The 576,716-nt window shown below is 38.0% G+C and overlaps 7 protein-coding genes and 2 long non-coding RNA genes across 23 annotated transcripts in view; 3 read left to right on the top strand and 6 right to left on the bottom strand.

The window, feature by feature from the left end:
- Positions 1-64,218: 64,218 nt before the first annotated feature.
- Positions 64,219-74,285, bottom strand: LOC127979284 (uncharacterized). Of its 2 annotated transcripts, XM_052584634.1 has the most exons (7): positions 73,869-74,285; positions 73,114-73,201; positions 72,569-72,712; positions 71,452-71,649; positions 71,194-71,356; positions 70,888-70,964; positions 64,219-64,638 (listed from the first exon to the last, which is right to left on the bottom strand). In XM_052584634.1, exons 1-7 carry the CDS (start codon positions 74,228-74,230, stop codon positions 64,330-64,332), a joined length of 1,341 nt encoding a protein of 446 aa, XP_052440594.1. In that variant the 5' UTR covers positions 74,231-74,285; the 3' UTR covers positions 64,219-64,329. The 2 variants fall into 2 exon arrangements, with proteins under 2 accessions (XP_052440594.1, XP_052440596.1); XM_052584636.1 differs by lacking the exon at positions 73,869-74,285 and having other exon boundaries at positions 73,114-73,673.
- A 39,832-nt stretch (positions 74,286-114,117) lies between these two features.
- Positions 114,118-118,653, bottom strand: LOC127979309 (uncharacterized). The gene is made up of 2 exons (XR_008158774.1): positions 117,932-118,653; positions 114,118-114,737 (listed from the first exon to the last, which is right to left on the bottom strand). It is a non-coding gene; the product is annotated as an uncharacterized LOC127979309 (long non-coding RNA).
- Positions 118,654-146,847: 28,194 nt separating this feature from the next.
- On the top strand, positions 146,848-192,532 carry LOC127979308 (uncharacterized). Its single transcript, XR_008158773.1, has 3 exons — positions 146,848-147,053; positions 160,690-161,075; positions 191,298-192,532. It is a non-coding gene; the product is annotated as an uncharacterized LOC127979308 (long non-coding RNA).
- Positions 192,533-234,607: 42,075 nt separating this feature from the next.
- Positions 234,608-237,129, top strand: LOC127979281 (uncharacterized). The gene is made up of 7 exons (XM_052584631.1): positions 234,608-234,687; positions 234,855-235,528; positions 235,629-235,674; positions 235,758-235,849; positions 236,127-236,237; positions 236,366-236,639; positions 236,797-237,129. The coding sequence occupies exons 1-7, from the start codon at positions 234,676-234,678 to the stop codon at positions 237,004-237,006; spliced, it is 1,419 nt and encodes a 472-aa protein (XP_052440591.1). The 5' UTR covers positions 234,608-234,675; the 3' UTR covers positions 237,007-237,129.
- A 63-nt stretch (positions 237,130-237,192) lies between these two features.
- On the bottom strand, positions 237,193-247,018 carry LOC127979271 (uncharacterized). Of its 2 annotated transcripts, none has more exons than XM_052584611.1 (15): positions 245,689-247,018; positions 244,674-244,768; positions 244,531-244,590; positions 244,233-244,446; positions 244,007-244,082; positions 241,468-241,808; positions 241,288-241,361; positions 241,062-241,159; positions 240,638-240,835; positions 240,451-240,537; positions 240,113-240,366; positions 239,871-239,999; positions 239,567-239,701; positions 239,327-239,441; positions 237,193-237,883 (listed from the first exon to the last, which is right to left on the bottom strand). In XM_052584611.1, exons 1-15 carry the CDS (start codon positions 245,698-245,700, stop codon positions 237,666-237,668), a joined length of 2,106 nt encoding a protein of 701 aa, XP_052440571.1. In that variant the 5' UTR covers positions 245,701-247,018; the 3' UTR covers positions 237,193-237,665. The 2 variants fall into 2 exon arrangements, with proteins under 2 accessions (XP_052440571.1, XP_052440572.1); XM_052584612.1 differs by having other exon boundaries at positions 241,068-241,159.
- Positions 247,019-247,112: 94 nt separating this feature from the next.
- LOC127979274 (H-2 class I histocompatibility antigen, Q10 alpha chain) lies at positions 247,113-273,297 on the bottom strand. Of its 4 annotated transcripts, XM_052584620.1 has the most exons (7): positions 273,129-273,297; positions 263,850-264,122; positions 263,472-263,759; positions 263,110-263,394; positions 261,379-261,493; positions 260,553-260,586; positions 247,831-248,031 (listed from the first exon to the last, which is right to left on the bottom strand). In XM_052584620.1, exons 1-7 carry the CDS (start codon positions 273,202-273,204, stop codon positions 247,972-247,974), a joined length of 1,131 nt encoding a protein of 376 aa, XP_052440580.1. In that variant the 5' UTR covers positions 273,205-273,297; the 3' UTR covers positions 247,831-247,971. The 4 variants fall into 4 exon arrangements, with proteins under 4 accessions (XP_052440579.1, XP_052440580.1, XP_052440581.1 ...); XM_052584619.1 differs by lacking the exon at positions 261,379-261,493 and having other exon boundaries at positions 247,113-248,031; XM_052584621.1 differs by lacking the exons at positions 260,553-260,586; positions 261,379-261,493 and having other exon boundaries at positions 247,841-248,031.
- A 2,834-nt stretch (positions 273,298-276,131) lies between these two features.
- On the bottom strand, positions 276,132-484,524 carry LOC127979265 (receptor-type tyrosine-protein phosphatase U). 8 transcript variants are annotated; one of them, XM_052584594.1, is made up of 33 exons: positions 483,957-484,524; positions 435,221-435,349; positions 394,005-394,276; positions 384,727-384,808; positions 376,074-376,189; positions 358,819-358,996; positions 354,061-354,354; positions 348,946-349,269; positions 345,859-345,968; positions 341,596-341,797; positions 338,326-338,428; positions 337,533-337,830; positions 326,243-326,279; positions 323,411-323,549; positions 320,554-320,583; positions 319,873-320,033; positions 317,390-317,577; positions 304,759-304,831; positions 304,384-304,460; positions 303,307-303,324; positions 299,460-299,513; positions 299,209-299,245; positions 295,172-295,269; positions 294,486-294,602; positions 294,127-294,281; positions 293,018-293,153; positions 288,784-288,933; positions 285,027-285,341; positions 281,353-281,478; positions 280,527-280,580; positions 278,919-279,076; positions 278,197-278,332; positions 276,132-277,426 (listed from the first exon to the last, which is right to left on the bottom strand). In XM_052584594.1, exons 1-33 carry the CDS (start codon positions 484,108-484,110, stop codon positions 277,364-277,366), a joined length of 4,584 nt encoding a protein of 1,527 aa, XP_052440554.1. In that variant the 5' UTR covers positions 484,111-484,524; the 3' UTR covers positions 276,132-277,363. The 8 variants fall into 8 exon arrangements, with proteins under 8 accessions (XP_052440554.1, XP_052440556.1, XP_052440555.1 ...); XM_052584596.1 differs by lacking the exon at positions 299,460-299,513; XM_052584595.1 differs by lacking the exon at positions 320,554-320,583.
- Positions 484,525-550,684: 66,160 nt separating this feature from the next.
- LOC127979288 (uncharacterized) overlaps positions 550,685-576,716 on the top strand; it is a 366,522-nt gene continuing 340,490 nt past the window's right edge. Inside the window, exon 1 of the mRNA XM_052584640.1 lies at positions 550,685-552,206. Coding sequence (XP_052440600.1) covers positions 550,704-551,969 — 1,266 coding nt within the window. The 5' untranslated portion in view covers positions 550,685-550,703 and the 3' untranslated portion in view covers positions 551,970-552,206. The remainder of the gene's footprint in view (positions 552,207-576,716) is intronic.
- Positions 563,370-576,716, bottom strand: part of LOC127979273 (glucocorticoid modulatory element-binding protein 1) — a 44,881-nt gene continuing 31,534 nt past the window's right edge. For all 3 annotated transcript variants that reach the window (XM_052584616.1, XM_052584618.1, XM_052584617.1), the window contains exons 2-10: positions 576,414-576,581; positions 576,265-576,320; positions 575,878-575,999; positions 575,696-575,799; positions 573,356-573,504; positions 571,591-571,722; positions 570,586-570,723; positions 569,769-569,891; positions 563,370-565,123 (exon numbers count right to left, since the gene is read on the bottom strand). In XM_052584616.1, the coding sequence (XP_052440576.1) occupies positions 564,348-565,123; positions 569,769-569,891; positions 570,586-570,723; positions 571,591-571,722; positions 573,356-573,504; positions 575,696-575,799; positions 575,878-575,999; positions 576,265-576,320; positions 576,414-576,544 (1,731 nt within the window). In that variant the 5' untranslated portion in view covers positions 576,545-576,581 and the 3' untranslated portion in view covers positions 563,370-564,347. The remainder of the gene's footprint in view (positions 565,124-569,768; positions 569,892-570,585; positions 570,724-571,590; positions 571,723-573,355; positions 573,505-575,695; positions 575,800-575,877; positions 576,000-576,264; positions 576,321-576,413; positions 576,582-576,716) is intronic.

The raw sequence follows: 576,716 nt of genomic DNA, 5'->3' as shown, positions 1-576,716 counted from the left end.
AAAAATGATTTCCATGTTGAATTCTAAGTGGACTGCAAAAAAATTCCAAAGTATAGTCATTGCCAGTGCTTTAAGTGGGCCGGTACACACCAGTACTCAGTACCGCCACTTCCAAATATAGCTCTTGAGCGTACCGCCACCTCTCCGTGCGCCCAGAACGTGCTTGTAGCGTACCGGTACGCTCATTTGGACATCTGTTTTAATAGAGGTTTTAATCTTTTACCTGCACTGCCGATTTTCAGAGCGCCCTTCACAATGCAAGCTTCCTAATTCATCCCACCCAGAGCAGAAACTACATTACCCATTACATCACCCTTAAATTATACAAGTGAATAGCGCATGTGACGGCTTTCCCACTGTTAAGTGTCAACAACTCAACGTGGCCGGAGAAGGTGTGTGAAAAGCAAAATCTTGAGTATTTATTGTCTGATAAACATTAAAAACTGTCTGCGGAGGTTGAGTCGTCCTGCAGCCCCCGCTGGCTGTTCATTGGCTGCAGCATCTTTTTCTAAGTTCTAAAAAAATACCGTAGACGGCAAGGCACAAATTTAGATATTCATTTATCTAATTAATCTATAGCCTATGCACAAAAACAATATGGTCTTTTTGTCCCCTTTTTGTTTTAAAGCTTGATGAAGAGAGAGAGCGCAAGTTGCTGCAGCTGAGGAGGACAGTGATGCACGCGTACAGGAGTGATTGACAGTTCGCGGCACTGTGTACAAAAAATACTCCGCTACACAATTATTTCGTTATTTTCGTTTAAGCTTATTAACGTTAGCGTTACATAAAGGTCTGATTTATGCACTGTTACAGTCATTGTTTTTTTTTTTTTTTTAAACAATGACATTTGAGTTCATGATTTTAATGTTGCTGTTTCTTGTGGCAGACTAAATGAAGAGTAGCCTAATGTTTCTTGTGGCAGACTGAAGAGTAATCCGGCAGAGTTTTATACTGAAACTTTCCGTCTAAAAGTCCTTCCTTGGTCTTATCCATATTTCTTTGCACGTTGAACACACATAGGCCACAACTGGAAATAAAAAAAAAACTGCAACCGCGTTAATTGCGTTATTTTTTTTTTAACGCGTTAAATATTTCAAATTAATCGAATGCGTTAACGCGCTAATTTTGACAGCACTAATATATATATATATATATATAAATTTGCCTCCCAAGACAGCTCATTATGGAGCTGCTGGACCTGCTCAGACCTGCGCTTGCCAGGATAACGCGGCGGGATTTTCTTTAAGCCCTGAAGTACAGCTGCTTGCAGCACTAAGGTTTTTTTTTGCTACAGAGAGCTGCATCGAGGTCGTGGGAGAGGGCTACGGCCTAATCAAGACCTCGGTGTGGAGTCCAGACTGTCACCAACGCCCTTCTGCGCCATGCTGGGGATTACATCCTGTGGATGGCACACTCATTCCTATCACCAATTCCTCAGTGATTGATCAGGCGTAGGCTACTTATCACGAAAAGGACACGCGGCCATAAACGTGCAGGTTATAGTGGACCACAGGGGTGTGATCTCAGACCTGGTGGCAATGTCCAGCAAAACTTCAAGTTCCTCTGACGAGAAGCTTGGTGCCCTTTTTTTACATTGCTTCCCCACCATATTATGTATTTAACTCTCTCTCTCTCTGTTCATTGTAGATAGGTTGCTTTTTATTGAAAACATTAACCAATGGCAATCAATAACGCATTAAACAGAGGTAACTGCAGCTGCTTGCCAATAAATTCTGATTGTAAAGTACTTTCCATTATATAATTTTTATAAGTCATTAAAACCGATGTGAAGAAGCGGCACAAAGGGATAGCATCTTGAGCTCAAACAACGCTAAGAGAGAGCTTACGAATGGTCCAGACCAACCTTACGAAAGGGTGATTTACAGAAGATCTACTTAGCGTACGAACGTGTCGGGAATCGTGCCACAAGGTTAAGAGAGAGGTTAAGGAATAGGTTAAGAACTACTTAGCAAAAAGAACGTTTTGGGGAACCGGGCCAAGTTCAATTCAGATTGGACTTGCCTTTTATTGCATGAACTTCATATCATGTTTCCATTACAGAAGATAAAACACGAACAATGCACAGAAAGAAATAGAAAAACATTCAGAAATACAACGATTTTCATAATCAAAAGTTGATGCTGGAATCTAACATCAGTTAATACAGTATTCATTAGGGGTGTAACGATATGCGTATTCGTATTGAACCGTTCGGTACGAGGCTATCGGTTCAGTACACGGTACGCATTATGTACCGAATGGTTTGTTGAACTAATCATATTTGAAAAAAAAAAAAGTGAAATACAATGATATGCGTTCAACAAGGTAGCCCAATAACCCAAATGACGTAACAGGCAACGCCCCTGACACCCCCGAAGAAGAAAAACACCAACTTATGTTTATGTTAGGCTACTCAGTCAGGCGCTCGCTCACTCAGTACGCGCTGAAGGCAAAATAGCCAATCCGTTTAACAGACCAAAAAGAGAAGATCCTCCAATAACCAACAGGTCTGGTGTTTGAGTGCACTTTGGATTCCCTGTAAGCTATAATGGTGATGGCAAGAGAGTGGTGGATAAAAAAAAAAAAAAAAAAAAAAAAAAAAAAAAAACAAAAACACCAGCAGGAATACTTGAAACGTCAACTCCTTTACGCCGACATCACCTTAGTGTGTCAGTATCTGGCAAAAGACGAAACAAAGGAGAAACATACACACAACAAACTATCCCTGCAGCATTTAGACATATTTCCAACTGACTCAAACAGGGCAAAAGACATCACCGCAGCGATTGGTAGGCTTACGTTACATTTACATTAAAGCCGCGGATATGAGACCTTACGATTTACCATTCATTCTATCATCACCATTATAGCTTACAGGGAATCCAAAGTGCACCCAAACACCAGACCTGTTGGTTATTGGAGGATCTTCTATTTCTGGTCTGTTAAATGCATTAGACATTTTGCAACGAGCCTTCAGTGCGTGCTGAGTGAGCGAGCGTCTTAGGGGCCGTTCACATATCTTGCCTAAAAACGCGTGGAAAACGCTAGGCGCGTCTTTCTCCTACTTTCCAAAGTGCTCGGGCAGAAGCGCCCCGAGGTGTCTGCCTTTGCTAAGCAACAATGACGTGCTGCTCTCTCCATGAAGACGCGGAAATTTCAGCAAAGGATAAATGGATTTGCAGATCTAAAAATCGCTTGCAGTAGGCTAGCTCTGCTACTAAATTTCAAAATTGCAATCCATATACAATGATGATCAGCTGTTCCTTCATCTTGGCTGAGCTTTCAACGTTGTTACGGGAAAGGATGAAGCTGATTGGTTAGTTCTTGTCACATGACCCGCGGTGCGCTTGCTGCATTCTGAAAAGTTGAGATGTTTTTACATTTTGCTGTATCTAAAACGTACCGGACCGAACAGTGTATCGTATCGAACCGTGAATTTTGTGAACCGTTACACCCCTAGTATTCATATTAACCCATAAGATTTGACTTTTTGCTGTCATATGACATTTTTTGACTATGTTTGCTATTTTTACTGCTCAAACCATGACATTATGAAAATAATCATGCAAAGAGAGAAAAGACGAGGAATATTCCAGAAAAATAAAATGCTGCACTTTAAATTCAATTATGTATTACCACATTTGTGTTACGGATCACTCGAAGACAGAGGAGTAACAGATGAAGTAGATGTTTATTATAAGACACAAGCAGAGGAGCAGGTAGTGAGGAGTGGATGGGAGTTGGGATCCGTGCCAGGAAGGAGGTGAACACACACGCACCGTCGGGGTTTGGAGGAGTCTTCGGGAACAATCCTTGGATAGAAGATGAAGGAGAAGTAATCCTTAGAGTATATCCTTGGAGAGAAGGTAAAGAGGAGTTAGTCCTTAGTTAGCGCAGATGAATGATCTTGTCGCGAACGTGACCAGACAATGATTGGGTGCGTGTGTGGCTTTTATAGTGCTGTGATGGATGGCAGGTGATGAGGATCAGGTGGTGATGGTTAGAATTCAGGTGAGGGTGTGCGCCGTGATTGTGTGGAGGTGGAACCTGGCGTGTCTGTAACAGTTTGTCATTTTGAAGCTCAAACTGTGGCAAGTGTATGGAAGTCATCAAAGAAAGAAAGAAAGAAGAACATATTTTCCACATATTCCTGCTGCACTTTTAGTTAATGCGTTTTTTAATGCATCATATGCGACACATTCATACTGTATTTTTATTTGTTGTTCAAAATTAGCCTTTAAAATTAGCACTTTTTAGCACCTTTTATGTCTTTTTATATATAATCTTTTATTTTTCACTGTATTTTTATATACATTTACCTTTGTAAATAGTTATTGTCATCCTGGTCAAAAACGTGGTCCAAGTGATACGCTGTTCAAGTCCAAAAACAACGTAAAAACAGCATAATATGAGGAGATATCTTCCTTCCCTTAATGTGCTTGGGGGGGGGGGGGGGGTGAAATACCTATAGTACCTATAGAGTAGTACTGCATACTTCATAACTCCAAAAAGTCTTTATTTTTATTATATTTATAAGAGAAAAATAGTCTGTACCGATTTTTCCCGGAAAAACACGAGCGCCTAGAGGCGCGACTTGTGGGCGGAGCTAAAGAATCACGAGCGCCAGTAGGCTTTTGTGTTGAGAGCGTTTGGAAGCTGTGACACAGATTCAGAGGCTGAAATTTAACAAGAGCAGCATCAGCAAAGGCGTCTCTATGTGGTATGTACTGAAACCTTATATATTTGCTTAGCGGTTTTGGAAAATGACTAAGTTCCACTTTATGTCGTCTTTTTTTTTTAAGCTGTACATGTGGAAAGTGCAGTTTGATGACAACATCGCATGTTGTTTACTTGATGTGCTTAAGGGCTGATAGCTAAGTTAACAACACTGAGATATTTGAAGCAGTTTTACTCACCGCATGCGGTTCCAACACACGATCGTGACCCTTTTTCGTTGGGACTGCATTATCCTTAAGAAATAAACGATGTGCAATCCGAAATGCAGGGAACAAACAAAAACACTTGCACAACTCCGTTGATGCTCTGTAAAAATAAACTCCATCCACTGGTCCCTTAATGCTGTTTCTCTTTTGGTAATCTGTGCAGGGTTGTCTTGCCCTGGCAACCAAAAACACACTCCTTTTGTGACTTTTCGCGACGCTCTCGCTCTGATCAGGCTGTGCTCAGCCTCTCAGTGCTCTGCTATATGAGAGCGCGCGCTCTTCCGGCAGAAGTGCCTTAGGACCCATATAAGGAAATTCCGCTCCATCTAACGTCACACAGAGCCATACTCGAAAAAAAATAAACTTTCATAAACTTGTGACAAACCGGAAGAGGTTTTTTTGGACCAAAAATACTCCTTCAAACGTACAACTTAATTTTTGAAACTTTGTCCATGTTTAGCATGGGAATCCAACTCTTTAACAGTGTAAAAAACTCAGTATGCATGAAATAGCATTTCACCCCCCCTTTAAAATACATCTGCAGAACACACAATATTGGATTCGATAATACATTTCGTTCACACTTTTAAGAGCGGAATGAAATACAATATTTCTCTTGCCTTTGTAATGCATGTTAGAATGTAGCTGCAATGAAGTATCTTAGGAGCCAGCATAAATCAAATGCATGACATTGCGCACAGTGCCATAAAATGCTGCCTCTGTAACTTGTTTTTGGAACTTTACGTTGCATTCATTGATTTTACTGATGTAGAGTATCGATGTACAACAGTACTGTTCAGGTATTAATGAATTTGATCTCATTGCTAAACACCTAATCACCTCTGATCTAAGAGCACAGAATAGCTATCGCGCGCATCAGTATAGAAGATGAAACACTCTGGCCAGTCTTTTCAATGTAGAGCAGCTTATCCTCATTGAGATTCAGAGATTCACACGTCTCGGTCCAAGGTCTTGGTTCTCATTTCAGAGCTGTTGTTTGATTTCATTCATACTTAAACTTTTATGAATTCTGTGAAAAAAAGCAGTGCATATTAATGTCAATTTACTAGACAATTCTCTTGAATTCTTGATTTGTTTTGTCGATCACTGCATTATCAAGTGTTTTTGTATGATGACAGAAAATGGTATAATTGCCTGCAGTACCAGAAAAAAAATAAAAAATGCTTCATATGTCTTGTGCGATTCATTCTGTCTTCTTGCATAATAAAAATAATTAAGACCTATATCAGAATTCCATGTCTTCATTCATAGATTTGTTTGGTAAGTTGGATGCATCAACAAGATATTGTAAAGCCAGCTGACCATTATTACAAAAATAATGTCAGCATTAGCTACATTTTAAATTAATGTAAGTTTTTTTGTTTTTGCAAGTATGACAGCATAATTTTCACAATTATTGGTACCTTCGTCAACTGGAATAAAAACACTGCATGAAATGGTTCTTGTCTTGCTCAAGAAACTGTTTATCGCCACAAATGCACACTTGCCAAGAAATAATAATAATAAAGCAAATTCCCTTAGAAAGTACATGTAAAACTATTTTTTTGTCTAATCCTCTGCACATTGCATCATGGAAGGGTGTTGCTAGGTAACAAGAATGTGAGGTGCACACAGTAAACACAAAAAAAAGCAAACAAAATTAATTTGCATTGCACCTCGCAAAAAGAAAAAAAAAGGAGATGTTGATGAGCTAACAAATAAGTGTTTATCTCTTTTAGCATGTTTTATTTTAGTTATGTGTTACGGTTCATTCATATTGACCAGTAACGGTTGATGCTTCACTTAGTATAAGGATATTTAATTATATATATAATTATTATCCCCCAGAAATATTCACTCTTCATATCAGAGCACATGACTGACACCTAAACAAGTCATATTCAGTTAATTCTGCTGTTGTTATACTCTTTTTTTCCCCCACATTTATATTGATCTATATATTTATTGCTCTCAGCCTTTTGAAAAATGTACCCAGACCTTGTCTTCCCCACCCTTACAATGCTCCTCTTCACCTGTTAGTGTTCATTCAGATTGCAATAGCATACTCATCTGCCTTTTTCACCCTATCAACAGATACTGGCAGATATAGATCAGTCTCAGCTTTGGATATAAGGCTTGTCTGAAATGAAGTGAGGTGGAGTAGGGGTGGGTGATGGACCCTGAGCTGGTAATTCAGTTCCTCTCAGACCACATCTGCCGGGGAGGCTGTTTCCATCAGTGTGTGCTGGTGGCCTTAAAAGAGCTTTGGCGTTCTGTCATTGAAGAGCTGAAAATGCAGCAAGAATGATGTGGCAGAGAAGAGCTAGTCTAATCTCAGAGAAATTTAGAGAAAGAGAGAAATAGACTGTAGTACTAGAACTGAGTGAGTCTTCGGCTGAGAAGAAAATGACTGAGAGATAGTAAATCACAGAGGAAAGATGCATTGTATTTGACTCGGATGACAAATTGGTAAATGGCTAGATATATCTAGCATGAGGGAAAATGGTCTAATTTTTGTGATTTATTATATAATTCTACAATTACAATAAAGTGAAGAATTATTGGGAATTAAGGATTAAGGTATTCTAGCACAGAAAAATAAAAATACATAAATAAATCCAAAGTTAAGGTATATATAATAGTAAAGCAATAATATATCAAATTTCTGCCTGCTAATAAATCTATAAATAAATAATAAAATATGTGAATTAAATACAGCAATTAAAGGGCAGAATTAGGAGAAAATAAAGACATAAAACCAACCTGCAACAATTACAATAATTAAAGATATTTTAAGATGATGTTTAGTACAAATGGCAAAAAAAAAATAAAAAAAAAAAATAAAAATACATTCAATAGTAATATGATTTAATGATTTGTAAATTTTAACCAGTAGGTGACAGTTTTACCAACTGTGATCTCGTCTGTGTGAGGTCATAATGACAAATGCTAATTTTGGTGAAAAAATATCAAAGCTTGGCAAAGATACAACTCAATTTGTCACCATGCTATCAAGTTCATTGATGTGGTGAACAAAAAACATTTGACCTATCGACACAAAATCCAGAAATTGTTGCTCCCATAATATGAAGATGATATGAATAGAATTTGGAGAAAATCTGACCAATGGCCTAGGAGGAGTTTGTAAAAGTGGCAAACAGGAAGCTCAGCCATTTATGGCCTGATTGGTGTTGATGTACTCGGCATAATCCAAGGAATGTAACATGTCACATGCAAAGAGGCAAAACTGTTCATAAGCTATTAACATTTATTTATTTATTTATTTTTTTATATTTGTATCTTTAATGGCTTCATATATATGGTATAGCACTTTTGAACAATAGGTGGTGCTGTTACCAAAATTAATGTGTGTGTGTAATGGTCAGTGTAAAAATGGCACACACAAAGTTTGATCTGAAAATGTCAAAGCTTTTCAGAGATAACTTTACATTCATGGACGTTGAGTTTTCTTATTTTGGTCATGTCCTGTTCCTTGTTTAGTTAATTAATTAATTCCCACCTGTTCTCCACTCCCCAGATTACCTCCCTTGCGTTTATAAGCCTGTCTGTTTAGTTCCTCCCTGGTCCGCGATTATCAATGTTACTCTTATCTAAGTTACTGTCTGTTACCTCTGTTGAAGCTATTGATGTTTATTAAACTCCTCTTTTGATTTACTATCCTCCTCATTCGTCTGTTCTCTACGCCAGCATACACAGCCCGTAACAGAATCGCAGACCGAACAATTAGTTTAGCAGCGTTTTTCTTTCCTTTTTGTTTTTGTTATCCCCCCTCTCAGAATTGTAAACCAGCAGTCCAAATCCTGTGCCTGGAGCAACTGGACCATTCGCTGGAGGACCACACCAGGGACGTTCTCGATCTGGCGTGCCTTACCCTCTTCCCCGACTGCTCGCTCTGTAACTTTTATTACACAGGCCTGAGTGAGCGGTCCCAGAAAAGATTCTGCCGCTTTCGTGGAGTGGGTACTGGAGAAAAATTGATCTTTGTTTACCATCTGCACCGCTGAAGAGGATATCTCACGCTGCACTGAGCGAAAGCCAGTGCCCACCGCAGCCGCAGAGCCTGAGCCAATCACTGTCAGAGAGCAAAGACTCGAGAGCGCGACTGACCAGGTGTGTGAGCCAACAACACCATGCGTCGTGGGATTACTGATGAACATCGAGGGCGTGGAGGAAAGCCCTGCCCACACTCCTGCGACTGAGTGTACCTTGCGGACCTTGTAGACTGGTTTGTGGAGGTTCCTGTTTCTCCGCTGGTTCCACCCAGCTTTGATCAGATCAGATCACCTTTATTTATATAGCGCTTTAAACAAAATACATTGCTTCAAAGCAACTGAACAACATTCATTAGGAAAACAGTGTGTCAATAATGCAAAATGATAGTTAAAGGCAGTTCATCATTGAGTTGATTGAGTGATGTCATCTCTGTTCAGTTTAAATAGTGTCTGTGCATTTATTTGCAATCAAGTCAACGATATCGCTGTAGATGAATCGACCCATACTAAGCAAGCCAGAGGTGACAATGGCAAGGAACCGAAACTCCATCGGTGACAGAATGGAGAAAAAAAAAACTTGGGAGAAACCAGGCTCAGTTGGGGGGTGACCAGATGAAACCAGTAGTTAATTCCAGGCTGCAGCAAAGTCAGATTGTGCAGAAGAATCATCTGTTTCCTGTGGTCTTGTCCTGGTGCTCCTCTGAGACAATGTCTTTACAGGGGATCTGTATCTGGGGCTCTAGTTGTCCTGGTCTCCGCTGTCTTTCAGGGCAGTAGAGGTCCTTTCTAGGTGCTGATCCACCATCTGGGCTGGATACGTACTAGATCCAGGTGACTGCAGTGACCCTCTGATCTGGATACAGATTGGATCTGGTGGCTACGGTGACCTCGAAATAAGAGAGAAACAGACAAATATTAGCGTAGATGCCATTCTTCTAATGATGTAGCAAGTACATATAGGGTGTTATGGGAAGTGTTTCCGGTTCCAGTTTACCTAATTAATGCAGCCTAAAAATCCTTTAACAGATTTGGATATTAAAAGCATATTAGTATGTTATGTGTATGCTAGGTTAAAGAGATGGGTCTTTAATCTAGATTTAAACTGCAAGAGTGTGTCTGCCTCCCGAACAATGTTAGGTAGGTTATTTCAGAGTTTAGGCACCAAATAGGAAAAGGATCTGCCGCCCGTAGCTGTAGTTTGTTTACTAAGCGTGCAGAACAACCACCCAATAAAGCATTACAATAATCTAACCTTGAGGTCATAAATGCATGGATTGACATTTCTGCATTTGACATTGAGAGCATAGGCCGTAATTTAGATATATTTTTAAGGTGGAAAAATGCAGTTTTACAAATGCTAGAAACATGGCTTTCTAAGGAAAGATTGCGATCAAATAGCACACCTAGGTTCCTAACTGAAAAGGGAACATCTCAGGTTACAAATGTAACAATGGTTCCCTGAGTAGAGAACGAGACGCTGCGTCCTCTATTTCCCTGCCATGCTTCGAACGCATGGTTCAGACGAAGAAGTGAATGACTGGTTCTCCCGCTGCCTGTTTATAGTCGTGCCAGTAGTGATGTCAGAGGCTGTAGCCGGCCAACAAGTTGGTGTTTTTTCAATGTATGCTTCAGACATGGGTCATGACCAGGTGTTTCCCATAGCGCCCCCTAGAGGACACAGTGTCTCGTTCCCTACTCAGAAAACCATGGTTACTTCGTAACCTGAGACAGTTTCTTTGACAGTGGCCTTCAGCTAATCTGCATTGTTTGGTCTCTTTGTTTATCATTTGCCTCTTACAATACAATAGATTGCTGGCCAGTCAAGCACAGCAACACCATGGTCATTTAACCAACTTTTGGTGCTTTTCGCAATGTAGGGAAGTGCCAAATCCTACTGCAAAATTAAATCAGCCCAAATCAAGCATTGCACCCCAAATCATCACAGACAGTGGAAACTTAACACTGGACTTCAAGCAGCTTGGGCTAAGAGCTTCTCCACCCTTCCTCCAGACTCTTGGGCCTTGGTTTCCAAATGAAATACAAAACTTGCTCTCATCTGAAAAGAAGACTTTGGACCACTAGGCAACAGTCCAGTGCCTCTTCTCCTTAGCCCAGGTAAGATAACTCTGACGTTGTCTGTGGTTCATGAAAATCCTTGACACGTCTGTGTGTGGTGGCTCTTTGATGCCTTGACCCCAGCCTCAGTCCATTACTTGTGAAGTTCACTCAAAGTCTTGAGTCGATTTTGCTTGACAATCTTCATAAGGGTGTGGTTCTCTCGGTTAGTTGTGCATCTTTTTCTTCCACACTTTATCCTTCCACTCAACTTTATGTTAACATCAATCTTTATGTTGCAATCAAGTCAACGATATCGCTGTGAATAAATTAAGTGACCCCAACTAAGTAAGCCTGAGCCAACAGCGGCAAGGAACCAAATCTCCATCGTTGACAGAATGAAGAAAAAAATCTTGGGAGACACTAGGCTCAGTTGGGGGCGAGAAACTGGGAGAAACCAGTTGGTGGGGCAGTCTCCTCTGACCAGACGAAACCAGCAGGTCATTTACAGGCTGCAGCAATGTCAATGATTGCTTTTGGACAACTGTCAGATCAGCAGTCTTCCCCATGATTATGTAGCCTAGTGAACCAAACTGAGAGACCATTTTAAAGACTCAGGAAACCTTTGCAGGTGTTTAGAGTTGATTAGCTGATTGGCATTTCACCATATTCTAATTTGTTAAGATATTGAAATTGTTCAATGTGGGCCAAATAATCACAATTAAAAGAACCAAAGACTTAAACTACTTCAGTCTGTGTGCACTGAATTTATTTAATTCATATGTTTCACAATTTGAGTTGAATTACTGAAATAAATGGACTTTTCCAAGACATTCTAATGTATTGAGATGTACCTGTAGGTCAAATGAGAACTGGTCCCCTGACTGAGACTGTTTTTTCCAAGGTTTCTTGTCTACATTTCTCTCAAATGATTTGGATTTGGGCTCCTTGGAGGCTCGGCTTACTCAGTTGGGGTTTAAACTATTGACTATCTACACTGACACTTTTAAATAGAAACAAAATGTTAACTGAAATGAGCTGGATAAATGACACTAATGTCTTCTGTAGAGCTGATTTGAATTTGTTTCATAATTGATTGACAGAGTTGAAAATTGACACAGTTACTAAACTGAAGTTAACCAACACAAAACTGATTCGAGCCAAATAACACTTCTGATGAAATGTACACAATTTCACTTGAGGTTCACTACAGTATCTGTAAATGTACTCAGGTATGTCACATAACCTGCTTGCTTGGATGTCGCTACGTCATCTTACTGCTTACTTGCTCTATTCTCTTTCTCTGTAATGCACTCAACTCTTCTGAACAGTGCACACTTCCTGTCAGAGAGACAGAGAGGGGAAGTGGCTTGTTTTTTTTCTCAGGGATAAGGCCATTTTGTCGTTCTTGTGTTCCCCTAATACCCACATGCCTTACTCAGTGCCCCACTCTATTCCATTACTGGCAAGTCTCTCTCCTTCTCTCACTGAGTGCTTGCCGAAAACCATCCATCACATCTGGCTCCCCTGAAGCAGCACTGCTCCTGGTGGGATAGGAGTTTTGTGATTGACAAGATTAACTATGAGTCTCTTCTCCACACACCCTGCTGAAGCACCTTAGAGAGAAAGACAACGGGTCTCTAGCGTCTGTGTCTGTCTCTGTATGCACCTCTCCTCTTGCACTCATAACGCACGATTCTCTCTCCACTACTCACTGTAATTTAATAGCTGATTTTGTGACATACACTATGAATGTTAGGCTAGATTAATGCTGCAACTATACCACAGGCAGCATATGTACCTCAGACCACAGTATGTTTGATTCCCCTCAGACTACAAACCATTTTTCATAAATTAATATTAATATTCCCCTCACAAAACAGCCTACTTGACAGCATCAAGCCTGGCTTTAAAAGCAGATACTCTACAGAGACCACCAAACTCTTCTTTATGGAAACTATTTGGTTGGTAAAATCAAACTCCAAATCATCTTTCACTATTCAAGTGAACCTGTCTCCTGGATTTGACCAGTGTTGGCGATAACGCATTACACATAACATGAGTTAGATAATCAGATTTTTTTTTTTCAAGCAACTAGTAAGGTAACAAATTACATGAATTTACAGGAAAATAGCTGAGTAACATTTTCAAATAAATGGCACCACTTACTTTACTTTGTATACTTCAGTGCAGAGGCATTGCCATGAGAGACTTTCCTCCTCCAAAACATGACCCTGTAGGTTGTTTGCTTATATAGGCTTATATGACATAAATTAATGTTTTAAAGTTAAACACCCTCTAGCGGTGTAAAATAATTCCAGAGTCGTGTCTGTCATCATCATGAGGTATGACTATCATTACAAATCAAAATTCATGTTCATTTAAATGCAGTGGAGGATTTTGAGACTTTTTATATGGTCCCTTAACCACAATTAGTCATATTTCCATTTCTTAAACCATGTTTACATTTTTGCATTTGGCAGACATGTTGGAAAATGATTTTGTAGTGCGTGTGCATTTTCTTGAGCATGTGCATTCCCTGGGATCGAACCCATGATCACATTATAATGAAACCCAAATTATAATGCAGATAAAAGAGTAGAATGCATTAATATGAAAGTTAGATAAACATTGAATTGAATTTTATTAGACAGTAACAGATATAAATGCATACAAAGATGCCATCACAGTGACAATTATACATTTATCAGAACTGTCGAGGATAACACAATAAAGTTACACAATTATTTCCATTGTGGTCCTCTTTGTATACTGATTAAGATGTACAGGCAAGCCACTGATTGCTAAATGATACCTTGTGCACTCAACCCCATCCAAATACAAAATAAAATACACACAAATACATACATTGCAATAATACATATTAATTACAGCTACTATAAAATATTAAATCTAATTAGCATTTAGCAACAATTCACCACATGCTCGATTAAAACAGTGATCTGACTGGCTTAATTTCATCTCAACTGGGAGTTTGTTCCATTCCAATGCAGCCGTGTACAAAAAAGGTGTTTTGCCCAGAACAGCTCTTAAATCTACAAGGAATTATGTCAGTGGCCCTGCCTCTAGTTGTGTAGCTATGATATTTTCTAATAAGCTTAAAATAGTCTTTAAAATAACGTGGCTCATTCTTATGCAAAATCTTTATTGTTAATCTCAGTTTCAAATGTCTCACGTGATTTTCGACTGCCATTTTAATATCTTAAGTTCTGGAGGGCTGATATGTTATTGAGGTTTAAAATCAACCGACTAATTTATTCTTTGCCGATTGAAGTTGAACTTTTATCCTCTTGCTACTGTGTGCTACTGTACCAAGTAGTACTGGCATAATCAAAGTGTGGCTGAATTAAAGCATTTGCCAATATTTAGAATCTGAGATTTACGTGCCAGAAATTGTATTCTTGTATTCTTTGATAACCCTTTAACCCATTCTTTCTCCACTCACAGAGCTACCCAAATCACACTACAAATATTTAATACAGTTTTTAACTTCAATCTGTATACCACCCAAATAAATGGTGAGCTCTGGAGTCCTACTCAACATTATTTTTGAACCAAATATAATAGATTCAGTTTTCCCTAGATGCAAAGACAATTTATTCTCTATCAGCCATTCACTTATATTCTCTAACTCATCACTTTAATGGTTCTCAATAACGTTTATGTCCTTATGGGAAAACACCAAGGCTGAATCATCCGCATAGAGAAAAAGATTACAATTACAAGCAGATTTTATATCAATTAAATACAAGAGAAACAAAAAAGGTCCCGGGACACTACCCTGTGGCACCCCACACATTATTTATCTTGCCTTAGACAGATTGCCGTGCACAAACATGACATTTGTTTTCATTTATTTTTATTTATTTATTTATTTATTTATTTATTTATTTATTTATTTATTAATTGAAGACTGGTGATTTTATTTTTTTATTTTTTTCTCCTGCATCTTATTCTTCATGCAGTCCAGAATGTTTTGACCTGCAGCCTTTACTGTACATAGCATAAAAAGACATGCAACTGAGTAATTTCTTACTGCTAAATTCTGAAAAAACAAAAAAAAAAAAAAAAAAAAAAAAAAAACAGAGGTGTTAATTATAGGACCTTAAAACTCTGCATTTAATAACCTAGAACACTGTTGAAGACATGATGGCTGCTCTGTCAATTCCTTCGTCATCAGTTAGGAAACTAGGTGAGCTATTTGATAGCAGTCTTTTCTTAGAAAGCCACGTTTCTAGAATTTGTAAAACTGCTTTTTCCATCTCAAATATATCTAAATCATGGCCTCTCATTGTCAAATGCAGAAATGTTAATTCATGCTTTTATGACATCAAGGTTAGATTTTTGTAATACTTTATTGGGTGGTTGAATACAAACTATTCTATTTCTGTATTTTTACACATTTACAAGGTGTAGCTCAATAATTTAGCTTCATAATAGCTGATTAATTTTCCTGAAATGTATATTGTTTACTTATTTTTATATCCATTCAACATGCTGACCTGGACACAATTATTTTTGCAGACTGTTCTGGCTGTCACTGAGAAGAATTTTTTTTTTTTTTGCCTGGACTTCTTGGAAATTGTAATTGGATATCTCTGTTCTATGCTTTCTCTCATGCAACATTCTTCAAAACGAGATGCAGAAGGGAGAAGAATATCAACTGAACCAGTAAGAAAAGGCAGTGGTTGCTTATTAAATTGGGATGTGCAGCAGAGCCTTGAGGAGCTAATACACACTGCCATGCACCCTTGCACCTGTGAAGATGTATCATAAACCATGCTTGTTGGTGCTGTGAGATTTTTTTTTCACCTGATGCTAAAATATAAGTCCTGAGAAGTCACACCTCTCTCTGTGACAGCCCTGGACTAGTAAGCATGCTAGAGTTTTTTTTTTTTTTTTAATTCAGATCAGCTCAGCTGAATTTGTATTCGCAAAGCAAATGGGATGCAGAGTTACAGTGCACTTCTTAATACAAAGTGCACTTTTTCATAACTGTCACAGCTTGAGAGCAGTTCCAAAATGAAATAAAACCACCAAACATTTCATACATGTCTCAAAATCAATTTCAGGGCCCCTTACTATTTTGTATTAGGAAGTCCAATATACAAAATGAAACTTAAGTTAGAAAGAAAGTTTTTACATTACATACATCCATACAAAATATCTGTATTACAACACAATTTGGCACAGTTAGAATATTCATCAAAGCCTTTATCATTTGGCCACAAGTGCTCATCTGCAACACACCATATGTCCTGTCTGGTAATACACCTGGGGGAAAGATATCTTTTTCATGCCTGATCAGTTTCTGGCAATCTTGTGCAGATTGTCCAGGCATCCAAAAAAAAAAAAATCATTGTTTCTGGTAGGAAAATATTATCATATGAATAGTAATCGTATAATTATTTTCCTTCATCAGGAGTACAGAAATCATATTAGGCTTTACAATGGTAAGTTGGTGTAGTGATATTGTTCTGAAATCTATTTTATGATCACAGGTGTACCAGGCATGACGTCGATGAAGATGCTTTAGAAAGTGCAGGCACCACAACAACCCAAATTTTGTGCTCAACACTATCTCACGACCAATTCGTATGTATTGTATGAGGTGACTAATTCGTATGAATTCGTACAAACTCATTAGTTTGATATTATACAATATATCTAGACCCTGGTGATGGGTAGGTTTAGATCCGGGGCTAGGTCATTTGTACGAATTCATATGAATTGAGGAGCTCTTAAAATATGTAAAATGTTGCTAAAATCTTAAAAATTTGTATGAGTAAGGCCGTACAAATTTAAATGAATTAGCCACCTTGAACAAGAACTTACGTCACTAACTCAGTTGCTGGATTTCATTGTTATTGATTTTGCTTGATGTTGGATTATTTGGTTTTCTTCAAAGCTCATCCCAGAGCTGCTGTCATAGGTCACAGGTCTGTAAACTTAGGGTCTTATTTTATGTAAACAGAATGAGATCGCAGCTTTATAAACAGAGGTGATACGAGAAGTCTGTTGCACTTGCAGCAATGTCTTGCCCGTTTTTGCGAGAGCAACCTGTTGCGGAAGGTGTGAAAGCTTGTAGAATTTTTCTTGTGTTTTGCGATACAGATAGGATCCATTAGCACAGCGCAATAGTGTACTTTTTTTAAAGATATAGTTTTTTCATGTGAGGGTGTAATTAAAAATTAATTTGTTTACATAATTAATTTGTTGGAACCTCATATTAAAAGTTTGACTTGTTGGAGTTGGGCTTTAACAACAGCACAAACTATGTGCATCGCGTTGAGATTCTTTGCGAGTGGCACTTTCCTTTAGACTATTGTGAATGTGATTGGTGCCATAGACCCACCAGGCCCCAATGAAGGGGATTTTGTGAACCGAAAGGGGTTTCACAGTATAAATGTGCAGGTGAGTTACTATTACAATTCTAAATATTTTAGATTGGCAATATAGACAATGTATTACATTAGATTGGAGTTAATTGACTACAATGTCTTAGATGGTGTGTGCTCTATGTGCCATGTCACAAATGTGGAAGCCAAATGGGCAGGATCTTTGCATGACTCAAGAACTTTCAGAAAGACACATTTATGCACATTATTTGAACGTGGTGAGGAAAAATATTAATGCCAATCTCAGTGTATTATTACACACAAACATACTCTGGGCCTAACAGAACTGCATTTTACAGGTGATTATGATGACATCCTGGTCGGAGACAGGCTATGCCTGTAGGCAGTATCTCATGACCCCATTCCCTGACCCCAACCCTGGACCACAAACCCATTACAATGCAGCTCTAGCCAGGACAAGGGCAGGCATTGAAATGATCTTTGGGCAACTAAAGGGAAGATTTCAGTGTCTGAAAAGTCTGAGGGTTCCACCTGACAGGGCATGCAACATTATTGTTGCATGTGCTGTATTACACAACATTGCCAGCATTAGAAAGGAGCCATCTGTGGTGGAGGTGCAGCCTGAGGATGACCTCCAGCCAGTGCACTTAAACCAACCTAGTGGCAGAGCTGCACGGGACAGGATTGTGGAACACCATTTTTGAGGAATAAAAAATAAAATCAGAAGCAAATATGGTTCCCATGACTTATTAGTTGTTCTGACAAAAAAATAAAAAAAATAATAATGAAAATAAAAATAAATAAACAAACAAATAAATACAGTAAATAAGTAAAAGTCATCTTTTGCCTGCATAGATATATATTGTTATTCAAGGTCAACAGTAGTGCTCTGTGTCAAATGTTGTTTTACTACTTACTCTGAAGCTCCTTTTGCAAGATCTCTATTTCTAGTACAGTTTTCTTCTTCATTAGCTGTTGGAGATCTGTTAGTCCTCTCATTTTTTTTTCAACCTTATGCTGCATGCTATGCTTATAGAGGGAACGGATGTCACCCTGTGCCATTTACAGAGAAATAAATTGAACATACCACATAAAAATAAATAAGATTAGAAAAGAGACAAACTGATATGCAGCATTGTCCACCTCTGTATTACTTCTCTGTGAAGACTCCTGCAACTCATATTGCTGTCAAAAATAGAAAGTACTTTAGTTGATACAAAAAAAAAGTCCACTTATTGCAAATGCTTCAGCCACAACTTGCATGGGAACATGACAGTGAGACACAGAGAGAGAGAGATAGAGAGAGAGAGAAATTACAATGAGGTACACAGAAAAAAACAGCAACATTTCTTCATTAGGTTTAACTGCCTTGCTTTCATGTCAGTGCAGTTCAGCACTACTCAAGATCTACCAGTTGAAATTTGTGTAGCTGACATTTTGGATTACACTGAATGCAAGGTAGCTACCATTTGTTTTACAATATCCTATACAAAGAGAATTAAAAGCCTCTTTACTAGTAATGAAGGTGCTACTGCTTCCTGGCTGTGGGTCTAAGGTGGAGCTGCCCCCAGGGATGCCCTGAACATTGGGTCGGTTCGCATTTAATCCAAGGGCCAGCTCTTCTGCCAGGGTGTGACGTGGGGGTGCAGGAAAAACTATGAACAACATATGTAGCTAACATTACCATTTTGTATAATATTCTTGTATATTTCACCTTTACTTGTTCCCAAGTTCTAGTGGCTCCTGTGGTGGCTCTAATATAAAAGATCAAAGTAATTATGAAAAATTTAAAATGTACATATACTGTAATAACTAATTAGAAACCTCTAACACCATCAGTATATACAATTTAATTTGTCTGCCACTTTTTGCAAGCCCTCTGTCCTGGCTTTTGCACCCTTTGAGGTTTTCCCTGACGTTTTTATACAATTTTGAAACTCGCCATAGCCCCAAGAGTTCTTGTTCCGCTGCCGAAAAAAGTGGACATGCTCTTTGGCCATTGTGGGCAACCAATAATAGTGTAGCTTATCAGTGAGTTTAATATCGATACATATCCCCTTTTAAACAAGCGAATGAGTCATAGACAGTAAAAGAAATGGACACAGCCACCCCGTTGGAACTCAATTTAGACAAGTGAAGCCCATTTTTAGCTATTTTAAGCAGTTCCGTTTCTGACGCGCAGACTCAAACTAAGCTTGTTGATGTCAGCAACCTGTCTGACAGATGTAAATCTTCTAGTAGCTGTGGGTGAAAACTGCCATCGTTAATCTTGCAGAGACGGCGAGCTTGAGCGGGGAGTTCTTTGGCGTGAGTGAGCAGGAGTAAGTAATCTGATTATTTTGTATAGTATTTTAAAATGTAATGCCAGTACGCCATATTAAGTTAATTGCCTGCGAGCTTCTCCTCCTGTCTGTACGGTAATTTCTCTATTGTGCGACAGAGAGACTTCCTTGCCGCCTGGAATGAGTGTGCAGTGATCTCAGATAACTCAATCCAGCCATACTAATCATCAACAATCGGTGCGTTCGAAGAACTAAATTACTCAGATCCTGATTAGAGCCATGAGATCAATGACATAAATGACATTATTCGACCTGATTTGAAAACATTACATATGACCAATAACCTAGAGAGTTACAGCAGCGTATTGGTACATTTTAGTTTTTGGTACCTATAAACATATATTCATACATGCTGCCAATTGACATTAATGATTAATAACAACTTACAGTCTATCTTGTTGGATGTGATACTTTCATTGACATTTCTAAATATACTGTAGTTTAGAGCAATATGGACAAATCTGGTTCTGGAGAGCCACTGTTTTGCAGAGTTTAACTCCATCCCTAATTAAACACGACCGGAATGTCTAACCACCGTCTTCAAGATTACTTAAAAATGACAGGTACATCTGTCTTATCATTATCTATTTATTTCAGAAGAAAGAAACATCACTAAATCACGTTTGAATGTCTAAATCACACTAGCAAAATGACTAAATCACACCAAGCTCAAGGTCTCCAAAAGGAAGTATTGTCTTCCTGAAATCTGTGACCTTTCGTGGTGGCCATTGCAATGATGAATCAGCTTCTCTTCTCAGGCGACCCTTTCTGTGACCCTTTTTTATTTACAGAAAAAAATGATGCTAATGGACTTGAACGTGTCATCAGTGCAGCAAACTCAGTCACTTCAGTCTGTAAAACACTCTGCAATGAGCTCATGTCTGCCCTGGAAAAGTTTCAAATGATTCGTTAGGTCACTTTATTTACAGTATTCCACACTACTCTGCTCTCCAAAAGACTTCACACAGGAACGCCGTACTAAAAGTGACCCCATTAAAGTCCCCTAAAATGGGAGGCCATTATTCATAAAGGGCAAGAGGCATTCAAGATTCACACTTTTCTTCTACTGCACAAAACTATTCCTATTTCTAGTTTGGTTTCATCTGGTCCTTTTACATGGCTTTGGCGAAATAATTAAATAGTGGCTAATTGCATCTGCACTTTCTATTGGGATACAATTTACCTCTTATCATAACCTCTTATTTTGAATGAAATGCTACTTTAAAAATCAATCAATAGTTTATCGTGTAGTGGCCAGCAGACTGAGAGCATGATAACCTTCAAACCCCCCATTCTGACTCATCCATCGCCGTCTGACTCATCACTTGACCGTGTGGAACATAAACATAATCCAACCTAACTGCTTTCCAGAGACATTTGCATTAGTGTATATAATTGTATAATTTGCATTATGTGCTGCATAGCTGATGTCAGTTAATAAATAATCCTTCAGTTGTTTGTTTTCTGGAATAGGTTTCTTCAATTAATTTGTTTTATAGAAACAACAGTTTATCATTCCACAAGATACTCTGCCTCGGCAACATCCAACTTAATTGCTTACATCTTACAGTATGCTCTTTCATTCCAAATACCATTCACAGTATTTATTTACATTTATTTATTAAAAAAAAAAAAATACTTCTTGATTCTATGAAAGAGTGCAAATTATCACAATTGCGCAAAGCAGATATGCAGTGTACCGTATAATACGTGTAAAATGATGTCTAGAAGTCTAGGAGAATGCTGTCAGAGTGGCTGTGAAAGGCAGCAGTCTTATCAGCTGCAAGTATAAACTGTTTTGAAGTCTGTTTGATCTAGATTAAATGCTTCTGTACTGTTTGCCAGACTTTTAAAGATCAGACAGCTAAAGAGCGGACTGACTGGGCTCTGTGAAGATAGACTTGGCCTTCCTAAGGCATCGGAGTAAATGTCTCGTAAGACTGGCAACTCATAGCCCGTGATGAACCGAGCTGAATTCACCTGCAGTGTTTGTTGATCTGAGTCGAACTCTACGATTCAGAGGAGTTGCTGTTTCCATATGATAACTTTGGTAAAAGAGCTGTGTTTTAGTAAATTAATGTATGTAATAAACCATGCAGTGTACTTAATTCTCTAAAAGGCCCTCATTTAAGTTTTAATGTTAAATATTCTCTTATTATTTATTTTGTTACCAGTGTTCATGCTGGTTATGTCTTTATAAATGCTTCATGAAGTTCATTAAGTTCAATGCCTCGCAAAATAGTTGAGTAGACCTGGCCTTTTAAGTTGTAAGTTGTAATATCTTTTTTTAGTGTTCAAATACTTTTTTTTGTTGTTGTTTTAAATCAAAGTTTACAATGTTGCGATTCACATCAAAGCTTGTTGTTTCAGTTTGTGGCCTAGAACTTTATATTGATTCTGTTTATTTTTTAATGCTTAAGGAGAAAACCAACCAAGACCACTGAAAATGTGGACAGTAACTGTTGAACTTTATAGTGCATCTGGAACTTCACTAGCCTTTGAAGAAAAAAAGGTGCTCCTGTGTGGTTTCTGTTGGTGGAGAGATCAAGTGAAGCCTCCAGTGATGTTTACCCCTCGTCTTGAGGTAGATGTGTGTATCTTCCATCCTTGTGTTTCCTGTAGTCCAGGATAATCTCCAGAGTTTTACTGATGTGATTATTTCCTGAACACATGACTAGATTCCCCTTGTATCTCTACATGTAAAGAGTTTATCACAATGCTAATCCAGTAATCAACTGACACTGATCTGGTCTATACAGCTCTGATCATCTGAGATAAAGGCTTCCTGAGATACCAGTCCTGATGTTTGCCTCGCAGAAGGATAGACCTCCATTTAGAAATCCATTTAGACATGAATTGCATCAGCTAGTATTACTCCACAGGATTCAATTACTTGATCAAAGATGCAGTTTAATGTAGACACAATGTTCCAGCATTCCTTAATGTTTTATTGGCTTTCTTATCAGAGATTCTGTGTTTGATAAGTGTTGTTTAGATAACATTGTCTGACTTCTATTGCAGTAGCACTTCAGTGGTACTGGAGATTTGATTTAGGACTTATAGGACCTATGGTAATTCCACTTAATAATGAGAACATATCATAGCTATCAAACAAAATCCGGAAAATTGATCATTGCTTCATTTGATACTCTTAAAGATTACAGTAAATGGATATTCCAAAAAATACAAAATTAATGTTACATAAATGCAGAAGATCAAAGCAATGCTGTTACTATGTTGCCCTGAGGTAACAAACCCATTTGCTGCCCTTTGCAACTACAAATGATATAGCAAATTTAATATTATTGCAGGGGTTCTTTTGCATTAACAAAAACGTGCATGGTGTGGAGATTTTTGCTCTGGAAAACTGACCTCAGATTTTTCATCTAGCAAAATATGCAAATTTGTTTGTGATTTATACATGCTACAAGCTGAAATGTGTTTGTGAAGCAACACTGTGTGTATTGTTTTAATGATAAGTAAACTATGGGCCACTTTTATGAAAAGTGTAATACATTAACATTTAATGGTATTTCTTTTCATTTTTTTAAACAGTATTCGGTTTCTAACTAAATATAGTAATTTAAATGAAAGAATGAATGAGCCTATCTAAACACAAACACACACACAAAAGATATTTTAAGATATTTTATATAGATAATGTGGCTTTACTTAACAGCACAGCCCTGAACCAGGGGCTTTGAATCTTACTTTCTATTAGGTATTGCCGTTTAATGTCCATGCAAAGAGATAAATAAAGAGAGGATGGATAGGTGAGATTTTACACCATTTGATCTCCATTCACCTTTAAACTCAATTACCTGCATGAATCAGTCAGCAAACAGCACCTCAGCTCACGATCCATGCAAAACTCTAATTGCATCACGGAGCAGAGTAAGATCACTAATCCACTTCCCACCTCATATCATCTGTTAAGTCTTCCATACACACTTCACACCAGCTCTCTGATGTTTTTTCAGCATGGCAGCTTTTTCGCCCCTAAAAACAGTCGTGTTTTGGCCCTCTCTGCCCCCTCTCACAAAAGCACTTTTGGGTAAGTGTCGCCCAGCTAATTAAACTCTGTGGTTAATCACATAGGCCTGCACTGCTGGCCAAAAGCAAAATGACAGTAAAAGTTTTAAAATAAAGTGAAGAATGCATAAACATGATACTAATTAGCAACATTTATTTAAGTGCACTTCTTAAAAAGTAATTATGAGGAAGAGAAATGCACTGTTTATATGCATAAATAATCCTGCCAGCTGGTTACACAGATTACCCACTGGTCTTCTTGTGTTTGCGTTTCTTTCTTCTTTTCATTAAGCCTTACAAACTGTGAATGTCTTGTGGCATGTGTTAATGCATTTGATGTCATATCAGTGTTGTATTGTGGAGATGTTCTTATTGGCGGTAGCACGTTCTCCGTGCACATTGCGCAGTGTGCCAATCAAATGTGTATGCAACACTGGCAGGGACAACAGCTGAAGATTGTCTGGTGTGCATGGAGAAGATGGATCATGATGGTTATTACCCAGAGGAAGGTCTAACTGTTCAGAGGTTGCTTTTCCATACCTTGAGAGACTTTAATGGAGTGCTGCTTTGAATGTTTGAAGCATCGGTTCCATCTCAGATTTTGCTCTAAAATTCTTTAAGGGAAGAACTGATAGGCACAAATGAGGCAATTGTTGACATACAGTAAAAGGTAAAATTGTATAAAAGTTCAGATCCACTTAGAGGGAATTTCACGCTGCACTAGGGGACACATTAGGAAATGCAGCCTGCATGACTGATGTCTGAAGCACGTGTGAAACAATGATAACCTATTGGTCCATCTGGCCCATGACATCATAGACAGTGTGGCAGTGGAAAACTTCGGCCACCGTACCTTTTAGTTTACTTTCCTTTTCAATTGAAATGATTTAGGCGGAGTTTTCAATTAACAGCGGAAGAATGGAGGATATAAAGGAGATGTGACGTACCTGAGAGAGGCGCGTCATCAAAGTTTGTGTGGAAAGGTTTACCGTTGCATGTTTCGGATTTAATGGATTCCAGTGAAGAGAAAAAGTATGGCCGCTTTGAGTATTATTCCCTGTAAATGATGTTTGAGCAGCATGGAGTTTGACTAAACTTAAGCATGACGTTTCCAGACCGTCTATATGGATGAAACGTTCAACCAAAAGCTGCCCGTTTATCCTCCTGTCCTAGTGTCTGATGACGACATGCAACCTCAGCTTCCTTCTTATTTTCAAACCTGGTCAGTAGCCTACTTGTACGCAGAGATGTATAGTAACGAAGTAGAACTACTTCACTACTGTACTTAAGTACTAAAAGGCGGTATCTGTACTTTACTAGAGTATTATTTTTTTCTCCTACTTCCACTTTTACTTCAGTACATATTTTCGCTGAGTTTAATACTTTTACTCCGATATTCTTTTTATGTGTTGCATCGTTACTCGTTACAATTATAAAAATGTTACGAATCATTCCATTACAAACCACTGCCAGAACTGGCAGGTTTGATGAAGCTGGCACATCACTGAGCGAATCAAGCGAGACTGCGCGTGCTGACTGAACTGCTGTGAAGAGAGAGATGAACACCGAACCGAGCCAGATAATAACTCGTTCACGAGTCAAGAACCGGTTGCATAGGTTTTCGGATGACCAGTAACGTTAGTTCTTTCTGACAGTTCGATTCAATAAACCAGTTGAAGAAAACAGTTCACCGATTATTTTGCGCTCGACGCAATGAATTGGCGTTGACTGCACCTGGGCTGATAACATTAACACAGAATCAGTTCAGAATCAATCACCAAAAGAATCAGTTTGGTTCCAGACGCTCTGTGTGTCAGTTTGCTTCACGCTAAATCACACATGCGCAGTATCATCAGCTCATCGGTTCACGAATCAGATGCGTCTGACAGAAACGGTTCTTGACTCGTGAACGAGTCATTATCTGGCTCGGCTCGGTGTTCATCTTCAGTTCTCTCTTCACATCAGTTCAGTCAGTGTACTGTTTGAGTCAATGAATTACTCAGGGATATTGGTTTGTTTTAACTCAGAGGGAGTGTCAGACACATTAAACAAGTTAACAGCTTAATTCATCTGTGGATTAATGCGTATTGGAGACGCGAACCGTTTAAAACGATTCAGTTCGATTTGGTGAACTGTTTCAAAAAGATCCGGTTACATTCATTCGCGAACCGGCTATCACAAACTGTTTTGTTTTTAAGTTTCTTACAACAGACACGGAAGAGAAGACAATGCTGAATAAAGTCGTAGTTTTTGCTACTTTTGGACCAAAATGTATTTTCGATGCTTCAAAAAATTCTAAATGATCCTCTGATGTCTTACGGGTTTGAAACAACATGAGGGTAAGTTATTAATGACATAATTTTGCAAATTGGGCTAACTGACCCTAGTAACCGTTTTGTGTTTACAAGAAGTTACAGTCAAAGGAATTGTGATTGTCCTTTAGGTTAATCATTTGAAAAAGTAAAAACAATATGTTCAAACTTTTGACTACTTTCTTTAATAGCTACATAACATAATACTTCTACTTTTACTTTTAGTACTTGAGTAGTAAATTTTAAAATAGACTACTTGCAATACTTAAGTACAAAAAATGTTGAATACTTTAGTACTTCTCCTTAATTGTGGTGCTTAAAGAGCACTTCTACTTCTACTCAAGTCACTTTTTTGATAGAGCACTTGTACTTTTACTCAAGTATGGTTCTCTAGTACTTTATACATCTCTGCTTGTACGCCACCCCATTTCAAACATTACTTAACACATACCCACTCACGTTAAATTCTCATCCGTGTATTCTGTATGTTTATTTTATTTTATTTTCATGATTATGCAAATGATATTTTTTTCTCTAAGACTGTTGTTTGGTTTATTGTTATTGTTTCTTAAATCTGAACCAGTTTTATTTCATGTTTCTCTCTCTCTCTCTCTCTCTCTCTCTCTCTCTCTCTCTCTCTCTCTATGGTCATTCTATGAATGAACTTGGACATGATAGAATGGCGCGGTTTTCTACATGGCAAGCTAAGATCACGTGAGAAAAGTGAAAAGCTGTGAACATTGTTTTTTTTTTATATGATCTTTTGTCATGATTTTTTTTTCTTTTTCTTTCATGGACTTATGGAATAAATTTCTAATATGAAATGTTCCTTGGACTGTTTATTATTATTAGTATTATTATTGTAACAGGTGGTTTCTTAGTTTTTGCTATCCCGGGTTAATTTATAATTTGACAGGATTTATCTTGTCTGTCGCCCGAACATTTTCTTTAAAAAATTTAAGCTAGGGCGGCCACCACCGTTACAACGGGATGCCTGGAAGTATTAAAGGGCACCGGTTGAATATGACATCCCGTTTGCTGTCTTTAGGAGCCATCTGTTTGTAAGTGTGCATGGCAGACCAGGGCGGGTGAGCATTTTGGAGAGTGTGTGCCTCTGTGCCTGAGGTTTCTGACATTCGAGGACACCCGATTTATGCGTAATGTGTTTTTGTTGGGAGCTTGCGCATTCAGTGCTAAAGGACTCCATTTGCGTCTGTCCCTCTTCTTGAGTGATGTGTTTGTGTATCATGGTTTTAGTCCCGCTGCTACTGAGGCACGACGAGGACTCAGATCGCAGGACTTAAGGGGTTAAGATGCTCTTTTGGGTTATCAATCCAATGTATAGTGCATGAGTTGAGCAGCGCCTGAGGGAATGTGTGCCTCCATGTCTAGATTCTAACACTTGAGTGCATATACTGCTTTCGTGCTTGTCTCAGAGACAAGCATGTGCGTTCAGAGTTACGTGCTCATCATGATGAGTTACAATGTCTAGGCTCTGCTCACATTTGTTTCTATTCCCAAGAGATGTGGAATGGAACATTTGTTTTTCGTGGCCAGTTCGCCATTGCCATGGCACAGTTTATCCAAGCTTGCAGTGATTGTTTTGGTCTGCTGTATCTGCACAGCCTCTGTCAATAGGTTGTCAGATGCTGCAGATACTAATGGGTGCTACAGTATGACGATGAATTGTGAGCACTTAATCATTTCAGCCTGATCCTGCGAGTTTGTGGGCGGAGCTATATTCAGCTCGGCCATGCCTCTGTAATATGCAAGTATTGTGTAAGGAGAGCCTCACTGGGTGTGAATATATTTTAATACTCTGTGAAGAAATGCTTGCAAGCTTTCTTTCCTAGGGTGTTTTAGCACATAGAGTGGTTAGGGGGAATGTTCCTTCCTGTATCAAGCTAAACCGGTTAGGAGTGGGCTGCCTCCCCAGTATTTTTAAGTGGGAGGTCCCTCTGAATTCCGCTTGGAGAGTTTTGGCTGAGTACAATGCTCCCCATATTCAGGGTTTTCAGTGTAGTTGTCTGCGGATGGTTATGCTCCAGCTCAAGCTTACATTGATCGGGAATATGGTCTGAGGGGAGCTATGTCCTAGCCTGTCTTGGGTTCCCCTTGCCACAAGCTCTCTCAGTTGAGCACTGAAGTCTTTGCCCTGTCTTCAGCTTTATCTGAGGGAACTGCTGTATCCAGCCCTTTAGTGTTTTTGCCCAAAGCTTACATTAGGTTTGATCTCGGACTGATGATGTTTGTGTTTACTCATAGCGAATCATTTACTGATGGCCCGGATCTCCCTCTTGTGAGCTCCCGGTCAATGACATGTTGCTTCGCTCGCTTACCGTGGCACTGACATAGTTTGGGGGCCTAATTAGTATAGCCATCTGAGGATGGTTATATTACAGCCATTTTTATGACAGGACGGGATTACTTAAAAACAGCTATCTGAGGCTAGCAGTGTCTTACTGGCATTTATGGTGATCCCTTTGCTGGAGTAATACCATTTCTTAGAGCCTAGCAATCTGAGTATAACAATGTGATAGCTAAGTGATTGCTCTCCAGCCTAGGGTTTTAAGTAGAAGTCTCTTGAACCCTTGCTTAGACAGGGCTATGTCCCCTACTAGGGTTGTAAGTAGATAGCCCACTCTCTGTGGTCTGAGTAGTCTCAGTCGTTTCCCGTTACGGTAGCCCTTTCCAAGGTACCTAGCTATCTGAGGGTAGCTATGTGCTAGCCCAGTGATTGCTCCCCTGCTTAGAGTTTTAAGTAGCAGTCTCCTTGAGCCCTTGCCAAGACAATGCTATCTACCCTGCTAGGGCTGTAAGTAGATAGCCCACTCTCTGTGGTCTGGGTAGCATTGCAGGAAAGTTTTGCCTGGACATCTAGGCTAACTGTGTATGGTTATTCTGGTCTAAAGCCTTCACAAAACCTTTAGGAGATAGCTATCTGAAGATAGCGGTGTTCTAGCTTAGCAGCTATTTTTCCTTTCTGGGATTTAAGTCGCTATCTTTGAGCTCCTCTAGAGGCTTTCTAATTAGTCTCTTTAGTCTTTAGTATCCAGGCTTATATGGCTCACATAGCATAGCTACGTCTGAAGCTAGTTGTGCTCTTAACCTGGGTGGGAGGTTCCTATTGCTCTAATCGGGTTCCCCATTCCTGCCAAGTTGTGTGAGCAACCCGTGACATCAGTGTTTTAAACCAGATTTTGAGGAAAGACTTGGTGTATGTCTGTCACTTCCTTTGTGCTCCCCCGCCAGGTGGACAGGCATGTGCCTCGGCACAGCATGGTTGGATTTTATACCCCAATGTGACCCTAGAGGGTGCAGCATGGAGTTACAGCATCTCGGGTTATGCCTTCTTCAGACAGCTAAGTGGATGACGTATTCAGCAGGTGCCCTTTTATACTTCCGGGTACCCCACGTATGAAATCATGGGCTAGGTCCACCAATAGATTGGCGTTGTTTCACATGTGCTTCAGACACCAGTCATGCAGGCTGCATTCCCCAGTGTGGCACACCATTTCCTCCCGGGAACCATGGTTACATGCATAACCCAAGACGATTTTTGGTCTTTGGGAATTGTTTCCCAAAGTTTATTTAGATCCCTGACTTTTTTTTTATTTTTTTAGGTTATAACGTTTTGGACCCACATTTCAGTGTGTGTTATTTCTTTAGCAAGAAAACTTAACTTCCCACCCATTACAAAGTTATTTATACAGTAGCTAAAAGTCCTAAATGTAAAAAAACAAAAAAAAAAAAAATATATATTTTGGAAAGATGGATTCCTAGTGTACTTGCTATTACATAGAAACTTCAAAGTAAAAATTGGTTTCTCAATTTGTTTTACATATAATCTTACTGTAACAACTGAGATATATTTTGAAGAAATTGTCAGCATGGAGGCAGCTTGTAAGCAAATTTAAACTGATGAACTGCATTGATTGGCGAAATAAGGGTTTATTTCAATAAAAAAAAAAATACTATTTGTAGATTTTTGTAAAAAAAAAAAAAAAAAAAATGTGTATTTGATAATGTTGCCACAAACTGGGGAGAGAGAGAAAAAAGGTTGAATCGAAAGACAGGAACAAGCTATCAGTGATTGTATCAGTAGAAAAAGGGAGTTAGAAAAGAAAAGAACAAAAGAAACAAACTAATAGCATGGCAAACAGAGGAGCTGTAGGATTAAAATAAGACACATAGATTCTTTTGAAGTGAGAAAGACAGAGAAGGTGAGTGCATCTGTACAGACACAATGAAGGGATGTTCAATCTTCATTAAACCTCTATGAATCATCTAAAACAGATCAGTCAGGTATTATGCAAAAAAAAAAAAAAAAAACTGTTTGAGCTGTTAACTAACAAACTTTCACTTACACTTATTATCCAACAGTTGTGTCTAAAAATAATTGAATATCATGGAGAAGATCTTGATTAATTTTGATACTGGGTACCTCTTGGGCTAGTGCAACCACAATTATGGGAAAGACTACCGACTTGACAGTTGACCAGAGGACAATCATCAACACCCTCCAAAAGGAGGGTAGGCTGCAGAAGGTCATTGCTGAAAGGGCTTGCTCTTCAAAGATTGCTGTATCAAAATATATTAATAGAAAGTTGACTGGAAGGAAAAAGTGAGGTAGGAAAAGGTGCACAAGCAACAGGGATGACCATAGCCGTGGGAAGATTGTCAGGAAAAGCAGATTCAAGAACTTTGAAGAGCTTCACAAGGAGTGGACTGAAACCAGAGTCAGTGCATCAAGAGTTACCACATTCCGATATCTTCAGGAAAAGGGCTACAGCTCTCACATACAGGAATAAAACGTCAGAAGTATTCCACCTGGGGTAAGGAGAAAAAGAACTGGACTGTTGCTCAGTGGTCCACAGTCCTCTTTTCAGATGAAAGTAAATTTAGCATTTCATTTGGAAATCAAGGTCTGGCGTCTGGATGAAGACTGGAGAGGCACAGAATCCAAAGTCCAGTGTGAAGTTTACAAAGTTAGTGATCATTTTGTGCCGTTTCATCTGCTGGTGTCGGTCCATTGCGTTTTATCAAGTCCAAAGTCAATGCAGCTGTCTACCAGGAGATTTTGGAGCACTTTATGCTTCCTTCTGCTGACAAGCTTAATGGAGATGCTGGTTTCATTTGGCAGCAGGACTTTAGCACCTGCCCACAGTGCCAAAACTATTTCCAAGTGGTTTGATGATGATGATATCACTGTGCTTGATTGGCCAGCCAACTCACCTGACCTGAACCTCACAGAGAATCTATAGGGTATTGTGAAGAGGAAGATAAGTAGCGTCTGACAAACAATACAGAGGAGCTGAAGGCCACCATCAAAGCAACCTTGACTTCAATAATGCCTCAGCAGTGCCACAAGCTGATCGCTTCCATGCCACACCAAATTGAAGCAGTAATTCTTGCAAAAGGAGCCCCGACTAAGTATTGAGAGTAGGGATGTCAACGTTTAATCGATGATTGATTAATTGTCGATAAGAAATGCAATTGATTAAGGCTGTCGATGGTCGGTTAACGGATTTAATGTTGGGCAGCGTGCGGCTCATGCACTTAACGAGTGCGAGCGGCTGTGAGTGATGGAGACCGAATATAAATGCATCATCATTCATTCACAATGTACAAATTAAGCTTTTGGCCTACTACGCTGCTGAAATGTAATGTTGCTTATTATGATGGAACTTAATATTTAATAACAAATATTTTCTGAAGAGGTACTTGGTATAAAAACTTAGAGAACCACTGTTTTAAAGGAATGGTATGAAATGAAATCCTGCTTTTTAAGAACTTTTCAGTAAACCATTTCTTCTTTCTCCTTGTAGAGTCATCGAGGATCCAGCTTATTCTTTAAACATTGGTAAGAAATTGTTCATCTGCTACATTGCACTGTCATTTCTGGTAGAGATTCAGTGATCTTTTGTGATAGGTTTTGATTGTACTTAGTTTAATACAAATTTACTGAATTAGATTTGACTTGTTTTACTACACTGTATTACTAGTGTTTTGATTAAAACAGTGTAACTGGGGGCTCTGAAAACACTGCTTGTGAATAATTTGTGAATTGTAAACTTTCATCTGAATACATTAAGTGTTTAATGAATATTGTTGTCCACTTTGTTTCCAACCTCACTGTTACTGAACTTTAAAGTGAAAATATTGTGTGATTTATTTTGCATTCAGTTTTCAGTTACATATATTTCACATGAGAGACATGTGACAATATCAAAGTTATTGTGAAACATTGTGAACATACCTAAACTCACTGGTTAAATCTTATGTGCCCTCCAGAAGTTTGCGCTCTGCAAGTGAACGACGCCTTGTGGTGCCATCCCAAAGAAGTTCACAATCACTCTTACGGATCTTTTCCTGGACTGTGCCCAGCTGGTGGAATGACCTCCCAATCTCAATCCGTCTTTACTCATTTTCTAGAAACATCTAAAGACCCATCTTTTTTCGCCAACACTTAACCAGCTAATACTAGCACTTTTCCTTATTTTCTTGTTTTTCACATTAAAAAATAAATAAAAAATAAATAAATGATTGACTGATGAATGATTGAGCATGACTGATGCATTCTGTACTACACTAACTGAGACTTGTCCTGGCACTTGTATACTGTTGTTGTTCTCTTGTTGACGTGACTGCTTCCATTGTTCTCATTTGTAAGTAGCTTTGGATAAAAGCGTCTGTTAAAATGATTAAATGTAAATGTTTATAAAGGATGGTACAGAAAGTGGGAGAGAATTTAGGGGACCTACTGTAGCGCTGGGACTCTTTCAAGGATCACCCGAAGCACAACCACACTATATGAACGAGGCTGTTGGTTCTAACATTTTAGAGTCCCCTTTGGTAGAAATCTCATTCTGCATTCCCCACAGTAAAGAAGACACAGTCCGGGGGGTTTCTCATTAGATAAACTGTGCAATACATTTTCACTGCACAAATGTACACATCTCTTGTCATGAGACCCATTACTAAAACATGTTTTTTTACAGAAACTGTAGTTTTACACCAAAATAAAAGATCAACTGGTTTCAGTCATAAAGGTACAAGGGCCTTTATGACTCTTGCAAGTGCCGCAAAAAAAAAAATGCATTTATATGCCAAGTTATTTTACAAAAACCTTTAAATTATTGTATTATTGTATTTGGATTGTTCTACTACATGTTTTAAACAATACACCCATGCATACTCTGCAAAAATAAAGTTTGGGATTATTTTCATCTGTTTTATAGAGTATATTTGCAAAATAAAACTGCTGTTATACAATTTTGAGCCTGTGGTAGTTTATTGAAGTTGATTGTAAAGCCCTTGCTGCCAGTCATTTGATTGTTAGCCTTTATCCTGTACTGTTGATCTAAATGCAAACTAGGATCTAATTGAACATACAATTGTGTATTTATACATGGTGCCAGGTACGATGGCGAAACAACATCGTGTTATCAATGTTGACTAATTTTTAAAAATTAACACCTCATTCAGCGTTAATTAAGGTCGGCAGAATGACAGCAATTCACCCGTGATGAAGGTAAAACTATGAAACAGCGTCGCGATTTCAACTGTGAATCAAAGTCGTGATTTCAACCATGCATCAACGTCGTGATTTCAACAGTGAATTAACGTTGTGATTTCAACATGGTTCCAATTTGCAAAATCGAAAGGTAATTCCACGTTGATTCAACCCTGGTCCCTGACGTTGTTTCAACGTTGAATCAACTCTTTATTTTATGAAATGATCATTATCACATCTATTCATTTGACAACCCTGCTACTAGCATTTTATTCAGACTAAAACCCCTTTAATTCAAGTGAGAAAGCATTTTGTGTGTGGGTGTGTGTGTGTGTGGCTTTTGCACATCCTTTCGTGCAGGTGACTGCAATAGATGCATTTTGCAGCATTATGGTTAACGATCATTAATTTAAACGACGATCGATCATGGAAATAATCTAAATTTGACATCCCTAATTTAGAGAATGATTAAACCTGCTTTGGAAATCTTGAACATTTCTGTTTTGTAAATCTTGTTTTAAATGATCTTTGAGAAAATATTCAATTTTTTTGAGATATTATTATTTATTTTTTTCAAGCTGTAAGTCATAACCATCATAATAATAATAAAAAAGCGTTTGAAATATTTCAGTTTGTGTGCAATAAATCAAAAAAAAATAAATATATATATTTACTAATTTACAAAATATAAAGCACTTTTACATGATATTCAGACTTTTGGAGATGCATCTGTAAGTAACATTAAAAAGACAGAAAATCCTGTCATTATTTTTTGTCAAGATATTTGTCTTTATTTTTTTTTTTTTACTATTTACTATTTAACTATTTAATTTACTATTTAACTAATACCAAGTGCTGTATGACATATTCATTATTACAAAGTGTGAGCACAATGATTACCAGCTATTTTGATTCTGCTTAAGCAACAAAGAGTCTTTGCTGCATCAGTCTATGCTGAAAGCTAAAGTTTTCTTTTATGTTTATCCTATTTATTCACCATTTCAAAGGTCCTATTTTCCATACTTTGACATCAGTTCAGCTCTTAACAGAATCTGTCTTTTGAGAACAGTCATAACCCTTCAGGGGAAGGAGCTTGAAACTATAAACTGACCAACAAATAAAGCCATTTAGCTCATTTCTCACGTGTGAGTTTCTGATTAATGCAGAATCACAGCATCTGCGAACACAAGACTATTTGTGTTCTATTATACTGCAAAAATACACTTTGCCGCAAACTGACAGTAAAGCTGTTTCAAGAGAATCCTTTTCATATAGCACAATTTTGCCACTGCCTAAGAATAAAATTTCAGTTTTCAGAGAATTGTAGGAAAAAAAAAAATCACAGGACACAATGTTAAAGCTCCAACTACCAGACTTTCCTTCATTTTTGTTTAAGAATAGAATACGAAGCTGTGAAGATTGTCTGTTTAATAGCTCTAATATGTAAGCTTGAGCAGTGACCCATTTGTTCTTTTAATAACGATGTGGCATCTGCAACAAGGAAAGCAGCAATTGACCATGGAATAGTTGATGAATTATTCATCTTATTTTTAATCTATCTATTTATTTAGGAAAGGAGAAATTGTGTTTGCTCAACAATGAAATGACGATTAGCGGTACAGACAAAGGACGGCGTGATTGACAGGCCTTTGTTAAACAAAGCTGCTGGTTAATCACATCGCTTTGCATGCAAGCGCAAGGCTTGTATTTGTTCCCCATCGCTAATTAAACAAAATTACATCCAATAGCGCAGTGTTAAAGGAATGTATTGCTTCCGCCCCACTCACTAAAAACAAATGATGCAGTAATTCAGGGAAAAATGACAGAATGGCTATGGAGGAAGTTACAGCAGGTGGTTTGTGTAAATGTGTGTTTGCACCTGTGATAAATGTGCTTGGGAGGTTTGGTTTCTTCTTTGTTTCCACATTTATGTCAGCTATTATGATAGACTCTGTTATTATGCAATGCTGCATTAGCAAATTAGATCATTTGTATCTCTCTTTGTGCCCAAACAGTCATGAAGCAGTGAAGGCGGCCAGTAAATGCATTCTTTTCATCACCTCTGTTATTCTGCGGTGTCTATCTATAAATCTTGCCATCAGATTCATTCATGCATAAATCCATCTATCTATCAGCCTGTCATTTGTCTTGCTTTATGACAGCGCAGTGTATGATCTATTACTCAGGCATAATTCACACAATTCTGTTCTGCAAAAGCAATTCATTTTTAAGAATGCACTGTTTGTGAAGCAGCTGTCCTTTGAAGAAAATTAATTGTCCTTTTGAGAAGTATGAAGCTGTGGAAATACTTTACTTGAACCTATTTATATGATAACATTTATCATTTTTGCTAGCATATTGCTCGGCGAATGTTAATGCGGTCTCGGTGGTTGCAAGAACATTCTTAAGGAAATATTAAAGTTGTTATTTTATTATTATTTTTTATATATTTTAGCTGTTTTTATGTTTGTTTGTGTTAAGATCATGTATTTAATTTTGTTGTACATGTTACAATGACAATAAAGATTTGAACTTGGCAAAAATCACAAAAACTGGTCTCTTAAGATTCGGTTGAGTCAAACCATATCCAATTTTCCCATGTCATCCATTTTGGGCGTTGGCCATTTAGAATTTTGTTTTAAAATTATATTTTTTTCTGAAAGCATTAACGTATTGTTACGAAACTTGGTATACATTTTCGACACCATGCTTTGATATTATTTAAAAAGTTTGGTGGCAGTACCACTTTGTGGCCAAAAGTTATAAAGAGAAAAATATGCTAGTAACATTTGATTACATTGGCCTATTGCAATCAATATAGTATTTGGGATGATTTATGAACTTTAAACCCACCTCCTAACCTAACTCCTCCTAGACCAACGGTCCAACTTTTACTAAATTTGACTCAGATCATCTTCAGACCATGCTGACAGAAAGTTATTGATTTTGTGTCAATATATTAAACGATTACCATTAAACGCATGAACAAATTTGCTGGAATGAAGTCAAACTGTATCTATGCAATACTTTGATATATTGACACCAAACTTTGTATCTATCTTTGTCCCCTCACACTGACCACATCACATCAATTTGGTAACATCACCAAATATTGGTCAAACGTGATAAAACCATCCATTAATGATTACATTTCCAAAAAAATGCTAATAACTTTTGATTGGATTAGCCTGTTGTAATGAGACCATAAATGCTAATTATCAGTAGTGGCTCTTGCAAAATGTAGGGCAGAGGCAAATGTACTTGCAATATTGAATTGCATGTGTATCCTGTACACTTTATGACTTAAAAATGTCAAGCAATCCGGAAAATTAAACAAATAAACAAATACAAATAAAAAATGTTGCAGAATGGTGAGCACATCTACAGTTTATTATTTATATGTTTTCCATAGTCGGCTAATCTTCCTGTCTGCCATTTCGATTTTTATTAAAAACACAATTTTTCTAACTCCACCTAGACGATGTTGATGGAAAACAATTTGAGGCATGATGGCAAGCTGCATCTGAGGCTGTATCTCTGCAAAACTTTTGACATATTGACACCAAAGTGTGTGTGCCATTGTCACCTCACACAGAACGCATCACATTGATTTGATAACACCACATATTAGTCAAACGTGATAGCTCATTAAGTTGTATTACTAGTGGTTGTATTTATGCTTTTTCAGCCTTTTCGATTTAACTTTTAATCATCCTAAAATGGCTTAATTCCTCATTGTTGCAGCTGGTCTGATGCTCCAAGCCATGCTTAGCTTCTCATTTCATCTGTGTTGTGCTTAGCCACTTAATTGCTGCTTGCAGCTATATTTATTTATTTAATTTAATTTAAAATTGTAGATGCATGTTTAAATATGGTGCATATTTTAAATCATCACAATAAACATTATTTATTATAAATATAAATGCAAATATACCTGTTGTTCATGGTGATATTAAGTTATTAAGTTAAAAATAAAAACATTATATTCACTAATAAATATAACACACACACACACACTTTGGACCAAATACTATTTATGTATTTATGTATATTATTATTGATATTATTATTGTAAATATTTAGAGCAAATGCTATTACAAATTACCACAGGTCTTCAAATGTCTTGTATTCTCCTCAGTGGGGTTGTGGTCATGCACGATACTGTAGTCATTTCACCTCATTTCTTCATGCTTAAAACCAGTTCATTTAGAATAGTTTTATAAGCATATGCATCCACAGCCAGACCTGAGACACAGAAGGAATTAAAATCTGTGACAGCAGCTAATGTCTTACAGTGATCATTGCGTTCAATATCTCCTTTAGTCTAATCTCTTCATCGGTCAGATGGTTCATCGTGGTTGTTAACAGCATGTAAATCAATGCAGGAGAATATGAGAATGAAATATCTCTCCTTGTATGACATTTACGATATTTTTATGGCTAATTACTTGGAACAGAACCTGATATTCACCCTCTTCCCCACATATCTATATGCTACAGGACTGCCTCAGAGAGAGCAAATTAAATAGATGAAGCGATAGCAGACAGTGTAGATCAAAGGAGATTAGATGTTATGGGATGATGAAAGCACACAAACAGCTTTGTGAAGTATTGTGCATCTCAGCAGTTCCCCTAGATAAGCTCACCAGGAAGCACACACTGCATCTATGTCTTACCACAACATTAGTTTCATTGCTACACAATGCACAGTGCTAATGACAGTCATGATGAGTTTGGCCCAGTAGCCTTAGGTGGTGTTCAGAGCGGCTGAGGCTGTCTGGGAGAATTGAGTTTTCTCATGGTAATGGCCTGAGGCTTGCAGCAGAGCACAATTCTATCAGTTTGATATCACAGCAGAAAAGTCCATTGTTTCTGCATGGAGATTCGGTGACTCTGGGATCTGATCCTGGCAACCAGCACAACAGCGACCGGCAGAATAGAGCTGTCACTGTTTCTGATTGATGCTTTCTTCAGCAGGAACATCTCACTAGAACAATTTCACCCCAGAATTTGGAGAAAAAAATTATATTCTGCACAAAATATGTGCATGACCATATGCATATCCCCCATACACCGCCTCTTCAGATTCACATTCATTTTATGTGTCTGGACACGATATTGTTGAGTTTTGACCAATTATGTTTTTTTTTTATTTTTTTTTATTGTTTGTTAAATCAGCAGAAATTAAAGTCAGTGCAAAAAAAAAAAAAAAAAAAAAAAAACACAATTCCACATTACAGTAATGTGAAAGAGATATGAACCATAGAGTTAAATGTCTTGTAATGCAAAAACAATAGTGGCAAATAAAAAAAAAAAAAAGGTTATAAAATTTGCTTCATTCTGTCCCCTGTGAAAACAATAGCAGATTTATTGTAGTGTTTTATTCGTTTTCACACATTCTAACAAAGTGTGGCTTTTCTAAACAGGTTAATGAGTTAATGAAAATTAAAATACCATACATTCTGTCCACATTCACTGTTAGGAGTGTTGTTATAGAAATATTAATAATATAATCATATGTAAACCATCCCATTCATCTTTTCTGTTTTGTTTGATCTCATCACATATTATTATTATTATCCCTCCATCCATCCATCATCTTCCGCTTATCCGGGGCCAGGTCGCGGGGGCAACAGTCTAAGCAGAGATGCCCAGACTTCCCTCTCGCTAGCCACTTCTTCCAGCTCTTCTGGGGGGACCCCGAGGCGTTCCCAGGCCAGCCGGGAGACATAGTCCCTCCAACGTCCTAGGTCTTTCCTGAGGCCTCCTCCCGGTGAGACGTGTCTGGAACACCTCCCTGGGAAGGCGTCCAGGAGGCATCTAAAATAGATGCCCGAGACACCTCAGCTGGCTCCTCTCGATGTGGATGAGTAACGGCTCTACTCTGAGGTCCTCCCAAGTGACCAAGCTTCTCACCCCATCTCTAAGGGATCGCCCAGCCACCCGACGGAGAAAGCTAATTTCGGCCACCTGTATCCGGGATCTCGTCCTTTTGGTCATGACCCACAACTCATGACCATAGGTGAGAGTAGGAACGTAGATTGAGCGGTAAATTGAGATCTTTGCCTTACAGCTCAGCTCCTTCTTCACCACGACAGACCGGTACAGGGACCACATTACTGTAGAAGCTGCACCAATCCACCGGTCAATCTCACGTTCCATCCTTCCCTCACTGGTGAACAAGACCCCAAGATACCTGAACTCCACCACTTGAGGCAGGAACTCTCCACCAACCTGAAGTGTGCAATCCACCCTTTTCCAACTGAGAACCATGGCCTCGGACTTGGAGGTGCTGATTCTCATCCCAGCCGCTTCACACTCGGCTGCAAACCATCCCAGTGCACGCTGAAGGTCCTGGTCTGAGGAGGCCAAACACGACAACATCATCCGCAAAGAGCAGTGACGAAATCGTATGGTCCCCAAACCGGACACTCTCCGACCCTTGGGTGCACATAGAAATTCTGTCCAGAAAAATTCTGAACAGAACCGGTGACAAAGGGCAGCCAAATTCTCCTCTCCAGTACCCTGGCATAGACTTTCCCGGGGAGGCTGAGAAGTGTGATCCCCCTATAGTTGGAACACACTCTCCATTCCCCCTTCTTGAAAAGAAGGACCACCACCCCGGTCTGCCAGTCCAGAGGTACTGTCCCCAACCGCCATGCAATGTTGCAGAGGCGTGTCAGCCAAGACAGCCCCACCATATCCAGAGACTTGAGGTACTCAGGGCGGATCTCATCCAACCCCGGTGCCTTGCCACCGAGGAGCTTTTTAACTACCTCGATTACTTCAGCCCGGGTGATGGACGAGTCCTCCTCCAAGTCCCCAGCCACTGCTTCCTCAACGGAACACAAGTCGGTGGGATTGATGAGATCCTCAAATTATTCCTTCCACCGTCCGACGATATCCCCAGTTGAGGTCAACAGGTGCCCATCTCCACTGTAAACAGTGTTGGTAGGGCACTGCTTCCCCCTCCTGAGGCATCGAACAGCTTGCCAGAATCTCTTTGAGGCCAACCGATAGACTTTCTCCATGGCCTCACCGAACTCCTCCCAGGCCCAATTTTTTGCCTCCACGACTACTCGGGCTGCAGTCCGCTTGGCCTGCCGGTACCTGTCAACTGCCTCCGGAGTCCCACAAGCCATCCAGGCCCGATAGGACTTTTTCTTCAGCTTGACGGCATCCCTTACTTCCCGTTTCCACCACCGGGTTTGGGGATTGCCACCTCGACAGGCACCAGAGACCTTACGGCCACAGCTCCGAGCAGCCACAGTAAAAATGGAGGTGGAGAACATGGTCCACTCGGACTCAATATCTCCAGACTCCCTCGAGATCCGGTCGAAGCTCTGCCGGAGGTGGGAGTTGAAGATCTCTCTGACAGGGGGCTCAGCCAAACATTCCCAACAGACCCTCACAGTAAGTTTGGGTCTGCCGAGTCTGTCCAGCTTCCTCCCCCGCCATCGGATCCAACTCACCACCAGGTGGTGATCAGTTGACAGCTCTGACTCTCTCTTCACCCGAGTGTCCAAGACAATGGCCGAAGGTCTGATGACACGACCACAAAGTCGATCAGTGACCTCTGGCCTAGGGTATCCTGGTGCAACGTGCACTGATGGACACCCTTATGCTTGAACATGGTGTTCGTTATGGACAAACCGTGGTTAGCACAGAAATCCAATAACAGAACACCGCTCGGGTTCAGGTCAGGGGGGCTGTTCCTCCCAATCTCGCCCCTCCAGGTGTCACTGTCACTGCCCATGTGAGCGATTATTATTATTATTATTTCTATTTAATTGTTTGTTTGTGTGTCACATTCAGTGTGTCATATAAAAAGCATCAAGTACACCATTTGTTCTCATATTTTTCTAAATGTCTTCCTGTTCTGTTGACACTATTTCCTGGGCACCTTTTATTCAGAGTGTGTCATGTGACTCTGTGACACAAGCAACAACTCATGTTTAAACAAAACCTGATCTGGAAATAGAAGAAGATTGAGTTCACTTATTCCAAATGGCAAATGCAATAGCAATAGCCTATTTCTCTATTAAAACAACAGCGGTTGAGTAAGTGCATGTATTCAGCAAAACAATCGCAAACAATACTGTAGAGATCTCATGACAGAACACTGACCGACTGAGTGATACTTTCATTTAGATGCTAAACTCCAGCTGGTTTGTCAGTGTTTTCAGATCGCATAAATAAGCAAAACACCGGGCAGAAAATGTATCCCTTAGATTTACACTTACACTTACACTTAGATACATCAGAGAAACTGCATGTTGGTATAGTCTTAGTTGTCATTTTATTGACCTGTTTCTCATCTCATCTTTGACTTAGTGATGGGGAAAAAAGCTCATCAACGAAATTTTTTTGTCATAGTTTTTGTATACAAAATTAACACTAGTCAATTGCCTATAATATTATTATTGTTCTAGTGAGATTCATACATTAATTATTATAATTATTATTTTAGTTTTTTTTTTTTTTTTTGTCTACGGATTTTTTTATTTGTATTTCTTTCTTTCTTTCTTTGTGGAAAGTCATTCCTTTAGAATCATATAGATTTTATTCTGAAGTTAAAATAAAGTTATACTTTTGTTGTCAAATGGGACAGACTGTCCTCAGTAGCATGTTGTTGCTGTTTTTATGTGTTAATAAACTATTTTTGAAGTTATTATTTAGTAATTCCATAAAGCAGGTCAATGTTTCCAACAAACAGAATCATTCAATCTGTATTAATAGTCTATTGCTGTTATGACTTTCCTTCAGTTAAAATAAAAGCATGTTTATAAAATTGTACAGTGCAATTCAGATGTTTCTTAAGTTAACTTATTTATTGACTTCAAATAAAATAAAAATACAATGAATGAACGAATGAACAAATTAATGAACGAATGGACAAATAAATGAATGAATGTACAAATGAACAAATAAATTAATGAATAAACAAATGAATGACTGAATAAATAAATGAATGAATGACTGAATAAATAAATGAATGAATGAATAAATTAATTAATTAATGTAAAAGTTTTATGTATGCACAGAGCAGTAAGTATAAGAGTGACCAAACAGTAGCAAAGCCAGAAGCAAATTTATAGTTCCTCCAATTTCTTATTGGTAATTGCAAAAAGGTTTATAGACAGACAGAAAGACAGATAGATTAATCTTAATGAAATAATGATAATCTGACTACTTTTGATGAACTCTTCAGTGACTTTTAATTAACTCCCAACTCCTTCTGTGTGTTATTTTAAAAAAATAATTCACCCTGCCCATTTATTTGCATCTTTTAACCATTTAAGCATTGGTGATACAAACAACACCAAATTGTAATCAGGTTTGTCACTACACCAAATTGTAATAAATTAAAACAAATCCTTGACAAAAATCATTGATTTTGTATCTCAATATCACCACATAATAAATGAAGCACTCAAATGAATTACTGAATTAATAATTAATCAATTATACAACTACTGTAAGTATATCCAGTCTTCCCAGGATGAATACAGTGCACTCGTTTAATGCTGCATCAGTATGTGTGAGGCCACTGTTGTGTCTGCAGTTTAAAGCAGTCTTTATAGGTGTCTCGCTGGGGTTTGTAGCAAAGCTGGTTTTCCATGATATCCAGCAGCAGGTGCTCTGTTGCTGGGTAACTGTGCTCCAGCATTGATCTACCATGTGATGGATGCCTATCAATATCATTCCATCTTGCTCTGGAGCTCTCGGCTCAGGAGATGATCTTCCCCCAGAAGATGGCTGTTCTCACACGGCTTCCACAAGCAGCCAAGGCCAATTTATGACCCATCATGTCTCATCAATCAACCATGACGAAAAATGTCCACTGCAGGCCAATTGATCTACTCATTGTCATTGGCCGTGTGTGAAAGCACTGTTGTTTTGCCACCCCATGGGCAGATCAGACGTCAACAGCTCATTCATAACCAGGTGGTCAATCAGCATCTGCCTGCTAATGCACTGGAGGATATACAGTGTCTGCATGATTGATTAGGCATACACTGACACAATATGTGACCATAAGCAAGTGTGATACACAAGAATAGGGCCAAATGATTAGATCATTTTTGATTAGATACAATACCACACTTAGCATAGGAATGATGTGTCATCTTATGCAGTACATTATAAGAGCCACTGACTTCTCAAGGACCCCAAACTTCAGCCGAACTGACCAATATGGCCCTCTTTATTTCCATTTCATATTTAGCACAGTTTGCATGCATGTAGTGCTCAGCTGGTTTTGCTTCAAATAGCAGCCCAGCAATGTATGAAAACTGTTTATCATATTAAGAAACAAAACTGTCACAACAAATATGTAAATTAAAATAATCAAATAATTAAACATATATATTTTAACAGACACGCCAGGTTCCATCACCGGAACCATCACAGTGCACTCCCTCACCTGAGTACTAATCACTCCCACCTGCTCCTCATCTACCTGCAATCACCAGTTCACTACAAATACCACACACACATGCACCAAGTCAGCGCCTGGTCTCATTTGCAGCAAGGTCTAACCTGCATGCTTACTCTAAGGACTAACGATCTCTCTACTTACCTCTATCCAGCCTTCTCCTGTGTCTCCAAGTCTCCATCGTGTGCGTGCGTGTGTGTGTGTGTGTGTGTGTCATCACTACCTCCAGCACCATTACCTCACCCTACACTACCTGCTCCTCTGCTTGTGCCTCAATAAACTGTGTTTACCATACTTTCAGCCTCCTGTCCTGGTAATTTGTAACACACACACACACACACACACACACACACACACACACACACACACACACATATATATATATATATATATATATATATATATATATATGTGTGTGTTAATTTACTGTACATGTACTCAATACTTGGTAAGGACTCATTTTGCTTTAATCACTGCCTCAATTCGGCGTGGAATGTAGATGATCAGTTTGTGGCACTGCTGAGGTGGTATGGAAGCCCAGGTTTTCTTTGACGGTGGCCTTCAGCTCATCTGCATTGCTCTTGTTTCTCAATTTCCTCTTGACAATAGCCCATAGATTCTCTATTGGGTTCAGGTCTGGTGAGTTTGCTGGCCAGTCAAGCAAACCAACACCATGGTCATGTAACAAACTTCTGGTGCTTTTGGCAGTGTGGGCAGGTGCCAAATCATGCTGGAAAATGAAATCAGCATCTTCAAAAAGCTGGTCAGCAGAAGGAATCATGAAGTGCTCCAAAATTACAACATATTTATTACCTTTTTTATTTGTTCTTTCAATAGAAGGATAAAACCCTCACAGGTTTCTTTCAAATATGTTAACTTTTGTTTTGAAGACTGACGACTTGCAACAACTTGAGGGTAAATAAATTATTACACAATTGTCATTTTGGGGGGAAATTTGCCTTAAATAATAGAGGGACAAAATAACAGTAAATGATACTTGGTAATCAAAATATTGCAAAAATGAATAAGTCCTTTTGAAAATAGATCTCACTATCTTTATTTTGGTGTCCAGCATATCACCATGCCCCAGCTGTAGAGGGGTGCATTTCTCAAAATTATTCACAATTTCCATTGTTACAGATAGAGTTCAATAGAATTTGTGACCATAGTTGGCTAAAAATGCTTGTGGGAAACACACCCCAGATCTGCAGTGCTTCAGCTCCACTGCAGCCACAGACAAAGCCCAGTACCGGCTAATACAGAGCTATCTGTTATAGCAGTTAATGCACTGTAGTGATCACTGTGTTCAATATCATCTTTACTCCTATCTCTTCATTGGCCAGCCAGTTCATTGTGGCTGATAACAGCATGTAAATCAATGCAGGAGAATATGAGAATATGAGAATGTGATATCTCTCCTTGTGTGACATTTAGGAGATTTTCATGGCTAATTGCTTGGAACAATGACTGTGGTTTAACAGACATCTCTGTTTCTATGGAGTATGAACTGAGACGAGGAGGATGGAAAAATCAGAAGCCACCTTGAACAAATAATCCTTTCCAAGTATTGTTTGATTCATACACAGATCACAGATCACACACACACACACACACACACACACACACACACACACACACACACACACACACACATATATATATATATATATATATATATATATATATATATATATATATATATATATATATATATATATATATCACTGGGATATATTTTTAGCAATAGCCAAAAAAAAAAAGAAAAAAAAATTGTATGGGCCAAAATATTTGTAGAATATTACATTTCCTACCTTAAATATATCAAAACTTAATTTTTGTTTAGTAATATGCATTGCTAAGAATTTCTAAGAACTTACATTTACATTAGCCATAATGCATTATTTCATGTTGTATTCTCTGATATGACATTATGAGGTAAGACAGATAACAAAACCTGTGAATATTTCTAGATACCATCATATAAAATGTCAGTCAATTCGCCCACCACTTTCTGACATCTTTCCATTAAAATGTTTCTGCTCAAGTCAGTCAGTGAATTGTAAGTGATGGTTGGCTTGTGCCTGCTGTCTTCCCTGATGTCTCAGTGGTGAAGATTCATCCATAGTAAGCAGGAGGAAATACTGAGGGTATTTGGACTGATGACTGCCAGCTGGGTTAAATGAGAAGGGTATTAGAAATAATGAGCACCATGCAGGCGTATGACACTGCAGGCCTTTGTTTGGTGAAGTTCAATGACAAGTGCTATTGATTGTTTGCCATGGAGCAGAAAACTGGCATTGCTTTCTGTGCCCATGCGGCCATACACTACCCTCTGCAACACATTTCATTTGCACTTCTGCATAATCAAACTTACATTGCAATGGAGTTTGGCGTCAAACCTGAATTTGTTGGGGTTGAGTAAATGGTGGTATCATTTAAATGCAGCAGGGGTAAAATAATAATTCAGAAGTGTGATGTATCAGAGATGAGGCAGAGAATGTCTTTCACGATAGGTCATATAGAGATCTATGTGAAATGTCTAAAATAGCCCAGAGGTACAGTATGTCCATTCACTATCAGTCCTAAAGCACGTCAGTTAAGATAATAGCGATAACAGCATCTGTCAGTGTAGAGAACAGGTGACATCTGTCATAACAGTGATAATAAGAAAATCTTGTATGTTGAAAATCACTGCCCATAGCATTTTGTTGTTGTTGTTGTTGTAGTAGTAGTACATTTAGGGTTAATTATTATAAAAAAAAGGAAATAATCTAGATTGTAAATACAAAACTAAATATAAAAATCTATCTACGAGCAGCAACTATCAGTATTCAAGGCTCTCATGGCATGGGTGTTGTTATGGTTTAGGCCAACCCAAAATGCAGCGCTAAATAACACATTCACAGTGTAGAATGTGCTTATTTTATCTATTTATTTATGTGACCTCAGATTGAGGTCTTACATGTCTATCAAGTATGGTGTAAGTATCTCGCTCTGTTCCAAAGTTATAGCCGTTTTAGTGAAAGTGGCATCACCCCTTTGAAAGGAATTGGTGTATCCCATTGTAATGTCAAAAAAAAATACTCTTTTAATTTAGATAATTATTGGTATTCAGTATCCAGGCAATCTTTTTGCACTGGTTTGGTTCTGATCAGGTGAAAAAAAAAAAAAAAAAAAAAAAAGATTTTTTAAAAATAAATCAATACAGGTGAAACATTTTGGCAGAAATCATATCTGACACATGTTTTGTTTTACTTCTCAATATATAATACAGTCTGTGTCTGCAATGAGTGGTTTAGAAGTTGTGAGTGATTTTGTACTTTTGATCATTGTAGCGCCACCATCAGGCTGATCAGGGAAAGCCTTGGTGATAATGTAGACAGGATGGATACTGCCAAGCCTAAAAGTTTCTCTATGGCTAATGGTTTGATCTGCCTGATCACTTTTAGGGCAGAATGGCGATCTTTAAAAATCCTGGCAATTACAATAGGGATTCAGTGGTACATGCTTGAACCTCATAATGTATAATTCCTGCACCACTAGCCTCATCATAATAAAACTACTTCCAATGTATTAGTTGTGATATAATATTTACACTTTAATCTCATATAGAGGTCTAAATAAAAGAAAATACCATGATGCATTACAAGCACTGTACTGCCATTTTCATTGCCCAACTCCAGTTTTTCATAACCTGAAATCTGCACTTTTCATTTTATTTTATGTTTTATTGTGCACCTCTCAAAACTTAGAGCAAGAATTTTAATTGCTTATATTGGTTTGCTGTATTGATTTTAGTGCTCCTGCCTCCTCAAGTCAATTTTGAGGGTTTTAAAGCATCTTAATTATATGAAATCGTGCAGGAAACAGGCTAGTTCTTGGTGGACTCATAGGTATCATTAATGGAATAACTTCTCTCCTAGCAACAAGGAAAGTATTATGTTACCTCGCTAAACTTCCTCTGACCATTTCCTAATTTGACCTTCCACACACACCCACCTTTAACCTTCTGTCAGCCCACTTTCTCCATCTGTCTCTCGTTCTTCATCTCCTGAATCTTAGTATTGGATCAAGTGTACATTGCATCATCTTGTCTTCTTTCATTTTATTTTTTGTACCACATAACCATCTTCAGTAACACTTTAGATTAGGGACCAGTTCTCACTATCTAGTTATTTATTAGCATGCATATTACAAGAATATCGGCTGTTTATTAGTCCATATAAAGCACAAATTAATGTCTTATTCTCCATGACCAAATTCTACATCCCTTATTCCACCCAGTACCTAAACTTAAAAACTACCTTACTAACTATTAATAAGCAGCACATTAGGAGTTTACTTAGACATAATTCATAATTAATAATCAGTTAACAAGGATAATTGATCCACAAACTAAAATGTGAGCCCATCTCCATATATTTGACTTTTTTAACATAGTACATTTGCTCAGTAGCTCACCTGGCACAGCACTGCACTTGCAAAGCACTTGAGTATGAGTCCTGTAAAATTCAAATTACAATAAAAGTGCTCAATAAGATCAAGCTAAAATAACTGATTCAACATATGAATTTTTATCTTTCAGTAAGGTTTAGGGTAGAATTTAGTGTAGGTGGTACATTAATTTCAAAGGCGAAATAGCATTAACCTTGTAATTCCATTAATAGTAATAATTACATTAATTCCATTAATAAGACATTTTATTTACTGTATAAACTGTCATTTTCTAAATATCACCATATTTTTTCCAATTAAACTAATTTAAACTGTTACGAAGAGAGTCAAAGGCATTCTGATCCATTTACAGAACTTTATTCAGAGAATAGTCGGACAGGCAGAAATCAGGAATGGCCTCAGGTATGTTAGGGGTAACTAGAATCGAAAACAGAACAAAGCAGAGATCGGGGCAGGCATCAGAGAATCAGAGTCGAAATATACAATCCAAGATCAGGCAAGGGAAGAAAAAACACAAGGGAAAACGCTCGGAAATGCTACACAGGCTAAACAAGACATTTCAGTGAGTGAGTGTGATTGTGCTGCTTTTATTTGTGTGTAAATGAGGTGCAGGTGTGGCAAGGAAATTGGCTGATGAATGAGGTGCAGGTGTGGCAAGGTGATTGTGATGCAATGACTCATGGGGAATGTAGTTTGGGTGTGGTGCAACAGTATGAGAGGTGTTAGTGTCCAAATGATGATATGGTGACATCTGGTGGTATGATGGGTGGAATGGTCCTGAGTGGAGTGCAAATTAAATCACAAATTCCACTATTTCCTGAAAGTGATTGACTCATGTAGAAAACTTTATTGCTTGATTGATTGAAACTAGTATTTTTATTGGAAGTTCGCTGTTGTTGATGCTATCCTTCATAAATTGAAGCAAACAAAAATGTGTGTACTTCTTTAAAGCCTGCCAAGAGCATTAAACTAATGTAAATGTAATTGACTTTGAAGCATTGGATATGTTTAAAGTGGGCGAACTGCACAGATTGCAGGGTGTATGCACTGGGAATTTAAAGGTATTATTATTACTTTTACTTTCTACAGCACTTTTATTTATATCCAGATAGAAGCTATTACACTGGCATGCCTCATGTACAGAACATCATTACCTAAGGAATACAGGAAGAAATGCCAGGCCATGTCAGTTTGCATCTGTATACCTGCCTATCAGGTCTTGGCTTTGTATTAGGTTTTCTTATTCAAACAGTTTTAACTTGTCCATCAATATTGTTTGCATGCTGAAATAAAAGCCTAATTTCTTATAAATCTTTGTATAAATATGTCAACATTTGAAAATTAATTTAATTAAATGGTTATTAAGGATGAAATGCTTTGCGAGACATGAAACGAAAAAGACTTGAATTTACTTTTTTATGGTCTGTGTTTATTTTTATGGTCACAATTATAATATGACATGTTTAATACAGTTTAATGGTCTAAAAAATGAGAGAGACAATGGTTTTGAATTGACTGATTGGTAAGTCAACTTACAATGTTCACAGCAAACCATACACATTCTTCAGAATATTTACTTTCCAAAAATATTATTAAAAAAAAAAGGTTGCAAACACAATTTACTAACCTTTCATTATTTTTTGCAGAACAGACACACAAAAAGCACTATAAAATGTCCCCATGACTCTCTATATTCAACATTAGCCCTGAGCATGTTCATTACTTGGTGTAACTTATTGGCCATGTGACATGCATTAACCAATGGAATTCAGAATCATGACACAGATTCATTATGTTTGGAATCGATCATCTGGAACCACATATGTATATAAGTTCCGAGAGCTGTTGCGAGATGGATGAATTTCAATAAGTAACTTAAATTTAATTCTGTTCCTCACCACATGAGTTCAAAAGCCCCGGGAAGTCCTGTGGTATGGACTACTTTTATGTTTGATATTGCTGCTCCTTTTTTCAGAGCTTTTCTTTGGTTAAAAAATAAATAAATAAAAAATAAAACCTGTGGCCATTATGCTCCAAGAAATGAATGACAGTGACGGGATAGCACACAATTCCTCTGCCTGTCAGAATGACCTCTCCACACTCACAACTAATGACACTTGATATACGCCTACATTTACCCTAAACCCCAAATCAGCTGTTGCATTTTTATCTATTTAGACAAGTTCAGAGAACATCTGGGAATATTCTTTCAAAGCTTTTCTCATTTAAACTCTTTCATGGTGAAGACGGAGAGCCAATTTATATTGATTTGATGGAACCAATATCTTCTGGCACTTTCATGCCCAATATCTCTTTTCCTTCCAGTATCATTATCAATTCATTTAGATAACAGGCTATGGCCGTCTATGTGATTTTGTGAGCATTAATAATATCACAAATGCTCTAATGGGTGTATTAAATACATTTTATTGCAATCATCCTTTTTTCTCTAAGGGCAACCTTTTATCATTTGAGGAAATAAGCTTAAGTCAAAATTAGTCTATCTTTAAGCTCTTTGTCCTTTTTGGCTGCTCAACTTCAAATGTGAGAGCCGTGAAATGGGCATCTCACAATGACACTGCTCTGGAGATGGAGGTCCTGTCATTCAACAAAATGAAGGACACGTATCTAAAGTTTCTATTCATCATCAAAGCATAACTCTAAAAAATTTCACCCAGAGTGACTCCAAATGTAAATTCCTGGTTTGCTGTGCACTGTGAAACCACTGGGGACAACACAATAGAAATAAGTGTCGGTCCTTCTCTCTTATTACATTCAATTCAAAAGGAAAACTCACAACTCAGCTAAAATATCATTTCTTCTGCTGTGATGGTGTAGATGCAGTGATGCGGGAAACACTGTAAGAGTCTTTTTGTATGATGTTCTGTCTTCTTTAATAGAAGAATGGATACTCATAAAACAAATGTTATTTGGTTCAGGTATTTCTAGTCCTTGCTCTTTTGGAGCCAAATCAAACTCTTAACAGTTTCATGGAAAAGAAGCTGAGCATTTACTGAAGAACTGCCTGCTTTGGACTTTGGACATATCTGATCTTTTGTGCAGCCCCCCTGCACACCTTCTTTCAGCATATAATAGCAGGCTGAAACATAGATTGGCTGGAGGCAATATGTCGATGATGCTGGCTGTGTGACAGACTCAGATGTGTACAAAGCTCAGTTGAGTCTTTGTAATAATTTAAGGTAAAGCTTTGCCTGTGTGAAGGTGGAAGATTAGTTATCAGGGCTGTCTAAAGGCCAAGGATGGCTTTGAGTAATTCCATAATGCTGGGGGAATAATTAGCTTCCGCTTGACCTTTAAGCAAAACCCGGTGGTAGTGAGTAGTGAGGTATCACTGCTACATAAGTCCGACCCAGGTGCTTTGTCTTATGTTTTTACATGGCATTATAGGAACTAATAACAGAACAACGTCCAGGCTTTCTGTGAGAGCCGATAAAGCCTTGGCCGAACAAAGGTTTTCAGCTCTAACTAATTGCTTCTTTGTTATGCATACAGTTCAGAATTTGCTTCTTTAATTGCATCTTTCAACATCCCCGCCAATGCCCAGAATATGTAGTTTGCTAAGTGATATGTGTTTTCATCAGCCAATACTGCAAGAAAAAAAAAAGGAAAAAAATACAAGCCACCAGTAGCCAGGGATCAGCAATATTTCCGATACATGTAATTGACATACATGATCCATTTTTATTGTGCATAAAAAAAAACAAAAATAATAATAATAATAATAATATATATATATATATATATATATATATATATATATATATATATATATATATATATATATATATATATATATATATATATATATATATATATATAAACATTTAATTTTCTACCGTCAACGGTACGGCATGGGAATGCTTGTCTCCTCAGGGGAGAGCACTATAGTGGTCAGGTCAGTTGTTCCCTGTTGGTCACTCATTCAGGGCACCAAAGTGACTCCTCTAGCCCAACAGAGGCCAGTCTTGAGAGGCTGGTTCCATTGGTAGACTTTCTGGCAGTTTGGAACTTCTGCCAAATCTCTCACATTGGGTCCTGCAGATTGTAGTCCAGTTTGTTTCTCGGCTGCCTCGTTTTAACGTGGTCATTGCCATGCTAGTGGGCCCCGAGCAGGCTCTGGTAATGGAAAAGGAAGTAGACGCTCTCTTCGGGAAGGAGGCCATCGATGTGATTCCTCCTCTTGACAGAGAGTCTGGGTTCTACAGCTGTCACTTCATTTTTTCTGGAGGAGGATGGGGTTTGTGCCGATTATTGATTTGCATCTGTGCTATCAAACACTTGTCGAATATGCTCACTATAAAACTGTTTTTTTTTTTTTATTTTTTTTTTTTTTTTTTACGATAAATCTCAAGGACGCGTACTTCTACATATACATCCTTCTTCAACACAGTATATTCATGTCGAAGAAACCTCGGTTCCTGTCTCAAGGCCCGATATTGGGGGCTTGTTGTTGTCATGTAGCACTAATGATGGACACCTCCCTCACAGGCTGGGAAGAGGTCATGAGTTGTCGCTCAGCCAAAGGACTGTGGGAAGGCTAGTATCTTACTGCCTAGAGATGCTGGCCGTGTTTCATGAGCTGAAACACTTCCTTCCAGACCTAATGAAACAGAAAGCAGGCCAGGAAAAGACTCAATCTGGCAGTGACATAAGGCAGATCAGTTATTTATCTGCAGTGGTCCACCTAAGAAAGGGGTTCCAGCGACCAAGCAAACCATGATTCGATGGGTGGTTGAGACCATCACTCTGACCTATGAGTCCTCTGGCCAAAAAAAAAAAGAAAAATATCCATATTTTAAACGAAAAACACTTTTCTCTCACTTCCATTATCTGTCATACACTGAAGGCGTTCTGGCGAATGAGACAGCACATATGCACAGCGCGTGCACCTCTAAGATATACCTGTCTCAAGAGTTTGTTTATATGTGCAAAGGAATCAGTTTCATTACTTTGGCAAAGAAAAACCAGTCTCCTCTTGGTATATTGAAAACCATTTTTGTACAAATTGTAGGTTTGTACTTCTAATTAATGGCCGACATTTTGTTCTCTCTCTGCAATGCCTTTATCATGCAAGCAAATGACCAGGCACCTGAAACATAGAGAGAACCAATTTCTTTCCCTGCAGTATTGGATACCTTGGAACTTCCAAATTGGACATGAGAACAGGTTGAAATGACAGGATCAATATGAAAAATATGAAGAATGTATATGAAATCCTCTAGATGAGGAAAGAAAGGTCCATAGATGCTCTTGACATTATAATACATGGCTTTTAGTTACATGACCTTTGACTGCTACTAGTGTGAATAATATGAGACACCCTTTGTATTTTCAGAGAATTAAAGCACGTTAAAGAAGTGGTTCCCAGTTACGGTTCTGCCTTTATATTGTTTTTATTTACAGAAGTACAGATGTCATCAACTTCTTAAACCTTAACTTCTTGAATATGCTCTACTGGAGTTTCATCTGTATTTGATGGCATTGCAGGTTATATGAATTAATATATTTTGTCAGGTGATCACTGAGTAGGGAGTTGTTTCGGAACCGAGTCATATTCTGCATATACTTGCTCATCATTTTGGGCAATTTTAAATAGAGCAGTTAGTTTGTTTACACGGGATGTTCAGACAAGAAGAAGTCAAATTTAAATAAGCAGATTATGTACTTTTTAATTGAAGAAAAAAATGTGTGTAGGATACAATTATGCAAAATGTCTATCTGGATATAATCTAATCTAAATCCGGATAAATTGTATTTACTTAAAAAATTAAAAAAAAAAAGTAATGTGAATGTAATAAAAAAGTTAAAAAATTGAGTTTATTTAATTTAAAATGTTTTGAAATATTGGTTACCAAGCGCAGTTTATTTAACTAAAATGTTTAGTAATATAAATTAATTTGCAGTTATTACACCTAGTATTTTTAAGCTTTTTTTTATTTATTTGAAAACACAACAAAACATGTATTTTTTATATCCTGAACACATTTCCCCATTAAAATAATAATAATAATAATAATAATAATAATAATAATAATAATAATAATAATAAATAATAATAAACATTGTTAAGCACAAAAAACAGCATCAAAACTTAACAGTTTGTATCCACTCTGAGTTCACAATATTGGCAGTACTAAATTTCAGCTGCAAGCTCACCCTGAAAAAGGTTGAGCATTACCTGCTGAATAAAATATAAAGTGCTTTTCATACACTTAGCCCAGGTGCAGAGCTTAAATATTTCTGAAAAAAAAAGAACAACAACAACAAACAAGAACAGACATAGAAGGCCTGAGATCAGTTTATCCATTACCAAACTTTCTTCCAAGATGATTCCCACTCTAGATGGGTTTAGATGTGAACTTTCTCGATCAATGCTCAGGATTCTTCCTGGAGTTTGTCTTGTCAGCTGCATCCTAACAGAGGAACAAACAGACAAATTATGACATTATCAAGTCAGTTAGATAATGCTGTTGTCAAATACTCTAGATCATATGCTGCGTTCACACCATGTTCCAGTTGGAGCTTTCATGTCCTTGGACTGAGAACTGGACATTTCTGTGGCAACATAATCAATACCTAAATTAATCTGCAGCAGTCAGATTATTCCCAGTTTGCAGATGGTAATTATGAGTTCTACAGGGATATAATAACGCTTTTCCAAAGTTGAAATCTTGTAATTAGGGCACAATTGCAACATGAGATGAATGCACTTATAAATTCCTGTTTAACTGTCAAAAAGAGCTGGTCTTTGAAGCATCATCTGGGTGATGTCAGGTCATTGACAACTTTTCTGTTAAGAGCAAACATTAACGTTACAGTCTTTATAAGGGCATGTGACGTTTAATTGTTCAGTGTGCCAGTCAATAAACCTGGGGGTTGCAAAGATGTAGCAGTGGGGTTGCAGAAATATATATATATATATATATATACAGTACAGACCAAAAGTTTGGACACACCTTCTTATTCAAAGAGTTTTCTTTATTTTCATGATTATGAAAATTGTAGAGTCACACGGAAGGCATCAAAACTATGAATTAACACATGTGTGTCACACACCTGGACTCATTTAGCTTGTTTTTGCCCGTGACCCAGTTTCTGTCTTCCGTGTTTAGTTTGATTAGTTCCCAGGTGTCTATTATCTTCCTCATGTGTTCCATGTCCCTGTTAATTTAATTATTCCATCCACCTGTGTTTCCCCAATTATCTGTTGTACATAAGCCTTGTCCCTTCAGTTCTGTTTTGTCGGGTCTTCTCACTTGTGACATTACCACTTGCTACTTACGTGTGTCTACCTCTGTGCTCCATGTTGGATATCCCCTGTGTTGGATATATTAAAAGCCTTATTCCGTTTATCCTCGACTCCGTATTCCTTCAGGCAGCGTAAGACCGTGACAGAAGACCCGACCTCAAAAGAGAAAATAGAAAACTGCGTGTTCTTCCCTCCGTTTTGCTTTTGTTTTTTCACAGTCTTTTCTTTTCTTAGTGTCTATGGATCCCCTCTATCGTCCCGAATTCCTCATCCTCCTGCTGAAGCAGGAAGGACGTTCTCTCGAGGACCATACCAGACAGTTTTCCCTATTAGCTAATGCCACCAGCTACCCGGACGGCGCGCTCTGCACCTTCTACAACACCAGCCTGAACTCCAAATGCAGAGCGTTGTCGTCCGAAGATGGTCCTCGAGAGGATTTCGCCGCATTTGTGGAGTGGACTCTGGCGAGAAATGGGTCACCTCTCACCGTCTGCCCCATAGAGGACCTCGCCAGCCCCACTCCCGACCCAGAGACCAGCCAGCCACCATCACGCCGCACGGAGCCAGAGCCCACCGCAGCCGCAGAGCCCGAGCCATCCACTGACAGGGAACAGGATCTCGAGAGCGCGACTGACCAGGTGTGTGAGCCGGCCACACCGTGCATCGTGGGAGTCCTCGTGGAGATCGAGGGCATGGAGGAAAGCCCTGCCCACACTCCTGCGACTGAGGGTGAGCTATATGCAGTCTCTGAAAGTCATATGGAGCAAGTTCTGGATCTGATGGACTGGTCTACGGAGGTAATCCCTAATATTCCTGTTTCCCCGCTGGTTCCGTCCAGCCCTGATTCCCCTGTATACCCTCTCAGTCTCCCACTCCTACCTCCTCCAGTCATTTCCTCTGCTCCATTTCCGCTGGTTCCGCCCAGCCCTGAGTTTTCTGTTTCTCCGCTGGTTACGCCCAGCCCTGAGTTTTCTGTTTCTCCGCTGGTTACGCCCAGCCCTGAGTTTTCTGTTTCTCCGCTGGTTACGCCCAGCCCTGAGTTTTCTGTTTCTCCGCTGGTTACGCCCAGCCCTGAGTTTTCTGTTTCTCCGCTGGTTACGCCCAGCCCTGAGTTTTCTGTTTCTCCGCTGGTTACGCCCAGCCCTGAGTTTTCTGTTTCTCCGCTGGTTACGCCCAGCCCTGAGTTTTCTGTTTCTCCGCTGGTTCCGCCCAGCCCTGAGTTTCCTGTATCTCCGCTGGTTCCGCCCAGCCCTGAGTTTTCTGTTTCTCCGCTGGTTCCGCCCAGCTTTGAATCTTCTGTGTCTCCGCTGGTTCCGCCCAGCTCTGAATCTTCTGTATCTCCGCTGGTTCCGCCCAGCTCTGAATCTTCTGTGTCTCCGCTGGTTCCGCCCAGCTCTGAATCTTCTGTGTCTCCGCTGGTTCCGCCCAGCTCTGAATCTTCTGTGTCTCCGCTGGTTCCGCCCAGCTCTGAATTTTCTGTGTCTCCGCTGGTTCCGCCCAGCCATGATTTTTCTGTTTCACCGCTGGTTCCGCCCAGCTCTGAATCTTCTGTGTCTCCTGTATTCCCTCCCAGCCTCCCTCTCCCGCCTCCTCCCAAACCTGCTGGTCCCTCTACTCTTTCGCTGGTTCCGTCCAGTCCTGATCCTCCTGTCCTTCCTCCCATCCTTCTCCTCTCTCCTCCTCCTAGACCAGCCAGTTCCTCGCCATCCCTGCTGGTGCCAGTCAGTCCCGCAGCTCACCCTCAGTCCGCGCCATCGGGGCGCGGTGGTTCGCCGCTGGACTGCCAGTCTCCAGCTCCGCCTTGGCGTGTTAAGGCCCTGTCTCCGCCTCCAGCCTCCGAGCCCTGGACTCCTCCTCGGTCCTTCGACCCAGCGGCTCCGCCTTGGCTCTTAGCTCCCTCGTCTCCACCGTGGCCTGTCATCCCACCTGCTCCACCGGGCTCCCTCGTCCCTCCGGCTCCACCTTGGTCAGTCGTCGACCATCCGCCGCCTCGGGACTCCACTCCTCCGGTTCCACCTCGTCTTTCCATCCCTCCGGCTCTGTCAGGCTCCTCCTTCCCTCCAGTTCCACCTCCATCCTCGGTCACTCCGGCTCCACAGCGGTCTGCCAGGACCCCGCCTCTGCCTTGGTCGCCTGAGCCTTCAGCTCCACCTAGGCCCTCCGGATCCTCGACGTCACCCTGGCTCTGCGGCTGTGCTGCTCCATCTTGGGCTCCTCACCCACCGGTGCAGTCTCCGCCTGTCGGCCCCCTGGTGTCGTCGACCCTTCCTTCACCATGGCTCCTCCCGCCGTCGACCCCACCTTGGATCTCCGTCCTGGCTGGTCTCTGGTGGACCATCTGGCTCCTCCTGCTCCTGTCTCCTCCCTGGCTCCTCCTTCTGTGGTCCCTGTCTGCTGGCCCCCTCCTGGGAGTCCGTCCTCCACCGGAACCTCCTCCCAGGTTCCCACCCATGCCTCCCTCTGTTGTTTCTACGGTGCGAGGACGCACCTACCGGGAGGGGGGAGTACTGTCACACACCTGGACTCATTTAGCTTGTTTTTGCCCGTGACCCAGTTTCTGTCTTCCGTGTTTAGTTTGATTAGTTCCCAGGTGTCTATTATCTTCCTCATGTGTTCCATGTCCCTGTTAATTTAATTATTCCATCCACCTGTGTTTCCCCAATTATCTGTTGTACATAAGCCTTGTCCCTTCAGTTCTGTTTTGTCGGGTCTTCTCACTTGTGACATTACCACTTGCTACTTACGTGTGTCTACCTCTGTGCTCCATGTTGGATATCCCCTGTGTTGGATATATTAAAAGCCTTATTCCGTTTATCCTCGACTCCGTATTCCTTCAGGCAGCGTAAGACCGTGACAATGTGGAATTATGTACATAACAAAAAAGTGTGAAGCTGAAAATATGTCATATTGTAGGTTCTTCAAAGTAGCCACCTTTTGCTTTGATTACTGCTTTGCACACTCTTGGCTTTCTCTTGATGAGCTTCAAGAGGTAGTCTCCTGAAATGGTCTTCCAACAGTCTTGAAGGAGTTCCCTGACAGATGCTTAGCACTTGTTGGCCCTTTTGCCTTCTGTCTGTGGTCCAGCTCACCCCTAAACCATCTCGATTGGGTTCAGGTCCGGTGACTGTAGAGGCCAGGTCATCTGGCGCAGCACCCCATCACTCTCCTTCTTGATCAAATAGCCCTTGATGCCTTCAGTGTGACTCTACAATTCTCTTAGTCATGAAAATAAAGAAAACTCTTTGAATGAGAAGGTGTGTCAAAACTTTTGGTCTGTACTGTATATATATATATATATATATATATATATATAAAGTTTAAGTTTAATAATATAAAGCTTCCTTTGACATTTGATATTGTAAAAAGTACTATGTAAATAACAATGAATTTACTACGTTGAAAACCCAGGAGACTCTGGAGTATCTCCAGCAGATTTCTTTATGAGAAACGCGCTGAGTGGCGCTGCAGTCATCAAAAGTCTAACCAAAGCAAGGATACTTTGGAGTTTATATACATTCAAGGGGAAGGGATACATACAGTAGAGGTGGAGACAATCTAACCCATAGCATGCAAATGAAGTAAGGAATCAGCCCGCCACCGGCATTTTCCCAGCCTTGATTTCATCAGCATAACAGTGTCATTCAAATGCATAGGTGCTACTTCAATCATCCTGACAGTATCGCCCATACCTTCATATTATCATAGAGCCAAAGGCACAGCTGTGCAATTAGCAAGACACCTGGGCTTCCTGATTTGATCTTCTAAAAATGTCATCCAGTTTTACCTCAAAATGTAAAACATAATGTACATAATTTTTCAGTTCATAAAAAAATACTATTGAATGGGAACCTAGATTTAACATTTTATAAATTTGTAATCCCACAACTAGAAAACGAAACACAAATTGCTGAAGTCAAAACCGCTGGAGTTTTTCCAGCAAAAACAAAAGAAGCAAACTTATGTTACATGGTCAAAAATCACTGCTATAGAAACTTCAACGGTGAATGAGAGAGCACTTTGCACTTCGTTTATTATCTCTCACTGGATTGTCAAAACTGGGATACCACACAATTTAGGTGAGACTTTTTTTGAAGAGGGTCACAAATCATTTCCGTTCATGGAAGGAGGTCGCACTTGAAGAAAGGTTAAGAACTGCAATGAAGTGATCCTCCTCAGAACACGTCTCAGTTAACCTCCATGACATACAGCTCATCTGGAGTTTTGGTGTGAAGCTGGCATAAGTGTACATTTTTTGTGCAACAAGTGATTCAAATGTATTTACATGCAGGACAATTGTTTATTCTTGTATAACTTCCATATTTGAACATATAGACAGGGTTTCACAGACAGGGCTTACCTTAAGCTAGGACTTGGCCTAAGTAAGGCCTAGACCGCATTTATTCTGTTGCTCTCTCTGAAGCACAAGTAATTTATTATATCTGAAAATTATTATATTCAGTAGGTTCTAGTTTTCTTAGAGATATTTACTGTAAGTTTACCAGGAAGTGACGTTTTCGTTCTCTTTGACTCATTGGAAGAAAACGTGTTTTATTTGCAAAAGTTTTATGCGATATTCAAATTTTGTGCATAAGTTAAATTTGCATCTTTGGATGGAAACATAGCTAATGACAAAATAGCATTGTTGATTCACAGCACCAGCATGGGGGAGGCGTGGTCAGGAGATAAACTTAATAATATGAGTTCATTTAACTAAATTTATTCAAAGGTTCAAATATGTCTACAAATTAGTAGAATCTACTTGGATTGTATAAGTAATGCAGGCAAATTTAAGTATATTTTAATTGAATTGTTTAATTAAATACAAAATCCGGGTGAAACTGAAAGTACTGCACATTTGCAATGATGCAGACGTACGGAACAAGTGGCTCTTTTTTTATAAAGTGTTGTATAAATGTGTTTCCTGTCATTATAAAACTCTCCTTTAACTTGGCAACTGTGAAGTGGAGCAAAACAACCTCCCACCAGTCCTTGTTTTGGATTCTCATCTACTGGCAACCTATTTTGGGCGCAGGGAGGGGAATTTTTTACTGCGTGATAAATATGAGCATCACAGCACAGCGGTTTCTATGTATATTTATCTATAAATGCCCATTAAAGGAAAAAAAAATAATAATTCTGATGTTAAAAACAAATAAAGAAACCACGTAGAAGGGTAAGCATGGTCTCACCAAGTACAACATGTTTCTGGATCAACATCCTTGTTGATCCAGGAACAACATTCCAATCAACCAATCATTTTTTTTTTTTTTTCAGGAAATATCTGTTATAGGCTTAAAATCAGAGTTAGGTGCTTCTACACACTTGTTAATCATTTCTCACTGATTTTAGGAATATATTTTGGGTAGGGTTAGGGTTTAGGGGTAGGGGTTGGGTTAAGTTTATATTTAAAAAAAAAAAAAAAAAAATATTGATCCAGGATAATAATAAAAAAAAAAAAAAAGTTGATTCAGGAACATGTCTTTCTTAGCAAAATCACACCGACCGTGTAGGGGAATGGTTATTATGTGCAAACAGTGAGAAACTTTTTATTTGTGCTGTGTGCGCATGTCAAAAAACAATTTATTTCCGCTTGTAACATATAAATGCACACATCAACCTGATCACTTTATTTAGTGTTCATGTAAACGCTACATACAGATTCATTGTCCTTGTTTGATTGGGGTTGGAGCTAAAAAAAATATTTTTCAGTGTATGCACACACAACAGTTGTCGAGTCACCTATGTGCTGCGATTGTGTATGACTTGGATGAAGGCGAAAGCTTATACCACAATGTGAAAAAAAAAAAAAAAACTACCTTTAGGGATAGCAACATCTCATCACCGGGGCAATGCCCACAAAAGAACACCTTTGTACCTTCTTTACCGCTAAAGGGTGGATAATAGTACCAAAAGAGTAGGTTACATTACTGTACCTCTCTAAGTTACTAATATGCTGGATTTCTTCCGACATGTTTAAAAATGACCAGCAGATGCGGTTTTGGTGCTTGACCTGACACATAATTCACATGTTGCCAGCCACTGCAATACAACCAATGGACATATGATTTCTCCCTAAATCCTGATTTCTCCAAACAGGAAAAAATATATATCTTAAAGGTTTAGTTCAATGAAAAAAGAAAATTATGTCACTAATGACTCACCCTCATGTCGTTCCAAACCTGTAAGACCTCCGTTTATCTTCTGAACACAGTTTAAGATATTTTAGATTTAGTCCGAGAGCTCTCAGTCCCTCCATTGAAGCCGTGTGTACGGTATACTGTCCATGTCCAGAAAGGTAAGAAAAACATCATCAAAGTAGTCCATGTGACATCAGAGGGTCCGTTAGAATTTTTTTAAGAATCGAAAATAAATTTTGGTCCAAAAATAGCAAAAACTACGACTTTATTCAACATTGTCTTCTCTTCCGGGTCTGTTTTGAGTGCGTTCACTGCAGTTTGTGATATCCGGTTCGCGAACGAATCACTCTATATAACCAGATCTTCTTGAACCAGTTCACAAAATCGAACTGAATCATTTGAAACGGTTCGCGTCTCCAATAAGCATTAATCGACAAGTGACTTAAGCTGTTAACTTTTTTAATGTGGCTGACACTCCCTCTGAGTTAAAACAAACCAATATCCCGGAGTAATTCATTTACTCAAACAGTACACTGACTGAACTGATGTGAAGAGAGAACTGAAGATGAACAATGAGCTGAGCCAGATGACGAACAAATGATTGACTCATTCCTCGAAGTCAATCGTTCAACAGGATGAATGATGTCCACCCCTAAACCAAACCCTCAGTGGGGTGTAAACAGATTGTACAGAAATGTAAATGAGAACTATGATGAATGCAAAATAGTTATGAATAGCCACGGGTGTGTTCAACACTCTTTTTTCTGCCTTTTTTTCTTTTGTAGCACAAATAATTGCATGTCATTGTAAGTGTGAGATCTTACTTTGCAGCTAAGAGTACAGTTATTGATAGCCTCATGAAAAAATTATACATGCCTCAGCTTATATATCCCCCTTATTTCCATAACTGCTCTGTCATGTCTCACATAATGGCCGTCAAATACGCACAGCAAAGTTTAATCACAATAGGCAGGAATCCTATTTGATTTGTTAGCTAGCTGCTGTATATTTCATTCTTATGCACAAATTCTGACTAGAATCAGTTTAGAGTAAACTCTTACTGATTTTAATGACATGATTATATGAACAAAAGACTCTCTACTGTCCTCAAGCAGTCCTCACTGTAAAGTAAGCTGACAATATTGTAAGTTTGTAATAGACATTGTGGTTTAGATCCAGAATCATTAATTATAATCATTAATGCAAAGAGGGAATAACTGCCAAAATTCTTGTGACTTTGAACATTGCAAACTTTAAATTGAAGCAAAAAAATGTTTCTAGGGACCTCTTCATATCTGGGATTATGCAGCACCCATAGAGACCAACTAATAACATTAGTTTACAAGTCAGACATTAGATCTTCTAGGACAAGGATTGACAATTCTGCTTATGAAAGAGCCACAGTCACTCTGTAGCCATGACTACATTCGGAACAACATCAGTTGACTTCTATATAATAATAAAATGAAGTGGTTTAAAAGTTCAAGTTCACCAATGTTCTATCCTGACTGGTTTGTTTGTGGGGGAAACAAATGGCAGATTTGGCATTATGATTGGTCAGATAGCCTGTCATTCATATATCAGGCAAAGGGTGAGTGTATTTTTCTGGGATGATTAATAGACAGATTAATATCCCTACTAGAATTTATTTATGCCATGGTAATGTTTTCTGCGGCCGATTTTATTTTAGTTCCTAGAATGCTCTGATTAAAGGTAGGATAACATTCTCTGAAAACATTCTAAAATTGTTTGATGATAACATGATTAGAACATTTTCCTATAACATTCTAACACTAGGTGTGGACTTACATTGCTATGAAGTCAAATTTTGGTTGAAAGTGAAAACCCACCCTTTGTTTGATGTCAAAGCTAAAGCATTACACTCTAAAAAGAAAAGGTGCTAAATAGCACTAAAAGTGGTTCTTTGGCTCGTAATCATAGGGGAACCACTTTAAGTGCCATATAGCACTTATCTTTAAAGGTGCTATACAGCACCTTTGTCAAATGGTGCTATGTAGAACCATAAGAGGTGCCATAAAGCACCTTGATTGTTTACAATTTCTTCAACAAAAATGGCGCTCCACATTGGTTCTTTGGGTCGTTATAGGGGAACCTCTTTTGGCATTAATGGCACTTAAGCTTCACAGCACATTTGTCAAATAGTGCTTTATAGAAACTTTTTTTTAGGTAGTAGGCCATTATCATATCATTATACTTCAATGTTTGAGTCAATATGCTTCTAAATGACGATTTTATACCAAATCATGGATTGAAAGATTCAAAACCCTGTACTAAAAGCTTACTGATAAAGAAAATACATTACACTTTTAACAGTTTAATTCATTTATTTTAGTTGCAAATATAATCAGTGCTTTTTAACTAACAACACTGGCTGAAAAAATAGAAAATGGAATATGAGAGAGAGACAGAGAGACTCTATGCACAGATTGAGCTGTACACTCTTTTAATTGTGACGGGAAGTCCGGCTGCATCCTTCATTTTTAAGACAATGCACTCCAGGAAGGTCAGTGTCTTTTTCAGTCCTTTAGGATATTGGATCCCAAACAGAAAATATGTGCAAAGGATGAGGCCCAGTGCCATTGAGATGTCCTCACTCTCCTCAGTAATGGACTGGCCATCCAACATGACGACAATGTGGTCGTATTGCATGGGATTACCCTCCCTGCAGCCTTTGAGCACCATTTTAGGTGTTGGTGTGTCAGGAGGGCAGGTCTGAGCATGGCCCTGGGGGAGAAGGGATAATAGCATTAACCATCTTCATTTATTTGAAAGGCAAACCTTAAATAGTTGAATAAAACAGTAAGCCCATTGAAGCAGTTGTTTTTGTGAATTTAAGGAGCGGAGTGCCTAAAACCCCCTTGCTGTTCTACATCCAATGTAAAACATGGATTCAAAGAACTTATTGCATTTATAAAACTTACTCCATAAAAATATTTTAATATTTTATTCACAAAATAAAAACCAGCAACAAAAAATTACACATTTATTCATCTGCCAAGCAATGTGGTTTTAAAGAGGTTACTAAGCAACATATGCAGCAGCAAAGACCGTGACAAACAGCACTTGCGCAGTAATATTATTAGGTACACTGTGTAGGAATCACAAAACAGCACTTGCCTCGAGTACCTTATTGCTTTTATAAAACGGTTGCCACACAATACCAATATTAAAGGTGAAAAATGTGTATCTATTCAACTTTCATGAAGTAAAATCACTAAAAGCATTCCTTCTGCTGAAAAAAAAAAAAGTCCCTGTCCAGCCGTAAACAGCAACAGAAGTTACATATATTATTTTGCCAAAAGATGGAGGCAAAGACTGTCTTTATGAGTGAGTCATCTGGAATCGGTAGAGAAGGACGTTTATATTGGAAGGCTCTGAGTCAAACTTGTTATCACGAGGAAGGAAGATGCAACTGACATGACTATAGGCATGAGAAAACCCCTTAACGTTGTGTTAAAAGGACAAGGTAATCGCAGCAGACATTCAAACGGATTATTTTATTACGAATATAGGACTCTCCTGAATACATGTCTACATGTCTACTGTAAATGCAAGTACACTCACTTTCTCGATCTTTCACAATACTCCACTAGGGCTGTGACGGTGGCTGATTTTTACCACCGCGGTGGTCATGGACCAACAACCGCCGGTGGCGCGGTGTTTAAAAAAAAATAATAAATATATATATATATATAAAACATATAAAACATTAGTGTCAAAATTTGCTCATTAACGAAAGCGATCATTTTTTTCCAGTTTAACGTATTCAAATTATATTACGACGGTGGCAGGGATGGCCATCCACTCACAACTGCTGCTTCTGTCACTTTTTCTCATGACAAGAAGTGAATTTATTCATTCGCAGTCAGAATGACTGAACAGGAAACGTTTCAGACACGCGCTCCACTTCACTTTATTATCAGGTGCAAGTTAAGTGAACGCAGACGGTCCTGTGCTCAAAGACGGTGCGCGCTTCCTTTGTGCGTATCCTTTCATATCAAACTGCGAAATAAACTATGCAAGCAGTGTTCATGGAATTACCAAAAAAGGTGATTAAAGCTGACTTAAACTGTGCATGCATGTAATATTATTTATTTAGGCTATATTAGGCCTATATACAGGATATATTTATATGTATGCACGTCTAGAAATCACTCATCTAACACATCCTATTTAACTCGTCAGTTCGTGTTTATTTGAGCACTCTGTCAGTGAACGCCGCCTGCAAAACACTAAAATAAATATCAAAGAAATAATGCTTATAATGAGTATTTTGTCGCGCTGCGTCGCTCGCGTCCATTTGACAGGGTGTATTTAACTTTCTTATTTAGGCTATACACCCTGTCTAACGGACGCGAGTGACGCAGCGTGACAAAATACTCATTATAATCAGTGATGCTACACTGGATGCAGCACAACACGACATGATAAATCCCCGTCTGGTCTGTGAGGTACTGACACAGAGTTCAAATGTCCTGTATAGGCACTAGACAGACTAAACCTGTCGCAACGCAGTTGTGTTGTGTCCAAGGGAAAACCAAAGACACAAAGAGACCAGGAGGGAGGTGGAGCGGTGGAGGATCAGGGGGAGGGACGGAGGGCCAGATAAAATGGTAAAACAGAGACAAGAGGACCAGGTAGAATGGGGAAACAGAGACAAGACGACCAGGTAAAATGGGGAAACAGAGACAAGAGAAGTGCAACACAAAACAAGGAGTCCTGGAGGGTGGTGGACCGGCGGAGGATCAGGGGGAGGGACGGAGGGCCAGGTCCATAGGAGGAAACAGAAAGACACAGACAGGAGAACAAAAAAAAAAAAAAAAAAACACAAAAAGTCCAAGAAGGACATCACGTGACGCCCACCAGGGAGGAACAGAAGACCACCACAACCATGTAGTCAGGGCGGAAGCCCCCCAGGGCGGAGCAGAAGACCACCATAACCGTGTGGTCGGGACGGAAGCCCCCCAGGGCGGAGCAGAAGACCACCACAACCGTGTGGTCAGGGTGGAAGCCCCCCAGGGCGGAACAGAAGACCACCACGTCCGTGTGGTTGAACAAGATGCCCCCCACGGCAGAGCAGAAGACCACCACATCCTTGTGGTCGAGGCAGAAAGCCCCCAGGGCGGAGCAGAAGACCACCACATCCGTGCGGCCGAACCAACAGGAGGACAAGTCTGGTTGGGCAAGTCTGAAACATAGAACATGAGCATGTTAAGGGTAGCCTCCGTGGCCACAACAGGAACAGTCGGGTGCTCAGAGAGTTTGACTGAGACATGACGAGTCTCTGGAAGTTCCGCAGAGGCGAGGAGAGATTCTGGTAGTTCAGCAGAGACGTGGAACGGTTCTGGTAGTTCATCAGAGACGTGAAGAGGCTCTGGTAGTTCCATAGAGAAGTGACGAGACTCTGATAATCCCATGGTGTTTATACTGGATTCCAGAAGATCGGTGCTGACTTGACTTTGCTCATGAAGATTATTGGTGACTTGCATTTGTTCATGAAGATCATTGGTGACTTGTATTTGTTCATGAAGATCAATGGTGACTTGCCTTTGTTCATGAAGATCAGTGGTGACTTGAATTCTCCCATGAAGAACCCTGGTGACTTGACTCTGTTCTTGAAGGTCACCGGTGACTTGACTCTGTCCTTGAAGGTCCCTGGTGACTTGACTCTGTCCTTGAAGGTCACCGGTGACTTGACTCTGTCCTTGAAGGTCACCGGTGACTTGACTCTGTCCTTGAAGGTCACCGGTGACTTGACTCTGTCCTTGAAGATCAACGGTGACTAGCCGACTCTGGAAGGTCCACGGTAACTAGCCCTGACTCTGGAAGGTCAACGGTGACTAGCCCTGATTCTGGAAGGTCAAAGGGGACTAACCCTGACTCTGGAAGGTCAATGGTGACTAACCCTGACCTGGAGGGTCCACGAGCACCTGCCTCGACTCTGGAGGGTCCACGAGTCCCTGGCTCGACTCTGGAAGGTCAACACGAACTAACCCTGACTCTGAAAGGTTGACAGTGACTGACCCAGACTCTGGAAAGTCGATGGTCACTAGCCCTGACTCTGGAAGGTCTACGGTGACTAACCCTGACTCTGGAGGGTCCACGAGCACCTGACTCGACTCTGGAGGGTCCACGAGCATCTGACTCGACTTATGAGGGTCAATCGGAACCTGACTCAACTCTGGAAATTCAACGGGCATCTGACTCGACTCTGGAAGGTCAACAGGAACTAGCCCTGACTCTGGAAGGTCGACGGTGATTAACCCTGACTCTTGAGGGTCCACAAGGACCTGACTCGACTCTGGAAGGTCAACAGGAACCTGACTTGACTCTGGAGGGTCAATTGTGGCTGTTATCAGGTACAGAGGCGATAGATAAGCAGCCATCTTGTGCCATAACTCTGGACCGGCAGCCATCTTGGGCCGTGGCGCTGGACCGGCGGCCATTTTGGTCAGTGGCGCTGGGCCGGCAGCCATCTTGGACAGTGGCACTGGGCCAGCGGCCATCTTGCATCATGGTGCTGGGCTGGCGGCCACCTTGTGCTGTGACGCTGGGCTGGCGGCCATCTTTGGCAGTGGCGCTGGGCTGGCGGCCATCCTACCGGAAGAGACAGGAGTGGCTGGGGCATCCCACGGACGCCGATGCTGCAAGTAGCACACAAACTCCCAGAACCCGAATGTGTCCAATTGATCCAGTTCCTTCTGAGGAACCGAGTCATCCAGTCCAGTATTACAATAGTCCTTAAAGGGGGGGTGAAATGCTATTTCATGCATACAGAGTTTTTTACACTGTTAAAGAGTTGGATTCCCATGTTAAACAACATAAACAACCGGTTTGTCATAAGTTTTGGAAAGTTTTTTTCGAGTATGGGTCTGTGTGACGTTAGATGGAGCGGAATTTCCTTATATGGGTCCTAAGGGCACTTCTCCCGGAAGAGCGCGCGCGCCCTTAGAGCAGAGCAGAGATATTCACTGACCAGAGCGAGAGAGCGAAATGTCACAAAAGAAGTGTGTTTTTGGTTGCCAGGGCAAGACAACCCCGCACAGATTACCAGTGGATGGAGTTTATTTTTACAGAGCATCAACGGAGTTGTGCAAGTGTTTGTGTTTTTCCCTGCATTTCGAAGATGCTTGTTTTACAAACAAGGCCCAGTTTGACGCCGGATTTGCACATCGTTTATTTCTTAAGGATGATGCAGTCCAAACGAAAAAGGGTCACGATCATATGTTGGAACCGCAGGCGGTGAGTAAAACTGCTTCAAATATCTCTGTGTTATTAACTTAACTATCGGGGCGTAAGCACATCAAGTAAACAACATGCGATGTTGCCATCAAACTGCACTTCCCACATTTAAAGAAAAAAAAAGAAAGACGACAAAAAGTGGAACTTAGTCATTTTCCAAAAATCGCTAAGATATATACAGTTTCAATACATACCACATAGAGACGTCCTGCTGTAATATAGTCTGATCTGATCTGATTCTGGATCATAAATATACGGCTGAATCTGACTGTTAGCCATGGTTTGTTTTGGATGATGTTTTTTTCCTCACGGTAATGTCACAGTTTCCAGACGCTCTCAACGCAAAAGCCTACTCGCGCTCGTGATTCTTTAGCTCCGCCCACACTTCACGCCTCCAGCCGCTCGTGTTTTTCAGAAAAAAAAAAACGGTATGACTATCTTTCTCCGGAAAAAACGGTACGACTATCTTTCTCTTATAAATATAATAAAACTAAAGACTTTTTGGAGATATGAAGGATGGAGTACTACTCTATAGGTACTCAAGATTAACAGGAGATTGAGTGAAAATGAGCATTTCACCCCCCCTTTAAGGGCCGCGTCATTGTACCCCATGCCCTCGGCCAGGGACCAGAACACCAGCGCCATGGCACCCACATCATTGCCCTCTTGGCAGAAGGTGGTTAACTTAATGTATTTCGCCCTCCGTTCCACCATACTGGCTGGAGAGGAGACATGAAAGGACATACCGCTAGATCTGTTTGATGGAGTCCTTCTGTGACGATCGTGTACCCAGAGAGACACAGGGATAGCGAGAGATCCAATTGCAGGTATTTTAATAAAAAGGTAATCCAAATCTTTTGGCAAATACAGCCAAAGTCAAAACCAAAAAGACAGTCCAAACAAAACAAACAAAGGAAAGGGACAGGAAAAGGGACTCGGAATATGAGAGGACTCAGAGGACGAGCAGACAGGAAGAATCTCGGGGGATGAGAATGCTGGACACACGAAGGGTAAGGACTCCGTACAAACAACAGGAAAAGACTGGAATATATAGGGAGACTAATGACACTAGAGTTGCTGCACCTGGTGCAATTAACAGGAGTGCAATTACTGTGAAGACAGGACCAGACTAGAGGATTTCTAGTGCCTACGGTGAAGTGCCTAAGGGGAAGTGAGCCCACTAGTGGACACCCAGGGAAACAGAGACTAGACAGCGTGACACAAACATGTGTTTAGGTTGCCAAGAGTGGTTGCTATGGGTGTTGTAGTAATATAGAGAACCATTGGTTGAAGTGTTCATAGCCGTTTTATCGTGCAATAAAACACAGCTATTGACCAATCAGAATCAAGGATTGGAACTAACCGTTTTATAATTATAAAGACATTGATTTTAGCTAATAATACACTTAAACTACACAATGTACCTTTAAAGTAATTAAGTCACAGGTATATGTTTGTTGAGTAATTTACAACGCTTAACCAATCAGAATCAAGGACCGGAACTATCAGTTTTATAATTAATTTTAACTCCTGTCATACAACTGCTCATACTTTTGGCCATTAACTGAAAATTAATGTAATTTTCTCTTAACTTTGACAGCATAGTTTGTGTAGACCAGCAAACAAAAACTAATGTTTGCATTGAAGTCATTTGCACAGCAAAATGAGCAATAATTGTAGTGCTTTAATTAGACTTGCTTTACACTCAGTCAACTGTTGTTCATGCCTCACCTCAACTTCAAACAGCAACCCCGGGTCCTCCTTAAACAGTGCAGGCAAGAGCAGAATAGCTGCTTCCAACTGTAGTCCTTTAAATAAAACAAGAATTAGGTTAACATAACATGGGTGGATGCTTTTATCTAGTTTTCTTTGTTTTTCAATTAGTTACCAAGACAGTAATTATTACTACCTTTAATAAACTAGAAATTAGTCTTTATTATTACACAAGACAGATACATGCAGGAACGTATGATCTCAGGCAGATATGGGTGTCAGACAGTGATACACAGAAAATCTAAGCAGTGCAGATTTAATTACCTTTTTTCAGTCTGCCATCTTCACAGTCATCAACCACACACCTGAACTTCTCCATCAGGGGACTCCGTGAAACTTGAAGGATTTTAGGTGCCATTACCGAGAGCTGAGAGAGAATCTGTTGGTCCACATCAACGTTGGTACGGTCTCTCAGATCCCAAAGGAGCTTATGTTAAGATGAAGGCAAAGTAGAAAAGACAGTCATAACTTGTTAGTCATAAGTCATAACTATGGAGGAAATTAATACACTACTGTACTTACCATTTTGGCCAGTCTGAAACATGGAAATTTAGAGATAATCTCCTCCGTGCTGTGGTTAGACACAAAGTGTCTCCGGTAGATTTTTATCAGCGCCATCCTTTCTTTAAGAAGCTCCAAGTTTGGTCTAAGCTTCTCGGTTTCCTCCTTTATTACTCGGAGATGTTCCCTGATGCTTCTTTCATCTTCTCCTGCATCAACCTATTGGGGTAGTTAAATTGTTACAAACTCTCAAACTACAACATTGGGAGCAGCGACTTTAAAAATATGAGGGGAAAAGGACCAATGGTCATTCTGCATAGACTTATTTATAACTACAAAAAAGCCAAAATATTCTCAGTTGAAATTTACAGTGACCAATCAACTCGTTGGAACCAGGTTCGAGTTAACTGTAAATTTTGGCATGACATTGGCCTGTAGTCACAAATTACACTATATACACAATACAATCATTTTTTTAGTAGAACATAAGATGCATCTTATTATACTATTAGCTTCCCATTTTGGAAAATAACATTTATCAGGGTTTTTGAAGGCCAAAATGATTGTCCTCCTGGAGAGTATTGGAGTCTGGAAAAAGGATGCAGCACAATGCCAAGTTTCTTAATAATAAAGCAATCAGTGAAAGTATGGCCTTTAAGATGCACGTTATGTTTAAATAAGGACTGAATGCAAAAAAAGTTAATTTAATAGGTGGGTATGAATAATTTTTTTATGGCAATACATCGTTAAAATTATTATTTAGTGTTTTTTTCACATTAAAAGAGATAATGCTATAAACAGCCAAATGTTTTCGTAATAGCAGAAGGATCAGGTATAAGCAAATCACAAGTTTTATTTTTCAAAATGTATCACTGTTTTAAGTATAGATAATGCCATTGAATAATACTTTTCATTATGTCCAAATATTGATTTCCATATAATATTGCTTTTCATATTTCATGTGATGTTCATACTGTAAAACTGAATTAATTTCAAGGGCTGAAAATATGAAGACAGGATTTGAACAGATATTTTGCAGGCCTTGCCATTTTTAATCCTTTAAAATGACGATGATGTCCATGGATTATCGCAGAAATTGCAATTATACAAAGTTTACTGCCAAATTCAAGATTTTTACCATGGTACTTGGATAAGCTTCCGCTGTCTGAAGAGGTCGCTTCCTTTTTGCCCATCTCTCTTTCAGTCGCTGTATTTCATTGTTGGCAACAAGAGGCTGCCTTTCCTTCTTAAACTTATTTCTGAGTGATTCAAGCAGGGCATCCTTGAAACAACAAGAGATTGTAGTTTTTAATGAAACATTTACCTTCATGCTAACAGTCAGCCTCATTGCAAAAACCTATGGAGCAAGTTTATTTTGTTGTATACACAATTTTTTGACCAGGTGCATTTTGGGTATTTGCATACTTGCAGTATGTTCTTGAAGAGTTTGACTTATAAATTTAAAAGCCTTTTAGAATTTCCTAAACGCATCATGAAAATACAGAGCTTTCTTCCTCATAAAACAGTTTACTGCCATGAAATAAAATTCCAAATGGACCTACTTGAAAGTGTATTCTTGACAAAAAAACTGGTATCCCCAATAATTCATTTCTAATTATTATTATTCATTTGAAAAAACTATGAACTCATTTTGAAGAACATTACATACAATTGAAAACTTACATATCCAGACCCAATACTTTCCCTTAGATATGGGTAATCCATTATCACATTTGACAGAAGCTCAATGTATTGAAGATGAGTTGGGTACCTAACATTAGAAGGAGAAAAGCATACTAGTTGTTAGTAACTATACCAGCCATAGCAACTACACACTGAGAATTCTAAGGTAAGGGAACATTGTCACAAATATGCTCTGTCTAGTCTGTACCTGTTCTCATTAGTCACTGATTAGTTAACCTTCATCCACCTGTGTCTGGATAGTTTCCTCATTTCCTCAATTTGCATTTAGGCCATCCTTAAAAATATTATTGCTTGCCGTAACAGGTTCGACCATGTCAAATTTAGTCTGATCGATTAAGTTATTGCATTCAAGTAACTAGTACAAATCCAATAAAGTAATATTAATTTTAATTTAATAAGTATTGAGAATATAAATTGCCTAGGCCTAGATACATACACAGGCAACTTTCTTTCTTTTAAATAAAAACCTGTGGCGTCATCTATGATTATGTTTACAATGTTGGTTTAAACATGACACATAGTATGGCCTGTACGTTCACTTTTTTTCACACTAAATATGCGCAACCAGGCAACCAAGAAAACAACAACAACAACAACAACAGGAGATTTCTACTATTTGTTACATATAACCCTTATGTACGTCTGGCAAGAATCGTGTATTGATATTGTATTTGTTGCAGTGCAATTAATCAAGCATTTATCAAACTAGAAAGGCACAAGTAGTAGCAACTTACATTGTTTTCTTACTAAGGTGGTCAAAAAGAGACTGGATCAGTAGACTCCGTAGTTTTGTTTTACTTGCACTCTTCAGATCAGAATCTCTTCTGTCTATGGCCATCCTCAGCACTGTTGGAAAAACTAAAGAGGTATCTGGACCGGACTGTGCTTGGCTGGAGTTATCAATGTTTCTTGGAGGGTTCTCTCTACAGAGAAATAAAATTTGAGCAAGAAAAGGGAAATTCAATAAGAGACTTATCAAATTCATAGGTGTGATTGGTAAAGGACAAAAAAGCAGGAAAATATACGGCGCACCTACCATGAACATCAATGTAAAAGAGTGGGCACAGTGATTGTGTTTTGGCGTATGGGATACCATTCTGATTACCTGCTCATTGGTGTGCTTTTAAGTTTCTCCAACTGGGTCAGAAACAGACTCTGTTTGCGAATGACCGGAAAAAGCCTCTCAGACATCCTCTCTGAGATAACAGCAAGAGTGGCTCCATCTATCTCATGTTCTAGAATCAAAAAAGCATTTAATTAAGAAGGAGAGGTTCAATAAATAGCAAGCATTGTTATGAATTTACCAATTAGACCTTGCCTTGCTACATTCCAGGAAAGTGACAAAATCTTGTGAAAAATGTATATTCTGTTGATCAATTGCTGCAATCAAAGCTAAATGAAACATGTTGTAGCTTATCAAATTTATAACCTTGCAACTCTCCTTTCAGGAGACCATTGGAAAAATATCATGGTATAGGTTGAGTGGTATTGGTTAATCACAAATTAAAGCTTGACTAGCACATTGCATCGCTAACAACAAGATTCTGATTCTGTTCATCACTGAAATCCAACAAATCATTAGCCTAAATTTAAATCAAGTTGAAATTACAAATAACTTAGTATATCTCACAGGGCGATGAAGCAGTGTGATGAACAGGTTGTCCTCTTGATCTGTGTATGCGTCAAGGGCATGGAAGTCAGTTTCCTCCCCAGGTGTAATGGCCACCCACTGAGTTGTTGATCGGACACCATAGGCATGCAGATGCTCAGAGAAGCACCAAGTTTGGCAGAGTCTTCCGCACAATTTCCACTGACTGTGGTACTTAACAATATGTAGAACTTTCAAAAAAACTGGGATTTCCTCAGCATGCACAAGGTCAAGGATCAAGAAGTCTCCAGTGGTGTATTTGACTCTGTCATATATCACTTGTTTGGTTTTCCAGAGTGTATCATTCAGTTCAGCAGAGTCCTCTGCAATAATCTCTCTAAGCTGAGAGGGTAGTGCATTCAAACGTATCTCTATTAAAGAGTACGGGACATCTTCCGAGACATGGTGTCCAGTTGATTGTGCTTCCCAACACTGGCGCATTTGATAGCGCTTTGCCAAAGTCTTTGCAATATTCTGGTAATTGTTTACAATTGATGAAAGGCGTTTAAAGTACAGGTGTTTGGCCTCATACCTGAGACACCAATGTGCTCTCAGTGGACCATGTTGTTTGATTAATCGAGGATAGTGAACCAGAAAGTGAATCTTTGGAGTGAATTTGTCAGGGAAAAGCTTCTGAAAATTCTTCAGAAATTCTGTGATGAGAGCAGACAATGGACTCAACCAACTTGTTTTGATCACAGGTGCCAGTACTATGTCACATATAGATCTAAATAGCAAATAAAGAGCCCAGTAAGTGTTGTCCTGAGGGATGGAGCTTCCAATTAAAAAAGGTAAGAGTCGGAAAAGGGTCAGTTTTTCAACAGCTTTTCCTGGGATGGCACCTTGCTGCAGAGCAGATGGCTTCAGCAAAACAGGCCTGTGAGTTATATCATTTTGTCCAAAGGGGAACTGTTGTAGCTGGTCATTAAACTGTTGCACTGTTACCAGCCTTTCACGGGTAAGATTTAGCAAGACTAATTTCAGAACCTGTGGGATGACACCTTCAAGAATATCATGCATCAAGTCAGGCGGAAAGGATTCAGTAACCTCAAAATGAGGCAGTTTATCAAAAGGGCAGCGTCCAGTAACACCATACAAAGTTTTACCATCTGGCACTTGTAAATGTCTACAGTGTGTGTCAGGAGTCCGGAGAATACACTCACTTTCCTCAGTTTTGTTACCAATGTCACGGTGGTGACATAGACAGAAACGACAGATCCGTCCTTGACTAAAGCAAGTATTGAAACCAGCCAAGGAATGGGCTGATAAATTGTCAGCACAAATGGAAATCACGGAGCCTTTGAAAACACAGGACTTGTCATCAATGTCAACTGATACACCACGGCACTGAAGTTCACAAAGGTCACGAAGAAGAGGATCCAAAATTTGCTCGTAACTATACTTCTGAAGCAATCGGTTTCTGACAAGTACAGCCACATGTATATTTTGAAGACTGGAACGATACTTCAGAGGAATATTTCCAAGAACAAAGTAGACACTTAATATTTTGTGGATCTGCCTTTTGGATCCTAAACAATTTACAATTTCAAATTCATCAGTATATAACTGGAGCCTCAGCTGTGTCTCAGATCCATCAAAAAAGGCGTGCTGCTGAAAAATTAATCCATCTGTGAAGTCTTTAAGTGTTTCACCATCAAAAACTGTGTCTTCCACAACATAAGGAAAAACATCATCTCTTTTCAGAATATTTTTTAAAACTTCCAAAATGGGAATATACTGGAAAGTCTCTTTTCTTCCTGTCGAGTCAAATCCGAGTAAATACTCTACTGGTTCAATTAACCCAAACTCTCTTATACAGTATCTCTCAAACTGAAAGTCTGATGCAATAACATCAAAACACTTTCCAAAAAGGTTGTCTTCAACCAAGGACTTCAAGTTTGAATGATTGTCAATATTGATATTTGTTTCTTCTAAACAGAACTTAAGAAGGTCCTGGGACTGTTCATTAAAAAGTTCAATGAGTATTTTCACTTCATGAGTAATAGTATGCCAAACAGTTTTTGGGAGGATGTGCTTTTCTTGAAGTTTTAAACAAAACAATGCAAAATGTCTCTCAATTAGTGATCTGAAACCACATATTTTTTCAGAAAAAGAGATATTTGGTTCTTCAGAATCAAAAGTTTCCTCGAAATCATTAAAAGTAGGTGAGGTGCCTGGAATCTCCTGATTGTTCTCTGAATCCTCTGCGTCTCTCACGATTTTATGATTCCGAAAAACATGGACACGTAAAGAACTTACTCTTTTGTACCTTTTTTGGCACCCATCGTGGCCACATACAACAAAGAAATGTGGCTCATTCTCATGGAAATACTGCAGGTGTTTGAGGTATTTGTTGTAAGAGACTGTTCTTACATGGCAGTTAGGGCACTGGTGCATTGATCACAGAATACTTGAAGCTCACCCTCAAAAGTTTCACAGAATTCCCCCAAGTCAATATCTTTCAACCACTGGCAAACTTGGACAGAAGTCCAACCTGTGAAGTCTGTCATAACCTGAAGAAAGACACAAAATAACAAAACAAACAAATTAAAACACTAGGATGAATGTAAGCCTATTACCCATCTACAGCAGCCCAGTAATGACAAACATTAATAATTAAAAAATTTAAGCATGTTGACAGTATTTTATGATTGGACACGGACATTTGAACCTTATTTGAACATTTTGATAGTTGGTTGCCAATAAAGTCTGAATGTGTATCCCTCAAAATTTTTTATTTGTTTTCCACTGAAGAAATAAAGACATGGATATCTTGAATGACATAGGGGTTAGTAAATTATCAGGACATTTTCATTTTGAGGTGAACTAACTTAATCCTTTAAATGGACTCTACACTATCAGGCGAGACACTAACGTTACAAGACTACACAGTATCCATGGTAACGATGCAGCTAGCGATACAGCCCGCCACTTTTCGCTATTAGTGATTTGAAAAGATATTAAACGGTAGTGTTATAACTTTATATCTGGAGAAAGTCAAGAAAAGAACGACCCCAGTTAACTTACACTTAAGTTACTTAACTTAACATACAGTTCAGTGTTTGTGAAACAACATATTTATTAGCCAACACGGTTGGTCAGGCTCCTCAGTCAACTAACAGTAGACTGATACTAATCTTAGCATTAATGTCACAAAACACGGTAAAACTTTTGCAAAATACAATGAAAAGTTTCCCCTGACAAGTAACTTAACGTTTATTGTATATTTCACTCGCAGTATGCGCTATGACACTCACCTCGAAAGATATCTTCCGTCTCTTTTTAGAAATGTGTTCGTCGTCGTCGTCCTGGTTTTGATTGACGTCGAGTCCAACGGTTTTTCTAGAGTGTTCTTTGAGGAATGCGGCGCTCGCCCTCGCTCACGTGCACCTGAACTGCACAGTGCACGCTATTCGGCGCATACAATATATTTGTATATATATATATATATATATATATATATATATATATATATATATATATATATATATATATATATATATATATATATATATATAATAAAAAAAATATATAATATATTATATAATATATTTGTTAATTTAATTTAAATGTTTTATATATATAACATATATTTATGGAAAAAATATATATAGTTTTTTTTATTGAACTTAAAAAATTCTTGACACATTTTCACATTTTGTAAGTAGAAATTGAAACACGTTTTTAAACATAACTTCTCACTTATTTTAGGCTAATTATTTGAGGCCTATACCTACACAAACAAAAAGCATTGATGAATATGAATATACGTTTTTATTGAAGTTTGTGACATAATTTCGGTATATATCTGACTTCACATCCATACCAAAAACATTTCTGTGGTCAAAAAGTCTTGTGTGGAGGCCTTTGATATGTGCCTTGTGTTCAGGAAAATCACAATATTTTAATGTAATTTTTCTAATCCTATCACCAACTAAAGCTAAGACACTTAGGATATTAGAGAACTAATATCACTAAGAATTAGGGGCTTAACAGGTTATTTGCATGGCAGTGGTGCCATATAGCACCATATCCACCGCAAAGAACCGCTGAAGAACCGCTGAAGAACCAAACTGGGCTTAACAGGTTCTTTAAATGGTAGTGGTGCTATATAGCACCATATCCACCACAAAGAACCCCTGAAGAACCGCTGAAGAACCATTATTTTTTAGAGTGTACCAGCTTCACTTATTACAAACCAGATTGACTTTATTTCTGTAATACATTTACAAAAGTTCTTATTGAGATTAACATAGTTTAGATGCTGATGGTTTATTGAAAATAATAGTTTAGTTTGAGGTCAACATTGTGGTGATCAGTAGTTGGACAGTTTGACTCAACCTTTTCAAATATAGTTTTTATTTGGCTGCTGCAACTTGTAATTTGTTATGATAAAACAGTGAGAAAATGTTTTTATCAGATAATGTTGGCTACTTACTGATGGTAAAGATATGATCATTATGCAGTGATCTAAACAACTGATTTCTGTCTAATCTCCACTATTAATTTCATATTAGTGGCTGTAGTAACACACTTCAGCAGAATGAGATTCAGCAGTGCTTTAATCAGATAATCTGAATTGTTCTGTACATTTTGAAGCACATTGTTCAGTAATTTGAACTCCTGAATGCTTAGATAAATAGAGATACCAATAATCAGTGTATTAATTTCAACAATGGTGACATGGTTCATGCAGCAATGCATTCTGGGAGCCAAGGATGTGTTTTGTATGATATACTGTATTCAGAATACATTGCAGCATGAAACATGTCACCATTGTTTAGATTCACACACTGATTTTTGATAATTGTGTGATAAATAAGCTTTTTCTTAATCTTTGAAATTATATGATTACAATTCTGCTGGATGTCAGTCTGTAGAAACTATATAGTTGTTATTATAAATACTGTACTACTGATATCATTTTAATCCTTGAGAATATGAATTATATTGTTTGTTTGATGCTAATTATATATTAATTCATATCAGGTTTGTAATTTTATTATAGAATTCCATTATAGAAAATGCAGATCCATGTGTGAGATGATAATCTAAAATGTAATATATATAGGCCTATAATATAGTAAATTAAACATTACCGTGTTTTATAATTTATACAGATAACTGTCATATATGCCAATAAAATAATATTAGATTTTGTATTATTATATAATCTGTCACACCCACTGAAGACTCATCAGTAGGTCACACATGCTGTGATAGCGCTGAAGTTAACTCTGGAGCAGGTTATCTTCAGAGAGCAAGTTACTGTGGTTACTTACACACCCTGAAAGTAACTTCTGATTTTGGAAATGAAAGCTGAGGTTATCCGCTTGCTTATCCTCTAAGATACCTGGGAATGTCACATAACCTGCTGTTTGGAATACTCCACTGATCATATGTTCCCTTGATGTTTTTGCAATAAAAAAAAAAAAAAAAAAAAAAAACTTAGCTACAACAGCTAGAGAAAAATGTTGAAAAGTCAAAAGTCAAACTTGACAAAGTAAACACTTATCCACATAATGGTGACATCAAACCAAACTATTACTTTTTAACATCAACATCTCAACCTCTATTAATCTCATTAAGACCTTTTGTAAATGTATGCCAGACTTAAATTAAATCTGATTTATGATAAGTGAAGCTAGGTTTTTATTTTTTAATCAAAATTTGATATCTGAGCAACATCTAAATCCACATTCAATGTCCAGTGGGAAGCATCCCACTTAAATCTTTATTAGAATGTTAGAGGAAAATGTTTGAATAGTGTTATTAATAACCTTTTTTAGAATTTCTTAAGAAAATGTTATCCCACCTTTAAGGAGCATATTCTGGAAACTAAAATAACATACATTCTGGTACAGAAACACATTTCTTAGTACAGGCTGTAGTGTATTTTTGTATTTATTTTTTTAAGAGAGTAACATGTTAATTTAGCGTGTTTCCTAATCATCTGATAAAAAAAAAATATATATATATATATATTTTTTTTTTAAAGTAAGAAAATGATGTGCAGCACCTATAACCCTTGTGCTGTGCTAACAATCCTTTTACCTAATTTGGTGTTCCAGGTCAAAAATGACCGGCCTTTTAAATTGTTTGCAAATCTCATATTATGCTTTATCATCTGGAAATACTGGATTCAGTATTGTTTGTCAGAAAGCATTCTTTCAATTAGTAGAGGTTTTTTATTTTTTATTTTCTTTTTGGAGCTGATTAATCATAGGCCTCATTGATCTGAGCTTATGCGCCTCAGTATTTAACCAAAAAAAAAAAAAAAAATGTCCACAAAACTGAGGTCCTTAAGCCCTGATCAATGAAGTCATGATCAATTGGTTCCAGAAAGAAATATAAAACCTGTCCTAATTGAAAGAAAACAAGTTTACAAAAAATGAATCCAATATTTGCCAACGGCATGACATAATGAGAGTAATTTTTGTACAAATGTTGCATGGTTGGGACACACACACACACAACAAAAAACTATCAACATTTTTAGGAAGTTGTTATAACCTACAGTACATGAGCAATATCAGTAAAGAGTAAAGTTAGTCAAGAACTACAATTCTGTCAGGACCACTATCATCAAAGATGATTGATAATTAGCATACAGTTTGGATTGGTGCTTTGGTTCTGTTCTTGGCAAGAGCTCTCTGCGCATCCTTGTTACCTAGCATGGATAAGAGCTGGTAGAGCAGCAATAACCCCCCAAGGTAAACAGAACAGAACCAACATTAAGGTTCAATAATTTAATGTAACATTTTAAAAATAAGTCAGCTTCAGAAGAAAATGTTGAAGTAGATCGAGCAATGTGTAAGCTGCTTACAATACTGAAGGACCTTATATAACATATAACTGATGTTTTTCAGTCAAGGTTTGTTACATTAAAATTAGTCACATTGTGTGTCGTCAAATGGGTTGTGTCTTGTAAAGTTCTGTGATTTATTCTGCTTTTTTTTTTTCTTCATGTGAACAGACCTTAAAACGACTGAAGGATACTGACTATATCACAGCAGGAATGAAAGATGTAACGCAATGATCACAATGCTCCACAGGTCACGGTCTGACAAAGCTTTTCTTTTTAGAAGTTTAGAAAAGGATTATCCGGGTGTCGCTGATGCATCAGACTTTGGGGAATCCTCAAAAAAATCCCAGTCACCTCTAAATGTTCCGTGTGTGCTGTGTTTGAATTTAGATTAACCTCCTGGTTCAGTGTTGTGGCCCATGGGATTTCCATTCTGACTGTGAGGTGGATTTCATTTGAACACTATGATGACTGTTTGTATACCATTTCGTCTTAGATATTGTTTATATGAGAGGTTGTTACTGCAAGGTTGGTGCAGTTTGAAAGGTCATGCTGATATCTGTTATGACACCCGCATCTAACTCTAAAACACAACATTGTTTATTATTGATGCAGATATGTAATGCCATTCATTTAAAGACACATAGGGAACTTATATTGGAAAGAACAAACATAATACATGAAAGAAAACATCCTACGCCAAAATAGTTGTCTCTTCAGTGAAATAACCTGAACTCTTTCAGATTCTTTTAAAAAGAAAATAGCATTTTCTTGTGCTCATTACATGTGAAACAGAGGTCAAACAGGTTGGGTTACAACCCAAATAATGAGATTCTCTAGATTGCCTCTTACTACTTTAAAGTCAAGGGCCAACTTATTTAGAGTCAAATCCTTCAAGCTTCCTTCAAAACAGAGGTGTTGGATTGATAAACTGTGCAGATTAATACATTTAATGTTTCTGTTTGTAGATTGTTGACCATGTTTTGCCCTGCAATCTAAACTGAACTTGCAGTTTGTGTCACTGCATTACTATCAGCTAATAAAGAAGGAAAGCAGGATAACTAGGACAACCCTTTCTGTTTTCATATGGAAAACTCATTGTTGAATTCAAGAAAGTGTAGTTTCAGTCCACGCACTGCAACTGTTTTCGCTGATGAAGTTTCTCATCATATGTGGAGTACGGTACTCATAATTATTTTCTTGTTCTTACTGAGCAGTGAGTGTTTCTAAACCCTCTGGTCAGATCTTTCTTTTTTTTGATTTCCACAACTAATGTTCAGTTCTAAATCTATTCAAATACTAAATTAAAATCTGGAACTAAAATCTTCAAGACAGGAATGGAGTTACCTAAGGTCTGAAATAAAATCTAGTTTTTACCCCGAAAATAAACAGAGAAAAGAAAAACAAAAAGAAGTATTTAGCATTTGCAAATCAAATACAGTATGAGCAAATGTATGACATTGATCAGTGTTTTCAGTGTTTTCAGGTATTCATCATCATCATCAAAAAATAAATAAAAATAAAATAATATCAATAATAAATCACTACTGTTCTCTGACGATCGGCCAACAATTACTGTCCATTTTTCCTCAGTGACAATAAATGAAACGATTATTTATAAGAAAGAAACAGTGAAAGTGCAATACATCATCCTTACGGAGACTTATGAATCACACTGAATCGTGTATCAGCTGCATTTAATAAAGCAACCGGGCATCTGTATTTGTAGTATTTACTGTGCAGTGCTTTGGGTGTACCATGTGTCTCTCTGCAAACATCACAGGCTGACTCATGCTGCTGGCGCTCATGATAAACAAACTTCCTGCTCAATATTGAGAAAAAACATGCAAGATGAATGTGCTCATAAACAGAGCTGTAAAGAGAATATAACCAATGTAATAATTCCACATGGATGTGTAAACCCATCACCAAGATTTATCTTCCTATTAGCCTGTATGAAACAAACATATGATGACATTTGGAGAAGTCAGATGTTTCAAAACCCTGTCTGTGTAAGTCTTCAAATCGGACATATTTAAGTAGTTTATGGACATAGCATGATCATAACCAAATATTCTACTTGTTAAATTACCAATTATAACTCTGTAGAAAAAGAATAACTAAACACAGGAATAACTAAAACTCCCAAAAACACTTCAGTTAATGAGGAATGCAAAGTATATTCAGGGCAATTATTTTCTGCACAGGCCTTATTACGTTAATGAAGCTTGACTCATGTTATACTTCAGCTGATTGTAAAACAAAAGAAATCATTTGTTAGTCAGATTGGTCTAGAATGTCTAGGATGAAGATTACATACATGTTGTTGATTTCTTGAAAGCATTAGGCTAAAGTGATTTTATTAATTTACTTGAACATTTTTTAAGAACTCATTTTTTTTTTTTTTTTCATCTATGAATTATTAATCTGGAATTACATTAAAATGCAGACCATACAATTACTGAATCTGTAGTGTAAATAAATAAATACATACACTAATACACAATCAATGAAATGCCAAGACAAATTCATGTTGTAAGGAATATATTATTACTATTGCTCCCCCTTTCTATTAGGTGGCTTTAATTACTGTACCTACATTATTGTGCTCATATTGTATTACAAAACACTTCTGCTGCTATTGAGAAGTGCAATGCAAAAACATGAATGCACACAATAAGTGCCTTGTAACAAACGATTGATTTAAATGTAAAATAAATAAATAAATAAATAAATACAGTAGTTCAGGCCACCTAATATAAAGTGGGACCTTAATGTTTATTTTTTTTTTCTTCCATGGCTAGACCACATTACATTTGTATTATGTTTAGTCATTAAATGAAAACCTTTCATGAAAACAGTAAAAAATAAAATAAATAAATAAATAATAATCACAAAGAATAGTTTTCTATATTCAGCATTAAAATGCAGACAATGTTGTATGCTGCAATTAAGTAAAATAGATAGTCTAAACAAATAATTGAACTGAACTGAAGAGCTCTTGTTGTGCTTGTCATTCTTTATAAAGACAAACAGATGCATTATCTTGCAGGGTGTAATGCTTTTAATCAGAAATCTAAAAGCATCTAGACAGTCAAACATGAATGCCCATATGCTCTCTGAGGTCCCCATGCTGATGCTATCTGGTGTCATGACTAATTGGTGACAGAATCATTAAAACACAAAAATCTTGTTGGGGCTCGCCAAAGGCAGCTTATTACTGCCTTGCCATTTCCCACCCTTCAACCAGCTAGATACAAATCTGTAATCGATAAAAGACAAAGCAGTGGTTTTCAGGTCTCCCAAGACCTGAGTCTATTTCCCACACTTACCTCACTTGCCAGGTCTTTGCAATTCACACATAATGACATCTGAGTAGGTGAGGTACCTTAAAATATCTGATACATTCGCATGCTATTGCATTTTCTCAATTTACTGTGATATTGAATTGTAATGAGATGAGTTTCAAAAGACATGAAACATACATTTCTGTAGCACTGCTTTCTGATCAATGATCTATGTTTTAAACAATAATTTAAATACAAACAATGTAATGCTATTAATGTTTTCCAAAATTGAAATGAATCAATTTAAAGCAAAGAGTCAGGTTAATATATATTGGCATGGCTGGATGATTTTCACAAATAAGCACAACATTTATGACTTTTGAAACCTAAAAAACTATAGCTAAGTAAAAAGATCAGATACAAATGAACTACAATACGGTCACATGACTTTAACTTCACCACAATTTAGCTTCTGAAAATTATTTAATTTTTTTAGTTAAAAATATTATCCATGAGAAATTAATGAATGATAGCTATATAATATAATAAAAAAAAAGGAAAAAAGAAAAAAAATCTCAGGCATTTCACCAAAATGACCATTTAAAAATCCTATGGACTTTATGATGATGGAAAAGGAAGTGCTAAAATGCAAACTTGTGTCTGGTATTTATCCTGGTATTTATTTATTACCAAGAGTGCAGGTATCCAATATCTGATGTAAAATCACATTTTTGAAATGACTCTGCATTTATACAGATAAAATGTAATGCAAAATATAATTTTATGAAATGTAAAAAATAGATATTAAATTTAATAAATATTAAATTCAATTTTTGGACTCTTTCTGCCCTCCTGCATCTCTCTGTCTCTCTCTATGTGCTTTTGTAACTAATAATATGGACAGGGCACTATTAACCAGTCCCAGAATAGGTACACTAGTAACACTATCAATGATAATATCATATCTTATCAAAATGTGGTCCCCTTTCTCACTGAACGTGGGGTTTAGATAAAGATTTGTGTCTCATCAGAAGGTTTTAGGTCCAGTAGCTGTGTTACACTGAAGCTGTTCCTCTCCATTTTGTCAGTTACAAAGACATAATGGATGATCTCACATCATGATTACCTACCAGTTAACTTACAAGCTATATATAAAAAAAAAGGAATTTTTTGAAATTATGATTTTGATTTTTGCACGTTTCTCTTTTAGTTTTTTTATTATTAGAATCACTCTCTGGATGGAAAGTTTAGTCTGATTATGCTTTGGCATCAATTTGTGCAGACCATGTGATAATGTGATTATAACTGATGCATACACCATATTTTGCTCAAACCGAGAATCGAGAGGAATATTTTGTCCCAACATGTTTCTATTCTGCATAGTTGAGTGACGCCATCAACATGCCTCACACTGCATCTCCTTGACTCTGCCTCCTGACAATTTAGCTGGGAAATTGTTTTGTGTCTGTTCCTGAAGCATGTAGTCGCAAGTGAGATTGAGCTGAGCGAGGGAAAGCTAAACAGGGATGAAGAAGGGCACAAATATTGTTCTATTATACTTGTTTTTTTTTCCTTTTATTTATGCTTTCCTTTTCTTTTCTTTTTTTGATTTTTAAAATGACACATGTATATATTCTCCTAGAAGAAAAGAAAGATGGTGCTTCCTCAAATAAAAAAAAATAAAAAATGAGGGGGGGGGGGGGGGGGGGGGTTGTGGATAACAGCCAGCAGATAATTAAAACAAATTACATTTTGACAGTGATGACAGTGGTAGGCACTCGTTTTATGAGTAAGAGTGACACCACTGGATGAAGTGTCAGTGATTTGAGCATAGTGTGTTCTCAGTCATAAGCATGGTTATGAATGTAGGGGAAGACAACATTAAAAAAAAAAAAACACAACAATTTACTTGAGAGAGGGCAGAACTCAGTGATTGACTAATTATATGGTTTGTATGATCACTCTTGTGTTGATGATGATTCAAAATGGTGAGGGACTTCTTACTGAGTAATAACTCAAACTCTCAGAGGTCAACTTTTTAGCTAATATCAGAGTAACAGTAAACTTCACCGGTGCATCTGCGATCATCACAACACCCGCAGTGTTTACAGAGCATTAACTGACTAATGATCTGAAATGGAGTCTATAAATAACAATAATGGTGCAGTTTTCTCCAGGTATTCTATTTTCTCCCACAATCCTGAAACATGCAGGGTTATTTCACTCGCAAATAAAAGCCTGAAATCTGAGGCAAATTGGTGCTTGTTCATGTGGAGTAATGATTGCATAGTGTTAATTATCAAAGACGTGATCTGAGAAACATTTGGCAGGCTAAATATCTGACCTGTTTGAGACTCGGAGTCTCACAGTACGAAATGCTATTTTGACTGGAAATGACATCAGTGACGACCTGCGGCCAGTGACAGAGCAAGATATAGATTCAAATCATACATGAAAGTGAAAAAAGTGACAAGTGAAAGTGAAACTTGATTTTACATGATTTGACATCATTCCATTTTGACACCCCTGTTTCATGAGAACAAAGCACATTTCCTGGATTAAAGAGCAGCTAATATGGCATTTAAAATGTTCCAAATATTGTTTTAGAAGTCCCCAACAACAGTTTCGCATGCATGCAGTGACAAAAAAGACTTTAGTTTTCTTATAATATGTATTTATTTTTACCTGTTTTGACAGCGATTCTCAAATGATTCGTTTAGTGATTCACTTTTCAAAACCCCGCCTTCACGTGATACTTGATGATGATAGTTCCCCAGTTTTAATTCTCATTATCCAATGAAAGGTTAGATTTTTCTGATTTTTTTTTTTCTTAATAAAGGATCAAAAGGATTAACAATGCAGATACATTTTCACAGCCTTTTTTGATCATATTTACCAAGGGTGCCGATGTTTTTGGAAATGACTGTATACTGTATCTTTTATTTCCCATGACCATGACAAAATAATAAAATAAAATAAAATAAAAAAAGTCACATGTGAAGAATCTGTTCTACACCATGTCTGATGACTCTTCAATGCTCCCCTATCACGAGCTTTACAAAACTGAACTGAATATGTCAGTCTGGAGGAAAGGAACTGATTAATTACACAGGTAAGAACTAATTTTCTCACTTTTGGTAATGTTCTAAAAATACCACTTTATATGTAGAGTGAGATATTTTAGGGAGCACCCAGCTTGATTAAATTAAAGCTGCACCTACAGTATTTGCCTGTGGCTATTGTCACACCTAGGGCCCTATCTTGCACCCAGCGCAATTGACTTTGTACACCGACGCATGTGCCATTCCTATTTTGCACCCGCGCAAAGCGCGCTTTTCCCTCCACAGAAGCACGTCGCTAAACTAGTGAATGAACTTGCGCTCCCTGGGCGGTTCAGCGCAAAAAAGGAGGCGTGTTCCGGCGCAAACAATCCCTGGTGCTATTTTGCTGTTCCATTAAACAATTGCGCCACTGACCAGAAAAAACCTAGTCTAAAGTCAGTGGCGCGTTGCGTGTTGTTCATTATGCTATTTTAGGGGCGCATGCTTGACCATAATGTATAGCGTGCACAACGCGCATACACTTTGCTCATGTAATCTACACAGATGCAACAGTTATTTTTGCAAATCATAAATTGTTACACTAAAAAAATATTAACACATGAGATGACGGAAATAATTGTGAAATCTTGCTTACAAATTATTCAGGCTAATTGTAGTAATTAAGGATCAGACCTGTTTGCCCGATAGTGGCAAGACATATATGTATGTAAGGACATCTGACAAATTTGTTTGTCCGTCAAGAACCAGGAAAAAAAAAAAATCGATGAAACAATTGTGGCTATTTCCTCCCACGCCTGTTTAACCGACGCTATTTTGGGTGGGTTTCTCCCATCCCCATACAACACAACTTCTCTGTCTTTCACTGCTCTTACAAGAACATCAGTCTCCTCGGCTGTGAACCGCTCCTGGCGTGCGCCTGGTAAATACGCCATAATAATAGCAATCCATAATGGAACTTGCGCACCTGCTTTTAAAGGGAATGTTGGATGACGCTCCGATTGGTTTATTTCACGTTACGCCCAAACCACACATATGAATAATGAAGCTACTTCAGACCAACCCATTTTAGATTTGCTCCGGGCGCAAGAGCCATTTATCCCGCCGGGAAAATAGCAACAGCGCCGAGACCCGCCCACAAAGTTACTTGCGCTTCGCGCTTTGACACTTGCGTTTCAGATCGTTAAAATAGGGCCCCTAAAGTGTTTAGAGAGAAAATGTTATTAAAGAAAGAAAGAAAGAAAGAAAGAAAGAAAGAAAGAAAGAAACTTTAAATGTGTTACTAATGATGAAAATGAAAGAAACATTTATTCATACACAGATACATAAATATGTTTTTTTTATAAATGTATTTATTGAATCTAGACGTGTTTTAATTACTAACAGTAGAACCCTTCAATACAGTTGGCATCAACTACATTTTCTATATAGCTCCAGGACTGAATCCATGTATTTTTATATAAAATACAAATAAAAAAACAGTATGGTAAAAAAAAAAAAAAAAAAAAAAAAAAAACATCAAGGTACTTCAGTGTCTATAACTTTTAATATTTTTGAACATTATCAACTCTAATTGATAAAAAGTAAATCCCAAAGGGTCTTTTTTTCCAAAGTCTCCACAATTATGTCTGTAACACTGAAATAAGGAACTGTTTTTTTTTTTAAGTTTGGTAGGGCACTTTCAGCTGTGAGTCCCATAATGGGGGGTCTGATTAACAGGTTACACTGGCCTTTCGGCCATACTTCAGATGTTGTCTTGACCAATTAGATATTGTCTTTGCTCTGGGTGTTGCAATGTTTCTACTACCCGTTCATAAATCATGTTATCTTATCAATCATGTGGTCCAATTTTCCCGCTCTTGCAGGGTATAATTTTGGACATGACTCCTATAACAAGAATATGATACATTTAACAAATAATTGATTGTCAGAAACGTTTCAAGTAATAAATTTCAAACACACACATACTAAACATGAATATGAATCATTAACCTATTCAATAGTTATTAAAAAAGACATACCCAATAAGTGATTAGAAACATGATAGTCAAATGTGTGGGTTACATATATGATATGAAGTTAAGCAATGGACTGCTATTCGTTTATGTAAGAATATAAAAACTTCATAATCATGGGAAGGAGGCAGGAACCAGCAAACATTTAAAATTAAGTTTTCTCCTTCTTAATAACCAAATAAACAAAACCGCGTGACAACCCTTCAGGGATGACTGCCGCGCACAAACAAAACCAAGCACAAAATAAAGCCCAGGCCTGGTCCTCTCTCCTCTTTTATCTCCTCCGTGGGACTCGAGACCGGTGAGTAGCGCAGGTGTCACTCACTTCCAAATCACTCCACCTGCCCCACTCGTCACCGTTTATAAGTCTTTTTTTAATTCATTTTGGTGCATCTTCATCTGTAAAAGACAGTTTCTGTGCCATTCTTTGACACAAGGATGTTCTGTGACCTGTGACGGAGTCAATCCAAAGAGCTTGTGATTACTATCATGGATTTACATGTGGTGGTCATGCTTTGCATCTCTTTGAACATCAATCTTGATTACTTGCATCAATCTTATCTCCTTTCTGAGTTGGAATTGGCAATGTTTTCTAATGGTTGTTAATGTTGAAAGCTGTTCTGTGAAATAGTTGGTGGGTTAGCTTGCTTCAGACTGGCTGGCGTGCGGATTTTATTTACGAACATCCTGTGTCTTGAGCCTTTCCGTGGAATTTGGCTCCTCATGTTTCAACCATGCTCTCGACTGAATCTTAAAGAGCCTGATCCGGGTTTGATACCCTACAGGTAACTGTAACTATGATGATATATTGAAGTTACTGTACAGATGAGAGTGTTAAAGTGTTACAAACTGATATCTAATTTGAAAAGTGAAGTGTGTGTATAAAAGGAAAATTTGTTCAGAACAGAAATAGAGATCCAGACGAGAAAGCAAAAGAAGTACTTTCAGCAGGGAAAGATGGTTTCAGATTTGCCCTACCATAAAAAGTGAAAGTGAGAGTACACAGAGTATTCGATATCCAAAGAGAAAGAGGAAATTCCCTCAGTAGTATACAGACTATGATTATGAGATAAAAGGTGATGAAGATCAGGTGTTGACAAACATTGGCTATTGTTATTGTGTTGCATGTGATGTTCTACAGACACTGAAGGAAGCATTTAGCTCTTCAAAGTCAGAACAGTGGGTTAAAGCCATGAAGGATGAGATGGATTATCTGAGAACAATACCTACACACCAACATTTTAACTGAAGGTAAACATCCAGTGTGGGGCACTGAAAATCCTGATTAGACAATATATAAGGCTAGGTATGTAGCAATGTTTGCAGCGAGTGATGGTCAAATACTCAAACGTGTAATAGAAAATGTTGGGAATAAAATGTAAATATCTTGGAAAATGTAGGCATTTTTGTAGGCCCTGTAAACCGAGATCAACCCCACGTGAAATGAAAATTTAAAAAAGGTAAACCCACTGATTCAAAGAGTTATCTTTAAGTGCTTGGCAGTTTAATTTATGTAATGATAATTACATGTCCAGGCTTGAGTTTTATTGTTAGTATACTGTCACAAAATCTATTTGCACCAAAAGAACAACTTTGGGTTGGAGCTAAACGTGTTGAGATATTGGAAAGGTACTATGGATTTGGAATTTGTGTTACAAGAAAGATGATGCAAATCTTTAACTTGTAGCCTATAGTGATGAAGACTGGGCAGCACACCTGGATGATAGCCATAGTATTACTGGTTACTGTTTTAGTTTGTCAGAAAATTGGCTTGTTATTTCTTGGAAATCAAAGAAACAACTAACTGTTGCATTATCCTGTACACATGGCATTATCAGCTTCTGCACAGGAAAGCCTATATCTTGTCAGTTTAATAAATTGAATGGACAATGTACTTGAATTTGCACCAGTGACGATCAGGGTGCTATTGCCCGTTCTTAAAACCATGTATGTTATCAGAGGTGTTATCATATTGACATTAGATATATTTTTGTCCGATCTGTACTCAGTGATGGCAAAATAACTCTTCACTACTGTTCTACAGTTTATATGGTGGCAGATATTTTAACTAAATCTGTATCTAGAGTCAGAATGGATAAATTTGTATTTTCTATTTGTTGTAATGCACTGTATCAAGTGGGGGTGTTGAGGTATGCCATTGTATATGTTCTCAATTGACCCTTTAACCTAGTTTCTGGAAGTGGGTGGGGTAACACCCACAATTATCAGTAAATGGCCATTGCTCTGTCTCAGTAATGTGAGTGTGTGCATGCAGGCTGAACAACACTTGGTTGTATGTGTGTTATGTTTTATCCTCCATTATGAGAACTGGCAATCCAAGTTCTTTTGGCGATGGCCTCAATCTTACTAAGGCACAGGTCATTTCTTCGGTTTGCTTTCGAAGTACGGGCATGTATGTACAAAGTTCATCCCTTCGGGCTGTCCCTGTCTCCTCGCATCTTAAAAGAAGATCCTCTCAGGTGAGTGGGCATTCAGATTCTCAATTAACCTTGACGATTGGCTGATCCTAGCTCACTCGTAAGAATTGGTTTGCACAGACAGGGACATGGTCCTTGACCACCTTGCTCGATTGGGACTTTGGGTCAACTGGGAAAAGAGCAAATTCTCCCCTGTGCAGAGTACGGTGTACAATTGGACTTGGTTATGATGACTGCACACCTCAAACCTCTCTTCAGTTGGTGCTGAAATGCTTGAGGGCTCTCTGGCTTCCTACCCGAGTCCCAAGATGGCCATGGCAACACGGCTCAAACCATGTGAACATCACAACATTGTATTGCTGTACCTTCAGTCCTTGAGAGGACGTCTCTTTTCTATGGGCAGGAGTGCCCTCAGAACAGGTGTCCAGATGCACTGTTGTAACAACAGATGGTTCCAAGACAGGCTGGGTTGCCATGTGCAACGGGCATGCGGCATCAGGGTCTGTACATGCCCTTAGCTACATTGCCATATCAGTTGCCTGAGTTGTTGACAGTGCTTTTGGCCTTGAGGAGCTTTCGACCCATTGCCAGTTTCAATACTCCCTGACAGAGGCTTCCTTCTGCATGTATGCAGTGGCTTACAGCTGACCCAGGGGCCTACTCAGGTATGCATTTCCCCCAGTGAGGCTCATTGCACAAACACTGTGCAAAGTCAGGGAAAACAGAGAACAGCTCCTGCCTGTGGTCCCTTATTGGCCCAATAAGACCTTGTTCTCAAAGCTCATGCTCATTGAATCTGTACTTTACTTCCTCCAAGGAGACCTGGACAGGTAACTGACTGCTTCTACACTTAAAGTGTACATGGCTGCGATTGCAGCAAACCATGACACCGTAGGAGACAGATCGGTGGGAAGCACAACCTGGATATTAGTTTCCTCAGTTTCCTCAGTTTCCTCAGAGGAGTTTGGAGGTTGAACCCTCCGAGGCCACATCTCATTCCATTTTGGGATCTCACTGTGGTCTTGCAAGCCTTACAGAGAGATCCGTTTGAGCCCCTCTCGTTGGTTGAGTTCAGTGCCTCCTCTATGCAGATGGCCGCGCTCACTTCTGTCAAGAGGCTGGAGGATCTCCAAGCCATCTTCGTTAACAAATCATGCATGGAGTTCAGGCCGGCAGACCCAACCTGTTTCTGTTGTGCCCAGTGTGAGCCTTACGCACATAACCAGTTTGCACTCAGAGTTTCAGATGTTCTGAACAGCTCTTTATCTTCTTTGGGGGACTGCAGAAGGGGAATTCTGTCTACAGACAAACAATATCCCACTGGATGCTGAGTATTATGGTGAGAATTAGGAGCGACCCCTAGTGTCGTCCACTCGACACAAGATCTCTGCTCCCTTCATCAGGGAATGAGGGTTAGTTAGGGTAGTTTGAAACTTTTAAATTAATGTGACTTTTGCTTCTGGAATCCAGTTGTTTCACACGGATATGTATTTGTTTGGTGATTTTTTATTAGTCTTACTGTGCTTTCACACTACCACTTTTGGTGCGCACCCAAGTTCGATTGAAGTCAGAGGTCGGTTGGAATGGATGATGTGAACGCTGTCTTCCGAACCCGGGTGCGCACCCATGAACCACACCCGGGTCCACTTAAAAAGGGTCTGGGATATGGTTCGCTGCTGATGTGAATGCAATCATACCAAATATGTTTCGAATTCTTGTAAATAAAACGAACGGTTTAAAAAATGTAAATATAAAGTGCAGAGATGAATGTGATGCATTTGCTGCCTTCACCTGCACTGTTGTTACTAAGCAACGGGGTAAACAGCTGCTGGGTTGATGACACAAACGAACCGGGGATCGGACTTAAATATTATAATATGAACAGTCTTATTACAGAGCTGTTGTTAATGGACAAGCTGCACAAATCAGTAGTGATAATGGGTCTCATTCATGAAACACGAGCAGAACAAATTTTTGTGTAAATCGCGTGTAAAGTGGTTTTGGCGTAAATTTTCGGATTCATTAAAACGTTCGTATTTTCCAAATGTTAGTTGGTACGAAAGAAATCTACACCTGCTCCCAGCCACGTGTAAATAGTGCGTTTAACTTCTGAATGTTTTGCTCATTAATACGGCTGCATTTTAATTCACCTTAATCGGGTACATATTTACACAGCATTTTGAAAAAAAAAAAAAAATATATTAATTACATACGGTTTTTCTTTTAACTTTTATTATGAGAGCCAGTAATAGGATCTGTAATATGCTGCCAAACTTCCTTTTTAGGACCTGATACGCCACTAGTACGCTTGAAAATAAAATGTGGCATTTTGAATGAACTTCTGATAATAAAACTTCAATTTCTGCAGATGAGAAATGTTCCTTTTTTAGTCGCCTTTGAGAAGACATGTTGAAATCCTTCGTTTGGTGTCATAATATGATGCTCACATATAGTTGTCAGTCTGATTTAATAGGCGGGATTTATGGTAATTGAGAGTGAGCGTGCACGCGAAGTCCCATTTACGACTGATTGGAATTCATTAACACACATACACATTTCACTATCACATCTGACGTTTACGAAGTTTTTGTGAATCAGGAGAAGAGTTTTCGGGAAGTTCTCTTTTAGTTTTGCCGTTCTGTTTCATTTGCCTCTCATGAAGCATCTCTCATGAAGCATTTTTCAGGACCTGATGGAGGCCTGTTGTGATTGATTGAGTAAGAATAAGTCAATACTGCCCTGAGCTTAAAAAAAAAAAAGAAAGAAATGATGGAAAAGAGCTTAATGTGCTTGCAATTTTGTTAGTGTCCATGACCTTCACATCACCTGATAAGTCTTGACATGTGGTATGGGTCGATGAATGAGAAGCGAGCAATGAGAGGGCAGGGAAAGACGAAATTAGATTGCACTGACTGAACTACAGTCAGGATTTGAAAGAGTTGAAAAACACCAAATCTCCAAACCTCAGTGTCCCTCAGTTTAGGTCTATGTAAAATCACAAATGGATGTTTGTTAAAAGCAAATGCCTTGAATCATTTAAAAGAAATTGAATCATCTTTAATGCAAAATGCTAGTATTTTATTATTATTATTATTATTATTACTTATTTTATCAAAGTCTTCTGCGTTAAAAGAGGAAATTATGGTAAAATGATGGCACTTGATGGCACAGTTAGGCAAGATTCCTCCTCATCAAAATAAGCAGAAGCCCTCAGTCGTGAACAAAGATGAATGCAATTTCAGAATTTCTGCCCTGCAAAATCTGAGTCAATACGTGGCTTATGATGACTGACCCGAAAAAGGCTTCTAACATTCACAAGCAACAAAAGGAAAAAGCCACCCATAGCTCGGATGCATTTCCACTCCGTTTCATTCCTCAAAAGACTTCCCAAAATCTCCAGAAAATGCAAACAAGGTCAGCCATTTGGATTTTTTAAGCCCCTTGACAAAAGAAAAAAACTCATTTTTGATCTTTTGTTCGGAGCTAAAGAGCAACCAGCCTTCTTTACAAACTGATTTAAAAGGTGCCTGTCTCATCTCTGGATCACTTTGTAGTTGATGAGACATGTTTGAAGATTTAGCTACCTGAATGGGAGCCTCAAAAGGCAATTTATTTTCCTGTGATTCGCAATTCTCCTTGTTTATAACATCAAATTGAGTTTCAATACTTCACATTCTAATTTGTCCAAAGCTTGTTAGAAAGTGATAATAAAAGTGTGGTTTGCGCCTTTAACAAATATCAACAGGGCCAGAAGAGAATTCCAAACAGATTGTATCAAACTATTTTTCCTTGGTCTTCTTAATTTTTCATTAGCACCTTAAAACATCCTAAACGCAAAAAAACATGCTGTTTGGACGTGCCTTTTTCCACATGCTTAAATAAGAAAGTTTTTGAATATATATTTGACGTATATTTGCCTCAATTTATCTAATGCAATTAGTTGAGTTTACATAACAGCTCATAATTAAGCTATTATGATTAACTGTTTGTAATTTGCAAAGCAGGGGACTAATATGCCATATGGCTTATTATAGGCGTAAAACATGAATGTTAACATGCAGTTATGCACTGTTTGTGGTCACAAATGGCTCATTTATTCACTTATACATTTTTCACAATTTATAGTGAAAGCAACATAGGGAAGAGAAAGCAGTTTTGGACATAACCCATGTGGCGTGACAACAAAAATACACATCTCCCGTTATACTCAGTGGAGCTGTTCACACTGAGATGGCCTGTTGCAGCAACACACATACAATCTCAGCTGTCCTTACTTCACTAAATAATACAGTAGGAGTCACCTGTGTCCATATATCAATAAATATATTGTAGTACTTTGTTTTACAGTGTCCTTGTTACATGTACTTAATAATGGAGTAATAACAGTAAAGCATGCATAATCACATGCAGCTAACAAAGACCAAACCCCTAACCCTTTAGTAAGTACATGTTGATGATTAATATCACTTTCAGTAACACTTGTTTTTAATAGTTCATTAAATGTCAACTAACTCTCATTGTAATATTGGTACACACTTTAAATGATGTGGTGCTAAGTACTTACGTCATTTTTTTTTTTTTTTTTTTGTATTGCAAATACATATGTTGTATTATGGTTATTTTTAAAGTGTAAGGGTAAGTGTAAGGATTTTAGACTACATAAATGAATTACAAATAACTATGGAAAGATATTTAATACTTTATTTTAAGGTATCATTGTTATGCATATTACAGGTACATGTACTATATAACGTACTATTACTGTACATGTTACTATTATAATAACAATGAAATACCCATAATTGGATGCAAGTAACCCTAAGCCAAACCCAAATCCTAACCATATAGTAAGTACTTGTAGTTATTTAATATTACTCAATACTTAAATGAATAATTTAATTGTAACAAGGTCATGAGACTGATGTTTTTAGTTTGAAGTTAAGCTAAGTTTCAGATAACCTGCGAATATATTTTTAGTATGGCTATCAATTCAAAACAAGTTATTCAAATGTTAATATGCTTTCCATTAAGAATGAATGAATTAAATCATTTACATTGCAGAGTTTTTTATGAAGAAAATAATAATTTGTTCATTTAAAAATTGCTTGATGTGGGGTTGAAGCAGTATATTCAAATTGTTTGTGGTTTGTCTCTCATAGCACTTGTTTCTTCTTCAACAACTATTCAAAGACACTGAAAGACCCACTGATATTTTTGCTGTGATCTGAAACTGCACCTCTTCTTTTGTATCCATGAAGATATATCTTTATATATCCAAGACTAAACAACTCAGACCATTTTTCACCCGGGTGATCTATTGTGCTCTCACATTCGCAGACACACAAAAGTTGCTGTGGCACCAGTAAAGTTCTTTTAAAGAATGAAAAAAAAAAAATGCTCTCATTTCTTCTCTAAGCTGTCTGAAAGACATTACCACCCTTTTGTAAGTGAAATCAATATTTCTGCTCTCAGCAAGCCTTTGTCACCTCTCTTTTGAGAAGTTCTGCAAAATTCATTTTCCAACAAAAACATTTGCTATAATGTCAGTTTTGGGGATATATATATATATATATATATATATATATATATATATATATATATATATATATATATATATATATATATATATATATATATGTATTTATTTATTTATTTATTTTTTCTCCAACTTCGGTGCCATTTCTGCCCATTGTAGTGACATCCCAAGGTGAGATTGAAGAAGCGGCTGTGCTGCAGCACATAATAGCATGCTTTCATGCTCCTTCAGACCTGGCTTATTAAAGCAAAGGGGATTTCATTTTTGTTGGCAACATCTTGACCATAAGACCACAGAGACACCAGAGAGGACAAACAAAGAACCTAACCTAGCAAGGTGTCATAAGAGTTACAGTGCACTTCACTATTATTGGCACCCTTGGTAAATATGAGCAAAGGCAGCTCTGAAAATAAATCTGCATTGTTTATCTTTTTGATCTTTTCCTCCTATGCCTCTCTGTACTAAGTAGCAGAAACCAGTCCTGCTCCTGGGTTTTTGCCCTTCCAGCCCTGTCCAGTTTGGCAATCAATGGTAACAAGTTATTGAAATACCTTTCCATATTTACAAATAATGCACATATTACAACATCTTCAGGATTTCCCAGAGGGCAGGCTTCAAGTATAATTTGTTTGAAGTAATGTTGCTACATATAACATTATCCAGAGAAACAAATGTTAATGATAAATCACCTGTTATGTTTGTACTGGCTACTGTATACAGGCCACCAGGGCACCATACAGACTTTATAAAAGAGTTTGGTGATTTTACATCCGAGTTAGTTCTGGCTGCAGATAAAGTTTTAGTAGTTGGTGATTTTAATATCCATGTCGATAATGAAAAAGATGCATTGGGATCAGCATTTATAGACATTCTGAACTCTGTTGGTGTTAGACAACACGTTTCAGGACCTACTCATTGTCTAAATCATACTCTAGATTTAATACTGTCACATGGAATTGATGTTGATAGTGTTGAAATTATTCAGCCAAGGGATGATATCTCAGATCATTATTTAGTTCTGTGCAAACTTCATATAGCAAAACTTGTTACAAGTATGGAAGAACCATCATTTCTACCACAAAAGATTGCTTTTTAAGTTTTCTTCCTGATGTATCCAAATTCCTTAGCATATCCAAAACCTCAGAACAACTTGATGATGTAACAGAAACCATGGACTCTCTCTTTTCTAGCACTTTAAAGCACGTTGCTCCTTTTACGCATAAGGAAGGTTAAGGAAACCAGTCTGACACCATGGTATAGTGAGCATACTCGCACCCTAAAGAGAGTAGCCCAAAAAATGGAGTGCAGCTGGAGGAAAACAAAACTAGAGGTGTTTTGTATTGCTTGGAGGGAAAGTAACCTATCATACATAAAAGCATTAAAAACTGTTAGATCCGATTACTTTTCTTCTCTTTTAGAAGAAAACAAACATAACCCCAGGTATTTATTCAATACAGTGGCTAAATTAACGAAAAATAAAGCCTCAACAAGTGTTGACATTTCCCAACACCACAGCAGTAATGACTTTATGAATAACTTTACTTCTAAAATCGACACGATAAAATTGCAACCATTCAGCCGTCAGCTACAGTATCACATCAGACAGTGCACTATAGATCCCCTGAGGAACAGTTCCACTCATTCTCTACTATAGGAGAGGAAGAATTGCATAAACTTGTTAAATCATCTAAACCAACAACATGTATGTTAGACCCTATACCATCTAAGCTCCTAAAAGAGGTTCTTCCAGAAGTCATAGATCCTCTTCTGACTATTATTAATTCCTCATTGTCATTAGGATATGTCCCCAAAACCTTCAAACTGGCTGTTATTAAGCCTCTCATCAAAAAAACACAACTTGACCCCAAAGAACTAGTTAATTATTGTCACAAACCCTCGGTCATGATCCTGGCTCTGGCTGATTTGAGATTGCTGGTGGGCGTGTTCTCCAGTGATCCTGTCTTCTCACCTGCAGTTCATCACGTCAGTCAAACACACCTGTTCCATTTCAAGCAATCTACTCTCTTATAAAAGCCAGACCAACTTTCCAGTCCCCGCCGGATCGTTGTACCATTCATGTTCCAGCCTGAACCTTGGAATCAAATCTCTCACCAGAACCTCAGGACACAGATTACTGAAACTGGATCACCAACCGTCTGTCTGCGAGAACATACCCTGCTCAGCATACATCTCTGTTTAAAACTTTGAATTAATAAATTTACCTTTAATTGAACTGACACTCTGGTCTGCATTTGAGTTCTGGTTCCCAGTCCTGACAGAATGATCTGGCCATTATGGACTCAGCAGACCTAGAGCCAGTTCGCCACGCGGTATCTACTCAAGGAGCAATCCTGGATCAGCACAGTACCGCGCTTAGGGAAATTATGGGAGGACTTCAGGACTTGTCTCTCCGTGTGGGAACCCTTCAGGAGTCCCTGCAAAATCCTCCTCCAGCCCCTGAACTGGCCGAATCAGTCACAGCTAACCCTGCCAGGGAACCTTGGGTTTCACCACCGGAGAGGTACGATGGGAACCTTGGTCAGTGTAAGACATTTCTCATGCAATGTGGTCTAGTTTTTGCTCTCCAACCCCTCACCTATGCCTCAGAGAGATCCAAGATTGCCTACCTCATCGGGTTGCTGCGTGGAGCAGCCTTGGAGTGGGCTTCAGTTCACTGGAGGAGACAGGACCAGTTTACCACCACCTATGTTGCATTTACTGCAGAGATGACCAAGGTTTTCGACCATCCGGTCCAAGGTAATGACGCTTCCATGAGATTGTTCTCTATTCACCAAGGACTCCGGAGCGTGGCGGAGTACGCCATTGAGTTCCGAACATTGGCCGTAGAGAGTGGGTGGAATGAGGCGTCCCTGCTGGCTGTGTTTATCAATAGTTTAAGTGAAAGATTGAAGGATGAACTGGTGACACATCCTGAACCTGTGAACCTGGATAATCTCATAGCTTTGACAATTTGTATAGATAATCGCTGTCGAGAGCGACGATGACAGAAACAACGCAACCCTGTCGGTGACGTCATTCCTCACCGAAGAGATCACTCCCCAGCTCCGGTAGGATCCAGAACTTTTCCTCGTCCTGTACTTCCACAGGAGCCCATGCGGCGAGAGGAGTTCCCGGAGGGCGAGCCCATGCAGCTGGGTCGGAACCGTCTCAGTGCAGATGAACGAGAACGCCGTAGAGAAACAAACGCTTGCCTCTACTGTGAACAACCAGGCCACTACATCGCTAATTGTCCTATCCGTCCGTTAAACCGGAGGGCTCACTAGCCAGGGGGAGCGTCCTAGCGAGCCTAGCAACCTTACCTCTGTCTTCCCGTCCACGAACCCAATTACATGCCACTATCTTCTGGAGGAACCAGACTCTGGAGCTCCAAGCCCTCATTCACTCTGGAGCAGACGAGAGTTTTTTGGACACCACATTAGTAAATCAGCTGGGATTAACCACGGAGCAGCTTAAGGAGCCACTGGAGGCTAGTACACTTGACGGGAGGCTGCTTGCTCGAGTAACAACCCGAACCTGCCCTGTCCAGCTCCAGTCGTCAGGTAATCATTTTGAAGAAATCTCCTTTTTTGTTATAGACTCACCATTTATACCGTTAGTTTTGGGGCACTCCTGGTTAACTAGACATAATCCTCATATTGACTGGATATCTGCTAAGGTTCATAACTGCAGTTCAGCCTGTCTTGCTAGTTGTTTGCGGTCCGCTCTGCCTTCTTCTGTAACCCGCCAGAAACCCGAACCAGACCGGCCAGACCTGTCATTAATCCCTACTGAGTACCACGACATATCGGAGGTGTTCTGTAAACAACAGGCTCTCTCACTTCCCCCGCACCGACCCTATGACTACGCCATTGACCTGTTGCCTGGATCTACGTTTCCTCGGAGCCGTCTGTATAACATCTCCAGACCAGAGCGGGTGGCAATGGAGGAGTACATTAACAATTCCTTGGCAGCTGGGATTATCCGCCCTTTGTCATCACCTCTTGGAGCCGGGTTTTTCTTTGTGGGTAAGAAAGATGGGACCCTCCGCCCGTGTATCGACTTCAGAGGTTTGAATGATATCACTGTAAAGAACAAATATCCACTACCACTCATGAACTCAGCCTTTGAATTTCTCCAGGGAGCTACAGTATTTTCGAAATTAGATCTCCGCAATGCCTACCACCTGGTCCGAATTCGTGAAGGAGATGAATGGAAGACGGCCTTCAACACCCCCCTGGGACACTTTGAGTACCTGGTTATGCCTTTTGGCCTGTCTAACTCACCTGCTGTCTTTCAGTGTCTAATCAATGACGTACTTAGAGATATGCTGGGCAGATTTGTGTATGTTTACCTGGATGATATCCTCATCTTTTCCCAGAATCAAGCGGAACATGTCCAGCATGTTCGACAGGTCCTCCATCGACTACTGGAGAACCGCCTATTTGTGAAAGCAGAGAAGTGCGAGTTCCACACCTCCACCATCACCTTCCTCGGTCACATCATTGCCAGAGGTCAGGTGAGGATGGATCCGGAGAAGGTGAGAGCAGTCTTAGAATGGCCCCGACCAGATACAAGGAAACAGCTACAGAGATTTTTGGGGTTCGCTAATTTTTATAGACGTTTTATTAGAAATGACAGCCGCATTGCTGCACCATTAACTGCACTAACCTCCCCAGCTAGACCGTTTCATTGGTCCTCTGAGGCAGAAGGAGCCTTTTTGGATCTCAAGAAGAGGTTTACGTCAGCTCCCATTCTCATAAACCCTGACTCGTCGCGGCAGTTTGTTGTGGAGGTGGACGCCATCGGATGTGGGAGTGGGGGCAGTCCTGTCCCAGCGGTCCCCTGAGGATAACAAACTTCACCCTTGTGCCTTTCTATCCCATCGGTTATCTCCCACAGAAAGAAACTATGATGTCGGGAACCGGGAACTGCTGGCTAAGAAGTTGGCTCTCGAGGAGTGGTGACATTGGCTAGAGGGCGTAGATCAACCATTCGTGGTTTGGACCGACCATAAAAATCTGGAGTACATCCGCTCTGCGAAACCTGATTGATGGCCATCCGGCATTCACGGTTCACCGGATTTTGGACTCCCTTCGCCAGGGGCGCGGCGTGCAGTATCTCATCGACTGGGAGGGCTATGGACCAGAGGAGAGGAGCTGGGTTCCCCGGCAGCAGGTTCTGGATGCTGCTCTCATATGGGCATTCCATCGCTCTCACCCTTAGAAGCCTGGAGGACCGCCTGGAGGCGCTCGTCGGGGGAGGGGTACTGTCACAAATCCTCGGTCATGATCCTGGCTCTGGCTGATTTGAGATTGCTGGTGGGCGTGTTCTCCAGTGATCCTGTCTTCTCACCTGCAGTTCATCACATCAGTCAAACACACCTGTTCCATTTCAAGCAATCTACTCTCTTATAAAAGCCAGACCAACTTTCCAGTCCCCGCCGGATCGTTGTACCATTCATGTTCCAGCCTGAACCTTGGAATCAAATCTCTCACCAGAACCTCAGGACACAGATTACTGAAACTGGATCACCAACCGTCTGTCTGCGAGAACATACCCTGCTCAGCATACATCTCTGTTTAAAACTTTGAATTAATAAATTTACCTTTAATTGAACTGACACTCTGGTCTGCATTTGAGTTCTGGTTCCCAGTCCTGACAATTATAGACCAATCTCGAATCTCCCTTTTCTGTCCAAGATACTAGAAAAGGTGGTATCCTCACAATTATATTCCTTCTTAGAGAAAAATGGTATTTTGGTAGCTTTCACTGTTATGCTGATGATACTCAGCTCTATATTTCCTCGCAGCCCGGTGAAACACACCAGTTTGGAAAACGTATGGAATGCATAGTTGATATAAAAAACTGGATGACGAGTAATTTCTTACTGCTAAATTCTGAAAAAACAGAGGTGTTAATTATAGGACCTAAAAACTCCGCTTGTAATAACCTAGAACACTGTCTAAGACTTGATGGTTGCTCTGTCAATTTTTCATCATCAGTTAGGAACCTAGGTGTGTTATTTGATCGCAATTTTTCCTTAGAAAGCCACGTTTCTAGCATTTGTAAAACTGCATTTTTCCATCTCAAAAATATATCCAAATTACGGCCTATGCTCTCAATGTCAAATGCAGAAATGTTAATCCGTGCATTTATGACCTCAAGGTTAGATTACTGTAATCCAAAATGCAGCAGCAAGAGTTTTACTAGAACCAGGAAGTATGACCATATTAGCCCGGTCATGTCATCGCTGCACTGGCTCCCTATCAAACATCGTATAGATTTTAAAATATTGCTTATTACTTATAAAGCCCTGATTGGTTTAGCATCTCAGTATTTGATTAAGCTCCTTTTACATTATAATCCTCTACGTCCGCTACGTTCTCAAAACTCAAAACAGGTAATTTGATAATACCTAGAATATCAAAATCAACTGCGGGCGGCAGATCCTTTTCCTATTTGGTGCCTAAACTCTGGAATAACCTACCTAACATTGTTCGGGAGGAAGACACACTCTTCCAGTTTAAATCTAGATTAAAGACCCATCTCTTTAACCTGGCTTACATATAACATACTAATATGCTTTTAATATCCAAATCCGTTAAAGGATTTTTAGGCTGCACTACGCTTATATTTGACTTTTTCTCTCTTATTCCGAGGTCACCGTAGCCACCAGATCCAGTCTGTATCCAGATCAGAGGGTCAATGCAGTCACCCGGATCCAGTACGTATCCAGACCAGATGGTGGATCAGCACCTAGAAAGGACCTCTACTGCCCTGAAAGACAGCGGAGACCAGGACAACTAGAGCCCCAGATACAGATCCCCTGCAAAGACCTTGTCTCAGAGGAGAACCGGGACCACAGGAAACTACAGGAAACAGATGATTCTTCTGCACAATCTGACTTTGCTGCAGCCTGGAATTGAACTACTGGTTTCGTCTAGTCAGAGGAGAACTGGCCCCCCAACTGAGCCTGGTTTCTCCCAAGGTTTGAGCTGTAGGTGATGTTCTTTCATCCATGCCGATGAAAGCTACCATTGGATAATCTGTTTGAAATGAAAAGACAGAGCTGTGTGTCATCAGCATAGCAATGGTAATAGAAGACACGTGCCTGTATGATGGGACCCAGTGCAGCCTGGAATTGAACTACTGGTTTCGTCTGGTCAGAGGAGAACTAGCCCCCCAACTGAGCCTGGTTTCTCCCAAGTTTTTTTCTCCATTCTGTCACAGATGGAGTTTCGGTTCCTCGCCGCGGTCACCTCTGGCTTGCTTAGTTTGGGTCACTTCATCTACAGCGATACCGTTGACTTGATTGCAAGTAAATGCACAAACACTATTTAAATGAACAGAAATGACATCACTGAATTCAATGATGAACTGCCTTTAACTGTCATTTTGCATCATTGACACACTGTTTTCCTAATGAATGTTGTTCAGTTGCTTTGATGTAATGTATTTTGTTTAAAGCACTATATAAATAAAGGTGACTTGACATTACTTGACTTCCCAGCCCTATCCAGCTCTCTCCTAATGTGACTGGCTGTCTCCTGATATCTCCTAATGGTCTTTACAGGGAGACACAGAAAACTTCCTTGTGATGACATCCATGGATGTGCCATTCTGGAGGAGCTGGACCACCTTTGCAACCTGCCTGGGTTAAAGGTACTGCCTTGTCTTAGACAGTAAAAATAACCCTAACCCTAAACTCAGATTAATGAAGACTATGGTAAATCAGTTCCACAAAACTAGTACAGAAAACAAGCTGAAAAAAATAAAAAAATAAAAAAGATTGATACCAATATTTTGTAATAATATAGCAGCATAAGCGATTCATAAACTGGGAACACTACGAGTGTTATAGGGATTTCAACACAACCTGAGGGTTAGTAAGCATGAACCTAACCTGGGAAATTACTTGTTCTGGGGAATTACTTGTTTTCAAAACTAAGTAACCTCGAACAGCAGAGAGCCTGCAGTGAGAATAAATATTGGCAAGCCTTTTGAGAAATGGGAACATTCTGATATCTAAAAGGATTAAAGGCTAATGCAGAGATAGCTTCTTTTTATTCTGCTGAGCAGTTAAGATATTTTACTGGCTTAATAGGTAGCTAGTTATCACTAGAGCTGATCATTTAATTCAGATGGGTATCAAGCTTCAATTGTTGTAGTTCTTTCTCAGTTTGCTATGGTCAGTGATGCACTTATTTTCTGCTAGCTATTAGATAGATAGATAGATAGATAGATAGATAGATAGATAGATAGATAGATAGATAGATAGATAGATAGATAGATAGATAGATCCAAGTGATCTGATCTAACTGAGCAATCATTAGAACTAAATTCCAGTAACATAATTTATTTAAAAATATTTTTTTATTATTTGTTCAGAACATATGTGGTTAATATGTTACTTACTTTTTCAGATTTTTTTTTTTTTTTTCCTTTTTTTTTTTCGGATGTATGCCTAGTAGTATGTATGTGGATGCACAATGACATTTCCAATCGGATGTAGTGATTACAGATTCATTCGCACAGAGAAGCAGACGTACAAAAGATTACTCTGCAAGAAACCTCTATTTTTAGGTTTCAAACAGATAAGGCGATAGATTAATTTCACAGTTCAATGAACACATTGCAAACAGGGCTCCTTGCTTGGGATGTCCCTGATCACAACACGCAGCTATAGTGAACAGTTGAAAACAATGTGGGCCAATAGAGGAAGAAACACATTCAGCAATTCAGAAAAACACAGAGATGAACACACCACTCCCCCCCCCCCCCCCCCACACACACACACACACGCGCACACACATCTCTCACAGAACATGAGACAGATAGTTGAGCCTAAATGCTTCACATTTCTCGAAATAATAATTTCTAAACATTGGCTCTCAGTCTTCATTCACCCATTTATCATGGTTTCTCATTCAAAATACATGAACATAATCACTGTACTGTAAATAACATTGCTGATGTCATAGAAGAGAATAGTTCTAATAATAGTGGGGCACATTTTAACATGATGTTACAATGTTACCCATCTGCACAACTGGAATTTTTTTTTTTTTTCTTTGTCTTCTGCTAGTTACTGAAGCATTAAATAACTATCCATTATAAATTATTACTTACCTTATAAAGGCAAAGTTAAACATAGTTGTAATAGTTGTTTACACCTTTCAGGTAAATAATACAACTAATTGCTTATTTACACTTTTCATAATGACCTGGGTTAGGTACTGTATGTTAAAGAATGTTAAAGAATTTTACTTCATTTTTTGATAAGTTATACTTTACTTACTAGGGCTGTAGTACTCGAGTCCGGTCTTGGACTCGAGTCCGGACTCGAGACATTTTTCTGTCGTCTCGGACTTGTCTCGGACTCGTTGAATTTGCACTTGGACTTGTCTCGGACTTGGCCATTGGACTCGCCAAGTCTTCTAGTTGGTCTCGACCGAGTCCAGCAAAAAAAAAAAATTCTCCTTCAAAACAAAACCACATTTGCATGATGTCGCGACTGAAAACGTGTGGAAAACGCTAGGAGCACCGCTCTCCTTATTTCCAAAGCACTCTGTAATCTGCGCTCGCGCTCCAGTGGCGTCTGCTGTTGCTGGGCAACCATGACCCGCTCTCCATGATGACGAAGAAGTTTCAGCAAAGAATAAATGGAATTCCAGCACTTAAAATCACTTGCAGCAGCTCTGCTAATAGATTCATTTAAAAAATGGCTATCCTTGTACAACTATGATCATCTGTTTCTCCATCTTGCCTTAGCTTTCAGTATTGTTCCGGGAAAGGATGTGCATGACCAGTGGTGCACTTACTGCGACCTGAAAAGTTTAGATGTTTCTAATTTAATTTCTACCTGTTAGATTGTGTTTTATTTACGTCTACACCTAGATAGCCTTTTTATCAATAAAAGCGTATTAATGTATAGCCTTATGCAACAATTACATATGTAAATTTTAAAATTTTTATAATTATGACATTACATATTTACATTTTCATGTAACAGCCAGTATTTGTATCTGTAACAATCACAAAATTTTTCCTATCTGCATTCGGATACAACATCGTACAGTTACTTGATAAGACTGTTATGACTTTTTATATATTTTTTCGTAGTTATCACTGAACAAGTATGTCGTGTTAAACTGAAATAATTATTAAATTCTAAAATAATATTTATCATGCAAGCAGAGAGATGTCATGACAAACGTGTCATAGTGATCATTTGAACACGACTGAATCCATTCAATGCACACATTCTCATTACGCAGAACACTTTAAGCGAGTCTTAATGTTAATGAACTTCACTAAACAGATGTGTGTGTTCCGCGCAAACCAGCAAAAGGTAAAGATGCAAACATGTAGGACAAGTAGACAATGTATCCGTATCGAAGCTCATTATTAGCCTGCTCTTGAGAGAGAACTGGTTTGGTTTTTGAGAGACTGAGACGCGCAGCGCGGCCGTTTGATTGGCGAGCGCGCTGTGCTTATTCCATTAATTCGTATCATATGGTAGCCTAAGCTTTCAATATTTGCCTTTTAAATATATACAAATAATATAACGTGTAGCTATGATGTATTATTATAGGTAAAATTACTCTTGCAACGCTCTGATTTCTGAGAGATGCACAGAGAGAGGCACAAAATTTTTATTTTGAAAATGTGTGTGTGTTTTAAAAAAGCACATGCAGTAATTATTTTTTAAATGTAGAAGTACTGTATTTAGTAAACAAAACAATGGGGTGTTTGATTTGCGCTCTTTTCACTCATAAAGTTTACATTCATTCACTTCTGGCGCTGATGCCCTGGCTCACCTGTTATCTAGCAAACACCAGACTGTGTCAGGTTTAGCCGAGTATTTAGGCAGAATTATTCCTTGTGCGTTATTCGTTTTTTAAGCCATTATCCTTGCCATTCCGAATAAGGTATTCGGCTTCAGGCACAACCCTAATTATCACATTAGGCCTACATATTTTATTTTTACATGCAACATAGATAAGGTCATATAGTAACAGCTCCACGCAATATTGTAATTCTAAAATTCACGTCGTACTTGCAAACACTTTGTATGCATTATGGTTAATGCATGCTGGAGTAGTCGATTGTTTCCGACAGAGCTCGACTAGTCTATGCAAGCACTCCTACGGTATGACAAAAATTTCGTTGTATTTATGTGCGCCTGTCCAGTAGAGCCAAACGTATCCATTCTAGCCTTGCTGCGCGCATTTGTCATATCCCGAGCTTTGCGTGTGTCTGTGCACTGTGCCAATTAGGCATAGTCATATAAATTTTTGACTACAGATATAATGTCAACAAAAAATAAAGTACATAAAAATTATTTGACCTTACAGTTCCAAACTTTGTTTGTTTATCCAAGTTTAGCTCCCAGGGTCGGACTGGGGGTAAAACCAATACTCATTACCAGGGCCCCAAAGGAAGAGAGGGCCCTTGAAAAGTATGAATCTGAAATATATATTTTTTACCTGGATATTTTCATGGGTGGGGGCCATGGGGGCCCGTCAGGACTGCCTATGCATAGGGCCCGGGATCTTGTTTAACGCCCCTGTTAGCTTTAACCTTAATTATACACACTTGAACCTAATCAAGCTCTTACTAGATACACTAATCTTCCAGGTGTTTTAAGGCCAGTTGGAGCTAAACTTTTCAGGACATTGGCCATCCAGGATGTAGTTTGGAGACCCCTGTCCTACAGAGTTGTTACTTTGCACATGCTTTTTGATCATTACAAATAATAATGTAAAATGATTTTCTTAGAATAGGAGATATGCTTTCTCTCGCATCACAAACATTATCAGTAGTTAAGTATGTGGTCTTGAAGAGGACCCTTTTTTCTTTCATTTGGACTCGGTCTTGGACTTGGACTCGAAACTTTTGGACTTGGACTTGACTTGGACTCGAACCTCTTTGGACTCGGTCTTGACTCGGTCTCGACTAGTCCTGGACTTGGACTTGACTTGGACTCGACAAAGCCGGACTTGACTACAGCTCTATTACTTACTACTGTTAAATGTTGTTCACACAAGGTGTTTTGCAGAAACTAATTATTCAAGGGGAAAAGAGTTGGAAAAATGCAACTGAATACTAAATGAGTTTGAATTGTACATTGCTAATCGTTCATTCTTGTTCATGATATGTACTTTGCATGGATGCATTTTAAAGGGGGGGTGAAATGCTCGTTTTCACTCAATATCCTGTTAATCTTGAGTACATATAGAGTAGTACTGCATCCTTCATAACTCCAAAAAGTCTTTAGTTTTATTATATTCATAAGAGAAAGATAGTCTGTACTAGGGATGTCAACGATTAATCGATGATCGATTAATTGTCGATAAGAGATGCAATCGATTAAGGCTATCGATGGTCGGTTAACCGATTCAATGTTGGGCTGCGTGCGGCTCATGCGCACTCAACACGTGCGAGCGGCTGTGAGTGACGGTGACGATATATAAAAGCATCATCATTCATTCACAATGTACAAATTAAGCTTTTAATGTGATTTAAACTTTAAAGTACATTAAAATAGAAACAACATAAAAGTTCTTCAACATTAAATGCAATAGAAATGTAGTTACTAATCATTTCATCAGATAACTGTTTTATATCGTGCGCTTTGCAGGGCTGCGGGACACAGTGACAGGACAGGTAGTCTATTCATTCCTACAACTTGTTAATTCATTCCTACGAATTATTAATGTGGCAATTGTAGATGTTTCATTAATTTTGTTCCCTAAATAACCCATGATTTAAGTGAAATAAGGGAACAAATTAATAAATCGAACGAATTCTTAATTCATGAAATCTTTAATTTCCCTTCCCATGTTTACCACAGTAAGAGATGCGAAAACAGTTATTAAAAGCGAAAGATAATAAAATAAACCTGGGAAATTAGAGGGTTAGACTATGAAGATTTAGGAAAAGAAACAATGCCTAAATATACTGAATTTGTGCAAATTCGTGACCAACCGGCAAACCAGAACAAAGCCGCGTAAATGAAGACTATGGGGTCCAAAAGCATGGTCGCGATCTAACATTTTCCAGTTGACCTATTATTCCTCTAATAAACAAAGCTTTTATACCACACTTGTCATAATCAGATCTTATCATTTCTAAATAAATAATTGCTGGATTCAAAACAGCGTTTAATAGGCGCTGTGACCGACACATTCCTGGAGCATTCACTGCTGTCACTAAACGGTGACGCCGAGCATTGTTCACAAGTTTCTGCATGGACCTGACTAGGGCACAGGTTCTAAGCCCTGGGACAAAATGGGATGCTTTAAGGAAAATTTATAGCCTACTAAGTTATAGGCCCAACATAAAAATAACAATTTGTTTTCATGTTTTTTTTTTTTTTTTTTTAAATAGGCTATGCGAAATATATCCGACTTAAATAATTAAGATTAACGGATTTAAAACAGAAGTGTGGGCGCTCCATAAGTTCACAAAAAAAAAAAAATGACAACGCATTCTGTTTGTTTGCTTTATTTTACAAGAGCACAAATCTTCTGTTTGTATTGTGAGTGTGCACAAATGAAAGTAAACACTTTTGCGGAAAAAAAATATTTTTTTTATGTCTCAGCTGTTTCGATCGCGCCGGAGCCTGCTGCACACGTATATTCTAGCGATTCAAATTTACATCGCAGTCTGTTCATTATCAAAATAAAATGTCAACTAAACATTAAAAGGTTACACTGGTCAGTTTAAATAGACCGTAGTATACTCGGTCTGTATACTGTATACTGTATACTGTCACTCTGCTGTTATGCCAAGGATGTTTTTGCTCATATGAAGAGGATCATCTTTTCCGTCTATATGCGAATGCGTGTTAAGTACAAGCCTAGTTTACATAAAAATAATAGTTTAACATTCAAATACATTGCGAATATGGAAACATTTCGATTTGTGCCGAATGAGACATGAGCAATAACCTCCAAATAAATCTAGCCAAAGCCGCGCTCGCTCATCCTCGTCTGCACGCATGCACTGTCACGATCTAATGCGCTGTATGCTGGATTTTTAAAAATCTGCATTTTCTAGGACAGAATCCAGCAGGATCAAATTAATGTGAGCAACTGTGTTTTGGTGCAGCAGCGCCGATGTAGTTCACTTAATGTGCAGCGCTGTCACACGCGCTCCACATTTCGGATAATTTTATTTTAAATACAATAATGTCAGTTGAAAACATTGCAATTGTGCTTTAAAATACAACAACGAGCACCACAAAACCATTTGAAGAGGCGCGTTCAGCGTTCTCTGTGCGGGATTGGAAACTGTCAACAAAGTAAAATGACCTCAAAAGTATGGCGCGCTCTCTTCATTTGATCAAATGATCATAATCGCATCTATTCATTTTATAATCCTGCTACTAGCATTTTATTCAGACTAAAACCTCTTTAATTTAAGTGAGAAAGCGTTTTGTGTGTGTGTGTGTGTGTGTGTGTGTGTGTGTGGCTTTTGCACATCCTGTCATACCGCTGACTGCGTGCCTGCAATAGACGCATTTTGCAGTATTATGGTTAACGATTAATCGATTAATTGATCGTTAGTTTAAACGACGATCGATCATGGAAATAATCGAAATTTGACATCCCTAGTCTGTACCGATTTTCCCCGGAAAAACACGAGTGCCTGGAGGCGTGACGTGTGGGCGGAGCTAAAGAATCACGAGCGCCAGTAGGCTTTTGTGTTGAGCACGTCTGGAAGCTGTGACACTGTGAGGACAAAACCAACCGAAACAAACCATGGCTAACAGTCAGATTCAGCGTATATTTATGATCCAGAATCAGATCCAGAGGCTGAAATTGAACAAGAGCAGCATCAGCAATCAGTCTCTATGTGGTATGTACTGAAACTGTATATATTTGCTTAGCGGTTTTGGAAAATGACTAAGTTCCACTTTCTTTGTCGTCTTTTTTTTTCTTTTAAGCTGTACATGTGGAAAGTGCAGTTTGATGACAACATCGCATGTTGTTTACTTGATGTGCTTATGCGCCGATAGCTAAGTTAACAACACAGAGATATTTGAAGCAGTTTTACTCGTGCAGTTTGATGACAACATCGCATGTTGTTTACTTGATGTGCTTACACGCCAACAGCTAAGTTAATAACACAGAGATATTTGAAGCAGTTTTACTCACCGCATGCGGTTCCAACACACGATCGTGACCCTTTTTCGTTTGGACTGCATTATCCTTAAGAAATAAACGATGTGCAAATCCGGCGTCAAACTGGGCCTTGTTTGTAAAACAAGCATCTTTGAAATGCAGGGAACAAACACAAACACTTGCACAACTCCGTTTATGCTCTGTAAAAATAAACTCCATCCACTGGTCCCTTAATGCTGTTTCTCTTTTGGTAATCTGTGCAGGGTTGTCTTGCCCTGGCAACCAAAAACACACTCCTTTTGTGATATTTCGCGACGCTCTCGCTCTGATCAGTGAAGTCTGTTGTGCTCTCAGTGCTGTGCTATACGGGAGCGCGCGGTCTTCCGGCAGACGTGCCCTCAGGACCCATATAAGGAAATTCCGCTCCATCTAACGTCACACAGAGCCATACTCGAAAAAAAACTTTCCGAAACTTGTGACAAACCGGAAGGAGTATTTTTGGAACAGAAATACTCCTTCAAACGTACAACTTAATTTTTGAAACTTTGTCCATGTTTAGCATGGGAATCCAACTCTTTAACAGTGTAGAAAACTCAGTATGCATGAAATAGCATTTCACCCCCCCTTTAAATAAAAAAAAGAATATCCCTTCCTGATGGATCATTTTTAGCAGCAAAATAAATAAATAAATAAATAAATAAATAATAATAACAATAATAATAATAATAATAATAAATACTTGCATTATGTTTAAATCATGAAATTATGACAAGGCATTGCAACTAAAGAAATATGGACAATCAAAAGATCCTAAGAGTTGTTAGGCAGTAAGATGCAGAAGGACAAAGCACTTGCAGGAAGCTTCTCAATGTGAATTTGAGATATGTAGAGTTTATGTAGTCAAAAACCATGCAATCAAGGCTATATGCTCCTTAACAGAAGGTTTAGTACATCATAAAATCTCAATGAGGATACAATGTCATCTGTATGCTCATATTATATATTTAAACAGTGCATAGATTGGACTGTGTGTCAACATTTAGATTTATTCATTTTGCAGATGCTTTTATCAATCAATCAATCACCTTTATTTATATAGTGCTTTAAACAAAATACATTGCACCAAAGCACTGAACAACATTCATTTGGAAAACAGTGTCTCAATAATGCAAAATGATAGTTAAAGGCAGTTCATCATTGAATTCATTGATGTCATCTCTGTTCAGTTGAAATAGTGTCGGTTTTAATTTGCAATCAAGTCAACGATATCGCTGTAGATGAAGTGACCCCAACTAAGCAAGCCAGAGGCGACAGCGGCAAGGAACCGAAACTCCATCGGTGACAGAATGGAGAAAAAAACCTTGGGAGAAACCAGGCTCAGTTGGGGGGCCAGTTCTCCTCTGACCAGACGAAACCAGTAGTTCAATTCCAGGCTGCAGCAAAGTCAGATTGTGCAGAAGAATCATCTGTTTCCTGTGGTCTTGTCCTGGTGCTCCTCTGAGACAAGGTCTTTACAGGGGATCTGTATCTGTGGCTCTAGTTGTCCTGGTCTCCGCTGTCTTTCAGGGCAGTAGAGGTCCTTTCTAGGTGCTGATCCACCATCTGGTCTGGATACGTACTGGATCCGGGTGACTGCAGTGACCCTCTGATCTGGACACAGACTGGATCTGGTGGCCACGGTGACCTCGGAACAAGAGAGAAACAGACAAATATTAGCGTAGATGCCATTCTTCTAATGATGTAGAAAGTACGGTGTTATGTGAAGTGTTCCGGTTCCAGTTTACCTAATTAATGCAGCCTAAAAATCCTTTAACGGATTTGGATATTAAAAGCATATTAGTATGTTATGTGTATGCCAGGTTAAAGAGATGGGTCTTTAATCTAGATTTAAACTGCAAGAGTGTGTCTGCCTCCCGAACAATGTTAGGTAGGTTATTCCAGAGTTTAGGCGCCAAATAGGAAAAGGATCTGCCGCCCGCAGTTGATTTTGATATTCTAGGTATTATCAAATTGCCTGAGTTTTGAGAACGTAGCGGACGTAGAGGAGTATAATGTAAAAGGAGCTCATTCAAATACTGAGGTGCTAAACCATTCAGGGCTTTATAAGTAATAAGCAATATTTTAAAATCTATACGATGTTTGATAGGGAGCCAGTGCAGTGTGGACAGGACCGGGCTAATATGGTCATACTTCCTGGTTCTAGTAAGAACTCTTGCTGCTGCATTTTGGACTAGCTGTAGTTTGTTTACCAAGCGTGCAGAACAACCACCCAATAAAGCATTACAGTAGTCTAACCTTGAAGTCATAAATGCATGGATTAACATTTCTGCATTTGACATTGAGAGCATAGGCCGTAATTTAGATATATTTTTGAGATGGAAAAATGCAGTTTTACAAATGCTAGAAACGTGGCTTTCTAAGGAAAGATTGCGATCAAGTAGCACACCTAGGTTCCTAACTGATGACGAAGAATTGACAGAGCAACCATCAAGTCTTAGACAGTGTTCTAGGTTATTACAAGTAGAGTTTTTAGGCCCTATGATTAACACCTCTGTTTTTTCTGAATTTAGCAGTAAGAAATTACTCGTCATCCAATTTTTTATATCGACTATGCATTCCATTAGTTTTTCAAATTGGTGTGTTTCACCGGGCTGCGAGGAAATATAGAGCTGCGTATCATCAGCATAACAGTGAAAGCTAACACCATGTTTCCTGATGATATCTCCCAAGGGTAACATATAAAGCGTGAAGAGTAGCGGCCCTAGAACTGAGCCTTGAGGTACTCCATACTGCACTTGTGATCGATATGATACATCTTCATTCACTGCTACGAACTGATGGCGGTCATATAAGTACGATTTAAACCATGCTAATGCACTTCCACTGATGCCAACAAAGTGTTCAAGTCTATGCAAAAGAATGTTGTGGTCAATTGTGTCAAACGCAGCACTAAGATCCAATAAAACTAATAGAGAGATACACCCACGATCAGATGATAAGAGCAGATCATTTGTAACTCTAAGGAGAGCAGTTTCAGTACTATGATACGGTCTAAATCCTGACTGGAAATCCTCACATATACCATTTTTCTCTAAGAAGGAATATAATTGTGAGGATACCACCTTTTCTAGTATCTTGGACAGAAAAGGGAGATTCGAGATTGGTCTATAATTAACTAGTTCTCTGGGGTCAAGTTGTGGCTTTTTTATGAGAGGCTTAATAACAGCCAGTTTGAAGGTTTTGGGGACATGTCCTAATAACAATGAGGAATTAATAATAGTCAGAAGAGGACCTATGACTTCTGGAAGCACCTCTTTTAAGAGCTTAGATGGTATAGGGTCTAACATACATGTTGTAAGTTTAGATGATTTAACATGTTTATACAATTCTTCCTCTCCTATAGTAGAGAATGAGTGGAACTGTTCCTCAGGGGGTCTATAGTGCACTGTCTGATGCGAAACTGTAGCTGACGGCTGAATGGTTGCAATTTTATCTCTAATAGTATCGATTTTAGAAGTAAAGTAGTTCATAAAGTCATTACTGCTGTGGTGTTGGGAAATGTCAACACTTGTTGAGGCTTTATTTTTCGTTAATTTAGCCACTGTATTGAATAAATACCTGGGGTTATGTTTGTTTTCTTCTAAAAGAGAAGAAAAGTAATCAGATCTAGCAGTTTTTAATGCTTTTCGGTAGGATATGCTACTTTCCCGCCAAGCAATACGAAATACCTCTAGTTTTGTTTTTCTCCAGCTGCGCTCCATTTTTCGGGCTGCTCTCTTTAGGGTGCGAGTATGCTCATTATACCATGGTGTCAAACTGTTTTCCTTAACCTTCCTTAAGCGTAAAGGAGCAACTGTATTTAAAGTGCTAGAAAAGAGAGAGTCCATAGTTTCTGTTACATCATCAAGTTGTTCTGAGGTTTTGGATATGCTAAGGAATTCGGATACATCAGGAAGACACCTTAAAAAGCTGTCTTTTGTGGTAGAAGTGATGGTTCTTCGATACTTGTAACAAGAAGTAGAATTTACAATTTTGGCTATATGAAGTTTACACAGAACTAAATAATGATCTGAGATATCATCACTTGGCTGAATAATTTCAACACTATCAACATCAATTCCATGTGACAGTATTAAATCTAGAGTATGATTTCGACAATGAGTAGGTCCTGAAACGTGTTGTCTAACACCAATAGAGTTCAGAATGTCTATAAATGCTGATCCCAATACATCTTTTTCACTATCGACATGGATATTAAAATCACCAACTATTAAGACTTTATCTGCAGCCAGAACTAACTCGGATGTAAAATCACCAAACTCTTTAATAAAGTCTGTATGGTGCCCTGGTGGCCTGTATACAGTAGCCAGTACAAACATAACAGGGGATTTATCATTAACATTGGTTTCTCTGGATAATGTTATATGAAGCACCATTACTTCAAACGAGTTATACTTGAAGCCTGCCCTCTGAGAAATCCTGAAAACGTTATTATAAATTGAAGCAACACCTCCCCCTTTGCCTTTTAGACGCGGCTCGTGTTTATAACAATAATCTTGGGGGGTGGACTCATTTAAAATAATGTAATCATCAGGTTTTAGCCAGGTTTCTGTCAAGCAGAGCACATCTATATTATGATCAGTTATCATATTATTTACAAAAAGTGTTTTCGTAGAAATGGATCTGATATTCAATAAGCCAATCTTTATCATTTGTTTATCCATATTGCATTTGTTTTTTATTTGTTGAACCTCAATTAAATTGTTAACCTTAACTTGGTTTGGACGTTTTTTGTATTTTCTAGTTCGGGGAACAGACACAGTCTCTATAGTGTGATATCTAGGTGAAAGAGTCTCTATGTGCTGAGAATTAAGTGACCTCTGTGACGGGAGGCAGCTAGCAGACGGTCGGTTTAGCCAGTCTGTCTGCTTCCTGACCTGGGCCCCAGTTAGTCAAGTATAAACACTAAGACTATTTGCCATATTTCTAGACAGAAGAGTGGCGCCACCCCAGGAGGGATGAAGACCATCTCTTTTAAACAGGTCAGGTCTGCCCCAAAAGCTCGTCCAATTGTCTATATAACCTATGTTATTCTGTGGGCACCACTTAGACATCCAGCCATTGAGTGATGACAATCTGCTATGCATCTCATCACCACGGTAAGCAGGGAGGGGACCAGAGCATATTACAGTGTCTGACATCGTGCTTGCAAGTTCACACACCTCTTTAAAGTTATTTTTAGTGATCTCCGACTGGCGAAGTCGAACATCATTAGCGCCGGCATGAATAACAATCTTACTGTATTTACGTTTAGCATTAGCCAGCACTTTTAAATTTGCCAAGATGTCAGGCGCTCTGGCTCCCGGTAAACATTTGACTATGGTGGCTGGTGTCTCTATATTCACGTTCCGTACAATAGAATCGCCAATAACTAGAGCACTTTCATCAGGTTTCTCAGTGGGTGCATCACTGAGTGGGGAGAACCTGTTTAATGTTTTGATCGGAACAGAAGAGCGGTGTTTTGACCCACGACTACGCTGCCTCACCGTCACCCAGTTGCCCTGCTGCAGGGGCTCTGCTGGAACCGGACAATGTACAGGAATCCCTGAGCTTTTATGCAAAGTGACATACAACTGGGCATACATAAAGCATTTCTTTTTAAAAAAGGGAAACACATACGGGAAGTGCTTGTAATACCAAGTTTTAGGCATTGTTCAAATAAGTACAAGCTAGAAAGAGAAGGAATAAATAAAGAGAACGTTTTTTATTTAATTTTTTTATGATGAATTCAAGTAGCTTTGAAAGAGATGAGATTTGAACTGTCGCTTGAAAATTGCCAGGGATTCAGCATTCCGGTTAGGGGTGGGAAGATCCTTCCACCAGCTAGTAATGGTGAACGAGAATGTTTTTTTTTGTGATTTTGAGACTCTCTGTGATGGTTCCATGAAGCATTGCTCACTGGTGGATCTCAGACTTCTGGAGGGGATGTAGATTCATAGTAGTGAGTGGAAGTAGAGGGATACTAAACCTGTGGCTGTTCTATATGCAAGCATCAATGTCCTGAACTTGATGCGAGCAACCGGAAGTCAGTGCAAGAAGATAAAGAGAGGTGTGACATTGGCTCTTTTAGACTCTTTGAAGACCATTCGTGCTGTTTCATTCTGAATTATTTGTAAAGGTTTGATTGTGCTTGATGGAAGTCCACCCAGAAGAGGATTACAGTAGACCAGCCTAGAAATGGGCCTGGACAAGAAGTTTTGCAGCAAACCTGCAAGATTGAGCAGTCTTTGCAATGTGGTCTTTAAAGGTCAGCTGATCAAAGATTACATCAAATTTTTGATCGAAGTTGATGGGGTAATTGTGTTAAAACCTAGCTAGATGGTGAAATCCTACTGTTTAGTTGGAGTGGCAGGGAAGACAAGCAGCTCAGTGTGAGCTGTAGATGATGTTCTTTCATCCATGAAGAGATGTCCAACAGGCAGCTACCATTGGATAATCTGTTTGAAATGAAAGACAGAGCTGTGTGTCATCAGCACAGCAATGGTAATAAAAGACACGTGCCTGTGTGATGGGACCCAGTGATCTTGTGCATATGGAGAAGAGGAGGGGTCCAATAACTGATCCCTGAGGAACCCCAGTGACCAGTTGGTGTGCTTTGGATACCTCCACTCCTCAAGCCACCCTGACAGACATGCCAGTGAGACAGGATTCAAACCAGTGAAGTGGAATCTCTGTGATGCCCAGTGATGAGAACAGTGTAAAAAGCAGCAGATAGATCCAGCAGAATAAGAACAGATGATTTGGAATCAGCTTTAGCAATCTGCAGGGCTTCCGTGAAACCTGACTGGTTAGCATCCAGTTTGATGTTCTTTAAAAGAAACAATGATTCCTGTTTGAAAACAACTATTTTGAGTTTTTTTTTTTTTTTTTTTGCTATGGAAGGAGAGAGATAGGAATGTAACTGTCTATAAGTGAAGTATTTAATGTAGGTTTTATGGAGTGGTATTACCCGAGCCTGCTTGAATGGTATGGGAAAGGTGCCTGTGAGGAGAGATGTGTTAATGATGTGAGAAGTGGTACAAGTGAAGGAGAGATTGATTGGAGAAGGTGTGAAGGGATTGGGTCTAGAGGGCCTGTTGTAGGATTGCTGGAGAGGAGAAGTTTTAAAACTTCTGTCTTAGTGAGGGACCTAAATGAATACTAGTTGTTCTGGTGTTGACCTTGAAGAATGTGGTGAGATCATCAGCTGTTATAGAAGTGGTGGGAGGTAGTGAAGGGGGACAGAGAAGATAATTCAATGTTTTGAAGAGATTACATCTGTCTGGAGCGTTGTTGATCTTGTTGTGAAAGTATGAAGATTTGACAGTATGGACTTCAGCAGATAAAGATGAAAGCAAAGACTGATACATACTTAGGTCTGATGGATCTTTTGATTTGCACCATTTTCTCTCTGCTGCCTTGAGTTTGGTCCGGTGCTCACGTAGAACATCAGATAACTAGGTGTTAGAGGGGGCAGCCCGTGCTGTCCTGGAAGAGAGAGGACAAATATAATCTAGACAAATATCATCTTGTTGCCTGATTTGTGCATGCTTGTTGTGGTTAAGTAATTTGAGATCAAATGAAGCAAGGAGTGAATGGAAGTCTGTAGCATAAGCATTGTCCAGATAAATGTTGAAGTTGCCAAAGACCGAAAGTGGACTGCCATCCTCTGGGAATGAGGACAGCAGCCCATCTAGCTCTTCTAGGAAGTTGGCTAGAATTTGCCAAGGAGAGCGGTAAATTATCACAACCTGGAGTTGCTGTTTGAGCATAAACAATGTCTGAAAAGTTACGATGCTGTAAGTTCAATGCAAACAAGATTATAAAATTATCTTTATTTATTATTATTATTATTATTTATTATCTTTTATCTTTAATTATTATCAAATAATATTTAACAATTATAGCAGTTTAATGCCTAGAAAAACTAGTCTACAACGAGATGTATCCCAGGTTCGTGAGATCACGGACCCAGATAAACCCTGCCCTCTGGAAAAGTCAGCAAAAGGGGCGAGGCCATGCTGTGCTACTTTAGAGAAGAGGAAGAGAAAACTAAAAATCTGTTCATATATGAAGTTTTAAAATTAATGTTCTAAAGTAACAATTCTTGGTACACACTCTGCCTCTCTCTCTCTCTCTCTCTCTCTCATTTAGCTCAACTCCAGCAATGACCTGTTACAATTATACACTTATTTTCACATAGCTATGAGAAACATGGATGCGCTTGGAGTTGCCATAGTATATTAAAGCTTTCATCAGGATAAATAATGTATATTTAAAGATTACATAAGGAGTAGCATTTAGAAATAATGGCGTATCTAAAAGTATTACACAACAAAAAACAAAAGGCCTAACATTAAAAACCATGCTTGTAAAAGTTCTGCATGATCCTTTTTGATATTTGTTGGATTAACGTCAGCACACAGCACAATGACTGAAATATTTACTTGCAAACGTGTTTACTTAGCATGGAAGGTAAATACGTATAGCATTATCTGCTAGTTAACAAATACGTTTTTGTAAATATCACATTAAATGTGGTATCATTGCATCAGAGTGCTGTGTCAGATTAAAAGCAGGATGCTGGAGTATGAGCTGTCACATGTGTTTAGATGAATGATCCATTTAATTAAACTGCTCTTTGATTTTCTAATTTTCTTTGTAAGCAGCTCATTCTGTCAGATTGTCAGCAGCAATTTGCCACACATTTGTAAGGTACGTCAATATGTAATGTCGCCATGTTGCTTAAGAAAAATTGTTTTTTCGCAAATAATACACTGCTGTGAAAGATTAAACCTTTAACTTTGTACTAGTGAAGGATAGAATTACTGAAATTTCACAGGAGGAAAAAATATAAAATATACAGTATTGTTCAAAATAATAGCAGTACAATGTGACTAACCAGAATAATCAAGGTTTTTCGTATATTTTTTTATTGCTACGTGGCAAACAAGTTACCAGTAGGTTCAGTAGATTCTCAGAAAACAAATGAGACCCAGCATTCATGATATGCACGCTCTTAAGGCTGTGCAATTGGGCAATTAGTTGAATTAGTTGAAAGGGGTGTGTTCAAAAAAATAGCAGTGTGGCATTCAATCACTGAGGTCATCAATTTTGTGAAGAAACAGGTGTGAATCAGGTGGCCCCTATTTAAGGATGAAGCCAACACTTGTTGAACATGCATTTGAAAGCTGAGGAAAATGGGTCGTTCAAGACATTGTTCAGAAGAACAGCGTACTTTGATTAAAAAGTTGATTAGAGAGGGGAAAACCTATAAAGAGGTGCAAAAAATGATAGGCTGTTCAGCTAAAATGATCTCCAATGCCTTAAAATGGAGAGCAAAACCAGAGAGACGTGGAAGAAAACGGAAGACAACCATCAAAATGGATAGAAGAATAACCAGAATGGCAAAGGCTCAGCCAATGATCACCTCCAGGATGATCAAAGACAGTCTGGAGTTACCTGTAAGTACTGTGACAGTTAGAAGACGTCTGTGTGAAGCTAATCTATTTTCAAGAATCCCCCGCAAAGTCCCTCTGTTAAAAAAAAGGCATGTGCAGAAGAGGTTACAATTTGCCAAAGAACACATCAACTGGCCTAAAGAGAAATGGAGGAACATTTTGTGGACTGATGAGAGTAAAATTGTTCTTTTTGGGTCCAAGGGCCACAGGCAGTTTGTGAGACGACCCCCAAACTCTGAATTCAAGCCACAGTACACAGTGAAGACAGTGAAGCATGGAGGTGCAAGCATCATGATATGGGCATGTTTCTCCTACTATGGTGTTGGGCCTATTTATCGCATACCAGGGATCATGGATCAGTTTGCATATGTTAAAATACTTGAAGAGGTCATGTTGCCCTATGCTGAAGAGGACATGCCCTTGAAATGGTTGTTTCAACAAGACAATGACCCAAAACACACTAGTAAACGGGCAAAGTCTTGGTTCCAAACCAACAAAATTAATGTTATGGAGTGGCCAGCCCAATCTCCAGACCTTAATCCAATTGAGAACTTGTGGGGTGATATCAAAAATGCTGTTTCTGAAGCAAAACCAAGAAATGTGAATGAATTGTGGAATGTTGTTAAAGAATCATGGAGTGGAATAACAGCTGAGAGGTGCCACAAGTTGGTTGACTCCATGCCACACAGATGTCAAGCAGTTTTAAAAAACTGTGGTCATACAACTAAATATTAGTTTAGTGATTCACAGGATTGCTAAATCCCAGAAAAAAAAAATGTTTGTACAAAATAGTTTTGAGTTTGTACAGTCAAAGGTAGACACTGCTATTTTTTTGAACACACCCCTTTCAACTAATTGCCCAATTGCACAGCCTTAAGAGCGTGCATATCATGAATGCTGGGTCTTGTTTGTTTTCTGACAATCTACTGAACCTACTGGTAACTTGTTTGCCACGTAGCAATAAAAAATATACTAAAAACCTTGATTATTCTGGTTAGTCACATTGTACTGCTATTATTTTGAACAATACTGTATATTTGTATTGACTGTGTTGCAAAGATGAAAACTAAATTGTAAGTTATGTACAAAGAAAAAAAGAAAAGAAAAACAGATGAGATTGCACATAACAGGTGCCACACATCAATGGGTTTATATCCTCTGGTAAAATGATCCTGTAGCCTGCACCTTGTTTCTTATTTTCATTTCATCAAACGTACTGAATAAACTTACTGTTATATAATTGTTGACTATAACCTGAAGCAACTGACTCTTTGAAACAGTTTTCTTTGGAAATGTAGTTTTCTTTTTGTTTTATGTGAAAACCCAAGTAACAAGTTAATAGGAATCAGTCTGACATGCAATTTAAAATTTCTTATAGAATGTTGAAACATCTATAAAAGTTGAGCAGTATATGCAATGGAGTACTGCACACTTCAAAGAAAATAAAGCAGTCTGGCAACAAACTAGATATAGATAGATAGATAGATAGATAGAGAGAGAGAGAGAGAGAGAGAGAGAGAGAGAGAGAGAGAGAGAGAGATTTAACTCACGCTGAAAATGTAACTATTATTGAATACCCTTGGGAAGGATACAATGCTAAATGGCAAAAATCAATTATCAGGCAGGCCACGTTAGTCAAGCTTGCATCAGTCGACAGTCAGCTGTTCCTGACATGTACCAATCCAGTGTTGACATCGATCACATACAGTCTATTTAAATTCTCATCCTTCAACGTCTCATCCATCACATCACTGCTTGCAATTAACTCCTTCCTCCAACCCCAACTCCACCAACTCATCCTGTAATCTGATCTATAACTAGTTCTTTCTTTACAGTCCCTTCAGTGGAAGCAATCTCTATCACATTTTGTTTACAACAAATTTAATTGTGAATTGTAATTATGTATGCTTGTATGCTATGTATGCCCCCAGGGGGGGGTTGTCTTGCTGCTCTCCCTGCTCTGTCCAAGCATGGCTGCATGGACAGGCATGTGGAGTGTTGCCCAGAACCTAACCATACTGCCAATACTAACTGTATGCAATATAATTGTCATAAATATATTTGACAGAAGTGGTCCTGATTGAATTAAGGCATGGCCATTGAAAAAAAAAAAAAAAAAGGAAAAATAAAATCATTGAGGAAGCAGGGACACAAAAACAGGTTGGAAAATAGATATTAACTGCAAAAACTGCAACTAGATCCAAATTCTTAGCTATCTTCAAGAAACAGCTAAAGATACATCTCTTATACTTGACCCTCTAACAGTGGCGGTCTCTATTTCAAGTTGTTTAAAGGGTCCGCTAAGTGAATAAATGTAAATGCAAAAAACATGAAGAACATGGCATTAAACCAAGAATTAACCTTCAAGAGCCATTTAGTCTCCACAAATGTAAACTACTACCACAAAACCTGTTCTCAAACTTGTTCTTGTTCTCAAAACAATTAAAACAGCCACCCAAACTTATCTCACAGTGGTAGTTGATTGTGATTTCACTTTTTTAATGTTAGTTAATGAGTAATATTGCTCTTTGAGCATAAACAATACCTGCAAAGTTACGAAACTTCAATGCAAATGGAGATACAGTCTTTTAAAATGATTGCAGTTTAATGCCTAAAAAAATGGCTTGTAGCAAATACAACAAGCTACGTCCAAGGTTTGTGACATTACAAAGTCAGAAGTTTACATAAACCCCACACCCAGGAATATGCAACGAAGGGGGCTAGGCCATGTTGTACTGCTTTAGAGAAGAGGAAGAGAAAACTAGGGGTGCAGATAATCTATTCAAAGTTTCAAAATCAATGTTCTAAAGCAGTGGTAGTCTGCATCTCTCTCTCTCTCTCTCTCTCTCTCTCTCTCTCTCTCTCTGTCTCTAATTACAACAACAACAAATAAATGAACATACCATTAAGAGCCTTTCTTGCACAGGTTCTGCATGATCCTCTTCACTAATATCATCTGGTTCTCAATCAGGCTCAAAATGATGAGCAATATTTATGACTTCATTGTTTAATAGACAACCGAAGCACATGCCGTTGAGGCGAGGGGCATGATTTTTAGACATGCACTGCCAGTTGTTAAGGGCTGGTGAGGTACAAACGTAAGGGAATGAAGGAGATCAACAAAAAAGTATTTTAAGAAGAAAATCCAGGAGACAGGTGAATTAGGTTAAAAACGAGAACATAGAACACATGTTGTTAGTCATTTACATTTACATTTAGTAATTTAGCACACTGACATGTAGTGTCATTGTGCTTCACATGTCCTGAGGTCGAGTCCCAGCTTCCGGACATTTTTCCGATGCCATCCCCCTCTCTCTCTCCCACTTCGCTTCTTGTCCACTCACTGTTCCATCAAAATAAATGCATAAAACACCAAAATTAATTTTTTTAATTAACTACAGTTAACTCAGTCTGACCAAATGACATCATCACATGGCACATCTGATTGGTTCTCTCCTGTATCAGTAGCCAATGAGCTTGCTGCTAAAGGAACACTCCTACTTTTTAGGACTTTAGCTTATTCACAGTATCCCCAAGAGTTAGATAAGTCCATACATACCTTTTTCATTTATGTGCGTTCTGTAATTGTTATTTGTGCACCCACCGCTGGCCTAGCTTAGCACAAAGACTGGATGTAAATGGATAATGGTAGCATAGTAATCACAATAAGTGACAAAATAATGCAAACATTTTCCTATTTACATGTTGTGATCCGTATAGTCACAGTGTGTACAAATAACAAGGCTATATGAGACAGAGACCATTTTTAATCATATAAATACTGGGAACTATATTCTCACTAGGCGTAGGAGCACAGCTTACGTTACTTGGGTGGAGTGGCTACTTGGGCGGAGTGATTAGCGCAGCACACGAGACGCCCTGTTGATGTTCCGTAAACAAAACAAACGTGACTAACTAGCTAGACGTGACTCATGATCATGGCTGACTTTGAGGAATTGTCAGACTCAGAGGAATTTTACTGTGTATCAAACCAAGATCCAGAACAATATAGTTTTGAGCCAGAATACACAGACAAAGAGTTAAAAACTTTGGAAGCTGTAAGACAAGATGCCGGACAGATTGATGTCGAAGGGAGAATCAGAACGAACACGGACTGGTGGTGTAAATGTGGAACATGCCAACCTATGCCGACAGAAACCGAGTGCCTCCGTGTAATGAATGGGACCGGGTATTGCCATCAATGTCAGGGCTTGATGACAATCAAAATATTTGTGAATAATTTATACCATTATAAATGGTCTCTGTCTCATATAGCCTTGTTATTTGTACACGCTGTGACTATACAGATCACAACATGTAAATAGGAAACTGTTTGCATTATTTTGTCACTTATTTGGGATTACTATGCTACCTTTATCCATTTACATCCAGTCTTTGTGCTAAGCTAGGCTAATGGTGGGTGCGTCAAATAACGCTTACAGAACGCACAGAAATGAAAAAGGTATGTATTGACTTATCTAACTCTGGGGGATACTGTGAATAAGCTAAAGTCCCAAAAAGTTGGAGTGTTCCTTTAACATTCAAATATATTTGACTAGTGCTTGCCATAGCAGTTTGCAGCAGTTTTCAGAAACAGAGAAATCAACATCTAAAATAAGTCAATGCTCTTCTAATCCATATCGCTGTGTATTGCATGTTTGAATTAAAAAAATAAAAAATAGCAACCATAATCAAGTTAAACGTAGTGTCATGCAGTTAAGACGACCATTAACACCTTACACTAGGAGGGGAAGACTCAAAAGGTTGTTGCAAAAGAGGCTGGCTGTTCACAGAGCTGTGTGTCCAAGCACATTAATAGAGAGGCGAAGGGAAGGAAAAGATATAGTAAAAAAAAAAATGTGTATAAGCAATAGGGATAACCGCACCCTGGAAAGGATTGTGAAACAAAATTAATTCAAAAAATGTGGGGGAGATTCACAAAGAGTGGACTGCAGCTGGAGTCATTGCTTTAAGAACCACTACGTACAGACATATGCAAGACATGGGTTTCAGCGGTCACATTCCTTGTGTCAAGCCACTCTTGAACAACAAACAGCGTCAGAAGCGTCTCGCTTCAAAAAGGATTGGACTGCTGCTCTGGGGTGTGTTCCCCAAAAGCATCATTTAGCCAACTATGTTTGCAAGTTCGGTCGTTACCAACGTAGTTCAATGATTCTGTGTTTCCCGAAACCATAGTTCAAATGAACATTTGCAAACTAGTGTCGTTGGAATGACAGCTCTCCAGCTGTGTCAAGAAGTTCGTTGTTAGTTTGCTTTGTCAACGTCATTGATTGTGTCACCTGGGCTGTGTTCTATTAAGAGTTATTGACCCTATGCCCAAATTCCCTTAGAAGATTTCACCATCCACTATGAATGATTTAAAAGACTTGAAGTTGTGGTTACAGTTTATTACCTAATTTGTCTTCTTTATTTTTATTACAAATGCAGTTTGAAACTATATAGCAACATGGCCCTCGCAATTATTCTCCCTTCGAAGTGCCCTCTGAAAGCATTAATCATGCCGATTGGAATGCAGCCATCATTTCATTTGCATTAAAAAATAAAATACTCTCTACAAATGTGTTTGTGTGTGGATGTACGTATATATATATATATATATATATATATATATATATATATATATATATATATATATATATATATATATATATATATATGTATAGAGAGAGAGAGAGAGAGAGAAGTGGGGAACATCCCATAGGTGTAATGGTTTTTATACTGTACAAACTGTATATTCTATGGCCCTACACCAACCCTACACCTAACCCTAACCCTCACAGGAAAAACTTTGTGCATTTTTACTTTCTCAAATTCTGTATGGTTTATAAGCCTTTTGAAAAATGGGCACATGGGTTATGTCCTCATAAGTCACCCTCTCCTTGTAATTCCTGTGTCATACCCATGTCATTATAAATGGACTGCATTTATATAGCGCTTTCAACAGACCCATGGCCATCCAAAGTGCTTTACAAGTTTCCTCACATTCACCCATTCACACACTCATTCATACGCCGACGGAGACGTGTCAGTCATGCAAGGCGCCATCCAGCTGGGATTAGGTGTCTTGCACACCTCGACACTTGGTCAGGCGGAGCCAGGGATTGAACCACCAATCTTCCGGTTTGTACACAACCTAAATGAACCACTGAGCCACTGCCGCCCTAAATAAACCAAATATTTAACAGATGTTATGTCAGTTTAAAGAAATGGTTTAAACTGCAATGGTGGCTGTATGCTGCACAGGTGACAGGAGGTATGGGTGAAAAATATATCCTCTGTCTCCCAGCAGCCAGCTATCACCAAAGACATGCACCCTCTTCAGCTACCTGCAAACTGCAGAGGTGGCCCACACTAAAGAGTCATGTGTGCTTCCATCACCCATCCATTAGGCCATCACCCACCATCTCCATAAATTTTCAACAGCATAATAATGCAGTGTAGCTAACGAACTGAATTTAAAGTGTTGTTTCTTCTTATTGCCCTCTGAAGATATGAAGCCTGATGTTAGAGGACCAGGCAAGAGGGGGCTTGATGTTGGAGGGCCAGACTGGAGAGGGCCTGATGTTGATGGTCAAGACTGGAGAGGGGCTGATGTTGAAGGGCCAGACTGGAGAGGGCCTGATGTTGATGGTCAAGACTGGAGAGGGGCTGATGTTGAAGGGCCAGACTGGAGAGGGCCTGATGTTGAAGGGCCAGACTGGAGAGGGTCTGATGATGAAGGGCCAGACTGGAGAGGGTCTGATGTTGAAGGGCCAGACTGGTGAGGGTCTGATGTTGAAGGGCCAGACTGGAGAGTGCCTGATGTTGGAGGCCTGAACTTTGAAGGCAAAGGCCTGGTTGATACACATGTATACCTCCAAGGATCCTTCTATTGTAACAGGCCCCAGGATGGCCAAAACTTTCTCTTCCTCTGTAGGGAGAGGAGGAACTGAATTGATACCCCAGCAGTCTTATTTGCTTCACTCTTACGTGCCGTAGCCCTCCGTTTTGTCACAATTGCAAAGTCCTTCCACTTATTCCTGACTTCTTCTGGGCTTTGTTCATATCCATAGCCAGCATAATTTATTAGTCATTTCTTCAAGTTTTTCATCTTTTTCAATTGTGGTTAAGTATCCTACCAATATTAAATAAGAAATAGTATTTAAATTAAATTGTGAAATTATTGACATTGGGATCAGAGAAGAGCAATTTTTTAACTATTGCAGAACAAATGAATAATTAATTATTACCCAACTCCTACGTAACGTCATTTCAAAAGTGTAATTCGAGTGGAAGAAAAGAGAAAATATAACTAAATTACTGTAGGTGGCGGTATGTCCTCATGGCTCCAGTCAGCCATTAAATCAAAGAAGAAGAGTAACGACGGTTCAAACCAACAGGAAACAGTCGTCACTAGCTAGTTCGTTTCCACAACAATGCTTCGTACTATAGAGGTTAATCAGTGAGTTACGTCATTGTATGGGAAACGCACCCCTGATCAGGATCTTAGAATTCGGAGGAAGAGGGGAAAGGCACCCAATCCACGTTGCTTGAGGTCCAGTGTAAAGTTTCCACAGTCAGTGATGGTTTGGGGTGCCATGTCGTATGCTGGTGTTGGTCCAATTTGTTTTTTTGAGGTCCAAGATCAGCACAGCCGTATACCAGGAAGTTTTAAAACACTTAATTCTTCCTGCTACTGACCAACTTTATGGAGATGCAGATTTAATTTTCCAACAGGACTTGCCACCTCCACACAGTGCCAAATCTTCCAGTAGCTGGTTAAAGGACCATGTTCTTAAATGGCCAGCAAACTCGCCTGACCCAACAATGACGAAGAGGTCAAGAACCATCAGAGCAACCGGGGCTCTCATAACACGTGAGCAGTGCCACAGACTGATCGACTCCATGCCACGCCGCATTGCTGCAGTAATTCAGGCAAAAGGAGCCCCAACTAAGTATTGAGTGCTGTACATGCTCATACTTTTCATTTTCTTATATTTTTTAGTTGGACAAGATTTCTAAAAATCGTTTCTTTGTATTGGTCTTAAGTTATATTCAAATTTTCTGAGATAGTGAATTTGGGATTTCCGTTAGTTGTCAGTTATAATCATCAAAATTTAAATAAACATTTGAAATATATCAGTCTGTGTGTAATGAATGAATATAATATACAAGTTTCACTTTTTGAATGGAATTAGTGAAATAAATAAACTTGTTGATGATATTCTAATTATATGACCAGCAGCTGTATTTCATCAGGGTTTGCAATATACATTAGTGTTTTCTATATGTTCACGTTCTTTATTTATAAGGTTGATGTTTTCATTGTGATGAGAGTATGGTTTATTTATTATAACAGTCATATTATATTACATATAGCAGTGTTGCGGGAGAAGGGAAATAAGATTAATTGCTGAAATTTTGCTGACCGGATGTTATGCTGTCACTGGGACTGATGAAGTGAAGAAAGTAACTGCATAAGACTGTATAATATCCCTAATCTACAACTGAGCGAAGATGGCGACGAGGAAGAATGTATTGGACTGGCCAAAGACGAGTTAGACCGTAAGACATCAGAGGCTATATCGATAGTAACATTTGATGGGGATAAAGACAGAGAAATGGGGAAAATCCATTTCCATGTGTTACACATCGTTGGAAAGCTTGGAGACTACACTTTCAGAATCTGAGAATAACTCAAAATGCCCCAGAACCGACTTGTGTCCCTACTTTCCGTGATTGGTCATATTTTTTATTTTTTATTTTTATTTTTATTTTTATAGGGCAAGCAGAGAAGGCCCTGCTGGCCTGACGGCCCGCCACTGCAAATACATTAACATTGTCATGTACATTACCATGCCAATCCCTCTGAGAGTTGTCATGACAGAAATATAAAAGAGTTTTGTAATGAAACTCTGGATGATGCAGTCCGATAGGTCTAACTCAATCTGACCTAATGACATCATCACATCAGTGTCTGCCAGTGCTGTAACTGGCTTTATTATTTATTTAAATACATCACTCTGACTCACCAAGGACAAGAGGCAATCTTTGAAAATAAAGAGTCTAAGCATCCTTAAATTCATGAATTGTTCATAAAAATATAAAATTGCACAATACACTTGCATTTTTCCCCCTTCACATAATACATCTATAAGTTTTAATGCACTGGAAGATTTTTAGGGATGATATTTCTACTGGAAAAGAAGATGAAGTTATTCATTAAGAATATGATATTATTGATGTGCTCTTAGTTGGATTGACTTTTCCAGTGTCACAATCAATAACTCCAACTCTGTCTCTTCCAAACTTAATAATGTGGAATTTGTCCAAGTATAAATAGAATGATGAATATGGTACATCAACATCTTCACCAAACTCAATATTCTGTGTTTTTCTATTAATTTTCTAGTCTATCATGCAGTGAGCTCTTGCCCTGCATCATGTTTGTCAACAGTCAACTTTATGAAATCCAAGATGAAGTATAGGTCTGGGGTGGTGCAGGATTATTTTTCTGTAACTAATTAATTAAATAAACATGCTAAAATGACAGCCCTGATATTTTCTTGGATACTTACAGAATATTATCCCAAATGTTTCCAACAGCTTCCACAGTCTCAAGTGTCTCACGCAAGCCACTAAGCTGACAAGCCATTTTCTAATAAACGTTTATTTTACGTGATCCAAAAAATGCCTGTGCCTTAATAAATAAAGGGGAATAAAGGGGAAAAAAAGAAAAGAAAAGAAAAGCAGGCCCTCATCAACCCAATACACCTAATTGTAAGAATAAAAATACTCCCGCTTAAACTCTTCTAATGGTTGGCCATTTTTAAAGCAGACACACCTTGTGGATGAGTGTTGTCACAATCATGCCGGACTCCACCACAACTCAATCACAGCACACTCCCTCTCCTGAATACTGATCACACACACCTGAACGTCAGCTGCCAGCAATTATATGCAGCACTTAAGCAACACGGTGGCTTTGTTCACCACCATTCATTGCCAGTCCCATGGCCCGACTGGCGCCCTTCTCTGGATCGGCGGAGGATTGCAACGGATTCATCTTACAGTGTTCACTGGTCTTTGAGATGCAACCGCACTTGTATCTGAGCGTTCTTTCTAAAGTAGCATTCGTGATATCACAACTGAATGGTAAGGCACTCCATTGGGCTGAATCCCTCTGGTCTCAGAAAAGTGACATACTCCAGTCTATTTTCAGTTTTATAACTCACTTCAAGGAAGTTTTTGGAATGCCTACCTAGGACTCATCAGTTGGAGAACGGTTGTGTCGGTTCAATGACTGTGAGTGAATATGCTCTGCAATTCCGTACTCTAGCTGCGGCAAGCAGGTGGAATGAAAAAGCCTTGATTACCACTTATTGTCAAGGATTGAACCCTCTTGCGGTTGCATCTTGCTGCACACGAGAATACCATCGGGCTAGAACGTTTCATCCAACTCCCCACACGCTTCGCCACTCGTAGGCAGTCGTGTCTCGAAGAGCACCAAGACCAGCTACTCTCTGACCAGCTACTCCCTCTAACCTGAGTCCATCAGCCCTCTAGGACCAGCCCACGAACCCATGCAGATGGATAGCGCATGGTTAACTCACGCTGAACGACAAACAACTCGGCTCACCATCATTTGCAACGGGCACTGCACAGACGGAGAAAAAGAGCCGACCATCGCCGCTCCGACTCTCCCATGTACCAACTATGTCAGAAGGTTTGGTTGTCCACCAGGGACATCAGGTTACGCCTATCTTGCTGAAAGCTGAGTCCCAGGTTCATTGGCCCCTTCACCATCATGAAGCAGATCAACCCAGTCACCAACCAACTCTAGTTGCCACCACAATACAGGATTCATCCCACCTTCCACGTCTCTTTACTGAAACCCTATCATCCCTCTGTTTCTGTTTCCACAGAGCCTGACACACCCACTGAACCCCCCCCTCCACTCATCCCAGAGGACGGTGCCACCTACCAGGTTCACCAGATCTTGGACTCCCGGCGCCGTGGTAGTCTTCTAGAGTACCTTGTGGAATGGGAGGGGTACGGTCCCGAGGAATGCTCATGGGTACCCAGAAACAACATACTGGATCCAAACCTGCTCAATCAGTTTCATGCTACCCATCCCGAGAGGGTAAAGTCACAATCACGCCAGACTCCACCCCATCTCAATCACAGCGCACTTCCTCCTCTGAATACTGATCACACACACCTGAAAGTCATCTTCCAGCAATTACATCCAGCACTTAAGCACCACACTCACTCTGTAAGACTCCTGTACCCTTTCACTCCTCTCCAGTCTTCCTCACAGTTCCTCATCTCCTGTGTGTGTGCACCTCTTCTCCAGCCCTGTGTGTCCCCTTCCGATCTCCATCAGCAAGTATCATTCTGAGCTTCACAAAGACTACTCTACCTGGATCGCTATTCACTAGGGCTGGGTATCGATTCAGATGTTCCAGATCAATTCGATTTCGATTCACAAGCTCTCAAATCGATTCGATTTCGATTCGATTTCTATTTTCGATTCGATTTTCTATTAGAGCTTTAATCGGGCCTTAAAAGTTAAGCCCGACATGCCCCGAGCCCGTACATTTTGATTGACAGCTTTTTAAAAGCCCGAACCCATTTACAACCCGACATTATTCAAATGTACTCAGCACACAGCTCTTTTGCCTTTTGTCAGGAATGAGTCAAACCATTATACATGGTTTAACATAATTTATACATGACTAACATAATAGGCCACTTGGAAGTTTGAACAAAGAAATACTATAAGACCTCTGTAACATCGTAACATCTCAGCACTTATATATAAATAGCCCTATGTATAGGCTCATTTAGCATATAAATAGGCCAACGCACCAATAAAAACAAGTCTTTCTTAAAAAAAAATATTAAAATAAATTCTAAATTAAGATGGGTATTTGGCAATAACGAAATTAATTAAGATAAAGGCTCTGCCGGATTTGCTTCGCCATAGCAGCTGACATAATAAAATAATAATGCCAACATTAGCATATATAGCCTACTCTGTCTACATTATGCATTTAAGACTCAAATAATATTTAGTTATTATTTGAAAAAACATTTACTCACCAAGATTAGGTAAGGCCTAAGTGTTTTTGTGGAGGAAAATGATTGAATCCACTGTAAATGTCTTCAGCGCGCTCCTGCGCTCACTGATGGTGCGTCATTATTCACGTATTATTCTCATTATAAACAAGGTCAAAACTTTTCCAAACCTCAGACTTTGCTTTAGTTGCTGGTGCTAACAAAACGTAATCGTTAGAAGCAAGCCTCCGTTTCAACTACTCAGCATACATTTTCGTGATAATCGAAACACATTACATGACCGCTCATTTACCGCACAAGCCCGAGCCCGAGCCCGGTCCGATTGGTTCGATTGGCAATGGGCTTCTTCGCATTGCCTGAACATGCGCAATTGTGCTTTTGAAGACAACTGACCACGCACACCTTTCCGCGCGGTTGTCTGATCAGAGCCTCGGTACACACTCTCCGATGGCGATGTTTACATCAAGCCTGCATAGCGGTGCATAGCGGACTCGCGGACGCAGAAAGTATAAGAGGCTTTAAGATGCAGTCTGTAAGATGTGAACGGGAACATGACCCTGACGCGCAACATTGCAGAAAATGTGCGTTCACAAATGTAGCCTATGTTGATCCAAATATGGAAAGCACTTTCGAATTTAATAATATGAGGTTCTCTCCAGAGATGTTTTGCCACATTTCTTCAATTAAGGATGATTGCTGCGTAGTATATGGTGTTTCCATTTGCTTTAACTTCTTCAAGTGAGTTGCACAAGTTTTGTGTGTGTGTGTGTTCAGCATATGGTGGGCCGCAGTTGAATTTGTGACGGGCCGCGGGTTGAGAACCACTGCTTTAAACTGAATGAATGAATGACGGGTTTGTTTGTAACATCGCACAAGGCACATAAGAGGGTGACATCTAGTGGAGAAGATTTGTAATTAGATTAACGCTAATCTTACGTTCAATGTCTGCGGAAATAAATATGGAAAAAAAAATCGATTCTGGTCCTTTGAGAATCGATTTTGAATCGAACACATTTTAAAAACGATTTGATTAATCGAAAAATCTATTTTATTACCTAGCCCTACTATTCACCATACCTTTCACGACTGACCACTATTCTGGTTGTTCAAAATAAACACTCATAACCTGCATCTGTGTGTCTGTCCCTTCTGTTTTGTAACAAGTGTAGAGAACTCTGTTGTTAAATTGCATTATATGACCACTTTAATATCAAACCCATGGCCTTGATGTTAATAGCACCGTGCTAGTTCCTGGGCACCACTATCACCACTATCTCTATATGGGCACCACTATCTCTCAGGACCTGAAGTGGGACATTCACATTGACTCCATTGTGAAAAAGGCCCAGCAGAGGTTGTACTTCCTTCGCCAGCTGAGGAAGTTTAACCTGCCACAGGAGCTGCTGAAACAGTTCTGCTCCACCATCATTGAATCCATCCTCTGCACTTCAGTAACTGTCTGGTTCAGCTCAGCTTCTAAATCTGACCCCAGAAGACTACAGAGGGTAGTCCGGACTGCTGAGCAAATCATTGGTACAACTCTCCCATCTATTCAAGAACTGTACTTATCCAGAGTGAGAAAAAGGGCTGTCAAAATCACTTTGGACCCCTCACATCCAGCACACTCCCTCTTTGAACTGTTGCCATCTGGTCGACGCTACAGAGCACTGAGCACTAGAACGACCAGACACAGGAACAGTTTCTTCCCTCAGGCAATCCATCTTATGAACAGCTGACAATAACGGCGAACACACTACACTTTATATTTATATACACATACACTTTATTTATCTAACACACATACTTAGTATACACTTAAATTTTGCACATAATATATGTGTACATACATAACTGCATTTTGTAATATACCTGCCTACAATTGTCATTTGTATATTGTCATTCACTATCTACTTATTTGTATTTTTTATTCTTTTATTATGTGTTTTATGTTCTGTCGCTGTCATTCTGTTGTACTTCGGAGCTTCTGTCATGAAAACAAATTCCTTGTATGTGTAAACATACCTGGCAATAAAGCTCATTCTACTGTTTGCCTATAGTTTTGGTGATTAAATCACATATTTTCATTACACATCACAATTAAATATTTGATTATGAATAATGGTGTGAAGGACTTGAGCTTTGTAGAGTTTTGAAAATGTCCCTCTTCTGAAAATAGTACTTAAAAGCCCCTGCAGGAATGCAATTGGTAAAATTGGCTTTTTGGAATAAGGCTTTGGCTTTTTAATGCTTTCAGAGAAAAGATGACATGAGGAGCAATTTTCTCCTTTTTTTTTCTTTTCCCATTCTGCTGTGGCCAGAGCAGAACTTCACCTATATAATGCCCTGAAATTTAATCGATAACCAATCACCCACACAGCAATCCTTTGATTTGTATTTGTTTAACGTGGGGGTGAGTTATTTCCAGATACTGATAATGAAGATCTGAGAGGAGAACCTTTTTTTTTTTTTTTTTTCTGGTAAAGTGAGTTGTTTGTGCCATAGATGTGTGGTTTGGGTGTTCATGTGGTCCTTCAGAGCTCTTTCGGGTGAATTGTCTTAATGACAAAGTGCTGTATGTGTTAAGTTGTGTCTTCTGCTAACATGCCATATATGAAAATGCTTCCATTGAATCCGTATTTTCAAGCGTCTTCATTAAAATCCAGTAGAATGAAAAGTGTGTCCCTGATAAGATTTCATTTTTTTTTTTTTGCATTTGGACTGATACAAATTGTTAGCATTGTTCCAAAAGAAGCAACAAAAATGCTTATTGGATTATATTACTGATTTTTTTTCCTTCTATTTGAAGAATTTGAATTGTGTTGCTGAAATCCATTAAATCTCACATACTCTATTGATACTGTACTTTCTGCTAGATGAATATGTGCATTCTATACACTCCCCTGTATACTTATGTACATCAGTATGGCCAGGTTAAACTGACTAATGAAGATCATGACAAGCTACACTCACAGAAAGGAAGCTTTCCTGCTGTAATATTGTGTCTTTGGGACTTACAAATGCACAAGCAATGCTACAAAGACAATGGTAAAAATGTACTCTGAGTTTTGTGATCAAAATTGTCCTAATTTTATCTGCCCTTTGTAGGTTAAATTCTAACTGCACCAAGTGCTTTGTTAGGACTGTGCTCTTAGTATTGGAAATGCTTTAAAAGTGCACATTATTTTGTTGTTCTTTTTCACACAATGATAATACTGAGCCGATGTATCAACCTCAGATTCGCAGGATTAGAATCCCTGGAATATGCCAATAGTCTCAATGTGAGATCTCACACATGAATTTTAATTGTAGAAAAATGAGTTCACATCAGCACTCAAGCTGAAACAGGATAGTTGTATGATGTTTGTGTTCAGAGGTGTAAGAAAATACAAATGTATTAACAATGTGTGCATCTGACCACTTAGGTCAGTCTTCATCTTGTCCTGTTCCTGTCCTGCAGAATTTAGCTTCAACCCAAATTAAACACACATGAACCTGTTAATCAAGGTCTTCAGGATTACCAGAAATACGGTGTATCTAAGCAGATGTGTTGTGCAAGTTGTAGCTAAACTCTGCGAGATGTTTACATAAAATACAAAAATTTATTCTTTAGTATTCTTAAGATAAATTTAAGATCATCTAAGTGTACTCAACTGTGCTATTTTGGGACACCATAAATACTATAAATGCACTTTTAACATACTAGCTCTGCATAAAAAAAAAAAAAGTAATAATCATAATAAAATATATAGTCATCACTTGTAGTAGCCTGATTGATTGAAAATACACAGGTATGTGTGGAGCAAGTTGAAAATAAACTTTACAGGTCAGAGGTTTTCCAGGAGCAGGGATGAAGTCATTATACATACTGTACCTTTACTTGTTTTACTACATTTGACACACCCTTGCTTAATAGCAAAATTCTTTTCTTTTCTTTTCTTTTTTTTCTTTTTTTTTTTTTTTTAAGAGTAGTAAAAGTGATAAGGTCAGAGGTGTTGTATTCGACTCTGACCTGGGTCATGTCCTTTTCTCACAACCTCTATTTATCACTACATTTCTGCCCCACTCTTCTGCAAAGGCAAACAGCCCAACCAATTTTATATAAGTAATGTAAATCATGTTAAACAGCCAGTCTGCCACAAAAGCTACAGCCCACACATGATTACTTGGATGTTTCACTGGTTTCACTCGTTGTGGCCTGCAAGGCATTGGAGCACATCATGGGAGCATTTATCCTGCAAATAGTCACCATCACACAGACAATTTTGGCTAGTATTGCTATAAGCCTGTTATTTCCAGGTTTTAGGGAGGCCATTATGAGAGGCAGCTGTATAATATGGTTAATAAATTTGTTGTGTTAGAGGGTGTAATTTTGCTCATAGACCACTTAGAGGAACATAATGGTCCACTGTGATGCACACAGCTATATGGGCTGATGGCCACCACAGAAGGCACAAGACAAAAGGAACAACAGATAATAATATGATAAACAAATATCGGAACATTACACCAAATGTTTCCCAGTCACTAAATACCCTTTTACTTTTTAGTTATAAAAAAAAAAAAAAAAAAAAATATATATATATATATACATATATTTTCAAGCACAGGTTTTATGTCAGTATGGCCAAATGTCACTGGTTCACACTTTTCCTGATTCATTTTCAATTAGGTATGCACATATAATAACTTAGATGTCTGTATAAGACAAAAATCATCATATGACTTCAGAAGATTATAATACATGAGCCATATAGTCTACTTTTTTATCCCTTTGTGTCACTTGACAGCTCCTAGACATAGAAATCGTGCAGATCTTTCAAAATATATTTTCATAAAGGAAACCATTCATACCATTTTGAAATTACTTGAATGTGAGTAAATAATACCGGTATAGACAAAAATATGCAATGGCAATTTCACTGACAAAAGCATTGCAACGAAACCCATATAACCAATATTTGCAGGTCATTTGGGAACACCCTTAAAAAAGAACCATCAATGCAGACAAGCCCATTGTGTCTAAAAGGCGGTAAAGAATACTTCATAATAATGAGCTCACTTAGCCTTTGTCTTGTGACAGTTTTCCGGTGCAGTGACAACATATTTGTAAAAGTACTAGAGCAATGAGGCTAGTCAGCATGAAATGGTGGAATAAAAGGCAATGGTGTGGAGAAAGAGATGATACACAGAACTGGAATCAGGAATGAAACGATGAGAGGGATGGGATTACATTTGCCGTAATGAGCACTCTGGCATTTTGACAAGTCAATAGCTCTTAGAGAAGTCACTTGTTTTGAATACCTTACAATACCCTTTTTTTCTACATCCTGACATTTTATCTGTGCAGTAATATTGGTTCAAGTATTTTATTGTTGACTTGTGAGCGATTTCCGTTCATTATCTAATATCTCAAAAGCTATTGGATATGTATTGCGTTTGACACTGCCGATCATAACATACTATTAGAGAGACTGGAAAACTGGGTCGGGCTTTCTGGGATGGTACTAAAACGGTTCAGGTCATACTTAGAAGGGAGAGGCCATTATGTGAGTCTAGGAGAGCATAAGTCTAAGTGGACGTCCATGACATGTGGAGTCCCAAAAGGCTCAATTCTTGCACCGCTCTTGTTTAGCCTGTATATGCTCCCACTGAATAAAATAATGAGAAGAACCAAATTGACTAACACATATGCTGCTGACACCCAGATTTACCTAGCCTTATCTCCAAATGACTACAGCCCCATTGACTCCCTCTGCCAATGCACTGATGAAATAAACAGTTTGATGTGCCAGAAATTCCTTCAGTTAAACAAGGAGAAAACTGAAGTCATTGCATTCGGAAACAAAGATGAAGTGTTCAAGGTGAATGCATACCTTGACTCTAGGGGTCAAACAACTAAAAATCTAGTCAGGAATCTTGGTGTGATTTTAGAGACAGACCTTAGTTTCAGTAGTCATGTCAAAGCAGTAACTAAATCAGCATACTATTATCAAAAAAAAAAAAAAAAAAAAAAAAAAAAAAAAACATTAAAGGGGGGGTGAAATGCTCATTTTCACTCAATCTCCTGTTAATCTTGAGTACCTATAGAGTAGTACTGCATCCTTTATATCTCCAAAAAGTCTTTAGTTTTATTTTATTTATAAGAGAAAGATAGTCTGTATGTTTTTTTTTGTTTTGTTATTTTTTTTCGGAAAAACACGAGCGGCTGGAGGCGTGATGTGTGGGCGGAGCTAAAGAATCACGAGCGCGAGTAAGCTTTTGCGTTGAGAGCGTTTGGAAGCTGTGACATTACCGTGAGGACAAAACCAACCAAAACAAACCACAGCTAACAGTCAGATTCAGCGTATATTTATGATCCAGAATCAGATCCCGAGGCTGAAACTGAACGAGAGCAGCAGCAGCAACGACAACAGCAGGACGTCTCTATGTACTGAAACTGTATATATTTGCTTAGCGGTTTTGGTAAATGACTAAGTTCCACTTTATGTCGTCTTTTTTTATTTTATTTTTTTTATTTAAAGGTGTACATGTGGAAAGTGCAGTTTGATGACAACATCGCATGTTGTTTACTTGATGTGCTTACGCGCCGATAGCTAAGTTAACAACACAGAGATATCCGAAGCAGTTTTACTCACCGCCTGCGGTTCCAACACACGATCGTGACCCTTTTTCCTTGGGACAGCATTATCCTTAAGAAATAAACGATGTGCAAATCCGGCGTCAAACTGGGCCTTGTTTGTAAAACAAGCATCTTCGAAATGCAGGGAACAAACACAAACACTTGCACAACTCCGTTGATGCTCTGTAAAAATAAACTCCATCCACTGGTCCCTCAATGCTGTTTTTTTTTTTTTGGTAATCTGTGCAGGGTTGTCTTGCCCTGGCAACCAAAAATGCACTTCTTTTGTGACATTTCGCTCTCGCTCTGATCAGTGAATGTCTCTGCTCTGCTATACGGGAGCGCGCGCTCTTCCGGCAGAAGTGCCCTTAGGACCCATATAAGAAAATTCTGCTCCATCCAACGCCACACAGACCCATACTCGAAAAAAACTTTCCGAAACTTGTCAAAAACCGGAAGGAGTATTTTTGGAACAAAAATAGCCCTCGTTAAAAAAAAAAAAAAAATGTTTTGTTTCCAGTCAAGACTTGGAGAAACTTGTTCATGCCTTTATCACCAGCAGGGTGGACTATTGTAATGGGCTCCTCACTGGCCTTCCCAAAAAGACCATTAGACAGCTGCAGCTCATCCAGAACACTGCTGCCAGGATTCTGACTAGAACCAGAGCATATCACACCAGTCCTCAGGTCCTTAAACTGGCTTCCAGTTACATTTAGGATTGATTAATAATTATACATTTAATAATGAATAAGTACTTTTATGGCCTAGGAGCTAAATACATTGCAGATATGCTCACTGAATATAAAAACAACAGACCACTCAGATCATTAGCATCGAGTCGGTAAGAAATACAATGGGTTCACACAAAATAAAGGGACTACACATCTATTAAGAAGGCCACAGTAGGAATCAGTTTTGAGAAGAGATCAGATGTGCTAAAACATTAGTCAAATTTAAATGCAGACTCAAAACTCATCTGTTTAGCTGTGCATTTATTTAATGAGCACTGTGAAATGTCTGAACTGATTGCACTATATTTTATGCATAATCATTTTCTATTCTTAATTGTTTCAAATTAATTAAAACATTTTAAATAACATTTTAAATCATTTTCAAATAAAAAAAATATCCTTGTTTTATTATTATTATTATTATTTTATTTTATTTTACTTAAAGCACTTTGAATTATTATTGTGGATGAAAAGTGCTATTTAAATAAAATTGACTTAACTTGCCTTGGAATACATCTGCATCCTATCTATATAGTGTTCCTGTAGCACAATTGGTAGAACATTGCGCTATCAAGCGCAAGGTTGGGGGTTCGATTTCCCGGGAACACATGATAGGTAAAAATTGATAGCCTGAATGCACTGTAAGTCGTGTCTGCTAAATGCATAAATTTAATTTAATTTAATTAAAAAAAAAAAAAAAAAAAAAAAAAAAAAAAAAAATATATATATATATATATATATATATATATATATATATATATATATATATAATTAAAATACAAAATCAAACAGTTTTGTACAAAACAAATAGTATGCAATAAACATTTTAAGCTGCAACATTATTGTCAAATGATTTCAGCCTAAAGTTTGGCTTAAATGAAGTCTCCATATGAGGTATCTAGCTATCATGCTGAATAATTATGTATTCATTTTTAATATTAGTCTAGACAATTCAACTCACAGTTTAACATTAAAATGTTACTAAGCTAAGAACTTTTTATGCATTTATTTTTTTATTTATTTATATTTTTTGGATTATATTAATAATTAATTTTTTTCTCTATTGAAAAACTTATGTATACTTACTGTATAATCACATATAATCACACTGTCATCTTTGATGTATTATTATTATTATTATTATTATTATTATTATTATTATTATTATTATTATTATTATTATTATTATTATTATTATTATAGCATTTTTCGTAGAGTTAGCTTACATTGAATATTTTAGGAGCCAGATTAATCATGCCTTTCAGAACAACCTCTGTATCGGTTGGATGCCTATGATGCCTGAAAAAGCCAAGCAACTTCCACCAAGTGACAGAAACATTGTTGACAAAAATGCTGAAGTGTTTCACATAGAACTTTTAACAATTAAAAAAAGAGAAATCATTTTACATTCATGCCAATGAAAACTGCATTCAAATGAATGATATATATATATATATATATATATATATATATATATATATATATATATATATATATATATATATATATATATATAAATTGGCTAAATAATGTTATCGATTCAGTACCTCAGCATGAGTCAAATAAAGTAAATAAGATGGATTGATAGATAGATAGATAGATAGATAGATAGATAGATAGATAGATAGATAGATAGATAGATAGATAGATAGATAGATAGATAGATATTTAATAAATAAATAAATACAAACATGAATCAATCAAGCAATCATTGTCCAGCATTCACCTCCAAATAGGACTTATTTTTGTCTTTGACCTGATATATTTCGTTCTGTGTTCTTTAACTGTGAATATGTTGAATTCAAGAGCAGCTTATTTCCCCTCTGGTTTAGCCACTTCTTGTCCTCTTCAGTTTGGACATGAAAGCCTCACATCTGAAAATGGAGCCATGCTACCGAGTGTCCCAATGATTGGGAGGAAGGGTGATTTTTTCATGTGTCCAGTGAGGCAAAGAAAATCCAATCCACCACAATCTACATTTTCATCAAATGGATGTTAAACTGGGTTTATAGGCAATATAGGACAATGGTCTCAAAGGCTATAGATGAAAATGTGAATGTTTTTATGTAGTTGGTATAAATAGTCTCATTATGTGTTGTCAGGAGTGGGAAGATGATATTGATTTACAGAAGCAATGGACTGCCTTTCTCTGCACTCACCATGAATGCAGTGTTGAAGACACATTGAGAGCTGATATTGACATTTGCGACTCTGGGATTTCTCAGTGTGAAAATGCCATTTATTTTTTAAGATTTATTGAAATGTCTCCCTTATATCAATCACTGTTGATTTTATAGCAATCAAAGTATCTATCCTATGACATACAGTATAAAGAGACATCTTTTAATTCATTCATTCATTCTTTCTTTCTTTCTTTCTTTCTTGCATTGCACTTTTGAGAGTAGAGCAGTAGAAATAATCAGTTAATGATAGATGGTAACACGATTTTACTATCTTTAAGCTACTATCTGTCATTTCACATTAAGGTGTAGTATTTTGCTTAATTGCATTTAGATTGTGTGTTTGCAAGGGCATTCTTTTTGTATCACTATGTGTTAAGAATTAGGTGGAATGTGGGTATTTTTATTCTGCAAAATAAAATAAAGAAAAGAAATATAGGACCTACCACAGTTAAACCACAGATTTATCTACAATCACACATACATACTTGGCAACCCAATTAAAAGTGACTTCTGTTAACAGTTTATAAAGCTTTAAAAATAAATCTGAAACAATAGCCTAAATCTCAGAAGAGCTTGATTAGATGTGTTTTTTTTTTTTTTTTGTATAATTAAACCAAGTTTGGCAAATCTGTGTACATTTTAAAACATTCCTGTAACATTTTGAAGTAGATTGTTCAGAGTTTAAGAGTCTTTATTTATTATTTATTTATTTTCTCAGGGGAGAGTTGGAGGAATGTAAGATTTAACAATCTTTTTTAATTTGAAGTAATGCAAAAATTAATAAGTAATGGAATTAGTTACTTTTTTATATGGCAAAACAATATTGTCATGTTTTACTGTTAATACTAACCTTCTCCACCACTGCCTACCAACAGCTGTTTGGGCTGTTTTGTGTTGGTTCTGATCTGTTCCTTAAGAAAATGTATTCTAGAAAAAAAAAGGAAGGGAAAGAAAAGTGGGAAAACCATTGCTTCTTTTATATAGCAGGTTATGTTGGCAACATTTACACATGCTACTTGTACTTAATATTATAATAACAATAAATTATGCAAGTGGCCCTAAGACAGATCCCAATCCTTACCCTAGCCATATAGTAAGTACATGTAGTTAATTAATATTACTCAGTACTTACATGTATAATTACACAGTAATAAGGACACACACATATGGACAAAGGACTCATATATCAGAATGCTGTACATAGACTTCAGTTCAGCATTCAACACAATCATCCCTCAACAGCTCTTTTACAAACTGGTCCAGCTGGGGCCTCTTCATTAAGTTTGCGGATGACACGACTGTGGTGGGTCTCATTGGCAACAAAGATGAGACAAACTACAGGAGCGAGGTGACCCACCTGGCCGGGTGGTGCAGTGAAAGTGGAGAAGACCAAGGAGATTGTTGTAGACTTCAGGATGGGCACACACTCAGCACGTTCCTCTGACCATCAACGGTTCGACTGTGGAGAGAATGAGCAGCACCAAGTTCCTGGGTGTGCACATCACAGAGGACCTCTCCTGGACTGAAAACACAGCAGCACTGGCCAAGAAATCACGACAGCGTCTCTACTTCCTCCGCAAACTGAAGAGAGCCAGAGCCCCACCCCCTATCATGTACACCTTCTACTGAGGCACCATCGAGAGCATTCTGTCGAGCTGCATCACTGTGTGGTATGGAGCCTGCAACGTGTCCTGCTGAAAGACTCCGCAATGCATAGTGAGAGCAGCTGAGAAGATCATTGGTGTCTCTCTCTCCTCCCTGCAGGATATTTATGGAACCTGTCTCACCCGCAAAGCCCTCTGCATCACACGTGATCCCTGTCACACAGCTTCTTTAGTCTGCTGCCATCAGGGAGGAGACTGCAGAGTCCCCAGGCCAGGACCAGCAGACTGAAGGACAGCTTCATCCATCAGGCTGTCAGGAAGCTGAACTCGCTGCACTGTTTGTTCACTTCACTGATTTGCGCTGCTTTATTTAACTTTATTCTTAATTTTATTATATGTCTTTTTTACATTCCTTTATTGTATAGTTGTATCTACATTTTACATGTGATCTAGATTTTTAGGCTCTACTCTCAATGTTATCTGTATGCACCGGGGGTCTGAAAGTAACGCAATTTTGATTGTATGTATGTACTGTACATGTGGAAGAAATGACAAGAAAGCAGACTTTACTTGACTTGACTTAAAATAAATTTAACCATTATTTTCGTACATTTACCTGTTACACTCCCTAACTGTTAAAGGGATTCTCCACCCCAAAATGAAAATATTGTCATTAATCACTTAGTACTGGGGTATGTGATTAATGACAACATTTTCCGTTTGGGGTGGAGTACCCCTTTAAGACTTAAAGACTTGGTGTTACAGATTATACAACATCTCAGTTTGAATTTCACTCAATGCTGTTTATCTTAAATACATTTATGTATGTGGGACACTGTAACCAATTGTCACACAGCATGTATACAGTCACATTAGCACATCTCGCAGGAAGTGCAGCTGCAGTTTTGGGGAGGCTAAAGCAGTATGCCAGCCGTCAACAGACTGTGTAAAATGGAAGTGAACGCTCAGAGTGACCAATATGAATCAGCCTGTGGAGAAATGTTCCTTGCCACCCCCAAGCTCACACCCACTCAGCTGTCCTCTTCTCTGTATTTGCAATGGAGGATGTGCACAATTTACTCTTTTCCTTCCTGTACACATTGTTTTGATGAGCCAGCTAACAGCCCAGGGGTGCGACTGACACGCTGGTTGCCAGCCTGCGTCTTCCAACCCCTCCGCTTCATCTCAGAGAACTAGAGATGGGAAATAAAGAAAGCTTCTGAGAAACTCACCTCGCTTCGGCAAACATGAGGAAGGCATGTAATGTGAAACTGCTGTGCAGGTAACCTTATGGATCATCTCTCCCTTGGTTTCACTGAGTGAATGCGTGGTGTGTGTAATCTTTCTGTCTTTTCGTGTTTGTTTTTGTGAGTTTTGCGCCGTAAGAATAAGCACAATGCTCCCAGACCTAATCATGAACTCATAACTATAATATTTATCTATGCATGGGGACCAGCTACAGGGAACAACAGTATACACTGCATACAATTACTACTGATCCTGAAAGATTAATGTTTAATTTAGATCTGTCCATCATGCAGCTATATTGTGAAACCTGACCATGTAACCATGATCGTGATATACAAGTCTCACAAAATCATGTCCAGGGCACATGCCACAAAAGATAAAATAATTATATTCTGTAGAAGCATAGCATTATATTCACTATATAACACTTATTTTAGGTCCATAACGATTTTAGGCATTTCATAATTTTAATTATTTCTCTCTCTTTTTTACTTATTTTAAAGTCAAAGGAGAGTTGAAGTAATTATGTTTTTGGGAACAGCAATGGGAATATTTCAGTGAAGGCCAGCACAAGGTCAGAGAGAGTCGGATTGTTATGTAGTATCAGGAGACAAAACAGCACATTAGAAAAAGTGTTTTTCTTGTAAGAGGTTTTTTTTTTTTTTTTACATTTAACATAATTTATACTCTTGAAATGAAGCATCCAAAGTGAATGCTGAATTAAAGAATGTGTATCTTTAAAATCCCATTTAAATTGTGCACTAAAATATATATATATATATATATATATATATATATATATAAATTCACAAAAAAAAAAAAGAAAAAAAAAAAGGAAAAAAAGTGTAAAATTAAGGCATGTTTTAAGAATGTACTATTTCTACATTTTAAGAATATTGAAGCAAATTCTTAACATTGAGCATGGTAAGAACTTCAGACATTTAAGGTCACTTAGAACAGCGGGTGATATTTGGAACATTCTCAAATCATACAGGATGACATGGATTGTAAGGTTTTGTTGCGGGAATGACAATGTAAACAATGAGCTAATTATGCCATGTCTGGTTGATTTACCAACATTGTGCTTTTAGCTGTTTAGACCGAAACTGTTAAGGTGGAACACGTTTATGGATAACAGAACATGGTTTTGAAAATAAGACCATGGATTTTCATTTTGCTGCATTCAAATTCACACAGATACCAGAAATCAGATTTGTGACATAGAGTCTCTTTAAACATGAACCGATAAATCATGGGCAAAAATGCATCAAGCGTTTCACAGTAACAGTCCCAGATCTACTCATTTGTATTCAAATAGCAAAAGCTTATCAAACATAAGCCACCTGCCAAGCCTGATACACAAAACCCCAGCCAACGGTTTGAGTCATTGTGTGCCGGCTATACGATTTCAAATGAAGCGGATGCATCTCTACTAAGGGTGAGCCCATCTAGTGCTACTTAACAAAGCCATCTATACCGTTAATGCCCATAACCACTAAATTGGATTCTTAAGGTGTCATATAAAAAAAATCCAATTTCAGTTTATAATGGAAAATCTCTGATTCTGGTGTCTGATGTTAAATCTTCACCGTATTTATGTTCTGACATTCATCTCTGGGTTGTCGTCATTAAACTTCTCCCCGCGTCTCATCCATTGTCCCCATTTCCAGTGTACAAGGTAATAGTTCCCTATCTGTGGTCTGTCTCCAGAGAGTGTTTAGCCAAAGCCAGGAGGCTGCGGTGAATAGGGATGTTCTTTAATCTTTCACTCATAATGGGTTCTTCAAACATTATCACACCTCTCCTCACTTAAATTACTGTGATTGATCCACCTCGGGTATCAGGGGTACTTTAAAGTCTCTGCTTTGCAATCACCTGACCTTGTCACCTGCGCTGAAAAACAAGCCATTTAAAAGCCCTTCATTCTGATGCAGTGCAGCAGGGTTGTTATACCTTTATCAACACATGTTCTCATGTGGAATGAAGTGCTAGAAGCATCGCATCCTGACAGGTGACATTAGCAAGACGTCCACACCCAATCAAATACTTCCTCAAGGAGAAATTTTCTGTGAAGAAGATGGGTTGGGAAATCAGAATATTTGGCTATGTTTAATTCCACTCTCTTATTCACTACAACAATAATTTGGGCTCCAGTTCTCCACTGGTTTTGCACCACAACATGATATTTTACTTTAGAAATCAAGTGGTGACCCAACATAATATCAAACTTGAGATAAAAAGTTGAAGGATATAACCTCACAATCGCAATAAAATAAATCCAGAACTCCAAGAAATGAAGTATAAGTTGTGAAAACTCACAATTATTAATTTTCTCTGAAATGTGACAAATAAATCACAATTGTGAGTCATAAACTCAGAATTGCAGGAAATAAACTAACAATTCAGATAAATTAAGTCAGATTTGCAAAAAATACATTTGTCATTCAGACTTTTTTTCTTCTAATTCCAATTGTGCAATTGCAATTATGACATTTTTCACGATTGTGAAATATGAGCTAAAAGTCGCAGACTAATTCTCAAAAAAAAAGAAAACCAAAGAAGAAATTTTCTTAGAATTAAGGCATTTTATCAATTTATTTTTATTTATTTTTTACTTTGTATTTTGATCACGGTTTTTGATAATGAATGACACACAATCCATCCATGTTGCCCTCTGTCAAATGATTTGTATGACCATTCAAATCATGAGCAAAAACACTCACATCTCTCATTAAAGTACAACAAATTGCCACCCTTGCACACAGACTTGGTTAATCCAGGAGTGAAAGCCTAAACAAAGACCTGGTGTATGTGTGGCTAAAAGAGAAACCTTTGCTCTCAGTATTTGCCCCCATCTAAGCCCCTTTAATACCTACCTGAAGCGGGTTCAGAAGACCATGATGGAATACACACTTTCTAAATAAATCCAAATGTTTTTGTGAAGATACTGCACCCAGGCAGGGTCCATTTAGACTCAGTTCTGTGGACAGGAAATTAAGCCTTTGATGCATGACTTACTGAATCTCAGCAGGATTAGAAATATATGTATGTTTCTTTTTTTTAATCCTTTTCTTTTTTCTTTTTTTTTTACTTTAAAGCAATAATTTCCAGATTCTGTGTGTGTGAAAGAGAATGTAACACATATGTCTAGTGCAGTAAATGAGTGCAGTGGATATTCCAATCCTTTGTGCATAAAAACTTTCATTTACATTTAATCATTTAGCAGACGCTTTTATCCAAAGCGACTTACAAATGAGAACAATAGGAGCAGTCAGGTCAACAAGAGAACAACAGTATACAAGTGCCATGACAAGTCTCAGTTAGTCTAGTATAGAACACATCGCCAGGTATATATATATATATATATATATATATATATATATATATATATATATATATATATATATATATATATATATATATTTTTTTTTTTTTTTTTTTTTTTAATTAAATGAAAAAGACAAGAAAAGGAAAAGTGATGGTGTTAGTTGGTTAAGTGCAGGCGAAAAAGATGAGTCTTTAGATGTTTCTTGAAAATGAGTAAAGACTCAGCTGTATGAATTGAGATTGGGAGGTCATTCCACCAGCTGAGCACAGTCCAGGAAAAGGTCTGTGAGAGTGATTTTGAACTTCTTTGGGATGGCACCACAAGGCGTCGTTCACTTGCAGAGTGCAAACTTCTGGAGGGCACATAAGATTTAACCAGTGAGTTTAGGTATGTTGGTGCCGTGCCAGTGGTCGTCTTGTAGGCAAGCATCAGTACCTTGAATTTGATGTGAGCGGGTACTGGTAGCCAGTGTAACCTGATGAGGAGAGGAGTAACATGAGCTTTTTTTGGCTCATTGAAGACAACCCTCGCTGCTGCATTCTGGATCATTTGCAGAGGCTTGACAGTACATGCAGGAAGGCTCGCCAGGAGAGCATTACAATAGTGCAGTCTGGAGAGAACAAGAGCTTAGACAAGAAGTTGGGTTGCTTGCTCTGACAGGAAGGGTCTAATCTTCCTAATGTTGTATAAGGCAAACCTGCAAGACCGGGTCGTTGTAGCAATGTGGTCATTGAAGCTTAACTGATGATCCATCACAACTCCTAGGTTTCTGGCTGTCCTCGAAGGAGTTATGGTTGACGAGCACCGCTGTATAGAGAAGTTGTGATGAAGCAATGGGTTAGCTGGAATCACCAGGAGTTCAGTCTTTGTAAGGTTAAGCTGAAGGTGATGGTCATTCATCCAGCTAGAAATTTCACTCAGACAGGCTGAAATGCGAGCAGCTACCGTCGGGTCATCTGGCTGGAATGAGAGTTGGGTGTCATCAGCGTAGCAGTGATAAGAAAAGCCATGCTTCTGAATGACAGATCCTAAAGAAGCCATTTAGATGGAGAAGAGGAGTGGTCCAAGTACTGAGCCTTGAGGAACCCCAGTAGCAAGGTGGTGTGACTTTGAAACATCACCCCTCCAAGACACACTGAAGGATCTGTCAGAGAGGTAGGACTTAATCCACAGGAGAGCAGTTCCAGAGATGCCCATCTTTCTGAGGGTGGACAGGAGAATCTGGTGATTAACAGTGTCAAAAGCAGCAGACAGGTCCAGTAAGATGAGTACCGAGGATTTTGAAGCTGCTCTTGTAACCGAGGGCTTCAGTAACCGAGAGCAGAGCAGTCTCAGTTGAGTGGCCACTTTTGAAGCCAGATTGGTTGCTGTCCAGGAGGTTGTTCTGTACAAGGAACATAGAAAGCTGGTTGAACACAGCTCGCTCGAGTGTCTTTGCAATGAATGGAAGAAGGGATACCGGTCTGTTACACTGTTAGTGTCCAGAGCAGAAAACTGAGAGAGTGGAGGAAGTGAGGATGAAACCACAGCAGATAGGCGAGATGGAGAAAGTGAGCGTAGGTTCCATCGAAAGGTGACCTGCGTTGGAGTGTGTGCCACTTCAGGAGTAAGTGCTAGGTTAACAGTAATGAGGAAGTGGTCAGAGGTGTGCAGTGGACCAACTGAAGAGGTGTCCACAGAGCAACAGTGCCTGTAGATGAAGTCCAGTTGGTTGCCTGATTTGTGAGTCGCTGTAGTAGACACTCGCTTGAGATCAAATGAGGTGAGCAGAGTTTTGAAGTCAGCAGCCTGGGGTTTATCTAGGTGGATGTTGAAGTCACCAAGCAGTACCAGAGGAGTACCATCTTCAGGAAAGTTTGATAACAGCACATCCAACTCCTCCAAGAAGTTTCCCAGTTGACCTGGGGGACGATAAATGACCACAAAGTGGATTTTAACAGGGTGGGTTACAGTAATGGCATGTGATTCAAATGAACCAGTACCTGTAGGTGATGGGTGAAGATCAAATTTCCATTCTTTGGATATAAGGAGACCCGTACCTCCACCCCTCCCAGTGGTACGAGGAGTGTGGGAACAATTGAAATTAGTGGAGAGGGCTGCAGGGGTGGCAGTATCTTCAGGTTTGATCCAAGTCTCTGTCAGTGTCATGAGGTTGAGACCGGAATGAGTAGCAATAGAAGAAATGAAGTCTGCTTTGTTAACTGCAGACTGGCAGTTCCAGAGACCAACTGGAATAGAGAGCATAGTAGTAGAGGTCAGAGGGACATGGCGTAGGTTAGTAGTGAAAGTCTAGGTACTCAGTATTATAATATAATATGTATTCTACTATTCCACAGTTCAAATATTTGGATTCGTTAAGATTTTCTTAAAATTTCATTGTATTAAATATATTGCATTAGCATTAATTTTCAGTAATTATCAAAGCATTTTAATACTAAAATAACCTTCTGAACCTAGGACAGTTTAGAAGTCCTCTTCTGAGTACTTTTGAATCCCTAAGAGAAACTCACTAATGAGCCGAAGCATTATTATGAGACTGATGAGGAGAAGCTGAATCGAATAGAAACTGCATGCAATTAGCCATAGGCGTAATACATTATGTATGTTATATGCAGTGTTGTGTTTACTCCAAAAATTTAAATTTAATTTATTACTTCTTACAAGTAATTAAAATATTACTTTACTTACTACTTTCTGACAACAACAATTAGTTGCACTATTCTATTACCTAATACAACTTCACACCCCACAGTAGTTTACTGCATGTCTTCTCCATAAAATTATTTCTAAAATGTTACTAACAATATATTTCTGCCACATCATGACCAAAATGTGCATTGGATCGCAGTCAGAAGTTTTTTGTTTGTTTTTTTTAGTTTATTTAAAAGGGTCATATGATGCTATTTAAATTTTGGAGTGTTGCAAGTTCTTGGTACATAACGAATATCTGTAAAGTTGCAAAGACTAAAGTCTCAAATCCAAAGAGATACTCTTTATAAAAGTTAAGTCAACCCCCAATACACCCCCACCCCCCCCCACCCAAAACGGCTCATCACTATATGGGAAGATTTGAATAATGCTGCCCAAATGTACACGCAAAGAAAGAACCAGTTCACCAAATTGAACTGAATCATTGAAAAGGTTCACGTCTCCAGTACGCACTAATCAACAAATTACTTAAGTTATTCAGTTTATAAACGTGCCTTACACTCCCTCTCACATGAAATAAACCAATATCCCGAGTTATTCAGTTACAGTACATTGACTGAACTGCTAAAAGAGAACCAATAATGGTATGTGCACGAGCAGAGTAGCTGGACTGAGTATCGTGTTGGTGGCCTGGGAGAAGGCATATGTTAAGGGGTGTAAAATTTCTGTAACGTGCTTGAGGCATTCGGCCAATCACAATGCAATTGTAAAAAAGTACACTTTTTTATAGATGCTAACTGAAATCTTAGTAAATAGTTACAATAATAGTTACTGCAAAAAATAATATTATTACCTTAACTAGTTTTAGCCCTTGAATACAAGATTTTGTGAAATTTGCTAAAGTTGTCCACATAGATAATCCACCAGGCAGGTATTTGGTGGAACATAACTTATTTTTCTTTAATTCTCAATAAGGGAGAGGCCATGGGTAAAACTGTAACTCTCTGATAGAAAGACATAAAATATGGAGGGGTCATTAACAGTGTTCATAACCCCACTGAGCTTCTGTCCTTAGCAATTTGTACTGTGTCTGGGTTTAGGGTTATCCAGTATTCAGCATCTGCTCGTCTCCCTAGCTAAGTCACTGCTGAAGTCTCTCTGTTCCATTTTATGTGGTGGTGGTTGATTGTCCCTAACAGCCTGCAGCTGAGGTTCCCTGTCAGAGGGGAAGAGGTGAACACCTGTGTTGGAGCTATCCCTTGTCCTGAACACTCTTACTGGGTGGCACAGCTCTTGTTGCTTACTCTGATGGGGCTCTCCATGCTGCTGAAGGTGTTCAGTCTGCTTTGGGGGGGACCATATGTCTTTCTGTCCACCATACTAGTAACTAGCAACTTGTTACTACCCAACACTGGTTATATGCTACATAATACTTGATAATGTTACACACATATACTTGATGTGCTTTAATAATAAAACTAAACCTGAATAAAAATAAATAGATGGATAGATCAAATAAATGGAAATAGATACAATAAATGGTCTGGATACATACTGGATCCGGGTGACTGCAGTGACCCTCTGATCTGGATACAGACTGGATCTGGTGGCTACGGTGACCTCAGAATAAGAGAGAAACAGACTAATGTTAGCATAGCTGAAACACTTTACTGCATGTTATAATTGCAAAATGCAATATTTTTTTCAAATATAGTCTCAATTTTTACAAAATGGTGTGCAGTGTAAGTCTATATATATAATATTTATATGGTTTGTATTTAGTTTATGTGCAGAACATAGTCCTAGACAGTTGAGGGCAGTCACAGAGAATTAAGGTTAAGTGTCAAAGCTTATTGTCCATGGTGGTGTGGATGTAATACCACATCAAGAATGGTTAAACAGATATGTCTGCTGCAGTGGACACCATGTATTAAAAGGTTACTAAGGCGTGCTGTGAAAAAAGAGAATATGATGAGGATAACAATCACAATAACAACATATCCTATTTCCATAAAGCAATATAACTTCCTCAACTGCTATTTATTGGTATTGTTTTTTTTTTGTTTTGTTTTTTTTGAACCCCCTGCAAAAATGTTACCACATGGAATAGGCTACATGCTTTTATCTTTAGTCACATGCATGAAACATAGCCCCCTCACTTTGGTTTGTCAGTTAAGATATGTTAACAGTTACGGTAATGAAGATAAATGGGTTAGCACAGCCTTGCACAGCGCTGTTGTAAGTGATTAACAACAATAGAGATGACGTGTAAGAGCTGCCAACCCAGAGACTTGTATGCTGACAATCCCCTGAAGCACTGCTCATCATGCTGTTGACATAAGCACACGTTTGCCCATCAGTGTCTCAAGGCACATGCCACTTTAGAGGTTGGTGGATGTAATCTGAATTGAACTGTAAAACAACGAAAGCATTTTGTTGTTATTATTATTATTATTATTATTATTATTATTAATTAAAAGACTGATATCATAGCTGAAATAGGGGAGTTGTTACTAGATTTTGTTAGCAGTATAAGGGAGTCATGCTTCATAGCAATAATCTTTAGTAAAGATTCCAAGTCACAGCTTGTTTCAGATTGTTGACATAGTTCAAAGTAAAACCTGCAAGGTGCTTTGAGTTTGGATTATAAAGCACACCAAATCACGTTCCTTTCATATTTCAGACATTTTTGTTGTTGTTGCTGTTGTTGTTGAAGTAAAGTTTTAGCATTTCACCAGCCTTGTAATGATTTTCAGCTTTCTGCAAAAGTAAAACCTTGCAGGCTTAATGTTGAGCTACAGTATTCTGCTTGAAAATAATTAAAACCCAACAAAAATGCTTGCATGGAAAATAAAATCTTATTCAGTGTAATAACTGGCATTCAGGTCATTTTTGTAGAAACAACTGAGGGAGGCATGGCTGGGAACTTGGAAGAATCTTCCAGAGGAGGAAGGATATCCAGGAGGAGGTCGGCAGACAGATACCAGGGGGCTATGAAGGAGGGAGGAGCCAGGGAGGAGAAAGGAGGGACCCGGAGGAGGAGGAGTACAGCAGGACCCAGGCCACATCGATAACAGTGGCCCACAGTGGAGCCGACGGTGGGAGGAGCCATGTAGGAGGGATATTTGTTGGGTTATAATAGTGGTTCCCAATCATGGTGCTGGAGAACCCCCAAAAATTTAAATTTTAGATGTCTCACTATCCAAACACACCTGATTTAACTCATCAGCTCATTAGTGTAGACTCCAATGCTGCGTTCGAAATGCCATACTATCATACTACTCTTTCTGCAGTATCCATTATATATGCTGTGCATAGTGTGCAAATTAACAATATCAGAATCTGCTAAATATAACTCAAGTACACTGAAATCAGTACAGAAGTTGTGTTCGGAATGGCATACTACCATGCAACTCCTACTATATTGCAGTATGCTGTGTGTATACTGTGAATAGTAAGTGAATGATCTGTTAGCATGGAATGCCCTGATTACCTGCTACATTTGCTGAAATTTGATGCATCTGAAGACACTGCATTGGATACTGTTTCCCTGAACGCAACGGACTCCATGTAATGTTTCATCTTCAAACGTGAGTAAACTGGAGACAGGGGATAGTAATTATAAAACACTTTTATACACACATTACTGTAAACTACAAACTATCCCCGTGCATCCAAAAACAATATCGCAAGTAGGATATAAATTGTACTTTAATCTCTACAGCACATTTCCAATCAAGTCAAATTACGTCACCTTTATATCTATAGTGCTTTATACAGTACAGATAATTATAACGATATTGAATAATACAAACATTAAAGTAATATATAAATCATTTGTTGGCAGAGACAATTTACATTAACTCCACCCACCAATGCATGGCTGCGATAAACAGCACTGCAAATGATGTCCATTCATCAATTATATCAGTAGCCCAGTGGGTAAAAGACGTGTGATGAAAGATTTTGAGACGAGTGACCCCTTACCAGAACTTGTTCTAGGCTTCTATTCCCACCACATATCAGATCAGAAAGGCATTTATTTTCAATAAAAATAAAAGAAATGTTTGAAACTTTGAAATAAAACATCTCCTTAATACAGTGTTTAGTAGGTAGTTATCAGTATAGGTATCGGGAGGTTTTTGTACCAATAAAGTTTCATTAATTTAATAATATTTTTAAGAATGATAATTTAAACACTATGTTACTGCATACTACTATGTACACAATTATTATTAGTTCTGCTCAGTATGTAAAGTTCATTAATTATAAACTGAGTTCAATTGGGCAAAATAGCATTGTTTACTAGTATGAATCCTTAATTAATAAGCCTTTGTAGAAATAATGTTAAGTACATTTATGTGAGGTAACAACCTCAGCAGCTGTGCTGAATTAATGTTTTGTCATGTGACAACACTTTAGCATGCTTCTCTGAAACATTTGTTGCTTATTCTATACTCTTTCACACACTATTCTTAGAAAAATAGTAGGCAGTATACACTGTGTACTGGGCAGTATGTAGTAAACAAGTATGCCATTTTGAACATAGCCCAATACCTCAAATGTGTCAGATAAGAGAGACACCAAAAACATGCAGTGTTGGGGGTTCTCCAGGACCAGGATTGGGAACCACTGGCTTACTGTATAAAGGTTGCGATTTCTCACAAACTGTCAACCTAGGGTATTGAAATAGCTAAACTGGCAGTGGGTGGAGTCACTCAGACCAAAGACAGACATTCTGACACAGGACACATTTCACAGTATAATAACTGAATGTAGAATTGCTTTTCAGAGAAACTGGGAACACATCCAGTCGCCAACAGTCCCTGTCGCTCAAAACACCAGAAGCAAACAGTCCTTTAGAAGACTAGCTGTATGGTTGGAAGACAGAGAGCAGCTCAAAGGTTTTGTAGCACATGATTTAGGCCCAATGCCAATTCTACCCCTTTCACACATTCACATGAAGGGTTAAGGGTGTCTCGATTCTCTTTTGGTTGGAGGAGTTGGGGTACGGGAAGGGCCAGGCAGCCTTTCAAATGAATATTTTTTCGGGACCACACTTCAAACTAATGGGTATGAATTATCTCAGCAACATGGATGCCTGAGCGAACAAAAAGACACATAAATGTAAGCATTTTGTAAATAAAGATTTTAATGAAAAGTAATCATTTGTTTTGTTACATTCAATTGTGAGTTCATATTAACGTTCATGTTACTCAAAGAAATGTTTGCAAAACATCGCTAAAATATTTTTTTATTAAAATTAGATTTTATTAATATTATCTATAAAATAGAATTGGGATTGGGCCTTAGTGTCTTCCTCTCAGCAGTATTTGGAAATTGAGCTGTCCTAGTGTGATTTCCTTACAACTGATCAATTTTAAACCATTGTACTTTTATTGCAACATGTTGTAATACTGTATCTTCCAGGAATCAATCCAGCTTTCTAGTCTACCTAGTTTTTGATCAGCTATTCATTCTACAATCCACAGAGCCACTGCACCATATTGTATTTACCAATGAACACTTCCCCCTGACAAACCCTCGGCACGTCCAGGGTATTGGCAGTTACATTTTACACCCCAATGCAAAATGGACTTTTTAGTGGCATGTGTGCCATGTGCAAATTGAAGACAGGCACAAACACACACTCTCTGCGTTGTTTAACTAAGCCTCTGAGTAATTGCGGGCTACATTCCCCCTGCACCTGTTCTGAATTCAGCCTATTAGTCGCACTATTTGATTTTCCTCCCATTCATTTACAACAGAGAAAAAGAATAAAGAACCGGTGCAATACAGTCTGTTTGAGCTCCCAGAACAAAAGGCTATTCTGTCTTCCCCAGACTCTCTGAGATACGGTTGCCATGGACTTTGGCTTAACTGCAGCTATGCAGTGAGCTTAACCAAGTCATTAAAAGGATTTAACATGTTCTAAATGTGAAAAAAGTGACTTTATTGTATTGTATACGTGCTCTTGAATGATTCAGGAGAGAGTTAGTGCATCATCTATGAGGAAGACTAAAAGTTCAAGTCATTCAAACAAAATTAGCCTCCCATACCTGTAAAAAGGAGTTGCAATTATCATGTCCTCAATTTTTAAGAGCATCAGAAGTTCACCAGGCATGTTAGGATGTTTTATGTACCAGATACACGTAAGTAAAGTAAGACGAAATTCTGACAGCTTGTAATGTAAATCAATGAAATCTGTATTATAGTACAGCAGGCTACTTATTAAAAGTACATATACATATTAATTGTTTCTCAAAAGCCTAATTGATCATATTAGATACATTTTAACATGATTTGTCTAAATATGATGTATGGATCAAGTACAGTGAGAGTTAATTTTGAAGTATAACAATATAACCATATTGGCGGTTTATTAGTATATTAAGTACATGCAGTATTAATGCTTAATTCAGCCTGATCTGATTTTAGATTCCCTAATCCACCCTATACCTAAACTTAACAACTACCTTACTTACTATTAATAAGCAGCAAATTAGGAGTTTTCTAATGCAAAAGTTGTAGTTAATAGATAGTTACTAATGAGAATTGGGCCCCAAACAAGTGTGAACATGTATTCTCAAAATTATGTCAGTAAAGAAGTTTTCACAGTTTTTACAATCATATTAAATTGCTTTTACTTCTTTATCATTGAAATGACAGAAGGCATTTAGTGGATTGTATGTAACAGGTTTTTCACTGTTAAGTGAAAATTAAGGTTTTAAGTGTTAATCTTGTTGATACAGTAGGCTTTGTAGGGTTATAAAAAAGAAAGACATATGGCATTGGAAAATTTGTAAATGATGACAGAATTTTAATTTTACTAAAATTAAATGTTACGATAGTTTGTCTAAGTTAACACAATCCATGCGATACACTAGAGTCTTTTCAAAGACCTTTAAAAAAAGGCAAATCCTAATTAGTTTAATCTTAGCTGTCGTGTAAGAAACTTCTCGTCCCATAGGGGATTTTCAAGCATCTGGTTGTGAAGCTCTGAAACCATTGAGAAGAATAATTCTGCTGTTTCTGGCTCTAAAAAATACCAAGAAAAACCCTTGAACAGCTCTTTAGCAATTTAACAGTTTCCATCAGGGACATTTTAGGAATCTAATCACTTGTGTCTTTTGAGACATGATACTAATTAGCACTGAAATATACATCAGTCAGCTCTTCTCTTTAATTAACCATGATGGCATATCGTCACCAATCTGGAGATTTTCTTATTATTTTCCCCCCATTTTTATTCATCACCCATTATGACTTTTACTGGCCGCTTACATGAACTATTTTTGGATATATACATCACTTCCTGTTTGTTGTTGGCGTTTGCACTGTGTTTGAGCTCCATCACTATATTCTTTTTATCAACTATATTTTATCTTAAAAATCAATTTTATACACCATCGTTTCTGTTTCTATAACGTGTGAATATATCCTCTACCGTATTCTACAACAAAAACAATCAGAGTGCCTCATTATCACTAGTTTTATTTTGATCTCCCAGGTCTGCTATTAGCTTATACTGTACATGATATCCACCCAGAACCGCTCCGCTCCCCTCCACTAGACGGGACGGGACGTGATCATTGGAGACTCCATTATCCGACATGTCCGTGCTACGTTAGCCGAAGGTAAAGTACACACTCATTGTTTCCCTGGTTATCATGTTCTCGATGTTTCTGCCCAGATATCCATGATCCTGAAGGCCGACGAGAGCCCCAGAGCGGTCGTGCTTCACGCCGGGGTTAACGACACCGCGCTGCAGCAGACGGAGACGCTGAAGAGGGACATCAGGAGCCTGATTGAGACGGTTCGCAGCACAATGCCCGCGGCGATGATCACCGTGTCAGGACCACTGCCCACGTATCGACGAGGACACGAAAGGTTCAGTAGACGTTTTGCTTTAAATGAATGGTTGTTGTCATGGTGTAAAGAACAGAATCTGCTCTTTGTTAATTACTGGAATCTTTTCTGGGAGCGTCCTAGTTTTGTGCTGAAGGCCTGCACCCCAGGAGAGTCGGAGCGGAGCTGCTTTCTGACAACATCTCCAGGACACTTCGCTCCATGTGACTAGTAAGACAATTTTCAAATAACTATTTATGATGACTTTTGTTCCACGCGCTTAAATGATAAAAGTACTTGCGCTGTAAAAACTATTAAGACTTTGTCTGTTCCCCGAATAGTGAGGTCAAAATATTTTATAATATATTTAATGTAGGATCTAAAAAAAAATTGTATCCTGATTAAACCAGGAAAATGTAAAGTAAATGAACAAAAACAATTTTTGGGCTCATAAATATTAGATCACTCACACCCAAAGCAGTTATTGTAAATGAAATGATCACAGCTAATAGTTTGTACTCTGCTTGACTGAAACCTGGCTAAAACAAAATGATTCTATTGGTCTAAATGAGTCTACTCCACCAAACTACTGTTATAAGCATAAGCCCCGTCAGACTGGTCGTGGCGGAGGTGTTGCAACAATATATAGTGATATTCTCAATGTTACCCAGAAAACAGGATACAGGTTTAACTCATTCAAGATACTTCTGTTTAATGTTACACTTTCAGAAATGAAAAAGAAATCTAATGTATCTCTTGCTATGGATACTGTGTATAGACCACCACGGCCGTATACAGAATTCTTAAAATAATTTGCAGATTTCCTCTCAGACCTTCTAGTTACAGTTGATAAAGTGCTAATCATTGTCACAGTGTCTGGTTTGTGTTCCCTGGGTATCCAATAGATGTCCTCCTTTCCCCACGGTGTCTGTCACTTCATTAATCACATTCCTCACGTCCCTGCCTAATCAGTGCACCCAGCTGTCACTAGTTATCAATTATGTCACTCTGCTAATTTCCCATTAGCGTTTGTCTCTCCTAGTGTGTATTTAACCCGGTCTGTCTTAGTATGTGTCACGGAGTCGTTGTGAATTAATGTCCGTCAATCTGTCTTGCCCATGCCTTGTCTTCTCGTTTTGTTTATGTTTGGATGGATGTTTTGGTTTCGACCCCTGCCTGGACTGTTACTCTTTTGGATTTACCCTTTAATAAAGACGTACCTGCAATTGGTTCTATCTCCGCGTTTCCTTGGATCCCGGTCGTGACAGATCGACTCAGTCACAGTAAGAACCAGCGGTATGTCTGCCAATGTCTCATCCCCAGCCACAGAGCGGGAGAGAGACGGTTTGGAGGGAACTCGTCTGGTGGTTTGGAGGGGGACCAGGGGAGGTTGCCGAGGAGGGAGTGGTTGAGAGGAGACTCGGTATCACTCTCAACCATGGCCTCCCTTCGACCCGGGGCTCGTGTGGAATGGGTCAGAGCCACCGTCTCACCATGGCGGATGGCGAGGAGAGAAGAAGCGCACGCCCGCCATGGTGGCACCACTGCCAATGATGGCCGCTAGATCAGCGCCAAGAGGCAGGATGGACGCCAGCACACCGCCACAGCACAAGGTGGTCACCAGTCCAGCGCCACGGTGCAAGATGGTCGCCAGCTCAGCGCCACAACACAAGATGGCCGCTAACCCAGCGCCATTTTTCCACGCTGTCAAAGATCCTAGGGATTCCTAAGACCGTTCACGTCACAGCTGCTGAGCCAGTGCCACAACCCAAGATGGCCGCCAGCCCAGCGCCACAGTACCAGGTGGCCGCCAGCCCAGCACCACAACACAAGATGGCCGTTAACCCAGCGCCAATGCCCAAGATGGCCAATGGTCCAGAGCCACAGCCCAAGATGACCGCTCATCCAGAGTCCTACCCCAAGATGGCCGCCAATCCAGCGCCACCACACAAGATGGCCACCAGCCCAGCACTAAAGCACAGGATGGCCGCTAACCCAGTGCCATTGCTCAAGATGGCCACTGGTCCAGAGCCACGGTCCAAGATGGCCGCCCGTCCAGAGTCATGGCCCAAGATGGCCGCTAATCCAGCGCCACAGAACAAGATCGCTGCCAGCCCAGGGCCACAGCACAAGATGGTCGCTAACCCAGCACCAAAGCCCAAGTTGGCCACCGATCCAGAGCCACGGTCCAAGATGGCCGCCCGTCCAGAGTCATGGCCCAAGATGGCCATCAATCCAGCACCACAGCACAGGATGGCCGCCTGTCCAGAGTCAGGACCCAAGATGGCTGCTTGCCCAGCACCGCTGCACGGGATTACAGTCACAGCTGACCCTCCGGAGACGAGTCAGGTTCCAGTGGACTCTCCAGAGTCGAGCCAGGTTCCAGTGGAATCTCCAGAGTCGAGCCAGGTTCCTGTTGACCCCCGAGAGTCGAGCCAGGTTCCTGTTGACCCCCGAGAGTCGAGCCAGGTTCCTGTTGACCCCCGAGAGTCGAGCCAGGTTCCTGTTGACCCCCGAGAGTCGAGCCAGGTTCCTGTTGACCCCCCAGAGTCAAGCCAGGTTCCTGTTGACCCCCCAGAGTCGAGCCAGGTTCCTGTTGACCCTCCAAAGTCGAGTCAGGTTCCAGTGAACTTTCCAGAGTGAGTCAGATTCCTTTTGAACCCCCAGATTCGAGACAGGTTCTTGGTGACCCCCCAGAGTCGAGTCAGGTTCCCGTTGACCCCCCAGAGTCGAGTCAGGTTCCAGTGAGCCCTCCAGGGTCAAGTCAGGTGTTTGTGGACCCTCCAGAGTCAGGGCTAGTCACAGATGACCTTCCAGAGTCAGGGCTAGCCACCGATGACCTTCCAGAGTCAGGGCTAGTCACCGCTGACCTTCCAGAGTAAGGGCTAGTCACCGCTGACCTTCCAGAGTAAGGGCTAGTTACTGCTGACCTTTCAGAGTCAGGGCTATTCACCGCTGACCTTCCAGAGTCAGGGCTAGTCACTGCTGACCCTCCAGAGTCAGGGCTAGTCACTGGTGATCTTCAAGGACAGAGTCAAGTCACTAGTGATCTTCAAGGACAGAGTCAAGTCACTGGTCACTGGTCACTGGCCTTGACCACAGGCGTGTGGTTGTCTTCTGCTCCGACCTGACCACACGGTTGTGGTGGTCTTCTGTTCCGCCCTGGAGGACTCTGGCTTCGACCACAAGGAAGTGGTGGTCTTCTGTTCCGCCCCGGGGGGCTCTCGCCCTGACTACACGGTTGTGGTGGTCTTCTGCCCCACCCTGGAAGACTCTGGCCTCGACCACAAGGACGTGGTGGTCTTCTGCTCCGCACTGGGTGGCTTCATGTTGTTTTTTGCTTTTTGTTTTTGTGTTCACTCCTGTCTCTGTTCCCCTCTTTTAGCCTGGCCCTCCGTCCCTCCCCCTGAACCTCCTCCGGTCCACCTCCCTCCTGGTCTCCCTGTTTTGTGTTTACACTTCTGGTGTCTGTTTCCCATGATTCCTTTCTGGCCCTCCGTCCCTCCCCCTGAGCCTCCACCTGTCCGCCTCCCTCCTAGTCTCTGTTTTATGTCTTGTCGTGGAGCGTCTGGGAGCCGCTCCGTAGAGGGGGGGTATTGTCACAGGGGCTGGTTTGTGTTCCCTGGGTATCCAATAGATGTCCTCCTTTCCCCACGGTGTCTGTCACTTCATTAATCACATTCCTCACGTCCCTGCCTAATCAGTGCACCCAGCTGTCACTAGTTATCAATTATCTCGCTCTGCCAATTTCCCATTAGCGTTTGTCTCTCCTAGTTGTGTATTTAACCCGGTCTGTTTTAGTATGTGTCACGGAGTCGTTGTGAATTAATGTCCGTCAATCTGTCTTGCCCGTGCCTTGTCTTCTCGTTTTGTTTATGTTTGGATGGATGTTTTGGATTCGACCCCTTCCTGGACTGTTACTCTTTTGGATTTACCCTTTAATACTTACCTGCAATTGGTTCTATCTCCGCGTTTCCTTGGATCCCGGTCGTGACAATCATGGGAGATTTTGCTGACCTAATAAACTCTTTTGGAGTCAAGCAAAATGTCACCGGGCCCACTCATCATTTTAATCATACACTAGATTTAATTATATCTCATGGAATCTATCTAACTGCTATAGATATTGTACCTCAAAGTGATGATTTTACAGACCATATCCTTTTATAGTGCATTCTGCGTATCACTGAAATTAACTATATATCTCAGTGTTACCATCTGGGCAGAACTATTGTTCCAGCCACCAAAAACATATTCACAAATAACCTGCCTGATCTATCTTAACTGCTATTTGTTCCCAAAAATACACATGAACTAGATGAAATGACTGGCAACATGGGCACTATTTTCTCTAATACATTAGAAGCTGTTGCCCCCATCAAATTGAAAAAGGTTAGAGAAAAACGTACTGTGCCATGGTATAATAGTAATACTCACTCTCTCAGGAAGAAACTCGTAGTTTTGAACGCAAATGGAGAAAAACGAACTTGGAAGTTTTTAGAATTGCATGGAAAAACAGTATGTCCAGCTAGAGACAGGCTCTAAAAACTGCTAGGGCAGAGCATATCCACAAACTCATTGAAAATAACCAAAACAATCCAAGGTTTTTATGTAGCACAGTGGCTAAATTAACAAATAACCAGACGCCACCTGATTCAAATATTCCACCAATGTTTAATAGTAATGACTTTATGAATTTCTTCACTGATAAAATAAATAACATCAGAAACACCATAGCACATAACCTGCACTTGTTAAAATTACAAATGACCTGCTCCTTGCGTCAGATCAAGGCTGCATCTCATTTCTAGTCTTACTTGATCTTAGTGCTGCGTTCGACACCATAGATCATGACATACTCCTAGATCGATTACAAACCTATTAACGTATTCAAGGGCAGGCTCTAAGATGGTTTAGATCCTACCTGTCAGATCGCTACCATTTTGTTTACTTAAACGGGGAGTCATCTCATTTATCACCAGTAAAATATGAAGTGCCACAAAGATTATTGGACAAAAGAACAGTACACAGAATCTTGTAGATTACAATTTGCAACTAGACGGATGCAATGCTACTTCCTCTACAGTCAAAAATCTGGGTGTTATATTAGATAGCAACTTGTCTTTTGAAAATCATATTTCCCATGTTACAAAAACTACATTCTTCCATCTTAGAAACATTGCCAAGCTACAAAACACGTTACCTGTTTCTGATGTAGAAAAGCTGGTTCATGCATTCATGCCCTCTAGTCTGGACTATTTTAACGCACTTCTAGATGGTAGTCTTGCATCCTCTATAAATAAGCTACAGGTAGTCCAAAATGCAACAGCTAGAGTCCTTACGAGGTCAAGAAAATATGATCATATTACCCAAATTTTACAGTCTCTGCACTGGCTACCTATTAAGTTCCATATCAGTTACAAATTATCATTACTTACCTATTAGGACCTAAATGGTTTAACTCCTGTGTACCTAAATAGCCTTATACCATACTACAATCCATCACGGTCACAAAACGCTGGACTTTTGGTAGTTCCTAGGATAGCAAAGTCCACTAAAGGAGGTAGAGCTTTCTCACATTTGGCTCTCAAACTCTGGAATAGCCTTCCTGATAATGTTCGGGGTTCAGACACACTATCTTGGTTTGAATCTAGATTAAAAACACATCTCTTTCACCAAGCATTCAAATAATGTATCTCTTAAATTGTGACGTTGTATCTGATCAAATGTGCATTCTTATTCTTTAGCTTGGGTTAATCTAATTACTTTTACTTTGTTGGAACAGCAGCTATGCTAATGACGTCTCTATTTGTTTCTATGTTTTGCCACAGGATTTACAACTAGGTAACTAGGATTTACACAAGCTACAATCTGGATCCAGAACACCTGAGAAGAGATGATGCTGATCCTCAGAGGACCCCAGATGATACTCACCCTGAATCAACAACAGAACTAACAAATATTGCTACAAGTGACACTGCATCATATAATAATTGCTGTTAATGATGTTCATCGTCTGGCTGACTGCGTCTTGTATTTATTTATTTTTTCTGAAAAATCCTGTCATAAGCACACAAACTAACAGTCACCACTTATAAGCTACTACTAAATATTGTACAAATGTAATTTTCTGTAAAGTTGCTTTGTAACTTACCTTTGTATTGTAAAAAGCGCTATTCAAATAAATTTGAATTGAATTGAATTGAATTTTGCAGCTCTTTCAAGGATGTTGGCTTTGTGAGGTTCTTTGATTGTTGGGAAAACCAAACAATATTGAGGTTTGCTGTCAATTTCCTGCAATAGTTCTGTGTTGTCTGGACACAGTCCTCTTTAATGTTTGAAAGTCCTTCAGTTTTCAAAAATGTTATTCTCTGCTGATGAAGAACTGCAGTTACAATCAGTGTTGGCGTTGTGCATTAGCACAAGTTATGTAATCAGATTACTTTTTTTCAAGTAACTAGTAAAGTAACATTAATTTTAAATTTACAAGAAAACACATTCATTTATTTTTCAAATAAATTCCCATTAATTCACTCTCAGCTCTCCTGAACGCATCATGAGAGAAATTGTGAGTAAGCGTAGAGGCATTTCCTTCAGCCTGAGGCTCATTAATTAAATTTTTGGTGTGAAAGTTCCTTTACAGTTGCCTTGTTTTATAAGCAAGCCCAGCCTAGGTGACAAAAATAATGCAAAAGTAACTTAATGCATTAATTTCCATAAAAAATCAAACAATCAAACAAACACAAAAAACATTAAAGTCTCCATTGACTTTATATTGCAGGAAGCTGGCTTTTTGACATTTTTGACTTATAACAAAAACAGAGCAATGCCTAAAAGATGTTATGTGACAAGGTGTACAGTAAACAAGCTAAAAAACCCAGCAACTAAGTTTTTATAAGCTGTCGACCAACCAAAAAATTAGCATTTCAATTCAATTTGATCATTTCTCAAACAAAATGATGGTTTGGAAAAGAGGCACTGACATAGACCAATACAATTTAGTTTCTTAATATATCCCCAACTCTCAGATTCACATAGGGTGGTGAAATAATCTTTTGACATGGTTAATAATGATAATGAATGGTCTTGTTGCCAATTACGTGTCCTTCCAATGGACATAGTCTTCAGAGTAATATGACACATTTTGCTCTACTTTTGTGTCCTAAACGCTCATTTTTTTTAGGATCAACAGCTTATAAAATTGTAGTTCTTGGTTTTTTAGCTTGTTTACTGTACACCTTGTCACATAGCAGCTTTTAGGCATTTCTATTTTTTTTGTTAAAGAAGTAGCCAATATACTGGTAATAAGCATGCTAATAAGCAAATAGATAATATTAAGAACTGGTCGCTAAAGTGTTGCCAAATAAGGTTTAATAACAACAGATCAACAACAGCAACAACAATAATATTGTTTATTTATTTGTTTGAATTATTTTTGGGTGTGTGTTCATTGCATGTGTAGTAATGTGTTTGCCATAAGATCAGGTTGCAAAATTGTTGTTCATAGATTGCTCCATATAGTACAGTTGGATGTCCTTGACCTTGACTTTCAGTCTTTATACCTGTGTGTCTATGTAATGTCCATATATGCATATCATACAAACACATACACTGTGATATTCTCATTTAATCTCAGACAGTTTTACTGTTAGCCCCAGCCAACATGAGCGCAGATCTAAAATGTGCGGAGTGAATTTATGAAAAGGTTAGCGCCTCCTGTAACAAGCCCACTAATTGAAGAGTATTCTCAGGGGTTCCTTGGAAAAGGTTAAACTCCATCTGTTGACTGTGAGATGTTAAAAGGGAAAATTCACTGAAAAAAAAAAAAAAAAAAAATGTTTGTTTGGATCCTAGATGCTTGGAGAGGGGAACTGCACTTACTGCAGCCCAGTCAAACAACTTGATGGTTAAGATTTATTTGAATATCAATAGTACGAAACCTCCTACATCAGATAACATTAACTACATTTAATATGTCTATAAACAGACATTAATAGACTATCTCATGTATACACAGTAAAACAGTTGCACATTGGTGATGTGAATTTGACTTTCTTACCACAATCGTCTTTAATATTGTCATTTATACCATTTCTATAACCATTTTTCCAGACAGTGTCATTTTCCAGAAGCGTAAGATATATTCTACCAGCATATCGACTGTGTTATTTCTGTATTGTAGAATTATTTATTATTATTATTATTATTATTATTATTATTATTATTATTATTATCAGAGGTGTGGTAAAAAAAAAAGAGGTGGGTAAACTATAAATTCTGGGTGACCACATTGTGGTCACGGTAAGGTGGGCCACTGCCTTTGTATGTGTATCCTGATGACTTCGCTATAGGCTCTTTTTTAAAAAAGAGGAATAGAGGGGGATTCTTATATCCAGGGGTTCCAATGCAATACACTTGTACGTAATGATTAGGGATTTGGGATTATTTTAATAGTCGATTAATCTGTTGAATATTTTCTCAATTAATCGGTTAGTTGTCTATAATATGTCAGAAAAATGTGGATCATTGTTTCCCCAAAAGCCCAGGAATGGTCCTCAAATGGTCCTCTCGTTTTGTCCACAACTCAAAGATATTCACTGTAACAAAGGAGAGAAGACACTAGAACATATTCCCATTTAACAAGCTGGAATCAATTTTAATTTTTTTTTTTACTTATGTCTTTCATATGTTTTATCAATGACACAGACTGCAATGACACAGACAGCTTCATTGCAGAAGGACATCCTTTTGGTCACGTGGTTCACGTGAGATGATTGACAGCTTTACAAACTAATGATATTGCACTGATGTCATAGCTGACGCGAATCAATTAGTGATGGGAAGTTCGATTCTTTTCCGCGAACCGGTTCTTTCGGACGGTTCGATTCAATAAACCGGTTGAAAAAAACGGTTCATCGGTTCTTTCACGCTCTACGTAATGACGTCATTGGCGATGACGTAATGGCGTCACATCTATCAAACATTCAAATATATAAAGTCAGTAATCATAACTTTAGTCAGTTAAAACCTCATAATCATGAAAAGTTTACATTTGAGTTTTGCAACAACACCTAAATACAGTAACAGCAATAATGTGCATATGAGGATTTAAGTATTGAAGATAAGTAAATAAATTAGGTGTCATCAGCGCACAAACCATGATCCACTTAATAAACATAATCCATTGCGATGTATTTGTTATTAAATGAACTTACGTTTCGCCAGATTGCCCTTCATCCAAGCCCTCGAAATACCCGCGCTCATAACATTACTAGTACAGAATCAGAATCAATCACCAAAAGAATCCCTTCGGTTCAGACATGTTGTGAGTCAGTTGGCTTCACGCTGAATCGCGCATGCGCAGTGTCATCAGTTCATCGGTTCTCAATTCGGACGCGTCCGACAGAAACGATTCTCGGTTGAGTGTACTGATGATCCGAAAACCGATGCAACCGGTTCTTGACTCGAGAATGAGAATCGCTCTAACCGGCACGTGCTGCAGTTCAGTGTCATCAGCTGCTCTACTCGTGTTCATGTTCTGTTTACTACAAACTCAATTTGTGAATGTCATCAACTATAAATACAGTACAGATATCTCATAAATCATCCCTTGTTCCTATTAAACATAAGAGTCTTTAGAGTCTTAATTATTGTCCAACTTCCCTGAAAACCCATTTGGCCTATACATTATATACAATATACAGATTGGAAACATTAATCTAAAAAAAATAATAATAAAAAAAAATCAAAATAAAATATAGTTATTTTATCACACTTTCCGATGTTTAACAAAATACTTAAATTACACGCATGCGCAATATCATCAGTTCATCGGTTCTCAATTCGGACGCGTCCGACAGAAACGATTCTCGGTTGAGTGTACTGGTGATCCGAAAACCGAAGCAACCGGTTCTTGACTCGAGAACGAGAATCAGCTCATCGGTTCTCAAATCAGACGCGTCCGACAGAAAAGATTCTCGGTTGAGTGTACTGGTGATCCGAAAACCAAAGCAACCGGTTCTTGACTCGAGAACGAGAACTGCTCCAGCATTGGGCGTGTTTGTTCATTATCTGGCTCGGCTCGGTGTTCATCTTCAGTTCGGTCTTAACAGCATTTCATTCAGTGTACTGTTTGAGTAAATGGATTACCCCGGGATATTGGTTTAGTCTGACTCAGAGAGAGTGTCAGTCACGTTAAAAAAGTTAACAGCTTAAGTAATTTGTGGATTTATGCTTATTGGAGACGTGAACCGTTTCAAACGATTCAGTTCGATTTGGTGAACTGGTTCAACCGGTTCACTAAGAAGAACCGGTTCAATTGAACGATTAGTTCACGAATCGGCCATCACTAGAATCAATAAGAGTAGAGTAATCGTTAGCTCTGTTAGCTGTTATAGCTCTTCAGATCGCATAAATCCGTGTAAAATAAATAGAAATGTTATTCTGTATGACGAAATGTTTTACAAACATGTCATACAATTATTTTCTCTTCAAATGTGCGCACCATTGGACTATAGCCCTGGCGGATCGTGGATATTGTATGTAGCCTATACGAACACAAATAAACCGGAGATGAGATGAATGGCTGCTGTATGAGTGATGATTTCTATTCAAAATAACGAACGTTTTATTTTGTTTTCCGGATTATCCATTTTTGAATCTTGATGCAGTCTGTTGGGTGTCGTTCATTTTGAACGAATCTTTAATATGACTCAGGACTACCGACTTGTCTCAGAGAGTGATTCGTTCATTTTGTGTTGACCGCACATGTGCATTACACAAAATATGGGTTCTGAATTGACAGGTAAGGTCTTTTATTCTTCCTGTCGGTCCCATAGAGACGGGAAGAGAAAAGATTAGTTCATTTTGCTGAACGAGACTCAAAGATCCGAGTCAGTAAAATGATCCGAACTTCCCACTACTACTGGTAACACCGCAAGTAATTGGTCAACACTGACAAGTTGCTGCGCAATATGAAATACTTCATCTTTAACAACAAACAATCTATGAAACTAATAATGAACAATATGAAACTAAAACGACATAAGCTTAATTTAAAATGTCATTGGAACTGTAGGCTATTTAGAGGTAGATAAACTCACTTTAGAGGTGGATAAACGCACTTTAGGTGGGTAAACGCTATTTCCGAATTTTAGGAGGTGCGTAAATGGCGTTCACGTGCGTTTAGCCTCCACTACATACCTGATTATTAGTATTATTGCACTGTAAGTTACCTAATGTGTGACTGTCAATGGCTCTCCACTGAAAATGAAACACCAACTCCTAATTTGTACTTCCGTGTAATTTTTTAAGCGATATTCCAAAATCCACATAAAAATAGGTGGGATGGAAACATATATTGACATATATTGGCCTCTGGACGTCACTTCCCATCCTTGGTCATGACCAAATATGTTAGCTTTGCTTGGCAGCATAAAGGAAATGTATGCAATTGTTTGTAAATTTAACTGACTGAAAATGAAAGTAAATGAGGAGTGTTGAAAGATTTCTTATCTTGTAGCTCCCTCTAGTGGACTGCAGTTGTCCTCTGGAGAGGACATTTTTGTTCAGCTAATGCAAGCCTATTGGACAACTTCAATTTTTAATAATGATTTATATAAAAACTGTAAGCATCAACAGTTAGAAAAGATACAGAAACAAACTACAGATCAGGTCTGATGTCTATTAAGAGTTTGGTGCCTGTAGCATTAAAGCCCTAGGATGAGATACAGTACAGTTTAAAAATGTTTGTCTCAGAAGAACAAAAAGTTTAAATATTATAACACTGGTATTCTTAAGACAAAATAACTGGCAAATAATGTACAGTAATAACATTAGTGTGGTGGATCAGTGAATGCAGGAGAATAGGAGAAATAACACACATACTGTGTTTCTGTGTGGAGCAGTTAAACTGAATACAATGTTTATATCTCCTTGTTTCCGATGATGAGAGAGATGAGAACTACTGGCCAGCCTTGTGGACAGAGCATCAGGCAAGGTCATTTAAAAACAGGAACTCTTAAATATGATTTGAAAATTGCCTTAAGATAAATGTAACTGACTGAGTTAAATGTTTAAAACTTAACAGTAGAAAGTCCATTCTCCCCAGCTGTACATTTTACTGGCTGTTAAAGTCTTCTGTTGCTTATAATAAATGACATGTTGATATGACATAAGCAGTTTTCAGAATTCTCTCAGTTACATGTAGATGCATATTGTATGCATTCGTGAGTGTGGTGGTGATAGGGTGTTGCTTGGGATGGTGAGTAGCTATAAGGCTGTGAGAAAAATCAGAGTATACTCACTCCTACAGCTCTGCCCACTCGTTCACCTTCACCTGAATTGAAAATAATCGTGAGACTTTTTTTTTTTTCCATTGTCATAATATCATAGGGACTACTGAAACAACATTTAGAAGTTGACTCTAAAATACAAAGTATTTAACATAAAAATAAAGCTATGTAAACTCTTGTTTTGTTTTTTTATTTTGTTTGTGTGTGTGTGTGTGTGTGTGTGTGTGTGTGTGTGTGTGTGTGTGTGTGTGTGTGTAGATGTGTGTGAGCTTGTTTACGTGGTTAATGAGGACACAAATTTGTATAATGACATAGGTATGACACAGGTATTACAATGAGGAGGTGGTTTATGAAGACATTTTTAGCAACCTCCTTAATTCAAAACGCTTATAAATCATACAGAATAAGTTATTTTGAAAATCCAAAAATGCACAAAGTGTCCTGTGAGGATTAGGTTTAGGTGTAGGGTTGGGGTAGGGCAATAGAAAATACAGTTTGTACAGAATAAAACCCATTACGCCTATGGAGAGTCCCCATAAACCACATATACCAACATCGGCCAAATCCAGGAAATACATCATATAAGTAGTAAAGTGGTCAAGTGCAAAGAATGCAAGTATTTGGAAAGGGCAAAACTCAGCCTGTTCATAACATCCTTGTCTGGTCACGTCTTTCACTGATGTGTGTATAGACCTACCTGACTTCCTACCTGGATATTGGATACTTTCTTTCTTCAGTCTTCATCATCTGTCTTGCTTTTCCTAGTTTACACATTCTCTGGATTCCATTCACACTAAACCTGAAAAAGCATTTAAAGGACTTCGGTCGTCAGCTAAGTGATGACTGTGGTTACAATTTGACTGTTTTACTCATCTGTATATTCTTCTGTGTCACTGTACACTAATGAAGGACCAGTGCCTGTATTCTGTAGTCTCCTTTTCTGTTTGTGACACAAACACGTACATTATATGTGTCTCTCCATAGGGGGAATGGAATTTGAGTATATTTTCTATGCCTTAACTCTAACCCTGACCCTATCACTTTGTCTGATGCAAGTGCCAAAATGTGACATGACAGTATATACTAGTCAACATTTGTAGTGGATTGAAACCTTTAATCAAAGTTGTCCTAAAACCAAAATGTGTTCTTTTCTCATGACAACTTCAAATGTTTACTACACTGGATGCAGCATTGAGAGAATACATTTTTACAAGTTATTTCATAAACTATTTACATGCTTGCAGTGATGGTCTGTTTTGTTTGGTATAGATGTGCAAACTTAAAAAGAGGCACAGGATAATTATGGAATATAAATGAAATGTGTAAAAGCTTAATGTAAAAAAAAATTACGTGATTTCCTGTAGTTTTCCCTGCCATCTCTTCTTGCCATCACCATGTTTCATTAGATGATCCGCATGACTGTAGTCCAAAGTGTCTTTAAATCTTAGATAGGAGGGTCTGTTATAGTGAAAATACTGTGACAGGTCCAGTATTTGGTGTTCCTAATTATTGGTTGTAAAAGTACGCTTAAATAGGTTTTTAAATGACATGAAAACTGCAGATCCTTTGATAAGCAACCATAGCAGCTCTCTGGTTAGTATGTGTGAACAATGACTAATCTACCACCAACCTCTGATGTCACGGAGATCTATACACCTGTTCAACAATGCACATTGAATACATATTACCCAAGAACCCCAATGAGCTCCCAAAAACTGAAATAGTATTGTGCCATTATGAAACAGTATTTAAAACTCTGGGACAACTGACTCCTGCTGTGCCAAAGAGAAAGCAGTGATTGATGGGAGAATTAAACTATTCTGTGAGCAAATATTTTGTCATATATAAAATGTGCTTCATACAGTAATATAAAAATTATCAACACAAATTAAATTCAGATCTTAAATATTGTTTTATACGATTGAATTGACTACAATGAGTTAAACACAGCTTGTTTATGTAAATACTAGTATATATATATATATATATATATATATATATAGGAATGAGATAGTATCTTCTAACATGGAGAGAGAGAGAGAGAGAAAGAGAGAAAGATGTTATTAATCAGCCTGAATGCATTTAATAGGTGCTCATTCTGGAAATAAACCCCTTAGATGCACTTTATGAATCTATTTTGTACAGACCATAGCAGAAAACAGCAGAATAAAGACAAATTTCAACACATTATCATGCTATGCTAAAACAAACCCTTAGACCATGTTCTCTGTACATGTTCCATGTACTCTCTGTCTTTAAACCATATCATTGGCATTGATGCGCTGCTCAGAAGAGCTCCAGGAGGAGCTTTTTTTTTTTTTTTGTAGAGCAGTATTATATTTCATATAAGCTTATATGAGTGTTGTAGTTTAACACCACTGAATTATATGCAAATTACAGAAACATCTCAAGGACTGTCATGTGATATATCATTCATAAATGCAATGTGAAATGAGAAATATTACATTTATTAAATTCCTAAGCTTCATGAAACCAAGCTAAGGCCAAGATTCTCAAAACACCTATGAAAACTCAAAGCAAACAAGTAATGAGGACCCTGGAGAAAGAGCAAGAGGGAGATGAAGAAGACAAGCAGAGGTGGAGTGGGTAGAGGAAGAGGAGATAAACAATGAGAAAGAGGTGAAAGGTGGAGGAGGTAGAAATAGATGATGGGAAAGAAAGAAAGAAAGAATGGATGTTGTAGGAACAGGGAGTGGAGGAGCAAGGGCACTAGGCATTGAAAGAGTTCAGGAAAGAGCAAAAAGTGTAAAAGTGGTGTGAGCTGAAGAAGAGGATAGCAGGTTGGAACAGAAGAGTAGACAGGATGCAAATGAGATTGAGATCCTTTCAAATTAAGAGTTATGAGTCACGGTCTCTCTCTGAGAAAGGCTGGACAGAGAGATCAGATGGATGTGAAGAGACTGACTGGTTTTAAAATCATCCCACGTGATGACCATGATGGTGCTTTTTTAATGTTGTTCACTTATTCTCATCCTGTAGATGGAAAATGACCCCTATGGCAAAGTAACTCTTCTCCATGCAATCCAGCAGGGATACTAAACACATACTTGTCATCTGTTCTTTCCTTACGCTAAAGGATTTTAAAAAAAAAAATCCATAAAATTCCCGGTAGAAAAAGAGCAGCTTCAGTTACCAGAATTGTGCCGTGAAAAATACAGAAGCAATCTTTTAGGTTTTACAGATTTAACTTAAATTTACATTTAAATACCTTAATTTTATGAAGTGATTTAATGTTAATATACTAATACATTGAAGTACTGCAATCTGTTTTTATAAACTCTCCGCACAATCTGACTTTGCTGCAGCCTGGAATTGAACTACTGGTTTCGTCTGGTCAGAGGAGAACTGGCCCCCAACTGAGCCTGGTTTCTCCCAAGGTTTTTTTTCTCTATTCTGTCACCGATGGAGTTTCAGTTCTCACACTTAATATCCAATGATACCGTTGACTTGATAGCACAGATACTGTTTAAACTGACCTGAGCTGGATGACGACATCACAGAATTCAATGATGAACTGCCTTAAACTGAAAATGTAGTGTTTATTATTGTCATTTTTCAGTGACACTATTCTCCTATTTAATACTATAAAGCTGTTTTGACACAAACTGTTTTGTTAAAAAGGCCATATAAATAAAGGTGACTTGACTTGTTACCGTTGTAATACACTGATAACCACCATATGCAGGTGGTGATTAGTAAGTCACAACATAAAAATAAAAAAAATATTATATATATATATCGGTTCCACTTTGTCAAGTGGCCTTAACTACTATCTACCTAAATTTATAAATGATACTAATAACTTTCTGTAACTACATTTATAATTAAATTGTTGTACCATTCTTTATGCCTTAACCCACCCTTAAACCTACCACCAAACATGTCCCCAACCATACCCATATCCCACCTCAATAGAAGCAACAGTGTTTTGCAGTACAATATGAACACTATAAGTACATTGTACTTATTTATTATTTGTTTTTATGTTTTTGGTCCCAATTTTATATAGTGTCCATAATACTGCTGTACTCACACTGTGGTTAGATACTACATACACATCTACCATGTATGTAAGTACAAAAGTGTAACAGGACATTGGTAACAACACTTTTTTTACACTTCACTAAGTACTCGTGTAACAGGAATTATATAACTACATTTTGCAGCAACAATATGTAATTGTTACCATTTGATCCAGGTGTGGAGATGGGTAGGTTTAGGGGTGTAAATGAGATCCACGGGGTGGAAATGGGAAAGTTTGGGGTGTAAAAGGGATCCAGGGAATAGAGAAGGGTAAGTTTAGGGGTGTAAATGGGATCTAGCATGTGGAGATGAGAAGGTTTAGGGGTGTAAATGGGATCCAGGGAGTAGAGATGAGAAGGTTTGGGGGTTTAAATGGGATCCAGGGGGTGGAGATGAGAAGGTTTAGGGGTGTAAATGGGATCCAGGGAGTAGAGATGAGAAGGTTTGGGGGTTTAAATGGGATCCAGGGGGTGGAGATGAGAAGGTTTAGGAGTGTAAATGGGATCCAGGGGGTGGAGATGAGAAGGTTTAGGAGTGTAAATGGGATCCAGGGAGTGGAGATGAGAATGTTTAGAGGTGTAAATGGGATACAGGGGGTGGAGATGGGTAGGTTTAGAGGAGTTAATGGGATCCAGGGGGTGGAGATGAGAATGTTTAGAGGTGTAAATGGGATACAGGGGGGGGGGGGAGATGGGTAGGTTTAGAGGAGTTAATGGGATCCAGGGGGTGGAGATGAGAAGGTTTAGGAGTGTAAATGGGATCCAGGGGGTGGAGATAAGAAGGTTTAGAGGTGTAAATGAGATCCAGGTGGTGGAGATGGGTAGGTTTAGGAGTGTAAATGGGATCCAGGTGGTGGAGATGGGTAGGTTTAAGGGTGTTTATGGGATCCAGGGGGTGGAGATGAGAAGGTTTAGGGGTGCAAATGGGATCCAGGGAGTGGAGATGCGTAGGTTTAAGGGTGTAAATGGGATCCAGAGGGTGGAGATGGGTAGGTTTGGGGATTTGTGAAGTGGTAGCAGTTACCTCTCAAGTTGGAGTTGGCGCACTACTGTAATATCAGTGTACTTACATGGTAACTCCTCAGGATCTATCCACAATATAAAGTGTAACATCTGGACACCAACCACAATTTATATGTAAAGCCTAACTTACTGGCAGCTGTTGCGTAACATAAGAGTAATTACATGGTAAATATAATTTACAGTATAACACTTTCTTTACCAAAAAGTGCTGTTAGTCCTGTTACACATTTGTATTCACACATACTATTCAGTGGGTTGTTACATATGCCCATTGTGTACTTACTATGTGGTTACATACTACATACATATATAGTTACTATGTAAGTACAAAGGTATTAGGGACAATATAAAGTGAGACCCTGTTATTTGCGTTATCGAGCTGGAGCTTTACACTAATGTTACATTGAGGTAACTGTCTTATGAGTTCCATAATTTTAAAATTAATGTTTTTTTGTTGATGTTGTTTGTTTTGTTTTTATTCAAATTTGTCTTCTAGATCATTTCTATTGATTTATTGTTTGTTTTAATCAACTAGTTTTTTTTTTTTTTTTTTTCCAAGCTAGATATTGTAGATACCATACATACTTTAAATACTTAGAAATTAGTTATGGAAATAAAAGATTGCTATTCAGTAAAGGGACAGTATTGTGAGTGCTCAGGGATCTGCTGACATTCTGAGTCTAGTTGTTTTCTTAGGTCTTTTTTTTTTTTTTCTGAGCAACTGAGAGGGAATGTGACAGTGATGACAGTAGCAAGGGCAGTGGGATGCATAAAAGAGATAGAGTGGTCATTATAGCTTGTCATTATGTTCTTTTGGGTAATCAAGAAATCTTCCAATCGTACCAGTTATTGCCGCAGTGTCCTTAAACCAGCGTTCCTGCTAACATGTCAGCTGTTTCTCGCTCGACTTGGGACACAATTGCTTATGGTAACTTTAAAGAACAACACCAGATGCTACCAAATTGTTTATAGTGTGTGCTCAAAATGAAAGTCGGAAAAAATCCAAAAAATATGAGGTGGTCTTGGATGCATACTAATGCTGCTTGAAAAATAAATAAATAAATAAGAAATGCAAAACCTTAATGGAGAAAGGAATTTTCATTTTGTAAAAAAGTAGCACTTCAAAATAACACCAGTGACACTCCCCGGAGTCCTAAAGCAGTGATATACTGCCTGACTTGGGTTTCCTCAAACACTTCCAAACAGCAGCTGGGTCTGCATGATAAGGCTTTAGCCAATGAGAGAGAGAGAGAGAGAGAGAGAGAGAGAGAGATGTAAAGAAGAACAAAAAGAGAAGTGAAATGAAGAAAGCTAGCAGAACTGTGTGGAATGTGGGACTCTCTTTGTGGTCAGAACGGGAAGTTAAGCTGTGTCATAATATTATGTGTATGCTGTAAATGTGCCTGCAGGAGGTGTGTTAGGGCAAGAGGATGGGGAAACTTGGAACACTAGCTCTTTTGACCTCCTCATGTAGCACAGAGGGATGTGCCGGCTGTAGACTCTTAAAGATGACAGGGTATTCTTTCTGGCCGAATTCTGGCTCTTTTCTTTGACATCAGTTATCAGGTTCCAGTATCCTTTATAGGACAAGCAGTTTGGGGGATGGATGGATGGATTTTCAGACATAATGCATGATGGATTTTTCTCATTCATGTTGTTTTAAAATTCAGTATAGGGATGAATTAATATTGGAGCACAGATACACATTAATAGGTACACTATTGGGTATGACTGTACTTGCATGCATATGACAAAGGATCAGAAAAATATTTTCATTATGAATTGTGGAAAATCTAAAGTTGAACTAATAAAACACAGCGTTGGAATTATAGGGTTCTATCTACATTCTGAGCAGTTTTGAGATATTGGGCTACAAAGGTTTTGTATTCCACGTAGCAAAAAATAGTATGGGAAACAAGTAAATTTTATACATGAAAATGCCAGACACCATAAATGTATTCTAATAATATGTGAATAACTAAATTTTTACAAAAATGTCGGCACATAAGACATTCATTTGACAATATTTATTTACTTATATATATTTTATTTTCTTTTAATGTGCAGGTCTCATTATTTTCATTTGTATACTGTACTCAGGAATGCAACATTACAGTAGTTTATTATTTTTGCCTTTGACCAGGGGTCTCATGTATAAACGTTGCATTTATCCCCACAAATTTAAATATGTACGCAATAGGTCATGTCCGTATGGAGATAATAGACCATGCGTACAAACTCTTTTTCATGAAGTGAGAAAAGTATTGTTGTAAACAATGATTATAAACTCATGTTTTCATGTCCATATACACATTTACATGAAATATTCCACTCCCATTAAAGGAGATAAACACAACATAATTACATTATTTCATTTCCTGTGACATGCTTTGTTTTAGAAAACAAGGAGTGCTATAGGTGCAAAATAATTATTCTCTAAACTAAACTACAAATCACGTGTTATGAGAAATTTTTTAGCAAGAACAACAATCTATGATGCGCACATAAGGCAATATTATGGCGGACATGGCTGGATTACTGTACAACCACGTCTGCACACAGGTGTTAATGTCATGTAAAGTCATCTCTACAACTTTATGAAAAATGCCACTACATTTGAAGGGTAAAATTTGGAGAAAACGGTACAATTTGCATGTTTGCTTTTTAAATACTTTGTCAGTGACACGCCAAATCAAACAATAAACTGTAAGAAATATGGGCCTATCTGTTTCCACTAAAAATAGCTCAAATATGTTATTATTATCAGAAAAACTGCACAAATTTAATTTGATTTGAATTGTTTAAAACAAGTAAAATAGTATCTGTTAAATAATGAGATCAACTAAAAAATATCTGAGAACTTCTTTAAACCATTTTTTCAATGGATATTTTCAAATATTTCTTATAAAACATAACTGTCAGGGCCAGAGGACTACGGAGACAGAACTGCAATACAAATGTTTATTGAAGTGATGTTTAAAGTAGAGTGAAGGTGAGATGAATGGGAGTAGATCGCTGATATAAGTCCAGTGCACACAATGGATGGTTTGCCAATGGTGGATTCCTCGAGGAAGATGAAAGTCAAGCGGTTCTGTGTAAACAGAAAGAGATATGGGTCAGGAGAAGTTGCAAGCATTAGAGCATGCTAGTAGAGACGAGACCGGACGGTGACTGAGTGAGAGTGTCTGGTATTTATGGTGCTGTCTTGATTGGGAGTGCAGGTGTGGTGAATCAGAATTCAGGTGAATGTGATCTTGGGAAATGCGGAGTGTGTGTGGTAGGACCTGGCGGATCCGTGACAATAACAAGGATACTGGCACAAATGGCATTATAGTCCAATTCTAATATTTCCTTAATGTCTCGGTGTTAAACATGGTGTCACGTGCATAGGAATTTTTATGGAAATTATCGATGTAAAATGATGAAAAAATCTAGCTTTTGTGCCTACATTACGTACACTTTTAGGATTAAATCTATGGATAGTCTATTAATGAGACACCTGGATAATATTTAAGCAGATTTTAAGCAATACAAGTATGCAACAATATGCTATATTTTTAATATAGCTATGGCTAAATGGCACTGGAAGGTAATATGCATTGGCGTGATTAATTTCCAACAGTTCAATTAAATTCAAGTTTACTGTATTTGTATAGCGCTTTTCACGATACAAATTGTTGCAAAGAAACTTTTCAGAAAATTAGGTTTCTACGAGATTTAGTAGTTTATCAGGTAACACTTTAGAATAAGGTTCCATTAGTTAATGTTAGTTAATGTGTTAATTAACATGAACAAACAATGAATAATACATTTATTACTGTATTTATTCATCTTCGTTAATGTTAGTTAATGATAATACAGTTATTCATTGTTAGTTCATGGTAATTCACAGTGCATTAACTAATGTTAACAAGCACAACTTTAGATTTAAATAATGCATTAGTAAATGTTGAAATTAACATGAACTAAGACTTATAAATGGTTTAGAAGGATTGTTCTTGCTTAGTTCATGTTAATTAATACATTAACTAACATTAACTAATGGAACCTTATTCTAAAGTGTTACCGTTTATCATTGGTGATTGTCAGTTTATGTATATATGGCAGAAATTGCATATGGAGAAATTCATTAAAGACATAATCAACAGAAATTATTATATGATGCAGTCACACTTGTAGCAATATTTGGAAGTTCTGTATGTTGTTTCAGAGTTGGCATCATCTGAGGTCCTCTGAGGGGTAAGCATTATCTCTTCTCCAGACTGAAGCATACAGAGACATATTTAGCATAGCTGTTGTTCCAACTAAGTAAAATTAATGTGTTTAAACCCAAGCTAAAAAAAAATTATAATGCACATTTGATCAGATATAACTACACAGTTAAACATTTATTGTAATTTTACTGGAAATTCGTGGCAAATAACTGTTGTGATTTAGTAACAAGTAATATACGGGTAATGTTATTATTATTATTATTTTATATATACAATAAAGTACTGTTTTTATACAGCATTATTACTGTGTTTATAGCAGCATTATTTCAATAAATAATGTTTTTGTGTATACGATCCTCAACAATCTTGACAATCAAAAAAATATAATATGCAGCAATGCATGCTGGGAGCCATTGAATATATTTTGCATGCTGGCACGAAGCATGTCACAATTGTTGTGTTTCATAAGCCGAATGTGAATGTCTATAAGTGTGTAAATGACACAAGACATGTTTCAAACAGAAAGATAACAATGACAATGTTTATACACTCCTAAACATCAATATTCAATATATGAAACACAACAACTGTGGTCCTTTTTTTAATCTTTTACATCAGTTAAGTTATTTAAAACACTTGAAACTTTTAACCTGTTAAATGACCTACCTAATTTAAAATTGTGATAGTATAAAAATAGTAATGTTTACATATAACACTTGTATCACAATGCATCACAAGCCATCACGAGAGAGTGGCAGAATTCAAATAAACAATAACCTGCTTATTTTTGACTTTTTTTTTTTTTTTTTTTTTTTGGATAGTCTCATCCTGTTAGTGACACTGTATGCTACAAAACCAGAATCTTAATCCCACACATTTTCAGTAAGGCTTTTCCAGAGTTTGGGAGCCAAATGCGAAAAAAAAACTCTAACTCCAAAAATCCAAGAGTTTTGCGGCCTTAGGGAGCATGATGGATTGTAGGAAATGGATGATTCTTCTGCACAATCTGACTTCGCTGCGGCCTGGAACTGAACTGCTGGTTTGGTCTGAACTGGCCCCCCAACTGAACCTGGTTTCTATACAGTTGAGTATCATCAGCATAACAGTGAAATCCAATCCAGTATTTTCAAATAATATTGCCAAAGGGCAACATGTATATTGAAATTAGCCGAGGAACTAGGACAGATACTTGTGGCACTCCATATTTTACTGGTGATACTCCATATTTGTTTATATGACAACCATGCCCCTAGCCAGGCTTTGAAAATTATTGAGGTCCAGGGGGTTTCTATAGTAACCCCTATAAATACAACTAATTATATACCCTAACACTTGAAAAGGGACAGAAATGCAGATGTTTTTGGAGGGATGCTCATTTTTAAATAATACCCTATTTATGGCATCAAAGTTTGTTAATAATATACTTATGGGGTGGATAATTTTTTCAATTGTTTATTAAAGACAGTATCTGACAGTCAGCTCCAGTGGTGCAGAAGGTTAAATGGGTGTTATGCACTGATCTATAATATAGAACTGGATTGCTCATGACGTCATGAAAGTGAAGCCGCTGTGCCGCCATATTGGTATGTATGATTTAAATGAGAAAACATCAACTAACAAGTCAGCGCTGATAAATCTGAAGTATTTCTGTACATTATTACAATGCGAACACCCTAGGCATGTAAACGGTTATTTTTTTTAAATGTCACAAATTTCCCCTACTTATTAAAAAGCTATGTTAATTACAGTAGTGAGCATCATGAACATGATAAACATCAGACAGACATGACCTCAAAATATATAACAAACTACAAACTGCTCATTCTGAAATTTGAATTTATTCAGAGAAATAACTGACTATATACAGTATGGATTTAAAGACATAAACTTTATAAAGCTTTAATTCAAAGATAGTAAGTTACAATTTTCATATATAGAGTAATATTAACAATAATTGTATTATTCATTGTAATATATTCAAATCAATTTGTGATTCTAATACTTTCATGTTTAATAATTGTCTGTAATTTGCCAGTTCACTAGGATCTAGTTGTGGTTTCTTAATAAGAGGCTTAATAACAGCCAGCTTAAATGGTATTGGGATGTGACCTAAATATAACGATAATATTGGAATTGATAATATTGAAAAGCTGTTCTTCTGTTATATTTAACAACTAGTTTAGTAATTTAGTGGGTACATGATCTAACAGGCAATTTGTTGGTTTAGATGTAGTGGTAAATTGTATTTAGCTCTTCCTGTCCTATAGTTGTAAAGCACTGCAGTTTATCTTTGGGTGCTATGAATGAAACTCATGTATTAGACACTGTATAATCTACATTTGCTATTGTATTTCTGATGTTATCTATTTTATCAGTGAAGAATTTCATAAAGTCATTACTGTTAAACTGTGAGGGAATATTTAAATTGGATGGCCTCTGGTTATTTTTTAATCTAGCCACTGTGCTAAATAAAACATTGGATTTTTTGGTTATTTTATATTCGTTTGTGAATATGCTCTCACTGTTGTACCATGGCACAGTATGTCTCTAACCTTCTTAATTTTTTTTTTTTTTTTTTACATTTGCTTAAAATTTGTTCATACCCAAAGTACATATCAATTAAGATCTAGTGATGTACTACTTTTTAAGGTACCAAGAATGAGGACAGAAGCAGGAAAGAGGGGTCTGTCTTATTATGGTCTTTTGTCCTGGAATTAACTCCAGTCTAGATTTAAGATTGGTGCGCTAATTTCTTTAGCTGCTTTTAAAAAAGGAATATCTGATATGCGGACGGACATGTGTGATTGTTTTAATTAATGGTGGATGGATATTGACTTTTAGCATCTATTTAATTTTTTTACATATTTCTAAACTCATTGCATTTTCACATGCAAATATTCTGTAAATTTAGTGTAAATCTGCTTTGTATTTTATATTGTGATTTATTGTCTTGCAACTTATGATTAAACGTGTTATACAGGACTCCCTTGTAAAAGAGACTGTGTCTCAATGGGACTTTTCCTGTTTAAATAATGGTTTTATATATATATATATATGATGGAGGAAACAGCTTCTAATGTATTAAAGAAAATAATGCCCATGTTGCTAGTAATTCCGTCTAGTTCAGAACAATATTTCTGCCTGGACGATAACGCAGAGCCTTGTAGTTAATATCAGTAATATGCACTATGCACAATACAAGGACATGGCCAGTAACATCATCACTTTGAAGTACAATATCTATATCAGTAAGACTGTTTCCATGCAATAAAATTAAATCTAGCGCATTATTAAATAATGATTGGGCCCAGTGATTATTTGGATTTGGGCCTTTTTTGAGCTGGAGGAGTCAGAAAGAAGTAGAGGGGACATTATGCCTTCTCCTGTGAAGCAAAGAGGTCCACCTCTGCTTCATAAAATCTTTCCCAGATTTAACTGACTACTTCGGGGTGGTCAAGTTGCGGATCTCCAGATCCCTTGGGCTGGATGGCCATCCAAGACCGCACCACAAACCATGAGGGAAGTGTCTGCTGTTAGCATCTTGTGACAACAACACGGACCTAGAGTGGGACCCAAAGTCAGAAACCGGGGTCTGAACCACATAGTTAGGGTACAAAGCCCCTGGCACATAACCCTTATTTTGCCCTTGGATGAAATCCCCTGGCTCTGAGCCACAACTGAAATGATCTCATCTGCAGGATGCCCAAAGAGTATCATTGTGGATGCAGCTGCCACTAGACCTATAACCTTCTGAAAGTAATGAACAGTAATTCTCTGGCATAGCTTGATGTTTTTAAGGCATTTATAATGGATTTGACGCGTGCAGGAGGCAGCTGTGCCTGCATCGTGATTGAATCTCACACAACCCCCAAATATGTTGTCCTCTGAGCAAGAGAGAGAATGCTTTTCTTGACGTTGAGTCTCAAACCCAGAGATTTGAGATGAGCCTGGACAACATCTCGATGTCGAAGCGCAAGTTCTTGAGACTAAGGCAGAATTAGTCAGTTGTCTATGTAATTTAAAATGCAGATGCCCTGGAGTCGCAGAGAAGCCAATGCTGCATCCATGGATTTTGTGTACTTGTGGGGTGACAAAGAACCCAATATTGTAAGCTTCGCCCCCGAAAGCGAACCTCAGGAACTTACTGTGTTGTGGCAAGATCTTAATGTGAAAATACGCATCTTTGATATTGAGTTGGGAACCAATCGCCTGATTGGTTCTGAGACACAATCATCTAGATTGTCAGCATTTTGAACTTCTGAGGTAGTGGTTCAACACGTGAAGATTTAAAGTCGGATGCAACCTCCCATTTTTCTTGGGAACAAGAAAATTCCATCTGTCTGTCTGGCAGGGGAACACGTTCTATGGTCCCTTTGTCCAGTAGAGTTTGCAATTCCTGCGTCAACAAATGCACTTTATTTCTGGTTTCACGGAAGTGGAGACCACGCAATATAATTTTGACACTTCAGTTTGCTGGGGGATGTTAGATGTTCAGTGTCCTGAAATGTGGCAGGAGGCAACCGAGCAGGTAACATTTCGCTGGAGGCCACTGCTCCCCAAAACACCAATGGTGGTGGAGATAATACAGCGGGCCCCTGAGGGTGCCAGGAAGTAGTCTTTATTCTCTGTTGGAACTTTCCACACCACTCCCGGGGTGGCGGGGGTGGGGGTGATCGGTTACACCCCCGCGGTCCTGGGTGCCCCAACCGAGGGACTTATTTTTGGAGGAGAGGATTCTCCGCGGGTCCAGGCTCTTATAAGTGGGCTGAGAACTGCGGCGAGCCGTTCCCCATTCCCTTCAAGGGAGCGCACGACTCATCACACACTTTCTGGGCTTCTCACCTCAGAGAAACTGAACCTGGCCAGGACTGGGTGGCTGATGGTCCCGAAACTTGAGCATGGTGAAGGTGGAAACTCACAAACGGCATTGCCAAATAGGCCAGAAGGCAAGAAGGGGGCATCAAGAAGGAAAGTTCGATCCCTCTCCCTGATGCCTGTTAGGTTCAGATGTCTCTCCTTGGAGACCATAGCAGTCAAAGAACGACAGATGGCAGGGCCATCTGCTTAGTTGCACAGAGAGACAGATCTATGGCGTGGCGAAGCTCTGTAAATGCTTCATTGATGGACCCGCCTGTGCTCAAGTCTTTTAGCAGGTCAGCCTGGTATGCCTGCAGAACCACCAGGGCAGCACCAGTCTGACCCGCTGCCTGAAAAGCTTTCCCCAGCATAGGCTTTTTCAGAGACAATGAAGTTCCAGGGGAGAGATAGCCCGCAAGTGTTTCTTTCACCTGGAGCATCATCATGTAGGCCCATGCCTTTGCATTTATGATAGTTGAATGATTCAATGTCAATGGCACGAAGACACGTGACGAATATAGCTTACTCCACGACCGCACCATCTCTTTGTGGAGATCATCGAAGAAGGGGAGAGACCATCGCTGAGGACCCACCCCCCTCAGCCACTCGACATAAATCTGTTGTCTAATTTTGAGCGTTTGGGGGTTTCTTGCTCCTGCGGCCAGTATAGCTTTAGACGGTCAACTGCACGAGTTACCACCTCGAGTAACTCCTCAAACATTCTATCATCACTTGAGGAGTGCTCTGAGGTGGCCCCAACAGCAAGAGATGAAGTCTCCTTTGCCCATTCAGCAGAAGCGTCCGGGCATGCTTGAGAAACGGATGCAATGGGCTTCATGAACCTGCAAAAGGTGCGAGTCCATTTCATGCTCCTTAGTCAGATCAACACTCGATCCCCAGGATCTTAATGACGGAGCGGCGGCTGACTCGCATTCCTTGAAAAAAGCGAGCCATGGGGGAAGCAAATTGATGGATAATTCTCATTCTCCTTTCGCGCCCAAGGGCAGTGTGCTCTTCCCCCAAACACGTGAAGCAGAATCTATGAGGATAATCCTCACGTATCTCTTATCTGATTCTGCCATTGTAAGTAAATGCTTGACTTTATTTTCCTTTTAATATGTTACTGTAATGCAGGGTTTTTTTCTATTTCTGTTTCACAAACATAATGCAGTCCTTGAAGACAAAGAAAACCTGAGGATGTTTCTGTGTCACATCTATGTTTAACCTCCAGGTGTGTGTAATCCGTTACATCACCTACCAAGGTTAAGCCAACTCTTGGTGTGTTTGACACACATGCTTCACAACCGGTCGAACAAAGAATGTTCTCATTAGCATTTGATATGCAGCAATTATTTGAGAATTTAAGAATAAGCAATCTCCTTTTTATTCCCTGAATACTGGAATTATCTAGGGAAACTGTGTTGTTTTCTAGTCAGATGTAAATCAAATGTAATCCTGATACTTCCACCATACAAGTTCCAATCCAATTCATCAGACAACATGACAACTGTATCAACTAGTCTTATTTTCAAATACTTGTTTGAACTGGAAGATTCCTTTAGCACTGAATGAACAGTCACTGTAGGTAGGAATACCAAACAGTGCTTTCCTTCCACTATATAATAATTTCCCAATCTCTACAGGACAGGTGCACAGTTTGAATGCAGGTGAAACGTTACATCTGCAATTCACTTTTAGCACTGGAGAGTCAATTAAAGTCAAGTCACCTTTATTTATATAGCACCTTTAACAATACAGATTGTGTCAAAGCAACTGAACAGCATTACATAGGAAAATAGTGTCAATAATGCAAAAAGACGGTTCATCATTAAATTCAGTGATGTCATCATCCAGCTCAGTTTTCAGTTTAAATAGTATATGTGCAATCAAGTCAACAATATCGCTGTAAAGTAAGTGTACACAACTAAGCAAGCCAGAGGTGACAGTGGCAAGAAACTAAAACTCCTTTCATGACAGAAAAGAGAAAAAACTTCGGGAGAAACCATGCTCAGTTGGAGTGCCAGTTCTCCTCTGGCCAGACCAAACCAGCAGTTCAATTCCAGGCTGCAGCAAAGTCTGATTATGCAGATTGTGTCATCTGTTTACTGTGGTCTTGTCCCAGTGGCCATCTAGGAGACAATGTCTTGACTTTGGATCTGTCTTTGGGGCTCAACTAGTTGGTTAACTGGTCTCCTGAGGTTCTCTCAAGGTGCTGATCCACCATCTGGTCTGGATACATACTGGATCTGGGTGACTGCAGTGACCATCTGATCCGGATACAGACTGGAACTGGTGGCTATGGTGTTGACTAATGTTAGTGTATATGCATATATGCCATTCTTCTAACGATGTAGCAAGTTCAAAGGGTGTTATTGGAAGTGTTCCCAGTTCCAGTTTTCCTAATTAATGCAGCCTAAAAATCATTTAACGGATTTGAATATTAGACACGTGTTAGTGTGTTATGTGTAAACCAGATTAAAGAGATGGGTCTTTAATCCAGATTTAAACTGACATAGCATGTCTGCCTCCCGAACAATTTTAGGTAGGTTATTATTTTGGGTGCTAAATATGAAAAGAATCTGCTGCCCACAGTTGATTTCGATTTTCTATGTATTATCAAATTGCCAGAGTTTTGAGAATACAGCGGACGTGGAGGACTATACTGTAACAAGAGTTTGTTCACTTACTGATGTGAGAGCATAGGTCATGATTTAGATATATATTTTTAGATAAAAAAAATTAGTTTTACAAATGCTAGAAATGTGGCTTTCAAAGGAAAGATTGCTATCAAGTAGTACACATACACTGTAGGTCCGAAGATGATGGAGAATTGACAGAGTAGGCACGAGTCTTAGATTGCATTCTAGGTTATTACATGCAGAATTTTTATTTCCTGTAAATAACTTGATTTTATTTATTTATTTTTTTCAAAATGTAGCAGTAAGAAATTACCCCTCATCCAGATTTTATATTGACTATGCATTCCATTAGTTTTTCAAATTGGTATGTTTCTCCTGGCCGCAAACAAATATTCTGCACTCCATTCTGCACTTCTGATCACAGAACCTCTTCATTCACTGCAACGAATTGATGCCTGTCAGATTAGTACGATTTGATCCATGCTAATTCACTTCCATTGATACCAGCAAAGTTTTCTAGTCTATTCAAGAGAATTTTGTGGTCAATAGTGTCGAATGCTGCACTAAGATCCAATAGCATGAATAGAGAGTTACAACCACGATCAGATGATAGGAGTAGGTCATTTGTAACTCTAATGAGAGCAGTCTCAGAACTATGATGTGTTCTAAATCCTCACTGGAAATACTCACAGATACCTTTTTCACTCTAAGAAGGCATATATTGTGAGGGTACTACCTTTTCTAGTATCTTGGAAAGAAAAGGAATATTGTAAAGAAAGTCTGTATTTAACTAGTTCTTTGTTGTTGTTGTTGTTGTTGTTTTTGTTTTTTTCATTTTTTATAAGAGCTAGTTTGAAGGTTTTGGGGACAAATCCTAACTATTTTCCCACCAGCATTTTTTTTTTTTTTTAAAGGTGACAGCCAACTTCAGCGATTTGGATGATTTTCATGAGAATTTGATGGACTCCAGTATATTTTGCTGTATGGATATTTGAATGTTCATTACACCAAAATAAAGATCAGAAAAAAAGTGATTCTAGCTTAAATTATTCATCATCACCTGAATATAGGTTGGTTTCATAAAGATACATAATTGTGATCACAAATTTGAGAAAATCTAAGCAATTATCAAAGCATAAAACCAGTAAATCACTTTCATCTATACCTTCAAAGCAGACATATACTACTTAATTTATCAGCATTTAGTCATAGACATTAACTTCACTGTTTGTTGCTGCCGTTATAGCTTGTTATAGCTTGTTAGCTTACCAGTGTGGTTGCGGCTAACCTCGTCTACATTGCTAATAATATATTCACACACTTCACCATTGTTTTACTCACTGTTACTTGCTTTAATGGCGGATGTGTTTCTACTTGAGTGCAGGTCAGGACACGTTCAAGCTGCATTTGGTGTGGAGAAGCAGATTCATGACCGGGTGCAGAAGCAGGCCTAGCTGAGAGATCGGAGAGCTGAGTTGGAAACCTCCCGGGCTGACACTCACAAATCTGGGATAAGTATACAGCACGCTGCTAACACTGCCCCCACTGCCACCACCTCTACTCCGTGTGTTTCTCTGCACAGGCCCGTTGCACCCAGGACGTGATCTTCCCAAATGTTCTTCACTCTGGCACCGGGATGCCATAGACCCTGGGTGCAACAGCTCCTTTGAATCTCATTCAGTTACTGTTACATACCCTCTTAAATACATTTTGTAGTTGTCTATGGACCCCCAGGACCACTATGTAACATTTTGATGAATTAAATGTGCTGCTCTCAACCTTTCCTGAGGATGGTACTCCCCTAGTTATACTTGGAGATTTCACACACCCTGCTTGCCTCTTTTGATCTGACAATGTGATTAATCGATGAAAAGTTTCTATGAGGCTGTGGACACTAGCTTAGCTGACTTGGTGGAGCATTTCCTTAATTTACTGGTTAAAGCAAAGTTAATGCAGGCAGTTACATTTGTTTATTTATTTATTTTTTCTCAGGAAATATGCAAGGGTAGGAAATATGCAATGGGAGAGTCAAATGATAAAGCTAAGACTTCCTTGCACTCCCACACTCTCTAGATTGCAGGCCTATATACCAGCTACCTCCCACATTTCTTATGTCCACTGTCCAGAGACCCTGGCTTCAATATCTAAGGAGAAAAATAAGACTCAAAGTGTTACATATTCTTTCTCCAGTGCATACTCGCCCACCTAATGTCATTACCTTCTCAGTTATGACTGGTTCATCGTCATTCTGTGCTAGACCTCCCGTCCATCTCGAGTTTCCCTCCTTCAGTGACTCCTGCAAGACAGCTAATATGCTCAACTTCATCAAGCAATGTGAGAACTTCCTTGAGATCAAACAACTCCCCATTGTTGAGCTCTGTGGAACAATAAGCATGGCCCTGAAGGGACCCTCTCTGAGCTGGTAAACAGAGAAGACCAAGATAATGGATCGGATATCTTTTAAAAAGCCTTTTACGGCTGCTTTCTTTGTCCCGGGTATATGAGCAGCCTAATACTGACACTGCCTCATGCCTCTTTATGGTTGTGGTCTTTAGCAACTGACTTCATGCATTATTACCATGACATTCCCCTAGGAGGCAAACTGGGACAATTAAAACAATGCTGAAAGTTGTAATTGCAGCCATGTCTGTTGGAGCAGGTTTAAACTAATCTTAGCAGTATAGTGTGTCTCATGCTTAAAGACCTTTGGATTACAACAGTGTAATTATAGATGTTATTAGATAAATTGACATATGATTTAAATAAGCAACTACAACTACAATAAACTTCTGTTTATTTACATTTCAAGTAAAGACAATTGTGACTAAATATCTCGATAGAAATTCCAACTTACTGAGTGTTTTCTGATCATCAGCATTATTTATTTTTCTTAAATGTATCCATTTATGAAATGCATTTAAATCTTTAATCACTTTAAATCCGGCTACTGCAGCAATGAAAGCTTGCGGAGGCTTCTTACCAAGGCAACATAATGCAAATATAAAATTAAAGTAAAACATTTTCAGGATTATCAACCAACAGGCAAATACTGAAGACGATTATGATTAATAAATCGAGAAAAGCGGAAACCGTGATCTGAATTAAAATACAATTTATCGTGAAGCCCTATCTGAACAGAACTAACACTAAACTGACTTGAGCTAAATAATGACACTACAGTGTATGCATAAATATTAGGCAAGACAATATTCTGATAATTTATTTCAAGCATATTTCACCAATTTAAAATCACTTAATAACTTGAAAATGCATCTTTATAACTACTAATTTTGTATATAACTAAAATACAGCCTTGTGTATAAGTGAATCCATTCTGAGCAAAGTATTAAGTGTTTGCCTTCAATTATTAGCCGGAACGGTTAAACAAGCTATTGTCAAATTAAAAGTAAGCAGAAAAAAAAATTACAAATTAAATAAAAGATAATAAAATAAAATAATAATAATTAAGGAAACACAACTATTGATATGTATGTAAAGCAGCCCTGCAAGAAAATTCAGTGTGTGCATAATTATTAGATGATATTCTGATTATATATTCATCTGTGAGCTCGGTCTAATGCTCCATACCCCAGAGAGATGGTGGGCTGGTGTCTGGGTCAGGAGTGGCATTCACTTCTCGCCAGTGTCCAGCCCACAAAGGCGGTGAAATTCACTCTTGGACCGTCCTTGGATGACAGAGCTCTATATGCTTTGTTCAAACTGGCATTGTAGAATGCACAGAGTGCACATTTTAAGGATGGAGGATGCAATACTACAGAAACTCAGATGTGAACATGACTATTAGACTATGCATATTTGAAATGCATCTGTAATTTGCCAGTACACTGGGATCAAGTTGTGGTTTCTTAATAAGAGGCTTAATAGGATTCAATATTTTTACTCATCACATACACGATTATGAAGCGCATGTATAACCAGCAGTGATATTAAATGCTTTCTTGCTCTTTCACGCCTTTCAATGGGGGTAAGCGGGTGTTTGTTGTCAACAAGAGGCTTAGGACAGGTTAATACTAATGATAAGTGGTTCTTCAGCTACAGGTAACAGCTCTTTCAGTAAAGTTATAGGGTAAGGGATCTAACTATTTGCAATTGTAATTGTCAGCAATGGTCTTTAGTCCCAATTTGTGCTAGGAAGCCTTTTCCATTTAGTAGCCAAATAGGAAAAGGTTATATGTCATTTTGTGGATTCTAGGACCTAGATTCTAGGAACTACTGTATCGACATTTCAGAATTGTGTGACCATAATAAACATGAAGGATTATATTGTAAAAGAAGATCATGTGAATAATGAGAACCTAGATTAATACAAACTAATTATCAAAATGTTAAAACTGATATGAAAACTTATAAGCAGGCAAAAAAAAAAAAAAAAAAAAGAGATGATCATTTTTGCCTGATTGTATTGCAGTTCATATTTGATGCATATTTATTGAGCCTGCAGGATAGCACATTACTGTAATCTAGTTTTGAGCTCATAAATGCATGAATACAATTTTCAGCATCAGAAAGAGACAGCATGTTTATTACTTTATTTCAGCAACATTTCTAATGCGTAAAAAGGCTGTTCTGCAAGTATTGGAAATATGATTTACATTTATATGTGCTTTTGATTTTTAAAGCACATTTATGTCATCTTTATTTGTTTAGTGCTCTATGGAATACACTTTGTGTTAAAGCAGCTTCACAGTGATAAACAGGAAAACGGCAGAATCAATAAAAATAACATAGCAAATACTGTCCAAATGCACATTCAACCAAATATCTGTATTGTCACTATATTGGTTAACCACTTATTTAAAATAGTTAAGAATTTACTCAAAACAAGTTATGTATAATAGTGAATGAATGCATGCATGAATGAATCAATGAATGACTCAATCAATCAATAACTGACTATTGCTAAGAAAATCTGTCCATCATTTTGGTAGTTACATTTCGTAGTCCATTATTATTAAGTGTTAAATTAAAGGGTTCTCTCATAGTAATAGCACATTTTATTGACTATTTTGGAAATTCATATATCATGCATTCAGCAAGTCAACAAACTGAAGATAGCATAAGCTGTCTGAAGCCTTAACTTTACAATAAGTTTGGATGCAGTTTACATAAGCATATGCTGACAGCAGATGGCTGCAGTAATATTGGACACCAAACAAACAAACAACACAATTTGTCATTCAAACGTCAGGAAGCCAGTGGCTTTGCAATTCTTCTGAGGGTCCAACTCATTTGTTCATTTTGTCAAGAGGAAAATAAATAAATAAAAGGAACAGAAGTCTTATCTGAGTACTCTGTCCCCATTCTCATTTGAGCCCAAGGGTAAATGAAAGTGCAAGACCAGCAAGCATGACATGCTGTCACACACGGCACATTCCCTCACTTGTATGAGTCAAAGCCCTGAAGACATGCCATGACTGTTTCCCCCTAAAAAAAAGTAAAATTAAGCTTTTGATCCAGGCATGCCATAGGCCAGTCCATTTCCCCCAGATAATCCCAGATCCAAGTGTCTCAGAATCAATTAAACATAGACATGCAGCATAGCCTACAGTATATTTTCCTGGTGGGCAAAAAAAAAAAAAAAAAAAAAAAAACATATTTTCATCAAAGACTGGATTTATATTTGTATATTTTATTTATTTGTTTGTTTATTTATTTATTTTTATACTGTTCCACAAGCCCTTTTATTCATAAAATGCAATTACAATTTTATATATATGAATAATACAAAAACGTATTACCTAAATTGTACACTTTAAACTAACTTTTATAAAGCTAGTGGTCTAGTGAAAGCTGACTTGAAGTTTCAGGTGCAACAGGGCAAGTAACAAGGGTTGGATGATCACCTTTGAGGGCCTTGTAATCTCTGAGGGCATCACACCAACATTTGCCACGGGACTTGTTGATATGTTTGCAATCTACTAAATTTTTAACCTTCAGTATCAAGATGAGGCAGCCTGCACTCTGGAATTCATTCAAAGGTAAACCCCTTCATTCCCTGTCATCATTATATGGATATATACAATTAAATTAATGTGTTTGTATTTTTTTGCATAAAATTTGCATTTCAAGCCTCAATACACACACATACACCCACACGCACACACACTTACACACACACATCTACACAAACACACACATACACACACACACACACAGATTAAGCCACAAGAGAACTGGTATTATACAATTTATAAGCTTTAGCTTGGAGTGTATGTTGTACATTCCTGATTGTATAGTTTATTTATTATTATGAATATTTGTTGTTTTTTTACAGTGGAAGTACTGGAATAATGCTGCACGGAGGAACAGCAACTACCAAAGTGATGGTCATCTCTCCTGGATCAACAAATAAGATGTAAAAACACAAGCCTACCTCATAAGACAATTTTAAGAGGTAACCTGCAAGTCTAGCTTGCAGTGGCACAGATACCTACCTTACAGTTTCATTTTTAAATGTTTTTTTTTTTTGATGCATATTTTTGATTCATCCTGCTAAAATTTTCTAGTTTCAAAATAGCCATTTTCAAAATGTTCTTAAAGGGTTAGTTCATCCAAAAATGTCAGTCTATTGTTCGCTATCTGGCTCGGCTCAGTGTTCATCTTCACAGCAGTTCATTCAATGTACTGTTTGAGTGCATGCATTACTCCGGGATATTGGTTTGTTTGAACTCAGAGGGAGCGTCAGCCACATTAAAAAAGTTAACAGCTTACGTCATTTGTGGATTAATGCGTATTAGAGATGCGAACCGTTTAAAATGATTCAGTTCGATTTGGTGAACTGAATGATTTGTTCGCGAACCGGATATCCAGACTGCTTTGATTTGAACTCTCTCTCACACAGACACGGAAGAGAAGACAATGCTGAATAAAGTCGTCTTTTTTGCCATTTTTTGGACCAAAATGTATTTTCGATGCTTCAAAAAATTCCAATGGAACCTCTGATGTCACATGGACTACTTTGATGATGTTTTTCTTACCTTTCTGGACATGGACAGTATACCGTACACACAGCTTCAATGGAGGGACTGAGAGCTCTCGGACTAAATCTAAAATATCTTAAACTGTGTTCAGAAGATAAAAGGAGGCCTTACATGTTTGAAACAGCATAAGGGTGAGTTATTAATTACATAATTTTCATTTTTGGATAAACTAACCCTTTAAGTATGTTTTCAAAATGTTGCCAATTCTGCATATGTTCAAATGTTATTATGAAAGTATATTTTTACAGACAGCAGAGAATATATTGCAGATATGTATATATGCATATATACATCTTTTAAGTTGACTTGTGAGGACATTTTTTCTTTTTCTTTCCATTTTTTTTTTTTTTGTATTCATGTTGACATTGCTCTTTGAAATAAAGATATTTGATTATCAATGTATTAAATGTATTTAAATATCAATGAAGAATTTTAAGAAACAGCTAAATTTACGTTATTTCTAATACAGTAAAAAAATGCAGCATATATCTGTGATTTATTTGAAAACTAAAATAATATTGTTTAGGTTGTTACTTTAACTTCTCACAGTTTACTGTAGACAGGCATAGTAGATGTTAGAAGTTAAAGTAACAACTTAAACAATATTATTTTATTTTCCAAATAAATCACATAGATATGCTGCATTTTTTACTGTATTAGACTGTGAAATCATTTAACAGTGTGATTACAGAAATATACTATTTCTAGTTAACAGACTACTACCGTAAAGTCTTTTTACGTATGTGTACCGTAAAAATAACGGTATATTGCTGCCGTCTTTGGTGCCAGCTCTTTACTGTAAATTATAGAAATACAGAAACATACAGTTTTTCTGGTTTACAGACTACTACCGTAAAGTCATTTTACGTATGAATACCGTAAAAAATAATGGTATACTGCTGGCGTCTCTGCTGCCAGCTCTTTACTGTTATTTTACAGGACTATTTTTTACAGTGAGCTTCTCAAAAATAAAATCAAAGACAATTGAATTGATCAATATTCCCTGGGAGATGTCCCCAAATGAAGATTCATTTTTATTTCACTGTTGAACTGGCCTACAGGCGATCTGTTTTTAATCAGGTTACAGGACAGTCTTCAATCCTCATGAAGACTGAAGCTTATTAACTAATAACACAACATGCTTTTATTAATTTAGATGTGTAATAGTGACATTCAACTAAATCACTATTGGACCATCTGGCATGTGCCCTCCATCATATCTCTTAAGTGTTTGTGTTCCTAATTTATCAGTTGGACAGTTGTTTTAAATTCTGGCACAGGGTAAAACAATGAATCCATGCTTCCACTATGAGGACAACAAGGTTGTTTTTTTGTGTTCCATTGACTGTATAACATGTAAAGAGCTATAAGAAAAATGAATGTGGCATGTTAAACTGATCTTATGTACAAAATGAGATTTTAAATTGCTTTCATCATTGAATATTTAAAACAACAGGGACTCTCTAAGGGGCTGTTATGTCTGTGATGTAATGCAGAAGTGATTGGAAACCCTGCAGATGTGAATCATTACATGTAATAAATCTATGTCCTGTAAGGGGCTGTGAGGAAATAAGAAACCAAGTTTAATTTTCCTTTTCACATGTCAGCATGACAAAGTCCAAGATGATTGACTTCCTCTTGGGATTAGACTATCATGGGCAATTTTCCTGCTAGCAGGCTGGATACAGACTGGATTTGTGGGAAATTGTGTGATTTATTTAGTGGTTAGAGAGTTTGACTCCTAACTCTAAGATTGGCGGTTCGAGTCTTGGTTGAGGTGCGCTCGAGCAAGGCACCAAACCCCCAACTGATCCCCGGGCGCTACAGCATAAATGGCTCCCCACTGCTGTGTTTGTTTCTGTGTGTTCACTGCTGTGTGTTTGCACTTTGGATGGGTTAAATGCAGAGCACGAATTTTGAGCATGGGTCCCTTCTTGGCTGTATCTATGTCACTTCACACAACATTTTAAAGTCATTGTGAAGCTTGACTTTCTCAGTGCATGGCATTGATCTTATTGTGCTTACAGCAAATTTGTTGTTGTTGTTTGCTTGTTTGTTGTGTTTTCCTAAATAATGATAATAATAATAATAACAATTGTGAAAGTGCACACACACAAATGTTGAAACACAAAGGAAACACACATACTCTCCAAACATCCCAATGCAGCTCAACATTGCCAATATTATATGCCCATAATATAGTTTTCCCTTTGGAGATCTGGACAACTCTTAGGTTATTTCTTTTTTGTTCTTTCTGCCCCCACAGGTGCCATTAGAGTTTACTTGGAAAATAAAGAAAAGACTAATACAAATCTAAAAGAGCTCATAAGGGTTTACACTGACTTTGCACAGAGTACATCTGAACATTACTGTTGGCACTTGGGGGGAAAACCATTTTAACAGCTGAAATGGTGCTCGGCTCAACTTTACTGGCTGAAAAACAATAACCTATGGAGTGCTTTTCATTTCTCTCAGATATATCTAGCATAAGAACAAGACATGACTCTCACTACACTGTCTAATTGTGTCGTAGCAATCATTTGGGGGTTATATATGCTGCTTTGTAAAAAATAAAAAAAATAAAAAATGTCCAAATTCAAAATACTATAATGATCCAATGATAAAATTTGAACACACTTTAAAGGGATAGTTCAACCAAAAATCAAAATTATGCCATTAATAACTCACCCTCATGTCGTCCCAAACCCATGAGACCTCCGTTTATCTTCTGAACACAGTTTAAGATATTTTAGATTTAGTCTGAGAGCTCTCAGTTCCTCCATTGAAACTGTGTGTACGGCCTACTGTCCATGTCCAGAAAGGTAAGAAAAACATCATCAAAGTAGTCCATGTGACATCAGAGGGTCAGTTAGAATATCTTGAAGCATCGAAAATACATTTTGGTCCAAAAATAGCAAAAACTAGGACTTTATTCAGCATTGTCCTCTCTTCCGGTCTGTTGTGAGAGAGAGAGTTCAAAACAAAGCAGTTTGTCATATCCGGTTTGCGAACGAATCATTCAGTGTAACTGGATCTTTTTGAACCAGTTCACCAAATCAAACTGAATCGTTTCAAATGGTTCGCGTCTCCAATACGCATTTATCCACACATGACTTAAGTGGTTAACTTTTTTAATATGGCTGACACTCCCTAAGGGTTAAAACAAACCAATATCCTGGAGTAATTCATTTACTCAAACATTACACTGACTGAACTGCTGTAAAGAGAGAACTTATGAGTATACTTGCAGTAAAAAACAAACAAACAAACAAAAAAAAAACGACTAAACTAGTAGTTTACTGAGATTATATTTTAAAGTGTACAAAATATTTAATTAGTAAACTATCAGTGTACATATAAGTTCAATAATTCATAATGATAGTTCAATAATGATGAATAATTCACACCCAGGTAAACAGGAAGTAATGTTAATGAATGAAGTGGAGGAACTATGATGTCATTTTGTAGGCAAAAACCTGGAAGCGTGTTAGCATTTTGGCATTAACGGAAACTATGCTCCTAGAGTCAATGAGTTTTTTATGGAAGGGAGTTTAATTAAAATGCACTGAATGCACAAGCTTCTGATCAAGACACATAATGCATAGATTGTGTGTCCTAACCTGCAAATCCAACAATCCTCGCCATGCCTCGGCAACAGTGCGGCCCGTACCACGAGACCCAAAGGCTTGTCACTCATCACAAACATGTTTCAGACACCATTCATCCAGGCTGCATTTCCCAATGTACCCCCTAGTGGGCACATTGTGGTGTTCCCTAGAAAATTAATCATGGTTACTATAATTAAACCATGGTAACCATAAATTAGCCATTGTTTTGCTACTCTATCCATAGTTTAACCATGGTAGGATTTGTAGTAAAAGTGTGGTTGCACAAATGGTAATCCATGTGTCAACAAACGTGGTTACTACCCTTTTACTATAATAAAACCATGGCTAACTTATTTGAAAGCTTCACAAGTTTCCCCAACTGTTCACATTGAAAAGGAACCCCAAAAGCTCTTGAAGGAAATGTGGTCTCTGTCTCATACATTCTGAAGTACGACTAGCACGAGTCAGTTTTCAGAAATCACAGGTGTCTACAGAACACACTGTCACAAGCACTACACTACTCAATAGAGATCGCCAAACCCCACCTTACATGTTTGCCAGTGTTTTCAGCTCATCAGGGCTTTTTTCTGTAATGTTGAGAGAGTGCTTGCACATGGTTGCCAGGTTGACACAAGGCTTGACATCTGGGAACCACAACAATGAACACTTGTGGAGGCTTTCTACCAATTACAGATTCATGATGATTTATGATACATCCCAATGAGTTTCCATAACTAATTTGCTTATTTTCCTTTTTCCCACTGTGGAGCTGCAGACACACAATCTGTATTGTGTAAAGTGCTATAGACGTAAAGGTGACTTGATTGCCTCTGGCCACATGTATACCTATAAGTGTTTACAAGCACCTTACATGCTCTTCAGCACCATCAGCAAATTAAATACTGTGATTCGGTTAAGTCTCAGACCTTCTGTCCACTGTTGTGTTCTCACTGGGTCTTTACAGAGCAGCTCATTAATACTCAGGGATCTGGGATGCATTCAGTAACCTAGATATTATATCAGTCTGTGCGCCACAAGTGGGTCAGAGGGGGCCTGCTACGTCAGTCCCTGTGCCCCCACACCTTTCAGATTTCCACCAGGGTTCAGTAATCAATTAATGAAATTCGATGAATTTAATTAGGTGTGTTTGATTAGGAAAAGTTTGACAAGATGACAACTTTAGAAAGTCCTCAAACAAAATGTTAGTTAATACAAAATAAAGAACAAGTTATTTTATTTGGTGACTGACAGTGTGCTGTTATGGACAGACATATTTCAGAAAATCTGTAATATTCATTTTATCTTCCTCAAAAAAGTAAACTATAATTATGTAACTTTAACTTTATTCTAGGTAACCAATTATTGATTTTATTTAATTTATTTTTATCTATTTTTTATTACAACGATGCATTTGCTATTCAAAGCGACAGCTTAAAACTCACCAAAGTGTTTCGGATAACTAGGAGCATCCTAGTTTTATATATATATATATATTGCGCTTCAGTACAACAGCATTGAAATGAACACAGCGTGAAATCACTTACTGTTATTTCAAAAGAAAGACATTTTTATAAGAGAACCTTATATCTAAAAACATTGGTCAATTCCATTAGATCATGACCTTCAAGACCTGTTCTCCTAGATGGCTATCGGGACAAGACCAAAGGAAACAGATGAGTCCTCTGCACAATCTGACTTTCCTGAAAACTGGAATTGAACTACTGGTTTCGTCTGGTCAGAGGAGAACTGTCCCCCGACTGAGCCTGGTTTCTCCCAAGGTTTTTTCTCCATTCTGTCACCGATGGAGTTTTGGTTCCTTGCCGCTGTCGCCTCTGGTTTGCTTAGTTGGGGATACTTAATTACCAGTGTTTTAATTGATTGATGCCACAGATTTTTTAAAACTGAACTGAGCTGGATGATGACATCACTGAATTAAATGATGAACTGCATTTTTGCTTTGCTGACATACTATTTTGCTATGTAATGTTTAGTTGCTCTGACACACTCTATATTGTTAAAAGTGCTATATAAATAAAAGTGACTTGACTTTATATGTAATGCAATGAATATTATTTTATTTGTGTTGAATTATGTTCTGTTTAAAACAAGCTGCAAAACTGATTCACAATTATGAGTTCATGAGCTTTACTGAAATTGAGTCCTGTTTTAATTTGTTTTCCTGTTTCAGAAAATAGTAAAAGTGATTCTTACGAATGAGTTAGACAGTAACTGGGATCTAATTGATACAGGAGGGCAAACAATATGTATCACTCTAAATGATTTGATATGGTAGCATGTTATGTAGCTTGACTAAACTACATAACTAAACTGAAATGTATTTCTAAATTATGATCTTGGTAAAATCCTAAGGAAACATTAAATATTTATTTATTTATTATAAATGGAGTTTTATTTCAGATGTGTCTGCATTGTCTTATGTTTCACTGAATATGTCTGATAATGTCTCTTTTCACAGAAGCTGGAGACTTCATATATGTTGCCACCTCTCAAACTTTAAATGAACTGCATGGAACTTGTTACTGTCTCTTGCTTTACAGGCCAGATATTCAGCACCTAGATGAATCTTGCCTTGCTTCCACTGGACATAATGAAAACTTGTATCAAAGTTGTGTCTATTTCTAGCTGTATCTTTTTAGCAATTGTTATTAGATTAGATTAGATTAGATTAGATTAGATTAGATTAGATTCAACTTTATTGATATTATGCAGAGTACAAATACAGAGCTAATGAAATGCAGTTAGCATCTAACCAGAAGTGCAAGAATATAGTGTTTTATATACATATAAGTGCAGAGTAAGTGAAGCTATGATTTACAGAATGTACAGTGGAGTTGCTATATACAGTATTAAGCAGTACAGAATATAAATAGGTATGCAATGTGGGGATTATATGCACATTATGAACAGCAGCAATGTAAGAACAGTGGTAATAAATACTGTTGGATGAATGTGCAATAGTATTGTTAAACAATGTATTCTATGCTATGTACAGTATCAACGTTAGATAGTGTACAGTGTGATAGCTTGAACAATGTATAGTCTGTGCAAAATATAAGTAGTGCAAATAAGTGTATGTAAAGTTCTGTGACTAGTGCAGTAAGAAAGCAGGTGCAGGTTAGATTGGTGGTGTGGCGTTCAGAAGTGTCACAGCCTCGGGGAAGAAGCTCTTCCTGAGCCTACTAGTGCGAGAGCATAGGCTCCTGAAACGCCTGCATTTTGGAAGGAGGGTGAAAAGTCCATGGCTAGGGTGAGAGGCCTCCTTGATGATGTTCCTTGCCCTGCCCAGGCAGTGCTTATGGTAAATGTTCTCAATGGACATTAACTGAATGTCAGTTATCCGTTGAGCAGTATCCGCTGGAGTGCTTTGCGGTCAGATGCAGAGCAATAGCTGTACCACACTGTGATGCAGTTTGTTAGTATGCTCTCAATGGTACAGCTGTAGAATTCAACAAGGATCCAAGGACTCAGGTGAACTTCTTAAGGCTCTGTAAGCAGTAAAGGCTCTGCTGTGCCTTTTTGACCAGGCTAGAGGTTTTAGGGTTCATGTGGATGCCAAGGAACTTGAAACTCGACATATGCTCCACTACTGCTCCGTTGATGTATAGATGGGTGTGTGTGCATGACTCCTAGTCTGCCTAAAGTCCACAATGATCTCCTTTGTCTTCTGGGTGTTTAGTTCCAGATTGTTAGTGGCACACCACACAGCCAGGTGCTGCACCTCATCCCTGTAGGCTGACTCATCATCATCTTTGATCAGACCTACCACCATGGTGTCACATGCAAATTTGATTGTGGTGATGGAGCCATACACAGGAACACAGTCATGGGTGAATAAGCAGAAGAGAATAGGGCTCAGTATGCAGCCCTCTGGAACAACGGTGTTCATATTGGTGATGGAGGAGGAGAGGTTATCTAACTTAACAGACTGAAGTGTGTTAGTCAGAAAATCTAGAATCCAGTTGCAGATGGATGTGTTGATTTCAATCTGGCTGAGCCTGGAGATAAGCTTTGAGGGGATTACAGTATTAAATGCAGAAATGAAATCAGTGAAAAGCATTCTCATATGTGTATTTTGATTGTCCAGGTGGGTGAGAGCAGAGTGAAGTGACGCAGAGATGGCGTCCTCTGTTGACCTATTGTGCGATAGGCAAATTGGAATGGGTCTTGTGTAGCAGGGAGACAGAATTTTAAATGGGATGCAACCAGCCTCTCAAAGCACTTGGCAATTATGGGGGTGAGTGCGACAGGATGGAAGTTGTTAAGGGCCGAGGCAGTGGAGTGCTTTGGAATTGGGACAATAGTGGAGGTTTTGAAACTAGTGGGGACAGTTGTCTGGGCCAGGGACAGGTTGAACATGTCCCTGAAGACCTCAGCCAACTGCTCCACACAGGCTTTAACCACGTGGCCAGGTATTCCATCAGGGCCTGCAGCCTTCCATGCAGTTCTCCTCTGACCAGATGAAACCAGCAGTTCAGTTCCAGGTTGCAGCAAAGTCAGATTGTGCAGAAGAATCATCCGTTTCCTGTGGTCTTGATCCGGGAGTTATCTGAGACAAGGCCTTAACAGGGGATCTGTATCTGGGGCTCATCTAGATGTTCCCTGTTCCTGTTTACCTAATTAATGCAGCCTAAAAATACTTTAACTGATTTGGATATTAGAAGCATATTAGTGTGTTATGTGTAAGCCAGGTTAATGTGATGGGTTTTAGATTTAAACTGCAAGAGTGTGTCTGCCTCCTGAACAATGTTAGGTAGATTAGGCGCTAAATATGAAAAGGATCTGCCACCCACAGTTGATTTTGATATTCTAGGTATTATCAAATTGCCTGAGTTTTGAGAAGGCACCAGACGTGGAGGATTATAATGTAACAAGAGCTCGTTCAAATACTGAGGTGCTAAATCATTCAGGTTTAGAAGTAAAAAAGCAATATTTTAAAATCTATATGATGTTTGATAGGGAGCCAGTGCAGTGTTGACAGGACTGGGCTAATATGGTCATACTTCCTGGTTCTACTAAGAACTCTAGCTGCTGCATTTTGGACTAACTGGATTTTGTTTACTAAGCGTGCAGAACAACCACCCAATAAAGCATTACAATAATCTTACATTGAGGTCATAAACGCATGGATTGACATTTCTGCATTTGACATTGAGAGCATAGGCCTTAATTTAAATATATTTTTGAGATGGAAAAATGCAGTTTTACAAATGCTAGAAATGTGGCTTTCTGAGGAAAGATTGCTATCAAATAGCACACCTAGGTTCCTACCTGATGACAAAGAATTGACAGAACAACCATCAAGTCTTAGACTGCATTCTAAGTTATTACATGCATTATTTAACAGTAAGAAATTTAACAGTAAGAAATTACTTGTCATACAGATTTTATATCGACTAAGCATTCCGCTAAGAAATGTCGAGCTGAGCATTATCAGCATAACAGTGAAAGCTAACACCATGTTTCTTGATGATATCTCCCAGGGGTAACATGTAAAGCGTGAAGAGTAACGGCCCTAGTACTGAGCCTTGAGGTACTCCATAATGCACTTGTGATCGATATGATACCTCTTCATTCACTGCTACGAACTGATGGCGGTCATATAAGTATATAAATATACTACCTTTTCTAGTATATTGGATAGAAAAAGGAGATTCGAGATCGGTCTATAAATAACTAGTTCTTCGGGGTCAAGCTGGATTTTTTTTATTTTATTTTGTTTTTGATGAGAGGCTTAATAACAGTCAGTTTGAAGGTTTTTGGGACATATCCTAATGACAGTGAGGAATTTATAATAGTCAAAAGAGGATCTATGACTTCTGGAAGCACCTCTTTTAGGAGTGTAGATGGAATAGGGTCTAACAAACATGTTGTTGGTTTAGATGTTTTAATAAGTTTATACAATTCTTCCTTTCCTATAGTAGAGAATGAGTGGAACATGGCTCTCAGCCCCGCCCCACTCGTCACAGTCAACACCTGTTGATGTTTTATTTTTCATTAATTTAACCACTGTATTGAATAAATACCTGGGGTTATGTTTGTTTTCTTCTAAAAGAGATGAAAAGTAATCAGCTTCTTCCATAATTCTTCCATACTTGTAGCAAGAAGTAGAATTTGCAGTTTTAGCTAAATGAAGATGCACAAAACTAAATAATGATCAGAGATATCATCGCTTGGCTGCATAATTTCAAAACCCTCAACATCAGGGTTCAACACAATCTAGAGTATGATTTCGACAATGAGTAGGTCCTGAGACGTGTTTTCTAACCCCAATAGAGTTCAGAATATCTATAAATTCTGATGTCATTATCAACATGGATATTAAAATCACCAACATTTAAAACTTTATCTGAAGCCAGCACTAACTCGGATGTAAAATCAGCAAACTCTTTAATAAACTATGTTTGGTGCCCTGGTGGCCAGTATACAGTAGCCAGTACAAACATCACTTTATGCTTATCATTAACATTTGTTTCTCTGGATAATGTTATATAAAGCACCATTAGCTTAAATGAGTTATACTTGAAGCCTGCCCTCTGAACATTCCTGAAAACATTGTTATGAATTGAAGCAACACCTCCCCCTTTGGACGTGGCTCATGTTTATAACAGTAATCTTGGAGGGTAGGCTCATTTAAAATAATATAATCATCAGGTTTTAGCCAGGTTTCTGTCAAACAGAGCACATCTAGATTATGATCAGTTATCATATTTTTTTACAAAAAGTGCTTTCATAGAAAGGGACCTGATATTCAATAAGCCAAGTTTTATCGTTTGTTTATCTGTATTGCATTTGTTTTTCATTTGTTGTACCTCAATTAAATTGTTACTCTTAAATTTGTTTGGACTTTTTTGTATTGTCTAGTTTGGAGAACAGACACAGTCTCTATAGTGTTATATCTTGGTGAAAGAGACACTATGTGCTGGGAATTAACTGACTTCTGTGAAGAGAGGAGACTAGCAGACAGTCGGTTTAGCCAGTCTGTCTGCTTCCTGACCTGGGCCCCAGTTAGTTAAGAACAAACTCTAAGAGTATGTGTCATATTTCTAGAGAGAAGAGCGTCACCACCCAGGAGGGATGAAGACCATCTTGTGATGAGTGGGGCGGGGCCAAGAGCCGTGGGAACTGAGCGAGGCTGGTGGAGTGATTGGGAAATGAGCGACACCTGCTCCACTCACCGGTCTCGAGTCCCACGGAGGAGATCTGAAGAATACAAAAGAGGAGCGACGACAGTGAAGTTTTTGTTTTTGTGCGACAGTCATCCATGAGGGGCCGTTGCGCTGTTTTGCATTTATTTGATTATTAAAGATTTGATTTGAATGTAAAAAATAAATAAATAAAATAAATAAAATGTTCCGGTTCCCAGACACACTGCTGCTTGGCCCTCCAACAGTTGTGTGAACTCTTCCACGGTGCCTGGTGGCAGCACTGGATCACCCTTGATGGACGGCATGACCTCCGCTTACGGGCAGCCGGCAGGAGTCCCCGTTCCCTGCTCCTCCGGATTTCATCGCGGATGGCAGCAGGCTCCGGCCCCCTGGTGAACGGCACTGACTCCTCCACTCCCTCACGGATGGCAGCCGCCACTCCACATCACAGGTGGCCGGCAGTGACTTTGTCTGTCCCCGGCAACTCATTCCAGCCCACCATCCTCGAGCGTCCATGTCGCCGGACTATGCCCTGCTCAATGGCACCGCGGATTCACCCCTGCGGAGAAGGGTTCTTCGGCAACTGGTTTCGGCACCAGTGTAACAGAGTACAAACTTCACAATCACGGGAAGAAGGAGGCGGGAACTGGCGGACATTTAAATGAAAACTTTAATAATAAAATAAACACAAAACAGCACGGCCAAACACAAAATAAAGCCTAGGCCTGGTCCTCTCTCGTCCTTCACTGTTGTCGCTCCTCTTTTGTATCCTTCCAATCTCCTCCGTGAGACTCGAGAGAGGTGAATGGAGCAGGTGTCGCTCATTTCCCAATCACTCCACTGGCCTTGCACGGTTTACACAGCTCTTGGCCGCGCCACTCTTCACACATCTCTTTTCAACAGGTCAGGTCTGCCCCAAAAGCTCGTCCAATTGTCTATGAAACTTATGTTATTCTGCTAGCACCACTAAGACATCCAGCCATTGAGTGATGACAATCTACTATGCATCTCATCACCACGGTAAGCAGGGAGGGGACCAGAGCATATTACAGTATGACATCGTGCTTGCAAGTTCACACACCTCTTTAATATTATTTTAAGTGATCTCCGACTGGCGAAGTCGAACATCATTAGTGCCAGCGTGAATAACAATCTTACTATATTTACGTTTAGCATTAGCCAGCACTTTTTAATTTGCCAAGATGTCTTGCGCTCTGGCTCCCGGTAAACATTGGACTATGGTGGCTGGTGTCTCTATATTCACGTTCCGTACAATAGAATCACCAATAACTAGAGCACTTTCATCAGGTTTCTCAGTGGGTGCATCACTGAGTGGGGAGAACCTGTTTAATGTTTTGATCGGAACAGAAGAGCTGTGTTTTAACCTGTGACTATGCATCCCAGTTGCCCTGCTGCAGAGGCCCTGTTACTGGAACCGAACAATGTACAGGACTCCCTGAGCTAGACGCATCCAAAGCTGTATCTAGAGCCCTCACATTCTTTCTGTCCTCAATTAAAGTTTGGATGCGTGTCTCTAAAGTCTTCACTGTCAGCCGACTATTTCCCTGCATTTATTACATGGGAACATGTGACCGACATAGATAGATAAACTATACACGTGGTAAGCAGTGCAAATAACAATAGCAGTAGGAGCCATTACTTCTATTCAGCACAGAGTTGGTGTAATTGTAAATGGTGATCTGAGAGTTTGTGGTGGCCTGGGCAGCAAACTCACTCCAGTCTGTGTGCTGGAATTGATGTTGAAGAGTGGAGTCAACACCTTCCAGCCAGATCTTAACAGTTCTTATTGTAGGTTTCTCACATTTGATGACCAGTGTATACTTGGGGAGCAGGAACAAAGAGAGGTGGTCAGACTGAACCAGGTGGGGGAGGGATGTGACTTTGTAGGAATCAGTCACATTGGTATATATGTGGTTCAATGTTTTATGTCCCTTTGATGAAATTTAGGGTGAACTGATCTTAAAGTGCAGTGATTAAAGTCCCCAGAAACAACAAAGGCCCCATCTGGGTGCAAGGTTTGTAATTTGCTAAAGCAGCTCAAAGTTCTTTTATAGCCACAGTAGCGTTAGCATTCAGCGGTACACTTCCGGTCGAGCAGTCCCGGTGTGGGCGAGTGATCCGCTTGTTTGCTGTAATCTCTGTAGCTCATTCGGGAGTTTGCTGAAGTCAATAGGATGATCTAAATCAATGTTGGAACACCGATTTTTGATATCCAGAAGTGACTGTTTACTGTAGCTGTAGTTCTCATAAGTGAATCGGGCGAACACAAAGGAAATAACCAGGTAATTTAACACTATTTTCTAAAATCTGGTAATACCCAATAGAGCTGTAATCGGGCCTTAAAAGTTAGGTCCGACAGGACCCGAGCCCGACAGGTTTTGGCCCAAGCCCGACAAGTACATTTTGATTGACAGCTTTTTAAAAGCCAGAACCCGTATACAGCTGACATTATTCAAATGTGTGCGCGCACACAGCTCTTTTGCTTTTTGTCAAGAATGAGTCATTTATACATGTTTTAACATAATTTATCATAACTAACCACTTTGTAACATGTAACAATGTAACATCTCAGCACCCTAAACAGCCATAGGCTCATTTAGCCTATAAATAGACCAACGCACGAATAAAAACGAGTCTTTTTTAACAAATTAAATTAAGATACATTTTAAATTAATATGGGTATTTGGCAAAAAATAAATTAAGATAAAGGCTCCGCCGGAATTGCTTCGCCACTAGCAGCTGATGTTTAATATTAGCGTATACTCTGTCCACATTATGCATTTAAGCATCAATGAATATTTAGTTATCATTTGAAAAACCTTTACTTACAGAGATTAGACTAGGTCTACATGTTTTTGTGAAGGAAAATTATTGAATCCACTGTAGATGTCCTGCGCTCACTGATGGTGCATCATTATTCTCTCATTGTTCTCATTATAAACAGGGTCAAAACTTTTCCACAACTCAGACTTTGTTTTAGTTGCTGGTGCAACCAAAACGTAATTGCCAGAGGCCTACTCAGCATCCATTTTCACATCTTTTTCGTGCTAATCGAAACAAATCACATGATCGTTCGTTTACCTTGCAAACCGGAGCGCAAGCCCGAGCCCGTGTGAGATTATATAAATTAAGCCCGAACCCGCCGGGTCCCATCGGGTCCCGTCGGGTTTGGGCAAAGATCTTCAGCTCTAATACCCAAAGCATCACGATGTGTTCAAGCTGCCATCTCGTCATTATGGTTATGGTTTCCAAACAAATTTTTGGCATCTCTTTGTTTCATTGACAGATATTGCATCAAGAGGCCATAATGCTGTGTCCTTACTACATGCAACGAAATGCCACAACACATGATAAAAAGTATATTTGCCATGTTATACAGAGATTTGGTCTTAACAAGCAAACTTTCTGATTTAGAAACTGTTTCAATTTTTCAGTTTTCAATATAATTTTTTGTGACCTTTATAGCCATGCTAAAAACAATAATAGTGTCTGTGTAAGTGCTTCTGAAACCTCCTGCGGAAAGGATGGGGCTTCTGCAATTTTCCTGTTCTGATTGGAAGAGCTGAGTGGGTAGTGCTATGACAGTGGTGACTGGCCTTCTTGTGGCGAGCCATGCCATGGCCTACACAAAAAAGGGGCACAGGTGGCTCACAGAGGGCACTGGAAGGGGCAGAATCCATGACACTTTGGTAGGGATTCCCAATTCATTGGTGACCAACTGGCCAAAATGGCCATTTGTCACCAAGGGATTCACCAAGCGAAGACCCCAGAACTCATGGAGGCAGCGCACAACTTAAAATTTTAAAAAGTACTGTACTTTCAGCAATGGCAAAAAAATAAACATATAGAAGGATGTTGTGTGTAAAAATTATAACACTTCATAAAAAAATAAAAAAAAATAAAAAAAATTTAAATAACAATTTACCTAAAAACTTATATTTTATTTGCACGTGAATATGAAGAAAAAAATAAAAACATAGATAAATAAGTGCTGAAACTAATCAGCCTCATGTTAAAAAAAATAAATAAACTACAAAAAGTAATAACGTATACAGCTTATTAATTTAATATTTAACTTTCATTAACAATGTGACATAAAAAAAAAAATTAAAAAGAATATTAAAATATTGTAATGTACCCATTTTTTTCCACTGTTTTTCCTTGTCTAATAGAGAATGTCTAAAAATATATTTGTTAACCATTCTCTCAATAAGAGAAACCAGCCTCAACATTATCTCCTGTTCTCTTCTCTCCTCCGTCTCTCTGGAATTTGATGTCCTCCCTGAGTAGCTCCGCCAGCTCACCACTCACTCCCTCACCTGTCCCAGGACACTTGCAATCCTAAGGCAGAGCAAATTAACCATGCCTGTTAAAAACAACAGCACAATGAATTTTAGAAAAATTTGTCTATTAACTTTATATATTTTTTTAAGTCTTTCCCCAGCAGGCTCATTTTCTTGAGAATAGTCCTAAAACAAGAGTAAATGGAAACACTTATGAAAAAAAAGACAGGTTTAAAATCTTAACATTAAAAAATATGACTAACATGGACATGCATACAAATTACTGAAGTGCTAAAGTTTGGTTAAAACATTTGTAGACATATCTTGCATGACAGCACTACAAAAACACAACAAAGGGTAAGACCATTGCCTTATATAGTGGTTGTGACAATCCTATCTTTTTATTTATCTGGAAGGATCTGGAACAATGAGTGGTGGGGGCTCCATTTTGTCTACACTTTACTGAAGCATGTTCTTGACAGTACAAATACATACGTTAGTCTACAGTTCTCCGCACAAGTTTTAATGCTGTCAACTGTCTCTAGCGCATAACCACAGCTGAGAAACAGTCTAAGAAAGCTACTAGGTTGTGAATTATTTCAGATCCGACAGTGGGCCTTGAACCAGATGATTGTAGTAAGCCATTTACCAAAAGAAGCTTAGTCTACCAGTAGAGAACTCATTTAAAGAAACAGAAATCCCTGAATCCACCTTAGGTCTCTGGCCCACCAATAGCCTTATGTATAAGCACCATCCCTAGGAGTACAAAATGCTCACCATTAGTAAATTATACCAGGTCATTGTCAGTCAATAATTAGGATTCATCTTCCCTTATACAACTAGAGCAATGATCCTAATCCAACAACTGAGGTTTATACCAAGGCAATGGGATAATTCAAGATACATCTTTCCTTCTTGCTCGATTAAGTGTTGCCCACTAGAAACAGTTCATCGTTCCAAAGCTCAACCTCTGTGCTACATTCTGTAAGGCCCAATTATCAGAACTGCTAAGGAAAGAACTTACCCTTGATTATTGTCAAACCACCACTTAACTGATTGCATTTTGCTCCCTGCAAGTTCAAAATATTTGCCCGCACCGATTGGAGAAATACAAGAAACAACAGCTTTTATGGATTAACGGTATGTGGACTCAGCTAAGAATCCTGCCGATGACTTTATAAAGTGTACAACTCTTTAATAACTGGCCAGACCAAGCCTATGGAGTAATGGAACCCACTCACTGATAAAGTGCTATTAACAGTTCCTGTGACAATTAACATTTTCCCAGTGGCAAAATTCAATGTTTTATGCCCTCATTGCAGTTAATTCCAATATACAAAATGATGTCAGTCAATTTACCACCTAATAGTAATTACTGGAAGCTACTCCACAATGTTAATTTCATACATGCAGAAATATTTTGGTGGAGATCAACTTGATGTTGCAAATCAACTCAATAATTTATTTGAAGTCTTTCAGTGGCTGAAACACATTAAACACCTTCTTTCTAAAAGTAGACTGTACAGCTTTTGTCCAGAGTTGAACAAAGAACTAGACATATTTCAGCTTGTAAGAAGACCAAATCTCTTGGCTGAAATCAGAAGGAAATGTTGGATTCTCTGTGGTTGAGAAGCCATCCGCAATCACCAGTTCCAATGTACAAACTGTCATAAATGGATAAACAAACTAGAAGCCCCACAAATGTCAAACTTTATCCATAAATTTAAATATCCAAGCCTGCATTTTACTTCCTGGGAATGGATTGCTTCTGGCTCTTTTCCGTTATCGAATGGAGAGTAGAAAATAGATGAGTGGATAATTTGAATTCCAATACACAAATTCCTGATTCCAGCCAGTTTACTACCTACAAAGAATTATTGGAAGCTACTGTACAATGTTCTCATGTTCATTTCATAGAAGCAGAAACGTTACAGTGGAGAGCATATCAGCAGGATAGTTCCTTTGAAGACTGCAAGTGACTGAAACATAGTAAATCCCCTGCTTTTAGCAGTAGACCACTTTATGTTCAGAGTTTACTTCATGGAAATTGATTGCTTTTGGTCCTTTTCCATTAGCATTGAATGGGGAGTAGAAAAAAGATGAGTGGATCATTTGAATTCCAGTTCACAAATCCCTGATGCTGGCAGTTTGTGTTAAAGTGCCAGAAGCACAGTATATGGAGAGACAAACCAGAAGCCCTATAATGTCAACATTTCCAGTAGCTTGGGCTGCAGCTATTCAAGCCTGCATTTTACTCCATAGAACTGCATTGCTTCTAGCCCATTTCTGTTAAGATTGGACAGAAAGTAGAAAAAAAGACAATTTGCAAATGTCTAACAACCAGATTTGTCAAACTAGACATACTGGATTGACATGGATTGGCTCATGGCATTTAGGAGATGTGTGGTTTATAAAGGAACTCCTTTAGAGATGAGGCCTGATCAAGGGACCAACTTGAAAAGTGAGAGAGAGTTGCATGATGCATTCAAAGGGATGTCACTGTTTCTAAGTGATCCAAATCATTTAGCCTTATGTATTTGAATAGCGTTGCCCTGTTTAACGATGCTAAACTGCATTGTGGTTTAAAAATGATTCATTTATTGTATTTTTATTTAACACACTATGGCTGTAGCTATTAAATTTCCATAGATTAATCGAGTAATCGGATAAAATGTGTTTTTGCTTAATTAAAGTGCAATATTAATTATGCAAGAGAAAATAAGACTCTTGGGTCTCTTAACTAAGTTTCCTTTTTTAGAATTTTTTTATTTTTAATTTTTAAATGCATATAATGCAATGCATACATCAAAAAGAAACATTTAATTATTACCCATTGTTTCTCTGTCTGTACTTGTACTGTGAACAATGACAATAAAGTTGACAGATGAATTAAGTGCATTTAAGTGCCATTCAGTTGGGGTTTTAAAGCATTTTCTGAGGTGCACATTAAACATTAAACACATAAAACATTAATTTAATTTATATTTTAATTATTGAAAATTAAGCAAACAAAATTAATTGAAAATTATACTTTGATAAACAAAGGGCATTTACTATTAAAAATAGTATTTTTGACGGGTTGACGTACCTTTACAGTTCTGTGTATGTGGTGTGACACTAGTTTTACTCAAATCAAATGGTCATATGCTCATGAAGTGACTGTCAGAGCAGTTCTGGAGATGTTGTTCATGTGTTCACGTCCTTATTTAGTGAGACAGCAGTGAGACCGTGTTAAACTGTAAATTCCGTTTTTATGACTGGATTACGCGATTCCCTCCACGTTTTCTGCATCGCGGAAATCATAAGGCCCTAGTTGTGGTATGCCAGCTCTCTCTTGCAATGGACACACGCCACGACATTCTCTTTACGTTTGCCCGCGCCCTCAAATCAAAACACTGCTGACTCCTTGCAGTATGCGATTTCTGATGCAGCACTTGTGTCTCCTTCCACAATACAGTTTGCATTCTCCATGTTTCTAAGGCATGGTTTTCACTACTGTGGAATTGAGACTGAGGAATCATTTGTTAAAACAGGAATTGCAACCTCTACTGGACAAAGGGGCCATAAAACATGTTTCCCCAAGCCCAAGCGATCTGGAAAGGTGATTTTCTCCAGCAGTTAAGGGGCTACCATCTAGTGCGTGTGGACAACACTGTGGTAGTTACATAACGGTGCCACTACACTACATGCTTGCGTTGCAAGTCATGTTTTGTTTGTGCATGCACACTACACAGCCTTGATGGGTTATTGAACATGATGCAGGGCAGGGGTTCTGACCACTGTGAGTTTGTGTCTTGACTTTAGAAAACTCAGAAATTTGAGTTTACATTAGACAATTCTGGCAGATTGCAAGGGGGAAAAAGCCAGAACTGTGAGACTGAGAAGTTGTGGTGGAAAGAGGCATCCGTAGTTTTCTTTTCTAGCCAAATACCTTTTTACTCTCGTTCAACAAGTGAGTGTTTTGAACCTTATACTGTATATCATCCTATTGTGACTTGTGAGAAAAAAAAAAAAAGATTATCTGAAAATGTATAGACTAGAGAGTGCTTGGTAGCTTTGAAATAAGCCATGATTTTGCCATAAAGACCCATGGGTAAAAGGAGCCAAACAGCAACTCCTCAGGACTGAGGGTTTCCTGGTGGGCAGAGGTCAGATTCTTAATTTTACCTTCAGAGCCCTGTGGAGATGGGGTCAGAAGCGTTGCTTGGACCCTCTTATCATGGAGGGGCGAGCAATCCCATGCCATTTCACTTTCCTTGATTGAGATTTACGGCTTCACAGCTTGCAGAAAGAAAAATGAAGAGAGAAGAGAGGCACTTTCATTAGTATTCTGCCTGAGAGAAGCCACTAAGTCCTTGGGAGGGCTTTCTGCTCTGATGTGAATGACAAACTGAAATCAAAAAGCAAAGTCAGACACACCGAACACTTATATCTGCCTGACAAAACTAACAGTAGAAGAGAGGACAAGAATGAAAGAGAAAAAGAAGAAGAAACAGGTAATAGGAAAGAAAGCAATCACAAGGTTGGACTTAACAACTGCTGTTAAATTTCTCCTGGTTACCAGATATTGTAGGAGTGGTTCAGCCAAAAATCCATCATGTTATTCCAAACCAGGAAGTATTTTTACAGCTTTTACACTGTTGGGATTATAGCTCTCATTATAAGAAAACTGATTAAAGACATTCTCGGTAAAGTCAAATTGCTGCCTAGTTAAGGGTCTGCTTGTAACTGCATAAGCTTTTTACTCTGTTCACAATTTATTTAAACTTCACAGAGGGAGAAAGGCAACAAATAAACACTACACAGGCTCATTTGAAATAGGCTCAAAGTGCTTCTACTTACATTTCTGCAAAACTTTTAATCTTTTTTTAATGCAAAGTACAAATTACATGATCAGAGTTACAGTTACTCACAATTACTTGTACAATATTATGACTTAAAAAAAATGACATGAAGTGACATGACATGCTGCAAGCATTAGCATCACACATACAGCTTCATATTTATGGGTTTCCTAACTTGGTAGCTCACGTGATACAGTGTTGCAATAAAAATAAAATAATGTAATGTAATGTAATAACAATGTGATCATGTTTACAACACATTTATTTGTTTGTGTTGTGAGTATTTGCAGCACGTTTCTTTATTTGTTTGTGTGTGTTTTATTTGTTTCTGTTGTTGTATTTGCAGCTTGTTTTTTTTTTTTTTTGTTTTTTTTTTTTTGTTTTTTTTTGTGTTGCCAGCATTTGCAGCATCTGCTGTAAAACTGATGAAGATGATTTCTTAATTGGCCGGTGCTTTTTTCTATTTGCATGTGTTTTCTATAGTTGCATTGTGCTGGGCTCTCTCGGTCACCGTACTCACTGGACAGTTCACTTTGAAACTGGTGCGAAACGTACATTATATCTGTGTTCTAGAAATGTCATCACAAGCATGCATAAACAACACTAAATGCCAATCAGCTTTCCACCTGCAGTCAGATGCAAACAGTTGTCCGGTGTTGTAAAGTGTATTAGTCAATGTAATCAGTGAATGTACTTGGTCGTCGGTGAGCGTCTGTTGGGCTAGTTTAGTTTGTTTGATGTGTTCCACACGATGGCTCTCGCTGGGCTCACATCGGTGGCAGTTTCCCCATCGGCGGTGTCTGGGCCATCTGGGAGAGTGAGAACTCTGACAGAAGGTTCACTTTAGCGCATCAGTCAGTGCATAAAGATTTAAATAAAAAAAAAAATAATGAAAACTAGTGAATGAATAGAGGTGGCTTTGACAGAAGGCTGTTCTAACATTACATGTTTCCGAAACAATCCAATATGTGGATATTTTCATAATAACATGAGCCAATTAAAATGAAGAAAGCATCAACATAACTGAAATTCAAAATTGTAAGCAAGCGCTGCTTTTGTTTACATTTCGATATGTGTTATGTGATGCATTTGCTTATTACATTTTACATGCTTTTTACAGCAGTTTATTTACAGTATGCTACAAAAGACGTGACATCATCATCTACAAGGCACTTAAGGTATTAGATCTTGATCGTTTTGACCATACTTACCCAAACTTGTCAACAAAGCTACTTTATTGTAAGCAGCTAAGAAGAATGTGATCTATATTTCATAAAAATCACAAGTATGTTTCAGCGAGTGAAGAACAAATTTATACTTGTGTTATTAATTAGGTAACGTCTATGACAGAAAACATTTTGAAGATGCTCTGATAACTATTTTCTCCATCCTCTCGGAAAGCAATGACATACTCAAAACCTCCAGTAGTGTGGGTTTATCCAGTGGAAATGTATGCATACTCTCTGGATCTCATAAATACTACTGTGTAGCATTATTTTTTGACAGACAAAATGTTACGTTTAGCTACCGCACATTTGTTGTTAATCAAAATGAAGACATGGCTGAGAACTTTTAATGGAGATTAGTGTGCTTACAGTATTCCCTTCTTGATTCCTTGAGCTCAACTGAGACTACGGTGTTTGTAGATGTGGAGCCTGTTGCGTTGACCTTGATTCATTTCAATATTAAGGTGTTCCATATTATTGAGGTGTTAATCGTATTGTCATATAATTCCTCTCTTTAGAAATAATATGTTTCTTGTTTTTACTTTCCTTGTTGAGGCCTAGTGGGTTTCTGAGGCTACATTCAGAATAAGTAAAAAAACTTAAAGTACTGTTATAATCAGATACTGTAAGGGCCCTATCATGTGCACCCATGGCCGTGCTGGTCTAAAAATGAGGTGTGTTCAGGCGCATTGCTGGCGTATTGTTATTGGCATAGGAGCTGAAAATAGACTGTGCCATAGACCAACTCAAACCTGGTCTAAAGTCTGGTGCATTGTTTTTTCTTTGTTATTTAAAGAGTGTGTTAGTATAGGCGGGTCTGCAACGTGCGTACACGCTGCTTATCAAACGCAGGGACGTACAGCAGCACACAAACATTCCAAATATAAAAAATTACAGGAGTGCAATGAGATTTTTTTGTAGAGTAATTAAATTTAAAAATGCATACATGTCATAATGGATAGTCATCACATCTATTTCCTCGCGCACAAACAGCTCCGTTTCATCTCAGAGACGTTCTGTCTTTGTGCTTGCCAAATTCCGCCATGTAAATAGCAAATCCGTCATGGCACGAGCGCAACTGGCTCTTAAAGGGAATGGAAGATGAGACTCTGATTGGTTTATTGCACGTTATGCCCAAAAAACACCCATATGTATATTGCATGATGATGATTTTGTATTTGTATTTGCAGCACTATTATACATTTGATCAGTGTGTCAGTATTTGTTGCAGGTAATAAAAATCTAATTCAGGATTAAGTGAAACATTAATTCACAGGATACTAGAACTACACTCAAAAAAATGCTGGGTTGTTTCTGTAAACAAATTGTTGGGTTGATTGTGCTGGGTCAAAAAGTTGGGTTGTTTGGGGTACTGTAAACACATTATTGGGTTGCTCATGCTGGGTAAAATGATTTGTAACGGGGTCATTCACAAATAAACAGTTGGTTGGGTTATTTTGACCCAGCAACTGGTTTATTACTTCATTCTTTGCGGAACTTTCTGGATTCTTCACTTCTGACTGGAGGAGGCACGCACTCGGAGCGGGCAGTGTTTTACGGTAAGTTAAATTAATGTTTACCTATATTTTTAATAAGTTGTGGTAACAGGAAGCTAATTTCACTGTTCAACATACAGTCTTTGATATGGAAGTGTGAGGGGTAACATATTTATTCTGTGAAACATTAAATAAACACTGCTAGCCTGTTAGATTTTTTGACAAAATGCAGCATCCTTAAATCCTTAGTTGTAAACCAGCTAGCCTATATATGCAGCCTTTTTGAAATATGCTGTTTAAATTGTAAATTAATCACGTAATTATTATCGTATTCATTGTGGACGTTGCGTATTTAAAAGTGAGGAAAGCGTTTTGTATGAAATCCATAGGCCTACAAGCGCAGTAAGTTAGTCCCTCACAGGGCTCGTACGTAAATCGGCGGGAAATAGTGAGTGAGTTCTGTGTGGAAAGTCTGCTGTTTTAGAAATACTCGTCAGAAAAAGCAACTGAGGTAAGTTCCAGCACAGTCTGCGTGTGTCTTCTGTAAAGTCTCTGTCGGACTCTGAACCAGAATCGTTTTTGCCAAAAAAAAAGAACAAAAAAAAAAAGGTTTTTATATGAATGACGTGCAATCTTTACAGCGTCAGAGGAAAGGAGAAATAAATCGATTTCATGTGAAGCGTTTTCTCGCCCTGAAAACAAATTACAAGATTTTAGGTGCTAAGACTATAATTTAGTAACGTTATTAAGACAGTGGTCATCTGCCGAGTGTGCGCGAAGAATTTCTGAGGCCAAATAATGTTTTTTTGCTATATTCATCAGCGCCATCTTTGCCATCACACGGGAGGCTGTGACGTGCATCTCTAAAAGCAAGTTGTACTGCTATTTACTGTGTTCTGCTGAAACACTCAAAAATATCTGTCTGAGAAAATTTTATAAAACTCCCCAGTCAATATGAGCTGTGGAAAAATAGATCTAGGAGTTATATACAGCTTTTTTTTTTTTTTTTTTACTGCGGATGCCATTAAAACACGGTGAGTTTATCCTTTACAGCCTTTTATACTTGTCATGGCAATGCTCTGAATAAAGATTTAAACGGATATGACCGTGGGCCGAAATGTCAGAAATGTTTAGAGGGCAACGATGTATTAAAAGCAGACGTCAGCGTTTTAAAAACGATCCCCTTTCACACGGATCCGCGAAAATGATTTAAAAGGCTGTATGCATGCCAGGTCAGTAGTTGGCGATGTCACTTCGTCAAGAAACTCCCCATGTGAACACATAATTATCAGATAATTATGTGCAGATAGGTTCTGTGATGAAGAGATAATCAGTGTTAAGAAAAGTCAGAAATGCTACTTTAGAAATATGAATTGTTATATACAGCATACTATATAAATGTTAATGCAACTTTATGTATTTTGGTCAAATTGTTTAGCTGCTAAAGAGGAGACAGCTTTAAAGGTCCTGGCAACTCTGCTTCCCCCATCCATCTACAGGAGAGGAGGAAAGGTCTTCAGACCCACCACAGAGGAGGCCCTGAAGTCATTTATTGACATGCAACTTGTAAGTTTTGCTTTAGTGTTTCTACTTCAATAAGGGTGGACATTTGCACTGTTTGATATGCTTGATAACTATGAAAGTAATTCAGGGTTACAATATTGATAATTTACAATATTTATAATTTTGAAAGCTGCAGTCCATAACCTTTTTTTTGTGTGTGTTCAAAATTTACAAATAGTATATAATGAGTGAGTACATCATGAATCCATTTTCCAAATCGTGTTTTTGTCTTATCCTGAATCACTAACGGTACACCTATATAATAAGTCTTTATATTCAGACTATTTTAGACTGGCGGAGGAGCACAGTACCTGTGTGACTCGTCATAGACATAAAAAGAGTAACTCCGGTTACAATGTTCTTCCGCAAAACACATGCAGTTCTGTTTATTAGCCGCTAGAGCACCAAAAGTTATGGACTGCAGCTTTACCCAACAAAAGTTAAGGAAAGCTGCAATTCGTAACTTTTTTTGGATACAAATGTTTACAAAAATCTGTTATTGAGCAAGTACATGAAAGATCAGTGTCTTTTCCCAGTGTCCCAGTCACCTTAAAGGATTAGTTCTCCCCAAAATGAAAATGTCCTAATAATTTACTCACCCCAATGCCATCCAAGATATCCATGTCTTTCTTTCCTCAGTGCGAGAGAAATTATGTTTTTTGAAGAAAACATTTCTGGATTTTTCTTCTAACAATGGACTTCATGGGTTGCCATCGTTTTTAAGTCCAAATGCAGTTTCAAAAGTCTTTGAAGTGTTTAAATGGGCTGTACACGATCACAGCTGAAGAAGAGGTTGTTATCTAGTGAAACGATAGGTCATTTTAATTTTTTTTAAAATAATTTATAGACTTTTTACCTTCAATAGTTCGGACTGAGCTGATCAACAAACGGACAGGGAATTACATCATCACGTTGAAATCACATATACATGGCCTCAGGTTTATTGTATTACAGAGACAATTATTATTTTACATTCGTAATATAAAATATATTTGTAACTAATGAATAAAGGCAGTGAGACAGGAAATAATCTATTTATTATTAAATAATAACTATTTATTTGACTAAACTATTTGTTTGACTTAACCCAGCAAGAGGGTTAATTTTACCCACTGGTTGGGTCAAATGAATGACCCAGTAATATGGGTTAAACGGTAAAACCCAGCACTTGGGTCAAACCAACCCAGCGCGTGTTCTGTCCAATAGTGACCCAGCAGCGTGGTTAAGGTTGGGTTATTTTTTAACCCAGCAGTTTTTAGAGTGTAGCAAAACACAAACAGATGAACACAATATCTAACAAAGTCAAAGAACTGAGGAAAAACACAGGACTTGAATACAGACCAAACCTATTAATACAATGACTCATAGAAATAAACTGAACACTTGGTCAAAGAACCAAAACAAAAAACCTTAAACAAAACAGAACATACACTATCCATATTTATGTTACTTTTGATCAATTTAATGCATTATTGCTGTTTAAAATATTTATTCATTCATGCAAGTACATATCAGGCGCAGACACAGAAATTATGTTTGTTACCATTTGAAACCAACAGAATAAACTACAATCAATTTCTCATATTTGATAGTTTGAGTATTTCTTGCCCAATATGATTACTTTTTACTGACGTAAGCCGCTCTTACTGCTGGACCGTGACCTCACATTATAATGAAAATGCTGCAATAAATGAAGGACGTGTGTAAGGAGGGCCAAGGAAATGGTCAAGTTAGTTCTAATTGCTTTCTAAGAAACCCATTTCCGCTGATGTAGCCAGTCATCTTCACCTGCCCACATCAGAGATCTGAGTATTAGCTGCACAATGAGTCAGTCTCGAATCACTGACAATCATTCACTTGCTGAGATGGGAATTCATCGGAATCAGTTATTGCAGTGGTAATGGGAGACGAAAAAAAAGAAAAAAAAAAGCTAATTCAGAAATGCATGTCAGGGCCTCTCAGTTTAAATGTTACATTTGATGTTTAATTTTACATTTTCAGTCCAAGTAGTGACAGTCCAGTTAAATAGATAGATACATCTGTTAATAATTTGAATAATAATAATAATTAAATAAAAATCCTTCACACAATGATTTTTTTTTTTTTTTTTTTTTTTGTGGGATAAAGAATTCCACAAAAACAATATTCCTGAACATTAGTATGAGGCACCAAGTTTGATCTGATGAATTTATAGACAATGTGCTATGTAAAGTGTGATTGTTACATTTTAATGCCTGTTGCATTATGTCTGCTGAAATATACGTCCTTCATCACATTGATCGCATAATGTAGTGTCCAATATTCGAAACCACAAACTGATTTTATGCATAAACTTAACATTCCATTCCAACAAGTTCATTCTATTTCATGGTGAAATGCACCTGAAATTTTGTGGAAAACAGAAAGCACCTTTCATGGACAAAATCCACCCAGCATATCACAAAATACATGTTGTGAAGAAAATAAGAAAATATTCATTTCATGCATTATGTATTTTGTCGACTACAGAGCCTGCATAGACCACAATGTCCTTTTGTGACATTTATTTATTTAGACTTTGCATGTCAAAATCATACATTTTGTGAATGACATGCAATTCACTCACAAAAGTGGGTTTTTTGACCACAAAGTGCATTTTGTTCTATGTGTATCTATATAAAAATGCACAGTGTAGTTGGAGATGAAATAAAACAAATAACTATAACTACACACACACACACACACACACAGTGATTTAATAAAAAAAAAAAAGATTCATTGCACAAAAACATAAATATTTCAAGAGGAATTTTTTTTCTGATGGTTATGACTTATAGCTTAGGAAAATTAAGATTCAGTTTCTCAAAAAATTTGAATATTCTATTTTGAGATTGATTAGATTGATTAATTTAGAGTATAAATACTGGGTATCTCCTGGGCTAGTTTAGAACATGCAACCATAATTATGAGAAAGACTACTACTGAAGATAATCATCAACACCCTCCACAAGGAGGGCAAGCCATGGAAGATCATTACTGAAATGGCTGCTGTTCACAGAGTGCTGTATCAAAATATATTCATAAAAAGTTGACTGGAAGGAAAAAGTGTGGTAGGAAAAGATGCACAAGTAACAGAGTTTACCACAGCCTTGGGAAGATTGTCAGGAAAAGACGATTCAAGAATTTGGGAGAGCTTCACAAAGAGTGGACTGAATCCTGAGTCAGCACATTAAGTCACCACACTCAGACGTCTTCAGGAAAAGGGCTACAGCTGTCACATTCCCAGAACAAAGCTACTCCTGAACCAGAAAAAAAAAAAAAAAAAAAAAAAAAAACTAAAAACATCTGAAGCTTTTTACCTGCAGTAAGGAGAAAAAGAACGGGACTGTTGCTCAGTGATCCACAGTCCTTTTTTCAGATAAAAGTAAATTTAGCATTTCATTTGGAAATCAAGGTCTGGAGTCTGGAGGAAGACTGGAGAGGCACAGAATCCAAAGTCCAGTGTGAAGTTTCTGAAGTCAGTGATGATTTGGGGTGCTGTGACGTCTGCTGGTGTTGGTCCATTGTGTTTCATCAAATCAAAGTCAATGCAGCCATCTACCAGCCGATTTTGAAGCACTTTATGCTTCCATCTGTTGGCAAGCTTTATGGAGATGCTGATTTCATTTTGCTTAAGCACTTTAGCACCTGCCCAGAGGGCCATAACTACTTCCAAGTGGTCTGACTACAGCCAAGTATGGTGATCCATATTTAGAATTTATGCTCTGCACTAACCCATCCAAAATGCACACACACAGAAATGAACACACACACACACACACACCGTGAACACACACACACCGTGGGAAGCCATTTATGCTGCAGTGCCAGAGGAGCAGTAGTGCTCGTTCACTCTGGTTCCTCACCCACTTCTGACTAGTGATGGGAAGTTCGGATCATTTTACCGACTTGGACCTTTGAGTCTCGCTCAGCAAAATGAATGAATCTTTTTTCGAGTCATTTCGTAAATTTTTATCAAAATATAATTCAAATGTTGCTTGTTACTTCCCTAACATGTCTACTAGTAGACCTACTTACACAAACGTTGATCACACTACAAACAATGCAAAACTATAATGCTAGAAGAAACAGAAAAGATGAATTAATTGTTTACCTGGGTCTTCAGTTTATGATTAGTATCTGACAAGTCTTCGGGTTTGAGTCATTATTTCATCACATGACAGTCCCACAATAACATAACAATTAACATTTACAGATGAAAAATATACCCATGACATGTCAGTTATGCACTGGGGAAAACACAACGTTTCAAATGCATTAAACAGTGCATATATATTCGCTTTGTCATAGTGGATCGATTTAATCCATGATCGACATAAAAGGCTGCTTAAGAATAAGCATGCACAAATTAGTGAGATTGTTTGAATTTATTTTGTCATTTTTGGAACAGCTTTAGCCCCGATTGGTTTGTTAGGTTATTTCAAGTCAGGTTTTGGACTTTAATAACGTTTTTTCCTCAGGTCTCCAAGGTGTTGGGATGCATCATATTCTCACAGCAGCAGTGATGAGAGAACGTGCTTAAGAAACAGTTTAGAGAGGAGAAAACAATCTACATACAGTATAAAATATTGGTCACTTTCTAAACAATAAAAGTAGGCCTATAGCTCATCCTCTAGTAATTATATAATAATATATATATATATATATATATATATATATATATATATATATATATATATATTATTATTTTTATTTTTTTTACCAATGCAAGTATGTTAGAAACTATGCATCGCGATACAAATTACGACTTGTGTCCAATACAAACTTTTTAATTCAATGCATCGAGCGAATCAGGGAATCTTCTCATCATAGTGCATGGTACGCTACACAAATAGTGTGAACTCATTTTGACAGTGTACTATTCTGGACATGCCTCCCCTAATGCACTGCCAGCAGCAGCTCCTCTCACATGCCACAGAAGCCATGGATAATCCACAGCAGTCAAATACCATCAGTTTTCCAGCATCCCAGGAGCTGTGACATCACAGGCCCCGGGCTGCTCTCTCATTCAGGAGGAAAGTGAATCGCCTGCCCGCTGACAAATTTATCATGAAATGATGTTAGTGTATACAAGACACAATCAATAATGTGTTAGCAGAAAAAGACTCACCATGGAATGCTAAAATGCTTTTGAGACCTTGTTAAAGCAGAGAGAAGTTACTTTTATTTTGTTTATTTTATTATTATTATTAGATTTCTTTTTGTTATGTTATGTTATTGTTGCATCCCAAGTTGCCTACTACTGTTATACCCTAAAAGAATGTACTCTAATCGTGAAAGAAAGTAGATACTTTAGACTGTGCAGCAGAATAGTAGGCAAACTTTGGGACATATTACCATTTCATAATTGCAGCCTATCGTATAGTTACATGCATTCTGTTACTATGAAGCGGTCTGTCACAGTTATTATCCTCATATCTAATGGGTTGTGAGCAATATCATCACCACATTTCGAAAATATACCAGAAATAGTAGACTATCCTTGACTTCTGTTATACACTTCTAAACATGCTTCAGTATAGGACACACTTTTTTTATTATTTTTATCTCACATATATTTAGGATGGATAGTGTTTTATGTAAATTGGGTTGCAGGGCTACATTCTGCTCCCAAATCTTAAATCCACAGTGACTGAACAGCATCAGCTGTGGTGTAGATCAGTACACAACAACAGACCACACACTGTCTGATCACTGACTAGCTGATGCATATTGTAAGCAAAATAACATAAAAATAAAAAATTACTAATTGCTTGGCTTCTATGCAAATTGCAGCAGTGGAAGAGGATGATACAGATCACAGATGATATCCATATGCTTTTAGAGACTGTCAGCATATTCCAGTTTGTTTTTATGTGGGATAAAATAAAGATAAAACCTGCATTTAATATTTTTGGAGATTCCACTGAATTAATTTTACAGATATCGATGATACTTTCCATGTTTCTGTTTTCCTAATCTTCCCTTGAATTGTAGACTAATAGAGATCATAAATAAATAGAGTTGCAGAGTAGTGTTGTACTCATTTATGCTTAATAGAGTTGAACTCATTTTTGTTGTGTACAGTATGAATTTGTGGACTGGAGCTTATAAAACAATGCATACATTTGTGTATGCAATTTTGAATTTCCATAAGCATTTGTGCAATGTTTTGAAACTATTTTTACTATTTAATCAGCCATGTCCTTCCGTTATAAAAGATGAGAACTGATGTCATGTTCCAATTGCCATTTTAAATGAATGCCAAAATATGCATGTTTGAGAAAAAAAATTAAAATGTTAGCCTTTGAATTATTATTATTCTGCCCATCCTAAAGAAATAATAAAAAAGGATGTATGCATATAAGTTGCTGGTTCATCATTTTAGCAAACAAACCCCTATCATTTCACCACATACTCGCCGATCGCATTCTTAAAGATACTACTGCAGGTAATTTCCGAGCATGTCAGAGCATCCTCTACAAATCCTCTCTGACTGAGGTGTATGGAATTACACCATCATGTCAAAGCATATGAGAGATAAGTCATCCACGAGCAGAGGACAAGAACCAATATCCAATCACAACTGCAAGGGATTTAGGGACATTTCTCCCAATGCCATCTCTCCCTGCAGATGACTGCAAATATGGTCAATAGAAAAGGGAAAGTTAAATAATTTTGCTGCATTGCAATTAAAGAATTCAGTGAATTTAGAGGATACAACTGTTTACACTGAATAAGTTACTTCAAACGTGAACTTGAATATATGAAGCAAATTCTAAAATTGTACTCAAGCATTCAAGCATAAAGAAATAAGAACTTATAATCATGCTAGAAATTTAGTGAACCTTTAAGAGTGTTCTGTATATCTATTTATCTTATCTATTTATCAGATCTTCATTTAAGTCCTATTACTAGATAAAGAAAATCCAATTAAACACACTAGGGGTGTGCCATATCATACCATCCATGAAAATACCGGTATCGCTTTTTACAAATTAATGGAATGCATAGTCAAAATAAAAACCTGGATAAGGAGTAATTTCTTACTGCTAAATTTAAAAAAAAAAAAAAAAAAAAAAAAAAAAATCAAAACAGAGGTATTGATTACAAGACCTAAAAACTCTGCTTGTAATAACCTAGAACACTGTCTAAGTCTTGATGGCTGCTCTGTCAATTCTTCGTTATCTCTTAGGAACCTAGGTGTGCTACTTGATCGCAATCTTTCCTTAGAAAGCCACATTTCTAGCATTTGTATAACTGCATTTTTCCGTCTAAATATATATATATAAATTATAACCTTTGCTCTCAATGTCAAATGCAGAAATGTTAATTCATGCGTTCATTACCTCAAGGTTAGATTATTGTAATGCTTTATTGGGTGGTTGTTCTGCACACTTAATAAACAAACTCTAGCTAGTCTAAAATGCAGCAGAACCAGGAAGTATGACCATATTAGCCCGGTCCTGTCAACACTTCATTGGCTCAATATCAAACATCGTATAGATTTCAAAATCTTGCGTATTACTTATAAAGCCTTGAATGGCTTAGGACCTCTATTAAGTATTTGAATGAGCTCTTGTTACATTATAATCATCCACGTCCACTGCATTCTCAAAACTCTGGCAATTTGATAATACATAGCATATCAAAATCAACTGCGGGCAATAGATCATTTTCCTATTTAGCGTCCGTCCTCTGCAACATCCTCTAACATTGTTCGGGAGGTAGAAACACTTTAAATCTAGTCAATTTAAATCTAGATTAAAGACCCATCTCTTTAACCTGGTTTACACATAACACAATAAACTTGCTTGGTAGCGCACCTGGTACAGTACTGTGTTTGATAAGTGTACAGGTACAAGTCCCATGAAACATGAGTTGTGATTAGAAAGGCTTAAGCAAGCTTCAGTTTTGACTCATATGTTACCTAATTTTACCAGTTAGGTGTAGGGTGGGATTAATGTAAATTGTTTGTTATAAATGTGACAAAGCATTGATGTTTTGGTGCATTGATGTTTTAACATCAGACTTTTCCTTTCCAAACACTAATTTTATTACGTTAGTTGTTTTAAATTTCATGGCTGTTTGGACTCAGTTCATCTGTTTCGGACAGCAATTTTATAACTTTTTGGGGTTAGTGGCTGGGGGTGAAACACAAAAAGGAACATTATACAATTTTGCAAAAATGTTGTCACAAGCAAGGTTATCCATTTCCAATGAACATGGGTTGCATTATCTTTTGTATTCCTGTACTTAACTTATTGCTAGCTTTATCCCAAAGCAATTTAAATTTAGATTAAAAATATATTTAGCAGTTTAGAGGAATGTAGCCTTAATACATATTTAAAAACTTACCCCAGATGTCTAGACGTGCTGTGAACTGGTTACATTATTAATACCATGCTGAAAATGGAGTGCTGGATCCAGAGTTTGAGCATGACTCTTACTTTTAGGATAAATAGAAAAAAAAAAAAAAACATTGCTTTTTCTGTCAGTTTTGTTACCAAATGCATATACTGTATATACACACACAACCGATTCCAAAAAAGTTGGGACACTGTACAAATTGTGAATAGAAACAGAATGCAATGATGTGGAAGTTTCAAATTTCAACAAAGATGACATACCAAAATGTATCATTATAAGGGAAAAATGTTCATGGCATCAACACATTTCCCATTCTTGTCTAATACAGGCTTTAGTTGCTCAACAGTCTTAGGTCTTTGCATCTTCCTTTGATGTGCCAAATGTTTTCTATGGGTGAAAGATCTGGACTGCAGGCTGGCCATTTCAGTACCCAGATCCTTCTTCTACACAGGCATGATGTTGTAATTGATGCAGTATGTGGTCTGGCATTGTCATGTTGAAAAATGCAAGGTCTTCCCTGAAAGAGATGATGTCTGGATGGGAGCATATGTTGTTCTAGAACTTGGATATACCTTTCGGCATTGATGGTGCCTTTCCAGATGTGTGTAAAATAATAATAATAATAATAATAATAATAATAATAATAATAATAATAATAATAATAATAATTATTATTATTATTATTATTATTATTATTATTATTATTGTTGTTGTTATTATTATTATTATTTTACACACACACACAAATATAAAAATCCCCCCCAAAAATATTATTATTATTATTATTATTATTATTATTATTATTATTATATAATTCATATAAATAAATTAGTGACAAAAGTGGAAGTGTGCTCTGCGTGTGTGATAAATTGTGCCACGAAATATATCCATATTTACATATTTCCTTGTGTTCTTTAGATGATTTGTTTGTGTGCTTTGGGTCATTGTCTTGTTGCATCACTCAACTTTTTTGAAAGTCAAAAACTGCCATCCTGACATTCTCCTGTGAAATTCCTTCATATACTTTTGAATTCATTGTTCCTTAAATGATTGTGAGGTGTCTAGGCCTCAAGGCAGCAGAGCAGCACTCAACAGTGATGCTCCAGCACAGACCCACACTTCCAGTCTCATCTCCTTCTTTGACTCCAATTAGCTTTTGGCAAAGTCATAACACTGTTTCATAAATAAAACACAATTAAATTAAATTAAGATCAGATCACATTATGTAAGCAATTTTCAGATTTCTAGGCTTATAATATGAATGCATCAGTGTATATATATATATATATATATATATATATATATATATATATATATATATATATATATATATATATATATATATAATGTACAAAAATGTGTAATTAAGTCAAGTCAAGTCACCTTAATTTATATAGCGCTTTAAACAAAATACATTGCATCAAAGCAACTGAACAACATTCATTTGGAAATATATCTGGGGCTCTAGTTGTCCTGGTCTCCGCCGTCTTTCAGGGCTGTAGAGGTCCTTTCTAGGTGCTGATCCACCATCATGTCTGTATACGTACTGGATCCGGGTGACTGCTGTGACCCTCTGATCTGGATACAGACTGGATCTGGTGGCTACGGTGACCTCGGAATAAGAGAGAAACAGACTAGTTTTGGCATAGATGCCATTCTTCTAATGATGTAGCAAGTACATCGGGTGTTATGGTAAGTGTTCCTGGTTCCGGTTTACCTAATTAATACGGCCAAAAAATTGCTGATTGCTGATGCTGTTCAAAAAATCCTTTAACGGATTTGGATATTAAAAACATATTAGTATGTTATGTGTAAGCCTGGTTAAAGAGATGGGTCTTTAATCTAGATTTAAACTGCAAGAGTCTGTCTGCCTCCCAAACAATGTTAGATAGGTTATTCCAGAGTTTAGGAGCCAAATAAGAAATAGATTTGCCGCCCACAGTTGATTTTGATATTCTAGGTATTATCAAATTGCCTGAGTTTTGAGAACGTAGCGGACGTAGAGGATTATAATGTAAAAGGAGCTCATTCAAATACTGAGGTGCTAAACCATTGAAGGCTTTGTAAGTAAAAAGCAATATTTTAAAATCTATACAATGTTTGATAGGGAGCCAGTGCAGTGTTGACAGGACCGGGCTAATATGGTCATACTTCCTGGTTGTAGTAAGAACTCTTGCTGCTGCATTTTGGACTAGCTGTAGTTTGTTTACTAAGCATGCAGAATAACCACCCAATAAAGCATTACAATAATCTAACATTGAGGTCATAAATGCATGGATTAACATTTCTACATTTGACATTGAGAGCATAGACCGTAATTTATATATATTTTTGAGATGGAAAAATGCAGTTTTACAAATGCTAGAAACGTGAAAAATTGCGATCAGATATCACACCTAGGTTCCTAAGAAATAACGAAGAACTGAAAGAGCAGCCATCAAGACTTAAAGAGTGTTCTATGTTATTACATGCAGAGTTTTTAGGTCCTATAATTAACACCTCTGTTTTTTTTTTCAGAATTTAGCAGTAAGAAATTACTCGTCATCCAGTTGTTTATTTTGACTATGCATTCCATTCGTTTTTCAAATTGGTGTGTTTCACCAGGTCACAAAGAAATATAGAGCTAAATATCAACAGTGAAAGCTAACACCATGTTTCCTGATGATATCTCCCAAGGGTAACATATAAAGCATGAAGAGTAGTGGCCCTAGTACTGAGCCTTGAGGTACTCCATACTGCACTTGTGATCGATATGATACATCTTCATTCACTGCTACAAACTGATGGCGGTCATATAAGTACGATTTAAACCATGCTAATGCACTTCCATTAATGCCAACAAAGTGTTCAAGTCTATGCAAAAGAATGTTGTGGTCAGTTGTGTCAAACGCAGCACTAAGATGCAATAGAACTAACAGAGAGATGCAACCACGATCAGATGATAAGAGCAGGTCATTTGTAACTCTAAGGAGAGCAGTCTCAGTACTGTGATGCGGTCTAAATCCTGCCTAGAAATCCTCACTTATACCATTTTTCTCTAAGAAGGAATATAATTGTGAGGATACCACATTTTCTTGTATCTTGGACAGAAAAGGGAGATTCGAGATTGGTCTATAATTAACTAGTTCTTTGGGGTCAAGTTGTGTTTTTTTGATGAGAGGCTTAATAACAGCCAGTTTGAAGGTTTTGGGGACATATCCTAATGACAATGAGGAATTAATAATAGTCAGAAGAGGATCTATGACTTCTGGAAGTACCTCTTTTAGTAGCTTAGATGGTATAGGGTCTAACATACATGTTGTTGGTTTATGATGATTTAACAAGTTTATACAATTCTTCCTCTCCTATAGTGGAGAATGAGTGGAACTGTTCCTCAGGGGGTCTATAGTGTCTGATGCGATACTGTAGCTGACGGCTGAATGGTTACAATTTTATCTCTAATAGTATCGATTTTATAAGTAAAGTAGTTCATAAAGTCATTACTGCTGTAATGTTGGGAAATGTCAACACTTGTTGAGGCTTTATTTTTCGTTAATTTAGCCATTGTATTGATTAAAAGAGAAGAAAAGTAATTGGATCTATCAGTTTTTAATGCTTTTCTATAGGATAGGTTACTTTCCCGCCAAGCAATACGACATACCTCTAGTTTTGTTTTCCTCCAGCTGCACCCTTTTTTTGGGTTACTCTCTTTAGGGTGCGAGTATGCTCATTATAGCATGGTGTCATACTGGTTTCCTTGACCTTCCTTAAGCGTAAAGGAGCAACTGTATTTAAAGTGCTAGAAAAGAGAGAGTCCATAGTTTCTGTTACATCATCAAGTTGTTCTGAGGTTTTGGATATGCTAAGGAATTCGGATACATCAGGAAGATAACTTAAAAAAGCAGTCTTTTGTGGTAGAAGTGATGGTTCTTCCATACTTGTAACAAGAAGTAGAATTTACAATTTTGGCTACATGAAGTTTGCACAAAACTAAATAATGATCTGAGATATCATCACTTGGCTGCATAATTTCAACACTATCAACATCAATTCCATGTGACAGTATTAAATCTAGAGTATGGTTTCCACACTGAGCAGGTCCTGAAACGTGTTGTCTAACCCCAATAAAGTTCAGAATGTCTATAAATGCTGATCCCAATGCATCTTTTTCATTATCAACATGGACATTAAAATCACCAACTATTAAAACTGTATCTGCAGCCAGAACTAACTCGGATGTAAAATCACCAAACTCTTTAATTAAGTCAGTATGGTGCCCTGATGGCCTGTATACAGTAGCCAGTACAAACATCACAGGGTATTTATCATTAACATTTGTTTCTCTGGATATTAAAATATTGAATATTTTGTATTGTATTTGAAGTGTTGCTGAAAATTAATTACTGCTATTATTAATTGCTTATGCTCCCATTATTCTCTGGGACATTAAATTATATGCTTTGTTTTTCACTGCTATTGATAATTTTTTCTTATTAAATTATTTTTCTCAGTTTGTGTGTTCTGGAGTTCAGAGTCAAAAGCAGGTCTTTCGAAATAATTAGCCTTAATGAAATGAGAGTATAGCATATATTACTTTATCAAACAGTGTCATTATAACAAAAAACAAGTGAAGTGAAATACAAGCAAGTACTATGGAAGTAAATTAATGCCAAATGTATTTGAATTAAAAAAGCTTATTGAATTACAATAATTGAAAAAATATGCATTGCAATAGCCGTACCTGCATTTAAATGCTTTGAATTTTTAAGTCTTGCATAATTATGGGCTGAAATTCAACATGGTTGTATATTTAAGACATGAATATTTCAATTAAAAACATTTCAAACTGATTTTCAAAATCAAAAATTCAAGAATTCATATTCACCTTTCAGATTTCACTTCCAAAATATTCGATCTGTTTAAAAATACAACCTACAATATTCAACAGGCAAGTTTCAGTCCATTTTATTTCGCTTTACAAATTCGCTTCCACAAATTCAGTGGTTCAAATTCGACAGTAAATTCGACGTTTCACATCCGGGAACAACAGGAAAATCAGTAGATTACCGATCACAATCTCATCTGCTGTAAATCGTCTTCACCGGCAGGAGGTGCAATCGCTACTTTGTCTTAACAAGTATCAACGAAACAGTCACGAGAGGCCTTCATAAAACATCATTTGACGAAATGGACCGAGCGGTGAGTTGATTAGGCCTATATTAAGTGTTTAAAGTAATAATTTTTTAAAAGTGTGTTTTAGTGAAGTGTTTGTTCATTGTAAGGATGTAAATTTTTCATTTTTTTTATTTCATTTATCTGGCCAGCAATACTGAGGTATTTAACATGCTATTATTATTTCCCTTTAGCATTTGCTTTTGGATTATGTTTTGGAAAGACTCCGTTCACGCTTGGAAAATGCTGTTGGACGCCTACCCCTTGACATGGACTACCTGGAGTTCATCTGCTCTCAAGAATTAGTCTTTTTAAGTGCTGTGACCAATTTAGTTACCATCCCACCTGATATTTTCGAGGGCATCACAGAACTGCTCAGACTAGTTCGACTAAACCTGTCAGACGGGGAGACGCGCACTTCGACTATTCTGCAGGAGTCAGGGTCGATGGGACGACCACGTCTTATAATCTCACCAGACTACATCACCAATCTCCTGCACATGAACTTTTCTGTTCCAACCATTGCTTGCATGCTTGGAGTAAGTACACGCACAGTTTTCAGACGAATGGCTGAATGTAACCTCTCCATTCGGGCGCGATATAGCACTCTCACGGACGAAGAGTTAGATGATTGTGTGACAGATGTAAAGCAACACATGCCTCAGTGTGGATACAGAATGATGAGAGCAGCTTTAAAGGCGCGAGGACACCAAGTGCAGTTCGACCGGGTCAGGGCAGCAATGCACAGAGTAGATACAGTGGGAGTCATGTCCCGAATGGCACAGTTGGGCTGCGTGGTACGAAGGACCTATTCAGTGTCAGGTCCTAGGTCAATAATGCACATTGACACCAACCATAAACTGATTCGGTATGTTTGTCAGGCTTGTTTACTCCGTTATTGCATGTTGCAGTCCTTTCCAGAGCTCTGAGTGCATTTTTAAAACATTTGCATGATATTTTTGTTACAGCTACAATATAGTCATCTTCGGGGGTGTGGATGGCTTTTCACGCAAGGTAGTGCCCACTATTAACTAATTTTTGACTTCTCTATATTCTATTCACTAACCATCCGGCAAATAATTTCCTCTGTTTAATAGATAATGTACCTTGGAGCTTCATCTAATAACCTTGCTAAAACCACCTTGGATTTTTTTCAAGAAGCAGTGGAGACATTTGGCTTCCCTCTCAGGTAGACCTGATCTAGAGTAAGATCTCGTCATAATATTCAGTTGTTCAAGTTCAATAAATGAAATGATTGACACTCTTAAGACCAAACAGTGGCGCTGACATATGTTATGATATTCCAGTAAAAGTTGCTTTCAGTTTTAACAGCTCAAAATGTATTTTAGTCTAGCACTAGCTTAAGCTGTAAAACCAGAGCTTATGTCTATGAATTTTGCATCGAGTAATTTAACATTTCTGGGAAATGCGTTTCAATCTCTGTGCTTAAACATCCATGTTCTTAGGGTACGAGGAGATCAGGGTGTCGAAAATGTGGACGTGGCTCGCCTGATGTTCACAGTTCGTGGGACAGAAAGAGGAAGCTTTATTTCAGGAAAGAGCGTCCACAATCAGCGGTGAGTTAAAATAGTTTTTTGTTGAAAATCAATTTTATTATTATTACCCACTTATATGATTTATCAACCAGTACATAACATCTGCCTAAAAATGTTAGATTTAACTGACATATTACTTTTCTTTTCAGTATAGAGAGGTTGTGGAGAGATGTCTGGTCATCAGTGACAAATGTCTACTACGATGTTCTGCATGCTTTGGAAGAAGGTGGCCACCTTAATATTTCTGACCTTACTCATCTGTTCTGTTGCCACTATGTATTTCTCCCACGGCTTCAAGATGATCTCAACCTATTCCGAAACACCTGGGACAATCACCCAATACGCACAGAGGGTAATATGTCTCCTAACCAGCTGTGGGTGATGGGAAGTGTCCGTAATGCTGTACCTGAGCCTGACATAGAGGTATGTTTGTGGATTTTGGCAGTAAAAACTTTTGAGTAATCACACTGTATTCAATACAAGATATTACATTTTTATACTGTATTGATGCAACTTTATTCTATGTTCAGAACTGTAATTGGTATCTCATTGACATAAAATGCTCTATTATTGTTTGAAGGGATTAAGCATACCACATATAGACTGGGAGAGTAGTGGACTGAGTGTTGATGCACATTCCAGTATTGTTGTGCCTCAAACCGAATGTCCCCTGACTGATGAGCAAATAGAAGCACTCAGAGAAAATGTTGACCCCAAAGGACCTTCACAGACTTTTGGCTGGGACATCTATCTAGCTGCACTTCATTTTTGCCAATCGATTATGGAATAAATGTGATTGTCATCTTTAGCTTTAAAGAGGCAGACTTCTAGCAGAAGCAATTAAGAAATAATTAATATTTATACTCAACAATACGTTAAAGTATCTGAATAAAAAAAAACCTGTATGTAAGAATGTTGTTTTTGTTTAATTTATACTTGTTGGATTTGACACTTCCATCAGTTAGTGACAAGCACAGTGGATTATGGATTTTTTTATTCAAGAATAGACTTATTTTTAATATTTGTACTTCCATTGAACATGTTTAAATATACATTTTGCATAAATTCTAATACTTTAAAAGAAAAAAGTACTTGATGATATTTAGCAAATTCTGACAAGCTATGGAACAACTAACATTCAACATGTCTATACCACTGCATGAGCCCATGCATGAAAAAAACCATTGTGGAACGATACAAGTTGACAGTATAAGTGACTGCGTGTACATTACATTAACCCATTACTTAACGTACTATATCTTATAGCATAGTATCAAAAAAATAGCAACATGATCAACAAGCATCATGTACAAAGCAATCCCAAAAATGAAAAAGAAAAAAACTTGTAAGCTGGGTTTGAACAAAGCATTGGTCCTCAGTGCAGTAACGGCATTTAATAAAAGTGTATATCACTGTATAACAAATGTAACATGTACATGTGTCTAAAAATTACACATGGCCAAAACCATACTTGCAAGTGCCAATGCACATCATCAAGTCCTTGGTGAAGGACTGGAAACTGTTGTAGTGCCCTGGTAGCCGGAGAATACAGAAGCAGGTAGAGGATTTTGGGAGATCACTTGTCACAATTTCCACAGCCATATTTGCCTCCATCTGCTCCCATCCGACCCAGAACTTCAGAAGGTTTTTTAAGTCCTTGCTGGATGCTGAAATAACAGAAATTATAGAATTTCACCCTAAAATTATAATTGTCTTATTGTTTACTCCTTCAGAAAATCAAACTCTAGTCTTTCCCTTGTGATATTTGTGATTAGATTCATATAATGGAATTTCAGAGGGTTTAAAGATGGGGTAGCACTTTATAATAATTTTAATAAATTCTTAATAAGCATTATATAATGATCAAATCATGAGAACATACATAGCTATAAATATGAGATGTGCTTGTTAAAAGGATCGTTCACCCCTAAATTCAAACTGGTCTTATAAGCCCTTGAACTAAACTGCTTTATTCCTTGGATTGGTTTTACAATCACTTTAAACTAATTGATAGTTGTATAGATGTCAACAGAGGGACAGAAATCTTTCAGATTTCATCAAAAAGATGTTCATTTGTGTTTCGAATATGAACTGCAGTTTTATGGGTGTGGAACGAGGGTGAGTAATGAGAGAATTTTACACAAAAATTCTTGAAAATCTACAAATGTCATCAAACTCCAGTTCATTTATTAAGTAATGCACTTTTTTACATTTACAAATGTACAAATGCAAAAAGAAAATTTTGTAGCTATGAGTGATCTGGATGTTCAAGAGAAAAATTTAAGAATATAAGAATGAACAAGTCACACTTTATATTAGGTGTCTTAAACTACTTGCATCAAAAAATATTATGTACAATGTACTTATGTTCATCTTCTATTGCAAACACACTAGCTGCTATTGAGGTGGGATACGGGTAAGGTTAGGGACAGGTTTGCTGGTATGGGTAGCTTTAAGGGTTGGTAAAGGAGTCTAATCTTAACTAACCACCCTTTACACAAGTATTGTTACATTAGCGTTAAGTCCAACACACACAAAGGTAGTAAATGATTAATAATAAACATTTACAAATTATGAATATTTTCAACTTCATATCGGGCACAGCAAAAACAATAATTTAATGATTGGTAAAAAAAAAAAAAAAAACACAATACACACCACAACAAAAGATGAGCAAACATATTAAATTAATGACCTTATAGGCTGTGATTATGAATTAATATGTTATTTAAATTGCATAATCATATAAATTCCAAGTTTAATGACATTTGTAAGCACTTCGATTTACAGTAAATAATCTGTTAATCTTTATGTTACTAATTGATGAGCAATCATTAACAAGCAAATTATCTCACATAGCTATGTGAATATACTGTACAGTATATTAAAGGGGTCCTATTATGCTTTTCCACTTTTTCAACTTTAGTTAGCGTGTAATGTTGCTGTTTGAGCATAAAAAAAAGCCTTGCCTCCGCTCACCTGCTAGCCATTATTAGCATTGAGAAAAAATGAGACATGGAAGACTAACTTCTTACATTAGGCTTTTTACACTTGTACTTCAACTGCTGTTTAAAAAAAAAACTCTGTAAGAATGTTGACAATGCACATACCTGTCTCAATGAACTGCTTTAAATACCCTGTGATCCGTTCCTTTATATCAGCTGAGTATTCATCATCATCTTCGTCATCACTCTCTCTAGGCCAGGAGATATGTGAAAGCAGCATCTAAACAAGAAACAGAATGAGAGTCTATAATCAGTCATGTATTCATGTTTGCCAAAAAATGGCTATTGATATCATGTTTAAGGGAAAAACCATTTGTAGTCCTTTTCTGGAGAAGAAAGCGTTACCTCAGGAGTGCATGAGTCCTCCGATTCCTTGGGAAAGAATACCACATCCTTCCTCTCAGTTAGAAGAGGCCAAACAAAAGTGTCTTTCAGTCCTCGTTTCAGTTGCTTGATTTGGCGTACTCTTCTCCCGATAACCTACAAAATACAAAGAAATGGTAAAAAATTAATTAGATTAAAATTTCAACACAGACAGAACATACTAACAAGGTTTTTGATAAAAATAAAAGATCATATATATATATATATATATAATTGAAATGTATAGAAATGAGGGTAGTGGATACATTCCACAAATGTTAATTACCGCATGTGACAGCAGACGTTCGTAAAGCCACCTTCTGTTTTCTTCTGTTGGACCAGGAAGATCCCAAGACAAACAAAGTTCCAGGACTTTACTAGACTGGTCCTCATTCAATGGAGACTGTCCACTGAGCTAAAAATAAAAATATTTGTAACACACATACATACCAGCAACAACATTACATTCCAAATAGGTAAAACCATTTTCCAAACCATTTTCAAATAAATAAATACACACACACACACCAAGTTGATGGTCTCCCGTATGTCAACATCTGGGCAGTCCTCCAATTGCAAAGTGGCAGTATCTTGAGAACCTTGAAGTAGAACATGAACAAAAGCTCTGCTGAGCCCTGCAAGACATGGGCCGCCGTGCAGAAAAGAATGACCTAGCATTCTCCCCGCTACTAGGAAGAGGTCACTTTCAATGAGGAATTGTGAGGATGAGGGCACCAAGTGGTCTGGCTGTCCCTCAAAGAGGCAAGTAACTCCTGTGTTTCCTGTTAATTCAATTGCAAATCAGCTTTAGTAAATCCCATCAAAATAATTAATTCATTTTTCAGTGCAACTAATTAACTGCATACCCAAGTTCAAACTGAAACCATACTTCAGTTTTTCAAGAATTGTAGAAAAAAAGTGTCTGGTGACTCCATCACCAACTGCAGCATCCCCTAAAATCAATGAAAATACAGTTATTAAAGCTGACATCATGGATACACTATAAGCTGCATATTTTATAGCATACACAGTTTCATTTTCTCTAGGCTGTACCTTCAAGTTGACATTTGACAGGACAGGCCCACTCTACATTTCTTTGCTTGTAGAAGTTGATCAGTTGCCTTTCCTGTTCTTCAGCACACGTTCTCAAGTCCATACACATTAAAATAGGTTTCCCTGTCTCATGCAGTCTGAGAATTTCCCTTCTGTACAAAGCCATAGATACTTTTGGATCTGGATGGGTTTTCCAATCTGGTAAAAAAATAAACAATCATGCAAAATCAAAAGAGCTTTGTTGCACATCAACAGAAGTGTATATATTTTTTCCATCTCTACTTGTTTACCATAAATTCAAGATAGACTATAAAAATAAAGACTTATTTATAATGTCAGCAACAGAACAATGTCAAAAACAGTCACATCCTCCTCTTTTGCACTGTACAAAAAAAAAAGCCAAAATGAGAAGCAATTCAATTACCGGTACCATTATCCACGTATAAAAACTCAGCAGTGTCGTTCACTTCATTATCCATACATGACAACTCAGTTGTGTTGTTATTTTCATCATCCATAGATCTAACATTTAGGAAAGTGGGGAAAAAAACAACAATTAAAATTCTGCTTCTAATATGAGGTAAAGAGTACTGTACTTTTATAAATATTTTTCTGTTTATGCCAAAAGTAATACTCTTTGGCATGCACACCTTTCCCCACATTCACTGGCATGAACTTCCAAGATGTCAAGGGGCATTTCTTCTTGACAAATAGGACAGCAAGCCTATAATATAGAATAACCAACCATTTCTTAAAAACTTTTTTGCCTCAACGACAGGATTTGACCAACTACATTTAGCAAGAAATGCAAGAATACCGAGAGAATTTACCTGTTCATTGCTCTTTTTTTCACTTTCCACATCTTGTGCATCATGCAGAGTTTCATCCTGACTTTCATCTCCATCTTCGACCACAACAACATCAGAACAAGTCTTAATGTGATTTGTGAGGATCTGAAGTGGGTACAGTATTTTGCATTTTTTGCACATTGCTTTAGGCATATCTCGGAATGCTTCTGATGATGGTGGCAAGGGAGTGACATCGAGCTCATCTTGTAGTGGAGCTATATAGATGACAGAATTCTCCCCTATTTTGGAGGTTTTGATAAGCCTGCCTGTGTACCCACAGTCCGCAGGTGCCACAAGTGAAAGCTTCCGGCTTCCCCAACCCCCTAAAAGTATAAACACCAACAACAGTTATGTGTGTATATATATATATATATATATATATATATATATATGGCATGCACCAATATGAAAATTCTGGTCGATACCGATAATTCTTTGTATCTGAAAGCCAATAACCAATGCATTGGCCATAAAATCAAAATCTTTATATAATTTTTGAGAGCCAAACAAATGTCTCACCATTAATTAATTTAATGTAGCCTATTTGCCAGACTTGCGCTGCACATGTTGCATTAATAGTATTTTACTTTTTTGAAGTGATTTCAAATAATAGATCAAGACATTCAAAACCATCATTGTGAACAGTGCGCATCTGAAGTGTCTCTGCTGAGGGAAATAATCAATCACTTATCGGCTTTAATACAACATGTTTAATACAAATGTTCTATATAATAATAATATAAGGATATATATAGCCTACGACAATGCTTACTAGACCACCACACAATGTAAGGTTAGTGCCACAGCTGCCCAAAACTAACAGTAATGCTCATTACCAAAATAATTTATGTTTTTGTAATGTTAATACATCAGCTTGTGTAAACTGAGCTATTTAGTCACAGTTGGCCAAGTCAAAGTATAGACTGCATTCTATTGAACAAATTAAGGATTTAATGGATTGAAAGTGTGACGAGTGGGGCGGGGCCGAGAGGCGTGGGAACGAGGAGTGAGGCCAGGTATAATGATTGGAGATGAGCTACACCTGCGCCCCACCACCGGTCTCGAGTCCCACGTAGCAGATGGAAGGATATAAAACTGGAGCGACGACCGTGAAGGACGAGAGAGGACCAGGCCTGGGCCATATTTTATGTTTTGCTTTTTATTTGTGTGCATCAGTCGGCCGTGAGGGGCTGATGCGCTGTGTTGTTTGTTTTGGTATTATTAAAATGTAATTTGATTGTGCGCCAGTTCCCGCCTCCTCCTTCCCGATGAATATGGGGATTTCATATTATTACAGAAAGATACAGTAGATTGGACAAAAGTTTAATCAAAAGCAAGTCTTTAGGAACAACTAGAAATCATTTTGAAGTCATCAGAGAATGTGGAAAAGTACTGTACATAAAACAATGAATGCCAGCTTGGCATTTGGACTGCATACCAAATATTACATTTTCAGTTTGTTATTTGCCTAATAAATGACAGTATTATTGTCAAAATAGTTTTAAACAAGTTTTGACAGATTCTAAAATATTTGTTTTCTCTGTGGCAGGTGGTCTAATAAATTTGTTAAGCACTATGTAGGGGTGTAACGGTACATTTAATTGGCCTGAACCATCACGGTATGGACGACACGGTTCAGTGCATAGTCAGATAATGAATAAAGTCTGTCATAGGCGATCCACACTCTAATTCAGAAGGCACAGCACATGATAATGCAACGCTGTTTACGAACCAGTAGCCACCACAACAGAACAAATAGCAGAAGAAAAATAACAGACAATCTTTGTTTACATGTAATCTTGCAGCCAGTGCTTCAACCATGGAAAAATATCAATAAAGGCATGATACTTGCAAAAAAGTTAAGAAAATTTGAATTAAAACAAAAGGACTAAACGTGTTGAGCTATATAACAATGATTAGTATTCTGACTATAAATGTATCAAAACCTGCCTTAAGTGCAATTTACATGTTTCTCTTTATAGTATTTATTTGAGTGTTGATTATTAAATCTAAAAATAAAAAAGGCAACTGAGTTTAATAGTCTGGGTTTTGTTAAAGGGATAGTTCACCAAAAAATGAAAGTTCATACAGGTTTGGAACAACTTGAGGGCGAGTAAATGAGGAAGGAATTTTAATTTTTGGGTGAACGATCCCTTTAATATTATAGTAATGTGCAGGAGAATGCACTCTTTGTATACTTTACTGCACAGCTGACTGTAACTTCATGACTTCAATAACGAGGTTAATACTGAACAGTCATGTTAGTGTACCGTTACACCCCTTATATATATATATATATATATATATATATATATATATATATATATATGGATAAATAGATAGATCTTACATTTCCTATTAACACACTAAAGCAGACTTCTCTTATAAAACATCAAATGTGCATAACGCTTCAACACAGTACTGTTCTCTCTGTGTGTATGCATGTATGTATGTGTGCGTAATTAATAACTAATTATTTAGACAGCTAGGCCAACCAATTACTGAAGGCAGTAAATATTACCTGCTGCCTTATAAAGAAGCCAACCACCAGTTACCTCACCAAGTTTTGGATACAATTCCATGAGTTTATCACATAACTGTTAAAAAAAAGAAAAACAGAAAAGAAACATAACTATTAAAGATAACAGAATTAATTAATCTAGCTTCTATAGGTAATCTATATGACCATTCACAAAAATAAACAAGTGAACAGGTTCTTTTTGACGGGAAGTGTAATGGCACATTACCTCCTGATGAGTCATACTCTCATCTAGAGTGGCAGTTCTGCGTCCCAGTCCTGCCTGTGTATGGAGCAGTTGATCTGGACCACTAGGGGACCGCTCACATTGGGCTGGCAGCAGATGGAACATGACCTGAAATGGTTTGGGTTTTATGGGCACAGGACATGGTCCAGTGAAACGTCGTTTTCCTCTACGATTTGAGAACAATCCAGGAAAGGACCTGTTTTAAAAATTGTAACATGGAAGTCAGAACAGACCTACGATTCATAATAGGCGAGGATTGTTATATACAGTTTCTACTTACCTGGTCATTTCTGTTTGGACAGAAGATGGCCCAGGAGTTTGGCCTCTAACATGAGATGACCTGACAGACCAAACAACAACAAAAATCAAAATTTTGATCACAATGTATGTGTTGCCATTTAATAATAAAAAAAAAAACAATACCTGTTTATACCCTGACTAGTAGAAGACCCATCAGCTCTCTCTTGTGTCAAAAGTGACAAAAGGTGCCTTGCTGATCTCAGCACTTCATTATCTCCCTTGTGAAAAACAAACACGGCATGGATGGAAGATGGAAAGTATCATAAAAAATATTACGTCAACATAGATATAAAATTATTAATATAGATACAGAACTGTCTTTCTGAAAAGCATCGAAAACTGACCACCACAAATGGATTTTCAAAAAGGCTTTGACTTCATTAAATAAACATGACGTGGGTGTTTTTCATTCACTGTATTTCAGAAGGAAACTGACTGCGTTTAGAAAATTTTCGATTTCATTTTTATTTCATTTTGCATGTAATGCTCGATAAGGCAGTGTTTGTGAGCTCAGAGCTGCCGTTACCGGAGCTCTCTCTTTCCCGCTATTAAAGCGGGCCCTGCAGGCAGAAAATGAAATCCGCCATGAACAGAGTGTAAGGCTGCTGGAAACACTGTGACATTAGTTCTATCATCTACTTATGCCTACGATGCTTTTGAGAAATTAAGCCCTTACCTGGACATAGCAGTGACAAGTCCTATTTAATTAAAAGACGGAGATTAACTAATATACTGGTAGAAATGTAACTTAATTTACAAGTGGCAGATTTATTTTATAATTGCGATTGGGTTGTATTTAATGATCCTATATAATACATAAAAATTGTGCTATTTAGTATATTGTCATTAACCAAACATAGCATAACCAAACAATACACTCAATTTCAGCGTATTATAGTGGTTTTACTTGAAAAAATATATAAACACCAAAGGCAAGCGAATTATGGATTTATATTGATCACATTATGTCACCTTTGTAGTAAAAAAAAAAAAAAAAAAAAAAAAAACACAGCTTGCGTATTCGGGGTAACAAGAGGAATCACTTAGACTCTTGAGTATACAATGATTTGGGTCTTAATCTTAATTTTCCGCATATAAATACAGCATACTGACCTATAAAATCATAACTTGTACTCACCTCTCGGTCCATTTCGTCAAATGATGTTTTATGAAGGCCTCTCGTGACTGTTTCGTTGATACTTGTTAAGACAAAGTAGCGATTGCACCTCCTGCCGGTGAAGACGATTTACAGCAGATGAGATTGTGATCGGTAATCTACTGATTTTCCTGTTGTTCCCGGATGTGAAACGTTGAATTTACTGTCGAATTTGAACCACTGAATTTGTGGAAGCGAATTTGTAAAGCGAAATAAAATGGACTGAAACTTGCCTGTTGAATATTGTAGGTTGTATTTTTAAACAGATCGAATATTTTGGAAGTGAAATCTGAAAGGTGAATATGAATTCTTGAATTTTTGATTTTGAAAATCAGTTTGAAATGTTTTTAATTGAAATATTCATGTCTTAAATATACAACCATGTTGAATTTCAGCCCATAATTATGCAAGACTTAAAAATTCAAAGCATTTAAATGCAGGTACGGCTATTGCAATGCATATTTTTTCAATTATTGTAATTCAATAAGCTTTTTTAATTCAAATACATTTGGCATTAATTTACTTCCATAAGTACGGTGACCCATATTCAGAATTCATGCTCTGCATTTAACCCATCCAAATCACACACACACACACACACACACACACACAGCAGTGTTAATTTTGGCAGGCATTTTTGATTTAGTCTTAATCTTACCCCTCTTTCAGATTGCAAGCGTGAGCAGTGCGCGAGCAGTGCGTCCCCACAACTACATCGTCACTACAGCAGCAGACTGTCGAGTATTCACACTGGAAGCATGTAAGTACAGCATCAGACCAGCGGCTGCAAAGCGTGTTTGGCAGAAATATAACCATTTCAAACAATGGATAAGTTCTTTCAATATTTTTGTTTTTATACATTATAACTTGCAGAATATCTGTAATACCTGGAAGACAATGTTTTATCTAAAATCATTTTTCATAGTCTACTTTACGGCCGTATGGTATTTAAACATTTTGTTTTAATTCCCTTTATAATGTTTTGTAGACAGAAGAAGAATCATCGCACTTTAACTTTTGTTCAGAAAGTTGCATCAAGGATGCGTAGAAGAATGTTGGTTTATCCGATTAACCTGCGCAGGAGACTTGGTGCTTTTCACAATCTGGATAAAGACCGTCATCTGACATATTTCCATACGAGTGCTGAGTAAATGGACTTGAAAGCTTTTTTCTGTTGTTGGAACAGAGCTCACAAGTCAGTCAACGAATTATCGAGCAGCCATCAAACCCAAACAGCGTCTTGCAATTACATTGAGGTAATAACAGACACACTGTGTGATTTGTCTGCCATCAAATTATATGTTTGTAGTTTAAGTACATTTCTCCATATTGTAATTTTAATAATAAAATTTAATACAAATTAAAACCTGTATTTTCATGTAAACTAATAAGACAATGACAGTCAATTTATTTTCCAAAATGTGTTTAATTAAATTATTATTAAAAGGCAACAGAATAAACTGTAAACGGAACAGAAGAATGAAAACTTTTATATAACTGTCAAAAACTGTCTATAAAATAATGACTAAAACATACAATTTATTAAATTTAAGTCATAAATATTTACAACCTAGTTCAACTGCAAAACTGCTATTAAACTGAATCAAAATTTATTTATTAAAAAAATGGTGATATACTGGTGAAGATGGGTCTTCCATAGATGTACCTTGTTGTTGGCCAGACCTTGTTGAAGAAGGTGTTGATTGGGCTAGGTTATGTGTCTGGATTTGATGTGTGTGGCTTTGATGGTAAGTGGGGGTTGGCTGGTATTGATGAAATCCAGAACTGTTTGGTTGCTGACTGCTTGTGAATGGTTGGGTTGAAGTGTGGCTTTGTTGCAAGGTTTGTTCTTCTGCTTCTAGATCTGAGAGGTAAGTAAGTATACTAATCTGTGCTTTTGTCTGGTTCCGGGGAAGTAGTCTTGAAAGTCTAGGTACTAAACTAATAGCAAAGTAGTACATTTCATCTCCATGTATGGGAATATATAGTGACGGTATTGTGGCTGGTTGTGTTAAAATGTCCAATAGCTGTTTCTCTGTTGCAGTTGGATCATTAGACCTCCTCCTCTTCTGTATTATTGGCTGAGCCTCACTAATTAGAGCTTGCACACTGGAATGGGTTTTTTGAGTATTTAATCTCTGACTGGCCAGTGGTGGTGTGGAGATGTCCGATTGTGAAATGGTAGAAAGTGTTGGGATTGCAGATCTCCATTGAGGTGGCAATAGAGAACTTGGCCTTGATAGTTCTGTTAAATCTGGCCCCACATCATCTTCTGCAACAGTCATGTCCACAGGTCCATCTTCCAACTGCAGAGTGTGTCTGGAGCTACAACAAATAATAATAAAAACATTGATTTACCTGGTTTAGAAACACTTTGAAAAACTATTTACAACACTTTGTAAAATTAATTTAACAATGCCTTTTTCATTTTGATTATTTGATATCCCATTAACCTTCTGGACTGCATATGGGGAAGCAGAAAGGACATCACTTGGTCATATTAACATTCTCTGCGGATTCCAACAGCAGAGCCCTGTTTCTTGCAAAGGCATCCCTTAGCACCTTCCACCTCCTTTTTACACTAATTTACTGTGGGGAACAGAAAATGCATTGTAATGACTACACCTTTGTCTGTTTTCTTCACAGATTCCTAGGAACTGGGGAAAGCTTTACCAGCCTTGCCCTCCAATATCGTCTTGGGAAAAATGGTAAATGGACTGCATTTATATAGCGCTTTCAACAGACCACATGGCCACATCCAAAGCGCTTTACAATTTGCCTCACATTCACCCATTCACACACCGACTGCGGTGTCAGCCATTCAAGGCACCATCCAGCTCGTCGAGAGCAGCTGGGGTTAGGTGTCTTGCTCAAGGACACCTCGACACTTGGTCAGGTGGAGCCGGGATCGAACCACCAACCTTCCAGTTTGTAGACAACCTACATGAACCAATGAGCCACTGCAGTCCAAGCAATTGAAAGGAAAATTAAGGCAACACAGTTTCCAAAGCCAACAGAAGACATGTGGAGATTCATCGCCTCCAAATCTTGGTCTAAATGGAACTTTCCAAACTGCATTGGTGCCATTGATGACAAACATGTCAATATAGTGGCACTTGCACATTGTTTTTCAATTACAAAAAGGCATTTTCTATTGTTCTGCTTGCATATCCAAGTGGGAGACTTTGGCCGAGCAGAGCCAAGATCTGGTGTTCAGGGTCCCATGCCATATATACCATGGTTGCAGATGCAGCATTCCCCTTGAAGAGCTACATTATGCAACCATTTCCAGGGAACATCATTCCAAGATTCCAAGCGCATTTTTAATTACAGGCTGTCTCGAGCCAGGATGGTAGTTGAGTGTGCCTTTGTCATTCTTTCATCAAGATGGAGAGTACTTCATACAAGATTGAATGTCAAGCCAGAAAATGCAGATTATGTGGTAATGGCAACATGCATCTTGCATAATTACCTCATGAACCCATCTCAGAATCAAAGATGGCTAGATGAGGCAGAAGAGAGGGGCAACGTGCTACCACGGTGAGAATCACGGGTGGAAACAGGGGAAATAGAGAGGCCTACGATGTTCGTGAATGGTTTTGCACATTTTTCTGTTCCCCGGAAGGCAGAGTGTCGTGGCAGGACCAAATGGTTTAGGGAATAGTAGCCTTGGGCCTACAATGGCTTCATATACAGTTCATAAATTTGTAAATAAAGCTATTTTGGGTAATATTACAAATGCTCCTGTTTCATTTATAATATACAAACACACATGCAAATGGTTACATCCAAATAAAATATTTATAGCCTACTTATTCAATTATAAGACATATAAAAAGTATATATATATATATATATATATATATATATATATATATATAATTTTTTTTTTTTTTTTTTTTTTTTTTTTTTGTAGATTGTAAACTGCAATAGTTATAAATCTGCCAAATTTACCACGGGGCATCAAGAGAAAGTGCATTCACCGTTTATGATGTTTTGCACAAAAAACAATTGACGATCACTGCTGACGATCAAATGACAGAGCATCATAAAATACCCTATACATTTTTGAATGGTATAAAAATGCTGTAAATTATATGTTTTGATGAAACAAAACCATTTATTGTTTTGAATTTTGCAACATCAACAATGTTATTGATTTGGGTTACATTCCCAAAAGCATCTTAGTCATCTTAGTTTTACGATGCCTTTGGAAACATATCCCTGCATTGGCTATACTTCAGGTGTTCCTATGCAAACAAATATTCACCGGACATTTTAGAGACATTAAACTATAACTTAAGCCCTGTTCACACCAAAAACAATAATTATAAAGATCCACACAGCGAATGGTGTGCGTGTGCAATGATCTGTCACTTGACATTATATTGAAATGCTGAATATGACATCAGCCACAAAGTGCATATTCACTTTGTACATATTTTGATCAACTGTATTCTGTTTCACCAACAGAGATTTTTAGAAAAGGAAATGTTCACTGTATATTTATGGTGGAATGATATACAGCTGAATCCCTCTCGAAACGCCTGAAGACACAACTCTTCTGTGAGCGCTTGACTTTATTATTAATGCACGATTTAAACTCTTTAAAAAGCCTGTAATATTCTTTCACCACTGTCTTATCTACATCTAGGTACTTTAATTATTTTCAGAATAATTCCTGTACTGTTGTGTTCGAGCACTTCATCATGTCTCCCTTTTGTTGTTCTTAATTATCATGGATAGAAGCATCTGCTAAATTAATAAATGCGACTTTAATGCAAACAACATCTCAACATGCAAGTAAGAAATCTAAAACCTAATCTAATAGTACACATGCAAACACAAGTCCAGAGTATAATTGCATTGCATTTCAAATTACATTAGTTTTAACCAATGTGCCTGACTCTGTAATATTTCTATACATGAGCAGTTGTACTGAACTCATTGAGGTTTCACACTGAATGCAGCATGAGGTTCCTTTTTTTTTTTTTTTTTAAAGTGAAAGAAATGATTTATGTAAACCAAGGTCAGTGAGTGCAAACCTTGTGGAATACTATGAAAACATAATAGCAGGGCCATGGGAGACAATGCATCAGTGTTCATATTAGTAGCGGCAGGAAGGGATGGAAGTCTGGCCTTGTAGATGAGGCTTTTGTGTGAGATGCAATAGAGAGCATCCAGGTTCTGTAATCACTTTCAGACAGATGCTGTGCACTTCATACCACATTCAATCCAAAACACACAAAGGAGCACTGTGGACTAGAAACAATCATTAATTTACTAGCTTCTTAAAGCTTCTGTAAAATCAGTATTCAGACCTAGGAATACTAACTCAAAGTGGTCAGTTTATTTAATTATTTTTTTGGAAAATGTGTGGTGATGGGAAAACAAATGTTGAGATGGAAAATTTATATTTGAATTTCTTTGGTTTTTGTTTGCAAATCTGTCTTCTCTTGCAAAACATTCCTCCAAGAAACTTTGATATATATGTATACAGCAGTCAACATTTGAAGTGGATCAGAAAAGTTTATCAAAGTTGTCCTAAGACAATAACGGGTATTGTTTTGGTTTTAGGATAACTTTGATGGACGGTTTTGATCCACTTCAAATGTTGACTACTGTATATACAGTCCATCTTAGGCAAACTCAAATGTAATATTTCTTTTATGTTTTGACATGATCTGGACCTCTTCATTCAGATTTCATGATGCACGCCTGGAGGAAGTAATTGGGCAGCGAGCAAATCTGTAATTACATGCTAATTATAAACTAATCTGAACTCATATAATCAACTACATGTAGGGCTTTGGCTTTCAACAAAGACAAATGTTGTCTGATGACACAAGGCTTAGAAAGCAGTCATTCATCTTACCTTATCAGAGTGTTCTAAATAAACAGCATTGTGGGAAATAAGAGGAAGACCAATGCACAGCAAGAGTCATCCATTGCTACCATTGAAAGCCTCTGGCCTGTTTAGCTATTTGATAAAAAGTCAATTAAAGCATGTCTAATTAAACAATAAGCTCAAATGAAATCACAGGTTGGAAATATTTGCAGTAAGCACCTCATGGAGCTGCAAGTGATTGTGGGCTATCTAATAGTGATAGGAAGTTTGGTTCTTTTCCGCGAACCGGTTTTTTCGGACAGTTCGATTCAGTAAACCGGTTGAAAAAATGGTTCACTGGTTCTTTACGCTTGACATTATGACGTCATCCATGATGATGTAATGGTAAGTCTATCACACATTCAAATATATAAAGTCATTAATCACAACTTTAGTCAGTTAAAAACCTCATAATCGTGAAAGGTTTACAATAAAGTTTTGCAACAATGCACCCAAATACAGTAACAGCAAAAATGTGCATAAGAGGATTTAAGTCTTGTGTGTTAGTCTGCTTCACGCTGAATCACGCATGCACAGTATCATCAGCTCCTCGGTTCTCGAATCGGACACGTCCGACAGAAACGGTTCTCGGTTCAGTGTACTGATGATCAGAAAACCGATGTAACCACTTCTTGACTCGAGAACCGCTCTAACCGACACGCTGCAGTTCAGTATCATCAGCTGCTCTACTCATGTTCTGTTTACTACAAACTCAATTTGTGAATGTGTCATCATTAACTATAAATACAGTAACGATAATTCATGAATCATCCCTTATTCCTATTAAACATAGAGTCTTTTGAGTTAATTATTGTCCAACTTCCCTGAAAACCCCTTTGGCCTATATTATCTAACATAATCTACAATTTAACAAAATACGATTAGATACATTCATCTTTATAAAAAAAGCAAAATAAAATATAGTTATTATATCAAACTTTCCGATGTTTAACAAAATACTATAAAAATTACACGCATTCACAGTATCATCAGTTCATCGGTTCTCGAATCGGACATGTCCGACAGAAAAAATTCAGAAAACCGATGTAACCGTTTCTTGCTTCGAAAACGTGAACTGCTCCAGCAGTTCGTTCGTCATTGGCTCTGCTCGGTGTTCATCTTCAGATCTCTCTTCACAGCAGTTCAGTCAGTGTACTGTTTGAGTAAATGAATTACTCAGGGATATTGGTTTATTCTGACTCGGAGGGAGTGTCAGTCACGTTAAAAAAGTTAACAGCTTAAGTCTTTTGTTTATTACTGCTTGTTGGAGACGCGAATAGTTTCAAACGATTCAGTTCACGAATCGAACATCAATGGCAGTGTCGCCAAGTGCGCTTATTATAAGCGACTTTTGGCTTGTTTTTCTGTAAAGTCGCTTACAAATATAGGTAGTCGCGGGTCGCATTTTTTTGGAGAAGGGTCTGGCTGCAGACTTGCAGTTGCACTCTCAGACTTGCATTCTCAGACTTGCACTCTCAGACACTTGTGCTTCCGCTAGCGACGTCACTTGCAGTCTTTATTTTATTTATTTTTTGTTCTATTTATTGATAACTTTTTGTTTCAATCTCTCAACATTTTACAACAGTAGCCGGCTCATGAAGACAAGAAAAAATTAACTAAATTACAATGTCACTTGCAATTGCCACTTGCACTCACCGCTACCTGTGAGGTTATTTTAAAAGGATCAACTCTGTACAGGCAAGCAGACTTTGCATGTTGCGTTTATTGTGGGCTCACCTGCTTGCCTGTACATATTAGCAGTGTTGTAATGAGTTAAAAAGTAACAGATTACATTAACTATATAACTTTTTTGGTTAACGAAGTAAAGTAACACATTACACTAATAATATTGGTAACTACACTACCTTACTAGACTAGGAACGCACTTTCCCGCGTTACACATGCCGTGTTTGCCTGTGTGTAAAGTTCTGCGGCGGGTTTCCCGATAACGATTGATCTTAGCGCTTAAGAGTGTTTTCTACAAGTAATTTTAAGATCATTCGTTTTTGTTTGACTTGCGTTTCCCAACATTGCACGTAAAGCAATCGCACAGCCGTGCTTCAAGTGCTACGCAGGAGTCGCTCTCCGTTTGTCAAGTGCTGAAATGTCATCTTATAGACGGTTTCATCAGGCGCACGCCCCTGGCCCTAAGTTAACTTCTGGTCTGTGTTGTGTATATCGGTCTAGCTGCAGTGCCTTCTACAAATGCAGTTAAAGTTAAGGTGATGAGTAGACTGAAGTTTGGCTCCGGTGGTTGTGATGTGCGATATGTTTCCTATACATTTATTTATTTTTGGAGACTCGCCACGATTTTAAAACGAAACGATTTTCCAAAAGGCTTTGTTGAATAAACATGAACACGTAGGCCTACTGCACATTTAATAATAATTCCTTACATTTATATGTTTAAATTTCAAAACGAGACACAGGTGGTTTTATATCACTGTATTTCTGAAGGAAGACTTGCATGTTATATGCCTGATAAAGCAGCGTTTGTGAGCTCAGCACTGCTTTGTTGCTATTGGGGAAGCCTCTATTTCTCACGCTTTCAAGAATCTCTGGCTTAACATTTCTTCCTGTTTTATTTTTAATAGTAGATCCCCTTTGTTTACCAAAAAATAAAGTAAATACACAACAGAATTTCTGAGGAAAAAAAAAAACATTTCATAAGGCTATTTTAAGAAAAAGTTAGTAAATTAAGTTGTTTTTTATGCATTTAAATAATTACACATTTTACAAAAGGCCCTATTTTTTTAAAAAACTTTTAATAATCTGCTGTGAAAATGTAAAAGTGTTATGATTTAAATGAGTTAGACATGCTTTTTGATTAATACAATTACATTTAACCATTAAAAAGGAGTTGAGAAAAAAAAAAAAAAATAAACAGAAAAAAAAAATGGAATCCAGAAAAATTTAAATGGAAAATGGAATTTTGAAAAAAAAAAAAATCCCTAAACAAAATAAAAAAGTAAAGTAAATTAATAAGTAGTGAAGTTACTTTTCAAATGCAGTAACTAGTTGTCAGGATTCCAACACCATCATCATCACTCCCTCCACCCACTCGCTCGTCATCCCCTGAATATTAATTGTCATCACCTGCATCTCTTCATCCTCATCACCGTCACCTGCTATCCTTCATCACTGCTCACCCTTATATGCCCACTCTCAACCTTCAGTCTCCGTCTGATCTCGTCATTACATGGCTTACAGACTCTATCTCAACACTCGCCTGAGAATCCGCAAATCTTCTGAGAACCCTCAAAGATCGGCCAGTCTTCTTCTGCCTTCAGTCCTCCTTCGGTGATCCCACTTCCACTTCCTGTGATCAGAGATCGTTCAGTTGAATCGATATTGGTCCATACTCGCTCTCACTCTGATATTCCCGTCTGGTTCGGAGCATTCTACTAATAAAACTCTCAAACTGACCATCCTGTCTGCCTCCTGTCTCATTTGTGACACTAGTAAAGTAATCTCATTACAATTTACAGAAGTAACAAGTAACTAATAAAATTTTTTGAGTAACTACCCCAACACTGCATTAGTTATGTATTTTAATAATGTAGAGAAGCAAATTGAGTTTGGCCTTTATGCCACATTTTGCGGTATGTGAGGAAAATACGATATATATTTTCATTAAAATAATGAACTATATTTAATTTGATATTTGAAAAGCATCTTAATACATTAAGCCATGTTAAGTGTTTATATTTTTCTATGGGAGGAAAGCGCTTAACGAGAGCGCAAGCATTCATATTCTGGTGTTTTGGCCACGGATTTGCCGGTCTTGTCTTTTTCTTGCAGGACCCTGTACGTTATAGTACTAAATTAGGTTTAATCATTTAATCACCATCACAGCTTGTTGTCTCCATTGGCAACACACACGAGGTAGCGGAGAGTGCAATTAGCAATTGCAATTGACATTGTAATTTAGTTTATTTTTTCTTGTCTTCGCCACCTGGCTACTGTTATAAAATGTTGGGATATTCAAACAAGAAGTAATACAAAATTAGAGAAAATAAAAAATAAAGACTGCAAGTGATGTCACTAGCGGTAGTGCAAGTGTCTGAGAATGCAAGTCTGAGAGTGCAAGTGCAAGTCTGCAGCCAGACCCTCTTGCTTTAAGTACAGTTAACACTTACAGAAGGTTAAGGAAAACAGTCTGACACAATGGTATAATGAGTATACTTACTAAAGAGAGCAGCCCGGAAAATGGAGTACAGCTGGGGGAAAACAAAACTAGAGGTATTTCGTATTGCTTGGCTGGAAAGTTACCTATTCTACAGAAAAGCATAAAAAAAACTGCTAGATCCGATTACTTTTCTTCTCTTTTAGAAGAAATCATACATAACCCCCAGGTATTTATTCAATACAGTGGCTAAATTAATGAATAATAAAGCATCAAGTGTTGACATGTCCAAAAATCACAGCAGTAGTGACTTTATGAACTACTTTACTATTACTATTACGATACTATTAGGGATACAATTTTCGGTAGCACTTTATTTTACAGTCCTGTTCCTCATGTACATACTGTGTACTTATTATAGTAATTACAATAACTATGTAATAACTAGGTACTAACCCTGAACCTACCCCTAAACCTAACCCTACCCCATGTAGTTACCTTGTATTACCAGAACTTTCTTAGATAAATACACTGTAAGTACACTATAAATACATGTTAGTACACGTACTGTAAAATAAAGTGCAACCCAATTTTCACCATTCAGCCGTCAGCTACAGTATCGCATCAGACAGTGCACTATAGACCCTCTGAGGAACAGTTCCACTCATTCTCTAATATACGAGAGGAAGAATTTTATAAACTTGTTAAATCATCTAAACCAACAACATGCATGTTATACCATCTAAGCTCCTAAAATAGGTGCTTCCAGAAGTCAATGATGCTCTTCTGACTATTATTAATTCCTCATTGTCATTAGGATATGTCCCCAAAACCTTCAAACTGGCTGTTATTAAGGCTCTCTTGAAAAAAAAAAAACACACAAATTTACCCCAAATAACTAGTTCATTATAGACTAATCACAAATCTCCCTTTTCTGTTTAGGATACTAGAAAAGGTAGTATCCTCACAATTATATTCCTTCTTAGAGAAAAATGGTATAAGTGAGGATTTCTAGGCAGGATTTAGACCGTATCATAATACTGAGACTGCTCTCCTTAGAGTTACAAATTACCTGCTCTTATCATCTGATCGTGGTTGTATCTCTCTATTAGTTTTATTGGATCTTAGTGCTGCGTTTGACACTATTGACCACAACATTCTTTTGCATAGACTTGAACACTTTGTTGGCATTAATGGAAGTGCATTAGCATGGTTTAAATTGTACTTATATGACCGCCATCAATTCATAGCAGTGAATGAAGAGGTATCATATCGATCACAAGTGCAGTATGGAGTACCTCAAGGCTCAGTACTAGGGCCGTTACTTTTCATGCTTTGCATGTTACCCTTGGGAGATATCATCAGGAAACACAGTGTTAGCTTTCACTGTTATGCTTATGATACTCAGCTCTATATTTCTTCACGGCTCGGTGAAATGTGCAAAACTGAATGCATAGTCGATATAAAAAAACTGGATGACGAGTAATTTCTTACTGGTGAATTCTGAAAAAACAGAGGTGTTAATTATAGGACCAAAAAAATCTGCATGTAATAGCCTAGAATGCTGTCGACTTGATGGCTGCTCTGTAAATTCTTCGTCATCAGTTAGAAAGATAAGTGTGCTATTTGATCGCAATCTTTCCTTCGAAAGCCACGTTTCTAGCATTTGTAAAACTGAATTTTTTTCCATCTCAAAAATATATCTAAATTAAGGCCTATGCTCTCAATGTCAAATGCAGAAATGTTCATCCATACATTTATGACCTATAGGTTAGATTATTGTAATGCTTTATTGGGAGGTTCACAACACTCTGTCTGGCTGGATTAATTTTAATTGTTACTCGTGCATTTTGCCTTTTTCCTCTTTTGCTCTTGTCCTTGATTCTGTTCTGTTTTGTTTTCCACTTGTATTTTGTTTTTGTTTTTCTTACTAAAGTATAACTTCCCTGCATTTGGACCCAGACCCTGTTCTTTCTTTGCCAGCCCATGACAGAAGTATGACCATATTAGCCCGGTCCTGTTAACACTGCTCTCTATCAAACATTGTATAGATTTTAAAATCTAAAGCCCTGAATGGTTTAGCACCTCAGTATTTGAATAAGCTCTTGTTACACTATAAACCTCCACATCCACTGCATTCTCAAAACTCAGGTAATTTGATAATACCTAGAATATCAAAATCAACAGCGGGCGGCAGATCCTTTTCCTATTTGGCGCCTAAACTCTGGAATAGCCTACCTAACATTGTTCTAGAGGCAGACACACTCTTGCAGTTTAAATCTAGATTAAATACACATCTCTTTAACCTGGCTTACACTTAACACACTAATATGCTTCTAATATCCAAATCCATTAAAGGATTCAGGCCAAGATTTCTAAAAATCCTTTCTTTGTATTGATCTTAAGTTATATTCAAATTTTCTGAGATACTGAATTTGCTATTTTCCTTAGTTGTCAGTTATAATCATCCACATTTAAATAATTAACCTTTGAAATATATCAATCTTTGTGTAATGAATTAATACAATATATAGTGTTGTTGTCGAGACCAGCTCATTCAAGTCCAAGTCAAGTTCAAAGAGGGTTGAGTCAAGACCGAGACCAGAGAGATTGGGGTCTGAGACAAGACCTAAATAAATCTTAAAGAGTATGTAAAATTATTGGTGGAAACAATACAATTGGTACCATACTCAAACAGTATATAAAATATAATATGGCATGAACACTGTATTTTATTTACTTGATATAGTTTTAAAAGATATTATCAGTAAAGGGTAAAATGGTACATATCACAGAATGTTTCTTACATTCTGTATTACTGCACACAAACTCTTTGTGGCTCATATATGTAAACTGAATAATAGATGATGTAACAGACGCTTTAAAAAGTTAATGTGTTAAGTTGAGACATCCTGACCTGAGAATTATTATATGCTAATAATTAAGGACGCATCAGTGCCCATGAGCCCGGCCACTTTAGTCCCTTTGGGAAACTGATTGTATTATAAACACAGGTCACGTAACAGCAGCACATATTGGATAAAGTGAAACTATGTTTATAATCTAATTTTCTATCAACATGATGTTATGAGCACAAAGTAATTTTATTATTATTAAATAATAAAAAATAATAATGCAAAGTCTAATTAGCATGCATTTTGAATATTTCCATACAAATGTACACATTTTTGATCATGACATACTACTTCGAATTGAGTCGCTATGACCAAGTAAATTTCTACTTTCTAATTATGCAATTATCTTTCTAATTGTTGGGATATAATAATTTAAATGGGTATTATAAATACATGTTTATATTCTGAAAAAATAAAAATAAAAAATTAACTACTTTAAAAGCTATGGAATTTGAGACTCTTTACATCCAAATGATGTCAAATCAGAAACATTGCAGACATACAGCATTTCTATAAGCAGTCCCCTTTTGAATGGTATTTCAGTTTCAGGTCTGAGCTGTTCCCTGATTATTTAATTAAAAATTAAGCAGTTTACAGTTCTGTAGTTGATTCCAAATGTTAAATTTCATTTGCAAGATATGCTGGAAACTCCCAGGATGAAGCGAATAAAACTGGGCATCATTAGGCTTAAAGGGGGGGGGGGGGGGTGAAATGCTCGTTTTCACTCAATATCCTATTAATCTTGAGTACCTATAGAGTAGTACTGCATCCTTCATAACTCCAAAAACTGTACCGATTTTTCCCGGAAAAACACGAGTGGCTGGAGGCGTGACGTGTGGGCGGAGCTAAAGAATCACGAGAGTGAGTAGGCTTTTGTGTTGAGAGCGTTTGGAAACTGTGACATTACCGTGAGGAAAAAACCATCTTTCAAAACAAACCATGGCAAACAGTCAGATTCAGCGTATATTTATCATCCAGAATCAGATCCCGAGGCTGAAATTTAACAAGAGCAGCAGCAGCAACGACGTCAAAAGCAGTTTTACTCACCGCCTGCGGTTCCAACACACGATCGTGACCCTTTTTCGTTGGGACTGCATTATCCTTAAGAAATAAACGATGTGCAAATCCGGCGTCAAACTGGACCTTGTTTGTAAAACAAGCATCTTCGAAATGCAGAGAACAAACACAAACACTTGCACAACTCCGTTGATGCTCTGTAAAAATAAACTCCATCCACTGGTCCCTTAATGCTGTTTCTCTTTTGGTAATCTGTGCAGGGTTGTCTTGCCCTGGCAACCAAAAACACACTCCTTTTGTGACATTTGGCGACGCTCTCGCTCTGATCAGTGAAGTCTGTTGTGCTCTAAGTGCTCTGCTATACGGGAGCGCGCGCTCTTCCGGGAGAAGTGCCCTCAGGACCCATATAAGGAAATTCCGCTCCATCTAACGTCACACAGAGCCATACTCGAAAAAACTTTCCGAAACTTGTGACAAACCGGAAGCAGTATTTTTGGAACAAGTTTAGCATGGGAATCCAACTCTTTAACAGTGTAAAAAACTCAGTATACATGAAATTGCATTTCACCCCCCCTTTAAAAAAAACTAACAAAATCAGGCAGATAGCAGAAAAGAAGAAAAGCACTAGTGAGATCACTAACACCAAAAGGCCTGGCAACACAGCACAACTGTGTCTAAGTCTCTACAATTAACAGAAGATCTAGTGAAAATAAACATTACAGAGGTTTTATTATAAGACAGGTAAATAAAATACTTAAATTCTGAACAATTTATTACATTAAAATATAATACTTATTATGTTCAGTTTTATACACGTTTTTTTGTTCTTAATGCAATCAATCGATACACAACCCTTATGGCACATTATATCAGAAATCACCAGCAGATATTAACTGCTTACCTTAATTTGCTGAATGTTGTCAACTCCGTGAAATCTAGAGGAATGAGATAAACACAGAAATCTTATTAATTTTAATTTACCATAAAATGATGCATCTCTTAAACAGGTCAAACTGCGTTACATTAGTGAAGTGGTCACAATCAGTTAAGTGCGTCAAAATAAAACAGATAAATCAACAATAATAAATCATATTTGGTGGTGGTTTCATGGAAACTCCTCTGTATTTATGATAACTCCCTGAAATTGTTTATCTAATACATAATTCTTGGAGGTCTAAAATAAAATTTAAACTAGGATTGTGGGAAATACCAAATCTTAAGCTATATTGCTAATTTGCTAACAATGCTTTTGGGAACCACTCTCCAGAATAGGGCTGCACGATATTGGGAAATTTTTTTTTATTTTTCTGCGATATATATTGCGATATGAAATAAAAAACATTTCTTACAAACAAAAATGGGGTGAGCACACTTACATTCTCATTTTAAATGATTTAAACATCGACACCATCGTGTCAATTGATTAATATGCGCGAGGGAGAGAGAGCAAGACAGCGCTCGTGTTGTTTGAAGACATTGACAGCACGACAAAAATGTATTAAATTGTGTAGTTAAGCATATAAGCTAGTTAAGCAGATTTTAGTTGTTTGCAACAAATCAATTTCAAGATTTTGGTCATTCATACTCCTAATAGAATAGAGTTATATTTCTTTCTCTGAAGCAGTTCTGTCAATTTTAATAGTTGAAGCACTTTCATTAAAGAAAAAAAAAAAAAAAAAAATTAAAAGCCATGTGTCCAGAATCTGTAATAATGTTGTAATACTCACAAGAGTCTTTCAGTCTTATAAAGGTAAAGAATCACTAATGCAACAAGTCCTACGCCTACAGCTCCAATTACAATTCCAATAAACAGGGAGCCTCCACAGTGTGGGTATTTTCCATCTGCAAAAACAATTTGTTTTAAAAAAAATTAAATCACTGAAATGAGATAAATCACATTTGGAGAACTGACATTCAATCCCATTGTTAAGTCCCTTTCAAAAGGGATTTTAAGGTATCCTCTATTTTATTTATAGATTGTTTTTGTTTGTTTGTTTGTTTGTTTTGTTTCGGACATTCTTAAAAAAACAATGTCACCAGGCGTAACATGTTATAGTATTAGAAAACTGGTTAATCTTTTTGGTAGTGATGCACGATCATGATTTTTTAATGGCCAATTCTGATTTTTTTTTTTTTTTACAAGCAAACTGGCCGATTCTGATACCGATTTCCGAATATTTGTTTTTCTTTATTTATTTATTTTCTTTAAGCAACAGACAAGAAAGAAGGAAAGTGTGCATAAACAAGATGTTCATTTGACATTTAATAGGCCAAACTGGCTTTTGGCTATTGAAAACAATAACCTTAACCATCTGAAATGAATGGCAGTAACTGCACAGTAAGTAGCCTACATTCAATACACACATAGAAAGCATTTAGGCTTTGGCCGGAAAAAAGACCAAAAACCAACCGATCGCGCATTCCGGTTCCGATTTATGGCCGGTCAACCAGTTCATCCCAACTTTTTGGTATTATTTTTGTCTTGCAGATTTAAAATCTTTAGTGTGACCGAGGTTGTGGTTATTTCACACGTTATAGTACACTGATGAATCATTGTCTCATAATTATTCCTGAGACTGCTCATCCTATGAAAGCGTGTATTTTCGCTGCACATAATGTATTATGTATTCCAAGAGTCGTGTAAAAAAATGTTCATAGTGTAAAATGTTATTGTATAAGAAATTGATTGTATTATTTAGTTACAAATGTCTGATTGGGGTTATTGATTTAATGTGTTTATTTAATGAATTAGTTATGAAAAATAACAGTAATTTTTAATGCATTTGACACACCAGACCTCATTAAGTCATCTAATGATTTGTACAGTTAATTGGAGACAAACATGATGCAGTATAACAACTCACTGCATGATGTACAGAATTCCCCTAAAATTCAAGAGATTTATACAGGGCTGCTGCCTTGACATCACGGTGGTATATCTGTATATAAACTGTATGTGTATGTAAATGTATATGCCTGTATATGTTATGTAAAATATCTTATTATTATTTATATTATTATTACATTTAGTCATTAATTATTATTATACATTTGTGGTCCCCTTATTATATTTGATAAAGTATTTAAGAGCTTCTGAGCAAAACTATTCCATATTTCACTAGAAAAAATACATCATGGTTTCAAAGGTTTATCTTTCAATTATTTCCATGATTTTTTCATGAACTTTGAAATTTTAGGTGCGATTTATTTGCAAATAATTTGTTTGATTAATCGTCACATTGTTTAATTAATTTAATTTAACATATTAATCTCTTTTCATCCCTATTTATTTATTTATTTAATTATGTGAACTGATCTTCAGCCTTTTTTTTCTCTACTATTCTCCAATAAACTAAAGACACGCTTAGGGAGCATATTAAAACTCCATAGAGAGTTGCTTCGAAGGAAACGCCCCTGCTTTAATGAGCATTTAATGTAATTCTTTCAGTTTTGCCTACCCCATGGGATGATAATTGGCTCTTTGAGGGTTCTGTGAAACACAAAACAATCATATTCTGCATCTTCATCCTCCTGGATAATCACACTCTTCTTCAGCTGGAAGGTCCCATCATGGTTTGGTCTGACTCCTGAGGATAAAATCTCCTCTTCAGGCAGGTGTGAGCGATATTTCCTTATGGTCACCATCACATCTTTGGGGTAGAAGCCAGTGGCAAAACAGGTAAGTTTCAGCTTGGTTTTGCAACTGGTGCAACTTTTTGCAATCACATGAACATCTGGAGGAGCTGAGGACACAGAAATCAGGGTATCAGTGAGTTATATCTGTATGACAGCTGCAGATCATCAACAAACATTTACTCACAGCAGTTTCTGAGCTCCTCATCTCCATATTCTCTGAATTTGTTAAGCCAGTCCACACACTCTTTCTCCAGGTAGCCCTTGGTGTACTGGTTTAGGACGGGCACATTATCCCACCTCCTCTTGGTTAGAAGAGCTGCATCAACAGGAGCGACCCACTGAGACTCCTTATCATCAAAAAACAGGAAGTTATATCCATCGTAGCTGTACTCATTAATGCCTCTGGAAAACCTCACTTCATCTCCCTGTTTCTCAATTTCACAACCAACTCTCCACTGAAGAACATGAACATCTGAAATAGACACAAATAAAAATGATTGTGAGATGATAATAAAAAAATTTCATACAAATATGCATGTTGAATTATATGAGTGTTCCTCACCAGATTCATTGTGTCTCATGCGTTTCATCAGAATGTCGACGTTCACATTAAACCACTGTTCTTTGCTCTTTCTGAACTGGGTGCCTTTCTCCCAGTAATCCTCCTGCATTTTCTCCTTCATCCAGTGCTGTTTGGGAATCTTTCTCTGTCCTTCACTGTTATAATAGTCGATCTCTCTGTCATCTAGCAGACCCATAGCAGTGAACTGATAGATGCCCGGCCGCTCGACAGGTTTAGAGAACGCCGTGTAAATGTAATACAGGGAGTGTTTCTCTGCAATAAAGATAAATATTATCTGTTTTATATCAACTATTAAAGTAAATGTGATAAAAGAGGTAGCTACATTTCTGAAGGAAACGGCAGATAAAACTTGATGTGAACTCTACAGTCTCAAAACATTTCAGTTACAGAAAGAACTGAACAGACTAAATATATTATAACATATAAAGTCAGACCTATAATTCACAAAGGAATAATGCTGGATAAAGTAAAACAATTCAAAATACAGAAGGATAATATTCTTAATTAACAAAATTCAAATGTAGTTCAGTACTTGTGTCTAATCCAGGTCTCAATCTTATGAGGCCGTCCTTAAAAATATCTTGGTTTGCAGTAACAGTAAAAAAAAAAAAAAAAAAAAAGGTTGGTAGGTCTATATATATATATATGTATATGTATATATATATGTGTGTGTATATATTTATTTATTTATTTTTTTCAAAATTTAAATTTTAAAAATAAAATTTTGGTAATGGTGATTACATATTTATGAATTTAAACAAATTAACATATCGTGACATCACGTTTCACTCTCACTACACTTCCGGCTTCTGAACTGGTTGCAGTTCCACTCTGATTCCATATGAGGGCGCTCACAGGACGAGTGCAGAATGAATAGAGGTCAATGGCGGTATACCCCTCAAAATCCACTTTTCTCAGGATAAAATTTTTTGTCTAGTAATTTGATTGTTGTATTCGAAAGGAAATGCAAAGAAATTACACACTGCTGGGTGTTAGATTTTTTTAGAGTCACTTATTTGCTTTAAAAAGTCTTAAAATGTCAGTGACATCATACACATCATACGACCAGAGATGCTGCTTTATGGCAATCCTTATCCTTCAGTCACTTTGATGCTTTCAGAGAGTGTCTATGGTGCTTTCCAGAGCCGTTGAAAAATGTATTATTTAACGGCTCTGGTGCTTTCGTGCTCTGCACTTTTTTTTCTTTCGAGGCATCAACAACACAGCTGACACAGGTTTTGATTGTTTTCGCCCTTGGGAAATGAGAAATAGGACAACCTTTGCCCACTATTAGAATAATTTATCATTGCACACCTGCGAGGCATTTTTTTTCCTTTTTCAATTTTTATTGATATTTAGCACTACTGAGCGTGACATTCGTTTTTTTTTTTTTTTTCTTTTTTTTTTTTAAGGTGGCAATACTATACCATATGTATCCGGTATTTCTTAACACAAGAATAGCACAACAAGTACTCAAATTCAATTTATTTTCCGTGTAAATTTCACAGTAAATACATAACAATAGGCAGATAAAAGTGCCAGAAACCCCCCAAAAAAGTTGCTGCTTTGAAAAGAAAAACTTTCTGATCCAGTTGATTCTGATTCGATTCTGATTCGGATGCCATCAATCGGTATCTTTGTTCGTAATCAGTCCTTTACTGACCAATCAGCGTTCATTAGCAGAATGCTAGCGTGTTATGGGCAACAACAACTCAACCTGTAAGAAATCGAAAGGACATAAGTACTCGTTCATTCAACTTTCGACCTATAACCCATGTTGAACTTGCAAAACCTACAATCAGATCTGAGATTTCTCAACAGCAATCGGGTGAAAGGGACAAATTTATAGACTCCCTTTCATTTTGCACTCATGGCGATCGCCCCCAGTGGAACTCTGGTGGAACTGCAACCAATATTCTGTACAACAGAACTTCATAGGGAGTGGGAAGGCTCTCCGTAGATGGGCTCTGATGAAACCCTGCCCCCCTGGGTTTACACTATTGGTTAACAGATTGTCACACTATGACCTGTGCATTCGCTTCGTCTAATCTTTTTCTTTGTCAGAGTCAACGTATCACTCTTGGTAATGATGGCTGCAGTAAACAAAATGTTCGCGATCACTGTTCAAAAGTCATACGGGTTCGGGCACCATAATACATCTAAAAAATACATTAAAACAGCTCTACACTGCTTTAACTTGGCACAAAATTCTGGAAAAACTGTGCCCAGACCTTTTCCCATCCCTTCTCCCGTCTAGTCTAAAACCCGTGTCTGTGTCGACTGTCACTTTATGTTCGAAAATCTATTGCATGAATCAACCATCACAAGTTTCGAAAAACGAAAAAAAGAAATTGATTTTAACGACCTTCTCTCGGAGCGTGTCCAGGTTTTTTTTTTTTTTTTTTTTTTCGAGACGTGTCACAAAGCAACTGCAGCTTTGGATACACACGCATAACAGCAAATTATACTTCTGCACAATTTTTCTCTTTTTACAACAGAAATGTGAGTTCTGCCGGTATTCAGACTGATGCATACAGATAAAGATTCGGGCCAGAATCGCCTATGCGATTTTTTGTTGTTGAAATTTCTAATAGTAAACACAGCCATGTTGAAGCCTGCAGTAACTGGTTTGCATTATGGCAGTAAACTCTGCTTATTGTTTTTCGAGAATGTTGCACTCCTGTTTGTCATTGTGCACGTAACTTCACACCAATGAGCTAGTTGCATCTCCGCCATCTTGGATTTCCGGTCTTGTGAGTGTGTGCAAAGATACTTCCAGTTTGTGCTAAACGTCAGTGCAGAGAACCGGATAAATCCAAATATTACTTTCTATATGTTTACAGGATTTATAATATCACTTCAAAGGCAAATAAGATATACACAAGTTTTATTATTTTAAACAGTAAAGTAATAGATGACTAGTTTTAATATCTGTTTTATCTGACAATACATGCAAAAGAATAACAATATTCATGTGCTTTCAAAAAAATATTTCAAAAAACAAATAAACATTGATAAAACTTATTTAGACATGCAAAATCGATTTTTGACATTCAAATTACTAGACAAAAAATTATATCCTGAGAAAAGTGGATTTTGAGGGGTATACCGCCATTGACCTCTATTCATTCTGCACTCGTCCTGTGAGCGCCCTCATATGGAATCAGAGTGGAACTGCAACCAGTTCAGAAGCCGGAAGTGTAGTGAGAGTGAAACTTCTCGCCATATTAGACATTCTCTGGTTTCATATTTTATTGAAGCACCCCTGGGCGCCGCCATTGGCTAGCGGACCCCCACCTGCTGATAGCATCCAATTGACTCCCATTCATTTTGGCGTCACTTTGACAGCGAATAACTTTAAAAAAATGTTTTGTTGAGTAAAAAAAAAATTGGTCGGTCTTAAAGCAAATTTACAACCGGTGTTCTGACGGCAAACCATAACCATCAGAATGGGATACCTTCGGTTAATGCGCAGCAGTGTTGCCAGACCTCGTGAGACAAATAAGCAACCAGGACTGTGAAAACAAGCCCCAAAAAAACCGCGACATGGGCGACTACCAATATTTGTAAGCAACTTTACAGAAAACCAAGCCCAAAGTCGCATATAATACGCAGATTTTTTAAAATCAAATTTGACAGATTCTGCTATAAAACTCAACTTCCGCTATGCTATTCTGACAAAGTATGCTACATCGACAGAACACTGGTGTTCCGGTGAGCAGGGGCGTGTCTAGAGCATTTTCAGTGGGGGGGCCATGCTGGGCCACTGCTTTCAATTGGGGTGGCCACCAGTGACCAAAAAAAAAAAAAAAAAAGCTAAATTTTACAGTATATTACGTAAATCCTATTGATTTGATTATTTTTTAACTTGAATAAAGTTTCTTGTAAACAAATGCAGTAATTAAGCACATTTTTGATTAATTTAGTTTTTTGTCATCCCTGTATATATCCATTAAGTTAAATTTGAGATAAAATTATTATTATTTTTTTTTTTTTTTTTTTTTTTTTTTTTTGAAAGAAACTCCCTATATATTTACTTATTTTCATGGCTTGGCACTGCTCTCTTCCCTGCTTTCAAAAGAAACACTTATACACATAAGTAAACACATAGACATTAATACTAGTGTTGTCAAAAGACCCGGTACTTCGGTACCAAGTCGGTACTAAAAAAAAATTAAATGTTACGGTACCAGGTTTCTTTAAGTACCGGTAGTACCGAGGTCCCGTTCAAACCCGGTTCAGCGCTATGATTTCTGCGAAGCAGAAAAGGAGGACAGAATCTAAAAATCCAGTCATGAAAATGAAACTCTGTGTGAATTAATGAATGGCAGAGACGTGCGGGTTTGTTTACTACATAGACTGAAGCGCATGACGCTTGCAATTAATTTCAGCATCTGAGCTTTAGAGTTCTCTCTCCATCAAGCGATCTGAACTTTTCAGTTCATCTCAATGGACGCACGACTCACCGTCGCTTTACTGATAGCGCTGTTTCTCATACATGCAAAGAGAGAAAGAGAGAGAGTCTTACCACGCTGAATCGACACGCTATATGTAAACTATTCTTTGTTGTCTTCTCCTATCAAAATAATGGAGTTCATTTAGAATTATTCATATTCATTTTCGAACAGGCAGAAGACATACCGGTTTCTCCGGTAGTGGGCGGAGCTAATGCGCAAATGGCAATTTCATTGGCTGGCGCTGATTGTATATACATTAGTATGATAGTAGAATTAGTAGTAGTAGTAGTATCTTTTAATAATAATGAATATGATCTATTACTATTTTTTTACAGAAATCCTCAATGATAAAAAAATATCTTAAGCATCACTACCAGTCTTAAGTTCAGTTAACTTCAGTGCATTCATTAGGCCTAAAAGTAAATTTTTACATAAAGGCATTGTGCTAGAAATATTACTATTATTTTGTAAAATGTATGTGATACTGCTACTACTGTTGAAAAAATTTATAAAACTTTATTTTTTAAAGAAATAAATCACAATATTTCTTCCATGTTTTAATTTTAATAGCAAATCCCCTTTATTTACCAAAAATAAAATGTTTACATTTCATAAATTAAAAGAAAAATTAAATTTGGGTGAAACTTGTTTTCTGTTTTTCATAATTATATAACTTGTAGAAAAACTTTAAACACAATTGTAAACAAGTATAACGAATGGCATTGGTTTTATTTTTAGTGCTAATTTTTTTAAATTTTTTTTTTAATTAGCATATGTGTTTTGCTTTGGTACAGAAATTGGTACCGAGAACCGTGGATTTTCACTGGCATGGGTACCGAATACTGAAATTTTGGTACCGTGACAACACTAAATTATACACATAGTGTTTGTTATTCTCTATCAAAAAAAAAACAAACAAACAAAAAAAACACCTATTTACACGTGAAATGACGTGGATGCATTCTAAGTTAGGCCTGACAATTTAACTGACTATCTAACTGACTTACTCTCATGCATTAAAAAGTAACATGTCACCAGACAATTATTATTAAAATTAAACTAGGCTATAAATACTTGGAATATTATAATAATATATAGCCTAGTATTTATTTACTGATAGGCAGTCAAAAAATACCAATCAATATTTTATTTATAACAAGATTTTATTTATTTATAAAATAACACACCACACATCCTCAAGAAACAGTAATAAAAACAGTGACAGAAATAGCGCATGGATCTGTCACGTGATTAAGGAATGATTTGAACCCGAAGACTTGTCAGACAAGAGATGAGTTAATCACAGAATGAAGACCCAGGTAAAGAATTAATTAATATTTTCTGTATCTTTATAGCATTTTAGTTTTGTATTGTTTGTAGTGTGATCAACGTTTGCATAAGTACTAGTGTTCGGTAATTACATTTTGCTAAAATGAACGAAATGACTCGAAAAAATATTTGTTCATTTTGCTGAACGTGACTCAAAAGTCCGAGTCGGTATAATGCAATGGTCCGAACTTCCCATGACTAGTGTCTCGACTTCCAACACTTGATAAAGTAAAAATCCAAGTCCGCGACAAGCGTTGTTTCTCTGCTGTGTCCGAAACCGCTCCCTATCCACTATATAGTGCACTATATGGGGTGTCAGCCATTTTGTAGTGCTGTCCAAATTCTGAGTGAACTACTTCATTCCCTACATTTGTCCACTACTTTTTGTCCGTTTATTATGTTTATTTCTGTTCCCAGTATGTTATTTTAATAGCATTTAATGATTATGAACATAAAAGCATTAAAAAAAAAATAATTATTATATTCCATCGATGAAACCACAAAGCTGACGCGGAAGGTATGTATAACTGCAATATAAAGTAATTTTGAGTATTATTGCTATTAGAGTATTATTTTCAAAAATTAGGTACATGTAATATAAAAGTACATATGGCAATGTTTTTGCAACAGCTCCAAGTCTCACGCGCAGTGTAGGCTATCTGTCACTGTCCGAATCCATTAATTTATTTATTTGTTCACTTCTTCCTGATATAGTGAACTCAACTGCCATACACTATATAGGGATTAGTGAATGAGTGAATGAGTCAGACACCTGTCGACGCTGCACTTCTTTGAATCGCTAACTTCATTAGAGTAGTGATGGCCGATTCATGAACGAATCGTTCAATTTAACCGGTTCTTCTTAGTGAACCAGTTGAACCAGTTCAAATCGAACTGAATCGTTTGAAATGGTTCATGTCTCCAATAAGCATTAATACACAAATGACTTAAGCTGTTAACTTTTTTAACGTGACTGACACTCCCTCTGAGTCAGAATAAACCAATAGCCATCCTGGAGTAATCCATTTACTCAAACAGTACACTGACTGAACTGCTGTGAAGACCGAACTGAAGATGAACACCGAGCCGAGCCACATAATGAATGAACACGCCCACTGCTGGAGCAGTTCTCGTTCTCGAGTCAAGAACCGGTTGCTTCGGTTTTCGGATCAACAGTACACTCAACCGAGAATCGTTTCTGTCGGACGCGTCCGATTTGAGAACCGATGAACTGATGATATTGCGCATGCGTGTAATGGTTGTAAGTATTTTGTTAAACATCGGAAAGTGTGATAAAATAACTATATATATACATATATATATATATATATATATATATATATATATATATATATATTTTTTTTTTTTTTTAGATGAATGTTTCCAATCTGTATATTGTATATAATGTATAGGCCAAATGGGTTTTCAGGGAAGTTGGACAATAATTAAGACTCTAAAGACTCTTATGTTTAATAGGAATAAGGAATGATTTATGAGATATCTGTACTGTATTTATAGTTGATGATGACACATTCACAAATTGAGTTTGTAGTAAACAGAACATGAACACGAGTAGAGCAGCTGATGACACTGAACTGCAGCACGTGCCGGTTAGAGCGATTCTCGTTCTCGAGTCAAGAACCGGTTGCATCTGTTTTACGATCATCAGTACACTGAACCGAAAACCATTTCTTTCGGACACGTCCGATTCTAAAACCGAGGAGCTGATTATACTGCGCATGCCCGATTCAGCGTGAAGCCAACTGACTCACAGCATGTCTGAACCGATGTGATTCTTTTGGTGATTGATTCTGATTCTGTACTAGTAATGTTATGAGCGCGGGTATTTCGAGGGCTTGGATGAAGGGCAATCTGGTGAAACGTAAATTAATTTAATAACAAATACATTGCAATGGATTATGTTTAGTAAGTGGATCATGGTTTCTGCGCTGATGACACCTAATTTATTTACTTTATATCTTCAAGACTTAAATCCTCATATGCACATTATTGCTGTTACTGTATTTAGGTGTTGTTGCAAAACTCAAATGTAAACTTTTCATGATTATGAGGTTTTTAACTGACTAAAGTTATGATGACTGACTTTATATATTTGAATGTTTGATAGACGTGACGCCATTACGTCATCGCCAATGACGTCATTACGTAGAGCGTAAAAGAACCGCTGAACCGTTTTTTTCAACGTAGACCCGCCCCTGCCGGTGAGTTCAGTTCCCCTGGTCTCTGCAGAGCAAAAGTTGGCGTTTATCACCATGTGGGTGTTTTCAAACTGCTGGGTGTTTCTAAATCATGCAATCTAAATGATCCCCCTTACCCAATCCCACCCCTAAACCTAACGTCACTGTGATGTCAACCAATCAGGTATCATGGTGTAAAAACACCCTGATCTGGTAACTCCCATTACTTTCCTGCAGAGACCTATACTTGGAGCGCATGCATGAATTCCTGACGTCGAAGCGTAAAATGTGTGCTTTATTATCCCAAGCGTCAGTTTCTGATGTTATTTCCTACTTTTCATCAACATTAGGTATATTTAGTGTTCCTGTAGCTCAACTGGTAGAGCACTGCGGTAGCAAGGGGGTTCGATTCCCCAGGAACACATGATATGTAAAAATTGATAGCTTGAATGCACTGTAAGTCTGCTAAATGCATAAATTTAACATTTACATTTTAATTTAAATTTAATTTCACGTTGTTTGTCAAAAACATAAGTAGAATGTATTGTTTTTGGAGGTTTAATAGCTCAGTCTTTCGTGGTTTAGGCTATAACTTGAGAAACTCTGTATAACAGCATTAAGAATTAATAAACAAATTTCAACAGACACTTACATTATTATTATATTGTTGTTGTTTGTTGGGGTTGTCACACAACCTTATATTTACCATAAATAAAACATATTGCAATGTACCATATTGTGTTGTCATTATTGTTAAACTACTCCCGTCTAGAAGAACTTTTAATCTACAGAACCGTCCCGTACACCGAAAACACAGGGGGAACAGATTTTCCCAAAGACCTGAGAAATATGGTTCCCCCCTCCCATATTCCTGAGTCTTCATAAAGCACTGCAGTGATGCTGCTGATGTATTTAGGGGTCATCATTATGTGTAACAACTTTAATTTACAGAAATTGACAGGGTCGGTCAGTTTACGGCAAACAATAATATTTTTAAGGATGACCTGATCAATAATAAAGGTGTTGGTAAATAAAGGCCCCTGCGCTGCCATGTTGATCGACGTTTAGGACATCAATCTGTGGAGAGTTGCTTTTAAGTTAACAAAACTGTTATATAATTATTTTATGAGTATATAGATACACGTTTGAACGTATTGTGTTAGCATACATTCGTAAACAAATTTATATTCGTGACAAAGACGTTTTAGACCAGGAAGTGTAGAGTTACTTTCACTTTCTTTCTCCAACAAAAACAGCAAAATGTGATCGTTTACCTGTTTGAAGTGAGGGCTCACAGAGAAGAAAAACACAAAGCAGAGCAAAACTCGAGGTCGGGACAGTCGTGCCCATGGCTGGAAAGATTTTAATTCTGTGTAATCCGTCCTGATATTTACTGAAGTCTGAATACAACTGCGCAACAACCGAACACAGAAACAGTCTGTTGTCAGAAAATGGTGGGTGAATAAAGGATAGCCAATAAGAAAATAGTGAGCGATACTTTCATTCGTATCTGGGCAGAATCACTGAAGCAAGATTACTAAATCAACACAAACTGTGGAGGTGCACTGTTTAGACATGCTTATTACCTCTAAAAATATTAAACAGCGTGATGAATGATGTTTTTATGATTAATAATGTTTATTAATGCCCTATTTTTCCACCAAGTTCACTTCTTGTTTGGAGCATCGTTTTAGTGAAGTGACGCATTAATATCCTTACAACAAAAGTAGCTTTACATTGATATGATATTCCAGCTGACAGTGTGTGGGGGCTTTGTTTGAATGGGTTTGAGTAAAAAAAAATGCATTATTAACCATTTAGACCATCTAAAGCAACACTCACAACCACTGAAGTTGCAGTTATGTTTTATTTTCTGTTGTACTAAATGTTAATTAAGAGGTAGTTATTTTAAGCAGTCAGTTATCACAGTGGAAACATCTGTCATATTTGTAAATTTTTGTCTTAGGTTAAAATTAAAACTGAGACTAATCAAAATTTCTCGAAACAAGAATAGCCTAAATACTGTAAATACCACAAAAATATACTGATTTGATACCATGAAACATGATTGTAATGACAATATAAATCCACCTAAAACACTTCTTGTAAAACACTTCTGCTGATACTGAGGTGAGATATACTGTATAAGGGACAGGTGAACAGTGTAATTATACATAATTACAGAAATTAATTACTATAAAAGTGTATTTCTATTAATTAATTAATTAATTAATAATTATTAAATTATTAAATTAATTTTTTTTTTTTTTTTTATACAAGTAGCCTACAATGTAAAATGGTTTTGTACACAGTAAGTGCATTGGGCCAAATGATTATTTAAATGTAAGTACATAGTAAGGCCATCTAATATAAGGGTGTTGGTAAAGGTCCCTGCGCTGCCATGTTGATCGACGTTTAGGACATCAATCTGTGGAGAGTTGCTTTTAAGTTAACAAAACTCTTATATAAATATAGCTGCAAACAGCGATTACTGGGGTTCGAGCATTTACCAGGGTTTAAAAGTGTTAACGTTTTAAGGTGTAGGCCAACCTGGATGTACAGTATATGGAATTACATTTGGTTCAATAATAATGAACGAAACTTTATAAAACTGAACGCAACTTTTCAGAAACTATCAAAAATATGCCATTACAAAAGAAGAAAAACAAATTTAACAGGCTCTTCAAATATGCTTCATTCTTTGTTAATGTTTTTTAAAGATTCGTTTTCACTAATCGTGGATTCTGAATGCACTGCCACAGATTTCGCTTATGTTTCCCAGTTTTTCATTTGGTGTTTTAATAATCACAAACAAACAAGTGTATAGGCACAGCAGCATGCGATAGTAACCACACAAATTGATTTGACTTTTATATTGAAACGCTGAGTTACGAGGCTAATTGGATTATAAGATATGTCGTGACCGGTCGAGTCCTGGCATGTTCTGAGATATCAGTGCTTTACAACTAAGATATGTGAGTAAAGCAGGTCATGATGGTTCAGAAGAACCACAGAGAAGAGACTTATCTCCACACTGCAGTCTTATGAAGCATAATAAATCAGCTAGCTCATTGAAGCAACTTCTTACCATCTGATCAATTACCAGTATGACAAATATGCTTTTAATGAAAAGACCAGACCAGGAGGGTCAAGTAATAATGAATCGAATTTACTCTTTAGTTGATCACGGTTACTCTTCTACCCAGAGGATGTGATGTTATTACTCAGACTCGATCTTTCATGGATCAGAACACTTAATGGAGATCGCAGTCATGTTTCATTTAAATATCTTTTTTTTGGGTCTCAGAACAAATTGTGGGTAATCTTTGAAAAAATCGAATTGTTGGCAGTGAGTAAAGAGTATCGAATTCTTCAAAAACTCGAAAAGAGGCAGATTAGATTTCTAGCATCTGAGTAGATCCAGAAGCAGAAGACACAAAAGAAAGGAAAGCTGAGCCATCTTCTACTGTACTGTTAAACAAACAAACAAACAAAATAAATACATTTCAAACACATTTTATGCAGATTGCTTCCAACAGCACTGCAAAAGATAAAATACAATAATAATAATCGTAGTAGTAGTAGTAATCAAGATATCAAGAAGAATGTTGTTTTATTTTACACAACATACTAATATTAAAACATATTAATGTTTATGGCTGTCTTAATTTCTAATTGTTTCCGAACATTTATCCACAGTGCTTTTATTTAACTATAAACCAGCAGGAGACCTTAAAGTTACTCTTTAATTGACAAGACGTTCATATACAATACTCACTCTAAATTTTTGAAGATGGTTTGTGGATGAAGAATTTTAAAATGTCCTTTATAAGGGAGAAGCAATACTTAATGGTCTTCGCGTGGCTCACACGGTAGAGCATGGTGCTTGCAAACAAAGATCATGGGTTTGATTCCCAAGGAAAGCAAGAACTGAAAAATGTGAACCTTGAATGCAATGTAAGTCGCTTTGTCTAAATGTGTTAATGTATGTCAAACAGAGCTGCTCCAAGACACTGAAAACACTGTATCATGAATTGCTCGCATTTAAATAAAAACAGTGCCATGAAAGAAATGCTTAGGATATCCAGCAGAGAGCTCTTAAATAAAAATCTCACTATTTAATCACATTGATGTCTAGTAGAAACACTTTATATATATATATATATATATATATATATATATATATATATATATATATATATATATATATATATATTTAGATTTGGAAAAAAAACGTGATACAATACGAACAACAATAATGAAAATGAGATTAAAGCAACATTGGAATGTTTTATTCATTCATGTTTTGTTTTTAGAAAATAAAACACAACCAATAAATACAAAGATAAAAAGCAACTTTTTAGCGACTGCCTCATTGTATTCCAATAGTAGCGTTTCCATTTCTTTTATATAGTTGCGTATCTTTTTTTGTTTTATTTCGCTCAACAACAGCGGGCTGCGGCACCCAAAGCAGACGGCTCACAATGGATTACAATGAAACAGGCATGCAGATCCATGAGTGATCCTCTTCACACACACACACACACACACACACACACACACACACACACACGAGTTGGCACATTAAAGACAACATCTAGAAACATTTTGTTTGTTTTGCAAAATAGATATTATATATACACAGAAAAAAGAAATAAACCCATAAACCATCTTTGCATCTCTCAACTGTCAAAACTTTAAAAGTTTGTGTCACTTTAAGATTTAAAGGTGAAGTGTGTAATTTTAGCACCACTAGCATCACCAAACTTTTGCAGGATTTGCAAGAAAATATCATCGTTTTAAAAAAACAGTCCTGAACACGCCCCCATTTCTCACTGGTTAGCCAAAAAGTCAGTCCTGCCCCAAACTCATGCCATTGGTCGAGTCGCTGCTGCTCAAACAGAGCAATGTTTTGATATCGCCACAGTGTTACACTTTAATGAGAAATAGGAGATTAACGTCAATTATACACATCACCTTTAATGATTAAATGAAAAGAAAACCTCTATCAGCCATCACGTCCGTACATTCATTGTATGGTTTCCAGTAAAATCAGGTGCATAAGTACAGTAGATCGCCCCATGTACAGAGTTTAACAATACACGTAATGTACAAGCACAATATCACCCATGTCGTCGCATGGTTTCATTACAATTCAGCATGTTTTCCTCTTGCTTGGTGTGAAAGGCAGAGAGCCAGTCACGTGATCAGAGACGCATGTCACAATCTCAAAGCTGCTGAAATCTCTTCGACTCCCTCACGGGTTCGGCAGGAATATCTGGCACAGGAGGTCGTGGAGGGGGAAACGTCAAAACAGAAAGTGCACAGAGGACGATAGAGGTCGAAGGTTAAAGAAATGTCTTGCGAATTCCCATTATTGATGTAGATGTATTCTCACTGGAGGACAGAAGGCTCATTCAGGTGGGCTGGATCGGCCCAAGCGAAAGGAAACAGAGGAGGCGAGGTGAAGAGGTTGAAGCCGGCGTCGATCGGGTCTGGAGCTCTTGTGTTATCTGACCTCCAGGCAGTCCAGGTACTCCAGAGCCAGCTCGTAGCAGAACCTGTACTGCTCCTGTCAACAACAGCAAGGCCACGTCAGATTCTCTGGCAACATTCACACCGTACCAACTTTATAACTCTACTAGATCTTTATATTTGAAGAAAACACTGGTGTGTGTATCATTAATCCAATAATAAAATCTGATTATGCTATATTATATTTAATGATTATAATGACTATAAAGATGCGTTACAGAGGCGGTCTAAGGTTCTCACAACAGATACAGAACAAGAGAGACTGAGGAACGAGTCCAGGTTCTGCATCATTATGCAAAATTGTGCACATCTATTATGAAAAACTACTGTTGTTGTGTTAAAAATGTTTGTGTGCTGCTGTGCATCACTGTGTGTGTAATAAGCAAAGTGTGTGCCTATAGGCGCATATTACTAACGTGCTTTTCTCCAAATAACAAAGAAAAAAGTATTGCACCAGACTTTAGACCAGGTTTAAGTTGGTCTATGGTGTGGTCTATTATCAGTTCCTCAAAATAGCAATGCACCAACAATGCACCAAAACACATCATTTTTAGATGTTTTAGATGCGCCAGAACACATCTTTTTAAAAACTCTCACCCACAAATGGGTGCAAATACATTTGCCATTTAAACAATGCGGCACAGGACTGGAAAATTTAATTTGCATCAGGCTGAAACTAGTAAAAATACTTTGCGCCCTTTATTTCACCGGGTGTATGATAGGGCCCTAAGACTAGTGCCTTAAGGTTAGCAATAGTGCCTAACCTAACACAACTAATTACTAATTAACAAAAGCAAGCACACTAACCATAGACTCCACCATGTTGGGCTTGGAGTTGCGGAGAGTCTTGACTGCGTAGAACACGTCCACCATGTTGTGATGGTGCACCATCTCAATTATCATGGTGCAAGCGCAGAAAGTGCCACTGCGTCCGCCGCCATTCCTTTAAGAAATCAATATGTTGTTTCATTAGCATCTTCAAGAAAAGCAGCGGCTTGTAACACATGAAGGAGCGGGATCTGAGCAGCACACTTCTTAGAGCTTGCGTGGATTATGCTATTATAGATGTCTGGAGGGGATAGCTGTGAAAGAGGCATATTTGTGCCACCACAGAAATCGGCAATACTTCTGAGCATGAAGGAATGGAAAGTACCAGTGTGCTCTGGGGAAAAGTCATGCAATAAAAATGTCACATCCTTCTGAGCTAAGATCATTTCCCTTGGGCTACTGATAGAGAAAGGGCACCCCAGCGCAGATGCGCAATACACCGCATCTGTGCTGCGCTCTCATTAATAGTGGATAGATGTATTTAACTACAGGCAAGTGCAGGTGGCAGGGACGAATCCTGAGGCCAGAGTCTAATACTGAGGAAAATGAAGACATGAAAAAGCAGCCAGAGATTAAGCGCTTTAAGCAGATTTTCACTGTTGGGTGGCCAGGAGCAAAAGAGACCTGGGTTGTATAATCAACACAATGAAGTGTAATTGCTTTCCGATTAGCATTTGGGAGCGGAGCGGTGTGAAACTTACAGGCAGTGCACTACAGTGCGACCGTCACCGCACTCCCTCTGCCACTTCTGCACTTGTGCCAGCAGGTTGAGAAAGGCCTTCTTAGAGTCTGGGATCTCACGATAAGCCGACCAGCGCAGGAACTGGAAATGTCGCACTACCAGATGACCTTCCTGCAGCTGAACAATAAAGACAGAGAGAGCAAGAGCAGAGGAAAGAGAACACTTTAATAAGAATAAAAGAGGAGGGTCAAAGACAACAGTGGGTCAAAGAATTTTGCTGATGTTTTTGACAGATATGGGGCGCTTTGGTTTTAAATTTAATAAATTATTGCACATAAAAGTTGTTAGAACTATTAACTATTTTAAATTACACAAATATGTTATTACATAAACAAATATTTTTTTTTACCCATTTTACAGCATGATAGGAAATACTCATAATAAACAAAGTTTGTTTAAATAATTTTTGAAACGTTGAATACATTTGTTAAACTCAACCATTTCAACTTGTTAAGTGATTTTTTCTTCTTTGATTATTGATAATTGTTAATCATGATCGCTAGAAATGTACACATTCTGCACATAACTTCAAGACACAATATGTAACCCTGTAACTTTTTTGCACAGTTCCTTGCACAATATGACATCAAAACTCTTTACCACATGCCATGGTTTGCCATTTATTTTACAGTTTGTGCACTTATGTGAACTTACCTAAGAAAGAACCTGGGTTATTACAAGGTAAATACATGGGTTAAGTTTACTATGCACTTGTTTAAAAATGTTGTTTTGTGCAATGTTATTATAGTGTTTATATTGAACTACAAAATACATTTGCTGCCTCAGAGGTGGAATATGGGTAAGGTTATGGACAGATTTTGGTAGGTTTAATGGTGGGTTCAAGTGTAATTCTAGATGTAAATACAAAAATGAATAACATATGTAATTACAGGAAGGTGATTTTAAACTTAAGTACAATGTAAAAACACGTAATGCAAAAACATGTACAAATTAAGTACATTGTATTGAATGATTAATTTAAATGTAAGTACATAGCAGTTAAAGACACGTAATATAAAGTGGGTCCCTGTGTTTTGATGTTTGCACAAAAGCTATATGTATGGCTTCACTAACAGTAAACGTGGTTGGTAGCCCACCCGGTCATGATAAAAGAGCCCGAGTACTTAGGTTAGGTTTAGTGTACAGCGGGTAGTATGTGGTGCTTTTAGTGCTACTCAATGCACACTTCATTTTCAAATTTACTTTCATTAGTTGGACATAAAATAGAACACACTTTTAGCCCCATTTTACTTTGACAGCATCACATAGTGTGCAAGAAACATTTTGATATAATTTCACAGAAATGTCACCATGGACCCATTAAAAAAGGAAAAAAATGTGTCTTCTTTCAGGAGCTGTTTTGCATCCTATTCATGGAATATCTACTGTACGTCAAACACTAACTTCAAAACAAAACAGCAAACAGTAATTAGCTGGAACCTCTGAGCATTAATTAGCATCTAAATTCACAAAAGCATTGCTCTACCTTGGGGCTGTCTATTTTTCTTTATCTAGGGATGGCGCCATTTAGCAATATGATCTATCAATAATACTCTACGCCTTGTACCTTTTTAGGGAAGCGAGACCCGTCGTTCCGACATGGGTGGTTCTCTCTGGGGTCCTGTGAAGAAGCAGTATGGGACATTTTCTGACAATGACATGGACTGTATGTCTGGCTTGCAGAGTCTCAAAGAGACAGAGCGGACGTGGGGACTGACAGGGGCTAGCCAAACTGACACAGGCACGGATGGGAACGCGGCTAAAGGTTGACAGCCTGCCTGACAGAAGTGCTAAAGGGAGCTAGCAATGAGAGGTGCAACACTTGGGACAAGATTTCAAAGAGACAGGATGTTGACAATGAAGCCATCAGGGAGGACTAAGGTCAGCTAGAGGTGTGAGAAAGTGGCTTTTTTATTCAGACAAGTCAATATCAGAAGCACAGACCACACTGAGAGAGACTGACACAATACGAACAACTTTATCTCTCACTCACGCACATCGAGTGAGAAATAAACCGCTCCGACTCCAGCAGCGCAATGCCAACGGCGGTTTGTGAAATGGAGACTTTTAATGACTAACCACACTTTTATACCTTTGCTTTAATTTAATCGGTATTGAATTCATTTCCTAAAAGTCTCTGAAAAGATCATTTAGCCATTAGCTTCAGTTAATTAACCTTTCCGTAGTGGACCTGAACTCAGACAATCTCCAATCTTTAAAAAAAAAAAAGATGGACGTTACAAGACGGGTCATTTGTCTAATGAGGTCTGATTTTAATGAGATACTGTAATAAATGTCAGTGCTAACACTGGGAGAGAACGGCTCGTGATTAGAAGGCACATACAGGGGATAACATATATCTGAAGAGGACTTTTTTGGCCCTGCAGACTCACCCGTGTGATGTTGGTCACCCTGAACAGGCGAGTGACGACGTTGTCATCGGTGGATCTGGAGAGCAGCTCCACTGTCATGGGTCCAAACTGCTGCATGCCCGTTTCAGGCCAGTACTGCAGACAGGGCTGAGAGAGAGAGAGAAGAAAAAATACACATGTAAATTGCTATTTTAATTCACTCCTGTACACATGATAGAGCAAATGTGTTGTTTAACAACAGGACAGTGACAAACTATTGAAATAACTCTGACCAGCAATTATGTCCCCAATAATTTTTCAAAAATCTAGTTTGTAGTGCCAATTTAATTGTATTATTTAATTTATGTTAGTTTTCATTTGGTTTACAAACATACAAAAAAATAAAAACCAGCCAACCAACTTTATTATTATTATTATTACTGGTTAATAATATAATAACATTTAAAACATACCTATTTGTTTTTTTATATTAATATACATTTTTTAGTATTACATTTTTATTTGAAATATATCATAGTTGACAACGTGATTTAGAGCTGCAGTCCGTAAGTTTTGCCTGTTTTTAGCCATCTATGTTTGAAAACCTGGAATTACAGTTCCCTGTGGAATTATATTCCATGCGCAGATGAATCTGTTTTGAGGTGAATGTGTAGCTGTCGGTCATGTGGATATTTCCTGTATTTAGTTATCACTGATTCTAGCCTACGTCTTGGAATATATGACCCAAATAATAATTTTCACCATATATTCTCATCTGAACAAGTAACAAGTCTGTCACGTTTGTTCTGACCAACTGAGGAACAAAACATTGCAATAAATCACACTACTAATGGTGATTTAATCTAACGATCAATTAGCTCACATCACATCAAACTCTACAAATGATTATCATTGTTATACTTTATTCTAAAATAATTCATGTTAACAACATCAGCACTGCATAGTGTGTCAATTAGAGTTTAGATTTCAGTTTCTGTACAGTCTCATCTCTAATTGTCACATCATTCGAATTTCATATTAAGAAATTATTTTAATCCAAAAAGCTAACTTTGTTCCCATCGAACTGGTTGTCTTTAAAATACACATCTTATGTATCTGTAATCAGAAGCACATTTAAACTGGAATAATTTAATTCACATGTGTTTCATATAATCTTTCTTGATTATAATCCACTATAGCCGAGACAGCTTCTTTATGTTTACATATGTGGCAAAATGACACAGTGCCATGCTCGAATTTTCTGCAAAAACCTAGCCGAACCACTCAAATTAGAAATCTTGATTATAAATGAACTGTTGTGAATCAGTACTTGCTCAGATATTAATTTTGGATAATATTTAACCCAAAAAAGTTATGGACTGCAGCTTTAATCTTATAATGATATAGTGATCGTATAGATCAAATTTCCCATATTATACTCTATATGATATAACTTATTGTATAGCGTTTTTTTCATTTATGTATTTATATGTATATGTATGTATGTATTTTTCCATCTGGGTCAAATGACAGGCATAATGCACCCTGCATGCCTGTAACCCTTTACAACGAGGTCCCCGTTTAATGCATTTAACCTACATTAATCTTATATGGTTAATGCATTAAATAACAATAATTTGCAATCAACAGTGCATTTTTATAGCATTTAGAACAAAGATGGTATATTTCATTGCTTATGTCATCTACTGAAGTTACTGTTAACTTATGGAACGCTACTGTAAAATATAAATGTGTACCTTTTAGCTTAATAACATTTTTAATACAAAACATAATACAAAACAGCTTTTATTTTCATCCATGTGTCATTCATTTTCCCTTATTGTGAACTTGGAAATACCACCCTTACATCATTTATTTTCTCTCCTTACATTATTACCCACATAATCATAGAACATACATATTAAAATCAATGTCTGGGGGGGAAAAATAAAGAAATACATTAATTAATAGATAGCAGACTGAGAAAATGGGCATCTTGTGATTAGGCGAGGGGTGAAGATAGAGAGTGAAAGGATAATGGAGTTAAAGAAATGCCAGAGATAGGCTAATCAGCACTGAAAATCCAATTGCGGCCCACCAAGATAAATAATCCTTGCTCATTCCTCCATATCGCCTGCATTTTCTAGTCCAATCTTCCACCAGATTACCATTTGCTCAATGTGTCAATTAATTTTGGCTCACGCCAGTAGCAGACAGATCTAATCCAGCGCAGTGTTATTTGAAACGAGCAGGCGTGAAACAGCTTCAGCCATGTATTTCCAATGAGAGATGTTGATAGAGATGAGATAGAAATTGATAAATCCTTGTCACAGTGATGCGAATTAACAGAGTGACACTGTGCCGAAGATAAATATTCATCCAGACACACTCAGACAGATCAGAAAAGGGTGACTAGCAGAAGGACAACAGAGAGAGATTTCTAGAAAGTTTGATAGATGACTAGCAGAGTGTGATAATGTCTGGAAAAACATTCGCACACGTCAGATGGAAAAAAGGAAACTGAAATAACTATACAAAAATCCACACACATATATTATCAGGTGAGTCTTAAAGATTATAGACTCTAATTTTGCATTCAGTGGAATGATGTGCACCAGAGATGCTTTATCATGGAGGACGGGTCACAGTGATGTCTGCAGGGGGGAGAGGAGCGAGAATCACGGGTACGTTGGTATCTCGGTGAGTTTGTCCTTTCCACTGCCAATTTAGACAAGACAAACACATTATCAGTGTGGGGAGTCTCAAATGAAAGGCACGTTGTGTGTTTGCCGTTCACCCAGTGTGAGAATTATGTGCTCAGAGGGGGTGAGGGTGTTGTCTGACCTACCGAAAATAGCTTGAAAACCCTTAAAGACTTCAAAACAAAGGGTGTAGGGGGTCTTCAAATATGCAAGGTAATTTTCGTCTCTGGCCATACTGACTTTTGTTTTGTCGCATGTGGAACAAAAACTAAAAACATTACAAATCACACTGAAGCAATTTTTTTTTTTTTTACTGTCATCAGGGCAAATTTCATATGTGGAAACAAATTTTGCAATTTAACCTACCTCATGCCATTTTTTATTTGACATTGTTATAACTGCATGTGTTATTTACTCTATTACGCTGGCTGCAAAAACATGTATATTACACACACACACACACACACACACACACATATATATATATATTAGCGATGTGCATTGCCAATTATAAAATGCAATATACATGTTGATCGATATAATACAGTAAAGATACATATGAAGCAACTACCAACGTGATGCGGTAAAATTCACCCCTATTATAATGCAATCCAATTTTGATCCGATTCAACACAATAGGAATCAATGCAATATGATGCAATGGTGAAAAATGCAATTAAATATGGTTCAGTTTACTGTACAGATTTCATTATTAAGTGGATAGTTTATTTGAATGGTGTTCTGGATCATGTTGAATGATTATATGTTTGTTCTGCTCATTTGACTGCAGATTTCATGTAAATGAGACACAGTCTAAAAAAGCAGTATACTTATGAGACAAACCTCCACAGTTTGCTCCCCATTTTAGTTTGAACTAAAATGCAGGTATTCATGGAAATCAAACGTCAGTAAAGGGTACAATCTAGACCTGAACAATTTTCTGAATGAGTGCCATTGTGTGAATCTCATAGTTAGTAGTGTAAGCATTGTGAGTTGTTAATCGTTCTCTCTTACCCAGGCTGAGTTGGACTGGTTGAGTTGGTTGAGCATGACGATGGAGGTACAGCCGTAGTCAAACACCAGTCTCCAGAAGTCGGCGGTGGTGGTGGGCAGGGGGTGAGGGGTCACCACAAACGCAGCCGGCTGCAGGAAGCTGTCCATCAGTGCGGCGTTTATGTAGTTGTTTCCGTCGCCCTCGGTAGAGACCAGGAACGCCAGCGCACGGTCAGGCGGCAGCACGTCCATGCTCCGGTTCTTCTCACGGTTACGGGGCAGCAGAGACACGCTGCACTCCTCCACGTCCAGGTGAGGAGTCACAGAGTTCAGAGTCTGAAGAGACAGGGGTCAGCACAGAGGAAAGATACGGGATCAGAGTGGGGCTGAATGCACTCAATGATTGTGAAGTGATATAACTGAGTGAGACAATGAGAGGATAATGAAGTAAAACTATGCAGGCAATTGCTAGAGGCAAAAATGATCAACAGAACAAAAATGAAATAAGTTTGAAAGATAATGAAATTCTCCTTCAACCAGTAAAACACAGAGCAAAAGATGACAGATTACTGTCTTGAAAGAGTTTTTCACATAGCAATTGGCATTGTGACTGCTCAAGACCCTCATTGGAGAACCCAGAAGACAGATTCAACTCACAAATAAAATAATAATAGGTTTTATTAACTTTAGTATATATATATATATATATTGCATTATTATTATTATTTTAGTTTTTTTACATTTACTAGTATCTAGTTATTATTTTTTTTCACATTTTCATTTTAAAAAGTATATTTAGTGAATTATTATTACTAATAATATTATTATTATACTTTTGTTTAACAAGAACAACACTGCACTGATCATTCAGTTAAAACATATATTATGAGAATCAGCCTGTAACCTTTTCAATTCTTCATTTGGGTAAATTTGATCTACTGCTACTGTTGGCACAGTTAACTCCTAACTAGCTGCTTATTAATAGTTATTCAGGTAGTTATAACGCTTATAAAGTTGTAAACACTATGAAGCTGCTTTGACACAGTCAGTGTTGTATAAATTGCTATTTAAGAAATAAAAGTTGGTATAGGTTTGATTAAGGGACCTAAAATATGGTCATGCAAAATAAGGTATTAATATGTGCTTTATAAGTACTAATAATCAGCCAATATGCAAGTAATAAGCATGCTTATAAAGAACTATAGTTAATAGTGAGACATGTGCACTGTATGTAAACATCTGTTGAGTGAAATAGCTTATTTAAGGCAGTACTACATACTGTAAAAATACAATAAATCTATTTCATTTTTAACTATGAACATTTTTCAGATTCTGTAAGATGTGTGTGAACTAACAACCTCAAGTTCAGACAGATGCAGAGAAAAGCTTTGGAAGCTGAAATGATTTTGTCTCAGGCAAATAATGTCTCCAAAGCTTAATGGCTGAGGATAATGCACACTGGTCACATATGAACACTTCTGCTATGAGCCTTGAGGTGAATGAATCAGACTGAGAATTATGCAGATTATTGCACTGAAGTGCTTCAATCCCGATTGGTTCTGACAGCACAAATGGGACATTACAATTATGATTATGAAGATTACACTGGCTATGAGGAGGACAGGGACAGGTACACAGTCTCGAGCGACAGGCATGGAGCCATTAATAGCTTGACGCTAAAAACACATGCGAGTGGAACTGTAAGGTGTGGGAACACTTCATTACACCCTCTCTTAAGGAATGAAAATAGTCTCTACAGCTGATTGACTTCAGCACAGTTTGAGCTGTGAGTTAGCATGCAACACTTAACCTGCATAAAACACAATAACAGGATTTGCATAAAGCCCCAATGGAAATATCATAAAATGAATACAGTTTATACAAACCCAAGCCTCTATGATAGTCTGGTCTCTATATTATTATTATGTTTTTATTATTATTATTATTATTTTTATTAAATGTTATTACATTTAGTCGCCAATGAAGCATTTGTGATTTTTGCATTAGTTTCCTTTATCTGAAATGTAATCTTTATTACAATTTTTGCACTTATGCTTTTTTAGTAGTTTTAGTTTAAATAAAGTACTCTACACGACTCAAACCCCTTCTTCAGTGTAAATCTGTGCCATTGTTTTGGTTGGCTTCTAAAGTTAACTTGTTTTAAGTCAAAATATCATTTAACATTTACATGTTTATGTTTTTTTTTTTTTTTTTTTTTTACCAATAAAGCTAATTTAAATGGGTTAGTAACTGCAGATGACCACTTTTTATCACTTTTTATCTCTCAGCTTATAGTAGAAAGAAAGCACTAAAAATGAATAATTAAATGAAATGCATGAGGATTTAATCTCTGGCTTCAATCAGTGCTTCTAATTTTCTTGAACTCCAATTACACACCATAGATCACACAATCTCAGCTCATTTTTCACCTAAACGATTATGCATATATTATGTTTGGTCTCCTAATATGTTCCGAAGTTTTCTGGCACTATTTCTTGGGCGTTTTGCTTGCTGGGGTCACTCAATTTGTCCGAGTATCTCAGCAGTATTTCCCACTTGGACCAATCTCAGCACACAGTCTCTTCCTGGGTCTAAGCAATGAGATGCAGTCAGTAAACTTGCACATGTGACATCCGCAGTGCATTAGCAGAGTCCACAACATTAAATTGAGCTGTAATTAGACTGCAATCAGCAGAAATATTACTGGATATTAACTTGCTGAGAAAGTAATACGCAATAGGCATGATAATGGTCTCAGCTCATGGGTCACAAAGAGGATACTTCCTTATATTTACTGGGGCCAAATAAATAAATAAGAGTGGATTTTTTAAAGTGAGATTTGTAACTCTATTCACAGTTTGAGAGTGCTGGGGTCAGTTTTGTGATAATCTTATGAATAAAATCATCTAGTTAAAATGTGAAATAATAATACAATTTGTAAGAACCGATTTATTTTAAATATACTTTAAAATTCATTTTATTCCTGCATCATTACTCCAGTCTTCAGTGTCACAGGATCCTTCAGAAACCATTCTAATATACTGATTTGCTGCTATATATATATATATATATATATATATATATATATATATATATATATATATACACACACACACACTTTTTTTTTTACACAAATCAAGTCTTACTGATCCCAAACTTTTGAACAGCAGTATATATATATATATATATATATATATATGGTTCATATATACTGCTCTGCGTGTTTGCTGCGTAAAACCATCAGTCCATTTTCACGTAGTTCTGAATGAAAATGCAAATGTATTCTTTGCCACTAGGTGCCGCTTTTGAAGTGGAAAAAAATAGCTGTTTCCCGGGTAACGCTGTACACAAAGCAGCACCTTGCTCAAAAATGCTGCTTTATGATATGGAAATAAAACTGACCAATTGGACTAATCATCGGAAATTGCCGTCACACAAATGAGGGTTTCGAAAAAATGAATTGGTGAGTGAATCATTTGGATGTCGTTGAGAAGGTAACATAAAAAGAAATGCATATTATAAGAAAATGTAAGTGTTTTTTGGCCTTCGATGCATGTCATCCTGTTGTTGGGGATTCCCAAAACCCAAAAATTAACCTTCCATAACCCATAATAAGGGCACTTTAACTTAAATGCAACTAAGCCTAAAAGACTAAAACCAAGACACCAATCTGGTTAGTGACATCCTGGAATTCTGCTAACCACTTCAGACTCTATGGCCAACAGAGAAAGTGAGGAAAGTCATTTATGAGTCATTTGTCTTCAGCTCATTCACTCACCTGAAATTCCTCTCGCAGTTGAGAGGTGTTGGTCTGAGAATCCACACTCAGCATGTCCTTATAGGTGAGCTCAAACTCGCTGATGGGGATGGCGGTCTCTCCGCACAGACAGGCCTCTAGTATGGCATCATGGATGAATATATACTGCTCCTGAAAGAGAGATTGACATAGAAAGAGTCAGCTCAGGACGGAAAACTGCTTTGAAGAAATGAGGTCATGTCACAACATGCACAAAGCAGTGTCCAATTATTTTCTTTAAATTACAAATGATGTGTCAAAATGTCAGAGAGATTAATCGAGGGGGCAAATATTAGCTTAATTTAGCAGTGTAGGAGGGAAATGTCAAAGTCAATCAAATCTATATTCCCACGTAAAGATTAAAACAGGGCCATCAGCAGAATGACTACAGATTTAAGAAACTGTGGTATATGACAATAGACAATAAAATCACACTGACAAAGGTGTTGTGTCAAAACGCTGGTAATAAAGAATCACCTGCAAGTGAGTGTGCGGTCTTATGCCTCTTTATGCTACTTTGATGTCTTCTGACTGGCACCTCGGATGGTGTGCATACACATGATTATTTTACTAAGAATATGACAATAGTTATCACTAGAAATAATTACATACATTTTCTGAAGATGTGAGTCCATGCAAACAAGCTGCCATGGTGCTAAGCTTTTCTGGGCGGTTGCCAGAGGTTTGCTCCGGGGTAGTTTAAGTGTTTAGAGTGTACAGGTGCTGGTTATATAATTAGAATATCATCAAAAAGTTGATTTATTTCACTAATTCCATTCAAAAAGTGAAACTTGTATATTATATTCATTCATTACACACAGACTGATATATTTCAAATGTTTATTTCTTTTCATTTTGATGATTGAACTAACAACTAAGGAAAATCCCAAATTCAGTATCTCAGAAAATTAGAATATTGTGAAAATAATATTCAATATTGAAGACACATGATGCCACAGTCTAATCAGCTAATTAACTCAAAACACCTGCAAAGGCCTTTAAATGGTCTCTCATAAATAGAGAGGTGAAGGGAAGGAAAAAGATAAAGGTAGAAAGGTAGAAAAAAAGTGTACAAGCAATAGAGATAACCGCACCCTGGAGAGGACTGTGAAACAATAACTATTCAAAAATGTGGGGGAGATTCACAAAGAGTGGACTGCAGCTGGAGTCAGTGCTTCAAGAACCACTACACACAGATGTATGCAAGACATGGGTTTCAGCTGTTGAATTAAAGACAGCATCAGAAGTGTCTTGCCTGGGCTAAAGACAAAAAGGACTGGACTGCTGCTGAGTGGCCCAAAGTAATGTTCTCTGATGAAATTAAGCATTTCCTTTGGAAATCAGGGCCCAGAGTCTGGAGGAAGAGAGGAGAAGCACACAATCCACGTTGCTTGAGGTCCAGTGTAAAGTTTCCACAGTCAGTGATGGTTTGGGGTGCCATGTCATCTGCTGGTGTTGGTCCACTGTGTTTTCTGAGGTCAAAGGTCAACACAGCCGTATACCAGGAAGTATTAGAGCACTTCATGCTTCCTGCTGCTAACCAACTTTATGGAGATGCAGATTTCATTTTCCCTGTTCTTAATTGGCAAGCAAACTCGCCTGACCATAGAAAATCCTGGGCTCTCATAACACCTGAGCAGTGCCACAGACTGATCGACTCCATGCCACGCCGCATTGCTGCAGTAATTCAGGCAAAAGGAGCCCCAACTAAGTATTGAGTGCTGTACATGCTCATACTTTTCAGTTTCATACCAAGATTTCTAAAAATCCTTTCTTTGTATTGGTCTTAAGTTATTTTCTAATTTTCTGAGATACTGAATTTGGGATTTTCCTTAGTTGTCAGTTTAGTCATCAAAATTAAAATAAAGAAACATTTGAAATATATCAGTTTGTGTGTAATGAATGAATATAATATACAAGTTTCACTTTCTGAAGGGAATTAGTGAAATAAATAAACTTTTTGATGATATTCTAATAATATGACCAACACTTGTATGTGGTTTTTTGGGTGTTTGGGTAGTTGCTTATAGACCCAAGTAATGCAGGCTCATCGGAAAAAAGTGCTTGTGGCAACATTTCTAAAAAATTACAGTATATTGCTTCTTGAACATTTTGCGACACTTTCAGAGTTAAATCGGCCAACATTTCAATATGTTGGTTGTTGTATGCATCGCAGCAGTTCAGAAATTAAATGTTCGGCAAGTGGTGCTACATGGTTAATGCTGTATTGCATTTGAAATTAACAAACCACTTACCGTATTTTTCGGACTATAAGTCGCACCTGAGTGGCTGTAGACGGTAATGTTTTCTATTGGTTTATTTCTCTTGGTTCATTTCTCTCGGTTCATGTCAAATTAATTTTGATAAATAAGTCGCATCTGACTATAAGTCGCAGGACCAGCCAAACTATGAAAAAAAGTGTGACTTATAGTCCGGAAAATACGGTACACTAAAACCTACCCTAAACCTACATGACATCATTAACAAATAATTATATATATAATTATAATTATAAATTATATAGCCATGAATTTTTTACTTCCTTCAACAAGTTTTTTCACTCGCAATAAAATAACTTAGAATTGTAGCAGGTGTGCTACCGAGCAAGTTAACTTTATCAGAAATGTCATACATATGGAGTTGATTTTGTGATGCAAATACCAAAATGTATTGGTTTGCAAATAATACACTGCAGTGTAATTCTTTTAACATGTTTTATAGCCCAATAGTGTTCACTGAAACTAGAAACAGCAGTGAACTGTATGTACAGATACAGAGTTTTATAAATGTAGGTAGAGGCATATTTTAATAATATTATTTTTGTTTATTTTTGCCACTTTTAAAAAAAATTATTTTTATCTATTTAACTTTTTTTTTTATATATATATCTCCTCAACTAGTCATTTGATTTGAGGTGTTGTTCAGAATGGATGGCATAATTAAGTGTAATTAAGTTAATAAAGTTAAATCTGTAACCTTTAATATGGGGGGATTTTGAAGCAAGCTGCAACTGTTATGGCAAGCACTAATCATATTTAAGAATGTTGAGCAGCAAGCTCATTGGATACAGACACAGGAGAGAACCAATCAGCTGTGCCATGTGATGATGTCAGTTAGACCTATTGGACTGCACCATCTAGAGTTCCATGCCAGAACTCTGCATTGATTGCCATATCAAACAAGCATCATAGAGACATGAATATTGCTAAAAATCTTTAAAGTGTTTTCTATGGATTCTAGCTTACTCTTTCACTCTACTAGTATATCTGAAGGTTAATGGTCAGGCACGAGTTTTCTGTTTTATCTCTGTCGAGGGAGTATACTAGACCGACCTTCAGCTTGCCATCTTCAATTCATATATATTATCAGCAACAATGAGGACAGAGATTTCTTATGCATTATAAAGCAGTCTAGACAGCATGGTGAGATGTGTTTCATGGCCTTGCTTTTGTCTTGAAAGCATTCTTGTGATATTAAGCTTACAGTGATTATACATTGAATTATGTTTTTTTTTTTTTTCTTTGTTGTGCAGCCCCTTGAGGGACTTGAATGGGAAAATATTCACAGCTACTTTAGTCCATCAGTTTATTAACATGCAGTTCACCAACTCATTCTCTGCAGACTAATGGCAAGAGTTACATAACTGAATTAATTTTAGGGAAAAGAATAAAACAAGAATATAAATTATTCAAAATTAACACATTTTTGTACAAAACACACTTTTAATAGTTCTTTAATCTCATTTACCAAACTTTGAGTTGTAGTCCATTGTTTCTAAATACTAGTTTCTATAAAAAAAATTCAGAAGTTGAAAGAAAGGCAAAATAGGAAACTGGAAGTTGGCCTGAAATGTGTGATAAAATGCAGCATTCATTCTCCTACTGCACTTGTATTTGAGATGTTAACATTACAAAGCAACATGAATTACCATTTTAAAACCATTTTATTTTGGTATTTACAACAGAAAAAAATGTGGGACTTGATTTCATCCTTCAGGATTGATAGATATTTTAGAATTCGGGAAACAGTGTTCAATTCATCCAAATGAACCAAACTCTGATGTTAAATGAACTGGGTTATGCATCAAAAGTGCTTTTGTGAACAGAAAATAAAAATAAAAACCTAGATAAAACAGCCAGCCTAGTTTCGTTGGATGATTAGCTGATTAATGGATCCTGGTGACCCAACCTTTGTTTCTGATCAGTAAGTTTCTTACCTCAGTCTGGATCATGTTGATACGTCGTGAGCAGAGCGTCTTCACACAGTTATAAATGTCCACTACACCCTCACACTCGGCCATATCCAGCATCACGTCCAATACGATGTAACAGCCGGTGCGGCCAGCACCCATACTGCAGACAGACAAATAATGAGAACATATCTCAGTGCACTGCTGAGCTGTTTAAAATAAATAACAACAAATGGGCCTGGAATGAAATGAGAGTGAGTAAACAAAGAGATTTTTTATGTGGAGCTGGCACCATTCTAATGCAGCTCTGGGTACACGATAGTAAATGGGCTGGTTTAAGTAGAAGTACTTCACAAAGTGAAAGCGTCATGTGGGTTGGACTGGCCATCGTAACAGTGAAGCATACTAATGAAGTATGCTTTAAAAAAAAAAGAGAGAAATATCCCAGGCAATCCTGAATGAAGCACTGCTGCAGTTTAATTAAAAGATAAAGTGATAATGTTAAAGCACGTAAAACAGAGAGATAAACTGAGGAATACATTACATCATGTGATCCGCGCAATTTTCTTTTACATTCTCAGGATAAATGTGGGCCAATGAGTCTTTAGGGACTGATGAACATTTCATCAGTGTTCAGGGATGATTCATTGAATTGGTTTTCTGTCCAATTTAGTTTTATCTGATACATGGATGTCTTCCGCATGAATAAGTGAGGTTTGGGGGCAGAAACACATCCTTGGACTGATGAACTGCAGGTCTGAGCATTTGTTCCTGTTTATAATAGGCAGCAGATGAATGGAAAATATCAAATATCTGCAGTTCATCAAAAGCAAAAACATGTTTTATGTGTGAGATCTGAAAGCACTGATTCTGCCCTCTGAGATTTTTTAAAGGTGAAGCGGAGGCACAAATGGAGTTACTTAAGACACATTTCTTTAACTAACAATTGGAGTAACAACTTGTATCCAGCTGTAATCTTAGTTGTAAATGTTAGGGGAAAAAATACATGTGAGAAAGCTTCTAAAATGTAATTTTTGGTGATGCAGATCTTTAACTGTTAGTTATAGGGTTATCACTAGTGGGATACTGATATTCACTGACCAATGGTGCACAAAGAGGAAGCAGTGCTTGATTACCTGCAGTGGACCACCACTGGGCCAGCGTCGGGAGGTGTGGAGGCCTTGACCCGCCGGAGGAAGGCCAGCAGGCCTGTGGCATGATACGGGACACCATGCTCTGGCCAGTTTGTGAAGTGGAACTGGCAGACTTCATGTTTAGCTGGGTAACCCCGCTGATAGAGGACAAAGTTACCCATTAGGAAAACATTAGAAACAACATTTATTAATTAGAATGTTCGCACTAAAAATGATCTCGAACATTTTCCATGATTTCATAATTTTATCAAAGTAGCACATGGATAATAGCTCCATTAACTAATTTTCATTTAAAAGCACAAATGTTTGGAGAATATTGACAAAAATCTCGGCAGTCTCACCCGCTCCATGGCAAAGGTTCGTACGGTGTATTCTGCCAGCGTTTCTGTTTTCAGCAGAGTGATTTTGATGTCTCCATAGAGCTCACTGTCATCAGGCCAGTATTTACAGCACTTCATCTGAACCACACACACACACACACACACACACACATATACAATTAACACACCACGGCAGCTGCAACTGCAATCAACAGCTTTAAGAGTTTTACAATCTGTTACAAATACTACATTAAAAAATGTAATAATGAATAAATGAATACAGCTACAACTGGATATCCCACCAAAATATCAAAGTTGCCAAAGTTACTACATAGAACTGTTAAACTACAATAATACTGTGGTAACTCTGTAAAAGCCAATTAATATATGCCAAATGACAGAAATATTGTGAAAGCCCCTCTCTAAGAGATCCTATAATAGCTATGGTGTTCCACTATCAACAACTGTAGTAACCCTGGTATTTTGGAGGAAAGGGGACAAAGAAAAGCTCAGTTTAATGCTAAAGATGCCTGGCCAATAAAAAAACATTCATCAGACGGAGTGTCTCTGGCTAATGGGGTTTCTTGGTAAAGTTTATCTTCAGTAATGGTCAGCAGTGGGTCAGTGTTCAGTAATGGATGGTGTCCATTAGTGGGCGGAGGGGGCGGACGGGCAGCCGGCGGCAGAGGTAGACTTATTCTACTCACTCTCCCCACCTCCACCAGTTTGGTGATCATCACGATGCTGTAGCAGTTCTCCTGCCAAACCATGCGCCAGAAGTCATAGATCATGTCCTGCTTGGGCCCTGCGGAGTGAGAGACGGAGCAATGAGCTTTCATGGAGAATTGTGGGAGGTGAATGATTTGAACGCAGGATGAAGAGAGGATAGAGGAGGTTTTGTGAAATAGCAGGTCACAACATCAATGAGGATTATATAAGAAAAGCCAAAACGTGGACGGTGAGATGCTGAGTTGAGAGAGCTATCGGTATAGAAGACAACAAATGGAGAAACCACTGTTTCAAGTAAATGATAGCAGCAAGAAATTAAGAAATTAAGAGTTAAAAATTGCAGGATGCTGGGCGGTTAATAAAGCTGGTGTTTTCAGTGCGCTGCTAAGTGGTTGCTAAAATGAGTGTATGTTATAGTGCAATATCGTTATCAAGAGAATGTTGTAATGGGCCCAAATGGGATTTTTCGTGACCAAGTCAAAATTATCTCAATATTACTGTGACACTCTATACAACTTGTTTTGTTTTTTTTTTCATGAAAGCAGGTGCAGCATTTGTAACTTGAATGTGCAATGCTTTGGTGTCATTCACTTCCAGTTATTTCAGCTGGTCAAAACAAGCCTTTATGCTGTTTAATATTGTAAACTAGTTTTATTATCACAATATTTAAATGTATTATGGTAATCATGAACAAACTTATTATTATTATTATTATTATTGTTGTTACTGTTATCACTTACTGCACTTTGCTATTCTGGTTATTTACCTTTAGCAGCTAACGAATCAGAAATCTCACACTTTCCGGGAAAATAGCTCCCTTCCACTGTGCAAAATAAGATGGGTAGAAAAGTGTATATTCTTGAGTCTTGTGTCACTTCTTTTTTATTTATTTATTTATTTATTTATTTTTTATATAAAGTGTCTTATCTAGGCCTGAAAAAATAGGTCTGTAAAAATCTGACCACTTAGAAAATCAATAGCACACCTCTCGTCAACAATTCTTTCTTTCATTTACTCACCCTCATGTTATTCCAACAAACTTCCATGCATCTTATAAACACTAATTTCTTGCCAACCAAAACTTACAAGTTAAAAACAAAAAAAAAAAAAATTAAAATGTACAGCTTCTTGCACAGACTGATCGTTTCTCTTCATAAGAACTCAATATATCGGCAAGAGCCACTGATATTGGTTTGGTCTTGTCTGCACTGCAACTTTTTAAAGCGTCAACATCTTGGTTGTGTGGACATTAAATAGAGGAATACAAATCTGTTAAGTTTAATTAAACATATCTTAATTTGTGTTTCACAGATGAACAGAAGCCCGAAGGGCTTAGAACGAGTAATTAGCTGATTAACTGATTAATTTTATTTTTTGGGGGGAGAAACATACCTTTAACATTATCTGTGTGATGTCTGGTTTAGAAATTATAGTTTATTATGGCAGGCTAGACAAATGATTAAATCACTAACCCCAAATATGTGTAACTTTAACAGCAAACACCTCTAATAAAGCATTTACCAGTGCTATGAATGACATGAGCTGATCTTCTTTCATTCTCACTTTCGTCTCTTTCTTTTCTTCTTCGTGTATTTTTTTTCTGTACACACATCACTCACTAATAGCATGCAGAAATGCGTATGCACAGAAATATTGGAAACATTAAAGGAAAGCTGCTGAAGGTTTGTAAGTGCAGCGCTGTGAACGCTCTGCCCTCGGGCAAAGAGTCTGTTATCTTCTCTACCTGTTAAAACAATTACAGCCAACAACAGGTGCTGCGCTTCCTGAGTTCCTGCGCAGCTCTCCTGCTATCGCCCGCAGCCACAGCCACGAAAAATCCCATCGCAACACTCTGTTTTACAGCTGGGATGAAGCCGAGGTTATTCATAATGAATAATAACGTTAAAACTGAAAAGTTTTCTCTGCGGTCAGAGGGGGGGTGGGGGTGAGTGTATTTGTTCAACATTGTTTTTGGGGCCATATTGAAATGGCATTTCCCAGCTGACAGCATCAGAAACACTTCCAGCCTAGGTTCATTAAAGCACCTCTGAAGCACATCAAAATCATTCGCAAAGTGCTTCCCAAGATATCATTCCTCTGTGCTGTTCAAATTATAGTTGTGGTGTGGCCTCTGCTATTCTTTTAAAACAGAATGATTTCATAACTTTATATACAATCTATATCTCTATCATTATGGATATCATTATAGCCATCATTAAACTGTATAGCAGCAACATGCTCACGGTATGTTAACTAGTAACAACTTTACAGCGACATGCTAAAACACACTCACACACTTATATTTAACGGCTGTAGCAGTTTGCCATAAGCAACCAAAAAGCAATGCACTAAAAACACTTAGCAAACTCATGTTAAAAAGTTGAAAGCACCTTACCATAGTAGCAAACAGCTAGCGGTATGCTATCTATCAATATTACAGCAATATGCTACAAAATAGCAACTACACAGTAATGTGCACACCAAACCCAGCGGCAAATGGACTGAGATCAGGCAAAATAAAAAATCAAATATGGAGAACGAGCATACAAAAAAACAAAAAAACAAAGCACCCTGACACTATAGTTTCTCATGCACCATGAAATGATGCTAAAACTCTGTAATAATCTAGTTGTCATTATGTGGGTTTGAGCTACAGCTGCAGGGCTGATACAGAGATTTGTATTAAAGCTCACATCTGTATGCGGCCCTGTTTGGATGTGAACACACAGGTGGCCTCCACAGGGCCTAAAGCCAGTGTAAACCTTCAGACAGAGTACAAGCCTAGCAAAGCCCACACATGAGTGTGTGTACACCTGCTCAAACAGAGCGCAGCAGTGCGTGTGTGTTTGTGTTTGGTGGGAGTCTGTGTTGATCAGTGGCCCTGGTGTGTTGACGACCAACATGAGTGAGAGAGAGCAGATGAAATGAGATGTGCGCTGTTTACTGCTGCAGGAGAGCCACAGAGACAGAACTACAGAACACATTCACAGAACGAGAGAGAGAGAGAGAGAGTGAGAGAGAGAGAGAGAGAGAGAGAGAGAGAGAGAGAGAGAGAGAGAGAGAGAGAGAGAGAGAGAGGGAGAGAGAGAGAGAGAGAGAGAGAGAGAGAGAGAGAGAGAGAGAGGGAGAGAGAGAGAGAGACTTAACTTCACACCGGTGTGATACTAATCAGCTGTACACTACTTAATGTTCTCAAATGTTTGGGGTCAGTCCGATTTTAAGTATCTTATGTTTATTTGACAAATACAGTAAAACAACAATATTGTGAAATATGATTACAATTTCAGTTGACTGTTTTCTATTGTAATATATTTTAAATTTTAATTTATTTCTGTAATCAAAGCTGAATTTTCAGCATCATTACTCCAGTCTTCAGTGTCACATGATCTTCAGAAATCATTCTAATATGCAGATTTCTGCTCAAATAAATGTCTTTACTGCCTGTGATCACCTGGCTAAGTACATACTGTACATGCAGTGTCCCTGATAAATTCATAAAAAAAATATACATTTAAGATATATTATATGCAGACAAATTTCAACTAATTTTGGTCGATAGTCAACACACACACACACACACACACACATTCATTTTTATAATTTATTAACAAATATATGTTACACGTTAATGAATAAATCTATATTCGTGATTTTTAATATTATGTCTAAAGTGGATTATCAAAATAAAGTGAAACCAGATCAAATTCTAGACTCTGCTCATTTGTATTTGAATGCATATAAAGAAATATCAGAATCAGTCACCTTCACAAAGGAAGAGAGTGACATAAAGCACAGTTCATCAGAAGCAAGTGCTGCTGTGTTTGGATGCCAGAGAGAAGAAGAAGATCAAACAGCAAAAACAATATCTGCATATGAATCATTCAGACCTTTGTACTAGAATTGGGGCACACACACACACACACACACACACACACACATACTTAGAGGTACATTTTTATCAACAACTATGATATGCCACACAATCCAAATCCACAACAGAATTATAAAGGCTCACCTTGTGTGGCGATGAAATGGTTGGAGCGCTGATACCCCTGAGACAGAGAGACAGAGAATGCATGCATTATTAGCAATTCATGATATCTCAATTACATTTCAACAACATTCTGACAACAGTCTATATTCTGACTTATTCCATTTAAAATGAGTCATTTTTGGTGTCACTTGCATCACCAAATCAAACTTCAAAAAAACACTCTCTTTCTCCTCCACTGCTTAGCCAAACAGATAAAGCCGTCCCAAACTCACGCCATTGTTGTCTCCAAACTCACGCCACTGTTGCAGTTGACTCTGCATATTAAGCTAAGATAGGAGAGAGAAATCATTAAGCTGTCTGGCTAAACACTCTCTTTAGCAGTGCCAGCAAGCTACTCTACAGTTACTGAATATGTTATGTGTGTCTGCAATAAAATGAAAAATAAAAAGTACAGCGTAGAGATGGATGACAACATGTTACAACCTCAAAGCCCTAATGTATTGCCTCTGAAGAAAGCACAAAATAATATAGAGGGAAGCTTAAATGAAATGTGTGATGCATGAGTGAGGCTGAGAATGTGAAAGCATAACATGCATATCTGTATCTCAAAAATGAAAGTGTTTCTTGACATTTGATAAAACAAGCAATTATCCATATCTGTAGTATTTGTGCAACATCTGATTTAGATTTTTAAGCTTTAAGAATTAAATTTACTCATGAAAACTGACTTAATCCTAGATGTTGTTATCTCTGTTCAAGCATGCAATATCTGAATGCTGCTCTCTAAATGCCAAACAAAGCATGAGATATCAGACAGGCAGCTCTTGGGACACCAGTGTAAAATTATAGTAACATCAGTCCTGACTGATTAGATTCCACAATTATCAGAGAAACCAAAATAATAGTGCTCTATGGTGACTAACGAAAAAATAATACTCTTCAAGCTAAACTGAAGAATGAACTGGTGTGACATGACTCTGAACAGAATCAAGCTAAAGCTAAGTTAATTAGCTTTGCATTTGCTTTGGGAGTTTGGTCTGTTTGTAGCTGTTATGTGAATGGAAATCTCTGGATAATTTATTCTGTTCAGTCCCCTGAGGTCATACGCGAGTAAAACTATGAACACTGAGTTCTATATAGTATTGAATTATGACTGAAATTACACTTTTTTTTGTGTGTGTGTTTAATACTGTAAAGCTTCTTGCTTTAAAGCAATCTACTGGAAGGTGCTCTCGTGCAGAAACTCCAAAACAGACTCATAGAAGAAATAACAATGTATGAATTCCAATGGACAAAGGCCTTCAGCTATCGCTGTGGCTGAAACGTTTTGACTGATGAAACATGAAGACCATAAATACACTATTGTGGCAATGTAAATATGTGTTAGATTGTGTATAGTTTATGTATAGATTGTGTTTCTCAAATCATCTCATGTTACAAATAAACATGGGGATAAATCATAGCTTACTGGCATATCATTTATTACAGTATAGACAATTTGTTCAAAAAACTAAAAATAGTCATGAAATTTGCTAAGTATGGTAGCCCATACTCTGAATTGGTGCTCTGCAATTAAACCCATCCTAGTGCACACACACAGAAGTGAGAAGTGAACACACCGTGAACACACACCCAGAGCAGTGAGCTATAGATCCAGCGCCCTGAAACTGGAAACTGGGGGTTTCAGTGCCTTGCTCAAGGGCACTTCAGCCATGACAGTTTGGGCTCTGCATCAGAAGCCTGATCTCAGAAGATCTTAATATATTCACCTACTGTTCCCAAAACCAGTGTTCAGTGAGGTTTGTGGTAGAATTCATGACATGCTAATCCTTGACAAGTGCTTGCAGTGTCTTGTTGTAGTCAGAAATCAATAAATTACTTTTGTGTGAAGAGCAGGGTGGCTTTATACAGTAACCATAATGAACCTCTATCTGCTTGTGAAAAATGTATCTGTTCATTCACCCACGCTACACCTCAGTCCCTGCATGTGGGGTTTGGATAGAAAGCTTTGCTTTTAGTCTCAAAGGTTATGCAGTTGATTGTACAGTAGTCAATGTTCTTTTATAAAGTGCCTATAAATGAAATATTTGTGCGTGCCTGGATGGCATGTAAGGGTAGAAATCGGTAGAAATGTTGGATTACTTATTGTACTTTGATGGGCACTGCTTCAGGTTATTTACATCTGATACGTGATATTGACAAGGAAACCAGAGGAATATGAAAATGTGTCACATCTCAAGACAAGGACTAATTTGTTGTTAGTAAGTGGTGCACTATATATAGTCCCAAACTGGCATTGTGCAAACTGGCATGTATGCAATATACTATATGTAGTACTGTACACCTGGATTTCTTACATTGACATAGAACATGATGATAGTGTCAAATACCCTCTGTTATGATATTGTGCTTTAAAAAACACAATGAAGCCTGCACACACTAGTTAGCATTTTACCTGCACACTCAAAATACACTGATGCGACAGCGTACTGAACTAGAGACACAGTCAGACTGGAACAATAATATGGAGCAAAGCAGACAATTTAACAAAGAGAAAACCCGCAAAATAAAAGGCAGCAAAAAGAAAAGGACAGAAGAACACAGGAGAGAACACAAAATTCTTTCAGGAGAAAGAAAATGTAAAGAAAAGATGTAGTAGAGAAATGTCAAGACATCCTATCTCTTTTCTGTCTACAGCCTTGGGATATAAAACTTAATATTTCAACATTCATTCCCTTGATTTTCCCTTTCCCTTAGTTTTCAAAGAAAATCACAAAGAAACTGAATCTTTCAGAAGTGAATCTGATTAAGCAGTTTTGAAGATAAGCAAAAAATATTTTCATAGGTTTTTCATATCATTGAGACACATTTTTTTAAATTAATTTATCTTTATTTTTTTTATGAAAAATGCTATTCGTAGATGTTAAACCACACTGTTCCATGATGAACATACATTTAGAAAGCGGCATAATGGTATTAAACGTATCCAGGTTACACATGTAAATGTGGTTCATCGAGGGAACGTTGAAATGCTTTGTGAACGCCTTCAGTGTGACCATGCTCTGAATCACATGGGTAATCAGTCCAATGGATGGGCAGGACGTCATGGACGGGGCGATGTAGTGACCAGGAAGCTTGAAATCACGAGAATGCTCGCAACTGCACACATACAATTGAGCTTCTACTGGTCATGCTCCCCAAAGGGAGGAGGACTGAAGGCCCGGGGTACGACAGCCAGAAATCATACCGGAGCCCCAGCATCAGCGCAACATGTCTACCCACCGACTGGCCACCGAGGGGGATATGGTTGGCCTCAATGGCCACCACGTAAACCTTTAGTGTGGAGTTAGCAGTCTCCACACCAAGAAGTACAGTTTCCTCATAGAGCGATTTCTGTATTGGAGGATGGACTCAACAGCCTCGGTTGAGAGACTGGAAGTTAAGAGTTGTACCGCCTCAGAGGACACACCCATAACATCCACACCGGATTCACCGCACATGCTTTTAAGCTTCCTGGTCTCTCCTATCCATTGGACTGATTACACATGTGATTCAGAGCATGCTCAGAGTGAAGGTGTTCCCAAAGATGTAGAGGAACTCTATGGTATATAATCACAATGCAAAACATGAAGTGGATATATACATGCTGTATCTGCTACAGATCCTATACAGTATATCCAATAACCATGTGTATATGTATGCTATGCTTTAAGCCAGGTTTTAAGACCAAGTTTATTTCGCGCTCTTTACTTATTTGTCCAAGATGAGGTTTAAATCTAGATTTCAGAAGCCATGAGCCATGATTTTAAAGACCCCCATGAAATCAAAAGTGTTAATTTCTAATAGTTGTAATATCATATAATTAGAGTATATGTGTAACGTAATGGCTATTGATATGTCCCGATGCACCTTTTTGTTTCAATCAAAAAAAAAAAAAAAAAGATTATTAGGATGTGTGTTACAGGAAGTGATGCCCTGAGATAAAACAAAGCTACTATAACCTCAAATAACAGAAAAGGCTTTGGGAAATGAAATGTCTGAAAGCATAGCCATGATAGCAGGGATAAATGAGCGGTGGACAGATGATGACAGAAGACGAAGGGAAAGACAAGTACTTACTTCCCTGTTTATCCGAATCTAAGAGATCCCAGACACAGAGAAAGAGGGATGGGTGAAAAGAGAGAGAAAGAGAAACAGAGAGAAACAGGATAATTAAGATGATTAGAGAAAAGTGGAAAGAAATAAAGACGTCCGAAGTCAAATTCTCCGTCTTGACCACCTGCAGTGAGGAAATCACTTCAAACTGACTGCAAATTACAGTTTAGGGTTGCCATGCATTGTCCGAGAAAAATCCTCAAAAAGTCTATTGTTAAGCTCTTTAGTGTTTAAATAGAGTTCAGTGAGCGACAGTCAAATCTGAAAACTATTCCACGCTTATACATTTGTAGAAGCATAAGGGTGACATTATTTCACCAGTTAAGTAGTCTTCCACCAAATTATGTGTAAAGGACCCACATAAAAGATGTCTACTGTGCAGTCAAATGCAATTCCACATTCAATTTTGTCTGTCATTTAACGTAGCTCTTCACACTTTCACAGGTTTTGATTGCTCAATTCCACTGGATTACCTTCCCACCAAAATACGGCAAAAATGGATTTACTGAGATTCCAGCACAGACAGTTAATGTGTGCTTCTTATGTGGGACAGGGACGTCTGAGTTACGTATGGCAACCCTGGAGACGTCATGTCGGATGACCGGCGAGACCCCGAAAAGATTAAAGGGAGGGTATGTTTGAAAGCCGTTATCTATCAAATGGTTAGGATTAAGAACAAAGTGTTCAGAATCTGGCTGACAGGAAAGTGTCGCACGTCTAAGATTCGTGCTAACAAATCCTTCTGAGAAAAGAAAAGACACGTCTGCACTCAAATCAGACGTTTGACAGGATGCTCGGCAGGACAATGCAGTCAAAAGGGAGCGTAACGAATAGCCCAAATGCTTAAATAAAAAAATAAAAAAGCGTCAAAACAAAAAAGTGACAGCAAAGTTGTCAGTGGACAGCTCTCTCAGTGAGAAAAGGCATAACCATATAAGCCATATAAACGTGTTAATATGCACACCTTCACTGAAAGCTAGACAGAGAGAAACACCTCTTACTTGAAGGAAACATGTCCAGAGTTTAAAGAGGAAAACTTACATCAATGTAGTTTGCATTGACATAGTCAGAGTTAGGATCGGCCAGGAGAGAATGCATTTTCACTCGATGACGGTCTTCTGTTAGGATTAAAAACGGAGAACAGTGCTAGTCAGTGATGATGATAATAATAACATTAGGATAAATAATTAAATAATACAAAATATTGAATAAAGCTCCATTCCAAATCCTTCAGAGGCTGTGATAGCTGTGGTCTATTTTTAAATCATTTGAATTAAACTGACTGTTGTACCCAGTAATTGTGTATAACAACAGTACACATAGATGCACATATTAGAGTAAGAGTGTTACATTAGAGTATTATCTGGGCAATGTGCTGTAACTAGTGCATAATCATTATTTTTGAATAATACTTACGACCCAGAAGGGTGTCATGTCGGCCCTTGGTCTTGTCCTTCTTTTCGTTTATGTCCCAGCCATCAAAAAAGCTCTGCGGGTACACAAGCAGAAATATAAAAAGATTGTATGTTCTGGACATATAACTATATATACTAACAATTAAGAAGGAATTAGAACATAAAGTAAAGATGCATTCAATTTATTGAAAGTTAAATCAAATATTTCTATTTCAAATAAATGTAGTTCTTCTTAACTTTCTCCTGAATTGATCCTAAAAAATATATACTGTATACATATAAAGTATGGGTAATACTCAGAAATGTTTCTTGAGCAGCAAATCAGCATATTAGAATGATTTATAAAGGATCATGTGACACTGAAGACTTGACTAATGATGCTGAAAATTCACATGTTAAATTATATGTCAACAGAAAACTGTAATTTTAAATTGTAATAATATTTTTAATTATTGTTATTATTTTATTTTTTTACCAGATGAAGTTTTGGAATCGTCATTCATTAGGAGCTATTATTGCCACATTTACTACTATACTTTCAAACATTATAGCAAAGGTTTTCCATCATGATCATAAAATGATCATCTAACTATATCCTGCAAAGCACTCAGAATCACTCTCTGTACAGGGGGAAAATGCCTCATGCAAACTGTGATCAGAACTAAATGTGTGCTTATATTTGTGGCATTACTACATTAGCATAATGCATTTAGTGAAGCTGGTAAAATAACAGACAGCCCATGCAAATAAATGAAGCTATCAGTGTGTAAATCCTTCTTAATGAATCCCTCCCATGCTTTTTCTGTATCATTTGGGGTCTTGCCCAGCAAACATTTAACATGTGAAACAAAAATTGCAGTTTTGCATCCTAGTCACCTTTGCAGGCACTCTTTACTTATTTTGAATGAGATAATAACACATTTAGTTTTCTTTCATGAAAAAAAAGCATTGTAATTGCTCTCAGTCAAACTCCAGAAAAACATGTAGCTGATAGTTTTGTGTGTATGCATGCTCTGAACCCTGCCTGTGCACTCCAGCTGTCTAAGTGCTTCCTAATGCCACATCGTTTTTGAGCTAATGTGTGACAGCTGTTCGACACACATTCCCCCCGGAAGCAGGTGAAGTGTAGCACCTGGCAATTACATCTAAATGACTGTAATTTAAAAAGACCCCCCAAAATAAGTGCAAGTCACGTTTCCCCACTCATCCATTAAGTCCCCTCGCATTTTATCAAGTCAGACACAGTTAACCGAGCAGATGCATTACCAGGATGCTGACGTTAAATTCCTGTTGGGCACTTTTTTTTTCAGGAGTGTGAGAGTTTTAACAAGTAAAAAAATGTAAAAAAATAAAAATAATTTCATTAAGTGAATAATGTTAATATATGAAATTAACTTTTTTCCCATCTTTATAATATACTGACTAACACCAACACAGGTGGCACAGAGCAATGTCGGGATCACACAATGTAAGGTGAGTCATGCAATCAGATAACTTTTTTTCAAGTAACCAGTAAAGTAATGAAAGTTTAGTAAAGTAATGAAAGCCCCATTTATTCACTGACTCCTTTTTGTCGCCATAGTGAGAGTGCATATGCATTTACCTTTTTATTATATACCTTTTTATTATATATATATATATATATATATATATATATATATATATATATATATATATATATATATATATATATATATATATATATTTATTTTTATTTTATTTTTTTTAAACAACAAATCAAAATAATTTTTCATCAAAATAACTAAGTAATATAATTAGTTTTTATTGAGTCATGCAATATTGTACTTTACTACGTTTAAAAGTAACTGTTCCCAACACTGGTAACCAAAACTTAAATAGCTTTTCCAAAAATGTAAATAATTGCTCGAAATATAAAATATAGAAGGTGCACAGTGCCATACAAACAAATACAAAACACTTTCATTGTAGCACACATGCCACTAAAATAATGCAATAAACAATTAACAACATGCACTAAAATGTAGCATAAAACCCTAATGTGTTATTGGGTGGGGGGTGGGGGGGATCAGAAGATTTCAAACTGTTTTGTACTGTACAGATTAAAAATGATTAGTTGACATGACAATTAAGATTTAATACAACAAATTAAATCCATATATCTTAATAAACTGAATGCACAAAAAAAGAGAATTTTATATTTATCATCAGTAAACCCAATGAGTGAGGATATCCAAATTCATGATTTATGCTGTTTATAAAAATGTGATCTATTATCTTAATCACTAATTTTAGTTTTCTCCCCCTAACAAGTCGCAGATGCACAAGGAAAGAAGCCATTTCGTCAGTCACTTCAGTTTCTGATCATTCTGTTGTATGTGTACACATTACAGAATGTAAATGACTATAAAATCTATCTATTTCAATCTTATTTCTCAGGGAGACACAGCTATAACTGAGGTCCTGCAACAGGGATACAAACTGTAAAAATGACCATGAGTTTAACGGTAAATGACTGAAAAATTGCTACAGTAAAAATGGTTAACACTACTTTTCCCTACTATATACGCTTAACAACTGTGTATCATTGTGTATCAGTAGTGTATCATTTTTGGAAATTTAAAAAAGCAATATACTATATAGTGAATAACCGTAGATTTACATTTCCAGTATTCCCTACTTTTCATTTCAAATTAGATTTTTTTTAAAATAATGGTTTATTTTCTTTCTTTCTTTCTTTCTTTCTTTCTTTCTTTCTTTCTTTCTTTCTTTCTTTCTTTCTTTCTTTCTTTCTTTTTTCTTATCGGTTTTGTTCATATGGTTGAATCTAATGTTGTTAAATAAATGTTTATTGCATTATTTCAGTTTCATGGGTGTTAACATGATGGTGTTTAGTGTTTAGTAGATTTCAGTACTTCAGTAGGTTGGTATAGTGACATTATAGCAGTTAATGAAATTACGGTATTAAAAAGTAAAATTTAAGTTACATCCTTTAAATCCAAAATGTTGCTACCATATTTTTTATGGTAAAAATCTGGCAATCACAGCTGCCAAATCTTTTTTTGTTTGTTTTTAATCAACACAGTGCAGTGTTAATAAAGCTTTGCCATTGTCTGTTTGCATTGCACACTATTTAGGGAAGACTTTGAAACAATCAGTGACCAAGGTACAAGGCAGTGATTGCTGTATCAGAGCACTAGATAATGCACTGTAGCTGTGTAGCTTGTTCTTTGAACAATTATTAGCAGGGCCAAACAATGACAGAAGACGCGATTATACTTTCAGTGCTACATCTGTAGAACTGTACTACATCTGAAACATTCATGCATTGATGTGCTTTCTGACAGACTGAATGTTTTCATCTGAGGGTGTTTGAGATGAGACTCAGACCACACTGACTAGGGAATCTATGATTGCCTGGGAGGAAAATGCTGAGGTGTGTTTCCTCAAATCAATTATCATTTCAACAGCCTTAGTGCTGCTGATGTCAAGATTGACAATTTCCCTTTTTAAATAGACCAATGACAAAAGTAATATCTGCAAACTTCTGCAGTTTTAATTAAGAAATCATTGGAAGTGCAGTCTAGGGAGACCATACACATCTTTGAGGTGCATTTGCGCTAATGGTTTGGCATTTGGAAAGAGCAGAACATACTTCTGATTTGTCATTTGAGTTTGGTCATTAATAGATGAAGGGTGATCATAATTATAAAACCCTGACCTAAAGTTCATAAACTATTCTGTGTGTGTCTTAGATCCAGATGTTTTAGATGAAAATGTAAGGCAATTTCATTTTCACAGAATTATCCAGAGCAGTGGGTCACCAGACTTGATCCTGGAGGGCCAGTGTCTTGCAGATTCTAGATCCAGCTTGCCTCAACACATTTGTCTTGAAGTTTCAAGAATACCTTTTAAGAGCTTGATTAGCTTTTCCAGGTGTGTTTGGCTTAGGGTTGGAGCTAAACTCTGCAGGACACCAGCCCTCCAAGACCAAGTCTGGTGATCAACTGCTCTGGATCATTCTGTGAAAATGAAATTGCCTTACATTTTCTCCTAAAACATCTGGATCTAAGACACGCACAGAATAGTTTATGAACTTTAGCTTTGAGTCTGGTGATCCCTCATCCAGAAGATCCAAATGATATGAAATCAGCAGATGTTACTGATTACAGATACTGACTAAAGAACAAAACATTCAAATAAGTGTAACACCACTGTAATCTATCTATCTATCTATCTATCTATCTATCTATCTATCTATCTATCTATCTATCTATCTATCTATCTATCTATCTTCGCTTCGAGGATAAACTTTGTCTGACAGTTCCTTGATGGCGCTTGAAATGTAGAGTAGAAAAAGCTTTTTCAGTGGAGCTCCTAGACTATGGAATGAGCTTCCTTTGTCCTTAAAAAAATGTCCTAGTCTAGGGTTATTTCATAGGATGTTAAAAAACTATTTATTTTCTTTGGCTTTTAATAATGTGTTGTAGATTGGGTCACATGTATTTTTTTTTCTTACTTTTCTTTTTTCATATACAGCAATTTGGTGCCCACTGTGGTTTTTCAATGTGCATTAGAAATAAAGTTCAGTTCAGTTGAGTTATTTATTTCTTTTAAAAGAGACAATACCACAATATTTCAGACTGAATATTTAGTACTGTAGAAACTGAGAGAGAAGAGTTGAAATGGCTACGAAGATTGAAGCCAAACAAGTAGACCTAAATTAAGTTATATGGTATGTATTTGAATTGCATGCTACTCATCTATATTAATAAACTGAATGCACAAAAAATTACTCTGTTACTAAACGAACCTCTGTTCCCTAAGATATTGGAATGAGTACTGGGAAAAAAATAAATAAAAAATTCTCCTGAACTTTTGAAGCTTTTTCCATTCACGCAGTGAAACTGCACTGCCAGTGGTTCATGCAGTGTATTAAAAAATGAATCAATGGCTAGGCAGTGGAGCTGCATGAGCCTATGGTGATGAAGCCCACCGAGTCAACCAAAGCCAGCCAGAATTGGCGGGGCGTCTGGCTATATAAGCGGGCATATATTGGAACAGTATGATCACTTCACTAATGTAGTGGAACGACTAAAGGTATCAAACTTTCAATGCCCATAGGGAAGTTAACAACAACCCAAGGCTTAGATGTGCTGAGCTTCCTGAGGTCACACCCAGCCTGGTTAATCGTTCCAGTGTATTCCTGTAACCTCAACATCCAGGGATCGAGAGCTAACAGGTGTATAAATACCAGAGTTTGAGTGTGATATGGCCAAGGGTTCTCTGGCAGATCTGTTTACGCAGCGCATACCTATCTAAGCGGATAAAACCTTGTGGATGTGGACGGCAAGGCCCAGCCAGCCACCTCACAAATATCCACAATGGACACACCGCTGGACCATTCCCAGGATGAGGTAATGCCTCTAGTTGTGTGGACCTGTACTCCAGTTGGACACTGAAGGCCCAAAGAAGAGTACGCTAGCGAGATGAAATCTACTATCCATCTAGAGAGTCTTTGCCTCATGACTGGAAGCCCTTTAGTGCAGTTACTAAAGTTGATAAATAGTTGTTCTGACCACCTATAAGGGGCTGAACATTCATATAGAATCTCAGAGCTCTGTTGGGGCAGAGCACAGATAACTCTCTTCAGAGGGAGGAAGTTCAGACAGCGTAATGACCTGTGTTCTGAATGGAGTGGAGAACCCCTAAGGTACATAATTGTCCCTTTTTTCAGCATGTCCTTCATGTCATTAGGCCAGAATTCCAGCCAGGCAGGGAAGCATGGCAGTCTTCAGTGATAGCGACCGAATGTTGACAGACTGAAGTGGCTCGAAAATGGAGCTCTTCAGGGCCCTCAGCACAGTAAGCAGATCCCATGAAGGGATGGTAAGGGGGACAAGGCAGAGGCTGCTATAGCTGCCACATAGACTTTGAGCATGGATGGGGAGCATACCTTATCCAGCAGAAATGTCAACACCTCTGTCAAATCAGAAGTATGAGGATCTTTTCTGAAGTTTAGACACTAAGCAGAGAAAAAAAGACCACCTCAAGGCATAGAGGCATCTCATAGATGGGGCTATAGCCTCCAAAATTGTGTTTAAAACTCTCTCTGGGAGGCTGGAACACTCCCATCGAGCGGTCAGAGGTGCAGGGCCAATATGTTGGGCAGAAGGTGCCATATTGTCCCGTTCGCTTGAGAGAGGAGATTCTATCTCAGTGGAACAGGCAAAAAGGCCACTATCAACAGCTGAGTTAACTCTGATAGCCACAGCTGGTTCATCCAAAAAGGGGCCACCAAGAGAACTTTGTGTTTCTGTTCCCTTACTTGCCTGATTACTTGTGGGATCATGGTGATGGGGTAAAAGCATAAAGAAGGAGGTTGGGCCAATCGTGGGCCAAAGCATCTTAGGTCTTTGAGAAATAAATTGGGCAGTGAGAGTTGTCTTCTGAGGTGAAGAGGTCCACCACGGCATTGCCGAAGATCTCCCAGATCTTAACCATATGCAGATGGAGCGTCCAATCCACTGAGGGGACAGGCTCGACATACTGCTAGTATTTCCAGGCAGTTGGTGTGGCCAGTCTTCAGTCTTCAGTCTGGCCCTTTCTGTCTCTGACTGGGCAATAAGGAACCAGTCGTTGAGGTGGTTGAGAATGCGGATCTCTATCTGTCTCAGAGGGGAGAGAGCCACTTCCATGTACTTCGTAAAAGTGCGGGGAGCCAGAAAGTATGCATCCAGGGAAAAGGACCAGTCTCTTGAGCGAATTTGCACAAGGATCTGTTTCAGTGTAATCATCCTGTACAACCTTTTTATGAGGGCATGAATCAGGTGTCTGAGATAGAGGATGGGACGAAGGCCAACATCTTTTTTTTTTTTTTTTTGGAGACGAAGGAAGGTGGCTGTGAAAGCCTGACTCGCTCTGAGCTGGGTGAACCATTTTTACAACTCATATCGCCTGCATGGATTCACTGTTTCTATGTGTATTTATACTTTGATTTGAAAGAAAACAAGCCTAAATTTTTTTCATAGAAATTGTATGGAAATGTTTTCTACATTTAGGTCATTATTTTATTTTTATTTTTTCATTCCAGTTGTCTTTAATGTTGCTGAAGATACTTTTCAGCTCCTACTGCCTTTTAACAGTTCAGTTCACTTAAAAAGCTAAACACATCCTGTGCTTTTGACCTCAATGGCACTAAAATAACTTGTAGAAAGTAGCAGAGGGTTGTTTCTGATGGGCACTTTATTTCTGGCAATGGTCTTGGGTGTGGCTCAGTTGTCCAAAAAGTGTCATTGAGGTGAATGTAAATGCTTGCTTTCTCTGAGTATTGCAGACCACTTTGATCCAAAATCCCATATCACACTGGGTTTTCCCAAATGGCACAGGGGCTCTGTACTTGCAGTCTAGTGTCTGAGAAGCAGGGTGGGACAACATAGGGTGTCCCCTTTGAAAAGGACTGTGATGTCTGTAGGCAGCATTTGTGCCAAAGCTGTATTGGATATGAAATGAGTTCTCATTGGCTGTGATTGACAATTTACTCAGCATTTGCTTTCAATGAGAACAGACAAAAAACTTGATGCTGTACACTTTGTTTCTGGTTAGGGCACAGTTTTCTATTTCTGTAGTTCAGCCTCCATTTCAATTACCATCTCTCTTCTCTCTCTCTCTCGTTCATCGGTCTTGTTGTCATTGAAGATCACCCCAGGCTCAGCTGCTACACAGCGTGACATTCTCATCAAAGACTACCATTCTTTCATTCTTCCTCAACCAAATCACATAATCAATATTTCTGTCTCCACCTCAAAACATTTATCTTGCTCTCGCTCATCTCTTGAAGAAACTGATTCCTTGAACTCTAAAGCGACCTAGCAAGAAAGATTTTGAACATTTTGGAATAGTAGACTGTCAAACAAAATATGCCTCATGGAATTTCACCATCATGTTGCTCTATGAATTGACATGTATTTATACATTTCTAAACTCACCAAGAGTGCTTTCACACTAGAACCTTTACATGCAGGGGTTTGTTTGATGTCAGTTTTCTGTTTGTTTGGATGATGTGAATTTTAATGTGAACTAACTGGAGGACTTTCTGAACACAGGTGTGCACCTGCAAACCGAACACCAGGTCATCTTAAATGGTAGTACATTTCATGTAAATTCCAGTATGGTCCATGTTGATACAAACACAATCATCCTAAATTGCATGAACTGATACTGATGACTTACGTATGTGTAACAGTTATGGACTTTTGTGGTCGTTTTCATTTGTTCCCTCATGTTCCATTGACCTGGTTTCTGTCTCCCCTTGATTGTGTCATGTTGTTCAGGTGTGTCAAATCGTTGTTGTAAATAATCCTCATTTACGTTCCCTATATTAGTTCATGTCTATTGCATGGTCTAGTTTGTCCAATATTGTCAATGTGTATATGTTTTCCTGACTTTTTCTCTGTTGATTACCCCTTTGTGGATTATTAAAGACTTTGTATTATTATCTTCATCTTCGACCTCATTCATTCCCTCATGCTGCAGACCATGACAGAATACCGCACGTAAAAGTTAAAGTAGCTGCACCCCTCCTCTCCATTTTGTTTCTGTTTTTCTCAGTCTTAATTTTTTTGTTATGGATTATTTAAAGGATCTCCTTCCCCTCCTGAAACACAGATCACCAATTACTCCAGCAACCCAGACTGCAGCCTCTGCACGTTCTTCCTGGCGAGCCTCAATGAGGAGTGTAGAGCGTGCCTGTCTAGAGGTGGACCTCGGGACTAATTCGCAGCCTTTGTGGAATTGGTACTGGTTAGCAACAAATCACCGTTAACCACAGGCTTCACAGAGGAGCAGCTCACCAGTACCACTCCAGACCCAGAGCCTAGGCCACCATCTCCCCGCTGCAAGTAGCCAAAGCATGAGCCCACTGCTGACAGAGAGCCAGAGCCCTTCTGTCTGCTTGGAACTTAATATCTGTCTGGATTTCCGACCCACCCTCCCTGTCATGTCGACACCATGTCATCTGTCATCTCCTCTGCTCACCCTCAGCCCAACATCCGTGTGCTGGATTCGCAGGGGGTCTGCCACTCTCCATCGGCGTCGTGGATGGAGGATCCATTGTCTCTGCCTCCAGCCATTGAATTCTGGACTCTGCCATGACCCTTTAAATCAGTGGCTCCACCATGGCTCCTAGCTCCCTCCTCGCCACCATGGCCAGTCATTCCACCAGCTTCACCGGGCTCCCTCATCCCACCGGTTCCCCCTTGTTCTGTCAACAACCATCCACCGCCCTGGGACTCTGGCTCTGGCTCATCCCTCCATCTGTGGCTCTGTCAGGCTCCTCTTTCCCTCCGGTTCCACCTCAGTCCTCTGTCGTTCCGGCTCCACCATGGCCTTCCAGATCCCTGCTTCGGTCGCTAGAGCCATCTGGTCTGCCTTGGCCCTCCAGATCATTTGTGTAGCCCTGGCTCATCGACTCTCCGTCTGCTCCGGGCTCCTCCTTCATCTGCTCCGCTGCCGTCGCCCCCCGTAGCTGTCAGTCCTTCCTCCTCCATGGCTCCACCCTCCGTCAGCTCCACCATGGGTCACTATTATGGCTGTGGCCTGGGTCTCACCTGGCTTTTCCTCTTGCTCCTGTTCCCCCTTGTCATCTCTCTGGCTCTTCCCTCCATTATCACCTCCCTGGACTCTGTTTGTCGTCCTCCTCTGGGAATTCCATCCTCCATCGGAAACCTCCAACTGTCCGGTCTGCCTTCCAGCCCTTCGCCTTCCTCTGTCACCATCCAACATTCACTCCTAAGCCCTCCTCCATCTCTCTTTGTGTCTCTACGGTGCAAGGATGTGCCTTCCAAAAGGGGGATGAACTGTAACAGTTATCGACTTTTGTGGTTGTTTTCATTTGTTCCCTCATGTACCATTGACCTAGTTTCTGTCTCCCTTTGATTGTGTCATGTGTTTCAGGTGTGTCAGATTGTTATCATCAATTAACCTCATTAATGTTCCCTATATTAGTTCCTGTCTATCGTACTCTAGTTTGTCTGGTGTCATCAATGTGTAAGTGTGTTATCTGTGTGGATTACCGCTTTGTGGATTATTAAAGACTTTGTATTATCATCTTCATCTCCGTCCTCATTCATTCCCTTGTGCACCAGACCATGACCCTAGGATTCTGAGCTTCATCAGTTATTTTTTAAGTAGTTTAAGTTTAGTAGGATGAGAATGTCAACTAATAACCTTATTCTAAAGTGTTACCGTACTTAAGGTATGGTTAGGTTTAGGATTAGGGTGTGGTTTAGGGTTACCTGCATGTAATTATGCATAATAATAGTAGGTGAATGTAACATGTAGCAAGAACACCTTCACTCGTTACCATCCAGTATGTGTTTTAGTGTGCACACTAGAGCAGTGTGGGTGATGGGCATGGGCTGTGAGTTGGCTATTATACAGTGTATTTTGTAGCAGTGTGGATGTTGACCATCAGACAGCTCACCGGGCCACCTATGATGTTACTATAAGCCTGTACCATGTATGAAGAGGTTTTCAGCAGAAACATATGAGATGGCTACAGCAACCACAGCCACAGTCCTTTTCCAGTGAAAGAATGAAGAGACAAAATCTGAAGCATGGCTTCTAGAGGAGAGATTCATGTGCCCCGTGGGCTCAGATTAATGACTCAAAAAGAATATCTGTATTCTATTGAGAAAGTGTGGTGAGGGCAAAGAAGAACTGGAGGTATTATTAATACATAAGTGGAATATTTTGAATGAGAAATTTCTTTTTGTGAAGGGCTGATATAAAAAAAGAACTTTGAAAGATTTGGCAGCACTTCACTCACATTTGATGAGTAAGGTTTTAGAACAATCTGTGTTATTATAAAACACACTTTTTAGCTTGGAGCTTCTTACTGAATATATTGGAGAATATACATACTGTTTAAACATTTTTGAATGAAGTCCTGTCTGCTCACCAAAGCTGCACTTTTTTACTCAAAAATAGATAAGATAAAAATTGTATTCTAATTAAATATATATTAAAATCTATCTATCATATTTCTGTCTATCTGTCCATTATCTCTGTCCTATATCCATCTATTTATCGGGGGCTTAAATTGTAAATTGCATGGTCCCGGAACAAAACAGCAATTTCCAGGCTTGAAAAAGTTTAGAAAAAGTTGTAGGATTTTATTTTACAAATTTCTGTATAATAGAGTTATATTTAATCAGTTCCTAAATTTTGGTGGGGGACTGTGTGTAGTTATATCTCATTGCTTTAATAATTCCTTCAGCTTTCAAGTTTATAATGAGGGAAATTCCTGCATTTAATATATCATGTAGCTTAGAATAATAAAATAAATCCACACAAACTATACGATTATATCAGTCATTCGAACAGTCATTTGATCAGTCATTTTCACCTTTGTAAGTCTGTATGGTTGTATGTTAACTGTTTCTGCAACTTCTGGAGCAGGCTCCCAAGAATTTCACTCACCAAGGCATATGTGCTGTGGTGATGTGGCAATATAATTGACCTGACTTGAAACCAGCCTTCGAATTCATGAACTTTCTCGGATTGCTCTTCTCACCAGCGCATCTTGTCTGCACTACAGTGACCTGCTGCACGCTGCATCCGATACAAGACTTTAACTCGCATTTCGGGACAACTGACAGACAGTTGCATTGTTACAACAATGCGTAATTTGCACACCTTTTTAAGTATTTTAAACCATTTGGTACGTGCATGCTCCAGAGGGTGTATTATGTGCCCTCGCACAGTCACAACCAAAGTTCGTATAGTATAAAGCCGCCTCACAAGTATTATATAAGAGTTATTTTTCATAGTCTGTTGAGCTTAAGCAACCAAATACACACAATATGATTTCTGTTGTGGGTGATGATAAATAAAACAATTCCATGGCACACTCTACTGAAATGAAGGGGAAAAAGTCAATGATTAAATCAGACACTTACACCTGATATTAAGCTACATGAAAAACAAGCTCAAATGTAGTTAGCTCAAAAGGTTTTTGGCCGGCGAATGAGGAGATTGGTGTTTTGTCTGTCAACAGTGCATCGCATTATACGGTAAAGAAAATGTTGTACTATTCAAACATCAGTTACTTATTTACACTTGCATTGCGAAAAAGTTTCCTCCAGGCTGTGCGCAGCACGTTAATCTGAGTGGAGGTGGGGTGAATTTACAAGGTTACGCTGAGAGCTTGAGGATCCAATGGCGTTACGAAGTTTTACTGACAAGCTCTTTTAATACTTACCATTGGTTAAATATTTCTAAAAACCCTCTGATTTAAAAAAAAAAAATAATAATAATAATAATAAAAAATTCTAATAGAAATATGAAGTTTGGATAGTTTTTCACAGCACACCTGACAGGGCTTGGGTATGGCAATTGCCACACTCTGCCATATGGAAATGCCGCACCTGGAGGAGGGGTATACGGCAAAATCTTTCTGATATTCATTTTAAGTTTAATTTAATTATTTAAGTACTATTTGTGACCAATGTAGGTGTAATAACACTGCTTCAAGTTTCTCGGTTTCTCCTCAATTTCCTTGGTTGGTCATCACTGTCTTTTATATTTGACCCAGCCGTCATATGCTTTCAGAATTGCTTGTCAGAACCACCGTAACCTCAACAGAGTCTCACCTCATACTCTTGCTTGAAGCCGTAGCCCTCTCCTGTCTTCATCTGGTTGATGTGCTGGAGCAGATCTGCCACTCTCACAGCCGGGTGCAGCTGCCCTGTGTGGTACGGAGAGCTTTTTCTCCTGCAGTGCCTTCTGGGAGAACCACCTAGCAGGCTGCTGGACTCGTTCACCGTGCTGCGCTGCTCATCTGAGGAGCGGGAGGAAGAAGAGAGAGAAAGATAAACACAAACAGACTGTGGCACAAAGGGAGAGAAGCTACAGTGAGCTCATAGGTAACTTGCAAATTGCAGCAGGAGCAGCTTCACTGAAGGTGTGAATCGTAAAGGCCGAGGGAGTTTGTCTTCCCAATACTATGAATCGCAGTGTCTGTGTGAGTGTGAATTGAAGCAAAACTACAGGGGTAGAGATGTTAGAAAGGTGTTGTAAGAAGCGGACACGCTGTGCTGGTTTAACTTGACGAAGATGGCCTGTGTAGATTCATTTTTCAACCTTCTGTCTTCATTGTAAGGGTATTGCCAGATTATTTTACATGGACACGAGCTCCAGAGGTATATTACTATATTGCAGTAAAATATTACTTATAAATCCTTGTCTGGTTACGGAGATTACCATACACTGATCAGATAATAATTTTCCCTCATGGTATTATTGGGTAAGACTTTATTTGATAGTCTACATTATACATTCTACTAACTATTTCTGCTTACCCTAACCATAAACTGACAGTCTACTAATACTCCAATGAGAGATAACTGACGTTGCATAGTTACTTGTAGTAAGCAGAATGTCTTAAATAGACTTCTGAAATAAAGTGTGACCGTCTTCAGAAATCAATTTCTTTCAGCAGTTTAACTAGCAATGCATGATTTGCAAATGAATCACTACTGAACTAATTAGTCAAAAGTATTTGCAAAAAGCTTTGAAACATAGGTCTGCAATCCCATGGGATGCGCAGGACCTGACCCAACAGAGTGCGGCACAGGACACATTTTTAATTGCTGAGAGTGGGTGTGGGAGGAATAGTGATGAATGTGTGGAAAGTGGGAGAGAGAAATGACTCAGGGGCTCCTGCAAAATACATAAAAGTCAAGATAAATTAAAATTTTTTTTACATGTTTTTAAATGTGATTATTGCTATTCCTGTTATGTCTCTGCCGAGCAACAAATATGAATGGAAGTAGGACAAAATATGACATATATGTGCATGAACTGGACATAATCTTAGGGGAGAAGGAATATCCATCCCACATAGACCTCTAGTCAATAGTCTGTATTTGGGGAATAGAAAATAATATTTCAAACCAGTGCTACACATCCAAGTACAAAACATAAGCACGAACATCTGGAGCCAGGCAGGGAGCCAGTGCTCTCATTTTACTGGCACACAACAACACTCGTCTGTTCCAGGGATGATCAGGACACTGACTCAAGAATCAAAGAGGAGTTGGAGGATTTGTAATATGTGAAAACTGAGTATAGTGATGAATAATAGATAGATGCAAACAATGACTAACAGAGATGATCAATATAAGGTGTGTACTGTAACCATCTCACTGCTCACTTGTTCCCCATGTGTTCTAATACATGCATTATATATCGGGGAGAGAGAGAGAGAGAGAGAATATGTGTGTGTGTGGTCTTGTTTTTGTGAGATATGAGGACACAACTCTGTATAATGACATGGGTATGACACAGGTATTACAAGGAGAGGGTGACTTATGAGGACATAACCCATGTCCCCATTTTTCAAAACGCTTATAAATCATACAGAATGAGTTTTTTGAGAAAATAAAAATGCACAAAGTTTCCTGTGAGGGTTAGGGTTAGGGGTAGGGTTGGTGAAGGGCGATAGAATATACAGTTTGTACAGTATAAAAACCATTACACCTATGGGATGAACACACTTTTCACAAAAACAAACATGTGTGTGTGTGTGTGTGTGTGTGTGTGCGCAAGTGCATGGGTGCTGCTTAGCCAATGTACAATATGTCTTAGTTTTAGAAATGAATGTGGCAATTTCAAACTTGTACTACACTTATCATAACTAAAATAATTACATCGTAATAATAAACTACAACTACCACTTATAACAGTAATATTATGATGAGTCAAATCTTCAAATTCATATTTAATATTGTTTATTTTGTCTTATTTTATCTTGTTCAGTCAATTAATCACACTCAAATTAGTGTCAAAACCGGTTTAAGAAGGCAGAGGAAAAGGTTAGCCATAAGTAACCATAGCTAACCAAGGTAAACATAACATAAGTTTACAAAAAATACATTGAATTATCACAAACAGGCCTTAACACTTTTATTTCCTTATTTGTTTATTTATTTTTTATCATACAGTTATCATGTAACTTGGCCTGATTACTTTTATTGAGGTATTAGACCTTGGTCACTTCCTACCCTTCGTCTGAAGATTAAAGTTTGTATGTGCAAGGAGCAATTCTATCCACTGTGTTTGTTAGTGTACTCACTTCTAGCAGTGCAGTTATGTGAGTCCATGAATGTGTTGGTGGTTCGATCGTCCTGTTGGAGTGTACTGTGCTCTGTTGTACTGCAGTCCAGTGACCCCAGCTTACGCGTCTTCTCCTGACGATACGTCATCACTGCCTTGTTTATGTTCACTTTCTTCCTGCTGCAGAGTATGAAAGACAACAAATAAAGAGAGACTGAAAGGACTGTAAATGAGAGGAAAAGAGAAAATACATCATTTTGGAGAGGATTAATAATATAAGAGGATTGTAGGAAATATGCCATCAGCAGTAATAGGATCTACAGCTTTAAATGGAGGTAGGACTTAGCCAGGTCAGTGGTTGTAGCATGATCCCATGGTTTTGCTACGGTGGTTGCTAAATGGTCAAAAGTCAAGATTTTCCTATTTCTAGATGTGACAGTGGTCGCACCTCCAATATAAGCCTATGGGAATTCTATCCATTTATTTGAATGTATAACAGCAGTAAAACACCTCTGCTCAAGCCACATATCTTGATCAATAACACATGCATTACTATAAAACAGCACTACTGTATATTGAAAACAGGGGAGTTATTGACAACAAAGAGATATACTGAAAATTGGTCTAATCTCCAATAAAGCAAAGCTAAACAACAGCAGCGGATGAGAAAAGAATGGAACCTGATGAGGGAATGACTTACGGGTAGTAAGGGTAAGAATAGATGTCCCTTCTGGAGAGCATGATGAGAAACATAAAAAAACAAAAACAAACAAAAACAAAAAAAAAACATAAAAACATGCAGGTTAGCCTTTCTTCTAGTACATTTACATCTATGCAATTGGCAAATACTTTTATCCGAAGCAGCTTACAATGAATTCAAGCTTTACATGTTTTAAATGCATGCATTCTCTGGAAATTGATTTGCTGACCTGTGCTTTTACTAGAATCATGCTCTAGTGTTTAATTTACAAGCTAACAGGCAAGTTACCATGTCAATTACTCAAAGATGCTGAGATAAACATCTGTCTTTAGCTTCATGCCAGATTCCGACACATACAGCATGAAAGCACACTGGTTCCCAACTGGTTTCATTACTTGGCTTTATTACAACTCTCTCAAATAATACTGTAGTAGGTAGTCACAATTCAGCAAAATCTGAATGAGCAATTGTTTATTATTTTTGAGTTTCATATTCATTAACAACAGGAGAATCTCAGTGAATTAGAATGTCATGGAAAACTTGTGCATTAAATAAATTCAAAGCACAGAGACTGAATTAGTTTAAGTCTTTGGTTCTTTTAATTGTGATGATTTTGGCTCACATTTAACAAAAACCAACCAAATATATATATATATATATATATATATATATATATATATATATATATATATATATATATATATATATATATATATATATATATTGGTAAGGACTCATTTTGCATTAATTACTGCCTCAATTCGATGTGGCATGTAGATGATCAGTTTGTGGCCCTGCTGAGGTGGTCTGGAAGCCCAAGTTTCTTTGACAGTGGCCTTCAGCTCATCTGCATTTTTGGTCTGTTGTTTCTCATTTTCTTCGACGATAGCCCATAGATTCTCTCTTGGGTTCAGGTCTGGTGAGTTTGCTGGCAAGACAAGCACACCAACACCAACACCATGGTCTTTTAACCAACTTTTGGTGCTTTTGGCAGTTTGGGCAGGAGCCAAATCCTGCTGAAAAATGAAATCAGCATCTTCAAAAAGCTGGTCAGAAGAAGGAAGCGTGAAGTGCTAAAAAATTTCTTGGTAAAGGTGCAGTGACTTTGGTTTTCAAAAAACACAACGAACCACACCAGCAGATGACATTGAACCCCAAATCATCACAGACTGTGGAAACTAAACACTGGACTTCAAGCTTGGGCTATGAGCTTCTCCACCCTTCCTCCAGACTCTAAGACATCAGTTTCCAAATGAAATACAAAACTTGCTCTCATGTGAAAAGAGGACTTTGGTCCACTGGGCAACAGTCCAGTTCTTCTTCTCCTTAGCCCAGGTGAGACGCCTCTGATGTTGTCTGTGGTTCAGCAAATTCTTTGACACGTCTGTGTGTGGTGGCTCTTGATGCCTTGACTCCAGCCTCAGTCCATTACTTGTGAAGTTCACTCAAATTGAATCGATTTTGCTTGACAATCCTCATAAGGCTGTGCTTCTCTCTGTTGGTTGTGCATCCTTTCCTTCCACTCCACTTTCTGATTACATGCTTGGATACAGCACTCTGTGAACACCCGGATTCTTTGGCAATTAATATTTGTCGCTTACCCTCCTTGTGAAAGGTGTCAATGATTGTCTTCTGGACAACTGTCAGATCAGCAGTCTTCCCCATGATTGTGTAGCCTAGTGAATAAAACTGAGAGACCATTTTGAAGGCTCAGGAAACCTTTGCAGGTGTTTTGAGTTGATTAGCTGGTTGACATTTCACCATATTCTAATTTGTTGAGAATTGGTGGGTTTTTGTCCAAAATCATCACAATTAAAAGAACCAAAGACTTAAAATACTGTCTGTGTGCACTGAATTTGTTTAATACACAAGTTTCACAATTTGAGTTCAATTACTGAAATTAACTTTTCCATGAAATTCAATTTTATTATGTATATAATTGGTTTGGCTTCTTTAGAACTTAGTTATTGCCTAAACTCTTCATTTTCATAAATTGCAATGACTTATTGTTATGTTGTGCTTTGGACTCCTGTACTGTAAGCATTTCACATATAAAGGGGACACTTTTATGCATAAATGTTAGAAACAATTTGAAAACGACCATGCTAATTTATATTATGACTAATTTTTGGTAGAAAATCTTCACTTTAATGTTGTGGTTTTGTTCACATGCAATATTAACATGCAACTTTTTTATCTACTTCAGTCTTTTGCCATGCTGGAGATTATCCGCCAGCATTTAAGGTGGGAAATGCTCTTATTCACACATGAGCATTACCTGTATGTGTGAAAACACTCATTATCTTCTCTCAGCGAGTAAACCAAAGAGCTGTACTTCACATTCAACATGAGTCATTAAATTATAGCCTGCGAAAAACATATTTCCACATATTCGGCCAGTCATTACAGCAAAATAAACCTCAGCATAGTGTGGCGATTACTTGTATGAAACCAAAGGCCTTTATTTTGAAGTAATGACCAGCTGACTATACATTATAGCATTTATTATTGTGCATGTGCAGAATACAGCGATTTACCAATCACAATGAAGTATCCCAGAGGCCCACATAATAATAGTGAATAATGCAGTTCTGAGGTACTTATCGTACCTTCCCTCGCTGTTCCCAAAATGTAACAGAAGATTTAGTTTTAGACTGTTAGAATTGGTCATGTCTGGGCAATATTTCAGCGGTGAGTTTTGAGCCGGCTCTAATTGAATCATTTAAAACTTTGAAGCTGTGTTAAAGTGTTTTGAGCACTGGTTCTGGCCACCACTGCTGCTGGTGTGCTGTGACACTGTAAGGAACATCTAGAATTGGATTAGATTTTAAGTGAATCCGAGTCCACACATGCTCACCCTTTCTTCACAATAACCACAATGGCTCCCAGCAGGAGGATGAGCACAACCAGCCCCCCAGCACAGGCCCCCAGGATCAGCCCCATGTCCTCGGCATGCTGGGAAACCTCCAGAGCTCGCTTATGGTCCTTACAGGCCTCTGAGAGGAGAAAGACAAAGAGTCAATAAATGGAAGTGAGAGAAAGACCAATGACTTCATATAATGATTATAGCATGGTAATGGATTTTAGAATGTTAATGTATTTGGTCTTTGTGGAATAGATCTGCTGTAAAGCAAGTACAGGAAATTGCTACTGCCGATGCATATGGTGATACAGTGCTGTGAGCATTTAAGACATACTGCTGCTGCACAAATAGCATATATAATAACCCATAGCAGATCTACACAGGTGGAGCTGGGGAGGTGGAGGGTCCAGATGTGCCAAGTTGAACACTGTGAATATCATCAGTTTATGTTAAAGACTCATCAGCCTCTGCAATCTAAATTTTCATGACAAAAGTTTGAATTTAGCTAAATATTAGCATTTCAGTTAAACTACACAAATATGAATTTAATTCTGCTTTTACAGCTATTTGAAATATCAAAAACATAAATATGATTATGTTTTCTCTAGACAATGTACAAGTCTGATAGTGGTCCTATACTTAAAACACAATTTTAAGCAATTTCTCAGAAAATAAGTTTACATCGAGAAATATATTTGAAAATCATCAAAACACTGAAAATACTGAGATATAATTTGCCCAGTCAAAGCCCTAATACTCCAGCACAAAACATTATCTCAAGCAGCAGATGAGCATTAGAAGATTAGAACAGAGGCCAGGTAATGCTGGCAAAGCATGACTGCATGCTAATCTGCTAAAGGTATCGCAGCGGTTGGAGGGAGATGAAGAAACAGTTTATCAGCATCAAGCAGCACATGAGCGAGCCACAGGGGGGGAAGATCAACCCAGGGTGACTTTGGAGTGAACAAGCCGGGTCTCTGGCAAATTGGGGTCAGGTCAGTGATGCATGGGTGCCAGTTTCTGGTAAGATTATCAAAAGTCCAGCTCCCAAAACTGAGCATATTGAAGGAATTTTCATAACCAAGTTTTTACAGCCAACTTTGACTCCTTTCCCAAATATTATGATGCCATTCGGGCTTCATGTTCCTTGAGAATAGCACAGATTTAGCCAAAGCCGATATTATTTCAAGTCAAAAATGATATGGGAACAGGCTGGAACATGTACAATCTAGTGTCTTAAATTCAAAACATTTTAGAAAGTTTGCCCACTCTGAAAAACAACCAAGGATTTGGATGTCTCGTTCCAACAGGTTTGGCAAGAGCAACAGTTATTTTTTTTTTATATTTAATCCAGTTCAGAAAGAAACAGCCTGCACATATACAATCTGGCAGCATTTCAGCAAGCCCAACATTCAACCATTCGAGAGTCCCTTGATGACGGCTGTGCCTACTGATCACAAACTTGACCAAGAGAGTCAAGAACTGAAACTGTGTTCTTCCAGTTTTGTGGATCTCTGTATTTTCTCTCTCTGTAAATGCAGTCAATTTCCAAACAGCTCCAGAGAACAGCATGAAATCTCTCTCTCGATTAATTTAAGCCCCTGTGGTGCTTCCAAAAGCAGAAATTGCCATTTGAAAAATCACAGGAATGGAAGTGCATTATTATGCCATCTGCTGTAGTGACATTAATTACAATATCATTGATGAAATAAATTCCTAAAAAAGGTAATACTAAGGTTAAAATTACATTTGATCCTGGGCCAAATGACCAGTCAAAGTGTCCATTTTTTGAAGCAATGTACATTACTAATCAAAAAATAAGTTTTGATATATTTACGGCAGGAAATGTACTAAATATCTTTGTGGAACATGATCTTTACATATTTACATCATGATCTTTACTTAATATCCTAATGATTTTTGGCATAAAATAATGTATGCATTTTTGTTTACTGCTACAAATATACCCCAGCGACTTAAGGCTGGTTTTGTTCTGGTCCAGATTCAAATATTTGGTGGGCTTTGGCAGTATGTTAGTAGCACCTATTTGCAGCATGTACGTCAAATTACTCAGTTCTTAAATATATAATTACAGTGCAAAAATAACACCATAAAATAAAGTGAAACTCTAATTTCTTAATTTCATAACAAGCTGAAAGATGGTAATGGAGGATTTACTCACAGATGTGTAGGCATTCGAGACTCAGACAGTGTGTGTGTGTGGGTGTGTGTTCAGCAGTACCATGTCTATTAATAGCGAAGCTCCTTCATGTTAACTGCTGTGAGAACAGTGACGTTGCCACCTTGCTACTAAGTGTCACATAGCTTTTTATATTTTATATTTTATCGATAAAGATGTGGGAAAGTGTTGATAACATTTCAGTGCACATGCATGTTTACTGTATGTGTACAGTATGTGAGTATGTTAATGATATCCCACTATTTTGTAAATGTGATTCTGTGACACCTGAGCTGAAAAATAAAAATACAAAAAATAAGTGATTCAGCTGATTCCTACTACTTGTTTTTGGCTTTATCTGTTCATCTGCTTTTTGTTCTTCAGTCTGTTTCTATTTATGTTGTTTCACTATGCCAAACTTGAATGAGATTTTGTAATATTTGAATGATAATACCAGGTGGATTGTGCCCAACTATCACCGCTGGCGTTTTGAGAAAGAGCCACATTAAGGTAACAAATACGCATTCATCTCTTGCCAAAGTGTGAGCGAGTCCGCAGCAGGGACATTTGGTTAGCATTGATGTATATGCGCTGTCAATGAGACATGCCCTCAAGCGTGTAAACATTGCAGATAAAGAATGAATTACCTTTACGAGCGATCCGAATGCAGTTGATCCTGGTCTCCTAAGGGGGAAAACAGAGAATGGATACAAGTTATCAGGGCTATCTGAGGGTGAGAGCCTAGCGTGTGTGTGATTTATGTGAATATCTAACTAGAAATCCCATGGGCAGCCAGGATTAAATAGAAATGCCTTTAATGGCATGCACTAGCAAATGAATGAGAACATCAGCTGGACATGAAGGCTCAGTCAGGCTGTTATACTGTCTACACTTAACATATGTTGTCTGCTAAGTCTATGGCTGTGAAAAAATCGAATGCCATTTTCATGCACATCTCATCAGTAAAGATGCTCCTGTAATTAGAAGTATATCTCCAGCACGTGCGTTCAGATCAGGGTTGCCAGGTTTTCACAACAAATCCTGCCCTGTTGCTTCTCAAAACTAGTCCAAAACTAGCCCAATCGCGTTTCCAGGAGGTTCCCCGATAAAAAAATTAACTTTCCGTGGTTAAAATTTAAGTTTTATGGAATGGTTGCCTTGATAAAATTCGCATTTTAGGGTCTAAATATCACGTTATTGGTATTGTCGCTTTGACCCGCGGACATGAAAAACAACCACAGACAACATTGGCAACATTGGTTGGCATTTACTACACAGAGACTTAATTCACTGACAATCTACACAAAATCGATGTTAAAATCGGTGGCGATTCTTTGTCGATTTTGAAAGCGATTTTGTGTTAGTTGCCGGTAGACTACGGCTCTGTGTAGTAACTGACGCTTCACCTGAACCAGTGTTGCCAAGTCTGCGGTTGTTTTTCATGTCCGCGGTTCAAAGCAAGCCCAATACCAATAACGAGATATTTAGCCCCTAAAATGTGAATTTTACCAAAACAACCATGCCAAAAACAAAATGTATATTTTAACCCCGGGAAGCAATTTATTTATTTTTTTATCTGGGAACCTCCTGGAATCGCGATTAGTTTTGGAATAGTTTTGAGAAGCAACGGGGCAGGATTTGTTGTGAAAACCTGGCAACCCTGATCTGAACACACGTGCTGGAGATATACTTCTAAATAAAGGAGCGTCTTTACTCGATTTTTTGCACAGCCCTATCTAAGTCTACATCCCAAACAGTGACAAGCTGTTGTAGCCCTAAATGTATGATTTGTGCATCTATGATTTGAATAGATCGATCATCAACATGATTCCAAGTTAATATACAATGTTGTAATGCAAAAAAAAAAAAAAAAGTATCTTGGCCTTATGATGCGTCTAAAATACTAGATTTTGGAACAGATCCTAAGAATCCAATCCAGCTCTAAGCATCTCTCTCTCTCACACACACACACAAGATGAGCTACAGGGACACATTATCAAATTAAGATTTACAGGTGGAAATTGTGGCTTTATGTGGCAATTATGTAGATTCATCTACCTAGATTGGAGTCGAGACCTTTCTCACCCAAACTGCCTGTAAATTGCCTTTTAAATTGAAAACCAGCACTGAGTTGCTTTCTCCTCCCTTTCACGGGGGCAGATGTGACATATTTACCACCGTATTTTAACATGTCATTAAAACATGTGTTCGGCAGTCCTCTGTCGAGGTTGTGGGGCACTGAGGTTCAGCGCTGAAATTAATCGCTGTCAGATGATATACAGTATGATATGCAGGTCACGCTCAACGCTGCTTTACAAGTGGCTGTTAAGGATGGTGATGCCCAGCTATTTCTCGAAATTCAATATGGTCAATATTCAGAGTGAAAATGCGTCTATCTGTCACACCTACAAATGTGATTGACTTTTATGTGTCCGTGGGAATGTAAATAGCCACTGCATAATTCATAATGTCAGTGGAGTGCAAAAGTTCCTGCATAATTTGAGGTCCTCTCAAGTGTACAGTGCAAACAATGTGGGATGAGTTATGAAGTGAAGTTTAAAACGTATTAGAGGGATTAAGGGTTTGGAGCAACACTAATAGTGAAGCTTGCCTCTCCTACAAATAAATGATGTTTTATTCTTAAATGCATTTGTCTATTTTAAAACCCAACACTTATGCCTTCTGAGCCACAGTAAGCCACTTTAGTCAGAGTAATTACTGTTTAAATTCAGCGCGAGTCTAATAGAGCGAACCTGCACCTAATTATCACAAATAATTGTCAAAATTAGAAGCAACAGCACAGGCAAACATTCCGCATTACTCATGTTAAAAAGATTTATTTAGGCTGATTAAGATGGAAATGCGTGCAGGTCATATAAACAATAACCTGAATGAATTTGACTCATCTTGTGCTAGAATAAACTCACTTTAAGAGGTGTGTGTCAGGCAGCGCTGAGTGCTTGATGCTGCTGTTTATGACCTATTATGTTGTATTCATTATTTCCCATTAGAGGAGGGATTTCTAACACAATCCCATTATTGGATACAATGGTACCTTTGTTTTGTTTGTAGCGGTGAGACAGCTAGCCAACATAAGCCGAACTAAGTGTCTTTGTCTTGCTCTTTTTTTACTTTAGGGACACTAGACAGTCATTTCCATGACAAGGAGACAGAATACAACTCCACAGGCCTCATTAAAATGACAACTGATGATCAAATGCTTCTCTCTATTGCGCTTGCAGAGGAACTTTCATGTACCACAGTCTGGATCTCTGTGTATCACCTCAACACAACAAACAACTGAAGAAGCAGCATCCTAATAGAAGTAAATAGGATGTTATGTTGTGCTCAAATGAATCATATCCTTAAATAGCTTTCCAAGGTTGCAACAGAAGCCAATTATGTCTTCAGTGGTAGTTATTTACTCTCATTAATTGCATAAGCATAAATAATTTATCACTGTATATAGTTTACTTGTGTGCCATCTATTTCCCAATCCTCCACCCAACATCAAAGTTGACTGAAAACTAAGAACTGGTTTTGGTACACTAATCAAGCTTAAGCAAGAATCGATACTGCTGGACTTGTAAAATGTCTTAGACCAAGAAGGGCAACCTTCCAGCAGAGTTTACGTCTTGTCCTAATTAAACACATCTGAACCAGCTAATTAAGGACTTTAGGATCACCAGAATGCACTTTTTTCTTCTTCAGTACATTCAGTACATTACAGATGCCTTAAACTTTGCTCTTGGACAGTTTGGCTTCAGCCCTAACCTATACCAGCTAATCAAGGTGTTCACTTGATTGAGAAGGTTGGAACTAAAGGTAGCATGAAAGTGTATTCCCAGAAGCAGAGTTGAAGACCTATGTGGTAGGCTGATGACTACAGGTAATGATACATTATTGGTCAGAATGACCTAAAACACAAAGTAATGATACCCAAACATCTTGTTTTCAGGTTGCTTAGCAGGTTGTAGAACAGTAGGGATGTGCAACTCCATTTCTGAAGCTGATGTAATTTGCATATTTATGCAAAGTCAACTTTATAATATATTAAAGATACATATGAAGCAGCTACCAATGTGATGTGATGTGATACGATTCACCCCTATTATGATGCAGTACAATCCCATTTCGGATCGATTACACACAATACGATTCAATGCAATATTATGCAATGGGGAAAATATATGATGCTACACAATTCAATTTGGTGCAGATAGTTAGCTTTTATTTCTTTATTTATATTTGTATTTATTTTACAAATTGCATAGTTTTTTTTAATAAAAATTTCCTTCTCTCTTATAAAACCCAAAGTGTTCCCAAACATTGGATTATATAAAATATAATATATTGGTCACTTTCTAAATAATAAAAGTATAGCGCGTACTTTAATTATATATAATTGAATAATGATATGAATATAAGTGCGTTTTTTCTAGTGCAAATACATGTGTAACAAGCGGACTTGGAGACAGAAGGTTAGTACAAACCAGATTCCAAAAAAGTTGGGACACTGTACAAATTGTGAGTGAAAAAGGAATGGAATAATTTACAAATCTCATAAACTTATATTTTATTCACAATAGAATATAGATAACATATCAAATGTTCAAAGTGAGACATTTTGAAATGTTATGCCAAATATTGGCTTGGTGGGTTTTTGTTAAATGTGAGCAAAAATCATCACAATTAAAAGAACCAAAGATTTAAACTACTTCAGTCTGTGAGCATTGGATTCATTAAAAAAGTTTCACAATTTGAGTTGAATTACTGAAATTAAATAACTTTTCCACGGGATTCTAATTTATTGAGCTGCATCTGTATGTTAGAAATGATGCAACACAATATGAATGCAACCTCCCTACAGAACAGTACTAGTCTACTAAAGATAAAGTGATGCAAAATAATCTTCACAAATGATTATCAAGAACAATATGCTATGTGCTATAATATGCTATATGTCAAACTGTAAACTAAGGACACAACAATAATACCCAAAATAAAGCACATCGGGTAAAATAGTCTGTAATACTCATAGTAATGGGTAAACCACCATGCCTAGGGTGGCAATAACATGCAGGTATTGCACATAATCGACCAATCGTGGGGCTGCATGTGAGAAGGTGAGATCTAGAGAGAATGTGAGAATGTGTTTGTTCGTTCGATTGTCTTAAAGCGTCGCAGCGCACAAATCCCCAAAAAAACAAAGTGCGCCACAATGCTTCAAGTGAAACGAACTAACAAACACGTGAAAGTGATTCGAAAGCATAAGGAGCCGTCTGCTCTGCTCTTTATAGCTCTAATGAATGTTACACAATGATCAACCTGCACAGTGCAAATAGCCAAAACCTGGATATTTTAGGCATTATTAAAATTCTGGCTGGGACGTGTCCCTTATGAGCGGCGCATATGGTCACCCTAACCATGCCAGAACCATATAAAGTTTGCAATTGTATACAAGACATATTTGATCCATTTGAACCTGGGAGTTTTGCCTCTTCATATTTAAAGAGAGCAAGCAAAAAGCTCATTAGCAGGTAGGCAGCTAGTTTAAAACGTATTTAAACATTATCACCAACAACTGCAGCTATCTTTCTTATCATTTCAATCTGATTTTTATTTCCATCATGAGTTGTTCATTCGATAGTTTCCCTCCATTCTCCAACTCAAAGTTATGTAAAATAAAAAGGGAGTGTCTTAAATTTCGAACATAAGTGGTCACAGGAGATGCACTTATTCTCAGATGGGAATAGTAATGCCTGTTTTGGTTAAAGACTTTGCACTGAAATGCATCTTAATACCAGGTGGAACAGGGTTTTTGGGGTATTTTATATAATTTGCAGGCATCGGGGAGCTGCTATCAATATGCCAGAGGCTCTTGGATATTCTGAGGGCGGTGGGATGTCGGAGATGGGCTCTTGTGCCTGATGTCTCAAGTGAGAATATTAAATGGAAAATGATCTGATGAAAATGCCAGGAAAGAACCATCAGTCTGGTCTCAAAGAGTTGATGAGCTGAAGAGGATATAATGCGTTGCCTTGCAAAGAGTTCAAAAGCTGAATAGACCTTGATAAGACCTATTCTGAAAGCACACTAAAGAATGACTTCTTCGGCTTTTAAATGATGGCCAAAAGAGTATGACACCTTTATGATTTAGATCAAATGGATCTTGTCAGAGAGAAAACAAATTGTCACAGACTCCATCACCTACGTTCCCTGTTTGAACACTCCTGAACAAGCTGATGAATGCTCAGCCATTGATAGACATCATAGGTCTTCTGTAGGTAATCTATGGAAAGTTGGTATCTTCTTTATGTGGCAATGTAAGAAAAAACAACCAGAGGATGTGAGCAAAAGGCTATTCCCTTTTTGATGAAGCTGTGTTAAAATATTGTTTGCCATCTGAGCACTTACATCTTTCACATAATGGGGAAATTGAAGAATACATTTTATTGAGTTTAGTTTTGGTATAGTGTAACCTATGCAATACTTTAAACTGTATAAGTTGTAATCTAGCATTAATAGAGCATGTATGAATTTGTTTCAGTACCTCTTCCCAAATCTCATTTGAGATAGTAATTTAGGTATCATTTCCCCATACTACTTTGAGATGAATTGAAGACACTGCGAAATGAGAAACAAACAAAGAAACAAACTGTGTCACCACATGTTTATCTAAAGGAGGTTGACCCAAAAGATCATAATTCTCATGATCCTGAGGCAAATCCTGAAACTCATTAAAAAATGTTTTATGTAGCAGTGCACCTGTAAATATCAAAAACAAAAAATTGATTGGGAAAGATCAAAGGCTTTATACAAGTGTTCAAAAGTGGATTTTTTTTTTTTTTTTTTTGCTTAATATACAGCCACTTTGCATGCATATACATGAAGTTATCAGGAGCTTGATCGCTAATCGGCCAGAACATCATAATCCTGGCATTAGCAGCCCAATAATAGTGACAGAAAACGTTGCACCAGACCACCAAACTCTTCTGGATTCTGCAAATGGGCCTTAGAAATTCTATGAGCTTTAAAGCCCCAATATTTATTACACTTAAAAGATTCAGATCATCAGACTAATTGTATTTTTACACAAAGATAATGCAAGTAAATACAAAATGCAGTTTTTAAATTATGATTTCATTTATCAAGGGAAACAAGCTGTCCAAACCTTCCTGGCCCTAAGTGAACAATTAATTGCCCCCTCCTGCTAAATCATGAAAGAACTGTGATTAACCACATTATTTTATAAAGCCGAGTTAAATTTCACTAGACACACCCAGACCTGATTACTGCCAGATATGTTCAATCAAGAAATCACTTAAACATACTTAGAGCAACACAACATGCTGCGATCTAAAGAAATTAAAAAGTGACATGACATTCAGCCAAGTATGGTGACCCATTCTGACTCAGAATTTGTGCTCTGCATTTAATCCATCCAAAGTGCACACACACAGAGCAGTGAACACAGACACACACACACTGTGAACACACACCCGGAGCAGTGGGAAGTCATTTATGCTGTGGCACCCGGAAAGCAGTTGGGGGTTCGATGCCTTGCTCAAGGGCACCTAAGTTGTGGTATTGCCTGCCCGAGATTCAAACCCACTACCCTAGGGTTAGGAGTCAAACTCTCTAACCACTAGGCCACAACTTCCCCTGCTTCCATGACATCAATAGCAGATAAGAAACAAAATAGTTTACATGTATCAATTTGGAAAGGGTTATAAAGCCATTTCTAAGGCTTTGGGACTCCAGTGAACCATGGTCAGAGCCATTATCAACAAACGGAGAAAACTTGGAACAGTGGTGAACCTTCCCAAAAGTGGCCTGCCTACCAAAATTACTCCAAGAGTGCTAGGACGACTCAAAAAAGAACCCAAAACAGCATATAAATTAAGGTCAGTGTTCTTGATTAACAACAAGAAAGAGACTGGGCAAAAACAGCATCCATGGGAGAGTTGCAAGGCAAAAGCCACTGCTGACCAAAAATAACTAAATGGCTCATCTCACATTTGCCAAAAAATATCTTGATTATCCCCAAGACTTTTGGGCAAATATTCTGTGGACTGATGCAACAAAAGTTTGCGGTGTGTGTCCCGTTACACCTGGCATAAAACCAGCACAGCATTATTTGATTCACAATTGGATATCACAATCAATTGAGATGCTGTGGCATGAACTTAAACAGTTCATTTATGCTCGAAACCCTTTCCAGTGTGGCTGAATTAAAACAATTATGCAAAGAAGAGTGGGCCAAAATTCCCCCACAGCGATGTGAAAGACTCATTGGCATTTATCGCAAATGCTTGATTGCAGTTTTTGCTACCAAAGGTGGCACAACTAGTTAATAAAGTTATTAATATTTTTTTTTTACATAGTGCACATAGGAAGATTTGGACAGATATTTTCCCCTTAATAAATGAAAAAAAATATTTTAAAACTGCATTTTGTATTTACTCTGGTTATATTTGTGTAATATCTCTACTATCACTACTAACACTTGGAGAGCACACAATGTACGTCGAAGGAAGGCCTATCCAACAAATCTACGCCATGTCCCTCTGACCTCTACTACTATGCTCTCTATTCCAGTTGGTCTCTGGAACTGCCAGTCTGCTGTTAACAAAGCAGACTTAATTTCTTCTATTGCTACTCATTCCGGTCTCAACCTCATGGCACTGACTGAGACCTGGATCAAACCTGAAGACACTGCCACGCCCGCAGCCCTCTCCACTAATTTCACTTGTTCCCACACTCCTCATATGACTGGGAGGGGTGGAGGTACTGGTCTCCTTATATCAAAAGAATGGAAATTTGATCTTCAACAATCAGCTTGAGGTAACGTTTCATTTGAATCACATGCCATTACTGTAACCCACCCTGTTAAAATCCACTTTGTGGTCATTTATCATCCCTCAGGTCAATTGGGAAACTTCTTGGAGGAGTTGGATGTGCTGCTATCAAACTTTTCTGAAGATGGTACTCCTCTGGTAATGCGTGGTGACTTCAATATCCACCTAGATAAACCCCAGGCAGCTGACTTCAACACTCTGCTCACCTCATTTGATCTCAAGCGAGTGTCTACTACAGCTACTCACAAATCAGGCAACCAACTGGACCTCATCTACACGCGCTGTTGCTCTGTGGGCAACTCTTCAGTTGTTCCACTGCACACCTCAGACCACTTCCTCATTACTAACCTAGCACTTACTCCTGAAGCTGCACACACTCCAATGCAGGTCACCTTTCTACAGAATCTACACTCACTCTCTCTTTCTCGCCTATCCTCTGTGGTTTCATCCTCACTTCCTGCACTCTCTCAGTTTTTCAGCTCTGGACACAAACAGTGTTATGGACACTCTTTGCTCCACTCCAACTTCTTGCTTGGACAACTTTTGCCCACTGTCGTCTATTCAGCACTCACCACCCCATCTGCTCCCTGGCTGTCCGAGATTCTCCATAAACATCGTTCTAAACTCAGGGCTGCAGAGAGGAAATTACATAAATCAAGAAACCCTACCGACCTCAGTGTGTATCAGTCTCTCCTCTCTTCCTTCTCTGCAATTGTCTTCACTGCTAAAACATCCTACTACCACAACAAAAATAGCAACTGTTGTGATTCTCGGAGACTCTTCAAAACTTTCTCTTCTCTTCTTAATCTGCCTCCCGCCTCCACCCACAAATAAGATAATAACCATCAGTGAACAGGTCTCCACACCTCAGACTGAGGATAACTTCACAATGACCAATGCACACGCTCTCTCCTCCTTCTTTCCACTCTCAGAGATGGACATTTCCAAACTTATCCTGTCCATTCATCCTACTACTTGTCCACTTGATCTGATCCCCAATCACCTCCTTCAAGTGATCTCTTCTTCAGTCATACCTTCACTTACTCACATTATCAACTCCTTTATTCACTCTGGAACATTTCCCTCAGCATTTAAGCAGGCTCGGGTAAGCCTACTGCTTAAGAAACCATCTCTAAATCCAGTGCTTAAAGAAAACTACAGACAGGTATCCCTTCTTCCATTCATTGCAAAGACACTTGAGCGAGCTGTGTTCAACCAGCTCTCTATGTTCCTTGTACATAACAACCTCCTGGACAGCAACCAATCTGGCTTCAGAAGTGGCCACTCAACTGAGACTGCCCTGCTCTCGGTTACTGAAGCCCTGCGACTAGCAAGAGCAGCTTCAAAATCCTCAGTACTCATCTTACTGGACCTGTCTGCTGCTTTTGACACTGTTAATCACCAGATTCTCCTGTCCACCCTCAGAACGATGGTCATCTCTGGAACCGCACCCCTGTGGTTTAAGTCCTACCTCTCCGATAGATCCTTCAGCGTGTCTTGGAGGGGTGATGTTTCTAAGTCACAACAACTTGCTACTGGGGTTCCTCAAGGCACAGTACTTGGACCATTTCTCTTCTCCATCCACATGACGTCATTAGGATCTGTCATTCAGAAGCATGGCTTTTCTTATCACTGCTATGCTGATGACACCCAACTCTACTTCTCATTCCAACCAGATGACCCGATGGTAGCTGCTCGCATTTCAGCCTGCCTGAGTGACATTTCTAGCTGGATGAAACCATCAGCTCAACCTTACTACCCAACTCCTGGTGGTTCCCATCATTTCATCACAACTTCTCTATACAGCTGGGTTCATAAACCATAACTCCTTCCAGGACAGCCAGAAACCTAGGAGTTGTGATGGATCATCAGTTAAGCTTCACAGACCATATTGCTACAACGACCCGGTCCTGCAGATTTGCTTATACAACATTAGGAAGATTAGACCCTTCCTGTCAGAGCAAGCCACCCAACTTCTTGTCTAAGCTCTTGTTCTCTCCAGACTGCACTATTGTAATGCTCTCCTGGCGGGCCTTCCTGCATGTACTGTCAAGCCTCTGCAACTGATCAAGAATGCAGCAGTGAGGGTTGTCTTCAATGAGCCAATAAAAGTTCACGTTATTCCTCTCCTCATCAGGTTACACTGGCTACCAGTAGCTGCTCGCATCAAATTCAAGGTACTGATGCTTGCCTACAAGATGACCACTGGCACGGCACCAACATACCTAAATTCACTAGTTCAATCTTATGTGCCCCTCCAGTGCTTTGCAGGTGAACGATGCCTTGTAGTGCCATCCCAAAGAAGTTCTAAATCACTCTCACAGACCTTTTCCTGGACTGTGCCCAGCTGGTGGAATTATCCTCCAATCTCAAATGAGTATTTACTCATTTTCAAGAAATATCTAAAGACTCATCTTTTTCGCCAGCACTTAACCAAGTAATACTAGCAATGTCTATATTTTCTTGTCTTTCATAAAAAAATAAAAAAAGCCCTGGCTATGCGTTCTGTACTAGACTAACTGAGATTTATCTTGGCACTTGTATACTGATGTTGTTCTCTTGTTGATCTGATTGCTTATATTGTTCTCATTTGTCGCTTTGCATAAAAGTGTCTGCTAAAGGATTAAATGTAAATGTAATATTAAAATTTGTTTGATGATCTGAATCAATTTAGAGACAACTATGCAAAAAATAAAATAAATAAATAAATAAAAACACGGAGGGGGGCAAACACTTTTTCACACCACTGTATTTGTGTGCTTTGGGACTTTGTCTTGTTGCAACTCTTTGTAAAATGTTTTGTAAGGATATTTTTGGGGCCAGAATACGTTTAGTCATGCCATGACATTTGTGCTTTTTTCAATAACTTACGAAAATCTAAATGGCTAAAGTCTAATATCACAGTAAACTGCACAATCAATCACTCAATCAATCAATCAACCAATCAGTTGTGCTTATGGAATACTTCTATTTAATTATTTTCATTGGCTTCTCTTCCCAAGCTTTCTCAAAGAAAACGTGTACTAACAAGGAGTGCATATGAGTGTTCATTGGGCAGATGTGATTGTGCACTCACCCCTCTGAAGTTGCTGGAGGCCTGGAAGTAGATGAGATAGTTCTTGCTGGGGTCCAGTGGTGTGTTCCAGTAGCCGTTGTAGGTGTGGTTGTCCCCTACAGTAAACGGTGTAGCCTCAGGTAAGCTGCTGGGCGTGAGTTCGGCGGTGTAGTAATGAGGCGGAGCACCATTTGCCCCTCCACCTCCTCCGGGACTCTCCCCATGGGAGGAAGGAGCAGGGAAACACTCCATGTGACCCAGCTCCCTCCGCCTCACCTGTCTGGAGCTATCCTCCTCCACCACAACCACATGATAGGAACTGTACAGGAGGATGGAGCAGACTTTACACTCTGAAATGTACTGCACTGTATTGCCACTCACTATAACACGTGACTTCACGTGCTTAGAGAAACAATCACACAAAAAAATAAAAAAATAAGTAGATTATACCATGAGATGTTTATTTCATGGGATATGCATTTTTTCTAACAATAGTTTACTGAACAAATTGCTCTTTCTTTAAATAAATTAAATTAGAATACTTTTTCTTATGGATAAAAATCTACCTCATCTTGGTACAGGTACACATGCATACCGAACCGAAAGACCCGTACCAGAATGTGTACACCCCATTACACCCCTAATATATATATATATATATATATATATATACACACACACACACACACACACATATATATATATATATATATATATATATATATATATATATATATATATATATATATATATTTTATTATCCCTGAAAAAAAAAAAAAAAACTGTAATATGTTATATATATTGCATACATTACCTCACAGGTGCTCCTCTCCCCAAAGCTGGACGCAGGAGTACAGTTATGGTGCTTTCAGATTCACTCAGTGGAGAAGGGACATCTTCATAATCAAACGCTGGTGCTGTGAAGGGAAATGAAAAGAAAGAACAAACAGATGTAATTAAGAAACTGATTTCTGTGCCAGAATGAACACTGTCTGAGTGACTTGAGATCTGGACCAGTGAACTAGTCTTTTGTGCTGGTCCACAAACTGTACTGACCGATTTATTTGTTTATATTGTTCAGCTTACTGACTCAATCAGTTCAACTCTGTGATTTGTTTGCAGTTAACAGCTCACCAGAGGGGAAGAGTATCACTAAACAAAGACCTGAAATATAAGTTTAGAATGACACGAGGATGAGTAAATAAGCACAGAAGTTTCATATTTGATCATTCTTAAAAAAAAAAAAAAAAAAATTAAAAAAAAAAAAAAAAACACCGAGTAACTGTAACACAAAAATCTTTCAAATTAGTCTTGGTTTTCCACTGACTTGAAGAGAACAAAACCCACCCCAGACAGAGCACACCACACAAGGGCAATGGAGGCGGATGAGAGCGATCCACAGTCCTTTATACCGTCTCTTGAGGGGTGAACACAGAACAGAGCTCCTGCTCCCATTTCTGCTTATTATCGGAAGTCAATTAATGAGCCGGGACAGGGAAACGGGTCAATGTCTCGGCCTTCAGCATACCAAAACAAGCCGAAAATCTAGAGTCGAAAGAACGAGAGCCGCTATCACTGTGCTAGTGTTAGATCTGAGGACTAAATGATGGTATGATTGACTTATAGGAAAAAAACCCAGAAAGAAGCACACAAATAAACACACAGGAAAGTTTCACTCAGCTGGATTACTGTGTGTGTGTGTGTTTGTGTGTGTGGGTGGGTGGGTGGAGATATTTAAAGGAACGGTTCATATAAAAATCAACTATTTGCCCACAAACCCATTTAATGCAAAGCAGGGAAGCTACAGAATGATTTAAGACTTTGTATTCAGTGAATGAGTTATATAGACAAATAAATTAAAAAAAGCTGCTGCAATCAGTTATTAAAACTTAAATTTGTTGAGATAACTTATCCAGCTTAACTAAACTAGCGTTATCTACACTTATACATACATCCTTTTTAACACATTACTTAGTCTAATGTAGGCCTGTGTGATTAATCAAAATCATAATAAAATCACAATTTTGAGTGTGGGCACTTTTTTTTTTTTTTTGTTAACGGCTCAGAACGTTCACAGTGCACGCGTTAAAAGATGAGAACAGAAAAGGTTATAAATAGAAAGGTGCGAAAAGATTTAATCTCTTGCGCATGAGCAGAGAGAGAGTTGTAAGTGCACAGGACACAGGTTGAGTGAGAGGAGACTCGTTGTAAGGCAGCGTGTACAGTATCTGAGCCTTATACAGTCTATGATTTGAGCACACGCATCTGGCTTTGTTAACAGAGTAAAGGAAATCTGCGTGCGAGCGGATAGATTCGTGCTCGTGCATTATTTTAATGTGCTTTCGCATTACAATAATGTACTCTTGTTTCTGCTTCTGAACCAGGTACACATAACTTACTGTATACGCACTGCAGACGGAGTACGTGTGAACTTTGGGCAATAAATATATTGGGCAAAACATATAACACCTGAGGTACAGCTACAGTGAGCTCTATGACCAATGCATGGCAAAAAAGTAAACAAAAAATCCCTGGACACGGGTTTTATTTATTATTATTATTATTATTATTATTATTATTATTATTATTATTTGCCATATGTCTAGACATTTTGTTTGACATCTTTACTTAGTGATTATTTTGTCTCATGTCTGTTCTAGAGATATGTTACAACCTTTTGATAAAGCTGTCATTGGTTTTCTTTTGGAAATATGTTTCAAATTTACACTGAATGCATTTATGACTGTCTGTGTGTGTCAAAATCATGATTAAAATCGAAACCGCAAAATTGTTTAAAAAATCGTGATAGGTTATTTTTGTCCATAACTCACAGCCCTAGTCTAATGCTGAATTAAGTTCTGATAGATAACTAATCCCTTATGTATAAATGTATTTAGACACCACAGAATAATAGTCAACAATTTAATAAATAGATATCACTTTACTTCTAAACTTGATTAACCACAATACATTAATGCAGTTGTTTTGTTTTACATGTTCTCTGAAATGTGATGTTTAAACATAGAAATGCACCATTATCTAATTAGATTTGCAATAATTTGAATAGATTTCCTGAACAGAAACCTGAACACTAAACAAAGCCAGGTTCAAAATTCCTATTCCTTTTTTCTTGACATTTTAGATTTAAAGCTGTTTGCAGGAAGGATTTAATATCTCAAACTCCATAATTCATAAAATGATGGAAGTCTTTTTCCCACCACTAAATAATAATAATAATAATAATAATAATAATAATAATAATAATAATAATAATAATAATAATAATAATAATAATAATAATAATAAATCAAGGTAATTGTGACTTTTTATCTCACAAATATTACTTTTTTCTCACAATTCTAACTTCTGACTCTGATATGATTTCATATCTTGCAATTTGGTAGAAAAAAAGGAACAATTTAAACTTGCATTGCAAGAAAATGTCAGAAATATATATATATATATATATATATATATATATATATATATATATATATATATATATATATATATATATATATATATATATATATATATATAAAGGCATTTTTGTGTGAACTATTACTATTATTAGGCTGTTCAAGCAGGATTGAGCATAAAACTTTCCATTGTTTGGTCAGAATTAACAAAGGGGCCAAAAGTAATCAGTTTCTATTTAATTTTAAGTTTATTGTGCCGCAAAATTTGTACCCAAAGCCTATAAGTTCATTGGTGGAAAAACGATTTCCCAAAAGGATCTGCCATTTCCCCTTCAGTTTACTCAGTTCTCTCCTCAGTTTGTCGACTTAAGCCTGGGTAAACCTTGGTATCAATATTTCTGCTGTTCAGAGAGTCATTCTCGCCAAAAGAGTAGCTTTTGGCTGGCTGCGATTACATCTAAATGAAGTCCAAATAAAGTCTGAATAAATCCTGAACCAATTAAAAGGCCCTCGCAGGCGTCTTACATTCATTCCAGCGATAAAACCAAAGCCCATCTACTTTCTAGTGGAAAACTTCTAATTAAGTACTTTAGATTCAGAGAGACGCGACAGAAAGCCAGCAAAGTTGTAGGTTTTCGGATGCCTCTCATATCCCATTTCCTCACCTGAGATATTGGTGGTGATTTCAGTCAGCGCGGTCTGACCAAAGCCCTTGGCGGTGCGGGCGCGAACAGACACCAGGTATGTGGTGCCGTGGTGAAGCCCGGAGAACATGTGGTATGTCTCATTCTTTAGTTTGGAGACGGTGCGTCGTGGGCCGGGAACGTTGATGCTGGGATCTGATGATTCAATGCTCTGGTAGCTGATCTAAAAACAGGAAACAGACAGTGAGTCCAGAGGAAATGAGTGATCAGTGTTAATGCATTGCTATCCTATAGAGTCCAGATTTATTTTACCCACAACAAAACCTGATGTCTTCACTTGCATAACTTTAAACAGTAGCAATCATGGAGTCTTATTCCAATCAGTAATGACAGTATATATATATATATATATATATATATATATATATATATACATATATATATATTTGACTGCTTTAACCCCAGCTGAGATTTTACAGTTCCAATTTCATTCATGTCACATTTGTTTTATACATATATAAAGCTGTACATCTGAATATATGTAATATAAAATGTAACTCAGCAGGCATGTGTGTTTTCATCCAGAGTTAAGGAAATTATTTTGGTAACCGCATATGCATCTAATGACAATGATTCAAAGAATAACCAATTTCTAATTATGTCTCCATTATATGGTAAAATGCCCCTACGCTCACATGGCTTATCATTGGAAAGTTAAACATATAAGTAGTAGCAACTTTACATGGCTGCTTGCTTTAATGTTAACTAGATAAAAAGCGTTTGTGAAATATAATATATCATACAAACCTATAAAAGGTCTACAGTTATTTATATACACTCAACACGACATTGTGCTTTTATAAAATAAAGAAAATAAACAGGGTGCACTTTCTGGCGTATCTGTCTCTGTGAACAGGAGTGTGTCACAAAACTGAACGAAACTCAGCATATACTTGCCTCTTTCACTATGTAATATTAAAGGTGCATTTCTCTCTTTAAACTATGAACTATTTATTATTACATAATTAATGCTATTTATTCCAGCACATTCAGTCTTTACTTTTGAAGGTGTTGTTGCTGCAAGCTTCAATGCGGAATAGGCTAAATACTTCAGTATCCCTCTCAAGATCCATCAACAGAAATTACACGCTCCATTTTGAAACTACTTTTTATGAAAATGCTGAGGCAGCAAATCCACCATTAAAAAATCATTACCAAATCCATCAAGAGAACGAAGAGCAGAGTGAAGTAAAGCTCCACACATCTCTCCCAGACAAGCACGGCGCATAAGCAGACGCTTTCATGTGTTCATGCTGACAGCTGAGCAGGGAAATATAACCAGACTAAAGCACTTAAACACAATCGCCCCATCCGACAGACTCTGCAAGGTAAATACGCAATTATGTTTGTCCCCTGACTAATTGAGGCCTGGAGAATGAACTACAGCATGATTAGCATAAGAACACCTAGACTCTGTGAACAGTGAAGAGAGTTTACACACACTAATGACTGAGAGGAAGGACGAGGGACAAAAAACAAAACCTGAAAGTGTAAAAAAATCCCCTCAACCAATCTCTACCCAGCCAAATTTCAATTCAGTCTGAAAATGTGATTCTGCATAACAGCTAAACTAAAATATGCCTCAATGCCCCAACCCACTCACATGCCCCAACTGTTTCAAACGCTGCATAAACTGTGCGTCATCAGTACAATGTGTTCCTGAATCATTTTTCACAACACTGAACCAATATTTGCCCCTTTCATTAAATTGCAATTCAATAACTAACAAAGGGGAAGAAGAAAAAAAGCAACATTTCAAAGTGCTGTCAGACCTCTCTCCACACACACAGATACTGGAAAACACCAACAAGGCTTTGTCTGTAAAAACCCATGTAAAAATGAAGTGCTGTTCTGAACCGGCACTTGTTTTTTGTTACTGTGCTTGCAGATAAATGGATGAAAGAAAAGCCCACAAAAGTGTACTTAAAGAGAACTCACTTTGATGACTTACTTAACACTTTAAAACATCTTTAAAAAGTGCACTTTGTAATCATATCAAATTAAATCATGTTATAATAATATTTTGTCATGCTTAAAGAAGTGCACATATTTCGACTAACAAACTGCATTAAGCACATGTACAGTATTTGATTATAATTTAAACTGTTGTTGTGCTATTCAATATGCCATATTCAGTATATTACTATAATTTAAATGAGTTAAACTTCAAGTACTGCACATCATGCAAGTTTCAAAAGAAAATCACACTAAAGTAAAATTATTAGTATACTTACTTCACCAATAAAAAATCTACCTCATTTCAAAAACAATACAAAAATATTTATATTAGATTTTGTCATATATATATATATATATATATATATATATATATATATATATATATATATATATAGATAGATATATATATATATATAGAGAGAGATATATATCTATATATATTAGTGCTGTCAATCGATTAAAAAAAATTAACTAATTAATCGCACAATTTTTTAAAATTAATCACGATTAATCGCGATTAATCGCAATTAAAAGACTGAACCTTTTTGGATATGTAAATGTAAATAATTAATGTAAACTCAAGACAAAGAAACTATTTAAATTCAAAATATGATTGTTTATTGGAATTTTTGTTTAACTTGTAACACAGATTTTCTCATGTAAACAACATACCTGCAATAAACCATCAATATCCTCCAAATTAACTGTTGGCTTGAAAGCCATATTTATTACAGAAATAAAAACACAGTCATGTAAGTACCATTTGAATTTCAAAACAATCAATGCCAATAAAAAACAAAAATGATTTCCATGTTGAATTCTAAGTGGACTGCAAAAAAATTCCAAAGTATAGTCATTGCCAGTGCTTTAAGTGGGCCAGTAAGCACAGGTACTCAGTACCGCCAATTCCAAATATAGCTCTTGAGCGTACCGCCACCTCTCCGTGCGCCCAGAACGTGCTTGTAGCGTACCGGTACGCTCATTTGGACATCTGTTTTAATAGAGGTTTTAATCTTTTACCTGCACTGCCGATTTTCAGAGCGCCCTTCACAATGCAAGCTTCCTAATTCATCCCACCGAGAGCAGTAACTACATTACCCATTCACCCTTAAGTTATACAAGTGAATAGCGCATGTGTCGCTTTCCCACTGTTAAGTGTCAACAACTCAACGTGGCCGGAAAGGTGTGTGAAACTCGTTGTGAGTTATACTAAAGCAAAATCTTGAGTATTTATTGTCTGATAAACATTAAAAACTGTCTGCGGAGGTTGAGTCGTCCTGCAGCCCCCGCTGGCTGCTCATTGGCTGCAGCATCTTTTTTCTAAGTTCTAAAAAAATACCGTAGACGGCAAGGCACAAATTTAGATATTCATTTATCTAATTAATCTATAGCCTATGCACAAAGACAATATGATCTTTTTGTCCCCTTTGTGTTTTAAAGCTTGATGAAGAGAGAGAGCGCAAGTTGCTGCAGCTGAGGAGGACAGTGATGCACGCGTACAGGAGTGATTGACAGTTCGCGGCACTGTGTACAAAAAAATACTCCGCTACACAATTATTTCGTTATTTTCTTTTAAGCTTATTAACGTTAGCTTTACAGAAAGGTCTGATTTACGCACTGTTACAGTCATTGTTTTGTTTTGTTTTTTTAAACAATGACATTTGAGTTCATGATTTTAATGTTGCTGTTTCTTGTGGCAGACTAAATGAAGAGTAATGTTTCTTGTGGCAGACTGAAGAGTAATCCGGCAAAGTTTTATACTGAAACTTTCCGTTTAAAAGTCCTTCCTTGGTCTTATCCATATTTCTTTGCACGTTGAACACACATAGGCCACAACTGGAAATAAAAAAAAAACTGCAACCGCGTTAATTGCGTTATTTTTTTTAACGCGTTAAATATTTCAAATTAATCGAATGCGTTAACGCGCTAATTTTGACAGCACTAATATATATATATAGATATATATATATATAGATATATATCTATATATATAAAATTTTGAGTCAAAAAGCACTCAAAGTAAGCTAATTGCATCTAATATATAACATACAATACATTTCCATGCGATTAGCTTACAATTAAATGTCCAGTCTTATTCAGTCTGAAATAAGTCATGTTTTTAAACACTTAATAATAAAGTCTTTTTCACAAGGGTATTTTTGATGATATATTAAAATATATCTGCATTGTCTCTGTTTCATATTAAAACACATATATCATGTATTTTTTCATAGTATAAATGTCACTTCATCCTTGGTACAGTACCTCATACTGTGTGATCAGACCATTGGGCTCCAATGGCTCCTCCCACTTGAGAAAGATCATATCGTCCAATGGGGTGAAGGTTAAAGATTCGGGTGCAATGCCTCCTGGGACTGTAGGAAACAAGAGGAAAGAGTCAGATCAATCTTACTAAACAGAGTATCAGACGCAGCTGAGATGAAGGTGAGATGACACATCTACAGACTACAGGAGAGAGGAAGAGACCACAGACCCGTCTCATATCTGAGCGCAGTGCTAGATGCCACGGCAGACAATTTGTCTTCTTTACCAACAAACCAGGTGGAAGAAAATAGGGCAGATTGCAAAAGAGAGAGAGAGAGAGAGAGAGAGACATCTAGACTCTACAGGTACAGCTACATGCTGAATCCATGCTTAACTTAAAGTTTGGAAAACTTTGGCAATAGTGAATGCTACGAGCTATAGAGAGACTGACTGCCACATCCTAATACAGAGATGTGGATAGCATTGAGAAAAGAAGGCTGAAGTGTTAAGGAAAGATGATTTCCCTCATGCAAAAACAGATGGGAATTTTGAACTAGTGCAAAATTGGTTTTATTGATAAAAAATATAACTGCAAAAGACAATTATTGGCCTTCACATACAACATAAATGCAAGTAAATGTAGATGGCACCATTTTTTATGTGGCAAACAGCAACTTATCACTGTAAATATCCATCAATGCCAGCTATTTGAAAAAGTAGAATATGCCATGATAGAATAAGGCATGATTGCAATTAAGGCCATGTTGTCTACTCTTCCCCCCTTTCCACGGAGGTACTACACTGCTCATGGAATCAGAAGAATCATTGAAATCTAGAAACAGCAAACTAGTCACAGATCACTGACTTTAGTTGATTATTATTATTGTTGTTGTTGTTTATTTTAAGGACCAATTCTCACTAATAACTAGCTGCTTATTAGCATGCATGCTACTTGTTATTAGTCCTAATAAAGCACACGTTTTAAAAGAGAGAAGTAATTTGTTGATGTCAAAGGCTGTACATCCAATCAAATTAAATGGTATGTGATGGATTTTGAGTTTAATCAAATTGTTGATTATGTTTTATTGTTTTGTGCGTTCAATTATCTGCTGCAAAACTCTGAAGACTGTAAATGTAGTCTGTGCATTTACAAGTTTTCTTATTCAGCATATGTTGTTTTAGAAAATGTGCATATTGTTTGGCTTATACAGTTCACGCCAGCACTAACACTTCTTAAGGGATATTTCATTTCTCATATTTTATACAGTAAACAATTTTGGTACTGTGGCCAAAAAATAACTGGGATGTGAGTGTTTTTTTGAAGCATCTCTGACAGCGCTGGAGTTGGCAGAAGACTGCTAATGCTTCACGCCATGTGCTGAGAAAGTAGAGTGGTAGTAAAAATGAGTAGTCATCTTTACTTTCCATGCATTGCCCCAACTAAAGACGCTTGCAAAGGTTACAAAGCAGAGAGAGTTTCTATCCCTGCTTCTCATTTCTCATTCCCTCTCTGTGTCTTACTGCAAGCATGCTGACAACCAGTAATTTAACATTACTCGCAGCAGAATTAATTCATTCATTAACTGCAGTTCCTCATGTTGTTTCCAATTAACCAAACACAAACAAGCTCTATCTCTGTACGAAATGTATGAAAAGATGTTTTTCATTTCAGAAAATGATAAATTGCGAGCATTCATTCTGAGCTGTGTTCATTTTCAGATGGGGAGGTTTTCACTTGACCTCTGAGGGTTTCATCTTAAAGCATTAGCATGAGAATACAAACCCACGCCGCCTGACACACGGCGTAAATAAAAATGCAAAAATAAGCAAGAATCTTTATTCCATTTTGCTGGGGGCCTTAGCTTATTAATTTTTCATACACTTCCATTTATAAGTATGATCTTCCATTTAATTATGCTGAAGCATGGTGTTCTGTGAGTCAATATTTGTGTTGTTGCTATAATTGAGGTTTGAGCAATGCAGGCAAACTGGGCCCTGCTGCAGGCACCACATCATAATTGCTCAGATAAATACAGGCCTTAGCAAAGATGGATGGGTTATGGCTACTGACCCATGCAAAAAAAATAAATAAATAAAAAAACACCCTCTGGGTAAATGAAAGTTTAATCAAACTCAGAAAGTTTATGAATGCAGATATGGAGAATAATGTGATTCTTCATCAGAAGTGAAAACACTCACTGAGCTGTTTGAGAGTCTGTTCTGAAGAAAACGGTTCTTAAACTAATGGATAAACTGTGTTATGAATTTACCAAAACAGTAACAGTGAAATGGAAATGATGGAGCTTTCAATCAAGACAATACTGACTCATTAAAACCTCTTTGACTGCATCTGCACAAGGTCTGCTCATTTAGTACTTGATTTAATTATGTTAATGTCCCCCCGCATGCTAAAGGCTGGATTTTCACGGTTCACATAGTTACAATTATTGACTTTGTGACTTTAATTATTAAAAATCGTACTAAATCAAGGGGTGAGGAGTTGTAATATTATGGTAACAGATATAGTGAGAAAAATATGTAGTTTTCTAAGATTTTTAAGGCACCATAATACAAAACAAATTAGTTACACTTTAAATTAAATTAAATTTATGCATTTAGCAGACGCTTTTATCCAAAACGACTTACAGTGAATAAAGGCTATCAATTTTAACCAATCATGTGCTCCCGGGGAATCAAACCCCCAGCCTTGCACTTGATAACGTAATGCTCTACCACTTGAGCTACAGGAACACTTATTAACACTTTACTTGAAGATTAACATATTTTCATAAATAATTGTAATCAAAGTTTTTTTTTATTCATCGGACATTGATTGTTAGCTATGTTTTACTCCATTATATTTTCCAAAGGTGTAACATCTATTATTCATTATAATGTATAATAACTGTGTTTATAATTATTCATGAGATTATACAATGCATTATTAGATGCATTAGAAGGCACAATTAATGCACAATTTAAATTATTTTACGATGCATTATATATAAAAGCTTAGTTTAAAGTGTTAGAAAAAGGTACAGCAATTCCCATAACATCACTGTGTCAAATGAACAAATGAATACTCACTGTCTTCCTCGGTCTGGAAGGTGACCTCTCGGCTCTCTTTCTTGCCCTCAGGATTGGCCAGCGCTAGCCGCACGTGAACGGCGTGGAACGGAGGCAGGTCCCGGAGTGTGAAGCGGGAGGTGTTCCGCTCCACCGACAGACACTCCCTCACCGTGGCGTTATTCCCGCCGGCTCCGCCCCCCGCGGCGGTGGAGTAGCGGTAGCAGAGCGACAGGGAGTACGTATGGCAGCGTGTCAGGTTGTAGCCGACCGGCTCCCACTGCAGGAGCAGCTGACGGGACTGAATCTCCGACGCCGTCAGTCCTCTGAGCGGACGCATGGGCTCTGAGAACAGAGAAAAGGAAAAATTACATTTCACATTTAGCTTTTAGCATGCTTCTAAAGTAATGGCAGAATACTCTATAATAAATAGACTCTAATAGTCTTGCTTTTTAATTAAACAAAACTTGATTAAATACCATCAACATCTCTCTTGGTTGACCAATATGTTTCCAAGGCCTATATTTGGTATATATATATATATATATATATATATATATATATATATATATATATATATATATATATATATATATATATATAGACACACACATACCAATATATATATTAGGGCTGTCAGTAGACTAAATTTTTTTATCGAATTTATTTCATGATGTGCCGATTTATTAATCTAATTAATCTTTTTTGTTGTTAAATGAGAATTTATTAAGTACACATTAAAAATATTAGCTTTAAAAATAAATATTTTATTTGATTCAACACACAATTTATTGCAGATGGACGTTTAGGCTACAACAGCCTAACGTAAACTACTTAGACGTAAACTTGAGAATCTCAGTTATTTATAGATTTGTTTTTCTTATGCAATCATCTAATGAAAGTCATTGGTAATGAAAACAGCTTAGTTACCAACAGTCTTCAAATTACTTTAATTTATATTCCACAAAAGAAAGTAAGTCATTCAGGTTTATGATGACATATGATGACATAATATTTTTTGTGGGGTGGACTATCTATCTAATTATTATCTCTTATCTATTATTTTAATGAAATAATATTCTAAATACCAAACTTAAACTGGTGGTGGTAAATGTATTTATGAGTCTTTCATTCAATTTGTTCAAACAGCTGATTCATTCAGGAATTAAATAAACGGCTCACTTTATGAATGGGTTTTTGAATCATTGGTTCACACGATTCGTTCAAAACGTGGATTCATTCAGAAACTAAACACTGTTGTGCTGCTCGGAGATGCACAACAATTCTGCTATGAATTCATAGGTACAATTTTTGTTGGCAAAGCTGAGCAAAAACAGACAATATTGTGTTTAAAATATAACACAATATTAAATTCTTATTTACTGAACTGATCACATCACGTCCACCCATGAAAACAGCACTGTGTGATATACTGTATCACTTATCATATAAAAATATGAGACACAAACTCTTACAGGAGCATTGTTGCCCCAATATCATGCATTTTAGGATATAACTGCATTCATTGAGTTGTTGTCCTGCATCATATTTGTCAACAGTCAACTGAATGAAATGGAGTGTGTGCGTTAACAGCGTTAAAATATTTCAAATCGCGTATTTCTTTTCCATAACTTATTAAGTTAATGCATTAAACTGACAACCCTAATACATATATAGACCTTAAATATAAAGTGAAAGGTTCTATGGATCAGTTGTTGATTGGATGTTGAGAAGTGGGTGGGGTTTAAACACTTCCTGATTGAATAATTGTAATCTTGTAAGTAAATGAGTCTATCAAATCAAACTTACTATTTGCTTCCTCATTTGCATACACATTTTGGCAGATAATGGCCTACGAATAGAAGTCTGTGTGGTGTACTTTAGAATTTAGTCACAACAAGCTATCTTAGCCTTGACTTTTAGTCACTTTTCTTAGTTACGTTGATAAAATATATTTCCAGCATTTAGTACTCTGGCTTATAACTCAAAGCCAACAGATATGGACTATAAGACACACATCTCCAAATTACATTTAATGGGATCTTTAATCATGCAATGATTGTTTTCCCTGGAAAAACAGAACAATTTATGAACTGACAGATGGACAGAGACGGTCTTCTCATTAACAAGACTGGAAAGCAGTGAGAGAGAGCAATAAAGTACATTTAACAGGTCATTCGACGAGTTATCGTTACATATAAATGAAGCATTTCACAAAGCTCTGCTTCCTCTCTCTCTCTCTCTCTCTCTCTCAGTACAGATGCGATTAGAGCTGCTATGAGTTGATTACACATGTCATGTGTGAAGGCAGGGGTCCTCGTCTCTCTTTCCTGTCATTTTCATTCCCTCGCTCTCACTCTAAGAGACAAAGACAGACAGGAGACGAGCCCAGAGTCCTGCGTGTCTGTAAATATAAATGCACTTGGCATTCCAGCATGAGGAGCTCCACATCAAACACACACTGATGAATTAACACTGTCACTGTGCTTCAAAAAGGAAAACATCTCCATGAAAAAGAGGTCCTGCCAAAACATCTCCAGTTCAGATTTCACCCACAGAACACAACACATCTGAAATCCTATTTTGCGTAATGGAAACCATTAAGTTTTCCTTGTCCTCAATGCAACATACTGTAATGCCTTGTGTTTACTGAGACAGTCAGTGTCCGGTGAAGCCTGCAGACCCGCACCTCTGCCCTCCCTCAGAGTCCTCCAGACAAATCAACCTGATTACACAAATTAATGAGACACATCTACTGAAACTCCCACAGGCCTGATGAGGAATGGCCTCACTGCTGGATATGACACACACACACACACACACAGCAGACAGAGACTCAAGTTCGACCTCTGATATAAATGTAATCTGTTTCCCTCAGGACTGAGAGAGAGAGAGAGATACTGTGACAGAAAACACAGAGCAAATTAAAAAGGCCAAAGACAGAACAAAAAAACTCTTGTTATTACAAACAATTGAATTCAATGCCATTCAAATAAACGTTATAATAAGGTTATCTGCATGTTGGCAATATACAGTACATGAAAATAACTCGGTGAGTATTATATTACAATATAAATACAATTCAGATATGCAAACACAATTATGCAGCGTAATAAAGGCATGCAGCAGTAATGTGTCTCTACATCTGCAACCTCACCATCAGCTGCTAAAAATAAAGATGTCTGGCACATTAGCAACACGTGTGTTCTTCTGCTGCTGCTGGTGACCAGGATGAACAGAGTCTCAGCACCTCTGACACTCATACATTAGGAAGTGCCAAAGCAAAGTTACAACACAAGAACATGTCTACTACAGTTGTGTCCAACTTACTTTAGCCACACAAACAACACACACTCCTCAGAGGACCAGAGAAGAAAGCCGAAATCTGATTATACCAGACTACTTGACTCCGTTTGGCTCGTACCTGCTTCAATACGAACTAAATCAAATTGTGGTTCTCAGAATGTTTTGTCCATTTTTGTTATCGTTGATAATATATATTTTTATATATATATAATGTTTTAGCATGACCTTATACAATTTTTTGAGCACTAGACAAAATTATCATCTATATAGCAATGATTATTAATGAAAACTCTAACAGTAATTTGTAGGGATGCACCGAAATGAAAATTCTTGGCCGAAACCGAAACACCGAAATAAATTATGCCAATTATTAGTACCATTGCATTTATTGCTATGACCGTGTACTAACTTTACTAAAATTAAGACATTGCAATTGCATAAATTAATATTAAAGTTTCAAAGATAATTACAATTACATAACTTATTTTTTTTTTAAAAAACATAAAAATAAATAATTACAAATGATGCAAATATTTATTAAGCACATTGCAACAATGCACAGTATAATAAAATAAAATTCAAACTAAAAATGTATCCCACTCATGTCTATATTTAATAATAATGTACAGGCCTACTGGCCTGCAGAAAGGTGTTAAAATGAACAGTTCACTCATAAAAACAAAGTGCATTTAGGTGAAGTGCATTTGAAATTTTTCTATGTAGGACTAGAAAGTGCATTACTTCTCCAGTTGGCAAGACTGTTATTACTTCTGGGGATGGGGACTTCAGACAGATAACCATCTAGCTGTTGAGCAGTTGAGCTTGTCATCTGCCTGACATTTGAGAAATATTTGAGAGAGTGTATTTAAATAGGGCCAGGGCATAAATAAACATTTATCAAATTAAAGCAGAAATCTAGCAGAAAATCTAGCATAAATATGACTACAATCTGATATTATGTATGTATATATGTTTGTGTGTGTGTGTGTGTGTGTATGTATATATATATATATATATATATATATATATATATATATATATATATATATATATATATCCGAAAAGATATAGTCTGTGCTAACCGACTCTATAAGACTGTACTTTTCTTTGTTTTTGCTTCGTGGTCCGTCTTAATCTCTTTGTTAGGAGATGTTTTAGTGCTGCGAATAAAGGAATACGAAGAGAGAGAATGTTCTCACTGGTGTGAAGTAAATGTCGCGTGGGGCTCGTGGTCTGCGCTAAGCAGGTGCACGTGCAGGTCGCGGTTTCTGTTTGCGTCATCACAACCTTTGCGGCTGTGTTGTTTCGGTGATAAAAGTCTATCGGCCGAAAACCGAAAAGGCCATTTTCGGCCGAAAATTTTCGGTGGCCGAAATTTCGGTGCATCCCTAGTAATTTGTATTGCTGCATGGTTAATAAACACAATTATCCACCCCAACCTTTAGTAAAATATAAAACAAAATGCTGATACAAAAAATATGGTACAATGTAACGGTGTTCATGCTTCCAAACAAGAGAAAACATCTTTCTATAGTCATCTACAGTAAGTGTCTGTCTCTGTTAAAGTGTTTAGTAGTGTATATAATGAGTTGTATTTGTAGCGTTATTACAGCACAAATCTTAACCTCATCCCAGACCTCACTCATTTTCAAACCTGTACCTTCAACATCTGTCCAAAAACAGCTGACGGTCACATTTACCACAGGCCGAATCCAGTGATGTCATACCAATACACACAACTTCACACTTAAGATGTCTCAAGTGCATTTTAATATTAAAAGTGAAACATTTAATAACTGGCTAAAGAGGAAGAACAGAGAGTCCACTGACCCGCACACTTGGTCCTGCTGACCAGCGGGGGTCCAGGCGGGCCGGTTCCTCCCTCTCCGGGCCGGGTGAGGAGGACACTGATGCGGTATTCTGTGTCCGGCTCCAGGTGCCAGACTTTATACGTCAGTGAGTTGACTCCGTGAGTTTCGGACCAGGGCGAGTGGCTGGCCCGGTACACGATCTCTCTGCGGATCACCGGCCCGTCGCCCACGATAGAGTTAGTGTTGAGCTGGATGATCAGGTAGGTGGGGCCAGAGCGCAGCAGCTGGGGCGGAGCTATCGGTGTGGGCGGGACTACAGAGTACAGGGAGAGGAAAAGAAAAGGTGTTGAGTGGATCACGCTTCATATGTTTTATCTGGCTGATTGAAACTAAAACTTCCCATGATGAGACTTTCAGATTCTTCAGAAAGATCTGCAGAGCAGCTGGTGCTACATCTGACTGGCTTCAACAAATCTTCTGGGTTTAGGATGAATAATATCTATTGAATTCTTGGACTAGATGAGCCAAGTTCTGAACATCAAATGTGCATCCTTTTTGTGGTTTAGTTTTAATAACTATTCATTTTTGACTGTGCTTACAGTATATTTTCATTGTACAATTTGACCCCTTTTTATGTCTTTTATTAAATGATTGGATGCTTTATATGTAGATTATTATTAAAGAAGCCTAGATTTTGAACACAACATTTCAGAGTAATAGTAAATATGACTGTACAGTAAACATAGATTTAATGTTTTACATATATATATATATATATATATATATATATATATATATATATATATATATATATATATATATATATAATTTAGGGTAACACTTTAGTTTAGGGACCAATTCTCACTGTTAACTAGTTGCTTAATAGTATGCATATTACTAGCATATCTGCTGTTTATTAATACTTATAAAGCAAATATTCTGCATGACCATATTCTACATCCCTAATCCTAAACTTAACAACTACCCTTCTAACTATTAATAAGCAGAACATTAGGCGTTTATTCAAGCAAAAGTCATAGTTAATAGTGAGAATGAAGTGTGACCAAAATATTATTTGCCAACATAAAATGTATGAACTCTAGTAATCAATTAATCAACTGTATGAACATGCGACAATTTGCCACATCCTAACATTAATGAAAAAAGTTGTTGTCCACAGTATCATATATTTGTCAAAAAGAAATTAATTTCCGAAATATGTCACTTTTTTTACTTATCTAATATCTATTTCAATACATACTAAACAGACTTGATTTGAAACAACTTAAAAGAAAATACATAATTATGCAACTACACATTTGATTTAAATAAACTATAGCTAACTAAAATCAATAACACAATGCTAAATGAAATCCAGGGTATTTATAATAATATTTTGATTAATATGGCATTAATGCTCCAGGAAATGATCTCAGAGTGAAGGAAATTGGAGTAAAATATAAAAATGCAGTAGTTCTCCCTAAACTGAATCAGTGGTGCTAATATGCTAATAAACTAAACAGACAGAGTTTTTTTTTACTAATAACTGACAGTGTCACATTCAAATAAATGAACTGTGTATCCTGATTGCTCAGTCTGTCTAATCTCTCAATGTAAATTACTCATCATCTCTGTATGAGATGCTATCAGTAGAACAGTATGACTGTGAGACCTTGACTTTCAATATTGCAGTTAATCACAGTGCTGCCTAAAAATCAAATATGAATCAAGCTAATGAGAGCACAGATGCAGATAAACATGCCTGAACACAGTATCAAACTCCTTTCACAGGTCTGATATGCACCTCATGCTAGCCACAATTGGAAAGCTGCTGGTCCTATTTAACCCCACTGAGAAGCAGCCTATTACCAGCTGCACTTAACAGATCCTTTTCCTTCCAGTCGAGGAGGACGAGATGTTCCAGGACTTGACGAACCTGTTACAGTATGTGTTGCCCAATTTAAGGTAGAACTGCAGGAACATCTTGGCTTGGCAAATTCAGAAAGTTTACAAAAATGATGCCAAACTGCGTGTGAAAGCTGATCCTATATATCAGGCATATTTAAATGGCAGACCTCAGCTCGGTTCCCTTCGACACTAAAGTGTCTTTAAGAGCTGCGGATATTTTAAAAACAGAGTGAGCCGCAAAATAATTTAATTCTCTTGCTAAAACTGCAGAAAACAACAATACTGCAAATATAGTTATTTCTGACCATTGAAACCAGGTCTTTTTTTTGTTTTTTTTTACTAAAGACATGCATGGAATATGCATTTGTAGGAGTTTCCCTTTCAATATGTACATTTACGGAAGGAGAGTATTAAAATGAATCACGAAATGCGATTTACGAACGTTTGCGCTTGTCAAATTACTGGTATTTGCACCATTATGTACCACCAAAAAAAGCAGACGGTAATTTGCGCTGCTCTCGGTAGATTGTGCTGTTCATTATGGAAATAATCTGGTCTGCGTCTGTGCATTGTCAGTAAATCACCCGCAAAGTTTTCGCCTCCCATTGGCGCTTTTATGGAATTGAAACGCTAATTTTCACTGTTTAAAAGAATTTGCCCATAATTGTTAAAATTGGGGGAATTATTTGGAGATGGCAAGAAAACACAACATAAACTTTGAAATTATTACCGTATTTTTCAGACTATAAGTCGCACCTGGGTATAAGTCACATCAGTCCAAAAATACGTCATGATGAGGAAAAAAAACATATATAAGTCGCACCAGACTATAAGTCGCATTTATTTAGAATCAAGAACCAAGAGAAATAAAATACCATCTACAGACGCGAGAGGGCGCTATATGTCTTCAGTGTAGACTACAGGAGCACTGAGCAGCTTAGAGCGCCCTCTCGTGGCTGTAGATGGTAAGGTTTTCTCTTGGTTCATTTATCTTGGTTCATGTCATATTATGATAAATAAGTCGCACCTGACTATAAGTCGCAGGACCAGCCAAACTATGAAAAAAAGTGAGACTTATAGTCTGGAAAATACGGGAGTTACCTTTGTTTTCTGGTCAACGTCTGGTTAATGTTACAAACTGTACATGTTGTTGAACTTTCTAGTCATCAGATAACAGTGATAAAAGCAAGAAATGTTTCCTGAGCATCAAATCAGCATATTAAAATGATTTCTGAAGATCATGTGAGACTGGAGTAATCTAGCTTTGATCATTGGAGTACATTACAGTTATTCTAAATTGTAATATTATTTTGCAATAGAATAATATATGACTTGTATGAACCAGTACTTTGCTAAAATAACAATAACTTAAAAAAAGTAATAATAATAATTCAGAATAAATGTTTAGAGTTATCAGTTTGAATCAGAGTAATGACTCACTCATGTGTGAAGCTAATCATAATCTGCAGGGGAATTATGAGTCTCTACAGTAAGTATGTCTGTTTCTGACAGACAGGAAATAGCTTGAATTAAAAATACAGCAAAGTTCCATTGGTCGCTCCTGTTGCTCTTTTATTTTTGCCTGTGTGACGCAAACACAGCACTCTCCAGCAGCTAATAACGGAGGTTTGAAAACTAAACTGTAGACAGTGTGAAGTACATAATACACTGGCACAGCAGCATTGATTACTCCTTTGTTTGGTGGACTATCTGTGACATTACCTCAGCTCCAGGAGAAGCGTGACTCATTCACTCCTTCAATCATGCCACCATCACGAGAGCCACTTGTAGCGAGCGGCCATGACGAGGCAGCGTGTGGTCATTTGCATAACTGATTGCACCAGTAATTTGGTTATTTTTGGGGGGATATGAGTGTAATCAGTCTGCCGGCTCTCTGGAGAGCTCTAGTCAGGGAGGTTACGTCTCTCATGGGCTTTTGGCTTTTGCTGAAGAGATCTCTGGGTGGGGACGTGATGTTACAGTGAATCAGCGAGATGTGCTCAGGTGCTCGTGTTTTGATTGAGAGTTCAGAAGAATCCAGAATGTTCTGTGCTGTGAGAGAATAACCTGACGATAGCAAAGCATAATGGCTGGAATTGATGGTTCCTTTTTCTAGGAGAACCATCAGCTTAGACATAAGGGGGCCATCTGAAACGGATTAAATATTTAATTTAATTCTGACATCTTAAAGAGATAGTCTACCCCAAAATTTTATATAAATTATTTAAATTGTATTAATAAACGGCTAAATTCTAGTAATATGCATGCTAATAAGAAAGTATTTAAGTGACCCTAAAATAAAGTGTTACCGACTTTCTTTCTTCAAATGAAAACAAATCAAGATTTTTAGAAATAAGTAATCCATCTCTGTGACTGCATATAATGCAATGGGACCCAAGTTCAAAATCAACATGATGATAATCCATACGTTCCCAACTGATGAATCTTTTTAAAATGATAAATCATTGCTTCCAGCCAACAGTCATATGTGAGTTAATCAAGAGAAAAAAAAGTGTAAAATTGTACGCTGTAAAAGTGTAAAAAGTACACATTTGTGATTTCCTGTCACAATGCAATAAAAAATACTACCACTACTACTACTAATAATAACTATTTATATTATTTTATTTTTATTAATCATTTCATTTTATATTTATATATAAAGTATATTTAAATAGTCAAGAGAGATTGTTTAGAGTTTAACGTCAATAAACCTAGAATTACATCCATTCAAATAATCCCACAATTTAAAACATGCACCAGCCAATCAGAAAAAAGCATTCAACAGCCTGCAGTTTAGACCTATGTGACAAGAATCTTGCAAATAAATAAACCTATAGGATAAAGTTGAACGAAACACTGGTCATACCTCTGACAATTAGTTCAGCAAAGTTTGACACTGCGGCTCCGTACGTCGACTGAGTGATGCATCGGTACAGATCCTGCTCTCCACGCTGGGCTCCGCCCACCTGAAACCAAGCAACCAATCGACGCTCGCCGACTGATGACGTCACTGAGTATGGCGACATCAGAACACCGTTACGTCTCTGAAAAAGAGAGAGAGAGGGGTACATGATGCATAAGTAAACAATACACAAAAATATGCAAATGATCAGTGAGGTACATACCTGTACCGAATCAGCATTAGGTTAACATTTCTTATGACACAACAACAACACAAGCATTTCCTCTGGATCCGCATGACAACCACATTTTTATGAAACATTTTTCACATAAATATTCATGATTATTTTAGATGTATTAACCCTACAAATCTCTCACACCGAATGTATGGGAAATCAAACTCAGTTCTGCAAGAGCTCGGAGAAGTCCAGATTTGTCAGATAAACGAATGCACACTTCATGTGAGGTGGGAAACAGTGTAATGTAATTACAAGTGCAGTCCTGTTTGTGAGTGTGAAACTCTGAATTCTAGAAGATATGTGAGTTGTGATGTTGGAAGAGGCCAGACGATATATGGTGACACTATTTTAAAGGTTATTTTTGCCTCAAAAACTCCTAAGTTGCTGCTTATTAATAGCAAGTAAGGTAGTTGTTAAGTTTAGGTATTGGGTGGATTAAGAGTTCTAAAATATGCTAATTAGAATCATTAATATGTACTAATAAATATCTAAAATGCTAAGAATATGCATGTTAATAAGCAACTAGTTGTGTTTCCTAATCTGAAGTGTTACCACAGGCTATTTTTGAAGACAAACAATTCTATCACTTACCGTATATTGATTGTTTTAAGTGTTCTATCACATATTTATGTTATTTTATGGTGCATAAAGAGCACAACAAAACTCAAAGCTCTCAAAAAAATAACTGGCAAACATTGCTCATGTATCATAAGATGTCAAGTCGAGGAAATATAGAGCAGTATGTAGAAAGTGAGATGCAGGGTGCTCAGAAAGACGAGGAACACACAGTCCCTTCATTCCTTTAACACACACACACACTCCAGGTGTTTGCATAAAGCAGCGGCTCACACAGGAAGTGATCTCAAGAATTCAGAGCACATGAAAGAAAGAGCCGGCATAGCATTAAAAAAAAGAAACTGCACTTTAAGGAACTGTTCACACTGAATTCTGGCAATATTTCCATTTTGTCATCTTTAACCCGTGTAACCCTTTCTTTCTTCCATCCATTAAGGCACAAGAAGACAGAAGCTCTCGAGATCCAATGAAATGACACAAGAACGCGTTTAAAGTATCATACACTAGAAGAAGTCAACTGTAAAAATGATTTTTCTGAAGTTATAAGACAAATAGTTTTTTTTATTTTTTTACAAGAAAATAGTAATGCAGTCTTTGTATTTCTAATATATATATATATATATATATATATATATATATATATATATATATATATATATATGTGTTTGTTTGTTTTTTTTTTGCTTTTTGACTTTCAGTTTCTGAAAGAAAATACTAGTTTGTAACTTCTTGAATTCGATCTGTTTCTCACTCAAAGCTAGCGTCCTGTTTTACTTGGAAGTGTTATTTTAGTAATATGTACATACTAATGTTTTGAATTAGCTTTGATTTTTGTATTTTATTATTATAATCATCATTATCATTACTGTATTTAGCTTTGTTTTTGTTGTTGTAGTCATTTAGGGTAACACTTTATAATAACTGCACACTATTAATCATTAATTAAGCATTAGTAAACAGATAATTCATCATTTATAAAGCATTAATAGCCAGTAATAAGCAGTTTATAAATACAGATATAAATGCTTTATTCTTGATTTAAAAGCATATCTATAATGTGTTTAATAATTGTATTTTCATACTTTATTCATGATCAATTTATCATTTCTCAATGAAGTATAGCATTATTTACAAACCAGTTATTTAGGAGTTGCCAGTGATTCATAAGATCACAAGAAATGTAGTAAATTCAGGTAGTTATAAAGCATTTAGTAGTGGTCAGTTAACTATTTATGTGAGCTCATCTAAAGTGAGGTCTAGTTATGCCTTGCAAAGCATTTATAAAGGATTTTTAAAGGCTCAGTTATCTTCTAAACAAAAAACGGAAACAAACACAACACAGTGATACAGAACATATAAACATTAACAGCCTTTAAATCTCATTTGTAAAAGCTTTACAAGGCATAAATAGTCCTCACTTTAGATGAGCTCACAAAAATAGTTAACTAACAACTACATATGTTTTATAACTACCTGAATTAACCCTGAATTACAGTAGAAATACATGTTAATAAACACTATAAAACACTATAAGTAACTATTACTATATGTCTGAATAAAAAGATGTATGAATGCACATTTAAATAATTTATTAATCATTTACTTACAATTTCTAAGTGATCTTATGAACCACTGACAACTCCTTAATAACTGGTGTGTAAATAATGCTATACTTAATTTAGAAATGATAACTTGATCATTAATAAAGTATGAAAAAACAATTATTAAACACATTATAGATATGCTTTTAAAGCAGGTATAAGGCATTTATATCTGTATTTATAAACTGCTTATAAATGTTTATTAATGCTTTATAAATGATTAATTAACTGTTTCCTAATGCTTAACTAATGATTAATAGCATGCAGTTATTATAAAGTGTTACCTAATTTAGTTTTCAACCATTCTTTCAGTTAATTGCCAAAAGTTATTGAATGTCTATATTTTATTTCAGCTTTATTTCAATGAATAAAACACTTTTTAAATTGAATTAATCGATTATTAACAAGCATTACTGAAACATATTCAAATAGCTACAAAAGTAAGATAACATGCTTGTAACCATTTATTAATGAACCTATTGAACATTGCATAACAGAGGTTAGTTAGTTAACTTAAATCAAAATAGTTACAAATGCAATTACACGTTCAATGATCACGTGATTCCAGCTTGCATCAGTTGATTCTCAGCTGCTCACAAATCAAACTGTTGCAGCATGTTTCAGAACATATGAAATCCACATCAAAGATAAGTGAATGCTCTTTTAATCCATAGCAGTGTATTTGTTGCCTGGTCTGCTAATTATTATTTTTTTTTTAAGCATTTAAGTATCTGTGTTTATTGGCATGTTCTCAGAGCGTCTGTATGCTCTAGAGTCTAAACTGTGTGTTGCTCCAGCTGTATAGTTACGGCCATGAGAACAGGTTTAAATGAAACAAATATTATCCTGTAGGCGTTTCAACTGGGGTTCGCTGTATTTAGCGGCGTAATGTCAATGTCACAGTTGTTTATTTCCAAGTTTGATGTTTTCATTAGCTGTGTGAGTGTGTGGTTGATTTCAGATGCGTCAGAACTTCCAACTCCTGTATGCGTTTATTAAAGAAGAGAATGTTTGCTGGTTTTACAGCTCCAAAGAAGACAATTATACAAAACTGGTTTACTCTGAATGAGTGCAAAAACATTTTGGATTCATAGCCTCCTTGGGATATTTGCTTGTGAATGTACAATGACATGAATTAACGGAGATAAATCTGGGACTACTGATGCATGGCAATGGTTTTCTTCTGCCATTTTTAATGTTATTTCTCTCTTTCAAATTGTAAATTATTGATAATGTGTCTGGTGCTCCCCCTTCCCTGTTTGTTTGCTGGTTTGGATGGATGTTGTTTTGTTTATATATATATATATATATATATATATATATATATATATATATATATATATATATATATATATATATATAGCTGCTTAAGGCTCATCTAATACGGAGAATGCAGTTTCATTAAACATATCCAAAACTCATGACTATTATTTCCATCAGGCTGTGTTTAAGTCAGTGATATATTGTTGCTTAAAGCTATACAGTGCATTGGTAATGTGCTTCATACTTAATGTGCAGTATGTAGATGTTGCTACTAAAGGTGTTATAAATGCTAATGATTGTCTGGATAGGACAACATGCTGTTGCCTAAACTTCGGGTATAGACCTTATGCTGCTCTTCTCAGCTGCTTATTAAAGAAGAGCATCGCTTCGCTGCTCCTCTTTTTAAAGGGCATGCTGCCCCAGTCTATGCTCTTTCAGGAGCTCTTTGCTTTAGAGTTATTAGGGTATTGGGATTTTGCTTGCTTGTTATGGCCTGTTAGGGCCTATCTAGTGTTCATCATTTTTGTTGCTAGACTGCCTTATTGCTTTAAGTTATTGGTTGTTACTTATTAAACTTTCAACAGCAAGAAGCCAATGTTTAAGCTGTTGTTTAGGCCATCTGATAGATCTTGAAATATGCTTGCTGCTTATGGCTCAGCTTACCTCAAGGGCATCCAAGGTGTCTTTGTTTTTTTGATAATTTTAGGTCAAACTGTTCTTGTCTGTGACTCATATAATGGATGTGTATTGTCACCACCTCAAAGAGCATGCACAGAGAAGTCCAAATTAAACAATTCCCCATTGTAAGTACACATTGATGACATAAGACACGAAACGAGCGGTTTGTGTAAGAAAACGAACAGTATTTATATCGTTTTTACCTCTTGTACACAACCACATCCAACTGATCTGAGTGATCCTGATGTGACATATGCACACGCTCTGGCTTAGTCTGCGCAATCGCGGAAAGCCTCGGATGTTATCTCTCACGCGTGTACGTCACTCATAGTTTACACTTACTGTCTGTGGTTTACACAGAGATTTCGGAAGTGTTACCTTTCACTGTGAAGATTTAAACATATTTAGACGCACAGGAAATTGCTATGGAAGACGATTTCCGTATGTCAACAGACAACCATATTTAAAGTATCAAAGAGACAGAGATCTCTTCAAAATTGGTGTTGTTTAGTAGTAAGTGTTGTGAGATGCCAACAGAAGTGGAGAGCATGTGTTGTCACGAATGGAACATAGCAATGCCACAACTACAAGATGATGACGAGGACATTGACAGTATCGCATCACACTGAAGATACTGAGTTTTCTCCGCTGTTGAGACGCAGCGTTTTGCACGTTGCGTTTTGTTTGCCACATATAAACCGGAGGCGAAGTCAAATGTCAGAGGGATCCAATGGGATGCTGTCAATAGAGTGAGTAATGTGTTGTGTTTATTATAATCGCAACGATTATAGGGTGCTGTCACGGCCGTGTTTTGCATTATCTTCTCTGACGTGTCTGGGGTGTGTTTGTGCTTCCCCTACAGGTGTGCTGCGGAGCTGTGAGGTAATCAGGTGAATTGGGTGTAACGGTGCACAGGTGTGCCTATAGATAAGAGCTTCCTGTTGGGTGTCCTTTGGGGGAGCGTTCCTTTCAGTCACATCGATCCCTGGCCAGGTCCGTGATGTTGATTGGCGAAGTGCGAGAGTTTGAGAGATGGTCTTTGTTATGGAGGATGTGAAAATAAAGAGTAATGTAACAGCCAAAAACGCTTTCTCCTCCTTCATTGTTGCTCCCTTATAAGGGTGTAACAGGTGCATTATAAACAAATTAATTAATTACAATTACTGCATTATATTTCAGACAGTGCAGATTGGTGAGAGATCACTTCCGGCGCTTTCCGCGATTGCGCGGACTAAGCCAGAGCGCACGCGCACGTCACTTCGGGAAGCACTCGCGCACTCAGATCAGTTGGACGTGGTTCTGTACAAGAGGTAAGAACAATATAAATACTGTTCGTTTTCTTACACAAACCGCTCATTTTGTGTCTTAGGTCATCAATGTGTACTTACGATGGGGAATTGTTTAATTTGGACTCCTCTGTGCGTGCTCTTTGAGGTGGTAACCATAGACCTCCATTATATGAGTCACAGACAAGAACGGTTTGACCTAAAAATATCAAAATGGGAAATACTGCGGAAACAACGAAACCTACATCTTGGATGCCCTTGAGGTAAGCTAAAACATATACAATTTAATTTGAAACTGAACTATCCCTTTAAGATTCTCTTACTTCTGCAAAATGCTGTGATTAAGCTAACTAGTGTATTGGTAAAGATTTTTGTCTATGTTCACACGTTGTCAGATTGAGGACATGCAAATGTCAATTGGAGACTACCAACCTATAAACTGAGTTGATTTGAGTTATTATATGCTGTTGTTATGGAGTTTTAATAGAATGCTGAGGCACTTAGTCCAGGTAAAATCTGAGATCTGATCCGTTCATTGCTTGTTTCTATGGCTGCAGTATGCTATGTTTGCTGCAAACTAGGCAATTATAGTGGCCTTTCTGCATCTTTTTCAGGTATTGCATTACAGGGGCTTGCTGCTCTTGTTAGATGCTTTTAAAGAAGAGCATCCCTTCACTGCCTTCTCCTGTAAGAGGCTGCTGCCCAAGTCTCTGTTGTTCCAGAAGGATATGCTTCTTTCAGAACACCATCAGTTGTGATTGGGTGGTTCTGGCCTGTCGCTTGTGTTGGGGAGGTTATTATTGCTGCTCTCTCTGCTCATTCATGACAGGCTGCATGGGTGGGCAGGGAGTGTTTTCCCAGAACAGAACCATACCGCCACACCAAACTTCATTTTAATTATTTATCATTTTGATGATAGTGGTCCTGACAGAAATATGGTTATGCACACAAGTACAGATAGCATAATTTAGCTGGTTTGACCTTAGTCACGGTTCAGCAATAAGATTGTTGTCTAACAAGGTTGAAAACTTATTTGAGTGTTTTGTCAAACTGTAATTCTGAAATCTGGGAAATTTTAAAATGTTGTAATATTGTACTTTATAATAAATCTGTAACTGTGTAAAACACAAAGGTTTTCTCTTAAGATGTGCTGTTACTGTTGCTGTTCTGTGTTGAATTAGCTATTTTTATGTTTTTATTCAAGAATATAAACACCCTTAAGTAATCACCCTATATCACCTTAACAGACTGTGGTTTTGAGTGAATGTGTGAAGTGCTTAAAATAACTGATAAGACTTAAGTATAAAAACCAATTCTCACTAATAACCTGTTTCTTATTAGCATGCACATTAATAACATACTGGCAATCTATTGGAATTTATAAACTGTCAATAGCCATATTGTGGTAATTGAATGACCATATTCTATATTCCTAATCCTACTCAATACCTAAACTTAACGACTAACTTACTATTAATAAGAAACAAATTAGGACTCTATTGAGGCTATATTCATAGTTAATGGTTTGTTAATAGCAAGAAATGGGTATTAAAATGTGTAACTATATTAATTAATACAGCAAGTTGGGGAAAATAATAATAATAATAGTAATAATAATAATAATAATAATAATAATAATAATAATAATAATAATAATAATAATAATAATGGAATAAAAAAAAATGGAATACAAGTTATTGTAAAGTGTTAACAAAAATAATTGCAATGTATTTAGTTTTTTTAGTTTTAGTTAATTATGACTTTTTATCTCACAAATCTGTCTTTTTTTTTTGTCTCAGAATTGCAAGCTCATATCTTGGAATTCTTTCTGGACAATTCCTGGTCACCATCTGCTTTCATTATAGTGCTAAGACCCGCAGGAAGACTTCAAAACATTCCCTTCTGTATTCTACAAAATCAAGACAGTCAGGTTTGAAACAGCATGTGAGAAAATGACAGGATTTACATTTTGGGGGGAAATCAGTTTTCTAAACCTCACATCTAACAGCCCAACATCCATTTGTTGTCTGAAAGAGCACCTTCAACAGCCTTCATCTTTTCTGAATTGCTTTGAAGCATTCATTCATGATGCTGGCAAACGGAAGAGAAAATAAACACGAGCCTGAAATAGCTGGCAGTTACACAAATGATGTAAATATCAGCATATTGCGGCTCGCTGCTCTGTGCTCTGTGCCTTACGGTCATGCCACAGCACACCAATAAATAATACACATCAATTAAACTGGTGAGCAAACAGCACACGTTCTGAACTACTCCCCTCCACCTGAGGAGCCAGCGCTTCTGCTTGTGAACTTGTGATGTACACAGACTGATTTGTTTGTAGTCTTTAAACCGCAGTGAGAACACAGCCGAGAGACTCTCAGTCCAAGAAGGATTCGCTCTAAGCCAAAACACCATCAAAACACAAGCTGCAATTTAAGCATCTGCAGGACCAGCGCTTGACAGGAGCTATCATAAGGTTACCGGGGTTATCATAAGGCTTTTGTAATGCTAAATTGCAAAGATCTTGAGTTTGTGTCCCTGGCAGGCCGACAAATTTCTACGTTTCATCATAAAACAGGAAATTGGAAAGCAAGAAACTCAGGCAAGCAATGTCCGATCTCCCCCAAACATCACACGCTTGATAGGTGTTCTGTCCTGAACACATACCCATGTCCATATTCAGTTACAGTCATAGCACCACCTGCTGGCAACAGGAAGTCTCATGGTTAACACTGTCATGGACTCCTAGCAACATAAAAAGTGTCAGCAAGTGTTAAATAGGCTAGAAACATTCTAGAAACTTGATATAACACTCTAGCAACACTTAGCTAAGTGCTAAAGCATGCTATCAATGCAATGAAACAGGAAGTTACTGTAACTCCACCATGCAGTGTCCAATCTGCCTCAAACTTGACATGCAATATGCTATAAACATGTTAAAGCATGCCAACAACACTTAGCTACTACATTACAGCATTTGCCTAAAGGGTAACTAAACCCCTGGTCAGAGCCTGACTCCACCCACTGGCAATATTTGAAAAATGCTGAAAAGTGGGCAGCGCACAGTGGAGATAGAGGGGACGAACCGAGGGCGGGGCTGAGCAGGTGGGGCGTGAACCTGAGACCCGCAGTGACGGATTGATTGACAGCTGCTGTCAGAGTCGCTAAAATGGAGAGTGACTGTAGTGACGCAAGTAACTCTGCAACAGAGCGATCATTTGAAGTAGAGGACTTTTCTCCCCCACCTTCACCTGAAGTGGAGGATGTCGAGGTATCTGTGGCCTGAGCCATATCAATTCGAGCTGGCTCAAACTGCAGTCTAAACTCCCGCACCGCGTCGTTTTACAACCTGAGCGGTGTGGAGAAGCCCATTTCCACCGCGTTACAGAAGCAATCCCGCGTAAAATGCAGTTTGCACACTCCAGCTCTAGGCAGGAACTCGCGGTCTTCCAGGCCAAGTGCATGAAACCACTGGCGACTAATTTTAAAGTCTGCTGGAAAACTATGCAGTCCAGCAGTCCTGTCTCAACCAGCAACACTACACATACGTACCTTCCTGACCACTGTACTAAATACAGATAAATCTACGCCAACTTGAAGCTATCCTAACTGATGCAATACTATGCTACTAACTGACTATGCTTCTAACAAAGTGACGTGACATTCAGCCAAGTATGGTGACCCATAATCAGAATTTGTGCTCTGCATTTAACCCATCCAAAGTGCACACACACAGAGCAGTGAACACACACACACACTGTGAACACACACCCGGAGCAATTTATGATACTAACGTTACAATAACAACTATGCTAATTAACTACATAGGCTACACAAAATAATCTAAATACCTAGGGTGAATACTGGTAAAGTGGGACAATGGGTAAAGTGGGACAGTTAAGCTTAATAATTAATATCTTTACATGGATATGTTTCTTTTACTAAAAATCAATACTGAGCTCATCAGTAGCAAGTATGTGATAAAAAAAAAAAAAAAAAAAAAAAAAAAAATTCTGTGGCTATGACATCACTTCCGGGGTGTGGCACATCATGTTTAACAACCTTGCAGTGAACTGTGATGGTAAGTAAAATGACATCGCATTCTGCAGTAAATAATGTTAAGTTTATAAAAATAAAACAACTCATGGATCATTTGTAGTTGTTACATATTTTGTTATAGGATGTAATGGTGAATCAGAATTTTTAAAAAATCACATTCATATTAATCTTCTTGGGATTTTTTATGTGATTTTGACACTGTCCCAGTTTGCCAATAGCATATTGTTAAATTGGAACAGGGTATTACTGGCAAACTGGGACAGCCATTCAAGTCATTCTAATGGAGGAATTGAGTTAACTTTTTTATATGCCCCTCATACATTTAGTTAGTTAGATAGATATTTCAAGAAAGACTGACTTAAACTATGCCAGCTCTCACACGTTCACCGTGAGACACACGCAATTAACACTTTTCAAAAAACAAACAAAGCCTACCAAAAAAAAAAAAAAAACAAGAAAGATGGAGGGTACAAGCTCGGATGGTCAGGACATTTGCAATATTTGTAAAGCCAAATTTGGTGATGCAAATGATCCAAAGAAGACTGGATCATGTGCATTGTTTGCGAGGACTGGTTCCATGAGACGTGTGGCGAGGAGAATGGCCTCATTGAAGACGGGGAGGCGTTCACTTGCACTGGCTGTATTGACGTGTAGATGAACCTACCATACAGAAATTAAATTAAGCCTGTGTGCAATAAGTTTATTCCTACAAGAAGAGATGTTAATGAAGGTTATCTTTTTTATTTATTTAAAAAAAAAAAAAAAAAAAAAAAGTGAAGTGACATTCAGCCAAGTATGGTGACCCATACTCAGAATTTGTGCTCTGCATTTAACCCATCCGAAATGCACACACACAGAGCAGTGAACACACACACTGTGAGCACACACCCGGAGCAGTGGGCAGCCATTTATGCTGCGGCGCCCAGGGAGCAGTTGGGGGTTCGATGCCTTGCTCAAGGGCACCTAAGTCGTGGTATTGAAGGTGGAGAGAGAACTATTCATGCACTCCCCCCACCCACAATTCCGTCCAGCCCGAGACTAGAACCCACAACCCTTCGATTGGGAGTCCAACCCTCTAACCATTAGGCCACGACTTCCCCCTTTTTTATTTGTATGAAATAAATTTAACCCAATACAAAATTTTGCAAGGGAGGGGGTGGGTTGAATTTGCTGTACCTGCACCCCTTCTTAAAAAAAGTTATGTTTATGTTATTGTTGTTGTTGTTTATATTGATGTTTATATTTTAGTGTGTATTTCATTTATAAGGCCTACACTTGAATAACAACTGAATGTGTTTTAAGTGTCCCAGTTTTCCAATAAAGGTGTCCCAGTTTGACAGTAGCGCCTTGAGAAATGTGGTTTGGGGTCATTGTGTGTTTGAGGAAGAGTCATCCATCCTGTGTTTAATGTTTCTTTATTTTTTTATTGTCTATAGTATAGTAGAGCTCCTAAGCTATTTAGAATAGTATCATATGAGCGGATAAGACATTTGGATCATAATAAAAAAGTATGCAGAATATAAATTATCAGAAAGTGTCCCACTTTACCAGTATTCACCCTATATAATTGCTATGCTACGTAGATGCTATAATAGTCTATCCTGGTCGTTTTCAATACTCGCAATTCCTACTCCTGACTCACTACAGTGATTTTGACGGAACAAGATGGTTTTATACTGCCAAGGGCATGGTAGCTCGTACCAAGGGGCGTGGTGAGCTGGAAACTGCATACGTCACCTGCCACTGCTTACGTCACTTGTCACCGCAACATCCAATAGGAAAAATCAACTGCAGTAGCCACCATTCAACCTGAAGAGGGCAGCACTCAGACATTTTTACACCATATATTGTAAAATTCAAACACTTTATACTCAAATGTCAAAAAAGTTACTCGAATCAAAGAACAGCACTAATAAAGCCCCATTCTTACAGATCATTAACTAAAAAAAGTTGGTTTAGGGTTTATTTACACTTTAAGCATGCTATAATGAACCAGGAAGTTGCTGTAACTCAGGTATGCAATGTCAAATATGCGCCAAACTTAACATGTTTGTTATGATGATGAACAAATCTTCATGCCCATATTTGGTTATAGTCATAGCGCCACCTGCTGGCAACAGGAAATGACATGTTTAACCCAGTTATGGACTCTAAGCAACATATATTGTAAGTGTTAAATAGGCTGGCAGCATGCTAGAATCACGCTAAAACATGCTAGCAACACTTAGCTAATTTGCTAAAGCTTGCTATGTATACAATGAAAAAAAAAAAAGTTGCAGTAACTCCCCAAACTTAACATGTTTGATATGGGTCCTGGTCTGAAGACATCTACCTGCTCATATTTTATTATATTTATAGTGCCTACTCACAACAGGAAGTGACGTTTAACAAAGTAATCAGGGAACAGGAACAGTGAGACCAAATATAGACATAGGAAAACATGAGGGAAAATTAGATCATAAAAAAAAGAAACGGTCCTTAAGTTGTCTCTATTCTCTTAATAGGTAATGGGCGTAAAGTTCATTAAACCAATTAGAGTGTCATCTCCCATTCCCTTTTAGAGCGAGATGCACTTGCGCCATGACGGATTGCTATTTACATGGCGGAATTTGTTGGTGGAAAAGCTGAACGTTTCACAAGCAAGGAAATCCGATCTGCGCGTGTGTGAAGTTAAATAATTATTAAACACACTGATTAAACTGAGGAGTTCAACGAGTGATGTTTTGCCGAAATTACCTGTTAAGTGGCCAGTCAATCTTTCATTGTTGGATGCAGGCTTTCAAATAGCTCAGTGCGATTTATTAGCCACTTTCATTCCTTATTACAAGTAGCAATAGGCTGAATTGCAAATAAGTAGCCTAATTCTAATACACGCAATCACTATCCATCATTACATTTTTATATTTATGCAGCCTACATAATAATATTATTTTACACTGTGATCCTTTTGTTTTTAATATTTGGCATGTTTGTGTGATGTGCATCCCCCTGTGTGTAATAAGCAAAGTCAACGCGAACTATGGACCCACGCACAGGCAAATTTTCTACCAACGCATTTTTTAAATAACAAAAAAATATTGCGCCATTAAATTAGACTTTAGACCAGGTTTGAGTTGGTCTATTGTGCAGTCTATTTTCAACTACTTAAAATAGCAATGCACCAGGGATGCACCTGAACACACCTGTTTTTTTTTTGTTTTTGTTTTTTTGTTTTTTTTTTTAAGAAGTTTTTAAGAAGTTGAGATGAATGTGATGGTCCTTCATCTAGCAAGGAATGTCTGTTTGAAAAGCTAAGATGCAAGCTGGTATCACCGGATCACCAGCATGGAATGAGAGGTAGGGTTGAGTGTCATCAGCATAGTAGTGGTATGAAAAGTCATGTTTCTGAATGTCAGAAAACAAGATATGCTATGTAGACAGAGAAGAGAAGTGGTCCAAGAACTGAGCCCTGAGGCACCACAGTAGTTAGATGTAATGATTTGGACACCTCACCTCTCCAAGATACCTTGAAGGACCTATCTGAGAGGTAAGACTCAAAACACTGGAGTGCAGTTCCTGAGATGACCTTTGCAAATAGGGTTGACAGGAGGATCCAGTGGTTAACTATGTGAAAAGCTTTGGACAGATCCGCCACGATAAGTATTGAAAATCTGGAATTTTTGAAGACTCTTGCCAGTCTTAGGGCTTCAACAACTGAGGTATAACACAATATATATATATAATTACATAAAAAAAAAAAAAAAAAAAAAAAATTGTGGTAGACAGTAATAATCAAAGCCACGTGTGATCAGAATGCATTTTTTTAACCATTAAAAGTTTATACATTGTAACTGCAGTTAGTAAAGCAGGTTTGTTATGCAGGAATACTGGCAATAACTGCAATATAAAATGCAAGTTAAATGTGCCTATGCAAAACCCTGTAACGCCTTATTAGGTATCATTTAAATGCATAAGCTGGTTGTTGATGATAACTGATATAAGGGAAGATCAGTGTGAATTGTTTGGCCTGTGGTAAGGATTTGAAGAAGACATTAACTGCATTAATTTAAGGCTGGGTGCTGGGAGGCCTGCGTGTCTCATGTGGTACAGTATGTGTGTGTGTCTACATGTGAATGTGCTAACCAGTGTGCAAAAGGAGTCTAGAGAGACAATTAAGATGAGAGAATTCTAATTTCAACAGGATTTTATGTTCTTTATATGTGCTGGCTTGTGTAAAATAGCTTTTGCACTAGACCGGCACACTCTCGACACAGGTTTAAGGGTTAGTTCAACCAAAAATGGATCAGTAATTTATGGGCTAATTTTCATTTTTTGGGTGAAGTAACCCTCCAAATCAAAGACAAAACAGTTTGGGTCTAATTCTAGCAAATTTCATAATCCCAAAGTCAATTCCATATTGGGCAACATTGAGTGAATAAAAATAATCCTAAACGTGTGCTGCATATTTTGAGTATTTAGATGATTTCCATTCGCTGGACTCCATGTTCTGTAGGTTCAGCTCATGAGGAACAGAGCTAGTCTCATCCTCCGTCTTGAAAGAGATTTTCAAATTGGATTTACATACAAAAAAGAATCAGTGCATGAAAAGAGAGGAAAAGAAAAAAGGAATATAAAAAACAAAGGTCGTCATAACTAAAGCCTGGGGACTCACGTCCAATGCAAAAAACCTCAGCAACTTCAGTCGCCCAGAAAGTGTTTCTGATGTTAAGCTTTGAGAACGATATGAAGAGAGGATCCAGTCAGTGATGGAGCCAGAGCTCAGTGATTGTTCAAGAGAGAGAGAGATTAAACGCCAGGGAAGAGTTTCAGTACAGAGAAAACTGCCATTAAAACAATATGTGAGGGTGGATGTTGAAGGTAAGTATGAATCTACTTATAGTTCATAGTAGAGCTCTACTCGTATTTGACATGCGTCACACAAATCATATTATTGAAAGTAAAGTCATAAGTCTCTCTTATTCTATATGTGTGCTATTTTAGTTTGATAAGAATGTGAAGAGAGTCTTCAAAGTCATTGGATTTTTGTGGATTTTAGCCAATGTGTGACACGCTTTGAGATCTACATGCAATATGACTTCAAAAAAAAAAAAAATAATAATAATAATCAGCAAAATCTACTTTGTAGTAGCACTATGGGTCATTTTCTTTCCAGTCAATATGTTCATATATTACACTGAAAACTCTACTGTCTCACTAATGTAATGTAGTTTTTGGGGAATTACTATTTGTTAATTTCTCAGTCATCATTATATTGCATTGCGTTATATGTTTTATCACATGTTTATGTTAAGCACTTTGAATTACCCTTGTGTATGAAATGTGCTATATAAATAAACCTGCCTTGCCTTGCCTAAAGGAGCTGTAAAAGCATGATCTGTCAAATATGACTCGCAAAACACATATGCCAGTGTTTTAGATTTTGTCTAGAAGTGTCTGTTCCACACACATAAGGTATCCAATATTTCCAGGTATTAACAATATATCTAGGTATTATATGAAATATAAATAATACCAAACAATAACTTCTGACTGCTATGACTGAGTTGTGATGGTGATTAGTGGTTTTATTGCTGGTTTATGATCGCAGTCAAAATCCTGTTTGTGAGGGTCCGGCTGTGGTTGGGGGCGATTCAGACAATTAATCTGCTTATAATGACCTACTTTTCATGCTATGCTGATTTTATGTTACATAATGGTTTATCTAAAATATTTAATAGTTCTCACTCAAAATAATACAGCACTTGATCCTCTATTGCTTTATTCATGAAAAGGGTTGCTCATACCGTCAATCATACAACTACAAAGGACTTCTGTAAGTGTACAACTCTGAAAAAGAAAATTGAAAAATAAATAATAATAATAATAATACACTATGTACCTTTAACACCAAAAAACCTCTGTAATGCACTGCTACTGGACAAGGACTGAATGTGTGGGTTTTCAATTTGCTGTAGCTCGCTTTAATACTTGACTGCTCCATCACAACTCAGTTCAAACTTGTGTGACCTTTCCAGAGTAATGGAATTACACTGAACAACAGCAGTGAGAGAGTGAACACACTGTAAGACAAGAATCCAAACGGCCAGAGGGGCAAGGGCTTCAGACCCCCGCTGTAAAGAAAGCAGGGGTCTTTCACTGAGAGCTTGTGCTGGGATTGGCCTGATGGGGGCGCTCACACAGGAGCCTAACGTTACTCGGTCAAAGTACATGCTTAGATAGATCAAGAATTTAGAAATGTCCCATAAAGGTGCCACACTGAATATGAAAATAATTACCTGTGCTTTTAACATTACACGTCAAGTGTCACTAGTGGTTTTGTACTGTGCACATTTTTGTGATGTCATCAGCCAATCATCATAGTCATCAAGTTTTGGCTTAAAATGTCTACTTTATGGCACCGATTATTGGCTCAAAAAAAGTTCTGCGGTCCATGAGCAAAGATTTCTAACTATTACTAACAGTCTCCTGCACCAACCAAGCAACTGTCATTGAATTAAATGTAAATGTAAAAGGCTGGCTCTCTTACAGACCAATTAGTTCCTCCATAAATCATAAACTGGATGTGAAAAAAATGAATACTATACTGTGAAATTCCTCAAGAAAAATATCTGCTATCGGTGATACATTACAAAAATGCAGAGTAACGAAGAAGAGACACACTGTCACTGCATTTAAGTACATTGGTGACACGTTAAGTACATTTACGTTATCACAAATATTCCTGATGACTTCATTCGATTTAGAAAGGAAAATTAATACTTCCACTCTGATATATTTCCCTAGACATTTAAGTCACTTTTGTCATTTCAAACTGCATAAGATAGTAAAGTTTTACTGATGATGTTTGTGATCTTTATTATAAAGATTTATTTATTTAATTATTCATTCTGGGTTGAAGAAAAAAAAATCATAAAATAGTATTTTTAAGTCCAAACTATGCCTAAAGGCAATTCAAGGTGTATTGCCCTAAAAAAGCTATTATTCCACAGCAAAGTAATCTTTTTTTAAAGAGTTTAGATATTTTATTAAATGAGGAGTGTATTTTTTGCAATCTTGGATTTAGCTATGGTAATTTTCTACACAGCAAAAAATAAATAAAAATATTTGCCAAAAAAATTCTTAAAGGCAATTCAAATTTTACTACCTTTAATACGGATGTATAAATATTTAATGTAAACAAGGCTAAATATTTTTTTGGTAGCCAATATTTTTACTTAACTGACTTGAGTATGTTTTCAATGTAACTGTTGCATGTATTCAACACTGTACATACAGTAACTTCAAGATAAATAGCATTTAATAATAAAACAATTCCAACTATCCCCTACACATCAAATAGGACCGGGAAGAGCAATTGACACTGCTTAATTAAATTATTATTATTATTATTTATTTTGAAGTTCACGTTGCTGACTTCCAGCAGTCCAAATATAGTATTTCTAAGCTTGCTGCTTCACTAAGCAATGTCTCCTTATTATAATTCACATTCCCTCACACACACACACACACACTCACCTCCATCAGGAAGGGGTCAGTCTTGGTGGAGCGTCCGGTCGCCACACACTGAAATGTGGCGTTCTGTCCTGCGTTCACCTCCACATCCCCGAGTCTGGAGAAATGAGGCACTTTATCTGTGCACAAAGAGAAGAAACTGTTACTACTAGGGAAGTTGCTCAAAACTGTAATCAACGTGCATGACATTCTGCTTAATCAAATGAATTTACAGTTAATTCTATGTCAATATTTGTTGGAAATATACCAATCAAGATACGTCAAAGATATTACATTATTAATTATTACACTAATAAGCAATAATAACACTAACAAGTACAATTATGACATCACATACTCATAGATGTATATTAGCTCTGTATTGCTTGGTGCATATATATATATATATATATATATATATATATATATATATATATATATATATATATATGTAATCATTCAATGATATTTTTGTGTGTTTAATGGTTAAATCTGTTCAACGCTCTGACTTAAACCAACCAAGTGCATGTTCCCCGTACTGTTTGTTGTCTTTCCTACTTCTTAAATCTTTTTTGCCCTTAACATTTTGCAATAAATTGCAAAATAAAAATGATTTATTCCATTTCCCCAGTTGTTATGCAGTCCATTCATATCACTTATCTCTAAGCGTCATGTTTTGTCCTCATGCCCGCCGAATGCCTCATTTGTTCTTATCTGCCTGTGCGTGTCAGCTCAGCATCAAATCATTACACAGAGCGCCTCTGCCATAACATGACTGCACTTCACTTATTCCCAACACTTTGCTGAAAACACAAGCGCTGCCAACTTTATTTTCTCTTCGAGTGAGTCTGAGCGGATGCAACATGACCAGTGCAAAACAAAACAGAAGGCCAGACGGGAGGTAAATGTTCGATTGCAATAAGGCTTGCACATTTTCCAGAGCATAATAACGAAGTCTCCAAACATCGAATGACTGAAATGCTCTCAAACCATCATCTAAAGAACACATTCTATAGCTTTTACCTAAAGACGGCCTCTTGAAAGGCACTTTGTTCGCTTCCACACAATACATCTTGTCAGCAGCCTCTAGCTCTCATCTATTATTGCATCAACGTGTCGCTAATAAGTGAAGTTCAAGCCGTTTAATGATGGCTTTCTTATGGCAGCAACTTGATCAGAAAAGCCAGATGTAAATGGAGACAATGCAATCTCCGTCATGAGGTCGGAGCTGTATGGTATTTTATTGACTGTTTAATAGCTCACTTATAGTGTGACGCAAGATGTAGGAGGATTAACTGCCATTTTTGTTGATGTAATACCATGTGAGTGTATTGATTGCAATGCATTCCCAGTTATTGAATATAAAAGTAAAAAAACATTTTTTTGCATTGATTTTTAGGATGACTATTCAGTGTAGTGCCAAACAAACATGATGGCAGCACTTCTCAGAGGAGTAAAGCTTTGTTCCTGCCAACACAGAGAACTTGAGTCTTCAGTATAGCAAACAGTGCCATTCTGAAAACTATACGCTTACTATTGATGACTGGAGATGTTCCAATCTCACCAGTTTCAATTGGAGGTCTTGTGTGGCCAACCATGTTATTTACCAGAAAAGCTTAAAGGGGGGTGGTGAAATGCTATTTCATGCATACTGAGTTTTTTACACTGTTAAAGAGTTGGATTCCCATGCTAAACATGGACAAAGTTTCAAAAATTAAGCTGTACGTTTGAAGAAGTATTTCTGTTCCAAAAATACTCCTTCCGGTTTGTCACAAGTTTGGAAAGTTTTTTTCGAGTACGGCTCTGTATGGGTCCTAAGGGCACGTCTGCCGGAAGAGCGCGCGCTCCCGTATAGCGAGGCTGAGCACAGACAATCACTGATCAGAGCGAGAGCGTCGCGAAAAGTCACAAAAGGAGTGTGTTTTTGGTTGCCAGGGCAAGACAACCCTGCACAGATTACCAAACAAAAAACAGCATTAAGGGACCAGTGGATGGAGTTTATTTTTACAGAGCATCAACAGAGTTGTGCAAGTGTTTGTGTTTGTTCCCTGCATTTCGAAGATGCTTGTTTTACAAACAAAGCCCAGTTTGACGCCAGATTTGCATATCGTTTATTTCTTAAGGATTGATGCAATCCCAACGAAAAAGGGTCACGATTGTGTGTTGGAACCGCAGGCGGTGAGTAAAACTGCTTAAAATATCTCTGCCTCCTTGTTAGTGCGTCCCCTCCCATGCCGGAGACCCGGGTTCGAGCCCCGCTCGGAGCGAGTCGTTGCTGCTGCTGCTTTCGTTCAGTTTCAGCCTCGGGATCTGATTCTGGATCATAAATAAACGGCTGAATCTGACTGTTAGCCATGGTTTGTTTTGGATGATGGGTTTTCCCTCACAGTAATGTCACAGCTTCCACGTGCTCTCAACGCAAAAGCCAACTGGCGCTCGTGATTCTTTAGCTCCGCCCACACGTCACGCCTCCAGCTGGTCGGGTTTTTACGGGAAAAATCGGTACAGACTATCTTTCTCTTATGAATATAATAAAACTAAAGACTTTTTGGAGTTATGAAGGATGCGGTACTACTCTATATGTACTCAAGATTAACAGGATATTGAGTGATTACCAGCATTTCACCCCCCCTTTAACCTCATTTCTGAATGTGTACATGAACTGACGTAATCTATGAGCACATCTTTAATATCTAAAATATCTGGAATAAGATGAAGAAACAGAACAAAGTGAGACAGACTCAATCCAGAAGAACTGTGGCAATGTCTTCAAGACGCTTCAAGAAACCTGCAGGACTACAGTACTGTGCATAGTTTTAGGCATTTGTGTAAAAATGCTGTAAAGTGAGGATGCCGCCATAAATAGATTTTATTAATTAACTTCTATTAGCTTAATTAATTAAATCAATATTTGGTGTGACCACACTATGCGTTAAAAAAAGCTTATGTACTTGGTGCACTTGCACATTGTTTTTTAAGGTAGCTTTGCACGTAGGTTTCTTGAAGTGTCTTGGAGACATTGCCACAGTTCTTTTGGATTTAGTCTGTTTCAGTTTCATCTGTTTCTTCATGTTATTCCAGACAGACCGATGATGGTGAGATCAGTGTGGAGCACTGGCTCCTTGAGCACACAAAAATCTCACTTTATAGTTTCAATTAATGGCAAAAAATAATGTTTGGAAATGTAAACTGATATTTCCTACTGACACACTACAGCAAAATATAGAAATAACTGACTTAAAACCATTGTTTTGTTGTTGGTGAAAATACTAGTGGTCTAAGACTTTTGCACATTACTGTAAAATCATCATCAGTGTATATGAAATCTCTACATTGTAGAATCACTTATGCTTAGAGTAACTGTTAGACTGTTAGCATGAGACGTTGCATCACCAGGTTCAACATAAAGACACTACAACCATCAGAGCAACGTTCTGATCGCCATATTTTAATGACAATTTTGACTCCTCTTACCATAGTTTTCATCATCTCCTGATATGAACATTAGGTTAAAACTTTTAAAAACATTTCTAGATGTTCTTTTAAATTTTGATCGACCTCCATGCTGCATTTTTCAAACAGATAAACACATCCTAGGCCCTTAAGAAAGGACTGGTGTGTTGTTGACATGAGCCTGAACCTTCCCTAAAGGCTGACTCGCTGTTGAGCAGTTCAGTCAGCACACCGCCTAGTCAATTTAGAGAATATCCGTAAAGCAAACAAGGGAAATGTAGGACAGACGCTTCTGTCTGCTCTGCGTGTTACTCCTGCGGCTTCATTTCGCTCCAGTTGTAGTGGAGCTGAGCAAAAACCTCACAGCACTGCCGCTGGCAAGAGCACAGCATTCTGGGTAAACACACTGGCCTGTTTCTGTTGCAATGTCTCTATAGTTCACAGACATTCCAAAATCTGGCCACTGATCAGTGAACCTACAGCCGCTCAATGCTGTCCTCTCAAAATCCATATTCTCTCTCTCTCTCTCTCTCTCTTTATTGTTGTTTGCCTTCATTTCTGAGAAGGAAGAATAAAATGTCATGCTTCCTGAGTCAAAGTCCAATGAGATTACGAAAAGGAAAAGTCTTTAGAATCTAGTTTCAAGAGGCAAGATTTAGTGGCAAATTCTTAGGAATATATCTTTGTATTCACATTGGTTTCATAAGCTTAAGAGGAATCACTTTTTGACAACACTACTTTTGGAAATAAATGGTACAATCATGTGATTATCAATGGGAATACAATAATTATCATTTTTAATTATTATCTTTGAGAATATAAGGCAAGACGCTACGGATTATCAATAACTAATAGATCGCTTTATACATTCCCTGGTTGAGTAATTGCAGTACATTAAGACAGTTGTTTCATATTTCTGAATTGTTCTTTTAAATATGCAAATGATCTGTCTAAATTGAATATGTACTCATTTGAACAGATAGGTGAACAGCGGATAAGGCCAGCTTCAAAACACATTTCATTCAGTGGGCATGTTAGAGTTAAAGGGAGGATTTCAATTTTCGCCTGTAGCGTTTCGCCATAGTGAAGTAATAAAATAAGTTAGTTAAAAACTGAAAATAGTCTTGTTTTGGTTTATTTCTTTGTTCTTACAGGCCAACACAATGGATTCCTGCATGTTGATTAATCCATCCTAAATAACCTTGACGGTTGGTTTGGTGGCAACACATGAGGCAAATTGTTACGAGTATTGAGAAGCAGCAGTGTTAACACCTAAGGCTGGCCGGTCGTGTCGTCCATCTGCAGAGGACCACAGTGAAACCACGCTGCTGATCCGGTGCTTTCGGGAGCCCTGTCTCCATGGTGACGCTCTTTCACCCTGACGCCAGGACAGGCTCTTCACTGCATTGCCATTCAACACAACAGACGCTTGTAGCTTGAGGAGAGTTTCTGTGGCAAGGGCCTCCGGGTGAGTTTCTCACAGACAAACAGCGTTCTGAGAGCGTTCCTGTGGCGCAGTGGTAGAGCATTGCATTAGCAGCGCAAAAGACTGTGGGTTCAAAAAAGGTGCATTTCCCAGGGAACACACATACTGGTGAAAAAAAAATACAAATAAAACGTATAGCCTCAATGCACTGTAAGTCATTTTGGATAAAAGCGTCTGCTAAATGAATGAATGTAAACATAAACGTATGTCTCCATGGGGTCTATATTCTCACAAACACCCTCCATTATAATTCATTAGCAGTGATGTGGATTATACTTCAAGAAATGAAGCAGAAGGAATGACGTGCTGCAGGTTTGAGCTTGTTAGAGTGAGGGAAAGAAGATATGTTTCAAAACCTAGTGAGCTTCTGTGCTGTCTATAAAGGCAGCTACCTTCACAAGTGATTGATCGGAAATGCATGCCACACAAATGTGATGTTTGCTTACAGTAATTGCAATTTATAATGATATAAGTAATAACTATTTGCTTTTGAACATGCATATTACTTGCATAATGTCTTATTCTGCATGACCATATTTTAGATCCCTTACACCTTATACCTAAACTTAACAACTACCTCACTAACTATTAAACATGGTTTACTAAAGTCGTAGTTAAGAGTGAGAACTGGTCTCCAAACATAAGTTTTACCATGTGTCTTCCTTTCATACATTTTTAATGAGTGTATTCACATCTTTTACTGTGGGAAAGCAGAAAAAAGATTTAGGACAGATACTTTTTTTTCACGCTTGTTAGGTTTGATAAAGCATGTCAGGCTCATTCAGATACTGTAGCACATTTCACATGCACATGCATGGCAATTCTCTTTCACCTTCTCTAACAGCACAATATGAAGCAGAGCCTTAATGTCTTGCATATGTGGAAGATATCCCCTTCTGACCTATTACAACAAGTTGCTTCAGAAGATCGAGACATGAAGGTATGAGACGAGATGGTCTCTGTCATGTTCGTATCCCGCAGCTGTCTGAAAGCGCAGAGCAGTAATGTGACGAAACATTACATTAATATTACAGGCTTCATTTACTGTATGGCTTAAAGGAACTACTAGCAATCAATCAGGAAACTCTTTGGTCGGGTGATTGCACAAGTACTGAGTAATGTTAATTAACTACTACATGTATTTACTATAGGTTTAGGACTTGGTTTAAGGTTAGTTGCAAGTAATTAAGCATAATGTACTGTCACACTTTATTTTAAGGTCCTATTATTGCCATTAATAAACCATTAACTACAACCTTTGCCTAAATAAATAGATTCATAGGAGCATAGATACATATAACTAGTAGTTTTAGCAGTTTTAAACAAGAACACTACTTGCAAACAAGCAAACTAAATAATGCCATGTCAGGGAATATAGAGTGATCAGTTGGCAATTTATTTTAGGTTTTCAGAGGCTGTCAGCAGTTTTACCGTTACAGCTGGTCTCCATCAGCAATGTGCAAATTTGCCAAACTGAGCATCATCTTTCTGTTACTGTACTAAACATCCCAACAGCACAGGTTTAACAGAAGTGTAAGACAACAGGCTGTTTTATATATATATATATATATATATATATATATATATATATATATATATATATATATATATATATATATATATATATATATATATATATATATATATAAAATAGAGTAGCAAAGTCATCTGTTATCAGTAAATTATAATTTTTCCTAACCATAAACTGTTACTAGATAAACCTCAGAGTTGACTGATTTGATTTCACTCTGGGACGCTTTGGCATCATTTCAATAATGCATCATCAAATCAAAGCCAGACACAAGCTGAGACTGAGAGACAGACAGATCTTCAAAGCGCTTATCTGATGGAGTCTACATATTAATAAGAGGAAAGATTTGTATGTGCCAACAAGCAATTTGCTGGCAAACAAACAGCAGTTTAAAAGTCTGGGATCATGAGATTTTTTTTATCTCAAATGCTCACCAAGGCTGTATTTATCTGATCAAAGATACAGTAAAACAGTAATATTGTGAAATATTATTACAATTCAAAATAACTGTTTTCTATTTAAACCTATTTTAAAATGTAATTTAAACCTGTGATGCAAGGCTGAATTCATTACTTCATTGTCACATCATACATCAGAAATCACTCTATTATGCTGATTTGTTGCTTAAGAAACATAATTTCTTACTGTTATAACAATTCAAATGGCTGTGCTGCTTAATATTTTTGACACATATTGATACATAGACAGTTTTACAGAACAGAACTGAATGATATTTAAAAAACGAAAACAAAAAACAAACACTTTTGATGAATTAAATTAATAATTATTAATATTAATAATAATAATAATAATAATAATAATAATAATAATAATAATAATAATAATAATAATAATAATAATAATAATAATAATAGAAAGCCAAGACTTTTAGAATTATTGTGATGTGACTTATGTCAGTAGCTGCGGTGACTGTAAGTGGAGCTGTCCATGGTGCTGATCACTGCTCTACATTATGTAAGTCTGGTCAGACGGCAATGGTTTTAGTGCAATTACAGATTCCAGGAAAGCTTTTCAAATGTGTCGAAAAAAATTATAATAATTGTACAGCGAGAAAAATAATTTTAAAGTTTCTTGTACATTTCCAGAGCCACAAGCAATTTTTTTTTTCTTTTTTCTTTTTTTAAATGCAGTGATAAAGCTTTAAACAAAATTTGCTTTATCTGGGCAAAATCTGAAAATTTAATCTCAAATAATGACTTGTAGGATGGTTATGCATTAAAATGTTGTAAAGCAAGAGAGCTTAAATGAAATCACTATACACTAAGTGCGTTCTAAACACAAATGAGTACTAATCACAATGTATTCTCATAAGTGTGTATCCACACTAAAGCACAACAAGGGAACTCTTTAAATATATGTATGAATATTTAATACTAGGCTTGCAAAGGTGTACGTGTGTCCATTAAGTGTGTTTCTGGAGTATTTGCAATTACATTATTGCTGTGGGGTGTAAAATTAAAATGTGAACACAAACCTACAGTCGGCTCCATCAAATTAAAGCAGGCCACAAACTAAGTCTCACAATCCAACAGCATGGTCCCCATCCGCACACAGTTTCTGTTTTCCAGCCTTCCTGTCAGCATGACCGCTCTGCATTTCCCAGAAGTCAGCAGGCAGCAAAACCCACCGCACCTCAATCCAAACCGCTGGAGCAGAATTATGCATTGTCCACTTACACACACTTCCAGCAGTGCTAATAGAGTGCAGGTCAGCAGGTGTGTGAGGACACGGGAAGTGTGAGAAAAGAGAAAAATAACAGCACCGCGAAGGACACAGGAGATTCACGCTCATTCACGCCTGAGTGAAGCAACAGATTAAGTAGTGGCACACGGAGCACAAAAGCCAAAGAGAGAAGACCCTTTTTCTTTCTTCTTCCCCCGGAAAATAAATAAATCTGTGACGGCAACTGCTGGGACCGGGAGATGGAGTGATATCTGCACAAAAGGTCAGCCGCAGGAAGTGGACGCGGAGCAAGAACAAGGGAAATGGAAGGCAAAGTGTCAGTGGATAATTGTCTTCCATGATGGCTATTCAGATCAAAAGTAAGCACCCCACGACTCTGACGGGAGGAAATGGCCACCTTTGTTCCTCTGTCTGGGTGGGCCGACCTGGTCATACGCCCCCCCTCTAGGCTGGAAAAGGTCAGTGAGTGTGTGTTTCTGTGTGTGCAGAGCGTCTGGACTTACAACAGGGGTAGTTTAACAGAACTATGTCGTCCAGGCCGATGTAACCCTTCTGCTCCGATGAGATCGTGGCTTCAAAAACGATCTGCAAGGAAAGAGATGAAAAAGTAAGACAAAAAAAGAATAATAGACAGCAAGGGAAAAAATAATAAATAAATAAAGAGCAGGTACAAAAAGTTTTTTACAGTTTGCAGTGTTACAGAATGTGCACTGAAAATCTTTTCATGTGAACAAGACATGATAAACCGCCAGCACTCGGCATGGGAGACGCGCACTATAACAAGGGCGCAGCCTTTAACATTAACCAGGCTCATTGGAAATACATGCTTTGACCTCAAAACTTCCCTTCTTCAAATACATGCCGTCTTCGGTGCTGTTTTTAGTTTAAATGAACACTAGGCAGTACAATTCAGATAACTTTTACTCCTTTTTATACAAATACGATTTATGGCAAATAACTTATCAGCTTTTGGGTCAAGGGACTTATATTCTAGATACAGACCTGTTGATATTGGCATTATTTCAAACATGTTTACATTATACTTAACTAGCATCATGAGTACAACAGCTGTAATTATAATTACTATAGTAGTACACCCCTGTGATTGTCATTAAACCAGATGTTCCCATATCCCACTATAATTATCATTATAATCGCTGTAGTCAGGTTGACTATTGCACTGAAGCATGTGAATAAGCAGAATGCCTTTTCATTTCAAATTGTAGCTTTTTCATTTTATTCTTGATGTGAACATGCCAGTGTGTGTTCTTGAGTGAGTGACTGAACGGTGTCTGCTCCCAAAGGCATTCCCCATGCGGTCTCTTTCTTCAAGCAGATCCATTATTCTTTGCTCCCTCAATAAACAATAAAATTTTGGCTAATTCAACTACATAACTGATCGCTTACATGCAGTTCTGCCTACAAAGCTAGCGTTTGTTCATGTAAATTGTTAAGCGGGCATTTGCTGAGCTACAGCCATCATGATTCAGCACAACAATCTCGCTGTTTTGACCTACCGATGAATTCGACTCAAGACTTGCGCTCTGCTGAGAATACAGATTTTGCTCTCTAGTGGCCAATTACACTGCAAGTATCCCACATCACTCATCCGTTTACACAACTTTAGCTATTCTGCTAACAAAGGGAAGACTGCCTCCCCGGCTGTTTCATTGTTGGACAGGCACAGATAGCTGATAGATGTCCTACCATTCTGAATCAAACAACAAACGAGCTGGCAGTGCTTACAGCCATCCAATCAAAGCCGAGCTGCAGCCAGCAAACAGACTTGATGGTGCAGCAGACTGGTGCACGCAGTCCTTATCGCCACAAACATATTTAGTGATGTTTGCTAAAGCAAGCAAAACTATTACTAGTTTTGAACAAGCCATTAACCTTTTAAGTATTGAAATTCAGGCCATAAGAATTCACAGAAACCACCTGGTAAACCAATCGAATTGTGGCAGTGATGTACATTCAAGCATCATTCAGTTTCTTATTTGCTTCTGTGCAAGGAACGGAGCAGATTAGCTGCTGATTCAGGCCTGTATCGATTGGCTGTCTATATGCCCAAACCCTGTCTGGTTAAGATTTGACACATCAGTCACCGAGAGGGAATGACAAAGCGGAAGAGAATCATTTGTGGAAGCAGATGGATAGACAGAAAGAGGGCCAACAGAAAAATAAAGGCACAACTGGGGACATGTTAGCTTGGATGGGTTGTGCTAAATGAACTGCATTACAATTAAAACTGGGTTTAGAGTATTACACTATAGAATGGATGTCTATGGGACACACAGCATTGCACCAAAATGACTATTATAAAAGTATGGCCAAGATAATAAACATGATCATGAAAAAGACAATAACGTGACTGCAGAAAGATCATGTGACACTGAAGACTGGGGTAATAATGCTGAAAATTCAACTTTGATCACAGGAAAATAATAAAAATTTTAACATATTCAAACAGAAATTATTATAGCTATTTCAAGTTTTATAAAATTTCACAATACAAACAAATGTCCTGTATTTCTAATAAAAGTAAATATATAAATAATTGCAGCTTTTGTGAGCATTTTTAAAAACATTTAAAATAAATGTAGTGTACATATGTATTAGTCTTGTGTATTTTTACGTTAATACATCAATCACCCAGACAGTCTTTTTTATACCGTATTTTTCGGACTATAAGTCGCACCTGAGTATAAGTCACATCAGTCCAAAAATACGTCATGACGAGGAAATAAACATAAGTCGCACTGGACTATAAGTCGCATTTATTTAGAACCAAGAACCAAGAGAAAGCATTACCGTCTCCAGCCGAGAGAGGGCGCTCTATGTCTTCAGTGTAGACTACAGGAGCACTGAGCAGCATAGAACGCCCTCTCGCGGCTGGAGACGGTAATGTTTTCTCTTGGTTCATGTCTCTTAGTTCATTTCTCTTGGTTCATGTCAAATTAATTTTGATAAATAAGTCGCACCTGACTATAAATCGCAGGACCAGCCAAACTATGAAAAAAAGTGTGACATATAGTCCGGAAAATATGGTAAATCACTTGCAGTGAATAAAAAATAGAGGTGCAAATCAGATGGTTAGTCATGAGACAATGAGATATTGATTCTCATATCTACAATAAGATTATATACGATTTGATTCGTATATAATTCGATTTAGCGATATTATGTACCTATTTTAAGCAACAATCAACATTTTTATTAACTCACAAAGGCAATCAAAACTTGAACATTTTTATCTGAAATGTACACATCCTGTACCTCAGCTGGGACATTCACAACAAAAGAACCAAAATAGGCCTACACTCGAAACAACAGGAAAAGAGGTTAGTGTTTTGGGCCATTGTGCACATCCCTGATATATGTACAGTGTGTGTGCAGAAAACATTAGACGAAACAGAAGGGCTGGTAGCATTGTTAATATTTGATAAAGACTCCTTGTCATCTCCAACACCTACAGCACTGACAGCAGCACAATCCACATCAGACGGAGAAAGGTGGTTTTTCAAATCTGCAGCTCACAGTGACTGGCATCCATTTATCTCATTGCTCTTATTTCCTGTATTCAACCCACCCATATGTCTGGAGGATCAACTTGATAGAGATCAAAATACTGCAGACAGGAAACAATTGCTGGATGGCATTCAAACGGAAGTATCTCATTTACACCAGTGGGACGCTGTTGCATACTGCGTACGGATGCGTTTTATCAGGGCAAGCTCAGGAGCACAAACACAAATAACAGGAAAAGGTCCTTTTCATGTCTTACAAAAGCCGTGGAAAACCAAGGAATGTTGACAATGCCATTCACGTCTCACACAAACCCCTGGGGAATCTCAGAGAGGCACTCATGCATCTCGACATGAATTGGACCGCATGCGCTTTAAAAAGCCTGTCAAAACAAAACCAGCAAAGCTCTCAGTAAAGATTCACCGAATGCTTGGACATCGGATGTTTGGGGGAACTATATTCACGAATCTGTTCATAATCATGCTAAAACATACAGTTGGTGTGTCGATGACTCAAATCTGTGGGGGGGGGGGGGGGTGAAGTCAATCTGTATTAATTATTTGCTACATCCATTAGCAAAGCATGTTAAAAACATGTCAGGTTTCTTAGCTTACGGAGCTGGATCATGAACGGGAAGCTACTGAAAGGAAAAATTAACAAGCATGCTGTATGTGTGCAGGCAGAATGATTGCGCCCCACAGCGACTTCATCCAGGGCACTGTGGTTGAGCTTATATAAAGCATTAACCATGATTTGATTGAACATTTGATTTGATTTATATGAGCAGCTGTGCTCTGAGAATAAAAGAACATTACACAACACAAATGAGGTACCAGATAAACAATTAAACTTGACTAATCAGCTAGAAAACACAGCTGTACTTGGCGGCTAAAACTATGAAAGATAGAACCACAAAGACGAGTGACAGCCAAGAGAAGACCGCTGGGAATGGGACAGTCATGTGCAAGTAGTAAAGAGGACACAAGATAAATGATTATCTACTGGGCAAGTGTTTGGAAAAGAGTCAAAGTCATTCCTAAGCTCATTACAACAGCCTGCCACAGACAGACTGTTACAAAACCCACTGAATATTCACAACAGCTTCTTTATTCTTTCATTCTCTTCTCTGTTCTTTATCCTTGTTTTTTGCCTTATGTTGGACTTTTTGATTTCAATTAGCCTGAGCCAAAAACACTCCCAAAGTTATGTACTGTTAGTTTAGTTATACACCTGGTGAAGTCAGTAAAATTCTCCATTTGGCAAACACATTAGCTGCAAAGATCTACAAATATTTCACAATTCAACAATTTTTACTGTATTTTGATCAGATAAGTTGCTTGGCTTGGTTAGCAGATTAAACTTACTTTTAAAAACATAAAAATTGTGTGTGTGTGTGTGTGTGTGTGTGTGTGTGTGTGTGTGTGTTAAATATTACATAAATGACATAATAATTGAAATATCATCAAATTATAGCAAACATTCCTTTCCAAATGTCCCTTGAAGGCGTATTTTCACAGCTGTAGTATGGACTCATTCATGGTCTTGGAGTGGAATGCAATTTTTCCTCTCAGGTACAGTGAAAGTTGTGGAAACAAACTCCAGCAGACCTGATTGTGTGGTGATGAAAACATTCAGTTCTGTTCTAACCTTCAGAAACACAATGAAATCCCTCAAGAAAAGGATTCTGCGCTGACCTTTATCCAACACTTCAGTTATGTTGTCTGTCCATCACAGTCTTCTGTTTGGAACACGTGTTCTCCCTGCATAATGACTAGTCTCCTGATGCTCAAGAAATCAACCATCAATGCATCTGGGGTGGATACTGGAAATCCATTGCATATAGGATGAACATAAAGGGGCCCAGGACAGTTCCCTGGGGTACCCCAGTGTGGCTCAAGAGCCTTGAATACAGCTGGCTCTCAGGAAAGAAGTCTATGATCCTGAACACTTCAGAGGAATCTATATGGTAACTAGGCTTTCACTGTTCAAGCACTTTTATCCAGATGCACTTACAACTAATCACAATTCCCCCTCATTTCTAAAAATAGCTAGAAATTTTGCATCTGCATAAAAATGTACCAGTTCAGATTTCTAAACTAAAGTAGGCCTTGTGGGCAGCACATCGACCTACATTGGCATTGGACTCTGGATGACTGAGAATCAGTCCTGGTTTGTGAACCTTTTTTGATCCTTCTTCACAAATACTAATTTTGCAGACTACTCTCTTCACATGCATCTGTGGCTCGTGACGAAAAAAAAAAAAAAAAAGATCCACAGATGAAATGTTATGTTTGTATGTGAGTTTAAACATCAAGGCTGGATCGCACCAAATTTAAAACTAATTACCATACTAAAGATGTGGACTTGTGGAGTTTTAGCAAGCTCAGTTACGTGTCCAAGTTATGTTTCAATTACTTTGCTTGCATTTTGTTCCTGCTATTACTTTCTAAAAGTAAGATTCAATTCAGCATGATTCAAAAAATTGTTTAGTTTAGGTTTAGTTAGTGTGGTGTCATATTACTCCAAGTAATAGAAAACATATCTCTTTGTGATTTGTGATATTTGTCTGCTAGCTTGGTTCTTCTCACATTCTGTTATGCCAGATTTGAAAAACATGTTTATGTAATTATATCTTTATTTGCACAAGCTTTAAATAACAGACTTTTATTAACAAAAAAAAAAAAAAAAATTTAAAATATAGTACTGCTAAACTTTCGAAAAACTAGTCTCATCCAGTAGCCTCGTCACATGCTGGTTGGGATGTCTATCAGAAGTGATATCCCTCTAAAGGGAACTTGATTTATAAAAATTTTAGGAACCTCTAAGTTAAAGCAAAGCATGTACGCAGCCAGCTTCGAGAAGCCTGATGTCCATAGAGTTGGCAAGCTAACTGTTCAAATTGGTTTCACAAATTTGTCATATAAGCCTCATAAGGAGAACTCAACACCAGTCTTAATGGTGACATTGTGTTCTGGAGCCGAATGATCCAGATCCTTTGTGTTTTCCCAGGTAGGATAAGGAGGAGGGGAAATTACATCCTTAATAGGTATAAGATATAAGCTGCCGCCCAGTGGGCCTGACTGCTGATCTCATATCTACACACCCACTCGGGTACTCATGTAGCACTCATGCCCTCTCTCTTTCCTGCACTGTCACCCAAAGGGAGCAAACGTGAGTTGATTTAATCTGTGTGAGCCGGGTGTAGCTGCCCAAGAGGTTTCCAGTGACCCGTGAGCCATAACTGAGAGAGAACAAACAAGCCAAACCAACACTGATAACAGAAGGAATGCATGGAGGAAAAAGAGGGTGAAATATGGAAGTACATCACCAGTCAAATATTGAAATGTTTTTGAAAGAAGCCTCTTACCGCTGTCCTCACCTCTCTTATCAATTTATTTGTTCGATATTGTTAAATAGTATTACAATTTAATATACCTGTTTTCTATGTAAATGTATTGTAATATGCCATTTATTACTGTGATCAAAGCTGAATTTTGAAATTATCCTTTAGAAATAAATTTGTATATGCTGATTTGCTGCTTAATAAACAATTCTAATTATTATCAGTTGAAAATGTTTTTTTACAAAATATTTCTATTTCGAATACATGATGTATATAGGGACTTTATTCATCAAATAACCCTGTATAAATGTATCATGGTTGCCACAAAATTAAGCAACAAATAAATAAATAACTGGATAACTATGGTAGCTATTATTAATACAGAGAACCAATAATAATTAATACAACAGATGTTTTTTACCTGTTACATTCAAACAAAACAAGATGCATCATATCAATAAACAAAAACGCATAGTGGAATACCAGCCTTATTATGCAAACCTGTAATAATAAATAATACTTTAAAAATACAAATATCATTTGTGCATTTGATCTCAATTTAATTACCAGTTTCTTTGCTGCTGCCCTTTCAAGATCAAATCCACCCATACAAACAACCGTAAATGACTGTGGCTTTAATTAAACATTTATTTATTTTATTTGTGTGTGTGTGTTTGCCAGCATTGCTGAAAGCTGTTTAAAAGTGTGAATTTGTGTTTCTTTCAGCCTCATGCATGTTCCCTTCAGCTTCTGGTTAGAAAGGTCTATCCGTCAGTGGTATGTTTCACTTTTTTGTGAAGCGTTTGATGTGAAATAATGGCCTTCAGATTGCCATCTGCCTACATTTTAGAGCAGCCTCAGTATTGCCGCTGCACCTGCGACGCTTTAAACGTCTCTCTATGTAGGCAGCTCACTACAGAGTTTGTTATTCCTCAGCTCTGCTGCCTCATTATCTGCTCTTGACAATACAAATGCAGTAATTTATCCATGTCTTCATGTGCATTTGTATCTGTCCATATTCCCGTACACAATTATACACAACATTCATCACACGCTTACATATTATGAATTACATTGTCATAAATAACTGCAGGCAATTACTACAAGCTAACTACAGTTGACTAACAGGCCTCGCACACATAAGCAAACACCTTGAATTTCCCAAATTCCATGCGTATTCCACCACAGCACGTCTGAACAAACCAGACACCATTCTCCACAGAGGAAAAAATGAGACGGAGAGCGAGCAACAGAAACAGAGGGCTAAGATCATTTCTTCACATTGTCTGTCTGGGAACCCTGTTGTGCACTGTGACTGTGTGTGTGTGTGTGTGTGTGTGTGTGTGTGTGTGTGTGTGTGTGTGTGTGTGTGTGTGTGTGTGTGTGTGTGTGTGCACGCATTGATCGTGGCAGGGCTGTAATCTCATTAAAGCTGGTCTGATTTATGGAGAGAGGAGCGATACGGGTCAGGGTTATGGAAACCACACTGGACCTCCTCTTTCAAACGGGTCACACACACACAAGTGGGGGTCAATTGACTCTGTGCTCACATACGCACACACATACTCAGCTTACCAGTCATTATAGGCTTTTTTGGAGAGCAAATGAGGGGCGAGTTATTAATCATAGCCTTTAACAAGGTGACAGTGTTTTGTGCGCTAAACATCAGAGGAACAAGTGACTCAATAACACACCCTCTGACCAGAGCCAAGAGCTGAAGATAATAGACTATTTAGTGTTGGAAAAAAAAAATAATAATAATTCGTTTGAAGGTATATAGATACAGTCACTTTTCAAATATGCAGAAGATGCTGGAAAACCAAAGAATGTGCAGTAGCTGGGGGATTTTTCTGAAGAACAGCAGGCAGTTAAACTGTGCATGACCAACAATGGACTCTATCTCTATCACAAACTAACACAAAATATAAAAACATGAGGATCATCCAGGAAAGTATTAGGATTCAAGGGTATGTAAACTTTTGAATAGGGTCATTTTTATAAATCTTGTGGAGTATATATAAACAGCTGTTATGTGAAATAGCTTATTCATAACAGTACTACATAAAATAAATAAAATAAATAAATAAAATAAAAAAATACTTCCCATTTTTTATGAACCATCTTAATTTGTTTCAATTATTAACATTTTGCACATTCTGCGAGGTGTGTGTAAACTTATAAGCACAGACTGTATATACAGGAGCAGGAAATTACAGGAAATGATGTATATACCCACTCTTACTGTAAATGTCAACATGTAAAAGGTATAACCCATGGAAAACATGATTTTAGTTGCTATTTTGAAATAAGAGTTTATTGTACTATATTACACAATATAAAGATCTCTTTCCGAGCCTCCCTAACAATATATCAAAACTAAAACAGAAATGTATTTATTTATTTTTGTTTATTTTTATTTTATTTTTTATTTGCTATATATTGAAATCAGAAGCAAGTACTGTAAGAGTGATGGACTTTTACAGGTTTGACAACTTTTTAGTGGCATGTTTATTAACCAAAGGGTAACTAACTAAAAACTGTTGGCGGTGAATAAAAAATGTTGCCATAAATTAAATGCATTGTATCATTTTTTGCAAGCATAAGCACATTAACATGTGACCACCTATGTTTTATATAAATAAATAAAACCAAATATTAAGCAACTGCACCTAAACTATTAGGAAGGTTTGCCAATTGCAACAGATATAATTTACATACATGCTCTTGAAGGTACAGTTGCAAAAAACAGCCAGTTTCTTATGGTCAAGGAATGGCTAACATTTATTACAGTGCTTTTGTAACATTTTCAAAAGTTTGAGGTCAGTTAGTTATTAATATATCAAAACATTTATTTAGCAAGAATACATTACATTGATCAAAAGTTTCAGTAAAGACACTGGACACTGGTCTCACCTGGTACTCGCTGGGCCAGAAGGTGCTGACGGCCAGCTCCACCTGATGCCACTGCCGACCCTGAGATCCGGACACATTCCACACCGCATTTCCCCGCGAGCCGCCGTTTACACGCACATACACGGTTAGGACCCCGGGACTGTGTCCGTCTCGGCTGTACAGAAAATAACTGAACTGCACACAGTGTGTGTCGTTCTCACTCAGCGGACGTAACATGAGCTGAGCCCGCTGTCCTGCACCATACTGAGAAGAGTTCACCAGCATGTAGGAGCCTGGAGAGAGACAGGGAGAGAGAGATTGTTAATTTCTTCATTTACTTAGCACTAGATAAAAAAGAATCAACCACTGCATGTGTCCAAGCAGTGCACATAAATGCTGTATCATTCCTTAACTAATCAGACTTTCTGAACAAAACAGTTGAGTGAACTATGCAACAACTCACTTATTTGTAGAGTCACTTTTTGGCAGATATTGGGTGTAATAATGTAACCTTCAGAAAGAGTCACTGAAAAATCCTCAACACTAATACACATATATAGCCTATAAGTTACACATCAACCTTTGTGTTGGACGGCTGGGATGCAGCTCTAGCTAAGCTCACAATTATACACAGTGAGCATAAATGATTGCAGTGGCGTTGGGGCAGGGCAGAGTTCACTGTGGCTAATGTAGTATAAAGCAGGTGCAATCAGTGCAGTGATGATGGCAGCTCTGCTTGGGTACTCCAACATTATTAATCAAGCTGACACAGATATAAAACCTCTAGTGTCTGCCACCAGGAATACCACAAAAACAGCATTACATACAGCGAAAAATCAACAGGTATAGATTAAAGAAATCTAACAAATGTCTCACAGATACAACACAACAAACACAAAATACTGAGTGTTGCGTCTCAGTGCTGGTAAAATGATTTTGATTGCTCGATGTCTTTTCATTTAATATGCACAACAGCATATCTAACTTGAATGGTGTTTGTTCCATTTCAGAGTTTTCAATTGCCATAACAGGTGGCAGACATTTACAATGATTCTGAGTCTTTCGATTCTTGTTTTATTTTTGCAATTCATAAAAATCAACCTATAGTTGTTATAACATCAGTCAGGAAGGCGTCTGTTCAGCTTTTCCTTTTTATCAACTGAAAAACATCAATTTATTAATTTTAAAATGGCACCAGAACCCACAGAGACTCGATGAGCCAGAGTGCAAAAACAGACAAGCAAAGTTAAAGAAACCAAAATAAGGATGCCAATCCTTTTTGATGACAAATTACACAGTCCTTGTATAACAGATTGGTGCCGTGACCCTGATAGATGTGAGAGCAGCTAGAAAAAGCTATACATTATGAACAAAAACAACTTAACTTTCTTGGTCTCAAGAGGTGTTCTAGATCTGTTTAGGTCTGCAATTGTTTTCAATGCCACCGCATGCCTCTGAGAGTGGTGCAGGTAGCACACTGGTGCCATGACCCGGATTGGAGTGAGTGTATTGAAGGAGAGCTAGTATGAGCTATATATGCAAACTTCACTCTTTTGGCCTGAAGAAGGGAGCTGGAAAACTTTAGTGTATTTCTTAGCACAACTGCCTCCCATGCCGGGTGGCGGAGGTTTGAATCTTTTCTTTACAGAGAAAACGCATAAACAACATGTTGAAAATCACATGAAAAATATGTGAAACACATGTGAAACTCATGTGAAATGTGTGATTTTAACACGATTGTACATGTGTAATAATTTTTTATTTATTTATTTATTTATTTTTATTTTTTTTATGTAAGGGTGTTATAAGGCAAATCTAGCTAGAAGTCAAGAAAGCATGTGTTTAAGCACTAAACCCATTACAAGATTGATTTGTAATAGAAAACTGTGAAATATATTATGACATAAACATGATAAAACATTTACTTCACGGATATTTTACCCTGTATTTTATACCAAATGCCATATTTTATACCATAATATTGTTTACACTCAACATATTCACGTTCCACATTTTACATGGTAGCATAAAGGTATATGTCCAACCAGAAATTGAGCATGAACTAAAAAAACAAAACAAAAAAAGGCACATATGGGTCCAGTAATGAAAACTTTTTTATTACTGAAGTCCATTGCAAATAACTCCCATCGAAGGTCAACAGCTGCCCTCCATCTGCATTTGAAATTTAAAGCATGTTGTTTCTTACGCTTGACTGTTTCAAACAACAACCCAATGAAGAACAAGTTTGCAGCTCCATCGTCCAGAAGAGAACATGAGCGCTTGTTTTTAGACTGAGTGTCAGGTTTGTATGCATGGGCGCTCTTATGGAACGGACTTTAGAGCTGCGGCTTAAAGAGAACAGAGGATAAAAGAAGCTTCTTAAATCAAAAGTCCATCTGACAGTCTTTATGCAGATCAGGGTCTGAATGAGCATCAGTGCCTGCGGTGAATCGCTATGACAGTCACAAATGAAAAAAGTGTTGCATCCTGGGAGAACTCACAGCAACAGAATAAAACTTTTACCTATACTGGCAATTTTAGCAACTTTGGATGCAGCATTCTGAATAGAAATTGGGTGCAAAACTTATACAGTTTCCTCCAAATTTGTGATCAGTTATAATTTGGTGTGTTGCTCAGATAAAGTAAACTAACAAACCTAATGTAGTTTTTCATGCTTAAAGTCAACACTGAATGAAAATCTACTCTTATTTATTTTAGAAAGAAATACATACATGTTCTTTCACTTATTATTTTTTTTTAAATAAAAATAAAAAATACTATTTTCGTTTATATAATCTATTATAGTTATTAATATTTTGAATTAGCTTTACATTTTATATATATATATATATATATATATATATATATATATATATATATATATATATATATATATATATATATATATATATATATTTAATAAAAATGGTGTGAATTTTGTTAAATGCTTTTATCATCATCATTATTATTATTATTAATGTGTAATCAAGTTTTAGTTCAGTTTCAGCTTATATGTATTTCCATAGAGTAATTTTATCTTTTGAATTTTCAAATTTAAAAGATTTAATTTAGTTAATGGGTAACACTTCAGAATACTGTTTCTTACTGCATAACTATTAAGGAATTATTGAAGAACTAACTCACTACTGTTAACTACTAAGTAAGATATGTCAAATAATCAGTATGTAATACAGTTTTATGATTGTGTTAAGTAACAGTTAGCTAATCAATAACTAATGTAATCTGTCATACCTCCTGAAGAACTACTATTAATTATCTACTAATTAAGTTTAGAAAAAAATAACTATGAAGTAACTAACTACTAATTAACAGTTATACGCAATTACATTGAATTGTGACCCTTTCATATAAATGTAGCGAAAGTAGTAGTAGTATGAAAATGCAATATTAATAAATGCAATACATTTTATAGAGGATTTGTCTGTGTAGTGAATTGTTTTGTGAGTGTGTTTTGTAAGAAATTGGCTTCTGGTAGGAACCCCACCATGACTCCAGTGCCTTGCCATAACTTACCTTCTACCATTTTCAAGTGTAAATATTGGGAACCCATTAAAAATGAATAAACTATTATTAGAACCTGAAACAGTATTCTAAAGTGAGAACATAGGTCCTGCAGAATTATTTGATAATTATTTATTAATTTCTAATGGGTTCCGTACTTCGCACCTGAAACATTAGGCCTATTCTAAACTGAAATTATAGTGAAGCCTTTAGTAATTAATAAAGACTTACCAGATAATTTTGCAGGAATTACTTGGAACCTGAAACAGTATTCTAAAGTGAACCTATTAGTAAATAATAATTACTACATAATTTTGAATAAAATCAAACGCACTCTAAAAAAACCTATAAAAGTAATCATAAACTTTGTAAAATACATGACAACTTGTTTAAGATCTTTATTTCTGTTGAGAACATTTATTAATATAGCATTTTTTTTTTTCATTTTAACATGTACACTGCCCATATTTAAACTATTTTAACAAACATTTTATAATCAAAAGTTAAACATTTACCGTAAAAACAAACACAAATGCTAAAATATGCAAAATGCATATTTCATTTCCATTATAGGCTAATAAGTGGTATGCAACAGAGTTGTTACTGTAGTAATACTTTATACTTGTCCTTTTACTCAAGTAATTTTGAAAATGAATAGGCCTACTTGTATTTTTACTGAAGTATTCTATTGACGCATCTGTACTTGTACTCAAGTACTTGATATGTGGTCCACAACTTGATTATTATAGTGACTATTTGCGTAAAACTGTTCAGTAGTAGTTATTTCAGTTATATTTCTTGGAACTTAATTAGTAGATAATTAATAGTAGTTCTTCAGGAGGTATGACAGAATATATGAGTTACTGATTAGCTAACTGTTGTGTAACACAATCATAAAATTATATTACATACTGATTAGTTAACACGTCTTCCTTAGTAGTTAACAGTAGTGAGTTAAATCTTAATGAATAATCACCTGTTAGTTTTTCAATAATTCCTTATTAGTTACGCAGTATCAAGAAACATTATTCTAAAGAGTTACCAGATAATGCTTTATGTTGCATCTGTTATTTATATTTTATCTCATATTGATAGGAAACAAATTACCAACCAGAATTGAGTATGTGGATAACTGTATGATAACAGCAAATAAAAAAAGAGGTTACACTTTATTTTAAGGTGTCCTCTTTACAGTGCCATTTTCGATTAAGTACTGAGTAAGATTAATAAACTACATGTACTTACTATATGGTTAGGTTTAGCATTAGTGTTTGGCTTAGAGTTTTTTGCACGTAATTATGCATAATTAAGTGTTGTTGTTATTATTATAGTAAGTACATCTGACATGCAACAAGGACACCTTAAAATAAAGTGTTACCAAAAAAAGACATCACTGTTTGGAATTCCTGTTTCAAGTATGCCCCGTTATGGAAAAATAATTTATTTATTTTTTTATTTTTTTATTTTTTTATTGACTTTAAATATATTTACATTTATTTACATTTATTCATTTAGCAGACGCTTTTATCCAAAGCGACTTACAGATGAAGACAGTGGAAGCAATCAAAAACAACAAAAAGAGCAATGATATATAAGTGCTATAACAAGTCTCAGTTAGGTTAACACAGTACACGTAGCATGGGATTTTAACTAATATAATAAATGAAAAGAAAACAGATAGAATAAAAAATAAAAAATGAAAGAATAGAGCAAGCTAGTTAGAGGTCTTTACACATACACACACACAAACATATACAATTGCATAATAAATGAAAAGAAAATAGAATATAAAAAGATTAGAAAGGTAGTTAGATTTTTTAAAGAATATAATTAGAATATTGTAAATATTGAAATATATGTCATTGTTTATTCCAGAGCTGGCACTTTCTGTGAATAATATATTGTTAACCTGTTTAATTTTTTTTTTTTTTTTTTTACTGTTTCAGACATCCAAATTAGAATGTTCAGAACCCAAGATCTTTCATTGGCCGGTATGGCTTGATAAACTTCAAAGTCTGAAATAATAATGTCTGAACCCTACAAACACCTCTAACATACAATCCCAGCTCGGCTCGCACCCGCCACACATGCTGCTGTAATCATGGCTGAGCTTCCTGGAGGCTCTGGGTCCATTTCTCAGAAGTTATTAATTTCCCTCTCCCCCTCCTTCCTCTGGCGGTGCATGTAGGAGCCTGCCTCCTCTCAGATGAAGGGTGTGAGCGCCAGGGACCATGACCCAAATGAAATTTCACACACTCGTTTTTCTGGAGCCCATTTTCAGGCCCTGACAGGTGGCGGAGGAGAGATGGGAGGTCAGGCAAATGAATCGTGGCAGAGCGCTGCTGGAAATCTGACTGTTCCTTATTTACTGATAACACTTTATATAATGAAACAGTGTAACGCAGTAACCTAAACATGACAGGAATCTGGTAAAAGAGCATTCTGAGTTCAGAACGACTTTAGGGGGTATTCCAAAAAATAAATCAATGTAAATTCCATCATTTAATAATCATTTACTCATCTTAATGTCATAATGTCATACTGAGGATATTTTGAAAAGCGCTAATAACTAAACAGTTTCAGTCCCCACTGACTTCCATTGTATTTTTTTTTTTTTTTTTGTACAAACCTTAGATAATAACATTCTTCAAAATAGCTTTGTTTGTGTACCACAGAACAAAGAGAGTCATGCGTGTTTAGGACATGAGATTAAATAAATGATAAATTATGTTTAATGTTGGGGTGGGCAATCCCTTTAAAGATTATTATATATATATAAAGTGTGATCAATTAAATAAATAAATAAATAATAGGGATGCACCGATACCACTTTTTACAGTACTCGGCAAATACTGATGCTTTTATTTTTGTTACTTGCCGATACAGAGTACCAATACCAAAGCCACTCATATAATGCAGAAACATTCAAATAAAAAATATTTAAACTGCACATTTCAGATTTTAACACTTCAAGACACTTGCCTCATAGATTCCGAATGTAAGTGTCAACACTTTAAGACAAAATATGCCCTACACCAAACCCAACCCTAAACCTACCTTATAGTGTTAACAAATGCAATATAAAAACACATTTGTTGATTCAACCGTGCTATTTGAACTTCATTATATGCAGATTTGAACTGCTCTGTTGAACAGTGGTTACACTGGATTCAGTCTGGAGCTCCTTGCCTCTCTGTGCTCCGTGAGCTTACCGAACAAACCTACTCTCTATGAAAACCAATAGATACGAAGCTGGGTATATGCGAAGCTAACATTCAAACGCATCAGTTTTCAAATCTCCCAGCATATTAATATTGTCTTGACATCATAACATGATATTCTTCAAGTAATTGTGCGAAAATTACTCTTTACTAATCAAAACTATGTATATTTGTGTGAAAAGGAATAAAAGGTGTCAGAGTTTTACTGCCTCTAGTGTCCGTTTCTTTTGGAAACTGCAGGGATATGTCATGTCTCGCAAAAAAATGCACCCAGGTACAAATAAGCCATGAGAGATGACATGGCATGCAGATTATTAGCACAACGTAATGTCTACTAACAACTTGACAGGTAGACAACATCAGTGTCGCCGGTAGATTCTTTAATTAACCCTGATAATAACATCAATAACAACCGAGAACATAAATTATATTAAGAGTGTCCTTGTTTAAAGTTCAGTCATTAGCTCATTAACTTTACCATGTTTTCTTGTCATATCTTGCTCAGTTCAGTGTGGCAAAGAACTCATTTCATGTAAAAGTGTGTGTATAAATAGACTTTATTTCAACGTCATTGGCTTGTCAACGTATGTGGCCTTAATTCTAGCAACAGCCCTCCGATACAGAGTAACTCCTGCCAACCACTTTGCCAAGATTCCCGTCCTCCGCTGAAACTCGTATGAAGTTGGTCGGGAGCGCTAGAGGAAAGTGCGAGAGAAAGCGAGCGAGTGGGTGGGTGAGAGAACGACGGAGGGAAATCAAGAGAGAGAGGGGGCTGAAAACTGTCAGTGCAGAAATATTTTCCATAAATTCATAAACGCTGATAAGGCCCCATCTTTCTCCCATGTGCCCCGGCCAAGGACGAAGGAACATACATTAGGAGATTAGGAGCAGCGCTGCATTTCCATCACCCTGCCGAGAGCCAGACCCGCGGGCCCAGCACACGATCTTATCAAACACACACAGAGGCACGGGGAAGCCAGGGCTGGTTTCAACTTCATTTCCTCATCCGCTTCCTTAAAATCCCTTCTTAAACTCCAAAATCAACAATCTGCCCCTGCTGTCCTCTGGGTTTCATCAGCCTGATGCCACTGCTGTTTTTTTACTATTTGTATTGAAATACACCCACAGATATAATATTTATGCATACTGTATACATAAAAACATACATGTATGTAGTGCTGGGCAGTGGTGGAGGAAACGGATTACAACTACTCACATTATTGTAATTAAATAGTTTTTTGGGGGGTATTTTACTTTTGAGTATAAATTTAGATATGTACTTTAACAAATTAAGCAAAATAGTCTACTTCGTTACATTTAAATCACAGTTCGTAACGGAGTATGCCCACTATTTAAATTGATATTTTAACGACACTTTAGTAGCCAATAAAAAGATGCTAATCAAATCACACAATTTTCTTCTTCTTCTTTTCATCTTGCCTGTATATGATGCATATTAATTGTCATGATCATTAGCTGGAGTGCCCATGATCTTCAGTAGAGGGCCCTCCACTCAGGACTCATTCAAGAACTCCATTTCCCATCCTGCCTCATTCCTGGTATTGATTGCACACCTGCACCTCATTTCAGCTAACACACACACATAAGCAGCACACTCACTCCACCAGTTTGCAAAGTCTTGTTTAGCCTGTCTAACATTTCCAAGCATTTCTCCCTGTGTTTGTCATTCCTGTGTTTGATCTTTGGACTGTGTATTCCGACTCTTATTCTATGATTCTATGCTTGTTTCTGGTTTCGACTCTGGTTATTCCTGACACACCTGACGCCATTCCTGATTTCTGCCTGTTTGACCATTCTTAAATAAAGCTCTGCATTTGGATCCGAACGACTCTGACTCTCCTCCGTAACATTAATGCTGCTTTGTTTACGGCAGTAACCAAGGAAACGCTTTAAGTGCCACCTGCTGCCAGAAAGTGAATCTGCGTCTTGTTTCATGCACATATTTTTTATGTATAGTTTCACAAAACTGAAGTCAAACCATTCTGTTTTTTGTTTCAAATTTGAAAATGATATAATCTAGATTAAAAACTGCTCATGTTGCATGTATGCAGCATCTTTGTTTGGATCGTGATTAAAATGCAGTGGTTGCCTGGCTCTAATTTTAAATGGAAAAAGAGAACAGACAAAGCCTTATTTTGTTTATATGAAGAGATTTATTTTATTTGTGTTAAATATTTATTTTAATTTAGTTTTATTTACATTATATTAAAATTGTGTTATTTTGCAGACACTTTTATCCATAGCGACTTATAAATGAGGACAACAGAAGCAATTAAAACCAACAAAAGAGCAATAAACATCCAAGTGCTATATTAGTATATTATTATAGTGTTATATGTCAGTTTCAAAAAGAAACATAGTTTTTTTTCAAAGCAATAATAAAAGGACATATTTAATTTTTTATACGTTTTAAATCTCATTTTGTAAAATAAATTAAAAATAGTCAGTTGAATTAATAATTCCCATTTAAATGTGGCGAGCGCTTTATTGTAACATGAGAACACCGTCGTATAAATCACAAAAAACTAGAAACAACTTATAAAACTGATCTGCCGGTCCTCTCAATCCGATATTGCTTGTGCGCACTCAGACTGTGTGCAATCACGATCTCTCCATGCTAGCAATTATTTCTCTTTGTCCCTGGAGTAAACTGCATCACTAAATTGTACAGACATTACAGGTAAAAGCCATCTGATGTTCCATGTATCTAAATATACAACATATATGGCTCTTAAAACACTTCCTACAAAAATAATGAATAATAAATAAAAATGATGGATCCTGCTGACAAAAGACTGGTCAGAACTGCAATCGCTGGCTTTGTGACACCAGCAGTGCTGTAGATGACAGAGTCCAGGTCAATCTCAAAGAAAGGACTTCTCAGTAAATTAAGAAGAAATCTGCTAAAAGAACCTTTTTTGTGCCCTTCATGTGTGCCCTTCGCAAATTGAAATTTTAGTTCATGACAATACGGTCAATGTTGTAATCCCATTTAATCAATTTAATGGCATTGAAAATTTAATTAATCTTATTTATCATAAAAAGCACAAACTCAGTGTTCACATTTTCCATAAGTGCAACAATCTATGAACTTCAACAAAGGACTTTTAAATATTTGTATATAGAATGTACCCATCAGGGTCTATCCAAATGGAAAATAAATGCTCTGCTTCATGTATGAATACTAATGAGATCACGCTGGTTACATGGGCATGCCAGCACAACATTCAGATGCAAAAAATAGAAATAAAAAATGGAAGAAAAAGTACCAAAATGTGCATTTTAATCACTGTTTTGCATCAATGGTTTTGATTCTTTTGGAAGCGGCAGGGTAGCTCACGCTATCTTTGAGAGGAGCTGTGACAGTTGCGTGTCAAATCGGCCTTGATCTAAATAAGCTCATTAGTTTATTTGCTCTTTCATCCCACTGTTAAAAAAAATCACTTTGTTGCATCAATTCCTGGGTTTTGTGTTGATGTGACGTGACTCTGAACCACAGTCACCTTGACTGGTATTTGAAGGGCAGCAGCAGGTCGCAGCCAAAACATTCTTTTTTTTACGCAACAAAAAGCAAATATTCAGTTCCGTCTGTATCATCTCGGCTTTCATTCTCATTTCCCTTTCATCCTCTTCCCCTTCCTGTGTCGCTCTCATGGGTTTAAACCCTGCAGGCTCACTGCCTGTGTGTTCTTTGGAGCTCGGAGGCGATGCAGATTTTGGCATTTACCGAGCTGCCGGCTGCTCAGGCAGCGCTTGAATAGCGAGTTGCATGAGAATGGATGAAGATGGCAATGCCAGCTGGTCAGAGACACTCCCCGGACCCCTGCAAACAATCACAGATCTCTTTCTAAAGCAGCGCTCACCTCCAAAGCTCTGAGCACAATGAACAAAACTGTCACATCTGGGCACGGACGCTGCTGCGAGCGTCTCGGAGGAAAACGCTGATCTAGGATCAGTCCTCGGATGTTCTACTCTGTGGGTTGTGTAATAAATTTTGTCCTCTTTGAAAATGTAGTGGCTCGGACTTGACATAATAGGCAACCAAAACCAAGGTTTTACTATGGCCACTAGTATATCAACTAGAAATTGTACTAAATACATACAATATATGCTACAATGTAAAGTTTTCCTGTAGCTGAGCCTGACGATATCAATGTTAGTGCCATAGGTTTGGTTTCTGTGGGGAATGCATGAACCAGGCCTCTGAAAGGAATGGAAACAAACTACATTTTGGCAGGAACATGACTAAAAACAGTAACAAAATCCAATCTGATAGTTCCAAAACAGAATTGAAAATGTGAAATTGCCATTAACCGCATAATATATATATATTTTTTTCCATTTAATATTTGAATTTTTGCATGAGTTTCGTATAGGGGTGTAACGGTACGTGTATTCGTACCGGGCCGTTTCGGTACAGGGCTTTCGGTACGGTGCATGTGTGTACCTAATGACGGAATGCAATATTTTGTGCGCGGAACATAGGTACATTTTTGTGTTTCCAGATGAACATATTAAGTGACGGAAGTCTCTGCGTTCAGCGCAAATCCTTTCCTGCAGCTGATTCTAAGGACGGCGACACACTGGATGCATGGCGCAAGCGTCTCAGCCGCATTGCGTGTATGTTTTTAATTCGACTCCCATGTTAACAGGTTAGAGCTTGCAGACTGCCTGCGTGAGATGCGCGGAAAACGCGTGCATGCTAGAAATAAAACCAACGCCTATTTTTCACGCTACACGCAAGCGTGTTGGAAGCGTTTCCAGGCAAAATAGAATAGGAAAATATATTTATATGACATTTTGTACACAAATACATATTAATTCATGACACTTTGATGTTTGAAAGTCTATAGGTTGACATAAATACAGACATAAATGTAATTTAAAAAATAAATTAATAATTATCGATTTTCAAATATTGCACCTGTCAAACATAGTCTATTTTGCCGTTATATTTTTCATTATATTTTATTATATGATATTGGTTTGAGACAGAGTATTTTATTTAGTGGAGAACTTTGCAGCAGTATTTTATTTCTTATTCTTTTTTTATTTGATATATATTTTATTTAAAAGTATTAAAAAAAAAGTGTATAGTAATAAACAACCTGCAGTTTAATGTTTGCATTTCTTTCCCTTACTGTACCGAAAATGAACCGAACCGTGACTTTAAAACCGAGGTACGTACCGAACCGTGATTTTTGCGTACCGTTACACCCCTAGTTTCGGATAAATGTGACGCGATCCAAAGTTAGTTTGCAAAAGCTTTACAGTTTTATTTAGTTTACAGTTTCATTTATATTGCAAAAGCTTTGTAAATCAGGATTTCTTGTCCAATTAAATGATGAAGGGAAAAAAGCTTATTTTGGTTAGTTTTTTCTTCTTTGATTTCAACCCCCCAAAAATGTATATAGTATATTAAATAAAATTATTGTTTGTGTCTGGTTTGTAAGTTATCAAGAGTGTAGTGTTTAGTGCATATCTCCCTTCATTTGAATATATTTTCTTATAGATCATAATTACACATTTAGACTACATCACTAGTTTAAAGACGGCTGTACTTTGATCTTTGCATGAATTATTAATGATGCAAAACTCATATCCCATCGCTAAAGTCCTCGCAGGATTTTGTTTAAACTTGAACGGGAATAAATATGTTTGAACATGATCAGCCTGTGACTTCATGTATACTTTATTAGCATGTTCTTTTGAAAGTAACGAGTAAATATGCTTTATTTTTGTAATTTTTGTAAGTAAATAAACATACTTATTCAAATTAGTTTTTAGTCTTTGAACATTTTCAAACACTGTTGGAACAGAAAGAAATGCAACTTTATAACTGATCTAAATGGATACAGGATTTGATTTTGAAGTGTGTGTGTGAGTGATTTTGAGAGGTGTCAGTCTGAAGCTTTAAAACGCTGGGTGGACTCTTTCACAGAGCAAATCAATAGAGTATTAGCCGCCCAGAGCTAACTGTGTGTCTGCTTTAACAGGTGACGGTTACAGACTCACTTTCTAACACTTTCCCTGGACACCCGAGATACTCTTCAGAGAGGTGAGAAAGTGTGGAAGAATGACACTGAATCATGACACATGCCACACTGACACGATCAAACCTCAGCTGATGAAGCCACGTTTGCAGACTACGGTCAAGATGCCCGTTTGGAAAAGCAAAGGTCAGTGCACATTGTGCGATTTGTTCGGTCTCTGTGTGTGCTGTTCTGAAATGACCCTGCGGTGTCTGCCTTGGGTAAAAGCCTACTGTGGAACATCACATGTCATTTCTGTCAGTCTGTGCGACACATCTCTGTGAAGACAAACGCTCATGACTGAAAGAGTTTGAGTCTGGAGCGAGAGAAGGCTGGGGAAAGAAAATCACAGACTTCTCAGTAATCAGAACAGATTTGATGCAGTTTCATTCATCAACAATCGTAACATGCATGCAATGCAGAATAATGAGATATTTATGTTACAATTCATGTACTGAGACTTCAACTGAGTGACTTTCCTTCTTTATTTCACACACATACACTACTGGTCAAAATGTTGGAATCAGTGAAATCTTCTTTGAAACAAATTAATACTTTTAATCAGCAAGGATGCATTTAATCCATCAAAAAGGACAGTAAAGACACTTATTTTAAAAAATTTTTTTTTACCATTTATGTTTCTATTAGTCAAATTATAATTGAAAAGTATCCTGTTTCCCAAAAACACGATGCAGAACTATATACAGTGGGGATCGAAAGTTTGGGCACCCCTTGCAGTATATATAAAGATAATCATAAATGTTTCTTGAGCAAGGATCATGTGACACTGAGGACTGCAGTAATGTTGCTGGAAATTATGCGATTACATAAATAAATTACAATTTAACAAATATTTACATAGAAAACATGTATTTTAAATGGTAATATATATATATATATATATATATATATATATATATATATATATATATATATATATATATATATATATATATATATATATATATATATATATCGAATAAACAGCTTTGTAAGCAGATGCTTCTTTCAAAAATAGTATATTATATTGTATCATATTATATTATAAAAAGTGTGTTAATTAGTTACCAATTGAATGTAATGCTCATTGTTTTCAGTATATCTTATCCACTCAAATACTGGGTCAACTGTTCCTTGCCTGCTTGTTTCTCACACACACACACACACACACACACACACACACACACACCCAAACACACACATACACACACACACACAGCCGTGCCCCTCGTATTTTCAAGAGCTCTGTTAAACCTGAACATACAGCCTTGCAATTTCACTTTCTCTGTCTCAGTCCCAGCAGCTAAGAGAGAACTGGAGTTTCTCCGCTTGTTTGAGGAGAGAGAAGGTGAACGTGAAGAACAAAGGAAGCAGCTGGACCAGGAGTGATTTTCTTTGCCAGGAGCCGTGCGACTGTACCGCAGTTTAACTCCCGCACCTCTGAATAACCACAGCCAGTAAACAGACAGCTGAAGCACATCCGCACAACAAAGCCCTGCGGCACACACGTAATCACAGATGAGTTATGAAGAAAGGGAATTAATGAGCCAAATTAAAAGAACCTTTCAAACAAAGCGATTGCAATCTCACTCCGTCAATGCCAGCAACACGTTGGTCGCTAGGGTAGTGAAACACACACACACACACACAGCTTTTGGGAAAGAGACACGATCAATAATCCTCTACTTTATCTTAATAGTATTCAAATACAGTGATCTCATTAGTATCATTAGTATAAGTGCGGTTCATTTCTTTGTGTAGATCAACAAACACAATATCATCAGAGTGATGAATGGATTGTGTTTGCTGATGAAGTCAATAAATAATTAATAGAGATTGTGCTAGTATTAATTGGTCTATTGTTGATTTAAAAAAATGAAATTTCTAGAAAAATCCTAAAGAGTAGGCTAGAACGTAAAGTAGCAATTTATTTAATTTTGTATTTTATTTATTTAGTTTTTGTTCATTTCGTCCAAACTCCACAGTGACTTTAAGGTTAAATTTTGCATGATCCACGTCCAAACACTTCGGCCATGATTGTGGAAGACTGAACTGTCATCCGTGAATCTGTTGGCGGCTGAGATGGTTTGAAGTGTTGTATCACAAATAGCCGTCATTAACCTCACGCTCTGTGAATGTGAATCGAGCCGATGTCCAGCAGTTTATGCCCATTTCCACCAATATGCAAAATGCATGTGGGAAGATTTACTTGTCATTTGTCTCTGCGACACAGCCTGGCCTCGTTTCTTCATTTGCTCATTTCTGGACGTCGCACTCGTAGCCCACTTCACACCAAATGTGAAACGAAAAGGTGAAACGAATCAAAACACACAAGGTCTTTTCACACCAGTAGCAAAATTAATATCAGTCAAGTTGAACAAAAAGCTAATTCAAGTCAGTCCAACAGACGAGGCACCGGTGGATGGAACAGTGAATAATAACAATCACACAGAAACCTCAAATGTCCTTTATGAGAATACAAACTAAACGAGAACAGCGTGTGTAAAAACGGCTGAACGCAGCCTTTCGAGAGTAAAGACATGCTGCTGTATCACACAATCTCTTCCAGGACACAGATCAAAATGAAACTCCCCCTGCACTCAATTTAAGAGATCCCGTCCCAGTATCTGTTCATTTGGCTGATATGAGGTCTGCGTTTGACCTCTGCTAAATGCGTTTTTGGATGGACCGCAGGCGAGGAGGAAGTGTTGGGATGAATGGAGATGCTATCAGAGGAAGGATTGAAGCCGGAGTCAATAAAAAGCATGATGACCTCCTCCAGGCTGGACCGGACCAAAGCACCAGCCATGAGTCCCAAACCGGCCCGTGATAAGACGCTATCTGCCACTGAACGAAAGCAAGAAGGAAAGAAGTCACAAGAAAGACGGATGGACAGAGAAACGTCTATTACAACACACACACACACAACCAAACACACTCGTCTTCATCCGACAGCACTCACTGAACAAATTCAACAGGATAAAAGATTTTCTCTCACATCTTCATCTTTTTCTCTCACATCTACATCTTTTCTTGGATGTAGATGAGCACATGCTATGAAATCTTGCTCATCGGTCTCTGTTTTAAAAATTTTTCAGGGATCACATAAATTAGTATTTAGTCTAAATATACACATTTTGCATTATGTTTTTTTTATTATTATTCTAAATTAGTGGTTTGTTTGTTTATTGATGCATGCATACATACACACACACACACACACACACACACACACATATATATATATATGTATGTATGTATATTTATCAGTGACTTTGACCTGTTAACTTGCAGGAGGACACTCAATGTTCATTTCCAGGCAGAAGGGGGCAGAGTAGCTCTTGCCCTGAGTGATTTCGACAGCTGTGAGGCCGAGCGTGTCAGCTGGCGGGACGGTTGGCCGGCTGAATGAATGGCAATTTCAGATTTAAATACACTTGTGAATAAAAGAAGGCGCCGGATTAACCGCCGGATCCTTTAAACCCCAGAGGACTGGCAGCGGCCCAAAGGGACCCCCAACCTCCCGCGTGCTTTCAAAACGGACCCCAATCCATTCCCATTCGCTGCCAGAGTAACTCAGCGGCCAATCAGAAAACTCTAATCTTTCAAAAAGACTACATTTAAACCCAAGTGAAAGCTGTTTTTGCCTACCGTTATTTGTCAGCAATGAAACAAACATTAATAATCCAGAGAAATTAGATTTTGTCCGATGTTTAACGGTGCTGCTGGAGGCAAATAAGGCCTCAAAATCAATATAAATCAGCATTAATATAAATCAGTGTGTTGAGCAAACGGAACGGGCAGAAATATGACCTGCTCTTGTAAGGCGAGGAAAAATCCATCGGCCGTTTACAAACGTGGGTTATAATATGCAGATCTGTCAGTAATACTGACATTTAGAGGAAATGCATCCATGGCTATACTACTGAAGCAGGAGTTTGACAGAAAGGGTTTAAATGATAAATCAATAGATCAATAGTGGCCGAGTTGTGGTTGTCAAATGTTATTGAATCACATTCACATTGTATGCACTGAAAACTGGGATTTGTGTGGTAACAAATGCATTTAGTTTCATTTAATACAAAAATAATATCTAGCATTACTAAATCCACCTTTTCAGATGATGTTATACTGACAAAAACACTTTTAAAAGGTTAGATCAGATAGAAACGGCTCCTCAGTGTAGCATTTGCAGATTACCATGTTTTAAACTGTGATTGCAGTATTCGAAGCATGGAGGATTTTGACATCTGTTAAAATTCACTTTGACACCTGTTGATTAAAAATGGCTCAGAAATATAAAATTAGTTCTCATAAAAGCTCCTGCAATATTTCAGCACAGATGTCGTTTGCTATGATATTTTTATTCAATCTGATATAAATGTCTAAATGCTGTATAAGCCATTTCTTTTTTTAAAGGTCCACTGAAATACAACACTAATGTACTCTACAAATACAACTTCCTTCATTAGTATATCCCTGCATCATAACTACATGATCCTCTTTAAATCAAAGTGCCGCTCTGCAGATCTTGAGCTCTTGATTTCAAAGCGCTTCTTCAGTGTGCTGCTGGAACAAAGGACAGTGAGTGTGGAGTCTGTGCTGTTGTGTCGTGTGTTTGGAGGACCGCTGGGCTAACGGTCGCGCCGCACTGACTACAATAGCCTCCTCAACACGCCTCTGACAGCCTCTGTGTGTGTGTGTGTGTGTGTGAGACTGTGTCTGTGTGGCAGTTGGTGGCTGATCTGGGGGAGGGGTGAGTACCAAAAGACCATGACTGGCTTAAAAAAACAAAAACTGAGACAATTCAATAAATTAAATAATAGTAATAAACTTATGCCATCATCTACTCACTCTCATGTAGTTCTGAAACTTTTAATTTTGGTTTCTTCTGTAGAAAACAAAAGATAAACAAACTTTTGTTTGTGTTTTTTATGTTTGTTTTTGTTTTGAGGGCTTTGTCTTTTTTGTTTTGTTTATTTACTTTTTATTGTTGTTGTATTGTGTTTCCCGTTTTGTTCATTGTGTTGATTTCTTGTTTACTTTGCTTTCTTTTTTTGTATGATCGTGTGTGTTGTGTTTCATTGAGATTTTTTATTTATTTATTTATTGTATTTATTTTTTGGTTGTTTTGTGTGTTTTGTGTTCTTGTTTTTTATTTTTTTATTTATATGTTTAGTTTTCTGCGTTGCTTTGCTTGGTCTGTTTTGTTTATTTGTTTTGTTTACTTGTTATGTTTTGTTTTCTTCTTTTTCTAGGTCTTTTATTTTGTTTTGTTTTCTTGTGTTGCTTTGCATTGTTTGTTAGTTTTTTTGTTTGCTTATTTGTTTTATTTGTTTTTGCTTTGCATTGTTTGTTACCACAGCCATATTACCCTGCAGCCCAAGACTGGTTGCCCACTGAAGCTAAGCAGGGCTGAGGCTGGTCAATAGCTGCGTTTCCACTGTCGAGCTTAAACCAGGCGTGCATGCCAGGGACAGTCACATTTCCACTGTCACTTTCGGGGCTTGATCGTGCCTCGTCGGCGCTTCTTTGGGGCCAACGGCCAGGGTTTTTTGACCCGACGAAAACCTTGGGCCAAAGCGGGCCAGCTGGGGCTAGAGGAGGGGTTATGAACAAAGAGGAGTTTCTCCGCATCTGGAGATCGTCAGCTGCGGATCATTTCAGAAAGATAACAGCATTAAAGACTTTTTAAATTAAGTTGAGCTCAAAACTCACTCTTAGTCAGCAGCGAGTGTTTGAAATGATCCGATGTGGATTATAATCACTAAACAAGGCAGAAATATTTATAAGCGATGTAAAAGACTGTGCACGCTAAACATATATTATCTGTCATAAGTCTCGTCCCGAGAGTTTAGCTCCACGTATCATAAAAAAATATAATAATGTTTTATATTTGGGAGCTTTTATAAAAATAGAGATATTAACATTCATTCTAAATGTGATGTATAGGCTACTGTGGCTACAAATAAACAGAAACAGACTCGACTGAATAAGCAGGGTATTTTCATAAGCATTAAAAATAAATAAAATAGAAATAAACGTATTTCTGTGCGAATAATTTTGAGTCCTGATAAATTAATTAATTATGATCAATGTATCACTTATTCTATAGTTAAAACATTGGTGCTTTTGAATTTAAATATTTTACAAAGCGTGCAAAAAAAAAAAAACGGCCGCTTTTATTATGTCTGTTTTGTGATCGCGCTAGTTCCAGTGAGTTATTTCTTAGTTTTCTGATAACTTTCTCTGGGTTGGTAAAATGAAGGGGTTGTATGACGTTGGAAATACAGCTCTATTTTGGCCTCGGTGCTACTGGCCCGAGGCTATGAGCCCCTCCCGGCCCGTTTAAGCCCTGGCTCTCACTGGCCCGACAGTGGAAATGCGGCTAATACCTGGACGGGAGACCTCCTGGGAAAGCTAGTTTTCTGCTGGAAGAGGTGCTAGTGAGGTCAGCACGGGCTGCTAACCCTATGATCTGTGAGGGTACTAGCTCCCCAGTGTAGATCAGACGTTAAACGGAGGGTCTGACTCTCTGTGGTCATTAAAAAAATCCCATGGAACTTCTCGTAAAGGGAAGGGGTGTATCCCGGTGTTCTGGCCAAATTTCCCCCACTAGCCCTTATCAACCATGGCCTCCTAATAAAACTCCCCATCCACTGAATTGGCTCCATCTCTATCTTTGTGGTGAGTGCCCTGGCGCCGCTGTCCTTTGGCTGCCGTCGCATCATTCAGGTGGATGCTGCACACTGGTGCTAGCTGGGGGAACTTTTTTCACTGCCTACTAATTGCCAAAATAGAAAAGAGAAATCAGTCTTATGAGGTCAAGAGATCATTTTGATCAGACAGTAAATCAGACGAGGATCTTTTATGGTTTTGACATGCCACCCAGCTGAAAGCGTCATTTGACTGAGTCCACGGCGTGAGTCCCCAATCGATCCTGCTTTCACTTCTAGCTTTTCCTGTGGCTGTGAGATTTATTTCCACACTCTCGTTCATATCTCCCTCGGTCTGATTGCAGTTCAGCTCAATGGGGCGTGACGTTCTGCCTCTCTGTGATATCCTGGCTTCTACAGGACTATAACGCTAATGACACTTAGAAAATAGATATAAAGAAAGCAGCACCAGCAATCACATAAAGACAACAACGAATTTGAGGAACACACGGAATCATTGGCGGAATCTAACAAAGAACTGTTTGAAATTGTATGTTACATCAAGAAAACGAATGCTATGATTTTGTCAAGATGTAATTACGCATAGCTTTTGTAATTATAGTAACGTGGTTTAGACATTAAAAGTCGGTCCCTTCATAGTTACGATGGTTTTGAGAAAAAATGCGAACACGGACACACAAGTCCATTATTAAGAAATAATTAAGGTAAAATTTGTATTGTTAGTATATATTAACAGTTCTACAAAAACTATAAATTATATTAAATATTACATTTTAAATACAATATGCCAGTTACTTGTCTATATTACTGTTGTTGTTGTTATGTTTAATTCTTAAATGAATCTGTTTTTATGTACAAATTGTTTGAATGAATAATTCAGTGAATTACTCAAAAGCCCCTTTCACACTGCACGTCAGAGCCGTCATATTACCGGAACATTGCCGGGTCGCCTTCTGTGTGAAAGCAACCACGTCCCAGGATTGATTACCGCATTGAACCCGGGTCGGGGACCTAGTAACATTGCGGGGTTCGACCCGAGACGAGCGATGTGTGAACAAAAGCCAGATCTAATTCCGTATCGAAGTGATGACGCACGTTATCGCGCGACTCTTTTACCGGCTGTTTTGAAGGAAGATCAACATTCGCGATGAAAAAATATTTGCAAACTGTAATGAAGCAGAGATCAGTTAGTTCCTCACTTTACGCACTGACGCTGAGATCGTTCGCTTGCTTCAGTGAAAGTATAACGTGCCTAATGTTTTCGGCTCATACATTACACGTCACGCGCTGATGTCACGTGTCGTTACGGGATCTTCAAGAGTTGTGTGTGAAACAATTGCCGGAACACTTTACCCCTGTATTTGCCGGAATGGCAATGTGAAATGGGGCTAAAGACAGTCAAGTGTTGCCACCTACTGGCATAAGGAAAGTCATTGTTTAATTGATTAAACCATTTAATTATTTCAAAGAACCAAACCATTATCTGATTGTCCTGCACTTCCAGATCAGCTGAGCAGCACTCACACTATATGGTGAATGCACATAGTTGCTAGGTTTGGTCTGGTTAATAAGATAAGGTAGTTATATGAAAGGGTGAAGAAAATATCTCGCTAATGTCCATAATTTGAACTTTTCAACACTGCCGTTCATTGTTCACATGTTCTAGTTTGGTCTTGCGTCACTTCATTCCAGTGGGTCAGTCTGCGGCTGGTTTGTTTCTGCTGCTTTTGTTCTTTTCTATTTTTGGCCCATCCAACTCTCAGCGTCTCAATGATCCCCGCGCGACTCTCGAGTTTGTAAATGTGTTTAACTTTGATATGAATTTGATGAGTTATGAAACTGATGTTGGCTGGATGTTAGTAGGTTATTAAATTTCAGGACAGCGGTCCAGAGCGGAATGCTTCCCAGCCTGAGATAATGGCTTTAAAGTGATTACATCTACTGTGGATTTCACATACTTGATTTAAGGTGCAATTTTCAGTAAAGTAACCTCAAAAACTCAACACAAATTAGCCATAGCACATCTGTCTTTTCTGTAGTGTGTTCACAGTCTGTCATTTGCACTTCACCCCAAAGCACACAATGAAAGTGTGTGTGTGTGTGTGTGTGTGTGTGTGAGATTAAAGCAAACAGCAGTGTCAGTGTGCAGACTGCAGGGTAGGGCTGGTGTTGTGTTGCTCTCGGATGAATCACACACTTCAGTCCCAGGATTACAGTCGTCTAATAGAAGACACTCACACACCTCAGCGCTAAACTCACTGCCACTCACAGTCTTCCTACTGACACCTCGACACACAGAACCACATCTACGAAATGAATTTTATGGATCACATTGCTAGGGTGCTGATCACATCTGTGACCCTGGACCACAAAACCATTAGGGTATTTTTTGTATTTTTTATTATTGAGATTTTTACAACATCTGAAAACCGAATAAATAATATTTAGATTAATGTTTGTTTTTTGTTGTGATAGGACAATGTTTGGGCCGAGATACAACTAATTGAAAATTTGGAATCTGAGGGTTAAAAAAATCTAGATATTAAGAAAATCACCTTTAAAGTTGTCCAAATTAAGTTCTTAGCAATGCATATCACTGATCAAAAATTAAGTTTTAATATATTTACAGTAGGACATTTACAAAATATCTTCATGGAACATGATCTTTATATAATACCCTGATTTTCGGCATAAAATAAAAATCTAAAATCTTGACCCATACAATGTATTTTTGGCTAATGCTACAATTTTACCCCAGAGACTTAAGACTTTTGTGCTCCAGGGACACATCCGACCAGGTTGCTTGGCTGTTGCTTAATGATCAAAGTCAAAAGAGTCCAGAGATATTGTTTCCCAGAGCCTCAGGCTACAGGGAAATTGGATTCTTTTCTGCAGCTCAGGTATATTTGTAGCAATAGCCAACAATACACAGTGTGGGTCAAAATGATCTATTTTGATTTTATGTCAAAAATAATTAGGATATTAAGTGAAGATCATGTTCCATGATGATACTTTGTACATTTCCTACCATAAATATATCAGAATGTCATTTTTGATTAGTAATACGCATTGCAAATGCACCCTCAGATTCCAGATTTTCAAATAATTGTATCTCAGCCAAATATTGTCCTATTTTCTTAACAAACCATACATCAGTGGAAAGCTTATTTATTCAGCTGTCAGATGTGTAAGTTAACTTTGTGACCCTTATGACTGGGTTTGTGGTCCAGACTCACAAATGACAAATGCTTGAAAAAAAAAAAAAAATCACATAATATGTTTTGGTGCAATTCTGGTCGATTCAGAATTATAGGTAATGTAGATTTACACCATTTTTTTTAAATATGGCTGTTCTATATGTGTGTGTGTGTGTGTGTAATAATGTTGCTGATGTCTATAACAGAAGCCTACAGCACTGATTACCAGCCTTGTAGCTCACGATCGATCTGTCTTTAAACGTTCTGAGTTATCGTTTGGAATCGATTCCCCTGTGGAAAAAAATCAACACTTTTTACTTCTGTAACCCAACTGTTGTACTCCACGGTGCGGAATAATAGCAATGCTACATCAAAACACAACACTAAACTCTGAAACGAACAAAGAACAACCTGGCTTTCATAGAAACCAGTGCCATTTTTCAGGAAACAGCCGACTGTGAAGGAAAAAAATGTCACAAAAATCAAACCGTGAAAAGTAATTTGGCAAACGGTGCGAAAACGTATCGGAGCACTATAGAGGAGTTTGTGCAGCTGAAGCCATCTGTAACCTCTGGCCGATGTCAGCGCGTGATTGACAGTGATACACTACTCCTACTGTTCTTTGCACACTTAAAGGGCTCGTGTCACCAGAAATTGATTTTTTCTTTGATCTTTTGAAAGAAAGGGTTCATGTGCTGTGAAAACATACTGTAACTTCCACACTCAAACTCAAACTCAAAAACAGCACTTACTGAAACTTCATGCCAAAAATGTCTCAAAAACGACCGGCACAGCAGTAACGGTCTGAAGCCAAAATACCGAAAGGAAGACAAAGAAAGAAAAGGAGTGCAAACATTGCTCGGCATACACAGGGTGGAAAGATCAGATGAGGTTTGAAAGGTCTGAAAGATTGAAAATCTTACATAGTGATGCTTCTTTTCTTTTGTTGTTGGACAGGTTAGGGAATTAATTATTGTGCTCTCTAAAAGTGCTAACGCTAGCTAGAACTGCTAAACGCCCCTTTAAAGAAGAGATTTATCTCTAGTGAAAGAAGGACCTCTCTCAGACAGTGTTAGCAGAGATTGGAGGTTCGCCGGGGCATTTAATCGCCGCTTCCTACAGAGAGACCGGCCTGATAATTAGCGAAAACGACTTCAGATAAAGAATTTCTGCTTAATGACACTTACACAAATATCTAAAGCAAGACGGATGACGGCAACGAAGAGGGGAAAAAAAAACAAAGCAACAGTCTGCCAACCAGGAGACAAAGCTCGTGGAAGACTAAAGAAAGAAGCCATAAATTACGATTAGAAAAGAAGAATCGTCAATGTCAGGCGGTCGACAGAGCTTTTAAGGTACAGATGGCGGGAACTCGGAGAGAAAGCACCGAATGTACAAGTATGAGGTGAGGTCTTTGCTCCTACGAACACCTCGGCAGCAGTTTGTCAGCGGAGAGAAACAGAGTTTTACCATTGGCTGAGAAAAGACACTCGATCAACAGCCTCTGTGCAACTCTCTTTCCTCCGCTGAGCTCAAGCTCTTTCACGGCCCTCGAGACACTGATGAATTACAGCTCCACACCGGCGTACGCGCCTGAGCAAACGGCCTCTGATACAGGCCCGGTACCTGGCTGCAACATTAACACTCGCCGGGGGCCAAACACAGCTAATAATAGGCTTTGACAAAGAAATAAATAAAGAATAATGTAAGCAGGTAATTAACACAAAATAGATCCCAATAAGGTGATGCAAGGCTCCTCCTGACAGCCCTGTAGGGGTCTATTTTGTGATAATGACCAGTTGGCTAAACATTTTCCCACTATTACTATTACACAGCCACTTAACAATTAAATAAACACTTGAAGATAAACTCAGAAAAGAGCCTAGAAGCTGGAGAAATGGATACAAATTGAGTAACTTCTAGAGGCTAATTATTTTTTCCTTTAATTTCACAGCTGCACAATTTCATGTGGAGACATTACTCTACTAATCATGAAATAACTCGAATTAAAGTGATTCACTTGTTGACTGAGTGTTTTTAACTTTTGCCATAGTATAGAATTTGTCATAAGAAATGTATTAAAGAGGCAAAACCTTATTATTAACCTTATTGAAACCATTATTATTATTATATATTCATATTCGTTTTCAAGTAGTGTCATTTTTTCATCATGTCTTACATTATAAAGACATAATGATCTGCAATGTATGTCAAAACAACTAAATAATTAGTTGTTGCTGGGTGAATACTACGTATTTTTACAGAAAATAATCAAAAATACAGTTTCATGGTGACAAAAATTTGACACCGCTGGCTGTCATGTTTTATTACCTCTCCTATTAGCATGTGTGGCAAAGAATAAATAAAAAGAATGGAATAATTCACCCAAAAATGAAAATGTACTCATTGGAAGAAGCAATATGATTTGATTATGGGCTCATTTTGGTGAGAAGCAATGGTTTGAAGTTGAGAAGATATGTTAATTGATGGACTGGAAAGCTGTGGATCACTTGTGGATTATTGTGATGTTTTTATCAGCTGTTTGGACCCTCATTCTGACGGCACCCATTCACTGCAAAGCATCCATTGCTGAGAATGTGATGTAATGCTACATTTCTCCAAATCTGATGAAGAAACAAACTCATCTACATCTATTGCCGGAGGATGACAATATTTTCACCGTTCCTTTCATATTGCTCCACATCTAGTACTTCTTTATCCATAACATTTAGTCACCGTCACGTTCTCATTCTGGTTCTTTGTTCGGTGTCATTCATCTTCTCTTCCTCAGTGTTGAGACTACAGCTGTGCATGAAGATGTCTGATTAACACCAGCTTCATTTGAATGCAAACAAAAAATATGCTGCAAATGACGTCGTTCATATCTGTCCTTCTTGTACTGCATCCCATAACCATCATTCGAACAAAACGTAGGCGTCACTGATAAAGCCTTCTGCTCTTCTGGTGATATTCTATGAGTTATCATAATATGGCTGTGTTTTGTGCTGCTGAAGGCGGTTATCTCAACAGCTCTTACACTAGAGATCATTTCAAGGTCCATGTCTGACACTATTAGAGCCTTTCAGTCATCTTTATCAGAACTTAAATGTTCTTATCGGTTTAAAACACACTATGCAACTACATATAATAAAATACATCATACATCCATTAACAAAGTTCATGCTAAAAGTGAGAAAAAAACGGATATATCATTTCTCTCAGTATGAGTTCATGCACTCACTGTCTTTGTTTCATAAAGGAAAGTAAACACACGGTCACACACAGATAGCCTGTGGGCTGTAGCATAAGCATCAGTGTCACAGGTCTACACGGAGTCACGGAGCGATCCACAGGAATAACTTAAACCGGCAGAGAATGTGCTTGGCTCTTCACTCTGTATTACTGTCAATAGCTCTTCATGCATGAGGAGAATCCGGCTCAGAGATCAGAGCGCCGCTCTAAAACATGCTGGGCTGCCTCAAACCACTCTCCACTGTCCACAGAGACATCCCAACACAAATCAAAGCTTGTAAGTGACTGATTTGGAGCACTCTCAAGGGTCAGCAAACCCTCGAGCCGCACCAAAACGGTCCTCGTGTGACATCTGACTCACCATGGATTCCAACAGAGTCTGGGGTTAGCATGTTGCTAAGCTAACAATGTGATGAGTTTATATTTGCCTTGTCCAAATACGCGGTCTTGGCCACTTAAGAGCGCGAGCGTGTGTGCGCGACAGGGAGTAAGTGCGCAAGACTGTCCAGATCTTAAAAAACGCCAAAGCACAAGTGCCCTTAACGCACACTAAATCCAGGAGCGTCATGTTTTGCAAATAAATCTCGAGATTTTTGCCAAGATCATGAGACGGCACAGAAACCTTTCCAATGTAAGTTTTAGATATTAGATATTAGATATAATTTGGTAGGAAAACAAAGTGCTACACGTTTTATTGGTGCAATGGTGAGCATCCTATATTTATTTTGTACATCATTTGCAACTGCTTTTATCACCTAATTAGAAGCAACAGAAATTAAAGTGTGGCTGTGTAAAAAGTGAGTAAAAAAACAAAACAAATCAAATACTGTACTCACAGCTAATATTAATGAAGTAAAAGGCAAATTAAAGTACACTTTCATGACTATGTTTCTTAACACACTTAAGTGCACTTTTAAGTTGTCAGTATTCTCAGGATCAAGTTTTAACCGTATCTCAAAGACAATAGAAGTAATTATACGAAATCCGACTTAAGTGTGTCTAAAGTTCAGCTAAATGCATTTAAAATGTTTGAAATACTAAAGTTTAAACCGCAATGCTGCTTTTTTTAATCTGCAATTAACATTTCACAATTAGCAATGGAGTGTCCGGAAACATTAATATTTCCATAATAAGCGCTCTTCTCAAAGCGTACTTCAGTAATGCATGTGATTTAAACATTAAAGGGGTCATATGACGTTGCTAAAAATTACATTATTTGGTGCAATTCAATGTGTTTATGCTGTTTAAGGTTTGAAAAACATTATTTTCTCCTCTATGCCCTGCTGAAATATTATGATTTGTACAAAGCTCATTGTTCTGAAAAGCGAGATGCGCTCTGATTGGCCAGCTATCCAGTGCGTTGTGATTGGCTGAATACCTCAAGTGTGTGACGGAAATATTACACCCCTTAACACTACGTGTCCCAGCGCGATGAGACAAAAACCAATAAAACCCATTACAAAAGATGCATTTGTTACATCCAGTTGGGACATAATTACTGATTATAATGACTTATTATGCCTTTTTACGTGTTGCATTGCATATTGTCCTGGGTATTGCACTGCGTAAATATAAAACCATTTCTGCATTTGTGATCGGAGAAATGAAAAACAACAAGCACTACTTTACCCTGCTCAAAACACTGAACATTTGGGCGGAGTTATGCAAATCTACCCTCATAGTGACGTAGACATGTGGGGGCTTGTTAGAACGAGGCGTTTTAGGAGGGCGTGGTTGACTCTTAACTTTTATAAAAAATATCTCTTTGGATTTGAGACCTTAGTCTTTGCAACTTTACACATCTTTATGTACCAAGAGCTTGGAACACTCCAAAGAGAAAAGCAATCGCATCATTTAATGTGTGAAATATGTGTTTATGTGAGTTTGTTCACAGCATACCAAATTCTATCAAATAACATCACATAAAACACTTCCTGTGGGGAACGCTGAGAGCTTTCCAGCTTGCGCTAGTGCCTCCGTTTCTCGAAGAGCACTATAAGCGACAGCTTCTGAGGGAGTCCTGAGCAACACATGAGACACATCTCAAAAGTTAGCACCGTTTAAAGGCCAACCAAGTCTGAGAGAGAAGCGTTTAATCCACACCACGCCACCTCAGTGCTTTTAATTAATCTATTTCATGCCCTAACGATACACACACCGCCGTTTCCCGCGAAAGTAAAGGAGATTCGCCGTCTCGCCAATTGTCTGACAAGTGCGCATGGTTGTGCTTTGAAGTGTCCAAGCCTTTGAGCCTCTTGTGAGGAAGATATGTGCAAGCGGTTTAGGCTGCTGAAGAACTGGATTACATTGCCTCTACTTTTCCAATTAATTATCCGGCTGTTTGGGAGACGAGCACGAGGGCTCTGCAGGGTTTCTGACTGAGAGCCCACGCGCCCCAAAATAGAGTAATGAAGCCCAACGAGTGCAGCGATAGAACTTTGTCCAAGTGAACAGCGGAAATAGCTTTATTCAAAGACGTCTGTGGGTGTAGTATTGGTTCACCATCTTAGGAGAATTACATAAACGTGATCAAATTTAATTAAGTGGCTTTTCCTCGCTCACACTTTTGATGAAGCGTTTGCTGTTCAGTTGAAGTGAGACTCCAAGATACAGACATTATCGCAGGGAAAGAAAGCAATAGCTTGGGGTCAGGAGCAGTTCCCAGCACAGTCCCTGGAGACCGAGAGCGATGTTTAAAAGGGAAGGAAACCATTAACCTGAGGGAGGATATTTTCCAGAGGTCAACCCATTACAGGGCTGTTGTGTATTCTGGCAGTTTGCTGGGGAAACCATTCAGGTGATGATATTAGTGCTGTTTGCCTACTTATACTGAGAGTTAGTGATTTGAAAAAACTCAAACCCGTCCATCATCATTTATGCTGTAGACATGAAGGATACTTTAAATCATGTGGCTCATTGAGGAAAGGGGTGCTCATTTTTTTCTGTTTGGTTTCGGTGAATGAAAAGACCCATTCATGAAGAATTCAGTAAACTCCATGGCTGTATCTGGTATCTGGGAACTAGAATATCAGAGATGTAACAAACTGTAGAAAATCTGCCAGATACTCAAATTATTCCAAGTGAAATGGCTGTTCTTCCAAAGGCATGCACCAGTCAAATTCACTTCAGAAAATCGAGCTTTGTAGGTATATCATTTAGCATAAATTATAAGTGACTAACAACAAATAAAATATTCGAAAAGGGTATATTAAGCTATAAAAATATTATACAAAATATAAATTTGACCTATATAGCAGCTGAGAAGTCTGACTCTTTTTAACATAGATTTGCACATATTATGCAGAGGAAATTTTTTTAAGAATTATTCCCATGTGTGTGGGGCTCTGCAGCTATATGATGTGAAACTGTATGTTTCAGTAAAAAAAAAAAGGTATTTAAATTCCAATCTGTGATATAAATGTGTGAAATAGTAAATATTACATAGCATACAGTCTGTTGCACTGCATGTTTCAGAGTAGATCAGTTCATCATGTGACTCTTCAGTTATGCTTTATTTTCACATTCACATAATTTCCAACATTTCTGTGCACAGATGATTACAGCATTTCATTGGACTGAGACATGTTTCTAAACCTGTTTTCACAGAGGCTGCCATTTTCTGCCAAAATAAATGTTTGAGGGTTTAATTACGTGGAACTGCGAAGAAAAAAAGAAAAAAAAAAAGATTTAAGTATTGTGATTTTACTATATTTCTTTCTTTCTCTTTCTTTCCTTTTATTTTACAGTGCAGTTATTTTACAATAGCAATATATTAGTCTTGGTGCAATAATAATATCTTTTCACAAGAGTGTATGAGTAATTTGCTCCATGTTTGCTTCCAAGTTTCAAGTTTTTAAGGTGAGACACTGCAGGCAAAAACACTGTTTTTTCAAGCACCTGTCAATTTTGAGATTTTGGGCTTTTTGGTTTTTCATAAAGTGCTTTTTCAAATTAGTGGAAGGAAAACATCTAAAAGACACTGTTAAGTGTTTCTTTTATAGCACTTTATCTGTTTGTGTCAATAGATTTCAATTACAAAACATATTTTTAAAGGCCGTTTTCTCAAAATGAGTTTTTTCTTCAACACTGAGCCATAAATCTCCACTTCTGTAGCACTCACACACACCAAACTTGACATTTTTATTCCTGTCTATATTCTGAAGGTTTTTACAGAGGGATTTGTTCATATATATTTTCCTGGATTATATACAACATTTTATTCCCACCAAAATTGTGAAAATATATTGTTTTCTGGCTGTTCAAAGTATTTTCTGAATTATGGAGTGACAAAAAAAGATAACCAGAATTCCCTCTGTAAAATCATTTGACTCTAATATGTGAAAAAAATTAAACAAAAAATTTGAAACTGACTTCATCTAGTGTTCAGATTTTTGCACTACAAATGTATGCAAATTAGCACATATTTCATAAAATAATGCCTCATTTGCATATTTAAACATAACATTTTTGAAAACTTATAATACAAAAAATCTTTGCAATAATCAAGGTAATCAATCAACTGGGTAAGTAAGGTGATAACTATTAGTTATTTTTTTTTCCCTATTCACCTGCAGTGTCTCGCCTTAAGTCTATAAATAATATGGCCAACAAAATAAATGGTTGTAGTAGCATCTCAAAGGCCACACATCTGGTGGTCTCCAAACTATAAATATTCCTGAAACTCATTCCTTCAGTGGAAAATGTCCTTTCTGTGTTCGATGTATTTGACGTTATAGGTCTATATTCAGGTTAAAACACCACATCCTATTATATGTGATGCCCATGATCACCATCTGTCTCTGTGACTATATAGAAATGTCTCTGAAAGTTTTCTGTAATGCATTTTGAAATGGTTTTAGGGAATCGTCTGAACTCCGAAGCTTTCGGGAGTCACAGGCCGTGCACATGTGAGCTAAGCCAGCTAATAAGCACGAGAGCTGGAAAAATAAAGCAGCAAAAAAACAAAGCAATGCCCTCCAGTGAGAGACTGCTGGACTCAAAGAGATGTGTTTTTATTCTTTCAGGCTCGGTAAAGGACTGAAATTTGTCTGTTCCCCTGTTATTTTGTCCGAGGGGCTTTCATTAAAATAACAAACATTGACTTTAGAAAAGCCATGAAAAGAGTAATGACTTTGAGACGCGTGTGCGTGCTCGGGCCGGGGGTGACGATCAGTCAACACGCGCTGAGATAGGAGATTTTAATTATCTCACCCTCCCTGCAAAGTTTACTATTTGTAGAGCAAACTACATCCTGCTGCTTGAGCTGTACACACAGAAAAATAACAGCTCATGTTTACTTTCAGGAAAAGACCAGTCTGACATTTCCCCTTCTCACACGCCTCGCTGGAAGTGTCTCTTTCAACCTCCTGATATTTATATACCTGCACTGATGCCCGTTACCCAGCATCCTCATCTCCTGGTCCTGTCAGGGCTTCGGCTGGCCCGGGGTTCACAGCTGTCTCCTTACAGCCAACTTCATTTTGGGAAAGAGAGACATGCGGCTACTGAGGAGAGAAACCTCCCTAAACTAGCTCCCTTGTTAGACCTTGCACATTTGGACCTCGTCTCAATGAAAATAGATGCTGGAAGGGTCACACGTCACACTCTGATTGGTTAGACGAAGGCCAGACTCACATTAAAGGTATATTCCACTCCAAAATGACAATTTTGTCATTAATCAGTTACCCCCATGTCGTTCCAAACCCGTTAAAGCTTCGTTCGTCTTCGGAACACAATTATGATATTGTGACTGTCCCATTCACTGCCAATTACAGTGTCAAGCTCCAGAAAAGTATGAAAAGCATCGTCAGAATTATTCATCTGCCATCAGTAGTTCAACCTTAACATTATGAAGCAATGAGAATCATTTTTGTATTATTTTTATAATCTATTCTGTCTCTCTCCATATCCCTCAAACTGCCTACGCTCTTCTGTGTCATCCGCACCACAAGGATGCGCTGTTCTCTTTCAAAATCAAAGCATAAATACATGTAGAAACAGCGCATCCTTGTGACGCGGCTGACACAGAAGAGCGTAGCCAGTTTGAGTGATATGGAGAGACACAGAGGACAAAGGAATTATTGAATAAAGTAATTATTTGTGTTTTATTCGCGTACAAACAGCATTCGCATCACTTCATAACGTTACGGTTGAAACACTAATGACAGATGGTCTATCCTGAGGATGCCTTTCATACTTTTCTGGACCTTGACCGTGTAACTTACCCAGTTTCCATCCAAAATATATTAAATGATGTTCCAAAGCTTTTACGGATTTGGAATGACATGGGGGTAAGTGATTAATGACAACATTTTAATTTTGGGGTGGAGTATCCCTTAAGTAACACTTAACACCTTGTTAATAGCGAAATTAAGGCGCTGTCACATTTTTGGTAGCATTCATGAAGTGTGCTGGTAAGAAACGAGGAGACTGATTTTCTCCCAGCGTACGGTCTCTCTGCCTCTCCTCACATCTGTTTTATCGATCGGTGTATCGAGCTCTGAGCGTCTTCACACAGACGCTCACCTAATATCATCCCATTGATCGGCAGCCATCGGCAGCGTGTTCCACGTCAAACAGGTTCATGTATGCCATGATGTTCCAATACTGCAAAAAGTGTATTATTATTATTTTTTTGTGCTTGTTTACTTGCATCAAGGACATACAAATTTCCACCTACACACAAATCCGAACAAATCACGTTGAAGTTGTTAGCAGATAAACAGCAATCACGGCCGGACAAAAGAGGTGATAATTGCAGCAGAGTCCATCGAAACACATATCAATGGCATCTGAATGAGTCTTATCTGCAGAAAGATTTCAGTGGATCTGATAATTGCAGAAACAAAGTGTCTTTTGTCCTTTAATTGGGCTCCCGTGTGGGACTCAATCAGTAGGCCATCGAGGGACTCAATCCTACGTGCTGTCAGTCAAACACTCCTCTACATCATAAAACGGCCTTCTCTGCTGCTCAGAATTAGGGTGGGCTGAAATTGTGTCTTTTTTTTCTCATATGAAAGGCTCCAAAGAGAGAATTGATCTTCAGTGAAATAACTTAGGCTGCGAGAGAAACAGGATTTTTATGAAAAATGCCTCTCGCCGTCACGGGTGTCAACAGACATTAGTTATAACGCTGGGGAATATGATGCTGTTCTGCTGTACTGACGCAGAGGAACGTGGACAGCAGGTAGACATGAACAAACATTTTGTTTTTATGATATGCGTTTGAAGTGCACTTAAATATATTTAAATGAGGACTAGAGATATTTTCATTTATTATAGCTGCTGGGCTAAAATGTTCCATGTAATTTGTCTTATCTTTTAAAGATAAACTGTGCCTCAAAACTGTGCCTATGATGCATCCCCACTCTGGAAATTCAATATTTATGTGGTTTAGGAAGAAATATGGTCTTACCGTATTTTAAAAATTGATGCGTTAAGTATGGATTTCCACCATTTAATTGGAATGATTTTTACTAATAAAAAAAATAAAATAAAAAATAAAATAAAATAAAATAAAATGCTCGGTGGCAATGAGAGTGCATGAATTTTCCACCAATTTGCCAAAATTAAAGTGTGTTGATTCTGACTAAATGCAATGTTTTGAAAGCGGCATATTTCAAAAATGCTAAATTTTGGGGAGAAAGACAATAATTTTTCTTTCTTTATTTTTTATTTTTTGGTGCATCCCTGTATATAATATATATTTAATTCAAAATGTTAGTAGATATCTTTCTCCATTTAGGCCATTTTCACATAAACAACATTGTAGCATGGAAAAGCCCATCAGTCAATGGAATTGCTTTGGAAAGCAAGATATAATTTGATAAGGGCATCAGATTCGGCACGACACCGGTTGATTTATTTGTTACTGCATATGAAACTCTAAAACAACATCTAGCCTTCCACCAATTACTAACAGAACACTCTCCTCTGAGCCGTTTCATTTGTAATTTAGAGGAAACCGCTTTCTTTTGAATTTGGAGAACTATACTTCATTGAGCATTATCAGGCTTTTAAAAGACAAACGCAGCTTGCACACGCACCCAGACACACATGCGGTTGCTTGTGAAAACGTCAATGCATGCTGAAGCTTTAATTACCGCCTGTGACATTGCACAAAAAGACTAAATAAGACATGTCAGTTGGACTCACAGCTGAGCTACATAGCCTTTATGGTCTTGACACTTCACTGAGGAAATGACATTATTCACTGTAATTTCAGAAACTGCACAGCGATAAAAATATGTTTAAGGTCGCTCGAGCTGTCACAATTTTAAGACGTTCACAAATCATTGATTATGCATTACTGTTATTTGTACCCTGTGTGTCTCTTTCTGTGATGACAAACCATTTAATGACACACTCCTTCCTGTCAACACACTCCTTCCTGTCAAAATTCAAATGTCATTTTTTTGGTCAGGAAACACAAAACAAAACAGATATTTGCAGCACAATAAGTCTGTTTCATCAGCTTGCATTGTTATGTTGACTGGTCTTGCATTACCATAACTATGAAGCTAACAGCATAAAGTCTGATGGACATCATATAACTCCTGGAAAATGTGTTCAATGTGAACAATTCGTATGAATTTGTACGAATGACCTACACATAACCCCGCCCCTAAACCTAACCGTCACTGGGGTTTAGACAAATCGTATAAAATCGTACGAGCGAGGTCATACAAATTCGTACTAATAATCCACCTCGTAAAATACGTACAAATTGGCCGTGAGATAGCGTTGGCCAATCAGATTAAAGCTTGCCATACTAAGAAAGTTCTATTTGTGTACAATATGCATTAGATGGACAAAAAATTTACAAATAATTTGCATTTTAGTATTTTCTATTCCATCCCACTGATGTCAGCTGGGTTTTTTTTATGTTTTTTTTTTTTTTTTGTGAAATAGTTACCAAAAGCTCAAGATCTCTCCACATTTTATTCTAAGACATAAAATACACCCCAATAACAACCCTTTGTGATTTTTTAAAGCTTTACTCATTTTAAAAACTCAAGTGACTTTACTCACTAGTCACTTCGACGGGTTTATTGTGTTATTAATTGAGCTTTTTTTATTAAATATGTCTTTAGGAACACTGTGTGTAAGAATGATAAATGTTCATCTCTCACAGAACTTATTTTCTGCAGCAATCCAAAAGACAATGAATAAATCCTATCGAGTTATTTTTATTATTATATTTTTTTTGGTCCTGTTCCCCATGTACATACTATGTACTTTTTATAGTAATTACAATAACTATGTAATAACTAGGTACTAATCCTGAACCTACCTCTAAACCTAACCCTACCCCATGAAGTTACCTTGTATTACCAGAACTTTCTTAGATAAATACACTGTAAGTTCACTATAAGTACATGTTAGTACACGTCCTAAAAAATAAAGTGCAACCATTTTTTGAGTCGAGTGAAACTGGGTGATGTGAACTTCTGGATCTGCCTGTAAACCCCTGATCCCTGCAGCACTCAGTGCTCCATGGGTGGTCTGACCTGAGGATACCGCCTCAAACTCTTGAAACACCCACTCATATGTTCTGGGAAGCTGTCTGGTGTCAGTGTGACTGACTCACGGTAACTTAAAAGATGGCTTTTGGTTCATTATTCAAATGACCGTCCATTTCAGCAGGACTCACACTTATGGCAGTGAACAGCTCTTCATTATCACTTCACTTATCACCCACAGATAGCCCCACGCCCCACATACACCTGCCCACCTGGATATCAATTATCCTGACAAGACCAGTCATCTCTGCTCTGATGTCAGTCCAGCCCTCGCTGTCTGAATCAAGGCTCCCCGAGCCCCTCATTCTAGCTTCCATGTCTCCTTCATGCTTTGGCAGACAGACAGAGTTGGGATTGTTTGCCTGCGGAGGGTAAACTATGCATCGGCGCACTGAGCTTTATAAACAACCACATAACTTTTCAGCACCTCAGGACTAGATGGTAACGACTTCAGAGGCTTTTCAATAGGTGTGTGAGTATTTCTCATAGACTTCCAAATGAACTGAATCCACACGAAGCCCGCAATTCCATCATTATCTGCTCATTATTGTACTGCTTTTGCCCAGGGCCGTGAGGGAGAGCTAATAGAGGAACTTGCTGCTTCAAATTGGAGTCAAAGAGAAGTTTTGTGCTACCTTTAAAGGAACCGTTTTCTCATAAAATGTGTCTACAAAATGAAGCCTGTGCAGAAGCTCTCAATGCTGTTGCATTTTTAAACATGTCGATCCAGGATCTGTCACAGAACGAGAACCAGTGGTGTTTCGGTGTCAGTGATGTCAAATCTGGTGCAATGTGTCCAAAAGCAGCATTTTTGAACTGAACAATGTCATTTGGCAATGTAATGTCTTTAATAAGGGATTACGTACATCTAGCTGGTTGTTTTTGCAGAATAATCATCACCCTAAAGGGGTTTATTCTGATACAACACCTGGCTGGATGAACATTATCCCACTTATTACACACTGAGAAATGTGCCTTGTCGTTACTCCAAAGAACATTTCAGACTTGATCCACCTGAAGAAACTGATTTTCTGTCATGACCTTTGAGCTGAAATAAAATATTCAGTTAACTTAATTATTTAATAATAATTTAAACTATTTGCTTCAAATCAAATGACAATTTCGCATTCTGTGAAAACCACGTGACCACTGACGTCACTGAAGTTCGGTTTGAGAATTGTCCCAGCATGGTTTGCATAGAACTTAATGAGGAGATAAAAAAATAAAAATAAAAAAATAATGAAGTGTTATGTGTGCATTTGTGTGCATTTCATCTTCTTATTATTATATATTTTTTTTATTCAACCAAAAATTGAGCTCGTACACGTGTAAAGAGTTTGGAATGTTGCAACTGACCAATCAGAATCTAGTATTTCAGGGAGCCTTGTAATAACTAATGCTATCTAATGGGGTCTTACTGTAAAGTGCTACTAAACAATCTTTCAATTCTGTAGTTGAGTGCTACAGTAACTTCATCCACCCTAAACTCTGAAACTTCCAAAGACATCTTCAAACTCTCACAATGCCCCAGGCCTTCAGTTTAATTAGGATTTATTTAAGCCTGTCTGACACCATGTCGTCTTAGAGAAGTTAGTACCACACTTTTTTTTTCTTCGACGTCTGACAAGCGAATGGCATGTCTCCCCTCTCCTCCGCCTTCAAGCTCATTCTGGGATGTCAGAAACATCCTCTTGAAAGCACTACCTTCTTCTTGATTGGGAGTATAAGAGAATGAATGGGGAGTTCGGGAGTTGGGAGGTGAATAGGATTAACACAACTTTGGATTTCTGAAATACATCTACAATTCTCACTGGTACTAAAAGTCTCAAGATACTAAAAATAATAAATACATAAAATGATGACAGTGTTAATGTCTGTCTATTTTTGTTCTAAGTATTTAAATAGTATTTAATGATTGTGAACAGAAATCCACAGATCTGGAAGGTCCTTAGAAATGAAAGTTCTTCAACAAAAAGGTCTATAGTTCTACAGCTCAGTATTAAATTAAAGCATTACCTTTATACCTTCCACCATTTCATTCTACTTTCGTATTAAAGAAGATTTAGACATGGTTAATACCGTGGGCTTAGTTAATTTTGAAAAATGTTCCAAATCAAGCTCATTTCGCAACTTGTTGGACCAGAAAGCAGTTCTCCAAAGTTTGCCGAAGCAGTTAAACTGAAACTGCCAGAACAAATATTGTCAAAAGTTCATGAGATTTCACAGCAGGACTCCAAACAGCTGAAAGTTTTCTCATTCTGATGCAAGAACAGACTGCCATTAAAGCTTATTACCTCTGCCTCTTATTTCAATAACATATTCAATCCATTTCTCTAATCAACACACTACAAAGCAGCGTGAAGAGCCTCAAAAAAAAAAAAAAAGCTAAGCAGCAAGCCGATAGGCTGAAAGCTTGTCTTATTACACCTTGACATCAAAGACAGCAATGCTTCCCCGCATCAACACAAATGAGCATCTCAATCTCGTCAGGAAACAAGGGGAAAATTGGCCCGTGCTAATGTGCCATTTAAATGCAAGAGCAATTTCTGCAGTGCTAGCTGAGATTTTTTTCTTGCTTTTTCGCACCTGATCTTCAAAGACGCATGTCAAAGTTTTAGAGCGGGGTTGACATGTTCCTGCAGCAGGGGGCAGGGGGAAGACCATGGCACCGCCCGTCTGTTACAAGCTCACTAAACTCAAGACCAGACACACTTCTGTAACAGATCCGAAACAAGTCTGGCTTTAATAATCGAAGCACAAACAAAGAGGTGCTCTGCATACACAGGACTTATTACTTCAGCATCAATCAGGGTGTTAATATGCACAAGCTTAAGGGGCGTTGGATTTCTGGACATCACTTAGAAGTTAATGCCAACAGGTCTTCATCCTCGAATGCTGTCTCCAACTTCATGAATCATCAGAACGCTGCCCGTACTCCATTAGAATCCGTAGATGTTGACTTAAAGATCACCAATGTGCTGTCGTGCATGTCACTGGAAATCACGAGCGAACATCCATTTACACCAATTGAAGGCTTCAGTCAATAACCATAATGTTTTGAGACACTCAAATGCAACTTGTCAGTGGGCTATAAACGTAGACTTTAATTCTACTTTTTTATATTTACACGTAATGGAATTGATTTTAACACATAAGATAAACTGTATCTCGCAAATTATTTTTATAGAGTGCAAATTACAAATATTGGTTCTGTTTGTAATGTTCTGTGTTTAAATTGCGTGGCTAAGCCTCATGCTGCTCCAAATTTATAAAGCCATTAATCTTCACAACACTAATGAAGATATTTCAGTAACATTTTAGTTTAAGATTTCACATCTAATACGTGCAAGTATCTTAATACATTATGCGTTTCAATGCACATTATAATACATGTTATGATCTCATAAATAACATTAACCACAGTTATAATACATTATATTATTATTTTTATTGTATGTTTTAGTGAAAAATCCCATTCACATGCAAAAATCTCGGTTTGTCTTCTACTAAAGAAACAAGTCAACTACATCTTGGATGCCCTGGGTGTAAGCAGATAAATATCAAATTAGAATTTTTTTTTGTGTGAACTATCCCTTTAAGAGTCACCGATTATTTATATGATGAACCGATTTAATTTATGATTGTATTCACATACAGTATAAACCTTGATCAGTGCACATGTGTGTTGTACATCAAATATGGTACATTCAACTTAAATGTATTTGCTTAAGAACAAACCTTGTTGGTTCTTGCAGAATCTAGAAAATATTTACATGCCACACAACCACTTCCATTTATCATACTTGATGTGCTCTACGTGTCAGGGATGTTTAGAAGGTTAATAATGTTCATTTGTTAATACAATGTTAATAGTGTTAATTTGGGGTTGAACTATCCCTTTAAACGTGTTATTTTATCAGTTAAACGTCATAGTTTCAGCAAAACCGGATCAACCAGGAGATACTCAAGGTGCATTCACTACTCATTACTCCAACAAATCTACATCTCATACATTCATTTAAACAGAATTTTCGCAGAACTACAGAACAGAATTAATTAGTGCACCTTTCAAGCCAACATGTGAAACCTTGAATTGAATAAAAAAAAGGTAAAACTTGAAACACAAAAGATTACTAGAGTTTTGACAGAAGTATCGGTATGCTACAGAGCCTGTCTGTTGAGTTATAGCCATATTACACCCGTCTACCTTTCCTCTCTCTCTGTTTCTCAGTTCTTCTTCATTGACATGCTGAACATACCCCAGTATGGATCGATAATATTGACCAAATAGCACCCAATAAACTAAGCTGTTGTCTCAATTGGAGTGTCTTTAGCAGCTTTGATGGAATTGAACCCTCCAGATAAGTGCAGTATTGGACGGCTACTCAAAGAAATGTCAACTCAAAGTGCCACAGATTGTCTTCAAGCTTCTTATGTCCACTTAACAACATTATATGCCACTAGACTGGATCCAGGGTAGTAGACACTTTATACTGCACACTATAGATAGTATTAAATAAAAATTTTGCATCAATGCAAATTTTGTTGCTGAAATCATTAATTAGGTTTTAAGTAGCACATAATAATTTTTCATACTTTTTTAATCCATTAATCACAATTGTGACAGAAAAACCAAAATATTAATAATAACAATATTGTCGGATATATTGCTATCTTGGTTAAAAAAAGGTGCTGTGAGAGCACTTACATGTGTAAAAACCCATAATACAAATGACTATTTAGACTTGATTGCCATTATTAGAGCAGGAAAAGCCCTGTGTGTTTCTGTTGCTCCCCATGTACCTTGTGGAGATGTACAATTACGGCTGAAAACCATCTGAACTCTAAGTATGTAATCACACAACTCCTATCTGAACAGCAGTACACGGCCTGAAGTGATACTAAAGCAGATGTATAATTGGAAGGAAGCAGTGTACTTCTGACATTACCAAAGACACTTGACACTATGAGTTGCCATAACACTCTATGCTAGTGGTCAGGATGACAAGATGAGGCTTGTGTTTCCTCTTTGAAGTAGATAAGGTCTCCTACATTAAGCAGTTAGAAGAACAAAGATATTTAAAGTTGCACGTTTACTCAAGCTTCGATTCAAAAACTAGCAAGCTACTTGTGAACTACATAAGCTGCTACCATCTAAGGCAACATCTTAACCATCATGGGTGATGCGTTTTTAAAACACAAAAGGCAGTAAGCTACAAAGTAGGATGGGAATGTTGCTATTAGCATGTTGCTAATCTAAAAACGTGACACTCCAGCACAAAATGACCCAGCCACAGAAGTTCCTAAAGTGGATATGTTGATGGAAACAAATATGAAATGGAAGGAAAACTATATTTTAGTGATTTTGAGTGTGAACACAAAGTTTTTAAGTGGACTGGAATACTTTTGCAAATTAGCGCAAATGTTTTGTGAAAGACGTCAAGTTACTTGAGGGAACATAATACTTCTGCAAACCAACACTGATATTTTTTGATGGGATGCAAATTTCCATGTGCCTTTGATGGCTCCATACTTTTGAAACTCATTTTGAGAGATTTTTTTTTTTTTTTTTTCAACTATCCAACTATTTTTGTTGTTTCAGAATTAAACAAAATAATCTGTTTTGTTTTGTTTGGTTATCACTTAGGTATTTAATGCATTCTGGTATTGCTTAATACTTTAAGGATACATACAGTGCTTTCTTAGGTTTTACATATAAACCCAAATCACATATTGGAAACATTCATATTACAATCAGGGGTTTATGACAGCACAGCAGTAGAACAGAACTCACCTCGTGTAAGGTCAGAGGTCATGTGAGGCCAGCTGTAGGTCCGTACAAGCTGCCAATCAAAATCATCTTCTTGTGCCTGTCTGTATTCACATAGGCTGGGGTCGGAGTCTTCCTCGAACGTGCAGCCGGCTGGAGAGAGAGAACACACGGTTAGAACCAAACTGTATTTAGATGGTCACTTTACATTGCGTTTTGCTTTTGTGCGTCAGTAAACTGATCTTTTGCAATATATTGAAAAGTTATATATGTTATATATATATGTTTTTTGATGACCCCTTTAAACAGCAAACAGCTCCACATTTTTGATCACACTCATAACTTTTTATGAGAACAGTAGGATGATTGCTGCTTTAGGCAGATGATTTGTTTCTGTAAATAACTTTCTGTGAGTTTGCTAGCTTTGTAGTGGAGAAGGAACCTCAGGCCTGTTTCAAATGTAAATGTATGAATTTAGCAGATGCTTTTATCCAAAGAGACTTACAGTGGATTCAGGCTAACATTTTTACCTATCATGTGTTCCTGGGAATCGAACCCACAAGCTTTTGCGCTGCTAATGCAATGCTCTACCACTGAACAACAGGAATTTTTGTCTGAATAATTAAATATTCCACACAAAACTACGACTGTGTAGCAGTAACCTTTCAGGCGTGATACAGGACTTTGCATCTTTCACTGAGAAGAAAAACTTTGCTCAGGCAAGCATCTAAAATACCTACAGTATACTTACAATCAATTGCTGTTTGGCTGAAAAGAACAGCAGCTGCAGTAAAACACTAATCATTTGTAAATCTTTACTACAATACTATGTTATGACTTACAAAAAAACAAATTTATAGCTTAAACTAATACACATTAAATTTCCATCAAATAATCAGCTCCATATATATGGCTTTTCTGACATAGTAAACTTGCTCGGTAGCACACCCAGTTATAGCACTGCACTCACAATGCAAGTCACGATAAAAGTGCTCAAGGACTTGCAAAAGCAAGCTTAATTGTCATGGCTGTTTCAGCTTTGGGTCTCACATCTCACATCTCACATTTGCTTAGGTTTAGTGTAGGTGGTACGTTATTTTCAAAGGCTACAGAGCATTAAGCTAATTTACCACCATTCACCAGGCATTTCATATTTACAACAACCAGTGTCATATTTCTGATAAAACTGAACAAGCTTGTAGCACCAACACTCACACTGGATTTCAAAGGAACACTCCACTTTTTAGAAAACAGGCTCCTCTTAAACCTTAAAGTTAACCAGTTGAGTTTTACCGTGTTTGAATTCAGCTGATCTCCGGGTCTGGCGCTAGCACTGTAAGCTTCACTTAGCATAGATCATTGAATCTGATTAGACCGTTAGCATCACGCTCAAAAATTACCAAAGAGTTTATACCTTTCCTATTTAAAACTTCAATTTTTCAGGCTCTGTGTAATATCACTGCGCCTATTGCAATCTATTAAAAGTGAATTTGTTTGGAAGTCTGTGCACCATATATGCAATAAAGTCATTTTTGTATATTACTGGACAATGACAACACTGTGTGAACAAATGGATTTGTTTGGGGTTCATTACTTGTTAAATAACAGTGCGAACAGTCAGTTGGATTTGAAACATTGGATTTGGAAAACCAATTGGATTTGTGTGTAGTGTGAATAATGGCTATTCACCCACACCAAAACTAATGAAGCAAACAAAAAGACACTCTCGACGGCGCACGTACTGATGTGACATCATCTCAGGCAAAAATGACTGAGTGCCACATCTGAACTCAGACTCCAGCTAAAAGCTTTTCTGTGCCTTTTGTTTTCCTTAATTGCATCTAATAGCTCTGGTTTTCCTCAGCTCTGTGTGTAAGAGGAGGTGTGTGTTTCGGCTCAATTAGCTCCAGGCTTGGAGGACTGGGAGATAAAGATAGGTCAGGTAGATTGCTGTCAGCTGACAAACATCAGCATCACACCAGAGACACAGAGACAGAGCTTGACACACGTAATAGACTCATCGCCGGTGTGATGTGACCCACTCCTGTGTGTGTGTCTTTGAGAAGCATCCCAACCGAAGCTAATAATACTCCATCTAGACTAGCATCTAAAAACAGAAGCACTCTCACAACCACATTGTCTCGTGCTACATTACAGGTGGCAAAATGATAACCACCCAGACTCTGGAAACTGGACCAAACTCACACAAACACTAGAAGACTCTCAGCTCTCAGATTCTGACTGTGTCACAAAAAAAAAACAATATTGTTTAAGGTCCATTTATTTTGGCAAGTAAGCACTTATTTTGTGATAATGATTGGCTGACTGTACATTATCCAGCTAATTATTGGATAATGCACAGTCAGCCATTAATTATCACAAAATAAACCCTTCAGGATCATACAAGAGCTGTATGCATTATGCACTTTGTATAAGAGTTTCAGATGCAGTATGTAGCAAAGACATAAATGAGTGTGTTTCTATAATGGCTTGAGAACTTGTCTGCATCAGATGCGAGCGACATCATAACACGTCCAAACTTAATCACTCCCATTATAATCAACAAAGCTGTCTTCACAGCTGATGGGTGCTGCGCTTCTGTTTTTGAACTTACTTCAACCGCTTTATTTTTCCCATCTGTCTGAAATGAAATGGTCATTTAGAAATGCCTTTTTGTCTATGAACTTCTGAGCATCACATCAAAGCAAGCTCGTTATTTTCTGCCTTTTAAATCAATTCATCATTTGTTGGCTTGAAACTTTAAACTTAACCATATTTACACAAAGTTGCAGAAATGAAGTACAACATTTTGTACACTATACATATATAAACACATGCAAGAATAATTATGTATTATCATTACCATCTGAGGTCACACTTTATCTTAAGGTCCACTGTTAAGGTCACTGTTAACTAAAAACTAATAGTTTCCTTTCAATACAATCCTAGTGTTCTACATATTAGTTAGTAAGGTAGATGTAAAGTTTAGGTAGGGTTAGGGGATCTGAAATATGCTCATGCTGAATAAGGCATCAATATCTGCTTTATAAGTACTAATAAACAGTCGATATTATACATGCTAATAAACAGCTAGTTAATAGTGAGAATAAGTGTCTAAATTAAAGTGCTACCATGTCTGTAAATGCACAAATTGCTATTTAAGGCTGTTCAGTTGCTTTGACACAATCTGCATTTTTAAAAGCACTATTGACAAATGATGCATTTGCACTTAAAAGTGTCCTATATTTGATGGCACATGAAAATGATCAAGTTACTCACTGCATCTTTTGCATCCAGACCACACGACCGTTCACAGCGTGTTTTTTAGTCAAGGTTTAGCTCTCTGGCATCATGACCGAGTCTCTACCGGATTAAAACACTGTTTCTCTCAAAGCTACAAGAGCAGCTCTCAAAAGAAGTCTTTCAGTTGCTTTAGTTGTCAAAATTAAACGGCAAAGACAGGCTTATATTACAAGGGTTTATAATCCGCAGCTGCCATCTCCAGGCATTTAAGAGCAGGATTTTCAGATCAGCGCGCAGTTGTCTGTGAAGGAACTCTCTGTCATTGTAAACACAGCTTTACAGTCAGAGCTGCCATCATCAGAGGCAAGCAAAGATAATGATTATTACAGAAGAGCTGGAAAGCTTTTATCACCACTACCATGAAAATTACATTGTCAAAGATTATTATCTCTCGCTTCATCTCTGGTGTGAAAGTCTCACAGTTGTTCCATTTCAAATAAACACACACTTCTCTCCTCTCCTATACGCAGTATATATAATATACAGTATTAATATGTAATGCATTGATTAAAAGTGACTGTAAATACATGTTTAATGTTACAAAAAAACTGAGAACTGAAAAAAAAAAAAAAATATCATAATTTCCACAATAACTATTTAAGTAGAAAACGGTTTCAATAGACCACAAGTAATACATTACATTTTAACATACACTCAGCTAAAGGATTATTAGGAACATCATACTAATTGATTTAACAAGGTGCTGAAAGCATTCTTTAGAAATGTTGGCCCATATTGATATAGGGTAGCATCTTGCAGTTGATGGAGATTTGTGGTTAACAAGTGGTTATTTCTTAAATCACTTTTCTTTCCCATTCTGACGTTCAGTTTGGAGTTCAGGAGATTGTCTTGACCAGGACCACACACACCTAAATGCATTGAAGCAACTGCCTTGTGATTGGTTGATTAGATAATTGCATTAATGAGAAACTGAACAGGTGTTCCTAATAATCCTTTAGGCGAGTGTATATCCAATATGTTAAAATATTGCAATAATATTCAACACGTTTTACTGTGTTTTAAATAAAATAAATGTAGCCTTGGTGAGGAGAAGAGGCTTCTTTTATAAAAGATGTGTACATCCATAAAGTTTCATTTGGGCCCCAGAAAGCTCATAATCTCACAGCAGCATGATATTTTAAGGTGCTAAAGAGGCTGGCTGATTGGTGCCAGACCCACTCATGGACTATGGGGAGAGTGGCTCCCTTTCTTTGTTTACCTTTCCATCTGTTGCTTTAATAATGCAGAGGCATTACTGCAGTCTCAGGCATTATGAGCACACTGCTCATCTCAAACGGCCTGTGCTGTGTCTGCCTTCATTTTCAGTCCAGCTGTTGACTCAGTTTCAACTAGCCAATTACACTGCATTTCACTGCACTATTCTTTCTTTCTTTCTTTCTTTCTTTCTTTCTTTCTTTCTTTCTTTCTCTCTCCATATACATGCACTACATAAACATGAATGAACATCAGAACGTATCTTGTTTCAACCATGGGAAGTTGTCATGACTCAACATTTGTCATGTTCAAGTTTACTGACATTAATATACCCTCCCGTCTGGCTTGTGAATTCTGTGTTATGATTAGATCAAACAAACTAAAACAAAATCTTATTTTTTTATGGTTTGTAAACAAATACATTTTGACATTTGCATCATACAGCCCGGCTTTTTCTGATAAAGTAAACATGCTCGGTAGCGCACCTGGTTCAGCACTACACTAGCAAAGCGAGTCACGATGAAAGAGTTCAAAGACACCATGATTGTTTCAGCAAATATATTTGTATGTGGCATGTTACTTTTGACTGGTAGTGAACTTTAAAGTTCTTGTGAAACGTGAAAGAAGCCACATGGTATCCTTTTGCAGAAACATTGCAACAGGCTTGTTTTCTGTTGTCCATAACACAGCTGCAGTCTACAATGATATTATTCCAAAGCTCACTGCTCTCTCGAAGAGACGACTGAGATCTCGTTTGTGATTTTATTTCCCTGTGGGGTCAGTACTTACTCTACATGTTAAACACTTGTAGAAAGGTTTCATTTCCTGCCGTTTCATGTGTCTGTACGTGTTTGCTGTCAATGGCACAAGCGCTCCGCTTCCCTGAGAAAAAAAAAAACAACAACTCTTGAAGAAGAGTCTTTCCAGATCTGCTTACATGAAAACCTGAACTGTTTTCCCAGAGCAGTATTCTTGCCGAAATGTCAAACACGATAAATTAGGATAGAAAAATCGCTCTTTAGCATTTTGATCCTTGTGGTATGCTAATTAGAAACCGCACGAATGGAAACCCACTGACATCGTCTCTCATCAGCGCACTGAAGACGAGGCCTGAAGACGTCTTGTGTCTCCAGACAGCCCTCTGAGAGCTGTGGTGAGACAGAACAAAGCGCCGTAAATAAATAACGCAGTGTGAATGCTGTGGCCGTTACTTTGAAAGCAAGGAAAGTAATTTGCAGAACAGCGCATCCCGAGAGCTGGCGTGGAGATGCAGGTATATGTGTGTCGGCGCTGCCTTTGATGTCTGAGACTCACACTGAGTGCAGTCTGTTCCTTCACCACGCATCTCGATTTGGATTTTTTCACTTTATGGCTCTTCTTTGATGCCAATAGTTTGTTAGAAGGCTTAATGTCTGTCCCGCGGTTCCCATTTGTAGCGCTGTCATAAATCTGATCATCACCTGCAGCAAATGGAAGAAAGGAATAAAAACAAGTGCAAAAAAAAAAAAACATGACTAAATGAGAGACGGAGAGACATATGGGCTCTGTTCCAAAACCTAGTAAGCTTCCTACATGGACGGTATTTTAGTAGGCCGCATAATTGTGTTATTTTCAAAAATGCCTTTTACACAAATGCTTAGACAGAATTATCTACTGTATATCATTTGTGCAGAACACAATCCAATAAAGTATAACAAGGAAAAAATATGGATTATAAATATGCTGAAAAGTAATGCATATGCTATAGCTTCGCAACATGCCAACACCTACCTCTATTCAAAACTATTTATCTAACACACTCAACAGTGTTTTGCATTAGTCACTTATGAAGTCCTGTAATGAGAATGCTGCCTTAATAGACAGCAGGGCAGCTCACTATGGTTCGGACAGTCACACTTATTCTTCACTCGGAGTGACTTCACAGTGAGAAACATCGCTATGTTCTGTGAGCCATAAAGACAGTAAATATTTGTTGTTTGGTATTGTTTCTGTTAGAGAAATTATTCTCTGGAGGCGGAGAGTGTTATTGATGGTTAAGTATTGGATGCGGGCTATCAACTCATGACGATTACTTACAGTCAAACAGTTACAAATGTCTCCCCTTATCCCACTGAACAATTTATCTCAAGGCTGGATGGGAACTAATTTTCTTTATGGCTCCCACGCGTGACATGTCCATCAGCCAGTAATGTACGAGTAGCGCTGGCTGACTCAGACTCATACGCTTGCAACTATTTCAGCAAAGTCCTAGCAACACAAATGCTGATCGTAGCTTGTTGAGTCCATCTTCAACAGCAACTGACATTTCATCCCAACACATACTATTAAGCTATTAATCCTTATATACAATGTTATTTTACAATTATTGATATACTGTTATAGAATATATTCATATTTGCAATTAAACTGTTTTATATTCAAGTTTTCCTTTTAATTTCTGCCTAAAGGCCCGTTCACAAACTATCAATATTAAATTGCAGAGTTCACACCACAACTATAACGATAAAGGCACCGAGAAACAATATTGTTGGAATCACTTCCAGAACTTTTTTTTCCAGCTACTGAATGATAAATCATTGACACCCAATCAAAATCAATCCTGCTGTAACAATCTCGAGAATTAAACAGCAGACTCATGTCCGCTTAGAATAAACAGACGATATTAAGTTGTACTCACTTTTTTTAGATAAATATTCCTATTGAGTTTCAATTTATTTTTATTTTGGTAATAGTTTTAATTATTTTGTTGCTTCAACTTAAACGTATTTGTTTCAGTTAGACAGTTAGTTAGTTAATTGACTGAGAGGTGCTTTGGTCCAGAAATATTGAAGCATATGGGTCACAAATTAAATTACATGTCATTTTCATGGCAATTCTACAATGTAAATACATACTCAAGGCTAAAAACTGACAAAGTAATATTTTTAGAAATCTTAAAAGAATTTAAAGAGTTATTAGACATTTATAAATTATGAATAATTAACTGCCATTGTGTGAATGATATGCAATCATGTAATCCATAAAAAAAGTAACTTTCATCTGGTTAAAAAAAGTTTTAAAATGTAATCTAACTACAATTATTTTTGGAATCCGTTACAAGTGGCCCATTACTACCCAGTCTCTATCTGTGGTCTGTTATTAGGGTGACCATATGCGCCGTTCATACGGGACACGTCCCAGCCAGGATTTTAATATTGCCTAAAATATCCAGGTTCTGACTATTTGTACTGTGCAGATTGATTGTTGTGAATCATGAGAGCTATAAAGAGCAGAGCAGACGGCTCCTTATGCTTTTGAATCGCTTTTACGTGTATGTTCGTTCGTTTGACTTGAAGGATTGTGGCGCACTTTGTTTTTGTTTTTTTGGGATTTGTGCACAGAGATGCTTTAAGTCAATCGAACGAACAAACACGTGCGGATATTTGCATAGCTTTGATTGTTCCCTCTAGATCTCACCTTCTCACACGCAGCCCCACGATTGGTCGACTATGTACAATACCTGCATGTTATTGGTCAAGCTGCTCTGGATGTTTAAGGCATTATTAAAATTCTGGCTGGGACGTGTCCCGTATGAACGGCGCATATGGTCACCCTACTGTTATCTACTTCAGGTCATGGTGGATGACTGGTGACTTCACATTAAAGGGGTCTTTATTTAAACTCGCATGACGGACTGGATACCGTGCTCTTTTGGAAGGCCAAACAAAACAGTTTAACAAAATGTTTTCACAATGAAACACAGTTTCTCCACGAAATGGATAAAAGCTATGCCTTCTTTCTTTGCTTGAACATTTGGGCGGCGTTTTGCAAATCTTCCCACATAGTGATGTAGAGATGTGGGGGCGTGTTTAAACGAGCTGTTTTAGGGGGTGTGGACAAGTCTTAACTTTTAGAAAGAATATATGTCTTTGGATTTGAAACGTTGGTCTGTGCAACTTTACAGATCTTCTTTATGCACCAAGAGTTGTAACACTCCAAAGAGAAAGGAAAAATTGAAATCGCATCATATGACCCCTTGAAGACCAAGAACACGTATTAATGTTGAATTTAAATTCAAAGATTCAGCCCTTCTGAGTAAGTGTCAGAAACACAATAAGGTCTGCTCTCCTCAATCATCTCCAAACCTCCAACAATGCGAGTGTAATCCATCATCTAACAGCGAGCGCAGATGTGGAGGCTCGGTCTCCTCGCAGTCGGAGGTGTAAAGCATGTGTGCGCCCCTGCTGTCTGAGGTAAGTTCAGTCCGGCGGGGGGTCCAGGTGTTTATCAGGGACCGTGTGCCTCCACTGCTGGAACGCTGATAGTTTGTCTGCTGTCTGTCTGAAGCCAGAGCAGAGTTATTATGACGGCACTGAGATGTGAATTACACGTTTTATGATGGAACAATTTTGTTCTTGTGTTTACAGCAACACAGCGGCTGGAAAAACTGACCCACATACTGATAATAGATCTGACGGACAGACACAAAGACGACTAGCTACACCTTCATCTTTGAGAACAGGGAAAAGAGTGAGACACAAAGATCTAGTCCACATGTTAATGATTTAGCAAACATTCACAAGTGAATACAATACAACTCATGTTATGAACTCACTCAATCACAATGAATCTCATCACAACCAAGAGTTTATTTCTTAACACACTTATGTACGGTTAAAGGTGCACATTGTAATAACGTAAAACTGCATTTTAAGTCATTGTTTTAATTATCACGTGTCATGATTTAAAGAAGTGCGCCTTTTTAATGCATTGATTAGCATACTAACATACTGATTATTATTTCAACTGCAATACGTTATGACTTTACATTTAACTTAAATTCTTTAAAAAGGACTTTACGTTAATGTACATGCAATTGAGTTTCTGAAAGCATTATTATTTTAAAGCATATTATTTCTGGAATAAGTACATAAAACTATACTAAAGTGTGCTTTTTATGATATTAGGACACCATATCATATTTAAATTTAAGTCTGTTATTTAAAATGCTACATAAAATAAAATTGCTTGACTTAATTAAGCACAAATAAGCAATGTCAGAAAGGAATGAGGGCTTAGAGCAAAACTGCCATCAAAATGAATAACATTGCCCCTAAACTCTGAGTGTCAGTATGAGAGTGGAACAAGATCATCAATACAGAGCGTTTCAGCATCACCTCACCTTATGTTCCAACCCCACATCAATTATTCACACAATCCAGATTAAAATGTACGACTGAGCCTCACCACGAGTTCTGGAAATGAGCTCCACATCATTGTCTGACCGTCTGTCAGTGACTGCTCAACTCCCTAGACTGATGTAGTGACACTTTTCCAACTTTTACTAGCACTTTCACTTTACAGTCTAGGAAAGGCCATGGTAAAAATGTCTTCCCTTCTCTCTTTCTCAAAGTAAAAGTTCCATCTGTTTTTCTGGATGGTGTGTTGCTCTGATTGACTGTTTTTTGTTTGTTTGTTTCTAAGTAAGAAGGTACTAAGTTTATCACTTTCGAGGAAAAACACGTCACTGAATGTGCAGCCCCTTTGGTTGGTTAAGACTCTGCTGATCAACACGGTGATGTTTTGTTCCCAAAGGTTTTCCAATTAATCTGGTGAGTCAGAGATTCAAAAGTCCATTTATAAACACAGTTTGTACAATCTTTTAGAAACTGCATACTAGTACAGTACTATGTTTAGCACATCTATCTATGGCATAAACAGCAGTAATAGTTTGCGAGTAAGCAGTTCACAAGTCAGGATGCCACTTGCTTCATTCCTAAATGTTATAAATAAATTGGTTGAGTGAGTAAATCAATGACTCACTCGTTAAGACAGTGACTCTTCCTCAACAAATAGAGGTTTTAGTGCCATTTCATAGTCCTATATAAGGCTGCCTTTGACTTATAGTCGTTCATTTGAAGTGATTAGTCAGCTAATCGCACGTTTATAACCTTATAATATAACCTATATGATTATAACCTTAAATTATAACCTTATAAATCTTATAATTCATAATAATGAGCTTTCAATTGCCTATAGTCTATCAGCACTCAAGCGCACACATAAAGCATGTCAAAGGTTGACGTCAGTATTTGACACGAACCTAAAAACAACAAATATCAACGTCAGCTGATGTTGGAATTGGACATTAAATGAACACTGTTTGTAGACATTGAATTGACATTGAATTTAGGTCACCCGACGTCACAACCAAAATTGAACCAAATATCAGCATCTCATAACATTCTGTGCCTGCTGGGATGCACTGTAATTCTGTCATTTATTTATTTATTTTTTTCTGTGACTAAGCGACTGATAAAATTGTGATTAACGGTCAGTCGACTATTAGTTCTATACTCAGTATCTTTTATATATAACACAATAATCTCATAACATCATGTCTACATTTGTAACTGCAGTGTAAATGCATTCATGCCATATATGAGCTGCAGTAAACAGACCCTCTACTTTAGTTCAAAGATAGATTCTGTTGGTAACAACCCTAAGGTGTAGTATTATTCTAATTACATTAATTAATAATTTTAAATGGCTGAAATATAGAAAAGGTTAGAGAAATGGCCATCGTATACAGTACTACACTAAAAAAGACACATCACAGTGCATCAGTTTTAGACCGATGGACATAAAGAAACCAAGTCTTGTGTTTTTGTAATAAATGTTCAGACAGACAGAGCAGTAGATAAATTAAAAAATCGAATGGCCTGCTGAAAAACAAACTGAGCCGCAGAGAAGCAAATTAGATGAACGCTTTCTGCGGCCGAGGCAACCACCTCCACATCGGAGCCTTCCATATTTTCCCGATCTCCACGACGAAATATCGAGATCGTGGAACCACCCTTATTCGACCCGCCTCTTCGGCCCTGATTCACTATATTATGTCATTCCGGTCTATCACTTAAATGCCATATTCAGATCGATCCAACCTTAAATGACACGTAAAACAAAGCAAATTGTGATCACTTTAATTTAGTTCTGTTTAGAATAGTCAGAAAAATCTCACTTTTAGTCAAAATCCATGCAAGAGATGAGAGTTTTGTTCGTATCCTCAACCTTACATGAACAGCAGTGATTGTGCTTGCCTTAGCAAGCGCCACTAAAACACTTCATAGTGCTGTAAATGTAGCAATTACTGGGTTTCTTCTCTTTTGATTTCTTCACTGAATGGACTTGACTACTTACAGGTGGCTTTTTAAATGTTATTCTGTTTTAACAGCCATTCAGTCCTTTAATAGCCCTTTAACACTTGTTCGGTACAACACACACACACACACACACATTTATTCCCTGAGCGTATACCTCAGCAGACAAGCTGCACTCCTAAGGGAAAGCGTTTTTAGAAAGCAAGAGGAAAGATGGGGCGTCATCCTCTCGGCTTCACATCCATTACCCTCCGATCTGCCGGGAGGAGGAAAACATTAGCCAAGAAAGAAAAGAGGAAAGGAAGGAGACGCGGCTGTCATTATAAGTGCCACCTTCCCATTTTTCATTTAGTCTGTTCATTTTTGTCTCTCCCGCACAGTGAGATATAAATCAGAGCTAGGACGTGAGCTATACAAGCCTTTTTTTGGCTCTTCCGTTACACTTAAATACACATATAGTCATCATGAATAGAGAACATACGACGTTAATCAGATTAATTATCACTCCAGCACCTGCGCGCTTCTCTTTCTGCAAGGATGGGGGAAGAGGACGGAGCTGGGAGTATGAAATTTTCATATTGCCTTTAGGGGAGAATGTATTTCTCTTTCTTGTGAAAGGAGGTGGAAGAGGTTGAGTTGAGGCTTTTAACTGCGGTTAGAAAGGTGTCAGCTGCTTGGTCTATTCACTGACTCCATCAAAGCACCTCTCAATGTGTCTCTGTGGGGCTGCTTTCAGATTTACGAGTCCGCCACACTCAAAAGTAGTTTTAAGACTTTCTTTAAGCCCCGTGTTGAGTGCCCTAAGAAGTGCACCAGAGAGTGTGGACTGAATTACTTCACTTGAATTTTACCAGTTAAATCGGTTAGCATAAGCTCTACACAAGAAAATGAGAAGATGGTCGGACTGTAGCGGGATCAGATATCTCTGTCCCCACAAAGCTCAAAGTCACAAAGGCCACATTCAGAGCGCAGCTGAATAGGGCTGTCACTTCACTTCTGCCTAATCTCCTTCTGTTCGGTTATTTATGGTGACAAGCACATTCCATAGTGACAAAAACCCCAATCCTTTAACCATACTGTCATTAAATCTGTGTTGGAGTTTATAAAACTGAACAGAACAATGCAATGATGGATATAGTCTCAAGGAATTTTAATTAAAACTTTCTTTACAAATGGTGAGTGACAGATTCATTTATAAAAAAAATAATATATAAAAAAAATCATTAAAAAAATTATTGCTGAAAACACTAATTCTATTTACTTATTTTTTTTAAATATATATATATATATATTTTTTGATGAACATGTGTCTCCTAAATTAAAAAAATTATCAAATAAAAAAAAAAAATAATAATTACTTTCTTAGATGTAGAAATGGTCCGAATACAACACACACACACATATATATATATACATATATATATATATATATATATATATATATATATATATATATATATATTTTTTTTTTTTTTTTTTTTTTTTTTCTTTTTTTTTTGAATGCATTAACAAGGCTGTTGGTAAAATGTGTGAAAATTATGTTTTCGGTAATTACAACTAGCGAAGCTGTGGTTAGTGCTTTTACATGTTGTTAATATGTTAATACTTTTGCATATGTTTGTAATTTAAGAACATTTTGTTTACTTTGTACAATAAACATGTTTTGCACTGTATTAGGCCACCATTTGGGTCATGAGGGAAAACCACTTGGGAAGCATTGTCTTATACAGTACTGATAAAAAATAAAATAAAATAAAATATTTCTCCCTACATACAGTCTCCTTGGATGTACTCAACTGCGAGTTTCCTCATGGGATCAGAACTAGAGTAGCTCTTCTTTAGAGGTTAATTAAGATGAATTAAATACATCTAACTCTTCTCTCCAGAGGACCGATGATTGCACACAAGATTGATCTTTTTTCCTCCATCAGACCGCTCCAGATCTTACAGGTTTGCCAGGGTTATCTTTCTCAAATGTGGAATGAAGGACACACAAAGTATACTGTGAAAGCCAAACATGCTGCAGTCCTTCCTCTGTGGCCCAATTCACGCTGCCATTAACATCTGCTTTGGTGATCCGATCATTTACACCTGTCATTAACATGTGTCTCAAAAGCGGGTTGGATTTCGTCAAGTCTCAAGTGACTTTCATGTCACACATGCTGAGAAGAATGTGTGGTACTTTGCTGCTTTTAGCATTAACACTATAAATGCATCTTTAAATGCAGTTTCTGATGCCAATTTAATAAACTGATTGCATATTTACATGATGGATCTTCATACCAGGTATAAATGAAGCATGTGTGATTCACATAGTCGAGAAACTCAATCCCTTCATTAAAGAAGCCCATAATAACATTTCATATAATGGCTCATCAACCAAAATCCAGTTCCTCAGAAAGTTGTTGTATAAACAGAAATTAATGTGTTTTTAATGTGCAATCTATTTTGATTCCTCCTCGACTTTGAAAACACGACTTGCTAATTTATTCCTCAACTAGTGTTACACACAATCCCAAAAGCAATTTAACAAATTGTGTTGCTAACTTCGAAATATGTGAACAATTTAGCAGTTGTGATGGTGCTTACAATTATGTTTCTTATTATCAGTCCTCTAAGAGCATGACATTAAAATAAAGTGTGTTTTAACAGCTCTTATGTGGGATCGGAATTAGTGACGTTATAAAATAAAGCAAACATCCCCGAGAGATTCTCCGCAGCAAGCGTTTAGTTCAGTATTTGCATACTTTAATGGATCCTTTTTGGTAAATGTGTTTATTTTTTTGAATCCCCTTTTATCCCTGAGATTATAAATGGATGGAGTTTGTAGATTGACAATAACATAAATGCTTGATGATTTAGGGGATTTGTTTGAGGACTTCTGCATTCCCAAGGAACTTTGAATGAAACAGTGTGTAAATGAATTAAATGAAGTGTTCTGACACGTAAAGATTAAAAGTAGATGTCCTATAAATTGATGTCGATCAAATGCATAAATTGAGAACTGACACTTCAATCAATGAGTGAGCTTTAACAGCCAGGCATTTTACTTGAAAATGTCATGTTGCATAAAATATTTTACTCTGCTCACACTTAAATAAAATAAACATGAAAAATGAATGAAATGTATAACCATTTAAGTAGGGGTTTAACGAGTCACTCATTTTATTGATGCATTGATTACAAACCCTGATGATGCATATCCATCGATCTTGAAAAATGAATCATTTTAAAATGCTAAGAATCGAATGATTCGCGATTTCTATAGTGATCCAATGCTTTCAATATATATATATATACACACATTACATTACTTCTAGCATGAATTAATGGAGACCCTGAACCGTGTGCCTCACATCTCTCCTTCACGTGCTTTACTAACCACCTGTACCTGTCACAGGATTGTGCTCGCACTCAGTTCCTCTCACTGACAGTTTTTTTGGAGCAGCTGATGTGTGATCTCATCTCTCCTTAGTCCCCATGGCCAGTAATGCTAAAGTGAAGTAGTTTTACTTTCTGTAGTTTTTCTGTATGGCTCTCTGCATCTTACCGACATTACCTGAGCAGTCGAAAGTTGCATATTTATTACATAGATGGAGCAGAAATGTAAGTGTCTTAAGCATACACACAGTTCCATTGAATCCCATGACATGAAAATTTCACTTTATGAGGTTTTTTAACATTAATATGAGTCCCCCTAGGCTGTCTATGGTCCCCCAGTGGCTAGAGATTTTCATAGGTGTAAATCAAGCCCTAGGTGTCCTGCTCTGCCTTTGAGAAATGTTACCTCCCCTTTCTCTGGTTTGCCCGCCCAAATATTTAAATATAATTCAGTCGCAATATCAGCACAGGCGTTACAAACAGACTTTTATGATATGGATTCGACAGCACCGGCACAAACAGTGAGTAACAGTGTTCATTAATGCCTGATCTGTGATCAGTGATTTCTGATGTGTAGCTAATCATTCAAGTTCACACAGACTTTCTTTCTAAATCGTTTAATACTGTTTATGCATCAGTGAATCAAGCCAGTGACTAAACGATCAACTTCACGTTGTTTCTCTTAGTAGCATGAAACAAATCTGTTATTTAAATTGTGATTTAACTACAGAGAGCGATCAAAGAACGCGATTGTTCGGACCTGTCAATCACACATCGCGAGTATATCTGCACACTTGCCCAAACTGCCGTTATAATCAATGACGCTGTTATGCTGCACAACAAAGCTCTTACTGTATTAATGTGGTGCATTCATGTGTTTGCTGTTAGTTGCGGTGAAAGCATTTTGTGAGAGAAAATGCGTTGCAATGGCGAGATCACTGCATTCAAGCGATAAACAGAATCTTGTCTATTGAGTCCTCATCACTCCAGCCTTTCATGTGATGGGAAGAGATCGAAAAAATCTCTAGAGGGGTTCCACATGTAATACGCATTTCGAATGCAAAGATGTCAGCCAATCACAACAGTTGTGGTTTACTCTGAGTCTTAGAGCAGACACGCCCCTTCAAACAGAGCATTCAAGACAGAGGGCTAATATCAGGATATAAAAAGCCCTTTATTTCTACATTTTAAATGTCACAATCATACTAACAATATAAGTACACCTCAGGAAACATTAAAAAAAGCATTTAAACAAAGAAAATAATCCACGTCATGGGACCTTTAACAATGTTGTTGAACTTAATGTACGAAGGGAACTTAAAATAACCACAGCATTAACAACAACCTTGAAATAAGAGCGCAAGGTTTATCTGATAATCAGATGCATGAAAGTAGCATCCATTCTTAGGTAAACAGACATCGGGCCCAATTTTCGTTCAGAATCATAATCAGCTGATGGAGAAGAAAAGTTAAATACTGTAGCATTTTATTTTATGAAAGGGAGGTGAAGAATTTTTCAAACTGAAAGTGTACTGAAAGGAATAGTGAAAATTAATGAAAGTTATGTTTAACTGCTTACCCCCAGTGCATCTAAGATGTAGGTGGCTTTGTTTCCTCAGTAGAACACAAACCAAGGTTTTTAACTCAAACTGTTGCAGTCTGTCAGTCTTATAATGGAAGTGGATTGGAATCATGGCTTTGAGTGTCAGAAAAACATACACAAACAAAACCAGAATAAACCTGCAGCTTGAGATGATAACATGATGTGAAAAGACACAAAACGATTGCAGACTTATAAGTGCATTACCGTCACCTATCTCTGAAATGTACCATTGCCACTCTATCTACAATCTCAAGTACGAGTGTCAGTGGTCCATTTGAGAGATAGGTGATGGCAATGCACTTATAAGTCTGCGATCCGCCGTAAAGCAAGAAGAAGACACTTCATGCACAGGCTGAAGAAGAAGAAGCGAACGAACTCAGGATGTGCTCAGGACAGTTCAGACATTGCAGTGCATTATAGGTAAAAAAAACTGTATAAATACTGTTCAATTTCTTGCACAGACCAATCGTTTTGTGTCTTTTCACAACAATGTATCATCATGAGCTGCAGGGTTTCATATGGTTTTGTTTATGTATTTTTTATGTTTTATTTTAAACTGTGATTCCCATCCACTTGCATTATAAGACTGACAGACTGCAACGGTTTGAGTTAAAAATCTCTGTTTGCACTCTACTGAAGAAACAAAGTCACCTACATCTTGGATGCCCCGGGGGTAATGTTTGGGTGAACTATGCCTTTAAATAACCTCAAATAAACACCAAAAACATACTGAGATGTTCTTGTCTCACTCTTAAACGCACACAACAAATGTCACATTTATTCAAGAACTCACACCATCTTTCAGTCATGATTAGTGTGGTTTACTGTGTCTGTGTCCTTTTTACTTGTGATAATAGCAGTAGGCTTAGAATAAATAAACTGCTGAATTATAAATAGAGTGCAAGATGTTAACAAGAAAAAGATTCACAATATATATATATATATATATATATATATATATATATATATATATATATATATATATATATATATATATATATATATATATATTAAAATGTAATAGAAAATAAGCTGCTATTAAACTATCGTTGGGTAAATTTCAAACAAGGCTCATTGGAAAAATCCACCTCTGCAAATTCTGGTATTAAGTTCCATCTTGAAACATTTGTGTCACAATTTCCAGTAAGAAGTGCAAAATGTGTTCAGTTTAATCAGAAACAAAACCTAATTGATGATACAGGTGAAATGTGAGATTAAAAAGCCTCCACATCACAAGTGCAGTGCTGTACTGGGTGCTCTACTGAGCAAGTTTACTTTGTCATAAAAGTCATATATGAAGCAAACGTCAAAACGTATTAATGTGCAAATCCTACACTATGGTATTTTAGGTCCCAACATACTATTGTGCAAGGAGCTGCATGGAAATAAGTCTTTATTCATTTTTAATCAAAAAAAAATTAATCTGCCCTGTAATCATACTTTTTTTGAAAAGGAAGTTGTTGATGTTTTACTGCCATTAAAACGAAGTAATGGCATATTTTCCAATGAGCCTATGTCAGTAATTTCATCATTCAATAAATGAGTGAGAATTTGAAATGTGCTCTTTCTGGAAGAATAAGAGATATGGACTAGTTTCACTAACCAAAACACTTTAAAATTCGCAGGCAGCTCTACTTATATTTTAATTTTATATTTATGCATTTTTTAAATATTTAATACTTAAAAAAAAAATGTAAATAATATGAAATCGGCCCCTTTTGAGACATGCATTTATTTGACATTCAGCAGCCCATACTTCTCTGCATCCAAGAACACAGCAGTCAATAATGTGACTTCCTCCAACAACACGTACAGCAGCGTGACCAAACACACACAAACACACTCTTATGAAGCACTCACAGACTAATGGCATGTCATGTTCTGTAAGTGTGTGTGTGTGTGTGTGTGCGTGCCTGCACTCAAAAGGACAAAGTAGAAGAGAGGAGAGGACAAACTTTAAATGAGCCGAGTGAAGTAAATGTGAAAATAAATGGAGTGATAAAAAAAGAAATGGAGCAAAGTAGAATCATGCAAAGCCATTAAAGAGAGAGAAGAGAACAGGAAATGAAAAAAGATGCCCACTTTTGGTGTGTGTGTGTGTGTGTGTGGTCTGAGTTGTAGCTATTGACAGAAAGGCAGTGATGACTCTTATTTCTCAGTGTGCGTGTGTGTGTGTGTGTGTGTGCGTGCAAAAAAAAACTGAAAAAACTGAATAAAAAGAATCCAAAATGGTTTGTAAATGAACACATATTACCACATGCTGAATAACTATAGTAACAACACAGGCAAACAGTATTCAGGTTTATAAACGGGTTCATAAATGAAAAGAATCTTAGGGCCCTATTTTAACACAGGTGCACTCAGGGCATGCAGTTTCACGACGGGAAAACGATCTGTGCGCCCTGGCACATGGTTTTAACGCATTATCCCTATTCTCTTCATAAATATATACATTTTTAAAGTGTAACATGCAATAAACCAAACAGAGTCTCGACTCCCATCCCCTTTAAAAGCCAGATGCGCTCCCGTACATGCGTTGTGCACCTGCCTATATGCACATATTACTAATGCAATCTTTAAATAACAAAGAAAAAAACAATATTGCGCCAGACTTTAGACCAGGTTTGAGTTGGTCTATGGTGCATTCTATTTTCAGTTCCTCGAAACAGCAACGTGCCAACAATGCACCTGAACACGTCTCTTTTTCAGATAACGCCCATGGGTGCACAAATGGTCGCAAATGCATTTGCTGTTTAAATAAATGCAGTGCAGGATGGGAAAATAAGTACTGCATCGGCCTGAAACTAGCAAAAAAAAATTGCGCCAGATGTATAGTAAGTCCCTTAAAGGTCCCCTTCTTCGTGATTCCATGTTTTAAACTTTAGTTAGTGTGTAATGTTGTTGTTAGAGTATAAATAATATCTGTAAAATTCTAAAGCTCAAAGTTCAATGCCAAGCGAGATATTTTATGTAACAGAATTCGCCTACAAAAAACGACCTGTTTGGACTACACACCCTCTAGTTCCTGCAGTAATGACATCACTAAAACAGTTTTTTGACTAACCACCGCCCACGTGAATTCACAAACAGGGGGGGCGTGGCCTTGTTGCGCTCCGACGGAGAAGAAGGAAGAGCTGTTTGTTTTTGTCGCCATGTCGTTGAAACGCTGTTATTTTCATCTCTGAGTCCAATCACCTTTGTTTGGGCTTCCCAGGAACGCTGTACTTTGAGATTAATGGTTACAATTTATGTTTAACTCGGTTCCAGAGTTAAATATGCATTATAAATACATGTCCAGCACGTGCGTTCTAGTCCAATCACGTTATCAGGAGGGCAGCCTGCTCTCAGCTGCTGTCGAATCACAACACAGGAACCGCTGGCCCAATCAGTACTCGTTACATATTTCTGAAGGAGAGGCTTCATAGAACAAGGAAGTCATCAGCCCGTTTTTATAACAGTGAAAACAGCGGTATACAGATAGGTGAATTGTGTGAAAAATACTGTGTTTTTTTTACACGCGAAACATGAACACATGTTATATTGCACATTGAAAACACAATCAAAGCTTAAAAAAAGCAAGTAAAACGGGACCTTTAATGTATATGTATATATTTCAATTTAGTATTAGCCTTTTTTAAAAGATGTCTGCCACTTCAAATGTTTGCGTTCTTTAAAACAGTGTGGATTCTGAAAAGTGATTCCAACAAACTTGTTCTTCAGTGATGTCATCAGTACAGTTGTGGTGTGTATTCTGCTTTTTTTTTCTTTTGAAAAAAAAAATTATACTATATCTTTATCATTATAGTTATTATTATAGCTGTCATTATTGCTATGAACACGTCTTTGTACAGCTTGCAAGTGATTGCTTTTCACAAGTTCAGTGAACATAGTTGAATAAATATGTAATAACTTATGTTTAAGGCCAAAAATGACCAGTTATTTTAATTTATTTTTTTCTCTTTCACCAAAAAAAAAAAAAAAAAAAAAAAAAACCCACTACAGCCAAAGCCTCAGGCTTTAAGCGCTGCCAAGAAACACACACACACACACACACACACACACACACACTTAATACCTGTAATAAACACTGAAAGTCAGGAATAAACTGTGTATTACAGTGAATTGACAGGATCAAAGCTTGAGGGTGAGTGATTGACAATAAGATTACATTTTTAAGTCAAATGCTCGAGTGCCAAGAGAGGCCTTAAACACTCACACTGACTAGTTACCAAATCAACATCCCATTTGAAAAAGACCTAACAAGAGGTCAGCATGACTCGCACTGCTGCATCCATCAATCATTGAACCCCAACATGCCCTCCGCAGCGGGACCCTGAGCCGCGGCTCTCAGCCGGCTGTGCTGGGAGAACAGGTGGACTCTGGCACAAACATACGCACCTGTTCGGAGAGATGGACATCGCTGTCAGCTGCACAAGGTCAGGCCCATGCCAGATGGGGTCAGAGGCACAAACTAAGAGAAAAAGTTGCAAGGACTTGCATAATAACCCCAGCAGTCCGATGTCAGCGAGCGCGGGGCAGAAGAGGAGTGTTAGCAGCAGAAACACTTGACAATTAACGCTGTAGGAGTGTGATGTAATTATAAGCTAACACAGTGGATGTGCTTATTAAGACGCAGCGATTACACACACATTCAATACACATCGTCATGAGAAGATGTATTCAGCATGAGCTATTGTTTGGCTGTGAATATGTGATTAAAACTGTAACTCAGAAGCTCATGTGGGTCCCACCTTATGACTGTAAATTGGTGGGAAAGTAGTGAGCAACAGCTTTGTTTAGATGAGGACAAGTAAATGATGACAGAACTGGGGGTTTCTTAAAAGTCTGTATGGAATGAAATTTCCCTTTATCTATTTTCTCAATCTTCCAGAGAAACAACAGGCTTCTCTCTGGTGACATATGCTACATGGTCAACCTAAATTCGAACCAAAACTAGAACTTTGTTACTTGACGTGAACTAAAAAGAAGATATTTCAGCTCGTCACCAAGGGAAAAGTTCATTGAGTTTGTTGACTTAGTATTAATGAATTAAAATTAAAATAATAACAAAAAAGACAAAAAAACTAAAACTTCAAAATTAAAATTATAGCAAAATAAAAAGAATATATATATATAAAATATTAATAATAATTATAATAATATCTCACTCATACTAACATTCTCTTTTATTTCTTTATTTGTTTGTCATTATATAGAAGTAATGTATTAAGCAACACTTGTGTTAATTCGCCTCTTTATGTTGAATCAGTTGTTGTATTCCTGATTTTTAAGTCTCTTTGGATCAAAGTGAATAAATTAATAAATTAATAAATGTAAAGGTTAGGTGTCGCTATGTTTATGTTTTGTATGTTTATGGACTTTCAGTTTGTTATCCTGTTTCTGATTTCCTCTTGTTAGTCTCTGATTGTTTGCACCTGTGTCTTATTATCCAATTAGCCCTGTCTGTTTAATCTGTTATGTTTCCAGCATTGACGGTCATACGGTTGACAATCAGCACTAGAAACGCAAGCACTTAACCAGAGCAGAGCAAATTAGATAAGACACAGATGCAGACAATCAGACAATAATGAGGGGAAAGAGGAAACAGTAATAAGTCAGGACTACAAACTAAAAGTTCACAAGATAAAAGCACACACAGGAGTCAAGAGTCAAACAGAGCACATACATGCATCACAGGAGAATGTTGTCATTTTTCTTGTTTTTCCCTGAGGCATCATCAACATTTCCACAACATTTTTTTTTTTTTATTATTGTTGTAATATATTGTAAAATGCTATTTATTCCTGTAATCAAAGCTGAATTTTCAGCATAATTTCTCCAGTCTTCAGTGTCACATGAGCCTTCAAAAATCATTCTAATATACTGATTTGCTGCTCAAGAATGAGTATATTATCAATGCTTAACACAGTCTAGCTGTAGTTAATAATTCTGTTAATGATTTTTTGATGAATAGAATATTCAAAAGTACAGCATTTATCTGACATAGAAATATTTTCCAATTTAAATGACTTAACCGTCACTTTTGATCAATTTAATGCATCCTTGTAGAAAGTATTATATGGTCACATTTGTAACATTAGCTCCACTTTTCTTTCCAAGAATATTTGAAGAAACAATCATTTAAAAAAAATTATTGTACCCATTGCTTAGTTTAAAATGTAATAAAATATGAAAATCCAACATAAAAAATTCTGCAAGTCTGGTTCTGGAGAAAAGGCTAAAATAATGTCATGTGCACATTAAAAGGATTCGAAAGCAGCAGCAATTAATTAATTAATAATAATAATAAAATAAATAAATAATTTCATGCTACAAGGTTTCCAATGACGTTTTGTGAAATACATATAAAATATTTTATTTATAAATAAAAAACAACAAATACTAAATTAAAGTGTTGAAAGATAAGGAAGCTGCCCTTTGAGTGAAGAATAAGACTACAGTCAAACAAAGGAGCAAACACTCCTCCAAATCAGTGAACGTGGCATTTATGTTTGGCATTCATGTCCTTATTCCACTGGTGGACTGATACGATCCTCTGACATCCTGAATTTATATCAGACATCAGGCTGCTATTGTGCATATATTTCCAGTCAATTGTAGTCATTTGCTTCTACAACAACAGTAATTATCATCATATTCAATGGCACATGAGCTGATGCTGTCACGGACATCCGCAGAGAACCAGAGAAGTCTCAAAAAGCCTTCTTTGGACTCATGAAAGGTTTTAAATCCAAGAATAAATTGGCGAAATGAGTATATCTGATACACCAGCAGTATCTCAGAGGAGAATACAAACTCACAGCGCTGGAGGAGATGCAGCATGTGGAAAATCATTCCAAACTCAACACATGTACTGGGAACATGTGCGTGTGAAAGAACATGTAATATATTTCCCATCATGCACAGTGGTGTTAGCGCTGGGTAAGACCGGAAATCTTACAGCCTGAAATGAGCAATAAACAAAGAAGAGCACCGAATGTGAGCCACGGGCAGCACTGCATGTGTGTGTGAACTAAAATAGCTTATTCAAGTCAACAATCTGACGGTGTTCGTAATGTGTTTTTCAGTCAGGTCTTCTCCTTAAGCTCTCGGTTTAATGAAATCTTGAATGTTATGAGCCACGTGCTACATTTCAAAGCAGCTGCAGTAGATTCAGATACAACATCGTTCAAACGCTGCATAAATGATGCTACGAGCGGCGCATGCCTCCATGCACACTTGCAAAGAGAGAAGTCGTGGGAAAAACAATTAAATAAATAATGCATGCCTCAGCCTGGGGGATTTATCTGTTCTGTTAATATTTATTTACATGTTTATTCTTCCACTGATCTGGATCAAATGCATGCTAAATATATATATATATATATATATATATATATATATATATATATATATATATATATATAAACTGATCATTTAGTCTGATTACTGAACAAACGACTCTTATGAGCCGCTGAATCAAATCTATACAGTACAAGCAATGAAGTCCAACCGATTCTAATCAAATCTATATAGCACGTTCAGTGTAGTCCAATGGATTCATGGAAGATGAGCTAGTTCCTTCAGTGAATCAAAACCATTCAGCCTGATCAATTAAGTCCAACTGATGCTTAAAAGAATGACTCTTATGAGCCAGTGAATCAAATGAATAAAATCCATACAGTCCAGCAATGTAGCCCAAACGATTATTGAAAAAATGACTCTTATGAGCCAGTGAATCAAATCAATAAAGCACAATTTAGTCCAGCTGATTCTTGAAAGAATGACTCTAACAAGCACTTTTCAGTGAATCCGATCTACAAGTAAATCCAGTATAGTCCAAATAATTCTTGATAGAATGACTTTGGAGTGAATATTACAATTCAATCACTGTAGTCGAAACGAACAAATGAGTCTTACGAGGTGACTCAATATCCTAATGTTTTTGGCATAAAAGAAAAATCTATAATTTTGACCTATACAATGGTTTTTTTGGCTATTGCTAAAAATATTCTCCAGCAACTTAAGACTGCTTTTGTGCTCCAGGGTCACATATATGTATAATTTTGATGCACGGTAAGTCACTTCAGATGAAATATGTACAGTAAATGCTGATTCTTGGACTGTCACCTGGTCAATGCAGCGCTGCAAACGTATCACACATGCAAGCACAGATGGATGATCTCAGCCGAGCTCTCAGCATAAAGCATATTTAAGCGGCCTGTCCCACATACACACTCCCACTCGCGGTGTAACATACACACACCCCCAGCCACGAGCCAAATGAGAGCCTTGAGCGCTGCCAGTGAGTGGGGACGTCTAGACTAACCCCTGGAGCACAGCTCCGCAACCACAAATTAAACCAAAGCCAAATTACAGAGAGGAAGAGAGCCACACAGCGAGTGATGAAATTAGCGTGTTTTGAATGTAAGTCAGAGTCGTGCGGGTTTGAGGAGCTTGTGCTGCTGTGGTGTCGGGGCTAACACGACTACTGAAGAAACATTAAAGGAACAGTTCTCTCAAATATTACAGGTCTGACATCATTTAAACCGCGTCTTTCCAAACCTACAGTGTGCTGTTATTTATGTCTGTGGAACACAAAATTAATTATTTACAATGCAGGCATGTAACTGGTCATCTAGTCTCCAAATCACAAATATTGTTCTGTGTAGTAATGAATAATAAAGAGCGTGACCTTGTTACAGTGTATTTATACCTTTAAGTAAGAGTTTCCATAGAAATGTGTATATTCTGAAATTCTTGCTGAACCTGAAATTTTGAACTCAGTTTGTTTTTAGTGACCCTTGGATTGTTAACACTGAAGAGGAAGATAAAATGCAGACAGTAGATTGCATCAATTAGTGTTGGAGTTAACGCAACACATGAAGCTCAATCAAGAGGAGGAACAAACAAGCTGTGAAGGACAGAGCGATACTGGTCAGCATCTCTTATCCTGCCCCTTGACCATGTGACTTGGCAAACCCTGAGACGTTTAGATTGATCAGCACAGCAGTTAACCCCCACTGCTCTAAAGATGAGACGGTGGGCACATCTCCAAAAGACCAAACACATCCCCACAAATCCCAGCATGCTCTGATTGACTTTAGGAGCTCTGAGAGGACAGACATGCCAAACGCTCCTTAGGGGGGAGTCAGTGTGTCCCAATTCACATATTTTCATTATAACAAGCATTCAGTGTTAGAATTAGCTAGCTCACATTACCTTTATGGAGAGTGTATATTGATGCATGTTTTTTTTTTTATTAACTGCATTGATGTGCACTATAAAAGAGAAGTTTCTTCATTTGAAGAAAGTGGTAAGTAAAGTACATTATACAGCATATTAATATAATAATAATAATAATAATAATTATTATTATTATAATATACACACACACACACACACACACACACACACACACACATATATATATAAATATATATATATTAATAAATTAATAAATGTATATATATATATATATATATATATATATATATACATACATACATACATACATTATATATATATATATATATATATATATATATATATATATATATATATATATATATATATATATATACATTAAATAGTACTTAAGTACTTAAATATATAATAAAAACTTGCATGTCATGTATTTAAATCTATTTCAAACTACACATTTGTAAATATGAAATTGCAATTTAGCATATTAATAATAATTAGTAACAAATGTATTTGAATGTTATATTGAATGACCTCACATTTAAAATTACAATCAAGAACTTTTATGCAAATTATAATGAAATTCAATATAAATAAGCACACTTGTTTTTCAAAGTCAAATGAGTCTGGTTTTCAAGAAGCAATTAAATATAGAAGTATGTCCTCTACTGCTTTATCATTACATTTTCCACAGTACATGCTTTGCCATCACCAGTGGAACAGGAAAGTACTTCTACTGCACAGTATGGTGCTCCATTCAATTCAACTCGCAGTCCAAATTTCCCACTTCCCGGAATAGTGTGACAGAAAAAAAACTGACTCATTCTCCAGAGCAAGACAGCAGACATAGGAAGCTAAAATGTATAATGCAATACATACACGCATATATCACAAACCCCCTACGCTGCAGAAAATGCAATTTGAGGGAGAAAATTGCTTTGCATCAGTGAGCGACTTCACATCAGAGCCAAAACAAAGATCATCCCTGTCTTGTATTGCCGGTCTGTGTTCGCCAGCCCAGACCTCCCCACATCTCCTCTCAGACCAGGGTTGATTTTATTTCTGATTAGCCGCTTCCATCGGCAGTACACAGAGTGAATAATAAGACACGCAAACACACGCACTGCTGTGCGACGTGATGAAGCTTGAACGAGGACACGGCGGGGAATGGAGCGAGATTTGGGACGAAGCGCGACGGCGACCAGATCAGAAGCAATCAGGCGTCAGGCAGCACCTGTGAGCTCAGTGGGACCGGGCCGCCCTCCACGGGCCACCGTCGTCGCGCTTTATGAAATATTCACAGATTATTGAAGAGAAATGCAGCCTGTCGCTGAGAAGAGACTGAACAAGAGCAAACATGAGGGAAGCCACACATGGAGAACGAGGGAAAGAGAAGCATGGGCTGTTTTCGCCCGAGTGCTGACATTGATTAATTGAAGATGTGAGACCTGCTGTGCACTTTCCCGCTCTCGCTAGCACCTTTTTATGGCCAGTTTCTGGAGATCTGAGGGTCTGCAGAGGCAGAAGGTGTCAGTCGGTGGACGGGTGGCGCACAGTCCCCCAGGACGCCTCTGTAAATTATTTCTTTTATTAGAAATGAATGAAAAATGAATGGGCACAGCCATGTGCAAAAGCTAGAACAAATTGCATTTGACGTCACTGGTGTCAAACTTTGTGAAAAGAGTTTTGAGGGATCAAGTTTGAATGTTTACTTCTGGTCTGCTCCTCGCACAAACCTACCATATGACTTCAAAATTATTCATTTGAACTACTTTTATGTGACTTTTAAAGGAACACTCCACTTTTTTTGAAAATAGGCTTATTTTCCAATTCCCTTTGAGTTAAACAGTTGATTGGCTGAATTGATACGAAAAACGGTAAAACTCAAATGTTTAACTGTAGAGGAGTTGGAAAATTAACCTATTTTGAGAATGAGAGATGAACGCGTAGGTCTACGCAGAACCAAACGATAAAGATGACAACAAGATGCTGTGCACTGCAAGTTGTGAAAAAAAAAGCTTCCTTGTGATCCCAATATTAGCGAAGAATGGATATACTGTATTCTTTATTATTCAATCACAGCAGTGTCCATCTATGAGGAATGTACACTGTCAAACATAACTTACAACTCAATACACAACTGTTAGCCAATCACAGCAGTGGGCGTTTACTTCCGAGTCTACAATCCAGAGCGTTCTGATGAAGGGGTCAAAAACAGGACAGAAAATAGACAATTACTTCTGAATTATGATAGTTTTTTATTGTATTTTTTTCTTGGTCTTGTGTTTTTTTCTTATATGTGCAGTATGCAGGTGGTCTTTCGGAGGCTGATATTAAACCTGTGACAGTGAGACTCTGCAATCACGTCTGTCAAATTAATGACATATCAGGACGAGAAAGTCATCTACTAACAGATGTGCATGAAAAACAGTGGTCAAGCTTGCTCCCCTTTGATTTAACACACAGAACAACACGAGTGCACAAACTTGACTCAGTCTGAGCGCGTGAAGCGCCTCTTAATAAGACACTGTTGCATGTCTCGCCAGCACTGACAGAAACAGACTAACGCTTGTTTATTATGATGGGGACAGTGAGGGGTGCTGGTGCTAATGGCCAGGATACAGAATGTGCCAGAGAGCACCATGAAGATGGTGCGGTAATGATGTCCCAGGGCCAGGGACCACAGCAGCCTGCATAATGATGTCCCCATGAGCCGCGCTGAACGAGAGACGAAGCTTCGCAGCACATTAACGTCAGCGGCACACCAGTCCATGCGATGGAAAGTGACATGACTCAACAATGGCTCTCATGTAATAAATGTGTACGTAAGCGCTTGTGTCAGCATGCAGAAATTACACTAGCATTCATATTAACAGTTAAGTTTATATATTTGCTGTCACAAGCGCTCGACTGGGGCGTTAAACTGTCGGGCTTCACGTCTAATGGCTAATAACTCAAGCCTAATTCATCCTCGTAACCCCAGACGGCTCTTCTGCGAGCTGAATACATTGAAAACATTGAGCTGCTCTGGCAAATTGTTATGCAAAATGGACATGAACAATAATTCAAAGCAGTTAGTTTAACCACAGACATTAGGCCCATCAGTATCAACCGACTGAATCCAGCTTAATCTATAATAGAGTCAAAAGCAGGGGGTAGACTCATATGAATGAATTTGAATTAAAAAAGAAGTAGGATCAGCTCAGAAACTCTTATTCTTAATTAGTGTCACTTTCTTCATCAATACCTTGATCATTACCTCATGTAATTTTGACAGTCTTTGGACAGTGTGTGTGTACTATATATATATATATATATATATATATATGGCAAGAAAACACATGAATGAATCGATTGGTTTGAATCAGTCTGATCACTTAATGAACTCACTGAATCAGTCAGAGACACTACTGATTTAGCATCTACTGTAACTCATTGAAGTTATTGTTACTTTCAGTGGTCTCTATCATTAAATGAAGTGAGGTATTCTTAAAATTGCCAAATTAAATATATTGTAATAGTTTTGCACACACATCAGTAAAGATATCTCAACGTCAAAGACTTGTTTTTATTTCAGATTGGGGATATTTCCAATGTCCTAACCCGACCATTACTTCTAAGCCCTCACTGAGAACTGTGCACATTATAAACATTATGGTCATCATTACAGTTTGAAACAAACTCTCCCAACTTTATCCACAGTGGGAAACAACCAAAAAGTGATTTGTCAAGCAGGACTTGCTCCTGGAACAGCATCATTTGTTGGTTTTGAACCAAGATTTATTTCAAACAGACGCAGCCATAAAGCTAAAATCTCAGGCAATAAGCAGCTAATCGTAGCGCTAGTGACGGATCCTCAAGGTTATTGATTAAGGATCATGTCCAACTCAATTACGTCACGTTAACAAATAACTCGTCTCAGACCAGTCCTTTGGAAGACCAAAGAAATTTATTTATTCCTAAATAGAAATTATTGATCAAAAAGATCCATTGGGAAAATCAAAAATTCAATGTCTCAGAGTTATACCATTTTTTTTAAGAATATATATATATATAAGAAGAGTTCAGATGCAAAAGCCTCTAAAGTGTCATTATAACATTTCATCTTTTTTATCAGGCTTCTAAATTTAGGTTCAGTAATTGTACTCTAATGGCAATGTATAGGTCCGTTTCTATGCAATTATAGTGAAATAACTGAACCTAAATAAAGGACCCTGAAAAAAACGGCACTTAGAGGCTTTTGCGTCTGGACTCTTCATAAAAAAAGTCAACATATTTGTAATCATCATTTCATTATCATGTTAGCATTTCTTAATGAAGACCTAATGATTTTCAGCAGTTTTAGGAAATTAACTAGCCTCTGCTCAAAGTCCTTTGACAGCAACTAGTTCCCAGGCCACAGATTCAGTTTGATTAACGAACAGAACGACTGACTGAAACCCAGACCTTAGTTAAATTATCTGCACTCAACCTTCCAGCTTCTCAGCAAGCAAGACAATCTCTCTCCTCAATAAGCCAATAATTGTATTAGGACTCTGGTAAACTCTGTATTGATGAGTCTCTGGGTAGAGTTGATTACAGAGGCTGAAGTGGACTGCTAATGACTATTAGCTCAGAGCTAATCCTCTCCAAAATGCCGCCAGACCTCTCTGAACACGCTTCAATTCTGTGTTTGGTGCAGCAACTAAGCAGAATTAAACGTAATTCAATTATTTTAATGAGCATCATTTCAAACAGTTTTGAAACATGTTCGAAAAGTTTTTTTTTATCAATCGACATTGGCTGATTGTGCTGAAATTTAGGCTGATTTATGGGCAGGTGCTGATTTATCAGTGCCAGTAGCTGGGTTTCCATCCAAAGTTGTGAATTAAAGTTATGCGCAAATTTGTAATATTGCATAAAACATTTACGAACAATCACCGTCAAAAGTCAAAGAGAACAAAATCGTCTCTATCTGGTAAACTGGCACTATACATCACTAAGAAATTTAGGAGAACATACTGAATAAAATAAGTTTCCTATATAATAAATTACTTGCACCTCAAATAGGAAGACGAAACACAATGAATGCAGAATGCTTTCGGAGGTGGATGCTCGGAGGTTTGGGAATGCAGTTGTTTAACAGTTCTGGGAGGCTATTGTACAGAAATACTTTGATGACAGACTTTGATCGGACATTTATGAATTACCATATAACAACATTTCAGATGCTGTGGAACAAGATCGGTCCACTGATTAGTCCGGATTTACTGTCCCATGCATCCCGTGCATAAAAGCAGGGTGATGGAAACACAGCTAGTGTTGCCAACTGCTTCAATTGAAGGTAGCTAAAACTGGTGGCTAAATGTCACTATAGAACATCATATATGGCAAATTCACTGATCTATACAAAGGATGAACAAGATGAGAATGATGAGCAAGATGAGAACTTAGTTGGTTTGTCCAAGAAATATATACTATACTATATTTGTCCCTAAATTAAAAAAAAAAAAAAAAAGGGGTGGGGAAGTTGTTAATCTAGCTACAAAACTGCTAAATTGGCCTCCCTGATCAGTGCACTCTTAAGCAGTTATGAGCAGCAGGCTGTGTAATATGTGTGAACCGTTTGACTTAAAGCAGAGTCCAGTGTTTCCCATACATTAAGTCTTTGTTGCGGCTCATCACAATATCTTTGCCCCCCCAAATAATTTGACAGAAATAATCTCAAGTCATTGTTGTGATGAGTGGGGCAGGGCCGGGAACCATGGGAATGGAGTAAGTGATAATGCATGGCACCTGCGCCTCTCACCGGTCTCGAGTCCCATGGAGGAGATCCGGAAGGATAAAAGGAGGAGTGACGAAAGTGTGAGACGAGAGAAGACTAAGCCTGGACTATTTATGTTGTTTTGCTTTTGTTTGTGCGCAGTTTTGTTTAAATATATGCCAGTTCCCTTCTTCCCGATCTACGAACTTGGTTACAATTGTATTCACAAATAGCACTTTATGTATTTTAAATGAATTTACATGATAACATTTTTTTTTTTTGTCAAGTTATTGACTCTTATATCAACACATTAGCACATGGTATAGTCCGATAGCATGTAAATTATTTTTTTCACCGAAGCACTGTGGCACAACTGCTTTCTGATTTTGAGTGCAATTAAATTACATGACCTAATTGGCACAAAGCTGCCTTGCAAACTTCTCCAAGGCCAGCCTTGCAGCAGAAACTCAGGCCATATCCATCACTCCAGCCGGGCAAATCAGCAGCAGCCAAGCATCGGGTACAAGATATGCCTGCAGACCCACTGCTGAATCCCTTAAGACATGCCTCGAACATGAGCAAACAGCAACTCATTAGAAAGGGATTATGGGTAAAAGGAAGAAAAGGTCAGAGAAAAAGGGATTTTCAGGATATGCAAGTGCTTTGGAGTTTCATCAAAAGATGCAACAGACTTGAAAAACGATTAAGTTCTTCTTAGTGTCCCCATCTGCTCGATCCCGATGTTAATTTCAAAAAGAGGAGAGATCGACAGATTTTAAACCCCGTCTCACAGACGCATCTCATCGCCGCAGTGTGCAACATTCAGCGTCTGCAGCTGACAGCCGCGCGCTTCTGACTCAGCACAAAGCTTTGTTTCTCCCTGATGTCTCGGTGCTATTCATCAGCACATCTGATGTTCTGCAGCGCTGCACATTCTCCTGTCAGAACTGAAGGAGAAGGAGCATGAGTGTGGATAAGAGAAAGACTCAGATGTGAATATTTGTTCAGCGTGTCACGGCTGTCAGGGCTGCTGGATTCGGGATCAGAAAGCCTGGCAGAACACGGCTGACGTCTCCAGAGCCCTGTGACGCTGCACACTTCACAACTGACTGATGGAATAGAGAGAGAGAGCTGGACTGGACTGAGACTCAGCCGTCTAGAGCAAAAGACACGCTGCTCACTGTGCACACACACACACACACAGGGCTGATGTACTCTATCAATAACCAGACTCGCTCCCGAACACATGCTGGACTCTCTCAGACATTGATTCAGGAGAGCTTGTGGAATTGGGAAGGAAATGCAAGAGGAAAACACACATGCACAGGGGAACTGGGATGTAGTCAGAGGAAAAGAGAAAGTGTGTATATCAGTTCCTTACAAGTGTTAGCATGTTAAATAACAGTATCAGAAGGTAAAAGCATGGAACAGCATGATTACTACTTTAAGAAGCACTAAAATCATTAATTGTATTAACTTAATGTCATTAATATAGCATAAGGCTTGCCTTTTTTTGTAATGATGTGTGTAATGCTGTAACTTTTTTTTGGGGGGGGGGTCATATTGGAATTGTATCTGATGCACTTAGAAATTATGTGAAAAGTTGTGAAAGGAACCATATTTTCTATTTAAAAATATCCAAATTGCATGTACATTTGTGAAACCCAATAACAAATAAAACGCACAAATGAAAGAAGATGAATATCTCAAGTTCCCCCAAGACAGGAATGCAGTTAAAGAGAGACCAAATGCAAATTGCTGGCTTCTCAGATGTGTCTCCTGACTAAAAGAACACAGTCATTTCACAACCGTCTCAGATATTTCTCATCAAATTCCCCAAAGCCCAAATGATCTGAACTGTACTTTCAGCATTCACATGGTTCTGAACTCTTACTACATGCCATTTATTGACACATGTGTCTATTTTTTCTGATTCTATGGAATATTACCAATAATGATCATAATGATCATGTCTTTTCAGAAGACTTCAGACGAAAATGTTTAATATCGATTAAGTGTCTTCCTGAACTTTGTGAAGCTTGAAATTTCCAGTTGGGGTGGGATTCCAATAGATAAATAAAATAAACACAGAATATTAAAACATCTTCCTTTGTTTTCCCAAGAAAAATGGAAGTCATATGGGTTTGGAACGACATGAATAAATGAGAATTAAAAGTTTTTATTGCAACTATGCCTTTTATGTCTTCTGAGTTATGAAAGAGATGAAACAAAATTAACATCGAGGAAGATTGACTTTGTGTACACTGCCTTAAAAGAGGTCATAACTGACACATGCACAGCTACATTAGAATGTATTTTCAGAAGTAGTGAACTGAGACATGGCAGAATTGAAAGATTTGTCCAGCTCTCCTAAGAGGATTGTGAAAGCTGGAATTGTGAAAACCATGAAATCATGTCTCTCGTCTTCGCCATGGGAATCTCCTCCCTGAAGGTGTGAATTTGACTGAAACTATGAGGGGGAAATGTTATAGTGGTGTTGTGCAGAGCCAATAAACAATATTACAGAGAACCGGAGCCTTCAATTTCTACTCCAAAGCAGCTCCGCAGTGTGTTCATGTTGTTACCCACGTTTGACCCTGACAGACTGAACAGACGAAATAAACCGGAGAAGATTTTCATGTCAAAGTCTTTCATGGACCACTGCTAGTTCAAAGAGGTTTACCAGCCTGAGCAAACTCTTCCAGAAAGACCACTTGGGCAAACTCCTGAAATAAACAAAGTCCCTCCAAATGAACTGATTTTGTTTTAAATGACATCACACCAGTTCATTTTCGGCTTGAAGTATATGTAGGCTTTGGTATAAGATATGTGTGTGGAGAGATCTCATCACCTACACTATCTCTGCCTACTCAATTTCAAGCAAACCTCCCATCTCTCACACAGATAGGGTGTTTTATCTTGTCGAACCCTCTTTAGAATTCACTCAGGTCTGTTGTTATCATGAGGTTCAGAATGACTGTGGGTTTGAAGGTTTGTTTATAATTCTCTATATGCCCTGCTATATTTCCCCTGAGCCGTCTGTGGAGAGTTTTGTCAAGTTTTTTCTCCTTATCTCTCTTTGACTCCTTATTACACCTTTGACATATTTGACTTTCTGTACCATTTTCTTTCATCTGTGGTGAAGGCACCTATTTGGCTTTCAGTTTTCCTCTGATGTTTCAGGAAATCATGCTTTATCATTGCATATGTGGTCACCTTTTTGTTGGGAATGCAAATGAGTTTGAAATAATGAATGATCTGACAGTAAGCTTTTGCCCTTTATTTGGCTTTCTACTTTATTTATTTTTTTGTTTGATGGTTAAATTATGGAACATTACGCCCCAATACAGAATGAATGAATGGATGAACCTCACATAAAAACGTGATGATAATCTCACATGTTTGCTGTATAGATTCAGAAAATATCATCTCAAACTGTGCTCATATTTCCTAGATGCAAAGTCTGCAATCCAAAGGAAATATGAACTCAAACATTTCTCATCAAATCTTTCTAAATTAGAAATGCTCTAAGATTAGCTATGCATATTAATGCAGAGTTCCATCCAATATCATGCAACATTGTGTTTTGATTTACAATGTCTAGCTCAGTCAGCACATCTATTTATTAAAGGGATAGTTCACCCAAAAATGAAAATGCTGTCATTAAATACTCACACTCATGTTGTTCCAAACCTGTAAGACCTTCGTTTATATTCGGACCACAATATTGAAGAAAAACAATCTATATCTACATTATACGGTGAGCGTGATTTCACCAAGTACAACATGTTCCTGGATCAACATCCTTGTTGATCTGGAACAACATTCCCAACAACCAATCAGAATTGAGATATAACTTTTCAGGAAATGTCAGTTTTAGGTTTACAATCAGGATTAAGTGCTTCTACACCCTTGTTAATCAGCATTTCCCACTGATATTATAATCAATTATGGGTAGGGTTAGGTTTAGGGTAGGGATTGGGTTAAGTTTGTATTTTTGGACAGTAATGTTGATCCAAAATATGTTGATCCAGGAACATGTCTTATACATGCTTTGCTTTATGTACGCTGTGCTTTATGTCAGTGGTAGTCTAATTTGTGTCTAATTTCAATTCTTCTAAGAAACGTAGAGACATTTACTCTGTTAAGTCTTCTATAAAAGTGCAGTCTCAATAAAACATGAGCATATGCTGCAGTCATGTGTCTATGGAACCTTACAGCCATTCTGTGCAACTAGATTTTAATAATGTTTGCTTGCTCAGGAATAAAAATGGTAAAGTGAGCAGCTTTCCAGTAAAAACTGTGAAATCTGAGGACACTCAGCACAACACTGCACTGGAAAAGAGCAGAGCACACATTCTGCTAAAGTTATCCTTTTTGAGTTCAACAAAGGAAAGAAGTCATTAGGGTTTGGAACGACATTAGGGTTAGTAAGTGTTGACAGATTTTCAATTTGGTGTGAACTTTTGCTTTAAAGGCTCCTAATAGCTTTGTGCTTCTGATGTGACAGACGTTGAGCATCTGTCTGTTCTCATTTCCCCCGCCTTATCCTCTTTCCTCCGTTTTCCTCATCTTCACACCTCCCTTCCCCTTTCTCTGTGTAAAAAAAGATCAATCTGACAGAGAAGATTCTTCCAGTCTTCTCATTTATCTCTGTGACACTGACCCAGAATGCTCTGCGAGAGGTGACTAGGGTCAGGATAATGCATAAAACCTGTTTTAAACCTGTCGTTCAGATGTCCCAGAAACTGCTGGAGCTGGTGTGAGGAGAGACAAACCCAGTGGGGATCCTGATAGGTGTGTGTTAAGACTCACTGAAGGTCGAAGATCTGTGATTAAAGTGGTCAATGTCACACACACACACACACACACACACACACACCAACTATTTAAGAACTTCTGAGAAACTTTCTAGAAATATACCAAGTTCAGTACAAGAGAAGCTCTAGCATCTGTGATATTCTTTCAGTTAACTCTTTCAATTAAGTGTTTGGAAAACCCATTTGAAAACGATCACAATTTTGATGCTTACATCAGCTTTAAGTCTTTTTGTTTGTTTGTTTGTTTGTTTTTTACTTCTGTTTCAATGACATATATAGCGGTTGCCATCAACTTATATTGACACCTAGAGGTGTGGAGGTACAACAAGCAAAAGCAACACTGAATTTCAGCAGTCTTAAGTGTCTCATGGTCCTTCACAAAACATTTTTCCATCCTTGAAATAATAAAAACTATTATTAATATTTGAGCACCAATATTAATTAATATTAATTGAGCAGAAAATCTGCATATTAGAATGATTTCTGTAGGATAATGAGACACTGAAGACTGGAGTAATGCTGCTGAAAATTCAGCGTTGCATCACAGGAATAAGTTACATTTATATATATATATATATATATATGTGTGTGTGTGTGTGTGTGTGTGTGTGTGTGTGTGTGTGTGTGTGTGTGTGTGTGTGTGTGTGTGTGTGTGTAAATATATAAGTAGCAAACAGTTCTTTAAATTGTAGTCATATTTTCCAATGTTTTTGTTGTTGCTTTTTACTGTACTTTAATCAAATAAATGTAGCCTTGGTGAACATAAGTGATTTTTTTCAAAAGGAATATATATATATATATATATATATATATATATACGTTATTCCAGTCTTGTGAGCTGTAGTGTATACACAAGTTTTTTTGTTTGTTTGTTTGTTCGTTTGTTTGTTTGTTTACTATTTTGGGTGTGCAAAAATGTTTAATAAGGAAAAAGTTTTAAACTGGAATATTTCTTTCTATTGTTCTACATCTGTACACCACATTGAACTGTGAATTGAATCGAATCATCAATACAGCTGCAGAGTGTTTTCTGGTTATAGTGGTGCAGTAATTGCTCTGGCAAATCCTAAATAGTCAAAACAGACATTTGACATTTATGAGTTTGATTGGCAGATGGGATATAGTCATATTTTCTGCCTTGATAGCGACAGATCTGGTGGCACGAGTGCGCACACACACACACACACACACACACACAGTCCCTCCCATGGGAATGAAGCTGTCATTGAGGCTGTCCAACAGCGCTGAAAACACAAGGGCTGCAGTGAGCACTGAAGACAAGGACTCTACTGTTACACACACTGCATCTATCACAGGTCACATATCAGCATCAATGACCGTTCTGATAACTAATGAAGAGTGTCCTTCAAATGACCTCCCACTACACACACTCGCTCACTTTTATCCGTCTCACTCCTGTGGTTTCTGATAATGAGTGTCATTTCTTCTCGGTGGCATTTTGCTTTCCTGCATTCAGATCGTGTGGCGCTGCTCTGCTCTGCTGCCTGTGATGTCACCGAGCCAGAATAAATTGGTCTCGTCTCAAAAACAGGAAACGGTGTGAAGAAGAGAGAGAGAGAAATGAACCCAATGATTCGGTTGAAATTTAGGGACCTACATCTAAGGCTTGACTAAAGACATTAAAATCAACATGAAAAGGACATTGTGATCATCTTTTTTCCCTACTGTGACATACACTGTACATTTCAGTGAAACCGCTTTAAATAATTCAAATAAATCGGTAGTTGATGGTATTTTTTAATTTTTGTTGTACAAAACTGTAGCATTAAATGTAATCAGCATGTGCTAGTGGTAAACAAAAAAACAATTTATTTGGGCTGAAAAAAAAGAAGAAGCTGCGAAAGAGGAAGGGGAAAGTTTGAAGTAAGCAGCTTTAAGTGTTAACGCCATGTCACATTAATCAAAACAACATTTCACGTTGCATTTCTATTGGCTGGTCAGTAGGTCATAGCAGCAAACACACTGTGCAATGTCCCTATATGACACTGTAAACATTTATTGTTGGCTACCTTTGGTCGCAAGACCTTGAGAATGGCCGTCTTTGGACCTCTCTCCCTGCATGACAAAACACCACCAATTAAGAGAAAATTGCCACAATTGTTCCACGATGGTGATCTTTTGTGCAGGACAACCGTAAACCGCGCAGTTAGTCCCAGGCTTAAGACCCCAGAAGACATCATTATTTGGCTGCCAGCAAATAGTAAGAGTACCATTAGTGTTTGGGATCACACATCTTCGGTCTTCAGGGCTAAAGTCAAAAGAAGTTCAACTTTCAAAAAACATGTCTCATGACGTGCCGATTTTCTCCAGTCCACAGCCCACCTCTAGCGCTTTCAAAGAAAAATCACATTCTGTGTGAACGGCCCCTTCGTGTGGTAAATGACTCCACCTTGATGAAGTCCTTCCATCAAAAAATTGCTGACAGAATCAATGAACGCCTTGTCAGACAAAACTGACACTCCAAAGCAGCTCTACTGGTGTCTTCAAACAATGTAAAACCTCTTCTCCCTTCTTTTCACATACACACATTCGCATGCCTCTCACACACCGGGTCTCACGCAACTGCTACTTTTTACACCACAAGCCACAATCTGTGTAAAATATCAGCTTCAAATAAAAATGGGTGTTAAGATGAAGGCATCTGTTCTGACAGACGTGAGACTGGCTCATCAGCCTCAGGGATTCACATGTATTCTTTGATGCTGTTGGTTTATTCAAAGATCTCAATGTGTTCTTGCTAGTGCTTGGGTAGATCTCAGGCTTTCGCTCTGATCTGAGAGCAGTTGGGATGAAGAGGTTTCAGAAGTACTGTTTCCCAGTCTGTCATCAGCTACTGGGACTGATACGCCCTCAACTCAGAAAGTCAGAGCTCAAGGGAAATCCAAGTTTTCTACTGATAATTATAACACTGTGATTCCATTCATGTGCACTCATTCTGACACGATTTTAAACGTGGCTTATAAAATTCCCAGCTTATCCCGGCCAAGAACCACCCACACAGACAGGTAGACTGGCATATAAAAAGACCCGCTGCAGTAAAGCTATTTATGTGAGTTTTGGTGGTGGGTAAACCTTACGATATGACAATCCTACACCAAAATAGTAGTAGGACATTCATATAATGGTGCAGCAGTCTCCACGATCAGATGTACAGACTATACCATACAAATTACAGTAAAATGTGTGCAAACTTCCATACACTCCATTGAGAAATACACGCATTTCTCAAAGCAAACTAAGATGATTAGACTTTGCTTTAATGAAGACATCGGGTTTACTTTAAATTTGAAGCTAAACTTTGAAAATCTTTCAACATTGATGCTTTTAACTTGGCAAATCTGGTGAGTCAGTGGCGTAGGCTTCATTTAAACGTAACTCCATGTCTATGACTCAGAGATCTCATTTTAAGCCATTGGAAGTATCAAATGTTGCAGGTGTAAACTGGTGTGTTCTTGCCAAAAATGGAAGACCAGAAAGAAGTTGGAACAGATTTGTTCCAAATTATTACAGAACTGCAATTACAGAATCGCTGAGCATATTTCAATCCATAAAAAAAAAAAGTTAGTTCACTTGATTTCTGAATGCTAATCAGTTCCCATTTATTATGGCAGCATGTTGAGAAATACAGTTTAATTTGTATTTTACATTTGTTTACTATATGTGTTTTTTTAATGAACAATAAAGGGATCATGTGATATGGAATCCAAAAGAAAAAATCTGAACTTGTAAACCGGATCAAGTAAAATACGGGTTGGAGTGGACATTGAGTGGATTTACTAAAAAAAAGTGCCATTTTCTTTTTCTTCTTCTTTTGGATAAAAAGACATTCCAGTCCAATTTAACCCAGTGGGCTCAAGTAAAGTTCCACCTCAGGCAGTTTCAAAAGTCCCACAGTTGCCCACCGATCTGAAGCCAACTCTTCCTTTCTCTTTGTAACTCGTGGCTAATCCTTGAGTTTGACTGCATGAACCCAGACACAATGCAGCTTGCGATATTATCTCCTCTCACTTCCTGTGTCTCTCTCTTGCCGTTGCTCTCTAATCCTTCTCCAATGGATTATTAATTAAACATGCAAGACTCTAGAGCTTTACTTGACATGCTTTGGTTTACAGACGAAAAGACGAGCAGATTGGTGTCAGTGCGGGTTAAGAAGCTCGATTCTTTGCACCTGTCTCTCTCTCCGCCTGTTGAATGGGAGTGAGACAGCTAGTGAAAGAAAGCAAAAAATCTATTGCTCTTACACCAGCCCTAATCAGTGCCCCCAATTAAATGGTGACAGACCGCGACTTCCATTGTCCCAGGATCCGGCGCTGACAATAGAGATTTGCCTAGTGTGATTAGGACGCCACATGGATCTGTCTCCTCACCCAAATCTCTCTTCTAAATGACTGGCGGCCTTAATTAAGAAGTGGCTTTGTCTTTTTTTACTTGCAATGCATGAATGAGGGAGTAATGGACAATGGAGAGAGTGCGAGAGATCGAGAAATGCAGATTTCGGTTCCAAAACATAACCCACTTTCCGCCTCGGCATGTAATAATGGGTTGTCTGGGGAATGAAAACAATAAAGGAGTGCGTGATGTGGGAGGGTACGAAGAAGGGTTATTTCAGCTGGAAATGCTAAAGACTAATCCGGAACAAAAAAGCTGAAGTCCATCTTCGTCACATCTTTTCCGCATGAAACCAGGCCTGCCAGACCCATGGGGAAGATGCTATTACTAAACAAAACCTTTGTTTCTCGCTTGTTAACGCCCTCTGTGGTATAAAAATAGTGCCAGAAAGCATCCGATGTGGGAGGATTTCTCAAATATTCTGTTTTCATTCCCCTTTCTTTGCCACAACCTTCCCGATGCCTCTCCTGTACTCTTCTGAACACTGACCCCAGGACTGCATCATCACAACGCATCACTACAAATTACTCAAGGTCACGAATTGCATAAAATTGACAGCGTGCTTCCAGTCAGAACACAAAATGCCCTCAAACATTTGCACCTCATCAGCAGTTAAGAAGCAAGTTCAGCCTTATGTCAAATCAATCCAGCCTTCTCTTTAAATAAGACAATCCCTTTGGATTCACCTTGGCTGCCAACATCACTTTGGCAAGAGTAACAGTAAGTATCTCAGAAAAGGTCAATTATTCCTCTACAGTAGCCAAAAGAAACTGCAAAAAAATACAGTAACTGAATAGCTGTGTGGCTTGAAGAGTAGAGGTGTGTTTTTCGCAGAATTCCATGATATAAACTCGCAAATGTGAGTTATAAATCACAATTGTATGATGTCGCAATTCTGACTTTTTTTCTCACAATTGCAAGTTTATATCTTGCAATTTTTACTTTATTTATCAGAATTGCGAATTTATTTCTCACAACTGCAAGCTCGTGTCTTGCAATATTGACTATTTGTCAGAACTGTGAGCTTATATCATGCAATTCTGACCTTGTACCTCACAGTTGCAAGTTTAAAGTCTAAACTATGAGCCAAAGTCACATTACCTTATTTATATTTTATTCAGTGGCAGAAACATGCTTTTGTACATCTCAGAATCATCCCATTAACCTTTTTTTGTTTGCTTGTTTTTTACTTGGAAAATGGTATGAAAGCTTATGAAACCTGAAGGTAAAGAATATATTACTAAGAAACTGGAATGTTTCACACGATAGGCCAGGTTTAATAATAGTTTGAGACTTGCGCATTGCATACTATCTTTTGGTGTTAAAATAGTACTATTACGATTTACGCACAGTGAAGAATTAACACTAAAAAGGCATGGACAGAGTTATTTTTGCACCTGAGAGTTTCTCTTTCAGATGCAATGTTTATGGGGGGGGAGAGTATTCAGGCAACGGGGTTTACTAACTTTATTATTAAAAGCCCCAAATAGCATGCGTCAAAGCAGGTGGTAATTTGCTTTGTCAAGCTCACATTCAAAGTTTGCCTTGACATACTTTCCTTTATTTTTAGTTATCACTGCAATTGTTTTATTGTAATCCATATACATGTCTCTGAAGTGATCATTTGGTTAAATGAGGCCATATTTGACATCATTATTGCCCTAGTTTCACTCAGTGTCTCCAGTCATAACAACATCTGTGACACACTGCCTGTATCCTCAACTAAAGCCACAGACGTGAAGAGGAGGGGTGTGAGGTCATGGGTCATGGAAGGAGGGGTTGAATATATGATCTTCTCTATGTCTCCATGTGTACAGATCTTATGGAGCTCTGCCCCTTTTGAGCATTGTGCTCATTGTATCCGGTCATTCATTTTTATTTCCACAGCATGAAGGAATATGTGGAAGAATCTGTGCTTTCTAAAAGCTATGTATGTTTCTGCTTGCACAAAAGTCCAGAAAATACTCCACATTCTCCGTCCCTTGCATGGTTATTAATTAAATCCTTTGGTTAATTTGCTGATGCTTTCAGCTGCCAATTAGAGTGTAGTACTCTCAGATCTATTTAACACCACATTGAAATCCATGAGATCTTTGCTTCAAAAACAGCACAGGAAGTGTGCAGATCCCATCTGGATGTGGTCTCTACATGCCCTTGAATAGACCTCTCTTCAGTGGGTGATGGTGCCCACTTCACTGTCCGCTGGAGGGCTTGCCGGTGGGAAAAAGAAACAGCTGTTATTCCAGGTGTTACAGTACGCTAACACACTTGACAAAGTCACCTTGCCCTCTGACTTCATGCCAAGGTGCAGACGCGTTTGAATAAATAATACCAATTCTTCACATGATATTGGTCCATTCACAGATAAAAGCAGTCAATCTTCTAAAAATGTTCAAAATGTTTTTTTTTAGAGTGCATTGATATTCCATTATAGGGCGTTTCTTCAAATTCATGAAATTACAAAACCCGATGAACGTTAATGCATTCTGTTTTCTATACAATGAAAGTGAATGATAAACTGCTGAACTTGAACACAAATTAAATATTAATCACCACTTAAGAATCAAAGTACTATTAAGGCTGTAATTTTGAAAGTTTTCATCAACTCACCCGATACAGTACACTGTCTTACTTTTGCAAGTAAATATATGACAGTGAGTAAATGGCAGAATGTATGTGTTTAGGTGAACAGCTCCTTTATATTGGTTGGACAGTTGTGTAGTAAAGTGACATTTGCTGATCTAGGAAGAGCCATCACCTCTAAAGGACATGAGAAGGTGAGTTTCTTGGTTTTTTCCCTGTGTGTTTGTGTGTGTGTGTTAGGAATGGGTGTAAGGGGGCAATGAGGGCACCAGGGTCTGCTGCATTTCTGACGTCTCAAACTCTCATGCTTTCCATGTTGCCACGGTAGCAGCTAGAGTTCAGCCAATTTGCCAGCAAGATGATAGTGAGGTTGTGTGTGTGTGTGTGTGTGTGTGTGTGTGAGTGAGAGAGAGAGATAGAGAGAGAGTGTGAGGGTGAGAGAGTTTCCATTCAGCATGTCTGTCACAACTGCAGCAAAACTGAAGTACATATTTTCATGCTTGTCCATGCAACTCAATGCCACAATGCTAGGGTGTTGCTATGTAGTTGTCAAGGTAGACTAGAGTATGTTTCAATGATAGCTGTTTGTGAAGGTGTTCCGAGGGGTTGCTATAGGGCCCTGCTATGCCGTTTTTAAGGTATTTTGAGTACTATACCACATTGCTACAATATGAGGTTGCTAGGGAACTGACAAGCAGTTGCTAAGTGTTTAGTTGCTATATGCTTGTCAGGGAATGTTATAGTTTTGCTAAGGTGCTAGTTGCTAGTCGCCTTTATGGTGTTGATGGTGGTTGCAAGTAGTTGTGAAGGTATTCTGGGTTGTTATGAGCTGATGGGGTTGCTGAGAAGGTTCCAGTCTACAGTCAGACAGCTGCTACAGTCTTTTGAGTGCTTTAGCACATTGCTGTGTGGTTGCCCTGACGGAAGGAAACTATATTTACTAATATATATTTTTTTTAATATATTGTGATATATTGTTATATGTTATTTTCCCTTTTTATTTTCTAATATTTTATGTATTTGAATACATTTAATAATATATTGATGATACATATATTCTACAATATATTGCAAAATATACAAATGATTGCCGCTTTCAATGTATTGCAATATATTGGAAAAAAATAAATATATATAAGAATATATGCCTAATACATTACATGATATTTTCCAATATACTGCAATATATTTTTGTTTCATAAGGGTGTCAGGTCATGTTATACAGTCGCTTTATAAGTGTTTATAAGTGGGTTTTAGGGTGTTGTTAATGACTGTGAAAAGTCTGGTAGTCATGAGTACACTGCTGTGCAGCTGTTAGGGTGTTTCTGAGTGGTTAAGCACATTGCTACAGTGTGTGGGAGGGTTGGGTATCGAAACCCGGTGCCAATAGCCTGAGCGATCAATTGATAGATATCGGTTAAGGCACCAGTACGGTTTTAAAAGTATCAAAAATGGCACCCGGTATCGTATAAAACCCAATCGATACCCAACCCTAGTATGTGGTTGCTAGGGTGTTCTGGATGGTTGTTAATATGTATTGAGAGTTTTTTTCTTGTTACTGGTGTTTTTAGGGTGTTGGTGATAGTTGCCATGGTATTTTGAGTGGTTATGAGCATGTTGCTATGGTGTTCTGGATGGTCGGTGAGGCTCGGTGATGAACCTGTTAAGGTGTTTTGAATATTTTGGTACAGTATGTGGTCGCTAGAGCACGGCTTTACATTCACATTTAAATCTAGTCATTCAACAGACGCTTTTATCCGAAGTGACTTACAAATGAGAACGCAATGATATGCAAGTGATGACAAGTCACAGTACATGTATCAAGTTTATAGAATAAAAAGAAAAAAAGATAGAATAGAAAAAAAAGAAGAGAAGCTAGTGTGAATTGTATTTTTTTAAGACAACAAGCAGTTGTTTTAATAATACTACACAGTTGCTGAGTTGTTTTGAGTGCTTTAGCACACTGCTCAGTGGTTGCCAGGTCATGTTATTTAGTCACTACCGTGTTCTGGGTGTTTTAACACGTTACTGTGTGGGTTTTACAGTGCTTTTTAGGGTGTTGTTTGTGGCTGTAAGTAATTGCTAAGGAAATCTGAGCGGTTATGAACAAGTGTGTTGCTGAGTGTGTTCTGGATGGTTGCTAAGGCACCGCTACACAGTTGTTAAGGGGTCTTGAGTGTTTTCTAGGCGCTTACTTGCAGACTCAAGTCCAGTAATATGTTTTTCTTCTTTCATTGCAAATCCAAAGTCTGATGAAGTTAGAAATCTTTCTTCAACAATCCGTCTAGGTATCATTCATGTCCATATTGCAAACAACACAACCCATAAATGACACTGTTTTTACAGCTTAGTGTCAATGAACCTATTCTGAGCTCACTAGAGTCAGACTTGTATTCTTTTGTCCCCGTCTGCAGATGCCTCCATTCTTAACATCTGTATGCTAAGAGGAAATAATATTAAAAGCATGGAAAAACGTGTTGCCCTGGAGATGGAGTTGAGTTGCGGCTGAGAGACGGGTGACGGCACCTGAACACCAGGTGACAGGATCTGACAGGGTGGGCAAACCCCGCTGGCACCCCACCATCTGTCCCATAATGGCTTCTGGGAGCGGCAGAAGCAACAATGCAGTGACAGCGCCTGGAGGTGCAGATGACAGTGCTGTCCCACGATGCCTCGCAGGTGAGCGCAGCGCAGGGATGCAGTGGTGTGAGATCTCTCAAGGCTGTCTGTTCAGATAGATGCAGGACGGGAAGGAGACGTGCAGCCTGTACATGTAAAGACCGTCAGTGTGCAGAACGAGGAGCAACACGTTATGACAAGATAAGACTCCCACATGCAAACACAGCAGCACTGTCACAGCGCGCTCAATTTAACCCACCATTACGAGAGCACAGCGACGCTGCTGGGAAACTAAAATGGCAACTAGAACCAAAACAGACATCCTCTTGACTTTCAGCAAAGCATTGGAAACAGGATTTTATCATCTCAGAGAAAGATCAATGTACACACCTAACAAATCGCTATAAATCTTCTCTAGTTTCTTCACATACAATTTACAATGTCAACATAAAAAAAAAAACACAATTAAGAAAATTAATGTCCAAAGATTGTAATCACTGATTTGAAAGGTGATCTATATAAACAAATGTAGCTTTGTTGAATAAGAAGATTGTGTTCAGTGTGAGCGCCTCTGAAGACAGTGAGGTGGTTGTACAGAGAGAAAGCGTTTGAGAGAACGAATAGCCCAGCGATTGCCCTCTGCTGCCCTCCTTCATAATATCAACCACCTACTCCTGCTCTTCTCTGCTGACTCTGGTGGGCAGCTGGGGCTTCAGGACACGGTTCTAGTGCAATACTAGCTCGACCCATCACTATCTCTGGATCCATTACATCTCCTCTGCTTTGAATGCAACTTTGTTGTACAAAAACTGCATAAGATTGTGGCAGCCAACCTGGATTTTGTAGGATATCTGGGTTCAAAGCTGACATTTGTTTGATGTAAAAAAAAAAAACGTTCTCCCATCACAAACGAATGTGCAGAGATATTTCTGCTTATTGATTCCTATGAAAAGTCGTGTAAAAATGGATGGGAAGAGGTTTAGGCTTGCATTTAGGAATGTGTCAGTAATGGTTAACACTTTAAAATAAGGTTTTTTTTTTTAACAAAATACAGGAAAAAAAAAGTTACAGCATGCAGGTTTATAACAACATTTTTGGGGTTAAACTACTCCTTTAAAACCTGGCAGTGTCTCGTGTGCAACCCTTCTGTGTCCTTGAACCTGTTTTCTGAAATGCCCACTCACTTTCAGTTGGATTGCTGCAGTGAGAGACCCTTTGTAACGCAGCCACACACACACACACACACAGTGTCAGAGAACTTGCACTCAGGTCTCATTACCTCCCACACACCCCACTGTGTGAGATGCCATAATCTGACAGTATGAAGGATGCTTCAAAGACACAGAGAAATCGACTTCTAACATCGCAACACATGCAGTAAGCTTTCCAAAAAAAAAACATCAGTAAACGCCCGACAGGTACTCTGACTAAATATAAATGCCACCAAATAGACTCAGATCATGTAGTTCAGTTGAATGTATAACTTTAATCAAGTTTATTAATTTAGTTTGCCCAAGATGCTGGGATCAGCTCCAGCATCCCCGTGACCCTACACAGGACAAGTGAGGAATCAATGCACGGATGGATTTTTGCTGCTTAACAGTCTCCACGCATTTATTTGCTGGGTACAGCGTTGAAACTGATCCAGGAGCTCAAAAATCCTTCCTCAAACTACAACACGACCTGAAAAGCAAAGCCAGAGCAGCTACAGCAATCATATTTGATGTCACCAAAGTGAAAGCTGGAGACTTTAAACGAGCAGAAGAATGTAAATATGGAGGTGATATACAGGAGTGTGACAGAAGCAGAGCCCCGGGGCACAGCTCTTCATACTCTTTACTCCCCGAGTCTCAGCTACAATCAAATACACCATTTGATCTAGAAGAGACACGGATCCATGAATGAATAAACATTTGTTTAACAATAAATAGTGCATGGATCATCTAACATGGAATGAACTTCACACCGCAAATCCACAAAACAATGAATAGATTGACTTACATCACAATATATTATAGTTATTTTTTTATCAGTTCACTAATAAACTTACAGTTTCTTAAATGGCTAATAACAAATAGTCTGTTATTGTCGTTCGATTCCTTCTCTTTCTTCCCCAATGTAAACAAAGCTGATGTTAGGCAGTACGTTAGCGACAGACAGTCTCAGTCACCATTCACTTTCACTGTAAATTTGTTCTCAACAATGAAAGTGAATAGTGACTGAGATTCTCAATCTGCCTGACATCTCATTATACCTTCTACGGAAGAAAGTCAAAGGTTTTGGAACATCATGAGAGCGAGAATTCGAAATAATAAATTTTGAATTATGGGTCAACGGACACATAGATATTTAAGTTAATTTGATCTTCTAAAGCCAGCCAAACATTCAGAAAGCAACGCCGTCTGTCATAATTTAATATTGCTCGTCACGTGATTACCTGAACAATGGCATGTACGCGAGATTAATGTTAATAAGATCCAAATAAATACACTGGAAAGATTTATTAAAACTCTTTTCTATAGATATTCTGTATTAAACTGTCTAAATCAGACCAGATCCAGCCTCTACAAGATCATATAGTTCCCGTTTTAATTCAATATCAAACTCATTTAAACTTTCCAGCTCATGTCGGATCCAGGCGCATCTGAGCTGATTGTTCTGTAATTCCCAAGAACAGACTGTGTGAGAGTACATAGATTGGGACTGTATGGTTGTATGTGCTCAAAGTCTCGTGTCTTACCTGTTGGCCCCTCCAGACTCTCCGCACAGACCCTGGCGATGAGGAGCAGCAGAACAACGCACAGACTCATGGCAGCGTTTAGTCCAGCAGGAGAAATACAGTCAGCGAGTGTGCTAGAGAGTGCTACAAATCCTGCTGCGCCACGGAGTTTCATCCAGAGACGCGCAGCGCGGACCCCAGATCTGCCCGCTGACGTCTCCACAAACTATTAAAGCCCCTCACAACTCCGCGAGCTGTAGTGCCCTACACAGTGTGCGAGGAAGGGCCATGGCGCCTCCCTGTGGTTATTCGCCTAACATCACCAGTCAGCCGCTGCAGAGATCGAGACAAACCGAGCTCATCGACGCAAGGCGCGTTTGCGCGCTATTGAGCGTCGAGATGCGGGTGCGAGCGTCCAGTCGAGGAAGCGCACATTCTTAATCGACGATCACAAGAAAATCCTATCACAAGAACAGAAAATAAAAATATTACAAATTAAAACAATAATGGTAAAATAAATGAGAGGCACTCAACGTCTTTTCAAATAGTTCGTGAATTGGGTAAAAGGCGATTCATTGTTGTTGTTTTTTATCATGCAAACTCTCGGGGGCGCTTCGTAGCAAATAGCTAACCCCTTTTTTTTTTTTACCCCTTACATTTTCACTGTGTAGGGTTCTTGAGATGGATACAGTAGTCAGTGAGTTTTTGATGTTACATGGTGCTTACTTCAATTACACTTTATTTTAAGGGGTCATTGTTACGGTTTCATTCTACATTTAAGAACGGAGTCATTTTAATTAATATATGTACTTACTATGTTAGGTTTAGGGTTATCTTTCGGTTACTTGCATGCAATTATGATTAATTCATTATTATTATAGTAAGTGCGTAACAAGGACAAATTAAAATAAAGTGTTCCCCTCAGCTCTTCTCATAGAGGAGTTTAACCTTGCTCAGATACACCTGAACCAGATTATGAAAGCTTTTAGGTTAATTAAAAAGTTAGACATTAAAGAGAGAGAAGAAGAAGAAAAAAAGAAAGAAAGAAAAAAAACTCTGTGAAAAATTGTTTCGGAGATAGCATTCCTGCATTACGAGATAACTTCTGAATAATTAGATAGTAAAAAAAAAAAAAAAAAAAGTTATTTGCATATAGCTTAGAAAGGTTGTCAGGCTTTGAACATTTTTTTTAATTATAAACCTGGAATTAAAAAAAATGACGTGTTGAAACTCGTAGCTTTTGGAGATCTACCAATCACAGAGATCGATCTCCAACTCCAAAACACCTGCTGCAAGTGAAGCCGAGAGAAGACATTAATTAGCCGTCGCATGTGTGTCTGATTAAAACCTAGTTAGCACAGTGAGTGACTGTGGAACTTATTACTTTGGAATCAACCAGAAAATGACGCCATGTCAATGCTGATTGGCTGATGGCGCTTCCAAACCCACCACTATAGTTGCCTTTATTTATATAGTGCTTTTAACCAGGGCCATGCAGAGACCTTTGGAGGGGCAGGTGCTCAAAGTATAAAAGGGGTACATGGAACAAGGCTTTAAATAGCGCGGTTCAAAATAGCAATACAGCAATATATTGTGATGCATTCCTTGCCGATTTGCGTATCGATATGGATGATTATGTATTGATACAGCAGCAAATGCTGTGATGCAGTTTTGAAAAAGAAAAAGATTAGAAGAGACAATTTTAAGTTTAAAAGTAAAAAAAGAAAAATTATTTCCACCTAATAATAGCTCTGGGTTTAGAAACTGAAATTTCTTAAATTGTCCCAACCTGATGGCTTTTTCCTTCTCTGTTCTACAGAATAATTAAGAACAGCTGTTATAGTAAAAACTACAGAAAACTCTCTACATTTTCCTCTTTCTCACCAGCCTCTGTCTCCTGGCTTGCTTACCTGCTCTTTCTGTCACTTGTGCGTCTACATTTGCCTCTTTTTCTTCCTCTATCTCCATCTCCTCATCTGATCTATTAGGCTACTTTCCAGTTTCTGTCCATCTAGGAACAAGGCACAATCTACTATTTCATTATCAATCTATTATTTTAACCATCACTACTATTCTTGCACCTAAGGGGCAGGTGCTCAAGTTTACAATATTGCTGGAAATTAAGTATCCCCAACTAAGCAAGCTAGAGCTGACAGCAGCAAGGAAACCAAAACTCATCAGTGACAGAATGGAGAAAAATCCTTGGGAGAAACCAGGCTCAGTCGAAGGGCCAGTTCTCCTCTGACCAGACAAAACCAGCATGGCAAAAATTTTAATTCCAGGCCACAACAAAGGTCAGATTGGGCAGAGAACTCATCTGGTTGCCATGGTCTAGTCCCGATGGCCATCTAGGAGTCAAAGGGTTTCACTCATGAAACATGAGCAGAACGTTTATTTGTGTAAATCGCTCATAAATCTATGACATAAACTTCTGAATTTATGAAAGTGTTTGTATTTTCAAAATGCTAGTAGGAAAGAAATATACACCTGCTCCTTACCAGTGGCGGAGCCAGGGTGTTTTCATAGGAGGGGCCAGCAACCAGTCTGTGATGGCACAGAAATAAATCTTCATTATTTCAATATAAAAATGCTTTACTATGATGTACTGGACTGTTTTGTTGCTTAAAACACAATGGCGTATAATTAATTTCTACTGAACTTTAATGGAGATATTTGTGAATAAGAACAGGTAATACTGAGTGAATATGACTTTTTGTGTGTGTATTATTCCTCACCTCCTGGTATTTTATTAAAGGGACTCACTATAGCATTATTGCTCATTCAGCTTCTCAAAACTCTCAAATGCTTGCTCTCCAACTTTGCATATTCATGGATAAGACATGCAGATAAAAATGTGAAAAAGGCCAGAAGTCAACAATAGACACAAATGCCAGAATATAAAATGAGTTATTTTATGCATTTAAATGGCTTCATTTTCGCATATTTTCTAGTTTGAGTGCACTGTGCTCGCATTTATTTGTGCATTAAATTACAAATAAAAAATACATATCTGCTTGTGTCTTATAGCCTATTGTGATCTTGTATTACAGAATATATTTTAGTAGGCCTACAAGCATTTTGGAGATACCCCAGATTTGCAGATTAAATCACCTTTTTGTTGATTTCATGACTTAGCTGATGACAGAACTAGTTATGTATGCTCATAGTTTCTTGTGCGGGTTATTTATGATGAAGTGATATAGAGTGTGCACCACATATTTGCATTCTGTTGAATGTGCCATGAGCACAGTAAAATGGCTACTGGGACAGCAAAGTGTGTTTTACGTACATATAGTCTGAAGCTACTGAAGCTAATTTGGCTGCTGTTGCTTTTCTGCTCGTTTGATGTGAAGCTAAAATTCTCCTGTTTTATCTGCTAATAAAGAGATATGGTGGTTCTGCATCTTAATAAATGCATTCCTTTCAAGAAAAAAGGGATGTTTTGGTTGGGTGGCCAAGCTTTCTCCAGTGGCGGCCACGGCCACCTCTGGCTCTGCCCCTGCTCCTTACCACGTGTAAATGGTGCATAAAATACTATCATCAGCATAACAGTGAAAGCTTACACCATTTTTCCTGATGATATCTCCAAAGGGTAACATGTAAAGCATGAAAAGTAATGGCCCTGGTACTGAGCCTTGAGGTACTCCATACTGCACTTGTGAACAATATGATGCCTCTTTTCATTCACTGCTATGAACTGATGACAGTCAGATAAGTACGGTTTGAACCATGGCAATGCACTTCAACTAATGCCAACAAACATCTACTATAATGTATTGAATTACATGCAATTTATGTGGCCTGTAAACAATAATTTAGCCAGAAGACATGCTCTTAAAAAGTCCTTCAGTTGAGAAAGATGTGTTTGCCTTCAGAGTGGTGTAGTTACAGCATCTACCAGTAGTGGCTCACTGTCATTGCCAAACCTTGAACCCTTGTACATAATAGATCTTTTAAGTTCCTCCTCTGACTACTCTTATCAAGGTGCTTGAAATCTCAAATGAGACTATTTCTGAGTATTATAATTGCATATAATGTTGCTTAGCTAGGCAGCTCACCAAATCGGAGATATAGCTTTTGTCTGCAGGCAGTCTAGATAATGCACCTGAATGTAGTTTGTAGTTTAAAGCAGATCTGCTGAAAGCTTGTCAGACAGGGCCGTATATTTCCTTGTCTCTTCCCTTCATTTGATGGCTTAGGGCTCCTTTGTTTCTCTTTAAAATGATCTGCTGATCAAGGTACAAACACAGTAGTTGAGAATAATTTAGCAATTAACAGGGAGAAGAAAACAGCTTCTGACATTTTGTTGTCTGACAACTCGTTTCTACTTTTAAACTGTTTACAGAAATTGCAATTCTTTCACAGCTCTCCAAATACGAAAAACGCAACCAGAGACATGTTTGTGTTAAATGCCACAAACACAATATCATTTCAAGGTTGACATTAGCCTGATATTTGGCAGATTATCTCAAAATAAAACGGCATATTTAAAGGACAGTCTGAAATCATGCCTGAAATGCTCTGGAACTAAAAATTGGTTGCTGCAAATCCTATTAATATTCCAATTTATTTACTTCTACAATCAACGCCTATTCACCTCACAGTTGACTAAAATCACTTAATCAATTTAGATCCAGTGTAACTCCCAATTTATATTTAATTACACAGCCTCAGCCTTTATTCCCCAGTTTCGGTTCATGCATCTTCTCAATGATGCTAAACAAAGACGACTTGCCTGGGTGGGTGGTTCAGTTGTATCTGTGCTGCACCATGGATGGAAATTCAGAAATCTTGCTCAAGGCATTTCCTCTGACTGTTGTCATTAGGCCTGTCTGCATGGCATCTGCTGTCTGCTCTGAAAATGTCATGTGGTTCTCCTGTGCTAAACTATATTGCCTGTGAATAAGAGAGAAAGTTGAGATTTTCAGGGGGAAAAGCCCAGCTGTCTGCACAATCTAGTGGTGCATTGATGTCATACTGGAATTACAGTAATTATGATGTTTTAGACCAATAAAAAAGTGCACATCTTTGTTGGAGACTCATAATTCCATGAAAACTCAGACTTTGAGTCGGACCCAGGATTTTCTTTCTTACACAAAACAAGATGTCCTTTAAATGTTTGCAAAAGTTTCAAGCTCAAAAAACGTCAATGTTATGTTCTGACAATATAAATTTCATTGAATTTGCAAGTGTCACTGAACAGGAAAATGATCTCCACAAATGTTGACGTCCTACCGAGGAACACTTTATTATCAGGATGGAAAAGTCTGGCCTTTGAAGTCCACTGACTTTTAGTTTAGTGAGTTTAGAAGAATAAAGTGCAGTAAATGAAAAATGTATTTGCTTTATACTCTCAGTAAAAAAGGTACAAAAGCTGTCACTGGAGTGGCACTTTTTCAAAAAGTACTTTTGTATTATGTACTCTTTAGATACTAATATGTATCTTCAAGATACAAAAAAGGACCATTTAAGTACAAAGGTGTTCCTTTTCACTCAGAGACAGCATTTGTGTGAGAGTGTGTTCAAACCTGTGTTTATGATTCTGATAATAAATCAAAATAAGATGATAAATAAAAAAAGAAGCCATTAGGTACTAATATGTGCACTTGTATGTAATAAGGTATGTAATATGCACCTTTTAGGGGTAAATAATTTGTACCTTTCCATTTTTATTCCATTTGCTGAATGACTTGAGTGAATCGAAGTTGCCAAGTCTGAACTACCAAGGACACAAGTTCAAACTTTTGAGAAATACCTCTCATGTTCATTGTACTTTTAACATAAGAGCAGATGCACCATATGTTACTTGAATGCATGGGCAAGGCTTCCGCTGTCATTCACTTTCAGTTATTTAACCTGGGCAAAAAAACAGCCTTATGCTGCAAACTTGCGTTGTATCACATTGTTTTAATTTATTGTCACAATCATTAACATGCTTCTGTTTTACAATTTTCTTCACTTTGTTATTCTTCTAGATATTTTTCTAAATTGGCTACTGAGAGAATTCTCGCACATTCAAATAAAACAGCTTGCTTTGAAAATAAGGTGAACAGAGTTCAACAGCACGGACATTTCACTCTGTTTGTCTGTGTTCACCCTGTTCCATGCTATGCGCACAGTGCCGAGTGGAAGTGGAATGGGGTGCGGATTTGCCTGGAGCAAGAAGTGAGTTTTTCTTTAAGTCAGAGTGTCAGTGTTTTCTCTCAGGAACGGAAAAGGAATGGTGTGATTTTGCCTGCAGCCAGGAGCCGGGTTTTGAACATCAGAGATTATGTGCTTTCAGTCACTCCATGATATTTTGGATCACGATCCAGTTCTAGTCCTGGCGACCCAATGCACCACTCATTTTGTATATCTGTCTTATCTAAGACACCTGATTCAAATCATCAGCTGGTTAGGAGAGAACTCTGTGAACTGAGTGTGGCTGATAAGAGGCATAGAAAATCTCTGGCTGCATTCGAAGACAAAATGCATCACAGCAAAGCAAAGAAGGCTCTCTCAATTCAAAAGCTCCTTCAAATGCAGCATCGAAATGCATCATTAATTTGTTGGAGTGAAGCTAAAAGTATACTCCCTTGTCTGCGTTCCAAAATGCTGAAACATCCTGCCTCCACAGGCAGCACACGGATGTGGGAATGCAATGAGGCATGTCTGAATCTACTGATTGTGTCACATACTGACTACTGATATACCCTCATATGACTGATGCTTTGCTGCCAGTAGAGACAAAAATAAATAAATAAAGATGCCACCTGAAAGTTGCATTTCATGGTCAGTATGTGTGCAAATGTAAATTTCTGACTAACATTTTTAATGGCAAGTTAAGTTAATAATGTAATAATTATTTGTTTGGTTATCTCTCAATCACTGTGTTCCATTCTGAGGGTCTCATCCCTATGCCCTAATTCCTTCAAAGTGTTTACTATTGGTTGGAATGAAGGATGTAGGGGATCTAAAAACATAGGAACTCACTTCTGCATCATTTTCCCAAGCCAAATAAAAGGGGCTATCATTGCACAAATAAACCTGCACAAAGAATAAGAGGAGCTAATTGTCCATCAGTTTTGAATGAACGCTCAGTATGGCAGACATGATTGTTTTCACTCCGAAGTGCCCTTCAGAGACAGATTTACAGTGCATCTGGAAAGTATTCACAGCACTTCAATATACTGTGTGTATGTATATGTATATATATATATATATATACACTGTATATATATACTGTTTATATATATATATATATATATATATATATATATATATATATATATATATATATATATATATATATATATATATATAATCACATGTATACAAGTATTCACTCAATACTTTGTTGAAGCACCTTTGGCACCAATTACAGCCTCGGCTCTGTTGCGACAACTGCAAGCTTTGCATATCGTCATTTGGCAATTATCTGCCATTCTTCTCCTGGCCTCTTCTCCTCTCAACCTCTAGAAGGTTGGATGGGGGCAGACACACATTTTCAGGTTTCTCCAGAAATATTTGATTGGGTTCAAGCTCTGACTGTGGCTGGGCCACTCTAGGACATTCACAGAGTTGTCTATAAGACACTCTTGTGCAGAGCTGGATTCCTTCAAACTTGATGCTTTGAATTGAGGTTCAGCAGACCAGAGAATCTTGTTTCTCACAGTCTCAGGGTTCTTTAGGTGAATTTTATTTTTCTTATTTTATTTTTAGCCAATACAAAGTGTTTTCAAGGGTTTTCACTAAGGAGAGGATTGAGTTTGGCCACACTGCCATAAAGCCCAGACCGGTGGAGTGTTGCGGTGATGTTTGTCCTTCTGTAGGTTTCTCCTATCTCCACATATGATCATGGAGCACAGCTAGAATGATCATCAGGCTATTGGTCACCAGTGTAACCAAAACCCTTCTCAATTAACCGCTCAGTTTGGCCAGGAGGCCAGCTCTAGGAAAAGTCTTCTTCCATTAAGGGTAACAGAGACTACATGCTTCTATGAATCTTCAAATCTATGAGCTCAATTTTGAGTGTCATGACGTAGGCTGTAAATACTGAAGCAAATAAATTTGCAAAGATTTCAAACAAACTTATTTCATATTGTCATTATGGGGGAATGTTTGTTGAATTTTGAGGAAAGTAATTAATTTAATCCCTTTTGGAATAAGGGCCATAACATAAAATGTGGAAAAAAAGTGAATCTGTCAGGGATCTGCAAGAAATGGGACCCAAATGCAGAATGAGCGGACAAGGGTATTTTATTAACAAAACGTAGACTGGAACAGCTGGGGGAATTAGCAATGAAACGGTTCAAACAGATGGGCAGGGCAGACAACAATACAGGCAGGAGGGATGACCACTGAGAAAGTCCAAGATGACCATGGGCCCAAGCACAGAGTAGGCAGCTCCAGAGGAAGGGCCAGGTAGACACAGGAAACCCGTAGCTTCAAGTGAAACTCAAGTGTCACCAGTCTAGTCGCCAGGTAGAGACTCACAAGACCAGAGACTTGACATGAAAGAGGTGAGCTGCTTCCAGGCAGTGGGATCCAGTGGCCAGGAAATCTGAGTGGGGGCAAGACAGGACAATACACAAAAACAAGACTAGACTCAATGACACAGACAATTGAAAACAGAGTGAACAAAAGACAAAATAAACAAAACTATCCGAAGAAATTAGGGTTTAAAAACAAAAAGCCAAGATCCAAAAAGGAACTGCACTCTCAAACGGAGTAAATGAAACCCTAAATCAAAATCAAAATAAAAAATAGATTAGGATGTGCAAAAAAAAAAAAAAAAAAAAAAAACAAGAACTAGATAGAACTAAAAAGCCAAAAAGGAACAGAGAATATTGATTAACTAGACAAGAGATCAAAAACAACTTGAGCAAGATCAAAAGGATAAACTCTGGCCCAAGAAACAGGTAAACACCAAAAATGAGCAAGTAGAGACACAAGAAAAGAGAACCTGATTTATAGAGCAGTACACATGAGGATCAGGTGAAAACAATCAAGCAGACAAGGGCTAAACAAGGGGGCATGACCAGGGGTAACAAGGAGGTGGGACAAGGGGAGCACGTGGCAGACACTAACAAAGACAGAACCATGTGCTTAGACACAAAACAAACAAGGAAACATGGAACAGAGACCAGATGGACAGGACTGTCAGGGCAGGATCCTGACAGAAGCACTGTGAAAACCTTCCGGATGCACTGTATTTGGAATGTAGTGACTGTTTTGTTGTATATGATGAACTATGAACGTATTCCACTGTTCCATAAGTCTCTCTAGGGGGGTATTTCAAAAAGATAGATCCCCGATAGATGCTTAGCACTTGTTGGCCCTTTTGCATTCTGTCTGCGGTCCAGCTCACCCCTAAACCATCTCGATTGGGTTCAGGCCCAGTGACTGTGGAGGCCAGGTCATCTGGCGCAGCACCCCATCACTCTCCTTCTTGGTCAAATAGCCCTTGATGCCTTCAGTGTGACTCTACAATTTTAATAAATGAAAATAAGTCATGAAAATAAATAAAACTCTTTGAATGAGAAGGTGTGTCCAAACTTTTGGTCTGTACTGTGTGTATATATATATATATATATATATATATATATGTGTGTGTGTGTGTGTGTGTGTGTGATATGTTAATGATGAATTGCTGATATAAGTAATAAATAAGGTAATATATTATTCTAATATGGTGTGACAAGTCAGCTGCCTCCTCCCTGATTATCATCAGCACCCCATCCTAAATCGCCGCCCTTCACCAGGCTCCTGACAGGGGTGGGTGTGTGAGAGAAGGGGCGCTGGATGAGCAAGGGATGGTGGCGTGTGATGGGGCACACCTGAAGGAAATGGAGCCTCATCACCGCCACTGTTGAAAAGTGGTCTCTTCCCTGTGCATGCTAACTGGTGTCCTTGTGGGTCCAGGAATGGTGTGTTGAGGGACTCCCGTGCCACTTGAGTTATGAGCTGCCAGACCCGTGGTCAAGAGGAAAACCGTACCCATTTACATGTCCATCAGGTCAAGATGTCAGGCCGTCGATCCCCTGGAAGTGCTGCAGCTAGTGAGAGGGATGAAGCTGCTCGAAGAAGCTGCCGCCCCTTGCGCCCCAGACCTGAAGAGGGGATCGTGTGCGGCCACTTGACTCTGCCCCTTACCTGGATCCTTCCTCCATGAACACTGCCCAACCCACAAGAACTCCACGGCATTATGAGGACACCAGATCCACTGTTTATTTTGGATGCTCTCCCCCTTTGGCCACTTATTCCCTCTTTTGGTTTTTATTCTGTTAAAAAAATCCTCTCCGAGGACTGACGCCATGTCCACGATGTCTGTCGTTTGCTCCTCCCGCCACACTGGTGGAGAATGCGGGCAAGGCAGAGCCTAGACAGCGCAGTTGGGAAACACCTAATGACGTCATTCCCTCTCACTTGCAAAAGTTCGCGAAAACCCGTACTGGGATGGAGGAATGACGGAGACCGTCTCCCAGCCACAAAAGGGGTAAGTGACTTTTCTTTTCTTGCCATTTTTACCATGTGGTTGGTTGAAGCTGTCGACTAAATCCCAGTTTCTCTGTCCCTGTTCCGGTGCTGTGCGAGAGAGGAGAACTGCCTGGAGAGGAATCCCTGCCCTGCCCACTCTTACCATTTGGAGTCTGGTTGAGGATTGTAACACTCCCATGTGGGTGGTGCCCTGATGACTGGGATGCCACTTGAGGGGGGAATGTGACCAGTCAGCTGCCCCCTCCCTGATTATCATCGCACCCCGTCCTAAATTGCAACCCTTCACCAGGCTCCCGACAGGAGTGGGTGTGAGAGGAGGGGCGCTGGATGAGTCAGGGCTGGTGGTGTGTGATTGGGCACACCTGAAGGAAATGGAACATCATCACCGCCGCTGTTTAAGAGCCCAACACGCCTCTCCTCGGGAGACCGGTCTCTTCCCTGTGCATGCACACTGGTGTCCTTGTGGGTCCAGGAAGGGTGCGTTGAGGGTTTCCTGCACCACTCGAGACGCGAGCTGCCGGACCAGCGGTCCAGAGGAGAACCGCACCCATTTACATGGCCATCAGGCCAGGAGGTCAGCTCGTCGATCCACTGGAAGTGCTGCAGCTAGTGAGAGGGATGAATCCCCTCGAAGAAGCTGCCGCCCCTTGCGCCCCGGACCTGAAGAGGGGAGTGTGTGTGGCTGCCAGACTTCGCCCCTTACCTGAACCCCTCCTCCATGAACATTGCCCAACCCACACAAACCCAGCAGCACGACGAGGGTGCCAGATCCCCTGTTTGCTTTGGACACTCTCCCCCTTTGGCCACTTATTCCCTCTCTTTTATTTTCTGTTAATAAAAGCCTCTCCGAGACCTGACGCCACGCCCACTGTGTCTGTCGTTTGCTCCTCCCGCCACAATGGTTATTAGATTTATTTTATTGGCATATATAACAGTTATCTGTATAAATGATATAACATTATGACAAGGTAATGTTTAATTTACTATATTATATAGGCCTACAGTATAATTATCACATTTGTTAAAATGTATTTCTATAATAAAAAATACATATCCAATATGATTTAATATAATTAGCATCAAACATACAATAAAATTCATATTGAACAACAATCATTTAGATGGCAATATGTACTAAACATGGAAATGACCAGTGAAAAAAGAGGCATTTTTCTTAGCATCTGTTTTCATAGCAACTCATCGCTTCGTCGCCCCGTTGAGAATTTCTTGAGTCTTAACCAGGAGCATACTCTGAGTTTAATGAACTTACTCCCGGATACATTTTTGGAACCACCTCGAGCAAGCAAGGTTTGGGGTTAATGAACCAAGAGTTCAGGATTAAACAGATGGTAAGTTAACCATGCACTCTGGAATACACCCATGAAATTAGTTTTGAAGAGGTGCCTTTGCAAACTCTGAATGCTTTGCCTATCATTGCCAGACAGGGTTTCAAGAAAGTCAGATGCCTATGCTTTTAGACACATCCACTTTATGTCAGGGTGTCCTCCTCTATCATATCCTACAGGGTTTAGTTCCAATACAACGTAAACACTCCTGATCAATCTCTTCAGGATTACCAGAAGCCAGGGGCATTTCTAGCTTTTCATTAGCACTGGGGCATGGACCTGCCATCAAAAACACTGTCCCCATGTTTTGTAATCTTTTTTTTGTGTGTGTGTGTTTGGGATATAAATGGATATAAATAGTCTTCACCTGAATTACAGGGTTGTTCACAAATCCATGTGACTGGTTAGATCAAGGCAGTGATTAATTCGCCAATCTGGCATTGCTAGTTTTGATACTAAACCACTAATAGAAAACACACAGGACATGATTTCTGAAGTATTATCAGAGAAAACGATTCTCAGGATGGTGTGTGGTAATCACCTTATAAATCCAGAAAATGATTTATAATTAATATTACTTGAGTACAGTGGTATTTTAAGACGTAAAAAGGGTGCGTCTCACATGTCCTGAAAAGTGAAACCATAACATTTCCATTGCCTCCAAATGAATCATTACTGTGCAGACTCAGGCTACAAATGACATAATCGACACAAGATGATAATGAACATACCTTGGATGATTTGGCTTCAAGTTTTTTTTTTCAAGTTTATTTGTATAGCACTTTTTTAAGATACAACTTTACAGATATTTAAGTTTCTACAATATTTAGTAGTAGCTGGTGGTGACTTTATGTGCATATGACAAATTTTCTGAAAATTAATACAAGACGTAGTCAACCAGATGATGAACACTATTAACAGCAATTATTACATGATGCAATCACACTTGTAGCAATATTTGGTAGTGCTGTAGGTTTGGTAGGCTTCACTTTTCCACAGTAGTAGGAAGTGACAATGCATTGTCAATCTTTTGTTTTTAACACGCAACAGAGAAAACTGGGCCAATTTGCTCCAATATGCATTTTAGTATTTTTTTTTTTTTTTTTTGCTGAATTATTTTATATTGCAATAGAACTATTGGCTATTTTGATTCATATTAGTTAGTACTGGTCGCCGTATCACTCCCAGCATCATCTCTGTTACAAAAACATGAGAACTTGTGATTATTTTGTGCCTCATTTTTCTCTGGCCATGTTATCAGGTACTGTAATATCTGGATGACACATTGTGAAAGCCCTGTCTCTCACCATCTTGCCTCAGTGTTTTCTCATCAGTAGCTTGTTTTCTCATCATATCAGCTTATTCCCAGAGTATGATGGGATCTTCATGGTGGTTGCTGCTCCCTGAGACTCATTTCTAGCTGTAAACTACAGTACATGATAAATGCAGTAGATTAATAATCTGACTGTGGGGTGTTTTGCTAACCAGATGACGATAATTTATTATGCCTATAGATTCAGTGTTCTAAAATATTAATGCAGCTGCAGTTATCTGCACTGATGCGCTAATCGTTAAAACGTCTCACTTAGGCGAAATAAATGCTCATACGTTGTCAAGATACATACTCATTGAAAGGCATGAAGCTATCAAATTACAATAAAAAAAAGTTTGTATACTTGATTAAAAGTTTCATATAATTGCCATGATTTTACTTCAAAGCATGTACAGTATTGTTCAAAATAATAGCAGTACAATGTGACTAACCAGAATAATCAAGGTTTTTAGTATATTTTTTATTGCTACGTGGCAAACAAGTTACCAGTAGGTTCAGTAGATTGTCAGAAAACAAATGAGACCCAGCATTCATGATATGCACGCTCTTAAGGCTGTGCAATTGGGCAATTAGTTGAAAGGGGTGTGTTCAAAAAAATAGCAGTGTCTACCTTTGACTGTACAAACTCAAAACTATTTTGTACAAACATTTTTTTTTTTTCTGGGATTTAGCAATCCTGTGAATCACTAAACTAATATTTAGTTGTATGACCACAGTTTTTTAAAACTGCTTGACATCTGTGTGGCATGGAGTCAACCAACTTGTGGCACCTCTCAGCTGTTATTCCACTCCATGATTCTTTAACAACATTCCACAATTCATTCACATTTCTTGGTTTTGCTTCAGAAACAGCATTTTTGATATCACCCCACAAGTTCTCAATTGGATTAAGGTCTGGAGATTGGGCTGGCCACTCCATAACATTAATTTTGTTGGTTTGGAACCAAGACTTTGCCCGTTTACTAGTGTGTTTTGGGTTATTGTCTTGTTGAAACAACCATTTCAAGGGCATGTCCTCTTCAGCATAGGGCAACATGACCTCTTCAAGTATTTTAACATATGCAAACTGATCCATGATCCCTGGTATGCAATAAATAGGCCCAACACCATAGTAGGAGAAACATGCCCATACCATGATGCTTGCACCTCCATGCTTCACTGTCTTCACTGTGTACTGTGGCTTGAATTCAGAGTTTGGGGGTCGTCTCACAAACTATTCTTCTATCCATTTTGATGGTTGTCTTCCGTTTTCTTCCACGTCTCTCTGGTTTTGCTCTCCATTTTAAGGCATTGGAGATCATTTTAGCTGAACAGCCTATCATTTTTTGCACCTCTTTATAGGTTTTCCCCTCTCTAATCAACTTTTTAATCAAAGTACGCTGTTCTTCTGAACAATGTCTTGAACGACCCATTTTCCTCAGCTTTCAAATGCATGTTCAACAAGTGTTGGCTTCATCCTTAAATAGGGGCCACCTGATTCACACCTGTTTCTTCACAAAATTGATGACCTCAGTGATTGAATGCCACACTGCTATTTTCTTGAACACACCCCTTTCAACTAATTCAACTAATTGCCCAATTGCACAGCCTTAAGAGCGTGCATATCATGAATGCTGGGTCTCATTTGTTTTCTGACAATCTACTGAACCTACTGGTAACTTGTTTGCCACGTAACAATAAAAAAATATACGAAAAACCTTGATTATTCTGGTTAGTCACATTGTAATGCTATTATTTTGAACAATACTGTAGATGATCTAACTTCTAACTTTTTAAATACAGATACTTTGATTCATTTCTAAGATAAGATAGATATAAGATAGATTCAATGCTGTACATCAGAGTGCTGCCTTTGTACTTTTTACTGAATAGTTGACGCAGTGAACAAATGCACTGAGTAGCACAAAATCACCCTCAACAGATACAGATACAGTACATAATACATTGAGCTTTTAATACAGTAATACAATAAGTTTTCGATGAAGCAACTCAACATTTCTTTTTTACTAGTCCTAAAGTGATGTTTTGGAATTAGTAACGGAGGCTTGGGCTCAGCTGTTAAACTGTTAACTATAGGTTTGAATGCGTGGCGGCAGGAAGTAGTTCTGTACAAAAGAGGGCTTTAAAGACACTCCTTTGTTATTTTGTAGGGCTGCCCTCAACTAAGAATTTTTCTGGGCGACTATTCATTAATTTTAAGCATATATGGTCAAAAGATATAAAGAAAAGAATGACAGAAAACATAGTCATTACATGCATACTCTCTACTCTCTCACGGTTGCAACACAGTGTCCAGCTTCAAAGTCCTCTTTAATGCAATTTTATTTGACAGATCTAACAGACTAACCAGATTTTCATAATTCTACTATTCAATTACAAATGTACAATTTTAAGCACCGTGAAATACTACATGCGTTGCAAAAACTAGAGCTACTGCACTAATGGATATAATGACTATAGGGATAATTCACCCAAAAAAGAAAATTATGCCATCATTTACCAGAAAAAAATGCTAAATAAATGAACCAAAACTATTTTTAAAGTTTGGGCTCATTAATATTAGATCACTCACACCCAAAGCAGTTACTGTAAATGAAATGATCACAGCTAATAGTTTTGATGTACTCTGAAACCTGGCTAAAACTAAAAGATTATATTGGTTTAAATGAGTCTACTCCACCAAACTACTGTTATAAGCATGAGCCCCGTCAGACTGGTCGTGGCGGAGGTGTTGCCACAATATATAGTGATATGCTCAATTTTACTCATAAAAAAGGATACAAGTTTAACTTATTTTAACTACTTAATGTTACACTGTCAGACATGAAAAATCAATCTATCATATCTCTTGCTCTGGCTACTGTGTACTGTGACCACCAGGGCTGTATACAGATATCCTAAAAGAATTAGCAAATTTCCTCTCAGACCTATTGGTTACCATTCATAAAGTGCTAATTGTCAGAGTTTTTAACATTCATATTTATAATACAGATGATGCATTAAGACATACGCTATATTTAATGTTTAATAATTGCATGGAATCAGTCTTACTGATATAAATATCGTACCTCAAAGTGATGATGTTACAGACCATTTCCTTGTATCGTGTATGCTGCGTATCACTGATATTAACTTTATGTCTCCGCATTATCATCCGAGAAGAGCTATTGTTCCAGCCACCAAAGACAGATTCACAAATATCCTTCCTGATCTCTCAACTGCTCTGTGTACCCATCGACACACAGGAACTAGACAAAATGACTAGCAACATGGAAACTATTTTCTCTAATACATTAGAGGATCAAATTGCCCCCATCAAATTAAAACAAGTTAGAGAAAAATGTACTGTGCCATGGCACAACAGTAAGGCACGTTCTGATTTTGCTGAGTTAGATGTGTTCCTTGGTCAACTTGTTTTGTTGACCCTGGAACAACATTTTACTCCAAAAATATATTCTTGACCATATCCCTACAACTAAACCTAACCTTAACCATGAGTAATCCCTAAAATAAGAGGAAATGATAAATGAATGACACTGATGTGCAAGCACCAAACAGTGGTTTTAAGCGTAAGCTTCACAAAATATATAAACTGGTTCTTCAAATCTGATTGGTTAATCACAATGTTGTTCCAGGGACAACAAAGATGCTGTCCCAGGAACATGTCTCACTTGGTAAAATCAGGTTCTGCCAACAGTAAGACCTATTTCTTAAGAAAGAAACTCATAATCTTGAGCACAAATGGAGAAAAACTACATTTTAAGTTTTTAGAATTGCATGGAAAATCAAGTATTTCCAGACTCTAAAAACTGCCAGGGCAGAGCATATCTGCAAACTCATAGAAAATAACCAAAATCAATCCAAATTATTATTTAGCACAGGGACTAGATAGACAAATAACCAGACGCCATCCGATCTAAATATTCCTTCATGGTTTCAACAGTAATGACTTTAAGAATTGCTTCACTGAAAAAAATAGATAACATTAGAAATACAATAGCAGATGTAGATTCTACAGCGTTTAATACTGCAGCTTATTCATCGCACCCAAAGATAAATTGCAGTGCTTTACAACTATAGGAAGAGCTAAATAAATGTATCACTGCATCTAAACCAACAACATGTTTATTAGTGTCATGGTGTGGTGTGTGCTCAGACAGAACGACCAAGACGGAGAAAATAATAATGTACAGTATTAAATAATCCCCAGAGGGGTAATATCCAGAGAGGATAGGCACACACGAAGAGGGTAACATTCACAATAACTGACAAACTATAACAAGAGGCCTGTAATCTTCATCATAGGTACACTTCAACTATGAGAGACAAAATGTTAAAAAAATTCAGAAAATCACATTGTAGGATTTTTAATGAATATATTTGCAAATTAAAGTGAAAAATAAGTATTTGGTCAATTACAAAACATTTATCTCAATACTTTGATATATACCCTTTGTTGCCGATGACAGAGGTCAAACATTTTCTGTAAGTCTTCTCAAGGTTTTCACACACTGTTGCTGGTATTTTGGCCCATTCCTGCATGCAGATCTCCTCTAGAGCAGTGATGTTTTTAGGCAACACAGACTTTCAACTTACTCCAAAGATTTTCTTTGGGGTAGAGATCTGAAGACTGGCTAGGCCACTCCAGGACCTTGAAATGCTTCTTACGAAGCCACTTCTTCGTTACCCAGGCGGTGTGTTTGGGATCATTGTCATGCTGAAAGACCCAGCCATGTTTCATCTTCATGGCCCTTGCTGATGGAAGGAGGTTTCCACTCAAAATCTCACGATATATGGCCCCATTCATTCTTCCCTTTACACGGACCAGTCGTCCAGGTCCCTTTGCAGAAAAACTGCCCCAAAGCATGATGTTTCCACCCTCATGCTTTACACTTTACGGTGTTCTTTGGATGCAACTCAGCATTATTTCTCCTCCAAACACGACAAAGGTTTGTTTTTGTTTTTTTAATATATGTAGGGGTTTGTGTGTGTGTGTGTTTATATTCATTTATTTATTTATTAACCCATTTATAAGGCATTTGTTAACCCACTGAGTTTGACTCCTAATCCTAGGGTTGTGGGTTTGAATCTCGGGCCGGCAATAACACAAAATACCCACCTACTTCCACTCACTATTCTGATTCTACATCTCCTCCAGAAATCTGAGATCCGCTAAGTGAGTGATGGCTTGTGGTACCACCACAGAAAGGATCAAAATCACTTTCCAGAACATTCTCTTTCACCATTCCTGGCTGGTGGAATGATCTTCCCACCTCTATCTGGAATGCTGAAACCCTGACAATATGCTAAATGAATACACATAAATGTAAACACAAATGAAATTACCAATTACAAAGCTGAGAAGAGACAGGATAGTATTTAATATAACTCGGGGAAAGGGCGTCTGAAAGAGGAAAGGTACATATGCCTACTAATTTCAGTTAATGTGTTTTGAATTATCATGATCAAGAGATATTAATTTTGTAGGATACTGCATTATATAATTACAGCAACATCATATCCACAGACTGTGCATTCATAATTCAAGTTTAAGTTGTACTATAACATTTATGATGTGGCTATGTTGAATCTGAGATGGAATAATAATGATGATAATTAAATAATTATAAACATTCTTATTAGTAAAACTGTTGGTGAGATTCCAATATCCATACTACATGTTTGTGTGACACACTGAGCAATGTTGATAGTCTGTAGGCAGATACACATGTTGAAGACTGAATTGCACGTCTAGATTGAATCTTAACCTTGACTTGGCTCTTATCAGCTCACATGCTGAGAGGCTTCATTTAAATAGAAGAGAAGCATTAATCACTCAGCACCAGTTAAGGAGACTCTTCACGTCCATCCGACGACCTCATCCTGATCACTTCAAATGCAAAGCTCGATCCCACCACCAGTTTGTGGTCTGAATACGCCATGAGCCACTATGTTGAATATTACCTTGACCGAAGCATGTCAGAATCAGCAATGAGCAGAGTGAATGCTGGGATAAATGCTCAGTAAAATATGGTGAACTTTTCCATGGAATCCTGCACATATTTAACTGCAGAGCTTATGGGCTTGACAGGCATTAGCATAAATATGAATTCATGTATATTGCAAATCAGGACCAGCAAGTTATGGGAATAATCAACCCGCATTGTGGTCGGGCCATCTGGAGGAAGTTAGAGCGCTCACTGACAATGAATAGATTTGCACAATAACACAATACATACTGAAGGTGAAATAGGTTAATGAGTTATGTAAGATTTGAATTTTTTATCTGGTCGCAGCTATTTCTCCCATAAGAGGCGTTGCATTGAAAAAAAATGTTTTAGCAATATCATTTTTTTCAATCACTTCTACTTGTTCTTGATGGAACAAAGGAATCTAAATCCACTGAGAGCAGGTGAGTAAATGCTTTTCAGATGTTTAATTACAGTTGCGTTTTCCTCCGTCCCCAGAGCACAGCTCTCCTTACAGCCGTAACAATTGCATTTTAGAGTGGTAGAAACAACGTCAGAACAGTTTAGGATCCTCAAGACTGAAAACCAGCAGCACTAAGAATAGACATGACACTTCAGGAAGTGGCAGTATACGGTATGCTTTCAGCACAATCAAGTTGGAAAGATTATCTGAAGGGATGGATTGCCCAAAAATGAAAAGTCTGTCATCATTTATTCACACTCTTGTTGTTCCAAACCTCTATGAATTAATTGTTTTCTGAGAGACCAGAGAATCTTTACACTGCTCTTTAACCACAGATAAAAGAGTATAACTGTAAAGCTGTGCAATGTAATTATATGGTTATAACAGTGTAATTACAGTTTTACATATAAAGCATTATATTCGTTTACAAAACACACAAGGAACATATAGTGCACAGTTACATGGATTATATTTATGCTGTGTTTGTGGTGGTTTTATGTTTTATTTTGACACAAAAAAAAAACAAAACTATATATATATATATATATATATATATATATATATATATATATATATATATATATGTATGTATATATATATATATATATATATATATATATATATATATATATATATATATATATATATACACACACACACACACGCACACTGATTCTAAAATATAAATATTAGATTTTGTTGTTGTTTTTAAGAAAATAAATGCATGCGTATTACATAAGTACATAGATTTACACCAAAACTAAAATAATGTAGTTATACTAAACGGTAATAAAATTCATTTAAAAATGAAAATATAAAAATAACAATACTAAAATAATATGTAAATGTCAGTTTGAATGTATCTTTGTGTTGTAAAAAGAAGGAAATGAAAACATGCAACCCACAAAGCTACAGGAGTATGAAGCTGTGCGGAGTAACAGAAGTGAGTGTCCATGATGGTGATTCAGTGTGACTGCTAGAAGAGACTGTTGATTGGGGACTTTTTCTTCTAAGATTTTCTGTGAGACAATGAGGGACAGCTTGGGGACAATAAGAGAATAATTACACAAACAAATTGAAGACGGGAGGAAGCGCAGAAAGCCGTATGATTACAGAAGAGAAGATACTAAACAGAGAAGCATTGGCAAAGACAGAGCAAAACCTTGTTAGATGCAGTGGGAAACGTGTCATTTACCTCCTCTGAGACCCCTCAGAAGCAGCGAGTGACAGTCAGCTCTGTGTGCTTCTCCAGCATATGTTCAGCATCTCTCAGGGTTCATGAAGCGGTGCCAGCACTGCACTGACGGTCACTTCTGACAGCATCAACACCTGAAACACGCTGACCACTGGCCTCTCTGTGCCTTTCAAGGGCAATTTTATCTATCTATCTATCTATCTATCTATCTATCTATCTATCTATCTATCTATCTATCTGTATGTCTGTCTGTCTGTCTGTAATAGAGGGAATGGCTTCTCTTATTTATCCTCTCTTGTTGGATGGTGGATTAAAGTTTGATTGAGGAGATGTTGTGTCTGGTTCTCTCTGTTTTGGGATGCACTGCGGTGAGTGTCAAGCTCCACAAAGAGCACATGTTGCTTAGCAGAGCTGCTAAGTAGCAGAGGGAGAGGGAGACATAGACAGAAAGAGAATTCATATATTGTGCTGAAAACGCAGGGGATAGGGAAGGTGTTTGGTAGCAGCGGCACACTCTGAATACTGATGGAGAGCGTGAGCCGTGGGTCTGACGCTCAACATCCTGGACTGTCAGCTCAGCTAAGGGGGACAGTTTGTGTGTGTGTGTGTGGTTGGTTGGTATCATGCATCTTAATGCAAACCAGGCGTGTCGTACTGACAGCACAGAGCAGCATTCTTCACAGGAAGCTGACAGGAAGGAGACAAATACTGGAGCCCACCAGGTCCTACCACCCCCCTCTAGCCTCTCTTTCTCATCAGCATCATTTATTTTCATGAGTGAAGGAATGGCTCCAACCTCCACAAGACACATGCACACATAAACATGTATACACAAACCCTGAAGCATGCTGCTGCTATCTGCTGTCTACACAAGCATATGCATTTAAAGGCAAACAGAAGAAAACAGACCAAATAAACAAAAACAGAAGCTGATTTGACTGATATAAAATGCACAAAGTAGGCTGCAACGTACGTTAATAGTCACTCATATGAAACAGCTTGAGTAATGCTCAGCAGATCTCAACTGAAAAGAATCAATAATAATCAATAAGCAGCCTAAGATGGTTTGCTGGTCTTTGTTGGACAGGTAAAACTAGCCAACCCATGCTCATTAGAAATACATGCCTATATAAATACTTTTTTGCAACAGAGTTATTACGTGTCTTACTGCATGTTTCAGGGCAGTTTCGAAGTGCTGTTAAAACATGGGTTCAATATGTGACCCTGGCACATTTTTGTTACGTTGATAGGCATTTTTTGCTTCAATTACGTATTGTAGTGGTTCATAATTCAAATATCCAGGGAGTGTTGCTAGAAGTTAGTATTATAATGCTCTATCATGCTGGAAAAATCCCTTACACCAAACAATAAACCTACGTTATTGTTATCAAATGGCAAAAAAGGTATAAAAACTAATTTGTTGATGCAACCAAATCCGTGTATCATTCATCCATTCATTCGTTTTTCGGTTAATATTGAAAGTTTTTTTTTTTTTTTTTTTTTTTTCAGCTTAAAATTTGTTTTTTTATTCAGGTGTAGAAAAAATTAATAAACAGCTTGAATATTCAATTTCTACAATTGGGTGGGAATTAAATGCCCCTTTCTGCTTATTGGTCAGCTGAAGATCAAACCGTGCCATCATAAGTTCTTACATAGATTTCACACAGCAGAATAATAGTCCTCTGCTGCTGCAGGTGCATGATCGTACCTGCTCTTCACCTCTCAACTCGAACAAACTTACTGAATATTAAAACCCATATGTATGAAACTGGATTTGTAACACTAACATTCAAAAATATCACACAAATGTCACACCATTCCATTGTTTTGAATTAATAACATGATATTCCTCCAGTAATTGTGTAAAAATTAGGATTTATTAATTAAAACTGTGGACCTGCAAATCATACTTTTGCCTGAAAAGGAAAAGATTGTTAAAGGGGGGGTGAAATGCTATTTCATGCATACTGAGTTTTTTACACTGTTAAAGAGTTGGATTCCCATGCTAAACACGGACAAAGTTTCAAAAATTAAGTTGTACGTTTCAATGAGTATTTTTGTTCCAAAAAAACCTCTTCCGGTTTGTCACAAGTTTCGGAAAGTTTTTTTCGAGTATGGCTCTGTGTGACGTTAGATGGAGCGGAATTTCCTTATATGGGTCCTAAGTGCGCGCTCTTCTGCCGGAAGAGCGCGCGCTCCCATATAGCAGAGCAGAGAGAGGCTGAGCACAGCCTGATCAGAGCGAGAGCGTTGCGAAAAGTCACAAAAGAAGTGTGTTTTTGGTTGCCAGGGCAAGACAACCCTGCACAGATTACCAAAAGAGAAACAACATTAAGGGACCAGTGGATGGAGTTTATTTTTACAGAGCATCAACAGAGTTGTGCAAGTGTTTTTGTTTGTTCCCTGCATTTCGGATTGCACGTCGTTTATTTCTTAAGGATAATGCAGTCCCAACGGAAAAGGGTCATGATCGTGTGTTGGAACCACATGCGGTGAGTAAAACTGCTTCAAATATCTCTGTGTTGTTAACTTAGCTATCGGCACGTAAGCACATCAAGTAAACAACATGCGATGTTGTCATCAAACTGCACTTTCCACATGTACAGCTTAAAAAAAAAAAAAAAAAAAAAAAAGAGACGACATAAAGTGGAACTTAGTCATTTTCCAAAACCGCTAAGCAAATATATACAGTTTCAGTACATACCACATAGCATACCGCCTTCGCTGATGCTGCTCTTGTCAAATTTCAGCCTCTGGATCTGTTTCACAGCTTCCACATGCTCTCAACGCAAAAGCCTACTGGCGCTCGTGATTCTTTAGCTCCGCCCACACGTCACGCCTCTAGGCGCTCGTGTTTTTCCGGGAAAAATCGGTACAGACTATCTTTCTCTTATAAATATAATAAAAATAAAGACTTTTTGGAGTTATGAAGGATGCAGTACTACTCTATAGGTACTCAAGATTAACAGGATATTGAGTGAAAACGAGCATTTCACCCCCCCTTTAAAGTTTTACTGCTTGAAGTGTTTATTTCAATTGGAAACTCCAGCGATTCATGAGTATAGGTACAATTTTTATTTTATTTATTTATTTTATTTTATTTTATTTTTTTGAAGAAATTTATTTAGAGGCACGTATTTCCAATGAGCCAATTTTGCAACAAGCTGAATGTTAGGTTGACCAGAGTGGGAGCACAGCTAATCCAACCAGCTGCTGAAAAACTAGCAAATATAGGCAAACCCAGCCTGATCTAACATTCAAAATGTACATATTAAGACATAAATTATTAATACATAAATTACTGTCCAATAAATATGTACCTTTACATATTTACAGTGTCTTTTACGTATTACCTGTTGGCAAACCAAATTTTTCAAAGCTAACAATGTGATGATTACATTAGCACAAAGTACACAAATATATACACATAATAGGGGAGCAAATATATAATAGGGAAGTGCAGGACACAAACGAACACAGGGTGAGTTGTAACGTGGTTTACATATTTCCACACGTTAGCATAACCAAATTGACAGTATTTACTAGTTGCCATATTAACACTATATATAGAAGATATCGTAATTTTATAAGTAAATTTCTGGCTTAAGATTTTCAACTCCAGAGCCGTCCGTACAGTCATCTGCGGACAAAGAGTGTGGAGACCACCTCTGGTGCAATGCCCAACAGGGACGTGGAAAAACGAGACAGAGGATCTCGGGCACATGGCCAACGAAAGACTCCTCATCTAGACGGCCTGAGCACAACAGCGGAAAAATGTGAGGAAACAGACACACAGCACAGTCACAATGACAACACAATATCTACTGACAACAAGGGACAGACACAGCAGGGAATATAAGGGAGAATGGGAACAAGCGACCGGTGAGGGCAGTGCAGGTAACGAGCTGCAGAAAATGACAGGACACAGACAACAAGGAAGCCGATGAAGCACCCTGAACCGTGACATCATCTTAGAGACATGAAACACTGGGTGGATATTCTTAAACTGGGGGATTAAATTGAGTCGAACCGACACCAGACTGAGCACCTTAGAGATAGCAAATGGTCCAATATATTTGGGTCCCAGTTTATGTGAGGGGAGTTTGAGAAGAATGTACTTGGAGGACAACCAGACCTTCTGACCACACATGTAAAGTGGGGGCTTAGCACAGTGATGATCCGCCAACGCCTTGTTCCTGTCACCAGTCCGAGTAAGGGCTTCTCTGGCGACCCTCCACGTACGGAGGCATCTCTGAATAAACGAGTGCATGGATAGAACAACGGCATGAGATTCTTGGGAGGGGAATAAGGGTGGCTGGTAGCCTAAACAGCACTGGAAGGGAGACAAACCCATAGACGAGACCAGGAGGGAGTAATATGCATACTCCACCATAGTTAATCTGGAACTCCAAGGTTCTGCGGATGCCAAACAATGCAAAACTCTCTCCAGATCCTGGTTAGCATGCTCAGCCTGACATATGTGATACCTGGAGGAAAGACTCACAGTCGCCCCCAGCTGTTGACAGAACTCTGCCCAAAACTCCTGTCAGAAACCACATTCACTGGAAAATGTGATCCAGGACAATAGTCGCTGTCTCCGTCACTGAGGGCAATTTGGGGAGGGGAATAAAATGTGTGGCCTTCGAGAACCTGTCCACCACAGTAAGGACTACCATGTAGGCCTGTGACGAAGTCCATAGCTATGTGTGACCAAGGTCTCGAAGGGACAGGCAGTGGCTGGAGTAACCCTGCTGGGGGTTGATTGGAGCCCATACCGGCAGCACAAACAGGACATGCCAACACAAACTGATGAGCGTCCCACGGCATGGAAGCCCACCAGAAGTGATGCTTGATTAAACTACTGGTACGAGTCGCTCCTGGATGGCAAGATCCCACTGTAGGACCCCACTGTAGGACATTAGTTAAGACCGATTCTGGCACAAACAACAGGCTCTCAGGGCAACCCACGGGAACTGTGGCGTTGCGCAGAGCTGAGTGGACTCTGGACTGCACGCCCCATGTGACCATTGATACTACCCGATCGGGGGGCAGAATGGTCACCGGAAGGATGGATCTTGGTTCAGACTCAAAGATCCATGAAAGTGCATCAGGCTTACCATTCTTGGACCCCGGACAGTAGAAGATGTTAAAATTGAACCGATTGAAGAATAGTGCCCAGAGAGCCTGTCAGAAATTCAGTCGTTTAGCGGTGCAGATGTATTCTAAGTTTTTATGATCAGTCCAAACTATAAAAGAGACCTCTGAGCCCTCTAACCATTGACACCACTAATCCAGGGCCAATTTAACCACCAGTAACTCCCTATTCCCGATGTCGTAATTCCGTTCCGAGGTTAAAACGATGAGAAAAAAATCTGAAGGTGACCTCTGAGACAAAATTGCCCCCGCTCCCACCTTTGATGCCTCCACCTCCACTACGAACTGAAGAGACGGATCGGGAGTAACAAGAATGGAAGCCGAAACAAAGCGACTCTTGAAATTAAGAATGCAGCCTGAGCCTGCGTTGATCAACAGAAACGTCTTTGAGTGGAGGTGAGATCCATCAGAGGGGAGGTGACCAGTCTAAAATTCCGAATGAACCGCCTGTAAATATTGGCAAACCCCAGAAATCGCAGAACCGCTCTATGACTATGTGGGGCGGGCCAGTCAGCAACTTCTTTTACCTTGGCAGGATCCTTTCAGATTCCTTCGGGTGAAAGAATAAATCCCAGGAACGGAACCGACCATGCCTGAAACTCACACTTCTCCACCTTGGCGAATAAATGATTCTCAAGCAGCCGCTAGAGCATTCGCCTGACGTGTTGGACACGCTCGTTCTGGGAGAAGATCAGGATGTCATTGAGATAAATACAAACTGGTCAACAATCTCTCTAAGCATGTCATTGACGAGTGCCTGGAAGACCGCCAGGGAGTTAGAAAGTCCAAAGGGCATGAGCAAATACTCAAAGTCCCCCGTGGGGGTGTTAAAGCCGGTCTTCCGTTTGTCCCCTTCCCTAATCCAAACTTTATACAGGAACAGAGCGATCCATTCTTCTTCCCCACGGAGAAGAACCCCACCCCAGCCGGAGAGGAAGAGGGCCGAATGATGCCAGCTGCCTGAGAATCATTGATGTACTTCTCCATGGCCTCCCTCTCAGGCCCGGAAAGAGAGTAAAGGTGCCCCTTGGGTGGAGAAGTGCCAGGCTACAGATCTGTCGTACAGGCAGTGCGGAGGAAGAGATGAAGCTCGGGACTTAATGAAAACCACTCTCAAGTCATGGCAAGCCCTGGCGCAGTGGATAAGACACGTGCCATTGGTGTGAGAGACCCGGGTTCGAATCTGTGAGACAACAATGTGTCCCTGAGCAAGACACTTAACCCCTAGTTGCTCCAGAGGCGTGCGACCTCTGACATATATAGCAATTGTAAGTCGCTTTGGATAAAAGCGTCAGCTAAATGAAAAAATTTAAAATGTAAATGTAAGCCTCTGGTACATTCGCCGGGCTCACCGGCTCCTTCTGTAACACAGAATGAGATGTAACAGGAGAAAATGCAGGACCCAAATATTGAAATAAACAAAAAAAGCTCCATGCCAGAACAGAATTAAGAGTCCAGTCAATGTGTGGGTTATGTTTGACCAACCATGTGTGTCCAAAATCAATTAAAGCTGACACCTGATGAATAGTTTTATTAAATTGTAATGAAGCCTGTAGGACGGAACGACCACCAGAGGGCAGCAATGTATTAGTGACGCTCACCGTACGCCACCCCTTCACTGGACATGAAGCCTGGGGGACTCCGGCATCGACCACAAGGACTTGGTGGTCTTCTGCTCCGCCCTGGGGGACTCCGGCCTCGACCACAAGGATGTGGTGGTCTTCTGCTCTGCCCTGGGAGGCTTCTGCCCTGACCACACGGTTGTGGTGGTCTTCTGCTCCGCCCTGGGGGGCTTCTGCCTTGACCACATGGTTGTGGTGGTCTTCTGCTCCGCCATGGTGGGCATCATGTGATGTTTTATTTTGTTTTTCTGTCTTTTCCTTCTTTGGACCTGGCCCTCCGTCCCTCCCCCTGATCCTCCGCCGGTCCACCACCCTCCTGGACTCCTTGTTTTGTGTTACACTTTTCTTGTCCCTGTCTCCCCATTTTACATGGTTGTCTTGTCTCTATTTTCCCATTTTATCTGGTTGTTTTGTCTCTGTTTCCCCATTCTACCTGGTTGGTTTATCTCTGTTTCCTCATTCTACCAGGTTGTCTTGTCTCTGTTTCCCCATTTTACATGGTTGTTTGTCTCTGTTTCCCCATTCTACCTGGTTGTTTTGTCTCTGTTTCCCCATTTTACCTGGTTGTTTTGTCTCTGTTTCCCCATTCTACCTGGTTCTCCTGTCTCTGTGTACCATGTTTTCTGGCCCTCCGCTCCACCTCCCTCCTAGTTTCTTTATCTGTTGGTTTTCACTTGGTTTCAGGTGGAGCATCTGGCAGCTGCTCCGTGGAGGAGGGGGTAATGTCACACTGTCAGTCTCTGTTTTCCTGGGTGTCCACTAGTGAGCTCACTTCTCCTTAGGCACTTCACTATAGGCACTATAATTCCTCTAGTTTTGTCTTCACAGTAATTGCACTCCAGTTAATCGCACCAGGTGCAGGCAATCTATTGTCATTTGTCTCCTTATAAATACCTGTCTTTCCCTGTTGTTTGTATGGAGTCCTTACCCTTCGTGTTACCAATGTTCTCGTCTCCCGAGACTTACCCTTGCCTTCTCGTCCTCCGAGTTCCCGTTCCATTCCTTCCGTTTCCCTCTTTTGTTTTGTTTGTCTCCTTGGACTGTTTATTTTGGATTAACTTTTTTGTTAATAAAATTTACCTGCAATTGAATCTCTCCCTCTCCTTGTGTTTCTCTGGTGCACGAATGTCACAACCTCATTATATGAATAATCACGTCAACAAATTCCAAGGTTGCCCAGTTGCCAGATCTTGTATGAAACGCACCATTCTCACGCAATTGGCACTTACAAATTTCAGCCCATTTGTCTTCTCATCTTGGCAACCTACAGCCCAGTGTTCAATACCACGGGAAGGAAAGGATCACTGGTATAAATGGGAAGGGAGGAGAAGACTCAAAAAAACAAACAAATATATATGTAAACTGAACTATAGCTTAGACTTCAAAAGCCTATGGTTAAATTGATTGTACTGCAAGTTGCAAAATTCGGTGCTGCTCTGTTTTGTTTACTGTGGTTACCAGGGAAATGGCTATTTACCTGGTGTAAAAAATGAAGAGAGAAAGAATTTGCATTGTTTCAATAAGCCTGTTTTGTTTTAGTCCAAAGCCAAAACAATCCTTATTTTTACACATAAAACACACAGTTTGATATACATGCAGTTTAAATAATTGTTTGATAATTATTATTATTATATAATTGATACTTTTGCCCCGCCCCATTTCCAAAATTTACTGGAAATGTTCGTCCTTTTTGCAACCCTAGAGGTGTGTACAGTATATCAGCCCCCACATCCCCAGGTTTAAGGCTCACACTGGTAAAGGGACTTATTGCAAAGCATTCTGGGATTTTGTTACTGTATGGAAACCCATTTCTGCCACTAAATAAGAAACAAAATATAATTGCAACTTTTTATTTCAGAATTCAAATGTTTTTGAATTAAATAAAGCTGCAATTGTGTTATGAATTCAGAATAATAATTAAAAAAAAAATTCTGAACACTTCTGACTCAACCTGTTAACTGTCACACACATTTTTGAAGATAGACTAAAAAAAGTGCATGATCCACCCTACATTTTTATAATTCATGACTGAAAAACATTTTGTAACATTATTTTGATGTACCATTTTCATGGTAATCCAATGTTTGATTTCAAAATGAGTTTCAAACAATGAATTTTGAGATTTTAAGTTAATTTCTGATGATTTCTAAAGTATGATAGAGAAAAAGGTAACAAGGAAGACTGTTTTTGATAAAGGTCAGAACTCCTGTGATAATGTAGGTTTTTGAGGTGCACTCTTAGCATAAATTAATCTAATACTTTTCCAACATAATAAATAAATAATAATTTAGGAGTCTGAGAACAAATCTGAGAAAAAAGTCAAAATTGCAAGATGTAAACCTGCAACTTTTTTATTTTGTATTTAGTGGCAGAAACAGGCTTCCATATTACTGGGATTATGTTTAATAATAATTAATTATTAAACTAATTAATGTGATGTTTGCTTTTTGTCCAAGATATCTATTTTTTTTTTTTTTTTTTTTTTTACCTATACTGTTTCAAACAGACTTTGATTTGAGGATACATTTAAAATGTTTCGAATCCTGTCAAGGTTGGTTTTGGAGTTATGGGTTTGACAAAAAAAAATGTAAAGGATGTTTAATCTCCCTCTGTTTTTCATAAACTACTAAAATAGCTCTTGTTGGATGCACAACAGGCAGAGACTTGGCAAGCAACCCTTGTTCCGCAAGAGAAATCGCTCTGTCACATCATAGTAATTGCTGTGGAGATGGTATTTTACGCTATTGCATTCTCATTAGCACGCAGCAATTAAACCTGCTCTCAGGGATAAAAAATAAATAAATAAATAAATAAATTCCATGTTGCGAATGAATTTGCTAATTTCATGCTAAAGAGGTGGTAGAAACTGAGAAACATTTCTTAAGAAAAGTTTTCAGCACACAGCATGTGAGAATACAGTTTTGTATTTTCATTCTTCTGGGTTCCTCCTACATCAACCTTATAGTAACAGGAGGCGAGTGAGTCGGGGTTGTCATAGCAATGACCGCCGGGACTGGGATTAATGTCAAAGTAAGAGATAACAGCTATAACCTGTGTCTTTTAAAAAAGATATGTTTCAAACTGGTCATAATCTAAATTTGACAACCAAAGTGAGAAAGATTTCCTCAAAGAACAGGTCATCACAGACAGAAAGATCTGATCTTGCGGTAAAAGTAGACATGAACTCCTTTAATGTTCACACATCGCTAGGTTCCCTTGCTTAAAAATCATCTGTATGTAATTATAAGATTTCAAGATGAAAATGTATTAATAATTAGGTGAGAACCAAATTGACATTATTACTGTAATGTATATTTGTGGTTTTCTCTGAAGTTGTCACTGCAGTCCCCCGAATCCAGTACATATCCAGCCCAGATGGTGGATCAGCACTATAAACGTCCTCCTTTTTTTATAAAGCACAGCTAATTATAATATTTAAGGGAGGGGCTATGAAGTTATTTTTTGATTCAAAACAACTGAACACCTGTGGCAGTGCGATTTGTAGTTGTAAAGAAAAGCCACACACGTGTATCATTAAATTTGAAGTCACAGAGAGAATTGTTTTAAGAGTTTTAACCTGTAGACTTTTTTTCTCTCCCACAAACACAACACAACAGTTACACCTTCTCAAATTCTTCATTGCAGGTGCACAAATCCTATTCTACAAATCACACATTTAGAAACGTACGCTCGTACGCTCACATTTTTGAAACAATTGCTGCAGTGAAGGAGGTGCAAAGTGCATTTACACACCCGCATCAAGAAAAGTGAAGTCGTGGAGAAATGTTGCACATCCGCAAATCAGTACGTGAATTCATCCAATGAGAGTTGCACACTTGTAGAATATTTTCTCAGAAATTTCTTGTATATTTTTCAAACACAAAGTACATAACTACAGCTGCTTGTATCTGCTGCGATGTATTTCAAACACTGTTTTTCGCTTTCAAGTGACAAGTTTCGCGCTCTCCCTTTTGCAGCGAGATATTTGGTTCAAAAGTGATTTGTGCATCTGTAGAGATAGTGGGCGGGACTGTTTAGAGATTAGAGAATTTCAGCCAATCAGAAGAGCTACTTTGGCTCGTTGCTGAGTAGGTGGAGGCTTGGGAACTGTAGCCGGTAGATATACGCCCCAAGCAGTTTTACGCCCCTGTTGTTCCGCATGCGTCCAGTAGGGGGAGGCTGCAGACCTATGACCTACTGTAAACTGTATTATTTATATTTATTTATAAACTTTTTATATACAGGAGACTGACTGATATATGATGTTGTGAATTTATATTAAGTTATATTTAGATATTAACCATATTCAGGCCATTAGACATACAGCACTGTGTAATCATATGGATCCTAAATGAAATATTTGCTGTACAATTCACAATTGCTCGTCATACAGCAACAAAACATGTCCTACATAGCATTTTATGAAGACAAACACAATTTAATCCTTTTCTAAAGTTCCAAGGGTCATTTAAAAGAAAGAGACAAAATTGTTGTTCAAAAAAAAATTTATTTATTACCCATGACTTGGTTATTTCTTAACAGCATGACTCCTGTAGATGACTCTCCAATGGCTTGCCACTCTTCTTTAATTGTTTCTTTATCCTGCTGTCAAAGTGATACCACCTTACAGGAATCCTTACAGTACCTTGCGTCAATGACAGGTCCTCGCAGGAATTTCTCCTAAGCCTCCAAGATGGACACGTTTCACAACAGCAAGAGCACAGATGATGGACTACCAGAGAAAGATTTATCACAGCCCAAATAAGCCAAGCATCATTTAGCATTTTTATTTTATTTATTTTTTTACAACAAAATCAAAAGTGCCTTTTCTATGTTAAGCACAAAACTATTATTTTATAGCAATGGTCTAACATTATGGATAAACTATTTGACATGAAAAACAATGTGAATATGACACGAGTCTATGCCCAGCAACGAGCCAAAGTAGCTCTTCTGATTGGCTGAAATTCTCTAATCTCTAAACAGTCCCGCCCACTACCTCTACAGATTAGTGATGGGAAGTTCGATTCTTTTCCGCGAACCGGTTCTTTCGGACGGTTCGATTCAATAAACCGGTTGAAAAAACCGGTTCATCGGTTCTTTCACGCTCGACGTAATGACGTCATTGGCGATGACGTAATGGTGTCACGTCTATCAAACATTCAAATATATAAAGTCAGTAATCATAACTTTAGTCAGTTAAAACCTCATAATCATGAAAAGTTTACATTTGAGTTTTGCAACACACCTAAATACAGTAAAAGCAATAATGTGCATATGAGGATTTAAGTCTTGAAGATATAAAGTAAATAAATTAGGTGTCATGCAGAAACCATGATCCACTTACTAAACATAATCCATTGCGATGTATTTGTTATTAAATGAACTTACGTTTCGCCAGATTGCCCTTCATCCAAGCCCTCGAAATACCCGCGCTCATAACATTACTAGTACAGAATCAGAATCAATCACCAAAAGAATCCCTTCAGTTCAGACATGCTGTGAGTCAGTTGGCTTCACGCTGAATCACGCATGCGCAGTATCATCAGTTCATCGGTTCTCAATTCGGACGCGTCCGACAGAAACGATTCTCGGTTGAGTGTACTGATGATCCGAAAACCGATGCAACCGGTTCTTGACTCGAGAACGAGAATCGCTCTAACCGGCACATGCTGCAGTTCAGTGTCATCAGCTGCTCTACTCGTGTTCATGTTCTGTTTACTACAAACTCAATTTGTGAATGTGTCATCATTACAGTACAGATATCTCATAAATCATCCCTTATTCCTATTAAACATAAGAGTCTTTAGAGTCTTAATTATTGTCCAACTTCCCTGAAAACCCATTTGGCCTATACTTTATATACAATATACAGACTGGAAACATTAATCTAAAAAAAAAAAATAATAATAAAAAAAATCAAAATAAAATATAGTTATTTTATCACACTTTCCGATGTTTAACAAAATACTTACAAAATTACACGCATGCGCAGTATCATCAGTTCATCGGTTCTCAATTCGGACGCGTCCGACAGAAACGATTCTCGGTTGAGTGTACTGGTGATCCGAAAACCGAAGCAACCGGTTCTTGACTCGAGAACGAGAATCAGCTCATCGGTTCTCAAATCGGACGCGTCCGACAGAAACGATTCTCGGTTGAGTGTACTGGTGATCCGAAAACCGAAGCAACCGGTTCTTGACTCGAGAACGAGAACTGCTCCAGCAGTGGGCGTGTTTGTTCATTATGTGGCTCGGCTCAGTGTTCATCTTCAGTTCGGTCTTCACAGCATTTCATTCAGTGTACTGTTTGAGTAAATGGATTACCCCGGGATATTGGTTTATTCTGACTCAGAGGGAGTGTCAATCACGTTAAAAAAGTTAACAGCTTAAGTAATTTGTGTATTTATGCTTATTGGAGACGTGAACCGTTTCAAACGATTCAGTTCGATTTGGTGAACTGGTTCAACCGGTTCACTAAGAAGAACCGGTTAAATTGAACGATTAGTTCACGAATCGGCCATCACTACTACAGATGCACAAATCACTTTTGAACCAAATATCTCGGTGCAAAAGGGAGAGCGTGAAACTTGTCACTTGAAAGCGAAAAACAGTGTTTGAGATTCATCGCAGCAGATGCAAGCAGCTGTAGTTATGTACTTTGTGTTTGTGTTAGAAAAATATACAAGACATTTCTGAGAAAATATTCTACAAGTGTGCAACTCTCATTTGATGAATTCACGTACTGATTTGCGGATGTTCAACATTTCTCCACGACTTCACATTTCTTGATGCGGTTGTGTAAATGCACTTTGCACCACATTCACTGCAGCAATTGTTTGAAAAATGTGAGCGTACGAGTTTCTAAATGTGTGATTTGTAGAATAGGATTTGTGCACCTGCAATGAAGGATTTGAGAAGGTGTAACTGTTGTGTCGTGTTTGTGGGAGAGAAAAAAATCTACAGGTTTGCAACTCTTAAAACATTTCTCTCTGTGACTTCAAATTTACTGATACACATGTGTGGCTTTTCTTTACAACTACAAATCGCACTGCCACAGGTGTTCAGTTGTTTTGAATCAAAAATGACTTCATAAGGGGCCCACCAACCACATTTAATATAAGCACCTAAAATACTGTTCAAATGTCAACCGAGATAAGAAATAAAGTTTAGATAGAACAGTTATTCCAGATTGTTATTGAATATTAAGAATGGGTAAAAACAACAGACAAGGAAAAATAAAGCAAAATAAATCAGCATACTCATTTAAAGAAGACTTGAAAGTGGTATCAATTAATCCAGTAAGCATAAAGGCAAACATTGTAGCAAACCAAAGTGAATTTTGGAAAGAAAAACCTTATATGACCATTGTCCATTTAGAATCTCAACTGGCCTTTGGAAAATGTCTGTTGAACTCATCACAGAGGACAATAGAATATACTGGCGCCGATACAGGATGGCTGCCTCCGTGACGAGCTCCGCATATGTTTTTGTGTTTTTGTTAGTTTGTCCTGTCTTTAGTTATATTCCTGCCATCAGTTTCACCAGGTAAGAACTGCTGAACATTCGGCAGAACACACCACAGGATATTTTACCGGATTTCAATAATTCAGACGTTTTACTGAACGTTGTTATCGGAGGAGCGGCGGCGCTGATCAAGCGCTTCAGGACGCGCAGACAGGGGAAGCGAGCGGGAGCGCTCGTCAGACTCAGGAAGCGCGGATTTCGAACGCCGTTGCCTAGCATCCATCTGGCAAATCTCCGCTCTCTACCCAACAAAACGGACGAACTCCTTCTGCTTTCTCGGACAAATAAGGATTTCACACACTCTGCTGCTCTGTGTTTCACGGAAACCTGGCTGAATGACACCATACCGGACAGCGCGCTCCATCTGCCGGGCTTTCAGCTGTTTAGAGCGGATCGTGACACAGAATCAACGGGGAAATCACGTGGTGGCGGGACATGCTTTTACATCAATGAACGGTGGTGTACAGATGTAACTGTGTTAAAGAAGACGTGCTGCTCAAATCTCGAAACACTCTTCATTAACTGCAAGCCGTTCTATTCGCCGCGGGAGTTTCACTCGTTCATTCTGGTCAGTGTTTACATCCCTCCGCAAGCTCATGTGAGCTCAGCTTTACAGAAACTCGCTGATCAGATCACAGAGACAGAACAACAACACCCAGACTCCATTTTAATCATTCTCGGGGACTTTAATAAAGCCAATCTGTCCCGTGAACTGCCAAAATACAGACAGCATGTTACATGTCCCACAAGAGACAGTAATATATTGGATCACTGTTACACCACAATAAAGGATGCATTTCACTCTGTTCCACGAGCAGCTTTGGGACGTTCTGATCACCTTCTGGTTCATCTAATACCGTCCTACAGGCAGAAACTAAAATCAGCTAAACCTGTATCAAGGACTGTAAAAAGATGGACTAATGAAGCAGAGCAGGATTTACAATCTTGTTTTGACCTCACTGATTGGAGTGTTTTTGAAGCTGCTACCAACGATCTGGATGAACTCACAGAGACCGTAACATCATATATCAGTTTCTGTGAGGATATGTGCATTCCTACAAAGACTCAACTAATTTACAATAATGACAAACCGTGGTTCACTGCAAAACTCAGACAGCTCCGTCAGGCCAAAGAAGATGCTTACGTGAAGGGGGACAATGTCTTGTATAAACAGGCTAAATACACATTGGAAAAGGAGATCAAAGTGGCAAAGAGGAATTATTCTGAAAAAATAAGGACTCAGTTCACTTCCAACGACTCCGCATCAGTGTGGAAAAGTCTAAAGAAGATCACCAATTACAAGACACCACCCCCCAGCACTGTAGAGAATCAACGACTGGCAGACGATCTGAACGAGTTTTACTGCAGGTTTGAAAGAACACCCATCACCTGCCCTGAACGCCTCCCCACACAACCATTCACACCCTTCACAACTCCTGCAACCAGCCCTGAATGCCTCTCCAAACAACCGTTCACACCATTAACAGCTCCTGCAACCCATCCTGAACACCTCTCCAATCAAGCACTCTCACCATTCTCACCTCCTGCATCCCCCCTCTCCCCCACACCTGCAATTCAGATCAGCGAGGATGCGGTGCGCCAGGTCTTCCGGAAGCAGAAAAGGAAAAAAGCACCAGGCCCAGATTGTGTTACACCAGCCTGTCTGAAATCCTGTGCTGACCAGCTGGCCCCCATCTTCACACAGATCTTCAACAGATCGCTGGAGCTGTGCGAAGTCCCTTCATGCCTCAAACGTTCCACCATCATCCCCATCCCTAAGAAACCCAAAATTACAGGACTAAATGACTACAGGCCTGTGGCTCTAACGTCTGTAGTCATGAAGTCATTTGAAAAACTGGTGCTGACCCACCTGAAGGACATCACTGGGCCCTTGCTGGATCCTCTTCAGTTTGCCTACAGAGCAAACAGGTCTGTGGACGATGCCGTAAACATTGGACTGCATTATGTTCTGCAACACCTAGACAGACCGGGGACTTATGTGAGGATCCTGTTTGTGGACTTCAGCTCGGCCTTCAACACGATCATCCCAAACCTCCTCCTGCCCAAACTAAATCAGCTCTCCGTGCCCACCTCAGTCTGTCAGTGGATCAACAGCTTCCTGACAGACAGGCAGCAGCTAGTGAGGCTGGGAAAATACACATCCAGCACCCGTACAATCAGCACCGGAGCTCCCCAGGGGTGCGTTCTCTCCCCACTGCTCTTCTCCCTGTACACTAATGATTGCACATCTAAGGACCTCTCTGTCAAGCTCCTGAAGTTTGCAGATGACACCACACTCATCGGCCTCATTCAGGACGGTGACGAGTCTGCTTACAGACAGGAGGTAAAAGAGCTGGCTGTCTGGTGCAGTCTCAACAACCTGGAGCTGAACACGCTCAAAACAGTGGAGATGATCGTGGACTTCAGGAGAAACCCCCCTGCACTCCCCCCACTCACCATCATGAACAGCACTGTGACTGCAGTGGAGTCATTCAGGTTCCTGGGCACCACTATCTCTCAGGACCTGAAGTGGGACATTCACATTGACTCCATTGTGAAAAAGGCCCAGCAGAGGTTGTACTTTCTCCGCCAGCTGAGGAAGTTTAACCTGCCACAGGAGCTGCTGAAACAGTTCTACTCCACCATCATTGAATCCATCCTCTGCACTTCAGTAACTGTCTGGTTCAGCTCAGCTTCTAAATCTGACCTCAGAAGACTACAGAGGGTAGTCCGGACTGCTGAGCGAATCATCGGTTCAACCCTCCCATTTATTCAAGAACTGTACTTATCCAGAGTGAGAAAAAGGGCTGTCAAAATCACTCTGGACCCCTCACATCCAGCACACTCCCTCTTTGAACTGTTGCCATCTGGTCGACGCTACAGAGCACTGAGCACTAGAACGACCAGACACAGGACCAGTTTCTTCCCTCAGGCAATCCATCTTATGAACAGCTTATAATAACGGTGGACACACTACACTTTATATTTATATACACATACACTTTATTTATCTAACACACATACTTAGTATACACTTAAATTTTGCACACAATATATATGTACATACATAACTTCATTTTGTAATATACTTGCCTACAATTGTCATTTGTATATTGTTATTCACTATCTACTTATTTGTATTTTTTATTCTTTCATTATGTGTTTTATGTTCTGTCGCTGTCATTCTGTTGTACTACGGAGCTTCTGTCACGAAAACAAATTCCTCGTATGTGTACATACCTGGCAATAAAGCTCATTCTGATTCTGATTCTGATTCTGATAATGATGCTGATGATGTCTTGTTCAGTGACCATCAAACAATAATCCAACCCGATAACCACCATGTGCTTCCCAACAAAGGCTTTAGTCGTTGAGTAATTAATATTCCCAAAAGTTCGACTATAGGTTTCTGTGTAGTAGTGTTAAAGTGGAAATGCTCCTCCCATCCCCATTGTACATATTAGTAGTAATTAACTACCAGTACTAAAGAGTCCTTATGATTGAGATTGAAACACATATTTCTCAATCTGGATTCTACTGCACTGAATACTGGAGGAGAAAACCAAGCTTTCAATTCACCAAACAGATCTCTCTGTCCTCTACTACCTCACCGGGATTTAAGCTAGAGGAGAAGAGCAACTCAGGGTCCCTAGAGGACAGGAGTAGTACTACAACCTACAAAAACCATAGTTACAGACCTATGGACTGTTACAGCACCTAGAAAGGACCCCTTCAGCCCTGAAAGACAGCGGGGACCAGGATACAGATCCCCTGTAAATACCTTGTCTAAGATGAACACCGGGACAAGACCACAGGAAACAGATGATTCTTCTGCACAATCTGACTTGAATTGACTGAACTGACGGAATTGAACTACTGGTTTTATCTGGTCAGAAGAGAACTGGCCCCCAACTGAGCCTGGTTTCTCCCAAGGTTTTTTCTCCATTCTGTCACCAATGGAGTTTTGGTTACTTGCCGCTGTCGCCTCTGGCTTGCTTAGTTGGGGTCCCTTCATCTACAGCGATATCGTTGACTTGATTGCAAATGATTGCACAGACACTATTTAAACTGAACTGAGATGACATCACTGAATTCAGTGTCGAACTGTCATTTTGCATTATTGACACACTGTTTTCCTAATGAATGTTGTTCAGTTGCTTTGACACAGTCTGCTTTGTTTAAAGCGAAATATAAATAAAGGTGACTTGACTTGACTTCTGCCCATGAGTAGGAAATTTTAATTTCTTTCGCAGCACTAATAACGAAAATGACTAAGTGTCCAATGAAATTAGAATATATTAAACATTCACAAATGCCAGGCATCATTATTAATTTTCTCCCACACAAAATGTCGTACTCCATCAGTCAAACCTTTTTAAAATGTGCACATCACCTTCATGGAAGTGTAGTGAACTGTTTGAAGTGTGTTAACAAGATCTCACCTTTCTAACACATTTAACTCAGTCTGTCGCTTTACACAAAAATTATGTATGTCCTTGTCATCCTTTCCTTCTAGATCAGAGGTATTTCCTAACCAGGGTAAGACTTCATTTTGAATTCATCAAGGTCAGATAACAGTTAGCTTATTGTTATCATGATGTTAGCATGTTTTAGAAAGGACTAGCTTAATGTTAACACTTTTAGCATGTGGCTGCCATAATGCCAGGAAGAGTTTGGGAACATGTTAACGATTAGCATGAGGCTAACATGGTTATACCATGTTTTTATCAAGATGCTAACATGATTAGCACAAGGCTATCACCCACTACACGAACACATAATTTAATGATTCGACACCTCATTCTGGGGTCTAAGACAAACATTGCCTGTTAAAGACTGTTTGCTTAATATCTGCTAACACTTTATTATGATATATGTCACAATTCACTCAAAGAGCAAGAAATAAGGAGTTTTTTTTTTTTCAAAGTGACACTATTGTAACTTATTTTTCCATGAAGCGTGCATGATCTATTTGCTTGAGAGGTGCTTTTATCGTCCAAATTCAGAAGCATGGTTTGCAAATTTATTTACACAACCATTCTATATTGAGAATAGAGTCCAAGCTAAATGGTAAATTTAAAAGAGGAAAAAAAATAATTAGGGAGAAACAATAAATTATGAATAATTTACTGTCATTGTGAAAAAAGTAACTGTAATTTGATTATGAGCATTATAAAAAGTAATATGTCCATATTTCAGGACTAATTAAGTATAATACAGATTTCATGTAATCAGTTACTACCCAGCTCTGTTTGTGACGCAAAATGAATTATACGTTTAATAAACAAAGATGTGGAACACACTCTGTCACTGGGGTGATACCTTTTCAATAGGAACCCATTTGTACTTTACTAATCCCCTAGAGATACATATTAGTACCTTAAAGGTAGATATAAAAACCTAAAAAAAAATACATATCAGTAGCTATTTCTGAGAATGAACCATGAACAGAGGAAACAGATGGCTTAAATACACAGAGGAGGACCATTAATGAAACAGAAAACAGATGTGCATTAATCAGAAACCATGACAACAAATGAGAACTCAGGCAAACAGTATGACAAAGAACTAGAAATGGGACAGTATGTAAAAAAAAAAAAAAAAAAAAAAAAAGAAAGAAAAAAACTAAACAAGACGTCCATAGCACATTAGGGGAGTCGTTGTCAATTTTATAAAAGTAGTCAGTGGTGGACAAGCTTCATTCTGACACAGTGAGGGCCCTGCATGGAGTCAGATTGTCTTGACTGACATAACTGTTCAAAATCATGTGAGGATCAAGGACAGCACCTGGTAACTGTTTTTGCGATATCTTCATCAGATTGCTTGAATGGCTCTATTTGAAACAAATTCTACACTCTTCTATCAATCCAGGCTTGAATCAATTACAGTATATAACATGGTATTAATAATGCATGTCACTTAACCTAAAATAGGGATTCAGGAGATTACAGGATGCTGTATCTACATATGCAAGGTTAAAACAGAGCACTACACTATAAAGGAGGCTTTATTAGAAATTTAGCTCACACTTTATTTTAAGGAATTGTTCTTACTTTTGACTAAATGCTTATTATAATGCACAATATTTATTTATTTATTTTGTACTTATAAAGCACATATTAATGTCTTATTCTCACTATATTTTAGATCCCTTAATCCACCCCATACATAAACTTAACATCTACCCTACTAACTATTTATAAGCAGCAAATTGATTCCTAAAGTAAAGTGTGACTGAAATTAGCATCAGTGACAAATTAGGTCTTTCAAAATTGGATACGACAACTCTAAACTCTTTTTGGGAAAGAGCAAAGTAGTGCACATATTTTAAATAAAATCTGACCTAAACAAAATCTGTTCTAATTTAGTTAATCTTCTTTCATTAGTTTCGACCTAGTAGTCTGCCTGTCTTTATAAGTCCTCGGTTTCTGTACATTTTTTTGTCCTGGATTAATGTTATTTTGAATAGTTATAGTGTGCTGATGCATTGATGCTTATTAAATACTCCTTTATTTCCACTCCTTTCGTAGTGCGCCACTACCGCGTTACAGAATCCAGGATGAAAATAAGTGGTTATGAAAACCGCCGCACGTTTCACTGCGCCTTTCACCCAGAGCATAGAGGGGAATCCGTGGAGGAGAAGATGGTTGGTTCTTGTCCTTGGAGCGCCTGGCCGGCCGCTCTGAAGTCTCCTTCACCTCCGCTGGTCCCATCCAGCCCTCCTGAATCTCAAGAGGGCCCCCCAGAGCCAAGTCTTTGAAACCACCCTCCAGAGCACCCTCATGTTCCTGCTCCTCCAGAGCGACCCCCATGATTCGTAGATTTCCCCAATAAAATTTTGGGGTGGGGCCATATACACGTGGCCGAACCAGCTAAGACCACGGAGGATCCGCCATGGCCTCCTGAGTCTCCTGATCCGCCATGGCCTCCTGAGTCTCCTGATTTGCCATGGCCTCCTGAGTCTCCTGATACACCATGGTCTCCTGAGTCTCCTGATCCAGCATGGCCTCCTGAGTCTCCTGATCCGACATGGTCTCCTGAGTCTCCTGATCCGCCTTGGCCTCCTGAGTCTCCTGATACATCATGCCTCCTGAGCCTCCAGATCCGATATGGTCTCCTGAGTCTCCTGATCCGCCATGGTCTCCTGAGTCTCCTGATCCACCATGCCTCCTGAGCCTCCTGATCCGACATGGTCTCCTGAGTCTCCTGAACCGCCATGGCCTCCTGAGTCTCCTGATCTGCCATGGTCTCCCGAGCCTCCTGATCCCACATGGTCTCCTGAGTCTCCTGAACCACCATGGTCTCCCGAGCCTCCTGATCCGCCATGGTCTCCTGAGTCTCCTAATCCACCATGGCCTCCTGAGCCTCCTGTTCCGCCATGGCCTCCTGATACGCTATGGTCTCCAGAGTCGCCTGATCCGCCTTGGCCTCCTGAGTCTCCTGATCTGCCATGGTCTCCCGAACCTCCTGATCCCACATGGTCTCCTGAGTCTTCTGAACCACCATGGCCTCCTGAGTCTCCTGATACGCTATGGTCTCCTGAGTCTCCTGATCCACCATGGCCTCCTGAGTCTCCTGATCCACCATGGCCTCCTGAGCCTCCTGTTCCGCCACGGCCTCCTGATCCGACATGGTCTCCTGAGTCTCCTGAACCGCCATGGCATCCTGAGTCTCCTGATCTGTCATGGTCTCCCGAGCCTCCTGATCCCACATGGTCTCCTGAGTCTCCTGTACCACCGTGGCCTCCTGAGTCTCCTGATACGCTATGGTCTCCTGAGTCTCCTGATCCACCAGGGCCTCCTGAGCCTCCTGTTCCGCCATGGCCTCCTGATACGCTATGGTCTCCAGAGTCTCCTGATCCGCCTTGGCCTCCTGAGTCTCCTGATCCGCCTTGGCCTCCTGATTCTCCTGATCTGCCTTGGCCTCCTGAGTCTCCTGATCCGGCATGGCCTCCTGAGCCTCCTGATCCGACATGGTCTCCTGAGTCTCCTGAACCGCCATGGCCTCCTGATTCTCCTGATACACTATGGTCTCCTGAGTCTCCTGAACCGCCATGGCCTCCTGAGTCTCCTGATACACTATGGTCTCCTGAGTCTCCTGATCCGCCATGGCCTCCTGAGTCTCCTGATCCGCCATGGCCTCCTGAGTCTCCTGTTCCGCCTTGGCCTCCTGAGTCTCCTGATCTGCCTTGGCCTCCTGAGTCTCCTGATCCGGCATGGCCTCCTGAGCCTCCTGATCCGACATGGTCTCCTGAGTCTCCTGAACCGCCATGGCCTCCTGAGTCTCCTGATACACTATGGTCTCCTGAGTCTCCTGAACCGCCATGGCCTCCTGAGTCTCCTGATACACTATGGTCTCCTGAGTCTCCTGATCCTCCATGGCCTCCTGAGTCTCCTGATCCGCCTTGGCCTCCTGAGTCTCCTGATCCGCCATGGCCTTTTGAGTCTCCTGATCCACCTTGGCCTCCTGAGTCTCCTGATCCGCCATGGCCTCCTGAGTCTCCTGATCCGCCTTGGCCTCCTGAACTGCCTGCTCCGTCTTGGCTCCTGGAGCTCCCTAAACTGCAAGGAGAGCCTCCAGGATGCCTGCTCCCCTCCCCAATGTTATTGTTTCGGGGCGGGACATGTCTCCCAGGAGGGGGTGACATCTGTCACGTGTTGCTTTCTGTTTAGTTCCTGTCTGTCCTTATTTGGTCTATTTCCTGTTCACATTTAGTTAATTTTCTTTCATTAGTTTCTCCCTGTGTTGTATTAATCATCTCATTTGCTCCTTAGTTTTCCAAAAAACAAAATTATGTTATTTTAAATGGTAATCGTGTGTCGATGCTCATTAAAAATTCCTTTATTTCCACTCCTTCATCGTGGGCAGTTCTTACAACCACTACCAGGTTACATAAATAACTTTTAATAAATTAAACTGAATCAATCAGACGGAAAGATAAATCATGGATTTAACCCGAGTTCAACAATTTGTGTTAATAGATTACATACAAAGTCAATGCAAAGATGCGATCAGACTTGTCCACTACACTGTTGTCATGTGGTTTCTACATCAGTAAAGGGGGTAACAAAGGGCTTCGCTAACTTCACAAAGAAGATGAATGATGGTAAACAGTCTTTGATTAATACACACAGAGGTAATCCATGGAAGGCAGGCAGGATACACACACATACACAAAAAGACTAGGACTTAAGTAAACTGGCAAATGAAAATACTAAATAAGACCCACCTGAACATAATGACAATCAAACATGGGGGAAAACATGAAGCTATGGTACAATTTGATATAAAGCAGATCTACAGCCTGAAGGATACATCAGTTTCTTAGTTCAAACACACCTTTGCATATTATACTTAATGTATCAGTTAATAAGACTAGGTTTGATACTTGCAAGTCTCGCCTGTTTGATAAAGAGTCCTGATGCATTTTGGGGCTCAAGTTGGTCTCTGCTGAAGTGAATTGATTAGACCAGTTCGAATCAGAGGATCTTGATGAATGAATAGTCAAGGCCGAAGCCTGGCAAAAGCTTAGCGTGGTATTTAAGACTCTTAGCTCAGCATCTTCTCCTGGAATTCCTGAATCTAAAAGATCTGGTGATCAGTGATGATGTCACACCCTCAGGACTAGAGTGAGCCAGTGAGGAATGGTTCCTTTTGGAGGGAAGTTTTACATTCTTTGTTCCTAGTCTGGTGTCTTGAATATGAAATTAGATTGAGGGGTTCAAGAGAAGAAGCTTTAAGATTCTTATAAAACTAATGTGTTGCATAGGCATCAACATATAATATACACTCTCATTTAGATAATGAAAATACAATCTCATATATACCAAACATCCTATAGATGAGGTTATATTAACTAGTGATCCATCATAAGCATGTAAAAAAAAGCGTTCGATACTATAGACCATGAAATACTTTTACAGAAACTACAACAAAATGGGATAAGAGGTCTTGCATATAACTGGGTGAAGTCTTACTTAACTGATAGACAGCAATTTGTACAGGTAGGTGAGCAAAGGTCAAGATGTAGGAGCATTACTTGTGGAGTCCCCCAGGGTTCGGTACTGGGACCCATATTGTTCCTGTTGTACATTAATGATCTGTGCTATGTATCGCCTAAACTTAAATTTATATTATTTGCTGACGACACCACAATCTTATACTCAGGCAAAAATCTTCAGCTAATTGTGAATGAGATCACAGTGGAGTTAGAAAAACTTAAAAAAATGGTTCAATCAAAACAAATTATCATTAAATATAATGATAAAAAAGTGATGTTATTTGGTTAACGTAAGGAGGATGTACAGTTTCAAATCAAAATTAACAAAGTTGAAATAGAAAGATTAAAAGAGTATAAATACTTAGGAGTGATTCTTAGACACAATATTAGCTGGAGACCACAAATAAACAGCATACATACTAAATTAGCAAAAAAATATTGCTATTATGGGCAAGTGTAGATATCTATTGGACCAACAAACTCTCCTTATCTTGTACTATTCACTTATTCTACCTTACCTCAGTTACTGCACAGAGATTTGGGGAAATACCTACAGTAGCCATCTAGAGACTGTATTTAAACTACAAAAAAAAGCTATTAGGATAGTGCACAACGTTGATTTCAGGGACCATACCAACACACTGTTTATTAAATCTAACCTTCTAAAACTTGAAGATTTAATAAAACTAAAAGTGCTTTTAATTGTATTTAAAGCTAGAGCTAACCAACCTCCTAGCAACATCCAACATTTATTCACCAACAGAGAAGGCGGATATAATCTGAGGGGAACGCTTATTTTTAAGGTGCAGTGTGTTCGTACTACCCTTAGGAGCCAATGTGTCACTTGAAGATGTGTGAACTGATGGAATGACTTCAAGGATGAATTAAAAAGTGCTGTAAATGTTCATCAATTCAAAAAACAATTTAAGATAAGTATCCTAAGGCAATATGTCAAAAGTAATCACTAAGCAGGATTTCGGTCACTATCACAATAGTGTTAGTAATGTGATACTATTGAATCTAATACTTGAATTATAGAATTGATAAAAATTATAATGAACATATGGTTAACCAAAAATTACTATAATAATAATAATAATAATAATACTAATAATAATAATAATAATAATAATAATTGAAAGAAGTGAATAATGTGGAGACTGGTCATGTCTGTTTTTTGCTAACAGTGGGTGTAAATTTTCTAGTAGTAAACAGGATTCTGTATTAATGTTATCTTTCACGACATAATGCCTTATGGAAAATACTTCTTAATGTAGGTGTAGTCATGCTGCTTGTACAATAGATGTATCCTGTAACTTAAACACAGTTTGTACAGTTATCCCTATACGCTTGTGACAATACACATTGGATGTGGAATGTAGCTACAAGCTCTAACCATTTCAAATGCTGCAATTTGTAACGTCCATATTACTGATAGTATGGTGGAAATGTAACTCTTAAACAGGTGTACGCTCGTGGTGATGTGTGCCTGGGTATGAAAATGATATACTTGAATTTTTCACATTTTATGGTAACCTTATCAATGTAATATATATTGTTAAATGCAGTGTTATTTATTGAGTTACAATTGGGAATACAAATGTGAAATCCATGGGTACTGAGAGTATTGTACATAGGGGTAGGCGCATATAAGCTTCCTTGCTTCAGCCTACTCCTTTTGAGCTTCCATTACTGTGTAAGTTTATGACTTCTGTAACAACCATGATTCTGAACAGCTCAAATAAACTAAACTAAAATAAAAATAATAATAATAAATAAAATAAAACATATACAATACACAATATACAAGAACAGTAACAGCATACGCAATGCCCTATAATATATGTGAATTCATTTAAAGAAAAGTTTTTCTATAAATTAATTAGAGAATAGCTCCTTTTTATGTGCATTATGTGACTGTTTTTGACACTTGAGTTAAGAGTGGCTTAGCCACATTTTTGGGTGTCGTAAACCTAGTGTTATCAGACAGTGTGGCTTTGGTTGCTAGGGAACCAGAGGCCTGTCCTGTCCTGTCCTTTTAGGTATAGTTTCCTTTTGGGGAAGGGTCCATAGACCCTTTGGTTTGATGAGGAGGCGTTAGACATTATTTGTTAAATGTAACAAATAGTAGTGTGTCTGATTGTTCCAAATGCTACACAAGGCATATCAGTGTAAATATCTACATCCTCTGAGTGCAACCTCAGCTCACCCCTAGCGGTGGTGCAGTGGGCGGGGCTTTCCTCTGTGCCCTCACTCCCTACTGACACTTTCACCATTGCGTGCATAGCAGCATGCTCACACACCTTGGTCAGAAGATCAAGCCTCTGGCTCTGGCTTGTTGATCGCAGTGGGCACATGCTCTCCATCTGTGGTGGGCATAAACTGTGACTCCATGTAGCAGGGTGGTGGTATGCTATGCTCTGGGCCGAACATAATGAAAAACCAAAAGAAAAACTCTCAGAACAAAAAACATAAATCGGGGAAAACACACAACCTACTTTCACTTTTTTTGTCCAGTGTTCTTTCACGGTGTGGTGAATAAATCCATGAAGAAGATGAATGATGGTAAACAGTATATAGTATATATATATATATATATATATATATATATATATATATATATATATATATATATATATATATATATATATATATATTTATATTTATATTTATTTATTTATATATATATAGGTCCTGTCTAAACACTGCTTGTCAAATAAATCCTAACATTTATTTCTCATAATTTTAGCATAATTTTCTAAAAAAATATATTTATTTTCTTCAGGCATCTGTAAGCTTCGCTCACTCAAGCTTCAAGGTTTTGGTCAAGAATACCAGTCTATCCACCAGTGGTTTGAGACAAAAAGTTGGCTCGTGAAAATGTCGTCACTTTCTTTGGAAAGCCTCTCTGAGAGGAAACTTGCGAGCAAGCTTGGCAAGACATTCACTCTTTTCCATCATTCAGTTGGATCTTGCTGTTTGTCTGTGGAAGATTTTAGAAGGTAGTTGTTTGATTCTGCTTGCACAGCATCCTTAAGGGTCTGAGAGGAATCACTCTCTGCTGCAGCTCCTCTCTGTTTAAACAAACTTCCCTAGCATTTCTTGGCTGTCAGTGTTTGCCTCAAGTAACTTTTTTCATCTCTTCTGCAGTATTCCAGTATGAGTATAAGAATGAATGAATTGAACCTTGATTTTGACAAAAGCAATCAGCTTCACCTTTAATATTTACTGGCATTCCCTTGACTCAGAAATTCAGAGTTCAAATAGATTCTGCATTCACCTGTCTGTTTTGTGATTTAAACTGTCTATATAATGACTCTAAAATATCACAAATTAAGGACAACCTGACAAATAGTCTTTATACAGCTGTATCTTTGGGAGAATAACTGAATACATGTGCAAAATAAGATATATGATTAATTATGATTTAGATCTTAATGATGCTGGATTTTTTCTTTATTACTTGTATTATATTTTAAAACCTAAATAAACAAATGTGACCCTGGACCACAAAACCATTCATAAGGGTAAATGTTTTGAAATTGAGATTTATACATCATCTGAAAGCGGATCAAATAAGCTTTTCATTGGTGTATGGTTTGTTGGGATAGGACAATATTTGGCTCAGATACAACTATTGGAATATCTGAATATGAAAAAATTATATATATATATATATATATATACATATATATATGTGTGTGTGTGTGTGTGTGTGTGTGTGTGTGTGTGTGTGTGTGTGTGTGTGTGTGTGTAATTATATATAAAGCCATGTTTCTAAATGACAGAACCTAATGATGCCATGCAGACGGAAAAGAGAAGTAGTCCAAGAACTGAGCCCTGAGGCACCCCAGTAGTTAGATGTTGTGACTTGGACACCTCACCTCTCCAAGATACTTTAAAGGACCTATCTGATAGGTAAGACTCAAACCATTGAAGTGTGGTTCCTGAGATGCCTTTTTCCAGTAGTGTTGACAGGAGGATCTGGTGGTTAACTGTGTCAAAAGCAGCGGACAGATCAAGGAAGATAAGTACTGAAGATTTGGATTCCACTCTTGCCAGTCTTAGAGCTTCAATAACTGAGAGCAAGGTAGTCTCAGTTGAATGTCAACTTCTGATGCCAGATTAGTTGCTGTCAAGTAGGTTGTTGTATATATATATATGTACAAATTGCTATATATGTTCTATATATCTTCAGATATAGAATATATACACAGATATGTGCATCAAACAAGCCTGGCCGAGAAAACGGAATAATAAATAAATAGTGGTTACACAGCGCCAGACTGGTTGAGAGCAGTGGAGGTTGCAGCACTTAATTCAACAGGTTTATAATTGCAGGGACACATTTTACAAGCGTAATGAAGGCTTGTAAAAATGTTTCCAAATTCTGGGCTGGATGATTTGGTTTACTGCTGCCTTCAAGAAATGTGCAGTGATCATGTTAATGAGATGAGTGCACACAAAAGCCACCACAAAATTGTAATTATCAGAAACTCGCAATTCCAAGTGGAATCTGAAATACTGTGATATCCAGTTACAATTGTTATAATTGTTGTAATTGTACAACAGTTATAATTGCAGGGACACACACACACACACACACACACACACACATATATGTATATATATATATATACAGAGAGAGAGAGAGAGAGAGAGAGAGAGAGAGAGAGAGAGAGAGAGAGAGAGAGAAAATTGCCCTTAAAGTTGTCAAAATAAAGTTCTTAGCAATGCATCTCACTAATCAAAAAAAAAAAAAGTTTTGATATATTTACAGTAGGAAATTTACAAAAGATGATGATCTTTACTTAATATCCTAATGATTTTTGGATTAAAAGAAAAATCTATAACTTTGAGCCATACTATGTATATTTGACTATTGTTATAAATATATCCCAGCGACTTAAGACGACTTAAGTAAAATACAATTTAAATCTGTAAAACTGAGACTTGTTATAGCGCTTGCATATTATTGCTCTCTTGTTAATTTTGATTGCTCCTATTGTCCACATTTGTAAGTTGCTTTGAACAGAAGCACCTGCTAAATGACCTAATGTAAATGTAAATTATAGAAAGTAGTGAGAGTAAAGTAGTGAGAGTTGCTCTCCCATCACCTCAAAATACAAAAAACATGATGATAAAGTCAGCAATAAAAATATATTTTCTAAATGCATGTTAGATCTTATTGTAAGCCATTCATATGTTCATATTTTTTTTTCATCTTTTGCTAATACATCACAATAAGGAAGAAAGATCTGTTGTTGCTTACATAATGGAATGCATAGTCGATATAAAAAACTGGTAGACGAGTAATTTCTTACTGCTAAATCCTGAAAAGCACCTAGAAAGGACCTCTACATTCCTGAAAGACAACAGCCCCAGATACAGATCCCCTGTAAAGACCTTCTCTCAGATGACCATCAGGACAAGACAACAGGAAACAGATGATTCTTCTGCACAATCTGACTTTGCTGCAGCCTGGAATTGAACTACTGGTTTCGTCTGGTCAGAGGAGAACTGGCCCCCCAACTGAGCCTGGTTTCTCCAAAGGTTTTTTTCTCCATTCTGTCACAGATGGAGTTTTGGTTCCTTGCCCCTGTCGCCTCTGCCTTGCTTAGTTGGGGTCACTTCATCTACAGCGATATCGTTGACTTGATTGCAAATATATCCACATACACTATTTAAACTGAACAGAGATGACATCACTGAATTCAATGATGAACTACCTTTAACTGTCATTTTGCATTATTGACACACTGTTTTCCTGATGAATGTTGTTCAGTTTCTTTGATGCAATGTATTTTGTTTAAAGCGCTATATAAATAAAGGTGACTTGACTTGACATTGCATTTTGACTTTAACATTAAGAATATGATGAATGGACATGTTAGGCGCCCAAAAGCAAAGTACAAACTGGATTATATAAAGGAAAAAAATATATAAAACTAAATATTGGTTTTGATGAGTCCAGTGAAAGACAGGGAAAGGGCACTGATACTTTTCCAATGTCGCAACATGTTTTTTCTATGGGTAAATGCAACTTTGCTGGATCATTCATCTGCAAGTAACTGGATATCACAGTATTTCAGATTCCACTTGAAATTGCGAGTTTCTGATAATTACGATTTTGTGGTGGCTTTTGATGTGTGCACTCATCTCATTAACATGATCATTGCACATTTCTTGAAGGCAGCAGTAAACCAAATCATCCAGCCCAGAATTTGGAAACATTTTTACAAGCCTTCATTACGCTTGTAAAATGTGTCCCTGTGATTATTAACCTGTTGAATTAAGTGTTGCAACCTCCACTGCTCTCAACCAGTCTGGCGCTGTGTAATCACTATTTATTTATTATTCCGTTTTCTCGGCCAGGCTTGTTTGATGCACAAATCTGTGTATATATTCTATATCTGAAGAGATATAAAACATATATATATACAACCCCTTACGAAAGGAAAATATATTTACCAATATTATATTGTGATATATTGTAATATATTATTTTCCCTTTTTATTTTCTAATATTTTATATATTTGAATACATTTAATAATATATTGATGATACATGGAATCCAAATCTTCAGTACTTATCTTGCCAGATCCTCCTGTCAACACTACTGGCAAAAGGCATGTCAGGAACCACACTTCAATGGTTTGTGTCTTACCTATCAGATAGGTCCTTTAAAGTATATTGGAGAGGTGAGGTGTCCAAGTCACAACATCTAACTACTGGGGTGCCTCAGGGCTCAGTTCTTGGACCACTTCTCTTTTCTGTCTACATGGCATCATTAGGTTCTGTCATTCAGAACATGGCTTTTCATACCACTGCTATGCTGATGACACTCAACTCTACCTCTCATTCCATCCTGATGATCCGACGGTAGCTAGTCACATCTCAGCTTGTCTAACAGACATTTCTTGCTGGATGATGGACCATCACCTTCAACCCAACCTTGCTGTAATAATAAAAACTTCATATTCATCCAGAAGTAGGAGGCGGCAACTGGCAGACAATCAAACTGAAACTTTAATTACAAAAATAAACACAAACACATTTAAAAAGCAAACATAAACTAAAAGCCCAGGCCTGGTCCTCTCTCGTCCTTCACTCTCGTCGCTCTAGTTTTATATCCTTCCATCTCCTCTGTGGGACTCGAGACCGGTGGTGGGTCGCTCGTTCCCACATCCCTCGGTCCTGTCCCACTCGTCACATACCCCCATCGCCCCTCGCAGGCTGGGGGGTACTCCCGAGACTGCGCTCTACTACCCGCTCACGGGGACCTGCGGGAACCTGGGGGTAGGACAGACGAGGCGAGAGAAAAGGAGATGGAAGGCGGAGCGACAGATACGAGAGAGGGTAGAGAGGAAAAAAAAAGTTCCGGTTCCCAGACACACTGCTGCTTGGCCCTCCACCAGCTGGGTGATCTCCTTCGCAGTGCCTGGCGGTGGCACTAGATGGCCATGGCGGACGGCACGACACTCCTCCACCGCCCGGTGGACGGCGACGGCTCCTACAGTTTTGGGCAGCCGGCAGGAGTCCCCTGTTCCCTGCTTCTCCGGATACCTTCACGGAGGCATCAGGCTCCAGGCCTCTGGCGAACGGCGCCGACTCCTCCGCTCCCTCACAGACAGCAGCCGCCCCTCCACAACGTGGGCGGCCGGCAGTGAGCTCGCCCGTCCCCGGCAACTCACTCTAGCCCACCGCCTCGAGCGTCCATGGCGGCAGACTCCTCGCCTGCTCGATGGCACCATGGATTCACCACAGCGGCGAGGGATCTTCAGCAGTGCGTCCCTCTTTCTCCCGGGCTTCAGCACCACTGTAATAATAAAACCTTCATATTCATCCGGAAGAAGGAGGCGGGAACCGGCAGACAATCAAACTGAAACTTTCATCACAAAAATAAATACAAATATAAACACAAATAAAAAGCAAACATAAACTAAAAACCCAGGCCTGGTCCTCTCTCTCTCTCGTCCTTCACTGTCGTCACTCCAGTTTTATATCCTTCCATCTCCTCTGTGGGACTCGAGACCGGTGGTGGGTCGCAGGTGTCGCTCATTTCCCAATCACTCCACCGGCGTCTCTCGTTCCCATATCCCTCGGCCCTGCCCCACTCGTCACACTTGCCAAGACAGAACTGCTTGTGATTCCAGCAAACCCATCATTTCATCACAATTTCACCATCAGTTGGGCACATTAACCATAACTTCTTCAAAAACAGCTAGAAGCCTTGGAGTTATGATTTATGATCATCTGACTTTTCCAACAGTTTTATCACTAATCTTCGACTCATCCCTGAGATCGCTAGAACACCCATGGCTATGCATTCTACCCGGCCAGGCGGAAGTGCTTGCAGGCGGCGTTGAGATCGTAAACAAAGGTGGGGGAAGCGCGGAGGTCTAAGCGTCAAGCTAAAGCTAACACCACTCTGGCTCTCTTTACCCAGCATTTTCCTTGCTAATGTGCGGTCACTTGTGAACAAAATCAATGAGTTATGATTCCGCATTACCCACAGTAAGAGACTTTTGGACTGTAATGTCATGGTTTTCACAGAAACATGGCTACACAGCGACGTACCCAATAATGCTATTGAGCTAGTCGGACGCTACACGTTCCGGGCAGATAGAACAGCAGATGACTCCGGCAAGACAAGAGGTGGTGGATTGTGCATTTATGTCAACAAAGCTTGGTGTACTAAACACTGTCATTGTTGGGAGGCATTGCTCAGCTAACCTTGAGTTTCTCATGGTTAAATGTAGACCTTTTTATCTGCCACGGGAGTTCACTTCCACCATAATAACCGCATATATTCCACCGGATGCTAATGCCAAGCTTGCTTTGAACAAACTTCATGCAGCCATTTGTGGCAAGAAGTGGTCAGGTAGGGGACCCACCAAAAGTGGATATACATCGACTACGCCACCCGGAATATACCGGGACATAACAGCCCTACGAAAGGGCAAACAGGTTCGTGGCCAACATCCAGGGTGAGCATGAAGACAGAGATAGTATAAAACACTTCCAATTTATTTATATAAACAACTGTAATGGTTCAAACATTGTTTTGTTTTTTTGGATAAAATATAAAACATGCCTAATACACAAGTCTACCAGTTACAAAATGACCAGGAGGAGAAAAATGACCAGCAGGGGCCTTTTGGATTATCACCTCACACCATACCACAAACCACTCAATTGTGAAAGCAACACAATTGTCCAAACACCACACTACCCCAAGTGGACACACTGAAAGTATAAAACCCCCGCTTAGTTCCTACTCAAATCACATAATTAACTGGTATAAACTAAGACATTCATATCACAACAGTTACACAACAAACACTAAAAACAGAGCAGCAGTGCAGTCATGCTAATGTACATTCATCTTGAACCAAGGTACTGGAAACCCCTGGAAGTGAAGTTACACCTGCTGAACATAACACAAAGATGACCTACATTGCACTCATAAAACACATGACAACCTCCCATCATACATACCGAGAGAGAATTCCAATGTAGCAAAACGCATGGATGCTTACCACACGAGACCACGGCTGCTAACATGCTGATGAACAAAAGACAACAATAAAACCCCTTTATAAAAAGCAAACTAATCTGAAAAAGGCCTATTTGCGACACCAACAGGGAGATGCAACAAACCCTATCCTTTGTCCATGACTTTCCACAATGATCTAGTACCCAGGATGATGCATCTTGAGTAATCAAACCATTCCCTTTTTAATAGGATCAATCCCAATACTGATACTGTAGGTTCATTGGATTTAAACCATTTTAACCAATGACGAAGGAGTAGAAACACTGATAGGTTCCCAGGCTAGCATGACGTCAACCAATCATATCTGGGCTAATACCTTACCCCGCTACACATTAGTAAACAACAGACTGCTCAACCGGAGGCTGCTTTTATTGTCGCGGGTGATTGTTTTTAATCACTGCAATTTAAAGACAGTGCTCCCCAGATTTCACCAGCATGATTCCTGCCACACCAGAGGAGACAAAACTTTGGATAATGTTTACACAAACATTAATGGAGCTTACATCACGACCCCCCTCCCCCACCTCGGACAGTCTGATCACCTTTCTTTGTTTCTCATCCATCAGTGAGGACCATCAAAATGTGGCAAACTGGAGCAGACTCTTTACTTCAAGATAGGTTTCAACACACTGACTGGAGTATGTTTGCTTCTCGGGCAGCCTCTGGCTCTCACACGGACATTGATATCTACACCTCCTCTGTACTGGATCACATCAACACCACCATTGACAGTGTTACAACAGAAAAACAGATAACAACATACCATAATCAGAAGCCACGGATGAACGAGGAGGTGCGACTTCTGCTGAAAGCCCGTAACACTGCCTTCAGGACAGATGATGCTCAGGCCTACAGTAAATCCAGGGTTAATCTGAAAAGGGGCATCAAAAAGGCCAAGTACTGCTACAAGCTGAAGGTAGAGGAACACTTTTCATGTGGCAAGGCATCCAGATCATCAGTGACTGCAACTCAAGCAACTCCACTCCAACAGTCATGGACCTCTCCTTCCTTAAATGACTAAGCTAAATGACTTTTATACTCACTTCGACAGCAAGGAGACAGCCACCAAAATTACACACTCAGCAGACCACCAACCTCTCAAACTCACCTCCATAGATCTCCACACTACATTGAGCCGGATCAACGCACGCAAGGCTGCTGGCCCGGATGGCATTCCTGGACGTGTGCTTAGGGCATGTGCAGAGCAGCTTGCAGGGGTCTTCACAGACACTTTCAACCTGTCCCTCACCCAAGCAACTGTGCCAACATGTTTTAAGTCCACATCCATTGTGCCAGTACCGAAACACTCCTACCACTCTGCAATCACACACCTGGACCGTATGTTAGGATGTTGTTTGTTGACTTCAGTTCAGCATTTAACACTGTCATTCCCTCCAAGCTGACCACAAAACTTGGAGACCTGGACATTAACACCTCCCTCTGCAACTGGATTATGGACTTTCTGACCAACAGGCCTCAGCATGTTCGGTCAGGCCACACCCACTCCACCACCATCACACTTAACACCGGCGTACCACAGGGCTGTGTGTTGAGCCCATTCCTTTACTACATTTACACCCATGACTGCAAGCCTGTGCATGGATCCAACTCCATCATTATGTTTGCAGACAACACCACTGTGATTGGCCTCATCACAGACAACGATGAGACTGCCTACAGGGAAGAGGTACAGCACCTAGCCACATGGTGCGCTTACAATAACCTGCTCCTTAACACCAATAAGACTAAGGAGCTCATTGTGGACTTCAGGAAGAAGAAAGCAAGCAAGCATGACCCCATCCACATTAAAGGGATGGTTGTTGAATGTGTCTCCAGCTTCAAGTTCCTGGGAACCACCATCTTGGAGGAACTGTCCTGGGCCACAAACACCTCCAGCCTGGTCAAGAAGGCTCACCAGCACCTTTTCTTCCCCAGGACACTGAAGAACAACCAGCTGTCTTCATCCATCCTGGTGAACTTCTACCGGTGTGCGATTGAGAGCATCCTGACCAGTTGCATCACAGTCTGGTATGGGAACGGCTCAGTGGCTGACCGCAAGGCACTGTAGAGGGTGGTGAAAACTGCCCAATGCATCACAGGGACACCACCTCCTGCTCTTGAGGACATCCAGAGGAAACGCTGTCTACGATGAGCTCACAGCATTCTCAAGGACTCCTCTCACCCTGACCATGGACTTTTTAAACTTCTGCCCTCTTGGAGGTGCTTCAGGAGCCTCCTTACAAGGACCACAAGATTCAGGAACAGCTTTTCCACTAAAGCTGTCTCCTTGCTGAACTCTGCCCTCTGACACCCCTCAACAACCCCCACACCACACACACAGACTCCTCTTCAACGCTACATTTGACTGATTTATTTATTTATTTATTTACAACAAGCAAAAAACAGTAACTTGTTATTACTTGCACTATTGTCTTTTCATCCAGGAACACTGAATAATCCATTTGCACACTGAAATATTTTCTATGCACTTTACTTTCCATTGAAATAGTGTAATTATGTTCATATGTTCATAGTTCTGCCTATAGTCTACATACACTTTTACATAATCCGCCTGGTATAGAATGTTCATAGCAAACCTATCTGTATATCATGCTAATAGTATTTAAAATCTGTAAATTATGTCCATAATAGTTATCTGTATAGTTATTGTACATATTGTAGACCTTGTATATCCTGTACTTACTGCTTATTACACTTCTGGTTAGATGCTAACTGCATTTCGTTGCCTTGTACCTTACATGTGCAGTGACAATAAAATGTAATCTAATCTAATCTAATCTAATGTGCCCTCTAGAAGCTTGTGTTCTGCAAGTGAACGTCACTTGATTGTGCCATCCCAAAGAAGCACAACGTCACTTTTACAGACTTAAATTAAATTTTCCCTCCTGGTGGAATGCAATCAGAGCAGCTCAGTCCTTAGCCATCTTCAAGAATCTGCTTAAAACCTATCTCTTTCATCTTTATTTGACCCTCTAACTTTAACACTCAATATTCTAATTATATTATTTGAAAAAAAAAAAAAAAAAATTTGTATTCTATTTTCTTTTCATTTATTATGCAGTTGTGTGTGTGTGTGTGTGTGTAAAGACCTCTAACACTAGCTTGCTCTATTCTTTTTTGATTCTGTTTTCTTTTTATTTATTATATTATTTAAAAGCCGTGCTACGTGTACTGTGTTAACCTAACATAGACTTGTTATAGCACTTATATATCATTACTCTTTTTGTTGTCTTTGAAAAAGTGAATAAATGAATAAATGTAAATGTAAATATCTGTCACTCAAGTAATATTACTAGTAGAAAGGATAATCTAGAGCAGATCAAACACCCTGTGGAGGGTTGCTGTTGATTATTTTTGTTGACAAAGTTACATATCCCATCTCAACCACTTGCTCCTTCCTGTGCTGTACCACAGGGTGGTAATCATTTATACATGTTACACTGGTTCTCTAGGGATGATTTCATTATGGGCCTTTTAAAGCACACTGTGATGTTATAATAACCAATGATGGGGTTAATGTAACTGAATGTAATGTAACAGACTGGAGCTTGTGTTAATCCTAGTTACCATGGGATGTAAATGTAAATTTGAGAAACAAATAGAGACATAATTAGCGTAGCTGCTTTTCCAACCAAGTAAAATCAATTAGTTTAACCCAAGCGAAAGAATAATAATGTGCATTTTATCAGATACAACTGCAGTCACAAATTATGAGATGCATTATCTGAATGCTTGGCGAAAGAGATGTGTTTTTACTGGTTATTCCAGAGTTTGGGAGCCAAATGCAAAAAAGCTCTACCTACTTTAGTGGACTTTGCTATCCAAGGAACTACCAAAAGTCCAGTGTTTTATGACCTTAGGGAGCATGATGGATTGTAGTATGGTATAAGGCTAGTTAGGTACGCAGGAGCTAAACCATTTAGGGCCTTATATGTAAGGAATAATAATTTGTAACTGATACGGAATTTAATAGGTAGCCAGTGCAGAGTTGTTGGACATCGTGCAGAGTGCAAATGTTGGGGTAATATGATCATATTTTCTTGACCTGGTAAGGACTCTAGCCGCTGCATTTTGGACTACCTGTAGCTTGTTCTCTTAGATAACCCATCTCCATCATTGATAAATTCAAATTCCTTGGGACCCATATCAGCAACAACCTCAAATGGAAAATTAACACACATCATATCTACAAAAAAGCCCAGCAAAGAATTTTCCATCTCCGACAGCACAAGAAGTTCAGAGTAAGGTTTCATCTCCTGCTCCGCTTCTTTAATACGGCGAAAGCATCCTCACCACATCCATCACAGTTTGGTTTGGCAGTCTTGACACACTTTCCCGGAAGAAATTACAGTGCATCATCAACAGAGCATCCAAAGTCATTGGTTCACCCCTACCATCCCTTGAATCACTCTACTACAAACGGACACTACGCAGAGCCCACAAAATAATTTCTGATATCACCCACCCTGCACACTACGCCTTCCAGCTACTGCCCTCTGGGAGGCGTTACAGGACAATCGCCTCCAGAACAACTCGCTTCAAAAACAGTTTCATCCCAATAGCAATAAACATTTTGAACTCTGAATGCTGAGGACTGTGGATTAAGCATGACCCCTTATGTATTATTATGTATCAATGTGTCTGTATGTATGTATATGTATGTTATTTTATTTTATATGTTTATTGTTTGTTTAATGTAATGCTGGAACCTGTACCAAAGAGCTGTACTGAAAACAAATTCCATCAGCTTGGCTGTGTGGTGATTAAATTAAAATCAAAGCAAATAAGCACTGTTAGTTTAGATAATTTAGAAGTTTAATCTGGTCTCATTGAGATATATAGTGGAGTATTATTAGCATAACACTGGAAACTAATCCTGTATTTTCTAATAATATTAACAAGGAGCAACATGTATATTGAATATAGCAGAGGACCTAGGACAGATCCTTGTTGCACTTCACATTTAACAGGTTTTAAATGAGATGACTTGCACCTGCCCTTGAATACCTGTATAGTTTTGTAATAGATCTACAGTATGAGTATGTCATGATCTATGGTGTCGAACACAGCACTTAGATGGAGATCTAGCAATGAGATGCAGCCTTAAACTGACGCAAGAAGCAAGTCATTTGCAATTTTAACAAGTGCAGTTTCTGTGCTATGGTGGGGCTGGAAACCTGACTGAAATTCTTCATACAGAGCTTTTTTTTATTATTATTATTATTTATTTTTGCAGGAAGGAGCACAATTGAGCAGACACAACTTTTTCTTAAATTGTTTACATAAATGGAAGATTTGAAATGGGCCTATAATTTTCCAGTTCACTAGGATCTAGTTCTGGTTTCTTAATAAGAGGATTAATACCCGCCAACTAAAATAGTTTTTTTGGATGTGATCTAAAGAAAATACCAAGTTAATAATATTGAAAAGCAGTTCTTCAGCTACAGGTAACAACTCTTTCAGTAATTTATTGGGTACAGGATCTAAAAAACATGTTGTTGGTTTAGATGCAGTGATACGTGATACGTACTAAAGTCATTAAATGTTGATGGAATATTTTAATCGGGTGGCATCTGGTTATTTGTCTGGTTATATCTAGCCACTGTGCTAAATAAAAACCTTGGATTGTTTTGGTTATTTCTTTGAGTTTGTGTATATGCTCTCCCCTCTTAGTTTTTAGAGCCTGTCTATAGCTGGGCATACTGTTTTTCCATACAATTCTAAAAACTTCCAAGTTAGTTTTTCTCTATTTGCGCTCAAGACTACGAGTTTCTTTCTTGAGAGAGTGGGTATTACTGTTATACTGTACCATGGCACAGTACATTTTTCTCTGACCTTTTTCTATTTGATGGGGGCAACAGCTTCTAATATATTAGAGAAAATAGTGCCCATGTTGCCAATCATTTCCGGTTTAGCTAATTAATGCAGCCTAAAAATTTAACAGATTTGGATAATAGAAGCGAATTAGTGTGTTATGTGTAAGCCAGGTTAAAGAGATGGGTTTTTAATCTAGATTTGAACTGCAAGAGTGTGTCTGCCTCCCGAACAATGTTAGGTAGGTTATTCCAGAGTTTAAGCGCTAAATAGGAAAAGGATTTGCCACCCACAGTTGATTTTGATATTCTAGGTATTATAATGTAACAAGAGATCGTTCAAATACTGAGGTGCTAAACCATTCAGGTCTTTATGAGTAATAAGCAAGATTTTAAAATCTATACAATGATAGGGAGCCAGTGCAGTGTTGACAGGACCGGGCTAATATGGTCATACTTCCTGGTTCTAGTAAGAACTCTGGCTGCTGCATTTTGGTCTAGCTGTAGTTTGTTTACTAAGCGTGCAGAACAACCACCGTAATTTAGAATTCTGCTTGTCTGGATACTTTATTAATAAGGTTTAGTGAATTTAGTTATCCAATGTTTTACATTAAGCATTTTAGTATGTCCCCAAACTGTACCTTTATAAGCATGCTATTTCGTCCAAGTTCAAAATAAAACTCTATGAACCACTTCATTATGATTTTATGGAACTGTATGAACCACTACGAGCTGTAAAGTAAACAGGAAGTGTATGTCCGAGCTCAGCTGGTTTTGCGAGAGAACGCAAATATCTTAGCGAGAGAACGCAAATGTTTTGCGAGGGAACACAAATAATTTTGCGACAGAATGCAAAAGTTTTGCGAAAGAACGCAAAAGTTTTGTGAGGGAACGCAAAGTTTCCTGAGGAAACTCAAAAGTTTCAAATAGCACACCTAAGCCAGAACAAGAGATACAATTGATTTATTTTGCATATCTGACAGTGTAACATTAAGCAGAAGTATTTCAAATGAGTTAAACCTGTCGACTGACTTTTAAACTGAGTAATTATTATTATTATTATTTTTTTTTTTTTAACGATAACAGGCTTGTACTCATATTGAAGTGTTTATTTGCAAAGGCTAGCATCAGTATTGCCAGAACTCTTGGAGCTCTGCCGTCTTCCCCGGAGCAATAGCTCATTTGCATTTAAAGGGGAAGACACGAAAATTATGTGTTTTGGCTCATACCCTAAAAGTGGCAATTTTAACAAGCTATAAAAGAATATCTGTAACGTATTTTGAGTTATAACTTCACATACACACTCTGGGGACATCAAGTACTTAATTTACATCTTGTGGAAAGGGGCATAATAGGTCCACTTTAAAAAAAATACTTGTTTCAATGATTCCGAGTCTACTCTTTCTACTGAGGAACTGTAACTTTATACACGGTGCACTTTCAGATTGGAAATTTTGCAAGATGTTTTCATTCATTTAGAGCTGTGTTACACACTGCATGAAAGATAATTTTCCAAAGTTCATAATAGGGGCAATTTAATTTTGTTTTGGTGGCAAACAGAGTGAGTCACAATTATGAAAATTGTGTAAATTTCCAAATATATATGAACCTAACTGTGTGTGTTATTTTCTGCTCACCAAGCCTGCATTTATTTAATTTGAAAAGGCAGTAATATTGTGTAATATTTTTACTATGTAGCATCTGGACCAATCAGACACACCATTTTTCATTTGATTTCAAATCAGTTATTCATTAGATTAACAAATTATCACAGACCCCTCTAAACATATTAGGTCCCAGGATGTCTGCGAATGACTCCAGACCATGACACCTCAGCAAGATAAGATTATTCTCAACTCAGTTCTTAACTCCACGTACACACAAACTCAAACCAACTGCATCCATGCCTAAAACTTCCACCTTTTCCTTCTGTCCCCTAACTGAGGCAGAAGTATCCCAGGGTATATAAAGGAATCATGGAGATAAATGTAATACTTTTTAAGACCTTTTTTAAAACACTTTCCATACATTTTAAGAGCTCATCGCCACTCCAAGTTTTAAGCGGTTACATCGGTGACACTTTAGCTTACATTTACTATAACTCCATCACAAGATAGCATTACTAAACAGACTTACTTTGTGATAACTCCTTATCAATACAACATAACTCAGAGAAGGAGAACAAAGCACAAGATAATTAACTGAGTGACTAACCAATCCAACCCAAGAAACAATAATTAGAACAACAAACAGAACAACTGATAAAACCTATTGAGGAGGGAAGATAAAGCTCTCCGAACTAACGGGCAATGAGTTCACACAGTATATTGAAAGGATGTATTTGTAACATAATTTCTTATAACTGTTTGCAAACCATAGCTGGTTTGTGGAACACTTCTCATGACAAACAGTTTACTGATCAGACAGTTTACTTGTGATAACAGAGGGCTTGATTTGATGCAGACTTGACAGAGTGTCATTACTGCACCTGAATGATCATGGAAGATAAATTAATGATCACAATTATTACACCGCCTGATCTGGGTCTTGACCTCTGCTTGTTTGATTAAGTTTCCAATACAACTGCAGATCCCAGCCATGTTGATGAATCATAAAAAAGTGACTTGACATTCAGCCAAGTATGGTGACCCATACTCAGAATTTGTGCTCTGCATTTAACCCATCCAAAGTGCACACACACAGAGCAGTGAACACACACACACAGTGGGCAGCCATTTATGCTACAGCGCCTGGGGAGCAGTTGGGGCTTCGATGCCTTGCTCAATGGCACTTAAGTCGAGGTATTGCCGGCCCGAGATTCTAACCCACAACCCTAGGGTTAGGAGTCAAACTCTCTTACCACTATGCCATGACTATCATTACATAAGACTTTGCTACCAATTATCCAGCAGCGATCTATCACCTCTCTTCAGAGCTGTCTGCACAAGCTTCAACTACTACTCTCTACATTCACGGAAGAATTAGTCAAGACACTACAGACAATGCATGTTTCTCCACCCGAGCTCTCAGTTCCCCTGACTAACGCTACGATTGTGGTCACAGCAGCACAAATCTCCGGCGTGAATCCCCACTTAGCTTTCCCTGAAAAGTATGACAGTAATCTAGTTCAGTGCAAGGGATTTCTTCTACGATGCACCCTGTTTTTTAATCAACAACCAGATCTGTATGTAACAAAGGATACAATTTCCTTGGTTTGTCCACTCCTCACCGGTAGAGCACTGAAATGTATGACAGCACTATGGAGTGGAGATCTCTTTTTCCCACGCAAACAAAATGGACTGAGGATCCGCTAAAGGTATATTTCAGGAAAGGTTTAAGTCACAAATTACAGACAGTGTTACCATGCCGAGATGAGGGGAGAACTTTAAATCAGTTTATTGAGCTCTCTATTCATATTGAAAATCTTCTCAGATCTCGCCTCCCCTGGACAAGGACAACTACAATAATGGTTTCTGGCTTCATCCAACCTTCGTTCTCTCCAGCATTAGCAGGGTTTTTCTACATGAAGAAGAAGGAGGGTGGTCTCCATCCTTGAATCAATTACAGGGGCCCCAATTAAATGACTGTTAAATTTTGTTATCCACTACCCTTAGTACCCTCTGCACTGGAACAATTGAAAATTGCAAAATTCTTCACCAAAATGTATTTATGCAGTGCTTATAATCTCATTCAGGTTTGGGCAGGTGATGAATGTAAAACTGCCTTCTCCACGACCACTGGTCACTATGAATATCGGGTTATGCCCTTCAGCCTAGTCAACAGTCCATCTATCTTCCACTCATTCATCAATAATGTCTTCAGGGACATGCTCAACAGGAATGTCATCATATGCATTGACAATAATCTAGTATATTCCGAATTGCTTGAGGAGCATATCCAACATTTCAGGGATGTTCTCAAATGCCTAATCCAGCACCAACATTATGCCAAAGCAGAGAAGTGCGAGTTTCATCTGACCTCCCTCTCTTTCCTTATTCATGCAAACTCAACCCAGTGGAGAGAAATAATGATGTTCGTGATGGGGAGTTGTTGGTCATTAAAGCTGCACTCAAGGGATGGCATCATTGGCTTGAGGGAGCAAGATTCACAGTTCTAATCGACCATTGAAACCTTGATTACTTATGAACGGCCAAGAGACTCAATCCACGACAGGCTAGATGGTCTCTGTTTTTCTTCAGATTTGATTTCACTCTCACCTATCGACCAGGTTCTAAGAACACAAAGGCAGACGCCCTGTCATGGCAATTCAAGTGAGATTCTGACTCCAATCTGCAAGAAAATGTAATTTCCCCGGCTCACATTGTGTCACCTATCCAATGGGACATTATTGCTGTGATTGAGCAGGCCAATACCGAACAAAATGTCTCATCTGTATGCCCCCAGGTAAAGTTGTTTGTTCCAGTAGCTCTTCGAGAGAGAATGATAACACACGTTCATGCTACACTCAGCTAAATGCTACCATCCAACTACTTCAGAACCAGTTCTGGTGGCCATCCTTAGAATATGATTAGTCTGATTCATGTATGCAGGGTTTGCAGTACTCAGAAACCATCCCACTTCCTACCAGCAGGACTCCTTAAATCACTACCCATCCCACAACATCCCTGGTGACATATCATCATAGATGTTGTCTTTGATCTACCTAGTTCCAATGGCAATACCACTATCCTTACTGTCATTGACTGCTTCTCTAAGGCTTGTCATCTCATTCCCTTGCCTAAGTTACCTACCACCCTGGAGACGGCTGAACAACTATATAATCTAGTTTTCCGCTTCTATGGTTTACTGGGGAACATCGTTTCCAACCGGGTACTCAGTTTACCTGCCGTCTATGGTCCACTTTATTCAAGGCACTGGAGATCAATGTAAGCCTCACTTCAAAAGTTCACGCAAAGAAAGAAGGTGTAACTTTTATTCTCTCTGTTGCTGTTGTCGCCACAATGTGGAGGAGACGCAATGTTTCATTGTAAAGCAAAAATACTTTGTTTGGCCTTCCAAAAGAGGACCCTGCTAGAAATCAGTGGTTAAGTTGTATTTCCAACACTGTTAAAGAACATTTCAAGTCAAATATTCAGATTTGTGAATCAGAGCACACCTCACTTTTCAGACCAATGAGCTTTGTAAAAAACGAAGTGTTTCAGGCGGGACATAGAGGAGAAACAATAATGTACAGTATGTGGAAAATAATAAATATTGTGTGTATTAAACCTTAAACCACATAAGTACATTACACCAAATACCCAAAATAATGTTCTTTTTAGCAACGTCATATGACCCATTTAAGTCTTTTAAATTATTTTTTAAGGGTATTAATTTTCTTTGAATTGATTTATCAACTTTTAATACTTTTTAAGACTCCGCGGACACCCTGTATCCAAACTTCTCCTCTCCAGCCATATTACAACATGCCCATTAGACCCAATACCCTCACACCTTCTCCAATCAATCTTCCCTACACATTTACCACCACTCACACGCATTGTCAACACATCTCTCCTTACAGGCACTTTCCCCACTGCATTCAAGAAGGCACTGCTCAAAAAACCTAGATTAAACACTTCACTCAGAGATAGCTACAGATCTGTCTCTCTCCTTCCTTTCATAGCAAAAATACTATAACAAGTTTTTAAAAAGGTATCGTTTCTTTCACAGAACAAGAAACTGGACAAAACCAGTCGGGTTTCAGGAGTGGCCATTCAACTGAGACTGCGCTACTGTCAGTCACTGAAGCCGTGCGGATTGCAAAAGCTGATTTCAGATCATAAGTTCTTATTCTGCTAAATCTATCTGCTGCTTTTGACATGGTGAATCATCAGATCCTCCGGTCCGCCCTCTCATCACTGGGCATCACAGGGATTCCACTTCGCTAGCTTGAATCCTATCTCACTGGTAGGTATTTCAGGGAGGCCTGGGGTAGTATCCAAAGTACATCAACTGGTCACTGGCGTTCCTCAGGGATCAGTTCTTGGACCCCTCCTCTTCTCCATATACACTACAACAATGGGTCCCATCATACAGGCACATGGCTTCTCCTATCATTGCTATGCTGAGGACATACAGCTCTATATCTGATTTCATCCAGATGATCCAACAGCAGCTGCATGGATCTCAGGATGCCTGGTGGACATCTCGGCATGGATGAAAGAACATCAACTTCAGCTCAACCTGGCAAATACTGAGCTTCTTGTCTTCTCAATGTTACCCAGAAAACAGGATACAGGTTTAACTCTTTTGAAATACTTCTGCTAAATGTTACTCTGTCAGACATGCAAAAGAAATCTAATGTTTCTCTTGCTCTGGCTACTGTGTATAGACCACCAGGGCCGTATACAGAATTCCTGAAAGAATTTGCAGATTTCCTCTCAGACCTTCTAGTTACAGTTGATAAGGCGCTAATCATGGGAGATTTTAATATTCACGTTGATAATGCAAATGATACATTAGGACTTGCGTTTACTGACCTAATAAACTCCTTTGGAGTCAAGCAAAATGTCACCGGGCCCACTCATCGTTTTAATCATACACTAGATTTAATTATATCGCATGGAATCGATCTTACTGCTATAGATATTGTACCTCAAAGTGATGATATTACAGACCATTTCCTTGTATCGTGCATGCTGCGTATAACTGATATTAACTATATGTCGCAGCGTTACCGTCTGGGCAGAACTATTGTTCCAGCCACCAAAGAAAGATTCGCAAATAACCTGCCTGATCTATCTCAACTGCTAATTGTACCCAAAAATACACACGAATTAGACGAAATTACTGACAACATGGGCACTATTTTCTCTAATACATTAGAAGCTGTTGCCCCAATCAAATTGAAAAAAGTTAGAGAAAAACGTACTGTACCATGGTATAACAGTAATACTCACTCTCTCAAGAAATTAACTCGTAGTCTTGAACGCAAATGGAGAAAAACTAACTCAGAAGTTTTTAGAATTGCATGGAAAAACAGTATGTCTAGCTATAGACAGGCTCTAAAAACTGCTAGGGCAGAGCATATACACAAACTCATTGAAAATAACCAAAACAATCCTAGGTTTTTATTTAGCACAGTGGCTAAGTTAACAAATTACCAGATGCCACCTGATTCAAATATTCCACCAACGTTAAATAGTAATGACTTTATGAATTTCTTCACTGATAAAATAGATAACATTAGAAATACAATAGCGAATGTAGATTCTACAGCGTCTAACACTTCAGTTTCATCCATCGCACCCAAAGATAAACTGCAGTGCTTTACAACCATAGGACAGGAAGAGCTAAATAAACTTATCACTGTATCTAAACCAACAACATGTTTATTAGATCCTGTACCCTCAAAATTACTGAAAGAGCTGTTACCTGTAGCAGAAGAAACGCTTCTCAATATCATAAACTCGTCGTTAACTTTAGGACACGTCCCAAAACCATTCAAGCTGGCGGTTATCAAGCCTCTTATTAAGAAACCAAAACTAGATCCTAGTGTACTGGAAATTATAGGCCTATTTCAAATCTTCCATTTATGTCTAAAATTTTAGAGAAAGTTGTGTCTGCTCAATTGAGCACCTTCCTGCATAAAAATGATATGTATGAAGAATTTCAGTCAGGTTTTAGGCCCCACCATAGCACAGAAACTGCACTTGTTAAAATTACAAATGACCTGCTCCTTGCGTCAGACCAAGGCTGCATCTCATTTCTAGTCTTACTTGATCTTAGTGCTGCGTTCGACACCATAGATCATGACATACTCATAGATCGATTACAAAACTATACAGGTATTCAAGGGCAGGCTCTAAGATGGTTTAGATCCTACCTGTCCGATCGCTACCATTTTGTTTACTTAAATGGGGAGTCATCTCATTTATCATCAGTAAAATATGGAGTGCCACAAGGATCTGTCCTAGGTCCCCTTCTATTTTCAATATATATGTTGCCCCTTGGTAATATTATTAGAAAATACGGAATTAGCTTCCACTGTTATGCTGATGATACTCAGCTATATATCTCAATGAGACCAGATGAAACTTCCCAATTATCTAAGCTAACAGAGTGTGTTAAAAATGTAAAAGATTGGATGACACACAATTTTCTCCAATTAAATTCGGATAAGACAGAGATACTAATTATTGGACCAAAAAACACTACACAGAATCTTGTAGATTACAATCTGCAACTAGACGGATGTACTGTTACTTCCTCTACAGTCAGAAATCTGGGTGTTATATTAGACAGCAATTTGTCTTTTGAAAATCATATTTCCGATGTTACAAAAACTGCATTCTTCCATCTTAGAAACATTGCCAAGCTACGAAACATGTTATCTGTTTCTGATGCAGAAAAGCTAGTTCATGCATTCATGACCTCTAGACTGGACTATTGTAATGCACTTCTAGGTGGTTGTCCTGCTTCGTCAATAAACAAGCTACAGGTAGTCCAAAATGCAGCAGCTAGAGTCCTTATGAGGTCAAGAAAATATGATCATATTACCCCAATTTTACAGTCTCTGCACTGGCTACCTATTAAGTTCCGTATCAGTTACAAATTATCATTACTTACCTATAAGGCCCTAAATGGTTTAGCTCCAGCGTACCTAACTAGCCTTCTACCACGCTACAACCCATCACGCACCCTAAGGTCACAAAACGCTGGACTTTTGGTCGTTCCTAGGATAGCAAAGTCCACTAAAGGAGGTAGAACTTTCTCACATTTGGCTCCCAAACTCTGGAATAGCCTTCCTGATAATGTTCGGGGTTCAGACACACTCTCTCTGTTTAAATCTAGATTAAAAACACATCTCTTTCGCCAAGCATTCGAATAATGTATCTTTTTAATTGTGAGTGTAGTTGCATCTGTTCAAAGTTGCATTTTTATTCATTAGCTTGGGTTAAACTAATTTTACTTTGTTGGATCAGCAGCTATGCTAATGATGTCTGTATTTTGTTTCTATGTTTCGCCACGGGATTTACATCCCGTGGTAACTAGGATTTAAACAAGCTCCAGTCTGGATCCAGAACACCTGAGAAGAGATGATGCTGACCCTCAGAGGACCCCAGATGATGCTAACCTTGAATCAACAAACAGAACTAACAATTATTGCTAAATGTGTGACTGAATCATATAATAACTTAATTAATAATATTGATAGTTCATCGTCTAGCTGACTACGTCTTGTATTATTATTATTATTTTTTCTAAAATCCTGTCAAATGTGCACAAACTACTAGCTACTACTAAATATTGTAGAAACATAATTTTCTGTAAAGTTGCTTTGTAACGATTTATTTTGTAAAAAGCGCTATACAAATAAACTTGAATTGAATTGAATTGAATTCCCTTCCACTCCAAATCTACAGCATGACTTCACTGTACAGTTAGGTTCATTAACAATTACCCCACCATGTTCAGTCAGAAGTCTTGGTGTAATCTTTGATGACCAGCTGAATTTCAAAGACCACATTACAAAAAACTATTGATAGATCTTGCAGGTTTGCATTGAACAGCATCAGAAAGATCAAGCCCTTTATAAAGGAGCATAATCAACAACTTCTTCTAGGCTGGACTACCGCAATGCTCTTCAGGCTGGACTTTCATCATGCACAGTCAAACCTTTACAAATGATTAAGAATGTAGCAGCAGGACTGATCTTTAACGAGCCCAAAAGAGCCCATGTTAAACCTCTTTTTATCTCCTTGCAATGGCTGCTGGTTAGGGCTTGCATAAAGATCAAGACACTGATGCTTGCATATAGAACAGTCACAGGCTCAGCACCCGTCTACTTCCACTCACTCTTACGAATCTACATCCCTTTCAGAAGTCTGAGATCTATGAGTGAGTGAGGCCTAATGGTACCCTCACAAAGAGGCACAAAATCATTTCCAGAACATTCTCGTTTACCGTTCCTGGCTGGTGGAATGATTTTCCAACCCCTATCTGGAATGCTGAATTTTTTCTCTCTTTTCATTCATTTTTCTCTTTCTAGCTTGTACTTATTTGGACAATGCTTGAAACTTTGTACGACGAGCACTTCCTGTGTCTATTTGCCTCTTTAAGATGAATTGCTTGATGTATTCCCCTATTTTCAAGCCTTCTTCAGTAGCATGCCAAAGACCTTCCAGAGACCTTCATAACAAAGGCTCATGCTGCTGTCTCAGCTGTCTCACTACAGCTTCTGCAGCGAGACGGATAATGAATTCACTGTTTAAATTGCTGTGAGACATTCTACAGCCAGATCAAATTTATGAGGGAGTATGAAGTGCAATATACAACCTATCACTGAAGAAGCCAAACCATATGCTTAAGTGCTCATAATCATATTATTTCTTTAAATAAGTACAATTTGTGTTTTGTATCTGTTTCACTCAAAAATAAATAAATAGAATAAATAAATAGAGAAGGTGTGGACTGACCCCATTCAGATTATTTCAGTAATTAGGCTACCACATATCTGATATTTTCTCTTTTTGATAAATTAATCGTTAAATGTGAATAGCACATTCCTACAATGGTAAATTTGTGAAACCATTTGAAAACATTTGCTGGATACATCCACACCACTAGGTGTCCATATACAGCTTGGTAAGATTTCATGTTCATCAAGGCTGCATTTATTTGCTAAAAATATATTAAAAACATTATTATTTTATTAGTTCTCTATTTGTATATGTTTATTTATATGTAATTTATTTCTGTGCCCAAACCTGAATTTTTCAGCATCATTACTCCAGTCTTCATGAACCTTCAGAATTCATTCTAATATGCTAATTCTAATAATATTTGCTGAAAAAAAAGAAACATTTCCTAAATTTATTATTGTTCACCATTCTTTGCCAGACTTGTGGATTTGGGCAAATTAAAATATTTTAATATCAGAATTTATATCACAAATATTTAATAATATTCTAGTAGGTGGTGACAGATTTCCAGGTGTTTTAAAATTGACTTAAAGTCACTATTATGCCTTTTCGAATATCACCTTTCACGCAGTGTCATGTAGCTGTATGTGAACACAAACTATCTGCAAAGTTGTGAAGCCGAAAATGCATGATAAAGTTATTGTCTATCAAAAATAAAAAATAAAAACCTCGCAATCTCTGGACTATCATTCTGTCACGGCAATGGGTGACACGTGTTGTACGCAGTAGACCAATCCAGAGCAAATCTCTCTAAGGCTCTGGACCAATCACAAAGGACTGTGCCATCTGACCAATCACAGCAGTGAGAATGATTTACGAATCATTTATAAATTAGGTAAAATTAAATCTATTTTTTTTTTAAAAACATGTAACATATTTTTTGACCTTGCATGCATGTAAACCTGTTTTACTGAAGCAACCTTCAGTGGCATAATAAGGAAATGGTGTAATAGGGACACTTCAAAGGTCCTGTTTTTTTTGCTTTTTTGAAGCTTTGATTGTGTTTACAGTGTGCGATATAATATGTGTTCATGTTTCGCGTGTAAAAAAACAGTATTTTTCACACAATTCACCTATCGCTGTTTTCACTGTCATAAAAACGGGCTGATGTCTTCCTTGTTCTATAAAGTCCCTCCTTCAGAAACACGTAACGAGTTCTAATTGGGCCAGCGGTTCCTGTGTTGTGATTCGACAGCAGCTGAGCGCACACTGCCCTCCTGTAAACGCGATTGGACTAGTTTTGAGTAGCAAGTGGGCAGGAGCATGTGGTGGAGATGTACTTATTATCACAGGAGCGTTTTTACTGACGAGATGCGCATGAAAATCACATTCGTTTTTTTGCAAAGCCCTAACATCTAGTTAACAAAGCTAAACAGCATTGCCCTTTGTGTAGTAAGTTACATAAACTGTTAAACGCACCAACTTAAATAATAAAATACACTTACCGGTTGTGATCCATGAACAATGCCTTCTCCAGACAAAGAGGGAACTGCTCCATCTTTCAGGAATAATCTTTGTGTGAATCCGGCATTAAACTGATTGAGATTGAGGAAGCTGTCGTCAGCAAGCTGTCCTCAGCAAAATGTGCTGCACATAGATTTACATGTGGATTATAATTTTCGGGAACTGAGTTAAACATAAATTGTAACCCTTGATCTCCAAGTACAGCGTCCCTGGGAAGCCCAAACAAAGATGATTGGACTCCGAGATGAAAATAACAGCGTTTCGACGACATGGCAACAAAAACAAACGCAGCTCTTCCCTCTTCTCCGTCGGAGCGCAACAAGACCAAGCCCACTTTTTGTGAATTCATGTGGGCGGAGGTTAGACAAAAAACTGTTTTAGTGACGTTATTACTGCAGGAACTAGAGGGATGTAGTCCAAACAGGTCGTTTTTTGTAGGCGAATTCTGTTACATAATCGCTTGGCATTGAACTTTGAGCTTTAGAATTTTAGAGCTATTATTTATACTCTAACCACAACATTACACACTAACTGAAGATTAAAACATGGGATCATGAAGAACAGGACCTTTAAAGGTTGTAATTAACTATTTAATCACTTAGCATTAGCTTAGCCTAATTGGAGATTGGAGATTTTACATAATAAACAGTAAGCATGAAAACACTTCATGAGTAATCCATCTTTCCCCATTTCAGTACCAAAATGGCTGCTTAATAAACCAACTTAAAGAACTTGCTTCACTGGTTTTCCAGTGTCAGGTAATATAAATCATAATTATGTAAAATTCTTAGTGTACAAATGATGTACAGTCTGTTACAACACAATGTTGATGTCTCATAATGGTTTTACTTTCACAGCTGGTTAAGTTTAGCCCATACAAAACATTTCACGCGTCACAAGTCGAAGACAAGTTTGAAATGATTTATGTGTGGCATGATATGCAGTGACTTCCCACAATCAGTTTTTTTATTTCCCTCTAAAACAGCGCCAATCAATTTCCTTACATACACTCAGATGTTCACTATGGGTGTGCTACAATTTGCAGTTTGCTCTATAAATCAGATGAAGTGTTGTACATAAAATATTTTGTAGTTCATCTCATTTAAAATATTGGAGAGCCTGTTCTGCAGGACACTCCAAAGAAACAAGAACATATTTGACCCTGGACCACAAAAATAGTCCCAAGGACTATGAAATTGAGATTGATACATCAACTGAAAGCTGAATAAATAAGCCTTCCATTGTATGTATGGTTTGCTAATAAATAGTTTTAAACACTTGAGGATCTTCTCAAACTCTGTTACTTGGACACAATGGCATGAACTTGGGCAAATCAAGCAATTGTTTTAGCAGTTTCTGAGCAAAAGCGAATGGATGTGTACGGCCACATTTTAAACAAATCAGGCTCAGTGTTCAAAGTCAATGGTGGGACGGGAGAGATCTAGTCTTCAGTCTGGGTTTTGACTCCAGCTCTGGCTGATATAGGTCTGTCTACTGGCAACGGAGGAAGAATCTAAAAACATTTATCAAATGCATTTCCTTTATATTTAATTTTTTACTTAAAAACTGCCACTTCAGCACACATTATTTCAGTCATGTTTAACCTCATATCCAAATTTACCAGCTATATGTGTTTGGGAAAGTAACTTTTAAAATGAATGCATTGCAATATTGCATTACTTAGTTACTTGTTATGGGAAGTAATGCGTTATTCTGATTATGTAACTCATGCAACTTGTAATGCGTTACCATCAGCACTGATGTTTTGCACCACAAGTGTATAAATTCATCCATTCTTCTTTTTGCAAACACCTCTTTTTGATCTTAACTAGGCTCAATAGAGAATGTTCTAGAATACTGCATTCACAAAAGTCAGCATAATAAAGATACCTGCTGTAACACAACCCTTCAGCTCACTCAAAGGCTTTTGTGAAGTAAAAGAAAAAAGAAAAAAAGTGTGCCAGTGTTTGTTTTGGCCAGAGCCATATGATGCCATCACGCCCAGTCTTTTGAAACATGAGGTTAAAGGTCACATGCTATATTCAGAAAACATCCTGTTTACTCATCAATTACAACAGTGTCTGGTCTGGTTGCCATGACCACACAGAACAAGCCAGAAAAGAAAGAAAAAGTGTAGCAATCATGCCATGTAAGTAATGGCGCCTTGGAAGTGTCTCCTGGGAAGTGTTTACTTATGAGCTTAGAAATGGTCATTGTGTGATGTATATCGGAATAAAGTGGACGAGATGGCCAATTTCATGCTTCTTTCTCTCTTTTTCATTCCCCAACAAAGACAGGAAGCCTTTTAGCACTACCACAAACATGAAAAGCAAAAGACATGCATTAGGTGAATAATCAATGCTTCTTAGCAGTCTCGTTCTGCTACAGCCTTGAAAGAAATCTTGCGCTTCCTGTCAGTAATTACAACTTTTCGGTAGCGTTCATGTGCACTGATCTCATAAATACCATCAGTCTGACCCGACTTAGCTTAATCGCCTCACAAAGAAGCAGCTAAGAACAGAAAACCTGCACCTAGAGGACAGACACTCATGTCTTGGGAGCCCTGAGCGGCCTCAGAGCGCATCTTCAGCTGTCTGGAGGCGTGTGGCTCAAACAGCAGCCGCCCATCAGAGATACGAGAGCTGACAGGCCTGATTTAACAGAGAGAGAGACGGCGACATGCCGATTACAGCAGTCTACTCAACTTATTTCTGCTCTTTATTAAAGCAGATACACCCACACTCAGTGCAGATTTTCTGAATCACACTCACAGAGAAACCATACCCCCTTATGTACAGGATTACTGCATATTTACTCTACTTCTCTCCCAGCAATCCCAGTGGAGCTCAAGTGCCCTCTAGTGACCAATATATCTGTTTGAGAGATGTTTGGATCTCTGTTAGCTTTAGGATCAATAGAGTATATACAGTATATATATATGTGTGTGTGTGTGTGTGTGTGTGTGTGTGTGTGTGTGTGTGTGTGTGTGTGTGTGTGTGTGTGTGTGTGTGTGTGTGTGTGTGTGTGTGTGTGTGTGTGTGTGTGTGTGTGTGTGTGTGTGTGCTCTTGTTTTTGCGGCTTATCAGGACACAACTCTGTAAAATGACATGGGTATGACACAGGTATTACAAGGAGAGGGTCACTTATGAGGACATAATCCATGTCCCCATTTTTCAAAACACTTATAAATCATACACAATGAGTTTTTTTGAGAAAGTAAAAATGCACAAAGTTTCCTGTGAGGGTTAGGGTTAGGTGTAGGGTAGGTGTAGGGCCATAGAATATACAGTTTGTACAGTATACACTTATGGGATGAACCCTCTTTTCACAAAAACAAACGTGTGTGTGTGTGTGTGTGTGTTTTGCTTTTGAAAGAAGTCTCTTATACTCATCAAGGATCATTTATTTGATCAAAATATAGTAAATAATAATAATAATAATAATAATAATAATAATGTGGAATATTTCTACATTTTAAATGGATTGTTTTTTTTTTTTTTTTTTGTTTTTTAAATATATTTCAAAATGTAATTTATTGCTGTGATCAAGGAAGAATTCTCAGCATCATTACTCCAGTCTTAAGTGTCACGTTCGCCTTCAGGAATATTAATAATGGATCTTTTTATTAGTAATGTTGAAAACATGATTTTTTTTTTCTGCTCAATATTTTTGTTGAGAGCATTATACATTCAAAACATTATACATTATACATCCAAAAGAACAAAAGAATGGCATTTGTTTGAAACAAATATTTTATAACATTACAAATGTCTTTACTAATAAATTTAATGTGTCCTTGAAAAAATTATTATTATTTTATCTTACATAAGACTTGAATGATAGTGTACCATAGTTTACACAAAATAAACATTACGCATCAAAAAGGTTTTTTCAAAAAACTATTTTTCATGCACTTCATCAAATGCAGCCTTGGTGAGCATAACAGAGATAAACATAAGATTGTCATCTGTTCTTTATTAATTATTAGCATTTAAACAAATACATTCTATTTTAGAAGTAATTTAATTTACAACAATTGTTCCGTGTCTGAGAGTCATTACTATCTTTTCCCAACATTAAATGTATACTCAGATGGCAATTCTGACTGATTAATGTTTTGTGAATTGGGCTCAAATTAATGTGATATTTGTAAGATCTGCCACTGAGGATTATAGGTTTAGAGGTGGATTTTTTTTTTTTTAAATCATACGTCTTTGTACCAATCAAATCATATATTTTAGTTATGTTTATTAGTGTTTAAAGCTATTAATCACATGCAAAATAAGGTTGTGTTTTTTTTTTTTTTTTTTTTTTTTTACATAATATGTGTTTGTGTACTGTGCAGATTTATTATGTATATGTAAACACACACACAGTCTATATTTAGAAAATATTTACAGGTATTTACATGTATATTTTTATATTCATATAATTTATATTATATATAAATATATTTAAATATATTAAAACATAACTTATTTTAAATATATGCATGCATGTGTTTGTTTATTTAAATATACATAATAAATATACACAGTACACCCATATGTTATATAAACAAAGACTTATTTTGGATGTGATTAAGCATTTGCAGCACTAATATATATATATATATATATATATATATATATATATATATATATATGTATGTATGTATATATTAGTCTGTTTTTTATGGATGTAAGGTGTTGGCATAGTTTGTCTAACAATAATTTAGTGCCATGAACAAATAACTTAATTACTTTACTTACAAAGTCTCTAATGGCAGCAGCAGTGACGCGTTGACTTCACTGATTGGCTCTTTCATTCAGAAGGCGGGGCTTCCTGCTATTGAGAGGCCATATTGAGTGTTACTTTTCCCCATTTAAAACTACATGAGTGACATGGCTTGGGTATTCTATAGTCTTTGGCACTTATAAGAGAACAGCTGTTCAGTTAGCCCTGTGATTGGCTGGACGACCTGTCAATCAACCAACCAGAAATGGTTTGACTGTTTTCTAGAATGGAGCCACCAATTCACTGATATGTGCCAATGTTGTGTTCATATGTGTCAGTGTCAAAACAGTCCAGAAATAGAAACGCCATAAAACTGCCACACATATTCAGTATTTCTCTGAAGTTATGTGATTATTGTTTTGTGTGAGTAACAGGACCTCATTTAAGCTCGAACACGTTTCACAGCAGGTTTGCAGTGGATGCTGAACCTCACTCGATAACTCGTGCTGTAACCAGGGAGTTTGGAGAGCTACAGCGTGTAATTTGTTAAATTATACGTTATACAGTGTTGAGTGTTCTGGCAATAAACATTTTGTCTGGCATTGATCCACAGAGAAACAACAAACCTGCAGCTTTTGCAAACCCCTCAGATTGAGTCCTGACAGATGTTCAGGTCCCCACCTGGCTAGAGACTTTCTAGATGTGCCTCTGCTCAAAAACAGAAGATTTGTATAAGGATAATAGAAAATAAAGACTACAGAGTACAAAATTATGTTTTTTGTATGTTTTGGAGCTTGGCTGGTAACTATAAACTTGGGGGTTGAATTTGAACTGTTGTTGATAGCAGATCACAGAATTAGGTAGAAAAATAAAACTGTAGTTAGTAATGTAATCTTGGTTTAGGTCATATATTCTGACTACTTAGATTAATTTATATTACTTCTTTGTTGCACTTTTTTATTACATTACATGTAATTACAATGAACTTGTACTGGGTAAGGGAAGGTTCAAGGTTATCATGTTATCACTTAGGTATTGTAATTACTACAATAAGTACATAATATATATATATATATATATATATATATATATATATATATATATATATATATATATATATATATATATATATATATATATATATATATATAACACTTGAACACTAAAAAGCATCACCATTGTTAAATACCATTTTACACCCAAATTCAGAAGCTTGTATTGCTAATTTCTTTGCTTGACAATTACATGACCATTCTGTATGTGCATACAGTCAAAGCTGAATGGAAGGACATTAGGATTTTTAGAGAGAGAGAGAGAGAGAGAGAGAGAGAGAGAAAGTAGAATGATTAGGTAGAATCAATAAATTGTTAATACTTTACTGCCATTATGTGAATAATCTGTAATCATGTAGGCTAATGCATAAAAAGCAACTGTAATCTGATTAAGAGCATTATAAAATATGCTCGAGTTACGAGTACTTGATTTTGGAACTGGATTATACACAATCAGTTTCTACCCAGCTCTTGTGTTTCTACATGTTTTCTTGACATACATTTACCAAATTACCAATTTCACCTCAAATATGTGTAGAACTTTATAGAACTCAGTAAACGTACAGTTACCACATGCTTAAGTAAATGAATCTCTGTCTTTTTACTACTATATATATCATGTTAACTAGCATATGATATCATGCTGATGAGGAAATGTGATTCTGTTCACACTGTTAGTTACATGTGTTCAGAACTATCTGTGTCTGTTGAGACTGCAGTCACTTGTGTTTGCATATCCACACTGTCTGATGTAGTGCCAAAGCAAACTTGTGTATATCAACCAAGCAATAGATGCCGTGACACTGATATATTTCTCATGAGGTTATTATCCAAATCCAGTCTGTCACAGTGCACAAACAGGTGAGGGGGGCACATGCTGGTTCCACACTTGAGCAGGTTTGGGATCATTGAGATTTTTTAAATGTTTTTGAAAGTAGTCACTTATGCTCTCCAACCAAGTATGATTTTTTATTGTTTTGATTTCTGTGATCAAATCTGTATTTTCAGCATCATTCCTTCAGAATCCATACTTATATGCTGATGTGATGCTCAAGAAAACTTTCTGATTATTATCAATGCTGAAAAAGAGTTTTTGCTGATATTTTTGTATGAACTATAATCCTGTGACATTCTCACCTCATCAAAAATCATTTATAAAAAGATTTATATTCACTCTCCTCATCTTGTCCCATGCAAAGTATGCTGGAAACTAGAAAGTTTAATTTCACACAAAACGGTTAAATACATTTTTTCTTACAAATTTAAGTTAATTTAGAAAAGAAATATTCAAGGCTTAATGCATTAGCTCATTTTAATTCATTCAAACAAGCAGCAAAGTATTGTTGAGTGAACTGTTAAGTGTGAACATTCTGCTAAACATCTCCATTTGTGGTCCACAGCAGGTCTGTGAGTTGAGAGCAACATGAGGGGGAGTAAATCATTACAGAATTATAACTTCTGCACAGAAATAATAAATTAACTTGTTTTGCAAAATTAACAAAAGTGTATTTATAAAACTCCAAATCAAGTATTTTTGCAATAACTTTCCAAAACATTCACTTAGAAACTGTAACAGGTTTAGAAATGCACAATCCCGCGATCTACCATCATTTATAACATATAACTCACGGGGAAAGGAAGATCCATTTTAATTTTCACACAAGATCCATTCACAAACATTCATTAGACATCTTTCATTAAGTGTGCTAAAGGTGTGGATCTCGTCTCTGATCCTGGGAACCCAAGCACTGCACTTTTACCTCCTTTATTTACACACAATTCAGACAATAATATGACTAGCAGAACACTGCATGAACTGAAGTGCAGTGGGTCTCCAGGTCTGGAGTTTAAAAACCACTGTGCTAAAACATCGCCAGCGTTAGTGCCATTGATACCCCGATGTCAGAAAGTAGAAAGAGGATAATCTGGCTACAACATGACATCTGGGAACCGAAACAAAGTGAAACTGAAAAATAAGTGCTCGATCTAAGCCTCCACACTCAAAAACGAAAGCAAATACTGAATGTGTTCCAACGAAACATCACAAATTGTTACTTCTCATGTAAAAGAAAAAACAAAGGAATACTGAGAACTTTTACAAAAATACGTGACACGTCAGTCTTGAAGAGCTGAGCTTGGCTGTGCAGGAAGAGAGTGATGAAGAACTGAGACAGCTGGAAGGACAAACACACTCCACCTGGGGTGACACAATCCCCGTCCCTGATTCGGTCCGTCAGTCTCTGAGGAAGGTTCGTGTGAGCGTGTCCGTGTCTCATTTGGCTTTGCCAGAGCCCTGCGTCTCTTCCTCCACCACTACAACGGGTAAATTGTGGATCTGTTCGTTGGCATCGAGCTGTATCTCCTCCTCCGTCTCGTCTCCCACCACAGTCGCTCCGCGCTCAGCTTCCTCGCCCTCGAGCTGCAGCTCCATGACGCTCACGCTGTGGTCGGCGGTGGCTGGGTCTATCTCGATCAGGGTGGTGCTGTCTTGGCTCTCGTCCTCTTGCAGGACACTGACGACGCTCTCTTGCATCACTACCGTTCCTGCCACCACCTGACCGTCCTGGGCTACGCCGGAGGGTGTCTTCTGCGTGAACTGGAAAAGCTCGACGGGGCTCACAAGCTGCCCGTGGTCCGGCATGGCTGTGGCGCCCAGCAGCGTGAGCCCAGACGTCGGATGGAGCGCAATGGCTTCGGTTTTTCCGTCCGAACCTGTAGCGATTCTCTTGAAGAGCTGTGAGCCGGCTGGGAGGGTGTGTAGGGTGACCGTGTTGGAGGCTTGGTTGAGACCGGCCACGGCGAACGACTGGCCGATGGAGGAGAGGGTGATGGGGGAGAGCACGGTGAACTGCTGGGGCTGGAGTGTGAGTGGCTGGGCGACGGATGTGGAGAGTACGGTGGTGGAGGCGGGCCGCTGGAGGCGGGGGCGTTTGGGAGCACGTTTGGATGGAGGTGGGGAGGGGAGAAGCAGACTGCTGAGGGCCTGGGATTGAGACAACCAGCTGAGCGACTGCTGCCGCTTCTGCTCCTCCACCTGCTGCTCCAATGCTACACATACACACAAGAGATGGTGCTGTTTTCAGAGGATTCATACAATCGATGAGACTGACCAGTTCTCACTATGAATTTGCATCATTAATCTCTAAATTTGCTGCTTATTAATCGTTAGCAAGGTAGTTGGTTAAAGAGCTGAAAATGACATTTCTGTCATTGATTACTCAACCTCCATAAAACCTTCGTTCATCTTCAGAACACAAATGAAGATATTTCTGATGAAATCTGAGAGCTCTCTGATCCTTCGTAGACAGCAATGATAATGCAACAAACTACGCACAGAAACATAGGAAGGACATACACACAAGATTGCGTTACGATTACTGGGGTACTCTCCAACATGGCGGAAGATGGAAACTCAAGGAGAATAATTGTTTAAGAAATGATGTTATTATTGTTTTCTTTGCACACAGAAAAAATTCTCGTAGCAGTGATGTCACATGGATTATTTTACAGATGTCCTTGCCACGTTTCTGAGCTTTGATTAAAAATATCTTCATTTCTTTTCTGAAGATGAACAAAAGTTTACAGGTTTGTAACCACATGAGGGCGAGTAATTAATGACATAACTTTTAAGTTCAGGTATGGGGTTTGATTAAAGGCCCATTCACACAATGAATGATAACTGTATTATTATCCACACCAGCGGATGATATCATCTGTTTATTCTCAGCGCACACTCGTCTACCTCTTTAAATTATCGGCTTGTGACAGCAGTATTGAATCTGATTGGCTGTCAATATTTGTATTGTTTACCATCTGGAAAAAATCTTTCTGAAAATGATTCCAACGATATTGTTTCTTTGTGCCTTCATCGTTATAGTTGTGGTGAAGAATCTGCTATTATTTAATATTGAGAACTATTTTTACAACTTTATCATTTTCTTTATAGTTATTGTTCCTGGTGTGAATGACATTTGGGGATCTAGAATATGGTCACGCAGACTAAAGGCCATTTCTCACTAAAAGCAATAACTGTAAAGATAACGATACAGATAAAGTTCTAAAATCATTCTGTATATTAAAGGCAGTGTAGGTGATTTGGTTAAAAACATTTATTGATTTATTTATTTTTTTAATGCTGGTTGAAAGTCTCGTGTCATCATTAAACTCCTGTTAGTTCCAGTTCTCAATGTGGATTGATCAGCAGCTGTGTTTTATTCAAGATAAAGCAGTGTGAGTGTGTTCATGTGTATTGAGGGAGGCATGGTTTTGCAAAGTGAAGGGAGGGAGGGGATCTTGCTTTCAAAGCTAGCATGCTATTGCTAGCCTTTCTAAAATCGCCTAACCTACCTTTAAAGAATAGCAGAGTCCGCACCACATCTATAACGATAAAGGCACAGAGAAAAAATATCGTTGGAATCACTTTTCAGGACAATTTTTTTTCCGGCAAAAGTGGTAAATGAGCGAGAATAAACAGATGGTATCATCCGCTGGTGTGGACGCTAATATTGTTATCTTTATAGATATATTAAAAAGTGCTTTATAAGTACTAATAAACTCTCAATACTCTAGAAATATGCATGCTAATAAGTTTACAATTAGTAAATATTTAGATTTGGTCCTTAAAATTATGCGTTACTCTGTGACTTTACTACAGTAACGAGTGCCCCTATAAGCACAATGCATGTGTCTAAACGCCTCTTAAAGATGGCATGGAACTGAAATTGCGATTGTTGCATATGTGTGAGTTGAAACGACTTCTCAAATGAGAAAAAAAAGAGGGCAGGACTTTATTTTGTTAATTGGGAATTGATTGTACCACTCACTAATTGTTGTGAAGCGACAGGTTGCTGGAGGTAGGGATAATTGTTCAGCTCTAGAGCCGGTGCACACGTCATTAGAGAAGCAAAACATGCCTCTACATGTCCAAAAAACATGCCTATATATATCCAGTGCACTTCAGTTTTCAGCTTTAATGAACTAGTGGCAGTAAAACACCAACAACTTTTATTCCTTATCTCACAAATTATGATCAAGGGGTTAACATATTGGTTAAGGAAGACTTATTTCCGCAAGGTTTCTTGCATTTGTTGTTATGACACTTTATTACAGTGTATGATTTATAACCGAATACATTTTGACATCACATAGCCGGCTATATATGGCTTTTCTCATTTACTTCCAAGAGTTCTTAGCAGCAACCAGGGTGTGCATTGTTTTAAGACATCAACCATACATATGTGTTGTGTTTCACTTTCTTTAATATTAATTTATTCTTCATTCATTCACATGAATTTCACTGATTCATTCATTAATGAATTATTGGGGTTAGGGTTACTCTAACCCTAACCCTAACCCTAACTTTGGCCCTCGAGATTCACCTTCCTGCAGAGTTGATCTCCAACCCTAATCAAACATACCTGGACAAGCTAAACAAGGTCCTGGAAAGTGGACCCCGAGAGCCAGTGTTGAGAACCTGTGCGATCATATTTCATGTTATTTTCCCACTATTGTTCGGTCTTACGATTGTGTGGCTTCAAGGGATATGTGTGTCCATGAGTAAGAGATAAGGTAATGTCTCCATTTCAAAGTTTTTAATGTTATGGGACAATGCTTTGAAGCAGTGATTTCCATTGCTATTGATTGTGGTATCATAATTTTAATAACTAAGATTCAATCATCATCACTTAGTCTCCTGCTTCTGTCCTTCTCTGGCTTTGCTCAGTCAACTCTTGGCTGACAGACGAGTGTTAATAGAGGTTTGATCAGACATGACTTGCTGTTAAAAGGTTTTGGGTATTAGACAACATTACTGACTAATTGCTCTGTTTCCAGACAGAGCAGATATTTTCTGACAGGATCCGGCCGTCCATAACAGCATTACACTTTAAATCCACTCGAAACACAAGTCCAACAATAAAAAAAGCTAAGACCGGCAGAATCAAACTCAAATGCATGGTTGCTTTAGCAAACACGTTTGCTTCTGTAGTGGGGTTTGGTGTAGCTGGGATGTCATTGAGCATTAAACTTTTCATTTCCAAACAACTGCCACGATACAAACCACAACCATGAAAAAAAATTATAATAAATTTGCCACATTCACTTTCATCTGTAGGGAATAAAACTGAACTTTGAAAGTGTTGCAAAGCATGCAAGAAGCATTGTAATGTCATTTTGCAGAAAAGTCCCCACAGGCATGTTTTCCCAATGAGTCTAAAGCCCTATTCAAACAGGACTAGTTTTTTAAACTATGTTTGAGTTTCGATTCCTATCACCCAATGTCTGTGATTTAAGCACCAATTCAGACAGGACTAACATCTGTGTTTATTACAGGTTCAATTTTCAATTCAATTGTTCAATTTTCGTAAAGGTGCATATGTAATTTAAACAATGTAAGTAAGTTAAGGTGAGTAATCTTATCCGACACTGATATAACAATAGCCAGTCTTAACAGTTTACATGATTTGGCTCTTCATTTCATTAAAAGTGTGTGCAGTAGTAAGAGCATCTACAGTAGTTCACTGTGGCCAAAACACACTAAGAAATTACCTGTGAAAAAACTAAATAACATCAAAAATCACAGACATTTGCATTCAGATGGGATTAGTTATCTCAGAGGATTACAGAGTTTGCTCTGGAGTTATTACAGAGGTTAAGTATAGAGCATCAGAATAAAGTGTTGGAAGATATCAAGCAGGCAGTATGCTAATACTCTAATGACTGCTAGCTGACACGTAGTTAGAAAGTTACTTTAGTTAGTACAGTGTCTAAATCGAAACTATCAAAATAAATTTTTACGTCGCCATTCCAAATGTCTATATGCAATTCATCCAATTAGCGTTTTTAATAGAAACTATGGGACAATCTCTCACAAAATGATTTAAATTGTGTCTTATGTTTTAGAAACACTTTTAGGAAACCTGTGAATACGAATGATGGCAATTTGTGAAATAATCTAACCCCACCCCACACCCTGACAGACAGATTTGTCAACCAATCAGGAAGAGGTTTCTCCACGCCCCTACATTTCGGCACGCCCATTGCTGCAGCCTTCTTGAAAAGCTCTAGTCTGAAATATGGATGCATCCATCTGATAGTCAATATCTCATATAGTGCATATCCAATTCTGTGTTATTTTTAAGTCCCACAAAAAGCACAAAAACATTATAAAGCACCATAAAGTTTTGATGCACTATATTTCAAGCTGCATCATAGTTTAATGTAAGGTTCAGATTCATATTTGAGTCATTAAATTCAAGTTCTCGTTGCTGTGGCTGTCTTTCATCCACTATTCAGTATTCAAACTGCGCATCACGTTCGGTTTACGACAGTCAAAACTAAGAAACTCTCTTAAAGAGTGCACAATAACTGAGATTTAAGACCACTAAAAGAACAGGCTCAAGCGATTGCACAGATATAACACACTAAGCATCAGTATGTCTTCTCTGTGAACTTTGAACTCTTCAAGCGCATCATTCTGTGCAGGGGATGTGCATAAGTGCTTTGTGCCGCTCTGTACTGGAGCCAAACCCTCTCAGATTGTATTAATTCTGCGCAATGACGTTGTTTTGTTCTGTTCTGTCTATCATATGTTGCTGCCTCCATTACTGTGCTACACATTTAAAGTCTTTTAATTTTAGAAATATATATTTTATATAAAACACATAAAACACATGTCTACGGTCTCTTGACTCACTTGTCAGTGCTCTGAGGACCTGCGTCTGCTCCGGGTCTGTCGTTTGCCGTCGAACGTTCAGAATTTGTTTGATGGAGTCCAGCAGGTCAAAGACTTGAGCCAGGTTACTCAGAACCGCGATCTCTGCAAGATCCACAGATCACATGATCACACACACACACACACACATACACATTCTGCTGTCACAACTACACCTGTATTACAACACAACAACACAAACTGACTACTAATGACACACTAAATGTGTTTTACATGGATCTCCAATCCTCTACTTGAGCTACAAGATGCTCCGAAAACAAAATGCACCTACAGGGGAATCTTGTCTTTGGACTACTTTAATGAACTTTGTTGATCCACTTCAACGTTGACTGTATATTTTTGTATATCATTTACAAATAGTCTTGATGGTCGTTCATATTATTATATTAAATGCTTAATAAAAGTGCTTTTTTATTTTCATTTATTGATCCAAAAGCGTGCCTGCTAATTCATTTTGGATTTATTTACAATTTTGTTTGAGTTTTCAGTGAAAAATCAGCGAAGCCCCTTTGACACTTGAGATCCTGGATAATTCACGGGTAATGTGTCCCGGATCGTTTGATTTCGGTTCATTCAGTTTTGCAGCAGGCAGGATTCAGTTTATGGTAATTTGATAATTTTAAGGTTGTGTAAAAAATGAAAGTTAAATCTGTTGTAAAATACTATGAATCTCTATTTGTCATCTTGTGAAACTGTAAATGGTCTCCGGTTCGGATGTGTTTGGTCAGGGCTGGAGGTGCACCTGACGGGACAAGGCTGTCACAGATGAAGCACTGACCTGCGTCCTGTAGAGAGCTGGGATCGGTGCGCAGCTGGACTCCTCTCAGCAGACTCAGCAGCTCCGAGCGGATGTTAGACACCACCTCCTCCATCAGCCCCACCTCAGCGATGCCCCTCCAGAAACTCAGCGTCTCGTCTGGGCTCACACACACAGTACAGCACTCGTGACGTCTTTATTAAGGTATGAGAGTCCTGAGTGAGGTCTGAATGAGGGATGCTCATTTTAACCGGTTAACCGGCCGTTAAGAATTTTGACCGATTAGTACAATCAAATTAAAATGGTTTAAAAAGTCATTTAGAACTATTTATTTATTTTCAGTAATTTATCAAAATATTAAAAAAGGTTTGCTGCATGGTTAAAATATTCTATGCGTATAAAAAAAGTCACGTATAATAAGTCACATTTTATCATTTCATTCGGAAACAGGCCTAATGCCGATGTGAAATGTTTACAAACATGATAATAAACACTGTAAACATAGCCAGGCTGTTTTAGTTCCCCTCACTCCACGACAAATCATTTCAATGAACAGTATTTAGAAAAGAACAAGCAATATAAACAGCAAGCCAGAACAAATTCATTTAGGCTGATCCCAATGTTGGGTCTCTCATTCAACTTACCGTATGTTTGACTGACTGTAGTTCATTATGATAATGAACAGGCTACAAGGTAGCAAAGCTTAACTGTGTGTGTGCTTGCGGCACAGCGCTATCGCTTGAGTTTTTACTTCTAACAGTGAAGCAACTACTTTTTAGAATTGTAAAAGATTTGCCTTTAATTGTGTACATTCATGATAAAAACATTTTAACATGTCATGCGTAAAATATATATTATATTATAATATATTCTCGTATTGGCCTATTTATTCATTTTATATATATATATATATTACATAGCTTTATTATGTTTTTCTCTCTGCTCGCAGAAGTGCTGCAGGTGTGTGATGTGATGTGAAGACCATGTGAAAGATAAGTGAAATGAACATCCCTGGTGAATGTTTACCTGAGATATCAGGTGAGTCTCTTTTCTCTGGGCTTTCTGCCGAAGCTGTGCTCCACTCCCCCAAACTGATCACCTCTTCTTTCTTCTCCTCCGCTGTGTGCGTCTGACCTCCGTTACCCACAGAAACATACCCTGCAGGACACACACACACACACAACACACGCACACACACACACACAAACACACACACACGCACACACACACACACACACACACACACACAACACACGCACACACACACACACATGCACACACACACACATGCACACACACACACACACACACACAACGCAAATGTTTCAAAAAATGTTTGATCATAAATCTATATGACCAGCATTGTGTGATCATATCATTTTCTTCTGAGCTGACATTTTAAACACATTATGTTAAATGTTCTTTTATTATTTTTTTTCCCTATTTTTCAGCTCCAATGTGAACAATTATTAAGGAGTATATTGATTACCTGATAACAATGTGGTGGACATTGTTATTGTTTTGCGATATCAGTATCATTTTAATTCAAATAAATATTAAAATCTGAGATTAACCTGGTCAAGAAATTAACATTCGGTTGGCCAGACAAGGCCTGCCACTCAAATTATGAGTCAAAATGGCCAAATAATCGATAAGTTACTTGTATATCTATTTGGTCAAAGTTGTGTCACTAGCCGAGTTTCCATCCAAAGTTGCGCAAAATTGAAATATTGCATAAAACATTTGCGAACAAGCACCGTTTCCATCTAACGAGTCACAGAGAACAAAATCGTCACTTCCTGATAAACTGGCACTATACATCACTAGACAAAATAGGTGATGCCACTGAATATAATTATTTTAATGTCATAATAATTTACTTGTGCCTTTGAGCGAGCAGATGAAACTAAATTAATTGGCTCACTGCTTTCGGAGGAGGATGCTGCTGTTTGGGAACGCAGTCGAATAAGACAGTTCTGGGAGGCAATTATACAGAAATACTTTGACGACAGACTTTGTTCAGGCGTTTCAGATGCTGTGGAACGAGATCTCTCTGCTGGTTTATCAGGTTTTGCCGTCCCAGAGCACAAAGTCATATGACTTTTTTAATGAGCATGTAGGAATTTATTTGGCAAATGTGTTTCCATCTATCATTCTTTAGTTAAAATTTGGTGTATCCATCAATCGTTTCCAACGTGATTTTGTACTTAATGCACTTTAATTGTGCAGAAGTAGTGCTGAAGTATAATTAAATATATACTTGAGCCCTATTCGGATGGGGTTGGTTTTCTAAGAATTTTTTTATATCTAATCCGTTTAAATTATATTAAGACTTAAAGTTCTACGTAATTAAGGGCGTGGCCACTTGAGTGACAGGTGGATTGCCATGTGGGCGTGGCTTCAGCAACCAGCTCCTGCCTTTTGCCCATCTTCGATTAACTGAATAAACTAGGGCAGGAAAACTGGGGAAGAATGAGACACACCTGGGATCAAATCAACACAATCAATGGGAGACAAAACTGGGTCTCAGGGAGCAAAACACACAGAGACAGGTCATAATCCTTACTTGTACATTATTTAAGAGATTTAAGTATTGTATAAAATTGGTCGGTCTCAGTCACCTTCATTTGTAAAAAGTAGCTTCTGAATAAAAAATAAGGTTGGAGACCCCTGGTTTGAAGTATAAAAGAAATGCGCAGTAGTTGACGAAATATTGAAAATCATCAGAAGGCTGAAGGTGTGTGTGAGAGTGTGTGTGTGTTTGTGCATGCGTGTGTGTGTGTGTTCTGACCCTGAGCTGTGGTGGCTGTGCCGAGTCCACTGCCGTCCGGTGGGAAGCGTGTGTTGTTGATCAGCAGGTCGAACTTGGTGCTTCGGCAGGTGTTTGTGCAGAGAGTGCTGTGCTGATAGAAATCCAGCTGACCCGAGTCCATCATCTTCCTTCATGACACACACACACACACAGAGAACTGTCAGATGTTATGACTATCAATCACTGAAGAACATTTGTTTTCATTGACTATCCAAAAGAGGTCAAAGTGGGTACTTTTTCTTGATCTTGTGTAAGAGTGTGTATAAGTGTATATAAAGTATATTACAATTGATATTGGAATTACAATATTACAAAATGGAAATGTTTGGAAATGTGAACTGGTATTTCCTACTGACACAACTTAAACACTGACTTAAAACCATTTTTTTAGCTGCTGAAAATATTAGAGTAGAAATAATTTGGCCACCACTGTATAGACCAACGCTACTTTTGCGTCATCGAAGGGTAACGCCCCTTTTTGGGGGAAAACAAACGGATTCCTGATACAGAACTCGCTCCAGACCTTTTGGTTTCGTTGTTTCTGATGTGTACAGGCCTTTCAGAGACAATTTCAAACAGATATGGTTTAGTCCTAGCCTGCGAATATTTTTTTCAAACGTAAAATCCAAACAGCCAAGGCAGCGTTCCTAATGAGAGCTAACGTTAATCACGTAGCTGCTAGCAGCTTCGTATTTCTAACTAGCCGACAACAAAACTGTCAATAGCTTAAATCAAGTGAAATATGATCCAAGTAAACCACCGACTCCTCTTGACATGGCCTCTTCATCTAGTTTATCATACTGTGAGTGTGTTAATGACAAAAAATAGGCTACTTGGTGATTCCACGAGATAATGGTAAGGTGTCCATATTTTTGGCCACTTCGTGGGGCTATTAATCCAGTTTTCGATCATTTCAAAGGGACACCTCTGTGAACACCATATCCAGTAGCTTCTTTAAATACCTCTCACAGTCCTTGGCCGGCAAAGAGAGTGTGTATGTTTCTGCCATTTTTGCTATCAAGAAACTAGAGCGAGTTCTGTATCAGGGGAATCCGTTTGTTTTCCCCCAAAATGGGGCGTTACCCTTCGATGACACAAAAGTAGCGTCGGTCTATATGAAAAACTGCAAATTTCGGAACACAAAATTTTCTCACAAAAGTCCAAACCGGACTGACATTAGAAAGTGTTTATAAACTGAGAGTGACGTACCATTAAGGTACTATTATGCGCCCTATAGGTACTAATAAGCATGTTTAAAGTTAAATAGGGAATAAATACGATTTTTTTTGTCTGAGAGTACAGAAAAATAAGAGTAAATGTAGTAAGTTGTGTAAACTCCTGTGCTGTTTTTGTCTGTGTGTAGCACCTACATCTCTGCAGATCCATCAGAACAATCACAGTTTAAGATGTGTCACGATAACCATTGCTCTGCGAGAGCTCAAGGTCGAAATTAATTCATTTAACACTCATCAACAGCGTTGGGGGAAAATACTTTAAACGTAATGCAATACAATATCGCGTTACTCCCTAAAAAAGTAACTAATTACTACTTAGTTCGTTTTTATGGAAAGTAATGTGTTATGTTACTTTTGCATTACTTTTAAATCTGGCCAGGGCTTGCTTGTTTGCTTTTAATATAAAAAGTTCTTCTTTTACAAAAGTAAAAGGGCTTTCACACCAAAAAAATGAATACAAATCAGGCTTAAGAACAACAGAAGAAGAAAGTTCAACACTATTCAGCAATAACAAAATGTGCAATTTTTGCTAAGTATAGTTGAAGTGAATCAATACAGGTCAGTAACAGACACACTGGTTAATAAAATGGGATAAAATAACATTTGTCTTATTTCACATAATTAATTATTGCAGGTTTTTATAATCTTCTGAATTTGCATTTGACTGTTTTCATTCATTTTGAGGAATACTGAATTAGTTTTTGTCCAGGTGAGGTGAGTAAATACATGTTCATATTTACAGTAGAAGTCCAGTTACATCACGTTCACACACTCTGCACTTACTCCTGATTTCTCTCAACATGGCAACCTGACGGCTGTCAGTCAATACACAGGGAAAATAAAGTAACTCAGATATTTCCTACTAAATTAAAAAGGTAATGTATTACTTTACTAGTTACTTAAAAAAAATCTGATAACATAACTTGTGTTACTTGTGATGCATTACCCCCAACACTGCTCATCAATGTCTGTTACAAAACAGTGGACCAATCAGAAGCCCCCGGAGGCGGAGCAAGCACTGCAAGCTCAGTTTTGAGTGCCTTTGAATCAGATTAAAATACTGAAACAGTATGCGTAAGCAGACCTGAGCATAACTCCACCCATCCGGATCGCTCGCTTCCAGTCCTTCAAGGTGGCTTTCCCCGACAAGTGCACAAACTGCTTTGGACTAATCAACTGATCCTCATACTGCAGAGAAACAGAGCAGGCCAGATTCAACACATCACCAGCGGTTCTCTGCAGCGTTTGGCTCTACACAACACCAACCTTCACACATTTGACATTGATGCCCGGGCAGACAAACTTCTTCACCAGAAGGATGGCTTTACTCTCGCCGCATGTAATGGGATAACCGAGCTCGAAATCCTCTCCTTCAGCAGACGCCTCGTCTGAACATAAACACACACATCAACAAGAGTTTATTGTGGCAAAACTGCATTAGGTGTATTTAGTGACAGCGTAATCTGCTGCTTGGAGAGAGCTGATAAATTTGAGCAGACAGCTTTTATAGCAAAGACGCTGCTTGCAGGAAACAGATTACTGCTAATAATGTGAGTTAATAAAGATGGTTTAAAAAGAACACATGAGCTGTGCAAAATCTGCTGTCATGATGTAAGGAAAAATCCTCCCCATTCAGTTTTAGGACAGGGTTACCTTGTGCCTCCACAGCCACAACTGCTGAATCTGTCTCACTGCTTTCATCTCCAAGCCTATCAAACATAAAGCATCATCTATAACATCAGACTGCATCTGTTGTTCCCAGAAGATTTGATGCATGATTATGATGTTTGTGTTGTGGTCACCCAGCTGTGATGGGCTGCAGCTGCAGGATCATCTGAGTCTTGCTTTGGTTGTCAGGATCTCCATCCTCTTCCTCAGCGCTCTTCATCTCCACCACGTTCTCCACAGACACGGTGACTTCAGTCTCTGCCATAGCCCTCGCTCCTTCAACAACGAGGAGTGTGACAGTCCTGCATAAGATTTGAGATTTTAGTCAAACTTTGGAATAAATGTTAATATAGAAATTAAGAATTTTAAACACCGGCTTTCTATTTGCAATATATTGTAAAATGTAATTTATTCCTGTGATCAAAGCTGCATTTTCA

This window comes from Carassius gibelio, chromosome B19 (genome assembly GCF_023724105.1).
Source record: "Carassius gibelio isolate Cgi1373 ecotype wild population from Czech Republic chromosome B19, carGib1.2-hapl.c, whole genome shotgun sequence".
NCBI classification, from domain to species: Eukaryota; Metazoa; Chordata; class Actinopteri; order Cypriniformes; family Cyprinidae; genus Carassius; species Carassius gibelio.
Note: the sequence above shows the minus strand (reverse complement) of the source record. Positions and strands in the feature narration are given on the sequence as shown.

Coding starts and splice junctions, on each gene's coding strand:
- LOC127979281 (XM_052584631.1), top strand. Junction 235,529..235,628: donor ACCAACCATAAACTGATTCG/GTATGTTTGTCA, acceptor TTTTTGTTACAG/CTACAATATAGTCATCTTCG. Junction 236,238..236,365: donor AAGAGCGTCCACAATCAGCG/GTGAGTTAAAAT, acceptor TTTTCTTTTCAG/TATAGAGAGGTTGTGGAGAG.
- LOC127979274 (XM_052584619.1), bottom strand. CDS start 273,204: ATGGGCACGACTGTCCCGACCTCGAGTTTTGCTCTGCTTTGTGTTTTT. Junction 264,123..273,128: donor TGAGCCCTCACTTCAAACAG/GTAAACGATCAC, acceptor TCTTTATTGCAG/AGAAACACTCCCTGTATTAC. Junction 260,587..263,109: donor GCCAATTATCATCCCATGGG/GTAGGCAAAACT, acceptor TCATTCCTCTAG/ATTTCACGGAGTTGACAACA.
- LOC127979284 (XM_052584634.1), bottom strand. CDS start 74,230: ATGGTATCCCATACGCCAAAACACAATCACTGTGCCCACTCTTTTACA. Junction 71,650..72,568: donor AAGCTTATCCAAGTACCATG/GTAAAAATCTTG, acceptor CTACCCCAATAG/GTTGATGCAGGAGAAGATGA. Junction 64,639..70,887: donor GGTTGCTGTTTGAAGTTGAG/GTGAGGCATGAA, acceptor CTTCTCCCCCAG/GGCCATGCTCAGACCTGCCC.
- LOC127979271 (XM_052584611.1), bottom strand. Junction 241,809..244,006: donor GCTTCTTTATAAGGCAGCAG/GTAATATTTACT, acceptor TTATACTTTTAG/GGGGTTGGGGAAGCCGGAAG. Junction 239,702..239,870: donor AACGTCTGCTGTCACATGCG/GTAATTAACATT, acceptor TGTATTTTGTAG/GTTATCGGGAGAAGAGTACG.
- LOC127979265 (XM_052584594.1), bottom strand. CDS start 484,110: ATGAAACTCCGTGGCGCAGCAGGATTTGTAGCACTCTCTAGCACACTC. Junction 384,809..394,004: donor TCTGGCCCAGCGAGTACCAG/GTGAGACCAGTG, acceptor CTTTCCTTGCAG/ATCGTTTTTGAAGCCACGAT. Junction 354,355..358,818: donor TGCTGAACTAATTGTCAGAG/GTATGACCAGTG, acceptor TGTACTCTGTAG/TCCCGCCCACACCGATAGCT.